This window comes from Pelecanus crispus, chromosome 1, assembly GCF_030463565.1.
Source record: "Pelecanus crispus isolate bPelCri1 chromosome 1, bPelCri1.pri, whole genome shotgun sequence".
In the NCBI taxonomy this organism is placed as follows: domain Eukaryota; kingdom Metazoa; phylum Chordata; class Aves; order Pelecaniformes; family Pelecanidae; genus Pelecanus; species Pelecanus crispus.
In genome coordinates this window covers 153,492,921-154,038,486 of record NC_134643.1, presented here as the reverse complement: position 1 = coordinate 154,038,486, position 545,566 = coordinate 153,492,921, and the positions used below count along the sequence as shown (strand labels likewise).

Genomic DNA, 545,566 nt, shown 5'->3' with positions numbered 1-545,566 from the left:
GAAAGAAGAAATGGCTGTTTACCTAAATGGTCAAAGTGCCTGGTTTCTTTTTTTAGTTTTTTTGTCCTTATTTGTCAATGAAGATGTATTTAAACTTTTTTTTTCAATTTGCACATGAGTTCTGGAAGAAGACTGCATTAAAATGCAGTGATTAAGATATATTACCTGCTCTCTTTGGGTATTGTAGTCATAACCTGTGTGGTCTGGGAAACAAAAATACACAGTTTTTTTCCTTTCAGCAAATGGCTACCACAAATGGTTTCTGTAACATACCCTGAATGTACTGTAACTGCCTCTACCTTGAACACGCCTTTTCTATTTAAATAGTTTGTAAGTATATTCTCTGAATTGTGAAGTGCATAACTTACAACCAACGATGTCATAACCTCTACAGTAGCCTTCTGCAAGTTCTGCTACCATCACCAAAATACCCAACATTCAAGTTGAATGCATTTCCTCCGGGATTTGAAGATGATGAAGAGGAAGTCACTGAAGTATAAAGGAATTGTTCTATATATGGGGGAGGAAATGTCAGAAGTCAGTAGGTCTTCAGCCTGCTGTCAGGTGAGCTACCGAAGGGTGGTTTCGCAAACTAATTCTCAGACCAGAAGATGGACTGTATTTGATCTTGCAATCCTTTCTGTTCAGCTTCCTGTTCTTCCCATCCCTTTCCATGCTGTGTATTTCTTCTAGACTCACTCATCTCGCTCCTTCGTGTGTCTGGCCAAGTTTTGAGTATTACTAGTTTAGCTGCAAGGGGACGCTGATGGTATTTGTATATTGCTGGTCCCTGATCTTACATGTGCTTAATTTTACATATAGGAGTGTGCTTAAGAAAAAAAAAATAAATATCAAGGTGCTAGTTAGTGTCTTCTTGGCTTTGCCTCAGTAACTAATGTGAATATTCTTTGCAAAAGTGATTTTTTCAAGATACCTACTTTTGAGGTACTTCTAATAGAAAACCCTATGGAACAAGAGAGGTTGTTTACTGCTGTTCTGCAATGTGTAAAGACACATTTTACATGGGAAGTGACATTACTGTGTTCATGAAGGCCTGCATAATTAATGGAATGATAGTTATCGAAGAGAAAGCTGAACTGTAGAGGGATTTTTTTTTAGTCAAGGTTTAAAGCAGTGTTTGAATATTTCGGTGACTGATGTTTTGGATAAATGATAACATAGGAATGGTCTGTGTATGGATGCAGATAATCATATTCGCAGCCCAAAGTTGACATTTCTTCCAAAACATTGAATGCTGATCAAATAGCAAAGCTTTAATATATAAATAAAAAAAAAAAAATCACCACTGCCCTGTGGTACTTGCTTTCTAAGGGAAAGTACCAATTTCATTGTTACCAAATTATCTCTGCCATATAATCTCCACAGCATCCAGTAGTACCTCATGGGAAAAGCTAGCTATCTCATTTCTCTCTAGAGGAAGTGTCCATGTTACGGCCAATCTACGCTTAGGTGTAACCTGTCGCCAAGGTACATGTGGAAGCATTGGGGCTGAGCTCCTGGAAGAGATAGACAGGATTCGTTGCCTTTCTAGCTCATTACACTTTTCTTGCTTGCTGTCCAAGCAAGGATGCTGGGATATATGATGAGTCTTTTCACTGTGGTGAATGTGGCCCTTCTTTATACATCATAAAGAGGCCAAAAAAAAAAAAAAATCCCTCTACCTCTACACCTGTTGTTCACCTGTAAAGCTTCAAGTTACAAAATGATATATATATTTTAACCTTTTTTTGTCTTTCAGAAGCATACTAATTGTTTGCCACTGAGGCCTTTTATCTACTGTATTTTAATATGTTCATTTGATAGTCATCGAAATCTCTTTGTACTTCTAACCTGTAGATCTTTGTTATGTTTCTTACTGCTCCTTTTTCCTCGTTCTCCAGTCCACTTTTAAATTGATAAATAGAAAGCTGTACACTCTCTATTCCTATTACATTTTACACTAGTGGAACTGGTATTTTGGTAGCGCCTTAATTTTGCAGTTGTGAAATGATTGTATCAACTCTTATCTGGGGCTTCTGTCCAGATTTAAATGAGTATGTTTAATGTAGATAAACTTGAAACCATTTTTTACTGTTTTAAAGCTAGTTATGAAATGGAGTGTGTACATATGTATAAATATAAATTATTAATCTGCACCTTTTTGTATCTAGTAAATACAGGAGAAGTTCATGTTCTAACCGCATTTGGCACTTCCTGTTGCATAAGCAAAACCAAAACTTTTTTTAAAAATTGCAATGTTCATTTCATGTATATTTGCAATATTCATGGGAAATGTATTTAATTTATGTGATATTTGGAATAAAACAGATTGAATTTATAAGAGCGTGAGTTTATGGGAAACCTTTATCACTCTGAGGGCTAAGAGCTAGAGCCATGGTAAATACAGAACAGAAACAAGCTGCTGATGTGCCACTGTCAGAAGGGGGATGATAGTTTGATTTCCCTGACACGAGCCTAAGCGATGAGAATGGGCCCTGTGAGGTTTTAAGAAACAAACGGCATCCCAGAAGCGGTGGTTAGGTGTTGCAGTTCAGAAGTTGCATGGCAAAGATTTTAGCCCCGTTGTGGGAGGAGTGGGGGAGGCTGCAGAGGGTGCAGCATGGTGGGGTTTGCTGGGGGCCTGGTGCAGCCTGAGGTGCTGCATGTGAATGGGGGGGGGGTGGATTTTAAGGGGAGCAAGAGGTCTCCAAAACGGGAGGGAGGTGAGGAGCCCGCAGCAGAGGGGATGGGGGAGATGAACCCTTAACTCCCCCAGGGTGCGATGTGACAAAGGTGGGAGAGGGATCATACAGTTGGGTGCTTCCTTTTGTAGCTTCTTGGATTGAGTTATTTTTTTAGCCCTACTCATGACCTGACTGGCCCCATGGAATAAATTCTGAAAAATATGGTTGCAGTTAAGGACGCAAAATGCTTTATTGACTAAGCCCAATGAAAGAAAATGCCTTCCAGGTGCTGCAGGGTGGAGGTGATGTTCCATGCTGAGCTGCTGGGCACAGCTGGCACGGGTGCGGGGGGTGGTGGGACACCGGCCAGGCTGCAGCAGCAGCAGCAAAATGCAGTTGTGGGAGGGCAGAGTCGGGCCCGATTGTGGAGAGCATACCCCCATCCCTCAGCTACATCTCACTGCCAGCTGAGCAAAACCACTCTGAAAGCATTTTTTGTTAGTACTGGCATTTTTTTTTTTCTTTTGGTGTTGGATTGACTGCGCTGCCATTTGTGCCTGTATTCACTGAATGTCTGAGCAAATAAACATCCGTTATAGGACTGCTCTTTTAAAAGAAGTTGCAAGTGTGTGTTGGAGTACACGTATAAATGATGCTTGAGCTGTTTTGATACGCTAGACAACAGCATTCTTTAAATATCACTCCTTTCACCAAAGGAAGGAGGTGGGGAAGGATGACTGATCTACCTTTCTTTTTTATTGTCCAGATCCTTGCATGCTTCATGACTTTGAAAGCAATAGAAGCAAAATAACTGCATGAAGCCGGTAAACATTAATAGGAATTTTTTTCTCACCCTGCATATCCTTTGCTAGCTGATGTCAAGCCCTGGAAAGGCAGCATATCAGACTGTGCCCTTTTCCCTGAGCCTTGGAGTGATGCCATTCCAAGAGCATGGAAACTTTAGTGGTCTGTTGTCCTCTTTGCGTTACTTTTTGCTTCATCAGACTGGGAACCCGAAACAGTGCCGCTTAATTCTGTCTAGCAGCACTTATATTTGGAAGGCTGAGCACTTGCTGGAAGCTGTTGACTATTGAGTCATAGAATAAGAAAAATGAGTAATCTGGACCAAAAAACCTGGGACTCTGTATCTATGGGGGCGGGGGAGGGGGAAATGTGAATCCATGCCAGCACTTTGCTTAGTTCCTTTAACGAATGTGTATCCTACGCTTGCAGCTGAAAGACAGGCATGTTTTTAATTGCATTTACGTTATGCGGTAGGAACAAGTTGTTTCTCAGTCAAGATGAGTATCAGTTGCTGTCAACTTTTAGAGCACTGTTCTGCCATATGTGGGGTTCAGCCTTGTCTGCTAAATTTGGGACTACATGCATCCATGGAAGAAATGTCTTAACTTTTAAATGTCGCTTACATTTTATTCTCATAAACACCTGCTGCTCTATTTGTGCAACAGCCGCATTGGAGCCCTGCCCCTGGGAGGCCCTAGATTTTGAATACAGAAGCTGGACCAGAAGCTGGTCCTGGGGGCCAGGCCAGTTAATCTCACCATAGATCAAGTTAGAGAAACAGCTCTGGTCCCCTTTTCTCTACCCAGTGTATTCCAGAGGCAGAGCTGAAACTTCTCAAGTTATACTCCTGGTGTCCATGCAGGCTTGAGGATGGTATACTGCAAGTGCCCAAGAGCATAATTTTCTTTAATCGTAACAACAGCCAAAGGGGAACACCTCCGTGCAGTCCCTTCAGCCCATCAACCCATTCGTGTTCACCACAGCATGAAATCCTCCCACCCTCAGTTCAGCTCACAGACCCCATGGGAGACCTACAGCTCATCGTGGCTGTGGTCTTTCCTGTCATTCCTAGCCCCTTCTCGTCGTGAGCCCTTGTTCTTCCCTTGCTGATCTGCTGGTTTTCTTTTCAAGGGAGAAAAGAGACGAAAGGTAAGAAATGAGCCAGACATCCCAGAAAGTTTTGCTGGCTGGTAGCTCCAGTTGCCAGTTTTTTGGCCGAAGCTGTAGCTGGAGAGCAGGTTCAGGCAGAAGGACCCCTCATGTCCTGTCAGAGCAGATCTGACAGGGAAACAAAGATGTTTTTAAAGTGGAAGGAGGGAGGAATATGTAATGTGATGTCCTTCATCATAAGAGGAAAGATACCCAACTTTGAGCCTAGGCTCAGCCCTGCCCTCAAGCAAATACCTCATGTTTTCTGCTGGTGGCTGAGGCACCTCACAGTGCTTGCTGGCTGCCCTTGTTGGCTAACAGAAGGTGGTTTCTAGCAGATGGACTTGCTGTGGCTAAGTAGTCATGGTATCAGAAAATGCCCGTGTGGTCTGTGCCAGCTTCATTTTCTTTTATCTGAAATTATTTGGCTTGGATAGAAGGAGGCAAGATCATCCATTGCCTGAATGGAAGTCCACCTAACAGGGGCCCTTGTGCAGCACTAATGTGATTTCCCTATTCCCTCTCTGTGAATGTTTTGCAGTGTTCAGGTAAGACCTATCCGCATGAGGCTGCATGGAGATGTGAGCCTGCCACCAACATGTCTTTTAGCAGTTCCAGCTAAACCACTAGTGATGTTCTGTGTTACAGAGGACAGGTCCTATATCAAGACGTGTTACAAGGCTGTCAAGGTAAAATTGGTTTCTGCAACTCAAGCCTATGCCACCAGTAGTCCAAGCTGCATCAGCGCCTTTGCTAAAGGGTGACTCTGTTCCTGACACTTTCAGGCAGCTGCCTGGAGCCCTGCCTATACTTTCAGCAAACGCTGTGCTGGAGCATCTGGAAATGATGCTGTTCTCTACAGGCACATCAACAGGTGGTGCTTCATGTGGAGCATGATTGACTTCTATTTAAGTAACTCTGTGAGGTCCTGTGTGAACTAGGACACAAAGGATGTAGACCCAAAGCTTAATTGCCAATGGAGACTGAGGTTCAAATAGAGGTATTCGAAGAAAACAAAAGTTACTTACTCAGAACCAGAATTCACTTAAGTATGTGTGCCATGTGTGTTTCCATTCCAGCCTCCTCCCCCTCTTCTTCGTTCTTTGTTTCCTTGGTCTCTGCTGGAAGTGGAGTGCAGGAGGGCACATGAGGGAGCACCTAAACCTCAAGCACCATGCTTTGCGGTGGGACCAGAGTAATTCCAGAGGAATGGCTAATACTGAAGTATCCAGCCTGGTTTACTTAAGATGCACCATCCCCAAAGCTTAAGTATATGTGTGGAAAAACCATCTAGAAGAGATGGAGTTACTTTAGAGTAAGTTTTTATTCTCTCTTACTGTTGATAGGAATTAGCTCTCTGCCCCCTCTCTCCCAACACCAGGTTTAACTATGAAGCTCAGGATTAAGCACATTCGATCCCATCTGCAGAGTAAATCCTCCATAAGAAGTGGACGATGTTCCAGGTGGCCTAAAGTCCTTTCTCAACACTGACTAGTACCAGACACTTGAAAAGTACAAGAAATGCTTGAATGGGAAAAATGAAAATAATCTGGCAGGATATTTCTCCCAAATCCCTCAATTTGTGGCTTCTATATGTCCTGGAAAGCTTTTTCTTTTGCTCTTCCAAACTTGTGGTATATAGAATTTGAGGGACACTCTGTCCTTTAGCAAGTAATGCAGTATAGTCATGGCATTCATAAAAAACAATCCATTCCTTCTTTAATCCTGCAATATTGTGACCTCACTGCCATGGTGTATCAACAAATTTCTCAAATTAATTGTGCACAGACATTGTTTTATTTTTCCTCTTTTCTTGTTCTGTTTTGTTTTGTCCAGTCTCTGAATTTCTATTATTTCTGGTATGTTTTCTTTCGCTAGAGAAGCACAAATCCATCACACTTTCCTAAATGAAAGAATTGTAAAAAAACGTGCCTCCCACTCTTCGCACATTTGAGTGGTTTGTTTGCTGTGTAGGTAGTTAAGGGATTGCATTCAGAAGCTGCGTGTCTGAATCGCAGGCTCCTCATTTTGCAGAGGTGCCTCCTTACCAGATGGTGCTTTCAAGCAAGTAATTTTCTTGTTTACTTTGCAGCAATCAGCTCTGCATAAGTGTCAGCTTTGGCTGCACCTTTTCAAATATTGTCATTACGTGCTAATTCTACAGCGCAGGGGCTTCTTGATTTTATCTTTATGGGCAATAACAAGTAATTCCTCTTGGAGGATGTGTACCAAGACATCGGTAAGAGTTGATGTCCTTCCAGTTGTAAGACAGCCTGGGTGTACCTCTTTTTTTTTTTTTTTTAGCAGAGATCTCTAGCCCACTTCAGAGAGCCAGCTGCTGACTACAGTTTGCCTTTCGCTCAGCACTCTGTTACTTCTGTGCTTAGTGCTGGAAAATCTCTTGGTGTGAAGGAGTTAAATATTTCTGAGTTCTCGCTTGAGTCATCTGTCCCCGAGTCGGAGTGGGTTTGCTTGCAAGCACGTATGGGGTTGGAGCCAGTCCGGGAACAGGAGCGTGCGGCTCACGTCTGACATGCACCCGCTTGGGCAGAAACCAGGGAACAGCCACTGCAAATAAAAACACATCGAGAGGGGAAGGGATGCACAGGGCTCAGGGAGGATTAGCTAAGGATGCTTCGTCGCTTCGCCTTCATTCATTCGAGGTGGAAGAAGGAATACAGGGAAAGCGGGGATGTTTTTGGCTCTGCTTCTATTCATAAAACTGCGTGTGAGATTGTTCTCTGGCGCAAGCGCTGCCTGGCACAGAGCAGCTGTGTGTGTCCATAGTGTTAAACCCTCTTTCCCACCCAAAACGTGCAGCTTCACACAAATGACATATTGGGAATGGTCCCTGTGTTTGTACTAATTCCTGAGCTGTGGCTGCGGATTTGAGGGGGCGGGTGGGGGTGGTAACGTTATCTGGAGGGAGCCAAAAGCTTTCCTCAGCTCTTCTTAATTTGCTCATATAGACATAGCCTTGATGGGGTGGTTTTTTAGGCAATGAGAAGTTTCACAAAGAGGGACTCCGGGTGTGGGAGGGGGTGAGCACAGCTGCGAGTGGGGCTGTGAGGGAAGCAGTTTGGCTCTGGCTGGCTTCGGATATGATGCTGGTGACTGGCATAGGGAATCCTAGCAGGCATCTCCTACACAAGGCTTTACAGTGCTCTGGCTTGATCTCCCTAAATGAAGTTTAAGGTCTTGGTCTGCTAAGTGTGCAGGAAGGGGGAGAAGTGGAGGATTGGAGAAGCGGTGATAAATTTTGGATGAAATCACAGAAAAGTATCCTAAGGAGTTTGTCTGTTTGTCACGTTTCCCATTGAATGAAGACAGGATATGAGACCAGGCTTGTGCGTACAGGGCTGATGGTGACCAAAGAGCCTGGAGTACACTGCACCAAAAAGGAGCGTAGGGCCACCAGTCTGGACTGGAATAAAGGCCTGTCTGGCCCAGTGCCCTGTTTCCAGCAGTAGCCAAAAAACCCAGGGGAGAACAGGGCAATACTAATACTTCACGTCCCAGCCTCCAGCACTAAAGAGACTTCCTGAGCCAGATGTGATGTCTGTATGTTTTGGAGCCCTTAGTAGATCTCACTTCCATATTTTTTATGGCACCTTTTTGAACCCGTGGGAACTTTCAGCATCCACAGCCTTGTTTGGTGAGGATGTCCACAGGCTGGCTGGAGGGTGTGTGAAGGACTACTTTTTGTTTTGGACTAGGATCCTACTAGCTTCCCTTTGTGCTCCCTAGCCCTTGTATTTGAAGATTAAAGGTAAGCTGTAGGGCTTTGTCTATTTAGGGCTCGGGTGGGGGAGGGTGGGCTAGTGAAGGTAGATTTTTGGAAGAAGTCATGGGCAGGTGGCCTTAACAGGTCACCATTTCTCTCTTCTGATACAGGAACTAAGAGGCACCAACAGGAGGCACCAGGAGCTGAACAAGGGAAAGGATTCTTCCTCCAAGCCCACAATCTAGTGGTTTTTTCCACTTTCGTTGCACTGCTAGTGCTAGCATAGAGCTTTATCAGACCAGAGAGTCCAGGCTGAGTCACTGTCTCTCTTGGATCTCTCCTGTAATTCCTCGTGATCAGCCTTCACCCGTATAGCCCTGAACGACTCAGCATTATCAAGAGAAAAGAGGCATCTCCATGTCCCCCCTGTACAGGCACAAGGTCTGTGGTGGGTTCATGGAGGACCAAGTGAGCCAAGCAGCCAGGCAACCCCAAAGGTGGCTGGATCGATGGGCTTTGCCAGAAAAATACAGAGATGTTTCTGCTGGCAGCAGAGTTTGCATGATGTGATAGAAGCATATTTTTAGCCACTTTTTTTTCTATTCAACAGGCAATTTTGCCATTTCCTCTGCCCGCAGCTTTAGAAAGCCAAACAGCTAGCAATGCAGAACAGATGGTAGAGAGAAATCTGCCTGCAGCACCTGTATGAAGTAGAAGATATTTCTGCTATCTGTGAGGGAAGTGGCCACAAAATACAGATGCTAATCAGCCTAAAACCATGCATCTCAATCCCCTTCTATTTGCTGTTGGAAGGTGGCAGCTGAGAGGTCACCTCTGAGCTTTAGGAGGGTCAGCTGACAGCAGACCATGCTAGTGTTACCAGTTAAGCACTGTAGGAATAGTTGACCTACCTAGTAGTTGGGAGAGTCAGAGATGCTCCCAGGTCTTGCTCTGAGCACCCCACAGCTGTTCTAGCCTAGAGCTGGGCTCATCTTGCCTGTTGGCTTCTTCTGCCCTTCCTCTGGATCCCATGTTTCTGTCACTGGCTGCAGGCTGACACCTTTCTTCCTCTCTCTCCCAGCCTATCTGAAGCGTGCCAGTGAGAGGGAGCTATTCACAAGACAAGGAAAAGAAAATTAACGCTGGAGACTTCCTGGCATGGTTCGACTGCTTTAAGTAGTGCTGATTCTGCTGCAGGCTAGATGTGGTCACAGCTGGGTGGGAGGTTTGGCAGGAGAGACCTGGGTGACCACAGCATGCCAGAGGGAGCACGCATCTTGCAGCTGGGGCTGCTCCCCTGATTCTTCCTCTGGTACAGCCATGCCTTTGGGGATGAGAAGAAAAGCTCAGCAGAACAAGGTCTAATCAAAGCATTCTTCCCTAGCTTGACTAACCTGATCTCCTTCTATGACAAGGTGACCCACTTAGTGGGTGAGGGAAAGGCTGTGGATGTTGTCTACTTAGACTTTAGCAAAGCCTTCGACACCGTTTCCCACAGTATTCTCCTGGAGAAATGGGCTGCTCATGGCTTGGATGGGCATATTCTTCACTGGGTAAAAAACTGGCTGGATGCCCAGACCCAGAGAGTTGCAGTGAATGGAGTTAAATCCAACTGGTGGCCAGTCACAAGTGGTCTTCCCCAGGGCTCTGTACTGGGGCCAGTTCTGTTTGACATCTTTCTCAATAATCTGGTTGAGGGTATTGAGTGCACCCTCAGTAAGTTTACAGATGACACCAAGTTGGGCAGGAGTATCGACCTGCTCGAGGGTAGGATGGCCCTGCAGAGGGACCTGGACAGGTTGGACTGATGGGCCAAGGCCAACTGTATGAGGTCCAACAAGGCGAAGTGCCAGGTCCTGCACTTGGGTCACAACAATCCCATGCAACGCTACAGGCTTGGGGAAGAGTGGCTGGAAAGCTGCCTGGCCGAAAAGGACCTGGGGGTGCTGGTTGACAGCCGGCTGAACATGAGCCAGCAGTGTGCCCAAGTGGCCAAGAAGGCCAACAGCATCCTGGCTTGTATCAGGAATGGTGTGGCCAGCAGGAGCAGGGAGGTGATTGTGCCCCTGTACTCGGCGCTGGTGAGGCTGCACCTGGAATACTGTGCCCAGTTTTGGGCCCCTCACTGAAAGGAAGACATTGAGGTGCTGGAACGTGTTCAGAGAAGGGCAAAGAAGCTGGTGAAGGGTCTGGAGCACAGGCCTTATGAGGAGGGAATGGGGGTTGTTTAGCCTGGAGAAGAGGAGGCTGAGGGGAGACCTTATCGCTCTCTACAGCTACCTGAAAGGAGGTTGTAGTGAGGTGGGTGTCGGTCTCTTCTCCCAAGCAGTTAGCAATAGGATGAGAGGAAATGGCCTCAAGTTGTGTCAAGGGAGGTTTAGATTGGATATTAGGAAAAATTTCTTCACAGCAAGGGTTATCAAGCATTGGAACAGGCTTCCCAGGGAAGTGGTTAAGTCCCCATCCCTGGAGGCATTTAAAAGATGTGTAGACGTGGCACTTAGGGCCATGGTTTAGTGGTGGACTTGGCAGTGCTACGTTAACAGTTGGACTCAATGATCTTAAAGGTCTTTTCCAACCTGCATGATTCTATGATTCATCAAAATGCTTTCCTTCACTAAATCTAGCAGTCCTTTGCCAGTTTTCCTGCTCTTCTTTCCCTACACCTTTTTTGTCTCTCTTTCTCTTTCCTGTACTGGCAGGCAAAGGAGTTAGAAGTTAAGGAGGGAAGCAGGGGGAGTCTGAAAAGAAGCCAGAACTTGGGTGGTTTTGCTGAGCCACCTCACTGCCATCCCAAACTGACTTATTTTACTCCTCCACTCACTGCAGCCCCTCCTGAAGAATGCAGGAGGTTGCGGAGCTGTGTGTAGCTGAGCTGTGTGTAGCTGTCATTACGGCCAGCACAGTAAACCTTTATTTTGGTTACCACTGGATACCCAGCTCCCCGTGTTGCATACCGTCTAACAGGAGCACCAGGCTGACTTGTCACCCCATCTTCTCTCACCTCCACTTAGCTCTTGGCTCTTGCGCAGGCAAAAAGCCTGCCTGCCGCCTGCGCTGCACCGAACCAACCCAAGGGCCTCACCCTGACCCTACCTTTTAACCACTCCCAGGCACCGAGGGAAAGATCCCTACAGCATTCCTTCGCACTGCGCAGCATCCCGCGAACTCTGTTTCTGCCAATAACTTTATGCCTTTGAGGACCGTACAGATGCAAGTATTTTTCCTAGGCACATTTCTGCAGACAGTTATTGCCTGTATGTTCTGTGTCCCTTTGGGAGTTTTAGTATAATATGTGTACTTTGGGAAAAGTCAGCTCTTTTCTGCTCAGAGCCAGGAGTCCCCTGCGAGTTCCCAGAAGCAGCTTGGGAACAGCCCTGCAAACCTGCCTGCATCCACGCATCCCGCTCAGCAGCCACCGGAGAAACTAGGTTCCCGATTGCTTCTGGAAAGAGACACCACGGCTCCTTTTAATGCTTCATTTCTCTTGCTAGATTTTTAGATAGAAAACCATGCCTCGGTGCAAGGCTGTGCCTCTGCTTTCAGCCACATCAGTAAGCACCCAGTGCCAGATGACTGAAACCAGCTTCCTCTCCCCACAGCTACTGGGAGGTAAATACATTATCCTGCCCCGTGCTGCAGACTGCCGGGACTGAACCACGACCAGCCACTGCCAGCGACTGTGTTATGTTGCAATCGCTACGTATTATTGTGGTTAAAATATACCCGGAGCGTGTAAAACATGAAATAATCCCTCCCATCTTTCTAGAGGGCTCTGAGTGTCGCTGCCAGCAATGACAGCAACAGTGGGACTCTGTAAGGTCTTGCGGCTGGAGAAACAATCCTTCCCACCACAAAATTTTAAGCCGCTTGATGATTTCAGCAAGACTTCCCAGTGACACAGAAGTCTCAGTTCTTGTAACTTTGATGAAAATTGGTGGTCAAGCAGAGGAGAGAGATGCCCTTAACTCCAATACCAGTTCCCTCTAAGGAAAAATCTGCGTTTTTAGATACTATCAATCGAGCAGAAGAAACAAATATTGAGGAAAACTAGGCTGGGATGGTTCTGAGAGCCCTGGGAACTACTTGTTTTAGTAGTAAATCTGCCCTGTCATCTTGTTCCCTCAGAGCATGACTAATCCCTACAGTACACAGCAAGGGCCTGGCTGTCACTCCGACCCAGCGCCGGTTGTAGCAGGCGGTCCGGCAGCGAGTCTGGGCTTTTGGCATTTTTGTCTTGTGCTCAGGCCACTCAGCGAAATGCTCAGAGCTCCTCTCCGACCCTGCGTCGCCTGTGCCTGCTCTCTTTCTTTTTAGCGAAGATTGCACTGCAATTTTAAAGCTAAACAGGAGAGCAACGAAGAGCAGCACGGACCTTGTAACTGCTGGCAGCATCACTTTTTTTGGCCTCAGTACCTATGAGCAAGCCTTCCCTTCTTGTCTCACAGTTGGACAGACCCTTCTTATCTCGCTCTGCCATAATTCTGCTGGGTTTTTTCCCTCTTTTGCTCCCACGGCAACCTCTTACAAGCCTGAACCAACTGCCTGAGCACCAGCAGGCGTTCCAGCCATGAGAGCAGCAATTGCATGTCATACCGCTGTTTTCTCTCGGCAAACACGTTGTCTTTGGGGAAGAGGGGGTCAATGTGACCAGAGCAGTATTTGGCCTCTGGACTTGTGGGTGACTCAGCACTGCTTTTATCTTTATAAGCTCCCAGGCAGGAGCCTGGCGATCCTGCCATTGCATCCCTCCTGCCCCCTCGCCCAGGCTACGGCATCTTTTCCTTTACCCTTTTGCCAAGCAGCGGGACACGACGATGCTGCTCTGACAAATGAGTGTCGCCTGGGGGTGCAGCGCCCTGATGCCGGCTGCATGCCGGTGGAGCAATTTAGCCCAGGAACCACAGGGATGCTGTGTCTCAGCCTCTTTTCTCAAGGAGAACTTCACGTCTCAGACATTGTCCAGAAGGGCAATTACATTACTGTAAATGACCGTGCACCTCTTTAAAGAAAGGTCATTAAACATCGGAAGGCCAGAGACTTGGATTAGTGACAAGAAGGCTCAATCAAAAGCTGTGGGGACAGTGACCCTGCCTAGGTGAAATGCTGATCCCCTGGCTGTGCCGCTGCCATGCTGCTGTTGCTGAAACTTGAGAGAGGTTCTGAGACCTGTGGAAATTTTGAAATTATATTAAGTGGTGAACGTTAAGAATTACAGAAAAAGAAAAACAAGCAAAATGTACAGCAGGGTTTTTTTCCCCTTCCTCCCCCATGTGAAACAGTAATGGAATATGTTCTCCTGGTGTAGTATAATGCTTTAAGTACTGTGTGTCCCAGTTTCACAATGCTCAGTACAGTGTGTACAAAACCAAATGTGAGTATGTCGTGGTTAGGCTGTTTATCAGCTATCTGCTTTACTGAATATATATTTCTACATGTGTGCTATTTTCACTGTGAAGTAACTCTATAAGTAAAGCAAAGGAAAAATCCATTACCAGTCAGTTAAATTTCACAGGGTCCTGAAAAAGGCTGCAGAGGATAGTCAATGTCAGGAAGCTAAACTATTGCAGGATTTTTTTCTTTTTTTTTTAAGGGTTACATCATTCTATGCTTTTTTCGGGGGGGGGGGGGGGGGGAGGGGTGTGATGTTATTTATGTTAATAAGTAGCCCCTGGATAAAGAAAGCAACTACAGTGTCATTTTGCAAAGTTTGCTGTGTCTCCTATCTTCTGCTATAAGCCCTCTGATTATGGGATTATTGTATAGTGTTGGCATCATTCAGCCAGTGCTAATAGCCAAAATTGATGGCATGTGCCAAAACTCCATTAACAAACACTGGTTCCCATTTCAAATGACTGCTCATTTCAGCCAAGCATGTGCTCCTTTTTATTTGCTGTTCATGAAACAGATTGCTTTTTTACATAAATGTAAACTGTTGCTTGTGTTTACCCCATGAGTTATATGGAAGGGGTATTTATTCTTTCTTTTGCTTCATGGCATTCTGTTTGCGGGCCCTTCAGGCTACTCCCATTATTGTGGGACTTTGATCCTTCACCTACTGCAGACACTGACTGGTCAAAGCAAAGGCTGCAAAAAGCTTCTAGGCTCAGTGGTTGGTGTATGCTTTGCAGATTTCCCCTTCCATGTCCTCCAGCCCAACTGTAATTGTGCAGAGTAACCATAACCTTCTTCAGCCCTCCTTTTACTGGCAGGAGGAGAACAGCTTCCTTCTCTTCCCTGATGATCAAAGTAGCCCATCTCTGCATTTGATCCTCCTTTGAGTTCCTGTGTCTTTCATATATGTGCCTAGAAATGCACACTGTATTATATTCCAGTATTTCCCCACCTGTATAGGACATACCTCCCTAAAGACTGAATCTTTCCCTTAATGGATCCCAGTGCCATTGGTGGGTCACGATAAGCTCACTCTTTCTTTCTCTCCTTTCATCATTTCCAGGTTTCAGTTCCTATCTTCCAGATAACTTTTCATTACTAGTTCCTGAATATATTTTGCATGACTGAGTTTCATTTCCATTCAGTTCAGTCCTGTGGGTCTTCAGGCACAATATCCTTGTCCTCCTCTGTACTGGTGCCTTTCAGCTTTGTAAAACACTCCCATGCTTATGTAAATCTCAGGAGTTATTAAACAAGAAGGACTTCTCTGAAGACTGATCCTTGAGAAAAAGAACTAGGTATTTTTTTCCATCTCCAGCCACGTAATTCCTTTTCAACTTGCTGTTAGTGCATCCCATAAGCCTTATGATTTGTCCGTTCATCATCATCTCCTTGAGCTTTATTGCTAGGATCCCATGGTGAACAGTGTCAAAACCAAATGAGACTAATTAATTTCTTAGACCAAGGAGATGCAGCAGTCTGGTTAGTCTCTGTTGATTTTACCGCGTTTTTCATTTAACGCCAGGTCCTTAGTCATCCTTTCATTTCAGGACTGCTCTGAAGTCTTCCACACAGTTAAGATCAGCTTGATAGGCTTGTAGGTACCTAAATAGTTCTCTCTCTTCTTAAATATTGGCATTACAATGTTTTCAGAAGGTAGCATTCCTAACTGGATAGATAAATCAAAAAAACCCCATCCACCATAAAAAAAAAAAATAGCATGCATTCACTCCTTCAGGAATTCAGGAGAAAGGTAATTTGATATCTCTGTAGTTAAGTGAATAAGATCTATGACCTTTTTTTCTGTGTTTTACATCTCCTTATCCATATCACATTTAACCTCTGGTGAACATCAATGTCCCTATTGAAAATTACGACCTTAGCTAAACTCTCTCTCCACCATCCTTAGCCACTAGTTCCTTCTACTAATTTTATTTACGAGGAAAAAAAAAAAAATTCCCAGCTGTTGGCATACCTTTTGCAAGGTACACAGGTTTTGACAACAGAGGTCTGGCAAATCTTCCAGTGACAATTAGATGTTGGTGCCTTGTGTTTACTCATCCTGTCTTTCTGCAAGAGCTACCAGCCCCTTTAGCAGAGTGTGGATGAGACTCAGCTACTCTGGTACAAACCTCAGGCTCTTAGCTAACTGCAGACCAGATGTCTGTCTATGACTTTGAGAAGCCATGGCACAAGGGCTAAACCCAAGTCTAAAATGGCATGACATGCAGCTGGAAACCAAAAAGAGCGGTATGGTACAAAACATCCTGTGACACTAGTCCGAAGATACCTTTGTGTCTGAAGTAATGACTGGTCTGAAAAGGCTTTGAAGTCAAAAGACAAATTGGTTAGCCCAGGTGCGGTTATTACTGACTCACTAGAAACCAGCTTCATGGCTCATGGCATTTTTAATTCAGGAAGCACAAACAAGCTGCTTTTTTGCTCAAACAGATGTAACAGCTTTAATTGGAAATACCAAAATCCGTTTGTGACTTCTGGATATGGTAGGATGCTAATTAGTAAACCTAAGGCCCATCCGTTTCTTTTTTAAAACAACAACTCTCTTCTAAAATAACAACATATATGCAGTATTTTCCTTTCTAACTTAAAGATCTGGTACACTGAAATTAGGGCCCTAGTCATAAACTTGGCCAAGGGAGAAGGAGCTACCTTAAATTGGTTATTCTTTTATGAACAGTAACAAATATATTAGAAATGCAAAAAGCTGATCCGAAGCTACAACCGGGTTAAAAGAACCTGAGTTAGAAAAGATTTTAGAAATTTCCACAAGAGGTCACTGTTATCATTAGCAATAGATAAACAGACCTCATCTTACGACTTGAGAGCCAGGCATCATTTCTCCCTTAGAGAAAACCTAAGGTCGTTCAGAATAAATATTCCCCACATAATATGTCCCTCATCTGTCTTACAAAATGAATCTACTGAGATAACAGTTTTTCATTCCCAAATTCATCATAGGAATCCTAGATTTTAAGGATGCTGAGACTATCCTATATTTTCCTTGTCAAAGAATGACCTTCAAGAATCAAGACATTTTAATTAGAAGGATTTACAAGGACATGCTTACAGTTCTGTTCATGGTTTCTCAAGGTACTACAGCAAAAAATGTAATTAAATAAGCATCGAAATTTTGTCTTTATTTGGTTGGCAGAGGATGGCAACCTCACTGTGTTACAGGTTCCTTGTAAGGAAGGGGATGGGGTCTTTCTTAACTTAAAAGACACATGGACTGGGGAAAAATGTGTGAAATTGCTACTAGAAGTAAAAGCATCCATTAGAATATCAGATCCATAAATTCCCTTAGGGAGAGGTTATATGAAATAGTAACCTGATATCCTGACAGTAAAATTTGGTGGTAAAAAAGGGCCGGTTTTGAACTGGGACCTCTGGAATGCCAAATTTTAAATCACCTAGAAATATAGGGGCTGCCTGTAAATTCCACCATGCCAAACACAAGGGGAGAGTGGGATCTGTGTTATTTGAGCATTCTCCTCTTTCAACAAAATTGCTTTCCGTTACCTTGAAAGAATTGCTTGAAAAGCAGCATATTTGAATGATTACCATGCACACAAGGGTGCCTTTCCTTTCTAGGTCCTCATATGAAATGGAAAAGGAAGGTAGGGAGGTCACCATAATGTGCCGTAGACAGTAATTCGTAGCAGTGGCGCTGCCTGCTTAGCGTGATCACTTCAAAGTATTCTGCTGTCAAATGGAGGCAGTCATTCCTCACAAAAACAGCAGTCCGCTGCCTCAGAAGGAAACAGGATGGAAAGAGCAGAGGGATATTATTTTAGGACAGATGCAGATCAAATGAAGCAGTGCTTTGACTCGGGCTTTCTGCCCAAATGACAGTGTAACTGCTGCGTTAATGGAAACCCTGGAGGTGGAATGAATATGGGCCCTTCTCTGTGCAGGCAATCGCTGGACCAGAGTAATTCTATACCGTGATTGAGGCACATATGACGAGAGACAAAAATAGTCTTAGCTCTTTTTTTTTCAGCATCAATTGTGCGCCTACGGAAAGTGCTTAGGTAAAATCTTCCACTCCATACCAAAGAAAATTGCTCCTTAACCTCCAGGTAAGTTGGTCCAAGAGCATTTCTAGTCAACACCTCTACTGACCTTCTCTACCTGAGCAAATTGGCTATAATAACTGCTGCAGAATGCATCATCTCCCAATAGCTGCTTGGGAGTAGTTCCCACTAGGGCACGCTATTTGAAGAAAAGCCACTGTATTTCCAGAGGGCCATGATTATGCAGGAGAAATAATCTTTTTCAGGAAAGCAAAGCCACCTGGTGAGCTGTTCCAGAGCAGCTACTGCAGCGTGTTTGTTTTGGAATAGCTATTCTGGTCTAAAAAGGCCGGAGGATTACCAGTTAATCTAACATTCACATCCCCCGCCCAGGGCTGGCTGAGAGTGTGCAATTGTGCACCTATTTAGGCAATTACGTGGATAGATTACATGGCCAGGCACTGAGAAGTTTTAGTGGTGCATGACTCTTCTTGCTCACAGAGTAAAATATTGGCCAAATTTTGTAGTACTTCATATGGTTTGGACCATCTCATGGCTAGAACTCGATTGCCCCAACCTAGAATACAACCCAGTCATGAAAGAAGGGAACAAGGGAATAGATTCGTAACAGACAATGCATTAAGACCAAAATATCTCTCAGCCAAGACCTTTTCATGTGACTGTCTCAAATAGTTCAGGCAAAATCATTTGTATTACTGGCATGTCTCAACCCATCATACTTTGGCCCTTGGCTATAAAATATAAGGTTGCTTTTGTTATTGAAGTGGACAACTTCTATTTCTCCTTATGTATCTTAAAATCTTTAAACGTCTCTTTTGACAAAGATCATTGATATCTGTGACTTTTTCCTGTGAAAAAAGTGTTATTGCAAACTGTGTCCACCACTATAATTACTTGACAGTGACATGAAGTACTGCTTGTTTGTGAGCTTGCTCATGAACAATTTTTACAGTTGCTGGAAAGCACAGCAGCATCCGAGCCCAGGCATTGGGGTAAGGGGTAAATCTTGCGAATGAGAGAGGAGCAGGGATGGCAGCACAGCACAGAGCTGGAAATCCTTTTGTGGTGGTTTTCCTGTTGAAAGTGAAGAAATGTTTTGCTGAAACACAATTAAGTGATGACAAATGCTAAAGCTGGTGCTTTGAAAAATGAACGTAAACCTTTCTAGGCCATCTGTTTCCTAAATCTGGGAGGCAATGCAGTCTGGAAGCGTGTTCCCAAACACCTTTCATGGTCAGCAAGGGGTTTCTCCCACGAAAAGATGGAATTTTTCCCAGGACTAGGTACCCAGTAGTGCTCCTGAGCTAATCGTATTATCTTAGATAATACCTAAAGGACAGGAACTTGAGTGATTCTTTTTTTTTCTGATTCAGCTGTGGTTACTATAAGGAAGGGAAACCTGTGGGGTGCACTCAGATATACCTTGTCATTGAAATCCACATCTGTGACACAGTTTGATTCACAGTCGCTGCATATTAGAAAGGCAACGTTCGTGATAGTGATCAATATATGTGCTGCATTTAATGATGGTGGTTCAGGTAATTAGGAAGGACGCCTAGAATGAAGCTGGCATCTGAAACCTGCAGGCTTCCCTTCAGAGAAAGGCATAAAGGAGTAAAGCCGGGGGAATTAGCAGATTTGTCTTTCAAGCCCTGTAGAAAGATCTCTTCACTGGTGGCAGAGGCTCTATCAATCGGAGGAGGAAAAGGATGCCGCCTTTGAACCTCTTCGCTTTCCTACCCCATAGAGCTTTGGATCATATCAAACAAGGGACCTTGGCAAGCATGCGTACGTGCACACAACAACAGCAGGTAAGGGCATTGTAGCCACCAGAAAGAAAGGTTTCTTCCATTCAGCCCTTGTAATCCTGGGCAGGGCTTTATTTAGATGTTCCTAATTGCCACAGTATGTTTAAACAGATACCCAGAGAAATCAGCAGGGAGCAACAGCTCTCCTCACTGCCTGGCAGGGCTGATGATGACAAGGGTCATGTAATGGCTTAATATGATGCCACTTAATATCCTACTTAAGCAATGTAATTATGGGGTTTATTCAATAGAGCAAGAAGGTTTATCTCCTGCAGAAGGCATGAATGAGATTGCCAGATGCAGGTGCTGCTGGGTTACAGGATTCATTTTTTATATTATATAGTTTTTACAGCCTTGTCCACTCGGGTGATTTTCATTTTCTAAATCCAGTGCAGTCTGTCTCTTCAGCCTGTCTCAGTGGTGCCCCTGTATAAATAAGCCACTTTCCTCTAGTAGTTGGCAGCTCTCATTACAAATATTTTCTGCCAGCTGCTCTTGGAAGATTTCTTTATTTTAGCTCTTCACAACAAAATGGAGATCTCAGACACTCATCCCATGTTTTAACATAGTATGCCTCAAAGGAAGTGACTCAGTCTTTGTATACAGTCTTAGTCGACAGCAAAGTTTTCATGCAGGAACATAAAAAAGAGATTTATGTAACTAATATAACACTGAAAACAAACAAGCCCTCCAACCAAGTTCAAAGCACCAGGTTAACACATACTTTCTAAATAAATATGGTGCTTTCAAATTTGTCTAGACCTCATGATCTAAATCTTAAGATGCTCAAAGAACCGGGCGGGTGGCAGGGAGGGGGCTGAAATTTCAGAGCCATTGGGGATTTTCTGTAAGAATTCACAAATTCCGGGCTCTTGCCACATCTTCTGAAAGGAGATGTAAAAGGAGAGGTAGGGTGCCTATCATTGAGGGCAGGGGGCAGGAGCCTCTGGGGAAGCACACACCCATCAGCGCAACACCAGTTCCTGCAAAAAATACTGAAGCAAATAATCAGACACCTGGAAGGGAGCAGGGAAGGAGAAGCTGCCAACATGGATTTGTCAAACCGGTCTTATTTCCTTATGTGACAGGGTGACAGATCTCGCTGACAGAAGCAAATGCATGTCTGGTCACGGCGTCTCCTGCAGAGCGCTCACAGGCAAGCGCAGCAAGTGTGTGGTCTAGACAGATCTACTGCGTGGTGGGCACAAAACGGGCTGGAAAACGCTACTCAGAGAGTACTGCTGATTAGCTCATTATCAAAATGGAAGTTTTGATCAAGAAGGGCTCGGCGGGAGGCTGCTGTGGCCCTGTGATTGCTCAGTGTCTTTGGCAGCGAAGCCAACGGTGCCGATGATGGACTTGAGAATGAGCCTGTCGCATTTACAGACAGCAGCAAGGGGCGAGCACCCTCTGCGGTGCTGGGGGCAGGCTTCAAATGGCTTGATATATTTGAGATATGGCCCCCCCAAAAAAGAAAAAGAAAAAATGAGCAAATTTAACAGGGAAATGTCCAAAGTACAAATGGCAAATGCTAGAGAGGGACCAGCTCTGCAAATAAATAAATCTAGAAATCAAAAAAAATCTACAAACTGTAGTGGATCAGAGGCTGAATGTGAGTCTACTGTGTCATGCTGTAATGAAGAAGATAAACCTCATATTCCTACATGTACTAAGAACATGTAAAGTAACGTTTTAGCTCTATTCAGCACTGGTGTGGTCTCAGCTGGAGAGCTATGTCAGGTTTGGGGTACTGCACTTGAAGAAAAGTGAGACCCAGTTGGAAACAACTCGGAAGAGACCCCTGGAAAAGGCAGAGCCAAGAAAACATGACCCGTTAGCCAAGTCTGAAAGAAATAGGTGCGGTTTAGCATTTGGACAGGCAGCTAATCTGCCCTTCAAGCCTCTTGCGGAGGATCCAGCTAGGACTGGACCAGTGTTTCGGCAATGACACTGTAGGTTGGACACAACGCAAGCCCTCCCTTACTGTGGCAGGGGCTGTCGGGAGAGGTTGTCAGGCCTCGTTACCGGCGGCTGAAGAAGATCTGAGACAGGCATCTCTGGGGAGTAGCCCACGCAGCAGACCCCAAAGCGGGTCGGGGGGACTTGCAAGAAGGGCAGCCAGCTCTGCTGGAGTGACCCAGCAGCTGCCAGCACCCGTGCACGGGTTTAAAGACATCCACAGTTTTGCTGAAACTGGTGGGCAAGGAGGTTGCCCTTCTTCCAGGCTGAGCTCTTGCATGCCACTTGCTCCCCCTGCTAAGTGATGAGAAAAATACTAGAAAATGCTACTGAAAGGCATAAAGTTGTACTTGGCACCTGGGAGGTGGCTGGGGCCAAGAGACCGTCTGCAAGTAGGGACCTTGCTGTGCTACCTGCCTTGCACGCGTGCGTGCACGAGTGCTTCTACCTTGAGGTCTGTGCGACAATAACCTGTGTTTGGGTCAGCACTTCTCTCCAAATTTCTGCAAGATTTATCTGTATGTTACTCAAACAGCACAATTACAACTGTTGTGGTTTAGCCCCAGCCAGCACTAAGCACCATGCAGCCGCTTGCTCACTCCCCCTGCCCCCATGGGATGGGGGAGAGAATCAGAGGAGTGAGAGTGAGAAACACTCCTGGGTTGAGATAAGAACAGTTTAATAATTGAAATAAAGTAAAATAGTAATGATAATAGTAACAATAAAATAATAATAATAATAATAATAATAATAATAATAATAATAATAATAATAATAATATACAAAGCAAGTGATGCACAATGCAATTGCTCACCACCCGATGACCGACACCCAGACAGTTCCTGAGCAGCGATCGCTGCTCCCCGGCCAACCCCCCCAGTTTCTATACTGAGCATGACGTCATATGGTATGGAATAGCCCTTTGGGCAGTTTGGATCAACTGTTCTGGCTGTGCCCCCTCCCAGTTTCTTATGCACCTGGCAGAGCATGGGAAGCTGAAAAGTCGTTGACTAGCATAAGCAGTACTCAGCAACAACTAAAACATCAGCGTGTTATCAGCATTCTTCTCATAGAAATCCAAAACACAGCACTGTGTCTGCTACTAGGAAGAAAATTAACTCTATCCCAGCCGAAACCAGGACAATAACAAAGTGGTTTTTTACAAGAAAGTGCCAGTTAAAGTATTGAGTGTTCAAAGAATGAACTCTGGGAGGGAGAAGCCAATGAGTCATGGGGCTGTGTGGAGTCCTGCAGTTTGAAACCCCTGAAGATATGTAGGTGTCTTGCGGTGAGCTGAGGTGTGGGGCCTTAACATCTGACCTATCTTAAAATAGGCAGTCTCCTGCCTTGCTCCCTGATCCTCCACCTAGTCAGAGGGCACGTTCACCAAACGCCTTAGGCTTTAAAAGACAGCAATGAAAAGAGCCTGCTACCATCCTCACCTCAGGAAGAAACAGCTTTCTCTCCCTGGGGAGAACACAGGTTTGTGACAAACTAAGGGGAAGGACATCCCACTCTGCCTGCCAGCCTTTGAAAGCCATATTGTGCCCTCTCAGCTGGCAAGACCAAGGAACCGGTCCTCTTCATGTCCGCAGGGAATTAAGTCTGGCTGAAGGAACGATCTGAATCAAGTGATTCAGACAAGCATGACTCAGCCATCCTGTCACAGTAAGTTTATAATGCTGAGGAAGAAATTTACTCCTGAACATATTTTAATTGACAAAGCAGATTATAGACACTGAAAGAATATCTTTCAAAATAAAAGATGACAGACTTCCAACATCTGGTCTAATTCCCTGCAACTATACTAGCAGATGTAAACTGTTATGTATTCTATTAGCAAATATCCTTCCTTTATTTCCTTTTTCTAAGTATATGAATGTACTTGTATATATTTTTATTACAGCTATAATAATCTATCTTAATTTTATATATCCACACTTGAATTCTGGATTTAAACAAAAACTGCTCATGGTGCGCAAAATTCTGCTCGTAGAAATGGGTAGGAGTTTTGCTAATTACCTATGTGGGGCTAGGATTTTGCTCAATAAGATTATGCATGTCTCAGGAGTTTCCAGAAGCAATATAAACTGTGAGACTGAAGCTGAAGTTGTGTTTATAGGCACCATAATTGCACCAGAAAAATTCTGGGGGTTTTGTTGTTGTTGTTGAGCTTATTTGCATTTTTTCTGGAGCTGATTGAATGAGGACTGCTTGTGAGCCCTTATTTTGGCTGTCTCACGGTGATCAGAGGATGACAGAGTGGAAGAGCTGTGCCAGCTTCACTCACTGCACCCTGTCCCACGAGCCCTCAGGCAGGGCTTGCACGGATCCAAGGCGGGGCTCCCAGGACTGGGAAGTAAAACCAGCCAAGCTGCTGGTTCAGCTGATTTTTTAAATTTTTTTTTAATTTCATTTTTTCCTGCCTGCAGCAGTTCTGCCTGAAGAAGATGTCCAGGTTTTGCAGCCCTTGGATCTGCCAGCTCTCTGCTCCTGTGCACACTCCCTAACCCCTGTCAGCCTCAGAAGCTGACTTAGCAGAGACCTACCATTTCTGGCTCATTTTCACATGGGCAGCTCAGCTGGTAAATTCAGGGGCCAGTAACTTTCAGCAAAGCAGTGGTAACAAGTACTTGGGGTTGGTGACCTTAGCCACTGGCACAGAAGCAGCCAGGACAGGATGTATCACATTCTTTGCCCCGTCATTCACTACAGCCAGTGTTAAAATCCCTGCTTTTATTGACCACGCATTGCTCAAATACATCCAGCACACTTCACAGACAAAGTGTGTTAATGGAGTGGGAGGGGGAAGCCAGCCTCCCAAACAGCAGTAGGCCGTCAACAGATGCATCTTAGTGCTCATTCATCCAACATCAGCCTCTCCAAATATCTAAGTTAAAAAGTAAGCTTTGAAGCCAGGCTGGGAGGTAAAAATTGAAGGAGATGAGAAATTTGCATCTTTTTGTGCATTCAGTCAAAACTGCTCTTGCAAAAACACATAAAAGCCCCTAACCATTATGGATTTGTATATGCAGATTTAGTTCTTCAGCTGCTTTATGGTAAGACACAGAAACCTGTCAACAGAAGCACTGAAGCTATGTTCCATTAGCATGTATTTATTTACATGACTATCAGAAACCAACCACTTAAATAAATCATTGTTAGGGAAGTGGACTACTTAAAGAATGTGTGGCCCATTCGCCCATAAAACACTAATTATCACAGCAGCACCTCTCCAATGAATCACCAGTAATGAGACACCATTATGGAAAGTATCAATTTTCAGTGCAACTCAGCCACCCTGTACCTGGTCAAGTAATTGTACCAAAGTGCTTAACAAATAAAACTTTTCAATGAAAATACATTGTTCTCTGAGCAAAATCATTTTCCAAGAGGGCTCAGTGATTTTTTGCAATTTATATTATGAACAAATAACACCTCAATTTGTGTATTGCTTGTTGCTGTTTAGAAATGTGCGTAGCTCTACTTACAACAAGAATTCTGTCAAAACCTGTCGTCCTCAGGCATGAGGTCACTTTTGTACCTCTGTGCTGCTTACCAGAAGGGAAGAAGATTCACAAGGCCTTTAAAAGCAAATGTAATGTGATTTCATGATGTGGATATGCAAATGAAAATATTCTCTCTCCAATACTTCCAGCCACTTTTTGGTAGCATCTGGAGGCAGCGTATCTTTGTCATGAGGCAGACAAAACAGGTTTTTCAGATTTCCTGAAAGTCTTCATAGGCTTCCCATGGGGAGCATATTTCCATACGCTGAGGGGGAGAAGAGGCAGTTTAATGCTGGTGCAGAACGGGGCAGGACTTTGATTCACGGAAAAAAACTCTGCCTTCCCTGAAAAGCAGATATCTATCCTGGATCTTCTACATGAGTCAAGAGTCCCTCCTCCGAAGCAGCTGCTGTCGACATCTCTGCCCTGACAGCCCGCGACATTACGGAGAATCAGGTCATCGCCACAGCTCATTGCAACCTTCAGCTTCATTTTAACGGGAGGAAACGGTGCCTCTTGCTGCGTTAACGTCTAGAGCGGCTAGAAGGGAATCTGCGCAGCGGTGTGCCTCCCCGTCCTCCTTCGGGCGGAAAGCAAGCGAGGGGGGAAGTCGTGGCTGCAGGGTACTCGGAGGCCGCGGGCAGGAGGTGGCAGCCCCAGGCAGTGACAAGTTCATAAAGCAGGTGCCTTGACAGCATATCTGGTAACCTCCACCAGCGCTGCAGCTGGCAAAGCTTTCCGGGCCATGGAAGGAGGCAGCGAGGGGAAAGGCAGTGCTTGTGTTAAGCTAGGGAGCTTTTTACACTATTTGAAACCCTGGCATCAGGGTGCACAGAGCTGGGCAAAGATACTATTACACTTACAAATTCCAGAGATTGGCTTCCTCCTATGTACATTAATGAGAGAAAGCAGGTCCAGGCTGATATTCACAGTTAGCACTTATCGTGGGGGCTCTAGAAAAAGAGAAGATACTACAGTTTTTCTCATTCTTGATCTGTGTGCAGACTGAGGGCCTGTTGTAAAGAAATAGTCAACGATGAACGCATGGCACCAGTCAATAGAGTGGATGGAATATTTCCTCCTGTCTCCTCCAGTTTCAGTGCCTGGCTTAATTTTGAAATGCATTCTTGCAGAGGTATGGATATGGGTTTCTCCCGCATCCTGTGAGGATCACAGCTGCGCACTCACATGCATCACAGTTCTGTATGTCTCATGTATATAGACAGATTTCCCCGAAAAATCAATTTTCTGGGTTGCTCCCTGTGGGCTCTGTCACTGGCTGACAATTTTAGTCACTTTTTGTGTTTCCAAGAGCACCTCCAGAGTGCCTGTGGGATGCATGTACGTAGCCATGCACTGCTTTTGTCTTGCAATGTCTACATGAAGTAGCTTATTTTGGGCGTTGGCTCTTGTCAGGGATCCGTGGCTACCTGTGATGTGGTTGGGAACAAGATAGCAGGGCATTTGCGTTCTTCTTGTGTTTCCTCAAGCAGCTGTCTCTTCCTGATCCTCTTGTGTGAACACTAGTTTTCCTCCCTTAATCAAATGTCCTTGCTCAGGTTTTCATTGCTAAACATCTTTTTGCTTTCTTCTCCCATACATATCTGTGCCAAGGACATAGGCGTATCATAAGAGGATAGGTATTTACTATGCTTGCTTCACGCCAAAAAAAGTATAGGTTTGGGAGTAGGATATTATGTGGTCTGATTTATCACAGATCCATTTATCGTGGATTCAAGCAGATGGCATGAGGCTGGAGCAGCGGGTGCTCGTCCTCCAGCGCAGGGGCTCTGTGGCCGCAGGCAAGGCAGGCCCACAGCTCTCACCCAGGTCCTGTTCACGGGTGCTGCCTTTTGTGGCTGCTTAATTGCTCCTGCCGCAATCCAATGTGTAATTCAAAACTGCTGGTGGGCAGCCCCGCTTTTGGCAGGACAGGAGCCTTCTCTGATCCATGAAATACTTCTGGCTGCTGACTCCACGCATCAGGTTTCTCCCTGCAGAAACCCCAAGGCAGCAGTGGCTATAGACTTTGTGGGTTGTTTTTTTTAACCTTCATTTCTCACGTAGCTACCCCTTGTCAAGCTTGGGCCTGGTCCAGGGAACGAGACTTACCCCTACATTCTTAAAAAACACCATATATCTTCTTTGTGAATTATACACTCAAGTGAGCTATAAATGGAGAGTAACTGCCATACACAAGAACAAAGGGGTTTGCTGAGCAGTGATAAATAATAAATTGCCCAGGAAAAATGCATCCCCTACCTTGGGTTTTGTTTTGCTTTGGCTTAGCACAATTTCCACAAAATTTTGGCAATCATGCTGCCATTATCTTTTCATGACGGAGGCCCTAGGAACTTGTTCAGCCAGCAGCGAGAGCCCTTTATGTACCTACTAATGTGTTGGTTCACAGGCAGACGGAGGGAGGCTGCTGATCTGAATAGCAATCAGATGCCAGCGTACGCCGCCTCTCTACGAGAGCCGTGGACATTAATAACGTCTCTGGGGAGTGGCTGCAGCTGTAATAAAGAAAAGATATCTGCAGTGTTTGCACAGCTCTCTTCATTCATCCTGATATGTAGTGAAGTCTGATAATAAGGACTTTACAAAATCTGACAGTCTTGGGGGGGCATTCGTCATGGGGGGAAAAAGAGGGAGGAAAGATTTGTTTCTGCTAGACATAGTTGAAACACGGTGATATTTTTAAAAGTGACCCTCTGGTTTTTGGTGGTGGGGTTTTTTTTCATATATGAAACAACAGTCACAACATGGTCCTTTCCTCAATATAACCTAAGGGGTTTTGATTTGGAGCTCTGACTCTGGAAAAATGTCACGTCACAGCCCTGCATGCACGCTTTAATCGTCCATCCGCAACAACAGTTGTGATTAAAGCAAGCTCAGAAAAAATGATTGCTTCTCCTCTGAACGCCCAGATACAACAAGGAATCAGTTACATGGTGAAAAACTAATACTGGCTATCGAATAGTTTTGACAATGCCTTAGACCAGCTCCTGCGAATGCAGAGGGTCCTGGATCCGGCCCTTTGTGCCTCCTCCAAGACGTCAGGAGCTAAGGGTCAGCCAGCGTACGCAGGTTGAGCACCGGGGACTTGCACGGGTGCATAACCTCCTGGGGCTTCAAGAGGCTGCTCACCTTCAGAGAGCAAAGCAATGCCCCAGGTGCCCTCCTGAGAGCCGCAGGGGCTGAGCTGGGACGCGGTCCCCCACGTTTCCCTCCCCGGGAAGCACCGGCAGCTGCCCATGGGTCAGGTCACAGACAGGCTCCGGGTCTCCGCGTTAAATCACACCTTGCAAGGGTTAAGCAAACACAAGGGGAGACTTGAGGCACAGCAAGGCATTATGTTTACAATCTAGTATTTTTCTTTTGGAGGCTTTTGGGCACTTAACTTTTTATTTTTAACGTTGCAGCAGCATGCACTCATCTCCTTGCTCCAAAGACAAGGGAGAATTCCGAAGCACCAAGACAAAAGCCATTTGCCAGCTCCGTGACTCAGATCTCTGGCTTGCAGGGCAGGTGTGTCTGAGCCCCAGCAAAGAGGAGGAGATACGTGTCTGCAGTGGCAGCCCAAGGAGGTGGAGACGAGAAGGCACCCCAAGGCACCTGGAGCACTGGAAAGTCTCCTCACAGCACAGTTTAAAGTGCCTAAACATTGGTTTTGGTGCAAAATCACCCGTTTCCATGAGCAGTACCGCTGAGCACCACTAAGAACCTGGAGCAGCTCCATAGCCTCTATCACTTTCAGCGGAGTAAATGCAAGACGGGAAAGTGCCTGTGGATGACAGAAGTGTCTCTGTAATTAAATGCAAGAAAGTTTCTGTGAATACAAATGTAAACATGCACAGTGTCAAAACATGGAAAATTGAATGTCTCATAGCAGTGTTGCCAGCTCTTTTTACGAATCGCTGGCTAATTGAAACTTTAAAAAAAAAATCTCAGTTGCTGGAGTCTTTTGATTATGGGAGAATCTCATCTTTCACTTCAAATAACAGTTGGACTGCTAGTCCTTTTGGCTGAGTATAAATATCCTGAAATTATGACTTAGGGACTCAGAAACTAAAAGACAAATAAAAGGAGCACCACATTTATTAATTTTAAAATTCTTTTGACTCTTAATTCAACCGATACTTTCAAGGCTGGTGTTGCAGTTTTGTGAACGCTTCAGTTTTAGCTCTTCTGAGCATCTCACACATGCTCAGCGTAAGATTTTTCTTCACATAGCAAGTATATGATAGGCGTAAGGGTGGGAATACTCCCGCATGCACATATTAATGCCTTCCTACATTTTCTCAAGATATCAGGAAGGCGGATGTCAAAAAAGAAATTCCCTAAGTATAAAAATGTCATCCATTTCTTGTACAGGTTGGTTGTGTAGGGTTTTTTTTTTTAGTTTATGACAAGCTAAGATGTAGCGCTGCGCACGTCCTCGGCTCAAGTCACCAGGCTGCCTTTGCGCTGCCTCGGGCATAGTCTGGGGCAAGAAGAGCTGCATAAAACCAGTTTGAGACAAAAACTGATGTTTTCACAAAACTGCGAGCTGCTCCGCTGGCCGACAGGAAGGCAGCAGCACTCCACCGCAAATGCTTTCCTTCACTGTCAATGAGCAATTCAGTGAACAACATGATCCCTCGTCTGCTGGCTCATGTTTGAGTTGGTTCCAACTCCCAATTATCCAGGCTTGGCTTAATTCAGAAAGTATGTCTGAAGCGCTCCACCAGCAGCAGGAACAGCAGCCGGCCAGCCAGGTTGGATGAGCGCTGTCAGTCGATAGCGTGGCTGTGTGGTGGGGGCCTTCTCCCACATTGCTGTCAGAAACATCACCTTCCTCTCCACCACACACATTCCGAAAGATTTCGGAACAAGCCCAGCAAGGGTTGGAAGGACGTTTAAGCCGTGGCAAAGAGAGGTCTCAATGGGGTGCCACAGGCAGCGAGCTATTAACGAAAACCAGAATGCAAACCCATCCGTCTTTGTTTCGCATTTTCCAGCCTCAGAGAGAATAACTGCTCTAATAGCAAGAGAAGGTTTGCAGGATCTGTGGCAGAATGGTTGGTGTTTGCTTACATTTATTTTTTTCAGCAGGTGGAGAGGAAACAAGCAAAGCCTCTGAGCCCCCATGGTGACACTTCAATCCGAGCAGATCACTGGTGTCTCACTCCAACTAAACATACCTGCGCCTCTGTGGGTCAGGCAGTCACCTTTGTGCTTTCACAGCAGTGCAGGCATCTGTCAGTCCTCCAATATGTGCTTCAGGCCTGGCTTATATATGTCTAACTGATTAATTAATCTCTGTGCAGCAACTGGAAAATGTAAAGTGCTACATAAAAGATAAGTATTACTATTACTAAATCTGTACTTGACGAGTGTGACTTGACATAAAGTGGCAGGTTTTATCTTACTCATTGCTACTATCTGGAAGAGGCCATTGAGAGCAAATTTCTGGAGCATAATTTATTCTATAGACATAGAGGGATAAGTGGTGCACACGAGCAACTTACGCTGCATGCACCACGGGAAGCGCTTTGCTGACAGAATACGTGATGATTTTTTTTTTTTTTTTCACACGTTGCTCCACTACCTGTGACTCAGAGGCTCAAATGCAGGGGCATCAGATGGGTATGCTGTGCTCCCTCGGGAAATTTGGACTAATAAATCAATCGCAGCATATGGTTGCAGAGCCCCCAGCAAGACGCGGAGGGTGGGGTGTTGCAGGAGCATGACAGACTGTAATGGCAGAGGCGTGACTGGAAAGCAGTGACATTCGGGGTGCTGCCGAGGGGGTGCTGGAGAGAATGAGAGGAGATGGGCGGCGCGACAGCAGCCGATGCCATGGCTGGACGGTTGCAGTGCTTAACCCTCTCTGGCTGGGCATTTCTTACAGTGTTCATTGGCTGGGCGGAAGGAGCAAGGGTGGTCGGGAAGGCGAGCTGGGAAGTAACGTGACTGGTAAATATGTATATGAACTAATTTTTACATCTCGTGCACTTGTGGAGAGCCTAGTGCTATAGGGAGTTGAACCTGACTACTCCCTCTGGGCTGTATGGTAATATAAATATTTAATAATAATGATAATAATAGTAAAGAGCTTTGAAAATGAAGAACTGTGTAGGCAGTTATTTTTATTAATAGGAGTATGGAATATTTGTGACTTAATGGCTGCTAAATATTTTCAGTTGATTTGAGGCTATGAAGCCAACCTGAGCACATACACAACAAATCGTGCCTGTGTTGCTCCACCAAGAAAGCGGGTCAGAATCCTGCTCCTGGATAAACACCCATCACTCTGAATGAAGTAGGTCACCCTTGTCCAAATACTCACTGTGTCTTGGATCTGAAGTAGTGCAAAACTGATTTCAACTGTGCTTAATTTGTCAGTGTTCAAAAAAGTGAAATACAAGAGCAATGGGAACACAACCTTATTAGTTTTAATGGGAAAAACCAGGAAGGGTGAGAGTTCCTTCTGTTGATATCAAACTCCTGCAGATACCCAGGTATGCCCAAAACTGTCTCTGAAAGGGCAATGAGATGACAATGCCGCGCAACCTGAACTCTTCCACTCCCTGCCTTTGCACTGAAGTCTCGCAGCTTAGTGTCTCAATTTCTTTGAATTTGGTCTTCTTTAAAGAAAAACATGTGTTAGTGCTGCTGCCTTCTCTTTTTCTTTTTTCAACCTTTCATGTTGCTTGGCATCTTTTCGCAAAATAATGAAGGAACCTGTCCCGGCACTCACACACAGAGAAACTGCTCACATGAGCACAACCTCTGCCTTCTGCCCTTGCCCTGATTTCTCAATCCCTGTAGCCACAGCCTAACAACATGCACATGTTTGACCACTGTAATGTATGCTGGAGGGTGTAAATCCACCTGGTTAGTGGTTTAAACCTCACTTTCTTAGTAAGTCAGGTGATACAAGGCTGTGCTTAGGATCAAGATCCCTCCCCTAACATATGCAGGTTTTTGTTTCAGCCTTCAAAGTTTTCCCTAGCATTCTCTCTGGTCATTCCTGTTCCTCATTTTCCAGGGTTTCCTGAAGTTGTACAGAAAGTACCTCACTTTTAAAGGGGTTTAAGTTGATAAATGGTAAATCCAGTCACTGTCAGGTAATGTGTCATAGCCTAAGGAAAAGAGAAAGGTCATGAACAAACCTCAGACGCAAAATATGTGGTTTCCTTGAAAAGCCTCAAATGCACCAGGAGAAATTTTTCTTCTTGTGCCAAGCAAGGTTTCTGGACAAGTTCCCAAGCATCACTTTCTTGTGGATCTCTTGCAAAGTCCACAAATTTGCACTTAAAAAATTTATCTGGCCTCTGAATTCACAGGAGAAACAAAAGTAAAGTAACTGTAAGGAGAAGGGGAAAGGAAAAGCCTCTGAGAAAATGTCTCTCTTTTTTTTATTCTTATTCAAAGCTACCAAGGGTGTGAGGAAGTGCTGCATAAAAGCAACGAGAGGGAGCAGAGAGAGTGCCAAATGGAGGTAAATGCAGGCGAAGAGCGAGGAAGAAGGCAATCTGTGCTTCCAGCATCAAACTGGCATGCTACTTCTCGCCATAGTCCACATTTTTTTTCCTCATGTTAGCTTATTTGGTTATCATCCTCGTTGTCAGCAGCAACACCACACAGGATTTGCTTGGCAGACAAAGCTGGTTATACCAGGAAACACTGGAAAGACATTTTGTGCTATCCAAAGTTAGCTGATGCACCAGAAACCCTGGCATGCTGTGAAGCTGGTGACCTGGAGTCACTCTAGGGCCTTAGGTGATGAGTACAGAAAAGATGCTAGTTTAACCTGGTGAAGGTTGAAGGCAAGACAGGACCTTAACATGATCCTAATCAATGACCTCATTATGCAAGATCTTGAAAGTGATCCTGAAGTTCATGCCGGGGTTTAATACAAAGTTCACTGACTGCATTTAGTTTTAGGTGAAACTTGTGGTATCAACCTCTCATTCCCTTAAAGAGAAACAGCAGATGTGGGTCCAAGCTTCTCAGCCACCTAGGTGGACTGAGTGTTACCCCCAGGTGGAGCTACTCTTGGCCAGGCCACTCCTCTAGCATGAGGAGGTGGGGGAATGCAAGGTGGAAAGCAAGGACAAAAGCCTGAATGAGGAGAGCTTGCTAGTCCCACTTTTGCCAGTGAGAAGGGATGGAGAAACTGGGCAACTTCTTTTGTTGGGTACCTGTTTTCAACTCTGGTTGCAAAATTGCAGCTTCAACCCTTCCTCCTAGCCACCAAGTGTCCACCTGCCCAGTGCTTGGAGCAGCAGAGGCAGTGGGCTGTGGGGGATCACAGCAGGTTTGCTGTCCTTGGCAGCCTCCTGCCCTGTACCCATGCCTGCAGCCCATTGCCGCCAACTCTACCTCCCGTGATGGGGCAGGAGGCGAACGCTGAACTCTGTCTGCAAATGGCTTACTTTTTCCACAGCCCTGCAACCTTGCATCTCTCCAGATGCTCTTCAGGTGTGTATGCAGGGGAGAGGTTTTTAGCTGTCTCAGCATCCCAGAAAATGTTTGGGTTTGTTTTTTCTTTTTTCTTTTGGAAAGTTGTCATTCCACTTCTTATTTCATTTCTTTGTGGTCAGTCTCTGTGAGTACATCACTAGCTCTTGGTTTGCAATGGGTTGTAACTGTGTGCCTCTACGTTAAGGTGCTGTAGAGGAGAGTTATTTGATTCAGTATCAAACTGTGCAATATAAAACTACCGAGTAGTCTTATTATTGAAATAACTCTTCGGTGTCTCTTACGTTCTGATGTTGGACTTCTTCCATTTATTTCTGTATAGTCCTGCATTTGGAAGTAATTTGTGTCTTGGAACAGCAACCTGAAATTATTGGCCAGTATTGTGTATAACGTAATGAGTGCTAGATGTTTATAAGCTTAGCGGGTTTGTCAGGAGAGTATCAGCTTCCGCTCCTCACCCCATTACCAAAGGTGTTCTGGCTGACCCTACAGTTGCCCTGGAGTTTTAGTCATCTAGAGGTTTTGGCTTCAAAATCAATACAAGTTTCAATTATGTTTATATATCTTCAGCCATAATAGAAACAGTGGTCTCTGCATCCATCTGATGTTGGAGGTAATGTTATCTAACAGCTAACAGAGCAGACAGGAGCTCAGCTGGCTTGGGCATGTTCTGCTGAAATGGATTTTGAGACTCTGAACTTAGTTTTTGTGCTTCTTTTGTGGTCCGTAAAATGGATGAGGTGGGTGTGAAGAGGATGGAGGAAGGAAGCAGGGAGAAAATTTTCTTCTTGAGAAGCTTTATTTATTATTATTTGCACAGAACTCTATATGAAGTGTAGTTCATACATGGCAAATAGATGCTGCTATAATAGACGCTTGAAAGAGAGTCTGTCTAGAGGTGGAGTTTTGTACCATACTTGGAGACCTTCCTGATGGCAGATGAGAGAGGGAAGTAATTATCTCTTGTAATCCACGCAGTACAGACATGTGCACAAATTCTTATTAGAAAGTCAGGAAAGCCATGCCATGGGCTTAAATGCCTATCAAGGGGAGTATAGCTGAAGGATTCAAGCATGACATCTTGCTTTAGCTGGGCTGCTTCCAGTGATACAGTGAATAAGTTATTTGGACACCACACACCAAAAAAAAAAAGAAAATGCAAACAAATGTGTGCAAAATGTGATAATTGGTTCAATTCTTCAGCATGGTTTATTCAAACTAAACAGATGTGCTTCACTTTCCAGAGAAATCTCCATTTCTTGTATTCGCAGTTTGAAAGGCACTTTGAACATACAACCAAGCCACTTGATGTGAAAAAGGAAATGTTATCAGAGAAACAGATTGGACATTGCTTCACTATAATTCTCTAAACATATAATAGTCATTGACCTACAAATACAATAGCTATTGCCTTAATAGGGTTTTTCAGTATCGTAGATAAACACTGCTAGTAAAGAGTTGGCTTCCACGTTGGGTTCTATTTCGTTTCCTGGACAGATGATGGCATTGTAGCCCTGCTGTATTCTGCAAACCCAGCCAAGGTACTCCCAGAGCGAGATCTTGATTTGATTGTGCTATGCACGCTTTAGCAGCTTAAGATTTTGCCTTTTGCTTTTCATGTCTTCAGTGAAACAGATGAATGCTATAATAGCAGTACTTTCTAAAAGGAAGACATGAAATTCCTACATTTATAATAAAAAAGTGTTACCAGCCTCATTGTAATTCAGACTTGAACTGTTCACCCTGTGCACGTCCAGAAACTCATTCTCTAATACTAGATGCAATGATCTCTGGAGGGAAGTTTTCCATCTGTTTCCTTATGATGTTAAGCTGTTAGTGCTGTTCATTATTTATTACATCTACTGGTGTATGTTAAGCTATGATTTTCTTCTTGTCTGGTATTAAGAATTCAACTTGGTTAGTATAAAAAAAACCCTAGAATTTGCATATTACACACTGATATTTAGCGTATTTGGGGTGGGGGGAGGTAGGGGACTGTAATTGCTCCCAAGCTGCTTTTGTGCTAGCAGATAATTTATATTTAATTCAGTGATACAGAGCTAAATTAACCACTTAAAATGGAGATAAATATAGACATGCTATATATAGGTGGAATCTGTCACCCATACTCAGATTGAAGAGCCTTATCTCTGCTTGATTTCAGTAGGACTACTGCAGGGTAAGATGCCTCTCAATATGAGCAAGGTAGGCAGAATCGGGCCCATCATAAATACATATGAGTATATATTTCACCTATATGAATGAAAGCACATATATAAGAGAGAGGGCTTTTAAAAATATGAGTGTGTAGTTACCAGTGTGCATATTAAGCAAAAGCTCACATGCATATGGTTTATTCTGTGTATTTTCACATCTTCTATTACTGGAAGGTGCGGAGGACTTTGGTTATTATGTTGTTCTATACAGAATAAATGACTAATTCTCTCTTTGGGGTGGGGAATAGTTCAGCCCGATTCTCTGTTCCTTCACAGAAATTATTACCTTTTTCTGGAAATAGAATTCTTGTTCAGTTTATCCTATTTCATTGCTGGTTGCATTAAATACTAACAACAGTTTAGGTGTCACAACATAGCTGGGAGGGATAGCGTTTGTGTTATTATTTGCAATGATTGTATCAGGAACAGCTCTTTACATTCAGCATCTTGCTCACAGAAATATCTTAGAAGATGTACAGAAATAAGATCAGTATCTTATTACACTGTAATTAAAGTATCAGTTTGGTCTGTGAAACATTATCTAGATCAGCCATTGAGGTTACTCTTAACAATACCGATTCCTTTGGAATAAATATATGTGTTTCCAAACTGCATAATGGGAAGTTTTAGCATATCATTCTTACATGTAGTGTCTTCTGATGTGATGGAGAATTGTAGATGAACTGAAATGTTCGCTTTCCTGTCATGTAGCTGGTTCTTTATCTTAATATAGATGTTATTAAGATAAAATCTGTCTCTCCATATTGTAGTATTATAAAACTCAGAATTAGAAATGCTTTATCATTTCTGAAGAACAAAGACTATGACTGCTTTAAGCAATACCAAAGTCAGACTACCTTTATCATGGGGGAACATGAAGGAAAGCACCAGCATTTGCCAAAGCATAAGTTAATTCTTGTCAGACTTAACACAAGATGTTTGCAATTACCAGGCAAAATAATCACTGAAAGATAAAACAAATAAGCTTTCCTAATGTTTTTTTAGCACTTTTATTAAGTGGTAGCAGAAATCACCTACCTGGGAACAAGATTGCTTGATTGATCTGCTCTTTCGACTTCCAAGTCAGATGCTTATTTGGAATAAATCAACAGTGCTCTGACAAGCCAGTGGAGCTACATTGACCTATACTTTCTAAGCTATATATACAGAGGATACTAGATTGGTAAATATAAAGGTACTATTAAGGTGCTCTGGGCACCAGAAAAAGTCTTGCTTTTGCACCCATTGGAGATCACCTCTATAAGACTGCACCCATTGGGAGCCATTTTGGAAAGTTTAGATGCAGTTATTGATAGATTACAATCTATCTTCTCACAACGGCATCATCCAGCAGTTTTTGGAAAAGGACCTGGAAAAGTGTGGTTAGTCCCCAACTCTTGTAATCCCCCAAACGTATCCTCTGTGCCGAGGATCTGGAGATCATCTCTCTAAGTTGTCTCTTACAAAGACCTGCTTCCCTTCCCACTCTGGCATTGTTTGCTTTGCAGATGGTTTTAAAGGGAAGTTGTGGTACTAAAGGAACAGGGGGTGGTGCAATCAAGCAGTGCAAAGCCAGGAAATGCCGGTGCTGGGGTTATGCATGCAGTCACTGAGTAACCATCAGTAACCGTGGGAGTAACTTCTCATGGCCTGTGAGCAAGGCATTGCAACCCTGATCTACTTGATTAAAATCCGTGGGTTTACTAGTTATTTTTCAAGCTATGGATTTTGTGTTAAAAGAGTCAGAGGCAGCGTACATGGTCTGAGATAGAGCACTGCTGTGATGCCACCCCAGTGTGCGACACCGCCTGTTTGCAGGGCGAGCAGGCTCAGGCCTTCCTGACCGAAAATGGTTCTTTGGCGTCTGTCCCAGGCTTCCTTCAGTGTGGGGAGAAACAGCTGGTGAAGAAGCAGCTGATTCCCCTGGTTTAAATGCGTGTATTGGATGAGATGAATCCCTACCTTTTTTTGGTCTTTTTTTTTTTTTTTTTTGTTCCGTTGACTATAACACGTGAGAGTGATAGCTTAGAAGGAGACATGTGAAGGTGATACCTCCTGCTGGACTTCAGTCCCAGTGCTGCAGGAAAATCCTGAACCACATCTATCCACATCTGCGCAGGCCAGTGCTGCTGAAACAATATGGAGCTCTCAGCCTCTCTGCTCTCCACACCGACCTGCTGGCTGGACAGAAAATTTCATACTGAGCCCGCAAATGAAAGGCATTGCCATTGATGATGCTCCTCCTAGTGTATGTTATGGCCTTACTGCACCGTCATTCTGCAAGCAGTGTGTTTGGTCCAAATCAGTTGGCTTATAGTGGTGCAGTCATCTTCTTCAGATGTCCTTCCACCACAGCTATTTTCTCTCTGTTGGACATGTTCTTTAGTCCTGTCTGAGTATTACCAAACCCTCTGAAGAGCTGGCAGCCCACCGATAGATGCTCTGTGCCTACGTTTCCTCATGCTCTCATGTGACTATATCCATAGCTAGTCATATGTGACTATCTAGTTAGTGTTTAAGGGTGGTTCAGACATCTCTGGGTCAGGCTTTCCCACATGTCCAGACACTTTGGCAACAGCAGTGATCGTGTCACTTCAATCATGGCCAGTTTCTGGAGCCCTTAAAATTAATCTTTAATATCAAAGTGAATCAGGTTTTAGTCTAAATATCTTTGGGGTTAGGTGTCTTTTTTACTATATTTTGATAAGGAGTTAAACAGACAAATGTAGCATCCAGAATTATTAGAACAATAAAGATTATATAGTATGGTTTGTAACCTGCTTTTTTAAACAGAGTTCACTGAGTTTGTGTGAAAACCTTTTAGAATATTTGTTGTCAGGACATAACGTATGAAAGTGTGGGGGCTGCTTCCCCGCTGCTAACAGGGATATACAACATAACCTATGGCAACTCCTGCATGTTGCCTTGTATTGCACTGGATATCAAGCATTGTGACCTAACCAAAAATCAAATTATTTTTATATTGGTTGGGGTGGGTTCTTAACTATTAGTATCGATTTTTCACTTTTTTTACAGTCAGTTCTTCAGTATTTTCTGTTCATGTAAAACATTTGCTCCCAGAGTCATGTACTCTTGTAAAATCCCACGTGCCAGTCAAAGAAAGAGAGAGAGCGAGAAAGAAGGGGAGAGAGAATTCTAGCACTTACTGCCTCAGAAATAAGTTGAATATATAATTTTTAAAAGTTCCCAAACAAGTAGATAGAGCTCTGAATGGATTATAATAAAAATATAAGGTTTTTAACCCCTACAGTTTGCTATGCTGCGTGATATACCATTACTTCAGAGAACTGAGCATATGCTGGCAACAGCTTAGATGATCTAAAAGCACTTTGTTCAGCCCCTGCAAAGGTGGAGCTACCTCTCATTGCTAATTGAAGATCCAGCCATGTCATCACATTTGTAGACACAGAGGGTGCCCTGGCTTCCTCAGCCTGAGGGTGCTCAATATGTCATGAAATCCTAACCATGTTAAAATCCGGTGAGAGAGGAGGGTGGGCTAGCAGAGAGGGGCTAGCCGAGAGTGAGACGGTAAGAGCAGCTACATGAGACTGAGTGCTTCACCTATGTCCAGGCCAGGGAGGCTGAAGGAATTAGACAGAAGTTATCTAAGACAAAGCACTGTTGAATGCTCACTTTCCATTTCTTCAAAAGGACACCCGGAAAGACCTGGAAATGAAGAGCCTGAAAATGGAAACCCCTGACCCCACCCTTTCCTCCTGCTGTTTTCTGGGCAGAGAGCATGGCAGAGTATGACCACTGGCTCTGCTCGGGCAAAAAGGTTTGATAACTCTGCGCATCTTCTTCGTGGTGGTCTTAGGAGACATATAATTATGTGAGAAACCTCAATGTGAGGCTCCTCCAGAGCTTCCCAGGATAGTACACTGTAAGGACTTCAGAGTTCTGGGTTTGCCAACTATATACTCATGCATATACAAAAAGGTGTGTTTATTTTATCTTGTTAAACATGCTTTTAGCAGGCGGATTACACCATCATGGTAGTAACGCTCTGAAACTGCAACTAACATGGCACTTATATTCTAAACCCTTATTTTCAGTCACATAAATTCCTGAGAAAAGTAGCTTTTGCATTGATTTATCATGGTCCACCTGGGACCAGACACGATCATTTTGCAGATGAAAGGGAAGTTTTATTAACGTCCATCCAGTCACTCAGCCAATTTGGAGTTTTCTGACTGAGAAAAAGCCATTCTCACTTTTAAATCCAGCACATAAATTCTGGGGGCTGAGATAATTCCAGACGTGTTTGCTTGCAAAAAAAACCATACCAGTTTCACCGGGGTTGAGTGGAGTCTTCAGCTTTCCCCTTTCTGAAGAAGAAACGACAAATATAGAAATAACAAAATAGCATCGTGTGTGTCCATGCTCACACATCTGTGTGTGTGCATGTATGGGCCAATTTCAAAAACAAATTTTCACAGTCAACATCTTGAACACAGGTCCCAGGTATTGAAGGGATCATAAACACGTGCCAGTCTTTAATCTTCTCCCCCGAACTGCCCACACAGAGGAAGTGCTTAAGTCTATGCTAAACTGGAGTCTTGATAACTTAAAAGAAGGGAGATAGTAATTATGAGGTTTGACAAATCTCCTTAGCTTTTTGACTGTTACCTGCACAGCAGTTGATAAAATGCTCAAGCTAACGGTATAAAGAAGTCAAATAATGATATTGCAGACTTACAGGTTTATCCTGGGATTAATAAATTACAGGAGTCCACAGTGAGTTGTGTTTGAAGGGATAGCAGCTGGATCCTTGAAAACAGATGGCCTTCCTTGTCTAAGTAGGCTTGATCTTGTCTAACCTTAAAAGCTAAGCAGGTTTGGGTCTGAAAGATCCACCAGAGAATATCTGATGCTCTAGGTTGTTGCTTTTCTATTGCAGCAATTGCTGTTCATAATGGGATATGAAATTTAATGAGAATTTTGTAAAAATAAATAAATAAATGCAAAAAATTATAACTTGATTTTATGTTTTTCATATTGTTCCTGGTAGCATATTGCTAGAAATTTGCTGTGTTCTCAGGATGATAGGAATTTAATACAAACTTCCTTTGCCTTAGTACATGATGCTTTGTTCAAATGGCAAAAAATTACCAGCCTGCTGCTGTATCCTGCAGCACAAGTTTTGAGAAGGATTGCTCATGAACTGGAGAAATTTAAAAATTACTTGAAAATCCCAGATCATCTGTATTTATAGTATTTGTTGTTTCATAAGCAGCATTTTGGGCTGTAGGTATTTTTTTATTGGTTTGAATGTACTTGTCTTATAGATTGTCTCAAAAATCTGGGCTGTTAACACACTATACCATGACCGTTTAATCGCAATCACTTAATGTCTATGCACATAAGAGTCCAGTTCACAGCTACCTATTTGCACTCGTAACAGAGCTGGGTATGGCCACGGGAGGCTGCAAGGCTCTGTACAGCTCATTTTATGCGTGCCAAGGAAGTCAAGAGGAGGTCAGGTTCCTCCTCCAACTCCCAAACCATTCTTGGGTGGGCAGGCTCCTGCCAGACAAAATCACTTGCGGTCGTCGTCCTTAGGAACTCGGTGATTCAGCTTTTGAGGAGCAAATTTTCAGCTTATCATTTTGGTTTGGATTTCTTTTTTTTTTTTTTTGTGTGTGGGAAAGTGGCAGTTACGGAGCCAATGTTACTTGATTTTCTAAAAACTGGGATCAGTAAAGATTTTGCCTTTGGCTTTGGTGAGAGCAGCATGAAGCCCTAAGGCAACTGGGGAACGTTTATAGGTGACCGCTGTAGCTGGCTGCTGTTGAATGCTGACTACTCACATGACAAACACTGCTGTTCAAGACTGATCAGATTAATTAGTGTGTCAGCATGGAAGGATCTGGTTTATAGCCATTTGACTATTTGTTATGGGGATTTTTCTCTGAGCACTGTTAACCAAATACAAATGCTTGAAAATTGCACTATTCATGAATCAAGTGGATATGGAGAGAATAATTGTCACTTCCCCAAAATGCAACAACCCAAAATGCTTTATATAAGCATATAGGATTAGAAAAATGCTGTTCTTTTCTGGTAATTTATTTTATATTGTACTGTATGATAGTCAGTGTGGTAAAGACCTATATCAATTATAGCATTTCATTACACAGTAGCACAAAACATAACATTGTATAATAGTTTGCTTGCTCGAGAATAGGCAACTCTATCTCAGAAACCCCCCTCAAAAATCCACAGTTAAATTACATCAAATGTCTCATGCTATTGCAATCAAAAAAAAGCATTTTTATAAAATCCAATTGAGCAAAATTAATTACTTCTACCTAAGCCACGTTTCAACAACAGAAAAATTTTACAACCAACCTAAAATCTCGTAAATGCTAATTTTATGCATGTCATAGAATTTCCGATGACAAAATGAAACCTTATCTTGTCATAGTTTCATACTGAATTCTTTAAAAAGACAGGCTTACAAGCAAGGATAATATACACATTATTTATATACATGTCTTTCCCTATCCCCAAAGTACATAAGCCTATATAGATGCATATGCACAACATAAAAGTACATGTGTGTGTGCGCGATTGTGAGTGTCTCTGCAGACAGTGATAGTGTTATAGTAGCTTGTAGTTTCTTGCAAGATGTCACACTTGGCTTGCATGTGCCTTTATTTTTGTAAATATTTTTGTCAATAAAACAGAAGCAGTTTTTACTGAAAATCCGTGTTCCTAAAAATCATGAGATCCTGTCCTCTGAGGTGATGTTGATCAATTTTGTAATTTTGATATGATGAGATAAAGAGGCAAACAATAAAGCAGTAAACCCCCTGAAATTCTCTCTCCGCTAAAGAATCTTTTAAAACTGTAGCTCACATAGGTTTCTGTTACAGAAATACTTTCACAAATACGACACAAACTACCAGGTAACTCAAGTGACTCATGAAAGCTTACACATTAATAGAGCAGAAAAGTTGAGCGGAGTATCAAAAATACTCCTTAAAAGTAAAACCTTTAGTAATTTCCTTAATTTTAATATTTATGGAAATAATCAGTAATATGGACTAGGTAAAGTTATGACTAGGTACTAAACTGTCATCTGATTACATGACCAACTTATAAAGACATTTTTTAATAATAAAATCTTCATGTCTGCTCTAGGTATAAAATAAGATATGACAACGGTCTTTTGTAGGAGCCACAGAGAAAAAAACATCATAGCTATGTGTTTTGCCTCAAAGGAAAAAGGCAGGTGACCCTACCGGCTCTGAGAACAACCGTGAGAGCAGTACTTTGCATTTCTACAGTGCTTTTCACATCACAATTTCAAGGGGGGGAAAAAAAGCTCTGGTTAATGTATCCTCCCCTTGGGTGCTAAGTCTTGTTGTCCCTATCTATGTTTGAGGAAATTTTTAGGCACTCATTAGGAAGTTTAAATTCTTTTGATTTTTGGGAACCTGGCTTAAGCAGGGCTAGACCATATGTTCCAAGGTCCAAAGGTCCCACAACTCCCCCCATTCCATATGTGGGAAAGGGTGCATTCAGCACTTCTGAAAATCAGTCTTCATGAGCTAAGAGGAAATTAAGTCCAACAACCCAATTTCAACTCTAGCCAAATTAGCAGGAATAACAAGTAGAGAAAACAAATGCACTGCCTCCCTTTATTTTTTTTTATTTTTAAATTAATTTTTGAGCCTTCTTTCCGGTGCAATCTTCATTCACTTTGGAGACCGGTGGAAAAGGATTTCAGAAAGCGTCCCAAACATTGCAAATATTTACTGGTCCCTGAACCTTCCTATGAGACCAGAATGAGTCCCAGCTCACTGAGGCAGCAGTGTCAAGTCTTGCCAGAGAGCTGAAGACTGTGAGGAGAGTGAAGAAGAGAGACAAACAAGTAGTCTGAGAAAGCAGGTAGGTTTACCAGCCCCAAGTCCAGCTACCCAGACGCTGTTACAACCACTGTGTGGTACAGCATCAACAACTGCATTTGCTGCTTCCCCAAAGGGAGACCTTGATATACTCGTTTGTGCATTGGTGGAGTAAGCAAATATTAAAATTGACACATTGTAAGAGGGTTTTCTCAGCCGCACTGAATAAAAGAAAAAAAAACCCCAAAGCTTTGTCAGGTTGAATAAACCACTAGGATGAAGGGAGCAAAGTGATAAAGACCTAGATCCAAGCTACAGAAACAAACATGAAAACTTTTTTTTTTTTTTTGAAGTGAATGGGGTGTTGGGTCAACCAGCCACTGCATCTGAACTACGTCTTTGAAAGAATGTGTGATCTTACAAAAACAGCTTCCTTGATGGAAAAATGGGGGGAAAAGCTGTTGCACTTTCTAATGCAAAACAACTTTGAATGGCAACACCAATTATTGGATGATACTGGCATATCCGTTTGATTATAGTTCAATGATTTTTTTTTTTATTTTTTAATAATAATTGATGCAAAAAGAGTATAAATAAATGTTTTGAAAATCAGATTTGGACCTAAATAAGACTATTCTAGAACATAGGTAGCATTGGAAAAACCATGCCTGATTTTGAATAATTGGCCTACAAAATAGAATCGTGCTATTGTTCACTTACTTCAGAAGGGTAATCATATGTATATATATATTTCGGTCTGTCCTATATATTACCATTCAACTGATTTTTTATCTATATATATGCACCAGTTTTAAATAAAAATGTGTATTAACTTCCTTGGTTAACGGCTTACTTTTTCACTTTCAACTGGAAACTCTGAAACATTTCCTATATCTTTGGAAGTTATTTACCAAACTGTAGGAAAGTGTAGCACACAAGAGTTACGTTTTCATAGTCTGTCTCTGTGTACTGCTACCCCATAGAATAGTTACTTGCCAACACTTTACTTTCATAAGAATTCATAACTGCCAAGATTATACTTCCAGGAAAGTCAGTGAAAAAGTTTATTTCAATGGGAGAAAGTTAGCCCAATGTTTAGCTTCTTTTTTTAAAAAGAAAACCAACCCAAACTGCCAAATCCTGATTATTTCAGAACCTAGCAAAACTTATAACATTATTTTTTCTTTTTTGTTCATGGAAGTCTACTGTAGCTCTTTGAGATGTAAATTTGACCTGATGACTCCCTTCTCTGGCTAATTAACACTGGCTTCATCATTCTGCTTTAGGATTATAATTGGCTCAACTTGCACAGTGAGCTTAAGAATATACTTTTCTCTTAATTGTTTGACTTCATTAAAAAAACTCGCTATTTAGCATTGCTTGCCTTTGCTAAAGAGATAAGTAAATTTTGGGGACGTGTTCCAGCGAATGATTTAAGTGGGCTGACACCTTAAAATGTGTGAAAAGCCCCATGGGCTTCTCCCATCTAGGTCATATTCATCACTGTGGTATTTAAACGCTAAACAAATTTATTTCATAACTTTACTTTCCTTTTCCATCTTTCCTATTTACCTTCCTCTCCTTCCCCTCACACGTGCTAGGTCTTCCTGTGCTTTACTGGGGGTAAGCTCAGCACAGTAAAGCATTTTGTTTGGAAGCCAGCTGAATCTGTATGGTATTCTTACCGGTGATGCTGGAGGCATAGTGCTCATGGGGTACCATGCAAGGAAAGGTCCTAAGGAGAGCTGCTGTGTTTTACTGCACCACTCAACATCGCTGGGAAAAGTAGGCAAGTTTTCAGTCTCTCTTAAATTCCCAAGCCCTTTGCCCACTTTTTCCAGTGATAGCCGATGTTTAACACAGGAAAACCCCCCTTCCCCGTGAGCCTTGTGTTTGTGAGGTTTGGGGTCATTCTGGTACCTCTGAGTGAATTCTGCCAATTTGAGCCAGCCACTGAGATCTGGACCAGCAAGAGTCTCAAGTATTGTGCTAGTACAAGAGGGAATACTTTGAGCTGAGGTTAAGACGGGTCTATGCTGTGACAGGAGAGGCCTCTCTAGGCCCAGTTCTGCTCATATTGCTCAAACAAGTAACAATAATGCAGGAGATCTGACCCATAACACATCTTCAAAGGTGCTGAGAGACCTTTATACGATGTTGCTTTCACAGTGTTCCTTGGAGTTATTATTGGTTCCACCTACACTAATTCACTCTCACAGAGCCTGACCCAGAAAAGAACTAGTCCATGTTTCATCTGACACTATCCTCAAAATTAATAAAAATGAGTGAAAAATAGCTGAAGAGGTTATTTTGTAATGTCTACCTTCAATTTGAAAAGGAAATTTCACTTTTTTTCTTTTAACTTCATCTGGTATTTTGCCAGGTATAAGTCTTAATTCTGTTCACTGAAAAAAAATATAATACTGTAATATCTGGGCACAAAAATTGCAAAGTGGAACAACCACATCCAGCAGTCTTTACTTGGTATTTATACAAAGGTCCTTGTTAAAATATCAGTAAGACAATTCTAAAAGAACATCCCAACGGACTGGGTCAAGTTAAGGTATTTTGGCATCTGCGAAATAGACCAGTGCTATGAAAGCTCAGAAAAGGCTGTTGAAGCTTGACAACCAGCAAGATGTTGTGTAGGTGTGTTCATGAAAGAGAGAAGCATGCAAGAAAGTGCCCAAGGAAGTCTCGCTCACCTGGAACTGGAAGCAGCCTTAAAACTGTGTGGGGCTGACAGACTGAGCAGGATCTCAGTAGTCTTAATAAGCCTGGAAAAATACTTGCCATGCTTACCAAGCCAAACTGACCTCTGTTGTCTCCTGGTTCCTTTTTGTGTCCACTTATAAGATTTAAGTTTTACACCCTCACTTCACTGTTAGGCTGGAGACATATTATACTGAAATTTCTCATCAGCAACTATTGTACGCTTCTTTTCTCTGGCTGCATAGAGTAGTCACAACCTTGTTGCCTATCCACAATGGCTAGAGATAGATTATGTCTGCTGCAGAAGAAAACAAATCAGGATCAAAGCAGTTTATTGATTTATTAACAGCACCTAATTAACCAGCAATCAGTGAACAATACTTTTGGGATCAATACCAGCAATACAACAGACAAACCACAGCACTAGACTCTCCCACGTATGGCATAGCATTCACATGACTTCAAGCATGCCGGCAGCTCCTTTGAAACCAAATCTATTGCTACTTCAAGGCCACACAGAACTGCTTTTCCAAATTATTTGCTTTTAGATCATATAGATTAATTAATTTCTTGAAGTGAATTTCTTACTTCATAGTAATTGTATCCAGTATTATGAAGGTTTACAGTGATGCCTAGACTAGAAACCCTCAGGCTGAATCCAGATATGGAAGCAAAGCTTTCAGTGCCATGATCAGCTCTCCTCACATTTGGTCCTGACCCATAATTCCTCTGCCCAGTTTCAGACCATTCAAAATGGAACATGAGAAGCCAGCATGAGCAACAGTTGTGCTGTTGGAGAAGCTGATACAGAAACATTTTTTTCCTATTTTTACTTTTCCTTGTAAGAGCAACCTTTCAAAGATACTGACCTGTATAACTCCAAGTCCAAGCCACTTAATTGCAGATGCTGGGGTTTTTGGGGGGTGGGGGATTTATTTGGAGGTGGGGGATTTTTTTAGAGTTGGGGGTAAGTTTGCTCTGGAACTGAATGACTTCTGCAGAACAAAGAGCCAACGGATGCAAGTGATACGGGGAAATTTCAAATGCATTTTCTTTCATCTTTTTCCCAACACCACCACATGGAACTGAATGACACATCTTCATTTCTTTCTGTATTGGCATAAACCCCTTTACTCTTTCTTTTCGTAGTCACTTTCTTCTAGTGATGATGAATGTCATACAAACAGCACAAGCATAATAAATTGGTTCTTAATTTCCTTCTAGCCAGTCTTGGATTTGGCTGGTGGCTATAAGTGAAGTAAATGTACTAGAACAATAAATGGTAGGTCTTGAAAATAAGGATCTGATTGTCATAGCCAAATAGTCATTATGAGTGTTAATCACCAAAACTGAATTCCAGCGTATACTTAACTGCACACCTGTCTGACATCTGGAAAATTGAACTAATCCATTTTCTGAAAGGAACTCCAACTTGGAAATCACATTTGTGCTTGGCAGTGTTATGCCTACTATTGTTACAAATAGCCCTGAAGATGATTAGAATGGAAAGGAAATAAAGGCAATCTCCTTTGTTTTGCAGACTGTGTATTTTGTGGGCTTGACAGCATTGGGAGGGAGTTATTTGCCTTGTTTTATCAGTACATAGCTCACACGCAGCACCAAGAGGGCTCCTGCACTGCTTGCCCCAGGCTCTGCAAGCGGATAGTTAAAGCATAGTTTTGGGAAGCTGAAACGGCAGAGGAATGGCAGCAGGGCTGGGGAGGGGGAGTGACTGGGGATGGAGGAGCGAACCCCACCATTTGGTGTGTTGCTCCATCCCTTCCAACTGCCCTTGCGACAACAGAGCGAACGGGGGAAGTCTTCATGCTGTGCCTTTCAAAAGCGTTGCAAACTCCGCTGGAAGATTTTGTCAGATTAAAATGGCCAATTTGTTAGTGGCACTGCTTTCAAAATCTTCAAAATCTTGAGGTGAGTTTGTCTATCTTGAACAAAAAAGGAGAGAAATACATTTCATCACTTAGAGCTTCTCAGGACCCCTCTTGAGCCCACCAGCATCCAAATACAGGTTTTGCTGGCAAACCATAAAAGTAGTGCCCAAGACTCAACGTGCCAGAGATTAAAAGAACACATTCATCTTAATATGAATTCGTCTTACATCAGCTGCTTTTTATTTTTTGTAACTGCTAATTCTTTTCTCTGTAAATAAAACAGTATACCTTTTATCACTGGAAGTGACAGTTATTATAACATAATGTTGTATTTTCTTTCTTAAAAAAAATCTAGAGAATCTTGTGGGCCAATGTAGTTCTTCCATATGTCTTAGTTGTTTTGTCACAATAGCAGTAACTAAAAAAAATTATACATTACAAAAAGTGAATCAGGCAACTGATTTTAATTTTGGATTTTTTAGTCCTCTCATAATGTGTGATTGAAAGTTTGTGAGGTGCACAGCGTGGTTTATAAAACCCTGTCAAGCGCTCGTAACTTTGGCAAAAAAAGACTTCTTAATACACAGTTTTTAATGTGAAATTACCATATTTTCAGTTAGCAAGAGAGGTCTTTTTCAGCAGCTAAAATTAACTGTTGAAAAACGTTGGAAATGTGCATGGTAATGAGTTCATTCCTGTCAAAATGAAATCATTAATATTAATTTTTACCCTCCTCTGAGTGACTCCTGCGCCATTTTTCAAGTTAGAAAAGAAGTTAACGAATTTGCAAGACTGTTTCCTGCCATACAGGGTTAGCAGGTCTCCCACCACCAGCAAAAGACTATTTTAAGTCTTGACTTCTCCTTTGAAAACTTCTTACTTCCGTGTTTAACTTTTCCTCTGATTATTTACAGGCAAAATCATCAAAATTACTGTAAGACTGTTTACTTCTAAAACACATAGGATGTGCAGACCTTGAGATTGCCATAAGATGGTCTTCCAGAAGTTTTGGGGGTTTTTTTTTACCAGCTAAGTAGAGCGATACATCTCAGTTCAGACTGTTCCCAAAGGACCGGTTTTCACTGAAGTCAATGGAAAAATTCCCATTGATTTCAGCATGGCTGGATCAAGTCCAAAGTTCGGACATTTCCAAGAGGTCTCCAAGTAGAGCAGAAAAATAGAAGGATTTGAAGGCTCTTGATTCACTAGAAGATTTCAGTGGGTATTTAACCTACACTGATTTAATTACATTTAAGCATAAAACTAAATATAAGCATGAATTTAAATGTCTTCATTTAAAAGCTGTATTCATTTTCAAAAAATCACACACCATACTACAGCTGTGCTTACCAAGCAGGTAGATGACATGGGGTCTCAGTGAAAATAGCTCTTAACAATAAATAGGTTTCATTTCTGTGTTAAAAAGTACGATTTTAATTCCACAGTACATCATAAAACTTTTAAAAGATGGCATTAACAGTGGTATCTTTTCAATTTAAAAATTCCCTAGTATTTTTAACTGGATGTACCTTGTTGGCTTTTGTTTTAATTTGGGGGGAAGGGGAAATGATCAACTTTTATCCTCGTTTAATGCTAACTAAATATTCCTTAGCTACTGAAGTGACTTAATGACATGAGTATGTGGTCTTATCAAAGTCCCATTATTGTTCTGACAGTATCTCATTTGTATGCAAATCCACTTGCATGCAACTTATTCTTTGGCAAACGGTGCTAGCAAGCCAGCGAGCTTCGTTTTAATTATGTGCATGTCTCTGCGTAGTATATTTGTTACTGCATAGGAACATTATGCTGCTGTAACAGCTACTGTACCTTATATCATGCTTATGAACAGTGGTGCAGATCATCCTGCAATTTTTATCGTGAGTGATAGACGTGCTCTGTCAGTCGCTGTCACCCAAGGGTAATCGCAATACAGAAGGTGTCCTTTTAAATGAAATATTCATGGGGCATTTTTTTTGCGATTTCCCATCTTTTTCATAATGATGCCCACTGGATATCTGTTCAATTGGCGCCTTACCTTCTCTTACTTTGCATATTCTTGACCGTTAAGAAAAGTTAATCCTGCTAGACACAAACCAAAGGGGAGACCCCCGTGCAGCTGTAGGGTAGAGGACAGCTTCTGCTTAGTAGACGTAGGCTAGCATCAGGGGACGACCCGTGTCGGTAGGTGTGCAGTGGGGGAGACGAACGGGGTGTATATGTATATGTATACCTGATAGTGGGTGTCTGCCCAAAAATAAGGGGACTCTTCTAGGTGATTTACAGGGCCCCTTTCTGACACCCCTGAGAAGGGCTTCCCAGGAGATGTGGCCCCTTGCCATGTTTTTGCATCCTCCAGGGTGGGGGAGACAGTCCCTCTCCTCAAGGCCCTACAGGCAAAGCCATCCTTCTCTGTCCTTCATCTGTCTCGCAATATAAAGCTAAATCTGCTTCGTGTCAAGAAGCCAGTTTGATCACTGATGATACAATCCATGATAGGGGAATGCTCTACAGGGATGAATATTTTCAGAGCTGGAAAAATGGCTTCAGAACTGCACGATTTCAGGAAAAAAAGAAAAGGACTGTGTCAATGTCCGAGCTTCGAGCCAGGAAAGTTTTATTACGAATCTTCAGAGAAAAAAAAGTGAACCTATCAGGAGAAGCATTATGATGCAAAATCAGCCAGCAGAAATACAGAGGCATAGAGAAATACAGAGGCAACATCGTCCTCTGAATGTAGCCTCAGCTTATGTGGTTAAATGTATGTGGATGTGACTCTAGCACATCTACGTGTGGTGCTGCGGTTTGATCTATTCAGGAAGACAGGGCTGGAGGAGCTGCCTAGGTCACTATCTCCAGTGCCCTGCAATTGCTTACAACCTTGTACATGTTTATGTACATCCCTGTGCATAGGAAGCATAAAATCTGCATACCTACAAAGTTACCTGCATCTAGAGAAACATTTTCTGGCAGCTGGGAAAGAGAGGCTCTAGTCAAACAAGACAACAAAACTTCTACAATTACTAATAAACCTGACAAACTGATTTATGGGTGTTTTTCTTGCTGTGATTTGTTGACAGATTGTTCTTTATGCAAAAATTACCAAGGTTTAAATCTGTATCATATGGCCTCTAATTCAGCTGACAATATGTTACCAATTAAATTCCGCTTAAGCTATCATCAACTAGCGAACCACAGACTGTGTTAAAGAGAATGACAGTCAGATAGCCAGTAAAATCATTTGTGCCATGATTCTGAAGGCTGGCCTATAAAGGAGGGACATTAAATAACTATACGAAAGATTAAAAAAAGCCTTTTTTTTTTTTTTCCTAGTGAAATGAAACTGCTGCCAGTTTTGCATTTAATGCATCTCCTGTTGGAGAAATAGAGACGGGATTCCTATCCTTGGTATCCCAGACTGTTTTCACGTGCAGGAGGAGCAGCACAGCAGGGTCAGTGGTTAGTGGGAGGGGTATTAATGAAACTTAAACATTTGCCCTTTCATTTGATCTTAAATTACTTTTTGGCTTGATTTTGGCCCTTGCTCTTCAGTATTGTTGCTTTCATTTGCGGGGAGAGGGATGTATTTACTGCCAGGCAAAAGAGTTGATCCCATGGAAAAAAGGTGGTGTTTCTAAATGAGTTTCACTTCCCCAAGTCATTTTCTTCTTCACTAAGGTGACATCGGGACCCAGCACAGAGAGCGACATTGAACATGATAAAGAAAAATACGTGTCCTCACTCCAAATATTGACCTTGGCAGTGCACCGCATGGGGCAGGGCACGATGCCTTCCTTTCCAAATTCACACAGGCAACCTCACCCGGAAAAGACGCATTTTAAATATTGCCATGAGATAAAAACTGCTACGCGTCAAGGACTGAGAGAGCTGAAAAAAAAAAAAAAAAGTGTGCTTTTCTGAGCAGTACCATTAGCTGGGTTTGTTCCAGGAGAGGTGATGACTTCCTCAGAGCCAGAGCTCTGCGGCGTGAAGTGGGCTGAGGCCAGCTTACGCAGTGGAGGTGGGCTGATTCGCTTTCTTGGCTTAAACACGGTAGTGCCAAAGCACGGGGCTTAAACAGTACGGTGGGAGCTCGTCTGTAAATGCTGCATTGTATGGAGCTTCCCGCTGTGAGTTTTATCTGTCTCCTTATCTCAGCTTTAATGTTGCAGTTGTGTATTAAGTGTATGTGTGCTCCAGAGAATGGGTAGTAATCTTTGTTTAGAAAATAGAGCCTATCACTATTGACCCTAGTGAATTGAAAATTTACTCCTTTTCCCACTATATCATCATCGCAGTCATTATTTACTTAAGAGCTTTTTAATGTTTTGCTGTCTGTACTGATGACTGCGGTGTCCTAGGCAGGGACTAGGATTTGGGATCTCATCGTGAGGTGTCTCTAATGAATGCTTGAACTCCCCTTCCTTTCTGTACATTGCAATACAACATCATAAGCCAAAAAAACCCCACTGAGAAGCAACTAAAATCATAACACTTTCAAAAATACAAATATCCCTCTTACCGAAGATTACAATGTAAATCAGGCAACTATTATTTCTGTGTCAGTATAATAATTTAAAAAGAATTTGCACATGATAAGAGGCATCCTCTAAGGATGACAAATTAGGCATAATAAAACACTTAGGAGAGAATATAAATAAGATGGCATTTGGGGCAAATCCTCTTCTTCCTCTGCAGTCACGCAAATAAACAGTTTGGGGGATATAGGTCCCTGCTTACAACATGATAGCCAGTCCCAGAGAGGCTGTTAGAGATCCCATCAAGTCCCTTGTCCCAGCTCTCCTCCACAGAAAGGAAGGAGGGGAGCAGCGAAGTCTTTGGTGCCCACTCCACAACATGACTTTGTGGTCACGAATGTGAGGAGTTGCGCTGCCATCTTACACCTCTCCTTCACGAGACGGCACGCTGTGCTTGCTCTACGGGATGGAAGACCCAGGGTAGAACAGGCTGCCCCTCTGGTCAGAAAATTAATACAATGGTTATGTATTAAACTAGATCGGTGCATCTGTAATGTCTATACGCATTTCTGTGAGGTCTTCATCAGCTCTTGTCTGTGCAAGAATATTCTGGTGTATCTCAACTGAACTCAGTTGAACTACTTCACTGTGTGCTCTGGTATGAAGTAAGAGTCAGTCCCTGTGCTACTTGATAAACTCCTTCATGCATCAGCATTGTCACGATGTAGTGATTTTGCCTGTTTTTTTAATCTTGCTTGGGCATCTGCATGTGGTGCTGGAGAAAAAGGCAATCCTGCAACATTAGGCGAAGCCCTTGCTGGCTGCTACAGTACATTTGTTAGTGCTTTCTGCTGCTCTGCCTTCTCATTAGGATTTTTTCCAGCTTATTTTATAGGTTGCCTTGCAGACAATGTGGGAATGCAGATCACTACTTCTTCTGAAGTTAGTCAGAGCGGATGTCACACCAGGAACAAGGATAGCTTTCTTCTCTCCATTTGCTCTTTAAGAAGCTGACACTGCAGGAGCCCTGTGAGCCTCAGGTCTCTGCAGCCTGACTCTACCGGCTCTGGCAGAGTGCACGTTGCCTCCAGATTTCTGTATCTGAACTGCTGGGTGTGCAGGAGTAAGATCCAGGATCCGTGTTCCCCCTCGTGTTCCCCCCTGCCCCCAGTTTCCCCTCCCACGGACAAGCTCAGCATCAGAGCGCAATGTTCATTTATGGAGGAGAGGGGAGAGAAACAGTCACCTCATCTCAGTGCAGGTAGTGTTTTATTATAGGCAAGAAGAGGACAGGATGGAGAAGTTATAGATCACTTCTTCTGAAGTGCTGGGTGGTCTCTTGGGGATCATGGGCAGCTGATATAAGTCATGGTAAACTTTGTTGTAAATCAGCATATCCTGGCCCCAGGATTAGCCATAATGGTCCCTCTGCTGAATCCCATCTTAGCACAGCATGGGCCTGGCATAGCCCTCCACTCTGGCTCTGGAGGGGAACATGTGTTTTGGGCTGCTGCTGCAGTGGGACATGTAAAGACCCCAGTGGAAACCTCCCTCCTTGGCTGTTGTACCCCACACAGGGGCTCTGCTTGTCATTGCAGAGGTTCGCATGGTCCTCCCTACTCCAGGTCACCCAGCAGATGGAAGCACTTTGTTTTCAACATGCTGGCTCGACAGTGGTCAGTATTACAATTTAATCTGAATACGTAGGAATACAAGATTGCCACCATTCACTGTGATTACAGACAAGTAAAAACTTCAAGAATGTCTTTGCTGCCTTGCATAGTAGCTCTTTTTCCTCCTTGCTTGGTTTTTGAGATGAAGCTAGATTTGTTCAGAGGCTCGCTGGTGGTGAATGCATGTGTTAGTTAGACATAACGAACAGCAGGCTTCATGGTATTTTGCAAGATTTCCCTTCCAGCTCTACTAGCAAACAACAGAGTTAGCTGCTGCCTCCCAAATTTCCATACTCTGTTTCTTTCTGGGCCTGGTCCAACTTGCACTCAAGCTGGTTGGGAAATTTCCACTGATTTTCATAGACTCTGGACTAGTGTCTTTTAAGAGAAAAAAATTTGTACCAGATATGGACAATTACCTAGTGGCATCTAAGCTGCATGCGCACATAGGAAGGATGTAGAGAAAACAGAATCTGCACCATTTAAAATGGTGGCACTATGTAGTCCCCAGCCAGTATGTCTGCTACATTTCCTAATTTATGCAGTGATTTAACATTACAGTGGGTCCAGCTCATTGAAGCAAATTTATATGCAGGAGCACTCTTTTAATCTTAGACTTAAAATAATTTTAATTAATAATAGCTTCCTTTTCCAGTCTGTCAACATAACTCCACCTCTTGGCTTTTTAAGAATTAAAGTAAATACAGAAATAAAAATATTAAATTATTACCAGGCAACCAGAACAAAGAAAACATCAGAATCCTCAAGTCTAGAGATGCAAAAAATGGCCTAGAGTTTTCAACTCCATCCTGTCTACTCAACACAACTATACCTGGTTCCATCTTACTTAAGGCTTGCTAATTTAACCAAATATTGAAATGAAATAATGAAAATATGATAATAGACCATCTCATCCTTTATTCTGTCAGTCTCTCAGGTGCGAGGTTCCTTTCTCAACCCGCAACTGCTAACAAATACCACCTTCATGACTTTGCCTGTGGTCTTTATCCTGCTACTGCTATAATTTTGTTTCCTCTTTGCTAGAGATAGCTGTTGTATGCGGGTAGCTCTTCTGCAGCATGGTAGGACATTATCGAAAAGCTTGTCACTGATGCAATGGAGCTAGTCTAGCTGTCGACACAGAACATATGGCTTTATGGGATTTCAGATCCAAAATGCTGACCCCTTCTTTCCGGAGCAAGGAGTGCGGTGGTCTGGAAGACGGAGCTCAGCCACCTCCTTGCTGTAGGAGAGTGAGAGATGTATGGGCTATTTCACCCCCCTTGGCTCAGAAGGGAAAGTTTGCAAGTCTGCACTTCCCTCATCCAACTTAAAGAAAACAAACCAAAAAAAGTTGCGTTCAGAAACCACCACGCAGGTTCCAACAGGGTTAAAATTTCCCCAAATAGGTTTGGGGTCTGTTAATATTACTTGGATAAAAAATGAATGAGGGTAAGACACACATTTTTCTTTTTCTCAAAGATGTAGTACAAAGGATGTACTCATTTAATGGTTAAACTTGAAGGGGCTGCTAGAAGCATCCTGAATTACAGTTTAAATGAGTTTAAAATTCCAGTTGCTTATAGCTTAAAAAAAAAGTGTCTTAAACCAAATGGTCTCGGTGGGGTGATGCATGGGCAAAATGTAAAATGACACATAATGAAATAAAGTAATTTTATTTGCAAACCTGTTCAAAAGGCTGGTACAGAACGTAACGATCAAGAAGAAGCAGTCTGGTATTTCTCTTGGTGTTCTTCTGCAGAATTATGTGACCCAAGAAAGAAAACATTAAGATGTTCTGATTTCACCCTATAGGACAGAGAAATACACTTTGGTTAATGCTTACCATAATTCTATCTACTTGGCTCAGACAGTTATATTTTTATGAATCTTATGTTACTTTCTGTCACCCTCTAGGCAACAATATAGAGTTATTACAGTATAAAGGAAAATGCTTCCTGTTGAGCTTATACTTGAACAAGTCTTAACCAAGTGGAAGCTCTTAATAAAAGGGTAAACATACCAAGGAATAAACAGGTAGAGTGAATAAAAAGGAATATTGGCTTTGTGGATGCTCAGGTTGATGGCATAGACCAGCAAAACATGGAAAACTCTAAGGTAAAGCTGACATGCTAAGCTACATCAGAAATCTGAGGGAGTTAGAATTTTGTTAAGTGAATTTAGTGCTCATTAAGGGATTTGCAGTGTCAGCATTATAAAGCAAAGTCCTCTCTCACCCTCAGAATCGGAACAGCACAGCGCAGCAATATTAATTCCGCAGCCGTTCCCTTCTTGGCCTCTCGAATAAAATTATTACCCAGGGACCCAATTGTTCGGCACTGCTCAGCGAGCACCTCCTCACGAGGAACTGAGCTGAGATCACCGGCTCTTTTAACACGGCACATGGATTGTAACGCCCTGTGCCACGCCGGGCTTGAAACACAGACAACTTCCACCTTTAGCACAAAGGAAAATATTGTGAATTACTCTTGTTGTTTTCTATAAGTTGGTCAGTGCTTTACGTCTCCCTGAAATTCCTACGCAAATGGTTTCCTTTTCCTTTGCATCTCTCTCCCATCATTTTTTCCCCTTGTTCTCAGCCCAGTTATTTTGACTAGCCCAGTTATTTTGCACAGCATAGGAAATAGCCACAAAGACTAATCAGACTTAGGAAAGAATATTGGTGCGTAGGTTTTCAAATTAGTTACGTGGAGCATGGATCTAGTTGTACAGAAAACACTGATGAGGCTGAAAAAACTGTGCTTGCTCTCTCTGTTTGTGTATCTTTCTCTCTTAGCCAACAGCCAGCTAGATACAATTTTCATTCTACTGGAAACTCTTCATAATGAGTACACAAGTATATTGCAACCCCTTTTGCCCTATGGCCCCATGTGGCTTTTTAAGCCCAGATATTAAGCCTTCCTCAGCATTACCTTATCCTTTCGTCCAGACATCATTCAAAGGTACAGTTGACTTTCTAAATTACATCATATGTAAGTAGATTTATTTTTCCTTTTCTGCAGATATAGTTTAATTTCCTTTTCCAATTTGCATGGGTGCACACTCATAAATTTTAAATATATTTAACCTCTTTTCAAAAGATCCTTTGAATTTCTCTGAGGTCTGTGCCCTTTAAGTTGGATACACAATCTTTTGTACACAAAAAACCCACTAAGATGTCCAGAAATATTGTTTTGAACACCTTACTGCCTTTCCGAAAGGCCCTCTTTTTCCCTCATGAATCAAAACATTCCCCTGCATAACACTCCCGGTATCCCAGAAACAAGGGCTTCAGCTGACAGATGTTTACTGGGGCTTTGCTGAGCACACAGTTCACCGAGTACCGAAATAGCAAGGGAAGGTTGGATGGGCTGCTCTGGACCCAGACAGCAATCCTGCAATCCCAGGCACAGACCAGCGCCCGCAGCTGCTAGAGGAAGGCAGAGGAAACATCTCGACACAGCAGTGATGGTCTGGCTGACTTGCACCCACGGCAAGTCCTTTGTCACTTCCTGAGCCGTTAACCAATTGATGAAAGGATGCCACCCTAAACTGCTTTTTGGGGTTTTTTTTTAAGTGCCTGCTATTTCTGAATAGTTGCCTTGTCACCCAGACAGATCATTACCACCATCATTTCTTGTCCCTCACCATTAGATGCCCCTTTCTATGAGTAAGCCCCCTGGGAAATCCAGATCCACACCTGCTTTCCTACCAAATGATGCTGCTGGACGATTTCCTCGACTCTAACAACCCTTGCCAAAGAGCAGGGTGAGGCGTGGGAGGCAAAGGACGTGCCTCCCAAGCTGAGCACCTTCGCTCGGATTTGGAGAAGACCAGCTGCCAGGGACTTGTATTCAAGCCAGGTGGTGGTTGCAACCTCCATGCTCAGTTTGGGCAACCTTTCTGGGACAGCAAATGGGGGACAGCCCCTTTTGGACACCAGAGGAGATGACCTGGGAACCGCAACGGGTGACAACAGGCCGGCATGGGAATGTGATGTTGGCCACACCCTTGTCCCCCCTCTGTGCCCCACGGCGGGTCCTGGCTGCTGGTACCTAACCCCAGCTCACAGCAGCACCGGGAAGACCCCCCTCCTCCTTGTTTTGGTTTGTAAATGTAACTATCCCAAAACACACACACACACACACACATATATATATAAAATTGTAATCTTTCCCAGATGTCTCCACGCTGGCTTTGCTCGGGGCTTGCCCGTGCGGTGCAGGCAGCAGCTCGCGATGGGGAACATGCACAGCGCAATCCCTGCCTGACACCACACCATGCTGGAGGCGCGGCGTGGAGTCAGGCAGGGACTGAGCTGTGCACCACTGCCTTTGTCTCTGGCTTGCCTCTGCCTGCTCGGCGAAGGCAGCCAGGCAGCAACCTCGGTCACGCGGAGGTTTTCTTCAGGGAGCCGCTGCTCCAAGAGATGCCCTGAAAGGATGCAACCTTAAAACGGGCACAGTCACCGAGAATTATAATTACGCCATTTATTAAAGCTGTTTACAAGGCAGGAACATAAGATAAAAGGAAATATGTAGTAATCGCTTAACCAAATCTGACACCACTCACAAATTCAGAAATCCTTGGAGGAAAGATGAAGGAGAGGTTAAAAAGCTTTCTCTTTTCAGATCCAAGGGGCATCGTGTACCGCTGGCAGCAGTGGCCAGCTCGGGTCTCCGTCTGCTGCTCCCCCGGCCACTTTGCGAGATGGCCCCTGACATCTGTTGGGGGGTGACCGGCAGGCATGGGCAACGGGGAGGTGTCACCGGGGACACCCTCTTCGCTGCCCCCCCGGTCCCCCATGCCTGACCCTGACCTGCAGACCTCTCGCTGGGCTCTCGCTTTGGAGAATGGCATGTACCTGCCGCGCTCATCGCCAGCACCGTGGGTCGTGCCCTCCCCATTGCTGAGAAAGCCACCGTCCAGCAAAAGGGCTTTGTTCGACCCGGACCCCAGGGAAAGCCCACTCACAGCATTGGGTTCAATCCTTTTGTTTCCAGGTTAAAAACTTGACCTTCCCCTCCCCTGAGCCTGAAACAGCCCTCGTAGCACTTCTGTTCAGCAATTACATTTTCTTTTTAAATCTTTCTTTGGGTCTCAAGCAACAAAAGGACTTTCATAATGTAAATAGGCCTCAAAGCCTTTTGTGTGGGGCAAAAATTGTAGGAAAGAGGAAAACGAGAGGAAAAAAAAAATCTGTGTCTCTCTAATTGGCATAATTCCTTCAGCCCTGGCTCATAATTTAAGATGGATCAATTCTGCAGCTGACATGATAGATGTTGTCATCAATACTCGGAAGCAGCAATTTATATGTCTTCTTTCGGGGACACAGCCATCCACCTACCTCTGTGGGGGTCCTACGTGTGAATCAAGAGCAATATGTGGCCAGTAGACTAAGACTTGACTTAGACTTCCAGCCATGCAACTTATTAAAATAATAAATATTTTCACTATCCAGTGAATCCATTATAGTTCTGTTTTAGCTATTGTTAACTAATAATTTGGATTAATTACCAAGCTAAATCATTAAAAATTAAATCCATATATTTTGCTTCTTTAAAAGAGCGATAGTTTGCAACCATTTGTGTATTACGCATGTTAAGTGGGAAGGCGATGAAATATGTTGTGTTAACTTAACTTTGACAGCATCTGTATCCATGCCATATTATGCTCTGGTCTTATCAAATCTCAGAAGCGACAGTGTATAAATAGACTGTGATGATATTTGCAGGAGAGAAATCATTCACAATATTTTTGGCATCTTCTGTAGTGACTAGAGGAGAACCGCCTAACGAATATATCATATAGTAATGCAATAAAGGGGTACATAAGAGCATGGAATCGAGGAGCACTTCCACGTGCTGAGTCAGAGTTAAGGTTAGGCATACGTTAGCGATCAGACATAAACACAACTTTCGTCCTAAGGAATTTCAAAGCAGATTGCAAGTTTAAATGACTAGAGAAACCCAATTCAGAGCTCATTTCGGTCTCTGCTGCAGCAACAATGGCCATCACGCTGGAACTTAGCAGTTACTTAATGAGACATTATCAAGTTGAAGACCTATAGATACAGGGGGAAAGTAAAGCTATTCAGGGAGCAAAATTATTTACGAATGTACTTTTTATTATGTTAAGAGTGTTAAACTATGGGCTGTTCAACTGCTCAGACTGCGAGTTACTGAGCTGAATACAGGAAAAACAGTGAAACTGAATAGGCTGTGATATACAGGTGGCTAGACTAGATATTCCAGTGGGTTTGCGTTGCTGCAAACTCTGTGAAGTTATGAAAAGAACTACATTTAAAACTCCTTTAGACTTAAGCCTATAAGTATCGAATTAAAGTGGAACACTGTATTTAAATTTAAATAGCAAACCTATTATAAAGTATATTCAATAGAGTACCTTAGGGTGCCCTGGACAAACAAAATACATCCTAAAGCCCCGAGGGACTGATTCTGCAACGCCCACTCTAATTTAGGATCCCTTGCCCCTGTGGAGCCGGTGTCCAGCTGAAGTAGGTACTACTCAGTGTGGTGATGAGTTGCTGAAGCAAGACTAAATAATGCTTCTTGGCTTTTCCATTCTTTGGAAGAGATTTGTGCCTGGGCTTTATGCAAACACTCACCGAGGAACCATTTATGTCCTGTCCCAGCCTTTACACGAGCTCAGGATCAGGCTGTTGGGACTAGAGCAGGCGTGGATCTACCGGTGAGAAGTGTTGAGAAGTAACAGCCCCCACTTTGTCCTCGAAACCGCAAGGTGCGACACGCACGGTCTAATCCTGGACCATGCTGTGTATACACAGCTGTGCGGCTGCCCCCACAACTGCTGAAATCCACAGGCAAAAGAAAGGTCTGGCCGTGGCCCACCACCTCTGCATTGGTGTGTCAAAAGTGGGGCAAGATGTAGAAAATCACATTCTTGAGACACACTGTACCGATGCTACGGAATTTCCTACACAGGTCACCTCCAGAACTCCTCTACTGTTCTTTGAAAGCATTCAGCTAAGGTCTTACAAATTCGCTGGGAATTCCTTTCTCGCTGGGTACATGTTTTAAAGGTAGGTTATGCCAAAGAGATACTATGGTGATATTTTTCGTAGAGGATGTTGACTAAGAATGTAGTATTTCTCACCTCCCCCTTATTTTATGTTGCATTAAAATTATCTTTACTCTTCCTCAGGCAGTTGCTATGCCACACTCAAGACAGAGAGTCTGAGAAGTGGGAAATGTCAACTTTTAAGATGATGTTCAGCTTTCCTGTTACATGCATTCTTTATGTAATGGATTTGAATTACATACTGTTCCTAGGCCTTCAGCTCTTCTTAGAAAGTCTGCTTGACTGGGCACAGTTGCTTGCTTATTCTTAACAAAGAGTTGTTAACAGAGGAAAGAGCACAATGAGGGGGCAAGTAATGTCTACATGAATCATTAAAAATATATGTACAATGAGCAGGATTAGATAGCACACAGCCTATTTTTATTTACATAACGCCATGCTTTCCTAAAGAGGTAGGCTTCACTCCCTACAGGAGCTGAAAATATGTTGCCGAGTCACACAGCAAGGGATGACAGGGGGGAACCGGTGGCTGTGGGGAAGCCGTGGGTTGCAACAGGCAGCATGGGAGGTGTTCCTTCAGGCACGGGCCTGAACTCCTTTCAAACAGCCTGCGATAATTCACTGTATGTTACGGTTACAATCATCGCACGTTTGATGATAGATGGGACACTTCCAAGTAAGAAAGCAGCAGGTGAGGTTACTGTTCGATGGCTGGCAAGCGGAAAGGATTTGAGTGAGTGAGACTGTGGAGCAGAGAGGATGCTCCGGCCACAGGGACCGACCACGGTGTTATGCCGAGGATTTAGCAGCGGAACTCAGCAAAGCCACAAGCCTTCCCTGCCGGGCACACCACAGAGGAAGCAAAATCAGGGGTGGAAGGGTAGCCTGTAGGTGAGGTCTCACATACAAGGAGTTTCAAAATGCCATCAAGGCCAGAGGAGAAAAGGGGAAGCTTCCAGCACTTGGCAGCTAACCAAAACAGTTGAGATTTTCAATTGACATTAATTTCAGTGCAGTTAGTCTTGATGTTCTCTGCTCCACATGAGAAGAGAATCATGGCCATGATGGGAAAGAAAAGAACACCACAATAATCTACATGCAAGAAATGTAAAAAAAAAAAAAATCTTGTGTGTTAAAACATATTAAAAACATAAAACATACTGCCTATGTTGCTATCATTATGCATTACTGTTTGAAATTTAATTCACTCAGCGTTGTTCATGCTGGTGGTTTACTTTTTCTATTGATCTCAGTTTGGACGATGAATTTAGCCTACAGGATTTCACTTCCAAGTTTCCACGCGTTTGTGAGCTGTCACTTGTGAGCATTGCACTCCACCTCGCGCTTTACAGAATGACCCACGGTCAGCTCCAGCGCTGATGTAAAGGGGGTCTACCTCCAGTGATTTAGTCCATAAAGACAGCCTAAGCCTCCCCTGCCGTACATACCATTTTGAGGGTGATTTAAGCACTTCTGCAAATCACTGCGTAAGCTGGGACTCGGGGAAAGAATCAGGGCCGTACCGCGATGTGGGTTGCAAAATCTCCCCTTAAAATAAGAAGAGTGAGGTGGCACAGGCCGTGGCTTTAAAAGGTCAGTATAAATATGCTGCCCTTCACTCCTTCACACATAAGTCGTACATTTGTTGAGAATGTTATCTGCTTTGCAGGCCTAACCTTCAGCCACGCTGAGCTTTACCCCAGCTGACAGAAAAGGCTGTTTTCGGGTGGGTTTATGTGTCCGTTAACGCTGGACCAAGCCCAGCATCTGAACTGGCCTGATTTTTTTTTCATTTTCACCTGCATTTGCTCTGGTTAGACAGGGGGTGCCGCAAGCCTTCCCCACCTGGGACACGTCCTTCTCCATCCCGCTGGGGAAAGGTGAGGAGACAGAGCCCGGCAGGAGCCGGCTCCCGTGGGTCGCTCCAGGCTGCAGATGGGCCACATCCACAGGGTCGGGGGACTTCTGGCAGTAGGAGGCAGCACCACCTTGGCTGTGCAAGGGAACAGAAGCAGCTCCGGAGTGGCTCAGGATTTTCAAGATGACTTGCCGAAAGCGGCATACAAACGTAGGGGTTTTCAAACCTTTCCCTTGGAGTGCGCCTACGCTGCAGCCAAGGCTGTGGCTGCAGCTTCTGCAGGGTTACCAACCCTAAATGAAATCGAGCTAACTCAGGAACAAATAACATAACAGTGACAAAAGCAGCCCAGAAGGCTGCATAAATACTTGAGCCTGTGCGCTGCGCTGGGCTAGCAGGGCTCCACGCACGTCGGGGTGCCACTAGTCAGCCGCAAGCTGCGTTGGGGTGGTCTCCAAGAGCAGGGATCTCCCGGTGCGGGATCGCCCGATGGATCTTGACGTTGGCACTGTCACATGAATAGCCCCCTCTTTTCACCACGGATTTTGCACATTTCTTCTCCCCGTCTGCGATGACATGGCACTTCTCTGGCAGCTACTCACTGCTTAGCTGAAAAGCCCAATATTCTGGAAAGTATTTAATGTGTGTTAACCTCTCTTAATGTGATTCAGCAACTACAAATCAGGAGAGCCTGCCTCCCCTGGCCAGCCCGCTATCACAGCCAGGGCTTCACGCCGGCTGGACGGTGCGAGGCGTCTTACGCTCTTTGGGTGGCAAGCACTGGCGATCGGCACTTTTATTTTTCACCGGAGATCACTCATTTTTAAAGGCTTCACGCAATCCAGGGACCTCGGACGTGCTGTGCAGATGGAGGTAGACCTGGATGCGGAAGGAGCCTGTAGGAGCTGTGATTTGCACAGGTGCGGCTTCTGACGCATCTAAGGAGGAATCGCCGCAAAAACGCGTCAACCCCACGCCAGACCCCGCGCCCCAACTGCTGAAAGGCCGCCGGCCCCCGCGGGCGGAGGGGGCCCGCGCCGGCACCCACGCTGCTTCCAGCGCCGTGGGACTGGGGCCACGGCCTGCCCCACAATAAACCTGTCCCAATTTCTCCCCGGTGTTGCCTCCGTCCTGCTGTTCGCGACGCGTGAGCTGCTGGCCAGCTGGCGTGCGCCGGGGCCCACTCGAGGCCACCCAGCTGGCCCGCGCCCCACGGGGCCGGCGGGCTGGGAGCACGCGTGGAGCAGGAGGAGGAAACGGGCGGGGGGGGTGGGGTGGGGGGGAGGCGACCCCCAAACCCAACTTCGTCCGGGCACACCTCTCGGGGCGCAAGTTCCCACCAAGTCCCCCCGTGGGGCGGGCGGAGCCCGCCTCCCCCCCCCCCCCCCCCCCGCGCGCCGGGCGGGCGCTGCGCGGGCGCGGGCGCAGCGTGCGCGGGGCGGGCGCCGCCGGCGCGCGGGGGGGAGGGAGGAGCGGGGGGGAGCGGGGCGGCAGCGCGGCGCGGCGGCGGCGGCGGCGGCCGAGCCGAGCCCAGCCGAGCCCAGCCGAGCCCAGCCGAGCCGCTTGCAAACCAGCGGTGGCACGTTTCTTTAGGGTTTGGGGTTTTTTTTTTTTTTTTGGAGGGGGGGTGTTCCTTCTTTTTTTTTTTTTTAGGGAGGAAGGTGGTGCAAGGGGAGTCCGTCCCCACCCGCGCGTGTGCGGAGCGGGGGCCGGCGGCGGCGCCGGGGGGTGCTCCGCGCCCTCGCCCTGCCCGCGGTGCAGTTAAGATGCGCCCCGGACGCCGTGCGGTTGCAGCGGGGCGGCGCTGACATCGCTCACCATGGACAGCTTCGACTTAGCTCTCCTTCAGGAGTGGGACCTGGACTCTCTGTGGTGAGTGGTGCCTCCGCCTGCCCCCCCCCCCCCCCTTCCACCCCTCCGCCCCCCGGGAGCGGGGAGCAGCAGGCGGCAGGGGGGCAAGGTCTGCGGGGGGTGCTACAACGGGGGGGGGGGGTCTGCAATAACTGAAGGAGGGTGCAATAACTGGGCGATGTGTAGTAATCGGGGGGGGGTGTGCAGTAATGTGGGGTGGGTGTGCGCTTACCTGGAGGGGTGCAATAAATTGGGGGTGCCGTAATAGTGGGGGTGCAGTGGCTCGGGGGTGCAGTAACTGGGGCGGCGGGTGCATTAGCAAGAGAGGGTGCAGCACCTCGGGAGGTGTCTCCCCTGCCACTTGCTCTCCCAGCGTTGCTGGCCCGGGAGGGGCAGAGGGAAGGGTGCCCCCCTCCCGTGGCTGCCAGGGTGGGTCTGGGAGGTGAAGGTGGTGTTTGGCTGGGGGGGGTCTCCTGCATTCGCCCCCCCCCCGCCCCCCCAATAGTCCCCTGTGTTCACCCGCCACCGGCACCCCGGGCTGCGCTCCCGGAGCTCACCCCCCATCCCTCCCGCACGCCCCTTTCGCACACCCCCACCTCGCTCCGCAACTCCCCCCCGGGCCGCCTTAATTGCCCCCCACCCCCCCGACGCCCCTTTCCGCTGCTCTCTCCCGCCCTTTCCCGCTGCCCCCCCCCCCCCCCCCCCCCCCCCAATCGCATGCCCTTGACCTCCTCCTGCGCACCCCCGTCCCTGCCCGCCCCGGCGGCGGGTGCGGAGCTGCCAGGGAGGAGGGGAAACAATTTCTAGAAATGTCATTAGCGGCTGGAGGTGGGAAGCGCTGCCCTCCCCCGCCCCTCCCCCCCCCCCCCCCCCCGCCCCACCCTCCCCAAACCGCTGCCTCTCCCAAGTCCCGGAGTTTGCTGCGGGAGGCACGCCGCTCCCCGCCGCCCGCCCGGCACGGCCCGGCACGGCTCGGCCCCGGGGCGGCGGGGCCCCGGCGGGGCGGGCTGGGGTCCGCAGGGCGGGGGGGGGACACAGCCGGCACGGAGGGGACACGCTCCGTGGCGGTCACCGCCGGGGCCGCCCGCTGTGCGGGGAGGCCCCCCCCGGGGCAGCGCCGGGACCCCCGGGGGCGACGGCGCGCTGGGCCGGAGCCCGCGGTGGGACGCGATCGCGGCGGACCGGGGCGGTGGGACGCGGGTGGGCTGCCTGCCCCAGCGGGGTGGGCTGCCTGCCCCAGCGGGGTGGGCTGCCTTCCCCAGCGGGTGGGCGCCCCGTCGGGCCGGCTGCGCTGAGGCGCGGTGCGGGGCGGCCATCAGCCGGGGCGGCGATGGGTCCGGCCGGCTGGGTGGGGAGTTTGGGGGAGCTGAGATTACTTTTGCCTGACATCAGGTAACGGTATGAGGTTTGTTTTTTTTTTTTTTTAACACGTGAGGTGATCTGTATCTTCTGTCGGTAGGCTGCGCGTTCGACAGCGCCGGCTTATCTCTTCGGTGGCAGGTGTAACAAAATAAGCCGGACCCGCGAGTCCCATTAGCGAGCCGCTTCTTACAAAAGACCTCAGGATGATGAGAACAGCTTGCGCTGCATAATACGGGCGCTTATAAATGCATACGCTGATAACACCCAGCCTAATAAAACTTTTATATTGCTGTGGGAACTTTAAAGAGCACGTATAATACAAAATTAGTTACTACCCCATAAAAGTTTTTAATTACAGTGTTTCTGCCTGTGACACAAGTTAAGGTTATGTCCTCGTTTCCATTATAAATACCAATATTCAGTTTATATCCAAACCATAACATTTATCTCCGGCCTGATTTTAAGTTTTCAGTCCGTACGCGCGGTTTTACAATCAAATTACATGTTTTTTCTATTAAACAAGAACGGGAGAAATAATACTTTAACGCATTTGAATGCTTTTCCCTTTCTCCTTGAACGAAGACAAACTTTGGGGGAATTTTCTTTTTCCAGCAAAAGTGTGCTGTTCATTAGTCTGTTCTGCAAGCTGGCTATTGGAGTTAATATTGAATTTGAAAAGCTAACAATGTAACTCTGGAAAGCTAGGGCTTTAGGCTGTGCCTGGCAATTGCTCCTTTTCATAACCTTTTTAGCATGCTTTCCGAGTATTGTGGAGCCACTTTCAAATGACCGCGGCCGCCATAAAGCTCCTGTACGGGTCCAAAAAGACATCAACCATTTTCCAGCTAAATCACCTGCTTAAAAATGCCTGTACTTGCGTTACAAGTGATCTTGTGGTTTCATAGATCGCGTTGTTTGTTTTCCTCTATGGTTGTTGCAGTTCAGAAGGTGGGTTCAACGGAAGAGCCTCAAATAACGCATTACAAGCCATTGCATAGTGGCAGGCCTGTGTGCGTTGCTAAACTCTCACCCCTGTGTAGGGGTTGAACCCACAAACGTCCAGAGCAGTGCCTAGCAAGGGGATCACACCTACTTTTAGCGGAGCTCATCGGGGGAGCAGGGGGTTTGCAGGTGTCTGCTGTTGCGTGTTTGCATCCTTTTGGGGCACTAGGTTTTGCTGACTGGCTTTGGCTTGGAGTATCTGAGATCACGGGCTGGAAGTTTATCGTGAAGCAGCTGTTTTGGCAAATGGTTCGGAATAGTCAGTTCGAGAAGCTGTACGCGCAGTATTAAATAAAAACTTCGTTGTACTTAGTGAAAGCTTCCCAAATGCGTCGTGAAGGTGCTGCAGCGGCTGTGGCAAAGGGCCCTGGGTGGGTCTCCCGTCGCAGGCAGGGTGCGTGTGTCTCGTGCCCTGCCGCCGTCCTGCCCGCTCGCCGCTCGCCGCTGGGCAGGTCATGGGCATTCTCGAGAAACCTGATTTGGATAGTGTACGAAACTGACCGAAACAAAGCTGGTATATTAATTTTAAGCTCTGAAGGCTTGTCAGGATGCCTTCAAAGGAGTGCAGTTGTTGCCAAAAAGGGAAATAAAATATACCACATAGATAGGAAGTACTTCATGGCAAAGAGCAACACTTAAGAGACTTAATTTTCTCTGCAGCGAGAATGAATGTTGTCCTTTATTCTTTTGAATGTAGTCATAATGGCAATTTGCGCACTTAATTTATGACCGAGAATCCACTTTTTGCAGTATTTGGTGAACGTTTTGCTTAAAAGTGCAGTAATTAAATATTAACGTGCTGTTCTAAGTGCTTTTTTTTTTAATTTGGTATGTTCTTGGAAAATCAAAAGGGGGTTCCAGATGAACAGCAGCATGCTAATCAATTCTCATTGATTGTTACTTTTATACTATTAATGAATTTGCTCTCCAATTAATACATGCTATGTCTTTTACTTTGCTGTAGCATAGAAAATATAATGATATATCGTGTCATGGCTCTAAGATGGTATTTAACTAGTAAACTCCAATGGGAGAATATTGTAAACTGTTTTCTACTAAACAGTAGTTTTTCCAGGCTGTATTGATGCCAATAACACTTCTGCTTCCCAGAGAACTACTATAATTCAAATAGTGAAAGCTGAGTACAAACTCAAATAGAAATTTTAAGAAAACATACCAGTCTGTGGCATAAACAAAACTCGCACCCATTTGGTAAGCTTTTTCTGGAACGTTTCGGGATGATCAGCCCAACTTAACTGACGGTGTCGTTACCGCTGACTAACACAGTTATCCCAAACACATGGCACTGATAACTTTGAACCATAGCCCCTTCTCCTGTTTTTCTTTCTCCATGCATCTATTTGTACGCTATATGTGTAGTTTTACTTGTCCAGACACAAGGATGTGGATTCTCCAGTGCCTTATAGCTTTGTATTTGTTTACACCAGCCACAAAGAGATGGAAAATCTCAGTTAGAGGTGGTTTATATGCCTCTTGTGCAGCAGAAAACATACTACACATGACGGAAAGCAGGAAATGAGCAGACCAAAGGACGTAATCAGAGTGCCAGGACTAGTTCTGCATTACAGGCATTTGTGTTATTATTTGCCTTATTTAACAAATCTAGATGAAAATTCAGCCACGTCCTTAACTCTGTGCTTAGGTTTAGGCACAGCAACAGCCCTGGTGAAGACCACTTAGTAAAGGCTCTCCTCACATGCTTATGTAAGATACATGTGTAGGCTGAGTTTTTTTCCCATTCATTAAAAACAATTAGCAGATTTATTAAAGCACTTACTGTGTTGTACCAAACAAGAAAATAATTTTGAGTGTAATATGTTTGTTAGCCACAAACAAACCAGTGTTTTTTTAGGTAAAAGAAGCCAAGTATGTACTTGGTTTATTTGGTACTTAGCTGATACTTCTGGATATTTTGAGTTAGCATCAGTTTTGTAGGAGTAGGATAGTCATGTAAAAAATGTATAGCTGTATAGCTTCCAAGTTGAGATCAATATCAAATGCCACAGTGTAAGGTGGCCCAGTGTGTTTTACAGACCACATATTGAATTACTAGTTCATTTGCTATCTTTGGGTCTGTTCCTGCTCCATTTGAAGTCAATGAGAGTTTTGTTTGGAAGTTGCTATTAACAAAAAGTGGCCAGACATCCAGAAGTCTTATAAATGAACCTTTTGTAACTTCTTGATCCCAGGTTCTCTAGCTTTTAGTCACTACATTTTACATTTGTGTGAGTCAAGATTTTTTTCTCATGTTGCACAGTGTTTCCTGGAGACAATTTTAGAAAGCTATTTCTACAAATGCTTCTTCAGTCAAAGTAGAAAATCAAGATACTTATTTTCAGATAACAGTAAGCAGCTACTTTGGGGGGAGAGGGGTCACTCCAACCATTCTCTCAGTAGGGTTAGAGGCTGGACCAGCCTACCCTTCTTACAGACAATACACAGCAATAATATCTCTCTCTCACAAAAAATTAATTTAGTGTCTTCTTTTATCTCCCCTCTCCTTTACAAGTCTACTCCAGCCTGTGTCTTGGACTTTGTCCCTTATTTCTTTCCTTTCAGCTCTTGGCCTCTTTCTACCAGTAATGCTTGAAATCCTATTTGTCTCCTCCTTATTTCTATCTTTGTGGTGTTTCCCACTCTGCCTTCCACGCAGCGTCAGCTCACAGTTACCACCTTCCCCTCATTGAGATCCCGTCTAAAAATTTGCTCTTTCTGTGATGATTATAAGTTGTGAGCAAACAATAACACGAGTAATAACTATAGACTGTTCTCTTCTCCCGCTTTCACAGCGTGTTCTCTCTTCCTGATGGCTGTTTTTTAGGCTGGAAGCCCTTTGGGTCAAGAATGACTTTTATTGTTGGAGGGTTTTTTTCTTACAGCACTGAACAAATCGTGTGTGCTAAACATTATACGTAATAAGAAGAGCAAGCTTTTCGTGTTCATAATACCTTATAAACATCAGCTAAATAATAATATTTTAAAAATACATCTGTCGTGCCATGTGAGTGCTCATTTGCTGCATGTAGCGTACCACATCCTCCTCATTTGGTTTAAGGCTGCGCCAAGTCCAGAGGCTTTGCCAGTTTATAGCAGATGAAGATCCGGCCCATCACCTCTGATTTGCAGTACCCAGTCACTTTTCTAAAGAATAATTATTTTTTTAACCTTTTGCTTTGTTTTTGTCTGATAAATGAAATTTTGATACATCAGTAGGACAGTGAGTGTGCTTTCATCTCTCCCCTACCGAGGACTGTTTGGGCACCCACACCCAACTGTGTGCTGCAGGAGGAGAACAGCCCTTTGGGCTTTCCTCCTAACGCTCAGACTTGCAGATCTGTGTTCTTCTGGCTATGTTGTCCATCAGAAGTTGAAGCAGAAACTTTACTAGGTTATTGGAGAAGGATTCGCAAGAGAGCATGAGGTGCATGCAGCGTTTCCAATTCTATGTGAATATTTCAAGGAAAATACCAGGTTTCTTAAAACTAGCGGAAGAGAAATATGGGCCATTAAGCAAAAAAAAAAAAGACACAGAAGAAATACTGGCTGTGGGAACATCTTGTCATCCATATATTAGGAATAACATCACACTCAACTCTCATTAGAGAAAGCAACTGTTTAATTGCAAGGGTTTTAACGTCATACAAGAAATTAATCCATTTGCATCGTATTTATGACTAGGAAACAACAAAGCATGGATAAAAAGAGTTCCAGCAATTATTCACAGCGTATGTTCAGAGATACCTTAAACTCTGATTGTAACTTTATTAACAATAGGAATAATAAAGTAAAATCAATAGAAATGAAGAAAAACTGGTATTACATATAGCTAGAAAACAGGGAGGTTAACTTCTGTGTGTGATGGTATCTCATCTAACAGACTGATCAAGTTGTAACTTTGAAGTGACATCCTCACAAAATGAGATTTCAAAAACCCAGTATTTTCTAGGAAACCCAGGTAAAATTTCTTTGTATACAGGCTGGTTAGCTGTAAGGCTAATTCCAGTGGAAAATCACAAGTTCTTTGTGAACAACTGAAAGTAGGAAAAGGGAAAGCTGTAACCAAGCTTCCTTGCTTTTGAACAAAACTATCTCTTCGCAAACCCTGCCCTGCTGGGGAATTACCGTTTCAGTGCTGCTGCTGGGGGCTAAATTCGCTGGCTGGACCCTCCCAGGGAGCCTGCCGGTCCCCGCTCTGGCCAAACCCCCTGTGCTGGCATCATTACCGGGGGGGCTACTCACTGGTCTTCTGTCTCTTAAAATAAATGTTAAGACACCGATTGTGCTTGCTGGTGCTGCCTAAAGCCCCAGGAGAGTAAAACCAGACACTTGTAGTTTAATACCCAAGTAATAATCTATATAATTTCTGAATAATTTGTGGGTAACTATGAATTTATATTTAGGAGAAAGAGTGAATGAACTGTAGCAACAGTTAAATGAACCTGATGGCAATTACTAATATTCTGTGCTAAGCGTTTTCTATGTCTTTTCAAAGGTAAAAACACTTAATGTAGCTACTTGTGTTCTTCTCTTACAGCTTGGTATCTTAGCTTTCCTAATACCTTAAGCAAATAAAGAGTACATGTTAGTAACTTAAGTTGACTGCATTTTATCCTCTTAGGAAGATTTTAACCTGCATGCATGTACCAAGGACCTGGGTATGGGTGTATCTTGGGAAATATGACAGTAGGAATGCAATTTAAACTTATCCTCAGAGATCCTTCATGTATTTTTTAAAAAATAAATTAGTTCCAATGCAGCAGTGGTGGTCTCAGCAGTCAGGAAACACTTAAAATTATGCAGAAGGGACCAGAAATCTTCGCTAAGAAGCTTTTTGTTGCTGTGTTTTGTTTCTCAATAAAGATGATCCACAACTGTAAGTACTTAAAACTAAAAACAAGAGGGTTGTATCTGACAAAGCTGCACAACATCTTAATGTAACCCAGTCTTTCCGTGTGGTTGTTTTCACATGTTTCAGACCAAAGAAAGAGTCCTTTGTGGCTCAGCCTGGTCTGACTGAATGGCAGGAGTGGACAAATAGAGGATGAAGGTGGTATCTTCTTACACTGAGTATGTTTTGATTGCTTTGAGCTGTGATCACTTCTTATTGCATGTATCACTTTTGAAATCCATTAGGGAGAAACTGGTGGCCTTCCTAGTCCATGCAGTGCCGTGATGGTGCAGTCTAGGCACCAGGGTATTACGATGACCTATGGTGATATGAAAAATGCAGATACGACAGACAGATGGATCAGGAGGAAAAAGCATTGTTGAAGTATGCATTTGCAGGGTTCAGATTCAGAAGCCATCCAAGCAGTGGGTTCTCCTACCATCCATCTCCCTTTTTCTATCCTTGGTCACTTCTTCTCTTTGGTTACTGTGAAGGTTTTGGGGAGCCTCTTCTGATGTACGGGTGTTGGCAGATATCCTAAACCTCCTCTGTGGGGGTTTAGTTTTTCTCCTGATGTTGCTAAGTGGTGTCTACCTCCTAGTGATGCACCAAGAGAAAGTTGATTTTTACTGTCATTGACTGCTTCTGATTGACCAGGAGGGTTCATCTCTCAGTTGTGTCAATTTTAGGAGGGAATGACATCATTGTAATGTTTTTGTGCTCCTTTGTCTTAGAACAGCAAGTGCAGTAGATGGTTGAACCTCAGTCCAGAAAAAATGAACAGTTTGTTGACAGAGATACTCTGGAGAACATAATTATATTGATATGCATCCAATAGAAGACACTTTTTTACATTTTTTGTTTCTGAAGTAGTCAGGGAGGGAACCTGTCATGTCATCAACTGTTTTTAAAGGACAAACTAACAATAAAAGCTAAGCGTGCATTTCTTTATTTGTGTTTGGCAAGGAGAGTGTAACATTTTCTGCAGGATGATGACCTTGAGTTAACTAAATGTCGCCAGTTTAAAGAGTAAATTAATGTTACAATGTGCTTTGTGGTTAGGCCTGAAGACTGTCAGGAATTTCTTAGTACAAAAGGTGATTGTGTGCTAGTCCAGGCTCCCTGCAAGAAAACCACCATGATCCCAACTGACCTGAATTAGTATCACCACATTGCCTTGCATGCTTGGGTATACCAGAGTGCTTGCAGCTAGCTTGTGGATCTCTACCCCTTTCGCTGTGTAGATGGGTCCAAAAGGGCCGTAGGATCATACATTTCTTCTAGGTCATTGAGTCAGACTGTTGCGCTCTCAGATAAATGAACCTTTTTCTAAGAAGGAGGGAATACCTTCAAAATCCAGTCATGCTCTATCATAAATGTGGCAAGGGTTTTGGGTTTGACTTTTTTGTCACTGCCACTGATGATGAAAATCTGTTCCAAAACCGTAGCATCGGTAGGAAAAATGTACATATTTCCAGTCTATGTGGCTTAACGTATTCCTGGCCATTTAGTACAGTCGATTCTGCAACATCTGAGATAAAATGGCATTGAGATAACCCTAATAAAGGAAAGCATAGATAAATGCTGTTGCTTCCGGACCTGCACTGGCTTTTGTACATCCAAGCAAAGTATCTCTTTACGACACTCTTCAAGGCTTACATTGCACAAGAACTTACTAGCTTGGGTGCATGGCTGCGCAAACATGATTACATACGATGTGGTAGAAATGCAACCTTTTTTTGTTGTTGTTGTTCTTAGAAGTATATAAGTAGCAATATCTTGAACTAATTACAGCTGATGTAAAGCGCATTTAAGGAAACCCATTAGCAGAGAATTAGAACTAGAGCAGATTAGCTATTCTTTAATGGCCTTGACTGTAGATCTTTTGATGCCTTGGTAGCTTTTCTAACACTCATTGCTCATCTGTCTTGACTAAATGACTGAGAAGCTTCTTTCAAGTCACAGTCTGGTTGTAATATGAAAAAATCGCTGTTTTCAGCTGAAAAAATTATTATCTGGAAAGGTAAACTCTACAGAGTTCTGTACTGTATTTTTTGTTGAGATGTAAAGCATTATTTTACTGCTCAATGTGACTGTATAATAGAAAGAGCAATCTCTAATATGCTTCCTTGAAGCTATTAATTATTTACTTTCTTGAAATACAGATCATAGACAATTCTACATGACTTCCCTTCTTACAGACTTTCTTGTCTCTCTCTTTATTTTTGTATGCTTTGCAAATGCCTGTAAATTCATTTTCACCGAAAGGGGAAATAAGTAATTTAGACTATTGCAGCTGTTTCATAATTAATTAATTTCAATTTAAAACAATCAAGTAGTGCCCATCCATTGTTCTGTGTGCTTTTCTGAGGCATTAAAATTCACAATATCAAAATAAGTTCCAGATGGAAGTGCATACTTTATAATCAGAGAAAAAAATTCTGGTTTTGTCAAAAACCTGAGGAGTCCTGCCTTGATCAAAACAGAAAATATTATGCTTAAGCACATTGTTCAAGTTTTGAGCAACTAGTTTAAGAATTACTTAAAAGTACCAATTTGAAATGTTATATAGGGCATTAACTTATAAACAGGACCATAGAGTGAGAGAAACAGCGATGCAGGACTATTTATTCATTTGTTTCCTCAAATACTCCTGGCATCTGTTAAAATGTAACAAGGCTTAGCACATTTTCCCATTTTTGGCACTCTGTTTTCTATGATAAAGAGAAATATTTGCAATGATAAATCATCTCTTTGCTAATAATCAATAAATAACACATTCTCCTGAGAAAAAAATAATGGTAAAATGAAATGAAAAATATTGAGCAGAAGGAAAGATGATCAAAATGGTACACTGAGAAATTCTGTATGTTCCTATACTTTAATAAATATTAGGGTTTGCAGAAGAAATTTTAATGTGGCAGTCTGCAATGAGAATAAAAAGTCTTTTCTGAACACGAGAGACACTTATGTAAGAGGTTTATATTATGTAAATGTTACTGTTATTGGCGATAGCCCATTATAAAGGAACACTTTATATTCAGAAAAGGATTTGCAAATAATGGGATAGATGCAGCAGTCTCTAGTCCTGACTTGGACAACTTTCTCTTTGAAGTCAATGGAAGTTTTGCCTGAATAAAGGTGTAAGGAATTAGCCCATTCATTATTATCTGAATTACATCAAGAGCTGACTGCTAAACAATAAAATCATGATTCATAACATAACGGCTTCACTTAATTCTTTTGTAGTCTTAATATATCTCATTATATGGTACTTCTGTTCTTTCCTCTCTGTGCAGTATTCAAATTAATAACAACCACCTTTACATAACTGATGGTTAGACATGTTTTGCTGCCTTAGCAAGATCAAAGGATTTTATATACCCTTTTTGGAGAGATACCAAGAATGGGGTGATCAATCTCTTCTGTAACCATTAAGCACAGTGTAAATATCTCAGGGTACCCAATTAGACACAAGTGGTTGGCCAGATGCTGAGAGCATCACCAGTTGTCAAGAGCTTCCCCAGTCTGTGGGACAGTCCAGAATTTATTAGGGATTAGTGGTGGTCTGAGTTGTCACTCCACTGATTTGTGCTCATTGAGCTGTGCCCTGCCTTAAGCAGCCTGCATGATATGTGGAGATAAGGTTCAAGCAACAGATACTTCACTTCCCCCCCGGCACCTTTGGGCGGGAAGGAGGCAGGGATGGACACTGGTGCTCCAGTTCCTCTCCTGGTGACCAGAGAGGAATGGGGATTATAGTAAGTGAGATAGCAAAACTAGAAGGGCATAAGAGAAAGAGACTGAAGAGAACAGCCCAAGAAAAGGGACCCCCAAAAGGCTTTGATGCGAAGCTGGAATTAACCCCTCACCAGGAAGCCATCTGCAGCATTCAGGCTTTAAGAATTCTTTTTATCTAGAGATGTAATTGAAACAAGATGTGTAACAGCTGCAAGATGTCAGGTTTGTCAAAGTAACTAGAAAAATGAGTCTGTGACACACTCGCACACAGCAAAATAACCTATAGCTAAAAAAAAAAAAGGAATATATTATCATATGGGTTAAAAAGAGGAAGGAAAATAGTCAAATAATGAAAGTTGTAGTTAATTCTGGGGCATGGATGATTTGAAATTAAATGACAATGAAGGTTTCCCAGAAGAGGAAATGTCTTAACTCTTCACCCCAATAGAAACAATAGTGAAACCCCTCATGTTCCCATCATACCCGTGTTTCACTGATGGACTGGAACGGCTAGTGCTCTGCACTGACTCCAGGAGAGGGTGGCAGCTATGTTTTTTTACCCTTCTGCCTGTTGCTGTTGTTATTCAGGTGCATTACCATCGGCCTTTGCATCTGTAGGTGGGGACCCAGATTTGCTGCACTAGGTGCTGTTCAGATACAGGACAAAGAGCCAGTCACGGGACCAAAAACTTTGCAGAGTGAAAGACAAAAGAAAACTATGGATATAGGCAAAACTAGTGAGCAAGAAAATACAGAGTATTTTAATTATCCAAATAAACAGTGGTTGCAGCAAACTGCCAGCCTGACAGTGCTGCCAAATGCATGAGTGTGAGCATGATGGGAAGAATCAGAACTTTCTTCCTTTCAAGAACCTCAAAAAGAACAATGAAGCAATTTTGTGCATGTTTATGAAGACTCCTCCCAAGCATAAGTGACAGCACAGGGATACCCTGAAGGTGTTAGTTGGAAACTTGGAGAGTGAATTGCCCTAATGGGTGAAGAGAGGACTGGAGTCTTGGTAATGGCTTTTCATAATGATGGGGATAGGCCACAAAGGGCCTTCATGGTGAGCAAAGTGGGAACCAGCGAAGAGCTGTAAAGAAAAGGGGCTTATAGTCAAAGCATCCTGCCTGGGAAATGTGGTTTTCTGCGGCATCTCAGCTGGAGCTGGCTCTCATCTATGAAGTCCAATTGTGCAAACTGAGGTATGTGTAGCAGCAGAAAAATGCCCTTGCCCAAAGGTCTCTGTAGATGGGTAAGCTAAGTCTCAGTCAGTAATGCATTGTAGTTTAGAACTACCATAATCCCAAGTTCTGCAGGTTCCCTGGTGTACTACGGTGTATCTCGGTGCCAGGGAGTTATTTGTGGGAGGGTTGGAGCCTGAGGTCATACGAGATCAAAGGCAGTGAGTGCACTTGAGCAATCTCCACGACCTGACACAAAGAAATGCCTCCTCCATGCACACGATACTGGAACCTGCAGAATTACCTAAAAAACTGCTACAGAGTCAGGTTGAGGGTAACATGTTCAGCTGCAGGAATGGAGGGGGAAGCCAGGTGCTTGTGCGGTGGTGCCACAAGACATTGTTCTGGGGGCAGAAAGCCACAGGCTGGGTGAATGAAGCAAGCCCCCTTGCTCTGGGTAGGATGAGGAGGGATGGTACCTGAAGAAGTATCTGGGGGGTGTGGAGTGCTCCCTGGGGCCATACGTGGAGATGCAGGTAGCCTCTCTTGCCTGGGAGCCCTTCCACAATGAGCGAGGAGAGAGACTCCTCAGGGCTCAGCGTACTGAAACGCTGATAACTACTATTGGGTATTCTTCAAGGCACTCCAGCATCTCATCAGAATACTTGTGGCACCAATGGGAACTAATTAAATATACCTATTACAGTACTGCTATGAAGTACTACGCCAGTACTGCTGCTTCGGATCAGAGCGAGTCTTGGAGCCCACAGCTGGATGCCACTCAAATATACCCTAATTCCCACTTTCAGAGATGACTTGGAAACATACCTCTCATTGGAAGCCTTAAAGAAAATGGAATTCTGATGTTTTTGAACAAATATGTAACTCAAGTGTTTTCCTTTCCTCAACTCATATTCACATGCAAAACCAGCTAATAAAATTTCAGTGGTGCTTATAGTGTAATTTGGTTGGCGGAAGAAAAGTCATCTGTTAAAGCTGAAGTCATCATAACTCATTAGGTGCTAATGTATCTGCTGTGTGGTAGAGAAACAGGCTAGCTCTATTGAAATGCTTCTAGTTTGCCCTTATCTGCTCACAGTTCCCTCTCCGAGGATTGAAAAGTACAAACAAGTTTTCTCACAATACACTCTTAGAGTATGCTAAAGTAGCTGCATTTACTTTGTCCCAGAAGTCTGTCTCTGCCTGCAGACAAGTACAGAACCAAAGTGAATCCAGAAGTTTGAGTATGGTTCCCATATTTCCTCCTAGGAAGTCTCAGGAGAAGAGGTGATGGTGTGCACTCGCAGATGTCCCATTGTACGTGCAGTAAATCCAACATGTTCTGAACATGCTGCTGGCCTTGCTGCACCTGGTAATAAACCACAGCAATAAATCAGGTGATCTGCACATGCATAATAAATCTGATGCACCTGAATGCAGGCATACAGGATGGACATGCTGTGCATGAACTGGACGGTTTCCAGGTCTTCTGGATGTCAGGCTTCCACCGTGACTGGCTTGCCTGGGAGTCCTGGCAAAACTGCTGACTTCCTCTTTTCATGTCAGCATTTCCAGAGCATGTCCAGGGGGAGTGAGCTGTGCGGGAGACTAAAGCTTGAACATTATTTTTTGGTGTGCCCATACTCATTCAAGCCAGGATACCACCCTGAAAATACAAACAACGCCACACCCATTAAGATGCTCTTTCTGTCAACTTAGGCATTTTTTGCAAATTATACCTCAAATCCTTACAGGTTTAAATCTGTTCTCCAATTTCTTCGCACAACGGTTTTGTGCGTGTCATGTGAATGCTTTTATCACTTCAGGGCATCAGCATCCTGAGTACCCTCTCAGTTTGCACCAAAACATTTACTTTTGTAGGAGAGCTTTAGTTTAAGAGCTGTGAATGTGTGAGGACCTTCCTGAGGGCAACGGAGGTCAGGGTGACTCAACTGGGGAGAGATCAGAGTCTGACAGTCCCATGCTGTGATTTGCATATTCTCCTCCCGTGTCTGAGGATGTTCAAAAGTGGTGAACTTCAGGCCGCAGCGGAGATAACAAAATGGGCCAAGGGTTGCTCTCTGCCTTGTAGGCCAACTGGCTTGGCACAGAGTATCTCCGTGTGGTGGAAAACAGGGCGGCCGCATGCAAATTGCCTGTTGGAAATGCTTCCTTGCCACTTGGCTATCGGAAACGCTAACTGTAGGCACACGGGTCTGGGTTCTTTTTGGTCTGTGTGGGAGCAGGAACAAGCCCACTTGAGAAATGGCAGCAGAGAATCGCAACACTGACCAGATCAGTGCTTTCTTTACCCCCACCTCTGCATTCATTTGAGAGGAAGAGGACCTCAGCCCTGTAAGACTGGGTGACTGATTTTATAAAAATGAAAATATTTCCCTCTTTACTTTCTCTGGCAAATGAGCCTTCTTTACCATCATGATATGGGCTGCATAGAAATGAAGCTGGGGACTTTACTGGATTGTAAATCACTGCACTTGTGTTTAAATAGGGAGTATATTCAGAGCACAGATGCCAGCATGATTTCAATAAACCAAAAAGTGTTTGAGATATTACTAGACCCTATTGAGTTATAGTCGCGCATCTCCCTAGGACTTTCTCACAGTGGTTTTCTGTGCCAATTCAGGACACTGCCTTTAAGTTAATTAGCAATTCTGAGCAAAGTTGGAGGGAATTCATGTTTTTCTTCGGCTGGGCGACATGCTTATCAAGTCAGCTACCTCCAGTCTGATACAGCAGGCTGCCAACAGACTTGTCACAATTTATGAAGAGGGTTTGTGGTGGAGATGGAAAGTATAATGAAAACCACATCCACCAATTAAATACCTACATTTCCTTTTAGAGTCCAAACAATGGACGGCTTTCCTTTTGCAAAAGAGATTTCTTAAATCAAAGCAACTCATAAAGAAATATAAATTAGGAAGGAAGCTTTCAGTAGATCTTTAATGAGTCTCTGGCACAATGACATAGTGACACATTCATGAATATGATCTACTTGCAAAGATTCAGCTCTCAGCAATCAAGCAAAAGTAATGCAACCAAATATGGGACATGTTCAGGTCAAGTCTTTAGTACATGTGATATCAGTCTTTTCCTGATAGGTAAAGAGTACACCTGATGCTTTTCTTAGCGTGTGATACATGGTTTTAACACAAGAAAATTAGTGTCAGTCATATTTTTACTCAAATGAACAGAAACTGACCTTATCTCAATAATGGCAAGACACAGAAAAGGATCTTTGAAAATAACTGTGGACTTGTTAAGCAGAAATCAGAGGATGAGGTAGAGCCTGGATATAACACATTCGGCAGTATTGCAGTTAGAGGGGTAGCAACAGGAGCTTGGGGAGCTATTTTCTCTGAAGAAAATCGCTGGTATCAAAACATTTCATTCCAAGGACACAGAACAGAACAGACACTTTAGAGAAAGGGTGTCAAAATTAATTTTACATAATTTTACTGACAACACTCAATTACCATACAGTTGATATGGGCCAGATGCATTGAAAGACATTACAAAAATACACTGGGTGACGATAAAAACAAATGATATTATTATTATTAACACTGGGGTTGTATTTACCTCAAGTGACGCTTTGTGATGTTTGGCACCAGTTGCACTGAATGTCTCATCAGTAGGTCTGTAAGCAATTCAGCTGTGTTCATAGGGAACAACATCTGTGTTCATCAGCTTTGTCCCATGTTTTTTTCAGGAGGCAAGACTAACTATTTTGGGCTCAGCATCATGTGAGTACAGCTATGCTTGTCCTCAACCAAAGCCTATAGGGCTGCATGGTGCTATACGTGAAGCCCCGCTTTGGTCTTTGTTAGCTTGGGGATCTCTGCCCTGCTGCACTGTGCTGTGTACACATGCCCAAAGCTTCCTGGAGGATGTGGGCCAGATGAACCTTTTTTTGTGGGCACGGGCACCTGACAGGCTTAGAAGGAGAGAGGTTTATCTGTGAGACTGTATTTTCTAAGCACGACAGAAAGTCAGTAGATTGCTCATTGCACAGTACTTCATACAGTGATGCATCTAAACCTGAAGTCTGTAATCTAAGGTGTGTGATTACTGAGAAAGTCAGTCAGTTAAGGCAAGAGACATAGCTTTATTGCTTATGGGGAGTACAGGCTAAGGGAACACAGAAGAATCATAGGTCTTCAAAGCACAGAAAAAGCAAGCAGCTCTGGAAGGTCAAAGTACAGCAAGTAATCCACAAAGGACGCTTGTTAGCAGGCTGGAGGCATACCTAGGTTGGAAGCTGAATGCAGTGCTAACGTACTAGCTGCCTATCTATCTGAACCACTAAAAATCACTTTCATTATATCTGTCGTTTAATATGCCTAACGATTGCCACATCAGCCAGAAATTCCTCTGAGTTATTTGGAGACTGGATTTTGATTTTGTTCATTGAACCAAGCAGTGCGAGTTTATGCCAGGAGATTAATTTAGCTGGTTGTGTGCCACCAAAGCAGATACTTACTTCAATCTTTACAGCTCTTAAGCAAGGTGCAACATAGTGGTTTATGTGCACAGTTTAGGCAGAATTAGCATAGCAAAACCCACAATCCAGAAACCCCACACAACCCAAGATGCCCTTGTTTTCTGGCAGAAGCACACTTAGACATTATCTCCAGCTTTGCTGTGCACATGCCTAGAGACAATTTGGGGATTAGCACACTCAAGGGCCTGGAGAAGCCCAAGATATGCTGTGGCCACACGCTGTCTGTACTCCTTGCACATCACACATTATACAGCTTCGGGATGACAGCACCCAGGGAGGTGAGGGTTGAAACTCTCCCTTTTCCAGCTGAGTATTTCAGCCACTTTCCTCCTGGTCCCATGATCCCTCCATTCCCAGATCCATACTGGGGTCAAGCTCCAGGAAGAGTGGTGAAGGGCTTGTCACCCAGAAAAGCCTTTGGCCTAATAAGTAGTGCATGTTCCTTGAGACTGAATCTATGGATGTGAACTCCACGCTGGGGATATACTTGGATCTGGGCTTCCCATTTTCTTATGCTGGTGTTTTAACCACTAGGATGTTATCAAAACAGTATGCTTGGCTGTGTCCTTTGGTTTTCTTTTCAAAGGTGTGCCCCTGTTGTCTGACCTAAATGCCCAAGAGGACACATGGATGGGACTCAGGCTGTGAGTCCTGCTTTCATGGTGGAGTCTAATCACAGCAAAAAACATAAGTTCTCTTTGACATCTTCCTTTGGCAGGCATAAGATTTGGCTCCCAGCTTAACCTCTGGGTATTGAGAAGCTGGTTGTTGGGTATTGGCTTCTCCCCATCCTCAGTACGGGGAGCTTTGGCACCCAATGCAGCACTGTGAGATCCATTTCGGGAGCTGGGTGCCTGACTCTGCACCCAGCTGTGCAGCTCATCCCTGTACCCAAGTCTTTTAGAATAATGTCATTACATTTATTAAGTTTAATGTTATCCCACCAGATTAACTGAAGCCAGCTGCTTCTCGCTAGCAAGGACTGGTAAATGTTATTTCAGAGGAGAGAGGAACATTTGTCCTATCTTTCAGTTTTTCAGAGAAAGCATGTTTGCATGGAAAATATACCCAGTTTTGTTGTGAATGCCAAGATGGTCTAAAAAGACAGAAGATAATTCTCATCTAATCTAATCTATTTAGAGTATTTCTGGAGAGCCCATTACTGGTGTCTGAGTGACAAATGAAGGTCTGGATTGCACCTGCCAGGTATGTGCCTGGGGAAAAGGCATGTGCAGCACATAAGGGTAAAGGCATGCGTGTCCTCATGCTCTCATGCAGGAACTATCCTCTATTCAGTATTTTCTGGTGAGACATATAATAATTCCCGGTAGACAGCAGGTCAGATTTCTAAAAGAATATCAGTAACTATGGGCTTGCCTATATGTGGGCAAGCAAAATACATGAGAATGTAAACTGAGTAGCCTGCTGTACAGTCTGCAGGGTGCTGGCATTGGTATGTGGAAAATTACACACATATGTGCAGTTATTTAACCGAATTTGGTTATATAGATTTAAAATACAGCTAATGTAATGCCCATACCAAATTATAGGCATTTCTTGTAAGAATGAGAAGTACCACTATATGGTAGAGCAGTCAAAATCAGCGGCTTCTATCCAAATTTTGAAGATAGCCTTTATCTGTAATTGGCAACTTCTGTCATACTCCTCAACCTGGTCCAGACATGAGCATGGTGCACAGATTTCAGCGTTAGCAGCAGCAGATGATTTCCTCCCAGAAAGAAGATGGGGACAGCTAAGCGTCCTGTTCTGTTCCTGTCAGCAAGAACATCTCTATCTGTTCCTGCGGCAGTCGCTCGTTCCTCAGGGCCACTCACACACCAAACAACACCGAGCAGACAGTATGAGATTTCACACCTAAGGCTTCATCTGTTCCTCTGCAACCACCTGTGGGCTGTCGCACCGAAGTCTCTGACTGGTCCAGCGTTTTGCTCCCTCTATCAGTCTTTTACATAAGCTCCATCGACCACAAAGGGCTAGGACCAAGTCTAGGGCTGGGTTGTGCCGATCAGCTGTGCCCATAGGGAAAAAGGAGGATGCAGTATACAGGATTCCCTGTGTGTGACAGAGAATGGGAATGTGATAGTGGGAAATGCGGGTTGCTTAAGGACAGGCTGCCACATAACTGCCTCGGAGAGGCTGGCAACCTGCCCTCCTGAAGGGAGATGCTGACAGCTCCTCACAGCAAATGAACTCAGCCCCTCTCCTGCTGCCCCTGACCACGCAGGGAGGGCATGATTACAGAAAGGGGTTTATTCAGGGGAAGGAGAAAGAAAAAAGGCTCCCCACACCCTTCAGGATGCTGGCAAGCATCACTCGTCTGACAACCAGAGAAAACGGGGAGTGAAGAGGGCTTCAGATGTTACACCTCATCTCTATTCTCCTCAGGCTCAAGAGGGGGAGGAGAGGATGGCTGCCTGCGGAAGGTTAGTCGTCCCTCATGTCCCTCAGCCATTTGGCCCCGGCAAAAATAAGAGTTTCATGAGGGTGGCTGGAGCTCAGTGGAGAATCTCACCCGTTGCTGCTGTGCTGCAGTGTGCCCCTCACCTCCCCCCCCAATATTCAGTATTTTCTCATCAGTGAGGAGCAGGTAGGGAGCTGAGCAGCAGCAGAGCTTCCTCCTGGAGCTTTGTGCTGTCAGAGGGCTTCTTAGTGCAGCAATCTTTTTTTGCTGGTTGTGTCTGGTCTTTCCGAGTACAAAGCAAAATAGGGAATCTGGCTGTTAGCATGTATCCTCCCTAGACCCCAGCCTGCATTCACGGACGCCGGTTATTTCTGGAACTGGGTACAGTGCGACATGTATACATTAGCAAAATCAAGTCCTTATGCTGTTCAGGAAAATTTGGCTCTGAACTGTATAGCTAGAAAAGCTATCTGTCTGAGCTACTTAGAATACTGCACAGTTTTTGCCAGCTGAATAAAACCAATAGCATTTCTATGAACAGAAAGCTTTTGACAACAGTCTTTGAATTACGAGTGGCAAGAACAATTCTCTTAATTTTTAACTTCTAACCCATGGTGTATAACGTAACCCTCATTTGAGGATGAGAGGTTAGTATCTTATTGACTTGGCTTTAAATTGCATTTCATTGTATTAAAGACTATCTGTCATTTTTTTTCTGTGGGGCAGATATACTGTAACGTATGAAATATTTGACTTTCACCTAGCTGTAAGGCTAGACTTTGGAAAACATTCAGCTACAAAGCTAAGATGGTATTTAGTGAAAACATCCCAGAAAATTATGATTTTACAATTACCTTATTGGTAGGTTGATTTTAATGTAGTTTTGCTGATAGCTACCTTTGTACTTAAGGATTGTAAATTAATTAGACATACTGCTTCATCTACTCAGGAGGCAGGAGAAGAGCTGAGCTAATAGCTATGGGAGTGCTGTACCAATTTGAGACCGAGGCTAAAATGACATGATAGAGGGAGAGGTTAGTCCTCTCCCAAGGTTGTCACTCCTGGTCACATTTTAATGTGAATTTATTGGACTGAAAGAGGTTAAAGAGGTAATTCTGCACAAGAAGAGAGAAATTTCTAACATGAAATGGAACTCATCAATAGTCCTGGTGTCTATGGGGAGTTGTCAGATTCCATAATATTAACCATGTAATTAACAGGATATATAAAGTGATGTGCTTTCAAATAATTTATATTTCAGATGCCTTTCGATGTGCTAATAATACCTCTCTTTTTTTCCTCCAGTCTCTTGGAATTGCTGCATTCCTTTTTTTTTCCCCCATCTGTATAAAAACCCTTCACATCTATCAGAGAGTTCTAACTAGTGCTTGTTCCCAAGGGTGACTTAATGGACAAAGTATGGATAAATCCACATGACAAATCCACTTTACAATATGGCACAGCTGGCATTCTCTGCTCAAGTTCAGCTCACAAATAAACTTGTACGGAAACTACATCGATGCAGAGTGCAGGTCAGTGCATATTGCTTCATTGTGTCCTGGAAATGACCTCTCATGCGGGTGGTGGTGATGCACCAACTTTTGCATCTCCCTTTCAGAGGAGCTGAGGTGCGAGGGGTCATTTGCAGAATGCTTTGCAAGAGAGTGTGCACTTGTTGCTGGCATTTTTGTTGGTCTTGGAAACCTCATTTTTCTGTCTTTAGTGATTGGGCTTTGAATGCTAACAGGGTCTAACTGACAATTATTAGAACTCAGTTTTATTACTATTTTATTTATTTATTTATTTATTTTTATTATCAGTCATCTAGGTAGGGGAAAAAAGCTTCCCTGAGCAGCAGAATTACCAAAACTAGACCATAGTTTTGTGTCTTGTAACCCAGCAGCCCCACTGCATAAACGCTTGGCCAGTGATTGCATCTCCCTTGTGCTCCTTTTCGTTGACCAGGGCAGAAAACACCAGTGGCTGGGGCGGTTTCAGAACTGTGCCTGAACTGAACGGTGCTCGCGTGCTGATGGACGGCTGGCTGCCATCAGCTGGTGTGAATAAAGGACCGAGTTATTAGCATGGCGTAAACAGCTGCTGATTTTCAGTAGGACTTTTTTGAAACCTCTGTCAGATTTGGTTGAAATTGATTAGCAGGTTCAAAGTAACAGCCGGGGAAGAGGGAGTGGATGATGAGGAGACACCAGGGTCTGACGCTTTGCTTCCCTAGGAAGCCCCGCTGGTAGAATCATAGAATCATAGAATCGTTTAGGTTGGAAAAGACCTTTAAGATCATCCAGTCCAACCATTAACCTACACTACCAAGTCTACTCTAAGCCAATCAAGGGTAGACTAGACTAAACCATGTCCCGAAGTGCCACATCTACCCGTTTTTTGAACACTTAATCATTAATTGATCATGCAATACGTATCAATCCGTGCGACAGACCCGGGTTAAAAATAAATAAATAAAAAAAATCCTTCTTGTTTCAAAACTGTATTACTTGGTAGATGGAAAAAAAGTGCAGGTTGAGTATCTGGCGTGGAGCCCAAAACACATACTAGCAGGAAATTTCCTGCTGGAGTAAATGAGGTCTTTCAGGAAAGGCGGTGGGGGAGGTAGCTGCAGTCTGTGAAGGGCAGTCGCTGTGCCTGTGCTGGACCAGTTGCAGCATCTCGCACCAGAAGAATCCTGACCTCTGGTATTTACAGCTAAAATGATATAAAACTACAAGAAGTTGAAGGGGAAAGGAGGGTGAAGCTTGGACCTCAGTCAGAGACAGGTCCACTTTCCCAATGCATGTTCAGCAGCATGACGGGGGCCAAGCCAAAATCTATAGCCGCAAATCCCGCATGTCTGAATGTAACATACTGGATTTATAAGCTGACTTGGCTGCTGGATGATCTAATGATTACGTTTCACTGTGATTGAAGAGGAAAATGCCTGGTCTAATTGCAGGACGCTGGCCTGAACGTGGACCCGTGTAGGAACATGTATCTCCGTAGTGGTACCTGAAGGGTTTCAAGCCAGTTTGCCCTGCTATATGTAAGTAGCATATGGGAAAAAATACCATTTCCATGTTCACTTACCATAGTAGAAACATTTTTCTTTTATATCCTTAATACTTATAACTGATAAACATAATGTAATGGCATTTTAGATGTATTCTAATAACTGAGTGTATTTCTATCAAACTTTGTCGAAGAGCAGTATTTTATAGTAACATTTACAGCTTATCAGAAATTGAAGCGTTTTCTCCTCCTATGCCCTGGTCAGACTATTGTGAAAATTCACTTATACAACCACTTGCAGCAACTGAACAATAAAACATTTCCAGTCACCCTACAAGTTCATTTTATAATAATTTAAAACTGCCCGTTATGACCAATAACTTTGGTGCTGGAAACCAGTACAGCAGTTGTAAAGTCCTGGCATATAACTTCTCATGGAAAGCAGTGGTTTTATCACAGCCATGAACACGCAAGTGACCTGGGGCATAAAATTACTGCTCAAAAAAAGAATGATCTATCTCCAGAAAATGCTCAGATATCTACTTATAACAATTACAATAATGATGATTTCACATCTGTTAGGCAGACAGTTTTAATCTGTAAAAGGTTAAGTATTTGACAGTTACTTGTTCTTACATACAGATTAGCTGCTTGAAGGTTTAACCTTTAGATGTACTTAAGCAACTACTCTTTAAAATTTATTGTGTAAAACCACCCAAATAAAAACGGTCTCATCACATGTAACTAAAGAATACAGAAGGTCCGGTATATTTTTCCCTCCTTACCAAATTGCTCAGCTGGCTTTGCTTCTTCCTTTGTGCCTGAAAATATTTACAAACACAGCACTTTAATTTCAACAGGCACCGCTTCGTAATTAGAGGATAAAAGGACGATTCTGCGATTAAATGTGTGGAATCAGTTATTTTGACTCAATAAAGGAGTCTGCTGAAGAACATGATTATTCCTGCCCACTGAAGTGCCCTGAAAAGCTGGGGAGGGGGAGAGGGAAAGAGGGGATGAATCTTCACATGGCCTTTGCACTTCCCCGGGAGTGGAGGCAGGGGAATTATTTATGTAGTAGCAGAAAGATCGCCAGATTTGTGTAGGCTTTCATTAATATTTCCTAAGTATCATAAAACATGGGCTGTTTTAAACCTCTCGCATGGAAATGAATTAAATTAAAAACTATCATGTGGAACTCAGATTTTTTTTTTTTTTCTTTTCAGGCTGGCATTTACACAGCTACAGTGTGTCAGTGGGAAGGGCTTTCTCATTCACAGAAACACGGCTGCCCAGCCCTCACTTTTTCCTTGAACAGGCATATCAGACTACCTCAGGCTTCCTTTCATGCTTCGCATAGTCATGAACGTCTTGCCCTCCTGCAATGGCCAGAATTTGCGTCCCCGAATGGGATCCAAATAGCCTTGGTGGCATTGCAGGGACAATTTTTATGGGAAAGAACCACCTTCCTGAACAAGGCTTGCAACATATTGGGCACAAATATGTAACTGTTTCCTGTATCAGGCACATAAATGCTCTCTATTTGTGATAGAAATACACTCAGTTATTAGAATACGTCTAAAATGCCATTACATTATGTTTATCAGTTATAAGTATTAAGGATATAAAAGAAAAATGTTTCTACTATGGTAAGTGAACGTGGAAATGGTATTTTTTCCCATATGCGTGGAAGGAGGAGGCAAACCCTTCTCGTGGAGAGTGCATCGCTTTACCCTTTTTTTTCTTGTATGGTGTGCCGTGACTCAGAGCACAGGGAAAGCAGGTTACCTCAGTGGTGGTTGTGTGCGAAGGCTCACGCTTACCTCAGAGGACAGTTACAGCGTATGTTGGGTAAGTGCTCCGTATAGGAAGCAGTCATGGGGGGCATACAGCTCATGGGGTGGAAGCAAGCCCCAGCACGCACACCGGGCAGCCGCTGTGTTGCTCTACAGACCTGCTCCTCTCCTGTCCTGCTACCTACACGCTCTTGTAGACCTCATTTTGGTCATCTGTGCTTATGGAGGCTGGCCCTTGCCTGTGCAAAACCATCTGTAAGGATACACGCTGGAGGAATTGGAGGAAGCTTTTTTTTTTTTAATTCTTGCAGTGGCATTAACCATTGTGTTTTTATGCCCCACTTACCTTGCGTCATTGTAAATGGGACTGCGGTAGGTCTGCCAGCCCCATAATACTGTAGACCATTTCAAACCCATTAAAGTCTAATGGATATCTAGTGACTGCAAGTGTGCTGCGTGCCAATTAGAATATTTAAACTGGGCAATAAAAAGGAGTTAATAAAATCACCTTAGAACTTGCAAATATGATTGAAGGTAACGCACTGTTTTTTCTTCAGGTGTTTGAACAATAGATAGTTTTTAAAACCAAATTGATCTGTCATTTTTCAAAGGCCAAGGAACATGCAGAAATGTCTTCTTTCCCTATTTTCTCAATATATTTTGCTGTGTATTAGGCAAAGTGGAGAGTCTTTCCCCCCTCACATTATAATGAACTCTTTCAAAACTGATAGCTAGTGGAGTCATGTGCTTAACTATAGGTTTCATTCCACATGTAGAGCAAGAACTTCACTGAAGGCACAGAATGCCAGTGGCATGAATATTTAATAGTTTCTCTTCTAAAGTTTTTTCATCCTTCTTTCTCTCTCTGGGATTGCCAAACCCATCTGTCTGACCTCTAAACCTGTATACAGGTATCTAAATTTAAAAATACCCCCCCCCCTTAGTTGCAGTTTCATAATTTTAAGATGTAAGTGGGGAATGCTCACCTTATTTTTTGAGAAGTATTCTTATTTACAGAGAAGTAAATAGTATAATTTATTTTTTGTTCTTTTGGGGTTTTGGTGCTGTGCATTATATTATATTTCAGTTCAATGTAAGAGATGCAGTTAGTGGGGAGCTACAGGCCAGATGCACACTGGTGTAAATTGGTAGAGCTCCACGGACTTCCATGGAATTAGACCAGTTGGTTGATGGTAGCTATAGCTGTGGCCTACATCTTCATCAGAAATCACAAAATTCATACATTAGTTGTCACGTGTGGAAGCTATTATTTAGGTTAATTGAATTAATTAAAATAAATATTTATGTTTTAAGCAAAACAGTTTATGTTCTAATAAGATAACAGACACATTTTATGCATCCTTTTCTTTGCTGGATTTTCTTCCCTACAGATAATGATCTTTCAATCTCTGTTCCATAAATATGCATGTCATGTTCAGGTTTCTATTTAATGCATGCATGAGTAAGTAGCGCTGAATTTGATTAACTTCGTTAACAATAAATAATGAAGAATACTATTTTAACGATTTTAGGACAAACACTTACTCACCTGGCTAATGTTACTTGCTTGAGTAACCTTCTTCATCCTAATGGGATTGCACACAGGGGTAAAGTTACTCAGATATGTATGTGTAGGTTCAGTCTTTTATTATGTAGCAACCTTTAGAGCTTTTACTATCTGGCAAGCAATCATTTATATCCTTTTTAAAAAATATTTATAGCTTCTTTGACTAATTGCTTCTTACATGACTTAGAGCCTTTTGCATTGGTACCATTTGTTAAAACACATCCAGAAGCAGGCAGAGCAGAATCATTTTTCAACTTTTTAGTGTCATTTTTATAGACAAATAACACTTGTAAATGATGGATAATAGCCAGCAGAATGCTGTGTTGTATAAAATGAGCATGAATTATATTTGCTGGGAGATAGAAGGTTAACTTGTCTATGAACTAATTGAGGAGCCTCATGGTAAATGCAAAGTGGTGCATGAACATTATAAACAAGACTTGAGCTAGCTAAAAGGGGGATTTAGGTTAATTCAGTATATCTTCTTTTTTTGCATGCTACCTGGTGTTTTCTTAAGAAATAAACCCCAAAAGCCCTAACAAATCCTAATGAGCCTGTAGAAAGTCCAGAAGGAGAGACAGAGCAGGTGTGTTTAATAAGATGAGACATTAACCTGTCACGGTCTTGGGGGGGGGGGGGGAGGGGAAGGAAAGGGGGACGGGGACACAGATCTTGTGCTCCTTCAAGTCCAGTGCAGGCTTGGTTACTTCCATTTGCAGTTTTGACCTGAACATTTGTTTCTTGTCTTGTAAAATACTGCTTACTTGGCCAGTATTTGAAAAAGTCATTACATTTTTTTGTGTTCTGCAGTTCATAGTTTACACTTATGCTGTATTTTATGGCAGAAATCAAAATAACTGCCTTTCCTTTACCCGAGTAATATATGCAGTTGCATATTATAACCATGTGCAACTGAATAACTTTTTTATAGGAGAGTGCTTGACAGATGCCAGTTAACGTCAAGGGATACAAATGCTCAGTGCCAAGCGATGGCAGGATATACAAATCAATCTGGTTACAAAATTTTTTCTGCATAAACAGTGCAAGACTGTGACTTAAGAGGACCCTGTGCAAGTGTTAAACTTGATGCACAGGAGGAATTCCAGTGATTTAAATGGCATTATTCAAGTATTTTAAATGTGTGTGCTTCTGTGTTCATGAAATGGGGGCTACATGAGGTAAAGTCAGAGTTTGGGCTTGCAGGTCCAATATTGACCTCTGTAGATGTTCTTTCACTCACCCTAAAAATCCAAATATTACGGTAACTTGCTTTCTTATTAGAGGGGCTGGATCCAATTTGTCAATGCTACCTTACACTTTGCGGGACGTTGCTGCAGAGTGGAGGTAGTCAACCTTTGGTCTGTCCGCTGATGACAGACTCTTCAGCTCTTTTTTTTGCAGCTTGTTACGTGCAGGCTGTTTACCTACCTCATTGCATTGACTTCTTCAGATATGAGAATGGAGAAAGCTGTAGACCATCTAAACTGTTCTGATGGTCTACAGCTGGTTTCTGTCTCAAGGGTGGTCAGCATCTTCTCCATGATATGCCTCCAGCATAGCCAAAACAAAGGCATCATTCTTGAGTGACAGCCATGTGCCAGCTCCTGTAATGGGCCAAGCTTTCTTTTCTTGCACTGGGGCACATGTAAGGCCCACAGTGTGGCAGGTGTAACCCATTGTGTGATGGGGATGAGCCATGTGCCTGCTGTACTTGGTGGGAGAGCAGCTACGTAGAGTCCTCCTGTGCCCACCCCGGCTGCAGGGCCAGGCACCACTTCTGTAAACTCAGGCGTCACAAGTCCTTCCTTGGGGACTCTGTGTGCTCTCTGAAGCCCAGCTCAAACAGGGAGTTTGGGATGACCTCAGGTCCTTAATTCATGTTCCCAGCGAGTTTTCCAGTACTTTGGTAGGGCTAGCTCGCCCTTGTGGGTCATTGTAAATCCTTAACATTGTATTTACACATCCTGTCTTTAATTTTTGCAATGGTTTCAATTTAACTTTTAAATAAATATTTAGGGTGGGGATAGAAATTAAACAGTTGAGCTCTTGCCAGCATCCATTTTTTTGTCCTTTTTCAAAGGCACTCATGAGACTCAGATGTAAAACTCTGGATAATATCCTTCCAGTTATGGCATCTGGCTTCTTGGCAGGCTCTTTGAGAAGTTGGCAGGCTTGGTGTTGCCTTTAGATCCAAAACTAGCTCTCTGGTAATTTTTTTAAGATGCTTTCTCCTTCTGCTTGTCATTTTTGCTTGCTTTACCTTTGATTCGGAGGAATTCATGCATTATTAGTCATTTGAGTCCATGGTGCTTGCCCAGTTTTCCATGCTAGCCAGAATCCTATGGTAAAAAGAGGTTTGTTAATGGTTTTAAGATGGGCATATATATCTATTTTAAAGTGGCCTCCAACTGTGTGCAAGAATCTGTTGGTTTTTTTTTTTCTAAGTGACTCAGGAATAAAGGTAATCTTAACTCCACTGGACTAGGGTAGCCTGAATGTTGTGTTTCAGTAGCTTCTTTATCACTACAGCAGCACTCAGGTCTATGTTTTTGAAGTGTTAGCTTTCCAGAAGATAATGTAATAGTTTTAATAAAAAAACATGTGTAGGCAATATTTGAATACAGCCACTTTTCAGATATCCCCCCCCTCCTTATTTTCTTTCTTGCCATTTCTTTTGGCTTTCAGGATCCCTGTGGACCCTGAGTGTATTTTTCAGCCTCTTGTAACTCCCAGTTTTCTGTATTTTTTTTCCCTGTTGTGCATAACATGCAGCCGCATATGTGTGAGTTTGTGTCTCTGTGTGTGTGTATGGAGCGGCATTGCCTCAAGGTAGCTAGCGAGCCTGTGGAGGGGAGCGTGTTTGTGCACACACACGCGCTGGGGACTGCTACTGATAGCACCAAGTTGGTGTAGTCCCTGTGCATTGCAAATATTCAAGAAATCAGTGTCTGTCTTTTAGTTTGTGCTACCGTGCTGCTCCTTGACGCACACCCTTTACCCAAGCGGGTCTGTGGGAGGTGAATCTGGCATGACACAGTTTCACCCCGGTCTTAGAGCGAGAAGGGCTTTAAGTCTGTGATATTTCCTTTCCCGCCCAGGGAGAAATATTCCCATGCTGAGGTCAGTACTAATTGAAGCCTTTTGCACAACAGCAGCAGGAGCGAGCACCAGGCAGGCTCCCCGGGCAGCAGCCTTGCCTTTCAGATAGTGTCAGATCACAGGCATGGCCTAATGGAGTTGTCGCTTATCCAGCAGCCCCGAATTGAGGATGAGTGCGTTTCCCCTTCACGCTCTGTGTCTGGGATGCTGAGTTAAAATATTATTACTTTCTACTAGCAGTAATAAAGAACATATGATTATGTCAAGTATTATCTGGCTATTTGTGGTGGTAGGTTTCCACGGGACACAATACCCTTGGCTCATCCCCTTCTTCTTTCGGAAAAAGCAGTCACATCTCAGTCTTTTTTTTTTTTTTTAGGGGCAAGAGAAGGAGGGGAAGAGTTTAAATGCAGTTCTCCATACCCAGCTAATTCCCAGCTGCACCAGCAAAGCAGAGTGCCTGGCTGGCTGGGCAGAGCTGGGGCTGATGCACTGCTTCCCGCTAAGTGAGCCTGAGTAAAATCACCTGGTGGATGTTGGCTAAAAGCAATCAAAAAGCTCTGATCTGGGCCAGCATTGCAAACATTGAGGAAAATACTAGGCTTTTCTATGGGGCTTTTGTGTCAAAATATGTTGTGGTAGCGCAAAAATAATTAGACTAGGGTGCATATTTGGTCAGAAAAGCAGTTATCATTGCTCTTAGTCAGTTGTTGCACGTAAGAAAACCCCTTTTGGGGGATCCATATTGAACAAGCCTAGAAAGAGCCAGCACATGGTTACAAGAAGGTGTATGTCAGAGGGAAAATATTAGAGTGAATCAATATATTTCTCTTGTAAACTAAGATTCTTCTGAAGTCTGCTTAATTTAACACCTACAGGCTCCTTTTTAAAAGGCACATACCTGCTTTGCATGTATATATCCTAGCACTTAAGAACTCAGATTCATTACAACTGTATGTACCATACAAGTACATGTATTTCTGACTTCACCAAAGTAATGCAACCAGCATTATTCCAGTGTTAATTGATCATGCCTCTTCCCTGCTGTTGCAAAGAGAGTAGCCTAATTACAGGGGCAGAAACAACATACTGTGGTCAACTTTTCCTGACAATGTCCCGGCAAAGACAACTAAGTCCATCTCATCCATTTCTTCTTTGGAAAAAAAACCCCAACATTTAGAGTAATCCAAGTTTTCCGAAAGCAGACATATTCAAAACCAAGACGCTTGAAGAAAGGCCAGAAGTTGCTTGTGTATGGGCTTGATTATGTTACAAAACACTGATTTCTCCATTTTAATTATTGACTTTATAATAGAGGCACTGTTCAGAAATTTTGACTAATTACATTCATTTTCAATTCCCATTTCTTTTAATTAGTTATGACTCAGACTTGATTTGTTATCTTACACTTCATTATTAAAGATAGTTAGCTATTAGAAATTGCCAGTGCACTTCGTATAACCTCCCCTTCCCCACACCCCACATGTAAATAAAAGAGAAGGTGCTATTAGTGAAAGATCAGAGATGGTGTCCATTAAGTCAGCCTTCGTTATCAGTGACCACGTGGCATGGATAAAGGCAATGTCAGAGCAGGGGAGGCCCTAGATGCATGAAGTCAGTCTGCAGACCTTAAAGCGTGTTAAATCCCTACGTGAACATGCTTGGTCTGCTCTCGTGATCTTAAATCAGTGCAGTTGATCCCTTTTCCTCCTGGAGGAAGGATAAGCTGCCATAACATATGTTCATCTGACTGGGAACTGACTTCATTCCCAGTTGATTTGCCTTGACTTTCCTGAGAACCCCTGTGAAGACAACTCTTCGATTGCAGCAGTATTTCTCTCCTCTTAACCTACAAAATAATTGCCTCAGCTGAGATATGTCTCTGTTAGCTTTTTTAAAATGCTGACTTTTTAGTAGCAGCTTTTTCTGAATTACATCACGCTTTCTATTTATACACTGTTGTCTTTTCTGTGTAGCAGGAGAAGGTACACACTTTGGTACACACTTTGGCCACACAAGATACTGGCTTAGTTCTTATTAGAAGTTTAGATTTTCATCATTCTTGTTACGCTCTATATGTTAAAGAGAAATTTAACTAGGAAAGGATTCCCTTTGTGGTGGAAGGCATAAAATGTGGCCCAAGCAGTCCAAAGTGTGATGATCTAAATTCAAGTATTTGATCATTATAGGTAGCATTGCTGATATGCAGAGCTGTTGCATGTTGTTCTGCAGGGAACGGTTGCCCCTGTTTGGGAAGATGTAGCCCTGTCGTAGCCCCTTTGGCAGCATCAGCTGCACTTTTTGAATGTCATACAACTGCTATGCCCATGCAGTGACAGTGAGATAGTATAAATGCATTAACCTTGATGGCTGAATGAGGCAGAGAGCCTTGCGAGGTAGAACTCATTGGGGTTTCCCCCTGGCTTGTACAATTTTATCTTCAGTTTTATTTTTCAGAGTACTGAATTTCATTATAAGTACTGAAATAATGTTATTTGAAAGCAACAGTATGTCGTACTACCTGCCAATATCATTTACATAGATTAGGAGCAGCAGCTATCAATTAGAAACATAAATCTTTTGGGTTTTTTTTTAATCCTCACTTCAGGTTTAAAACATAATAATAGGAATGAGCTTCAGGGAAGTCATTTGTAAATAATTTTTATGGCTCTCCTTTTTAATCTATGTGAGTGGATAGATAATACACCTTTCACTGGAAAAACTACTCAAAAAGTCGTATTTGTAAAGGATAAAGACATTAACTTTTTGTTCCCAAGAAGTTTAAATTGCAGTTGGTTTGCAAATTTACAAAGCACTGTGTAATACATAAGACTAGCTCTAGATATCAGTGGATGAGTATTGGTAGTAGTTTCACATTGTGTAGATAACTGAATGAGCTGAATGCTTGTATTGATTCTGAGTTTATGGATGCTGAAGATGGTTCTCCATGTCACTGCTTTAAAATCTTTGATTAAAACAGTTGGGCTTGTTGTTTAAATAAAATGTCATTCTGGTAATCTGCAATTACCGAATAAGCATTAGCAAAAATGGGAGAAAGCAGTGAGGTCACATAGAAAGTGATACCCAATCACCATATGTATTTATTATTGTCACCTATGAAATTTATGAGGCAAAGTGGTGCTGAAAGAATTTGCTGTCTTTCTAAGCAATGCTCATTTGAGGAATTGCCTAAGATAAATGGGTTTGGCTAATTGAATCATACACGTTCATAGTGTGCTACATATAAAACTAGACTAGGAAATAAATATAATTAAAGTAAACATGCCCTTCTAATTAGTAATTGTTTCTGCTGTTTTAAGCAAATTTCAGTGGCACAAAGTAGCTGTTCCAGTGTAAACCTAATAATGGAGGCTGTAATAACAGGTGTAAATTAACACAATGGAAAACATTTACAGTGTAACATTCTAAATTAAAAATGACATTAACAAGTCTGATTTTTAAAAAGCTGTATAATTAACATTTATTCAACCCCTGACAAATTAGTGCAATACAAATACTAGATGATTTTATTTATAGCTTATAACATTTTTCATGCTTTATTTTTGTTAAACGGTAAATGGAGCAAAAGTGGTTCATTTTTCCAAGAACATGTCATATAGGGCACCGACAAAGGAAAGGCAAAGAAAAAGAGAAAGCAAAGATATTTACCCAAAGGCATTCTTTTTGTAAGTGATGTGCAGGAATTGTTTGAATACTTAATAATATCACCCCAGTCAGTGTTCTTGGTTGTGTATGCTCAGAAATAAAACATTGTGAATGGTTTAAGTTTGGAGGAATGCAAGTACAAACAGAATAATATCTATTGTGCAATAAAATACTTTGATTCCCCCAAGTGCATCCTCAAAAAAACATAATGTACTGCTAAGTGCTTAGCATTGATGTTTGTCTCTACAAATAAATATTGCCAACAGTATTTTCTTTTTATGATGGCACCTAATAGGATGCTATGAACAGGTAAGCAAAAATATCCAAACCAGTAAAAAAAAAAAAAAAAGGTTTACCTTAATTTGTGACAACAGATGCCATAATTTCCACATTCTAGAAAATGTCTCATCAGATCTCAAAATAGAGTATAGTATATCTGCACCATACAGACAACTTGTTTTCCTCTTTCTTGATTATTTTCTAAACCTGTAAGAGTAAGAAAAGTTTTCTAGTGGGGGCAGGGGGAGTTATAATTTTTTTCAGCTTGCCTATCAAAAGGAAATCAGCATTGTTTAATTTAGTTGTTGTACAATGTCTTCTGATGTGTCACAAATTGCAACACATGGTAGCAGAATTCAAATACCATGACTTCCTATTCCAAAAGCTAATTTGTTAGACTGTATTCACCTCATAGTTGCAAACCCTGAGCGAAGGTGAAAAAGTAGTCCTTTTAGTATACAGTCTACAGTGAACTTAAGCTCCAGGACTCAGCTCTTGAGGTGGTTAGCTTCTTGCCAGCTGTGGTTTTCAACCACGTGTCCTGGGTGTCCCCAAAGTCCATACTGATGAGAATCTCCCTGAGTTGGCTTTGAATGGATGGTGCTTAGTGTTTGGCTTTATATATATATATATATATATATACACACACAGTCATAATTAAGATCTTATTCCATTCTTATGCGGAATAAATTAAAATAGCACCCTTGACATGAGTAGAGTTATGCCATTAACATCACTGAAAGATGTTAGGAGTTTGAGTTTGTTGACTGAGGGAGCAGTTGTGACGTTTGGTCACAAAATCATCTTGTTCGCCCCTTGCCTTTCCTGTTGTTGTAAAAGAGGATTCAGGTCTTTTGTGCACCACAGAGTTTGAGGGATCAAAAGTAAATGTCCAATAGTAAATATAAGCTGCCTAAATAGCACGCCTTCTGGAATTTTTAGTGTCAGAGATTGTTTTAAGTTCTTGATCACCAATGCAAGATATTTTAGAAAAGCTCTAGTTTTTTGCACGTCTCCCTTTGCACGCCCTACGTGTCTCTGTAGCAGCTAAGCATGGTTCATTTGGAGATGGTGGAAAAGATGTTCCTACTCTCACGTCTTACAGATCAGTTTCTGAATTCAGTGACTGAAGAAAGGAAAATTTCTTTGTCCTTTCGCCCATATATTAAAAAAATCACAACCAAAAAAAGTATTCCAAATGCTGGGCTGCAGAGAGCCCTTATTCCATCCCTCGGCTCTAAGACAGGAGAAGCACAGGTAGGCCAGCCTGACAGATCTGACTCTAACCTTTCTAGCACATAGGAGTCCCTCAAGATTGTGGAACAGCTGCATAGGGATTTCCATAGGTCCCTAGCCCAGAAGTAATCTGTGTTTGATGTATGTTCCTCCTGGAAGAGTGTCTTCATTGTTGGGGAGAACTAGTCTGACTTTGATAAATGCTAACAGGCAGGTACTTACGGAGGAGAGGCACCCCATACAATAATGTAAGGAGGCACTGTTGCTCATCTGGAAGGAGGGGAGGGAGTTGTTTTGTTCAAAGGATGAAGATTTCCTGTTCTTGTTTATTTTGCGCAGCAAACGTGGCTGAGAAGGAACAAACTTAACAGTACCTGTCTGCTGGTGGGGACAGGGTCGGGGGGAGGACTGACCAACTCGTTCTGAAATAAAGAAGCCATGAAGGAGCCTGTGGAGTAGATAGCCAGCCTCTTCCAGCCCTTCCTTTTTAACTTAGATAGCATTTCTAAAATCATATCTATATCTGCTGTGCTGCAAATTAAGTTGCATGACCTAGCAGACAGAGAACAAAATTCATCATTGTCTGCTCTGCAACAAGTTTTTATGGGTAGGAAGATCACTATCACGCATCTCCCAGTCTTCTCTTTTCTAAACCAGACAAACCCAATTTGTCCTTTTTCATACCTCACTCCTTTATCTGTCTGTCTCTTCTCTTCTGGGTTACACCACCTCTTTCCTACAGCAGAGGTCCCCAGGCCAGCATGTGAATTTCCTCAGTGCCCAGCTGTAGGTCAGTTTGGGATGGAGTTTGTAATCAAAAATACATGGGCAACAGGAAGAGAGTGAAAAGAAGACCTGGAGGATAGGAGATGTTTTGTGTGCTTGGGTTGCTAAAATGAATCATTCGTCTGGTTCTGCTGCTGCAGGATACTTTCTGGGTCATATCAGGTTCAGGGAACCTACTGCCTTATACCTCCTCCCAAAGACTGATCTAGTTTTTACATCTGCTGTATTTTAGCTGTAAATTCTGTGTGGCTTTGAAGCTGCATCACAGAGAGATTGCTCCTCCTTGCAACCTTTCGTGACAATGGACATCAAATAGGCTATGCAATACGATGGTTCCCACACTGGACGCGGGAGGCTGTTAAGTCTATAAGGTGCTTTCCAAGAATCAGCTAACATTTATGGGTTGTACATTTTTGCAAGCGTTCGGGCAAAGTAGATTCATTAAGGGAGACGAAGTTCTGGAATTTCTGTGTTGTTTATTTTGGCCCCAGGGAGATACACAGAGCAGTATGGTTTTTCTGTTTTGTGTATATAGAATGTGATATGTCATAAGATGGTAAACCTAGGCTTTTAAAAGGTTAGAGAACAGATTAATTTGAAATGGGTAAGTTTAAATAATATTACCTTCAGCTTGATACTTATGTCTACCCAGCTAGTCAATTCCTTTTAATTTAGTGGATTGTCCCTTCCATGGTTTCTTTCCTGAAATTGTAATAAAGTTTTCTTTTCTTTTTCTTTCTCATGGTATGTCATTAGTATCAAATTAGGTAGGCTAGGTATTCCCACATCAGGAACAGCAAAATGTTATTTAGGATTACAGAAAAACTCAGAAGTCTTTGACAAACCTTTGTTACTGAGCTACTAAGGTACTGTTTTGGTTCACAGCAAAACAGAACATGGGTATTACCACTATTTCACAGTTTTCCAAGAAACAGTCCCAAAGTTAAAATGCAACAAATTCACTGAACTTATTTTCTTTTATTTGTATTAAAAAAAACCAAAATGGAATATCTTTACAAAAGTCTTTTGCTTTCCATTACCTAGAAGGAAATAATTCTCTGCCATTTCCTACGTTACTGAGAAGCTGTATCAGGATTCCTCCTTAGTAAAGTTTTAAGGAAGGCTAAATGTAGTAGCAGTTTTCTGCTCAACACAGCATGCTAGCAACAAAATATTCTCTTGCTAATAACAGCTTCTGTTTATTTTTGCACTGGGATATTCCAGTTACCAACTGTGAATTATACTGTGCTTTGTTTAGATTCAAATAAAAATCAAGTTCACTCGCAGTGGTCTAGTTTCGTGCTCTCGCCCACCCTCATCCATGTCATTTTTCCCCACAGTGGGCCCATCCAGCAGGGTTAGGAGGGGACAGCAAGCAGCTCTTTCACCTTTCTGTTCAGTGCTATTTCAGGTTTCTGCCAGCAAGTAACACTGATGGACTAACGCCACCGTTCGCTTGTGTTACAGCCCACTCCAGGAACACCACCTCTTCAACGTGTAGAGATGTGCTGGCTTTCAGTGGGAAAAAAATGTGCTATTAGATCTATTGAGAGTCATCCTGTGTCTTTAAAATGTTACACACTTTCCACGAGGTTCAAATGTTACTTCTTAACAAGAATTTGGGTATCTGCTGTGGGGGTTTTGATTGTCATCACTTTTAAGACTAGGGAGCCTGAGAGCATGTGAGCAGCTAAATCCAAACTGCGTGATTAGCATTCGTATAAGTGCTGGATTTTTAGCAATGTGAACATGAGTTTCAGTGAACTTCATGGATAGTGGTCAGGGCAGAGCTTGCCTTGTCTTCAAATTCCTATCCATTCCAATCCTGTCCCATCCCCAGAGGACTGTGGGATCAGACGTTGATAATCTGCCAATACAAAGATGCAGGATGAGTTCCTCCTGCATGGATTTTTTTTTTTTTTTCACTTGCAGAAGATCTCCTATCTTAAGCGTCACCATTTTGTTGGCTTTTCTGAACTGGAAAATCAGGAGAATTTCCTTCAGTCTTGTTCTCCTCCCCCCCCCCCCCCCCCCCCCCTTTTTTTTTTAAAATCTGTGTTTTAGCTCCTTTTGGTTATATTCTATTACTCTAGTGAAACAGGAGAAAATGAAATTTTCATGCACAACCTGTCAGAGAAGGATTTTAGTTCTCCTAAGTTGTTCCCATGAAACCAGCTTCAGTGGGCTTTCTGAGAGGACACACAAATTTGATGTTCTTGAACACTGGAATGAGAGAAGGTCAAACTGAAGTTGAAAGTTTTGAAACATTTAAAAAAATTGCAAGAAAAATGATGCAGAAATTTCTAACCTTCCTAGCATAACAAAAGGGGATCTTTGCTATGGAAGATTCAAATAGAAGTGTTGTAGACATCTCCCAAATCCGTGCTTTTAGAATAATACATACAATTTAGATCCCTCCTCATGCTTTTACAACAATATGTAGAAGTTAGATACCTCTTACACTTTCAAAATGAAACACTGGATAATTTTATGCCTTACGCTATACAGATAGATGATATCCTTGTAATTTACTGTGACATGAATATGCATTTATGATCTCAGACTTCAAATAAAGTATACAGTAAAAATAAAACATCTCTCATAAGCTTTTGTTGTTGCGAAAGCTCAAATTTGCTGAGAAAAAGTAGTCAGGGCAAGGCAGCTGTTAGAGAGTGAGGGGACGATGTATCTGACTTCATCAGGTGACTCGCTTCCCCACTTTGGACTGGAACCAGGATGATCCCCTCCAACAGGCAGCATCTGCCTCTGGCACCGTCCCTGCACGGGCATCTCTGGAATGGCTTCTGCATCTATCGCAACCATTAAAGCTTCTAGGTAATCTTTTGTCATTTTTATGTCATTTCCTTCAAATTTGGAAATATATAAAGAAAATTTAACCTACTTGAAAGTGAGGCACTCGAACAGTCATGCTGTTTCTGCGAGTTAAAACACAGGAGCTTATTTTGCGCTTGATTATGTTTAGGGTTTTTCATTCCTGACGAGTTACATTTTGGTTTGGATTTGTGGCATGGCCATGTCACCACCACTCTTCTTAAGCAGAAGCAGAGTGTCAAGAGAGACACAAACAAACAAGCAAAGATGTTTGTTTCAAATGTTTTGGTTTGGTTTGGTCTTTTCTATGAGAGTTAAAATACCTCACTTCCCATTGCATGTCACTTAAGGAAGGGAGCGCATGGGTGCTTCTCTGTGCAGCTCGGAAGGTGGGCAGCATGAGTTATGATATAGTTGTCTTTGTAGGCAGAATGGATTGGGACTATCATGTGTAAGAAGCTTACGTGAGCTAAACCAGTCACAGGGCATAAAAGTTTTAACTTTTTCATCATTTTAACATGTATGCATTTTTGTTCATGCATGAACATAAAAATGCTCTATGGCTATGGCTAACTTCTCTTCCTAATTTTGATTGCATATGTCTTGGGGCTACATGTCAAAATGTGACAGAGCCACACAGGGCAAGCAGGATATAATGAAAAAGAAAGTAAAAGTCATACGGTTTCTGTGTGCTGTGCGCTTTTCTCACACAGCTCCTAAGAATATGTGGTGATAATATTAATTGGTCAAGCATAAACCTCAGGTCCAGTTTACATTCTCCATTTTCAGAAGGAAGAACTGGGAAGAAATTTCCATTTTGCTGGAGTTTAAAGGTATACACTGTCTTATAGAGAAGCTAGCTAGCTGTATGGTACAATGCAATATGTTGGCTAGTACTAGTTTCTTGTGAAAGGAGAGTGAAACATCCTCTATATAAGCAGTTTTTCACTGTTTGTAGCTTGAAGTTATATATAAACCACAACTTTCTTAGGTTCTTGAACCTAGACTTCTTACAGTGGTCCTTCTTGTTCTGTGAAAGCAAGCTGTCTACGTAGGCACTAGGTGGATAGAGAGATTTAGATTTAGGTTTAGGTTTATATATATATATTTATATGTGGTGTGTGTATAGATATATATCTCATTCCATTTTCTATTGTTCTGCCTCAATTGAGCAGAATGAAGATGGAACCTCATAATTCCCCATAATAAGATTTTATGCTTAGACTCTGATACAAACAAACTATTGCTAAAACTGATCACAATTTCTTCATATAGTGAGCTACATTTCATGTGGTCATACAAGCAAAAGCACAGATTTTAGTGGATTTATTATTTGAGCATTTACAGTGGCTAATTTTTTTTTGTATCTGTACAGTTGTCATGGGGGTTAACTACTTTGGTTGTTGCTTTATCTGCATATGCAGTTATTAACATAATCCAAATTTATTTTTATCATGTAGACATCTGTTTAAAACTCAGTTCAGCCTTACCTGTACATAGTGATGGTTCCTCTATAATATATAAAATGCTATAATAAGGTCTCCATCTATCTATAGAATAGGAAAGAAAGATAAATTACAGCAAGGCTTCTCAAAACATATTGATTCTATTTCTACAGAAACCAAACTCAGTGACTGTCTGCTGAAGATCCCAAGAAGTGATTTTCTGGAAATACATAAAATCTGATGACTTATGCACTGACTTGTTCATAATTTTTTTTCACACTGGGGCTGTTGTGTGGTTTCCATAATGCTGTAAATCATGATTAAACACATAAAAAAGATTGTCACCCAAGTTCCATTTTAAGCCAAGTGAAACATAATACAATATAAAATTTACATCATTTTCTTGATTAACCCTGATGAACCTTCAGTCATTACCCATTATAGTAAGAGCAAATTGGAAATGTTGCTTTGTTAATAAAACATGTATAGACGTTTTCGTGAGTCATAGGTTTGATGGTTGCTAACAGCTGTCACATTCATAATGAAATACCGTACTTTGGCTTTCCGTGAAAGTACAATACTACGTAAGGCTGCAGTCCTGTGCCCTGTACTTCAGTGCTGTATTTTGGTGCCCTTTGGACATCAGATAATTTTGAATGGTGAGCTAAAATCAAGTGCACAGAATATAAATATAGGCAAGAGTTTGCACAACCTTTACATTTAAGTACTGAATCTCTGTGTGTCTTTCACTCATGTTTCATAGGGGTTCTTAGCAGCACCAAAAGCATTTAACAACTTAAATTAAAACTACTCGTCTTTGTCATCCATGGAAGTCTGTAAAGTTTTGCTCCTTTTGCTGCTGTGCTGGGTGTGTTTTCTAATAGACACTGCTGTTATCTGTGTAGTGGCAAAGTGCTCTTAGATCTGGCCTTAATGATTCGTTACAGTCTTTGCTTTTGCTGCTTTAAGTCAAGTTGCACCAGGCTGAATTGCTTGATAACATTTTTCTACCAGTTACAGAGCTTTCCATTTTTGTGTGTTATGTGAAGTATACCTCGGTGTACTCAATCCTGCAATTAGCTGTGGCTAGATGGATCACTGTTCAGAGCCCCATGGAAAGAACAGGCTATTTAAGTTGCTAGAGAAAAATGGGAGCAAGGAGGTGTTTTTTTCTGAAAAAGACCTTTTTTCAAGAAAAAGATCATAGAGGCTAAACATAATTTTTCACAATTTTCAGGATACTTGTTTTATTTTTTTTTTACTACTGAAACTAGCACTGAAGATCTATATTGACTGAAATCCAGTTTTCAGCAAACACATCAATAACCTCAACAAACGTTTTGAATAAAGTATTAAACACTTGCTGAAAAATGTCAAATAGGTTTTTAAAAGGCCTTTTTTTTTGTTACATTTAAAATGTTCAGAACATCCCTAGAAATCATGCAATGATAGGAGTAAATTCAGTTTATTGCAACATTCAGGCGTAAACTCTTCAAGGATATGCACCAAGACTATACGAATAATTTGCCTATGTGTGCACATCCTCTACAGAGATGAACCGGATGGCCGATCAAAAAAAGCTCCATTTTTGACTAATTATGACTGTAAGGAGCCTAAAGAAATTTCGAGGAAAAAAACCACACAAGCTTGGCAGATGATAACTGGAACAGTTTCCCATGCATAAGGATGCCACGGAAAGGAGAAATCATTGTGGAGAAAAACAGACAAGTGGGGCGTTGTGTCTGACATCTCTGGCAAGGAAGCAATGTAAGAAGAAACTGGATCAGATATAGGCATCACCAAGTTAGGTAAGGCCGCAGCCCTTAGGGAATTCAGCAGTGTTAGGTTAGGCAGAAAAAAAGATTCCTTATTGATCCCCTCAGCTGTTGTATTTTTTTGAATTACAACACTAAAGTAACATTAACAAAATCAAATGAAAGGGCTTCACTGTGCTATGTCTGGTTTGAGCTCTTCAGTCTTGGTATTTTTTTTTCTCTCCGCTTGGAAAATATGGATGAGCATACAAAAGGAATACTTTCCCCTGTCTCATCTACAGTATCTGTTTTGTTGACAGCTAAGATCTCAATTTAATTTCTGGAGGTTTTTTAATATCATTTTGGATTGTGAGAAAAAGAAACACTCATTCCAGGTGTAAGATTATTAATACTGGTGAATTAGCAACTGGTGAATATACTTTCAAACAATATATTGTTAGAGCAGTGCAAAATTGTCCCTCTGTGCTTGGCACTGGTGAGGCTGCACCTTGAATCCTGTGTCCAGTTTTGGGCCCCTCAGTACAAGAAGGACATTGAGGTGCTGGAGCGTGTTCAGAGAAGGGCAACAAAGCTGGTGAAGGGTCTGGAGCACAGGCCTTATGAGGAGCGGCTGAGGGAACTGGGGTTGTTTAGTCTGGAGAAGAGGAGGCTGAGGGGAGACCTTATCGCTCTCTACAACTACCTGAAAGGAGGTTGTAGTGAGGTGGGTGTTCATCTCTTCTCCCAAGTAGTTAGCGATAGGACGAGAGGAGATGGCTTCAAGCTGCATCAGGGGAGGTTTAGATTGGATATTAGGAAAAATTTCTTCACGGAAAGGGTAGTCAAGCATTGGAACAGGCTGCCCAGAGAGGTGGTGGAGTCACCATCCCTGGAAGTGTTCAAAAAATGGGTAGACACGGCACTCTGGGACATGGTTTAGTGGGCATGGTGGTGTTGGGTTGATGGTTGGACTGATGATCTTAGAGGTCCTTTCCAACCTTAATGATTCCTAGTTTTTACTTTCATTAAAAATAATCCAGCCACCAAGCCAGGAAACATGAAATTGCTACTTTACCCTTAATTGGTTTAGTGGTGGACTTGGTAGTGTTAGGTTAATGGTTGGACTTGATGATCTTAAAGGTCTTTTCCAACCTAAACGATTCTATGATTCTATGAAAATTAAAAGTAATAGTAATGTTCTGTTTCTAGCTTGGCTCAGTGTCATTATTAGATCTTCATCCATCTTAGGTATTTTTGCTAGCAGTTTCAGGGTTATGAAAAGAGAGCACCAGCACTTAATAGCAAAAAGAAAATAGTAAGGCATTGAATATAGAATTACCCATTAGTACTGAATGGTGAATTTTTTTTATATCTGTGTATACTATAGGTATGGACTGGTAAATTTTGTAATGTGATGAAGTTATTTTTCCTGAATTTAAAAAAAAAAATTGAAATCATGTCTCAATTTCTCTCATGGGGAAATTTCTTCCAAGGGAAGAAGATGTGCATGTTTTGTCTGTGGCAGAGCTGGAAGAGGTGCTCTTGTACAAGCAGATGTTGAGCTAAATTGTATTTTTTTTTTAATGTTCCTCTGTTGTGATATTTAATGCTCTGGCTCAACAACCTAGATCCCAGTCTCAATTGCAGCCCTAGGTTTTCTCCATATTTCAATACGTATTTAAAATTCAGTCAGGTGCATGCAAAGCACTTGCATTTTGTGAATGTCAGATGTGAGCGCCTATAAGATAATACGTGCACCCACAATTAGTCTTTCCTTGGTTTCTTCCAGTTGCCCAGCGTGAGCCCTCAGAAGACCTGCTTTGAACGCTCAGATGCTGATTTTGCAGCTCTGATATGTATATATGCATTCGTTTGGTGGATGCGATATATCTGCCCCTTGAAATACAGCCCCCCATTTTGGACTCAGAATTTCCAGGCAGATAATTAAAGCAATCTTGCACCTTCCAGCTCACACCTGCCACCACACGAGCGGCCGGCCCAGCTCAGCTCCCCCTGATCATATTCATGTTTGGACGGCAGTGTTTCATGGTTAATACAAATCATAAACAGGCTGTAAAAGCTGAAGCGTCAATGAATCCTAGCTTTAAAATTGCTGGAAGCTAAAGTTTTAAAACTGATACTGCAAAGTGAAAAATGAAATTTAACCAGGCATTTTGGTGAAGGAAAAATAATTTATTGGATGTAAGATGAAAAGCTGTGAGAGTAAACATCAATCTCATCTTAGACACATGTCATTGATTGATGTTTGCTCTGTGCTGCTGCCTGGAGGTAAACTCTTTGAAATAGCAAAGTAGGTACTTTATCTGTCTGTGGATAGGAGCACAGTTTGTTAAGTTACTGCTTTTTTGAGACCCTGCTACATCTTTATGTTCAATCAAAGTGAAAACAGTAAATCAGAGTAATTGCTTTACCCCACGGCATTCCTGTTTGTAAATGGGAAAAAATACTGTAAAAATCCTCAAATTAACTTCTGCTGTTTAAGCTAGATAAAAAGTCAGTTGCAACCTAGGAAGGTATTTTATTGATTATGCCACTTGTTCATCAAAGGCAGCCCCTTTGTTCTAATCGAACCAATATAGTTCAAATGTCATTAGGGAAAACATTTAATGCTCAAAAATGTAAGGTTGCCATCTCTAAGAGCTCCCCATAACCCATTAGCAATTAGTTCCAAACAGGCTTTGTTTATACTTAGCTGAAAATGGAACTTGTACCAAGAAATTGGCCAGCGAAAACCATGGACGTGATTGGTGAAATGGAAAACAGGCATTAAATGATAGCACTTCCATGTTAAGCACAGCAATTCAGCAAGCAAAATAACCTGAATTGTTGTAATTAAATTGTCAGAATTAAGACTGTTTTCTAAAAATGTTTGGGGCAATTGCCTTTACAAGGTCTGAGGCTGGTTAGTCCTTTTGTGTTTTAAAATACTGCAGAGATATGGGAGTGACGTCACATTTAAATTCAGAATCCAATTTCCATTCTGAATTCAGTTTCATAATCACTGTCCTGCATCAGGGTTGGACTGGTTTTTTATTGTGTTGTATAAGTTTTTCCCTGGAGTTACTCTATTTAACTACTTTGGCATAAATGTGGTAATTCAGGGGAGAATTAGACTATTAAATATTTAAGAAAATGTCCTCGCTTCAGCCTGAAATTTAGTATATTGACTTGTGTGCCAGATTACAATTTGTGGGGAAATGTTGAGAATAATCAGTAAACCATTTAAAAATTAATTTTCTTGAAATATTGCCTGTTTTTCATGGTTTTGAAGCAGTTCCAACTTTGTTCATAATTCAGAAATGACCGTGTGCTAAAATTTAATTTCAAAGATGTATGTGTCCTCACAAAAAACTTGTTCACGGGTCTAGTTCTATTCTTGAAACACATGTATCTTTTAGTCACTTATGGTGTGGGTTGTGTTTTGGGTTTTTTTGTTTGTTTGTTTGGAACATGATCAGCTCTGTACACTCCCAGGGGATATTCAGGGACTACGCCTGGCAGTTTGGGGATGGTGTCATTTCTGTGACACTGGGAGTGCATGTTGCAGTCTGACGGTGTTTTGTATGGAGCCTCATAAGCTGATTATGGAAGAAGGGTCAGTTTGGGCACAAATAGGGAAGTTGACAAAATCTGGGAAAGAAACTCAGCCCTTGCAAATGGTACCTAGGTCTTCCCTAGCAAAGGCCTGCCAGGACCCCGTGCGAACTGTGTTTTTGCCAGTTAAAGAAATAGTTGCATGTTAGCGTGAGGTGTCAGTTCTGCTTTTGTTATTAATATGTCTAGATTTCAGGTTCTGAAAGTTTTGTTTGAAGCGCCACATGTAGCTGCTGGGGTGAGGGGGATGTCACAAATACAATTTTTTTACATGGCTTTAGTTTAGCAGCAATTTAATATTTTTGAGATATGTCACAGAATTAGGTTGTACAATGCTTAACACTTAAGTATCAGCCAATTTAAAAGAGCAATTTGATGGAATTTAGCGACTTAGTTAAAGATTTGGGAATGGCAAGGTTCACTCTATTACTTACATGGAAGAAGTGCACAACAGAAAATTGTTACACTCGAGTTAGAATGATTCACAGAGGGATCACGGATGCAGGGGATAAGGAGGACTCTCCCGTTGAGTCACAAGGTTCAGAACAGACCCCCTTGCTTTCTAAACTCCTTTCAGAGAGGAGTCTAGGTGCGGCTAGGTCCAGTCTTAGTCTCAGACATGGTCAACGGTTTATGTGAATAAGGATAATATATATGTATATATAGTCAAATTGCACTCCCCCCCCGCACCGCCCCGAGGTTAACCTGTGATTAAAATTTCCCTTTTCTTTAGTTTCATGAATTACTCACTTTTATGTGCTGGCATTCGTCAACGGACAGTTGGTGAACTTTGCGAAACCAGGCCTTTGAGTCCTCATGGAATCATCAATGGACGATCCTTCAATCCTTGCAGAATCTACCCTGAGAGGCATCCCAGTGCAGGGGGACATACTGGGTCACACAGCCGGCTGCAGTCCCAGAGGGCTTGAAAAGGTCTTCCTCTTGTTTCGCTAATTATAGGATCTTGAGATGATTTGCTTTGGTCAGTATTTTACATTCTGGCCACAATTCGTGCCGAGTCATTCTGGTACCAATTCAGGGGGCAGATGGCCCAGGTGTGGACAGGGAGTGCTTGACACCCAAGTGGTTATGCCCAAGATAACAGCACGATAGGGCTTATCCTGAGATCTCAGGGTGGTCCTGATGTACCATCCAGGCAGCAGGTGGCCCAGGTGTGGACAGAGACTGCCTGACACCCAAGTCCTTGTGACCAAGATAACAGCACAATAAAGCTTATCCTGGAATCTCAGAATGGCCCGGCAGGCTGCACCACCACAGGGGATCAGCCTCCTGGGTCAAAAACATTAACTGCAAATAAACAAGCTACTCCTGCTAAATCTATATCACAGTATTTCTCTGCATGGGGAGGTAGAAGAAAGATGTGTGCATGAGGGCTTCTGGCAAAGCCCTCACAGTTCAGAGAATAATGAACTAAATCTTTGGACTGGAAAATGATATTGGAAGGTCTGGAAAGGCAAAGGCGAGATTGCAGGTTACTGTAAACTATAATGGGTTCAGTAATTATCACCAGGTGTGCGTATACACGTGGTAGCGCCTTCCTCTGTGATGCCGGTAGGGCAGCCTGAGTCGCTGCACCCTTCTTCTGCCAGAAAATAAACTGATGCGAGGCAAGGGGAGCACCAGCGATCTTGCCCTCCATTTACCTACCCGTGTCTTTTACAGCCTCAAAGATGCCAGCTGTCACGAGGATGGTGATCTTGTAGCAAAATAACAGTATCCTTCCTGAAGGTCCCTTTGGTGATGTGGCAATTTTGTGGTTTCTGAAAAGGTCAAGCAGCATCGTTAATGCACACCCTACATCTGCGAAGGCATGTAATTCCTCAGTGAAGGTGCAGTGCTTTAGTTTGTGGAAAAGGACATCTTCCTCTGAATGCAAAACTTGGGCATTCCCTAAAACTGAAGGACAGGAGAATATGTTGGTGCATTGTCTCCACCCAGTTCATCATGGAGATTAGACCTTTTTATTTGAGTTGTTCCAAGTAGTGATGTCTGAGGCAGGTAAATAGTGTGCTTTAAAAAAACAAAAAAAAAACAAAAACAAAAAAAACCAAAAAAAAAAAGAAGAGGAGACTCTTCAACACTTAAAACTTTTGGCTTTTTATATGATTGCTTTCAGCCTAGCCTGAGACTACATAACTCTTTGGACTTTGTAGGAGATTAAATCCAGTCCCAGGTTTTTCAGGTAAGGTTATTGCTCTGCTCCTAGGCTGTCCCCTGAGCCGTCTCTGTCTATTTCTAATTAAGGACTAAAGGAAGCGGTTCCTTCTGATGTCAGGAGCATAGCATGAAGAAAGCTGTAAGCATTTCTGGCCGTACTGTGGGGAGGCTGGTGCCGCAGCTGCCCTCCCATCAGGCACCAGCACACCTGGGCTCTCCTCTTCAGGCTGGTCTCATGGGGGGACATGCTCACCTAGTGCATGGCCAAAGAGTGGGTAGCCATCAAGGTAATCTTCCAAAAGTTATCACAACAGATCGAAATTTAATAAACATACCTACTCCGAGAAGCTTGGTCTTCCATTGGAATTCTGATCTGTAAAATACCTGAGAGTGAAATTATTCAAAGTATCCTAGAAGAAGCAGAGAAGGTAGGGCTACTGTGACTGTGTGGTGGTGATGGTGTGCTGAAAGTGCTTTGAGCCTGAGACACTGGTATTTAGACATAATTCATTGGTAAGTCCAGTATGTCTCTTGGCAGACCTTAAATCAAAGCGTGGTTTTAAAGCCGTGTGCTAAATTTGAGATAGTGTAATTTTTATAATAAAACTTTTATTCATATATAACATTTGCAAGTGTTTGACTTGTTACTTATGCTTCAGTTCATGTCCTTTAAGCATGAATTTGAAACAGATGCAGCATTTTAAAAATAACAATATACCATTTAAAAACTATTTAAATTCATTCTTTTGGAGTTTGACCTGTATGAAACAAATATAAATGATACTGACTTCTGAGAGATGAATGGTTGCATGTTCTTTGGTTTCCAAGTCTTGCAAAACCACTTCAGCATTTTGGCTCATACTAGCAAAACTCTTCATCAATAAACTGATGGTGCAAGCGTGGTTATAACACATATATATGCATACATCACGTACATACACACACATGCCCCAATGAGGAAGAAATCTTGAGATTTTCATGAACTTGTTCATGGCTTAGCTAATGGAAAAGACACACACTGTAGACAATTAAAAAGGTACGTGTACATTTGGGATTATTTCAAATTTCAAATTTTAAAAAAGAAAGAAGGAAGAAAGCTATTAAAAAGAATCATTTTCCATTAACTGAAGTGTTTGCAATAAAGACAATTATAGCAGTTGGCAGTGTTCTCCTCAAACCCAAATAAATAAATACATTTGGTGACATACGTTCAAGGAAATGAGATTGTTGCAATGCTCATGCAAAAAAGGAGCAACCTCACAAATGCCAGAGATTTTGCCATCTGGTATTACCAAAAGAATACAACTCTCAACTTGCAGCTCTTCCTAACCTACTGCTTATAGATGGCATATTAGGCATTGTCGTATGGTTTTTCCATTTGCATAATCATTCTGAATTATTGCAGGTTGTGCATTGCATTGCCAACAGTGAACTTCTCATTCAGAAAGGGGGTTCAGAGATCTGACCACTTGTATGTCTTCATCAAATATGTCTCCATCAAATAAAGGGATAAAAATGCCCTTCCACTTTAGGAGTATCACACCAGTGCATTTTTAAATTTGTATGAGGCCTAGTGAAGAATGTTGCATTTGTTTACTTCCTAGAAACCAGGTAGAGATCAGTATTATAACTGATCTCAGGGGAGCTGCCCATCTATTTGACTGCAGGCTAGAGTCCAAATGCACAGCATCTCAAAGAGTCAAGAGGTTCTGGATGGGGAGATGTGGCTGAGGATGAAGTTGCAGATCCCTGCAGCTCCAGGAAAACCCAACCCCAAAATGATTATTCAGGGTGGCAGAAAGTCCACTTTAGGCACAGAGGTGGTTGTTACTGATGGGAGTATGCTCAGAGAGCACGATGTAGTAACTGAGGACCATTGCTCGCATAGCAGTGAATGACAACTGCTCTGCCTCTGGCCTTGGCAGCGTGTGCAGCAGATGATGTCCGCTCGCAGGGACCCCGTAGGGAGGCCTTCACGATCCCCTTCTTCCTGGAGGAAGGCATTTTCCATGCCCAAAACTCCACCCCTACAATTGCCTCCTCATTACGCTGCTTTTCAAAGAGAGGGTGTTGGTGTGAGTAACATGTGTTGCTCATGAAAAACACGGGATAAAACCCAAAAAATCTCAACCACCTGTAAGTGGAAGAAACAAACTGGTGGTCGGAAGCTGCCTCCAGCCTGCTGTACTGGAACCCTGTGTTTCACAGTAAACCCCTATGTTTGAGAGCCCTGCTCGGTGTTCGGCATCTGCCTTCAGATGCCTTCAGACCCATCAGAAGGGTACTTCACAGTCCAGTTCGAGTTAGCAGCACTAACAAGTAAATATAAGATTTTGTGTTCGTTTGGTGACTGCTAAGGCATTGTTTTTAAATACTAATAGCGTCTAACATAGCCTATGTATTTTCAGCTGTCTGAAGCTGAATTAGAATCAGATAGCTGTTGGCCTTTTGACTGCCTTGCCGGAGGCATACTAGGTAACGTCACATGGGTAGCCGATGAAGCATATGTTTTGCTAACTGGGAAGCTGGTTAGCAAGTCAACCTTTTTCTTATTAACACATGGTGCACTTACATGGCATAAATATATATTTCTACTTTACAGATTTACAGTGCCAGAAGAAAGGCATTAGCTGAACTAAGCAAAATAGGCAATCGGCATACTCGTCACATTGCCCTGAAATAACATGTAAACCTTATTAGACACATTGGTTTCCTTTGTGAGGAGAATAAAATATAACAGTCTGAAATGTGCAAACCTGTGTTGTTCTGTAGAAATTCAGGGAAAGGTCTGGTGTATGTTGTCATACATTAAACTAGAATTCTGAAAAAAAAAAAGTTAATTTTTATTCATGATGTCTATATTGGAGCCAGACTAGTTCATTTCTAAAAATTAATACTGCTGTGTAATGCAGTGATTTTATTCTCTCTCCAGCTACACTCTACCAGCCATACATACACTATCGTGCCAGTATTCATTTATTCATGCTCTGAAGTTGTGATAGTGTCAAATCCATCAGAAAGAGGAATTGTTTCAGTAGTAGTTTCACGACTTGGCTGATTAACAGAGATCAGAAGAAGCAGCCTAACTGTGGAAACCACTACAGCATGTAGTTTTAACAGCTCTTTAGGGAGCTAGTTAATGAAAGAATCACTACAGAAACACATCCATGTGAAAAAAGGAGCATTCTCATACAACACTCAGAGGATATGTCTAAGTGGAAATATGTTCATAATTTCTATTTACTCATAGCTGTAATTACCATCTGCCTTAAGAGTACTTTCAGTCTTTGTCAAAGTTGCTTAGATATTTCCTTTGTCACATTTCAAGCAGAGAAGTTCTGCACAGACTAGATCCTGCCCTGTGATTTCTTTTTTATTCTTGTGTAAGAATTTAATTATCTATTCTCTGTGTGAAGAAAGCACCAGCATTCCCAGAGACCTGAGCCTCCCCAGCCTGCTTGGACTGGCATTCATCTGATTCATGTTCCTGCTTATTTTTGCCATCTGTCTGCAAAACAGAGTTCTTCACTTTTAAATTCACACTGCTTTATATGATGCCCGCTAACTTTTAACTCTTAAAAAGCTATTCCTCTTTTTGCTGCAGTGTCTACGAGCCGGATAGAAACGTGCTGCGAAGGAAGGAATGGGAAAGGAGAAATCAGGAGGCCCAGCAGGAGGATGGCGCGTTTAACACGAGTTACTCCCTCTTCAGTGAACCGTACAAGGTAGATGCTTCCCAGCTGGGTGGCTATTTATTTATTTATTTATTCCACAGTACAAAAACGCAGCCTGCAGAAGGCATTGTCCAGGTTTCCGCACCCTCCCACAAGTGCTAGCCTCACAAAATTCGCAGAGAACATCTACGGTTCATTGAGAATCGGATTTTTTTTTATATATATATATAAAGCTTCATATAATGTTCAGCAGCACACGAGAATGAAATAAACTGGAAATATCCTAACAATATTTGAGGTGGAATTAAAACTAGGAGGTGAAGGTGATGGTGCCCTGTTTTTGCAACACTGAGAAGAAAACAATTGCGTTAGAATTGTGTGTGAAGGTCACACAATACAGTAAACATTGTGTTCTGGCCAAGGTTAATGCAATGAAATATCTCGGTGTTTGCTTTTTTTTCCCCCTATAAGCATTGCCAATAAAATTTGTCTGCTAGACATGTTTTGCCCTCACCAAAGGCAGAGGCAACTTATGAGTCTCAACTCCCTGTTTTATTCCTCGTGAGAACAGTAGTGTGATGAGGCACAACCACCTCTCCCCGCTCTGTGTTAGAAGGGTCAAGCAGGATCTTCTGCACTTTGCAGAAACCTGCAAACCCAGCCCTTGTGAACAGGACCAGAGAGTGATATCCCACAGGGGCTGCACTCTTCCCCAGCTAACCCTGTGACTTTGCCTGCGTGCATCAAAGCATCGTCATGTATCATCTACAGTGCCCTTCCAGTAATGTCCAAGTTACTGTTGCAGTCACCACGTTGGGAAGCCTTTCCCTCCACGTTGCATCACTTGTCCTTGATGCTTTGGGTGCTTTAGTGCCTAAAGAGGAATCCTATTTGGGACCTGGCACTTGGCTTCTGCGCCTGACTTCTGTGCTTCCATGTTTCTGCCCATGTTCCAGGGTCAGCGTTTAGCTTGCTGTTCTTCCAGATTGTTGTTTGTTTCTAGCCCCTAATAAAAAAGAAAGATCTACCACTTTCAAACCATGTCCCTTCATAGAAGACAGCTCTGTCTGCCTTGAAGCTGACCTCCAGCTGCCCAAATTTCAGATTCATTACAAAGGCGTTTAGAAACCATGGGAAATGTCGAACTCCTCAAGGCTCTACTTGAAAAAGTCTACTGTGAGACCAATAAAGGGCTAATCCATGGAAAAAAGCCTGAAAGCTCAAGTCAGCTGTGTCTTCATGTTTTGTGAGGGCTCTGCTGCAATGGAGACAATAATTTTCCATTTGGTAGGCCCAATCAAATAGGCCCCTCACAAAAGAGGCCTGTCCTTCTGCTGGGTCCCTGATACTGTTTTGTCTGTGGTACCTAAAGCTGGTAATACTGAAGCTCAAATCACTTATAAAAGTGGTATACTTGGAATATTTTGCGCACTTTGATTATACTACCTGTGTACTGACTGTCATGGCACAGACTTCATGTATCATGGACACAACAGTAGTTTCTGAGTTATGATGTCTGAAGGCACCTCTATGCAACCACAGTATGATTCCATCAACTTTAACAGGAGTGGATGAAAAATCACTGCCATCTCTAGAAGTAGAGAGGATACTGAGTGGGTATCTTATGGGGAGATCAGAGTAGTGGTTCCATCCGTGCTTCTTAGCTTTGAACACTATGTCCCTATTTTGGACAAGTGTGTAAAGAAGGTGCTGAAAAAATACATCCTAGAGCTGGCTTTGTCAAGGAAACATGGAAAAAGGCAAAGCCCAGGACAGCAGTAGAACTCACCCACAGGTCTGTTGGTGTGACAGTCGCAGATGCTTCGGATGAGCAGTGATTCCGACAGTATTGGACATCAAAATTTCAGTGGTGGCATACTCTGAATGTCATGTGTACACTGGCAATGGACCATTGCACTGTGTGAACTCACCCAAGCATTTGTGAACCTTCAGTATGGGGGTGCAGAGCTGTGGCTTGAGCTTTTTGATCTTATTGTGGAGAGAGGCTGACTGCAAAAGAGGAAACCTTTCTGCAAAAGCAAAACTGACACCTACTCTTACTGTCTTTAAAGATCATGTTCAAGTTTTAGGTGTTTCCAGAGGGGAATGAAGTTACAGCAGACATACACTGCAAGCTCTGATTAAATTCAGTATTCCTCTGCACAGCTTGAGAAACATGAGCTAAAGCCAAAGGATTTGCCATTCAGAAGGCCATATCTGAAAATCAAAGGCAGACTGGAAGTCTCTTAAATCTTATGTCCTCTCTCACCTTGACATGTATCACTACTCCTGTAACATCAGATTTTCTGAAAAATCCTGACTCTTTGGGTTGCCCCTTATCCTGTTCAAAGTATCCATAGCAACCCTTTATGAGGGATTACAGGAAATGCAGTATCTTTTACTTAAAATGTCTTTTACAGGGGGTGAAAAGTAAGAGTTTCTTTCTGGATATTTACTGGACAGAATACCTTGCCTCATTAACCATATCAGTATTTTTAATGAAGAAAAAAATTCTGATGACCTTCCATGCAACCATCAGGTTTATTTTTAGAAGTCTTGAATCTTGCAGTCTTCAAATGCATGGATACATCTTGCATCGCAGAAGCAAGAGAGCACTGTAAGTTAGAAATGTTTGCACAGAATGCTTTTCCTACTTACTCATATTGTGATCATGTTTTCCCTACGTGAATGATGAAATAAGGCTAGCAATATTTCAGAGCAAATAATAGGACAAACTGCTACATCTAAAGCTCATAACAAGTTACCTCAGATCCCATCTTGTTCCCAAAAGGATGTAGGTGAACTCTTCTAGATGAGATCAGCTCAACACAGAATCTTCTCACCTCAGGTTGTCCCCAGTTTATCCAGAAGGAAAAAACAACACTGACCAGTTGCCAGCATGTGCCGTGGTACAGGAATTAGATTGGTTTGCTGCAATTATTCTTGTGGTTATCTGTGATCTCTCAACGCGAGGTGTCTATGACCTTCACATCTCATCCATATAGAAGATAATCTGCTGACTTCTCTGGGCTAGTGATAGTCTACAGATAATCTGAAATTAGGCTTTTATTTACTTCCCATCCAAATAGCAGCCATCAGAAAGAATGCACCTTCTGTTAGGGAAGTTGGACTTTCCAGGGGCAAAACTTGCACATAAATTCTCCTACGTTCATGGATCTACAGGCAGCTGGGTAGAGAGCTGCCCCAAAAGCTGTCTGTGCTGTAGGAGCCTTGTGGGTGTCAGGAACCCCATTCCATTTGGTGGTCCTTGTTGCCATGCTGCTGGCAGGGAAGGAAACCTCACAAACAGAAGCTGGCTGAATCAGGCTGGGTGCAGGCCCAAGGGCAGATCTCCCTTGCTAGACGGAAGCTGGAAACACATCTCTCTACAAGGCATCTACATGAGGTGGAAGCATAGAAGAGATCTACTGGGTTAAAGGAAAATTTTCTGTGCCTCCCGGAAAGTAATTCTGCTGGTCAAGGTGATGCCCAATTGTAGAAGCCATTTCATTGACCCCACGAGACACATGCCTATATCTCCAACCTTCTTTCTTTTCAGAGGTATGTGATGCTTCCCACTTTTGAAGTCTCGTTAGTAGTTTCCTCTTCTTGAGGACATCAGTGCGATTCCTGTGAAGCAAAGGAACACCGCTTTTTTAAGCCACTTGCTGTCTGTGAACTAATGCTTCATCTTTCTTTTCATAGCAGGTTATTGTCCTTGTGACAACAGCAGCTGTGTATACAGAGAGAAGATCAGGCTGTAGTGGTTGAGCCATCTTATTCCAAGTTTGCAAAGCAATGTTTGGGTGCAACACTTTTGAGTTTTTCCCTTCCCACTTCCCTTCAATATCTATTATTGATACATAGCCAACTCTGTTAGCATTGTAGCAAATGCATATCAGAAAGCTAGCTGTAATGTATTTTACATAGTTACAAGGTAGTGTCCTTGAAATTTGAGGGGACAAGTTTCAAGCAAGACACAACTGCTTCTACTGTCTGACTTAGGAATGCTTCCACTGTAGCCCTCTGAAAGGTAGCATGTGGCAATCACTGCACTCATTTACAGGGCATTTTTGCTTGGATTCAGTTTTTTCATAGCAAACCCTAAAAAAAAAGATTCTGAACTAGGGGAGTTTCCCTTACATTTTTCTTTGAGTGACTCAATTTTCTTTGAAGGCTTAAAACCAAAAATACCCCCGGTTTTCCAGAGTAAATGATGTTGCTGCTACATCTTTCGTATTTTTCATATAACTTTAAGGGGGTCTTCTCCACTCCCTTTACTCCCTTCTTTCTCCTTCTTTCTATTTTCCTCTAAAACGGAGAGTCTTGAGATGAAAGCTTGGCCTTCTGAAGCCAATGGGAGTTTTCCTATCCAGACCCCATGTCTGGAAGAGAGAAAGGAGAACGCCACTGGCTCATTACTGTCTTCCTCTGAAAATGTAAAGCAAAGAACATCAGACGCCTGAATCTAGGCAGGGTTCAGAAAAACCTCTGCTGCATAAATGCTAATGATACACCCTTTTGCTTACAGTGGCTTTTTAAAGCAAGAGTTTTCAGTCTTTTCCAGTATGTTTTATTTGCTTGTTTTATTTCTTTGTGGAGCTTCTGCCTTTTCAGTGAGGAAGTAAATGGATGATTTTAAATACAAGGATTAATCTTAAAGGGGAGAGAGGGTGGCTGTGTTCCCCCTGCTGCACACAGCAAGCACTGAGCAATGCGAAGAATTTGAGGGGTTCTGTTCGCCTTTTTTTTTTAAAGAGGAGAGTACCCTGGAGCAAGCATCCTGTCAGAGTATTTTCAAAGTAGGGACATAATCATCTGTAGTTTTCCCATTGTCCCACGAGCTGTCTTCAAGTCACCTCAGAGTATTTGGTTGGCTTAGACTGGTGAGTTCATTCAGTGCTTACACTGGATGTTGTGTGGCTTCCCAGATGCCATGTGAAAACTTAGGCAGGCAGAGAAGGAAATTGGGAATGCAGTGTTTCCATTCATGGCTGAAGGAGAGCTTGCACTGGGCTATAGGAAAAGTTTTATCATGGTCAGATTTAATCCAAACCATTCTGTGTAGTTGCAATAATAAATTTTCTAGTTTCCAGGTAATATACTTTAACTACAGCATGATACCAGTGATAGATTTCTTTTTTTATATACTCTAAGGCCCTTTATAGCTTTTCCAGTTCAGGGTAGATTTAAGATGTTGACAAGTGTCTTCAGAGACAATAAGGATTTTCGATTTCATCCCTCAACACCACTGCTGAATAAGGCAGTGCTACTTCAGTAAGGATTTCAGCAGAAGCATGCAGGGAATTTTGTTTTTCTTACATTGACTGTTGCAGAACACCCATTTTTGTTTTGCAGACTAACAAGGGGGATGAGCTCTCAAATCGCATCCAGAATACGCTGGGAAACTACGATGAAATGAAAGACTTGTTAACTGACCGATCAAACCAGAGCCACCTTGTTGGGGTTCCAAAACCTGGGGTTCCTCAAACGTTGCTCCCCAAGCCCGATGAACATCTTATTGCAGACTCGAGACTGCCACCTCCTCCTCCCATTTCCAGCACTACTTCTTCCACACCAGCAGCCCTCTCTGCCCAGCAGGGCAAAAGCGCTACGATGGGTTGGCAGAAGGCTGGGCACAATGCCGCTTCGGATGGCCAGCAGAGAGCGAGCAAGCACGGGCACCGGTCGCTGGAGTCACACAAGGGTGACTTCAAACTGGCGAACCAAAAATCCAGTCTGGAGAAACTAAAACGCTATGCATCGAGTCCCACCTCCTCTTCCTCCTCCTCCAACACTGCCCAGCAAAGCTCACTGAGGGCCACGCTAGGAGACAGCGTCAACAGAGTGCAGCAGCCAGCAAAGCTCAATTGTAGCTCGGAAGGAGGAGCTCAAGCGCAAGAGAGGCCACCAAAGCATGGTGGCGGGCACTGCGTCCAAAACTTCCCGCCCTCTCTTGCTTCGAAGCCCAGTCTGGTTCAGCAGAAACCAACAGCTTATGTAAGGCCAATGGACGGTCAAGACCAGGCTCCTGATGAGTCTCCAAAGCTGAAGTTACCAGCAGAGACGACCAAGTCGTATAGGGGAGTGCCTTCTAACAAGCCTGATTCTGCCAGGACCAAGTCAAAGATAGCCAAGTTCAGCATTCCTAAGCAGGAAGAGGTAAGTGTTTTTATGCTTTTTGTGACGTACCCCCTTGGATGGATGAATGATACCTTAGAACTGCAAATTGAATCTGTCTCTTTACACATTTTTAACATATTCATTTGCATGTTGAATTTTTTTTTTTAACATTGACATAGTATATTGCAAATAGCAGCCTCACAGTAATGTAAAGATATCTCAACAGTGAAATGCTCACTGTCTTCGGGACCATAACACTTCCTAAAATGGCACATTTTCTAGTAGTATATATTATTTCGCTGATTTTTTTCCCCTGAGTGTCCAAATATAAAGTGTGGATTTATTCATTTATTTATTTATTTATTTCCCCTAGGCGGGTGTATTACTTCTAACTGTTCGTATTTCGTTGACTTCTTTCTCTTTGGCAATGATTAAAGGAAGTGCTTGGGATCAGAAGTAGTTCTGCTATCCTTAATGAGGCAAAAGTAGTTTTGCAATCTAAATAAATTACTTAAACAATATGAAATTTGTGGAATAGATGAGAATACAGCAATGAGACTCTCCTTTTAGATCATAGTATCTGTTTCTGTTTCAAACCAATTTCTGAGAAGACTGAGGTTTGCTTTCTAAAGAATCACCATCTGTAGAAACCCAGCCATGCTACAAGTATGAGAGCATGTCTGAAAAAGCTTGTAGACAACATTTCTGTTATCAGCAGTAGATAGGAAAGATTTCTGCTTGGACTTATTTTATGTTCATTTATTTCACATTCCATTTATGCCAGTAGGACACCTTTTTTATCACTTATACAGTCTGTGATTTTCTGTTTGATCTTTTTTGACGGGGAGGAAACGGTTGGTTTTGGCAGAATAAAAGGTGATTTTTTTTTTTTTTCTGGGGTGTATTCAGAGGCCTGTATGCCACTACAAAGATGGCCACATCATCCTCTTGTGCAAATTGGTAGAGCTCCCATGACTTAAACAATTTATAATATTTATAGGACTAAACAACTCTATTTGGCTGAATCACTGTGACTTTCTCAGAGCAGAGACAATGATTGTTTACTCGTATTTGACAACTGTGGTGTGTCTTGAGATGTTTTTAGTCTTAACATTTTTTTTCTGGCATTGTTAAAGGAGAGGAAAAATCTGATTTTTGGTGGAGTTCTCTGGCCTCTTAATGCCTGTTTTTCAGAAATGGAGTTGACTGTTGTATTCCCCCTTTGGTTCGGTTTGGGAAAGAAATCTCTCTGGAAGCAATTACTTCTCTCAGCTCTTTTAGGCATTATACCCATGTGGCTTTTCTCTAAGTTAAAGTTCCATCAGTTCCAAACAACACGTAGGTGATATGTTGTTCCTGAAAGCGGGTTGTTTTAGGCTCTTAAGCCAGATTTGATAAGCAAATTTAGCATGCACAAACTGCTGTAATTGTGCAGATAGATCAGGTAATGGCAGATACTAATATCCATTTAGCTATTATTACCTCTTTCAGACTTGTGCTTCTATCTGCAAGTGGAAAGTATTGTTAGAATTAAAGATGCCTTTGGCAATTGTCTGGATCTTTCAAATTTTCCCCCTTTACATGTATGCAATACTCTAAGGACTAGTTTGGAAAGGAGTTTTGATAGGCAATCATTTGTTTGTCTGAAATTCAGGTTTTACCATTTGCATTCCAAATTTGCCTACCTCAGGAAAGAAAGCTTTCATTTGTTGTATGTAATCCATGCCAATGCATAAGGGTAAATTTATACTGCAGTTTCTAGACATGTAGACGTGTTTGAGATTGCTTTAAACTAACTTGCTTAGGTACTGATGGCAATGTAGGCTATGGTAGGAGAGAGTGGACTGCAGGGTAGCTACTAAAGTGTTCACCAACTTCTCACAGATTTTATGGGATGCAGTATTAATGAAACAGTATTTGATAACCTAATATAAACATGTAACTGAAGTTGAAGGGGGTGGACAAAAAACATTGTCTGGCAGGTTAAAAAAGAGCTAAGCAATTATAAAAAATGACGGACAAATTACTCAGAAGAAAAATAGTAGGTACTATAGGTGTTGGGGTTTGAAACTGGAGCTAATGAAAGAAAATGTTTAGATCTCACGTTGGAGGGCTGAGAGTCCTGGTGATAAAAGTGCCCAGCTTTTTTTGCTTTATCCTGACGTTTCCTTTGTTCTAACATTTTCCATCCCAAGTGGCACAAGATGAAATTGGTAACCCGCTGGTATTGCTACAGGGAGAAATATTGACCAAGACTGAAATTTTTTTCAGTCAGTGTTGCCTAATCCACCCTCCCTTTAATTTTCAATCATACTTCTTTTTATTTCAAAATGTTTTTCCATTCTTGTTATTTGTATCATATGTCTCTTAGTACAGTTTTGTAAGAATTTCCATGCATTTTTTAAATTTCTGCTTTCAAACTCATAAAACTTCTCCTTTGCATCAAATGTTCACTGTCCCCTATTAGGGACCAAAGTTTTAAGCAGCTCTCAGCACATTTTTGCAAGCAAAATGAGGCATCTCTTGTTCAGGGTGGGGCTAAAGGTAGGTGATGGCCAGGAAAGACCTTGTATCCCTAGTGGCCATGGGAAGAGTAGAGGTGCCATATAGGATGATCGTGAGGGAAAGCAGGCTGACAAGTAGGCAACAACAGTGTCTGGGAAGCTATATGGAAACAGAAATGAGAGTGGCAGAAAGCTGCCTAAGAGCAGCCAGGAGAATATGGGAAGCAGGAGAGGAGCAGAGAGCTTGGGGTAGGGTATCTGGAGTGGAGGTGGTGGAATGAAGCTTTATGTCTGCTAAAATAAAAGGTGTGTGGCTGAGATGGGCTAGGTAGGGCAGTTAGCGTGCTTTGGGGTTTAGTGTAGGCAGCATTGTGAGGTGTCGCTGGCTCAAGGTCAACTTGTTGTCCACCAGGACCCCCAGGTCCTTCCCTGAAGAGCTCATGTCCAGCCAGTCAGCCCCCAGCCTGTACTGGTGCTGGGGTTATTCCTCCCCCTGTTCAGGAGTTTACCTTTCCCTTTGCTGAACTTCCTGAAGTTCCTGCCAGCCCATTTCTCCAGCCTGTCGAGGTCCCTCTGGAAGGCAGCATGACCCTCTGGTGTATCAGCCACTCCTTCCAGCTTTGTATCATCTCCAAACTTGCTGAGGGTGCTCTCTGCCCCATCATCCAGGTCATTAATGAAGATGTTAAACAGTATTGGCCCCAGTATTGGCTGTGGGGGTACACCACTAGTGACTGGCCTGCAGGAGGACTTTATGCCACTGATCACCACCCTCTGGACCACTTTTACAGCCTTCAATTTCTGTCTGCAGGCCTAATTTTGTCATTACACTTTTTTTTTCTACTTTCAGCTCTTAAAATGTGTTCATAGTGATACCGTGGTCCAAAGCCTATACTTTTCAACTTGGCCTACACAAGTTCTACAGCTGCTTAACTGAACTGCAAACTGAACTCCAGGAGGCTGTAAGGGAAAAAGGTGCAAATAGGGGAAGCAAGATGTGAGAGCAGGGTGTAGGTGTGAGATAAAACATGAGACTCAAAGGAGGAAAAATTGGGAGGCAGGGGGCAGCGGAAAAGCTGCCTCACCTGACCAAGTAGAGAAGTGAATGGTGAGAAATGACTGTTTCCCCAAGTCCTGCAGAGCTGGGGCACATGAAGCGATGAGCACTTCTGTGTGACGTTTCAGTTTTATTTTGAACATCACGTGACTATACGCAACTTAAAGTTCCACAGAGAAAACCAGGAAACAAGAATATATTGTTATAAATCTCCTGATTTGCGAGTCCACTTACTAATGCATTCAGGTTGAGTCCTCTGTTTCCATGCACTTGCATTTAGCTTGTAGTACTTTCCAGAGTCTATCAGTATATCTAATACTTAGGCACTTTCATTTGTGTTTACCAGTTTGAAGGAACCATCAGTGGAAAAATAAACACATAATGAAACACAGTTAAGCCTCCCTGTAAGAACTGAAGAATAAGAAGCAATGTCACGCAAAGTGTGTGTGTGTCTTCAGCAGGATACAAAATCCTCTTCTGTACATCCCTCGGGATTTTCAGAGAAACAGGGCACAAAGTTGGCTGCAGTACAATTATTATTCACTGGAAATAAAATCACTTGAATACAAATTATAGACCATTACTTTTCAATACATGAAAAAGGTTGATTTTTAATGTAGTTCAATACCTCATTTAATATTTTTAATCAGTTTTGGAAAGCCTTCAATATCTTGACACAGACTGAAGCTTATAATTTTTTTTAAATTGTTTTAATGAGAATAACTTGGGTAGACCTGTGTGTAGAAAGGTAGCAGTTACTCATTTGGGAATTTAATCTTTAGTAGCCAGGTTCATCAGTGTTAATTAGAATCCATCCCCAACTTCCTGGTCCTTCCAAAATTATCATACTGCTCTGTAGAAATGATAGCTTGTCATCTCAAGTACTGCTATTTCACATTTTGAACTACTTAGAAATAATATTGCTGTAGGTAAAAACCCACTGTATTGGATAGAAGGGAAGAGAAATTTGGTAACAGGGTATAGAGGAAAAGAGGCAGGAAAATCAAGTGCCTCTCTTTGCTAAAATTTTGTTCAGTGAGACAATAAGAAAAACCTAAGATGGCAAATCATGTTCTTCAAATCTGAGTTCTGTTTCTGAATTTCATCTTATAGGCTGTATGCTGCTTTTTTTATTACATTGAAGAAGCCTTATCCATTGTCCTTTGCTTACTTCTCTAAGGGTTATGGAGCAAGGAAATCGAGGTTGTATTCAAGAATGACTAGCAGTCTAATGGTAAAAAGGATAGATTTGGTTCTGTTAAATTTGGGAACACATTTGTGTGAAATGTAGATAAGGTCATCATGAGGACATGTTCTTATTCCACTTCACAGAGTACTTAACACAACTTCTGCAGCAGCAGAAGTAATGCACAATAGATTAAATGTTGAATTTTTTTTTTCCACTTTTGCCCTGATCTTACTCAGGCAAATTCCTATTTGCCTGGATCAGATACTCTCTGCAGTCATTTTCGTTCGAGTGGCTATATATAGCTATCAGCATCTGGCACACACGCTAGCAAGTGTTCTTTAAATCTGCAATCTTTTTTTCACCTATCATCAGTTCTATCCCCATATATTAATGGAAAGAAAAAAAACCCCACAACTCTTTCCTCCCATTCTTTCCTCCCTCTGTAAAAACCCTCCCAAATACGGACTTAAAGTCAGTAATTTGTTCAAAACCAGACTCTTTTAAGGAGAGCTTTGGTGCATAGCACATGTAATAAGTAGTTCCGTTCCAGTTTAAAACTGAAGGTGGAAGTTCATGTGTGAAAAAACAAGTGCAGCTACATCTCATTTGACAGGAGAAGCCCCAGTGTAGACTAAATTGGGAAGATGGTCACGATCAGTGCATGCTTCCCCTGGGAATTCCGCATATCTGGATCTACAGGGAAGTAGAGGGGAGACAGTGTCTCACGAGGAAGGCAAAGCGTTTAGAGGAGATTTGAGTAAGTGCTTTTCCTCAGAGGCATGACGCTACCTTCTCCTTGCTGCAACGGAGCGTGTTAAACTGCTGCAGGACTAAGAGCTGAATCCAGGTTTTCCTTCTCTGCTTCCCAGGGTGTTCAGTTCTGTCCCAGAAAGGCAGAAATGAGAATAGAAGCACAGTTGAAGATGCTTTTAGATAAAAAGGGAGGGAGAGATTGAATGCATTAGCAAAAAGGTCCAGACTTCTTCCGGCACCGTTCTAGGATGTGCCCAAAAGAAGCTGGAGACATAAGCACAGAATTAAGTGTGTTGATATTCCTCTACAATTTATCAACTTCATTGAGGAATTGTGGTGCTCGAGATGCCAGTTAGCAATCACAGCACTTGAGTACTGTGAGTACTGTAAGTATGAGCCAGTTGTAGATGTTTTCTTCCCCAGATGTTCATGGGAACAAGTTAGCAAGCTGCATTTACAAGAAGACACAGCTCAATTCATCCCTGTAATGGTACCACTGACCTTCCCCACAAATAAAGGATGTTTTCCCACGTTAAACAGGAAGAACTGGACAACGAGAGCAGTGTGGTGCAAAGATCCCTGCTAGTCGTGGGTTATTCAGGACCTTCGAGTGTGTCTGTGGGAGGGCTGCGCATTACTGCCTGTTTTTATGTAGGAGAGTTCAACAGACTAGGACTGCAAAGAAAGAGTGTATTAAATAGACAGAGTGGTGTTTGAAACGCTCTTAACAAACACAGCAGAGACCACAATGCGCAAAGATGGATTTTCAGTATAGTTTTCAAATTGTCACACAGGCCTCTGCCTTTCTCGCGATCGGCAGTTGCCGAGGCACACAGCCACTGTGTGTGCGGGCAGTTTCATTGAACACAGTGGGCCTGATCTCTCCGGTTATTCTTGCATGGCAGGTCTTGTAGAAGGAAAATACTGTTTAGACACCTTTACTTGACTTTTAGAGCGCCCTAGTTTTACTGTTTCTACCCTCAGTGAAACAAGTCTCTTTTCCCTTTTGAATTAAATATCAAAATCTTTTTCTGGGAAAGCACTACCTAAACTTATCTATAGGTTTTTGAAAATAAAGAATTTATTTACATAGAGCCTAAAGTTTTCTGTATGGACTGATTACCATATGATATGTGCCGTGCGTTTGTTGCTATGGTGAATCACTTGTTTTTCCTCATTGTTTTTCACTGGTAGGATGACTATCATCAGAGAAAAATCTCTTGAAAGTGGATGTAAACTTATGATTGTCAAGGGAATTCCTTAATGTATGCACCTGCCTTTTTGCAAGTTTTCCCTGAGGTTGTTTTTTTCTAATTATTGAAAAAAATATTTTGAGCAGTTCATTGGGGTCTCTCATAAGTCAGATCCTGCCTTTGATGAAACTGATCTTTCCATCTTCTCAAAAGTTGGAAAAGTAACCACTGTTGGGATAAGGAGAGCTCAATGGACGTAAGAATATAGTTCATTGTGAGAAAAGCATGTTCTTCTTGCCCCTGCCCTGAGCGGATGGTTTGGTTTATGAATCAGCTCTGGAGTTCATACAAAAGTACATGCATAAAAATGTCCACAACCCTGTATAATTGCTTCTTCAGTTCCTTTTGGTAAGCACTAAAGTTATTGATGAAGGAAATAAGATTTCTAGAACTACAAAAACCAGTTTTTAATTGCACATTTTGTCTGATTTTTTTGAATCCATTGTTGTGCTTATGATAATGATAACTGGATGTAATAAAAAGCCTCCCTACCAGAAACAAAGTAGTCTAATAGACCTCCTTTGTGAAATGTGCCTCAGAAGATGCATGGCGTTGCTATCACTTTTCCACCTTTGGCCCCATTAACATGGATTGCTCCCAGGCCTGTAAGGGTATTCAGCAGTTGGAGAAAGCGGTCCTTTTTTGAATGTGGCTGCAGAAGCTGTGCGCTGCGGCACGGCGCTCCTGCAAGCACAAGAAGTTGTCCTCAGCGCGAGGTTTCGTCTGAGCATCTCCTCCCCATCTGCTTCGTGGCTCCTTAAACAAAGGAGTGCTTATAAAGGGTTAGTGCGGACAGAGAACGAGGGTGGGCTTGCTGTGGATTTCAGATTACCAGTGAAATACTTAGATGCACTCTGCTTCTCAGACCTTACATTGCACAACACTAGAGCGTTGTATCAGTGTGCAGTCAGGTGTGGAGTCCAAGCTCTCGTTGCTCCTGCAGAGCAGTTATTAATGCCAACTGACATTCTCCTTTCCAATAATTATAGCAGGGTAGAGCATTTCTGTCTACTCTTTGTCTTCACAGCAATCTGCAAGGGATCATGTAGGATGTAAAGGGGGTTTGGGGTGTTTTTTAAATTTTTTTTTTAAATATCCATGAAAAATATTTTATTGCTTTGTTCTGTAGTTTCCCCAGTCTTTCATGAATCAGAGTGACATGAAACTGTCACCACTGAACATACTCAGGGGGGTCAGTTATGACTGATGAGCGAGAGAACCAAAGGAAAATACAGCGAGCTTCACAGATCACTGTTAATTCCAGCTAAATAAATAATGTATATGTGCCACTTGATGTATAAGGTTAAAGAGGTCAGACCTCCAGTAATTGTTGTAAATGCATCCAGCCAGGCCAGAAGCAGTTAAATTCTTTATTTTTGGTCACATATTCACTTACAGTAAATGAAGACAAATATACCCTTAAATATCTGCATGTAACATACTTTATTCACCCTGCACGTCGTAAAGTTGTCATTTCCGTAGCACTTCTGAATATGGAAGATCTATCCCTGTGGTATCACAAAATAGCTTCCTAGAAAAGTAATTAACAGAAGGCTTTTTTTTTTTTTTTTTAAGTTCAGAAAAGATAAATAACGTAGGCGTCTGATTTCCTGTCACTCTTGGTTAACTTTGTATGAAAATGGATAGCTTCCAAATTGAAGCAGGCACCGGCCTGTCTGGAGAAAAATGCATCTGTAAAGTATTGTGTACATTACATATTCATGTAGTTCCAAATTTCTTAATTGTATTTTATATATAACAATCGCATGTTCTGAAATATGGTACCTTTTTTACTTCATGAGTTAAGACGAGCATGCCAGAAAGGCCGACGTGCTGCTTACACGGTTTAGGATACACATTTCCTTTCCCAAATTCCCTCATACATGCCCCACTCTCTTCCCTCCCGGCCAGCATGTTTCTCTGAGCCATGGAGGCTCGGTGTGACGTGGCTTTACACCACGTTTTATTCAGAAGATAAATACACAAAAAGCATTCAGGCCAGTGAGTCACAGGGTCAGGAATATTGAGATCCAGCATTTTCTCTCAGAAGGAAAAACTGCTACTCATATTCCTCTGCATTTACTGCAAATGGCTGTAAGAGAAGCTTGTGTAGCTACAAAGAGAGGAAAACCAAGAGTACTTCTTGTTTTATCACTAACACATGTTTAAGGAGAGATGGGATTTAAAACCCTCTCTCTGCTTTGTAACTATTTTGAAATGAGATGTTGAAGGTGATGGGGTTTTTTTCTTGCATATGCTAGAAATTATTAGCATTCACATACCAGTAGTGTAATCTATTGTTAATCAAATTTTGCATTTATTTAAAGCTAGTTGTACAACTGCATTCAGATGCAGAGGCAGGTACAGCTTTATGTGACGGCTGCAACTTCCAGACCTGAAGTAGAAAAGGGGAAGACAGCTGCAAGATTATTGATTACAAATGCAGTCAAAACCAACATTACAAAGTATATAGAATGGCCATGATTTGGCAGTTATGCATTATTCTCTAAGAGGCCTCCTCTGATTTTAATTACCATCTCAGAGACATCCAATACAAGAAAACATATTAGCTGGTTAATTTCTGATTTCATGGAAGTAGCAGTCCAGAGTAGAAGTATGCTGTCTAGAAAAAAGACACGGAATGGCGTTTGAAAAATACTGTAAGCAGATAATGAATGTCTGTCTTGCACCAACTTGTAAATGTTTAGCATGAAGGAAAAGTTAAACATACATACATAGAGAGGACATAAGAATGAGCTGGGCCCCATAAGAGTGGAGGAGTCTGAGAAAAGAATTACGTGGGAGCCTAAAGAGAAAAGAATGAAATTATGCTTTGAGAAACTCACCAAAAAGGAGGAGTTAGTCACAGTCTAAATTTTTGTCCTCTTGGGAGGACCAAGTGCAATGTGAGATGGACAGTTTGAAAAATAGCATAAGCAGCAGTCATAATTTATGATAAAGTCTGCATACAAGATCTTTCAGTAGCTTAGAGATGGCTGAGCAGGCCCCAGAACTTTGGTTTTTTGCTGCAGTCTGTTCGCTGCCGTGAGGAAGCCTTTGGCAGCACCCTTCCTTCTCATGCAGTTCCCGCTCCCAGACAGGAATGGACCCATGTCCAGAGGACACCCCTAACAAAGAATCGAACTGCATGATTGCGGTTATGTCTGAAGAAGCTTGTCCTCTCTCATGAGGACAAAAATTTAGACAGTGACCATCACCTTCTTCACGGATGTGATATCCCCCGCCATAAACAGGATGGCAATGTGCGCAAAGTTAGGCTTGGGTGTAGACGTAGCTTCTGTGGGAGGTGGAAGAGGCAAAGCCTCACGCTCCCATAGGATGTGCCGAATGTCTGTGAACAGCCTCTACACAGAGCTGACGTCTTCTGAAACACAGCAGGTCTCTTTTTCCCTGCCCGCCCCCTGCTCAGAGGGTTTATAGCTTCTGATAATACCCGGTTGCGTTCTCATCAATAAACCAAACCCACTGTCTTTCACTACTCTAATCCCTTCTATTCAGGAGTTTCAAAGCTCTTCATAAGCATTAATGACAACCCTGAAAAGAGTATATTAAATCTGGTTACAGAGGAGTTAGCCGAGGTGCAGACACATGGGGACACCATTCTCGATGGTGCCACCAAGCAGCTACGCCACAGACCAGGCGTGCTCCCCTTGGCCCCATTTGCCGGTGGTCCGGGCTGAGGGGCCAGCTGGAACATGATGCGGGAGGCTGGGGTAGAGGACAGGATGGCACACCCGGATCGTGCACCTTATCCCGTCCCCAGACTAAGGGTGGACACGGTCACGGCTGGCCACAGGCCCAGAGCAAGCACAGCCAGGGTGAGTCGGTGTCAAAGCAGAGAGCAAAACTGAAGAGACTGAACCCCCAGTTCAGTGTTCTGACGTTTGCGCTACAGCTTGCCACGTAGCAGAGCGGCGCACGAAATTCTTCCGTAACTTCGCGCTGGAAATGGAAATTAACACAGAAGCATAAGTAAAGGCTTCTTGCTAAACTCTGAATTAATGTTTCTCACTGTATTTCTTCCTATCATTTAGGTCACTTGAGGCAGAGACAGTTCCTGAGTGATAATGTCACTTATGGTTTCCCACTTCCATCTGCGTTAAACACTGCACATGCTCCACTAGAAATTAATAGTTTTGCCATTGCATTCAGTGGTAGTAAGATCAGGGTTTGACAGGGATGAATATTTCTTTCTTACATTGTATGAGCTTCCTTTGGTCAAGAAGATATTGCTTGAGGGGAGACGGTCTTTTTTTCTTCAATCTTTCTTTGTTTTGTTCCAGAAATGGAGATGTAATACTTGTCGTTGTTTTTTGACATCGTTTTTACTTTGAAGAAAGTCAGCAATAGTAATACAGAATAACGATCGGTGGCAGAAGGTGGCATTTGAATTCAGAAACGCTATGCTGCGTTAATCTATTCACTTCAGGACATATCTTTGGAGCATCAAAGGAGCTTCTTGACCAGTCTGAGGTGCTTGAGTCATTTTTTCTCTCTTGTAATTAAAGTTTCTAGCTCCCTGTTCAGAATTGGTTTCCTCACCAACTCTTCAGTGAATAAATCTATGTGAGTGATTTCCTGACAGTTGTACATTAGGAATTATGGCATATCCCTGCACATAACTTACAGAACTATCTCAATACACAGAGAAGAGACCATAAAACACGCCGAATGGGGATTTCTCAGATATGCTAATTGCTGCTATATAAAGAGCACGGGATGAAGAGCTGACACAGAGGAAGTTCAACTAAAAAGTACCTGCCACAAATCTTTGAAGGTTCACGGCGGAGCGAATCCTGCCGCCGCCGCTTCACGGCGGAGCTCCGCTGCGCGAAGCCTTTGTAGCTCAGCGAGCTCAGGCGCGGGGGGCTGGCAGCTCGCTGCAGGCGAGCCCCAGGGCCAGGCAGGGGCTGGCGCCGGGGTCCGCCGCCCCCGGGAGCTGCTGCTGGCATCGGGGGGCCAGCGGCGTCGGCGGCGTCCCAGCACGGGAGCAATGCCCACCTTCTCAGCAATTCGCTGCCCGGGTGCGGTGCCCAGGCTGGGTTCTCGTCTGCCCTAGAATAGACCCAAATGCAGGCCTCATTTATTTCTCTTGAAACGGACTGGATCGCATTTCCCGCTCCCATCTTCTTGTCTCTGAGCTTGGCTCTCAAAGTAAAGCTGCTGTTTTCCTTCGGCTGGATTTTTGTGTATTCAGAGCATGGGCTGGTCTACTAATGGACAACCACTACCTCTTCCTCGAAGCTTAGGTTTCTCATTCAGTGACAGGAAGGTGCTGTCCACGTAAATGACCCTCCAAATTGTTTGCAGAATTTGTACTAAATTGACATCCACGCCAAACTTTGCAAATGAGCTCCGTGTTTGTAGAGCACCGCAAAATAATTTACAGCGTAGGGGGGGAGATGCACTTCAGCAAATGTGCTGTAATCAGGTGTGAGTTATACTCTTGTAGCTTTTTTAAATTATACCTTTTATGCACTGACTATAGATAGGTATTTTTGCACTCAGTGGAATGGGGCTGGATCACTGAACTCATTTTAAGTAGGCCATTAAACATCACTGCTTAATACTGATTTTTAGCCGTTGCACTTGACCCCTTTGCCTTAGGTTGACCCAGCAGACAGAAATCAAAAGTGCTGCGCCCCAGCAGCTAGCAGCTGCTCTGCTGCTTCTACTCGGCTGGGTTTTTTTAAAACAAGCTTTCTGTACTATCTGTGAAATGCACATCCTACTAAATATAATAATTAATGTGGAAAGATGAAACCAAATAGTTATTATTCAACAATTTTAATATAGAATACTTTTTTTTTTTAATAAATCAACTAGACAAATCAAACAATACAGAAATGAAAAGCGCCTTTGCAGGCCCTGTGGGAAATTCGGCTAATGAACTGAAGAGTATCAGTTTCTAGACAGGCAAGAAAGTCTGCTTAATTTAAATAAATAAATTCAACTATTTGCCTCCCTATTTTAAAATCACAGTTTTGGGCATGATCACGTAATATGAGTGAAGTAACTTCAGTGCAGCCTGTGTAGTTTGAAACACCAAGCAAAATACAATTAACTTTAAAATGGCAAATTGTAATGCTATTTAAAAAGAAAATCTTCTGCCTTCCAGGTGTGACTATCTTTTAAATGTGATGATGTCACCCTGTGAGCCGTTAAACCATTATCAATGAGCAGGCTGTGCATTTTCTAATGATTACTGTGGAGTTGAAAAAGACTCTATAATGTTCCTTCAGTTTGTTCATCATTTTTGTTTGATAATTGTCCTAAAAATCAATGACAGCTACTGAGTACAGAAATTTGATTGAACCAAGAATAAATATAGGCAGCAATTTAGGCTGTTCTTACTCAATAGGAAAATGTCTTTGGATAATAAGTGGATTCCTATCTAAATTCATGAGTTCTTTTATGACATTTTGGGTTAAGCCTGAAATAGATTAATCTTTTTCTGATAAAGTTGCATAAGCTGTGATTTCTCCGGTGACCACATTTAATTGGATATTAAATAAAGTGCTTATCTTGACACCAACAGGTTTTACAGGCTGGATTTTTTTTTCCCCCTGAACTGTATTTCCCAGATTAAGTAACAAGTAGTAGGCACACACAAAAAATTATTGATTAAACCATGATATGCTCAGATTAAAAATTAGACTGTCTTGATTCAGGTAGGCTTTTGAGGTGCATGACGGCAGCTGAGGGTTAAATGCACAAGACAGAGGGAAACTGCGGGGTGGTGCCAAGAGCCGTGAGGACAGGTCACCTCTGCATATTCTTCCTTTCCCACATATTCTTCAGCAAATGTACAGCGGGATGGTTTTCTGTTGGGTTTGACAAGAAGCTTAACTTCCTGATAATGTTTTTGAAAAGCTTGAGGCCAGGATTCATTATGCAATGTGCTGTACAAGCACAGTGAGAGGTATCCTGTGATAGAGCCTATCAGCCCTGGAAAGGCACAGGAAAAGTTAACAGGAACCTGGAAATTAAATTAACCTATCGCACCTGGAGAAAGGAGATAGGGACAATGCTGAGAGAAGTACCCAAATGGAAAAACCATTGATGGTGTTCAGGAGGAGGAAGTCTTAATAGGGTGGGCAAAGACCACACTTGGAGGAAGAGTGAGACAAGGGGGAGAAGATGGAGAAGGGGAAGCTGAAAGCGCAGCCCAGCTGGTATGGGAGACGTTTGTCTGGTACTCCGCTTGCTGGAGAAGGTAGACCAACAAAAGGGCTCCAAAGGGGCAGAAGATAGTTAGGACTTGCTGCGTTTCCTTTAATGAAAGACACTCTTTGGAGCTGAAAGGACACTTCTGTCCCAGAGAAAGGGCAGGACATTGAGGGAATCTGGCTGGATGGCTCGGGCACACGTGTGAGATGGCTGGAAAGAAATGCAGCAGCTGTGCAGCGTAAGACGGGAGGAGAACCACCAGTGTGAGCCGGAGGCCTTACAGGGGGAGGATATAAATGAAGACATTTGTGTTGAGTAAGCTGTGCTAAAGCAAATGATGTGGAGCTCTTGCTAATTGCCATTTTTTTCCCCACTGGTATGACATACTGTGAATGTGAGAACAAACTGATGCCTCCCTCTGTAATCAAGCCTAGTTTTGACTTTCTGGGCATGGAGCTGGCAGCCCTGTGACAGTGTTTTCTTGGTTTTCTCCTCATATATGGGACAAGAGAATTGCAGTAGCGCTCTGCAGCCTGCTCAGGAACTTGAACAACCCTTTCCTGGTGGAATTGTTTTGACTTTGGCAAGACCAGCCGGGAAGAGGTGCAGTGTGGGTTTGATTTTTTTTTTCCTAAATAAAATTTACCCATTGCACAAAGCATGTAATTGTTCCAGAGCTAATGTCAGACTTGGAAATTGTAATTGCTCACTGAAGACAGCTCGCTTCCTACAGTGAGTCGGCAGAGGCTGGCAGTGCTACAGGTGCCATTGCCATGCAGGCTGCGGTGACTCCCAGCTGCTGGCATCGTTTGGCTGAGATTCAAGGCACAAGGTGTTAAAAATCCCAAGTGTGTTAGTGAAAGATAAAAATGGAAAGTAGTTCCACTGAGTAATGGGGACATGCATAATGGCCTTGTGCTAATTTCAGTCTGGGGTCACTGGGCCCTCTCTTTTTTACATAGTTGAAATAGCTGTGTCCAGATGATAAAGATGTTGACAATTATCCTCTCCAGCCTCCAGAGACCACACAAAGCTAAGCCTTTTCCTTTTACTTTCTCCTCATTTTCTTTTATTCCTGGCTTGTCATGACTTTTGACATTGGCATGAGGCTATTTTCTAGAGGAATTTCCTTTGCCTTCTTGGCTTTTGGTAATGTAAGCATTTTGTCAAGAATTTATTCTTTGAAGCTGTATTTTTTTGTCAAGACTTTTTAGGACGGTGTTCTCTTTGCTGCCTCTCACAGAAGTCAGCTAGTAAATTAGCAGCAATTATTTCCCCTTAGGCATCAGAAAAATGGTAAATTACCTAAAGTTTTTCTCCAACTTGTTTTATTTCCACTAAAACAAACATTTCCAATAAAACACCAGGAAAGGGATGACAAGCTTCAGAGCTTTCGTTGGTTTTGGACGCCAAGAGCTGGGTCAGGGGCTACATCAGCTGGCAATCACGCACACTGGTTTCTGTGGTGAGGAAGGCTGAGCAGGGAAGTCTGGCGGCAGCCACTGCCTGCCCTCAGAGACAAGCTGGGATGCATCCCAGTGCCCAGCTGGGAATTCCCAGGGACGTCTGCCACCTCTTCTGTTAACAAGCCAGCTGCAGCGCTCCCTGCAGCAAAGAAGTCACCCAAATAACTTCCCAGTGTCCGTGCACCCTAACAGTAGTTTAATCTCTGGTTTAACAGAGGGTCTTTGTAAAATTCACGTATACAGATACAGCGTTTCTAAATTGCCAACACAACAACAGAAGCTTAAGTGCAATTTTTATTCCAATAAAGATCTGATGAAATTATGCCTAATGGTCTGCAGACTGCACTTTTATATGCACTTGCAATGCTCCCATTGACTTCAACTGCTGTTGTCAAGGTGTTTCAGCACTACTGAGCTAAGGATCATTACCCTGTGCTATTACAATACATTAAACTAACGCTACCATTTTTCCATTATAACAACAATACCTGGCGACTGAAGGCTACCTCCGACCCAATAACTTGCAATCAAATATTTGTTTCAGATTTCAAAATGCGTATAAATTATGAGGCTTGACAAAAATGTCCAGATTTGACTAGCCCATACCTCCACCCTGGTCTTTAATTCTTTGCATACAGAGAAAACAAACTTGGCACTGGTGAACAGCTTAGAGATATTAATATTTTTGAGAACATGAGGATTTTAGTTTATAAGTAAGTTGAGTAAAACTACATTTGAACTAAACTTTGATTGTCTTTCATGCAAACAGCACTGGAGTGATGTATCTAGACTGTACATCTCCCAACTCCCAAAGCTTGTGTCCTTCAAAAGCAAAATGATTCCCTGACTGCTGTTGATGCAGTATGCACCAGGGAATACTCATACAAGTGTCCTGGAGCTGAGCTGTTACCTGATATCTGATATTAAAACCAACCCACTTTTTCCTGAGTCCTGCTTGCTCTAATATAATGGAAAATACTGTACTTAAGTGCTGTGGGGAGATAACTTTGCAGAGATTACTTTACTGGTTGCTAAGAAATTAATAATTTTAAATGCATAAAGGAAAGCAAATTCACCACTTATATTGACTTTGCTACACTTTCTGATTATTTGCTACTTCTTTATCTTTTTCTTACTGCCTAAAAAAAGAAAACAGTAAAGAAAAGGAACAACTGCAAAAGGCTTGAACAGTTGACTGAAATTACCTTTATGATAAAGTGAACCACAGGCTAGATGAAAAAAGAAAGAAACCATGACCCTGAGTTCCCTTGGAAACCTCTGCAAACTCAACTTAAAAATGTACACACAACATCAGCCAGACAAACAGGAGTGAGGACTTCGTAACCAAAACAGAATTCAGATGTGCACAAAAATGGGCTTCTTGCTGTTTCTCCTATGCCACTTGCACAGCACATCTACAGCTATGAGATATGCAAAAACATAGTTGATTCATATGGCCAGCCCTTTGGATATTGTTTACTCCCCAAAATCCTGGAGTTACTTGTTTATTGTTATGTGTTGACTGTCATTAAGATGGGAAAGGCCCTTCACCATATCTAAAGTTTTCTGTGCCCTTTTCCTTTTAAGAACCAGCTTTTAAGAGCCATTCTTCAAGATGAAAACATTGTTATGAAAGAAGACATAATAAAGTTCTGCACAGATCTGTAAGACTGTGTTTTTCAAGACATCAGGCCAACAAGTTTCATTGCAAAGGTATTTCATGGTTCAAACACAGGGCTCATTCTAAAATGCTGAAGAATTTTGCTTGTGGAACAGATTCAGGCGTGACTGCAGGAGTCCTAACTTGGCCTCCTTTTTCTATGCATGCAAAGTTACAGATACAGAATCACCTGCTTGTGCACCAATGCATCAAGTCTGATGCCCACTTATCTTAAGTGACAGATTATCGCCGCATAAGGTCTAGTGCCCTGCACACCAGTACTGGCGTTACAGATGTCTTCAAACATAACATTACCCGGGCAGGGTGACACCTCTCATGTCCCTTGCTCAACAGGTAAGTGAAACAAGAAAGAAAAGGATTAGCTGGTGCAGGATTGGTGTAGTCCTGTGCAAGAGGACACTGAGTTGCAGCAGTGGTTAGATTCAGGAGACCTGGGCTCCATTTCTGGTACTGTTACCTTCTGGTGGGTATCTCCCACTGCCTCTGGGTATGGCCAGCTCTCTGTATTTCCAGAGAACAGCAACAGAAAGTGGTCAGCTGGTATCCTTGAGGCTGCACAAATCGTCTTCTCAGTGTTGCCACAGTGGGTGAGAGTGGTAGAGACAGCTGGAAGGTTAAAGGCAGTATCTTGTGTTATCTGGAGGCCCTTACTGCAAAACACAAACAAACGGTACATGGAAAAAAAGCGTGCATATCATCAATACCACTCTGCCTTCCTGGCCGTGTAGCCCCCTCATTATTAATAGAGATTCCATTTGAATTCTTTGCACACTGGTTTGCCGTTAAAATCTTGACATTTACCATTTGCAGATAGTTATATACTTCTGTGAAACAGCACTGATGATGCAGTGGCATTCAATTTTTGCCTTATAAAGGTGTCCACTGTCTAGAAACTGGTTCTCAAGCAATAACCTTCTTTTGTAAGCCTCCAAAGGCATGCAAGCAAATATCTATAGGAACACTTTACAAGTCCCAACCCCTCCATGTAAAGGTGCATATCACTGAAACATGCAGATTTTAAATTCTGCAGTCTGTAATACACAGCATATCAGCTTCTGAAATGAGTACCAGAAGAGGAGGACTGAGGACATGCAGGTTTGAGTACCTACAATAATATCTGTATTCAGGCTTCTTTGATCAGACGTGCATCTGTCTGAAAAATAACTGTGTTCAAACTTAATCATCTAGTTCTGCACAATACTTAAAATAAGCAAATTAATTCTGCAGAGGGATTTAAATTGAACGAATGTATTCACTAGGGAAAGCATAGTGGCATGACTGAATGGCTTAAAATACATCTAAGGTGAAACTGTTCTTCAAATTATCAGCAGATCTACAGATTTTTTTTTTTTAAACAGTCTATGGACCTCGATAATCACATTCTATTTCTTTAATTATCACAGATTTACAGACAAGAAACAATTCCAGAATACTGTTATGAGAGTTTGCATAAAACCAACTAGGCTATTTAGCTATGAAATAGCTGTAGCTCAGAAAGATGTATCTTTGGAGTGAGGAGAAGAGAAGCTAGAGGGTCTTTTTGTGTTAAAAGAGAGGCTCTCAAGATATTACATGCAACTTCTGATGGACACGTTGCAGTCGTGAGGGTTCAGCCACTGTTGCATTAATAATCCCACCCTACTTTCACAGGGCGTGATGCTATACCCTTTTTACTTTAAAAGGGTTGTGTTTCTTCTCTACTAGATGACGCTAGGTGACCTTTTAAAATGTGTGGATAAATGAAGGAGCAATAAATTTAGTGCATGTCATGATTAAAAGAAGCCGGTCTCACATTTTCCCCTTTTTTATCTTCTTTTTTAAACATGTAATTTACAAATAGAAGTGCTAGAGGACAGTTCAGGAAGCGATTTGAAATTGTATTTTATTGGACATGCTAACAAATTTTGGTATTGGATTGCACCAATGTGTACTTACTAGGTATTGGTGTTGCATTATATTTCATATACTGACTGAATGAGTTTGATGAGCGAAGACAGAGGATTAGCATGCAAACTACCCCCATTGTTTCATATTAAAAAGTGAATATTTAAGAGCTGAAAATGCAAATTTGTGTCGGTTACATGGCGCACATTTTTCAGTATGCAAATGTGCCACATCTGTGTATTTGTTTTGCTGCAGACACAACCAGCAAGAGTTTAGTGATGAAATCTGTTCTTAATTATGATAGCAGCTGTTGGAGCAGTAGCCATTTTTTTCCTCCTGATGTGAAGTTGCCTGATTTACTCATTTTTGTCTGCATTTGTCAGGGCTGCCAGTGCAGAGAGAGAACTCTTTGTGAGGGGTGGCAATTTGTTTTCTATGCGAGAGCCAGTGAAAATTGACTAAATCTGCACAGCGGGGTAGTTTTATCTTTTCTTTTCCTGCATTGCAAGCTGTTGTACCTCTGCTCCAGCACAAGAGGCCTATAAAACTACCAAAAAAATGAGGAAGCTGTTAAGTGTTCCAGCAAATATCTTAAGCAGCAGTTCATGTAAATGAACTATGCCTTAATGAAGAAGGAAAAAAACGTCTGACATCATAGCTTTGGGACAGATGGCATTAATATAATGTATTGATAAACACTTTGGCAGCTTATTTTTCCTTCCTCAATTATTTCATTTCCATATATGAGCCCAGTAGATTAGTGAAGTTTGTAAATGCCAGAGAGTTTAATACTCCGTTTCCTCAATATTTTGGTAATAGGAAGAAAGAGGAGTGGAAGATTATACAAGGATGATAAAAAACCTCCTTTCTGAATACACGATCTCTTACAGTAATTTGTTAATGAGGCAATGCTGTCGCAAATCAACACAGAAAACAACCAAGAACGCTTCACAGCATAATGAAAAATTGGCCAAAAATTGCAGTGCAAATGAAAACAGAAGAAAAAGAAGACATAAGTTATTGATACTAAAACTTCTGTGTAAAGAGCCTACTGAATGAAACATTTATGGTCTCTCTACAATCACAGACTAATAGTCTGTTTCACACTGGATTGTTTCCACACCAATATTTTATGCCTTGGTTTTTTTGATCTAGGCAGCACTAAATTTAAACGATTTCAACCCTGCTCCTTTTTCAGTTAACTTTTTGATGCCTTATCCTGCATCACTGAAACCAATGCAGACTTGGCCCCAGAATATAGTGAGAGCAGGTATAGACCTTGAAAGACCATGCAAAATTTGGCATTCTTTATTGAGAGAAGCAATTTGCTTTTGCTTCCACAAACAGAAAGAGTTCAGTGGACTGTATAACTCTTCACTTAAGAGAAGGATTCTCCCTTTCTGCAATTCAACTTTTCCTCTTTTGACCTTTAAATCTTGCTTTTAACTAAAAGAAATGCAAGAACATGAGAAAAGGAGAGGCTGCAGGTAAACTTTACCTTACTTATAAATGGAGGATATCTCAAAGTTAAGCGATCTGAAGTAGTAAATCTGTAAATAGAAAATGAGTTGACTGATGGATTGTTTCTCAGTAGGAGAATATGCTTAAATATCATGGGTATGGGCACACTGGGAATTGATGTACGGGCATGGGTGGGATGGGATGGTTGTCAGGAAATCCAGTCCACAAGTAGTTGTTTACTTAAAAAGGAAGAAAAGAGAGAGAGGATTATACAGTGGGTGGTTCCTCTGGTGAGGAACCAGAATAGTGTAAACATGGAGTAGATAGGCAAGAAGAAATAGTGTTTTATCCAGCGATGGGTAAAGCATACCACAGCAGGGCTCACTTTGGGGTACCACAACCTGTCTGCTGTCAGTGCAGCCACCTTCGCGGTGGGTGGCTGCGGGGCATCGTCAATGGAATAAATGGCATGTGTTACAATCTACAAATTCCTAGTGTACTTTATTTTTTTGAGCTTTCCAAGATGCCTGTACCTGGCCAATTTTACCCTTTTGAGCTGCATATATTGTTCCCATTAGCCCAAGTGTTAGAACACAGCTATGAATCTCTCTGGTCCCCCTACTTTCCTTTAAGCATGTCTCCCTTCAGAAAGGTACTTCATCTTCTGTCAGGAAGCCCAGGTGCTATTGCTGCTGGAGTATAAAAAGGATTTTTTGGACTTCTCGTCTGTGTCGCATGCATGTTTCCATATCACATGCTTGTTGTCATGAGAAGGAGAGTTAGGAGGGCAGCAAGAGTTATAATGAAGTTACTGGAGAAGTGAAGAAGGTCTGGATTTCCCACTGAAGTTACATTTAAAATGCGTCTTCTCTGACATTTTTTTTTGACCACTTCTTGTCTTTTGGGTGGACCTAGCGTTAGATGTTTCTAATACAGATGTGGTCACGTGAACTGGTGACTCAACGCTCCCATTGCACTAAGTTGGAATAAATAGGCTATTTTTAGGTGGAATTAATCTGACCTTCCCAAACGTCCATTGAGAATAAGGTAAATCTTTAAAAGCATGTAACCCTCTCTTATCGACCAGCAAGGGTACCTAGAGCAGTTAGCTTACGTGTAGATGTCTACAGTTTGTCTCCCTTGCTTTGTGTGTCTGTTTTCTATTGCTGCTGTGCCAAGCATGTTGCATACCTAAATAATTACTGTAGTTTTGAACAGCAGTCACTGAGCCTGTAGCTGTGAATTGCGTATTATTCACTTAGTGGTTTTTTTCCCTCAAAAAAGCACCATTTACAAGAGGTTATAGGTTTTAGCAAGGTGTCTTCACACTTTATTATCGTGATTACAGTAATAAATATACAGAAATGTTGCTCTGTAGCATTATGTCACTGAAATTTGCTGACACAGTAAATTGAAAACGGGATACAGTGAATTATGACTTATGACTTCAGCATATGTTACAGAGGGTACTTTAATAGTAGAGGTGCATATGATACTAATTACACTGTGAAATCACACTATAATAATACTTCAAGTAATCACACTTCAAAGTGACAAAATTTTCTTAAAAGGCATCTTCACAGAGATGCCGTCTGTTCCAACTTTTTATGCCTTTTCCTGATTACATAAAAAAGCATTTACTTCTGTGTTGACAAATGTTTTCAAGTATATTCCATATAAAAACAAAGGTCTGATACTGCGTTTGGATCAATGCATGGGGATGTAAAGCACTTGCAGCAGCAAAATCTTTGATCCCCCTAGATGACTTGGTGTCAAAATAGGGAGATATGTTCTTCCCATTTAGGCAGAGAAAAGATTTAAAGGTGAATTATAGATGTCACCTCCTGCTGTCTGGTAACTTCCTGGCTGCCAGCTGAAATAAGGCAAAAAGATGCCCTGTATTCAACACCCCAAAACCCAAATGGTTAAGAAACGTGTTCTGTCAGGAATTTGGAGAGGAAACCATGCCCAGTCCCCGCTGATCACTGATTGGTAATGGAGCTTGGTAACGGTCCCCTGGGGCTAGTGATGAAAAAGTGGGACATTTGCTGCACTCCTGCTTCTCCACCCCACCGCCCCCCGTTCCCACAAATACAACACATTTATCCAACAGGATAAAGGAGACAGCCCTGCATCCCTGATGGAGGTACACGCAGAAATACCCCAGGACTCACCTCCAGCATCCCACTCTGCGTGTGATATGTTCGTTCTTATGACGTTGGTTGTCTTGTAAGCTCCATTGCAACTGCAAGATGTTTGTAGGGTTTTTTTTTCCTTGGATAACATGAGTTTGTTCCTCCCAGATGATTTGCACACCTACATGACTCCTGGAGCTACAGTTCAAAAAATAACAGATCACAGAAAAGTGCATAATGCATAAAATCTACATTGATGTAGCTTAAAAATTCAGAATACCGGGTTTGCTCTCAATCCTTTCTAGAAAAAGCACATTAAATTTATTGTGTAGATAAAGACAAGAGGAGAAGCCCTGGCTCCATTGAAGGCAAAGGTAAATTTCTCATGAGCTTGAAGCTTTTTTTTTCCAAAAGTTTGGCATATTTTTGATAGAGCTAGGCTAATTTTCTTTTTGTGAATAGTAGATTCTCCAAAGCAGTTGGTGTAAAGACAAACAGAACTAGCTGCTTTAACTGCAGAAAATAAAAAAAGAGAAACACTGAAGTAGTTAATTCCAAAATTTTGAAGTAAAACGTTTCAAAATTTTAATGTGAAAGAATTCCCTTGTTTCAAAATTTTTCTTCATTTCTTATTTTTTCAAGGGATAAAATGATCATAAAATCAGAACATTTGGTTTCAAATCAAATAAATTGTTTTGATTGATGTAGTATAATTAATTTACTATTCCTTCTTTCCTTTTTGAAGAAACAACAAGCCAAAAATATTCAGCTCGAACGAGAACAGTTTTCCCTACAATTTTCACTTCAGCTACCAACCCAGAAAATCCATTATTTTCACATTTTTAATTCATGGTAAAGTCTTAGGAGCTATTTTGGCCTGTCACTTGATGGGCATATTGCATAAAATATCTTAAATATTTATGAACGTATCAAACTCTATGACACAAGTAGCTTGACTATCAGATTTGTTTTCTGAAGTAAACTTTACAGATATAACTTTGTATAATGAAGAAAGTCTTGCTTAAACTGATGTCAGAAACATTTCATTATGAAACATATGGTTTAAAATAGAAGGGGGGGGAAGACCCAGAAAATATTTTTTGTCCTTCCTATCTTGGGTCACTGTAGACTGAACTATACTAAATCTTTAATTCATGGCCAAGAAATATGTGATTTTTAGTAGGTTTTCCTGCTGGAGTACAGCTCTCTGTGACTTAATTGGAAATTTAATTTAATTTAAATTGAAAAGTGTTTTTCATTTGTGAAGTATTCCCATCAGAAATCTAGGATATCTTGCAGAATTAAACTCTGTATCATTGTTAAACTCTTAGATGACTATTTCCCATCTATGTTCTCTCATAGTCGTAAGTCTCTGTGTTTGAATTTTGCATTGTGTGTATTTGATGAGACATTCCCTTCTTTAATGCATCCATTTTTTCCTAACGAAGAGATGACAATGAAAATAAGTAATGAACAGAGAAGTTGGAAAGTGATTAATTTCTTGAGCGTTTGCTGAGAAAGCGTTGCAGTAAACCCAGAATATAGCTGTTTTGTATACTGAACAAGCTAATACAAAAGACCCCAACTTTGCCCCGAGGGAACCTGCTGGCACCTTTCCAGGAGCATCCCGACAGTACTTGCATTACACGGAGCGGACAGTAATTGCCATTTTCTTTAATATGGCAACGAGGGCTGCAGAAGTCGTGTTTGGAGTCCTCCATCTGAATCGGAGTGGCTGCCTTCTACTAGCAGGGTGGAGCACTGCTTCTTGGGGTCAGTAGTCCTAAACACTGCCTCAGGCAGGGGAGACCTAAAGCTCTAGCTGTTGAAGACAAGAGGGATGCAAGCTGCACAAGAGAAGTGTGTGCCTTTGGTCACACTTCAGTAAGTCCTATGTTAAGCTTTAGGGGAAAAAAACCAATGTTTAATCATTGTTTAAAATAACAACTTCTATTTCAGTCAGCAGCGTCCTCTGGAATAAACTTAGTAAATCGAGTCCTAGCATTTTGGCTTCACAAATTGCATGCATTGGTGCACTTTATGTATTGTTATGGGGCTGATGGAAGGGAAGAAGGAGAACCGGACAAAGTAGCAGGGGCGAATGAAACAACAACAAAAGAAGTGCCAACAGCGACATTGCCGACTGGCAGCATTCCCACTCAGATGGTTATTTCCACCCTTGCTGGCAGTCGGGCTGCCGACTCAGGGAAAGTGTTGCTGACCGTGTCGGTGCTCTGGTGCTAGATCCGTACCAGCTCCTGTGGCAGCACTGGAAAAGCTGGAGAGAGGTGGCTTCGCTCATTTGTACTTTAGTTTTCCACGAGGCCGTAGGAAAGCGTACGCAGAGTGGTGGACCAACATCAATACTTGCAGCACTTGCTGCTGCACAATATTAACGTTTGAAGGCCCAGGCCCAGTTTTTCCAAAACTGGGAAACTAAATACTCATCTATTGGCACTGACCTGATGTTCTTCTGTCGACTCCTCATTGTGCCCAGTGAGCACTGCGGATGTGAAATGAAAACTTTCAGAGGTTTTTGCAAAAAGCAGGAAATGCTGAGAGGGCTTATGTTTGGGGGATTTCTGCTTTTTGTGTTAATTTGGCAGCTCTTGCTGCTGCTTTAGTTACTCATAAACTGGAGGCAGTTTCTGTGGATCTAGCACAGCCTGAGACTTTCTTTTCTTCACTGAAGAAGCGTGGCCCAAGGACTGCCACAGCTGGAATGGGGAGGAGCTCAGGGGGCTGACGGGTGCCCAGGCTTGAAACCAAAAACCACCAGACCCCACATACTTTGAGGATCGAATTTTGAAAGTCCTGGCTCAGACTTTAAAAAAAAAAAAAAAAAAAATCCATGAAATCATTTTCCTAAGCACAATGCCCTGAAAAAACAAAAGGTGGGAAGTGGGTGGATCAATATGAACTATATATGGCCTTATTCTTGTTTATGGTAAGTCCCCTTTATCTTGCTTTGGCATTATAAAGGAGCCCTAAAATTAGTGTAGTAATTGCAATTTAAATTCCATTACATTCACTGTAAAGAGATTCACTGTCAGGATGAAGGAGGAGAGGCATGGTTTAGTGATAATGAGAATCAGGCCCATTATTCCCAAGAAATTCATTTTCTGTGAGTGAGAGAAGGGGAACTTCTAGGTCATTTCAGTAGTTATTTTATTCTGTAAAGAATAAATAAAGGAGACTGTACCACTGGCAAATTTGATCTATAATGCCTCATGCACAAATCAGATTGTTCAAATGAACCTTGATGGCTGCAGAGAAGTGTAAGAGAGACTGACAGGTAGTACTTGGTTTGCAGAAAATAAGTCTTTGCTCTGCAGCTGATTGACTTGCTCACCTCTCCTGTAGATCTGAGAAATGTGTTTTACTGGTGGGTTTGCACATACCTACCCCTATACTTAAGTAAGGTGCTTTTTTGACTGAGTGCATTTGACAGACAATATTTGTATGTGGATATCCATACACTCTGGGAAATACTGTACTTTGTTCCTTAGTGTGCTCTTCTAAACCACTTTGACTGTAGTTTCCTCAAGGTAGGAGCACTTACTGTCACCCATAAAAATGCTCACCATGTTTACCAGTGTTTCAAGGGCTTTCTCCCTGTTCAGAAAACAGTGGTAAACTATATTTACTCTCTTTTGTCCATGGCTTAAAGATGGCTTAAGGGATTTAACTGAAGCAACTTACCAGATAAGGCCAAACGTGAACCGTATTAGCCCAAATGGTAAATATTTTTAAAAGCTGCAAGCTCACAAAAGCAAGAAATTATTATAATGACTATTTTGGATTAGATGCAAGTAGATGACACTTATGAAATCTGGTGATAAAAATTTAATTTTCTTCTCCCATTCATGACATATTGGGGAAAATGAATGGAATTTTTACTTTACCTATCATATGTACACTAGCACTTATGAAAAAATACAATATTTGTATACAGTAACCTAATCCAGTGCTGATTATAACACTAGTATAGCATATTTCTGTTATCATGCTCTTCTTGCTTTGCAAATAATGACATGTAGATCCAAAAAGCCAGGTATACCTTTCTGAGTTGTCTATTCTTTGCTTGCTTTTAATTCCATAAGGAGCATTAATCCAATTGGTTGGTGAACACAGAAAGGAGAACTTGCGTTAATAGTTTGTAGATCAGTCTCTCGATCTCCCTGGAGGATTTTATCTTCTAGCTACAGTAGTATGATGAGGTGTATGACTGGGTTTTGTTTTAATTAATGTTTTAGGCTTCTCATCCCAGAGAGCTTGGATGGAGACGGTGTGATCATATTGCAGCACTGTGTCAGAAGTGTTGAGTAACACACTTATTTCTCTGCTTGGAAAGACTTAATAATGAGTTCACAGGTGTTAAATTAGAATGATTTCAATCTATTGTATAAAGTCAGGCACCAATTAATTTCTCAGTGTTGGTTAGGGCAAACTGAAGAATAATCAGGTAACAATTTTAAAGTCCTGTACTAAATTACTTCTTTACTCCGAGGCACTGCAGCCCTATATCTAACAGGCTTGGGGGTTTTGCTTCTAAAGAAAGACTAGCCTTATAGATAGGAAACAGTATATGACACAATAAATTTGACTAACTGTATCTATTACTGTAATACATAAACATCCTTTCACCCCAAATCACTGCTAAGGTTAAATTCCTTTTGGAATGATATTTAAATGCAATGCAGAAATGGCGGCTTCTGGAGTTAATGAATGTTTCTGCTGGTTTGGGTGTCTCTCGTGTTCTGATTACAGGACTTGGCGCAAGGCTCTTATTAAGAAAATGTGTCATTAATACACTACTTCCAGAAGGGAAGAATCCTCAGCAGACATTCCCTCCCATTCAGCAGATCACAACGCAAGGTCCCTGCCACAGCCATTTAAAAATGAAATGGAACCAGGCAACCTAATTAAAATAATATCTGCAGAAGCTCTATGTGCCACCGAAGACCCATACATGAAGTAATCGTTTTCTGTAAAAGGTTCCATAAATAGAAAACAAAAGAAGCATCTAATTTCAAAGAAAAGCAAAAGAAAAAAATCCAAAGGAGGGAACAAAATGTTTTTTTGTAATTAAAAACACGTAAGACCAGCTTCAGTCAAAACTGCATTTAAATTAAGATAGAGAGAAAAAGATTGAGAGAGTATCTCTTTCTGCAACATATATTACCCCAGGTAACGTTTTCCAACATTTGTGTTGGATACTACAAAATTGGCAAAGGCTGTCTAGCAACCTTGACAAGATCCAAACACATGGATATACACATAAACAAGGACCAAAAAAAAAAAGTAGTGGATAAAATTCACCCTTCCCTGAGCAGAGTTGTGAGGAGGCCTTTTAAACATCATTTTAAACCTGCTTAATCCCCCTGCAAAAGTACATGAGACTTGTGCTGGATTCAAGCAAGGATAAAATCATGTAGTCTGAATTAGCAGTATTAGCAGCACTTCAGCAGAGTGAGATGGAAGTGATCCTTTCAGAGCTTGTTTTAAGAAAGCTTGCACTCAGTGAATAAGTAGCTTCTGTTAATAGGGCGTCTATAAAAATCCCTCCTTTATCTATGTTTGCATTCAGTTAATACTAATGTAGAGATAAGCTGCAAAACAGAGAGAGGGCTTACTTTCAAGAATTGCTCGTGTAGCTGATGACAAGAGATGATAGAAGTTCTGCCAGGGATGAGCGCGGGTGGAGGATGCTGAGAGGAGCAGGTTTAACTTCACTGAGCAATCAATATACGGCATCTGAAGGTCAAAGGAACTTCAGAGTGTTCGAAAAATATATAAGGTATGTCAAGAAACTTGAGGGGGTTGCAAACTGTACATCTTTCTTTGGGTCATTTTCTGGGCAGACATAGAGTTGATGTGGTTTTTTCACAGCGTGTGTAAGAGTGTATTTTGGTAACGACATTAAGGCCAGGTATGACAGTCATTACCACTTCTGAATAATGGTGCAGGTGTACTGATATGTTGCTACAAAGCAATTGCAGGTGGCTTATTGACTTCTTATGTGGCAGCACTTGTTCTGTTCATTGCAATTGATGTGATTAGCTTGGCCTTTTAAGGAGTGATATCTTAATTCCACTGGCAGTAGAAGGTCTGGAAATCTTAAATCACTCCTCAAGAGCACAACAGAAATCCCCTCCTCAAGTCAGAGTCTGTGTACCTGGTTGAAGACAGGACTAGGTGGAACCATGAGTTTCCAGTTTGCAGTAAGTTTTGACGTTTCAACAATTCCTTGCGCTACTATTCAGAACAGGTTTTTTAAAACCCCTTAACGTAGATACTCTCTCAGCATATCCCGGCTCCTCCAACTGAGATACAGGCAGCTCCCAAAGTCCTTGGCTCATCTGAAGGCCCAGTAGCAACTGCTCCCACCTCATCTGCCCAGCAGCATCATTCCCCATCCTGGTGAGCTTCCGGGGAACCACATAGTCTAGTGAGAAACCAGTCCAGCTTCAAGCAAGCCTGGGGACCCCGACTTGGGAGACGTGTGTCTAAGGTTCACAGTCTTTTTCAAAAGTAATGTGCTATTGTGAGACAGACTGTAGCCCTCCAAAAACACAGTCCCTCTTCAGATAGCCCCTGAGCTGTAGCTGAAGCTCGAAATGTACATTATTAATTCAAGTTGCCTTGTTCCAGCTGCTGTGTATAAAACTGGCTCCATAGTTAGTATCAAATGGAGATGTCCTCTAGTGGCTTCCTCTAAGTGAACTAATGCCATCTGAAACATACTTATGTCTGTGTCAGATACCTGTGGTTGAAAGAGATAATTTTGCTGCATGTTCTAATGCATATTATTTCAAGTATTTCAAGTTTTCCAAAAATAATCTATTTTATAGATGAGCCAAAAATTCATCAATATCCTTCAGACAGTATGTTTCCTTTCCTGATCACCTTTTCCACAGTATGGTGTGGTTTCTGTCCGGTTCCTTTCCTTCACTTCCTTTCTTCATGAAATGGAGACAAACCCCACATATAAGACATTTGCTCGTCTTACCAAGGCAAGCGTTTTGGAAGATAATTATCTCTAAAGTTCAGTGCCAGGAAAGGCAAAAGTGTGCTTTGCATATATACAGCGTATGTTATACACAGTTATTATTTAAAGTAAACCTGTAAAAGAGTAATGTAAATACATGGTAAGAATTTTAAAAGGTTCAGCACTGGCCTCGATTCCCACTGACTCAAATGCGAGCAGAGGGAGGTCGAATTCAGCGAGAGTGCTCTTGAAAATCTCAGCCTTTTTTTTTTAAGAAAAAAGCTAGATTGGAAATGGGAAAACAGCGAGCATGTTCTGGTCTCTGTCAAGCGATGTTTGCTGTCACTAAGAGCAGAGAAAGTAGCAGAAATGGAGGATATTTAGGGGATGCAACAGAAATACCTTCCTCCCCATCAGGACTTTGATAAATAGCATGCATTCTGCTGTGTTTCTCTCGCAGGGCATCCAGAAGCAGTAAAATGACACACACACACACTCATTTTGTTTATATGACAAGTCTTCCGTTTGGAGAAACTGATGAATGAAATGCCACACGTACAGTAGTGCAAAAGATCTCATTTCTCTTCAGGCTGGAAAACGCTTACTGCGCTGAAATCACGTAAGTGCGTGTGTGTGCATGTGTGTGTGCATGGGATGGCTGCACACACCTGGGAGCTGTGCTGAGAAAGTGCAGCTCGAGCCTTCGCCAGAGTTGCCCGCTAACACCTCTTGCAACGAGGCGGTGGGGACGGCACATCCCCGGCCTCATTGCCCCCCTTCTGCAGGAGGGGTGGTCTTGATTTGCCGCTGCCCACCCCCTGGGGCACCATCACCTGCTGGAGCAAACCCTGGGCTGGCCAGTATAAGCGACTGTGTAGAGTTTCTCTGTAGCTGCCTTGATATAGGTGAAGGGATATACCTGCTTTCAGGTTTTGGATGCATTTCTTCTTTGTGTCACCCCACAGTTGGTTGATCATGGCCCCTGAGCTGCATCAGCTCCTGAGCAGTTTTCACGTGGCTCCCAGGCTGGGGTACATCCCATGGCCCCCCAGGGCAGTGCAGGCAAGGCAGGTGTCAGGGTAACCCAAAAGGAGTTACCCCACCACAGCCAGGTAGAGGGCAGAGGGCTCAGTCACACCAGTCCTACCTGCCTGGGGGCATTGCCACCATTGGCTGGCCAGACTCTCCCAACAGCTTCCTGAAGTGGGTGGTACGTGCCTGGTGGGTACGTGAAGTGTTTTGTAGGTGGCCCAGAGAGGCAGGGAGGTTGATAGCACCATCACAGCTTAATGAGCATTGCACTGAGCTCCTGCATTTCATTTAGCAAGGCTCTGGCTCCAGCTTTGGCACATGGCGTCTTACAAGCGCTGACTAAATGTTCTGCCATGTCAACTCACCACTTAACAGACCAAGCCTTTCTGGCCAAACGACATGGTCTTTTCTTGCAAGTCCTTGTCCTTCGTCCGGCAAGCATGCCCAACAGCTCGTGCTTCCTCCTGACTACGGTGCCAGGGACTCCTTCACACAGATCCTCTCCATGATTATCTCATTTCTCATGCCATCTCCTCGGCTGCCTGTAAACAATTCATTTCAGAGGCTGGGAGCCCTTGCCTGGCAGCTTTCTCAAAGGTCCACATCTTTGTTGCATAGAGCAGGATGGAGAGCATGCATGCAGAAGTTTCATTTTTGCATCTCGGGAGAGTCCCTTGTCTCTCCACATAGGCTTCTGCTTTCTCTGGGGTGGTGGTGCCAGCACTGTCCTCCTCGCAGTCCCCTTAGAGCACTCATTGTCCTCCATGATGCCGCTTCTGAATTACACAAAGCTATCTGTGTTTTCCATTTTGCAGCCTTCTATTTTAGTGTATTCACTGTCTGATGTTTTTCTCTTGTAGAGGCCTATGCCGTATTGTATGCATCTGACTGTGGTAAAATCCTCCAGGCTTAGCCCTGTTTTCTTTTGATACCTGTCTAATCATTAGCAGGCACATGTGCAGAAGTACATTTTTCTTTTCATTATTTCTGTTTATGTGTACCTCTTGCATCAGATGCATTAGGAGATGGGTGAGCTTTTGTCCCGGCAATGATCACAAAGTGTTGCCTGTACAAGTTTTGGAAGCTGACCCTGTAAACCATCTCGGCAACATCTGGGAGGACGTGTTTGACGATACTCACTATGCCTGTGCTGTCTGCCTCACAGAAGCTTAAATTCATGCAGGTGGATTATTTACTTGGGGCAAAGGCAGGTTAAGTTGGTGAAGGGGGAAAGGGGAAGTGCTAGGCAATTTCTTTCTACAGTGTACATGTGCTATGGAAGCTCAGAAAGGCAGTGATTTTTGTACTTCAGGAGCTTCAGTTGCCCCTCGACATTGGCTTCAAGTTGTCCAGGATCAGTGGCACCGGCTCTTCTTCTGATCCACCCATATCCAACGTGACGAGGCCCCTCCTGGGCCATGAGCTGGAGGCACCACTTGGTGGATGCACCATATATCCCACCCGTGCCTTCTCTCCAGACTAATGGGAAGAGGTTAGGCCCATGGCAAAGGGCTGAGTGGTTTTGAAATTTTCTCCTTGGAAATGCTTCAGACTCAGCCCTGGCTTGCAGCTCTGTGTGTGCTTGGCCTCGTGGCAGTCAGCTAGATTCAAGCTGGATAGCTTAGGCCCCCTCCTCCTTTGCTACAACAGGTTGTCTCCATTCCCTACCTCAAACATTTCTCTTTCTAATCAACCTCCACATCCCATCCCACCCCGTCAGGCCCTGCACCTCCGTGGAGGCCAAACGCAACCCTCTGAAGTGTAGGAATCACCTGCATGACGGTGCCTTCCTGACCCCAGCGAGAAGTGCTCAGCGTGGGGAATGGAGACCACCTTTTGTAGCAAAGGAGGAGGGGGCCTGAGCTATCAAGCTTGAAACTGGCCAAAAGTCATAAGAGAAGCAGAATCAGAGCTGTTTATTGTAACGGCATCATCTGACATGAGGAAAGGAGCTGACTCCTTGTGGCCGTCGCATGAGAGAATCTATTTGTTTTTTTCCAAGTGCGTGCTTATATTATGTTACCTGCTACCTCGCCTCTTATTTGTCTTCCTGCCTTCAGTCTTTAAGAGACTCAAATTTGGGTAGCATCTGCTTTTTGTTTGGGAAGTGCCTGGTGTATTGAAAATTCTCCTGAAGTAAACAAATGAAGACAATGATAATGGCAGTGTAACGTAGACAAGTTGCGAAGCAAAATTACCGATTCCCCTGAAGAACATCGAGGTCTGGGTCGAATTTAGCTCTTCTTACATCCACATAAGACAAGGGAGTGGAAGCTGCTTGGATTTGTGGGGAGGCAGAAATTCGTTTTTTCTGGGCTCAGATTTAGATTGGAGGGAAAAGCAAAAGAACTCTGCTCCTGATTATGCTGTAAATCAAATTAACTTTACATGTCTGCTATGTCTTTCAAGTTTAGTGTTCTCTGAATTACTGCCTTCATGTTTACACTGTTAAAAGTCTAATGCATTCGTAAGCAGCAATCACCACAGCTTTGCTCTGCATTAGCAAAAAGCAAGGGGAAAAAAACCCACCTCTTTACCAAGAAGGACTGTCAGGGATTACTGCGTGTGCATGTTGTGACAAACCAAACAGCCTCCAGGGTGCTTATCTCCGCTGCTGCTCACTTCATGTTTTATCCATTAAACGAACATGGTGATGGTATTTTTTTCTTATTTCTTGACATCACTTTTACCACACTGGCAAAATTTAACATGCAGTCATCTTGGCTCAGTTCAGTTTTACTAAAGCTGCAATGTCATATAAATGAGCTTTGAAGAAATAATTTTCTTGTTAATCATGGAATTAAAAAACTCCCTTGTTCATTGTGTGTGTTTGAAGAGAAGGACTTGGTTTCAGCAGGTTTAAATTTGGTGAGATTAAGACAGATATGCAAGGCTTTTCTCACATTACCAAATTTTTATTATAGCCCCGTTTTTGTGGAAAGTATGTATGTTTTTAACATATTTCAATAATACAATTAGGTTAATCACATAGAGAGTCAACTGTTAATACAGGACTACTGTCATCTATAGCTATTTTTAAAGGGTCATTCAAAAAGAAGAGGAATTGTTCAAGGAAATGGGTTTATTATAAAGGCATTGGGATTATGTTCAATAATGGAGTTGGTGTTCCCTGGGAAAAAGCTTTCCCCTTCTTCTCTGTTGCATGTCACTCGTTATTTCCATTTTTAAAACATTTCCATTGCACTCTGTGGAGTTTCCTCACTTCTTTTATGAATTTAACATAGGTGAAAGTGATATTTGTCTCCACTTTCTCTGGGAAAAGTATAACAACTGCTACTGAGAAGACAGAGAATTTCTGATTGTTGGGTTTTCCCATTAAACTAATTACAAAATTGCATATTGCCTGGCATGATAATCTTTGAGCTATGGCCTCAGTTGGTTGTGACAGGATGAGAGGGCATACGTGCCCAGCCTGCCAGATGGGATTTGTATGAGCAAGAAAATTCTGGTTTTGACAGGGCTATCATAGTGTCCCGCTTCCTCGGTATTGTACAGACTGCTCCCTTCTTCAAAGACCAGCTCATCTCTTCTGCGTCTGATGTAGCAAACACATCAGACACAGCAAGAACTTCCCAGATCCTGAGGTGGATTTCCCCGGAAAATGATTTAGCTCGCTGCCTTTATCTTCAATAAATCTTGGCAGCCAGACAGCACAATCTGTTGCCACTCACATCTTGCTTTGTATGAAAGTTACCATTAACCTAACGGGAGCCATTTGATCCTTTTAAAACTGCAAGCTATCTTTGGTGAGGCCCTGCTTTTCAAATACTGCTCTGTGGCTGCAAACAATTATTTTGCCCTTTTTGTCACCATCATCACCCATTGCTCTTTTTTCCTCAGTGTACTTAATCTCCCATATCTAAAGTCAGTCTTACATGTAAATAAATACCAGAAAATTCTGTTCATTTCATTGTGTATGATGATGTTTAATAAAACTGAAAGTCATGTGGTAGATAAACATTTGGAAATGATACAGGTGCACATTTAATCTGAGACTCATTAGTGAATGAAGAAAGGCTGCAATACCTTCCTGACCACAACATCCTATAGAAACACACCTTTGCTCAAAAAATAGCTGCATCCCAGAGGAGAAACCAAACTGATTTGGAAAAAAAAAAAAAAAAAATTGCTTCATTTTGTGGTGTTTTAATACATGTGGGTATTATTAATGAGGAGGTGTTGGCTGTAGCTAGGGCTGGTTGTGTTGTGTTCTGTCCTCTAACCCTGGTGCACCTTTGTAGGGTAGAAAGAGCCTCTCATCCCTCCCATTAGTGTCCATCCCTCAGAGACATGAAGCATCCTTACATTTTTGGAGTGAAACCAAAAGATCCTGGAGTCAGAGCTCCATACTCTGGGAACCAAAGTGGGCCTGTTGTGTGATCCAGAGCTTAGCTCTTCTCTCCATCCACAGCTCCATGCTATGAACATCCACCAGTTCACAACCGGTGGGGGCGAAGTGTGCTCCCATGTAGGTGTCCCTGAAGTCATTTGAAATGTAAGACAGGATCTGTGGTACCCAGGCTCATCTGGAACGAGAGTCAGAAGCTGAGGGGACCTCAGGGTCCTCAGATGGCAGCAGACCTCACTAGTGGGCAGCCAAATCCAGCGCTAACTGGCCCAGGGATTGCAGCTGCCACCAGAACTTTTTTAAGGTAGAAGTGGACTATATTCAAGAGGAGTGTTCTGCTTTGAAAGTAAACTATGTGAACTTAAGCCATCTAACATTAAATTTTTCATTCTGGATTCAGATTTTTCAGACTCATTTTGCTTTACCACTCTGTCTTTCTCCTGTCAACAAAGAAGGTACTTTAATTCCTGCAGCTTTTGAGTTCGTAATTCACAACCTTGATTTGCTTTTATATCGGGGGGGTACAGTTTGTATTTGTAATGTTTAAAAAATATTTTAAAAAGTAAGAATTAAGGCCTCAATTTGAATTAAAACTGTGTCATTCCAGATTGAAGTAATTGAGGATTGGCTCCATAGGCCAGTTCCTAATTGTTCTTGTCTCTGGCTAGTTGGCAGAAGACATTTAAAGAGCCAAGTCCATATCCAGTAGGAAGGAAAATTTGTATAGTGAAAATTTCTGTAGTAATAATTTGTATTTAAAACATTTTTTCAATGAAAAATCAAGTTTTTGCCTAACAATATAATTTTTCTTCAGAATTCTTTGATTGGTTCATTCTTTTGGGTCTGAAAGAGCCAAAGCCTGAAGACTACTTTGGGTGTCATCTATGAATAGCTTAAATCTTTTTTGCAGAAAATCTTTGCAAGCGGTTCGAGCAGCAACACTGAGACAATAAAGCTTGCCTGGAATTTTGGATCATTAATCAGTGTTCTTTATACAGAAATGTTGCTTGAATTGGCACAGCCCCACACGTTGATGGAAAAGAATGGCAGAATGAAGAAGTCCTTTTATTTAAAAGCAAAAAATAACACTCTAGAAGCATGACTAGCAATATTATACTAAAAATAGTTGCTTTCTTTGACTTTTTAGCTGATTAATTGGTTATGTAAGAGAAATATTTATAGCATAGGAGCAGCCCAACATGCTGCATGCCCAGAAAGCATAGCATGACGTGGAAAATTTGGGGAGAATAGCTGAAATAAAAAAGACTTTTCTTCACTTTCTTGTCATTCTAATGCAATGATATGATATGATGTGATATGATATGGTATGATTTAACACTGAGTCCAAGCGACGCAACCAAAACAGGATAATTTTAGCCTCTTCAGTTTGTTCTTGGGCTGGCACATTTTTCTTTGAATGAATGAATGAATGTCCTAAAAGCAGAGCTGCTTGGTAGATGTAAGTTTGATTGGTGGATTGTGGTAAATTGAAGATAGCAATGATAATGGCTCATACTAATGACAATTTCTCAGGTGGCAGTGTCATTCCTTCACAATTTCAGCTGACTTTATCTTTCTACATTTAATATTTTTCTTGTAGAACAAATGAAGACATCATATACCAAATATGTTTCATGTCATGGCATCTCCACCAACTCACAATGATACAATACAACTGCCTTAAAAATTTGACTTCTTTTTAATAGTTGTTTTATGTAAGAATGCCAACGTTTTCTTAAAATGAGTGGCCACTAACTTATCAAGCTGTTGCCAACACACTAGCAGCAGAGGAGTAGAGCCTAAGAAGTATATGAAAAGTATCCTTTTTCCTCTTTCTAAAGTTTTTGACACTTCTCATTTCCCTGATTAAGGATAGGCTCAGGAAAATGAACTGCTGTGCTCTGCATTTTGTTTGTTTCCATTCCAACTCTTTCATTCTGTGTGGACTAGAACAAAAACTTTTCCAAGTAAGTAGGATATATGAGATTAAATGGGGAAGATGAGAGATGAACAGCCAAATAACTAGTAAATTTTGGCTGCAGCCAAAGCAAAGCAGGAGAGAAGGTGACACGGAGGGAGTGAATAAGGACTCCCAGAGTGAGAACACATAGAAGTGCTGTCTGCAGTGTGGTGTTGTCACTTGCCTTTGCAAAATGGACTTATGCAATCTTCATCATTATCGCTGCTCCTTCTGATTGTATCCTGCCATTAGCACTGCCGCTAACTCAAGATGACTGCATTTCATGTAAATGATCAACTTTTATTTTTCTTGAAGGCAAGCTAAGAGAACAGGCTCTTCACAAGAGAATGAAATACCTATCCTGCACCTTAAAAGCAAAAGTTGGGGGAAAAAAAAGAAAAGCATAAAGCTGGTTTTCAGGTGCATCTACGTTAGTGCCCTATTTTGGATCAGGAGTTGCATCTGAAGTTAATCTCTTGGTCATCCCCACTTACCAGACTTTGGTTCGCCTTGCAGAACAGTGTTAGCCCATGCAAACTAGATATATTTCCAATGAAAGTAAACCAAAAATTCATTCCAGAAACACACCTAATGCACTCCAGACGCTAATGGGCACTCAATCAGTAGGAGCAGACTAAGCGCTAGCCTGAAGTCAAACACCCTGAAATGCAAGTAGGGGGGTCCTCGGCACGAACTGTTTCAGTCTACAGCTCCACTTTGGCCCCACTTGCTGATGAAATACTCTTCTTTACTCAGCCTCCCTTTCACTTACTTTGACCTTGGTTCAACCAGTCTGTGTCTCTCCCCCAGCTCTTCCTGCATTGAGGCTCGTTCTTTCCTTCACTGTTAAAAATCAGCAAAGCATAAGGAAGTGAGTGAAGTGATGTAGCTTCACACCAGCTGAAGATCTCAACTCGCCTGCTTTCATCTGCCAGCTCTGGCTCTCTTATACTCAAAAGATTTTTAGAAAGAAAAGCTGATGTAAGAAGGATGACTTGTTGGGACACATGCAGCAGCATTTTTATGACAGCTCCAGCCAGTTTTACTTCAAATTTACTTCAAGCAGCAGAGCACCTTTGATTTGATTTTCAAATGGTAATGTTTACTCCTTATTAATACCAAGACTGCCTTATAGTAGACAATTTTGGACCAGATCTGTCCAATGCTCACACTTCTAAATAGTCACAAAAGAATTTTAACAGTTGCCTATAAATTTAATTGCTTCATAGCAATTATTATGTCTGCATTACAGAATAGTATATGTTTTTTATTACCCTTAGGTCCCTTTTTAATAGGAGTGCTGTGCTTTGTACAAGTCAATTATTTTTGATAGTTACAGTAATTAATGTTTAATTATATTTTATTAGCCTCATTTTGTTCAACTACCTTGGAATCAATCCAAGCATTTCTAAATGCTATACTTTGTGTGTGCATGTGTGCACACATCTGCATACTCTTCATGGGTCCATATATGCAACCAGTGAGTGCATTATTCTCACAGAGGAGGAAATATGAGACTCATCTCAGAAGACTATAGAAACATATGTGCTGTCCTCTTTCCCATGGCTATCAATGATATCCCTCATGCTCATCTCACAACTGCAAGCAGATCTCCGAATTTTCTCCTACACAGACACATATTTGATGTCTCCTGGTAGATATTTCTGACGACTGCAGCACTGTATTTTCAATGCCTTTCAGTAGCCACATGTATGAGTGACTTTTTCTGTCTTAATCCTTTATTTTTACTTTCTCCTCTTTGTTGGCTTTCTGCCTCCTTCCTCTTTCATTTCTGTTTTCCCTGGGAATGAATTTTGCAACTTTTACTCCTCTTTATTTCTGATCTCTCTTCCTTCAGTTTTCTTTCTTTTTCTCTAATCTTTCAATGGCCTTTCCCTTTCCTTTTCTCTTTCTTCCCCACTTCAAAGAGAGTAGGAAACCTCTGTCTTCCTCTGAAGTCTCTCTCCTAACTCTCACTCTCCACCAGGTGTATACCCTGTCTCAGAAGCTATACAGCTTTAGCGTTTTATATTTTGTTTCACTTTTTCTGTCTGGGGATGGTACTTCTGTCCTCTTCTCTCCCTTTCTCTGTAGAGTTTTGTCTCTCTGTGATCTCTCCCCTCCATCCTGAACATGAAAATTATATTTAATTTTCTTTCAAAAATGCATACCTTTTTAATTTCTGAATTTTCATTAAATCTTCATGCCCTTCATACGTTTGTCAATTTTCCTGCAAAAATGAGGATAGCACCACAGAACTGATAATAACTGTGTAATCATTTATTGGATTTTTTTTGTTCTTAAAAGCAGACACCACCATTTGCATTGCAGTGACCAAGCATAATTTCCCAGCAAGTTCAGGAGACTTGTGAGCTTATGGATGATTCTCAAGTCCCGGAGAAGGCTCCACAGTTATGGAAAATCTGTTGGCTACACACACATTACTTTATATTCTCTTTCTTGTTTGGTTTTTCCTATTTTCCATGGTTGATCTTCTTCCATCAGTGCAGCAGCTGTGACTGGTTTTGTTCTGAGCAAACATTTATGTTACAGAAGTATCCAAAGGCCTTAATTGGTCCTGGAGCTTCATAACCTGGGTGTTGTCCATTCATAGAAAACTCTTTCAGCTGGAGCAACTACTGCTGAAATGGCTGCAGTGTGAGTTTTCCTGTGTGGTGCTTTCAAAGCTAACCTTTCTAGCATATTTGCCCATACCACAGTGCAGCAAAAGGCAGCTGCACACGACTTCTTGAGGCTGTCGTTCCACTGCCAGGTGTTTTCTGTTCCCTTCAGTGACGATTAAGTTCACCACAGTGAAATCTGCAAATAAATCAGGGATCAGAGTCACCAGTGAAATGGGGGAAGGGGCCTGAGTCGTCTCGCTCATTAATTCCTCTTCATTGATATAACCATGGTAAACCTGTGTTGACATGTCAGATTTGGGGGATGGACATTTTGCACATTGAAGGACAGCCAGTGTTTCTTAGCGGTCTCTGCCTGCTGCCCATTCCTGCTTCCTTGCACTTTGCTGTGAACATTTCCAATGCAGTGTGTAAACTTGGACAGAGACTCCACACTCCAGCAGCAAAGACGCTGCTGAGGAGTTAGCTATTCAGTATAATCCTTCTCACACTGATTTAATAATGCTCATTGGGCATCAGTTATGAAGAACACACTGGGAATAATAGAGATGGTTTTGTACTGACCACATATTAAAGAACATTTTAGAACTGCTGAAAGGCAAGCTGCTCTACACACTGTATTAGATAGAGCAATGGAACCTGAAGAAAATGATCTTGTCTGAGAGATTAGGAAAAGGTAAATAAAAAAATTATTTCCAGCAGTATAAAAAGCATTGACAAATGCCACAAAAAGGTAGGGCTCTGAAAAAACAGGTCACAGCTCAGAAAGACATTCAGGAAAAATTATAGATGGACTACAGGACTCATTGAAGTGCTCCTAGAGGCAGACAGAGAGTGGTCCTGCTGTCCTACAGATACTGCGGTAGGATTACGGTACAGGTTCGCTTTGAGACTTTTTGAAGATTTCTGTGATGGAGAGATCCTTTCCTTCCTCCAGGCAGAATGCTTTCATCGGTACACATTATCAGATCAGACCAGATATTTGCCCAATATATAAAAGTTCAGATTCTGCCCCAATAAAGCGGAGTGGGGCCTTGGGTGATTATTCATCTACTGCAAAGGCTTACAATTTTTTACAAGTCCACTGTGCCCTAAGGAACCCTTCCAAAAACACTTAATCGAACCCAATATGTTCCCATTAAAAGCTTGAACAAATCAGCATTTTCCATTGCTTATCATCAAAAGTTTACCAACCGGCTCTAATTGCCAAATCTAATTGCCAAATGCCAATAAGCATTTGTACGGAGACTGAAAGCGAGCATCGCTCATCCACCCTTAACCCTTTGCCTGAACAAAGACAGCAGAAGGCACAAACAGCTTTGGCAAGGGCACTGCTGGTCCCTTCTACCACAAGCAACCCTGATGGCAGCCTGCTCAGAGATGTTCCCCACCATGTAAGGATGTGCACTGAAGTACTCGAGGGCATTCTTCAGGCACATAATACTGTTCAGGAATTATTCAGCCAACTGAAATGGCCCCTTCCCTCACTTCACTGCAGTAATGCTCACAGGCGTGACATTAAACAAACTCTTACCATGCATCTAATTAAATGGCGGCTGAGCACTGTATCCCTCAGTGTTTTAACACAGAATGTGGATTCTTCTGTGGCTAACTCGCATCAAGCCAGCGATGGCTGTTTTGTAATGAGATTACAAGACCTGATAATAGCTCCCCAGTTATTATCTCTATGCCAAGACATTTGTAACTGTAAAAGGTATTACAAATAGGAGACTGGAGAGTGTACTCCAAAACCTTCTAACTAGTAGATGGGAAGCAGCTTTACAGCTTGAGCAGATTTACTACTTCCCCCAAAGAAATCTCTGTCTTCCAGAACTGAGAAAGAGAAATCGCTGGAGAATGCCCAGATGTGATTGTGAGCAGCCACTTTTGCTCCTGTCAGCTCCAGTCCCATGCATCTGCTTGCAGGCTTGAACCCAAGCAGCATCAATCAGATGAGCTGATATGGCACATGAAGAAACACCCATTCTAAAAAATACATGGGAATTTTGTAGCTTGTGTTTCCCAGCAGAAGACTTTAAAAAAAGACTGAAAACATTGATGTTTCCAGTGAGGTTGGTACTAATCTAAGGCGGCAAAGGCAAATTCAAAGAGATCACTAATTAGAAGAGATAGCACTTAAAAATAGTGAAAATACCAAGCACTGTACAAACTATTTCTTAATCTTAGTAATAAATGTAGCCTGTAAAATATTAACAAAGATAATGACTAACAGATTAGAATTTATTATGCAAGACTTGATTCACCATAACCAAGAGGGATTCATTAGAAATAGATTACAATGTACAGTAATAATAACAGACAATTATTGAACATAATAAATCTATGTAAAGAGAGGGATGAGTTAATGTCTGTCTTTTCCATTAGAGGAAGAAAAAATTCATCTGATCATGTAAACTTAAGTCACTCTGCTCTTACTGTCCTCAGATTATCCAGCGAGAACAAACAGGTCTATATGACAGGAGAGAGCCATGAATAAACAGAAATGGACTCTTCTCTCGAGGAGATGTTGTAGAAAGAGCCATAAGATCAAAACGTCCCTCTCCTCCTTACCTTTCAATTATTTTTTCCATATTAAAGTCTAGCTTTACTAGCATAACAACCACAAATAAATGGATTGGGCAAGGATAAAATAAATGACACTAGTAAATAGTACATTAATATTTCTATCACAACCAACATATGCTATTTGTTAGTATGCTATTTGTTTTAGTATTTGTCCTTCTTAGTCAGTTCAGTAAGAAAGGAGGTTGTGTGGGGTTTTTAACACAGCTTTAATTAATATTCAGAGCACATTGTGGCATTATATTTGTAATATTCAAATTCTGATGTTATTCTAAGTGTTTTATTAAAAAATTTATTCCAGTGGGAACTTCTTTTATAGTGCTTCAATATGTCAGAAGTAACATTTTTTGTTATCTGTGGCAAGCTTTCTTCGATTCCACCTCCAGGAAACATCTGCTTTGTAAATTGCTCAAATAGTAAACCATTCTTTCTATGTTCTGTCATCTTTAGTCTGGTTTTCCTCCTGCCTTTCAGTCCTGTACCATTCAGCACAAGAGCTAATCTCTGAATGATCCACTGGTCATGTTAGGCCATTTATCATAACCCTAATAGGCGGCCTTTTCTGGATGTTTGCCAGCTGAATATGTTGGGACCCAGCATGCTGGACTGACTTACTCATGAAGCTTCATGGGTCTTAGAATCAGTCATACTTTACATTCAGCTTACGGGTTACAGATAGGTGGACACTGTCTTGGTCTTCTGCTGGAGAGGGCAGTCCCTGTGTGGTGGGTTGACCGTGGCTGGATGCCAAGCGCCCACCAAAGCTGCTCTATGCCTCCCCTTCTCAACTGGTCAGGGGAGAGAAAATATAACGAAAAAGCTCATGGGTCGAGATGAGGACAGGGAGATCACTCAGCAATTACTGTCATGGGCAAAATAGACTCGACTTGGGGAAAAAATCTGTTTAATTTATTGCCAAACAAAACCGAGTAGGGTAATGAGAAATAAAACCAAATCTTAAAACACCTTCCTCCCACCCCTCCCTTCACTCAACTTCACTCCCAGTTTTCTCTACCTCCTCCCTCTGAGCAGCGCAGGGGGACGGGGAATGGGGGTTGTGGTCAGTTCATCACACGTTGTCTCTGCTGCCCCTTCCTCCTCAGGGGAGGGCTCCTCACACTCTTCCCCTGCTCCAGCGTGGGGACCCTCCCACGGGACATGGTCCTCCACCAACTTCTCCAGCATGGGTCCTTCCCACAGGCTACGGTTCTTCACAAACGTGGGTCCCTTCCACGGGGTGCAGCCCTTCAGGAGCAGACTGCTCCAGCGTGGGTCCCCCACGGGGTCACAAGTCCTGCCAGCAAACCTGCTTCAGCCTGGGCTCCTCACTCCACAGGTCCTGCCAGGAGCCTGCTCCAGCGTGGGGGAGGTCACAGCCTCCTTTGGGCACATCCACGTGCTCTGGCGTGGGGTCCTCCCCGGGCTGCAGGTGGATATCTGCTCCACCATGGACCTCCCTGGGCTGCAGGGGCACAGCCTGCCTCACCATGGGCTTCACCACGGGCTGCAGATGGATATCTGCTGCGGCGCCTGGAGCACCTCCTGCCCCTCCTTCTTCACTGACCTTGGTGTCTGCAGAGTCATGCCTCTCATATAGCCTCACTCCTCACTCCAGCTGCAGTTTGTGTCCCGGTGTTTTTCCCCCCCCCCTTCTTAAATATGTTATCCCAGAGGCACTACCACCATTGCTGACGGGCTCAGCCTTGGCCAGTGGTGGGTCCATCTTGGAGCCAGCTGGCATTGGCTCTGTTGGACATATGGGAAGCTTCTAGCAGCTTCTCACAGAAGCCACCCCTGTAGCCCCCCAGCTACCAAAACCTTGCCTTGCAAACCCAATACACCCTGTTCCACTGACTAGGGACAAGTAGTATTGTTCTTGTTATTTCTGTTATTACTGACAATAACTGTCGTAATAAACATCTTGCTAAGAGTTACTTATTTAGACAAGTATCTTTCCTTCTGCTTTTTCACTAAATATGTATGGTCTCAAGAATGCTTTTTTTTTTTCCCCTTTTAGAAGTTAAATGCTTTCATTTTAATGAGACAGTCCAGAGCGGCTGGCACATACTCACTGTTCCTCAGAATGATTGACCTTAAGCAGGGTGGAACATTCGTAAATTTAAGATTAAAAAAAATCTTGACTTTGAAAACAAGGCTCTTGATGCTATCCTGTGAATTTTAGATCTAAACCTAAATTTCTGATGTCTGTAGCAAAATACAACTAAAAGCTGAGGAAAGATAATAAATGACTCTCTGATCTGAACTGAGGTCCATTAGAAATAGAAATTTGTTGCTTATAATGTACACCTCTTGGCTCTCATTAAAGCCTTGTAGAAATGATACACTGTACTTGAAAATCATAGATTGGAAAATAAATATGTTTGAGCTGCAATGCTGGGCCAGTGCTCTGTATCCCAGTGGTAAACTTAGCCTATTAATGGCTAATGCTTTAAAGAAACACAAAAGCCCTAAGGCTAGACTTGTATTGCATTGTAGCTGCATAGTGGCTGCAAATATTAATCAAAGCTTTTGAACTTGTGAAATAGCGCATTGTTCTTGATCATCTGTAACTGAGCCTAGACCAACTTTTGACATGGTTTGGATAATTGCTCCTGCCTGAAAATGTCTGGTATCTTTTCTAAAACAGCTTCATTCTCCACTTAACTAGCCAAATAAAAGAGACGTGCTCAACAGGACAAGCAGCAATGTGTTAGACACTGGACACTGGGGCCCTGATTTTGCAAACGCAGATGTCCATGCTCATCTGCTCCATTGATGTGACTTCAGCAAGCCCCACAGCAGTCCCTTCTCCCCGCTCCCGCTCTCGCATCTCTGCCCCTACCTTTGCAGTGAGCAAACAGCCTCAGCACTGGGCCCCTCTTTCTGACTTTGTTCCCTTTCTCCTTCCCTTGCCTTCCTCCCACTCTTCCTATGCAGTCTTCATCCAAGGCTCGTTGTGAGAGGGAGTGAGATCTCTTGCTGCCCACTGAGGCTAGAGAAGAGCATTTGCAGGACTGAGCACAAGGATGTCTTTCTCCTCCTTCTCCTCCTTGTCCCTCCCCTGACAACAGAGCACAGGGCTCGGGGGCTCTTCCAGCGTATTGACTCTCCCCAGCAGTCCCAGGCAGGAAGAGGAGACAAAATCCTCTCTCGGCCTCTTTTTTGCTGAGACCAATGGACACAGGGTCACTGGAGGAGCTTTTCCTTCCACCCTGATGGTCCATGTGAAGCACACAGTCCCGGTGGGTACCATACTGCCTTTTGACTGTCGCAGCAGAGCCAAGAGCATCCATCAGTGCTCCTGGCTCAGATCTGGGCTTGAGGGACCAAATGTTTCAGTCTTCCAGCTAGCTGCCAAATGTATTATGCAACATTCAGAGGACTAGCATGCAGAACCTGGTATAGGGGCGGGTTCCTGCATTTTATCCACATTTCTGTACTTTTTTTGCATGGCATAACTGCATTGAAATCCTGATAAGCAGGAGTGTTTAGGGATGAGGCAGTCCCTCACTTCCAGAGCTTCCTCATGGGGAGTACACTTGCCACCTTATGTGTCACGAGTGGCTGCAAGGCTCTTGTGCATTAAAACTACAGTAACATGGAGAACTTGAGTTGCGTCACTGTGAAAAGAAATAGCTCTAGTGATGTAAAGTGAGTCACCCCGGACTGGCTGGCTGCTGACTGAAGGCCACAGTGTGCTCCTTGGGAAAGTAATTGCTCAAGCACTTGCTTTTCACAATCTTTTCTTTGAGGAAGGAGGAAAAAAGTTCACCTTTTTTTTTTTTTTTTTTTTTTTTGTTCACTTTTCAAACTCCAGGAAGGATGTCAGTCAACTTGACCTTTATCAATTTTGAAAGACAAGCAAGCAGCCAAAGAGTTGCTCTCCCAATCTGATCTATTTGGGCAGATCGTGGGCATAGGCTTTTTGCAAACCCCAGACTTTTTGTTCTGAGTGTGGGTGCAGTTGGGCTTGGCTTGGGTCTTTCACTGCTTGGTTTTGCTTTTGTCATTGATTGCTCTATTTAAATCTGGTTTATGGGACTAAGTTGTTGGCGGTGTTGCACTGTGCATTCAAACCACCGTAATGCATTTCTTTTTAATTTTGGTACTGCTTGCCTTCATCTGTATACAGCCATTTATCTCAGGATTTACAAATCTGCAGTGTAATTTGTTCACAGCTAAGGCTACACTTATTCAAAGTGAGAGCTGAGAAACAGGAGACACAGATTGCTGTCAGAAGACACAGACCAGCATTTTCAATATTCTTTGTACAAAGCCATTTTACTTTGCTCATCCAGTGTTGCATGGGAGAGTGCCCAGAAGGGACCTATGAGGGAATATGGTGGAAATTCCGCTTGGATTGGTTGCCTTTCACTAGCTAAGGAAAGGCACAGTTACATGATTTCACCACCTTGTTCTATGTTTGTTTCCAAGATTTAATTGTTTAGATTATGTCATTTTATTCAGACATGTACAGCTTTTTATACAGCAACTTGTTGAAGGTTCCTGTGGCCATGACCTCTGTAGTCTCAAGATGAAAAATTGGACAGTAAAAATGATCCACAAATTTAAGTTAAATCTATTCATTAGTAAAAAAAAAGAGCAACTAATAAATATTCATAATGATAAAGAAAATATAAGTAGAATCCCCTCTTATATGAGTGACTTGCAAATTTGCCTTTAAAGCAGGGGGGAAATAAAGCTTTTTTTTTAGTTCTAAACTAATAAGAAGCAGCAAGGTAAACCAGCAAATACATATAACAACACATGGTTCTGCTCTTTTCCAGATTTGTTTGAACTGACGGGGGAGCAGAGTAAAACCTCTCTCACAACTCAGAGAATACGAACAAAGGGTTTTTCAGAGCTGTAAAATTAAATTTCAATGATTCCTTCTCACGTTCAAGCACTTGGATCAGGCTTGAGAATAAACACAATTATAAGAATTAATACAATTAGCTGGGGGACACACCATCTTACTGAAGGTTTTTACTGAGCAGAAATATCCTCAGCTAGTATAAATCGGTATGGTTCCATTGACGTCAAAGGCTCTGCAGCAATCTGCACTGGCTGGGGAAGCAGTCTTCTGTGGCTAAGAGTGTTTTTCCCCAATCCGGACCTGCTGCTTTAAGAATTTTAGGAAGAACAGAAAAATGCCTCATGGTCTTGTGACAATTGCTTGTTACTGTCGGAGAAAATATTATACACTGTGTGCCTCGGCACAGGCTGCTGGAACAGAAAGACACCTTCATTTGTGAGAATTATATCTGAGCACTTTGGACATTATTCAGTTTTACTGGGCTGTATTTACTTTAACTGGTTTTATTTATTTTCTTTCCATGCAAGAATTTACTGCGTACCCATAATACTTTCTCTCTTCTTTGTGATTGGATTTACTTTATCAACTGATCTCACTCAAATTTGTTTGGATTATAACGAAGCTGTTACTTTTTACATATAAACACTGAAATGTAGGAATTGCCATTCTGGGCAAGACCAGCTGTCTGTCTCCTCCAGCATCCTGCCTCTGGCCTCAAGGCAAGGCACTGAGGTACAAAATAACCTACCTGGGGGAAACACTGCCTCCCCAGTCTTGAGGTTTCTAGTTGCTTTATACACTGAGATGTGAGGCTTTATGCTTCTCATTAAGAAAACTGTGTTTGTCAACAAAGGTAATGGAAAGTGTTCTTGTTACCTATATGAAGGTCCAGTCACTCTTTAATCGTGCTAAGCTCCAGGCTTTTCTCATTACTTTGTGACAGTGAATGCCACAGTTTAATTATGTTTCACCTAAAAAATGTAAAGTCTGTCTTCGGTGTCATCAACTGTTCCCTTATGCTGGTATTGCAAGAAAAGGCAAACGGCAGCATCCAATTGACTTTCGCTGCAATAATTTGTGACCGAATGGTTTCCTCAGCTAAGCCATTCAAATCTTTTCCATCTGTCTTCATCTGGAAGTCCACCCATGCCTCTTGTCATTTTTACCAGCTATTTCAACTCCTATTTTCACTCTATCCTCGTTTGGTCTCTGTCCTAACTGTAGGGCAGTTGTGTTCCTCAGGGCACTTCACAGTCCTCATCTCCCAGTTATCAGAGGGATTTCAGGAGAATATTGTGGCTTCCTTTCTGCCTACATACCTACTTTTCCATTAGAAATCCAAGCACTGCATCGTGCTTAAAAAATCCAAGCAAAGGATGTTGCACAACTGGGCATTAACAGGTCTTCTCCAGTCAAGACACAACCATCAGGACCTCAGAACTGACAAGTTCTCACACAAGCCAGAGTTAGACAGCAAGAACTAAACACAGTATTTCAGAGAAGGGCATGTCACTGACATATGTCAAAGTTGTTCTGTTGACACTTCACAGGACACATTTTGCTTGTCTGTCAGTACAGCATTACAAAGCCAAAATACTTAATTACACTTTTTCTAGACACACTGACATTTAGATTTTTTAGAGACCCTGATTTTTTTTTTTTTAGAAGTAGCATTTTGTTCTGATTTATGAGCAAGGCCGTAAGGAAACACACTTCCAATCTCAACTAAATTGTTGGCTTATTCTTCAAATGAGCATGTGTCAGGGGGAGAAGCAGAACTAGTGCAAAGTCTTTGTGTCATTAGTTTCAGGTGAACTAGCCTGATCTCCTCTGCTTGGGAGGATGGAAGGGATGCGAGATGAAGGATCTCACTAGATGTGACCTTCTACCTGTACCTTGTGAGATGTGGCCTCGTACCTGAAACTGAGCAAAACTAAATGTAGATTTGTGTTCTCATCTTGTCATCTTCACAGCATGGTGACTTTCTCTTAGGTATATTTAGCAAGCGTACAGAGATTGGAGTGAATAAGCTAATGATATGACACATTCCATATGACACATATGACCCAGATGTAAAACAAAAAATTGCCATTACAATGAGATCAGTATGAAAGCAGAACAGAAAATGAAAAGTTTAAAACCTTTAGGATTACCTAGGCAACATAAAATCTATTAAATGACTTGCAGCAGTTGGGGAAAAAAAAGACCAACAAAATCACCATGCAAAATAAAAGATAAGTGCATGGCAGAATTATAGCTCTTTAGCCCATACAGTATTTATATATATATTGTTTTTACTTGTAACCATGTAAAAGAGAATAAATGTAAATATTCCTTTGATAAAAAAGAAAAATAATGTCTTAGTATTGCCTTAAGTTCATAAATAACTTTTCATCATGAAAGATCCCCAACTGACAGGGGAATTGAAATGCAATACCATGCTTTGGAATGCCATACTTCATATTTCTGATAGCATTGTTCATTTATTTGAAACAAAAGGTTCTTAAAACTCTGCCTTTTCTATGTTCAATGTAAGTTTAACATTTTTTGAGCTCAACAGATAAAAAGACCCAGTTGAAGCTGATCCCTTTTCTAGTCTTGGTGACTAAACTGAAGTCCAGAGAAAATCTTCTGTTTGCTCGAACTAATTGCATCTGTTGGTATATCTTGGTGGAGAGGCGTGGCAAGATTTCCTCCCTTTTTTGCACAAGATGAGTTGCACAGCAGAGGTTCTGCTATATTCCCAGAAGAGCTGTTGAAAATTACTATTCACTTATGCACCTTGGCTAAGAGTGTCCCCTGCCTTCTCTAAAATGTAGCCCTCTTCCTCTGAAGCAAATGCTGACCCTAATATCAAAAAGGAGAGTATTCTTGAGTGCCAGTTAAGGTGAGCACCTCAATTTAATTCAGCCTGTGGCTGGGAGGGAGGAAGATTTCCTCCCCTGTTGCAGAAAGGCTTTGGCGAGGCAGGGAGAGGCTGGGACAGGCAAGCAGGTTCCCCACAGCCTCCCCAGCAGCTCCCTGGCCTCCAGCAGCCTGGAGAGGAGGGCATGCACACCCGCACCCGCAGCAAAGCCGTTTCTGGTGAAGACATTTATGAGGGTTATGGCTAATGTCAGCTGACAGGTACAAAGGACTCTTCCTTTAGCAGTGGCGATGGCTGAAGCGTTAGGTCTCCCTTAGGGACGTAGGTCTCCTCGCACAAGAAATGGTCCCGAGCTGGTTTTTGAACAAGTGTAATTTTTCAGAAGTTCATTTTCTCACTCTGTCATAGGCCTTGAAACCTATTGATATTTAGCAGTGTTTCAGCAAAAACAATGTTTTTGAGACTGCATCTCTCTTTTCTCCGTTTTCTCTTTATTTTCCAATACTGCCAGCTCACTCCTCTAAACTGCCAACCTGTGCTCTATGAGCATCTCAAGTTTTGTTTTAACCAGTATTAATACAGACAGGCTGTCAGCAGCCTCATTGTGTAAATACTCCATTAGTTCCCTAAGGGAGCCATCTTGCTTTGAGCTACTTAGCGCTTGGTCTACTGGATGGCAGCTGTAAGGAGGCCGGTGTCCCTGAGGAACAAGGTTAAACAAAACCCCACAGCTCGTCTTGTCTTCGTTTTTCCCCTCCTGCCTTAATGAATGCAGAGTGCTTTTGTTGACGGCTGGGAAACGGACCCGTTACATAAAAAAGCAGCAGTTTCTATCACTGATGGCCATAAGGCTGAGTTTGCCTGGGAGAGGGGTGCAGAAATAGTTATTATGGATAATGGACCTTAGTTTGCATGTCAGAAGCGTACAGCGTCAGCAGGCTTCGACCATATCGTGCCTTCTCAGCATCTCCCCTAGTCTAACGGCGAAGCAGAAGCAGCTGTCAAGATTGCCAAGAAAATATATTGAAAAGGCAAACTGAAGAGATAAACGCACACAGACTGTGCTGCTGGACTGGAGCAGTGCACCGACAGTAGGTACTAGCAGCCTAGTGCTACATTTCATGTCACACTGTTGTGCAAGCTCTTCGTTGCCTGCAGCAAATAAACTCTCAAAGCCATAATAGTGGAGAAAGTGACAGGATGAATTAAAGAGCTGCAACAGCAAGCCAGTAGTGGAAGCACAGAAATGCTCATTGGGCACCAGAAAGGACATCCAGTAAGGCTGCAGCCAGCATCTGATGACAAAAAAAGATGGCCGGGACCTCTCTGAAGAGTGTAGCATTATGGTCATAAAGTAGCATCTGTGCGTTGTTACATAGGAAGCCCTAGTGAGCCATCATCCTCTTGGGATGGTCAGGTGAGTCTTTCCATATGGGTGCTGCTAAAAAGAAATTAGGCACTGGCTTTGAGGTTGTTGCATGCCTATACGTGATTCTTGGGAACTACATCTACGACCACTAGTAGGACAGAAATCTGTGGGAGAAGTGCTGGGATATTCCTTAGATGCCTCAGAAAGAGCAGAGTTTATTAAAGCTATTTGATTTCTATTGCGAGATAGCAAAAGTTCTGACAGAGTTCTATATCCAGGTCTAATTAAAAATACATGCATTGTTATGTCACTCCAAAAATCATGTACTTGAATGTATAAATGTATATATACACACACATATGTAAATATATGTCTGTATATGTGTATATATATGTATAAATAGATATAGAATCACAGAATGGTTTGGGTTGGAAGGGACTTTTAGAGGCCATCCAGCCCAACCCCCCTGCAGGGAGCAGGGACAGCTTTAACCAGATCAGGTTGCTCAGAGCCCCATCCAACCTGGCCTTGAATGTTTCCAGGGATGGGGCATCCACAACTTCTCTGGGCAACCTGTTCAGAGGGTGGTGTCTCACCACCCTCAAAGTAAGGAATTTCTCCCTTATATCTAATCTAAACCTAGCCTCTTTCAGTTTAAAACCATTATGCTTTGTCCTGTCACTACAGGCCCTGATAAAAAGTCTGTCCCCATCTTTCCTGTAGGCCCCCTTTAAGTACTGAAAGGCAGCAGTAAGGTCTCCCCCGAGCCTTCTCTTCTCCAGGCTGAACAACCCCAACTCTCTCAGCCTGTCCTCGTAGGAGAGGTGCTCCAGCCCTCGGATCATTTTTGTGTCCCTCCTCTGGACCCGCTCCAGCAGCTCCATGTCCTTCTTGTGCTGAGGGCCCCAGAGCTGGACGCAGCACTCCAGGTGGGGCCTCACCAGAGCAGAGCAGAGGGGCAGAATCACCTCCCTCGACCTGCTGGCCACGCTGCTTTTGATGCAGCCCAGGATACGGTTGGCTTTCTGGGCTGCAAGCGCACATTGCCGGCTCATGTCCAGCTTTTCATCCACCAGTGTCCCCAAGTCCTTCTCCGCAGGGCTGCTCTCAATCCATTCTCAATCCACATGTGTGTGTATCCGTATACATAGGATACCTTAGGGAAAGCAAGAAAAGGGGTTGCAGTCTCTTATTTTGGTCCTTTTCCACACTTCATTTATTAACTGTTCATTGGAATGGAAATCAGAAACCACAACTCTTCACACCTGGATGAATGCCGTGACCACCAAGCCACGCAATTATTTTCTTGTCATTAAATACTGGCTTTGTCTTACTGTATGTCTTGTCATAAGAAGTTTTCTGAGTAAGCACCTACCTTTGCACTTGGGCATCGTGTGATAACAACAAGAAATTTCCATCACCTAAGAAAAGGCACTTAATATTTATGAAGATATAGTTAATTTTAGCATCTCTGTGTCAGTCTATTCAGTTGATTTTTTGAAGTTCTGTTCAGTCCCAAATACAAATGTTCGCCATACTATTAATTCCCAGAGCTAAGTTTGGGATTTGACAGCAGTCACATAGATGATTTTCTGAAGTTCCTAAAACACACAAAAAAAGCAGAAGCAAACCAAGTCCAGCACCCAGAGACCTGCATTGGAAGTGTCTCACTGCCAGCCACTTTCTCTGGGGGAGGTCAAGCATCACTGATAGTGCTGGGATCTGCGCAGAGCCGCACACATAAATGTCAAATCCAGGGAGGTTTATAGTGGGATGGTATCAACCTCCAGGAAGGCACGCTTTTCCCAGAGAAAAGAGGATTCTGCGCACGTGGGTGCCTACAAGCGTGATCTCAGGCATTTTTGCATATGCGTAACAACTTAAAATTATTTTTGATTGTCAGAGGAGCCAGTGTTAACTCCTGCTGGTGATGAACAGACCTCTCTGGAGTGTCTCAATCCCTTCCTTCCTCCCACCCCAAACAAGTTGTAATGCTCCCAGGCTACTTTTAGCCAATCATAGTGAATTAAAGGAAATCCATTCAGGAAATAACCATTAACTGATCTGTTTTGCTCAAAACTCAGAAGGTGCAGTTCCACTATCATCACAGTCAGCAGCAGTAGAAAAATTTCAAGAAAAGGCAGAGTCTTGAGTAAGTTGTATGTGCTTTGTTTCAGTTCTCTAGCCAAATAAAAATGTATTAAAAATTGTTTAAGAATTAGCTGAAATTGAAAAGATCTTTTTTCATCAGAATGAAAAATTAGGGGAATTATTTCTAATGGAACAAAACATCCTTCTCCAACCCAAAGGTAAAATGCTGCTGTAGAACATGCTGGTGCTGAAAGCAAAGACAGCATCAAATTAAATTGATAAAATGGGATGAGATAAAGGTGGCACAGGTACTTTTACCTAAAAGCCTTTGAAAGACTGTTCTGACTGCAAACCTGTAGGATACTCCAGAGAGGACTGAGAAGGGTTTTCCACCCTTTCTTTTGATGCTCCTCTACTTTCTCATTGCAAACTGGTCCCTGGCATAGAGAACAGAGCCCAGGCATCGCGTGTCCTGAATGAATTCTCTGTCAAGCAAGGGAGCTATTTACTTGTTCCCTCTCTTGTTGAATATTAAGCATTCAGTGAAAAAAGTGGAACAGCTTTAACAGGGGAAATTGCAAATATCCCATCTCCACATTGCTGAGTGGGAGTTCAGCCTTGCTGTTACTCGGACCACGATGGATCTGAACGTAGCTCTCCGTCCTTCCCGGTGAGCATCTACTCGGCACGCGATATGCGCAGCGGGGCCAGGCTCACCCAGCTAGTTCTGTGGGAGACACTCAATTTTTGCACCCTACTTAAACATGCAGTGAACCAGGGAGAAAAAGTGTGATGACCCAGGCTCAAATCCCTGCTTACAATCAATCAAGTTAGCAAGTGGATTTGAACCTGGTTCTCATATATACTGTGTGCTAAAAGTGGGGCTAATGGTAAACAGATTGCTATCAATGGTCTAGCAAATGCAGACCTGATTGTTTTTTCACCTGAAACAATTTAGTGAGTTTGTAAGTAATTATGTGAAGGCCAGCATTGAATTTTTCAGTGCAGTCAAATATTTCTACTCTAAAATTTTACATCTCTTGTCTTGAGAACGTGACCCAGACTGTCTAGGACTTCACAGCAGCATGAACAGCCATAAGCCCATGTGCAGTATGATCCAAGCATGATGTTCCTGTCAATAAGCTGCAGAAACCAAGCCCAGGTTTTTATTCTTAGAGAGCAAACGTGTGCTTCTTAAGGCAAAGAAATATATTAGACCTCAGTTTCTATTGCTCTTCACTAACCTCCAGATCCAAACCAAGCAATAGTTCAAAGGTTCAGTCAGCAGTGTGAACTGGACCTGTGGTCTCATAGGCAGGCCATAAAACTGATCAGGAATTTCAGCCACTGGTGCAAAGATTTTGCAATGTAATGGGGAAATCATTAACTGAATCTAATATTGTATTCGTTCCAGTACTAGCAGTAGGGTTTCACTACATTTAATCTGGCGTTGGAGTGATGACACTGTATTTTAGGATGGCCACACATGTTGCTTTTTAATACCCACTAGTCATTAAATTGTATTTTAGAGAGAGATTCTCTTTCATTCCTGTCTTTAAGTATTTTACTGTAGTTATTTCAAATTTTTAAGGGTCAACAGATGAGAGTCAGCCCTCAAAATCATTCACAGGTCACTGTGTATTCATCACACTTTTAGCTGAAAAATACACGCGTGAAAATACTGCAAATGCACCTAGAGACCACTTACCATGACTGTGAGAGTCACCAGTGATCACTGGAGCAGAAATTAGGAAGGAATCACACCAACATCAAGGCCAACATAGATAACATATTTAGAAGAGAGTTTGATACATCTTTTGCCTGTTTCAAAGTGATGCACTGGCATATATCCCTTTTATAATCAAGTAACCGTGCTATTTTAAAACACTGTGACATCTGAGATTTCAATGCAGTTCAGAATTTCTATGTGATACTAAAGACAGTAAATGAGTGACTCTGCCATAGTCATTAAAAAGATTTTAGGGGAAGGCTATACAGGTCATGCAATACCTCTCAGGATTTTTTAGATTCACTGTTACATGTCTGTTTGGGGAGGAGGTGAAACCGAAAAGTTGAATTGGAAATCTGATCCTCTAAACACTGTTCATCTTGCTAGTAAATACTGACTTCTCCCCCACCAGTAAACTCGTTTGAAAAAAGACAATTTTAAAGTAAAAATTAAATTCTGGCTTTCTTAGCTGAAGGTACCACTAATACAGGCATGTGTTGTGCTATTTCATGGATTCGTTTTCATTCTCACCTTTTTAAGATTATTCCTCAAATACTTTAAAGGTGCAAATATTTGGGAAGATGGTGTAGGAAACATGTACAAGTTTGTTTTTTTTCCTTTCTTAATTATAAATTAAGGCCTGTCTCCAACTGAAAGACTGTATTTTTTCTTAGGATAACTACTGAGAGTACTTCATCTGTGAAAATGTGAAAAAATCTGCTAGATGGAAGCGTTAACTAAATGCCTAGAGCATAATCTCACCCTCTAAAAATGGAGGTACTTGAGTACCTAAGGTTACTCCTCTCCAAGAAATCTTAGGATGTGGAAGGTGCTGGGGATGCTCTGTCTGGGGCATGGGGAAGCTCCTCCGTGCAGCTGCAAGTGGGTAGAGCATGGGCAGTGTGGATGCAGCACTGCGCAGGGGTCTCTGCTGGCCAACGCCGTGTGGTCCTCTTTTAGACATGGTCAGCTCTACCGTCAGCAAGCGGCTCCAACCTCTCACTGCAGAGTTTCCTGACAAACATGTCAACTGCGGGGCAGTTTCTAGCCAGCTGTGAACCAGTTTGACACCACCAACTTGTGTTTAGATATATGAAGAATACATGTCTGTGTCTGTAAGCTATATAAGGTTTTCATTTGAAAATGCGGAAATCATGAAAATTTACATCAAAGGAAATCCAGGTTGCCCATACTGGCTTCAGAAATAAGGAGGATAAAATCTACACCTGAACTCTTCTCAAGCCATCAGCATCATGTTGGTGAGCTCCCTTGACCAAGGGTATCCTCTACGTGCTTAAAGAGGAAACAGATTTAAAATGGTCAAAATGTAAACAAAGAACACTTTATGTGGTAAACGCAAAGTAGAATAAATTTTTTAAAATAATAGGAGAGAAGTACTGGATTGAACAAGCAGTAAATTATTTATTCCCTTTGGACAACTAAACTACTCTGAAAAAGAAAAGCTTTTATAAGAATTGATTGTGTACTAGCACATTATGACTGGAGCAATACCACACCATACTAGTTCTTCAGAGTTTTTATTTCTGTAATATTTTTATGTAATAGCCAAAACAATAAATAAAAACCAGAGATTTCTTTGTACTCTTTGTGTGGTGGGATAATGCAGCACCCTTGTCAGGCAAGAAACTATGCAGCCTGTCATTTATTCTTATTATTGGCTAATATAGTATCTGATGTGGAGATGTTAGTTCATGAGAAATCTAGGCAGGAAATAACACGAAAGGCTGTTAATCCCCATTAAGAAGAATAACAGTGTCATGAGAAATACGAGGATGCTGTTCCATTACGGGTGTTAAATGATGGGGAATGCGCCATCCCAAGAAGCTCTGGCTAACGTCCCTTCTATCTGTGGGTTTCCGTGCAAGTGCATTTACGACCCTTTGCACAACATTTGTCATCATGAACATAACCTTTTGAAGGTTTCCCTGGTTAGCTCCATTCTCTCTCTCCCCCTTCTAACACCTGGCTTGGGCCATGATGTGTCTGGTCCTTACCCCGGCAGGCAGGTGGAGGACAGGAGAGATCTGTGTTTGCACATACCCAGTGCAAACACCATGAGGATTACAGCCTCCGGCTGTAGGGAGAGGACAACGTCTGCACAGAGGAGCAGGCTGTGACCTTCTGCTTGGTTTTGTCACGGTCTCCGATTGCTCAGGAAGAGCGCCTGCATTTGAGACCAGTAGTTTAAATATCACAGTTTGATCATTAATTGCTGTGCGAGCGCTAACCCTAGATCCAAATCTATAAAATGACAGCCATAAACTTTGGGATACAGATTTCACTGCTGACCTCTCAGTGATATCATGGCCAATTAAAATTGTTAAGGTGTGCTCACTATGCCATGTGGAGTCTGAGGTTCAGATCTATCTCCAATACGTAACTCACAAATGCTACTGCCCTGAATACTGTATCTGGATAAGAGACTGAAAATGTCTGTAACCTCAGTATAATTAAGGAAAGTAGTTAGAATAGGACACTTGAATGCATAGTAAAATATCACTATGAGCATTTTTTCAGAAAGTACCATTGCAAGCAATAAATTTTAAAAAGCATTTCTAGAAAGTGACCTTTCATTTTTTAGAGATCAATCAAATTTGTATTTTCAGTCTGTCACATTTTGAGATTCATTCTGCAGTCTTATATATCTAGAAATTCAGTTTCTTGATGGATTTTGATGGTTTTATATTCCTGTATTCAGCTTTAGCTTCTAACAGTTTAAAACTACAGACTATTATAAACTTTCGTCTCATTGGATGGTACCTGAAAAAGATAAAGACTAAATCGTTTAAAAAAAAAGTTATTTACTGTGTTTTTAACAGGATCATTAAGCATAACTATAAATCAGAAGACCTGCTGAAACAACTAATAATGTATTTTGGTGTGGCAAGCCAGGGGTGTGACTCTTTGCTAATAATTTGTACTAATGCAAATTATGAAGTGACATTTATGAACTGTATTTGGCATAATACATAAAACTTTAGCTAAATGTAGAACTATTGATCCACACTTTTGCAGGCAAATACTTTTCCACAGGTCACAGTGGTTCCCACCCTGAGTATTTAATAACGCCAGGTTGTTAGGCTGTTAAGTTAATAAATGGCAAGTTAAATTTTATAGACTAATCACTTCCACTAATCCAAGTTTACTCTATAATAAGGAGAACACAGCATTTTTTATATGTTGCGCTTTACATCGCTAATAACTGTTACTTTATAGCATGGCTTTTCAAGTTAGTAGCAATATATTGCATCTAGAGAGCACAATGCATGAGAGGCCCGTGTGTCTGGGAGTGGGGTCCAGAAGTGCTACCAAAGCTAGCCAGCTGGAAATCCTACAAACAGGGCTGTATTTTTGGGCTGTTCTCCTCCCCAAGGCTTGCGCCTCTAAATCTGGACTGCAGATAGGTGCGCGTAGCTGCTCCAAATTCACTCGCTTGAGCCACTACGGACCCTGGCAAGCTCCTTCTCCAAGGCAAAGCTGCCTGAGGTGCTCCCTGTTACCATCTTCCCCCTTCACTCACTCCCTCTCCAGCAGCAGCTCAACGGTGAGAGCGCTCCCCTGGAAAAGGGAAAGCCCATTTTCTAGTCTCTCCTTGGTCTGGCAGGTTTTCAAGTCCGTGTTATCTGTCTGCTAGATGCTCGCAGCGTCTGCCAGCTACCGCTCCTTCCCTGAGGGCAGATGGCTCTGAATCTGTCCCCGCTGTGGTTTTTTTCCCTTTAAGAGTGGCTCTTCAGACTGCTGGCACCATGTTCCCTATAACCTTAGCAGAGCATCCTTGCCATGGAGGGACTGGCTAAAAGGAAGCACCCATACTCCTGGACATCATGTGTTTTTGATACCAGCCCTGCAGGTTTATTACAAGAAGGCTCCTCACAGTGAGACCGGCAGGTGGGGAATAGTGGGCTGGGAAGCCCGTTGCAGGGCTTTGGCTTGGGCTACGGGCTACGCCGCGTCTCCAGAGCCTGAATGGGAAGGTGCCTGAGCCACTTCAGTGCAATTGTGGTGCCCACACTGGGTGATACATAAATCCCATTATAAACCAAACCAGCATTTTCCCGACTGGGACACATCCCTTTTCCCGAAGGCGAGGGCAATGGAAGTGCTGGTGATGGTGGTGGGAGGAAGGGGGGAGTGCAGCAGCCCAATGTTGATCATCTTGGCATGTCCAGGGAGGAAAAGGATGCAGTGTGTGTGGGGACTGGGAACTTTTAGGTGCAAAAAGATCCCTCTAAAAACTCCAGGCGCCCATGTAGTGGAGAGACCAAGGTGTCTGTGGCTGCATGGACAGGGTCTAAGTGACAGACTGCTCTTAGTGGGTTGTTGACAGTTTGGGTTCTCTCTGCTTTTAATATGGGGACCTTCTTGGATCATTTAGTTGTATCAGCTGTATTTGTATATTCTAATTTGTCCAGTTATTGCACTTTGTTTTGGTCTATTACACTTTGTTAACTTATGCATTTATATGTTTTTTCGTCCTACTGCTAATAGGCTTAATGGTATGCTCAGAAAATCATCATATAATTGGATTTAAACTTAGAAATATTTTTTCTGGTTTGTGCACTTCACAGTAATGAGTCTGTTTGTATCTAATATAGTCCAATAAAGGTATGAAAGAAAATAAAATGCAGGCACTTGGTACTTGTTCCTTTACAGGGGAGGGAAAAAAAAAAAAAAAACAAACCCCAAACTGTTGCAAATTCATTTACCTGAGTAAAATAAAGGCACAATTAGTGCCCAAGACATCTGACATAAGGGCTATAAAATCATCTTTATCAAGGGCACATGAAGGAGGCTGAAATTTTGCATTTAATCTGAACCTCAACAGATCTTTCAGAAGTGGCTGGTTTGTAATACAAAATTAATTAGCCGTGATACAGGGGAGAAACAAGAAGGACTGGAAACAGCTACAAAGAGTTAGGATTATGCCATGCAGCCCACAATGTAATTATTCAGGCATTTCAGTCAGGTAGGAAGGACCGTATTCAGGGAGATGTAGGCAGGGCAGAGGTTACAGAGTGCAGGGGAGGCAGGGAAGAAGGCGTTTGCACCAGAGATGTCGTGGCCCTGCCTGGGGCTGGTGGCAGGATGGGTCATGCAGCTGGTAGGTGAGGACCTGCCCCTCTTCGTGAAGAGCTCACTGTCCCTCTCACCCGTTGCTGATTCACTTCTGGGTCTCGTACATTATGTGATGGACTCCAGGAAGATCCAGATGTCCAAATTGAAAATTGCATTGGCAGGGAATGAGCAAATGCTTGTGATATAGGAGGCCTACATCAAGCCCCTGAATTCCAGTTGCCAAATCACAAATCCCATTAAAATCCACATCTGTCCCATTTGCTTGGATCACTGTTGACCGTCGGAGCCCAAGTGTCTGCTGTACAGGTGTCCCATTCAAGACCCCTTGGAAATGAAATGTACCTCAGGGAGCCAGACCGTATTTACTCAGGCATAGGTGATATATGAAGATGGCAAATAGCATCTGTGTTGAATCTGGCCCATGTTGAAGTCCCAGGGCGTTGCCCCCAGGCTCTCAGCGCTCCTTGGTCTGGATGGGGTCTGCTTCTGCAAGCACCAGTGGGCAATATACCACACAGGTCCACTGGTCACATGTGGTTCAGAAGGAAAGTAATATTTTTAGAAGTATTTGAAGCGTGTGTGCGTGTGTGTAGGAGATTTATGGCTGTGGACATGTTTGTGCTGTTTAATTTGTTTGGCAATAGTTGGTGGGGACAATCTATCTGAAGATCACATCTCACGATGGAATAGAGCCTTTTATGTCCATAATGTATGACTATTATATTATAGTAACAGGCAGGACAAGGAAATAACAAATGGGAAGATAAGAGATTAGTATAGTCTTTAAAAAATGTCTATTATTATTCAAAACTGTATAACTGTCATTGCTGAAGACAAACTGTATTATAAAAATACAGTATAATATTGTATGAATTAGGGAATCATGGCTTCTAGAGGCATAAATACCATTGGTTTGGCATTTCAGCAACAGTGTCAGTATGTAGTTCTGCTTGTTCCATAGAATGTGGAAAAGCTAAATCAAAATTTCCTGACAACTTCTGAGTCAGCAATTTTTAGAATAAGAAAAGGTTAGTCCTACCTGAAAGCCTGTTTTGGGGGAAATTGAAAGATGAAATTAAGAAAGCCAAAAGAGAGCAGGGAAGAGAAAAGAAGAGGAGAAGGCAGCAAAAAAGACCAGAGACCGTAGAAAGGTGAAGGAGAAAGAACATGTCAGACAGAATAAGAAGGAAACCTGATTTTCAAATGTACAAATTAATCCAGGTTAATTAAGTCAATCTGTCAAATTGCTACAAAGGTAGGGAATAGACTAACTTAAGACAGCAAAAAATTAATTGCACATAAGATTGATGATGGTGGAGTGAGATAATTTTTGCCTCTTCTTATCCACTGTCTTTGTGTATGACTTCTATTAATAACATCACTATTTTAGTGATGCTGCTCAATTGCCGTTCATTTTGAAAGTTCCTAAATATTATTTGCAATATACATTGAGCCAAAACATCTCAGACTTCTGGTGTTATGTTAGGATACTAGATGTTACTTAAGACTTCAGTATTTTCAAGCTCTGCCATTTGTTATTTGTGATGTTTGTAAGTGAATACCAGACCAAATAAAATCTGAGGCCAGCAAACATGTTTAAGGTATGATTATTATCTAGTTAACTCAAACTGACATGCACACAGTTGGAAAGGGTGTTCAGCTGACCTGGTTAATGAGTAGTTCGTGAACTGTCACTCTTCCTGTTCACGGAGAGGAGAACTGGGTGTGCTTTGAACAGCTTAAATGCCTGAGCTAAATACTGTCATTTCAGTGGCATCTGCTCAACTGATGTAAATGATTTGGGATACTTAGATTCATCAATAAAGTTCATTTCCTGTCTTCTCTGCCCATCTTCTAACATAGAGGAGCCTCAGCTAGAGGAGGGACAGAGTTTCTCAGCTCCACAGCAGTACAGGTTATTAGGTTGTACCTTGGCACCTGCAGGCAGAGGCAGCTAGAAGGCTGCAGGACCTAAAGACCCAAAGCCAGGTCAGGAACCTGCGTGGCCGGCAAGGGGGACAGCTTGCAGCTTGCAAACACTTTGGGCACACGTATTCCAGAAAAGACAGATAAACAGACCGTGATACTCAGGAGACTTTTTGGGCCTTTTTTTACACAGAGATGGTTTTCATTTGTTGGCCAAAGCAATTCTGCTTAGGCTTCTGTAGCTTCTTCCCTCTGCGTGCGTATCTAAGTATTAATGATCCTAATAAACTTCCCTTTTCCATCAAAGTCTTAACAAAAACACTTAAAGCAGGTATTTTAATACTGTTTTGTGTATTTACAGCCTTTTTTTTTAACAACAATTATTCACAACATTTATTTAATCTGTGATTGCCTTGCAATGTCCTACAGATTTGGTGAGTTTTGGAATAGCCAATGGCCAGTAAGTCAGTAACACAGCTTGTCCTACGTGGTGCTGGGGCTCAATTTCCTTAACTTTTTGAAGTTCTTGCCCAAATCTTTCCACACGAAAAACCAAGCCATTTGGTCTTTTCCACCATGGTTTGTAAAGATGGGATTCGTCTGATCTGATGTGTATTTTCAATGTCGACATCCGAGCTAATTGTCTAGACTCTCCTCACTGTCACAGGAGAGAAACAGGGACTCATCGGTCTCAGTTCACTTAAGGCAGACAGCTAAAACAGGCCAGATGAGTGACATGTTCTCAGTGCACATTTCTCTCTGGTGACTCTCACGTGAATCAAGATGATGTGCGTGTGGATGCTTCACCGTAAATGAGTCTTTACCACCTGCAAGTGACATCCCTCAGGAGGAAGATAATTCCCCTTTAGCAAGGAGGGAGGGGTGAATCGCAGGTATAAGGGACTGCATGCCTTACTGAACAAAACAGGCTTTTGATGAATAATTTCCTGCTATATTTCTTATATATGCCTTGGCTCCAGAAGAAGTATGCATTTCAGAATCATTTTTACATGCTGGACTTCTGTTGGACTATTTTGGGTTTGAGGAGAGGGCGGTTTTGCTTTTCTTTTCTTCTTACTCTTCCCTTGAAATATTTAACTGATTTGGTCAGCCACAGTTTGTTGTGCGTCTGTTGCCCAAATGTTCATGTGCAAAGCACAGTAATCCTTGAAGTCATGGCACTGAACTTCGTTGTTGAAAGACCCTTTAGCAGATTCCTAGAATCAGCTTGGGACGAAGAGGAAATAGTGCTCTGAATATTTACTTTTTAACATAAGTTGTCATTCAGGACAGTAACATCTGCTGCTTCCTAAATGTGCTGGTTTTTCCAGAAAACTGAATCAGTAACAGTTAAGTTTTATCTGGAATTTGTGCTGATACCATGATTCTTTGGAGGGCAAAGGGAGAGTTTAGCTGAACGGCCAGGAGCAATGAAGAGCTCTTCAGTTTCTGGAGGTGTTACGAAAAAGTTAAGCAGCCTTTATGTTGCTGCTAACTAAAAGAAAACCAGCACCAGCTATATCAAAGAAAGAAAGAGCCAAAATAAACCCTACCTGTGGGTGGCCAGTTGAGTGGATCTAAGGACAGATTTCGTCCTTCCTAAATAGCTTGGACGCTTGCCGTGGGTTTTGTGGTCTGTGTACGCAAGAGCAAAATTCTGCCTTGTGCTATTCTGCTGGTAACCAGGGCCAGATCCTTGATGACCTACTTTTTATTATTTGGTCAAGCAATATGTATTATTCAGCAGGCTTCCCAATTAATTGGTTTTTACTATTTGAGATATAAGAAATCAAGATGAATAAAGTAGATGGTGTTCATGATGGTAACGTGGCCAGACAGTGTTAAAAGGGAAGATTTGGGGATTTTTGTTTTTAACTGATGCAGTTAAGTGGGTTCATTTGTTCATTAGGAGTGCATTTAAATTGGCTTAACCGTATGTTCATTTTGCTTTTCGTAATACTTTAATACTGGCAGGAGTGAAATCTCCCAAAGAACAATTCCCTTATGCTTCCAAACACAATGTTAACCAGGTCTGCTTTAATATTCTTTCACTGCATAAAGCAAATGCATAAAGCAAACTCATTTATCAAATGAAAAGAATACAAACACTGAGACACGACTACTTTTCTGACTGCAGTTGAATAGGTGCTATATTTTAACATATGGTGGAATACCAAACAGATTTGTTATGATTATTGCTCACCATTACAATAAAGGTAAACTTTTTTAAGATCTGATCCTTCCAGCATTTGTACACCTGCCAAATTTTGCAGGTGACTTCGAAGCAACTGATCCCAAGGGCATGTTTTCAGGACTGAGACTTTAATGCCTGGACTCTTAAATAATGCATCGCTTAAACTGTAAGAAAGTGGATGAGTTAATTATTTAGTTTGTTTATTGCAGTCTTTAACACAGTTGCCAGCAAATAGAACAGAGAAGTAAGAAGAGTCACAACCTGCAGAGATTTTAAAATACAGAGCAAACCAGAAAGCATCATGTTACCATTTGCATAGATTCCTAGAAGTAACAGAGAAACTCAGCTTGCAAATCAGAAATTGTGAATGAATTCAGCAGATTTGTCAAACGACATGATTTAAAAATAACTGATGGGTATAGCATATGTCAAAACAACACAGGCGAGGCAGTTTCACTGCCCCTGCTCCTTGTTCCGTGGGAGTCAGCAGAGACTTGCTATCTGCCTTGCTGGGGAAGGAGGTTTTCCTCTCATCGCTGGGAGCGGGCAATCTCACTGCAGCATGCCTGTGCCCTTACCCCACCCTGCCATCCCTCGTCCCTCTGCCACCATCCCAGGGCGCATCTGCAGAGCTCTGCCCAGCGGTGGCTCTTTTCTCCCCCACTAAGTGAATTTCTATCCTCTTTTGAGTCAGTTGCTTTCCCTGTCCTTTATGTTTTTGCTCAGAAACACGCTGCTTCTTCAAAGCTTTGCAACAACAAGCGTTTGACAATCTGTTGGTGTTAAGCCAGGTTTATATCAAAGCACAGCAGTGAAGTCGTATCTCATATAGCGGCTGTGGGACTGATTTTTCCTTTCAGAGGTGTGGCTGATCTGCTGTCTTTTCCCAAACACACATAAGATCTTCACAGAACAGCATTACAGAAAGGGAAGAGTTGCATAGTCGTCCAGTTTGTGAGCCAAAACAGCATCCCAGGCCGTAGGAAGCATGCACCGTGTCATATATGAACCAGTGGGCAGCAAAAAATTGGGGGAAAGAAATCAATTTATACCTGGTATACATTTATACTGAATATATACCCTGATATCTGAAAAATGTTTGTATATCGTACATGAATATTGTTGCTGGAACATGGGAAATGTTATAGCTCTGCTGTTTGCTTCCAGTTACTGTTGGAAAATTAATGGTTTGCTGAAGCAAATACATCACCGCTTGGCAGCTGTTACTGACAGTAAAACACACATATGCTGTGCACAATATTTCTGTCTCCTTTTCTTTCTTCTGACTGTAAATGAAATAAAGTACTGGTAGGTGTTTCCGACCAATGTTAAGTTGCTCTTTGTTAGTCTCTAAACAAGATGAATCGTAAGGATTGGTTGTAGTTGGTTTTCTTTAGCACCCAGCCCTGGTTGATTCAGCAAGCTGAAGTTATACACGTGGCCAGATTCAGACATGAACAGTTTTCATGAAGCATGTTTCACCAAGAAGGGTCACGATGAGTGCCTGAGGTGGACCCTAAAGCTGGCTGATCCTCATTATAGAAAAGTAGAGTATCACCTTCCCCTCCTGAGTTCTCTGGCTGAGTTCACGTGCGGGAGCCTGTGTGTAGCTGTGTCACTGCAGGAAAACTGCACGTGACAGTCATCTGGTAGTCATCTCCACTCCGCGAGGGGCAGGTCGCCTGCACACGGGTGAAGTTTGTCACTCAGTAGCCAAAAGCAGCAGCTGCTTTCATTGGCTTTCATTAAGGCTGTCTCACTGTTAAAGCCTACACAGTAAGTTAGGGTTTCTAGCCTCACTTTTCAAAGCCAGAAGTAAAATACAGAGTTCCCTTGTGAACGACCCTCAGGATCTTCTCCTCTTAGGTCTCTGAGGCAAATGGCAAAAGTCCCGTGGCTCTAGATGGTCATCTGAAGAGCTGGGTGGACGCATAGAGCCCTAATGTCATCAGAAGAAACTTGGATGTCAGCTTTCATTGCCCTAAGCTGTCTGTGGCACGGCTGTGTAAGACTGTAGGATATGCAAGGGCTACCTTATTTTGACCTTAGCAGGGCTGGAAGGACCCAGGGAGGCCATAGGGGTTATCTTGCAGGACCAGGGTACAGTGGTACTTCTCAGATACCAGCTGAGATGTCTAATCAGAGTTTGTTTCCTGGAGATTAAAAAGCACAGTCTTGAACTGTGTGAATGTATTTCTTTCAATAGAAGAAGTTTACATGCTAAACCAAAAGTAAACCTGCTTGTTTATTAAGTTCTGTCAGCTTTTGTTAGCTCTCCTTTTCTTCATGCTCTTCAGTTTCTTTCTGTTAACCACCTAACACAGTCCTTTTTTCCCATCAGCAGCTTCTATTTAGCTAGCTGTGGTTTTGTAGTCCTGCAGACTTTCAAAAGCCTCTGCATCACACCTCTTTCTTTCGTAGGAAAGCACCTCTGCCTCTCGCTGTAGACGTCTGTGGCTGTTCATGGTGAAGTTTTCATAAGGCTGTCTCTCCTCATTTCTCCCTCTCCCTGTCTCCCCTGTGGCTGCAGATAAGGAGTGCTTCGCTGAATGCTCACTCTTCAGGGAGAGCAGGGCACTGCCTTGCAAGTTTTAGTATGCTGCTTGAGGTGAAATCAAGACCTCGATTGTTCTGAGTAACGCTGTGCTTTTCCACTGGCAAAAGGGTGGTAGGTCTCTTCAGCAGCTCTCCCCTGGGTTTCTTAGGAGCCTGCTGAGGAGTCATTAACGCAGATTTTAAGGAAAAAAGGCAAGAAGAGATTCATTCCAGTCTCGTCAATGATGTCTTCATTCAAACTCAGGCAACTATTTCAAACTGCTTGAAGTTTAAAACCATCTGCATGTCCCTGTTTGTTTGTTTGTTTGTTTGTTTGTTTTAAATTTGATGACTACAGGAAAGACAGCTTTGCTTTTTGAACAACTACCTACTGATCTCTCACTTGGGTGAATTTAGGACGTCTTTCTTATTGCGTATAATTCATTTCCCTTCACTTGCAATGTTTAAAATTTGCATGTCCAAGTCTAGCCTAGACTCCTTTTACAGTCAAAAGACCAAAACAGGTACCTCCAAAGGGCGATTCATCTGGTCTTTCTGAGGCACAGACCTTGGAAGAAGCACTGCTCTCAGAGAGAGACTGCTTCTTTCTATTGTCTGTGAGCAGAGCAGAGGGTGACTAGCTATGAGCTGAGGTGTCTAGTTTCCCAATACTTTAGTTCAGATGGGTAACATCCACCTATTACCTAGGTATCATATAAAAAAGGGTTAGACACCTTCTCTGTCATTTTATCTTGATGTCGTTGCATTTTTTCTGTTGATTTACATATATAGCTTTACAAAGTAGACTCACAGTTTCTCACAGTGACAGCACTTTCTTATGTCTTACACAAACCTCATATTTGTCTTAATATTCTCTTACCAACTTGAATTCATGTCATAATCACATTGTGGTAGGCTCTGAATGACTTTTGCACTTTAATCTTTACAATATCATTGTGACTTCTTGAAGTAGCTATTATCCTGCTCACAATTAAAGCAACATAAAGTCACTTCAGAGCATTCTCATTACTTACCTCATCAACTTGAATACATCAGCTGTTACCAAATGTTTTATTTTTTTAAATAGCAGAATGCATCAGTACAACTGTGATTCAGATTCATTACAAATACAAAAATAAAGGCTCTTCTCCCTTTTCCAATCATGTGAGTATTTCCTATCCTGTGGAACATTCTACTTTACGTATGGTAACACTCATCCTAATTCAGTGAGCCACATTCAGAATTGTAAACTCTGCATTGTGCATCACTGGTGAAAAGACATATTTTGTCCTCATTTTTAGTACTCAAAGCAGCATAAATATAATCCTGATGTTGCAGCTCAATGCTGGCAGACTAGATATTTTCACATTGTTCTCAAAATCTTCATATCTATAGTATTTCTTTCATGAGAACATTTATTTATCAACGTTTATGCTGCTTTGACTTTTTATAAAATAACAGCAAAGATAAATGGATCGATTGACCCCAAGAGCAGTTTATTTATCCCTTTAGTCGCACTTCAGTGGCAAAATCAATACTCTTCTGAAATATCTGATATTACAGTGGTTCCAGTAAATACTGACATTCCTGAGCTATGTGAAGGGGGAACAAAAATTTATTATCAACTTAGATTTTTAGTACCTTTATTGATTTTTCTGAGGATGCTTGAATTTTTATTTATCTGTAGCTAAGTAAGTGACCTTTGTTTCAAAAAAAAACCTAAAAGCAAAACCAAAAAGCCTTAAGTTTAAACCCTGCAAAAAGCAAAAGGGGAAAACCACACATCTAACACTGTCAGTGACAAGGATCTTGGTGGAAGAGTATGTCTGAGTTTAAATGATGCATAGCACACCACTGCATGTTCTTTTTCATATGATCTCTGCATTTGAAACAGCATAACATGTAATTTTTTTTATACTGACATTGTTGACATCCACTTTGTGCGACAGCTAAGATGTTTCTGAGTCTTGCATTGTTACCAATTATTTTGATACAAGGACGGAAGAGATGAGTGACCTGAAAGAAAACGAAAAAGTACGCAACAGGTTACATACTTCATACAGTAAACAGATCTAACTACTGCAAGCCTCAACAGGAATTATGCACATGTATGGAGGAAAATTTTCTCTCACTTATCCCTGAAAGCTTTGAACATATAAAAACTGGATGAGAAAGGTAAGATTCAAGGGAGTTCCTGAGGGCAGTGTGGAGTTTCCAGTTTGGGGGATCTCACTGAGACAGTGTTTGGACAGACTATAGCAGAGAACAACTTACTTTCTCAGTTGTGCTAAACTGAGAGGAGCCCACTGTATCAACATTTGGAAGATAGGGAGTCCTAAACCAGTCTAGTGTTTGGGACAGAGATGGTCTGGAAAGCCTAAGTTCAGCAGGCACCAGTAAGTGTGGGTTCATCCCAGGTGGACACAAGGGGACAGGAGGGGGCCATCAGGGGACTATTCCAGCCTGGCCATACCATGCTCATGTGCTCTGAGTTGTTGAGTAGTTGTCCCAGCATTTGGAAAAGATGGACTGACAGACACAAGATGGCTTGGAAGATTTCTTGTGGCTCTGCTATCCCTTCTGAGCAGATGGACAAGGATGAAGAGGATAGGTGGAATGAAAGGGATAAGTGGAAAACTCAAGGTATAAATCATCTTTCTTACTGTTTTGTATCCTGGTCACTTACTGAACACCACCCATGTTACTCATCTGTGCGTAAAAAATGGAATGTGAATTTGAAATGCATATGCAGGGGATGCCTGCTTCTGTATGTTTATATGAAACAGTGAAGCTCCTTAGGGAAATTATCTTGGAAAAAGAATGACCTTTCCAGTATCAGCATATTTGAGACCTGAAAAAAATTTGTAGATACTGGCAAAAAACAAGCAATAGTTTGAAAAATTACTATTTCTTGCCAGTTCCTTTTCTACCTGGGATAAATGTGCTCATTTCTGAACTACCTTGACATTATTTAAGCTACAGCTAGATTTAAATCTTGAACACTCTTCACCAAACTTCACCAAAAAAATAACTGATAGAAAGTGCGCTGACTTGATTGTCATGCCTTCAGCTGTCATTTTGTTCAATCGTTATCTCAAACAGGTTTGTTCTGGCTTCCATTGGCATCGCTCATACAGAAACACAATCTGCCAACAGCAAGAACTAATGATATATGTTTATGGTTCCTTCATGAAAGTGTACTTCTTTCCAACACTCCCATTAAGACCAAAAAAACAAAGGCTCAGTGGCCCTGTACATGTTTAGGATGTAGAGCAAAAAGTGCAAAAAGCCAGCACAAGCTCTAGCCATCGGTTAGTAGGTACCACAATGAGTCTTCATAGATCTTCTGTGAATAAAATTCTCTCCAAGGGCTTTTCACTCTTTCCTGTTTCCTGGTGCTGAAGTGTTCAGCAAGCTCATCTAATATTAAAAAAAAAAAAAAACAAAAAACATTTTCTATGTTTTTTTCCATTCAATTCTAGCTGCATCCCTTGATAATCGTTAAATCATCCAGAGAGAACTATCTCACTGTACATTTCCTACTTCTTAAGACCTGCCAAAAGATTAATTTTCTCCAGAGAAAAAGAATTCCATAGCTTCATTACATCTATGTAAACCAGAAAATCACTTTCCTTCAAAAGACAGTATAATTAAAACACATTTTCAGAATTTATATGTAAAAAAGAAAAGTTTTAAGTAAAAGTTCTGATCTATATGAAAACTAAAATGCATGCATGGTTTTAAAAGTAGTCATTGCATAAACTTCATGTAGACCACAGGTTAATCATGATCTTCACTTCTTTGCATAATCAGGGATATATAACAGTAAAAACAAAAGAAAACCACAAACCTATTTCAAGCTGTATAGCTAGAAGAGAACTGCCTTACAGAAGAAAGATCTGGAAGCTGATAACTTTCCAGAAGTTTCAAAAACATTGGGACAGTCGTTGTAATGTCCTGGAGCTATAAAAAGGACAGTGTACATGAGACTAAACTGCAAGTATTTTCATGCTGAATCTAATATTGCGAAAAAAATTGCCAGAGGACAAAAGAGAGAAGATAGACTAAAAAACATTCAGAATGGCTGCTAGATGATGGAGCTTTACTCTCCAAATGTTGCAATACTCTTTTTCCCAGAGTTCTTTCCTGGTGTGATGCTCCTCCAAAGCACTGGAAAGTTCTGTCTTACTTGCCTGTCCTATATCTCTGATGTCATACACATAGTTATAAATGTGCTGAAAATCAAGTATGTTTTGAAATTTTTAAATAAAGTACCACCAGAAAGTACCACATACATTGCAGATCTAGAATAAATTTTCTGACAAGAACATTCCTAACATTTTCTCTTCTATTTAAGTCTTGTTTCTCAGAGTTCATGCCTATAGACTGAGTATTGATTGCTTATTACCCGAAGACAAAAAAAAATCTATTTACCAATAGGTTCAGGATTGGTTGAAGTTTTGAAACACGGGGCTATTTATAAATGAACGGATTTCTCCACTTTCAGTCAAAATCAGCATGTCTGACCAAGCAGAACCGCAACATAATTCATAACTGTAATACTACCCAGGTTTACTTTGAAATAGCCCTGGACACAAAATTGTGTTGATGCGCCTGCCTGAATGGTGTTCCTCCTGCAGTTTAGCATGTCAGGTGCTGAAAGGTTGTACTGGACCAAGTTGTCGTGTGTGCATCCTCAGTTCAACAGAGGAAATATGAGGATGTTAACAGACATACAGAGAGGGAGACTTAGAAATCTCTGCATGCTTTTCATTTCTACCCCATTCCCCTCTGTGGCAAGTGCCAGCGTATGTGTTTGAAGCGCCAGCAAAGCTTCTTACCATATGTTGGCCCATTTCAGTGATTTTGCCTGTATGTGTTTGCGTATGTATTCATATGCATATATGCATACACGTGTGAATGACATAAGGTCAGTGTTCAGTGCCAGATGCTGAAAGCAGTCAGTGTGGAGGAGGGGGAGAATTGTAACTTTGACTCCTTTGAACTCAAATTAAATGTGAAAATGAGTAGTTACTTGAAATGGATTTGTCAAAATAGCCAAAGGGAGTTTGGTCCTCATCACTCGTGTTTGAATGGCTTATGGACAACTAAATCCCCTGGCTCCTTTGAAAATCCCAAATTTAAAGGATATTTTTTAGAGCTAGCAATGCGACTCAGTGCCACTGACATACTTCTGAGAAATTGGCATCGTGAACCTTCAATCTGATTAGTTACACAGGTACTTGTGAAATTGCTTTATACCAAAGCCTTAAAAAAATTTACAGGATGTATTCCAATGCTCAGAGAAATCATCACGGTAAGAAATAGTTGTGCCAACAGGAAAAAACAAGTCAATAGGCCCCTGCCTTCATACCTAGGCAATCTGCCTATCCAAGTATTTTCTGTAAATTTAGAATAAATTTTAAAGGTTTAAGGGCATGCAATTGTATCATCATTTTTATGGCAGCCAAATTAATTCTTTCATGCAGTGCTTGAACCTAATGGAGATTGACTGTCCTGTTTTCCTATTGTAATGATGTGTACCGAGTTGAAAATGAAGATGTTGGAGGATAAAAAATAGTGCTGTGACTGCTATTGATTAGCTGTCTTGTTTGCTTCATTGTTCAGGCTCTGTTGGCCTCTTGGGCAGAAGGACACCCAAGTATAACATCTCTGACATTTTCCTGAAAAGATGCATGCCTTAAAAGCGACAGCTTTACTTAAAAAATACAGTTTTGATGTATAAACGTGGTAGTTTTAGCTGAAAGGATTCTGATGGATTAGAGAAGACAAAGAGAAAGATTTCTGAAACATACCTCAGGTCAGCCTTGTATCGAGAATAGATTTAATAGCAAGTGTCTTACATGATGATGACACTCCTAGTGTCTCTGCATTTCAGTGTATGTGGGAATGAGCAAGAAAAGCTGAGTTTATCTTCAAAGACAGAGCGATTAGAATATTCTGACTAATGTGCTCAGCTTTCATTAAAGGCTTTGAGTGGTCGTGAATTCCAGAAGACTTGACTGCGCTAAAGAAGAAAGTGGCCCTTGAACTAACACATAATTTTATCAAAAATACTGCCTGTGTTTTTAAAAGCCCCTGTGTAGATTGTTTTTCGCAGTCTTTGGGCAATAGGCTATTTGATACCATTTTGTTTATTCTCTTGCTTGTTTTCCATGTGAAATATTTGGTATGAGAGTCATATAATTAAATTTGTAAAAACAATTAATTGCATACATATGAATTTAGTACACATGAATGTGTATATTCAAATACGGCTCTTGGTTATACAGAAAACAAGTCATAATTTACCTAGCTCTCTGTCAAGGTACTTAAAGGAGTCAAGTACACTAAGTGATTTCATGCATCACCTTTAATGAAATGCACGAACATATGAGCATGACTGTAGGACTGGGTCGCAGCCAACATTAGAAATGCCTGTGCTTTTATCAGTGTTATGTTAAAAAGGGCCAGATTCTGCCACATGTACTGTCATGCCTAGGAGAAAAAGGATTTGCTCAATGAATAACCTATAGCTCAACACGGGTGGAGATATTAGTGACTCGGTCTGCTAATGATTCTGGGAAAATTATACTTTTTATTAAATCCTGTAACAAGTTTGCAAAAACCTGGGCAATCTGTCAGGCAGTAAGCGGAAGCCAGCCAGGAAAAAAATGAGGTTTCCAGTATACTTCAGCTGGAGGTATTGCAGCACCGACCTGACTCTTCCCTGTCTCTCATATTGTGCACCTGAGAGCGAGCCCAGATACTGCTTCTCTTTCACCCATGCTTTATAATGGCCCTGCCTTCACAGAGCGTGTCTAACCCTGCCAGTTTCTTGGCTTGGTGTGTCTCATCTCCAGGCTCATGACAAGGTCTTCTCATTCTGCTCTTGAAAAACCCCCTCACAAAGACCAACTTCCATCTGGCTACGTGATCCCATTTCTTGTCTACCAAGTCAAATTTACATTTCTTTTTTTCCCCTTCAAAACCACGGAGAAGTCTGTTCCCGCCCTCTTCTCTAGCCTTGTCCCTGATGGGCTGAATGCCCTGCTCCGGCAGGGACACCGTGTCTGCTGCCCTTCTCTCTGCCACCATGGTAATGGGGCACTCCTGGTGAAATGACCCACAAGATCACCCCTCTTTCCTTATTCAGGATCTCCAAGGAATTCATCTAGCCTACAGCATCCACCGGAGATGTGGCAGCAGTCTCCTTTATTTGCTTACTCAAAAGTAAACTCTAAAAAGGCTGACAAATCTGAGCCAGTCACCAGTCCAGTCAGTGTTTTGGTACATTTTTGTTCCTCTCCACACATGGTGTCCCTTGTGTCTTTTCTAACAGCAAAGTGTTTTGGGGACAGAACCTGCTTCTTGCCTTCTGCTTACTTACTTCTCCAGTTAGAACAAAATTAGTTGAAAATGAAGCTCTCAGAAGTAAAGTAGTAGCTCAGTTTCAGCAATGGCAATCTTAATGACAATCTTAATTTCTTTCCATTAGATTTATTCATTCTAATTTGATGTTTCATTATATGGTCATGAACTATTTCTCAAATAATGCAGCATATATTTTTGGCTGAACTAAGAACTATTAGATACATATTTGCAGTATCTTACAAGCATGGCCATGCATATATGTGATCATACAATTACTCAACTTATCTAAAAATCTACAGCGTAGATATAGTGAAAATGGCATGTATAGACAGAAAACATGTTAATATTATTTCAAAGAATATATTATCAGACATCATTTGTCACTAAATTAACTAAATGCACATTATTTGAAGAAGCACTTCCGTTTTTAATCCTGTGAGCACTCATTTTGTTTCTAAAACTCAAAATACAGGATGAAAAGCAGTGAGGAAAAAGGAGTCTGATATATCCAATGTCCATTTGCATCCTGCAGCACTCTCAAAAACTTTTTCTTCTTCAGCATTCGTATTTTACCCATTCTCTCCAGGTTTTGCTTCTAACTCCTTTGTGCTCTACAAGGATATTTGGAGAAAGGTTGTAACTTCCAGGATAGCAAAAACCGCTAAACTGCACTATCTAACAAATTTTTTTCTTCTCACTCCCTCTCTTTTCTTCCCAATTCTCTCTTTACTAGTCATATTTTGAACCTGTACAATCTAGAAAGCCATCAAGTGAACGGAGGAGCCACAGCTAATGCTGCCAGAGTCAGACTCACAAATAGCTCCCATGCAGCAAGCAGCAGGAAATGAAACCAGCCGATGGAATAGGATGCATGTGCTCAGGGGAGAGGAGAACATTTTACACAGATGAGCTTAATTCTACTACTTCCTCCATGTTTTGATCTTTTTCACTTCCATCTTTGTTGTCAACGTTGTCATCATTGTCAACGAGATGAATCCTGCAAGGAAATGGCCCCCTTGCTGACCCAATGCCATCGGCCTCCCATCCTGTCATTTCCTTAAAAAAGTCTGTCTGTGCCTGTCACTGCTGATCTTGGAGCACTGCTGAAGTCTGGAGTGATTTGATGATTGCCAACAGCTCCACAGGGTCCCTGTGTAGAAGTCCTTTGTTAGACTTTGATTGTCCACTCTCCAAATACCAGGGAATCAACTGCAGTTGAACCAGGGTCAACGGGGGGGCAGGGGGGGGAGGGGCATCATTAACAAACACGGCTAATCTGACAAAATCATTCCTGATTTTGTCCTCCTCCTCAATTTGGAGCTATTGATGAAAGCATCAAACTACAGCATGCCATCCTCCTGCTGTCCAGAGGACGGCTCCTCAGCCCTGGCATTTCATTGCTACTGATGGTCTCTGGCTTGTCATGGAAAATGTGACACCTCCAGGTTTCACCTTGCCACTGAGTGGTCCAAGACATGGTGGTGGCAACTGCCACCCAAGGGTAATCCAAGCTATCATCAGCCCTTCCTCATCATAGCTAGCGCACTTGGCATGCGGTCAGGAGCTGGAAGCTGTTTTGTAGCCGTGGACTGTGATTTTCTTGGTGCCTGAATTAGCAACAGCAAACATCATTTCAGATTTAGCAACCAGCTTCTTCCATTGTAGAGCACATTTGGAAGTGTATGATATGAAGCAAAACAGTCCACTGGTTGTCAGGACAATACCTGAGTCCCAGATGACAGCATTTATTTTTGGGTATGTTTTAAATGGCTGCAGGTGCCAAGGAAGAGCAGAGGTTGCAAATTCTGTGCAGCACCGATGGCTAACCTTCAGGTAGCCTCTCCATCTGCTGCAGGAAGCGTTGAGGCTTCAGTGTTGCTGGGAAAAGATAGGAAGACTCAAGGGCAGATCTGTCCCATTAACTTTTCCTTTGTTGCTGTTTCTGTTATATTTTAAAAATCAAATGCAAATGGATAAAACAAAAAAAACCCACCCTACAAAGCCTTGCCCTGTTCATTTCTAAGTATGCACTTAAAATTGTGGTATTGCAGATGAGCTTTCAAATAGTGAATTTACACTATTCTTTTAACACCATGATGGAATGCATAATGTCACTGTTTTCTGGTTGTTACAGAAAAAAAAGGAGTCAGAATAAAGAGCTTCCATTGCTTACTTTCTCTTTTCTGACTTCTTGGGTGGCCTAAGGTCTAACAGGAAGATTTTCTGGAGCCTCTGTTCCTTCTCCCACAGCATTCTCCTAAGGAAGCTGGCAGCTCATGGCCTAGGCAGGGGTACTCTTCACTGGGTAAAAAACTGGCTGGGTGGCCAAGCCCGGAGAGTTGTGGTGAATGGAGTTAAATCCAGTTGGTGACCGGTCACAAGCGGTGTTCCCCAGGGCTCTGTTTTGGGGCCAGTCTTGTGTAATGTCTTTATCAATGATCCGGATGAAGGGATGGAGTGCGCCCTCAGTAAGTTTGCAGATGACACCAAGTTGGGTGGGAGTGTCAATCTGCTGGAGGGTAGGATGGCCCTGCAGAGGGACCTGGACAGGCTGGACCGATGGGCCAAGGCCAACTGTATGAGGTTCAACAAGGCCAAGTGCTGGGTCCTGCACTTGGTTCACAACAACCCCATGCAACGCTACAGGCCTGGGGAAGAGTGGCTGGAAAGCTGCCTGGCAGAAAAGGACCTGGGGGTGCTGGTCAACAGCCGGCTGAACATGAGCCAGCAGTGTGCCCAGGTGGCCAAGAAGGCCAACAGCATCCTGGCTTGTACCAGGAATAGCGTGGCCAGCAGGAGCAGGGAGGTGATTGTCCCCCTGTACTCGGCACTGGTGAGGCCGCACCTGGAATACTGTGTCCAGTTTTGGGCCCCTCACTACAAGAAAGACATTGAGGTGCTGGAGCATGTCCAGAGAAGGGCAACAAAGCTGGTGAAGGGTCTGGAGCACAGGCCTTATGAGGAGTGGCTGAGGGAACTGGGGTTGTTTAGCCTGGAGAAGAGGAGGCTGAGGGGAGACCTTATCGCTCTCTACAACTACCTGAAAGGAGGTTGTAGTGAGGTGGCTGTTGGTCTCTTCTCCCAAGTAGTTAGTGATAGGACAAGAGGAAATGGCCTCAAGTTGTGTCAGGGTAGGTTTAGGTTGGAAATTAGGAAAAATTTCTTCACGGAAAGGGTGGTCAAGCATTGGAACAGGCTTCCCAGCAAGGTGGTAGAGTCACCATCTCTGGAGGTGTTCAAAAAACGTGTAGAAGTGGCACTTTTGGTTTAGTAGGCATGGTGGTGTTGGGTTGATGGTTGGACTGATGATCTTAAAGATCCCTTCCAACCTTAAGGAATCCTAGTATTTACTTTCATTAAAAAATAATCCAGCCACCAAGCCAGGGAACGTGAAATTATTACTCTCCCCTTAATTGGTTTATTGGTGGACTTGGTAGTGTTAGGTTAATGGTTGGACTGGATGATCTTAAAGGTCTTTTCCAATCTAAACGATTCTATGATTCTTTGTGCTTTGGTTTTGGACTTGAGAGACTCTCACTTGCAGCAGTATATAGGATCTATGGATCTGTGTTTTCAACTGTAGTGTAAAAACTGTGGTAATAACAGGTACGTAAATACATCGGTGTTCATGAAAAGGATAGTTAGTCAAAATACAGGTAGTGTACCTAGGTGTGTTGTATACACACAAGCATGTGAAAGACAGGCCTTTAATCTAGTAGCTCCTCTGTGTCGGAAGACTAGTCGAGCAAAGCATAAAATCAGATAGCTTTTGCATCATACGACTCTTTCCTACAAGTTGAGTCTATTTGAAGTATCTTCAGCTTCAGCAACTTATTCTGCAGGCATAAAGTCTGTCCTTAATTTGTAAACTATTGTCTTCATTTATAAACTACTATATGGTACGCATTTATTTTAACCAATCACTGCAGTTGTGAATGCCGGTCTGATTTCTGAATCAGCACTCGAAGATAAATGATAGATGGATTATTAAGTTCTCTCATCTAGGGTTCATGATGCTTAATTTTCTTAAGTGATAATATTTCATACCATAATCCTGATTTTTTTTTTCTTCTTTCTGCTTAGTGGAGTTTAACCTAATTATATGTATGGTCTCTTCAACAGTTGCAGTGTGGAGCCATCACTGAACTTCCATAAATCACCATTTTAACTTTTTTAGGAGAAACGCTTCAAAAGGTCACCTGTCATCGAAGAGATTCTAGCTAAAAGTTGTAACACTTAACCCTGTCTTTAGGTTCTCCTAACTCAATTACACCAATGCATCACTCATCTCTCTCTGGGTTTGCAATAAAAGAAGTATTGGTCTAGGACCATTTTTTGGATCCCTGGCAGCAAGACACTGTACATGTACTTACCTCTTTCACAGCTGGATGGTTTCATTGTAACCCCTGGTGTCTCTCTCCAACATTTTGACCTCATAAAAGCATAATGTCACCGAATGCTGAGATTTTATGGTAATTTATTCTGAAGATTGTGGCTTTTAAATCTTCCATATGCAGTTTAATAACAGCATTCTTGTCATCAGGCAAACTTTGCTCTCTCTATTAATATTTTCATCTTCATTTTGCACACACAAACATATATACACACAAAATAAGCTGAAGATGATTTACAGAAGCATTAGAGAAAGGGAAAGAGAAGGAAAGAGGCAGAGAACAAGATAACTGAAGACTAATCATACCAAAACCAGACATGCTTTTGCTGTTTTTTTCCATTCCTGTTATATTTTTGTTTGGATTGGCTCCAGAGAAGCCCTGTTCCTTGTTGCTCTTGTTGTTGTGTGCTCATGCATAAATTCAGGTCAAGTATGAAACCTCTTTTCTGCATTCCTGGTAAGAATGTGTAATGTCCTTATCAAGAGATAACAAGAAATCTGAACTAATTTAGCTCATGACCCTGGGTTCTTTTTTTTTTCCTGCCATTAGCAAAAAATATGGTGTTTGCTTAGTTGTTAATGTATTCAGTCGAGTAAATTAGAGCTGCTTGAAATTTCTACTAATCTGTTTCCATTGAGGGTTTCCCTGGACTAAGTGACGCTGAATAAAACAAAAACCACATGCATGCACAGGTTTCTGAGATTTTCCGGATCAAATATAATTTAAGGGACACAACATTTTTAAATGAGGGTTTTTTTTTTTTAAATTACTGTACCAAAAGCACCAATGAATAAACAGTGTTTACTGAAAGTATGCTTTGCTTGAACTTGGCCATTAAAGTATACAAGGGCTGAGGGGTTATTTTGCAATGAAAGAATGAACCAATATATAAGGATAAAAGTAGAAAAATGGTTTAACACACAGCACAAAGATGTTTTTGAATGAATCAGTCTTTGCTATTTAATTTACATTTTGAGGGCTCATTAGGATGATGAATGACACTGCTGGAGAATAAAACATACTTCCTGAACAAAAGAAAATCTCTGTAGCCTAATAACATTTTATGCCAGCACTTACATTTGTCAGAAGTGGATGCTATTTATCCCTATGATTATTTAAAAATCATTTTTATTGTCCTTTGTGCTGTGTCCTCTTCTGGGAATTTTAATTCAGAGTTTGACACCTACTTATTAACTTCCATGAAGTATGGAGTACAAAGGCTTATACTATATGAAGAATTCTAACCAGCCATGTTTATATTGCCTGCAGCTGTATACAAATTAGCTGAGTTTGGATTCATTTCTCTTAGAAATGGAAAAAAAATTGAGTTGTGTAACCTTTACCACCTCAGCAAAGTGAATGTGAGCTGAGCGTGGCTGACCTGAGCATACCAGGAGACAGCAGTAAGTCAAAAGAGCAAAGAGGAGGCATTTACAGCATTAATGTAATGAATTAGGAATCTCTACGAGTTGAAAATCTTCTATTTCATGTCTCCTCCTTCCTCCTCTGGAAGGATGAGGATGAAATAAGAATGCTAATGTTTCAAACTTCAAGCCCATCCACTCCTTAATCAGTAAATAATTACTTGCTGTCTTGCCTTCTTCAGCACTTATACATGCCTATACTCTAGAGTCAAAGGTATGCAAATACCAGAAAACAGACTATCTCTGGAAAAAAATGTCAAAATATTTTGGTAAATCACACACTATTACAATAATTGTATTTTTATGGTTTCTCTTAGAAGACACTGCTTTTGTATCAGACATTAGAGTTTAGACCCTTATTGAGCGTAAACCGTAATTTCACTTACGTTCCCTCTTCCACTCTTCCTGCAGTAGATCTGCTCAGCAGTAGTGAGATCCAACCTTAAGTAGTGTTGTCACCTTAAGTCAAAGATTTCATTTGCCTTGCTGGGGGATCACATCAGTTGCTCAGTTAGCTTTTTGTGAGAGCATGTAAAACAAGATGACGTGCAGCTTTGCTTTGTTCATTGTGATACGAGGTGGGAATGTTTGATCTTGTTTTCCTTCCCCTTGCCAAAGCTATCCTCCACTCCTTGCAAGAAGTCCAGCTGACAGTAAAGCAGGTAGCAATATGCAGGAAAAAGTATTTCCTTACATCTAATTCTACAGATTCTCATATTGATTTTTCCATGTGCAAGGGGGTGCTGATCATCTGGATCATGATGTCCCAATTTTAGTTATCTTCTTGATTTCTGAAGAAATTGCTAATCAGCCACCAGTATTGTCTGTAGATTTTTGCTGTTTCATATTTTGTGGGCAACCATATATAGGAGAAAATTATGGGCACATTTTGTAACACTGTGACCTGTGATCCAGGTAATCAGTGGGCAGACAGAAACATCTGGTTACTTTTCCTCCCAAAATATGCGAGAGGCATTTCTGGGCAGCAATGGCAAACTGCCTTTTGGAGAGCTGCTACTGAGTCCTTGTAGAGCTCTTCTTGTTGGCACCCCATGGCCAGACCCAGTTGCTGTGAACAAAAGCCCTGGGAATACTGCTCCAGCATGCACCATGCCCTGTCTCCTGTCTCGTGAAGGACTGAGCCTGAGGAACCAGCTTAAAGTCTGCTGGCTTGATTTGGAAAAGCAGGGGTCTTGTGGACATGCCTGTTTGTTTTCAGAATATCTGTTCTAGGTTTTTAAGGGGTTTTTTTAGGGTTTGTTAGGACTTTTCTTTTTTCAGTTGATACCCCTGTTTTCTGGGGGAATTACATTCTGCCTATCTAAAATACTTCCAACCCTTTAGACTACAAAATGTACTTTTTGTTAGCCTTCCTAAAAATATATAGTGCTGCCCATATAGAATTGTAGCCATATTCCATATCCAAAGCTATAAATGCCGCTACGTATCTTGATGTACTATATTACATATGAATCTGTTTAGATATGCGTTCCTGATTGTGTGCTTGTAAAGTGCTATACAAGTCTTCATGGTAACGTGCATACATGCAAAATGCAGATTATTGCAGACTATTCAATCAAGACATCCTCATTTAATCCTTTCCATCCCACCAAAAGGCAGGATATGCCACTTTCAAAAGTCACATCTTTTGTGTTGGTAGCGTTGATTGAGCTCTGGACTACAATGAGCCACAAATAACTGGTGACTTTGGATATGTTCACACTGCAGTCTCTGCTGTGATTAGTGCTGGTGCAGACTGAGAGGTCCAATGCACAAGTGCGCACAGATGAAGAGCTCCTGCCTCTGCTGTAGGGATCCATCAGCTGTTTATGCAGCAGCAGCAGCAACTGCATGACTGCAAATTGCCAAAATCAGTGCTAGTTTATTTTAATATGCCAGACTGTAAACTGTAGCAATTCAGCAGCTGCCATGCAAGCAGGGACCTCCAAGAGAGTATCGGTACAGAGAGATAAGGATGGAAATGTAAGCTTGGCTTCTGTCTCATTCTTGCTGTTTCTTTCTTCTTTAGCTTAGAGGTACAGATATTCTGGGTGGCAAATGAACCAATATCACGCCTTTGCAAAGGCGATGGCTTGATTTTGTAATTATTTTCTAGGAGTGAGTAATCCCATTGTTTCCTTGTATCTGGAGTTTATATATAGTGACATCAGTAAGGTAGCTTGGGCAGTGAGTGAGCGGTAACTGTTACTCTACTGTGCCTGAGACCTGCGTAGGTGATTTGCGCAGATGGGCTGCTATGCCTATACAGTCCCTATGGATTAAGTGTTACAGGCATTCAGCCCATAGCTGTTGACTGATTTCCCATCTGCAGGTATTTAAAATCCTGTTGTGTTTATAGTATAAACGTATATAAAATTAAATTAGGCAGGGACTGCTCTTTAGCGTGGATTTTTCCACCAGCCCTACGACAGAGTCAACAGCAACTGGCCAGTTCCTGACTGCCAAGTCTTTGCCTGCAACCTTTGCTAGAGTATCTTGTTTCATAGCTATATTTCTCTGGCAGAAAAAGGATCATGAAAAGAGAGGGTTTTGCCAAGAAAATTTCATCCTGTTCCTCACAAAGTACCTGTTGCTGCAAATGGTACAGGAGCATCCATGTTTTGGTGGGGCTTCCTCATCCTCTACCTGCCCCAATATTTAGCTGGGCTGCAGGTGACTTAGAGTGACATCTGCAGATCAAACATGCAGGAAATGCTGCTGGGAGTATGGCTGGGGAAAGAGTCAGGAAGCTGAAGGAAGCCCTTAGAATATGCGTAGCCTTTTGCATCTTCATTTTTCTCTGGCATTATTACCTAATGTCCCTACATGACAATATGGGCGCACAATTGAAAATCAGAGCCCAAGAGCAGCTTTGCCCTTCTCCTCTCCAAGAACAAAAGGCACCTGAAACTTTGAACCCTTCACCGAATAGTTAATTCTCAGGGGAATGAGCCACTCATCATTCCTTTCATAAACAAACAAACAAAGAAAAGATACAAGGATCTGATCTGTTTAATACACATTCTCTGAAAACCAGAGTGCAGACTAAACATAGTAATCTGATGATTACAAATTATTCAGTCCTATAAACAAAGCATGACAATTGATGACAATGTGGTATCATATATCATAAATGCACAGCATCCTCTCTCATCCAAAACAAATAGTTTGGAGTATTTCAAACCCATAACAAATATATTTAATGCAGATCACTGTGAAACAATGTGTGTTTCTCTGTTTCTAATGCTGTATACAAAAGCCAGCCAAGAGCTTTTTGTGTTTTATGCATTATATTCATTTATGCTGCCAATTCTACTTACTATTCTAGTATTCTGATTTGAAAAATCAAGATTTAATGTATTTCAAGGAACGCTTGGTGCAGGCACATCTTAAAATTATAGGAGATGGTTTATAAAGTAAATGATGAGACCTTAATATGATTCCTGAGTTTCAGATAGATTTTTATCTCGCTAGTTAAAGTATTGATCACAACCCTTATATATTCTATCAGTAGTTTGTTATGCGAGGCAAATCAGCTGCCATTGTTACCGATGCTGAAAATCTCCCTGAGTAACCCATGATAGGTTTATTACATAGGAAGCTTTGATCCTCAGGACTCAACTAAGATATTCAAAGTTCTTATAAAGGTATCTTAGAGTCTGTGATACAAATTCAGATGTCTGCTGTCAAACGACTCCTATTCAGCAAACCTGTGTGAGCCACCTTTGAAAGTGAAACAGCAAGATGACACCATTCATAGCGTGACTTTTGGAGAGGTCTTTGTGCTCCCCAGCCTTTCGATACCTGACAACTCATTCCAGGCCATATCACAGTTGCATAACAGAATTTGTAAAAAGCTACACAGAAGGGTTTAATGTGTTGAGAACAAGTAACTTCTTTGTTGATATCCACTGCCAGATCAAAGAGATGGAGTGTAATAGGCCCAGGACTGCATTACCTTCAGTTACACCGGGGAACAAAAGAATAAAATAAAACAGTGAAAGGCAGCAGAGAACAATACAAAAGGAAAATACTAACAAGATTCAACATCCTAAAACATGGATAAAAGCCACAGAAATAAATTCATCAAGATCACATAACAAAAGGGAAGCATGTGGCTTCTCGGCTCAAAGACTTTCCAACTGTACTCCTGTTTTCTGTACACGTTGTTGTAATTTGGGGTGCCACAAGACCTTCCAGTTTTTACAGGGACAGAGAGCTGCCTCTGCCGCTTAAAAAATGTAGATTTGTTGCACCTGACCTAGATGGAAATGTCTGTGAGCTGTAGCAGTATCAGAGATTTTCTCTCCATTTAGCTTCCATTTAAAATGAAATGGGGCTACATTGAACATTTGTTCCTCTAGAGACAAAATAACTTGTTTTTAAGTGGAGGATCACCTCATCTATTCAAAAAAATAAAAATAGAAATCCAAGAGGCAGCTCACCTTTTTGAATAAAAACAATGAAAGTTTTGGAAATCAAACCCAAACCAAACCTAAGGGCAACCTAACCTTTCTGAGAAAATTCACAAACCCCTCTCATGCAGCATAGAACTGGTTTTGATCTGCAACCCAGTAAAAATTAAACTCTGCTATCACTGTCCTTTTCTTCCTTTCATTTCGCCCCACTGTATTGTGTGTTGCATGTGTGTGCATGCTGGTGCATACAGGATTTAAAATCATTTTTTGGCAGTAAGGCTGTTGGGAGAGCAGTTCTCTATAGGCACCAGGTGGATCTTTGCAGTCCATACAGCAGTCATGCCCCCATGACACGGCACTGTTATAAAGTGACTTGTTGCTCATTTTCTGTATTAAAAAGAAAACTGTTAATATGACAGTGAAAAGTGGTTACTGCCCCTGAGTAACACAGCAAATAGTTGTGGTTTGTAGAGTTTTGTATTTCTGGGTTTTATAAGTGGTGCTCTATGAGCCTTTAGCTGCGTGGGAGAGCTCAATGCAAACAGCTGGGAACTGGCAAGTGTCTACTCTACTGGAAGGACAAGCAAACTCTTTCAGACACAAAATCTGGAAAAGCTGAGGCCAATTTATCTTTCTACTTTCTTTCTATATTTCACTGTTACTTGTAACAGCGACAAGCAAAAAGAAAATCAGAAAGCATTGTGACTTTCGGATTCAATATCCCCTTTAAAATGGGATAACCTGAGGCTATATGGAAAGAAGAGAAATGTGAAAGCCAAAAGAGAAACGACTAAGATCATTTTAAGCCAACCTTTTGTCTTCCAAGCCTGAGATACCGGTGTGGCTTCCATCAAAAAATGTTAACAGTAGCATACGACTATTTGGGAACTACCTACATCCTTCCCCAAACGTGGGACATGATTTATTCTCCTGCTTCTGGTCTTATGATTGCCCAAACAGTAGGGTGCTGGCACGGAGCCCACAGGAAAGCGGGGACAAGTGCTGGGCAGCTGCCACTCCTTGGGGCAGATGGTTTTACAGATGTGGAGGTATCCTGACTTCTGGAGGCAAGTCCTCTGCAAGGCAGCACAGCAGTGCCTGGTTCCTGCCTAGCTGGCCAAAGGGCTTTCTGTCCCCTACCAAAGAGGACTGATATGGGCCAGTGGTGAATTGGTGAGAAAATAAATCTTTTCGGTGGGATTTGGGAAAGAGAGGACAGGAAAAATAAGGAAGGTATTTGTCTACTTTGCAACTTTATAGATTTTCTGAATTTATTGATTCCCATATTAAGGCTACAGTTGATATGATTTGACACTTGGTTGGTTTGGGCATTTTCAGGAAATTTGTGGAGGGTTTTTGTATGGTGTATACATACATATAGATATGTATACCTTCATATATACATGGTGCCATGTACATTCTTAACTGGAAGAAACTTACATGCCTGAGCCCTAAGACATTGCAGCACTGACGTTTTATTTGAGATTTTACATGTCCTATTAACTCTGCAAAACCTTTAGAGAGTACTATTTTCAGTAGCTTTGCAGTGCACATGTTTCCATCAGTCTGTCAGTGACCACAGTATGGCTGGATTTTTCTTTTCACTTTAAGGAATGCTGAGAGCACAATAAAGCTCTGCCGAGATTTTTGCTGCAGCTTGGAGAATTGTGCTATTTATCAACTTCCGTGTGGATTTTAAGAGAATCTACCTGAGCTGACCAGAGGCATCAAGGGATTGATTTAAAGGTGCAGATGCATACAATAGTTCATCTTCATTGATAAAGCTTTGGGTATCCATCAGCAAATTATATCCCTCTTGGGCAAATAGGTGTCCAGGTAGTAATTGCTGTGACCAGAATATGTTTTTGCAGTCTTAGCAATGAGACTGACCAGCCATGCTCAAACCAATGCATATGATGCATACCTTCCATGAAAAAATTGTATTTTGTGCAAATCAAGGAAAGCAGTACAATGTAAGTGTTTCAGGCCAAAATTAATTCACTTTTAAGTCACGATCCAGAAAAGAAAGGAAATATGCATCAGCTGTGCCCAGACAATGTAGAAAAAGTGGTTTCTCACTGGATTTGCAAATAGGTTGTTTAACTCTGCTGACTTTATCGCTAGATGCTCACTGGTCTGCCCGTGCTTCAGACCTGCTCCATCAGGGGTTCTTGATGATTGTGGCCCTCATGAAAGCAGTTATAGTGAAAGAATGAGATTTATTTTGCTGGGGAGAAGACACTGTCAAAGCCAAAACTGTCAGATGTTGGTGTCATCCTTGGACTAGCAAAAGGCTTTAGTAGAAAGCCAAATGTTACTCTGGTCTCCAGATCATGGGGTTTTTTACCTGTTAAGTCTAGATCAGGTCTCAGTCTCTAAAACTGAGAAAGCGGTTTTCCACAATAAGGATTAAAGAGAGGATGTTTCTCCCTAGGAAACAGTTTTGTTCAGCTCTGTGTAGCAACCTATGATGAGAAATAGTCCAGTATTACCTTCTGGAGATACAGGCTGCTGATCAGTGTTTTGGGCTCTCAGGTGCCACATGAAGATCCTGTAATCCTCTTTTTGCCCTCTGTGAAAACGAGACCCTCTTTGGCCCTAATCTTTGAGTGAGGTATTGGGTAGAGCTGCTAATAACGCCAAGGTCACAGGTTCAATCCCTGCTCACTGCAGGGGGTTTGGGCTCAATGATCTCTCAAGGTCCCTTCCAACCCAAAACATTCTATGATTCTATGATTCTATGATCTTTGTTGCTCACCATGACAGAAACCACCCTTGTTTCCTTTGTCCTGTCCTCAGCTTTGTTAACAGGATGGTCTATGGTTCTATGATTCTATGGTCACCCAGAATTTTTGATAACATTTCGATGTTAATATCTTTCCTTTTAACTTAGTAGATATATTGTTCAGATGATGATGCTTTATCAATATTGAATTCCTCGTGCCAGGCTCCATTTCTTATTCCCTCCACCACTGCCCAAAGGGTAGATTTTTTCCCCATGAGCCATTTCTAAATGGATGTAAATAGGCTTTAAGGAACACCTGATAGATGTTACTCTTTCCATCAAACACTCATGTACAGGGGCTTTCTTCCATCAGGGGCCTTTTGTGCAGGAGATTTCTGCAGAGTTGTGTACTGTGAAACCTTCTATCTGTAAGAGGTTTAACCCTTTCTGCACGATAGTTTGCAATCACATAACCTTTAGCTCAGTGGGAATGAATACCAATTATCATTTATAAACAGTTCCTCTCATTATGCGCCTATTTATGGCATCTTTTATAGCTTGCTAATTACAAGCACACAAAACAGAAATGTTTGGAGTTAAATAATGTAAACAGGGATGTAATTGATTTTCATGTTGAATAGTTTTTATTGATTTATTGTTAATTAACATTTTTAAAGGATCTCTTGGCAAAATAATCCATTTAATTTATTGAATATTATACTAGTTGATGGTAAATTCATATTAAAATGTCACAAAAAGATTAACAGTTCCATAATACTTGTTTTTCCAACTGTTGCTGCTATACAGATGTTATATATTCTCCCCAAACAAACACAGACAATGTATTAAATGCAATCGATTGGTCTCAGTCCAGGTCCTAGCGGACAAGTGTCCACATCACTAAAAATACCACATTCCAGTTGACACTAATTGGCCATCTGTGCAGCAGGGAGGACAGGCATCTAATGGGGAGAAAAGCTGATCTCTATCGCTCCCAGGGCAGGGTCCTTAGGTCAGCTGTTGAAGGACTGCGTGGGCTGAGAGGAGAAGCCCATATCTTCACTAAAAAGCCATTCCTGCTGCAAAACCAAAAGACTCTGGTGTCCATAATGGAAACTTTCCAACAAATAGACCAATGTGTCAAGCAAGCAGTCAATAGATTGAGAGCATGCATACAGTGCTGCAGAAAATGTAGTATGCTGAAGGCATTTCCAGAGGTCCCCACCGCTTTTTCCAGTTTTGGGGTGGGAAGACAGACTGTGGAGTCTGTTCAGGGGGTTGTTGACAGCATTTTGGTGTATGCCAGTTGCCTTCAGCTCCTGTTGACTTCACTGAAAGCCAAGGTCACTTACTCAGCACCTCCCAGGATCGAGCATGTAGCAAGGAGTAAAATTGCAAGTTGCAATCTTCATTATTACCATCCCATTATATTTTTCAAATGGGTAGCAAGAGAATGTAATCACATCAGACCCTATTTTTTCATTAGTGAAGAAAAACATTAATATACTGTGACATGGTATTGATTTGATACAATCAATCTTTCCCAATAACAATAAAACCTTTATATTTTATTAATAGAACAATGCAGTTCTTCTCCATTACAGCTCCCTTTTATTGTTCTGGGTCACAGTGTAATTCTGGCATGTTTGGATTTTTATTTTCATGAATATAATGTAAAAGCCTGTAAAATTGCTCCACTGATCTGCCAGTAGGTTTCATTTGAGGCTTCCAAGCATCTTTTATTAGATGAAATGTTACCGGCGCAGCTCCAGTCATGAATTGTTCGATGGGCCGTAGGGGTGGAGAGGGTGGGGAGGTTTCAGAATGGTTCTTGGCTTTTAATTGTCTTGATTTTTTTGTGGCGTGGACACTGAGGCTTGGACTCAGACCATCTAATCAGTTTGAAGATGACCTCTCAACACATGGCTGGACCCAACACTTCTAAAGCCCCTCCAAACTGGGCTGTAGGTGCCTAAGCTCTAGTGAAGCTCCCAGCAGCCATCCAGATGGCAGCCCTTCAGCATCACCTCACTTTCTGACCCTGGGCTTTCCATACTTAGTTCAGGTCAGGCGCTACATGGGCAGGAGTTGCTTCAAGCTCTGGGGCAGGCCATGGCCATGCACTGGAGGAGTTAACGCTCTAAACTCGTCTTGCTGCTATTTAAGAAAACCCCATACAATACAGTGAATGCCTTTACTTATACATCCACAGTAAATCCATCTTCAACTGGACTCCAGCCTGAACCTCAGAGGCAGGATCCTTTCAGGCCCCTCAGGTCTGCATATAGGGCCAGCACAGCCTAAGGCTGGTGGTACTCTGGATTATGGCTTTGTAAACTCCTCTGTGGTCTTCATTCTTGGATGCTCTGCTCTCCAAAAGCTGGTGTCCTACCTCGGTTGTGGGGAAGCTGCTGAGCAGGCTGTTCTGAGCAAGTATCACTCATCAAGAGCAAAGCATCATCTTGTCCAATTAGCATCTCCTTTCTAGTGTGCATGGCAAGTCTTTCGGATCATTCAGCATTTCTCTCTATCTACAGATATTTTTGATTCATCTTCTTTGATTAGCCAGAACATCTCCCTGTTCCTGGTACGAGACTGGGGCATCATGATACTCCAGTTGCAGTGAGACCCCCCAATTAGTATAGCCAGATACTTTCATTAAAGCAAAGCTAGATGACTTTCATCACTTGCTCCTTATTCAATTTTTTTTTCTTGAAACAAAATCTTTGTTAACCTTTCTCCTCTTCCTTTTTGAACCAAGAACAATGTTGCAAGATCCCATGGTAGAAAAAATAATCCCCATAATAAATATAAAGGCTCCATTTCAAAAGAGAATGGGCTTATTAAGGGTAACAGTTTATTAACAGTCACTGTAAATTAGATGGATTTAATAACTTTAATTAGAGCAACACTTTCTGACACAGAGCTTGAGGAAAATTCAGCTGTTCATCCCCATCTCCCTCCTGCACGTCTCTGTGTCTAAGGAAGCAGCAGCAATTCCTCACAGTAAAAGCGAAATGGCTCCTACACGCATCAATGCAAAACACAGGAGAAAACTACTGTATCAACAGACCGTGGCCAATGGCACTCCAAATTAGTAGTAAGGAATAGCACAAGTGCAAAGTAAAGCTTTCAAATACCAGGAACAAGAGAAAAATCAAGCTTCCTGAGCTGTCTCTTCATTTCTCTTTCCTTGGCGTAACTCTACCCACTTCAGCCCTGCTTGCCTGCATCCACAGGGAGAGACAAGGAGTCTTCTCCGTTTAAGGGCTGTGAAGTTCTCAAACATTACTAATGCCGACCAGTGAAATGAGGGAGACTACAGTATGCCTTGGCTTCCTGAAGTCCAGCCCTGTTAAAGTAGATGGAAACATTGCTGGGAGGTCTCACGTCACCATCAAGATGGAAATGCCATTCTCATGGGGGGGGGGGGGGGGGGCGGGAGGGGGGGGGGCAGGCAGAAATGCCCTTTTTAATTCTTTCTGGTCAGAGGTTTTTCCTACTCAGTCCTTTTCCTATGGGATGTTCCACTTTATCAGAACTGAAAATGTCTGCATCTATGTTGATTTTGACCAAACTTATTTTCACTCGTTTGGAGAAATTATTTTCTTAAAATCAAAAATTACTGAATTTGGAGTCAAAGTGAAACAATTCAATATTTCATTTGAAAGACTTCTTGATTTAGGCCATATCTTATTCTGTAGCTATACATTTTATTTACATTTCTTAACATTTGATGTTGAAGTGTTTTGATTTGATCAAACCTTCATTTCTCAACTAAACTGGAGAACACTTCTTAAAATTTCATTTTGAAGGCAATGATGTCACACAATTACATTTGTAATGGGAGCATAGCCAATGGGATAAAATCTACATGTAGGTGCCTGGCCCCCAATTCAGAATGAAAATATGTTCCAAAAAGTGGGCATTTCCTGAGGGACAAAAAGTGAGCTTTTGACCAGGTCAAGGTCTAATTTTTTAACCAGCCCACCTTTCCTGAGGTCCAAAGTCCTTCATTTTCTCTCCAGAGCAGTGTGGGTTCAGCACAGCCATCCCATAAAGAGCCTTTTGGAGCATGTAGCACATGTAAGGAAATCGACAGCAAGTTAAGCCCTGAATGTCTAAAAACCCTTCCTGGGCATCTGCAAATGACCTCTCCCAAAAAATTCATTTACATGGCTTGGCTGTATTTCTGCAGAAACCCCAGAAGTCACCTCTCTGCTCTCAGGCACATCTCCCCATTAAATTTCATCATTTTACTCCACAACTTGAAGGTATTAATATCAGTTCAGAGGAATGATTGGAGGGAAAATTTGTTGAGGGCAGTGGTTCCCCGCAACCCAACAGGCAGATGCTGCACATATGAACCAGTAAGAAGACAAGGAAAACACCTGTCAGCCTTGCCCTGTGAGAAATCTAGCCACTCAAACAAAAATAAGGATTGGAAAAAGCACATCCGTGTTACGCAATGAGTGATGCACATGTGTGTGATTGCAGCCCTACCAGGGAAATGACTGCAGAGAGCCCAGAGAAACTTAGGTTCCTTAACGGTGACTGTGAGCTCTCCTTTCTTAAGGGAAATTAATATCTTTCTATTTTTAAGCACACAGCTGTTTCCTTTTACTGACATCTCCTGGATCCCCCGTACTTATCTTCTCCATACTTGTTTATTTTACAGTTCTGGAAGCTCCTTTCTAGCGAATGGATTATATAGAAAATGTTATATATACTTACGTGCATGCATGCGTGTGCATCTCCATACCTTTATGGTCTCGCCTGGCAAAGAATCATTTCTAATACACTGTCAGAACAGGGCCCATCAATGTGGGCTTTTTTCCCTTTCTTCCTATTCTTTTTAAACATGGATTTAGGTTATTGCCTGCCAACGTTTCCTGCCTGTAGCTTCACTTTAGGCCTGCAGCCCCGTGTTAAGCAACGCCGAGCAGCGCCTGTGCAGCGTGGGAGTGGGAGCTGCCCTGGAGGCGGAGGTGGCACCCCAAGGGTGGACGCACGGCGGCCGCTGCCGTGCCCCTGCTTGCAGATGACCGGCGTTCAAGAGCCGACACAGCCAGCCTGGCTCCCACTGAGTGGAAGAGGCCAGCAAGTCTGCTGAGTGCATACCTCGGCCTTCTGGAGATCTTAATCACACCTAATTTATAACAGAGACAAGATCCAATAGCTTCTGGAGACTTTGTAAGAACACTTAGCACAGTCCAAATAGTAGCAGCACCAAAAGCTCGCACCATAAAAACCTCTCAGGCTAAAATGGAAATAGATACTTGCAGAAGATTTTTCTTTCTTTCCTTAGCACAACAATTTGAAAGGGAGGGACAAGTATCAAAGAGAGGCAATTCCTTTCAGAGGGATTTCTTTATATATCTCCATGTGAAAGTTGTTGGTAAGGGAAGAAAAAATAAAGTAATGCTCTGAAATAAAATTTGTACAGATGTAGCTTTTTTTTGAAATTACATCCCATTTCTCAAGAATTCGATGTAGCCTTTAGTCAGCCTTGTTTCTTACAGTTCTCTGTGCTTTGCATGGTAATTAGCTGCTCGTGTTATCAGCGGTGCGATGCTCCCGGCTATTTCTTCAGCAGCTACTGCCGTTATCCTCGGCGGCAGCAGCTCCTTGCATCCTCCTGCCAGACTATACGCCAGCCGCACGTGTGTGCAGATGTTTGGCATTCTTCAAGCTGCGCTGACTGAGGAACGAAGGTAATGGGCACGGCAGCAGAGGGGGAAGAGGCTGGAGCCCACTTCCCCAGAGACTTGCCAGTATTTCGCTGATGGTTCATTGGAGGTTCAGTGAGGCGAGTTTGTTATGACAGATCGCAAAATGCAAAGGGAGGCAAATGAGCTGGGTTCATCAATGTCAGAATAAATACAGGGTAGCAGCTCCTTGGCTTAGTTGGGAACAGCAGCCTCAAAACCTTTATTTTGTTTTAATTTTTAATTTTTTTTTTTTTTTTGAGTAATTAAAATGTTTATTGCACAAGTGTACTGTGGCGTGCAGCCTATCGAGAGGGTGGAGGGACTGCTTTGTGCAGATTGCCGGCACTTCCGACATCAGCCTTGCGCAGCTGCTGCGTCACACAGCCAGCACTGATGCAATAGTGTTTGGATCAGGCAAGTGCACTGATGCAAACAGTGCATTGAGTGCCCTGTGCTACGTGTTGCCTGCAGGTAATGCAATCTCTTCTTTTCATTCAGATTTCAAGAAACATTTACCAGCTTTTTGGTTTTTTAAACTAAAATATGGCCATGAAGTTAAATTGAGGTTGCCAGCTTCACGGGTAGTGAGGGTTCCTCTGTAACACGAGTAGAGATGTAGCGGAGAAGGAAGCTTTTAGAATAAGGATGGTGAGTCTTTTCTGTACCAACACCTACAGACACTTTATTAAGTCCCACAATAGCACTCTGCATTGTATTATAAGATATCATGAAGAAAAACATAATATGGCCCCAGGCCATATGAAATTGAAGTTGCTTGCTGTGAGCAGAGCATGGTCTCTTAACTCCCCCACCCTTACTCTAGAAAGTTTGATATCAACAATAAAGTAAGATCCTTACAAGAGTTCAAACCAAAGATAAATTAAGAAATTTATATTTGGCATTCAAAAGATGAAGAACAAAGAGGAAAATACAGAAATTGAGTTTTTTTCCAACTACTGTTTTCCATTTTGCGTATCTTGTCTTTGCTTTTGTGTTTCCAGCATTTTTTTGCCTTTTGAAAGGTGGTGTGATGTTATTGAGAGAGACATATGAAAAGTTTTTTTACTCCCTGCCCAGAGATATGATGTGCTAGGGAGAATAGCTATAGTTTCAGTTCTGTGGTAATGGAAAGTGTAATTTCTTGCTGATGAGTATTTGCAGACTTATTTTATTACACTTCTTAGAGGGATATTTAATTTTGTAACAGAAGGTTGTTTCTAAACCTACTCTGAAATAGCCTATTGCCAAATTTGCCTTCAGTAGTTTTGTCTTCACGCAAAAATAAAGAGCACCTGTACTGTATGTTCAATATATTGTATACAGCATAAGATGGTAGGTCATCTCATCCCCCCTTCTGTAAGATGGCAATAGACTAGAGTAGCGAACTTGAGGTCAGGCAGTAAATTTGTTGCTCTGTTCATGATGAGGGCTTTATACTCCACTGTTGTTAATGGGATAACAAGTCATAGGCCAGGGTTTGGGGAAGGAAAGGGAGAAGTTGGAGGGAAACCCACAGAGAAGAGCGAAATAAAAATTAGCTAATATGAATTTTAAAATTCTTAAATATCCAGAGATTGTTGTGGTGTTTCTGTCTGTCTTGTTAGCATCACTGGCAACACGAACTCCTGCACTTGCAGCCCTGCTCCAGCAGCAGGAAGGTCGCACACGGCGCTATGCGGCTCTTCAGGGACAGGGCTGGGATCAGAACAGGGCTATCTGCTCAGGGCTGCAGCTTCTCTTCAGAATCTGTACATCAGATATGAGTAAATCTGCAACGGCTGGCTTTATAGCATGCTTAGTTCCTTTCCCTTTGAAATGAGTGGTGTAACTCCTGGTGAACTGTAAAGCTGACGGACTGTGTTGCACCAAAAAGAGTTAATGCGATTCATTTAACAGTCAAGGGCCATATTCAGCAAAGATTTAGCAGGAGTGCTGACAATAAAGCACTTATGACTTTCTATGAATTGGCATGAAATAACAACCAGAAAAAAACATGAAACATAAATTGTTCCCTTGCATATGCACGGCTGCCATACTTCTGACCTTGGTTACAGCTGTTAGGCTACGAGCGGCTGCGGATCTGGACCTCCTCAATGACGCAGCTCAGGCTGGGGAGTGGCAGTGTCCAGGGCTTGCACAAACTGGCTAGTGGTACCATTTGTGTCTGGTAGGCACAGAGGTATCTGTTTTTGAAAGTGCTTCACGATTTTTTGGGTGCCCAAATGCAGATGTGGTAGAGAAGTCTGATTTCCAGGTGACAGGAGCTCAGTGCTTTGGAAAATCACATTGCTTTGATATTTCTCCAGGTGGACACCTGAAAACGCAGAACCTCCAGGCGGTTTTTGAAAATGAGAGGCAAAGACCAAGCTCACCTCCCTGCGAGCTGTTTGGGGCCAGCAATTAATCGTATTGGTTTTGTTTTCATCCCCCGCCTTCCCACATGGGAAGACCTCAAACCCCAGTCTCCTGCCTCCTGAGTTACTTCTGTTCTGCAAAAGGAAGAAAGCCTTTCTTTGGGGAATTGTCGGGGAATTTAGGGTGCTGAAGTAAATCCCCAGAAAACTTGCTTGATGCAGCAGCCGCCTGTATCTTGTGGAGAGCTGGAGGAGACGGGCACCCCCTCAGTATCGGTACCTCCATCCGTGGTATGCCCTCTCTTCCCAGTTGTGCTGGGCAGCGCAAGGGAACCGTGGGCAAGGGGCAGGCAGGAAGGGGAGGGGGCACATAAGTATGGCAGACTGGTGCCTTGCGCTGCCTCATCTTTGCTGGCAAGACGTCTCGGTCCTAATGAACAGGCAAGCTGAGCGTGCAGGGGAGGCACCGGCTGGATGGTTCCTATAGGGGGATAGCTGCTCTGCCAAATCTCCCATTTCCCTTTTCCAGAATGGCTCTGGAGCAAGCTATACCATTCGGGAGAGCTGAATTCCTCTGTGCCCTCAGCCCCACAATGTACGGGCGGGTTAAGGGTCAGCATTTTAGGAAATCGTAGCGTTCTCAGGACTGCTGTGCTGCCTAGCCTGCACTCAGTGTTGCAGCCTGTATTGCAGTCTCTGCAGCTCTCCCCTCAGCATCACAGCTGCCTCTACGCTATACATCGTCAGGCTTCACATAGGCAATGTCACTGCAGAGTCTTCCCTGCTCAAAGGATACGGAGAGATGTTATTTATTTAATATAAATAAATGCACATATTGTACATTCAATAACTGTTTCACTTACGCTTGCTCATATGCAGTATATCCAAGACAGCAGGAACCACACCCAAAAGTGGTGTAAACAAAATCCTATGAATTTGTAAAAATATGTTGCAGTCATATGTAAACACTGCAAATATTATTTCTTCCTGCGGTGCCGATGGGGCATAACTGGAGAATTATAAGCAGTGCAACTTTTCAGATGCTGGAAAGACTTGGCCTCATTTTGAAACTGTAATAGAGCTTGGACTATATTTCATGTGACAACCATGTCCTCAAACCTGCTATTTGTTATTTCTTTTTAAAACACAAACAAACTATTTTCTCATTTTGTTTACAGGACAGTGGAACAGGAGATAACAGCTGCATTGAAGAAATATTGCGGGTAGGAATCCTTAAAAAAACATTTTCCTCCAATGCCATTTTGTTTACTCTAAAAAGATGAGAGAATAACAAGAATATTGCAATTACTGCTGTTAAAAATATTACTCTTTTAGATTGTCATCTTTCTAAGGAAAAAGTAGGCAAAATTATTTCCTCATGAAAAATAATTGAAAAATCTGTGAAACAACCTTCTAGAGCCTCTGGATTTCACTGCTACTTTGTGCCAGTATGGCTGACCTTCATGCATGCAGAAGCAGATAATGGGATAAATTATAAACTGAAATGTACAATGATGTTTCAGGTTTACAAACCATGCAAAGTGCATGTTTCCATTAATCACGACTGTCAAAAATCTTAATTTTGAAGAGAGGTCTAGGAAGGTCATTTTCCACCTGGTTTTAATTAGAATCCATTATGTAATGTCATTATGTCCATTATGTGCATTACATAATGACAATGTGCAAAATCCGTAGTTATTTCCATATTTCATTACTATTTCTTTTATCTTAGTACTTTCTAGTTTATTTTCATGGGGCAAATTAATACACATCCAGACAGATCTTGGCTTGAATGAACTTTGATATTGATTATTTTCTGAGGCAGATTTATAAACAATGAAGCATTTCCATATATTTTAACTCATGGTTTTTTCAGTTCTTTTTCTAAACTGATAATTCAATAATTCGCAATGCTTATAAACCTGATGTAACAGCGAGTGAAACACCAGACAAGGTAGATGGAACGGTAAAACCTCCCTATTACTGTGTGTGCTTCCACCTCTTGGATAGCCACTACCCAAATATTTCAGATTGTTTATAAACCACAGGGCTACAAATATTTGGTTTAGAGATTAGTAGTGCATTACGCCTGTTGTTTCTAAAGGCATTTCTCCATTCTCCCTGAATATGTTAAATACAGTTTTTAATTCTTAAACTGGACAAAGAGTTTATCGAAGGGTAATGATGATGGATTGCTTATGACTTCATTGGCAGAGCTTTTACTTAGCTAACGTTTACAAAGTAGGCTTTTGTAGGGCTGAACCGCATATTCAACAAGCCTTAGCGTCAGTCCCTGCTGTTTTGTTACAAATTAGTAGCAGATAGTATAATTCATGAAAGCTTTTTACATTTTTCATGATGCACTAAGTGTACGATGTGATGCGATGCTCATTCACCCCTTTTTTATGCAAGCCTTTTAAAATGAACAGTCAAAGCAGCTAGTCTTCCTCCTTTGGTTGTGCAACTAGCCAAGAAATATGGAAGAGACGTGGTTCCTTCCACACAGAGGAACATGGATATGTAAGAGACCCCAGGTGAAAAGAAAAATGCACTGTATGACTAGGGACGGTAAGGTGCATCTCCAAACCAGTGAACACAGCTGCTGCTCTCTCTTTTTTTTTCCCTTGGGATCATTCCTCAAGAAATATTTTCACGAAGCTTCATGATGAAGCGTTCAGGACATCCTTGGATGGGTAAGACCCTTTTGTTTGTGAGGATTTATTCACAAATTCTTTCACTTTGCTTAAAAACTGAATAAAACAACCCACAGCTCAAATACTACACTTCACATCAATATCTCACTCTCTGCTGAAGCTTAACATGGGTAAAATAGACAGTGCACCATTTTCATCCCTTAGCTCTTGTCCTCACATGAATACTCAGTCATCATGGGTAGCCTCTCCAATCTGTCCGTTCTCCAGGTCTGCAACCTGGGTATCACTTTCTATTCTGAACTTCCCTTGTGTCTCTGTGTCTAAGACTACGTGTAAATCTTGCAGACGGTTACTCTATAGCATTTCTAGCTGAAGCTCTTTATTCATAAAGGTGTAAGTCTCAGGTCCAAATTCTCATTACATACCTTGATTGCTGCAACATCCTTTCCTTGGTTTTGACAAATGCCGTGTTACCCGCCTCCATTCACGCTGCTGCACAGATCATTTTCCTAGCTTGACATCTTGCCCAAAGACATTTGTCTTTACATCTCACCACTGTCATCTCCTTCTCTATCACATCAAGTACAGCTATTTGTCTCTGATTTTAAGGCCTCAAGTCTACTAGTTTGTGCTAACATAATAGCTCCCACTTTAGCTTACCTGGTGATGCCAGCCTCTGTCACCCTGTTGCTACGTTTTACATCAATTAATTTCTCCCATGCTTCCCATCAGATCTGGGAACAGCCTTGAGCGCTTTCCCAATTAGCTCCATAACTACCTTCAGATCATCTCTTAAGAGCTTCCTTTTTCACAAGGATTGTGGAAAACCAGTGGTGAGGTCAGGGCTATACCACTGTTTCTCATGCTTGAACATCGTCCCACTTGTCCCTTGTAGTGCCCAGTCAGGCCAGATGTATCCATCTGCTCTCTTTTGTCCTGAAAAGTGAACTTTCCCTATCGGGGAACTGCTGTATAGTACAAAAGCAGTTCTTAGGTACTCTCACAATACAAATCTGTATCAGAAGTGGTTGCTGTTACTGATAATTAGCGAAAGCAGCAACAGTAATAAAGTGCCATTGCTACTCCCTTTGTAAATTACTGGCATCCAGACTTTTCCAGCCATCTCCGTGCCCTCTTTTTTGAATGGAAACAGATCCATTCAGTTTTAACACAGATTTTCTGGTTTTCTGAAACAGACTATTTATAAGGAATGCCATTTCAATGTTTTTGTTGGAGGTGCTATTCATAGTAAAGCCAAAGTTTAGCTCCTTTTCAGACAGAATATGTGCAGTTCCTGTATGGGTGCCCAGAGGCAGACAATAAAAAGCCACAGGTCCTGCAATCCTTCTGTTCCCCTCAGAAAAGATGGCTCTATGCTGGCACTCTGAAATGTGTTTATGACAGGAAGGGCCACTCTACTCTACGGATCATCAGCAAAAGGGAGAAGATGTTTAAAATTTATCTTTTTAAGGAACATTGCACCTTATTTTAGCTGCCTCCTGCACAACACAAAGCAGAAAACATCTTCTCTTTCTAGGCAGTGTGGTCCCTGCACATGTCAGGCTGTGGCTCTTCCAAGGGGTAGCTGCTTCCACAGCATAACCATGTTTCCCCAGTCAAGACCAAGGGCTCCAAAGTGTGCTCCAAGCCTGCTCCGTCTGCTTCCCTGTGCTTCCTTACCCTGGCAGGTGAGAGGAGCAACTGCTGCTTTGGGCACAGATCTTGTCACCCTCTGGTTTCAGGACTTTTCCAGAGCTAACATCTGACCCTGGGATGCAAAATCAGTTAAGGCATAGCTTTAAAATCACTAAATCTTATTTTGCACTAGCTGTGACAAGAATTTGTAGTCTTTGTGCTGCCTGGTTCAATGCAGGGTGCCAAGGCTTAAGTCTATCCTTTTTTGATGTTGTTTTACCAAATGTATCAGAGCTCTGTAGACTTTGTAAATTGACAGATCATTCTGCACGGAACTGCAGCTTCCAAAGAAAGCCCCCAAGAACTGAGACGCAGAACCGCTTCCAGTCCTGAAGGAGGTTGATTAACAAGACAGTAACCCTGTTGAGATCGGAGCTGTTGTAAGGACTCCTGCTGAGTTTATAATCACTGCAGGAATCCTGAACCTCATCTAACCCCATGCACTGATTTGTAGCAACTTCTTCAAAGTGTAGTGACTTCTCTGTCCAGCTGCAGGCACGCACGTCGAGGATAGTGAAACTTCTAAAAAAGCCTTCGATGTAAACAACTCCAGTAAGACCAAGTTACAGATGTAATGTCAAATCAAGGCAGAAAAGCCTCATTACTTGATGGTAGCTGTAAAAGGCAATTCCTTGTAAGCTTTCACATTGTTGGTGGAGGACAGGGTAGAAAACTTTGAAGTGGAAAATAAGAGTTAAGGCTACACAAATATCCTTTATTCCACCATGCCCTGAGCGGTTGGTACCTGAGTTCCTGAGACACCACCAAAGCCAGCCTATTCAATTCCTCACTAAAAGACAGGCTTGCTAAGCAAGATTAATAATTTTGTCTGATGACTATTTGATTCTATTCGTGTGTGGAACTGTGTATTTTGTTGTGACTGGTGGGGTTTGGAGTAAGTATTTATTTTGCTGTAGTACATGGGAAAAATGGGAGCAGCAAAAGTCCTGCCTTTCCACTAGGTTAACTGTTGCAACCAGTATCAGATGCACTCTGAATATATTTGCTATGGATTTAAAGAGAAAGGGAGTGTGTCAGGTGCAGGCGGCTCTTGGTTTGTAAGATAAGTGGTTGGAGATTGATCTGGCTGTTCTTACAGTCTTAGCTGTGATTTCCTAGCATTGCGGTGGCTTTGTTGAAAGGAAACCCACAGGCAAGCTAAGCTTTTAATTATTGAAGATGTTCCTTGTGAACTCCCTTCTTTTTTTTGTGTGTGTTGACATGAGAGGTGTCATTGAACTGGGGAGAGACGGACATAGTTTGTTTAGCCTGCAAACAGTGTTTGGCTGCAGGATGCGGAAACAACAGGAAGCTGATGGAGGAGAGCAACAGGAATGCAGAGAAAGGGCTGGAGGAAAACTTGGGGGTACTGGTGAAAGAAAAACTGGACGTGGGCCAGCAATGTGTGCTCGCAGCCCAGAAGGCCAACCAAAACCTGGGCTGCATCAAAAGCAGCGTGACCAGCAGGTCAAGGGAGGTGATTCTGCCCCTCTGCTCTGCTCTGGTGAGACCTCACCTGGAGTGCTGCCTTGGAAGGGGCTCTGAGCAAGCTGATCTGGTTGAAGCTGTCCCTGCTCATTGCAAGGTGGGTTGGACTAGATGACCTTTAAAGGTCCCTTTCAACCCAAACCATTCTGTGATTCTATGAAAACCAAGCATGACCAGTTAATGTGGAAGAAGCCACCTCCTTTGGGATGGCATGGAGCAGTGGGGAGGCAGGATCGGGTGTGGGGTGGAGGACAGATAAGTTTGTTTCAGGGAAGATAGAAAAAGCAGCTGGGGAGGCAGCGAAAGGACTGAGACTCTAGCTGCGAACATCCCTCCCAGTGAAAGACAACTCTGCTTGGTGCCGTGAGCCTCCTGCAAGGGGGTGGAGCACCCGCAGGTGCCCTTGCAAATAGGTTGTAACTCCCCGTGGCCACAGGATGTCCGCTAATGAAAACGTGACATTTTATGTGTGATGGCTTTGATAGTAATTTACTTGAATCTTTCTACCCTGTGAAACTAATCAGAGTATGTAAAGCATAGTACTTCTTATTTGAGCAACATAAAAAAATGAATGAAACCAGAATCTAATTCTGTATTTTTCCCCTTCCCCACTTGGGATCCCTTGGCTCATTAGCAGGCTTGCTAATTCTTTAGCAGAAAGCATTAAGGATCAACCCATCAAATATTCAGGGTTTTTTTCAAACATGAACAGCCATATGTGCTGTGAGATCAGCTGCACTCCATCAGCTGATTGAATTAAAACAAGAGTAGAGGTAAATTAGAAACTGTCTGCACAAGACAAATCCTGTGAAAACATGAAATCCTACCAAACACACTGTCACTGTGAATAAGCATCACAGTCAGTGGAGCACGTGTCAATACTTAGAGGGGAGAAAAATCAGTTTCTTAGAGGTAGGTTGTTAGTTCAACAACTGTGAACTGCTGCCTTGTAAATGTTAATGACTGTAAGATCCCACTGGCTGCAGTTAAGCTCCTGGTGGAGTTGGACATGTGAAGAATTACAGAACACAAATATGGTAATCAGCAGTATATTTCTAAACACTCCTCTTGCTTTCCAAAGCAGAGGGAAAAGCCTACAGGTGGAACAAGACCCACTTTGCTGCACAGCGCTGGTGCAATAGCTACCTCTGCGCTAGCAGAGCATTTTATTGCAGTCTCACTGCTGGAAAGAAATTGCTGGGCAACTGTGGAAGGGAGGTGAGAAGGGCACCCTCAGCACGGCACCTTCCTGGGGAAATTCGGGTTGGCTTTTGTGACTGAGCCTGGGGGGAAACTCCTGGAAAAGTTTCAGGAGGAACACAGCAACTTCAGGCGAAAGAGAGGCGATGGGGAAGAGAGGAGGTATGGAGACTTAGAAGCAGTCCCAGTTTGCTGACACTACCTTGCTCGGTCTCACTGAATACAGAAGTACTCCAAAGTGTCAGAATCATATTAAAAATGTATCAGATGCATAAAATATCATTTGTTTTCATTGCAATCTTTCAGGAGAACTTTCACAGCACGGCTTTGCCTCTGGTATCCTAAATTTCAGAGCAATTAAAGCATTATTTTGGCTGATGTATGCTGTTCATTGCATTTCTTCAGGATTATTCTTTTTGTCTTTCATACTCAAATAAATGAAAAAACATACCGAAGAGCGTTTGGAAAACATGTTTCACCCAAGGCACTAAATCCCAGAAACATTAAGACATAGTTCAAGCCATCTAATCCAACTTCCAACACTTACCTATTAACATTGCCCTTCTTACCACACCATGACATCCAGCTCGTTTGTACAATATCTTATCTACAGCAGTCACTGTCTGCAGCAATTTACCCAGGTCAGCTTTCCTCCGGCCAGCCTCGGTACTGCTAGTGGTGTGGATGGCAGCACCGTGGAGCTTCAGCAAGCTCTCTGCATGGAGCTTCTCCAGCTTCTCAGTGATAATTAGCAGTCCGTATGGTACCTTGTGCTGCTAAAGCAAAATTAGCAGCAGTGCCAGAGCTAGCTAAAGATATTTTGCCTTTGTCCACGTAAGCTGCAGTGAATACAGAGGAGGCATACCTGTGTACACCATCATCGCCTTGACTCCTCACACCTTGGCAGCTTTCAGGATACACCGTCTGTATGTGGTGCCTTGGACCTTCTCTGTGTGTCCACTGCAGCCAGGGTCTTTTTATTACCTCTTTCTCCATCCAAAAGGCTGGGGCAGATTCCTCACTTTGGCAGCTTTTGTCCCTTTTTGGCCTTTCTCAGGTCATCAGAGTCTCTCTCCAGGTGACCTGTTATTTGTCACCAGCTCATCTGAAGAGAAACTGCTACTGGTTTGGGTACCATGCATGGCACATCCTTTTTATTGCCCACATTGTGGTCTTCAACTGTCCATAAACCTTCACAGCCAACACGTTAAACCCAGACATGTAAACATCGCTTCCCTGGCTGTTAACTTACAGCATCTGAGGTACAGAGCACCACATAAAATGGCGCTAAAATGCTACACTAGCAGCGATAATGTCAACCAACCATTAATTAGTTGTACATCAGCAGCCCCCCTGAATTGTTACACTTGGATCTTTGCTGCTGTCACTGTTGTTGTTGAAAACAGTGTCTCAGAGTTTGAGGTTTGAAGTGTGCTATATATTTAAACCTTGAACTTAATAAATCTCCATGTCAATGAAAAAATATCACCTTAAAAAGGCAAAAACTATAAATAGTTTAGTGGAAATAGGAGATCAATCTAGAAACTCTTACGGTGGGAATAAGACTTACAACAAATGCCACTCAAAGGTAATCTGCCTTTCAGTCTTCCAGGTCCCAATGCAGGACACGGAGGCACTTTCCGTGACATTAGCCACCAATGTGCTGTGGCACTGACATTTTCAAATACAGCAAAATCTGATCTGTTTTGAATCAAATAAGGTGGTACAGAGGAAAGAGACCCATATTCTTTCTAGAACACAAGTAGCCAATGTTCAAAGGCTTTGTGTTAGGAAAAGGCAGACCAGCATAAAAGAGCTGGTATAACACTATCGTGCTAATGTGGTGGAATTAATTTTCAAAATTGCTGTTTTGTAGTGAGTGTATACACCCTGTTATTTGACAAAGCAAGAGAGAATCCAGAATGAATTATCCAGCCTCTCTGTTATACAAAAATAATACAGTAAAATACTTACTAATTTTTCTCTCTGTTTAGAGTGTTTCACAAAGCTGGAAAAGAGGCACAATCACCATCTTGTTCCAATACAGAGAAATGATTCCTTGTTATTAATGGCAAAGGGCCAGATAGATCCTCATTTTGTATATCCCTGCCACAGCTTCTCTGAGGTCAACAGAATTATGCATATTAATACGAGAAAGGATCTGTGCTATCAGTCCTAATGAAAGAAAAATAAAAATTGGGTAATAGCAGGTATCCGCACTGCTGGGAGCCTGGTGTTTGATGCCTTCAGCTGCCACCTTTAGACACCAGCCTACTTTCTACCCCCTTGGTAAGATTCACTCAAAACGAAGTGAGATCATGGCATCCTCCAGTAAACTCTATGGTGACAGTGGTTTCTTCCTTGATTAAGTGGGCATTAAGGAAGCAGACTCATCAGGCAATGCAACTAGATGCTGTTATATGATGTATTTTCCACCTAGGTTAACGTTCCCATTTTCTTCGCCATGTTTCCAGGGATGGCTGAGGAGTAGGGGAGGGAGAGACGGAGGGCTTCCCGTAGTGTGCATGTGTTCTGGGCTGTAGACTGCAGCTGTGGCTGCAGAGCTGGGCAGTCATTGCTCCATGGTCCCCAACACCTAAGGACACAACCCCGGTTTGCCCTGTGAGCCCACAGGGTGACAGACCTACTGCCATCCCCACCTTAAGATGTGTCTCTGAAAACCTGCATTAGATGGAGTCGTAGGTTTCAGAGGCCGACGTTACACATGTACTTCAGCCGTGCACCTTTTCCTGTCTCCTACACTAATATTTTCAGCAGACATGCTCTTACATCTAGGAAATTCCTCTGTGGTGCCTGATTTTCCACAACTGGAGATGATCAGCGGGAACTCTCCCACCACTGTCACATTTTGGTCTGAGCCAGGAAGCATGAGCTCTCTGTTTATGTCTGAGAGAGGCAGCTTTCCTCATCTGGGAGCTGAGACAAATATTCTTTTGTTAATCTTACATAATCATATTTAGGAGCAACACATGAGTTAGCAGTTAGCTTCACTTGGCAGAAAGACTTCAAGGAAATTGTGGGAGAAAAGAGGAGTCTGCTAAAAGGAAATTAAATCGCTTTCAAGAATATTCCATTGCAATGTCTATACTAATAAGTAAAATGGGCTAACAACTGTTCTCTTACCCTGAGGCCAATCAGCGCAGCATGGCTGGTGTCCAAAGAGCTAAACTCTCTTACCGCCACAAAGCAGAGTGGCTTTACCCACGCTGCCCATTGGGAGAGGCCCCTGGGCATGCAGGGATTTTCTTTGCAACAGTTGGCCCCGGTCAAAACTGTGCTGGTGTCAGCAATGTAGTGATACGCACAGTCGTGGGCCAGCGCTCAGGGATGTGGGCCTGTCGGTGCGCTGGGAGAGGTGTGGTCTAGCTTTTCTATACAATGTGCTGGGCTTCCTCCCACAAACTCAAAGATCTTGGAGAATACAGTACTAGCCACACTGCAAAAATTGTGATTGAAAATCTCTAACATTTTTTATTCTGCATATTTTGGCATTTTTTTGCCATCGTAGTTCATTGCCCTTGGGACATATTGGGTTGTTTTTTTCTTTGAAAATGTGAAAGGTAAAACTGGTTTTGAAGGAAAGACAAGAACATACACAGTCATTTTTCTGCGGGACGCAAAGTGAATATTTTAAGAGAGACCGACTGAATACTGATCAAGTTTTCACCAACCAAAATGTCATAGTATCTGTCCTTTATGATTAGCGCTAAATGCCATTTACTGTGTATGGTGTATTGTGTCATTCTTAGAGTTATTTTGGATTTAGTCGCTTAGGAAGGAAAATGCTATCAGCTGTGCTTCAAAAGTGAGGTACTTGGAAAAAGACCCAATTATTTCATGTACAAATTATTGATGTCACCTTAAATGATGGGATTCTGACTCAGTCCTCCAAACAGTACCACTGGACAAGTTATAATGAAGATGGTGACAAACCATCACATTTCTGACAGTTTCTGAAAACTTCGTTTTTGCCAACAGAATTAATTTAATTAAAAATATATATTCTTTACAGTAATATTGACTACGCTTAAAGTCACCCAGACATAAAAAGGCTTGCATACAAACTTCAGTTAAAAAACATGCAATTTTATATAGAAATTGCAAGCCTGTCACTTTACCCTTGGGGGGAAAAAAGTTATTCAGAGTAATGACAATAGCTTGGTGGGAGAGAAAGTGGGCTTCACGCAGTAAAAAAGTTTCTTTCCAGCTGTGTGGGTTTTCCACAGGCTTTTTTTCATTAATATTATCAAGTTATTTGTTATTTACTCATGAATGCTGAATTAATACCGAACAAATTCAAGACATTATTAATTTTCCTAGCGTTGCATGTACGCATATGTAATGGTTCATTATAGCCCTGAGTTTTCAACATATTCCAGTGTAAATGAGAAGAGCCCAATTAAAAAAATTGTAGACCCTGATCCAACCTTTGTTGACTTCAGATCCTGATGTTGAATTGGGCACCAAAAGAGAAAATTATGCCTATTAAATTGAGTAAACATTTTCTTCATTTATCTGGGTGGCTTTTTTCTGTCAGTGAAAACTATTTTTTTTGCTAAAAATGCCAACCCTTAGAAACTTAATGAGTATTAATGAAAAGCTGGAATAATTTAGCATGGACAAAAAGAGGGTAATTTTCCTTAGACATTTCATTAGTACGAACTGAATCCTAAAAGGCCTATTCTCCTTGTGGTTTGTCAGAATAATTCTCATTATAGTCAATAGGAACCAGGTATATATGCATCAATAGCAGAATAGACTTCTAAATATAGTTGCTGTCATGGCAGCTGGTTCCCTCTCTTGTTCATCACATGGGGAAGCTGGAAGCTGCCGTGGCCTCACAGTGTAGGAAGGACGATGCTGGAAGAAATTTTTTTTCCTGGGAACAGGGGCATGAGCTCACTTTCTCACTTCCAGGCACTTCAGACTTTTCCCAAACGGACAGACAGTCTTCAGCCTGCTGTGTTTGAGCCCACCACACAGGCATGACAGGCATGCAAGCTTCCCTTAGCCTGAGTAGGCTACCTGAATTTGCCATATGCATCACGTTTTCCGGGCTATGTGACCACTGCAAGTTCTGCAGTCGTCCCCAAAAAATAGATGGTTGGGTCTTTTCCCCATTAGCTGGAGAAGCAGCGTACATCTCCAGACAAAGCAATAAAAGATCTGCATGCTTTGCCTCGTCTAAATTTCCCCATCATTTTTTGCTGTCACTCCTCAGCTCCCTTGCATCTGAAGATGACATTTCCACCCTGTCTTCCAGGCTCAGCCTGGCTTTCCCTCTCCCTCCCCTCCCGGGCAGCAGCGTCTTTCATCCTCCCTGGTGTCTCCCTGCTCAGATAGCTGCCCCCGGGCTCTCTTCTAAACAAGCTGCCTTTGTCTCTGGGCTCTTGGAGTCTCACAGGAGTCACTTAGGCTCTGTGATTTTTTTTTAAGACCCAGGGTTAGTATCTGATATTTTTTTTCTCTTGTCTGGGATTTTCCACTATCCAAATCTAGACCCCTGTGGAGAGGCAGAGGAAAAAAATGGCCCTTAACCTTTTGCTTTCTTTGGGTAAGACCTATTCAGGTGCTGATAATCTTTAGCTATGGACCTTTTTGTGGGCAGACATTAACTTCTTTTCCTTGTCTTCTTAGCACATGGCATATAAAGCATTACACAGTAAAAAACAGCCATAAGGAATTCATAAATTATACATAGGCAGATTCCCCAAATCATCAAATGTTCTCTTCTGTAAAGGATGTTCCCTATCAGTTATTGTTTCTGTGGTGTATATACCTTTCCATATCTTGTCATCTAGGCTTTCATGGATTTTTTTTTTTCTTTCTTCTTTTTTTTGTAATTTCAGTGAGTTCTAATTTAAAACAAACCAACAGGAGTCTGCTTTTTTACCTCTCTCTCTGTCCCTCTTTGCCAGCAGAAACCACACAGGTTGGACGGACAGGTGGAGGGAGTTCTGAGCTGAGACAGACACAGACCTGGAGTCTTTGGTTTCGGTGTCCCATCTCTTGAACCCATGATGCCAGGGAAGGAGCCAGCCTGCCCAGGGATGCCTGTGCTTTGGGTACTCTCATGTAGCCCCTGGCAGCATTTCTGGCTGCAGCAGCTTTGTGGATGTGCAAAGCTGCAAATCCAGCTTGAGAATGTCCCTTCTCACATGCTTCACTTGGCAGAAGTTAATTCAAAATTCATATGGCACTGAAAAAGCCATGCCAGTTAAATAGCGTATGCGAGTACTAGCAAGCTAAACACATGCAGAAATGGGCTGATCCATGATACATCTTGTTCTGTCTGTTCAAGTGCCTGTGTTTCGGCCATGGGATTGGTAATCATTGTGGAATATATCCTAGGAACCATGCAGCATTTGGGGCCAGCAAGAGGTACCTAATTATGGTGGAACCATTGCACTGTGTCCTCAACTTTTCCACAAAAGATACCGCTCTTACTAAATTTTTAAGGCCATGTCTCACCCTGTGCATGAGTTTTCCTGCAGCAATGATAGAATCAAGTAAAAATTAGACATCTTTAAAAAGCAAAGCAAGGGTTTTAAAGCATTGTTGGCTTGGCAGATGCACTTTTACAAAGCTCATATCCCAAAATAAAAGCACTTTAAGTATCCTACAACATAAAGTGTGTTAAAGTATATGAAAATGGAGCGTTCTGTGAGGCAAAGATAAGGGGAATTAAATGCTGAAGCCAGCATAGGTAAAAGGGAAAATGCAGCTGATCATACACACATCCTTCTTAGCCATTCCTCTCCAGCTCACGTCCGCTCGTCTCTCCACTGCTCTGTTGCTGTTTCTGAATCCAGATGGCTGCAGGGTCAGTCCAGCCAAGCACTGCCCTATTTTTCTGGTGTGCAAGAAGTCAGGCTCCTGCTGTGAATCACCTTCATGCTGCCGCCTGCTCTTGTTCACTGACTCCTAGAAGGGGCAGGCACCCAGCCCTGAGTTCAGTGGCAGAGGCAGCCAGTTCGAGCACCCCTTGCGAAACAGGCACAGCACTGACAGCTAAACTCTTTGCATTAGTTCCAAGCAGCAGAGATGCACGAACCTCCTGGCAGACCTAAAACGTGAAACGTAAGGATCTGCAAAATGTAATACTTTGTTTAAGAGAACACTGTTGGTCCATCTGACTCCGTCTAAACAGGTGGTGGCCAAGAGGTACTTCTGATCTCACGTGTCTGGCTACGTCCTAACTGTACAGCAGGGCAACAGACCTGCGTACATCAGTCCATGCAACTTTCCTGCACCCTAGTTTGAGCCCAAACCCACCCTGGATGCATGGGTTGAAGGGAGTCCCCATGTAGCTCAGCTGGTTCTTGGATCTGGGTAGTGGGAGAACAAGGAGCATGGAGAGTGATGCACAGCACTACAGGTGAATTTAGACTAGGCCAGAAAGAAATCGTTATGTCCCAGGATTATCCAGTGTTTAAGTCATTTGTCTCAAAATAGAATTAAGGTGTGAGAAAGCCTATAAAATTCACAACTGCATTTCTCTGCAAAGTTACAGGGTTTCTTCTCTTTGGAATAATGACTGTGAATTCCTTGGTATCACGGAGACTATTTAAGGTCACATCTACTAAAGCATATTTAAAGAAAGTTCAGACCTTTTGTGTCTGACACTTACACTCTGGTTATCTGTCTGGAGGCAAAGTTCCTCATTTTGATATGTAATGAATAAAATGCACAAGTGGAAGGAATCAAGATAATGAATTTGCAGGATAATTTTACTAATTATCTTGTTGCTGATCATAGAACCAAGGCACTGCAAGTCAATTCTACCACAGCTATTAATATGCAATGCCTAAAGCTGTTCTTGTAACATTTATTACTCATCTTGCTGGTTCTACACAAGTTGATAGTTTGCTATTAAATTTGTAAAAGTGAATTCGCTAACATGTTCCTTGTTCTAAACATAACATGTTAAATTATACAGGTTTACCAAAGTCTAAAGTAAATGAGAGCATATAAAATAAGATGTTTTCTACTGTGTGAGAGTTAGATGATGAGTTGAGATGGAATTTATCTCACCTTGTTGTAGTTATTTGAAGATAGATATCTAATCTAAGTTATGAATTTAATCTCCCTAGGTAGCCAAGGGAGAGAGGATGGGACAAATTGTCCTCTGAAGATGCCTTTCTCCTCACTGACTACAGAGGGGTCCCAGTCGATTTGCTGAAATGGACAATGAATTTTTTTACAACTAAAGCTAAGAGGGATTAAAGTTTGTTGTATTTTGTTGTTGGGAAATGGTAAATAGGAAACTTTTCAATAAGGAAAAAGCCAGAAACAAGTAATAGTACTGTAAAGTTATGATTGGCCCACCAGCTGTTTGGTTGGCAATGCTTAGAAAAAGATAGTGGGAGAACACAAGCAGAGTCTGTACTGATCATCTGCCTTTGGGAACAGCTCAAGAACATGAAAAAGCGTCTATCAAAGTGAGACATCGATATGCAAACTGCAGCAACAAGATAGGCAAGCTCAGGAGCCATAATGGGATGCTCAGTGTGGCTTTAGGAAAAGGAACAAATGTGGACACAGACGAGTGAGGATGAAAAATTATGAGGTTAAAAGTAAATGCAAGAAAGACAAAAGCAAACACAATATTGGAGAAGTGACCAGTGGGAGGAAGCAGGTGGATCCTGGCTCCCACCTGTCTCTTCTGCATCCCAGAGGACCAGAAGGAGCTCAGTCCCCTCGCTCCCCAGAGCAGCACAGAGTTGTCTCCCTGTATCCTCGACCGCAAATCTCCTAAACTGTGCGTGTGGCCTTTGCTGCTGTGCCCACCCCTATGCCAAAGTTTAGATGTTGCCTATTGTTTCTCCCATACAGAAAGGGCTGGGGTTTGGTTCGTTATGGTGCAAAAGGGAAACACAAGAGAAAATCTGGAGGCATTAGAAATGTAGAAGTCCATAAGGTGGCCCTAAAGGGGGTGCTCTGGGAAGGTGGCACAGCAGATCCTGACCCTGTAACCTCATTTCTCTGTCATCCTGGCTGGGCTCTGTAGACACCTTGTCTCTGCCTTGCGCAGTATTTGTTTAGGCAGACTTAGATGTCCAGCCTGTAGTCCTTGGCACTGCCCATGTGATGGAGAGCATTGTAGTAGGTGTATAATTTTTGTGTAGAAAAGAATAAAAATCCTCCCAAAAAATCTGTTCAGACTACTCGGGCAGCAAGCTAGGATATCATAAAGTTTTTGATAACTAAATCCATTTGGTGCTTTATCTCTTCCCTCAAATCATTTCCCTTAATATTAGACAAAACTACAGCACAATAAAAAACAATAATGGTCAGTCACTTGGCTTAATAAAAGAGTCTTTTGAACTTCTGTTATAACATAGAACAGAGGTCAGCCATTTCGACACAGATCTTAAAGTTAGCTGGAAATATTTGTAATATTAACAGAAGAATCAAAGCTGCTTCTCTGCCAACCATGCTGCAAATAAGGATGCTGCAAATAAGAACTTTAGAAGCCCCAGAGGACTCTGCTTTAATAAGCGAGTCATCTAAAAGCACTGTTGCAGACAACCAGAGGGTACAAAATAACCCAGACCAGAAACGATCTGACTGCAGAGAGACATTGGAAGGCAACAGGTTCTCTCTAGACAACTGGATAAAAACAGAGACAGTTTTGAAAAATATGCATTTATCATGCTGCCTTTTTAGTTTCTGTTTCATGGTTTGGTTGTGCTTTTCTCTCCCATAAAAGTTCATCAGAAACATTAAAAGCAGAAATTGAGTGCTATTTGCAGGTTTTGTTTTTGTTGTTGTAGGAAATTGAGAGCATACTGTGCTATAAATAAAAGCTTGTAAGTAAATTCCCAGCACATTAAAACCTGCCTAACAGGAGATTAAGATGGTCTGAAGTCACTGACTCAGATCATAAACAATGCGCTGTTAGCTGAAATGATTAATCACTGTGGTACGAAAGAAGAGAGGAAATTTGTTAAAAAATAAGCAGGGGGCAGGATGCTAACTCCAGGGGCATGCTGATTGGCTCTTTAATAATGTATAATGAAGCGCGTGCCAGATCAAAAGCAAATCATATGCAGCTGGCAGAAAATGAAATGGCATTAGGCAAAGTATTTGTCTAGCTATGAGGCTATTTAGGAAACTACTGTCTATTAATGTAATGTCTATTAAAGCTTTTCAAATTAATTTTTGCTGATAGAAACCCCATAAATAAAACATGATACATGCATTTTATATATATGAAAGCACACATATGGGGATACACATATGTATGCATTGCGTATTATAAACACTGCACACATACAGTCACAACTTTGTGAAATTGCCATGCGTTATTAGCAGCTATTCAGGCTAATTACATCATCTTCAAATTCTTATTAATTGTTACTGTGTGCGAGTGTGTGCTGAATAATTGTGACTTGGTTATGTTGTGATAGTATTTTTGCTGTGACAGAATTTGACAAAAATCTATGGCAGAGGGAAGAGAAGAGAGGTGCACTGATGGAACATCCCTGCTCCTCACAGGTGATGTTGTCGTCTTTTAAAATCTAGAAGGGACACACCTGTCTGCTGAGCTCCTTCAGCTTTTTTGGGGGGTCGGCTTTGAATGGGCCAGCTTGGCGGCAGACATGGGAAGCCAGGGAGCGATGCTTACACAGGGAGGTGTCTTTCCATCAGCACTGGGTTTTGAAGACACTGATATGCCCCTGAGTGGCCAAGGCTAGGCTTGTGCAGAAGTCTGGAGGCATGTGCTTCTGCGTCTGCGTGCAGTGTGGACCTATTTTTAATCCGGTGAGAGACTGAAGCACATCGCCTGGCCTGAAACCCCAAGCTGTCCCTCTCCAGCCCCACAGTCTAAACCTTAGGCTGGAAACGTGACCCTTTGTCATGCCTCCTTGGGCTTTGCTGGCTTGGGCTTTTCTGCCTCGCCAGAGGTTCAGCTTCAACAGGAGGGAGCGGGCAGTGTTCCCTCCCAAAATTTAGTGTGGTCTGAAGGTCTCCTGGGGATCAGGAGCCACGTGAGGCTGATGAGAGCCTGCAAAGTCCCCGCTCCTGAGGTTGACCCAAGCAGCGGAGCACCAGCCAGCCTCTCTCCCCTCCGCGCTCTCCGCTGCTAAATATTTGAAAGGCGGCGTTACTCTGTGCCGTTACACAATAAGCAATACCGCTTTGCCGTCACGCCGCTCCATTCTTGCCACCGCACAGCAGAAACCATCAGCTGATGCGAGCGGCACGCATGGGGAAAAACAGAGCTCACGCAGACTGGCAGCCCCGCGCCTTTCTGCAATTACCAACAACAGTTCGTTTCTGTCACCGCTTACTAAAAACATGGCATAGCTACTGAAATAAGTGAGCACTTAAGGGAAACCCAGACCTTTTATATCTGCCACTTATTTCCTGATTATCTTCCTGGAGGTCAGGCCCTTCATTTTGACACTTAATGAATAAAATGCCCACGTTGCAGGAAATGGGATAATGAATTGTGAAAAGACATAATCAGCAATGACTAAATAATTAAGGGAATTGAAATGTAGAGTCATGTGGGAATGTATTAATAATAACATGATTTTTCCATATGCTAAAAAATTCTGTCTGTTTTTAGAAAATCAGTCATCACACATGCTCTGTGGCAAAAAAAAAATTAATGTAGACTAATAGGAACTGTAATTAGATGTTCTGCTTTTAAACAGCTGAATAAAAGATGAAATCATATAGAAAGTATATTTAGATACAAGCCAGAAAGTAAACTGATTATTATTCATAGTGCTGTTAATAGGAGCTGTAATTTATGCATCTAGTGGGAATCATGTTAGGCAATTAGGAAAGGGAGTCACACTTGACTTCCCTTTATGCATTTACATATTTATATATTTTTCTATATCTTGCCAATGTCTCCATCTTTCCAGTTACCTTTAATCCACATAACTGCCTAGAATAATACCTTTTACAGTGAAATTCTCTGTTGGAGTTCAGAAGTTGGCCTTCACTTAGATTAAAGAAAACCGCACAAGCTTCTCTTTGATCATATTTGTCTCCTGACATTGGACTTTTGCAGGTCCCCAATACTACATGAAGAATGGGACTTTTTAATTTCTCTCAGCACTTCACCTTCAAAGGCTGGCAGCAGAAATTATCATGGCAGTTGGACGGGATTGTGCTCATTTCTGCTCCCCTCTGTCTATGTTACCCTCTCTCTACTTACCCAGGACCCAGGTTCAATTGCTTAGTCTCTGTAGCCTGCTCCTAACAAAACCTGGGATCCTATAATTCACCACACTCCCAGCACTGAAATCCCAGTGATGTGGATTTTGGTTCCGGTTGGCGTTGCTGTGTTTGTGGAATATATGATCCTTTGTATGTATTTAATACTTTCAGCAGTTCAATGCAAGAATGATTTATGCTTATTTTGTGCAACAACATGGTTATTGTTTTAATCCGAAAGTGTCTTGGTATCTAATCATGTGTTAATGCAGACTCTCAGCCACCCCATAAAATGTGGGTCAGCCAGAGAGGGTCACATCGCCAGATATGTTTGAACAGATGGGTGGGCTGAGGTACAGAGAGCTGTGGTGGTTTGCTCAGGTTTGCTCAAGGTAAAAAAGCAAATCAGTGGCAGAGCAAAGATTAAAATTCAAGGCATGAGATCAGCGAAGGATTAAGTGCCGTGTTCATCTGCTTCATTTCCAGACATATCTAACATGTACCTCAGATAATCTGCAGGTATCACAGTCTGGAAATATTCAGCACGTAACTCTCAAAAAGGGAAAGGCAGGGAGACTCTCCAAGGACGGGGAAGGGACCTCCAGGGACCTCAGGGAGGGGTGGACCAGTGGCTGGGAGGGGGAGTTCTCACACATGCTGCTGCTGGGTTGCAGGGCTGTTTCACAGCTAACCTGCCACCACGAGTACTCAGTACCAGTGCAAGGTGATAACCTGAGCCAAGTGCCCATTCCCAGCAGATAAGCAAAGTCTCTTTTTCCCCTCTTTGTGTAACACTGACCTGAACAAAACTGCCCCATAAGCCAGACCCTGGTTACTCCCAGCCACGTCTGAGGTGACTTCCCAACAAGCCTTGCAACATGGTACCAACCCTAAACTTTGAGTTAGCCTGGCCTGCTTTTACTTGCTGTCTTTTTCTGCTAAGGCCATTCTTCCTACTGCTCTGCCAGGTGCGATGCCTCAGAGGGAAAGTGCCGGAGCTTCCCCAGGGCGCATGATGCTCTTCCCCACTTGCTCTGTCCCCCCGCAAGCCCTCCTAGAGACGAGGACCTGGTATCTTGGCATGGCCCTCTGGCTGCAGGGCTTGTGCTTTGGCTGCGGACCATCTTTCATAATTGGGCTGGCGAGCGCTACCTCTGCTCCCGCTCGGGGCGGGGGCTGCCAGAGCCAGCTGCTCCCCCCGCCGCCCGGGCTGCAGATGGCCCGACCAGCACCCGGCAGCTCGCCCTCCGACGATCCTCTCCTTCCCCCTGTCCGGCCGAGCCATCTTTACAGTACTACTTATAGCAGACGTTTTTCAGTAACAACCCGCTCTTTGGCACACCCTGCCACACTCTTCACCTTTCCCATTCAGGAGCTGGGAAGCAGGAGGTACTCCGGGAGCAATATTGTGTTAAGCTACAAGCCACAGAAAAAAGTGGTTAAAAGCAGTAAATGCATTCCCATGCATTCCAGTAATGCTATTTTTTATCAGACAGTGGGTGATTTTAATTCACCGCCCATAAGCATCCACAGTGCGTCTGCCTCCCCGGCCATCCTGGGCGTTGCATGGGTCTGGCTCATTGCATTTGCTCTCCGTCAAAGTGCGATATCTTGGGATGGATTCTGCAGGCTTAAAATAGAAACATTCCTGCTTGCTGCTGCTGATGTATCATTGGGTAATCATTAAATAAATTCAGTGTTTTACTGCATTAACAAAAACACATGATTGTTTAACAGAGTATATTACAGAAGATGGAGGCTTTAATGGTCTCTATGGATTTTTAGTTTGTAAGAGTACATTATGAAGCTGTCTTGGTAGGGTGCTGTTTTCATATGTGAAAGAAGTTACTGGTGTTATACATCATTTTTATATCTTGTTGCTAGGCAACATATCATAGTGCAGTTATTGCAAAGGTGTCTGCTTCCTCGTTAAAAATCTTCATGTTGCTCCTTAATTCTGCAAAATTAGCTCTGTTATTGATCTTATCCTGCTTCCTCAGATATCTATTGATTGAGGTTTCATCCGTTAGGTTTTGGAGAAATATAACAGGTTTTTTATTAACTGAATTTGGGGTTGAAACCTAAAGCATGTGCATTAGTGCTAATCTTTAGTTTCCCCCTTCATCGCAATTTGTTTTCATGCAGGGAGCTGTGTGTTTCCGTTCACTTGGGATTCAAAATCAGAGAAGTAATTTGAGTGGTGGTGTATTTAAGATATGGCCTATGAGAGCTAGGCTTAAAAAACCAGCAACAACAAAAAGCAGGGGCTACCCAGGGTGTTCTGGAAAAGATCTAGAAATTCCCTTTAAAACTCATTTCTTTCTCTCTTCAAAATAATCCATGGTTCCTGCTTCAGCATGGTTCTGTTGCGAACTCCTGATATACTAGCATTTCCAAATCTGGGTGCAGTTTTGCCTCAGCTTGGGTCAGGCTGTGCAAGATTTAGGGCTTTACAGGACCAAGCTGACTTCATCGCCTCACTTCATTCTCACCTGGAGAAGGCAAATCTATTTCAGAAAAACGCAGTTGGTAATAACAGGCAGCATTGCTCGCAAGTATCTTCCACACAACAAAATAACATTTTTTTTTTTTTTCCAAGTGCCAGCATTTATTCCCTTCATTACCACTCCTCCCAAGCTTCCTTGAGTTGGAGAGCTGTCTGCCGGGGCCATATGTGCTCCCCAGAGGCAGGGGTGGCTCTGGCACGTGTCCCCCCCCAGATGCCTCCGCAGGCTCACGTGGAGCCAGGGCACGTGGAGAGGCTGCCAGCACCAGGCAAGGGGGGAACCGGGGGCTTCCGCAGACCTCTGTGTGCAGCAAATGGCTCTTTATTATCCTCATCCCTCATACCTTTGTTACTAGCATATTGTAATTACTTTCATTAACCAGACTTAATGCAGTGGCGGTCGGTATAGCTACTGTTCATTTTGGGGCAAATGGTACTGTTATAATATCAGGTTTTAATTAAGCTGTTTCGGATAAAAGCTGGCATGCTAAAAGCCTTTAAAAATGCTGTTCCTTGGTATGCACCCACACAACAACAACCAGTAAATCAATGGGATTTCATCTAAACTCTCCCTTGGAAGATATAATTTGGCATGTGGTATCAGGGCAGTTATTTCTAAAGGTATGTGCTCCAGAGGAGGGGAGGAGTGAAAGAAACATGAAAGAAGTTCATTCTCTTATTTTTTAAGCTGTGGAAGAGTTAAAAATAGATATAAGATATGCTCTAAAGCCTCTTTTTTTAAGGAAAAATGTGCAAATAATTAATGTATAATGGGACTAATTAGTTCTGTGAAATTTTAATAGATGAAGCTGTAAATGAAAGAAAAGAAATTGCAAAGGCCAAAATGTTTAACTTCACAATCAATCAACGTACTTTCCTAAAAGATGTCTGCAAATAATTTTGACAACATTTTAAAACTGATAGTTACCTGTTCACTCTTGAACAACTGCCTACACACGGATTTCACCCCTGGAACACACTGGGCTATACCTGACTTGGTAATGTTAGGTTAATGGTTGGACTGGATGATCTTAAAGGTCTTTTCCAACCTAAACGATTCTGTGATTCTATGAACGACTGCATGGCTCCATTTGCACCCTACCTGCTTCCCTGTAACTTGCAAGGGAAGGGATAGGATGACCTCACACTACTCTTCCATCGCTTCTAACCACAAAATTTGCCTTTAACATTTGGGCCTCTGAATCGTACAACAGCTTTAGCTCTGTTTCTCCAACAGAATTAGTGAAAACATTAGGATCATTTTCCCCCTAATAACTCCTCTGCTCCACACCACTGGCTGACCCTGATAATAGCGAGTGATGAATACCCAACCTGACCAACCTGGTCTAATTCCTTCTCCCCCCCATCTCTGGTCTCTCTGAGGAAACACTGTTAAAATGGATGCAACTCACTGTAGTCCAAGAAGCGTTGCCAATGTCCAGAGGAACCTTCCTTCCATTTCAGAGAAGAAAGGAGTTAGGGAAATCAGCCTCTCTTTCAGTATCTGTTTATCCATAAAGTCCTATTTTGTTTGAGCAGTTCTGCCAGCTGATCTTGTTAGCTCCTTTGGTCTATACAGAAACCCCTGCAAAGGTGATTGCATCCCTTCATGGCCAATGAACTCAGTTAACAGTCAGAATCAGCTTAACCGGATGATTGTTTCATTCATGGGAAATTTCTGACATAGGTAGCTGAGTTGGCTCAGGTAATCACCTGTTGTTTCTCCGTACAAAAGACAGAGAATTCTCTCTTAATCCATGTTCAGATTAAGGAATTAACCAAGACAGTGCCATGGGACAACAAGAGCATGCCTGTGAGCACTGAAAAAGCTGTCACTTCTCACCCGACAACTCTAGAACATAGTGGAAAATCCCCAGAACAAAACAGAAGACAAGCCTCCAACTCACATGCCACATCATGTCCCATACCTACATTGTACATTATTTCACTGGTTTGTAAAAAATTCAGGGCTGGTTTCCAAACGGACTATAGATCCATTGGCTTTCATTGCTTTGGAAAGGCTATCCTTGCTGGCCAGCAAGCCAGATGTGCATCAGGATTCCCCATCAGCCTCCTCTCCCAGCTACCACAGTATCTCTCCTCATGCTCATCTGCAAGTGGTCAGCTCAGGAGGTGAAGTGACAGCCTCCCTCTGAAACTCAGTGGCAGGCATGAAACTGCAAACCACCCAGTCCCCGTTCCAGGACTGTTCAGGTGCTGACAGGCAACCTTAGCCCTGTGCTGTTACAGCCACGAAACGTTTTACCTGGGTCCTGAGGAACAAGGGGATTTTTCCATATAGTCAAGGAGACACATGTCTTTAAAGATGATGCATATTTCTGGCTGCCACCCACTGGCATGGTCTGTAAAATGTTCTACCCCATCAACTCAGCTTTTCAGGGCTCTACAGGGATTTGTGGATGAAAAAATCTCTGTGACCAGGAAGAGACATGTTACCAACTTCTATTTGCTATGTATTTCATTAAAAAAAAAAAAAAAAAGAATGTTTTACTCCAACAAATTCTCTTCACCACTGACTCTCTGGTTGCCCATAATTCTTAGAAGACTCAAGTAGGCAGTATCAGGATAATTTTGTTTCTCCAATGTGATGAATCTGCCAGCCCTGTCTGTTGCCTTTCTGTAAATCTTAGTCTCACAGAACCAGAGCCAAATTTGACACCTGGTGCCAGCCAACACCTGATAGTCCAAGGTTTTTTGGCCAACACTTTTCAAAACAACTTAGCGCCAAGTGCAGAACCCTCTACAAAGCTGAAGGTAAGAAGTGCATGGACTGGATTGCTTCCCAGCAACTCTCTGATCAGCTCAGTCAGAATATATCTATCAGCTTTGTTGTTGGAGCCCAACAGCAGGGTCTCATGAGCTCATGTCACAATGGTTTTGGTCTTGTCACTTTCATTTCAGTCCGAGTTGCCAGGGGAAAAAAAAAAAAAGAAAGAACACTGAGCCAATCTGCAGCTTCAACCATGGGGCGCTTTTGCTGGTATCCATTTTCCTATATTGCCAAACGTGGCATTTCTTGGCCCTTGCTGGTCTTGCCCCCAACTTACTTATCATCTCTTGATTAGGATACAGAGGTGGATGATGCCTTTGATCAGCCCAGTTGTTAAAAGTGCTGTGATACTTCTAGGGAAAAGAAAAAGAAAATAGCAAATATGCTTAGCAGCAGCTGGGCTGCCAAAATGCTGTTACATAATCTTAGTGACATAAAGACTATTTTGGTAGTCAAAATTAAGTCATTGTTTCCTTGTATTGCTTCCTCTGTCTGCATCCATTTTGAGTTTCATCTCATGAATTTGGACTGCCAGCGCTTTGGGGCAGGAACTACTCTTTCAGTGTCTGTGTTGGGTGCTTTACTGAGCAGGTCCAGACCAGGAGTCTAGACCATAACTAGGCATTTACACCTCCTGTTCACAATTATCATGTAGTTTCACATCCGAAAGGGAGATTATTTGCAGAGACCTTGTGTTCCTAGCTGGGAGGGACCCTTCATCTTGGCATTTCAACATGGCTTGCAACAGCCTGAAAGGAACCTTTCTTAGAGAATGGTGGAGACATCCAGGACCTGTTGGCTTGCCCACCCACCTGCCTCATTCTTTGAAGGACAAAGTTCAGCCTCATCTGAAATTGTTTCCTGAGTTCAAAAGATTCTGAGAGGTCCTAAATCTTAGGTCCCTTTGCTAAAAATTATAGAGCTGTAGCTTCACCTCTCATGAGGCATTTCTCCCCCCAGGTGTCTCCCCACCTTACGAGGCTATTCCAGCTTCAGGATGGAGTTTCTCGCAGGCTCTTACTGTGTCTTCTGAAGGTACAGAATTGAATCTTTAAAAGCTGTGTATCTGGGGAAAAAATTATAATCACTTCACCACCCCACAGTATTCATTCTTCTGAGAGCTTTCAATAAAGACCAGACACAATGTAAGTCCGACACTGGAAATGTTGTGTTTAGATTATGTCACAACCTGCAGATAGCTTTAGAAACTTCTGCAGGTGTCACATTGATCTCCAACTCCATCAGTTTACCCTTCTACTTGTTTTCTTCCCCAAAATCTCAGCTCCCTCACAACAGACAGTGAGACATCATTTAGTGTGTATAGGATTGGCACATTCAGGTGATCCCCCCAAAATTGCTCCGGTGTCCAGTCTGAAATGGTTAGCAGCCAATTTATTCCTATGCAGACTTACCCAGGTAAATTTTGTACTGTATTCCTGTTTCCCATGGGTTACTAAAGAGTATCCTCCAGACAGAGCTCATTCTCCTCCATTTGCTGAGGTACTCAGACGTGCTTCCTAATGCTTTGTTTACTCATTTACTTCTCCAAGTCCTCAATTTCAGTTGAGGCCAGTGCTGATAAAGTTGTCCCCTGTTGTTCTTTGGGTAAGATTTCTCCTCCCACATCTGGATTTAAAATGCAGCTTGTTCGTTACCAAGAATGGGGTCTCTGTGGACCAGCACTTGGAGGACAGGAGCAGCTTCCTTGGCACTAACTGTGGTTTTTCACAGAGTTTTCCACACAGTCTCCACAACCCACCTCCCCTCCCTGCTGACTTGGAGCCCAGCGCTCTGGCATACCTCACTGGTGAGGTACCAAGTGGTACATGGCCTCCCCATGACAACCTTACTGCTGGTGCTCCTGAAAGGGTCTGGATGGGGATGCTGCGCCTGGGGCCACCTCAGGTGTTGCCGCTTTAGAGGAATCCAGTGTCTCCTGCACCAGAAACTTGCCCCTGGAGCAAAATCTGTGTGGACAACCCCTCTTCAAGAACCACAGTTAATGTCGGGTAAGTTACCTTTTTTCCCCCCTCATTCTGTAATTAGACATCCCAATTATGTAGTTTGATCTAATTAAAGTAATGATGCAATTATACAATAATTGATACATAATCGACATGCAAAAACCTGTGTAAGTATTATTTAACCAACAGAGCAAATTCTAGATGAACCTTTTCAGTCTCTTAAAAGTATATCATTTTAGCAGCCAGCTTGAGGAAGGGATTTTGCCTACTCAAGCATTTTTAAATCCTCACTGCCACTAGTAAAATTACTTTTTTTTTCCTATTTATGGGCATTCAGTTTCCATTGACTTCAACAGGCGCTGTCTCTGAGCACCCATAGACAGAACTAAAGCTTAGAGCCTCTGAAAGACTCACCACAAGTATACCATCCAAAGATGGCAAAGTGCTATAAAGCCATTTCAGGAATGCCTAATACTGGATTGCCTGCTGTTAGAGATGGTAAAAAAAAAAAAAAAAATCTCATTGTTGATTGCAAGAGAAGACCGCTCTGTGGTACCTGTGCTAGTACTTTCTTAGCAAACCTTACCGCTTAAGATCCTTTTTTTAAAAATTCATTAAAAATTACTTCCTCATTATCCAAAATAACGGTACAAAATACGCATATTACATATGCACCACACTTATGGATGTATAAACCAAGCCTTAGCTGTGGATCCACCCAAAATCTCATGCCCCAAAATCATGAGAATGTGTAGGTGGATGCAGGAGTCCTGGCTCTAATGCCATGAACGGGAATCTAGTTCTCTGTATTGGCTCATTTTTCTGCAATAGATGAACTGAAAAGCATATGTTTCATCGTATGAGGATGTTAGCTGTAACAGCCAAAGACCCATGTTCTGAAATGACATCAGAGACCTGGGGGCTTGTCTGATAAGAAATGGGATTTCTTCTCATCCTTGGATAATATTTCCTTTAACCTACTCCCCATCCCCTTACTGTTGTGCAGTGAACTGTATACCCTATATGGCTTCTTCCCACTAGTGATGTGACCGAATATTTTACCCTTGTTTTGGAAAGCGTTGTGGAATCAAACACATCCACATTTATATAACACTCTATAATCAATCCACTGTGTCTGGATGTGTGAGGAAACAAGAATGGCCTGTCCCTTTCTTTGGCTCTGTTGCATAACTCACTCTTTAAACTAGGTGCATTATCTTGCGAGATGTTATATAGCGAGTTAGTTCAAAATGCCCCAGTAGCTGTGTTGGTAGAACTATTCTCAAGCAGGGAAATTTCAGAGGAAAATGTGAATGTTCCCTGATAAGCAGTCACTTGGGCTTCTTTTGCTGTTGTTTTTTTTGCATGATTTGCTGCTAAGGATCTAGTTTTAAGTGTTATTACCCATGTGTGTGGAAGTATAATTTTGATTTGATCCATATTCTCTTTAATGCCAAAATTGCTGAAAAAAGCTTTTTTAATTTGGTTTCAAATTCAAATATGATGGTTTTACTGTTATCTTTTAATTGCCAGTATTCGTATTGCTAGTATAAGTGTTTGTATAATCTTTTTCACGATAGACATTGAAAATATGTAAAAAAAAGCCTATGACTGAACAGTTCCTCGTTCATGGTGATATAAATTCAGTTCTACATGTGGAAGTTGCTGAAAGTGTGCACATATGGCCCACAGTTTCCAAGCTTAAGAAGAACTCACAGGTGCTTAGGTGACCCTCTAATCACTGGTAAGGGTCACAGAGAGAGTATCTTTGTCTTCCAACATTTTTCTTCCACCCACTTGGTGGTTTCAAACTGGATGTAAGGGGAGAGACTTGGCTGGGCAGTGTATGAAGGAAGTTTCTGGTGTCAGACTGAGCCCTGGTTTCTTTGGCCTAAAGGGTGCAATTGCTTCAGAGACATCAAAAAAGCCATTCACATGCCTTTCTTGGGTGCAGTTCTCTCGTTGATGGGCTAGAGAACATCGGTAGGTCCATTCAGTAACAGACATCTGGGGACTGAAAGACAGCAAGGTAAATGCAGCTAAAAGCTACGGGAAAATTCAGAAGGCACACTACTGCACAAAAAAACCACCAACCTATTTATATTCCATGGAAAAAATCAACATAAAAACCTAATGTCCAGTTATTTCATGGCTCTGCTTACATTTGGTGCTTGCAGAAGTCTCTGTAATGTAGCTCACAGGCAATGCCATTGTGGTAATTTTCCAGCAATCTTTGTCTTCATTGTTTTAGCAGTAAACTCACCCATATTTGACGTAGGGACTTGAGCTGAATTTGCCAACTGCTTGGTAATTCTGATAGGCCAGGGGCTGCTGTCTTTGGTCAAGATACAATAACAGCCAAAGTACAGCTGATCTCATATTGCTGAGTGTGATTTAAAGGAAAATCTTTGAAGGAAGTATAACTGCCTGAATTACTACTCTTTCATATGTTTTTAAATGAGAATGTAAAGGCCAAGGGCATTTTTTCCTATTTAATACTATTAAATCCATCATTAAATCTCTCGCTGAACACTGGGTGAATTTAATGGTGCCCTCAAGTGCCGATGCTGATGCTTGACTGTGTTAATATTGTTGTATATACAGATACAATAAATAACATTTAGCTAAGGTAGTATTAGCAACCTTATTGGGTATATCAATACAAATAGCTGTACTAATGAGATTAAGCATCAGAAACCAGTGGTGATGTGAATCTAGGCACTGGGGCTAAAATATGGATAGGGATTCAACACATTGAACCTATCAATAAAACCAAACAGACTCTACTAAAAGCTTTACTGCTAGTTGGCATTAAAGGATTAATTTGAAAGTACAGTTTTTATCTTTTCTCATCTCACTTTATAACATGCTCTGTCTTAAAACTTCAGTCTGTCTTGCGCATAGGTATTACGAGTGTTTCTATTTGCTGAACAATCAGCAAAACCCCTGGCAGGCCACTCTGCTTTGCCTTGCTGTAACCAGAGTTCCCTTTGATTGACATAATTCAGCACTGGGGATGGACTGGGTTTGTACCACTGGTATTTTTTACGTCTGGTATTCTGAACACAGAGTTGCATTAGTTGCATCACCTCTAGATCATCATTTCTCCTCTCAACATACACCAGTTGGATGCAATTGCCTTGCCCATGCAGATTATTTTAAGCCGCCTGGCATAATTCCAGGATCCCATTTTTCTCACACAAAAAGCATGAAAAGTTCATGATTACAGTACTCTTTTACCATTGTAGTAACCTCCAACTGCCTATGTTTCATTTTGAGGGTGTTCCTTATTTATGCTTTTATTGCTGGTAGGGGAAAAGAAGCTGTGATCTTTCTTCTGATGGGATTCTATGTATACTAAAGCTTTGAAAGATATATCCACTGCTTTGTTTTACTAAGAAACTTTTTCAAAGCAAAAAAAGAACTGACCTAAAGGACTAGCTTTAATCAACAGGGGTGAAATCCTTCCCTGTGTAGGACAGTCGTCGAAGGCTTAAGTGGGAATTAATTGATATGTAGACATTATGTGGACCTTCTTATTGCAGTGAATTGCAGTTTGATGGTTCTCATGAAGAGAAATCAAAAGAAATTAACATTTGCTGCCACAAAACAACCTTTCATGACTTTTAATATTTTAAGTTTCCGATGCTAAGGCAGCTGTTCCTGATTCCCTGCTCTCTAAAAAATAGGTAATATAATTAAAAAGTGGTAATGGTATGTCCTGTTTCCTTTCTCTTTATGTATTACTTTAATTTTTCCACATGATTTCTATGAGGTTAAAAAAAAAGAAAATATATACATCCTCATTTTTTTAAATGACAGCAAAAGAATGTTAATTTTGCTGTAAAGTAGATAAGTAAATCATGTGTTGTTAAAGGCTCAAAAATAAACAAGCATTTGTAATCGTCTTCCTCGCATGCCTCTGTCACGATGCAGCCTATAATTTCATAATCACCTACTGCTTGCTGGCAAACATCTTGAGGAATGTTTTAGAGAGTTGTAAAAACTTTTGTTAGCATCATTTTTCATAACATTCTAGCTGTAAAACCAAGCTGCCTTTGTACTGAGAGTCTGGTACAACATTGACAGAGAATACCTAGAAGTGGTATTCTAGGCAGCATGATACGCTATTCCATGTAGGCTTTCTGTGCAATATGGGTGTTTCATCAGTTCAAGTTTAATTGTTTTGTAACAAGTCTACTTACAAACTGTTTCAAAGATCTGGGTTTTTTTACCATCCATTTAATTTGGTTTTAACCAATTTAGATAAATCTAAATGTGTTTGGTTTTAGTTAAAGTGGTTTAAAACCACTGCTTTTTTTAAATAGATGCAAATATCTTATGCAGACTATGCCTACAATAATGAATAAGAAACTAGTGTTACTCTGCTTCTTAATGAGATAAACGGTATAATGGATGCATCCAGAACACGTGCTTTAGGAGCAGAGTTAAGGCTTCAGTGTATATTTTCATACCTTCTACTGTTTTTTCTAAGTGGAGTTGCAGAATGGCATTGTCACCCTTGGTACCATTTGTGCCAAGACAGGGATTTTCTTAAGGGATTTTCTGACTGAAGATTCTTTCAACCTTAATTCCAGTTTTATGCGTTTTACCTCGTAATAGTCGTACGGTACTTACAGAGATTACAAGGGTGCTGGGACGCTTAATTCAGGTTTGCAGAATACCTTGCAAATGAAAGCTAGCGTGTACAATAAGCACTAAATATTGTTTCAGGGCGTAAAGCAGACAGAGCTTGAGACAATGATAGCTTTGAAGAACACACCTAATAAAACACTAGATGTGTGAATTGCGCAGCTAAAGAACGGTCTCCTTCACTGCTCCATGGGTGTATTTGCAGCTAGAGAGAAGCACAATTTAAAATCAGTTTTAACAAGAAATGCCAGATTGCCTAGAGATAACTGGGGGAAACAAAGGGGCTCTCCCTGCCTCCGACAGCTTCCCAAAGGCCACCCCATGTTATGGAGAGAAGTGGCAAGTGCTGTTTTGTGCTCCTGGCACTGGCTCCCGAGAGCATGATGGTGAGCAGCGGCAGCCTGGGCGGGCTCCCCGCCTGGGCATAATGCCCTCGCGAGGGCTCCCAGAAGCACCGTGCTGCTGGCAAGCCTAACATTTTTCTACACAGCAACAAGAGACTGGCCTCAAGCCCTCTCCCCACCCTTGCTAGTCTTTTCAGGGTGCAGGTCTGGATTTTTTTCTGAGGCTACCGCAGTAGGAACCTGCAGCCTCCAAAGTGCAGGGACTGTGATTGTGCCAGCTCTGTAAGCAGGGGCAGTGCCCTGTGTGCTCACACTCTGATTGGCCACATCACAAGAGTTGTGTCCTAAACATCCAAAACAACCTGCAGATTACTGTAAAAAAGTAGTCTGTTTGTACCTGCTGATTTGTTGCTTTGACTCTGCGAAACAGATCAAAATTATTATAACAGGAGCCCAACGTGCTCTGCTTACCAAACCCTTTACTGTGATGCAGAAGGCCCTGATTATCTGTTTTTGCCTCAACAAGCCACACAAAGACTGGAACATAGCAGCAGGACTTGGGTCTTATCATTTTCCAGGCTTTATTTTTGCCTCTGCTCTCAACAACGAAACCTCCAGCCTTGTTGTGTCCAGTTTGCATTGGCCAGGGTTCACGGTGAGCATGAGTGGGGATCTCAGAAGTGCTTGAGGGACTTTGGATGGAGAGTGCATCCACTGAGACTTCTCTACTAAGTTCTTCAACTATTTTGAGGAGTCTTCCAGTACATATTTTCTTCCTCTTTTCCTATCCCATATGGTCTTGATGCACATTTTGGAGAAAATCCTTCAAACATCAAGACCAGAAGATGTCAAAAAGAAAAGGAAATCATTTCACCCATCTAAAATACTGTCAGATGATTTTGTCCGCAAAAGTTTCTGTCAATTCACAGACAACTAATTTCAGCAGTTCAAGGTGCAGTAGTAGTTTTGAGGAGATTCAACTACATGCTTTATCCTTGGTAGACGATAAAATATCCTTTGTAAAGAACCTTTAACATTGCACTTGCAAGCTTTGTTTGTGAATTAATTTTTTACTGCCAATTAAGTCCTAAAGTTATCCAGTAACTTATCTAAGAGGGATTATCCTTTGAATCTCAGTCCACTTGTGCTGGTATTTTTACCACTGTAAAAGTCAACAAAATCTGCTGCTCCTGGTAACTTCTGAACAAAATCATAGCCTAAGTATGCACAGTGCCGTGTACATGCTACAGGATAGCGCTCATCCCAGACAGATTATAACCTACATATACTTACAGGAATTGGATTACACACAGGGAAAAGGAAAGTGCTATTAACTCACTTTTCCAAGTGCAGCAGGATCTGGACAGCCTTTTACATTGCAAAGAGCCTTGGAGCAGGCCCACCAGCCTCTGGCTGTAGCACCAAGCTCTGCTTTGCCACCTTACTGGTTTTTTTCCAGTGTGGGTGGCTGATTCTCCAGGACAATCTGGGTTGTTTGCCCAGGGAGCCCTGGAGGGACGAGGGGGATGTTTACACCTGGCTCCCACTTCTGGCCAGGGCTCATTCCCCAGGCCCTGGGGTGAGAGGTTGGTAGTATTGAGACCCTCTTTCCTCTGCACCTACCATGGGAAGGAGGGCGTGTGCATTACTGAAGACAAGAGAAGGTAAAGAGCCACCCTGGGTAGTGGCTGTGCGTACATGGACCTGCTGGAATACTGTTCTGCACACCCCAGTCCCGATTCCAGGGATCAAGGCTGGGTGCCTGCTGGAGAGTACCTCAGCTCTCCTCTGCCATCCAACTGCTCTTCCAGGCTGAGACAGAATCCAAATGTGACTTTTTAGAAGAAAAAGGTGATAGCCAGACAGCTAACCTTCTCACTACCCACAACATTAAAACTGGAAAACCTAATACTTGGTTGTCTCTGTAGTTAAGGAAAACATTTTAGATGATCACAGATGACCTTTCTGGAACAGTAATGTCTTCTTAATGTGAAGCTATTAAAAGGTCATATGGAATACATATGTTTCCAAGAAACATAGGGAGGGTAGGGAAGAGGGCCTTATGAGTGCTTGACTCTCATCCTGATATGCAGACGGCCAAGATACAGAAATGTGGTAATGCTCTCGGATTTGGAGATAGAGACGTAACCTAAGAGATGGTCTAAGAAAAAGTATCAGGGCAGCCTAGCTGAAATCATAGCACTGCCAGGAAGTCATCTCTGAGTTCTCCCTCAACTTGTATATGTGATTGTAGCAACTAGAGAGGCCCAGCACTGATCAAAGTCTCTGCTAGGTGCCACACAAACATGTAAGAAACAAAGCTTTGCTCCAAGGGGCACAAGGCCAGGCTCAACGCCCTCAGTTGGAGGCACTTCAGGACTGAGTACAGCAACCTGGGCTCCATCTCTAGACAATACAGAATGTCACTTCCAGAGGATGTTCTGGAGCTTAGGTCCGCTGATGTGCCCCATGCTGGAGTCTCTTTCTGCTGACTATAGCGAGAGTGTCAGGCAGATGCCTTCATTGCATTGACCTGTCAGTTAAATCCCCAAGGTTAATTGTGATGCATCGGGACCTTACACAATCAAAAGCAGCAGGGGGCAACTATGGGCAATAGATACTGATACATAAGGAAAGAGAAAGAGCAAACTTTTCTTCCTATCTTTTCTAAACCACAATGGAACATCCCTTTCTCTTAATCACTGCTTTTGTGGTCAGTACCTAGCATTCACATGTGAATATAAATGTTTCACATGTTTTCTTGACTTATAAAGCCTGTATTGAGAGCCATAAATGCTAAGGCTTTTGAGGCACTGAAAAAGAAGCTCCAAAATAAAGAACAAGAATACCACTTAGGTACATTTTAGGTGTGAGTCTGAATGGTGCATTTTATCCAGCAGTCTGACTAGCATTCTGACCTGTGTAACAAGCCAGATAAGTGCAGCCTCTCTCCCCTGTTTTGAGCCCATTATCTTCTATTTGGCTGAAGTATATCATTCAGAAAAGCATCCTTTCTTGATCTTAAGTCTTCAAGAGATGAAGACAGGCATTTCCGTAGCACTGCATCCCAGCAGTGAACCACCAGCTCATGAGAAGTTGTTCTTTTTTTCCTAACTTCAGTTTGCCTTTTTATCCTTCTATCCATTGGCTCATGATAAAAGAAGTTAGTGGTTTTCATCTTTTTATGTTATTGTGAACTGACAACATTTTCCACTGAGATCTATTTGGAAATTTTGTATACAGAGACTCCTATTAAGCATGAACAACCTTGATTTTTTCAGTCATTACTTGTGAATCCTGTTGAAGGTATTGAGTAGAGGTTCTACCTTTTACCTTGGGACTCTTGACATTTGGCTACAAATAAGGTTTCTGAAAGTCATGTTAGAGGGTTTTTTTCCCCTATGAAGATGCTTATGCAAATCAAGCATAGTAGCTTAGTCTAACAGAGCTGGTCTCTAAATATCTGTGATCTTTTTTTGTTCCTTTTTTCACCTTCTCAGAATTTCCAGCATTTTTGAAGAAATGTGGTCAAAGAAGCAGGCTCTTCCAGCACTGGCCTCACCAGTTTCACTGTGCTACTTACTTCTCCATTTTCAAATGCACAATGATGGAACAAGCTCTTTGGGCAAGAGCATGAGATGTTGGGAAATTATTTTTTGTTGCTTGTCCTCTGGTGATCTCTAACTCCTTTCCAGGTCCAGTGTCCCAGACTACCAGCTATATATGGTATTCTTCATTTGTGGACATGAATTTATCATAGAATCATAGAATGCTTTGGGTTGGAAGGGACCTTTAGAGATCATCTAGCCCAACCCCCCTGCAGTGAGCAGGGACAGCTTTAACTAGATCAGGTTGCTCAGAGCCCCGTCCAACCTGACCTTGAATGTTTCTAGGGATGGGGCTTCCACTACCTCTCTGGGCAACCTGTTCCAGTGCTTCACCACCCTCATTGTAAAACATTTCTTCCTTGTCTAAATCTATCCTCCTTTAGTTTAAAACCATTATTCCTTGTCCTGTCACAGCAGGCCTTGCTAAAAAGATTCTCCCCATCCTTCCTATAGGCCCCCTTTAAGTACTGAAAGGCCGCAATAAGGTCTCCTTGTAGCCTTCTCTTGTCCAGGCTGAACAACCCCAACTCTCTCAGCCTGTCCTCATAGGAGAGGTGCTGCAGCCCTTGGATCATTTTTGTGTCCCTAATTTGTCTGTGTTCAACTCTGTACACCTCTGTACTCTTAGCTGAACTGGTCTCTGTCAGCTTCAGCCATCACATTGTGCCACTGTGCTACTTCTAGAATATGAACCATCAAGATTTAACATCTTTCTGTCAGTTCAGATCTAGGAGGCACACAATGCAACCTTGAGAACAGATGGTTGAATTCACATACACTGAAGCATGCAGTGCTACACTGATTTCTTAATCTCATTCAGAATAAATGACTTGTATATGAACAGATTCCCTAAGTTGTCAAAGAATCATAAACAAAATTGTTTGCTAATTGCAGTCAGCCACATCCATGTAAGGTTGTCGGGGAAGGATTTACAGGTTGCTTTGCCTTGCAGAACCTCTCTGTGCTACAGCAGGGAAAAGGGAAGGAGAGTCTTTGCCTTGACGCTGAGCTCCATGGTCTGAGGTCCCAGTCTGGTGTAATTTTCACCTGTAAATTGAGCACTTTTCATCTAGTATCATTAAAACACCACAAATGCAAAACCTCTTGGAGCTACGCTTTATAGAGCCACTTTTGACAGCAATTTAACTTCTCATATTTTAATTCTGACTTTTTTCTTTCTATGGCCTGTTCTTACCCTGTCTATCATCTTGTCACACTGACCAAGAAGTTTGTTGTAGTAGCACAGAACAGAAGCTTTCTTTCTTCTTGCTTTGGTTGGCAGCCTTCGCAGGTACAGTAGCCGAAAGGCATTCTGGTAGCACCTTAAACCTTAGCCGAGAGCACAAGGTATTTACTTCGTGTAATGTCTGCCCATAACTTGTGCACTGAGCACACAGGCACTACTGTGTTAACCGTAAGTTCGTGAAGCTTGAAATACTCGATCAGTTGCTGAACAAGCTAAGCTAAAATTATCAATTCATACCCCCTGGTGAATCTCCACTGTAGATGCACAAAAGAGCTCTTTGTATGAGCCCTCAGGTTCCCAGGAACCAAGTAAGTCTTTATGGTACCCCCAGTCCTCTTAAACTGGCTTCAGGAGTATGAAAGACTAGAACTAAGAACAAATTAGGCCAAACCGATGACCTGCTATTTCACATTCTGTCCAGGGAGTGGACCAGAACCACTAACATACCTATCAGAAAGCTTCCAGCCTCCCACAAAATAAGAAACTTGAAAAATTTGTCTGGTTTAAAAAAACTAGATTTTTTTTCTCCTCAAATCTTGTTTCAACAACCTCCCTACATTTAGCAGTGTATTTTTGTCTGGAGTAAAGGGATGTTTATATTAGAACATTACATGCATTTGTGGCAAAGATATTTCAGTATTGCTAAATATTTACCGTGATGGTATTTCTGTCTTCTCCAAACAGCAGATGTTTTCTTTAGTAAATGTGTCTGTTTTTTAGCTTTGGGCATTTTTTTGTCTGCTCCTTTGTCCATATTAATACAATTATCCATCAAAAACAGGGTAAGATCCTGACCAGTGTCCTGGTCTTTATTTTCAATAGCCTTTGTTTTAACTTCTTGAAATGTTTCCAGAGCAATCCTGAGGCCACTACTGTTGCTTTGTTAGCAGACTGCAGAATTAACATGCTTGTTACGATTTCTGAAAATGTCGACTGTGTGCACTTTTTCATTATTATCTGAAATCATGCAGAGATCTGGACCTTGAAGTATCCTAGGTCTTTTCCTTTCCTCTTTCTCCTCCCCCCACTCCCAAGAGGCAGCTATTCATCTTCATTAGCCACTTCTGTTAGCTTGCTGCCAACTGAGACTAGAAAACTAGCTGCATCAGTCTTGCATGGCAATTCAGGAATTAGAATCCTCAGTCCCTGGGTGCAGGAGGTTAATGCACTAATAAAGATTGTACCTTGATTAACCACATCATCTCAGCTTGCCCAGGCAAGGCTGGTTTTCAGACAGTTTGTCATATCATATGGCCCAATGCATTCATCTAAAAACATAGCTTCTTAGCTAAGAACAGATATTCATCACTGTGACTAAAGGAGAAATTTTGTGCATTTTTTTTCAATTCAGTAAAAAATATTAAAGTTTTTAAGGAAACCCTTTAAATTCTGTTCTATGATTTACCTGGAAAAGTACATGTTCTTACTTTCCTGATAATCAGAGATAAACATTTCTGTCTTAAACTGTGGTATGAGAGAGCATGGCATGGGTTGTAGCCTAGTTAACACTTGCTCTTAGAATCAAACCACATTTCTCTTGGGTATCTGTAGCTTATTCTGGGCTTATAGACTCATTTTGTCCCCCCAAAATGAATAAAAATTTGCAAGACTCTTTGTTAAAGATTTATAATCATACAATGAAAGACCTAAATAAGTCAATTGGATAAGTAAGTGGCTGTAGCCTTCTTTTACATTTATCTGTCCTAAATTGCTGAACCTTGACTAAATGTTGCAAGTTATTTGCAGGATGGTTCCACTAAAGCAGAGATAATGTATTCCAAACAGAAACTTATTGCACTGGCATTTGTGATTTGCTGTAGAGTGAATTGATCCACAGATCACGTTGCAAATGTTCATGATTTGGAATGGTTTAGTTCTGTAGATACCAAACATCTGGAGATTTAATGCTGAACACATTCTTTAATGCTGCAGTCTGCAAAATCTCTGACCTTCTCCCTTTCCAAGGGCCTAATTTCTCTTTTTTTCTTTCCTACTCCCCAGCCCACAGGCACGCACGCGCATACACACACAGAGTCCTGTTTCTATCAAGCAATTTCAGCTGATACCCATCCATATTATAGAATAATAGAATCATAGAATCATTTAGTTGGAAAAGACCTTTAAGATCATTCAGTCCAAGCATTAACCTAACATTACCAAGTCCACCACTAAACCAGTTAAGGGTAGAGTAGCAATTTCATGTTTCCTGGCTTGGTGGCTAGATGTTTTTTAATGAAAGTGAAAACTAGGAATCATTAAGATTGGAAAAGATCTCTAAGATCATCAGTCCAACCATCAACCCAACACCACCATGCCCACTAAGCCATGTCCCAAAGTGCCACATCTACCTGTTTTTTGAACACCTCCAGGGATGGTGACTCCACCACCTCTCTGGGCAGCCTGTTCCAATGCTTGACTACCCTTTCCATGAAGAAATTTTTCCTAATATCCACTCTAAATCTCCCCTGGCGCAGCTTGAGGCCATTTCGTCTCATCCTATCGCTAACTACTTGGGAGAAGAGACCAACACCCACCTCACTACAACCTCCTGTCAGGTAGTGCAGGTGTGAAGAACCAAGCACAGCACAAATGACACAGTCACAAACTATAAAATTACCTTTATTTCTTTGCTTAGAACAAAAATAAATCCTTGACAAGCACTCTCCCCTGGATTTTCATATATCTTTGGATGTTGTACCAATGAAGCCTATTGAAAGGAATTCGTATTACAGAAAGGAAGAGGGCGTCTGAAGGGTCTTGGGACTGGTGCCAAAGGGGAGATGTGGTAGAATGTGTTTTGCAGCAGATTTCTATGAAAAAAGTGACTCATTGAAATCATTTTAGCAGGAGACAGAAGAACTGCTAACTGAGGTTCAGTGCTGAACTGGCACCCAGCTCAGTGTAAGTGGTGTACTTATGGTTATTTCAGCTCCATGACAGGGAGCTTGTAGTATTTCCCTTATTTCATCCTTCAGTTAGTGGGTGGCTGAAACCACTTTTGTCATTTATGTCAAGTTTAGAAGGCATTTTTCATCATACGTGCATACGTGACATATATATTAACTACAAATTAAAACCTGCTCAGATAAGTGGATGGAAAGGAAGTAAAACAGGAAACAACAGAAGCTGGAAAATGGCAAGATATTTTGTTGGGTGGTGGTAGTTCTGAATAACATGTTACCAAAAGGATAATGACAAAATAAAAGATGCTCAAATGGAAAGAGGAAAATTATCAAGTGCTCAAAGGAAACTACAGGGCTTATGAGAAAGAAGAAAAAAGAATTAAGTAGATGTAGATTGGATAAGTGACATCATAAAGAAACAAGAGGAAAAAGTTCTGTCTTTCTATTTTACAGGTGTATATTTGAGGTTTGGGTTAGAAAAGTTGCAGCAATAACAGATACTAGAGGAATCCATTTAAAAAAAAGAAAATTTGCTTTTCACATCATGGGAACCTTACCATAGTGAAGTGCTGTCAGCTTCAACATAGTCTCCAAAAGTTTCAATGTCAGACTCTTTGCTTTGATTGTTTGACACTGAAATCATAGCCATGTTGTCAGCTAGTGGCAGTGTAGCTTCACTGAACTGAAAGGGGTCTTTGTCAACTGACAGCAGTGAAAGAGAGAGTCTCCTGTGTTTAAAAAAAAAATCTATTTTATGAAGAGTAACTGGATTAGAGGTTCTCAAACTGTGTCCTGTGATCACTTGCTACAGGATCTTGGAAAGCTCTGCATTAGCTTTGTGTTGCCTTGACTTCCAGCTGAACAAATATACCTAATGCTTCCCTAAAATCTGCATTTTAGTGTAGGTAACTATAAAGAGAGAGCCTCTGCGGTCCCTGTGAGCCAACCAGCAGAGTATTTGCAAAGGAAAATTGTGTCTCACCAATCTCCTATAATTCCTGTGACATGTCAGTAGAGCAGTGGATGAAGTTGAGCCAGCTAAAATAATTTTCAAAAGGTGTTTGACAGAGTCCTTTATGAGATGCTACAAACATTTCTTAAATCATCATCTGTGGAGAGACAGAATATTATGAATCAAAAATTGGCTAGGTGAGCACAAGCAAAGAGGAGGATTAAACAGTCAATTTTCTTAATGGCCCGATGATAAGTTCTGGTTTTGGCACCAAATGAACAGCAAGGTAATACATGTGGCTAGACTTTAAATCTAGATGATACCGATCCCACTACTTTTTATTAATTACAATTTTTCTGAATCAGTTCAACCATTCCTGGTATCATGTGCCACACAGCAAGATTGATGGCACTAGATAAATAGCATTGCCTTAAGTCTAGCGTGAATACTATTATTTACCTCTGCATGGTACTTTTCCTGAAAAATTACCTACAAGCTAGGGTTAAAAGCCCCAAACAAAACACTGCCAAGCAGTCATTAATCCACAAGAAATGTCTCATTACTTAATTGTTGCTGCGGAAACTAAATTTGGAGCAAGGATATGCAATACTATAGATTTCTTTATTTGAAGGTTTTCCCTTCAGTAAGAACAAAAGACAAGTTGGCACATTGACTAAGATTAACTAGGCTTGGACCTTTATAGCTTGTAAAACTGGACATTTATGGATAACTGCTGAAAACTGATTTACTACAGGTGGAGATGAGTAGAGTTGTAGAGTTACAATATGCATGTGAATGAGACATGCCATCACCACCACCACAAAGATGCCCATGTGAAACAACATCGCTGCAACCCTCACAAGGAGAAATCTGTGTTAAAAAAAAAGAGGAGGTCTCAGAGGCACCCCTTGGTCTTGTGCATCTGGCCGCAGCAGGAGGAGGGCAGTCGTCATCATCTCATACAAGCTCTCCTGCAGTTGGGCACACATGCTTATCCACATGTATTTTTAAGCAATCGAGTCAGGGCTTCCTTCTTTGATCCAGAAATCTTTGTTTTCCCCACTTCTGGACCCCAAATGGCTTCTCAGTGCTTCCTTTAATTAACATTGTTCAGGACTTCAAGGTTAACTTAATCAAGTTTGGAGAAAGATCTAAATTGGTTTGAAATTAGACCATTATCTTGTAGTGGCTGGAACATTTTCTGGTGCCAGGTGTTTCGGACTTATTTTTTGTTTGATTTAGGCTAAAAAAAATCCCTGCTTTTTTCAAATTAAAATTTCAAAAATCTTTTGTGTCAATCAATGTTCTAACACCAATTTGAAGGTGCTGAGGACCTTAAGTACATTTAAATTTTCAGCAGTCCATTTGAAACATTGTTTTTAGTCTGCTGGGTTCCTTATGCTAATACTGCCAATCCCAGACTCCAAAGACAGGCAAGGCAGCTGAGCAGAAAAGAGAAGCTGTGCATGAAAATTTATTGTAACAATAAACGTTGAGTCCTTTCTATTTAGTTAGTTAGATAGTTGCCGTTTGGGCTTACACTTTCAAACATTTCACACCATGTACTAAAAAAAGATCTTGATAAAATCATATGTCACCACTAGTGCTTTTAATCTGTCTCAGATATCTTCAGATAGAGTCTAAAACCATGAGATTTGGCACACAGGAACATATTCTGGATTTGTTTCTGCTTGACCTTGCAAAGTGTTGACGCTGGACACCTAAATCCTTTCTCCTGATTTTTGAGATTCTGTTCTTGGCAGCCAGAAGGAGACTGTGCACATAGTTCAATGTTTCTCTTTTCAAAAAATATTTTACTACATTTAAATCTTGGCACTCCTCAGTTCTGACAACCTATAGTTTGGGGTATTTTTCACGTTAGTTTTCTGATTTTTTTTTTCTAATTTGATTTCATTTTATAGTTGTCTGAATTCCAAGGGTAGTGATAAATACACCATATGATCACAACTCAAAATATTATTCTGGTAAATTCACATTCAGATATTCATGATAATGGCAATTATTAACCCTGGCAAATATCAGTGGTCTTACTAAATCTTTGTGTCAGAAAGGGTTAAGTCAAATTTAAATTATGTAGAAAGCTTTATTATATACCACAACTCAAAGTAAAAAGGGAGAAGAGAAGCTAGCTGAAAAAAAAGACCATTAAGGCCATTTTTCATTGAAGTGTGGATGAGAAATAATCTTGGGGAAAAGAAGAAATGAAAGATTTTGACATGTCAAAAAAAAAGGTCACCCTTATTTTTAATCAACCCTCTGGTCCTTTCCCTGGATGAAGGCATCATTGTCAGAGTTGGGCAGGCAAGGTGGGAGGGAAGAGCTCTGCTGCTGTAACAGATTGGTTTCTGCATGGCATATAGCAGACTTCTCAGAAGATGTTTCCCTGAAGGTGACAGTGGGGGTCAGCCAGCGTATAACCTGGAGGAACTGCTTCTTGGGCAAATGGAAATCATAAGTACTGAATAGCGTATTTCACAAATAGGATAACTTTAGGTCAAAGGCACTAGACGTTCCCAGTCTGTCTGCTGCGATTCTTCAATTGACAGAGATAACGTAAAGCATTGACCTTCAGAAGAAGGGGACACATAGTTCATTCCTATGCGTACTTTTGGGCTCAGCACCTCAACTTGTACGGAAAAACACTTTCTTTGTTTGGGAATGGGGTTTTACCGGTGGAAACACCTTTAGTCTATATGCATAACATCCCATTTTCTAAAAAGTAAGCAAATGGTCCTGTAAGGGAAAAGCAGAGAAAAGTAGGTGAGAAAGCAATACTTTTTTAGATCACAGCCTTAGGATTAAATGTCTGCATTGCAAATCTCCTTTTCGTCAATTTATTGTCATAAACCTTTCCTGTTGGAATATTTCTCAATATGTAATTCCTTAATCTTTTGAAAACAATAGCACATGTGCCAGGTACTTGTAGCAAACAGCAATCTGGTTGCCTAGGCTTTTTGTTGCCTGAATTTAAAGAACTTACTGTATATTAAAAATTACTATATACTGCTATTGCTGGCACTTACCAGATAAGGAAGTCATAAGATGAACAATCTGCCTCAAAGAACTGAAAAGCAAAGCAATTCTGATACTGAAACTGCAAACCAGATGATGCTCTGATTAGAGGCACACACATAGATTACAGAAGTATAATAAATCATGTAACTTTTTAGCCTCAAATAAAAGAATGCAGTTTTTATTAGGAAATAAACTGTTTATCAAGAATGCTTTAAAGGTGACATTTATTACTAAGAAACTATGTTGAAAGGGCTGATCCTTTCATTGGCAGAACAGCCAGAGACTGTCCTCTATGTAAAAAATGCCCCAGCTCAGTCCGTGCCAGGTCAGGAAGCACTTCCATCAGCACTAACGAAGGATGGGCAAGAGACTCACCCGCACCTTTTTTCAAACAAGAACATTTTCTTTTCTCTTTAAAAAGGAATGAGTCATGGAAATATAACTCCAGTATTATTTTGGGACTGATCGTGGATCTCAGCACGACTCCTTGGAATATCACTGAGAAACAATTCCACAGCCAGCTAATGGTATCAAAACCCAGCAAAGCATCTGCCAGGCAAACTCTTGATAGTGTCAGTGAGCCCCCTGCTTAGGCAGGGTGTTATTTGCTATTCAGCTCTTGAAACTTATGGGCTGACTCTTCAGGGTTGTCACACTCCATGCTACTTACATTAATTCTGTTAAGTTACCGTGTACCAAATATTGTGGCTGTTGGTGCTGAACATGTCAAAAAATATGTCCATCCTTTAACAGCTTGCACTAGAGAGGAATATGAAGCCTCTCTCTTAACCAACTTCTTGTCTGAAGTGTTTAATTTACACCTCCCCAAAAGCAGCCTTGCTTTGGATACCAACTCATTCAGGCTTGAATGATAATGGTATTGAACATGTGTCTACCTGAAACTGTGTCAAGGATGACGGCATACAAGTCAGGTCAAGAGGTCAAGCTACATACGTCTCTTAGCTATTAAAAAATGTCCTTCAAAACAACACAGGGAGGAGACAAAGGTGGAGTGCAGCGCACCTTGTTTAGGGCTTGCCATATGTCTGTGTCCTACAAGGCACAAACATGTTGCAGTTAGAAACTTATTCAACTCCTTTACAATGATAAAGACAATTTTAGGAATTAACCACTGAGCAAGAGTTAAGCATTTATCATTCCAACCTTGTCTATGAAATCTATTTTTTGCATAGTCCATAGTGTGTACCCCATTACTCAGTTATGAACTGAAATTTCTGTTCCCATACTACAAAAAAAAGTTCTTCTCTAAGTCTCACCAGCCAGAATACATTGCATGATTAAAATGTGGTTGCAGATTGTCAGAAAAATCAAACTTCTTGCACTTAAGATGCATTAACTATTCAGGAAAATTAAACGGTGCTTAAGAACTGCTCTCAAGAGTCTGTGATAAAAATCAGTGTAGCTCATGTATTGTCTAGATTATATGTAAACTGGGCATTTCCTAGAAGCTGCAGTAACTTAAATATTCCACTACCCAGGCACTCTTGCTACTGATATACTATCATTGTCTCCTATTCCATTGACTTTCTAAACACAGTTTGCTGCACAATTTTGTTTTTCAGGAGATGACCCATTCATGGCCTCCACCACTGTCAGCTATTCACACACCGGGAAAGGCAGAACAAAGCAAGTTTCCCTTCCCAAACAAGGTAAGACACACAACATCATGTAGATCCATGCCTCCTGCACCTCAAATACATCCTACATGAGCCCTGACTAAGCGTGTGAGGTCTCTGGGCTGAGGCTGATGCCGTGCTGATGACCTTCTCCATGTGTGTGCCAGTACCCCCTACCTTTTCCCTGCTTACAGCCTCTGCAGGGCTACATGGTTTTGCTTGTGTATCTCCTGGCAGCAGCACTGATGCTGGTGTGTGGGTCACAGGTTCCTCACTGCAAGGCAAAACCGCAGGTGTCCCTGGTGGGGTGTCCAGATGTAGTGCCTTCTGTGGGCACCTGCTGAGGCTCCTGACTGATACCTCAGGGCACATACAGCTGCTGCAAGTCAAGAAGCTCCTGCTCGCATCCATTGTTCCTGCTTCATTTGGCTTCGCTAGCCAAGATTTTTGTTGAAACCATTGAGGTCTGAGGTGGGCTTTACTAATATGCTGGCCTCTGCAGTTGGGGGCTGAGGAGTAGACATACATCCCTGCCAACTACCTGGCTTCAGGGGCAGCTTTCCTAGAGAGGCAGGCAGACCAATGCCATGATGCCCAGAGGGACCACAGAAGTATTTGCCAGGGAAGTATTTGGTCTCTCAAGGGACCAAGGCCACTTGTCCTGCTGATGGTCCCTTGAAACCAGCTCCACTATTGTCTGTGTATCCCAGGGAGGATGGAGCATGGCATGGTAAAGCTCAGCAGCGCAAGATTGGGGAAAGCACATTATACTTGGTAAGTCAGGAGGGAATGAAATCAGCTATCCTATGCAAGAGCCAATAAAAATTTCACATTGTATCACCATATACTGTTTATATGACACAAGCATATTTCATGAAGTGTTCAAGCTTAAAAGACTGTATTGATGCTGTTTATAGCCTTTCTCCTGTTAAAGCAAGCTCCTTTGGTAACTTTTAAGTCCATTCCACACAGTTTAGTGCAGGGAATAATTATAACCACAAAGCCAAGAAAGCTTCAAGATTTGCCTACAGTAAAACAGCTTTTCTGTGGATGAGAGTGTCATGATTTTGAAGTACCAGGGGTATAAACCAAAACATCTCTGGCATGTTATGAAAGAAAAAGAAGGAAATAACTCACTGTCTATTTGCTCGTTGAAGGCAGACAGCTGATTGAAGATGGTAGGTGGGCTGGAGGCTTTTTACGTTAGAGTAAGTCCAGTAGGAGACAGATGGATCAGCAGCTTGCAAGCAGGTGAAGTGCCCAGATATGGATGACAAAAACAAAGTGGTGCTTGCAGCTCTGCAGTTTCTGCCATAATTATCACCATGCAATGTACCTGCGTGGCACACATGCAGACGTGCATGGGCAAGGTATGCACCTATCAGCATATCTGTGTGGCCATCATGAATGCACTTCCTCACAACTAAATGTATTATGATAAATATAGGAATAGGAGAACCACAGACCATAGGGAAAAGATATGTGAATAATGGTTGATATTGACTTTCTCATCTTCTCTCTGCTTGGTCATCCATCTCTCTGGGAAATATTCTAATAGTTTGAACTGCAGAGCCATTTCAGAGATCTACCATTCATTTTTAAAGACTGTTTTCTAGGTGGTTTCCTTTTCTTTTACCAAAGTAGAATTTCCATTTTATTTAAGCTTAGGGTGGACAAGATTTCATCTAATAGTATATGAGCATACTTCTGTAATTCTGTACATATAATAACATCAGGAATAGTGTGGCCAGCAGGAGTGGGGAAATGATCGTCCCCCTGTACTCGGCACTGTTGAGGCCGCACCTCGAATACCGTGTCCAGTTTTGGGCCTCTCAGTACAAGAAAGACATTGAGGTGCTGGAGCGTGTCCAGAGAAGGGCAACAAAGCTGGTGAAGGGTCTGGAGCACAGGCCTTATGAGGAGCGGCTGAGGGAACTGGGGTTGTTTAGTCTGGAGAAGAGGAGGCTGAGGGGAGACCTTATTGCTCTCTACAGCTACCTGACAGGAGGTTGTAGTGAGGTGGGTGTTGGTCTCTTCTCCCAAGTAGTTAGTGATAGGACAAGAGGAAACAGCCTCAAGCTGTGTCAGGAGAGATTTAGAGTGGACATTAGGAAACATTTCTTCACAGAAAGAGTGGTCAAGTATTGGAACAGGCTGCCCAGAGAGGTGGTGGAGTCACCATCCCTGGAGGTGTTCAAAAAATGGGTAGACGTGGCACTTTGGGACATGGTTTAGTAGGCACGGTGGTGTTGGGTTGATGGTTGGACTGATGATCTTAAAGGTCCTTTCCAACCTTAATGATTCCTAGTTTTGCTTTCATTAACAAATAATCCAGCCACCAAGCCAAGAAACATGAAATTAATTATTACTCTCCCCTTAATTGGTTTATTGGTGGACTTGTTAGTGTTAGGTTAATGGCTGTACTTGATGATCTTAAAGGTCTTTTCCAACCTAAACAATTCTATGATTCTGTGATCACAACTGTATTGTGGCCTGGGTGGTCTGCATGGTCAGAACTTAGAGTGCTTTGTCTGAGATGGTGAAGAAGTACTTAACAAAACTCACCAGAATCCTGGAAAAATCCTGCATTACTGGCCATAGATCATGTTAATTTTAGACACCACCTCTATTTTAAAATATTTTAAAATAATTAAAAGCTACTTCCGTGGCTTACTCTGAATCTGTACAGTCGCAGACTTTAGAAGGCATCTGTTTTTCAGGCTCCAAAATGGAAAGAATGGTTTCCTAATGTTTCAGACATGTTTTTGAAACATTCATAAGCTAGCTATTGCTTTTCACAAAGTGTGGTGTAAAATCTTTATTAGATCTTGTAGGGGATGTCTCCATAACTCTTAGGAAGCTTTCCCACAGGTAAGCTACATAGCTGTCCCAACTTGTTAAAACCTAAGAACTACACCAAACCGTTGTGGATCACACATTACTCAGATAAATGGGCCTGTCAGTTAAGTAGTGGCCAAGGCCAGCAAAGAGGCTAAAAGGCTAAATTCAGGGCATCGACTTCATCTCTTAGTTCCAAGCGATGCATGGTACTGGGAATTCATTTTCAGTCTTTATGGCAGTGTTGAGAGATCTGTTCAGTTCATTTGGACTGACTCTACCAGCCAGAGGAGCAAGCAGGCTGCAATCCTTTTTAACAGAAGACAGTTCCCCAGTGTAAAGTTACTCATCATTTTGGGAATGAGAAAAAGAGAAGCTTGTAGGACTCCGGCCCTGTTGCAAGGATGTAAATCATCCTTACTTTTCCGTCTATAAAAACTGAGTATCAGCATCATTAGTTCCCATATATGCCACACTGCTTTTAACCTGCAACTCAAGTAATTAGTGATCTGATAGCTTAAAACTTGAAATTTATTGATTAGGCTATTAAAGTTGCAAAGGCCACAACAACTATAGCTAGACTCGTTTTGAAATCAGTCTAGTAGTAAAAGCTAAATAACTGAGGTTTATTTATCACAAATATAACAGAATTGCATATTTGAAACTGCGCATGCGGATGTATCCATCTATATAACTATATGCTTGGCAGGGGGCGGGTATGTGCATATGCTGTACCTGTATATGAAATCAGGCCTCATTAATATGAGAGGTCTGCATTAATACACAAGAATGGAAGGAAAGTCCGGGTCAGGTTTGACACGTGCGGCTGTGCGCAGTAGCTTTCCCAGCACAGCACTGCTGGGAGAGCACATTTAGGGAACTGTCCTTTATGTAATAGAGGGCATAAAGTTACATTTCATCCTTAACTTTGAATTTTCTTTCTCTGTGGAATTAATTTGTACTCTTGAATTTACTAGGAAGGGGCAATGACAGTCTCTTTACTTCTTGTTTTTCAAAGCTTAAGGATCATTGAGTCAGTGTGTGATGTGACAGGCTGTGTGTGCTTTCCTTTCTCCTATCTCTGTCACACTTTGTTACGTACAAATGATCAGACATTATTTGATTGTAATTTTATTAAAAACTTCTTAATAAATAAACTTTAAATGAATAATTAAATTTGGTAAATAAGAGCGCACTTGATGCTTGTGCGAATGAGCTTTCATGTTCAGGCATTAATTCTCTACTCTTGTGCAGGAAAAAAATGCTGTTACTCTGCTGTCTGCTTTGCTCTTTCTTCATTTTTACTGTGATTTCATGTCTTGAAAGTTTGATCAGGTGTTTGATTTCTAGTTATGTGTATGTGATATTATGGGATCAGCCATCATTTTGTTATTTGAGAATTAATTTATCCACTCCAGGAGAACTGGTGTCTTGTCACAAAGCTATTGGGTGATTATTCTCAGCAGAAGCTAAATTACCATAGCGATGTTATTTTTTACGTGCTCAATTCACTTACTTTTTCTTTTCTTGTTGATTTTAACAAGCTGGAGCAAATGCACCAGAAAATAATCTCCAGAAGTGAAGACTTCACCTTTGGTTTTAAGTTACATGAAGTTGTACTTTTTTCCTACCTCAGTGGGAACATTCTCTATTTTGCTATGAGATTTTTGGATTAGCCTTTATTATTAAGAATAATTTGTTGAGAATCAAGACACCTATTTTACAGAATCAGTTAAAAGGAAAAGTGAAAATGTTATAGCTCATATGTTTTGCTGATGTCCAATATGAGACAATGCAGAGCCGATGGCAGAGGTAAGATACTGTGCTAGACAGTTAAAGGGGAGGATGCATTCTTCCTGAGGTTGGTGAAAATGTAAAAGAGCGAGCGATGTCCTTCTTTAGCAGTTTCAAACACTTTTACAAACCCGAGGGTATCTCCATCAAAATGACTGTATTCCCCCAAACTTCTCTAGGTACATAAATTCGCTATTCTGGAAACTGAACATGCTCTAATAGCCTACTTTTATTGGCAGCCTGGTTGGCTACTGGAATAGCATTTAAATTCAAGTGTACATGTCCCAACATCGCCACTGCAAGCTGATCCTGACTTCTTAAAATTATATTCAGTTACCAGAAAAAAACAGGCTTTAATATCCCTTCATCAGAAGCATTCACAAAAAGCTGAGGCAATTTGTCAAAAGTAGACTATTTGAAATCATTGAGAAATTATTGTCGGCATGTGAAACACAGTACAGATCTTTTCATACTGTAGCTGAAGGTAGAAAATCTTAGGGCTTGCCCAAAAATTTGATGTCTCACATTTCAGGTGCGTAGGATGGCAGTGAATTGCAGATGTGTTTTATAGCATGAAAATTACAGATCAAAGCCATGCAGTCTGGAGAGCCTTGACTCCAGAGCAAATGGTGCAGATCGAGGGGATTTGACTAGCCGAGCCCTTGAGACCCCAGTGCTTGCAGTCCAGCCAACCTCCATTTAGAGATGCCAAGACACTCTTGGGGCCCCAAACCCCTGAGGCATGCTTCTGAGTGACTCAGCAGCAAAATCTCAGCTCAGCTGAGCCAGCGCATCCTTGAGATCCCTGGGGACTTGCAGTTCCTTTCTTGATGAGCTGTGCATTTGGCTCATCACTCAGCCTCTGTGGATCAGGGACCTGGTCCAGCACTCGATTCCTCACCAAAAATGACCGCGTGTGTTGCTGTGGGTGCCTGGCCTCTCTGAGCAGTCTTTATTGAGGTTGTAACTGCAGCATGTATACACGGTGGTATTCCTGTGCATCTGGATTATTCAGAAGCAGAGTTACATACAGGATACTTTCCCTGCTGTCATCCATAGCAAAGTGTTCTTTTTTTCCTTAATTTAAATATCTTTTTGTTATAGTTTATATTTGTGTTTTCCTTCTATTTATAGGCTTCTTTTGTATTTTTATGAATGCAAACAAATTCTGTGAGTAAAATATATGAACATTTGCACGTGAGGAAAAAATGGTCTCATTTATTACACCGTATTCATAGATACTGTGGTTGTGATACAAGGCCGACCTTGTAATCTCGGGGACCCAGAACTAAAGTCTGTATTTCCATTCTGCGGTGCTGTCAATATCAACATGTGAAAAGGAAAGATCAGCTGTGCTACTACCTCAGGAATCTAATGGTCCATGAAACAATATTGGTCTTCCCTCTGTCTTCTCTTCTAAACCTGTAGAAGATAATAGACGAGTTTTGGCTGATCAATAAATGAATAGTGAGCAGGAGAGTCATAATAGCTATACAAGGAATTGTACCATTAAAGGGTTGTTGTGAAATAAGTTTACAAGCCTTAGAATTAATGGATTTTCAAAGAAATATTGGGTTTATTCTTGTAATTGACAATTACTTTGAAACTGAATGAACAATTAACAATGCTGTTTGTATTCTTAAGGTAATGTTCAAGCAAGTACTGCAGCTAAAAATTGCTGTAAAAATAACACACTGTACCTTTTTTCTACTATTACTATAGGAGTCACAACAGGGATCTACAGGACACAGCAATACAAGTAAGTACCAGCTCATTTTCTGGCTGCATTGGGTGGAGGGGATGACAATGACTATGAAAAACAAGTTACTGATAGAGTAAGGACCCAGTAGCAAACTGGGACAGTGCAGAGCCTCAGCAGGCAGTACTCGGCTATGGCCAAATGAGAACTGAACTGAAGAGCGACCATCAAAAATGTCAGCTGTTTTGGTGGACTGGGAAGAACAAAAAAGATTCATTTCATTATGTAGATGAGAAAGACTGAAAGGGCAAAAGAGTGGCTTTTTTAGAAAGCCAGAAAAGAGCTGACCTACTTGCACGGCCAGATACAGACTGCCAGAAAATTCTGCAGGAAGACTTGTTATCATTTATCTTTCATAGGCAATGGTATATTTTGTGGCTATTGCATAGTAATAAGCTACATAAATCCTGCCAAACTAACACCAGATAATGTCTCAAAGATCATATGGCCATGGGTCTTTTTGGCTAGCAGTGTGGGCAGGGGAGTGATGTGTGCTTGTGTGGCTCTTGGTTGGTGCTTTTCAGTGGACCCCAATTTACAAATCATGGTGCAGATCAGCAGCACTTTAATTACATTTAGTTATGGTAAAAAACTTAGCAGCTGTTTTGAAAGGAAAGATTGAATTGTTCTGTGAAACAAAATATTAATCCTCTCCCCTAACACCTCTGACTGTTGTTAATGTTGTCTTGCATATAAAAAATACATGATCCTATCCTGCTCTCAACATAAAATCATCTCAACCAAAAGAACTATTTTGCTAGCTTCCTGACCTGTCAGCCAGCACAGAGCCCTGTTTGCAAATTACCGGGCTGTGACTGAAGATGAAATATGCCCTGAGCTGGTAGGTAGGGCTTTGAAAGTGGCTGGTCACCCACTGTGTGAGGGAGAAGACATTCAGAGAGACAAGGCTGGGAGACGTAGGCTATTAAAACGGTGTGGCTCTTTGCTGCGGAAAGGTCGGCATGTGGAAGACAATGTTGTGAAGAAACATGCAGTGGTGTCACTTAATTGCTGGCATCGGTTTGATATTGCTGCGAGTACCAGCACTAAGGAAATAATAAAAGGCAAAGGGGATGAGGTTCTGTCAGAAAATAATGAATACAGTAATGAGAGAAGGAAGCACAAAAGGGCCATAATAGAGAGGGCTATGCAAACACACGCAGAGTCACAAGCGTGACAAACACACCAGCTGAGCTGAGGGCTTCGTGATGACATCAGAGGCCACAGTGTTTGGCCAGCTTTGGTCATAGTTTCATTTTGAGTGTTTCCTTCTGTCAGCACGTGAATAAAATAGGTTGTTCTGCAGATCTAATGAAACCTGCTTTCCTGTGGATTAGGAAATCAGTCCTTACAACTTTCCTCTGCTCCTTACTTCAGTGGTCTCCAGCCTCACTTTACTTCCAATTCCCCCATCTGTCCTCCTACACCACAGTACCTCAAGCTGCTTCTTATCTCCTCATTCATCCTGCTCAGCAAAATCGGCATATATTTGCAGCTGGGCTGGAGCTGCACTTGGTACTGCCTGGCAGATGGCAACCAAACCAAAGAACAGCTGAACCCATGCAGAAACATTTTCTTCATTGGTAGCGAAAGTTAGGGTCGCTGTCAGATACCCAGACATTTTCCTAACGTTGCAGAGGGAATTTGACTACCTCTGAGACCTGTATCCTGTCAAGGTGCTGGAATAAGACATTGAATAAGTTAGAATGAGACATAGACCTTACCAGTTCTGTACATCAAACTCAAAGGAAATTCAGGAAAAAAAGGATTTGGATGTGAGGAAATGCTAGCAAATGACTGTATGTGGGAAAGAAATCTATTGATCTATCTACTGTGTCATCCTAATGCACATCTTCAGAGTCCAAATTAGCTGTTATTTCCCATTGCACCATGTCTTCTTTGGAGTGGCTCTTGAGCCCGTCATTTGCAATGGTTTTACTCCAGGTGCAGATATTGTCTTTCTCATGGATAACGTTTGCATTTCTCTCATCCTTCCCCCATAAGGAAATCAAAGCATTTAAAAACCCATAATGGCTGAAGTTATACTGCTCTGTCACAATAAATATTATTTATCCCTGTTACCCAGAAAGGGAAACTTGGCCTGGTTAGGTTGAGTGATTCACCTGAATTCCAGCTCAGAGGAGAGAACTCCTTCGCTGGTCACCCACTATTCAACAGGGAAATCCTACAAAAGTTCATTTGAAATTTATTTTGAAATGGGAGAAATCTGGACATGTCTCAACTGGTTGTACCTAAAAAAATTAGGAAGGGAATTGTGTGAGGTGAGATGAGATAGAAGCTAGCAAAGAACGCCCAGCTCTGTGGCTAAGGATCTGAGGACTGATGGTTTCCACTGTGTGTTTCTGGAGGCATGTGTATGCATACACACACCAACACCCACACACAGACACACACACACACACCCCCACACCTGTTTCAGAAGACATACACAGTGCTTAGCACCTCAAATAAAGCATGCTAACAGCAGTCCTGTAAAAGAGGGAAGGTGCATAGTATACTCTTTGTTGATTCCTAAAAGACAACACAAATTTGCCTGTAAGAAGAAGCCAGAGCTAGAGAGGATTTAGCAGTTCAGCAAATGCCAGCCTCCCACAATGGTACCTGCATGCATTTGGCAGGTTACATGGAAAATGGAAGACAAATCTTAGTCTGGCCAAGAGCGAGTATGAAAAAAACCAAGTTGTTCTGACAGATAATTCCCTTTTACATATGCTTATCCAAAAATCTTATCTGTACTGTATCTGTGGCATTCAACTATGCTTAGTCTATACACATTTTAAAAATTTCTATGATTCAGTCAAGCGAGAACAAACTTGGTAAGAACTGATAAAGCATTAATGGCCAGATTTTCTACTCTGATAGGCTGGACTGATGTGTTTCTACCATCTGTACAAGCTTCGTCCTCCCCCTCCACACAGAAGTATGTTAAGTGACGATTAGCATAAAAGCAGCTGCAAATGCTTACTGTCGGATAATTCATTAATATCCAGTTTGGCTCAATCACAGATATTCCCTTTTCTCCCTCCTCACAGTACTTATGCTGTTTCCCTTGTTGCTGCATTAACATACATTGCTGAAAGTAGAACTGATGTGAACTCTGCCGGCAAAGTACTCAGGAATCCATATTCCCCCTCACAGTCAAACAAACCAGTGTTCACGGTAATAATTCATCGCTTATAAAAAGCCTAAGTTACTAATAGAAAATCTCTGAATATATGCCAACTGTTACTGTTGATTTCTTGTTCCAAATTACCATAATGCAGATGAGCTCCAGGGCTCCAGGAACCCTAAGGCTGACAAATGTATACTGTAGCAACAGCTTTCTAGCCAGGAGTCCATCATCTGGATATACTTTCTGAGGTCTTTTCTAAAAGTGAAAAGTGCCCTAGAGATTATGGAGTGGATGTATTCCATCTTGTATGGTTGCCCAGCTTGTACCTAAATTTTAGGTACCTTTAGCTATCCTCCTACAGCAAAAGTGCTTAGCTTCCCTAGAGGTCCACAGAGAGGTATCAGTGTTTTTCAAGTCATCCAGAGCTTCCCCCACCCTGTTCACTAAAGTTTAGGCACCTAAGTTGGGTAGACACAAACCCTTCCAGAGGGGAGGATGAGCTCTAAAAGCACCATGGCAAGGTGTTTGCAATACCTAGAACCTCTTCTGCAAGGCATCCACTTCCAGAAGGTTGCTGTCTAGAGTAAGTCCTTCAGCTTGCTTCTGTACAGCAGTGGAAGGACATCGTAGCAAAACCTTGCCTCTTCCAAAGGCAACAGCAAGTTTTCCAGAGGTGCCCCTGTCATGGTTTAACCCCAGCCAGCAACTCAGCCCCACCCAGCTGCTTGCTCATTCCCCCCAGTGGGATGGAGGAGAGAATCAGAAGAGTAGAAGTGAGTAAACTTGTGGGTTGAGATACAGACAGTTTAGTAGGTAAAGCAAAAGCCGTGCACACAAGCAAAGCAAAGCAAGGAATTCATTCACTAATTCCCATCAGCAGGCAGGTGTTCAGCCATCTCCAAGAAAGCAGGGCTCCATCACGCGTAATGGTTTCTTGGGAAGACAAAACACCACGACTCCAAACATGCCACCCTTCATTCTTCTTCCCCCAGCTTTATGTGCTGAGCATGACGTCATGTGGTGTGGGATATCCCCCTGGTCAGTTGGGGTCAGCTGTCCCAGCTGTGTCCCCTGCCAACTTCCTGTGCACCCCCAGCCTGCTCACTGGTGGGGCAGTGTGAGAAGCAGAAAAGGCTTTGAGGCTGTGTAAGCACTGTTCAGCAGTAACAAAAACATCTCTGTATTATCAACACTGTTTTTAGCACAAATCCAGAACATAGCCCCATACCAGCTACTATAAAGAAAATTAACTCTATCCCAGCCAAAACCAGCACAGCCCCTTACAGCCATTGCCAGCACCCCAATGCTGTATGGAAACTGAGGGTGATGACTTTGGCAGCAGCACATGGATGATACTTAATGCTCATGTGCATGGAACAGGTTGGGGGCTGATCCAAATCCCACTCAGCTCAAGACAATGAGCAAGAAAATCAGACAACACCGAAACAGCCTGACCAAAATAAGCACTTCTTACATTTTTTTCAGAAGGCACAGGTGGATTTTGGTTTAACGAGCCTCATTAAAAGGTAATGGAGAAAAACACATCCATCAGTAAACCAGTCACACTCAACCTCTGCGCCTCCTTGTCTGCTAGGCAACATAAACTCATGTGTAGACAGCTATTAGCATCCAGCAACACACAAGAGGAGCAGCAGCTGCACAGTTGCTAGGTCCAGAATTCAAGTTCAAGGTGATTCAAGTGGAGCGGCATACCCTGTACATCCATGATAGAGCTAAACAAAAATCTTACACTGAAGCGTAACTCCTTCTGGTTACTCAGAGCACAATAATTACAGCAAACAACATCAGCCTTACTTTTGGGGGAGCAGGGGGAGAAAGGAGGGAGAAGGGCTTGGCCTGACTTAGCAGAAGCAGTACCACCCCATCAGCTAGCGGTCTGCTGCCCTCCTGTCTGGGCTATTTAAGTTGTGTTGGGCACATATATGATTTTTGGACCCAAGAAGGGGATCATCACAAGCCAACATGCTATGCCAAGACCCATGTGAGTTGTAAGGAAATGTGAAGAGGCATCCCTTGGGCCTCTGATACTTCTCATGCATTTGGGTACCTGACTTCTCCTGAGGTTGTGTGCCTAAGCCAAAATATGCAACGTAGGAAAGAGGGCTTCCCCAGCCCCTGCTTGCTGGAGCTGAAGATCAGATGCTTAATCTGTCAAAATGAATGTGAACCAAAACATCTATTGGCAGAATTGTTTCCTAATCACTGCCTTACTAGCTCCTGCTGATGCTGTTTTGCTTTGTATGAAATAATTACTGTTCCTGGAGCAGGATTTTGGAGCATGTGCATGTGGTATGGGGTACACTCTCAAAAGAGCTGTTGGGCCCTAGAGAAATCCTTTCCATGGCTCCAAGGTCTGCTATCCCTGGTAAAGCTTGTGTCCTCTAAGCAGCCTCTCTTGTGGAGTTCCCTTGCCTGACATTTCCAGAGCACATGTGCCAGTGACAAAAAAAGTCAAGTCAGGGTTGACTCCCTGCTTGCAAGTGCTCCAGCAGTGCCCCCGCAGCCCTGTGATTGCCTCGGAGGCTGTCTGCACGTGTGGCAAGAGTGGTCACTGTTAGCAATGAATAAAGCATTGACATGTCACATCTGAGCAGTTTTCATATTGACGCATTTCTGATGTCATTTTCTTCTTCTCTTTTAAAGGGAAAAGTGATGTAGAGCCAAAGAGTCCAGAGAAAAGCGCAACCCATACATCGTAAGTCACTTTTGTGTTTAAGATCGGAGAAGGCAGCTGTGTTTTTATCAGATTTGTTGGGCAAAATAGAATTTGTTTGTTTTCATTAAGATAAAGCTCTTTCACTGATGCTTTTCTTAAAAAGGCTTTTTAGATAATGACTACACATTAATTATTCTTAGAACTTTTGCATGCTAGTAAGTCAGAGATCTTTGCAAGGGAAATGGCTCCACATCAAGCTGAATAGATATGAGATGATTTTTGTGGGTGTGCGAGGCTGGCCTTTACAACCTGACTTCAACATTACCTTAATGCTGCCGGAGTTTGTCACACTTGCTAAAAAACATCATGTCACATATGCCTTTGATGTACTGATGTAATTTTAAAAGACTGCAGTCTGCAGCTTCACCTCTGAATTACTTGAAATCCAATTACAGCTATCTCTGGTCTCTCACGATTTTGTTGATGTTTTTGAATTAACAAAAGAAGTTGAGAAATAGATAGGAACAGGCACTTGTAATATATCAGTGTTCACCTTCACTCTGGTGCAACAATAGAAGCTTTTACCATTCTTAACTCTAGTATACAAAGGACTGAATTGTTTTGCCAACATAAACCAGTCTATGAAACAGATGGGCTGCAAGTTAAAAAAAAATTAAATAAATAGCATCAGTCTCCCAAACTGAGCTAGATAAGTGAATTCCTTTTATAACTACCAGGCAGGAGCATTACAAATTTCTGCAAAACCATTTACCTTTTTAATCCCATTTGAGGGAGAGAAGTTCTTCTAACAGTCAGTCATGTGAATTTTAGAGTGCATCTTGCCCATAATTTATGTTTTCTGATTCCTGTTATTTAAATTCAGAGCATTATATCATGTAAACCTCGCAAGATGTCACCATTTGTTACATGGCCAAAAGTAGTCACAGAAGGAGGTACAATAACAGTGATTTATTGTGGGATGTTTTGATTTCTGCTGCAAATAAACATTAAAAATCTTCTGGAAATGAATCTAGAAAAAGATTTGACATGGTGTAAGAAATGGCTTGTCCTGCAGATTGTGTTGTGGAATGTAATTACAGTATGTGAGCATATTTAGCCAAACTTATTAAATGAATTAAGCATTAGCAGCCTTATGCCTTCTGATAGTATGATTGCTGGGAATGGTTAATAGAATGACTCGAATAATTATCATTTTTAAAAATAATATGGTAATAAAGGCCAAAAGAAGAAGGGTTTTAATGCCATCTGGAGGTATTTTGGAGAAATGAACACATTTATTTTTGCTGATATTTAGCAATATGTAAAACATAAGCCATCCTCCAAAGTGTTTTTTCTAGTTAGATGCTGTTTTATTCACGAGCAATGTTCTTTCCTTTCTTCACCTTCATCAGATTAAAATCCCGTAAGATCTCTGAACCCAGAATATGTGTTCAGGAATATGCCCCAATATGTTTATGGTTTTGGTTTGAGACTACATACTGTGTCATATAGTGTGATGTATTAGATATAGCAGACTTCAGAATTTGGTTAGGTGTGAAAACCTTCTGAAACTGTGCTGTCTACTAGATATAGTATATTTATAATACTTATTTTTAAATTGTTACTATATGCTAAGGCTACCCCACAGCAGATACTCTTCCCAGAGCAATTTTTAGAAGTAGAAATGACTGGTTACCACTGATAAATGTCTGTGTTCAAAAAGCAGAGGCCCCTCTAGTTAGAGAAATTATTTGTGTGGAAAAGGAGGCAGGAGAGAAAGGAGATGATGAGAGGAAGGGAACCAGCAAGTGGTGTACCAAAAGAGGAGGAAGAAAATGAGAGGGATACAGCTAAGAAGGAGGAAAAGGAACTGCAGATGCCAAATTTTCAGAAAGAGATACAAAACTGAGAGCAGTGGAAGAGAAAACCAGAGGTCAAACACTGGAAACAAGAAAGAAGGGACAGCGATACGAGGAAAAGCTATTAGTAAACTAAAATGCGTGTGTTATCGAATAGGGGGCTGGATACCTGAGTGTTACAGTGAAGTAAATTAACTCATGTTGATGTGCAGGTGCACACTGACATCCCAGTTCTCTTTCTGCTACCTTTGGTTGGCCTTCCCCCAGTTTCTTCTCATTTCCACCTTCTTCTAGGACAGACTTTTATCCCTGGTTCTCAGGCAGTCACGAATACAGACTTTCTCTGTTCTTTGGCGATGTAGCAGCTTGCAGCTGCGTGCAAGATGCACAACCAGAATGACCCACAGTGCACACATACACGTGGATGCGTGAGCTCATGCGCCTGGGTCTGTCTACAGTAATGGACGTACCCTTCCCGGCATACATGGAGAAGACCATGCCATTGCACAGCTGGCCAAGAGTCCCGGCAGCACCCAGACCTGCAGCTGGGAGCCGGCAGGGGTGTGCAAGGGGAAGGGTGTGCAAGGGGAGGGGTGTGCAGGGGGAGGGGTGTGCAAGGGGGCATGAATGCTGCCAGAGGTCCCCATGAATAAAAAAGCCTGCACCCTCTTGCGAGGTGTCACACCCCTGAGAGTGCTGAAGGAGTCCGGTTGGCATCTCCTGACAGGGGTGCTAAAAGGGAGCGACATTGATGTGGGAGAGGTGGCACGTTCGGGCCTGACCAGGAGAAACTGTGGATTCGTTTCCTGTGAATCAATGTTTCCTTGTGAAAATGGAACAAACAGCAACAAAAAAACCACACAAAGCAAGTCATGTTGGCCTAGATAAAAATAACAGAAAAGACGGGGAGGAGCAAATTAATGTTTCTTTCTTGCAAATGTCTTTTTTATTTTCCTCAGGCATGTTACAAGCCACACACTCAAGCCAAGCTTATGTGCCTCAATGGCAGTTAATTCATCCTTGGTGCAGATTTACTACCTCTATCCAAACATTATTTATGCAGCTTCAAAGGACAGGTTGATTACCCTCCTGAATCAGGCGGTGAGGCACTCGTGAACCAAGCATTTACATGAAGTCTCCCCTCAAGACATTCCTCCTGCCTTGTCTGCTGGGCTCCAGGTCCTCAAAACCAGGCATTACCCTGTGACCTGGAGCTCCAGGGCCAAAGGTGCTACCCGTAACCTCCGAGAGTATAGAAACCTAGAGTGCAGGACTCATGGTGGTCTGTTCGGAGGGGTCTGGGTACGGTAAATTCTGAATAGCATTATGCATAGGGTTTTTTTCCTGTATGCATTAACTCCCCAGATAGACTCAGTGTGACATAGCTCTCCACTGATAATAATATTAAACATTAAGAAACTGGTATGCATTAGATGATACACATTAATTGATGCAACGTCCTAATGAGGCAGATAAATAAGGGCAGTTATTACAATGGTAGCGATAACTGAGATGGATGTAGGAGAATGAGAATGATGCAAAAGTGGGGAGGAAGTCTGAGCAGAGCTGTATCCTTTTGCACGATATTCCTATGGCCTTCACTGCCTCAGCATGCACAATAATCGCCTGAGCTGGCACCAAAGAATTGCAATAAAAGGTGCAAACAATACAAAGGTGTTAGGCTGTCTGGAGTCTTCCCCAGTTGATTCATGTTCCTTGTAATTGAATGCTTTTAAAGTCACGAGAATTCTGGATTTGAAGGGTTTTTTTGTTGTTGTACTCTTAATATATATAGCTCTCTATGGGTCATCTGGTTACAGCTTCACTGAACATTTCTAAACTTTTAGGACTGTTCAGAAATATCCAACAATGCTTTGTTCTTTTGGTTTTTTTGATAAAAGGTTCAAATTTCAATGGTCAGAAAACTTTCACATATTTTGTTAAACACACCTAATTTTTATTAAAATCCTTTCTCCCCCTGGTTTTACCAGTTATAATCATAGAATCATAGAATCATAGAATCATTTAGGTTGGAAAAGACCTTTAAGATCATCCAGTCCAACCGTTAACCTAACATTACCAAGTTACCAAGTAATTACCAACATTACCAAGTAATCTGAAGGGCTGCATTAAGGAGTGGGGAAGGGATGAAGAAAGAGTGCTCTTTTGTTCTTTAATATTTTCAGATACAGGATTTTAGTCTCTCTTTGGCAAAAAATGGATCCTTTCAGTAAACCTCGGAATGTTACAATTAAAACTTTTAATTTTATAAAACTTCTGTGCAAGGAAACGGGATTCCAACCAGTGCACATGTTTCAGAGGACCTTGCAGTGCCATAGAAACTCCTCCCTGAGCCAGGGGTCTGTGATCTTCCATCCTCCCACGTGCAAAATATGTCAATAATTCAAAAATGGCACAAATACACAAAGCACTCGGCAAGACTCCCGCTCTTGGGATGACTTTTGATGTACTGTCTGTTGTGATGTTCTTCGGTACCTTTGTGTTTGTAAGTGATTTCCAGTTCAGACTACCCAAGGTTAATCATGCCTGACTGTGATTCACTGCTATGCATTTACCTCGACATTTCTAGTGCACTTACTTAATGATATCAGGGCTAGCAACTAGATACCTCAGTGCTGTCTCTTTATTATCCCTCCCACAATTGTTTTCATGCTGAGCTGCTCCAGATTTTTCCCTCCCTTTTTACAAGAGAATTAACCAAGATTGAGGGAGGCTTTTATAATTTATGGCAGTTATGCAAGTTTTGTCCTTTGCTAATACTCTCTGAGAATCGCAGCATTCTTGGGGTGTGTATTTGCTTGTTCGCTTTTGCCAGGCAGAAATAGATGTTGGCTCTGTTCCTTCCCTGCACCGGTCCCCAGCATCACTTGGAGAATAGTTTGCTCAGGGGGATCTTCATTAAAAGTACTAAATTCAGCAGCTTCCAAGCTGCCCATTTGCAGACATCAGTGCTACAGTCTCTTGCCTATCCAGCAGCGGCTCATCGTTCTCATCACCCTGATTCTCCTTGAGGAAGGAAGTAGGAAACAGGCACTCAGAGCAGCATCACTGTTGTTCCTGCTTGATGTGCCCTGCCTCCATATTGGCATGAGCATCACCTGTTGGTTTCTTGCTTTTTCTTCCTCTCTTCTGTTTTGCCCCTTGTGTCTTCAGGGTGACTCACAGATAGTTATTCAACAGCCAAAAACTTCTGCAGATGGGAAGGCTTCCCCTTCCACAGATGGGAAAACTGAGGCAGAGGGATTGCAAGGCGCCTCCTGAGACCAGAGAGAACCAGTGTCAAATACAGGAGATCAGCCTGAATGAGTGCTGCCAACGCGCCATCCAGCTCTTAGTCCCCAGGGAGCTTGGCCTCTCACATCGGGCTGATGTGTGGTCTTGACCTTAAGTCTTTCAGGCAACAACTGCAACCTTATTGAGCACTGGAGTTGGAAGAGGAGCCTTAATCCCACCTAACTTCACCGAAAGGCCTGGTGCAAATTATTTAAAGTTAGCCTTGGCTTTCCTCGATCTAAAATAATAATGAGACCGCCATGAAGACTATCTCATTAATATTTGTACAAAGTGTTGAAAAATGTAATGTTCTGTAAAAATGGCTAAGGATTACTCACCCAGAACAGTAAAGGAAATGAGTGGTAGTTTAAGTTTTTAAAGACAGACTTGGGTAGTAAGTGGTAAATGTCCTGAGGAGTGCCAGGTGTAGGGAGAAGGGGAGAGTGGGAGCTGCTGCCCAGGCGCCCGCAGACCTGGTGAGCACGGGCAGGCCCTGCCCCATCACCACTCCCCCATGCTCCCCCCCCCAAGTTTTAATCTTGGGACAGGGGTCACCCAGTTTAAATTAGAAAGATTTGGCTTTTGTCTCACTGAACTGGAGGGAGGGATGGCAAATAGGGAAAAGGCAAAGCATGCAAGCTGCAGAGGAAGAAACCCCTCCAGCAGTATATCTTCGATATCCTTCTGTTTGTTTGCCAAAAGGACCAGGATGGGTCAAGTCAATTGAACCAGAAAATGGCTAACAGATGGGTCTGGAGGACAATGGAAAGGGTGAAATCCATGCAAGTGTGGAAGTCAGTTTCAAGAAAAGGGCTGCCCAAACTTTTATAGGGTATAATCCACTTTTAGCTTTCAGATTAAGATACCAGGGCAACTTCCCAAACAGTCTTCCACAGCTCAAGTTGTGGGCATTTTAGATGGCAAGGACATCTGCAGCAGACACATTGGCCAATGATTTGGTGACACCTCTCTTAGTCACTCCACAGGCTCTATTGAGGGCTGTCATGAGCATATCAACCTGCTCATGAGCCACAGATGACTCTCCTCTGCCAAGAAACACAGCTTCCAAGGGATGGTAGACAGTATGAAATGACATCCTTTAAGTTAATTTTTGAGATGTATTGCTTCTGAAAACACCAGTGCATCGATGGCTTTTACTGTATGTCTGTGACGTTTCTGAGAGAAGCCTTGCAGTCCATGCTGAAAAAAAAAAAAAAGACGGAAAAAAACCCTTTACTATGATGAATGAAGGCAGTGTTTTTCAGAGCGATGGAGGTCTTGAAAACTGTAGAAGTGAAAGTCTGGTGTTTATCCATGAACCAAGTCGCTGGCAGAAGAAGAAGGCTGGCTTCATTGCACCATTCCACCTGTTTACTTGAGCCTGGGCTTGCAGAGCTAACCCCTAACACTGCCAGACTGTCACTCTGCTTAGCCAGTCCAGCAAGAACAGCTAAAATTTTAAAACACACTCCTCAGCTCCCGAAGTCCCATGAAAAAGTTCTTTTTTATGCCCTCTCCCCTGAAGAATTACCCTCAGTCCATGTACGGAGCATTTCTCTGTGTGTTAAATATATAGACCGTTAAAAAATACAATTCCACCATAACTTCCCGCTCCAAGAAACAAAGTGGTTTCACCTGTGAGATGCATCAGAGCCACTGTGGTATTGTCACAATGCTGATGTGAACCTTGCCTGCCAATTCCTAACCTTTTCTGAGCACAGATTTTTTGGATTTGCGGTGTACAATGCTGCTGATAGTTCACAAAAAATTATTGTAAGTTGATACCAACAAATCTATTTTCTTCAAATGCTATAAAGACATTTTCTTGGAAGACATTTGCTCACACAGGTCTTGACTGAATCTGTCTTTGAGGTTTAGCAAAGTTAAGGAGGAAGAATGAATTGGTATCTTTGGTGATTTTTTTTGCCATGTAAAAATTATAGACACGTAGCAGTCAAAGATGATACAGGTAAAATATCTTTAAATAACATATAAAGTCATATAAAAAGATCTTAAAAACATGATGTCCATGAAAGAAGTTGATATGGGGCTTATTTGTTTGGTTCAGAAAGAAAACACCTGGAAGCCCAATCTGAGCTTAATTGCAGCTGTGGTTTTCCTGGGACAAAATTTAGCTTCTGTTGAGTTCGAGTCAGACAAAAAAAAGCTTTATCTAAGATGTCAACAGGAACGGGGATAGATGAATGCTAAATAAAAGCACTACTGACATCTGGGGAAGTTTTGTGATTGACTTACATGGGGTGAGATAGGGCCTTTGCTGTCCTATTTTTAAATGCTAGCCCTCTCTTTTACCAGATATAGCCAATAGCTTGAGATAACCGCCCTTATCACTGCAGGGCTCAGTGTAGAGTTTTATTTATAAAGTCCCCTTGATCCAGGCCCTCTTGTTTACCACCTTCACCTTTACTATCTACCTGTACTCTGCACACCAGAGAGAAAAATAATTAGCCATGGGAAGCTGCCCTCGTTTTGATGCCACCCTTGGCTCAAAGTTGAAGGGGCAAGTGGTTTAATGCAAGAGAAACCCTCACTTCAAAACAGCAGCTTTTGTCCCGTTGGAAAACTTACTATAATTACAGCATTATTTCTAATTTTATACCAAGTCAAAAATGCTTCTGTAACACTGGCATTCATTTAACGTCACTTAGAATAGAGCTGACCAATTTAACTGGCTAAAATATCATCATGCTTGAGGAAATGTTCTCCTGTGTTGCACCAAAAGCATATTATTTTTCTCTTAGGCACTGTTTTCCTTGGACTTTGTCGTTTGTAAGGGACTAATTAGGAATTTTGGATGTATTATATATTAGCTCTGAATGCAGTGGTTAAAGAGGGGTTGCCAGGAAAATCAGGAGATGCGAATACCTGGGAAGAAGTCTGTTTCATCAGAAATGCTGCCAGGAAGGCAGGCACCATCGACCCCGCTCCATATTTTTTCTCTGAAGAAAATGATAAATGGAAGCTCAGCGTCTCGTACATTGGAGTTGCGATGTGCGTGGTGGTGTTTTTGCTGGGCTAAAATTCCTGGTTGCCGGGGTAACACATTTTGGAAATCCTCTACCCTGGGTGAAAGCTGCTGCAACTTGAAACCCACCGGGACTGATGCTCGGCGGGGGCACCACCACTGCTGGGTGCGGGGGGCTGCTGGCTTTACCAAGGGATTTTAGGCAGGGAAACAAAATAAAATGGGTCCAGAAGAAAAGAAAGGCAGTCAGGAGTGTTCGATACTTCCAGGCTCTCATAACCTGATTTTTTTCCCCACACCATCACCATGTCCCGTCAGCCAAAGGGCGGGGGGTTACCTCGTCCCCGGACTGAATCGCTTGGTGATGGAAAGACAAGAGGTGTGTGCGCGCCTGGAGGGTGGGGAGAAGAGGAGGGCGAGAGGGGGGGAAAGAGAGATACAGGGTTCTGGCCACCTGCCAAGAAAAATAACTAACATTTTGCAAAAGAGAAATCCTAAGACTGAGGTCATAGTATGGAAAAAGTCTGTTTCACAGACTCTTGAGCCTGAATACAAGCCAAGTTTTTTATGGTTTTGTGTTTTTTTTTTTTTTTTTTTAAATGCAGACATCCTATTAACATTTGAACACTAAAGCTCGTCCAGGAATGGAAAGATTTTATGGAAAGATTTTGGAATTTGAAATGCCTTAGTTTTCTACTTTGTTGGTATACAGATATATTTTTTTAATTACAAGAGAGTGAGGTTTTGAATGAGAAGCTCCCTCATTTTGCTTTTAACTTATTTTACAACTATGAAGACCAAATTAAGGGAATCTAAAGAAATGCCTGTTTCTCTCACAGAGTGACCAACTTTAAAAAAAGAGACTTTTCAAGCTTGGTGGACAACTTTTTATTTGCCATGCAAAATACAAAAAGATACTGAAACCTGAAATTATGATTAATTTTCCTGTGTGGAAAAGTCCTACTATTCAGCCATGAATAGTTATGATTTTTTTTAAACCTTTGTAGTAGCAAGCTGACAGTTTCATGACAAATTACTTCTCATACCTAACGAAACAAATTATTGACGTTCTTCTGCCTTAATCTCTGGATTTGGATTAAATGTCAGAGTGTGGATATTTTTTAACTGGGGGAAAAAAATAATTCTTTGGATTTGTTAGGATGTTATTGCAAGCAAGTTTTCTGGTCTTTGATTTGCTAAGCTACAACTGGAGTCTGCCTTCCTCAGGGTAAGAATATTTCCACATTATCATTTCACCTGCGGTATTTTAAGAGGGAGAATATCTTGGTGTGTATCTCGGCTTTGTGCATTCTGTTCTTTGTTTAGCATGCAGACAAGCTTCATCTCCCAAAAGAGATGTGGAATATATTTATTGGCAATTTAGAATTGATGATAGATTTGACAAGCAAGCAGGGTGACACACCGAAGCTATCAGAGCTGGAGATGAATCAGGACAAAGGTTTGGATGAGGTATATTGTTCCTGAGATTCAAAAGGGTTATACTTACAGATCATTCCAAAAATCAAGGCAACTGTACCATTGACTTACAAAGATAAAAGCTAAGTTTTTCCAAGAAAGAAAAAAACATGGTTTGATTGGCCCACAGAGCTTTTATGGCAAAATAGTGCAATTACAGATGGCATTTCTGCATGCTGATTTTTATTAGTTTTGTAAGATATTTTGTCAGGATTCATTTGTGCTGATTCCCCCTTTCATGGCATAAACTGTAAGCACCTGTAGGTAGAGAGAAGGAATCTCTTGACATATTTCTACAGAGATACACTCCAGGAGGTGCAATAGATCAGGTATACTAAATTAAAACAGAACTGATCTGTTACCTGATAAGCACGTGGACTTACGATGTATTTAATTGAATTAGAATTTAGAGCAATTATGGGTGAAAATCCTGTACATTCATCATCAGCTTTCCTACTACCAAAGCAAAGCAGACAAATCAGCACAAATAATCTCTTAAAAGTATTTAATAACATGATAGAGACAAAGCATGAGCAAATTACCCTTTTGTACCTTGTTTGATGACCAATTTTGGTGCTGTTTACAATGGCTGAAGTTTTGCGGGGGGTGGAGGGTGCCTTCTGTCCTGAAGTCCCCTAGGGAGATGAGGCAGGCAACCCAGACATGCGACCTGCCTTGACGTAGTTCAGACAGAGGCCCAGTACAGCAAAGAGCAAGGGAAAGGTCTGGTTGGGATCCCCAGAACATCACAGAACGTAACCTCAAAAAAAAAAAAAAAATTTGTCATCACTCTGGTCTGTACTGGTTTTAACTGTTGGACTTAAGAAAAAAATCACGTGGCTGCTCATGTAAAATCCACGTTTTCCCCATAACTTATACAATAAATGTAATATGAGACACAAAGTTTAATACTGTAAGCAACAGCTGTTTCTGTAGACTTCTGTGGAAGAAAGGATGAAGCCTTTTGCCAGAAACTGTTAAAAAACCCTGGGCTCTTCCTCTGTCACAGAGTAAGGGTTTGAGCTCGCAAATAATTATAGACAAGCACGACGCTTTCCAGCAGGACTTCTTTCAGCAGTATTGTTTGAAAGACCAAGAGTTCCTGTGGGTACCTAGACTCGTGTTTATGCTGTGCTGCCCATCTCCAGTTCAGTTAAAAAACATTTCCCCATGAGCTGCATGCTTTACTGTGAGCAGTCTCAGTAAAGCGGGATGACTTATATGTGTCAAAAAAGTGGCCTGCTACAGAGTGACCACAGATGGAAAGACCGAGGGAAAAAAAAGAGGAACCTGGGTTTGTCAGGGCGGAGGTCTGCTGCTTCTTCCCATCCCTCACAGCTGCCTCTAGCACGCCGACCATCGTGTCCTGTGGCACAGCAATCCCAGCGCAGCTCCGGTGAGCGAGCGGGCCAGCCCCGAGGCCAGGAGACAGACGGTCACTCGGGAGGGGTGTCCTTTCCTCCTCTGAAGAGTTTTATTTTTTCAGGCTTCGTATTCAAGAGAAAGAAGGCTCTCCCTGAGCCTTTCCTGAAGGTTTCATTGCTGTCCGAGTGGTTGGCTGATAGTACCCTTCAGCAAGCATGCTAACGTAAGGAGCCCCGCAGCACCCACAGCAGCCTCCTGTGATTGATGCTGAGTAGCTGGGAGTCAGGAACCAAATTTCCAGCTCTGAAGCCTGGGAGAGAGTGGAATAAAGAGAGAAAGGGGAAGATTAGAGGTATAGTAACAGCCAGATAGGATTTTAGGAGTTTCATTATTACATGTAAAACATAAGACTAAACAAATACAAAGACATATGTAATAAATAAACAATGAGAGGTGGGCACAAAGCTGGATGGTGAAGCTTGGATTGGTACAAGGACCTAAAATATCGATACTATTCCCAACTTGCATGTATTTCCTTAAGACCACAGTAGGTGGATGACTTAAAAACCACCATCTCCACGCATTATGGAAAGATTTAAAAAGTAACAGCTCTCCTTTTAAAATTATTTTGATTTATTTTTATCTAGCAGAAGTGGCCAAGTACATCTTTAGCATGATCCTGTTTGGCTCAATGACGTTGCAGAGCTATGAATTCACGATGAGAAGAACATAAAAGCCTTGGTGCCTAGCTGGAAAGCAAATACCTCTTGCTCAAGCCGCTTATGTTTTTCTACTTGAGAAAAATTAAAATCTCATCTTATTTCTTTGCATGCACTTGTCATCCACTCAGAGTTTTATCCAAATAAATCTCTGGTTCTTTTCAAAGAACATCTTCCTTATGAGTTGCATTAGCTTTAAAGACTCACCAAGAACAGAGCGGTCCAGGCTGACACTCTTGGTTTCCAACAGAGAAGCAACTGCATGAATCTTATCCTGCAATTCTGCAGCTAAGTTAATTAAGTATTTGATGTCCTAAGAAGCTGCTGCCTCCCAAAGCCGAGGAGAGGGAGCCGCCAGGCCCCATTCCCATCTTTGGCCACCAGACACACTGACGTTTGGAGACTTTCCACCCATCACACTGTGTTACACAACTCTTCCCCTCTCCCCAGCCCACAGAGTTGGTGAAATTAAATAGCATGAAAAATTAACCCCACCGTTGTTGGAATGCAGCTGGGTAATGTGTGGCCTCATTTGCTGCTACAGGAGAATATGTGTTTGCTGCTTTGGTAGTGGGGGCTCTGTGGACAGGGCAGAGGGGAACCCAGTAACACAAACCCTGGGGAGCACCTCTGCAGCCCCACATCCCTGCCCACTCTCTGGGTATCCTCGGGCACCTCACACCCTATGCACAGGATGATTTCTCTTTCCCTGTCTTGTTACCTGCTGTCCATCCCGTGCCATCCGCCACCCCTTCTGCTTTTCTTTCCTTCCTTTTTCTTTCTTGCTGCACCCTTTCTTGCTGCTCTCCTACTGTCCCATCCCTGGTTTTGTCAGGTTCATCACCTGCAGCCTCATTTCTCCTTGCTTTTCACCTCTGCTGGCCCTCCCCCGCTTCATTTTTGCCCCACAAAACATGTCCTCAATGTCTCCTGAGAAACAGAAAAGAAATAAAGAGATATATGTAAGAAGGGATACAGAAACATACCCACAGCAGCTCCGGTTTCTGGATTAGTGCATATGCCTCATCGCCTGCTGCTTTCTCCTTTGTCCCTTGATTCCTCCATCATGTCATCTTTGCTTCATGGTAGATCACTGGGCTGAAGACTAACTTTTAATGCCTTTGTCAGGTGCCCAGGTATTGCCCCGATCTTCCTCCGGGGCACATAGTTTTCCATTACTTCTCTTTTAAGAATCAGAGAGAGAGAGAGATTAATATAGAGAAAAGTTTTACTTAGCTACAAAATGCTTCCTTTTATAACTTTCGGCATGATTGGCAGATAGGTTTATTTAATCAAATTGCCTTTTCTGTCAGTGTATTATTTAATGAGGGAGTTCTTTTTTTGATTGCATAGGAAATGTGGAAGCATTTGAGAATTTCTGATGTGCTATTTACTCATCCATTATGTTGGGAATCAGTTTAATTTCAATGTCAGCAGTGGAATTAATAATCATAACAGTTATCTGTCACAGAATGCTCTATTTGGGGATTTGCTCAGCAAACCAGGATATATCCCCCACCCTTTCACCCAAGAAGGAAGTTTTAAAAAATAAGTCAAATTTGAACATGTTTTTATTTTGATTATCCATTCCAGGCTGATGGTAAAGGCACATATTTTGAGCCTTTAATTCAGCATTGAGTCACTGATATGAAATCCTTTACTAGCGTAAATTATCCCTACCTTTTTTTTCCCACTTATTTCACTCTGAGTTTCTCAAACACTTCCATCAAGGATGGTTCCCCCATTAAAGTGCACCCTCCCTTCCTGAAAAGAAAAAAAAAAAAGACAGCCCTAGCTTTCTAGAGATAATGCAAAATCCCCTTTTGGCAGTAGTGTTAATTTGGGCTGACTTCATTCTATTTTTGGTGTTGCATTTCACCGTCGGATGAACAGGCTTCCCATGTGAGAGCAGGGGAGCGCCTGAGCAGACAGACGGACGGATGTGAGGGAGGCAGACAGGGATCAAATCTGGTTCTGCTCCCTTTAGGTTTCCTTTGGTTCTGTGGTTATGTGCAGCCCCACATAAGTAAATATCTGATAAATGAATAAAACCTTTCAGCTGATACATTTGATAAGTACCAAGACTTTTTATATGACTCCAAAGTAAGGGCAGTAACTGTTAAATGAATTGCTTTTTAAATAAAACACATAAGAGAAATTTTTAAATCCTTCATTGTTCTTTAAAATGTTTTAGTGCCTCATTAATTCTTGATTAGCCTGGTTGTTAAGAGGCCATTATTATGTGGTAATAAGGTGTAGGAAATTACCTCTAGGACTACAGTCATGTCACACAGACCTGCTATAGTTAGCACCTCATCAGGTGCTGAGACCAAGTGCCAGTAGTATAAGTAAGGGGTTTGCTACCTGCTGGTGGGGCTTGTGGTGGTGGTTCTGTGTGGTGGGGTCTTTGCTGAGATGATGTGAGTTCTCTGGTGCAAAAAAGTGAACAAGACCTGACAAAACAGAACCTTCTCAGCAGCCTCCTGAGGGCTCCCCGGTCTTGCCTTTGGCAGAACATGGAAACTGCTATAAAACAGTGGAATAAAATTACTTTACAATTACATTCATTTAAGTAGTTTCAAATACGCCTGAAGCTCACGCAGATGAAAGTCCACTCTTTGCTGTATGATTTGTTAGGCAGAAAGTGTCATAGGAGATTTGGTGCCAGTCCAGCAGAATATCCCCAAACTAATGACCTCCTCAGATCATTAGTATTTCTTTTGAATACACAACCCCACTCAAAACCCGCTACAAACATTGGTAAAGCTAATCATTATTACCCTTTTACAAATAGGAAAATGAGCCTTAGGGGCTATCTTTATTGTGATTTGATGCAACATTAATCAGTATTCTGAAGAAGAGACATACTTGAATGTCCCAGGCTGCATATATTTATTTTTCAGTGTATATAATGCTTTTTTTTTTCCCCCTAAATCTCTTTGAGGTTGATGCTCTAATGCTCACAGTATGCGGCTCCCATTCATTGCTTATACAGGGAGTTAATGCAATACGGCAGCATCACCGTCTTTGAAGAGCACCGAAGACGCTAATAATTAAAAACACAAAGTGTGCTCTCGCTAGTACTTTCCTCCTTATTCCTTCACGGGTTTCAATCTTCGCACAGCAGATGAGGCGCAGTCCTCGGAGGACAGAGAGCAGCTTGGCGCCAGCGTGGCTGCTGTCACTGCCAGCTTGCAGGGGTGACACCCCGCGGGGTGTGCCAGCGCCTGCTCGCCTACCTCTTCTTGCTGTTGGGTTTCGGAGGGCGTTCACACCTCAGGAGCGGTGTCGGAGCAAAGCTGTGAGAGAGCCCTGCTCCCGAGAAGCTCTCGTTGTGCCTGAACCCCCAAAACAGGGCTATGGCCTGGGTTCCAGTCCTAAATATCCATGTTTGTTGTTAAATAGCTAGGCACTCATTTCGGTGAGCTTTCGCCCAGGTTCTTCAACCTTTTCGAGACCTCAGTGTGGCTGCTGCTTGCTCTTCAGGCAATGCGTGACTGTGTCCCTTGCCCCAGCCCCGAGCACTACCCTGGCACTCCTCGGGGATGGGGGCACTTGCTGCTCATCCCTGCTTAACCCTTTGTCAGCCTCAGAGCTGGGACTGTGGGGAAGTCTCCATACCTGGTATTTCAGCTGCTTCAGAAGCCGAAGTAGCCCCAAGACCCGTGCAGGGTGACTGCTGCAAGCTGTGGGCACCGCTCCCCCTCATGCCCAAGTCACTGGACCCCAGAGCAGCCCAGAGGGCACAGGCACCCCTCCAAGCCAATTTTCCCCCACCTCTTCTCAGTATAATGAAGGACACCCCTCAGCACAGCGCTCAGCTTTGGCTGATTTTGGGTCTGCCTGCCTGCTTGCGCAGTCACAGAGCCATACCCCTGCCGAGCCAGGGACAGACCCGGTCCCCGCACGGAGCACCGTGCTGGCAGTGGACCCCCTTCCCAGTTGATGGGTGCCCGGTCGGGCACCATCACCCCCACTGCTGTTGGCATCCCACACGCAGCCCCGGCGGTCCCAAGCAGGGGTGCGGAAGGCATCTATCTGGTGCTGCTTCATACATCTGCTGAAATGTATTTTTTACTATCTCGTGACAATAATTAGCAGTGAATTGTCATGACTCTATAAGGATGGGGGAAAAACTCCACCAAAACCCAAGTATTTAAAGGGCACTTCTGAATGCAGTTTCAGATCTCACAAGAACAAATGGAAGGAGCACTTACAGCCCAAACCGAAGACTGTTAGGAGTTAATAACTACATGAGCATAGCAATAAAGGACGCCAAGAGTTAACAGTCCCAGCGTGACAAAAGTTTACTTAATCCTACTCTAAACAAGCAATATAACAAATCCTTGTTAGGAATGAATGATCTCTCACATGTAGCTTAAAATAATCAAATTTTGATTTAAAATACCAAAATAGGTCAAATGTTACGGGTTTTTCTGGAAGAAATTCAAATCGTCCGGTCCAATTTTATTTTTTATTTGTAACATTTTACAGATGAATAAATGCGTTCTTTACATAAAACCCACTTGCCCCGTTTCAAGCAGGAAAGTGTATTTGCCAGAGAATTACAGACTCTTAAATGTTGACATATTCTGCTCCAGTAGCTCTGCTGTGCTCTGATAGAAGAGATCTTCTTGTACATAGAAAGATACTGTTTCAGCACGTCTTCACCTTCCCATCTTGTCTTTGGCCTTCTTTCACTTAAAATTTCCTCCTCGCGCAGGCTCCAAAGCTGAAGTAGAGGCTGAACAGCATAATATGTTGGGTCACGGGTACGTCCAGGGCAATGCCGATCTGTTCCCAGTCAGGACCTGGACGTTCCTTCCCTCGTTCTGGATCTGATTGAATGGTGTGACTTTGGAAAAAAACAGTGAATCTTTTTGCCTTGGTTTTGTCTTTCCAATTGAATGACAATAATCACGGGTTTGTTTACTTTTGACCCCATAGGGTGTTGGGAAACGTACCTACGCAGACACCTCTCGCTAGAAAATAGTGTGATGGAATACAGCCCGATAATAAATTGGTACCTGTTTTGATGAGATGGGTCCTGTTTCATACTAGTTAATGATCCTGATAATGAGGACTGTAAGTCCTTGTGCTTTGGTGTTCAGCTAGAAAGAAGAGTTGGAGAAAGTATCGATAAGAAAATTCTGGCAGACCTTTCGTTCACTCCTGATTCTTCCCTGACACAGTTTTAAATTGCATATAGACTTCAGGCATGAGACATTTATAAAAATATGTAGTGAGGGCTGTTTGCTGCATCTTTTGAACAGTAAAAACTTTTCTGCTGTTAGTGTGAGGATAATAGTGCACTGAAAAATACAGAATGATTTCTTTAGACTAATAAAGACTCTGCTGGAGATAGTCTAAAGGTTTATAGAAAACTTCTGGAAAGTTATTTACATATTTCAAAGGTCTTTATTGTCAGTCTCCTACATTTTTGCCTGTTTTATTCAGTATTTTCATCAGCCATCTGATGAAATATTTGGTGCCTGATAAACCATGTGCAACTGAAGTATTTTCTCAGTAAAAAATCATTTGCCTTGAAGGTGATAGAGTGGGCTAAGTTAATCACTGATGAAACTGGTTTTACTAGATTGACATGGATCATGAAATTAACCCAATATATTTAGTTTAGAAGATCCACTTTTGACCATTGACATTGTTACTACTAAATTTAATTCTTTAGAAATCAAGTCTCATCCCTTCTATATATGACTTTTTAAATATATATTGCATAATATAGACACAATATTTGCTTACAAATTATTTGCAGTTGTACTAAATTAATACATTATTATCTGTAGGGTTTATTCTTACTTAAATATCAAATAGATAATTACCCACAGCTCCGTCAATATTAAGTCCTGCATATTTTATTTCCACACCCAAAAGTACTTCTGAAATAATAATGATTGTTTTGATTGGACTCAATCTGACATCAAATAATAACAAGCTAAATGATTAAGTATCATTAAGTGCTATTTTTTCAGAAGTGGAGGCCGTACGTAGATCCTGTAGGAGACTATGTAGAATTCAGTTCCTGGGAACTCAGTATCAGATAATCATAAATTTCAAGCATACAAACCAACCAACCAGTTGTATAATGGAACAGATTTGAGCAAGTAGTCTTAATTCCAATCTGATTTTGTAAAAAAAAACAGCAAACCAAATCCTCGAATTTCCGTCATGTAACAATCTGAGAATCCATTTTCTGCATGCTTGGTTCATACCAACACTTGCTTGAAACACTGCTATGGTGTAGAAGTTTGCTCCTATGGATGGCAGTCTGACAGCTGATGACAGAAAAAAATATTTCACAGAAAGCTTCAATTAACAGCCAATGAGTGGGAAAAAATGAAAGAAGCTACTCTGTTTTGTGGATGCAGAGGAAACTCAAACCAAGGCTAGTTGCAGTACTTTGCAAACTGAATTAAATTAACTTCTGAATCAGTGTGGGTAATTGATATTTTGTTTGATACAATAAAAAATCATATGGGTCAACTGAAAAAACCCCAATTACATTCATTTTCTCAGCAAAATGAAAAAAATGCATTCAGGGCTGATTATTTCATTGGGCTTACCACATTCCAGAAAGCGCTTGGGCAGCCTTATTACAGTGCTAGATAGAAGCATATTTTGAAATAATGTTTTTGCATAACATTTCAAAAATGTTGTAATTAATCATTTTACATAGAAATTAAACTTTTTTAGTTATTTAGGGAAAAACATTTCTCAAATCTAGCAATTGCCAAGTATCTTGGCCAGTCCTCACACTGTTCTTGATGGCTGAACTATTTGTCAGAAAATTCCCCTCAGCTCTAAATCCCTCACACGAGACTTTAGTTAGAGCCTCATCCACACTCGAGCCTTTGTGAAAAATGATTGTAGACATTTTTCTCAAGATGACTCAACACTTCCAAAGATTTAGGATGGCAGAAAGCATTATCAGACATCATTTAGACTTCCAGATTATTATTTTTTACAAGATGGTTGCGGTAGTTAGCAGCTGGGTGGTAGAATTTGGCAATCAGGATACAATTGTGTCTAATTCATTTTTATACATTACTCCTATTAGTTAAAAAAGGATATTTCTTTGGAAGTGACATTACAGCCCTCACATATGATTTTTGAATATGACTTTTTCTCAGCAACTGCCAGCATGGTGCTGCCAGCATGCCAAGCTGGGATGTCCGGGAGAAAATTTAAGAGCAGTGATAAAATGAAAGGGGGAAATAGAAGCCCTTCTTGCAAACAGGGGTTTGTAATAGATATTCTGACACGATATGAATGATTAGGGATGGAAAATTCATAACGGTGTGTCCAAGTGCAACACACACACTCTGTGCGTAGAAGACGGACCTATAACTCATAAGATAGTGTGTGTCGAGTGAGTTATGAGAGTTGCTCCCCAGTGTATATTTAAAAAGAGACATTAGAAAGGAGATATAGCATGGTTTACTATTTGAGAGCTAACTTCGTAGTTTTGTCCAAAAAGTGTTTTTAAAGAAAAAATACACACTTTTTTTTCTTTAAATATATATATATATATATTGCAGTCCAGGTGGTGTATTTCTGCACAGCACATGCAGGATCTGAATGCTGGGAGTAAAGCCCTTCCCCTCTCTGAAGGGGCAGCCCTCAGTTGATTATTTCTGCTGTTGCAACACCCAAAGGAGATTATTTCTAAGAGAGACGAATTTCTCATTTTGACTCCTGGAAGGGGTTATCTTGTAGTGAAACGGCCAGACCAGAAGTGCTTGGTGCCATCAGACCCCAGGACAGCTGAGGGTCTGTGCCAGGAAGCCCACAGACAACCCAAGCGCACACCTCAACCGGAGCTGCAAAATGCAATTTGAATTAACAGGGTCCCACGTGAGCAACCATTCCTTCAGTGCAGGTCCGTGTGAAGCAAAGGAACTATCTGACCACTGCAGGTTGCACACGTTTTTCTCCCGGCAGCAGTGAAGTTCAGGGCCATGTGCTCGCCCCAGATGCCAGCACCTGCCTCCAGCTCCCCTGTCCCGGCAGCGGCTGTGCCCCGAGCTCTGGCACTGCCTGAGCAGCACCTTCCCTCCCTCAGCCCATCCGCAGGAAAACCTGACAACTCCTCCTATATTTTGGTGGCACTGCTATCGATTCAGAGATGCTGATGATAATTGGAGATGTTGATGATAATCCCCATTAGGATTATCTTCTCCCCTTTCAGCATCTTGTGATCACAACAAAAGCAGAGAGGAGAAAAGAGAATACGATCGCTAATGCACCATCTCCTAGTAAGTTTGTTAGCTTGCTGAGCTTAGTAAAAATGTTGGAAATGCCCTGGCCATGGAGGTGGCCCCTTCAGGGGCAGTGCTACCCCTTTCTCTGAGCCGAGCACACAGGGTGCAGGTCTCCATAATGAGCAGCGATCCATTCACCCCATGGGGCAGAACGCTGCCTGGCGTTTTGGCCAAGAGCATTGGTTTGCTTTTGTAGCCTGCCTCGTAAGGAAAAAAATGCATTTTCCCTATGCCTAACTTGGCTGCAAATGAAAGGTACTGAGAAACCAGCTCATGGGAGAGGTTTAAGCCCGTTCCTGCAGAAATTTGAGGGCTGGAAATTTTGACAAAAATCACAGCAGCCCCTACATATTTAATGCACAGAACTCTCTACAGCTCACTCCTCAGCGTTAAGTGATGGCACATCAACCTGGCCATACATGAGCATTCAGATCTTTCTGCCCCTTGTTTCTTTTTTTTTCCCCTCTTGCCACACACTGAATTAATTCTTTGACAATATATTCTAAGATTGTATTATTTCAACAATAGTGGAATATAATGGTATGTAATTAGGAGCCGGAATGTAATAGTGGTATGAAGATGATTTTGGCAATCAGATTTTTTTTTAATTAAAATTTCATTACTGCAAAAGTGTTGTGCTATTGCCCTTTCCAGTGTGTGATCAACAGTGTCTGTGAGTGAAAGGGATGACCCCTGGGGATGGATATCATGGTTTGCCACCCCTTGCACCCTGTTTGAGGATTCTCCCAAGGCACCGCTCTTCCATACCATGAGAATCTATGAAGGCACAATATATTTTAAAGTCTCTATAAAAGTGTTGATTTTACAGTGAAACTCCTTCCACTTCTTTGGGGGGGGTGTGTGTTTGGTTTTGTTTAGGGGGGTGTCTGTGAAGCATCTGGAGTTGTGAGTAATCTGTTGCACCATGGATCTGTCAATTTTCTGTATTTTATCCTCACAAACCATATCTTTAAATGAAGTGGTATGCTCCCTTTCATAGTAGCCAACTTGGTTCTTGTCTGTTTATTTGCTTGTTTTAATAATGTTTTCTCATCTAGTCAAATAAACCTGTAAATTCAGTGTGTACGCTATGGAACCTCATCCAAAACTATGCTGTCTCCTTCCTGACAGGGCTGACAGAGAGTATAATCACTTGTATTGTCCAGAGTACTGTTTACATAAAGGAGCAATAAATACCTGTTGAATTTTTTACTGGAGGCCTCCCAGATGGATGGTTCATTTATTATTACAGACAGGGTTTCATTTACTTAGTTATTAAAAGAAGCAGGCCGCTACAGCCCATTTATAACTATATTAAAACTAAATGAAGCTATAAGTATTGCAGACGGGACTGAGTAAAATACATATAGTGGCTTTCCAGGAAATGGCTAGGAAAAGTATTTAAAAGGAAATGCTGAAAACTTTGGGGGTCCTGGTGTGTCTTGCACAGCCGTGCTTCTATGGGCTGGAGCTGGGGAGGTTATGGAGGAGGTATAGTTCCCATATGTTCCTGTCCTGCTGCTCAGTGCCATATATATATTCTGCAATAGCCTCTCTGTGTTTGCCTGTCAGCCATGTGCCATTGGGAGGGACCGAATTAGCCTGTTCCTCCCCTCCTCTAGCCTTTATTGACATGAAAAGCTCCAGCTGAGGCTATCGAATAATCTTCTTCTTTATCCCAGAGCCAGAATAACATTGAATATCAACTCCCAGTTACAGGAGGGGACGAAGCTGCTCCGTCGGCACTGATCTGTAAAGCAAAGGCAGATTCATCAGGTGGATACCAGAGGTCCTAGTTTTGAAGGTATCACCAGAGGTCCAGCGCAGCCAGCCATGAAATTAAAATAAAGATTGTGGATGGTCTTTGTGGCACTTTTCTAGCACTGAGGACATTTCATCAGAAATACTCACCCCTGCTTTGAATAAAGACAAATCGGTCACTGGATGGGAAGCACATGGGTTGTCTGGAAACTAGATCATGATTTTATTATATCCAAGCTAGACAAATAAAGGACAGTCCCAACAAGGAAAAGCTGGCGTCCCAGAGTGGAAGAAGTTGTTGACCAGAAATTGATGGGGTAGAAAAACCTAGAAACAAGGAAATTTGGAATCTTTTAAGCAGAGCTGGTTAGGTTAGCAAAAGGCTGCATTTCCACAATCAAGGAAAACCCCAACTTTGCTGAAAGCTAGCTCAGCTTCAGTGGTGAAGTAAAAGTAGCAATTAGAAATGAAAAAGCAATCTGTGCAATAGAGATGAAATGTAAAATACATGTAACATGAAAGGGGAAGATAACAATCAATCTAAAAGAGAAATTATAAAATACTGAAGATTGATAAAAGGAGTGGAGGATACCAGAGGAAAGTTCAAGGACAATGAGAATAAGGGCTTTCTTAAGGTATATAAAGAATCATAGAATAGAATTGTAGAATCATAGAATCGTTTAGGTTGGAAAAGACCTTTAAGATCATCAAGTCCAACCATTAACCTAACATGACCAAGTCCACCACTAAACCAATTAAGGGTAGAATAATAATTAATTTCATGTTTCCTGGCTTGGGGGCTGGATTATTTTTTAATGAAAGTAAAACTAGAGTAGAATCATTAAGGTTGGAAAGGACCTCTAAGAACAACAACAATAAAGAAATTCTAGCAATAGCCCCTTATTAGCTGGAAGTATTAAAGCTGTTAATAATATTAGAGTCAATAAATATTTTTTATATGAGAAAAAGCAGGGTGCCTAATAGACAGGCAGGAAGCTGAACAGTGTCTAGAGACAATAAATTATTTAAAATCAGTTACCCTAGATACAAGTATCCGTAAGCCTCAGATCTTCCATGCTACCGTATAGCTGTGAAGGCCACCGGCTAGCAAAATCTGAGGGTCATTTGTGATGTACCTTGAGATCTGGGGTGAACCCCAGGAGACAGCTAATGCTGTGCAATATGCCAAAAGGCCATGGAAGAAAGTTTAAGTTTTACAGACAGGTCGCCTGGCACCTCCTACTGCACACAAAGTTTGGGGGAAGCCCAAACAGCGTTCCTTTAGTACCACTAAGGAACTAAAGGATAAGAGCATAATTATTTGTGTGCAGTGTCTTACTTTCAAGGAAAGAAATGTAAGTTTTTATCAACCAAAGCTGATTTCTATTCTGTGAGGAGCTGGCAACTAGGACGTGGTAGGAAATTATATTCACTGATGGTAAAACTTTGTGGAGGGTGACAGAGAAAGAAACAGTGAGGATGGAGTAGAATCATAGAATCATAGAATGCTTTGGGTTGGAAGGGACCTTGAGAGATCATCGAGCCCAACCCCCCTGCAGTGAGCAGGGACTGAACCTGTGAACTTGGCGTTATTAGCACCATGCTCCAACCAACTGAGCTAACCCAGCTGGTCAGTAGGTTATCGAACAGTCTGAGTAATTTAATAATCCAGCCTCACTTAAATGAAGGAGGCTTGAAAGGAACCAACATGAAATTGTATATCCCAGAACACGGAATGTCTGACACTGTTTTTAAGTGGGGGCTCTGCCCTGGGAAGCTGCAACTCTGAAAATGCTTGAGCGATGGAAGCGAGCAGGCAGCTGGCAGTCAGCGCCAGCAGGATGCCCCGGCACAGAGAGCCGGCGTGAGCCTCTGGCATGCAGGGCAGGGCCCAGGGGATCACACAGGGACACGGAGCTGCCGCTTTTCCCATCGCTTTGATGATACGAGACACTTACTTCAGCGCAGCAAAGTTTGAGAACCTCTAGCCTCAACGTTCTCATTTCCCTTGCCCAGGGAGACAGGGATAAACACCACCGCAGCCGCGGGTATGAATGCTGCTAAATGAACGGTCAGCGTTGTACGGATGACTGCGGTCATCTGCAAGGGAGCACAAGAATAAAAATGCGTGGGATGATGACTCCAGCATGAGGACAGATGCTTATAAAGCTGGGGGTTAGGCAGAAAGTGGCTATTTGTAAGGAAATAATCACCAAGTACAAAATCAGATGCTGCACCTTCAGCGGGGAGACTTAGCAGTGGCAGTTCTGTCTCAGATGCATTAAATTCTCCAAGATTTCTGCCACAACGGCTGACACACAAGGTGGTAGCGCAGTTCATGCACTCGTATTTCATTTCGCATTTGAAATGAAAATTTTGTAGGTGGCAGCATCAGCAATTGCTAGGAAATCAGAGGGAGAGAGTTAGTAAATAACTGCTAATCACACCCAGAGAGTCTGGGGGGAGCAGGGGCAGAGAGGCAAGAAATGGATTGGAAAATTGCGAGCGGCGCATTCAAAACTTTTATTCCTCAAATGTGTTTCCTTCTGTCACACAGAGCATGATTAACCATGAAACTTTGGTAAGTGCTCAGAGTGATTGGACTACTTAGGCGGGTGCTTAGGCGTGAGCTGCCCGTACGTCGCTCTTCCCTCTCTCTGAATATTCATGCATTTTTTGGTGGCTTCCTTGCTGAGGGAGTGGGCTTACATGGGTTTGTTTCCCTGCTTTTCTGAAGAATTTCTCCCATTTTTAAGGAGGTACTCTGCGTCCTCCTGCCCAAACATCATTCTCGGAAACGCTGTGGATTGTGCGGCACTTTCTTACGACCCTGCCAAGGAGTTAGAAAATTCAGGGTATGATTCAATCGCATTTGTTCTCCCTGTCTTTAAAGGGGGAAAACATCACCAGGGCAAACACAGGTGCTCACCGGGGCAGCTGCTGCAGAGGAAACCTTATTTCAACTTCTACTCATAGGAGAGAGCGGTGGCAGTATCACTCAGAGAGGGCTGCCTTGCATTTCTAATGAGACCATCAGTGTAGTGGGAGTTTAGCAGAGCATTTAGCCAGTTTAAATGGTTTTGGAGAGCGGTGTAGACTGGCCTAGATGGATTCAAGCCAAGGACACAAAACTTTTCCTTCAGAGCATCTATTTTTTATTGGAATTGCTAATTCTATTTCTATAGACTGAGTCCGTTTTTCAGGCATTTAAATTCTACACTCTGGAATTAAATCTCACATTGATATATATGCTTCATTCCAGCATTAAGTACATTAATATTTCACCAGCCTGATTTTACTGGCCTTCTCCCTCTGTTTTTAATTAGATTTGATGGTATTCTATATAATCGTGTTTTCCTACATGTTTCTGTGTAGCAGAACTTGCACAAACTGTTTGTTGAGGGGTTTTTACAACTTAAACATCATATATTCAGAGTGAATTTTAGATGCTGCAAGCAGTGCTTGCAGAGGTCTTACAAGCCTGCTGAAAGCTCTATTACAGCATTTATAAAATATCCTCTTGATCTAGTTGTTTACCTCAATCCATAAGCTTTTGACTTTATTTCGTATAAAACATGAATAAATACTACACTTTTCAGATAATATAAATGCATGAGCTTTTTTAAAGTGAAACATTTGCATCAGTTATAGCACTAAAGTGAAAAATAATTTCAGCAATCAGAATCTAATTAATTAAAAATTATGACTGCATAAAAACAGCTACTCCTATATTTAGGATTAGTAAACAAAGCGATTTGAAATACCTGTTTTGGCTGTAGGTAAGTAGCAAATAGAACTGGCCATCTGTTATGTGCACATAACCAAGGTAATGGCAGCAACAATAGTTTCCCTTTTTTTTTTTTGTTTTTTTTTAAGGAAGGAAACGTGTTCATCTGTTTCTTATGAATTCTCCGTACTTCTTACCAGGCATATTTTTCCTTGCATTTCTCTTTTAGAAAGCAACCAAAGACAGCCAGAAACTGAAGGTACATTTGTCTTATTGGAGCTTAAGTCATGTTACGTACATAAGCACTGGTAGTTGAAATAATCCCAGTAACATAAGGGCACAGTCTGGATGGGAACGGCAGATTCCCACCTGGCATTCTCTCTCATTTTGCTGGGAACAAGAGTTAAAGGTCTTGCACGATGTTGTGCCTCCAGGAAGGTTTTGTTTTGGTTTTCTACAACATGAAGCAATACTTTTCTTCTCCTATGTCAGCGCATCAGTTGTGACTTTAAACATCTGGAGCCAGTCTGAGAGCCTTCTAGCATACTGCTACTTAGAATAATATCTATTTTCTTTCTGGCTTTCTGGTAATATTGAAACTAATGCCCAGTTCTTGAAAGGTCACTATGCATTTATGGGAAGAAAATAAAATGTCAATACTGTGCATTAAAAAATAAGATAATTTTCCCCAAACAGTCTCATTCAGATGAAACATTGTGGTGGCATAAACTTGAATGAGCACTTAGTTATCTGATTTTCATATTTCATCACAACTCTTTGCTTTGTGGGGTTCCTCTTCAGCTAAAATCAAAGTATTTTTCCACTGCTGAAGTTCCTTTCCTACATAATGAGCAGAAATCACAAAAGTCCATAATAAACACGGTATTCTGACTGAGATGCTGCCTAGCATTAAAATGGAACAATATACTTGATCAGATTAACACATTCATGAGATCTTTCACAAATTGCAAAGATGGTGACTTCTGAATTTATTTAAATGACAATTGCAACATTCATATATTTGTGCCCTGGGCTTGCAAACCATTGGCATTTTCTCTCCTAAAGCATTAGTGTTAATGATTTAATTACTATCAATATATTTCCTTTCCCATCTTGATTTTTTTTTTTGTTCTAATTATTGAAATTATCATGAAGACCATATCTTGTATAGTAGCTTAGACCACCACAGGGACAGAAGGAGGGTTTTGCCCCTCATTTTCATAACCTCTCTTGAAAATCTTCAGGGCCTCTTCTCTTGTCCTTTGATTTATGTGCCAAAAGGGAATCTCTCTAATCACAAAACAAAACCACGGAGGCATCTTCTGAGAGTTTTACACTTCAATAAGTAATTTGCAGGGGAGAAGGAAAGAATTCATTAGGCCAGAGAATGTGAAATGTATCAGAGGTTAAAGTAAAATGCAAGGTGTAATGCCTGCTGCTTCTTTTGTGTGCACTGGCAGATGTGAAGGATAATTCCCGGGTGTGGCCGTGTCTTCACCCTGGAAGAAAATAGATGTCCTGCTAAGTGGGGCTACGCTGGAAGGGTCTCAGACTGGCTCCAGACATTAAAAGGTGCAACTGATTCTCAACTGGCTGTTGAAAACTGCCTCCCCAGGCACCGCACCCTTGACATCTCCTTCCCCAGCAGCTCCTTCTCCTCCAGCTCTTTCAAACCCAAAAATCTTTGACCTGGGCTGTGGCTCTACCCTCACACTTAAAACTTCATGTTACTTCCCAGAGGGAAAACTAGATGTCTTCCTGCTATTCCCCGGATTCTGGCTGGGGCTGAAGATAATCCTTCCTTGGTAACTGACTTTCCAGCAGCAACAAATCAGGGAAAAAAAGACAGACAAAACAATGAAGCTGCAAGTCTCGACTTGACCATTCCCTTTAAGCGAGGTGGTTCCCAGGCAGCCTGTGATGGCCTCCCATCCCAAACCCCAGGTACTTTTCACCAGGAGCATCTCCTGGCCCTTTGACATGCTGGGATGAGCAGGAGTCCCACAGGGTCCCTCTGCAATGCCCCACATGGTCACCCCACCCCAGTAACCTACTGAACCAATGCAGTGAGCAGCTCCCAGATAAAACAGGTCAGGCTTTCTGATAAGCTATGCAGGAGATTTGGACATGCGGTCACATTGAAATTGGCAGACGTTGGATATCGATGCCCTCCGGAAGGCTTCCTGTCTATTTTCCATTGCATGTAAGCAACCCCTCACCCCCCTCCTTTCCCACTGTAACTGAGTGGCCCAGCACCCCAGGCTGCAACCCCTTACTTGGTTACTGGAGAAAGAAACCAGCTGGCTTGCTGAGGCATTTGTCACTATCCCAAACTCATCCTCATTTCCTTTCATTACGTCTCTACCTGTCACGTTCTTTGCAGAGAAAGGAACAAATGCATTAATTAGAGTGCAGTGAGCGCTCCCGCCCGAGCCTCCCACCCGTCGCTGCCTCTGCGGCCTCGCGGAGATTTCACTAAAAATGTGTAATTAGGTTCTGCAAAGTGACTTCCTGACCGTATGTGCTCTTTTCAAGTGCAGAAGCCCTAAGTGGTGGTGTGTGTTTTTCAGAGCTGCTTCAAGTACCACTTCATTTTTCTAGCTTTTGTTTACAAAGTTATATTTACTTATCTTTTTACCAGTGCCCAAGCACATCAAAGCCAAGACCAATTTGAAAATTCTTAAAGCCCACGGATGATGTCACTTACTGGCCCGGATTTTGCATATTCTGAAAAAGGTGTTACAGAAAATAGCTATAGATAGGGTGTGCTGAAAAGGCTGTGTTTGCACATGAGCTTGTATGTGTTTGTCCGTCCATCCTTGTACTAGTTTGCCAGAATACGTAAAGAAATTGCATCCCGAGCAGGGGTTGATTTAAACATGATCTGAAGTGCTCTGCTAACATTGGGTGTACCAAAGCTCATTCGGTGCTGAATCTGTGCCAAAGTGCTTTTCAGATAAATTACAAATTAATGTAATGCCTCTTGTGAGCTTAAAGTATTTTTCTTCTGTTCTTCCTCTCTTCAAGTGGGGTCTACTGGTCCAGTTACGGACTTTTTCTTTTAACCGTCATCGTTGTCATGGTGGAAATGAGTTGTTGAGGAGAAGCGTTCCTCAAAAGCATCCAGACTCAAAATTGATCTATCTTCCTTAAGATGCTTACTGCAAACTGGAGTCCCTATAACAAAAATACCTCCTCCTCACCCAGGGTGTGCTTCAGCCTGGGCTGTGAGAGCTGCCTGGTGTCCAAGGAGCCTCCCTCTCCAGGACTGCTGGCAGGTGAAGATGAAGTCGCTGGCGACAGCAGGTCCTGCTCTGGCTGCAGCTTTGTAGATCAGGGCTGAGGACCTCACCTGACAGTGAAAGCAGTCTGGGAACCAGCAAAGACTTTTAGGCATGGAGGTTATACCTGCACAGCTCCTGCCTTTACAAGGTAGACCTCTACGTTGGCAAGCTGTCTTAACCTGATACATCCTTGTGACAAATACATGGATAGGGCGGGCCAGATCCCACTCTAGGGAAAAAGAACAAGCAAGCAAGCAAGCATTTTTTGATGACCTGTTTTTTCCTATCCCCAGCATTAGGAGATTGTTTGTACGCTGACGGTAGTTCCAAAAGGGGCCGCAAGCCCCAGGCAGGCAGTGCTTTTCTTGGAGAGCAGCGCTTCTGAAATGAGAAACAGACAGGGAAAATAAAGACGGGCTAAAACATACAAGCAAGGAGAGATTGATGGGCCAGCGCTGCAGTTTCTTGTTCCTTTTGTGTGGATGGTTCCTGCTTGTGGTCCTGGTGCCTCATGTTAGCTCCACTCACACCTCCACACAACCTGAAGGCTTTGAAGCATCATAGTTGCTTCTAATCACAGACTCACAGTGCACTTTTTTTTTATGTTTATACAAAAATCCGGGACATTAATAAATACATGGAGCTACCTAGAACATTTCATTATACGCTTTTGATTTTCCAACTGCCATTTAAGAGAAGCGCTAAATTGCTAAATCTTAAATAATGTACCTAACTACGACCTCACTAGCAGAAATTCACACACTCAATCTCAAGGGAGAGCAGGCAGTGACACCCTGGGTGCTCTGCTTTTCACACAATAAACACATCTCTCTCTGGTTAAATCACTATCAATGCAGATTTCATCACATTTCATTACATAGTGCCCAAACCCAGATCTGAGCTTTCTATTTTCAAGCACTCTTTTCTCAGGAATGCCCTAAACAGATCTAGCTAAAAAAAATGAGCAATTATAAGATTGTTTGGATCCATGTAAGTGGTGGGATCTAAACCCAATGTGGATCTTGCAATGTTTACAAGAAGCTTTGGCTCTCTGACATATTTTAGCTCCTAGGAGCTATATCCCATGTCATTCGTGCCCGTCCCATTTGCCCACTTCTCAGCAGGGCTTGTTAGCTTGGCCGGTGGCTGCATCGATACGGCCACCAGAATTTTTGCTGACTCAAGAGATGGCAGAGTGATCCTTTTTCCTGCCTGTGGACATATTTCCAGATAAAACACGGGCAAGTCTTGCTGTGAGATTGTCAAGTCCCTCTAACTCAATGGGTGTCCTATATATTTGAGGTGTCTGCATTGCAGTGAGATTTTGCTGAATTTGATATGTTGGTTTTACAGAGGAAAATTCTTGGCACAAGTAGAAGCAAATGTGGGAAAAAAGCAAGACAAGCGTCTTTAAGGATGAACTAGTGGGAGTTTCTGCTCTGACCCCTGGTCCTGTTCTTACACACCCAGAAGGTGCCGTGGGGAAATAGGGAAGCAGCTCTGATGGCAGCAACAGGCAGGAACTGTACGTATAGCGAGAAGCTGAGGAGGGTGGTTAGGCTAGGTGCTCTTTTAAGACATGGCACACCGTGTAAGAGTCACGCTTTTCAGGCACACTCCTGGAAGACCTAGGCACAAGTACAGGGAAGTGGTTTGAAATTACTACGTATGTCTTCTTGAGATATTTACACGCTGGGGACCACCCACGTCACAGGATGTGTTTGAATTGCTCACCAAGCTTTCTTCTGGAGTCGAGATGAAATTACAGATTCTCTTTTCCCAGAATGCAAGAAAAATTAGCAACTTTCTGAATTATTATTGTTATTACAGAGGCATTTTTTAAAAATAGGTCCCATTCTTGAAGACCTTTCAAGCACTGGGGGAAACCTTTGCACCTCTTCAACTCCTTTAACTGCTGGTTACTTAACCCTAGCTTGTAAAAGAAATGCATAAATGCATGGAGGTAAAAACAAACTCCTCTTCTTTGGAAGCCAGTTTAAGCAAGTTGAGGAAAAGATATGGGAAGGGAGGATGAAATCCCCATTAGAAAAGATGCATTATTTTCTGCGTTTATATGACAGTGAAATCCTTGTAGCTACTCTTGTGCACTGAGACAATATATTTTAGTTTTAATTGTTTCAGTCAATGTCAATTTTACATCAAACATGCAATAAAGTAAAAATGGCCTTTGGGAAACATCACTGAATCTTGTTTTGTGCTGCAGTACTGCCAGTGTAAATATCTACTTCTGTTTTGTAAGCTCAAAGCCAAATGGAGCAAAATTTTCCTTTCAGAGAGAGTACTGACCTGTCAGCATCAAAAATATTGTTTTTAGCGTATAAAAATTGTTTGTCAGTGATTGTAATAACAAGAATCTTTGCAAAATCCATTATTACTCTAGTAAACATTTTCCCTTAGGCAGTAATAGTAGGAAATGAATTAAGAAGTTAGTTGATAGCAACTGGATAAGAAAAAATTATCAAGTGTCACATCTACAGAGTTACTGGGATAAAATATATTTTCTTTCTATTTAAATTATTAAATGTTTACAGTAGCTCAGAGAAAACACCAGATCTAAAGCATTTTGGCAAATTATAATTTATTCTACTGCTTGCTTTCCAGAATGCTAGAAGATGACCTAAAGTTAAGCAGTGATGAAGAAGAGACTGACCAGGTAAGAACCAGACAACTAACATGTCACTTGTAGCATGTTTCATATGGAGACTGAGCTACTGTAAATATTTTGCTAATGCTTTTTCAAAACGTACATAAAGGTTATCAAAATACACGGCAGTACTGTAACTGGAGTAACAGATGTTGCTGCTCGGAGCCAGCCCACATGTGCTAACTGCTGGATTGGTGGGGAACAGTCTGCAGTGCTCTTGATTTATTACCTTGATGCGGTCCAGAAGGTTTTTGTATCAGTCTCCTTCTGATTTGATTTTGTTTTGCTTTAAAGAGTGGCCAAGGAGGAGAGAAACAGGAATTCTGGACTAAGGGTTCAGGCCAAACCTTGCAATCATGAGCTGGCCCCAGGGATTAGCTGCTGGGCTGCTTACCTCTTACCTGCCTAGAGACTCGCTGGCATCCCCCCAGCCCTCGCCTCTCCTCTGAACATTTTCGGTCGTGTCTCTGCATGGCCCATGTGTGCTAAGAAAGCTCAGGACAGCTGACAGAAAGCCTTGGCTGTGCGTTTGGTTGTCTCCATAACACAGCAATTAGGGCACTTCCCTGTGTTTTAATGACCCCAAACTACCTGACTGGGAGCAGATCCATCAGCCAAAGTTTTCCATGTGTCAGGAGAGCTGGGTATTGTTGGTGGGGGGGAGGTCTGTCCCAATTTTTCCTTAAAATGTTGCTGTGTTTTTGTCTAAATAATTAAGTACTCACTACAATAGGGCTGGATCTTGACTTTCCCATGGCCAGCTGAGTGCCTCGCTGCCAAGCAGTGCTATGCCACGCTCTCTCCTTCTCAGTATACTGGCATGGGTGATTTGGTTGGGGATGAGAGGGCAAGAGCCACTTCCCTTCCTTCATGCACTAAAATGCACGTCCTGTGCCTTCACCGGGGCATATGAGGGCAGCACTGCCCCTGGTTGCATGTCACAGATGGATCCAGACCTGGATATAATGTGGGTTTCAAATGTGATTATTTCAGTCAAGGGTAACTGGAGCTATCTAGACTTCTGAAATTCAGGATCTTAAACAAATAATTCTAGGTATGTAGGCATGAAGCTCTTCCAGGGTTTTCTTTAACTCTTATTATTAGAAGTCTCTATTTTACAATACAACCCAAACAACATGTAAATCAAAACTTTTTAATATTTATACTAAAACATTATTTCATCTATTTGGAGCAGAGCTTCTTGGTGTTAAGAAGATTCAGCACATAGATTCAATTATTTACATATTTGTACAATTTCTTTTTGTTTAATGTATTTCATCCTGAAACACTTCACATTTAATTACTCTTCCTGCTTGTCTAGATAGTTTAAAATAACAGCGCATAGACGGCGTAGGGCAAAGTAAAGTGAGGGACAGAAGGGATGTCTGAAGAATAACAACAGCACAGCCAAGATGCCGTGGTGCTTGCAGTGAGGGGCTGGGTGGAGCCAGTGGTCAGGGGAGATGGCTTGTCCTTCAGGTAGGAAGGGAGATGGGATCCTGCGTAACGGACGCCAGTGTGGAACAGGCTGGCAGAGCCAGAGAGCTGAAATTCTGGTTTGCTTCATAGCAAGCAGAAAAGGATACGTGAAAGTGTTTATCGTGTAGGAGAAAAAAGAACATTAGTAGGTTTAGGCAGAGAAGGGATCGTGGAAAAGTACTGCCGTTTGGGCGCGCACACGTGGTACCTTCAGTTTAGCGCTACCACTTACAACTATTCACATCTTTCATGCACTTGGATTGCTCAGTATTATGTGTGCTACGCAAGGTCTTTGCTCAGTAACCAGAGCTCTAAAGTACAGCTGATACAGCCTGGGTCTTTCGCCTTGGTGCTTGAACAAGCTCTGTAGAGCCAGGACAGAGTTTGCCACCTGCATGGCAAAGAGCAGAGCTGAGATCCCGGTACTCACTGCTAATTTTCATGGGCCCTAATGTGAGCAGCCTCTGGCAATTACTTTGTGACTTGGTCCCCTTTGCTAGTCACATTTTTTTCTAACTTGACGGTACAGATAAAAGTCTCCTGGAGGCACAGGCTGGCTCCTGCTATATAAATGCTTTGCAGAACCTCAGCTGAGACCTGCAGGTTTGCTTCATGAACAATCCTACATACATACGCCTGCTGGATAAACAAAACATCAAGTTTCCATCTACCTAGCAGGAAATAGGCCCAAAAAAAAAGAGTAACACAGACCCCTTCTGCCAATAAATGCGAGATATCTGTGTCTGTCAGCGGAAGAACTCATTTTCTTTTACTTCCTAATTCTGAGGCTCTTTAATCTCAGATCTCCTCCTGAGCTCGGGAACAGGAAAGAAAGAAATCAAAGATGAAGGGATAGGAACAGTACGTGAGTGATTCCCAGATATTCCTTACACAATTAATTAACCTTTGAGCACCCAGAGTCATTTAAGTAGTCCAATTTCTTACAGAGCTGAAGGTGAGCTGCACAAGAACTGGGAAGCTTTTCATTTTGCTAACTTCTAAACAGGGAAGTTTGAGGGAAAGACTTTGAAAACTTCGGAGGAGATTTTGTGTTTGCTTCCGAAATCGCCAAGCAGCGGATGGAAAGTTTCTGAAGTGGTGGCAAAGGGGGACAGGTGCTCCTGTGCTCCCAGGGCTGGTATTTGGAGGGCTGTGACTGACCCAGGGAATGGGAGCCATGGATGAGGGAGGCCAAATGCAAGACAGAGACATGATTAAGAGCTTCGGGACCAACAGTGGGCAAGGCATTCCCAACCCTTCCCTCTGTGTCAGCAATTAAGGTAGTGAGATTCACAGACCTAGAAGAGGCAACAGAGGCTGGGTTTGAGCTGAGTGTGTGTGTGCCCACAGTAATTACATTATCCACACATATTAGACTCTTAATTTTAATTACATAAATGTATTTTTCCTCTTTAATGAGCATAGTTTATCCATTTAAACTGATCATTTTAATTTTACAGGCAGTGATCATAGGATCTAATATGCAGAGGGAAAATTTCCTGTTGGCATATTTTACATCACACAGATTGAAGAAAATATACTTTTTAATCCCCAATCAATACCTGAAGAGCATGCAATTAACAGATACCAAGGTAGTTAACATAAATCTGCAAGTTAAAGAGCCAATTCATTTTGATTTATAACGCATAGAGTAATAATTTCATCATCATCTCTCCCAGAAAGCATCTGAAGCTTTGTAGCATGAAGATGTCAAAATTGTACTTAAGATTGTTCAGAGTACTGAATTGTAGTGGTTATTGCCTTTTGGTTCCTTGAAGTGTGGCATAGCACATGAAACAGTCCCCATTATAATACCCTGCTCTTCTCCGTAGAGGTCACTGGATAACTTAAATCGGTCTTGGGTGAAATATTAAAAGGAGATTGTCAATTGTAATATGAACAATTCTCTTTTTTTCCCCCTACTTGTCCTTTTACAATGTGAAAATTTTGTAATAGAAAGTAGCTCTTTTAAGGGGAAAAGATCCCTGGCATCATTTGTGCAATTCATGTCAATCAATAGCCAAATAAATTAACTGACTGGTACGCATACATGGAATAATAATCTAACATATTTTTGCTACCCAAGTCTCCTTCCTTGTATGCATTTTTTTCTGCGCGGGATCAGGTTGGTTGCCACTGAAGTTTTGTGGCTGTGAAAATTTATTACCCACAGAGTCAATCTGCATTCTGGCTGCCAAGTCTGAATAAATAGAGTCATTGTGCTTGTCTGGAATATGTAACCAAAGTTCATCCAGTCAGCTTGACTTTCACATCCCATGGGATTCATAAAAGCCAACACCCTGGTATGTGCTCTTGATTCCTGCCAAAATTTTGTAAAATTGTATAAACAGAAGTTGAAGAAGCAATCAGAACATGCTCCCAGGGACATGGCTCCATATTCCAGCCTCTGCTGTATCTTGAAAGGAAAGACCCAACTTTAGTACTTTTTTTTTTTTTTTAAATAATCATATGACTATCCCCTGTGGCAGCAGGTAAATAAGGGGGCTGAAGACACCCTCCGCACACAGTGCACAGAGAGGCAGTGAAAAAACCTCTCAGGTTCATTAATTTTGCTCATGTGCCCTGCACCAAAGGAAGAGGGAAGGCAGTGTTTGCCTGCAAGTGGCTGCCCTCCTTAAGAAGGGACAGGGACAGGCTGGCCCTGCAGGGTCTGAGTGGTGTGAGCGAAACCGGCCCCTCGGCAGGCAAGCCAAGACAAACAGAAAGCCACGTCCCTTCACAGGAGACCTCGGGAGAAGAGCAGCCTCAGGAAAGTTCACCAGGAACAGCCTGAGCGCGGTAAAATAGAAGTCTCTGCAGGCTGGTCCGGCTCGCCACCCAGAGCCCCACAGGGCGATGGCAGCCCACCCAGCCTGGCACCCTCCCAGGGGTCCCGGGGCTGCCCCCCACCCACGGCAGCCTGGGGACAGCCAGGGTGGGTCACTGGCCCTGGGGCACCCATCCATGCTGCAGCATCACCCTGGCCATGGCTGAGCTGGAAAACTTGAAGCTAATTCAAGTTACACCCACAGCTCCAGTGGGGACATACATGCCTACATTTCCTCCCTGTCACGTATGCACTGAGGGATGCCAGGGCTCAGCACTGGAAATGCATCCTTCTGGCAGGACTGTCTGCAGTGTAGGCATTTAGGACCAGCCAAATCCATCCTGTCGTTGCAACGGGACAAAAGTCCATCTACGTGGTCGATGGCAATTGGTGTGGCTGTGTGCCTATAATGGCAGCCAGAAACAAATGAGAAAGAAAGTATGTAAGGACAATCTTTTTAATAATGTGTAGGACTTTTCCCTCTCACTTCTGGATATGGACTGACAATCAACAAAAAAATAAAAATTATCCTGAAACAAACAGTCATGCATGCATCCACCTTCTTCCAGAAGGAATAACTTTTAGTAGAGTCTTTTTAAGCATTACTTCTGCATATGAAATTTAATATTCCAGCTAATTTGAAGCTGTCTGTAATGAATTTTGAAAGAAATTGAAAAAGGGGCAAAAGCAGCTACGAGCTTCCTTTCCATAAGACCTCCTCTGTTAGGACAGCACTTTCTGAAGTCGAAGATCAGCCAAGCAGAGCGGAGTCAGGTACATCTAGAGAAAAGAGTTATATTGGGCAAATTATAACACGCCACTGCATAGCCCTGTTCATCATTAGAACTATTTTTAGGCAGTGCTAATTGCGTTCACATATGCCATGTCCGAATATTTTAACCACATTAAGTCATTTTAGTGTTGTGCTCCCTTTTATTCACCTCTTAATCAGTGCAATACTTGATGCTTGATCAGAAGGGAAAATGAGTGAAAAAGGAGATGAGAACACTCAGCCCTGGAAAAATAGCACAGAGCCTGCATCATCACTGCAAATGAATTTCTCTCTCAAAAAATGCCCTGATAAACTTGGAAAAAACCGCCATCCTTCTGATGAGAAGTTTCTCACTCCACTGAGCACAGTAAACTTATTTCATGAAGTCTGGCCACATGCGAATCTGACTGCAACCAAAACTGCACAAAGTAAAGATAAGCAAAAGTGGAAAAATCAAGTTTTGTGTTAAGGAATGGCCAGAACCTCAGGTGGTTTTGTACTTATTCCAAATGCTCTGCTCAGCCCTCTGTCACTATAATGTGAGTGCATTTTTGGACTGGAGGAATAGCCACTGCAACAGCCTTACTGAATTCGGGTAAGTCCATTATTTCCTGTGTATTAGAGAAGCAATCCTTTTGGTATCCGACTTAACTAAAATCCAGAGTAAGATTTAAGCCAGCTGAGCCAAGCCTTTTTTGTGGTTTGCCAGCTCTGATTTTAGAAATCTCTGTGACATCTACATTTGCGCTTCCACAAGGCATGACAAGAAGACCAAGATTGCCTCACTGAAACTGTCAGATGAAACAAAATAAGAGCTCAGTCTTGTCCTGCCAAACTTGGCTCACATCACTGCCTATCTTACAAAATCAGAATCAATGTCTGTCATGCACTGGCAGGCAAGGTCAAGCTCTAAATTTGAATGCCACCACCATGAATGACAGTGAAAAAGGTTAGAGATCAGCTTGGCTCTTGGACGTGTACAAAATTTGGGGAAATTCAAACATGGCACTCTGATCTCCATGCTCCTCAGTAGCAAATCTCTAAAAATAGACCAGAAAATAAACTTAAAATACAAGGGCATCTTCCTTGTCTCTTCATGTGGATGCTGTGACTAAGCTAAGTTTTAGCTCTAGTAACTCTGCAAAGACTGCCCTTTTCCACTGGTATCACCTTTTTCCAAGTCTAACAGTTTCTCTCTGTATCTACTGTAACTTCCTTAACCCCATCTTCTTGAAATCTTTGGTTAGGTTTTTTTTTTCCCCCTTGCGAGCTGGGATTACTGTACGAACATCTGTTTTGACTGGCATGGGAACATATCCCAGTGTGGTCAATTCAGCAGTGTCAGCTAATTTGGGGTGTAAAGAAGGATTAGGCCCCACGTCTCCAGGCTGGCTTTCCCTTGTCCCTGTCTCTCATGAGCCCTTCAGCCCGCACGCCGTTCCTCCTGATGCAGAGAGCCCTCGCTGAAGCCAGCCACCACGTCTGAGCCTCCACCCCGCTCAAGTGTAGCCACAAAGCGTCTGTTTGCCTTCAGGCAAATTCATTCCAGCATGCCTGTAAGAGAACGGTTAAATAACCAGCAGTCACAAATAATTTAGAGTACAAATTAGTGTCATTCGTAATACTGCGGCTATTACAAGCTGTAAGAGGAGAACATACCCCTGACACATTCAGGAGCTCGAAGGGCACATGCTAGCTTATCCCACTCCGTTATTTTTATGTCACTGTACCCGTCTATCCCTCTCAACTTGTGTGGTTTTAGTATCAGCCCTGGTTTTCCCCATGCAAGGGAAGCAGAAGGCAGTGAGGAACACTGTAGGGACTCTGCTTGTGTCTCTCTCACACACATGTCCATCACACGCTCATGCACACCCACCAGCACAGCCTCCCAGCCTCTCTAGGAGTTGCTTGTTGCTCTCTGCAAGGCAGAAGGCCAAGCTCAGTTCACTCCCCTTGGCCATTCATCTCAGGCTGGGGTGGTGTCAGCATGAGGAGCTGCGTGAAGGAGATGTGGTGGATCGCACAGAGGTGGATGACAGCAGAAGCAGAGAAAGAGACAGCTGAGAGCATGTCAGAAAACAAAAGGAACATGATAAGGGAAAGGGATCAAGGGAATCAAAGAGAAATTAATGAAGAAAATTGGGGGGAAAAAGGACATTATAAAGGGAGTAGCAGCTATATTAGAACATGATGAGAAATAAGCAAAAAGAGCCAGCAGCCAATCCATCAAAACTAGAATTTAAGAAAAAAGGGACTGGGGAACCATTGCTACAATTTCTTCTATACCTAGAATGAAATCTCTCTCCTCTGAAGTCAGCAGGAATTTAGCCACTGATTTCAATCAACTTAGGATGTTATCCCCCATCTTCTTTTTTATTTCCTAGCACAATCTGAGCAGATACTTGGGTAGTAGCAAATGCATCATAGTCGATTGACATAGCACCTCCCTGGGCAGAGTTACCACCATTTTGGGAATTCAGTCTTGTATTTCCCCTATTTTCACATATATGGGCTTTTAGAAAAATTCTACTTTAATTTCTGAGCTTTCAGACTTCCCACTAAATCTTGTAAAGCCTGTGGCACAACACTGACATTTTTTGCCTGCGATATCCTAAGTGTAAGCAGCACTTGAACTAAGTTACCTTTTCCTGGATAAGGAGACTACTTCTGTGGAGACAGAGGGGGTTTTCCAAGGTGATCGCTGCTTCACTTGCAAAGACCAAGACCTTCCTCCAGTATTATTGAAAATTAACCATTTTATTAATGTAAAGTACCAAGGACTTCCCTTCTGCTCATCTCCACTGAAAAAGATTAAAGTTAACTCACCTGAATTGAAACCCTGTGTAGTTGTTGGGGCCAGACTGCAGGAGAAATCTGAACAGATGCAGGACAGAAGACTCAACATTTACAGATATATAAAATTCTCTGTATGGTTAATACCCATGCTGATTATACAGTAATTTGGAGATCCAAATCACTTAACAAGTATTAACTACTTAATACAATGCCCATGAGAGATATTTAGGTAGAGCTAAGCAAGAATTATTATCTCTGTAGAAGTGACAGGGAGACTGAGGCTGAGATGTAGCTTGTCTGAAGCCACATGGCAAGTCAACTGCAAAGCCAGGATTAGCGCTTGGGTCTTTCACTCCCAGGTGCCATGTTCAAGTCACTAGAGTGTGCTGCCCCTGAAGATTAATAAGGATTAATGGGCAAAGCAGAGGAGAAAGAACAATGTATGCCAGAAATACAATAATAAAACTACAGGGTGAAAAATGAATACCAAGGTGTTGAAAGGCCTGGAGAAATCATGAAATCCAGAAAGGCTTTTATAGTTTCTTAAAAGATGTGGCTCTGATGATAACCAACTCTGAAAGGGAAAGGAAGGGAGACCCTTTTAAGTCTTACAGCCTGTAAATCTTAAATAATTATCAACTGGACAGTGAAAATCACATTCACGCATTTATATTGCAAATTTACAGAGAAACACTCAAGCTGCAGTTTATAAGTGTTTTTAAATCCCTCAGAAATCCACACTGGAAAGCAATCCTCAAACAAAGCCCCTATGAACAGCACGGAGTACAGCACAATGCAGTGAGAGAAGGCACATTAGGAATCACTTACGATAAATTGCCTGACCTGAGCTCCTCAGGCAACTTCTTGTGGCCACAAGACACTCAAAGGCATTTAAACAGGGCAAGTCTGTAGGTGTGAGAGAGTTTCATTACCTCTGTTTTTAGCCCTGGTGAGAGCATCAGTGCAACACTCCACAGCTCTGCACTCTTCAAGGAGAATGCCGAAAACTGAAGAGGGTTTCAAGACAAGGGAGAAGGATGCCTAACACCTTCGGAAAACATGCCTTGGAGTGAAAGATATCTGCACAATGAACTGACCTTGTCTAAAGTGGGGCTGGTGTTGGTCTCTTCTCCCAAGTAGTTAGCGATAGGACGAGAGGAAATGGGCTCAAGCTGCGCCAGGGGAGGTTTAGATTGGATATTAGGAAAAATTTCTTCACGGAAAGGGTAGTCAAGCATTGGAACAGGCTGCCCAGAGAGGTGGTGGAGTCACCATCCCTGGAAGTGCTCAAGAAACGGGTAGATGTGGTACCTGGGGACATGGTTTAGTGGGCATGGTGGTGTTGGGTTGATGGTTGGACTGATGATCTTAGAGATCCTTTCCAACCTTAATGATTCCTAGTTTTTACCTTCATTAAAAAATAATCCAGCCACCAAGCCAGGAAACATGAAATTATTACTCTACCCTTAGTTGGGTTAGTGGTGGACTTGGTAGTGTTAGGTTAATGGTTGGACTGGATGATCTTAAAGGTCTTTTCTAACCTAAATGATTCTATGATTCTATGATTTTATGGTGGCTGGCTTGATGGCAGTCTATAAGCACCTGCTCAGGGAGCAGAGCTGTGAGGCTGGAAGGCAGCTCCATCTCACAGGCAAAGGTATAACTTCCAGCACAAGAAGGTACGTGTAAGCAGAGCTGGACTAAACTCACATCTTAACATGGAAGGTGAAAACCGTGCATGTCGTTGGACTGAGGTGGGTTCACCATAAGGAGATTATCTGGAAGTTTTGCTCTAGGTCCACAATGGCTCACAGATCTGAAGCAGAAAAAAAGCTCTGGAGAGTCCTGTGGCCCAAGTTATGGCATGCAGTCAGGTAGTGCCCTTCACAAAATTTTCTTCCTGGCTTCACTAGTTTAGGAATAAACTGCGTTTAAGCTAAAAGCAAACAAAACCTTAGGAAATTAAAACAGAATCAACATGGAAGACCTATGAAGAGTGCAATGTGAAAGAAGACAGATATAAAAGTATTTGTTCTGGTCTGGTTCCCAAATGGCAGTAGGTAGCAATGACATCTTTCCTTAACCCTGGCTTGGAAAATGTGCATCTCCAGCTCACTAACTGCAGTCCAATACAGGGTGACATTCAGCAGTCTGGGTGGTTGCTAATGTGGGAGATGCTCACTTAGAGCATAAATGGTTCACTGCACGATTCCAGGGCAACACCCACCACCGGAGGAAGAGAAACAAGATGCTGTGGAAGCAATGCAATTTACTCATGCACAGGCAGTAAGTATTGTTACACTGTCACTGAAGAAATGGTTCGAATTCTCACCTTGTGTATCTCACTTTGTCTGCACCTGTACCATCTCAGTGAAGTCTCTGGTATAACTGGTGTAACTCCATACAATTGCTGTAAGTGAGCTCTCTCACGATAACAGTGATTAATCCACAGGACAGGAAAAATGTAAAACAAAATGTCTGAATCTGCCAACGGTCAATTTATTGGCTTTTATTTGCCAAAGTGTGCCATGGATGAGGTATAGGAAAATGTATCCACAGTCAGCCTGCAGTGCCTCCAAGACACCCTTCCAAGCCCAGCAGAACATTCTGCAGTAGTTCTCATTTTCTTCTTATTCAAAAATGCCTGCAAGCCTAGCAGTTTATGAAGCAATTCTGCTCCAACCAGATTAAAGAAGAAAAGAAAAAAAAAAAAAAGGAGGGATTTCTGGGGACCACGCTTAACACTCCTGTATCCCCAGCTCAATAGCTGTATTCAACCTGTTCTGCTCGCTGCTCAGTCCCAATTACAATGAAAGTTATTTAATTTCCTCTTTGATTTCCCTTCAACAACACTTTGATTTCCCTTCAACTTGTGACACTTCAAGTAATTTTGGTAGCTCATTTAACACACACTGAAACCTGAATATCTGCTGATTATGTTCCAAAGCTCTGGCTCATTGCAATAAAGGATGGAGAAAGGAGATGCAATCTCTGGAGACTGAGAACCTGAACATGATTACCACTGGCTGAAAACTTGTTTTGTCCCAGTAGTCTTGGGGTACAGCTAGAATCTTTCCTGAATGATTAATGAACTATAGGCAGATCAATGAAACTCTGCCCTAAAAGTATCTATAACCAGCTCAGGTGGGGGACAAAGAAGTCTAACCAGCCAGTATCCTGTAATTTACAACTCTTGATGTAGTGAAAAGGAGTAATTAATCTCATTTACTGTGGCTGGTTTCTCAAGCCCAAGTACCTGAGTCACCTAAGTGATTTTTTTTTCCCCCTTCTCTGCTTCCTACTCAGCATTAAAGTTATTATGTGGTGGGTTGGCCTCCAATATCTGTGTTCATATTGAGGAGAACCTTCCTCCATCAGTAACCCTACTGATTCCAAGAACTGAAAATTCAGGATTATGCTCATTACTGGTGAACGCATCAAAGTATAACTCAATCACTTATCAAGAGAATATTAAGCTTCCCATAAAGCACTTTTTAGTGGTAAGTCTTGGAGATCTTTACATTCTGTCAGCAATATCAAACTTCAAAAATTATTTCTTATCCCTAATTTCTATAACCAGCATAGTGACTTACTTCCAGGAATAATAAAGACTGTAGAACATATTCTCATCTTTCTTGATGGATGATGAGTTGGCCTCAGTAAAGTTGTTAACGATGTAAAATAAAATGCAAATTAAGTAGCACAATCAAAATCAAGCTATTAAAAAAATAGTCATGCAAGCAGTATATGATACTAAGTACCACACTTTTGCTTACATTGTTACATAGATAATACCAGCATATTAGAAACATCATAAATCACAGAAAGCTGTTCTGCTAGCCCGGAGTTTCTCAAACTATGGGTCATGACCTTCCATGGGGATTCATGAATGATTTTGAATGAGGTCACAAAAAACCTGTTAGCAAGAAGCAAGGGCAGATATTTCCCCCTAAGTTGAGCAGCCCAATCCTCTAGCAGGGGAACAAGAGAGCAGACTGTAATTAGTGGCTGCAAGTATTTATACTTGCTAGGGAACTGCTAACTACTTTTAATTACAACAGCTCACTTTCTCCAGGAGAGGGGAGCAATATAGGCTAGAATTAAAATTGCCGGATAGTTGCTAACTGCCTTTCATTGCAGGCAATAGATCTGTTTCTCCAGGGAGGAAGAATAAACTTGTGACTGGATCTTATTCCCCCATCATTTAGAAATGGGGCCATTACCAACTCAGGGGGTCACACAAATATGCAATCAAACACGGCTGTATTTTCAAGTGGCGTAAGAAAGAAATCAATAGTCTTATTTATAGAATATGCGACCACCAAGCAAAGAGTGAGGTGCCCCATGCAATCTGCATTGCATCCTGGTGAAGAAGGACGTTTATTAAAGGACTTAAAATGAGATGCTAATTGAAACAGTAGAATGATCTCACTGAAAAGCACTTGTACATTTCTCTCTGCTGCCCTGCCTGTCATCTGAACCCACTTTCTTGTCCAGAATGGATCACCTTTTCAAAGCTGTCAACAACTGGATGTACCAAGATGAAACTGAAGATTGGCACTTGAGGCTTCAGTCCCACACCACATGGCCTGGCTTTATTAGCACTGATGAGAGTCCTCTTCTCTTCCCTCCTGAGGGCACCTTTCATCGAGACTGGAAGAGAAAGTAACCAGCTCTTCTCCCTCTCTCAAAATTATGGATTTTAGGGAAATACAAGAGTGATATGCACCCCACATCCCCATGTTAGGGGCTTTTAGCATCACCAAAGTCCCTGTTTGCTTTCTTGAGATCTCTGTAATGTACATGTACAGCCTGTCTCCTTCAGTGCCCTCCAGCTATTGCAGCCACCACATACCTTGCTCCAGGAGTGCTCTTGCAGCTCCTGAGAAGGGAGTGAGAGTGATGTCAGGTGAAAGCAACCCCAGTGGCAGATGTGCCCTTATCTCAGCAGCAAAGGTCTCCACTGCGTGCTGCCCCCACAGTCCCGTTCCCATTCTCACACCGCACCCTGTGATGTGACACCCTCTCTCTGGGGAAGGAGCTCAGAGAAGAGACCTGGTTTGCAAATAACCTGAGGGAAAAGAAAAAAAAAAAAGATGGAAAAGTGTTATTTTTCAGCTGGATCGGTTTTCCAACCTGTTGCATTGCACAACCACATAGGCACCTGTGGTGGCCTCAGCCAAGAGTGGGAAACATTAAAAGTGGCTTAAACAGCACTGCCACGTAGTGGCTGCTTGTGGGGGAAAGACTAGCCCTGGCTGCTGGTTGGAGAGAAGAAGGAGAGGTGATCTGAATGGTGTCTACACAACCTGTCCATGGAAAAGGGCTCTGACAGTCAGAGGAAGCTCCTGAGTTTTGCAGGCAAAGGCATAATACAGCGCAGGGGTCAGCATCGAAGCTGGGCAGCTTGAAACTCAAGACGGACATAGCTGCCTGCTAGTGACGGTGATTAGACATGGGAGGAGATGAACTTGCATTGGCCCAGGGCGTTGAAGAAGAGATTAAGCCGTAAGACCTACATTTTGGGTCTCTCCTGCATTTATGTCCAAGAAGTGGGATGAAATTGTCATAATGAGCCCCTTGCAGAGGAGAGAGTAAAAATGGTGCCAGCCCACTGAACTGAAGAGTTGCTGCTCCCATCAAGGCCTGCCCTGTACCCAGTGGCCTGGATGGTGTGGACAGGGTTGTATCCAAAATGCATGCAAATAGGATGACCAGCGGAGGCAGTGAAAAATACCAGACTCCCCATATAATTTTCCTAACACTAAAACCAGCATGTTCATGCCATGGGCACCCTCCCATTCCCACTGCAGAAAGTCAATGCTAAGGAAAAGCCCCTCCTGCGAGCCATGCCAGCCAGAGGGAATGTGGCATAGCCTTTGTCTCCTGACAATTTGGTATGTGATACACAGCAAACTACTTCTCCCCAGGGAACCCAGGAGGCCCAAGTTATTCCAGAAAGTTCCCTGAGCAGAAATCCTGCTTCCAAAATCAAGTAGAAACCCTTCCCAAAGCATTTCTGCACTCCTGTCAGATCTGCAGGGATCCACTCAGGGGATCTTTTCACACCTTTCTGTGAAATGCTCTGCAACTGCAACTGCAAGTCAGGTTTTATCAAGTTTTTCTTTGCAGCCTGTCAGCAGCATTTTGACTAGCCAGAAAGGTTACCTCCGTGCTCTCTGGTGCTGAGCAGGATGCCTGCAAGCCATGTGGCTTGTTCAGGGATAGGGATGCAGCCCCCAGCAGCCTAAGCAGCCAGGAAAAATGGTTTCAAAAACGTATTTATTGATAACTGCAAAGAGAAAATCAACATTCAATTCCCTGCCCTTTGGCTCTCCTTACTGCTTAGCTTTGTGTCCCTTCTGTGCCAGGTGAGGCACAGCCTGGACAGGTAGGGCTGGGAAGGGGACACGCTGAGCAGCTCCAAGTAGAATGGAGGCTTTAAAGTAGATTTTCAAAACATTATGGATTTCATCTTTGCTTAGCAGCTGGTTACTCTGCCGAAGCCACAAATCACACCACTTGAAGTGATTGAAGGAGGGGAAAGAATAATAATAATAAAGTGGCAAACTAGCTCAGGGATAGGCTTGGGAGTCCTATTAAACTTGAGAGGCTACAATTTCTATTCCCAGAACTGCTGGTTAACACAAGAACAAGCACCATGCTTCCCCACCCCATCCAAAGAGTTGTACTAGGCAAAAACCGAGGAGCAAACCAGCAACAGGTCAATCCTGTACTGTGTAGGCAAAAGTTGCCAGCAGATTAACATGGCAGCGCTCAGGAAAAGTCTGCAGCAGCGCTGGCAAGCTTTGCAAAATTTATAATTATAGCTACGGGCTTCATCGCAAAAGGAACCAAATATGTGATGTTTGTTTCTGTGGAAGAATGGGAGGAGACTAATGGTAAAGGAGAGGGAGTGGGAGTGCGGAAGCGGGGAGAGGGGAAGGCAGAGAACCGAGCCCTGCTGAGTTTTCAGGGACCCGCAGAAAAAATCGTCTAAATAGAGTAGTTCAGACCTCAAATACCGTGCAGTGCTTTGACAATCTTCTGGTTTATGGCGTACTTTACAAAGTGTTCTTACATTTACTAGGCTGGAATGTCCATTTGACTATAGACTCTCTGCTACTTTGCTCGTACTTTAACATTTTGGACACGTGACAAAAATGTGTGTAATGCATTTTTTAAAGTGTTGATTGTGCTCGTAATTTTCAAGTCAGAATATAAAATAAACATCTCTGCCCTTTCTTCCAGCAGGCAGCACAGAGATCTGCTCTCCGCGTTCTATCTGACAGGTACATTTTGTCATTTTTATGAACTATAAATTGCTTTATGAAACGTTGAGCCCTATTTATTGTGGCATATAACTCATAATCGGATTTTGTCCCCAAAGTATCTGTGAACTGGGATGTTAAACATTTTGCATGCTTGGATTTGTCATGCATGTGTAGAGTTTATTACGGCAAAAATCACAGTTGTCTTGTATTTCATACAGAGTATGCAGAATCCCTTGTTGTGATACTGAACGAGAGATAAGAAACTTACTGGAGAAGGCATGAATGATGCAGTAAATTCTGAGCTTTAGAGTTTGCTGAGATATATCTGAGCTCATTTTTCAGCAATAAGTACTTCATTTATTCTGAGATGTTCTCTTTTGACTTTTTCCAAATCCTTTCCCTGGGAATTACTCTTCTTTTGATGAGATTCTCTGTACGTTTCATGCACAAAAACAATGCCCTTTTTTACCCCTTACGTTTTGAGGGATTGGTATTTTGGAGGAATTTAATTCATTTTTTCACTACTACTGGAACTGCAGCAGTGCTCCAGGCAGATAAGCAGGGGACCAAATCCTTAGACAGTGTTCAGCTTTTACTCAGCTCTTTTTCAAGTAAAAATCCATTAACTTCAATGGGAAACTTGCCCGAGTGAGGAATTCAGGATTTGGGCCATAGTAAATGTTATAGTTGGGCCATAGGTCTGCACAGGTATTTACCTTAAATGACTTTTATGAAAGAGGATTGATTGAAATATAAGGTAGCTTTCTAAGACAGTCCTGATTTCTTTTCCAGTTTTGGGAACGGGGGGAGGGAAGAGGGAGGAGAGACTGTACGTTTTAGTGCCTGTGAAAAAGAACTAGCAGATTTACATTTATCCACAAATGAGGTACTGTGTCATGCAGGCTGACACAGAGTAAATTTCCCCATGCCTTGTTGGCAGCCCCCTCTGCTCCGTCTGGCCCCCCGCCCCCCGCCTCCCTGGGAATAAGCGGTAATTGACTCTGGAAGCCAGCTCAGGCCAGGATTTCTCCAGAGCAGAGCCTGTCACTTAGGCTGAATTATATGTTGTGCATGGATGAATAACATTTCTCTCTGCTTGGAGGCTAAGACCGCCAAAATTATCGACCTTCCCCCCCCAAGTTTACAAACACCATTTTGTTTAGAATTTCCCCCCCCCCACCGCTTAAGGAAAAAAAATTCCCGAGTGAAATGTATGGGATGCGGGTGAAATCGCTGGCACGGCTGTAGGGCACACAAGTGTTTGCTGTAAATGGGACGAATGCAAGAAGAAAGAGGAGTCAGAGTCAGCATTATGCCCCTCTCCCTGGAGGTGTGCAGGCTCGCCCCCGAGGCAAAGCAGCTTTTGCACTTGGTGGGGTCAATGCTGTGACCAAAGAAAACATGGGGTTTTTTTTCTCGGCATCCTTCCCCTGGGCTGAACGAGGAACATTCCTGCAGAAGTGCCCACGGAGGTGGTTACCAAGCCCCAAATCCTGCACTGCGCTTTCTGTCTCCCCTATAAAGAAGAGTGGCGGTGATGGATAGATGGTCCCTACCTCGTCAGGGGTGGTGAGGGAGCTGGACGCAGGCTGCCCTCGTCCTCAGGGCAAAAGGGCTGAAACGTTGCTCGTCACACCTCAGATTTAGTATTTATGATCAGCTATTCCCCTGTCTGCCCCTAAAAGCATGCCCGGAGACTACAGCTTTCCCACCTGCTCTGCAAACATTCGGCCATGGGGGCACCCTCCTCCCCTCCCTCTGGAGGGGGTGCTGGGACGGCTGCGTGTGCACCCTGGGGGGGTCCCTCCCTGCTGCCCGTAGCCTCACTGCAGCGAGCAAACGGGAGGGCAGGGGGCCAAAACCCCACACTGTGATGGCAGTTTCTGTCTGGTCTTGGCTAAAGTGAGGATGCCTACGCTACTGCTGCTCATTACCTGTGTCCCAGTAGCAACTAAGAGCTCCCGGTCACACACCAGCACTTCCCAGCACCCAGGGTGATGGCAGCTTAAATAAAGGTCTCAGTAATTTTGCCCATTATTTTTTTGGAAAAATATTCTCCAGCAGTTCCTGTTTTCAGTTTTTGCTTTCAGGTTCTATTAAAAAGGTAACTGTTAGCTAAACTGAAAGAGGAAAAAAAAAAAAAAGAGAGAGGTTTTAAACCTGTAGCCATTGATTTCTTTAGTGTATTGCACTCAGTCTTGTTTTCAGAATGACACAGTAACCCCCAGCAGATTTATGTGCAAACACAAAGATTAGTGACCCAGAAGCTTGACTGAAACAGCTTTTCTGCTTCCAGAAGACAGGTTGCTCTGCACATGCACCGACTATTTTGTCAGGAAAGATGCACTGGCCCCATTAGCTTTTCATTCTTTCATGAAAAACCCTTGGTGTTTATACAGCACAGCTTGGTTTTAATTTTATTGTGCTCTTCACTAACGTGGTCTAACTATACAGATGTCTCAGTTTCTGGGACAGAGAAGAGCAAGAACTTAAGTCATATACCTTAATGGTATAGTGTTAGCGTATCTTCAATTGTCTGACTCTCATAGCCACTGCCTGAATAGCTTTCAAATGAAGAAAAATGTCTGTAACTAAAATATTCAGTGTGTTCTGTTGTTATTTAACAGCAAGCAGTGTGGTTAAGCCAGGTTTTAAACCTGCTTAATCCCACTGAGCTAAATAGATTTTATTATTGACTCCCATGGTCCCAGAACTCTGACCTTAAGGCTGAAGTTAAAAGCTAATTTTTTGCAGTCTGTTCCACTAACCCAGAAGCACTTGCTGGATACATTTGCAGTGGAGAATGTCCAGCTGTAAATTACAGCTGTTTGTAATCATACCCAAACACAACACTCATTATTATTCTTTTGTTCTTTTTAGGCTGAAAAGCCCACCATGAGGGAGACCGCACAGTACTTAATCCACACATTAAATTTACTCGCAGCTCATATTCATGTGCAAGATAAGATTTTCCATGAAGTAAAGATTTACAGTGGTCCTAGGGCACTTTTATTCCCCTAGCTGCTTTTATTTCTCTGTGCTGTAGTGTAGCCAAGTGGGTCTGCCTAAGAGTTTTGAATGCTTAAAGGAAAGTGTTGTACCACTGCTGAATTTCCTCTCTCGTCGTAATAGGGGAAAGATAGCTCATTCACTGCGGTGCTTGGGTGGTACTTATGAGACATGCTTAATTGACAATTGTGGTCTGTTACACTTTCTGTGTACTTACACTGGAGGACGCAGGCAGACCCTGCTAGCGCTGCCGGCACAAACCTCAGCGCAGGCGTGCAGGGCAGAGGGAGAGCTGAACCCGCTCAGCCCAGCAGTGCTGGCAAGCCTGCCCGTCCCAGCTGATAAGTCCTGTAAAGAGTCCAACTCAGCAGCTTACACTCAGCACCTGGTTAATATGTACGTGTCATCCAGACCTGAACTCTTAAGTATAGGCTAAGACCTGAACTCTGAAGTACAGGCTATGATAAACCTTTTTGACTTACCACCTTGGGATGTTGATAGACAAGGCATTTCAACACTAACATCCATTTGGCAGTGTAGGCAAGCCCCGTTCCTGATGGTTGGTGAGTTATACAGCCTGTCTGAGCTTCGGTCCACCTTCCCGTCAGGCGAAAGGGTAGTACTTTGCATTTCTGTGTAACCATGCCTTGTCTGTCCGTGTTTGATCACGGTTAGGGCACTGAAATGCAGACTGTGCCAGGCATGAGCTGGTTTACCCATCTGTGGGGAGAGAGATGTTTGCAAGCAGAGGTGCTGCCGCACTGCCTCTTGTGGGTGCATGCAGGCATTTAGCACCCAGCTGCAAGGAAAATTGAACAGAAAACGTTGACCTGGGACAGTCCAGTCCATTCCGCTGGTACTGTAAGCAGCCACGGGATAGAGGATTAGTCCAGTGGGATCTGTAGCATGGCTCTTCTTCAGACAAAGCCACGTTGAGATACACCATTTGGGTTAGGAGGCCTGGGGAGGGACTGTAAAGTATTAAGGCAACAATAAGAGGCAATTTAGACTTTTAATAGATCACTTAAAGCAGGGAAGGCAGCTGTCCAAGCAGCCTTAAAATTTTCAGTGGACGGAGCCAAAGATTTCTTGTTCTCAAGTATCTGCTTGAGCTGTGACTAAGCGAAGCAGTTAAACTTGTGATACCCTGAAGTAAGTAAATAATCCAGTGGCAGCTAGCAAAAATACTCATGTGCTTCGTGTCACTCACATACTTATGTTTGTGTTGGACTGAGTTTTTCGATAACGTTGCCTTTCACACCATGAGACCTTCTCCACATGAGAAGCTTCGTGGTCAGCTTATCAGCAGAGCGACTCAGCTGGCTGGCTGGGCGGAAAGGCTTCATGTGACAGGTCTGGGTAATCAGTGACAGCCGAGGGGAAGCCTTGGCTGGGGACAGCTGGTCTGGGTCCCAGCAGAGAATGACGGAACTGAGATCATGGGCTCCACAGGAGGCAAAGGTTGGCCTGGTGTCCCACAGTTGCAGCCCTCCCACATGGTACAGGGTAGCATAGGGCGACTGCTGCTACGTTTTGTGGCAGAAATAGTCTAGAGTTTCTCAGCCCTCATCGTTAGAGAACTTGAAGGAGGAAGGGTAGTGATATGTCTTGTATATAGGACACTATTTCCAGTATTGGAGACTGTTGTGATGTAATGAAAAGGGACTTCGAAAAGAAGAGCCTGTGTGGAAGGCTTGGAGTGAAAAGAAATAGATATCTCTGTAAAACTGGGACTCCATTTCCCTTTATTTAACTTGTGAGCAAGATCTGTAGTACTCATCTGTTCGCTATTGGATGTTTTCCCATACCTTGACTGTTGCTGGTGTTTGTTTAGAGTTGTTCCACCATAGCACCGGAGACGTGATTTGGAGGTATTGCAACACTGTGTGAGAAGGTGGAGCAGAGCTGTCCCAGGGAATTTTAGCAATTTTGAGCCCTAGCTAGCTATACTAAATACTGAAATTCCTTTGGTGTTTAGAGAAGGAAAAAGAAAAGTTAGGATATGTTTTTTCTTCAAGGAAGTGATAGCATTTTGCTATCATGACAGCCAAACATTTCCCACCTCCCTATGGGCAACCCCATGCATTCTCAGTAGCTCCCTAAAGATACCTGAGGGGAGATGATCCATTCTAGGTCTGACTAGTAATTTCTCATGTATTTTCTTTGGCTTGCTAGGTATTTTAAGAATCAATGTGTGGATAATTGCAGAATTAACATGGGGGGGGAAGAGACAAGGTGCAGGTCTGGGGTCTTTCCCATGTTGTAGGGAGAAAGCAGGTCCCATTGCTGGCTGGGAGCATGAAGAATATGCAAAGTGCTGTTGGGAAGAAGAGTGTATATGTGTGCAGCATATGAAGTGCCTCAGCATATGATTAACCTCACTGGGTATGTAGTAAATAGTAGATAACTGTGATCAAAAAAGTATTCATGTGATTTATCAAACTGAGCAACTGTGCATTTTGCAGTGAAGCAGGAGGTCAATCCTGAAATCTAGGGCAAGTAGAGCAATAGGAAATTGCAGGGACTAAGAAGTTAATCATACCGTTGGACTGCTTCCATCTGGTTTTGAAAGACAGAGTCAGTACAGTGCTAGCGAGGACGCTTCACGGCGACAGATCAGGAATTAATTTTTTTCAGCAAATCTTCAGCTATCATTTGTGGTAACATAGGCTTATAAAAATGTAATTTAATTTCTTGGGAATAAATCACATAGGACAAGAAGTCTGAGAGTGTTTTTTTAATGTGTGTATCGGAGGAAAAAAAAAAAAGAGTGAGAGTAGGAGAAACAGCAAAAATCCAAGAGGAAACAAACATTAACGATATGAAACCTGGAAGGCATAAATGGCTGTCCAGTTAAATTGTGCAGGCAATTGTCTTTGAAAAATCAGTTTGCAGTTGGGAAACTTCTACATTTTGATGACCCTTGGAGGCATAATCTTGTCTAACCTGTCTGTCCATCTTCATCAGCATGGGTCAAAGGAGCACTGACTTAAAGTATTGTTGAATTGATGCTCTGAACACCACTCCCATATATCATGAGTATATAGCTATGGGCAGTGAATTTGTTAATGAATTCTGTTTTCCTTATTATTGATATTACTTACGATATTTCAATGAGACTTGAACATTATGCTCCCTCTGGGCAATGACAGTCCCCCCAGGCAATGAACATGTTGTAAAACAAAGGGGATTTTAACCTTGATAGTAACTCCGGTAGCTGAAACTTGCTTTATTGGAAGAGGGAGGAGGACAGTTAGTTGATAACATTATGACTTACTTTCTTCAGCAGTGGGGTAAAAGAATAGAGAGGCCCATACTATGAATGATGTATTGTGCTATTTTTAGTGCTATGCTGCAAAAGTGAAATTTTATAAATATATTTGTATCTATTTCCTGGCAGTCTGAAGAAAGAGAGCTCAGGTTTACACAGCACCAATAGCAGGAAATAGGGGACCACACAGTTCCCACAAATCACCATGCTTTCATTACTATCTTATTTTAAGAAAAGCTGAACATTTGTAGCAAGCAGCAGCACCTCTGCCTGGTCCAGTTACAGAACATTAGCTTGGGGCTTTTGACCCTCATGTGTTAGTGAATTGTGTCCTAGCTGTAGCTCAGGGAGTCTCCTGAGTGGGTGCAGCAACACAAAGGAGAAAATTCAGTTCCCTTTCAGGGAGGCAGTAGTCCATGCAGCAGATGGAAGAAGATTCCCTCCTTCAAGCTTTAATCGCTCAGTAATCAGCCAGGCACAACAGGGTGTTCTGGCATCAGCTCCCTGGATGACATGCTCGCTCCAGTTGGTTTTTCCTGCCTCTTGCAAAGGTGGTTCAGAAATCCCAGCTGAACTCCTGGATTTGCTTTTGTCACTGGTAAGGCTATCTGCCTACTGCTCTCTGTATTTTTTATTTTTAGTTTCAAGAGCATTTTCTCCTTGCTCTTGGTTTTGTTCTGACCCTGGCAACAACAGAAGCAAAAAGGAAAGGGGAGCTCTGGTTTGCTCGGGGGAGAGCAGGCATGTTCTGCAGGAGGCCAGTCCCACAACAGAGCTGTGCTGGTACCTGGGGTGGACAAGGGACTCCTCAGTACAGTGTCTTCATGTGGTCCCAGTGGGGACAACACACAGTCTGTACCTCAGCTGGCTCTTTGCTCTTTGAGGGGTGAAGACACTACGCAGAAGCAGAACTCTGGCCAGTTTCTTTGCAGGCAAAAAAAAAAGGTGAGCATTTACAAAGAAAGAGGTGTCCTGTGATTTCTGCATGGGGATTAGTGTGTTAGCTGATTAGCTGAATCAGGCCTGAGATGCTTCTGCAAGGAGATCACATTGTCATAGGCTGAGATAACTTTGCTCCCCCCTGCAGTCTCATCCAGGTGTCTCTCCTTTTTTCCCTTGACTGCCTCAATTTTGATGTAGGTTGCAGGAAAACTTTTATCCTTTCCTCTGTCCTTGGAGAAGAGTTGGACTTAGTCTGCCATTGAGGAAGGGTTCACACTGTTCTAGGTTTCTTGCATTTCAGTGAAAGAAAATGTAAGCGTGATCTTTGAACAGCCTGGGTTTCCTCCCAGAGGAAAACTAGAATGTTTGTGAACTCTGACAGAGGTCTTAGGATGGATGAGCAGTTTCCCACTTAGCTATTTCATATATGCTGGTGTGAAGGTACAGTAGCAGTCCAGTAGGGTCATATAGCTTGGTGTGATCCACCAAATCTCATACAAATGCTTTACCTTGAAAAATATTGCAGCTGAAAGGTTTCAGGCATGTTTGGTAGTAACTCTAGAGAAGTCCTTGGCTAAGAAAGTCTTGGGAAAGACTCACATCCAGAACTTTCTGAGAAAATGATCAGATTCACAAAACTATTTTTGTCTACTCCCCGACACTTATTCCTTTGGCAATGCTTTCATCTTCCTCCCTTATCAGAAAGAATCAGTGCATGCTGGGTGATACATGCAGGCCATCTCATGGCTACCTGAGATTTTGGGCCAAAAAAATACCATCTAAGTCTCCTGAGGACCACCATCTGTACTTGTAACCAAATTCCTATTGAAAAGCCTGTGAAGAGGATATTCTTCCACAGCCCTGCTACAGACCCCCATCAGTCTTAATCCCAGAATCCTGGAGATCCTAGTGGTTGCAAAAGTCTCTTCCCATCCAAGGAATTGTTTCTTTTCTTCGTCCTAAAGAAAAAAACAAAACCAACCAAACAAAAAACCCCAACTCCTTCCTTTCTGTGCAGTGCATTGAAATCTAGATACTGAAGCAAGGCCATATTCAGAGAACTTCTATGCCCTGCAGAGCTTCCAAAGTAAGGACCTGACCCCGCATTCCTGATATACCCAGAAGCCAAATTAAAATTGTTGGGAGTTTTTGGCAAGCAAGGCACATTATACCTAGCTGTAGGGCTTGAGCTGGTTAAAGAGGAATACTTTTTCCATGCATGTGAAAAGTCTTTCATGCCAACATCAGGAGAAAGAGGTATGTTTATACACTTTTCAGCCAATGCTGACAAATTGGCTTTACATGCAAACTTTTTGGTTTACCCAAGTAGTTTGTGGCAGCAGGGAGCATTTTTTCATGGTAAATGTGAAAAGTAAATAGAAAAATGAGAAGTTTCTGGTTTAGTTTGATTGAGAGATTTTTTTTCTGCATGAAATGAAAGCTTAAATCATGTAATTGTTTTTAACATTTTGAGTCCACAGTAATTCTCTTTGTGGTTCTTCAATGGCTCTGATCAGTGCACACTAGCAATGATTCTTACTTTACACTGATTCTAGACTTTGAACTCTGTTTTAAACTTCAGTGACCAGATTTTCACCAGTACAAAATGAAACAGCTTCACTGATTTCAGTAGCATTATCCCAGTTTTCACCCGCCGAGGGTTTGACCTTAGCACTTTGGAAATATTTCCAGCTTTTAAAAATCACAACCCTGCCTATTTGCACTTCCAGAGGTTGCACAAGTGAATTATTTGAAAGGAACGTACCCAGCTTGTGGTTCAGACATCAGGATCCAGTTACGGTTCCACTTCAACTCAGCCTAACTATCTACCAGTCATCCTCCCCTACCCCCCTGACACCCTCACTGGCAACCTGATGAGTAGGGCTGCAGGGAAGGTATTCAGTCTCCCGAACCATTGGAGCTTTTTTGATGCAAACCAAGACCCTGAAGTCTCAAATGGCTCAGTTTCCAAAGCTGCAAGGGTTTTTTTTCTCAGTCAGCATTTCCAGGAGGTCTATCTGGTGACATTTTCTTTACAAATGATCAGAACAAACACTTTCTGCTTTATTTTTCATTATTATTGCTTTCTTTTGGGGTTCTGTTTCATGGGAAAGTTCAGAATTGGAGAGCTTTGTTCCAAACTGGAATGGCATGAAATTTCAAAATCCTCCTCAAAATGGAAGACCTTCCTTCTCTCAAGGACTCTATTTATAGTAGGCTGCCCTTTTTGCAGTCAGAGAGAGGCCAGATCATATTATGACTGTGTGCTCTCATGTGTTTTTAACTTAGATGTAAAATTAGGTCTGGCTTGAAACTAAGTGTAAAGAGTCTAAGTTCAGGCATTACATTTTTATAACCTGAAAATGATATCATTTTGAAAGGCAGAAATAAATAGAAATTACTTAAATTAAATTAGGTATTTTTCCATGGGGTATGATTTAAATGAGACACATTCTATGTTTAATATCGTCTGCAATCTTCTGGCATTTTAGCAAAAAAGAAAATTATTTATTTTAAAGGTAGGTATTTTATACCTAATGAAACTTACTTTGCATACTGATGTATCTTCTGTATTAGATTGCTATAAAGATTTTAAAGGTCTTTTTCATTCTTGACTCAGGCGCATAACTTTCCTTCATGCTGAGGGACTGCCTCTCATACACACATTCACACAGAAGAGAATAGACCCCTCTCTGTGGAAATCTAGCAGCCAAATAATTCACAAATAGCTCTCACTTATTATTTACTGGCACAATCAAGCATAACTGCTCTAAATGAACAAATAGTTTGTCAAATACAAAAACAGGGGAGCAGGGTTAAAGAATCCCATGATTCTGATTTACACAACAGATAAAAATCACCCCAGAAAAGTCAGAGACCTGCCAAGTAAATTTCTTGCTTTGCAATGATCCTTTAAGCAATTTTGATATGCTTTTGTGAGGATCTGCTCTGGCCCTGGTGTCACGGGTACCTGAGGAGGTCTGTGGTGCTTCATACCCGGGCAGGTGATGGCTGCTGGCGGTGCAGGCACTGGCGAGGGGGCAGCTAGAGCCTGGCTCCCAGCAGCCCTGTGGGACTTGGCTTGCCATTCCCATCTTCCTTTTTCTTCATTCCTACAGCCTCTTTAGAGGAAAACCGGACAGAAAGCGTCTATCACAGGCATATTCCTCCACTTGGCCCCAGGTATCCACAATTTTGGCTCTCCATGTTTCCCAGGGGGACCTTGTCCCAGAGCCTCTGTTGCCACTTGCCATCTTGCTTGCCCAATCTGCCCTTTCCCCGTTCTTCAAAACCACCCTGACCCCACCGGGGTGCCTGGAGCCCTCCCTGGGCCCCCCATCTCCCACCAGTCTCCTCCAGCTGCCCCCAGTCGCAGGACCACATAGCAGGAGGCAAGTCCTGCTGGCTTGCAGTGTCATGAGCGAAGCCTGGCAGAGGCTACCCAAGCACCACCCGCTGCTACAAGGTTGACGTGGCCCCCATCGTTGGAAGGGGACAACCTCTCTTCCTGCCATGCAGGAGAAACAGCCGTGGTGGGGGGCCAGCCCGCTGTCTTGTTTTGCAGCCCCGTGGGCACCAGCGTACGCCTTTTGCTGGCACTTGGTGGGACATAGCCGAGCCGGGCAGTGGTGGGGGGCCAGCACTGCCACCCACCCCACCAGGACTGCCCCTGGCTGCCGGCCCCGGAGCCGGGCAGCCATGCCATCCGCCAGACACAGAGGATTACTGCCTGCACCTTGAGTCTTCTCCATTCAGTTCCCTGCAATAACCATCACTCTTCCCTGCTAATAATGCCCTCAAATACTGATTTCCTGAAGCCGCTTCTTTTAAGGTCATGACGTCCCTTTTTCTAAAACTTAATAAGCTTGATAGTGACCATGTGGAGTTAGAGTAGGTTTGTAAATATTTGTATCTTCAATATTATCCCTTTGATAGCAGACACCAGGACAATATTTCGCACATTAAAAGGGCTCTTGGGGAGGATTTAGGAACTCTGGCCAGGCAAAAATAGTTGCCTGAAGGAAGAGGAAAAACCTTGGAGAATTACCAGACTCTTTTTTTAAATTTTGAGATAAATGGACTTTTCAAACTTTGCCCTGAAAAGAGATCTGGTCGTGACCTACTATAAATCTCCTATGGCCATTTAAAACCTCACAGTGCTCTGGTTAAACAGCATTGCACCAGACAAAACCTCCAGGGCATGGGGACATTGCTGCGGTTTTTCCCTTTCAAGCTTGTATATTGTCCCCGTAACATATTGCCGATGTTCACAGGACCAAATGAGACTGTGGCCTTTCTTTAATGTACTCAGAGCTCTTGTGTCGAGAGCCTGTGAGGTCAATAGGAAAACATGGAATGAAATCTCGGCTGAGTGTCGGTCTTTCCCAGGCTTCCTGGCAATTTCCAGCTTCCCACTCTATTGTTTTCACTTAATAAGATAGAGCTTGTCCTCCGCTCAATAAAAAAAAAAATAGCTAAAAGAGCTAAGACTCAGAAAATGACCAGTTTTGTAAAAGCCTGGCAGATTCCCAGTCTGCTGAACCTAATAACAAGCACGCTGATTTTTCCAGTTTGAAACTTTGTGGTGCAAACCCCTCATGCAAACACCTCCCAGGACTTGCAGGAGGAGGTACAGTGTACAGAAAAGAAGAGTGCTGGGCTTCCAACGTGAAAGCTGTAGCCTACAGTTTTGAAATAGGGATGCTGAAAGGTGGAGCTCTCAGAGGAACCTAATTTGGGGCTCCTCCAGCTGTACGATCACCCTCAGCTTTCCTCCTCCTCCTGCTGCTGGAGGCATTCACAGCACAGCACCTCTCTCTGTTTAAGCCGAAGAGGACAACAACAACTGCAAAATTGATTGTGCAAACCCAGAGGACAGTTTGAGAAGACAGCAAAACCTAAACATTCCTCAGAGATTATCACTCTCTAATTGATACAAAGATGTACTGTGACCTCTGGTTCAGCTTCTCTTTTAATATCATTTTCTGTATTAGCATGTTGTCTGCTTGTCAGCTGTCACCAAATTTTAACTTCAGGCTGCTGATATTTTCTGAGTATTGTGTAAAAATATATGTATTTTCCTAAATAATTATAAGGGATTTAATGCTGGTGAAAAGCGCCAGCTTGACACCTGATTATCCAGGAATTTATCCCTTGTGTTGCAAGGATATCTGCCCCCCTCCTGGAGCCATGCATTATCCCCATGCATATTTTTTATCGGTGCAGACAAAGGGCACTGTTAAAGTAGACAAGTGCCTTAGCATTCAATGTAGTTAGCTAATCTGAGCCAACACCACATTATTTTCTAAGAAATGTGTTTTATTCTTTTCTTCCATTTGGTCAAAACATAACATTAACCATTTATTAGTATTACAAGAGCCATGACAAATTTCTGTCATTGGCCACTGTACATTGCTGCCCTCCTCTGCCTGTGTAAGGTCCCCCAGGTTGATTGGACCAGGCAATTACCACAGAGTTGCCCTACCCAAATTATTAGGGTTCTTTTTATGGCCAAAAGTCAGGTATCACTATGGAGCAGCAGTAAATTGGGGATCTGGTTTGAACTGTTCATATATCAGTAATTTACCACATCAGCCTTTTAAATACATTACAGCAAACTCTATGAATACACTCTCTGGTTAAATGAGGGAGTGTATGGCAAATGAATTCCCACTGCCCCACATGGAGAAGACATACGACGTCACAACACACTCCTTGGCTGCTTCGGAGTTGAGCTCCACAGGGATAGAATGCGCCAGTGTTGTGCTGTTGAACTGGGAGGTTAGCTTGAAAGGACTGATAACCACAAACTCCATAACTGCATGGACCCGTGAGTCACTTCTCCAGTTAATCCAAGAGCTGTAAGGATGAAGAAGTGGTGAAACATGTTGGTAGTCTGGCCAATGTAGAAAGGGAAGGTAAGATCTGGAAGGAGAAAAGATGGGCCTCTGTTAAGTTAAGAAATTCTGCACTACTTTTTATTAAGGCCATACCATGCCTGAAAGAATAGATTTTATGATACGGTTTTCAGGTTGTGATAGGCTGCAGTTTGACTGAGTCAAAGCTTAGCTTGTGTGAGTGTTTAGGGCGCTCAAATGCACTATCTGCACCTGTGCTGAAAAAATAATTATCCCCAAAAGTCGCACTTTTCTTTTCTTTCAGAAGTGACACCCAGCTCACATGGCAACTGCAATTCTAAAATTAACAACATATGTTTCCAAAGCTGAGATGTAAACAGGGCTTGCTTAGTTAGGAAGTGATTGCCTTAGGTTTGTCTTGCACCTGGTAAAGAGCTTGTTAAAGGTAGCATAGCAATCTTGAGTGGTTTTTTAGTTTAATTGTTAACTAAGACAGCATTTTAATAGCTTTGTTTTAATCTTGATACCATCTTGGGGGGGGGGTAGACTTATTTGTTCATTTGCAGGGCCACATGGCTGGGAAGTATCTTATTTAAATCACATACATCTTTGGTTGACATGACTTATGTTACAATTGGACTGAATAAGCCAGCCCTGTATACTAAGAATAAGCAAACAAATGTAAAACACCTCACCATATTAGCAGAACCACAACAAGCTAATTAACAATGGACAACACAATCATCAAATGAAAGTCACAATCAAGACCCGAACCAATGAATCAGAGCTTTGAGTTATCAAACAAATACATTCAATGCAGAAGGCAATCAGCTTTGAATTATAAGCTTGACATGAGATGGAGCTACATCCAGTTAGTTTTGCATTAGGAAAAACTGAAGTGAAGCCAGCTCATGTTTTGACCAAGCTCCTCACAAACATTCAAGTCAACGCAAGGCATTGAGTAAGGCAGTCAAAGACTATATTCTTCAGTCCTTGACAGTGGTGCATAGGGGACTGGTGCTGTTGCAGTTCAGCCCAGGGAAGTACACCCATCAGAGCGAACTCATTAGCGATGCACAGTTTAGCATTTCCTTCTCATGTCACGTGATTATCATGTATGATTAGTCTTCTGCTCTTATCCTCTCCTGGCCATCAAACTCGAAGCAGAGGTCACTCTGAAAATCATATGCTGTTGCAGCTTTTAAATTATTGATGCAACATTTATGAAAATACTTTTTGAAGAATTACTAGGTAAGAACTATGAATAACTTTTGGAATTATTCACCAGCAGTAAATGACAGATTTAAGAGTCTGGCATTTGCCGCTAGGCTTGGAAACAATTAATATAGACCTTTTTCCCTTTTTCTTTTTTTGGCCAAACACCTATGCATTTATGCACACGTGAAATAAAAAGGGATCCTTTCCTTAAAGGAAAATAAAGTGTTCTGACTTGTGCTTTCCTCCCAAGGATCTTTATTTCACGTGGTTGCTGGCTGCCAGCACAACACAGCAGAAGCTTAGGCCAACGTAATGACAGAGCTTCAAACTGGCATCTCCTGCTTGGTGATCCAGAGACGTGGCAATGCTTCTCACAGCCCCATCCTTTTTCCTGCTTACTTCACGGCATAGATGGAGCCTGGTTTCCTGGATGTGGTCAAAACAGCCTGGTATCTAGTTTGTAGGTCGCTGATGAATATACCCATGGCCTTGCAGGCAGGAACTACAGGCTGAGGTGTGACACACCAATCTTCCACACAGTCCGTGTCCCAGCGACTAATGACAACCTTCTCCTGCAGAGAAAGCACTTAAAACCCACACTCAGCAGGAGCCACCTCCTCAGGACTAGCTAATAACCTCATCAGCACATAGTCTCTCCATGCCTTTTCTAATAGTAGTCACTTCTTTACCCTAAGTTAGGAAGCTAATACGAATCCGTTCACAGCTTGCCTGATGACTTTTAATCTAAGACCACAGCTGGCCTTTGCACTTTTTATCAGATGAATTCCAATAATCATTAAACAAAGTTTTCTCAGGTCTATTTCAAATCTGGGCCAATGTATCTCACAGCCCTTATTCTTGTGCCACACACTTGCTATGGTGTTTCATTCTGTAAAATCGGTGATGGCAACCTGAATAATTAGTTGTTGCATTTGTAGGGCGTCAGACCTATACTTATTTCCAGTTAGCTATACCACTTTTCTTTGTATCTAGACTCATGCTGTCTAGTCCTGGAGAGCACAGAGCAAGTCTGCAAAGTTTTAGTCCATGAGATCATCCTAGTAATTTGTTACTGCAGGCACTGTCTGTCTAACTTTATTTCCCCATGTTAAATAATTGCAATATTGTTTCTTTAAAACCCTTGACAACAAAAATCAAAACAACCGTAAATAATCCACAGACATATGGAACTGTTTTGAGAAAGAAAGTAAATTGCTGAGACTCCTTAAAAATGGAAATCTACCAAGGAAACCCCAGCAGTCTCTTTGACAATCTGCTCTAAAACTTTTCACTTGCTTTGATGTTGTTTGTAATTTATGCTCCTCAGAGGCTCTTAGATGAAGGAAATCATCTATTTTAATAATGCGAAACCTTCTTCTGGCCACCCGAGATGGGAATTCCTGCTCTGTTTCCTGTGCCTCTCTGACAGGGCCAAAAGGGGAAGGAGGGCTTAAAAATCGAATGGCTGTTAGTGATCAGAGCCGTGGCATCACCTACCATTCTGAAACATCTGCCCAAACATTACTTATCTCTCACTGATGAGGTTACATGTTTAGGAAAGCTGTCTTTTTAAGCTCACTCTCCACAGTAGTGTTATTTCACTGTATTAGTAATTCATAAAGACAGGTTATGTGGTGACGATTATAGTACAAAAGCAATTATTGAAATAGTCCCTTTAATTCAAAATTATTTTAATTACTAGTGATACCTGTCCTTTTTTTTTCCCCCCCTCATTTCTGTTCTAAGTCTCTTCATGATTCAAAAATTGCCACTGGGCTATCACCTTTGGTAATTGCTGTTCTCTGAGCTGAGTGAACAAAGAAAAAATTAAACTGGAGTGTGTCAGGCAGGCAGAATACGAAATATATGTTCCTGCAGGAAAGCTACTCTCCTACTAATTACCCTGCAATTGCCCGGTTCAAAATCTAATTTATGAGCAGCATAGACAGAATGGCCATATTAGGCCATTATTTCATGATGATCTTTTCTACTCTTGATTTCGAAAAGGAAGGATTTTGCAGCTCTCGGTACATTGGCATTGTCAGCAGCTGCTCTGGGCGCTGATGCTAGACAACAGCACTTGAGAGATACTCCCAAAAAAATGTAAAGCAGTCTCCTAACAGCAAGGTTTTATAGAAGGAGGGAGGTGCTGTAAAGTAGTTAAATAAATAAAGCATGACCTGATGGGCTTCCTCAGATACTGCTGACCACATTCAGAAACAGATCCAGAAATGTTTGACGGAGAAAGAAGTTTTCCAGCCTGTGGCTGCTGCTGCACCGTCCACCTGCTGTAAAATACACCAAATGTAGCAAATGAACCTAATAACACCCCCAGAGTCCATTTTACTCTGACAAGCATGGACTAGCCTGCAAAAGGATGGAGCAGTGGGTAAAGCTGCCAACATGTGATATGCAGCTGGCAAGTGGTTTCAGCTGTAGTGCTGTTCCCAAGGCCAAGTCTACACTTCAGTCAAGTTGGGGCAATGACTTATGTAGCCATCTGAGCGAGCTCCAAACACACAATGAGGGACACTCACAGCCACATGGAGCTCAGGAACAATTCAGTGCCCATATAGTTATCCAGCTTCTTGGGTGGGCTTCCTTCCCCACTGAGCTTTGTGTTCCCACAGAGCACCATAGTTTCTGATACCTGAACAAGTCCCACAGGGTGACAGGATGGCTGAGGCTGGAAGGCACCCCGGGGATCATCCAGTCCAAACCCCGCTCAGAGCAGGGTCAGCTAAAGCAGTTGCTGAGGGCTGTGTCCAGTTGGGTCTTGAATATCTCCCAGGATGGAGACAGCTTCTCTGAGCAACCTGTTCCAGTGTTTGACCATCCTCACAGCAATAAAAGGTTTTTGTTATGTTTAAAGGGAACTTCCTGTATTTCAATTTGTGCCCATTGCATCTTGTCCTGTCACTGGGCACCACTGAGAAGAGCCTGGCTCCGTCTTCTTTACTCTCTCCACTCTGGTATTTATGCCTCCCAGTTCTCTCAGCCTCTCCTCATGTGAAGGATATTCCAATCCCTTACTCATCTTCATGGCACTTTGCTGGGGTTGCTCCATGTCTCTTTTGTACTGGGAAGCACAGACCTGGATCCAGTACTTCAGATGTGTCTCACGAGGACTGAGTAGAGAGGAAGGATCACCTCCCTTCCCTGCTGGCAACACTCTTCCTACTGCAGCTTAGGGTGCTGTTGGCTGCCTTTGCCATGAGGGAGCGTTGCTAGCTCATGGTAAACTTGGTGTCCATCAGGACCTTCAGGGCTTTGTCTGCAAAGCTGCTTTCCAGACACTTGATCCCCTTTGCTTATATTGGTGCATGGAGTCTCGACCAAGTCTTCCCAAGCCTGGGCCACAGAAGTCCAAAAATTACATCTAGTGTTGCAGGGAGGCAACAGATCTTCTGGGCAGAAAATCTACATCATTCACCTACTGTACACATTTCAGTCACCAGCCCCACAGACCACAGAAAAACTGTCTCTGCAAGCTTCCTCTCCTTCCCGCCGCCTACAATTCTTCTCCATCCCTTTTTTTTGCCTGCCTTATGTCCTAGTTCTTCATCCACAGGTTTTTTCATCATTAAAACCTTTCCAGTTAAGAGAAATGAATGCTTATGTTTAAACTACCATTATGGTTTGCGGTCAACATCCCTATAAAGCTAATTTTGGTAGGAAAGTTTGTACCTTTTATTGATTCTGGTTGTCTACAGACCCAGGGAGATAGCAATGTTTTGTTTTACATTTGGGCTGCTTTGGAAGGGTTTCTTCACAACTGTGAGGTGACAAAGTTAAGATGGGATTCAGGTACCTTAACACAGGCATCTGAAGTCACTTGAGAAGCAGTAAGATATGTAAGACATCTTTAGGGCCTGACAGATTCATAGGGCAAAGGTAGCTAAAGACTGCTGGGATAGAGCACAGGCACTGGACAGTGGCATAGAGGCAAATAAATGTTATCTCTATCCTTTTTTTTTTTTTTAAAGAGGCAAGGTAATGCAAGGGGAAAAGGGAAAGATAAGGGGAAAAGGGAGAGGCAAAGGGACAGCAAAAAAGTGAAAGAGGAAAGGCCAAGTGCAAAGGCAAAGGGGAAGACTATCTTGCTGATTCTGGATGTGACATGCAAGCCTCGGGGAGTCAACTGTCTGAAAGTTCAGTGCCTCTGAGCTGTACACAAAGCCTCTCAACGTCTTTTCTTGTTGCAATCTAAGTCCATAAGAAAGTGCTTGCCCCTTCCCTGAGAAAGCATTTGGTTATGTTGCTTGGGAGTTTCACTCCTAAGTATTGCCTTTCAGTTCCCTGCGCAGAATGTGAACAGAGTGCTCTTAGGAATGGGAGATGCCTGCCCTGATTCATTCTTCTGAGGTTTTGTTTTTTCTTTGCCTCTGAGGAATTGGCTATTTTTAATGACTTTTATGATTAATAAAACTGTCTGAAGGCCTGCTGGGGTCTTCAAGCTGGTTATCAACAAAGTCATCTAGCCCTTTCCCCTAGTGTCTAAGCTAATGGCAAAGACCCAACACCTGATCTTTCTCCCCAAGCTGAGGCCAGTCTAGCAGGGTTTAGAGCCACATCAGGGTGGTAAAAAAATCCCAAAGAGTTACTTTCTTGCTGCACTGACTATGGAAAACTACTCTCCAGGAAACCTATCTGTCCATCTCATTTTCTCTGCAGAGCTCTTGTGCAGCATCTTCCGCTTTCCCCCAGCTGTTTCCCAGCTGAAGCAGGTGACCTGATACACTTTTAAAGAAATACTGAATGTATATCCTCACAGCTGGGCACTGAACTCCTAGCAGCAACACATGTTGACTCCTACACCTTTAACAGTCTCCCTGCTGGATCACACTGCTAGATGTAAATTCATGCTCTGAAGAGGCCCACCACTTCGTGCAGCACATCCTAGACCATGTGGGACCTCAGGCAGGCAGAGGAATATTTGAGATACTACAGTAAGACCAGAGTGCCAGAAGGGGACTATTAGCCTGCGGGCAGAGAGAGGAAGAAGGCACCACAGCTTGTTGTGGCACTGGGAGGGAGAAGCAGCACTGATGAGCAATATTTCTCCCTGCTCCCGTGCCCTCTCCCCACTGTCATGTGTGTATTTCCTTTCTGCCTCCCTGGGAGAGGCAGGGAGAACAAAAGATATATTGAAGAATAGGCAAAGGGACCTAGGCATGCCTTAGTGATAATGTAGTATCATAAGAAACCTAAAAAGATGCATGGCAGTTAATGAACAGCAAAACATGAGATATGGATTGAAAGGTATATTGGAAGATATAAGTTTAACTACATCAGGACACAGCATGGTGTAAGACCGATTTTTTTTATTAAAATGTCATACAGTTCTAGTGCTTTTCCTACTAGTTGGTAGCACATTTCACAGAAATAAAGGATTGATAACATCCTGCAGGAGGGTGCAGCTGGGGAGCCACTGAGTCCAGACACATTGGTACCACTTTCTAGATTAATAAAGCAAATAAAATTATATTTGTTTTGTAATTTATTTCTGCCTCCCCTCATCATCTGTGTGTGCATGAACAAACCTCAAGTTCGCTTTCCAGTGATGACATCTAACAAAAGGATGCAATTCACATTTGATTTTTCCTTTGGATTCTAAAGGGCAATTTATGTAACTTTTTCTTAACATAGATTTATCTGTTTGTGCTTATCGTATTTATTCATTGTTTTTCACAGGCCACTTTAATACATTATAACTGAGGAAGACACAGCAAAGGTTGCTAGTGGGGGCTACTCTCTATTTTAAAATCCTTCATCAAGTACCTGCATACTGTGTTGCTGGGTTACAGTGGGTCAGATCCTGACACCCTCACTAGACAGACTATTCTGACTTCATGAGCACTTCTGGGCACTCCAAGCCAAGCTGTAATGTGCAATGCTACTAAGCCAGAATAAGGGGTCAAGAATCTGAGCCTGGTCAGAATGAGAGAAGTTTTTTTCCCAGTGGCTCAGACCCCTGAAAACCAAAGGCTGGACCACAGGCAAATATTCAACAGCTGAGAATTGGTTTTAAACACCCTTTATTTTGAGCTAGTCTGTCAATAATAGGTGAACATATATCCTGGGCAACTCTTTCTAAAAACATGTTAAAATAATTTTGCATGTTGCTGGAAAACAGGCTGTACCTACATCAGAAAGGAGAACAGAAGAACCTTTTACAAGTCTTCAAATAATCTCAAACTAATTAGCTTTTAACATCCTCTCTGCTACAGTTCTGGGCTTTATTAGCTGTTCTGCTTGCCATTCCTGAGTCTGCCTAATGTCTTCTGTAGAACAACTATGCATTTTTTTCCAGGCATTTGTCATTTCTTGAAACATATAAAAGAGAGCACTTGGATTCAACTAACAGACCATCTAAATGCTGCTCTGCATAGGGAGTGATATATGCTGACAAGGAGTAGAAGTCAAATTTTCTTTATATGGTTCTTTATGGTGAGCAAACCTACTTAAAACAAGCTCCTTCTCAAGGCAGCATATTGATTAGAGCTGACGGGCCGAAAAGACCTTTGGGAGACAACAGAATATGGCTTGAGTCAAAGAGTAACACTAAAGCTGGCAGCAGCAACATTAAGAGTCAGTAAAACCTGAGAGAGTTTGTCTCACGCTGAAATTTATTGCACCCATTTGGACAGCCATTATGGTAGTTAGTAATTTTATCTGCACAAGTTCATCTGTATTTGGACTCTGAGAGCTTAGCGAGAGGTCTTGCAAGACAGAACCATACCCAGGGCCTTGCTGACTGAGGCAAAAGACTGCCGTGCCAAAGCGAGGTACAACCATGTCTGAAAATTGTAAAAGTCTGTCCATTTAGATGGCCAGCCACAACGTGAGTTATGTTAACAGCAACTCTGAAATAAGGTGATGGTAGGCCAAAGCAGACGAGGATTTTTCTTGTGTGCACTGCCGTGGTTGTCTTCTGTGGCTTGATGAAGCTGTCACTCACAAGCAAAAATTGCTGTTTTCTTGCACAGAAGTACAACTATACTTCATGCTTTAGGAAATAAATGAGACAAGAAAAGCAACACCCAGGTTAATTACCAGGGAACTGGTATCAAATTCGCCTGATGAGACATTTTGAAGACAGTGGATTAATGCCACTCTGCAGAACATTTTGCATTGCTCCTTTGCCTAACCTAGTTTCTGAAACTACCATGACTGATATTCCACATCTTCACTGATGATCTGTTACAGTGCTTAATTACCATTATCTTTGCAACATCTCTCCCAGCAGGTTGAAGCCTATCCCACCATAGACCAAGCCACTGGAATCACCTTCAGAATGTTTAGTGGAGGATCTATTCCTGAGATGGGTGGTACTGTTATCATTGAATCTGGCAGGGGAACAGCTTTTAATAGTGCTCTAATGAAACAGTGGAGTACTGAGTTGGTAGTGGATATAGGTCTTCATATTGCATACCACCCCCAGTCTTTAGGACAAGTGGAGAGAGTTGACGCTGAACACTGAAAGGGAAATTATAAAGAGGAATCTGAACTAAACCTCCCCTGCTTCCCATTCAGATCAAAATGCACATGGTGTTGGGCATGCCAGGCATACTGTTTAAGCGACCCTTAAGATCCTAGATTCTCTCTAGTCTATCTAGAGAGGTAGGAATCTCCAGAAGGCATTTTTGGGTGATGAAGTTAAGCAGTCGTTGGTCCCCTTGTAAATTAAGGTCAGAAAAACTGTATGCCTACAAACCCAGTATCCTATACCCCACTGGCCAGCTATATCAAGATCTGACCAAGAGGGTCCAATTCCACCTTGATTTAACTCAGCTACATTATTTTTTAGTCACTTTTTAAGCTCTGCACAATAAGTGAAGTCCTGACTGTACGAGTCACATGACTTATTTGTTCACAAAGTCATAAAATTGGCTTGGTTGAGGTCTTGAGGTGACCTCTTGGCAGCTGACTTACAAACAGTCCTTAGTCCTTGTCACTCTTTACACTCGGCATCTCCATTCACCCCTCACTAAATTAGTGCCTTTCTTCCTGTTTTCATTGACTTCAGGTGTAACTTCCTGATTTCTTATTTTGCTGAAGCACAAAGATCTCCCCTCCTACTGTCATATGTAACATCAAGATTTTGTGAAAAAAGAATGCCTGTGGACCTCTCCCTCTCTCTTGAAGGGCCATCAGTCCAGAAGTCGTTCTGCAGATGGTAGAATTCAGCATCTCAGGTGCTTCCCTGTGACCAAAAGAACTTGTGCAGAGCCTCATGACATCTTTAACATTAGCCCACTTCAATGAAACCTTGTGACAGCTGAGCCCTGAGCTTCTATTCCGTATCTGGCTTATCATGCAAACCAATGAAATGCAGGCATGTTTTTAACTCATGTAATGGGAAGTGGAACAGAGCTCATCTCTAGTGATATTTGCCTTCTTCAGTGAACCTAAGTAATATGATCTTCCTTGGGCAAATGAACTTATGTTCTCTGGAGACCATTAGCAATTGTATGCAGCAACTCCTGATGCTGCCAGGAAAGGAACTTCCTCAAAGTGAGGAGGGGAGGAGAGACAGGTGGAAAAGCAGAAAGATTGGAAAGCAGCAGTGTCCAGAAGAATGCACTTGGTTATTACAAGGAGCAAATGAGTGCCAGAAAGACATCCAAAGCTTCACTATTACTGGATGTGGAAAAACTATGTCTGACCACAGTCTCAGCCACTAGTACCATATATCTACAAGTGCTCAAAGTAGTCCTTTTTCCTTCTTGCAAATTCTGTCTAGCTTTCTTACCCCTTCCCTGGGCCTTTTGATCTGATGTGAGGGCTAGATTTCTAGAGGAGAAGAGGAAAGGGTATATCTCCCAAGAGAGTAACGCTGCTTCTGGAGTATGGTTGTCACTCTTAGCCACCATGAAGGAGAACCTTCACACATCGAGGGCATTAATGGTCAAAAAAAGTGTGTGTGTCTACATTCCCTTTCGGATGTGTAATGCAAAGACACTGTGTCTGATTTCCACCCAGCTGCAGAAGCTGGCCTCGACCAGACAACAGAGGGGATCTCAAAAAGAAAGTGCCTAACATGACTAAACTGGTGAAGAAAAGAGAGAAAAATAAAACTACATATGAAGGAAAACATACAAAAGCCGTTACCCTTGGTCTCAGGGGGAAAACAAAAGCGGTGTTTTCTGACTGAATCTTCTCAACAACTTCATCCACTTATAATTTATTTCTGCCCCCTGCTCCTCCCTCCCCCAAAAAGTCTCTGTAGAAATGGTTTCCTGATTTCACACTGGAGGCAGGAGGATGTCTGTTCATGGACTATTCTCAAAGCTGTTCATCATTCTTCAGGCCATTGGTCCAAGGGCATGTTCCAAGGACCATATAGGACACATAGGCTGTGCCTGTCACGTTTTCTTTTTAAGTCACCGTACTTGGAGCCATTAAGAGACTAATTACACTACCAAGGTAAAAAGAGTCTGTCACTCCTCCCTACTAAAGAGTTAACTTTCCTGGACCAGGAAATCTCTCTGCTCATATTCAGCTGATGCAAGGTCAACAACAAACACACCGAAGAAGTCAGAGTTGCTTTATTTTTCTTGTGAGCAAGTCAAATAAAACACTGCTGATGCTCCATTTATCTGGAGCGACAAGCAAACACTTGGCAGTGGTGGAAAGCATACACTGGAATCTGGCACCAGGCTCCTAGCACAGCTGTCAGCCTGCTGACTAATCACTTCATCCCCATGCTAATGCTGCTCCAGGTCTGTTGGACCCTTTCATCTCAGATACCCCCGGCACACGCTCCTCCTGATAGAGCTATTTATACAGAGATGTCACTCTTAATTGTTATGTAGCACTTTATTTTAGGAGAGCTTTTTTAGCCAAGGTTTTTTTCAGTGGTCTTCTCTTTCCTACCATATTCCTTCAAGGTGGGAGCTGTGATTCTGCTGTTTCCAGTATCAACCAGGCCTTAGGTAGATACCCGCCACCAGACTGAATTTTCTTGAGGGTTTTTTGTAAGTGGGTGTGCATGAGCTTCATAGCTTGTTTTTCTAAGCAGGCTTTCCTATCAATCTGTTTTTCTTTGGTGACTATTCTGGCAATTAAGCTGCAATCACACAGGGCACACCTGACTCTCTGAAGAGACCTGATTTACCTTAGGTTTGCACTATCGGATGATACTTGTAGTCTTGTCAGCACAAACTATTTAAGCAGCTTCCAAGGACAGTGTTAAAATATAGGTGGAGTCTATGAACTCTGTTCTTGGCAGCTGTGCTTTATTAGTTGTGCTGTGCAAAGGTGGTGCGGCTAAGGTAATGCAGTGCTTTCACAGAAGCATTATATATTGTGACAAGCCGAACAACCTCCAGCACTCTCACTCATCATGACTCCCATTTCATACCTCATCCATTATAGGAATGAGGTATGAAAACATTTCTCTGTTTCCTAAAGATATTAACAGACTCCTGGGAAATCGTTTACCTGGAGAAAGGGAAGTGCCCGGCCTCATTTTTTTGTGTTCACGCCTGAAGAGCAGACCATGGCAGGGCTAGCTGCTTTTTCTTGTTAGTGAATGATATGTTTTGATGATCGGTAACTGTAAAGAACTCAGACAGTTAATTGGTTTCATGCTCTCGGTTAGCAAAGGTAGAAAAACATAAATTTGTGTCACTTCCGTACTGTGTTCAAAACAAAGATATCCAAGTGCTTTTTAAAGAATAACAAAGGACGTCTTCTAACACACTGGAGGTAGGCAAGTCTGGTCATCCCTGTGTATGACTAGGATGGTGACCAGAGCCCTGGAAGGGTCGACTGATTTTGTCATTCAGACTCAATATGGTAGATCTAAAACTAGAGCAGAGGCCCCTTATACTTGCATTTGTATGTTAAGTACAGAACCAGCCTTCATATTTTAAACCATGGAGGTATCTGGCTGTCCTCAAACAGGTGCATATTCTAGAGTTTATGGTATCATATCCCTTTTCTCAGCATGATTTTGGCCTGAAACGAATGGACAACATCCACATTCATTCTGTAGGCTATCTTTATGGTGCTATTTCTTGGCATTCTACAGTTGCCTCAGAAAATATCCCCATATGTTCTTTTAACATTGGGATGGCCTGATCTGCAAGTCCAGGTAGACCCCCATGGTAAGCACGCTTCCAATGTCTTCACTGAAACAGAATTTGAAAAATACACAGGGGCAGCAGCAAGAAGTGGGCATTTCCATTGCTCTGTGATTCATTCACAATTATCAACACAGGAATTCCCTACTGTGTGCATGGAAGATGTGCAATACCTTCAGTGCCAGGCAGCAGAGATAATTATACAGATCTTGGCACGATGTTCTTAGTTTGTGCTTTGAGGAAGCACCATGTGGAATTTGCTTCTTGCAACAAAGGGATAAAGAGTTTTCCGTAAAAGACCTTTGTTGGGTTTTAGGTTGGCTTCAAGGGAAGAAGGAAGTGGTGTTTCAGATACTTTAATCTGGAATAAAAACAGAGACTCTGCCAGCAAAGCTCCTTTAAACCATGGAATATGTTTTCATCACTGAGTTTGAAATACCATTTCAGAGTCTTGGTCAGATTTACTGTTTGATTTAAATCAGTGTAGCCTAATTGAAGTCAATGGAGCTGTGACTGTTTATACCAGCCAAGGGACTGGTGTCTCTTTCAGAGTATTGTTTTCCCACAATTGGCCTTGATCTTCCAGACAGTGATAGATTTTCTGGGTATTTCAAATACTGCAAGCATTCATACAGCCTTTCTTAGGATTTTCTCGAACAATTGTGACATCTGCAAATTCAGATCACCTTCTCCATGTTTACCTCTCAATGTTGACAATGTGATCCTTAATAGTGTCATTTGTTTATTCAAGTCAGCTCTTCACACTAATTGTTGCATTCCTCTTTCCTATGGGGAGTCGGGGCCACTTGGTAGTTGCACAGTGCTTAGTGGATGGTGCTGTAGGGTGAGATTTAGAAGAAAAATAGTTTAGATGATCACAGCTATGCAGATGACACTGGTTAAATACTGTCCCATCTCCAGACATGAAAACAAATACAGAAGATAGTGTCTGATAGTGTTACTGAGCTTTTTGATAAGAAGGCTCTGGATACAATTCTTGCAAAGTGAAGTTACACAGACCGACTGGACTCCAAAATATGAAGCATGAGCATTTGTGTAGTCTTTGTTGTGGCCGGAAAAGTACTTCAGAGGCTCACTCTGATATGTTTTCTTGGCACAGTCTTTTCTTCAAGGCCTGATTCTCCCTTGCTTTGCATTCTTGGTTATCATTCATACCTGTGTAAAGTAGGTATAAAGTGCCTTCATATTGTAATGCAGTGAAGAATTGGGATCACAAATTCTTCAGCATAGGAGGGATTTTTCTCTTTTGAATCCATTTAGTGTTGTTACCAAATACTTGCAGTTCAGTAAAGAATTGCATCTGTTTTACTTGTACCTTGATCAGGCATGCATGCTGTCTGTCTTCAAAACACTGAGACTGAATTCCTGCAAGGCAGCATATGCTTAGCTGCCCAGGAACTTCTTGTGGCCAGTGCTGAACGCCATGATTTATTATCATGGAAAGCAGTGCAGCTGTAAGCAGCAGCTTAATATGGAGCATAGAGTAGGACCCAGATCCAGCGTGATTAACCTCAAGAGGTCTCCTGAGGGCCACTGAAGCAATCTGATTTGGGAATCTCTCTCCGCTGACTGAATAGCAAACGTTTGCACCTTCCTGCACAAATGTTTAAACCACCTTGGTGCTGTTCAAAGGCTGGCCGTGGCCATGTAGTCTGATGAAGCTAATAACTGGTCCCACCACAACTAACCTCTCAGGCTTCTCCAGGGATTGAGATGGCTCCGCCTCTCAACTTGGATCACAAATTAGTTTGAGTGGGGAAGAAATACTAATCTCCCCAAATCACTGTGTTTCAGAACCTGCACATCTGAGAAAAATTGAGGCTACAAGGTATCTAGCAGTTTTTCAGAGAAGGGTGACTTGCCCACTAGGCAGTGCAGGAAAATAGGTTGTTAGAGACTTGCACGGTGTTTAGGTGCCCAAGTCCCATGTAGCCAGGGTGATGGAAGATACCTGATCAGAAACTTCAGATGGTGTGTTGGTTATTAAGTGATCTTATGACTGAACTGCTGGCAACTTTACAAGGTATTTACTCTCTCTCTTAAGTCAGGGAGTGCATGTTCTTATCAAGGGCTTTAAAGAAAAGTGGTTCTTACGCAAATTGTTGTTTAATTGCTTAAAATAAAAATATCATTTCTATGATGTAGTAATTAATTTTGGGGCATAAGCCAGGAGCAAAATATGCATGAATGTTATGTGCCACAGTCATTAAAATGTAAATCGGTCTTTTATTTTGACTGCATGATGTTGCTTACATACTTTAGAAAGAACAGTCCAAAATGGAAGTTGACGAATTAAAATAGTGGTTGGTTTTTAATAAGAATGCATGAAGAAACATGTAACTTTTCACCCTCGTCCCTATAATATAATGAAGATCCTTGTAAGAATATGCTATATTTAACAATGGAAAAGGTAGAAAGGGGACAGGAGACTTCAACAGTATCAACATAAATGAGAAAATATTGTAATTTTAAATTTTTGTAGTATATTGGCTACCATTAGAGCAGCAAACATAGATTTCCAGATGTTTGTGAAGAGTCCAACAGTTATATTTTATATCTATGGATGTAGTAACAATTTCTATTTAGCAGCCTAGAAAAACATTTCATGTCACAACAGGAAAGAAATATTACTGTGGGGTTTTTTTCTCCCTCATCCCCTATATAGCAATTCTGAATACTTCAGTCCATGCCAAACAAAAATGATGGTTTAAAAATTAAAACCAGAGTCACTAGGGGCAGGACATAAATGTGCAGATGTTTTGTGATGTTGAAAAACTTTTCAGGCAACAGTCACAATGCTGTTGTGGAGAGAACTGGAAATCCATCAGAGTCGGACACTGTCAAAAGCATTCCCTAAGCTACACTGTCAGAAAAGGCAGTTACCTTTTGATATTCCCTTAAGAAAAAAAAAGAAGGAAAAAAAATCAAAACCAGAAAACTTACTCACAATGGCCTTTATATAGCTCTCACTATTTTATTAGCAAGGGATTGACTGTAATCTGTTAATATAAGTGAGCAACTTATATCTAGAGTTTACTGGGCAACCTGTACAAGTGGAAAACTGCCTTGTCCCAAAGCAGTGCACAAAACATCAATTTTCCTTCTCGGGGAAGGAGAATTTTTACAAGCTTATAAGCTGTTTCTGTTTCAGGCACCTCTATGCCTTAATGCTGTTATACAAATGGCTGCCTGAAAATCTTGTGTTTACCACACCTACCTGGCTAGACAAAGAGACATCATGAATAACAACAAAAATAGCAGAGGGCAAGTTTTTAAAGGCACTCATTGTAATTGGTACGTTTAATGCCGGTGCATGATGACAGACCTCTTGCCTCCCACGAGCTGGCAGGCACTTCTGCGAACATGCGTGTAGCGCTGAGCCGTCCTGCCAGAGCATGAGCTTTTACTGTTGCCTCCCTCTACCGCCTGATGGTTACAAGGATGGAAATAAAGGTCAAAAATATAAATGGGTGTCAGTTCCTCCCTCTCCTGTTTATTTTACTTGCTTTAATTAGTAAGGTGAGATCACAGGTGAGGTTTTCTGCACTGCCTGGCCCCGCTGTGCCTTGAAGGGTGCAGAGAGCTCTCCAACGATTCCCCAAGCAACCGGAAACCCTCTGGAGCAAGAAAGTCAGGGGCAGCTGTGCCTCTTCCTAGCAAAAAGCAAGGGGGATGCTCTAAGTAAATGCGACGTGGTGGGAGTACTGGCTTGTGCAAGACAGGTGTTCAGAGGGAAAAGGTTGGCATCTGTTAGGGGAGGCGGGGACAGGGCCAGGAAGTGTGCGGCCGTGGGGAATCGTGGAGTTGAAACTGCATCTCTGATGGCCTGGCCTCTTTTCAAAGCCCCAGAAACTGCCTGTCATATGTGGCTTGTGCCAGGTGTCAGGTACCAGTTTTCCAGAATGAAATGCACCATTAGCAGGTAAAGACAATTCATTAGGTGCAACATAGCAGAACTGTAATTAATTATTAGATATTATTTCTCACAAAATGCGTCTCCAAGACCACATTGCATTAGCCACAATATTGGACTGATGGAGCATAAACAAGGGTAATGATAAACACTGGTGAATGGAGTTGGGAAGAGATGGTTATTAGGGTACCAGTGTGTTTCATGTGGGGTTTATTTAACAGTCTCATTAATGATCTGGAAAAGGAAGTGAATAACCATTTAATTAAGTTTGCATTCGATACTAAATTAGAAGTTGCTGCAGACACCTCCGCAGGCAGAGAAATAAATCAAAAGGAGCTAGAAGCATGTGCGGTAAAGAAGAAAATGAGATCTGGTATGAAGAAAAAAAGCAAGCTAATCTCTCTGGTAGCAAATAATCTAAAATGTAGCTATCAGTGGAGGAATTCTGGAGAAAGCAGTGTTGAAAGAGATGTAGGAGTGTTAATGGACTATATATTCCATCACAGCTGGGGTATATGTTTACAGAAGCAACGCATCAAGGAGCAGGAAGGTAATAGCCCTTCATTGTAGGGCTCTAGTGAGAACCCATCTATAATGCTGCACTCTGTTTTGGGCATCCTGTTATCAGAGAGATATAGACAAATTGGAATGAGTTCAGAAAAGAGCCATAAAAATGATCCCATATCCCTGGAGATAATGACTTATGAAGAAAGATCAGAAGAAGTAAATGTGTAAGGCCTTGTCTGAAAGATGACTGAAGTAGGGCAGGAAAACAGTCTGCAAATATGTGAAAGCAAAAAGGGAGGAGAATAATTTATCATAGTAACTATTAGTAATAGGATGAAATAATAAGTAACAACAATAAATTTAAAAAGGGCAACTTCAGGTTGAATGCAGGGAGAAATTTCTGACAGTGGAATTTGGGTTAGTTTGCAGAGTAGTTTCCCAGGGGTAAAAGTAAAAGCTGCATTCAAGTCATTTAAAATCAAATTGGACAACTCACTAGAAAATGCACCTTGCTATAGGGAACAATCTTCCATTGCCTGGGGAATAAGCTGGATGACTTAATAGGACATTTCACACTCAAGTCTTTATGACTGTGATATTTTTAATATGCATGGTCAACTGTTTCAGGAAAGTATACATTTCTTCTGCTGTCAGGCCTGATAATACAAACACTTGCATGCAAACATAACTTTTAAGAAGGCAAGTAGCTCTGCTGACAGCACTGCACTGCTGATGTGCAAAAACGCAAGCCTGAGCTCTTCAAGTTTTTGCAGGATCAGAGTCTTAGATCTTGCAGTTGTCAATATCAGGATGGTATACACAGGTAACCACATCACTTGCGGGTAGGTGAAGAAGCGTGCAGAACAAAAGATGGGGGTCGGAAGCTCCAGTGAGGATGTATTATTATTGTTATTATTATCATTATTGCTATTACTACTTATAAATGACTGGTATTGTGGAGTTCAACTCTGTTTCTTAACTGTTCACTTTTTTCATCTCCTGCTTTCCCCTCTGTGCAGAGTGTGCATTAGACAGTGGAAGACTGCTTTCGGTACTCTGGTTTTTAAAGTTTGACATTTTTAATATATCCTAAAATGTCTGTTGAATGAGAAAAGAGACAAGCTGAAGTGAAGACTTGACCCTTCCTCAGATGAAGAAGAGATGGCAAAGGCTATGGATTTAAATGGCTATGAGGGTAACCCCGTATTTTCTCCCCAATTATAGAAGTGCAATGTTGAACTCATTTCACCCACCATTTGTTAGCAGCAGAGACAAACTGACAGGCATTCCGATAGGTATGCTCCCTCAAAACACCATGATTTTTACATGTGGTTTTTTTATGTTCTTGTTTTCTTCTCTTCCCTCCCTGCTCCCCACTGGGCTGTGTGTGGGGCTGGCAGCCTGGTGGTGCCGCAGTCCAACGCCCGAGCCTCGGGACTCTCCAGCAAGGGGTCGAGCAGCAGCAGCTCCAGTGAATCCGAGACCAGCTCAGAGTCCGACTCAGAGAGTGAAAGTAGCTCCAGCGAGAGTGACGGCAGCAAGCCCTCTCATTACTCCAGCCCAGAGGTAAGGCCTTCTACTCTTTGTGATTTAGGGAGGCAATCCATTATTACACCCACTCAGACCTTTTTCCAGCCAAGCCGACACAAGGAGGCTGTGGGGAGATGTACCAGAAAAATGGAAGAGAAAGGCCCAGGGATCCTCCTCCTGGCATACTGTGAAATGCAGGTGGCAGGGGATCCTGGGGCAGATTAAAGCATTTGAAACAAAAATGAAGAAAGAAATAACCCTGTGGTATTTTCCTCAAATTGGAAATGAGTGGAGTGCCTTGCAAAGCTCACAGCTTGCTTGCAGTTTCATGCAACTCTGCCTCCATAGCAATGGCTTGCTTAGTGCGTAAGTCCTGATGTGGGCCCCCAGCACTGCAAAGGAACTAAAGGCTTCTCTACACAGGGAAGCTATTATAAAATCAGTTCGAGGGTGGATTTTTAAAGCAAAACAGTTGTTTTTCACTCACGCACTTCCCTCACCTCACTCTCTAAGTGAATTATTCTCTGTTACTGCTGCCTTTGTGTGATTTATTTTAAGCCACCTCCAAAATGAACTAAACTGAATTACTCATGGTGCAAAACATTAAGCCCAAACTTGTCATCTGGAAAGCTAGTACTGAAAATTTCCACACATAGACAAGCCCTAGCCAAATTACAATTAAGCTGCCAGTGCTATGCCACCTTCTGCTTTCACCTCTGCAGAGCGCTCAACAGACACGACAAGGCTGCTTTCTCTGCTCTGCTTTTCTACCAGGATTGACTTTTTCACATGTTTTGGTCAATACACAACTTTAGTATAAAACCATTAGCTCCACAGCCACATCACACACATTAATGTATGTAAAAGTATTCAAAAATCTAGCGGCAAGATTGTAAATACACATGAAATACAGTCAGCGTATTTTCCTACTCCACATAAAGCATCCAGTCACCAGACTCCTCCCCCCAAAACTATGCCTCACCTATTCTCTCACCCCGAAAAATTATACTGAATAACCAGCAAGCCTTTCCTCATCTTTTGCTCAGTTCTTTGGGGCTATGTTTCCTATCAGGCAAAATGCAGCACTCACAGAAACATCCTTAATACATTTTTCTCAGGTTCTGTCACTTTTGTTCCTCATTTAACACTTATCTTCCTTTCTGTCTTTCCTTCACAGTACTTTCAGGTCCATTTCCAGTTAATTTTCCTCTCACTTTGTCCCGTTCCTAAATCTCCCTCTCTGGTTTTCTCTCCTTTCGTCTCTATTCTCTTCCTTCCAGTCTCTCTTTCCTGTTCCCCTCCCTGCGCTACCCCATGTCTTATTTCCCATTCTGAGCTCTCTCATCCGACCCGTTAAGACCTTGTTCTCTCTCTGCCTAGTTCCCTGCTGGAATTAGTGCAGAGATCTCCCGCTCAGTCTCTCCTCTCCCTGCGGGATCTCAGAAGTGGAAGAAAAGGGACAAAGAGCAGAAAGAGAAGGAACCATTGTGGAGAGAAGGAAATGTGAGATAAAAGGAGGAGAAGCATAGTACCCAGGAAGGGAGGAGTGTTTACTATCTAGGCAGATACCCATGCTGCTTGGACCTGAGAGCAGCAATTCCTCAGGGAATGCAGGAAGTCAATTAACTGAGGCAGGCCGTGGATCTCATAAAGTCAGGCAGGGTTCTGAGAGTCATGGAAACGTGGAGGAAGTGCCTCCTCTTAAGCATTTTATGCATATCCTCTCGAGATCTGTGGATCTACTTTTGTAGAGAGCCTAAGTTATCAGTGATCATTGTCACAAAACAGCTGCGCTGCTCCAAGAGATTGCTTGTCTCTTTGCATTATATTTTTGCGGTTTGCCTTCTAGGACATGCTGTATGAAACATGCTTATATGAAAATGTAAATGACTCAAAAAACGTGATGGCTGCAGTGGCTTTCATAGGTCATGCCTTGATGGGATATGGGAGAGGCCATACATGGATAGGGTCGGGGTGTCCCAGGGAAGTAGGATACCCTAAGGGCAAGTGCTTTCCCTGGCCCATCTTATGACTGATGGCACCAGTTCAAAACATGCTTATGTGATGTCTCTGACTGGAATTCCTGTCTGCTTTGTATTAATGCTTTAACTTATACATATGCACCTGGTGAAGCCGTCTTCCTAAAGTATATGCCATGTTCTTACCTGGTAAATGGAGAGAGACAGGTCCGTGAAGCTCTTTAAAGGAAGGCCCTGTCCACCTAAATTTAAGCAGTGGACTCAATTCCAGTCCTAGTCTTAAAATGAATGTTATCTGTTGAATAAGACAGAAAAAGCAAATACATCTTTGCCTTTGCCTTAGCATAAACTGATAAATTCAGGTACAATGAACTTGAGTACTCCAGCACAATGCTGGGCAGGAAATCCATATTTCCAGGTTGGGAGGAACTTAATCTGGAAATCTGCAGGCCATTGTGAGGCCTTCATTCTTTTTTTTTTTTTTCCCCATAGTCTGAAATCTTATATGCATCTACTCAAAGATTTTTATTTCTAGGGCAGTGTGTCTTCTGCATTTGAGGTTATATAAGAATTCAATTGCTGTTTCATTTCTTCTGTGTTTTTTTCCTCATCACATTTTGAGATCTTTGAGTTGTTCTCAGGTGTCTAAATGCAGTTGCCTAGAGTGTAAAAGCAGCTCATTGTAAGGCATACATATAAAACAGATTAGATGAATTGCACCCTAAAAGTGTCTGTTTCTTTCCATTGACTATTTAGAGCCTGTAGTGACTAGCTCAGCTGTCTACACTTTATGTCTGCAGTAAACTAAGAATAATGGCTGAGCTAGAACAGGAGACAACATTCAGACTGGTTTCAGTGATGTGGACAAATTAAGGTGCCTCAGACATTAATGTGAGTAGTTACAGTTTTGTGGACTGCCAAACCTGAAATTATGAACAAGGGACTGAGCCTTCTATCTCCTGTTTCTTTGCTGGTCATGGATTCTTTGCATGACCTTAATTAATGTCATAAATGAGGACTCTGGAAAACAATGACACCTTGTCCTTGCATTATTTCAGATGGTAGAAAAAAAACTTGGGTGTCAAGTCCATAGAAAGAGCTACATTTCAAAAGCTAAGAATTTGGTTTGCTTATTCTTTGTTCCATTGAATTATCCTGCAGACCTTTAATAAGGCCGGATCTCGTTGGACAACTGGGAATTCCCACTATGCAGGGAGGACTAGAGTGGGGAATGGGCAGGAAGGAAGTGGAGAAGCCATGGCATGGGACAAAGCATCAGTGGCTAGTCAACAGTAACCGGGCCAGAAGAGAGAGGTGCCCCTTCCTGGGCCCCACCAGCCCTGCACACCAGATGCAATGCCCTTTACGGCCTCTGCTGTTGTGACTAGTTCACAACCATTAAAGTTTTTTCCTCTTTTTCAAGGATTCACACACACTTTTTGTCCATCCTTATTCCATCATCACAGGATATACTCTTTTGTCTCAAGTCCCCATGTTGTGACTGACCAGGTCAAAGCTGAAGTGATTTGTAGGGCTGTGCTCTTCCCCACCCTCCTCTCTCATCAGCAGAGATGTGCATCAAGTCCTTCAAGTGCCTGGACATCAGTGCCAGTGGCTGAGGAGCCACTGCCTGGGAATCCCTGCTGTTCCCTCAGGTGCTCTGTGGCACTGGCTCTCTTCTCTTTAGCTTGGAAAATAGGAAGAATGTGTGTATCTAACAGACTAGCTAACTCGTGAGTGTGCTCCTGTCACCTCACCAGCCTTTCTTCACTGATAGATGTCATTAGGGACACAGGGGAAGAAGAGTTGTAGTTTTAGGGTTGCGGGGTAGGAAGGGTATGTTTTCTGTATCTGTGGTGTTTTCCAAAAAGTTTTTGCTTCCCATCTTAAGTATAGCCATGATTCAATTTCCTGACTGATACACTCAGAAGAAAAGGAGATTTTACCACTAGACCAACTGTAGACACTATAGAATTTACCTTTGCAAATCAGATTCATGGCCTTTAAATATTCTGTGGACTATTTTTGACAATGACTACAAACTGAAATCTCCCTTCCCTCCAGAAAACCCTCTGTGGTAGGAACCACCTCTTAAAGTATGTGCGCGCCATGCCTAACACATGGGAATCCCCACTTCTAATTTGATGAAGTGCTAGCAGCAGTGCTAATAGTAGCAATAAAGTAGTAGTAGTAGTAGTAGTAGTAATAATCATCATCATCTTCATCATCATCATCATCATCTGTGCCTTAAATACAATGGAAAGGCACCACATTTGTATGGGGATTGCTCTGAATGAAATCTTTGATAGCAGGGCAGCACAAGCAAGCTATCATAAGGGTAAATTAGTATGTGAATTTACAATAGGCTGAATACTGCAGGGATGGCTGATAGCTCAGTCCTACCCCACAGTGGGCTAAGTACATGCACATATTATAGGCTATCTAATCTCTCAATGAAAGTGGTGTCATGCTTCAAGTTTACCATGGTATTAGCTACACCTTCGGTCCCGTTTTTTTTAATAACAAGCATAGTGACCCCATTACACTTACATTGTTTAATAGCCCTTCACCCCAGAAAGTGTTTCTGGATAATGTTTTGACAAAGGTTTCTTTTGGATGCATGCCACTTGTGCCTCTGGTTGCACTTGTAGCCTTGAAGAGATCTGGGATATATAGACGTGCTGTGTGGGAGGCATCCCACCTAAATTTGGACACTTGTACTGTAGATACCTACATCTGCTCATCACCTCAGCCTCCCCTTTACAGTCGGTGGAGAGGAATAGACGTTTTTAGGGCCCAACTCATCTGGCCTATTTCAGATGTCTATTTCAAGAGGGAACATTTCACACCCTAGAAGAGTAGTCCACTGACTGGAGAAGGAACTTGTTGACTAGCTCAGATATAGGTGTCTATGTTCTACAGATGAATCCACCCACAATTTTTAAGGAAGTGTATCGTATCCTTCTGTTTCTCGATGAAGCCTGGCATATGTGTATGTCTGTGGTGCATTGGTCCCTGGAACTATCTTTGTCTGATAAAGTTTCCTGGTTTGGGTTTTCATGCCAAACCCATAGTTCATTGCAAGTCATCTTCACCACAGACTGTTATTCCTATTGCTGCTGCCCATTGGGGCACCACCAGCTTTACCCCAATTAAAAACTGTCCAGTTCTCTTCAAGGCCTTGAGGGCAGCATATTTCCATGACACAAAAAACTAAGGGACAGAGACCATTCTGCTACCTGATCACTCTGGATATATATTCATATACATTTCCATCCTCACATGCTCCTGAAAAAGTCCCACTTTGAGCAAAGCAACTTTTCTTCTGCAGAATGGTATGTGACTTGCTCAGGGGGTGGTGTGGACTGGAGAATTAGGGATTTTCTTTTTCTCCCATAAATAATTACATTTAGGTACATAAAGTGGACTGGTGAAAACTTTCAATTGAATTTTCCCAATCCCTTTTTTTACTAGGCCTGCTCTTTGTTCTTGGCTGTGATGATTTTGTTGCCTTGCAAGGTACCTTGAGTTTTTAAGTGATTTCAAAGTACAGTACTTTTCTGTTTTAGAGCAATCAATTGAATAAATTACTTCCAAAAGTGAATTGGCATCACTCATGTAGATTGACAATCTTAAATATTCCAGAACTTTATCAGGGCCCAAAAATAGTGAGAAAAGTTTTAAAATTCTGATTTTTGAAATTCGGATTCTTTTAATGTATTTTATGGGCTGCAGGCTTTTTACTTTTAGCACATGCATCTTAAAGGGGTTTTTTAGCAGACACTTCTTAAGGGTTTTTCAGCAGCTACAAGGATTTGAATTTTTGTTTAAATAAACCCCGGATGTGCATCTAAGCCCATGATTCTGAGAGCTGGGGCTTTAAGAAAAAATAACGAGTGTCCAGAAACTCCTGACAAGATTAGTAAAGCTGGCAACACTGCTGCCCATTTTATTAGACTTCATAGCTGGTTATAGGTTGGTGGGACTGTAGTTATTCTGCCTAAATAGCAGACATATCACTGTAGGAAAGTACCACATTGCCAAGTTGTGACACTGTAGCAGTTAATCACTGTTTTCTGCTGGTTTACAATGATCCCTTGAAATCCATATTTTGTGAACCACTGTTTTCAAGAATTACAAGGTACATAAAGAGACAGAATGGGATGTAACAGAAAAGCTGGAAGTTTTTTTGAACTTTCAGGCTGCTCTCATTCTGACCTATACTTATGGGCAGAGGTATATTTTTCCCCACGTGCTTCTGATGTATGTCCTTTTCTTAAATGCACCTGAACAGTGGAAAGACTTCCATATATAGTGAACCTTTTATTATATATAAGTAGCGAATGCAGTGCACAATGAATGGCACCAAACAAATCTATCTGTATTTTCAGCAGCAATCAAAAAAATGCTATTTATTTCAGATAAACAGTTAAAAGTTGTAAAAATATATCTTCATCCAAGAGAAATATGGCCCGTCCATTTTCCAGATTTACAGCTCAAGAAAGAAATTCCTCGTGTAAGATATTAGGGAGTATGCTTAAGAAAAAATAAACTTAAGGCAATCCAGCAAACTTCCCATAGGTATTGGCTAGCTCAATAATGAGTAAATTAGACACTTTTGCGAGAAGGAATATTTGTATCATATGAATTCTGATGTCTAACTTTTTTGCTTATTTTAGGAGCCTTTGCTCCATGTAGAGTGAATACAGCTCTCAGTGGGTGATTCTGGAGATGCCCTTGGCTATGCAGGAAACCTGCGTTGCCCTCAGGCACTTACTTTAAATAAGGAGATAAGTAAGAGACTCTTTTAAGTTAGAGACTTTGGATATTCTCTCTTGAGCAAACTTTATTCCAGAGCATTAATGGTTTTCATGTTAGACTCATGACATGCTTTTTGATTATTCGTGTTCAATAACCTAGTGGATCAAATTTTTGTTCCAGTTAAAGAAATTAGGAGACTTTTCACATTGGCTTCTGCAGAGTTAGGTTATGGCTGGCCATCTACTCTATCATTTCTTTCTTTTGCATTTTTTTGCCTTTCCTCTTCATTTTATTACATTCAAATTACTGATTGCAAGAAGCACTAGAAAACACTTGCGCATTGTTCTGAAATAACATTGTCTGAGCTGTGGTTACATTTGAAATCATAATTATCCCACTTCTTCACTGTCCAAACACCATTATGTTTTAGATGCTCTCTTATAACTTGATCGTGTTGTGACAGGAACGAAGAGAAAAACTAACAGCCGCACAAAACTCACAAAATGAGCACTTGACAATATGACAAATACAAATGTTTGTGGGATCTCACAGGATTATAATGTCAATACCAGACAGATTACATGAACTGCCTGGTTAGCCCTCCAGCTCCCCACTACATGCTTCTTTGTATGCTTCTTAAATACTTTTCATATTTATTGCAATGGTGCAGGACACAAAATACATATCCCTAGCTTTCCTACTAGCTCTCCTCCCTTAGCCTCAGCCGTACCCCTGCCTTGTTTTCCTCCCTTCCTATTGCCATTACATTTTATTCTATTTGGAAACTTGTGAGCGTTTCCCAGTAAAGCCGATGCCAGTAGTTCTGTGTGAATCATCCTTAGAAATGATGAATCACGGAAGCTGTCCTCCTTCCCAACCCCATTCTGAAACCAAAAATATCCCCACTTACGCGGCATGCCCCACATCTCCCGTCCCGCCGTGCAGGGCCAGTGCCAGGGGGTTGCCGCGGCTTGGGGGCGGCTCTTTGACCAGAGGAAGATATCTGCAGTACCAGAGGGCACCCGGCATTTCGGTGTCCCTGAGGGAGCCCTGGGGTGAGGGCAGCAGGGTCTCAGCACTAAGCTCATTGCCATCTGTTTCCCTTTCAGCCCGAGCCGCCCTCGTCCAACAAGTGGCAGCTGGACAAGTGGCTGAATAAAGTCACCCCGCACAAAGCACCCATCCTGACCCACCATGACGGCCCGGCACTGGAGGCCCATCCCTATTACGGCTGCGTGAAGGCGGAGCGGCAGGAAAGCGAGAAGACCCCGGCCGCCGGCCCAGCCGAGCACCGCAGCGGGGAGGGCCGCGCCGCCACCACCGCCGCCATCGGGGACGGACCGCGGCCCAGGACCGCCAACAAAGCGCCGGGCAGCAAGGGCAGCCGGCAAAAGTCACCTCCCGCCGCTGACGGCGGGCCTCCGAGGCGGGCGGCGGGGAAGAAGGCACCGCGGCGGGCCGAGAGGACCACTGCCGGGGACGGCCCCCACTGCCCCGGCGCGGAGGAGCCCCCCGGGAGCCACAGCTTTCCGGAAAGCACCGCTGGCGAGGCGCCGAGGGCCCGGCCCGGTGGCAGTAGCAGCGGTGGTGGCTGCAGAGCAGGGCACCGACGGGAGCCCCGCTCGGCCGCAGCTGGCGAGAAGCGTCGGGCCCGGGGTCCGAGCAAAACGGCACCCAAATCCAAGGAGTTCATCGAGACCGAGTCTTCATCCTCGTCATCCTCCTCCGACTCAGGCTCTGAGTCGGAACGGGAGGCGCGCCCGCTGCCCAAGGCGCCGCCGGCATCTGGGGCCGAGCCGCGTGCCAAGGACACAGGGACCGGCGCCGCCAGCAAACCCCAGGGTGGCTGCAGTGCCTTTGGCTCCATTAATGCCAGGACTAGTAGTGAAATAGCAAAGGAGCTGGAGGAACAGTTTTACACCTTGGTTCCTTTCGGTAGGAATGAGCTCCTCTCTCCTCTGAAAGACAGTGATGAGGTAAAGTCGCTGTGGGTCAACATTGACTTGGCTCTTTTGTCCAGGATTCCAGAGCGTTTGCCCGAAGAGCCGCTGGCCATGAGCGCCGGAGCAAACCAGGCGGCCAGCCTCCCGCAGGGTAGTAGTGCTGACCCCCCCGCAGAGAAGGGTTTACCGAAATCTAGAAGGAAACGCAAGGTGAGCTTCGGGGTGACCAATCGCGGCGGGTAGGGGAGCCTCCAGCAAGTGGGAGGCGAGCATCACTTGCACCCGTGCCCAGTGCTCGATGGCGGTGTCTTCTCCGGACCGGTGCTTCGGAGCTGGGCTTTGTCCCCGCTCACCGCATAGAAACCAGCCAAGCCCCAGGGGAGATGCCATCACAGGAGGTGATGAAAACCTTGGCCACAAGGCATCACAGCCCCTTGGAGACAGTGTTTGCTGCTGGCACACGGCTTTCCACGCCTTAGCAAAGACACTGCCTTTTAGTAGGGTAGTATTGTCTCCTGAGGCTTCTCTCAAAACCTGAGCATTTGGAGGTGATGCTTAGGTCAGCAAAGGGAATATAAATGGCTATCTTGTCACAGTCTGCACAGTGTCACTGTGTGTGTGTCGAAAAAGGAGAGGCAACGTCTTTTTCCCCCTCAGATTATCAACAAGAGGCGAGACCTTCAGTCTCTTCAGGGAGCCCTGGCTTCATGGGGGATGCACTCACAGAGACCTGGGTGTGGGACCTGCCCGGCTCTGCAACCTGCCTCCCTCGCACCCCTGTGGTCCCTTTTTACTGTGGGGCTCTCACACAGCTATAAGAAGTGGGAGTGTAAGCCATTAGCTGCCCCCTCCCCAGCAGCATGGTCACAGCAGCCGGGTGGGCACGGCCCTCCAGTTGCATCCACCCTTCCACCCTGCCTCTCCCACATGCTTTCTGAGCCACTGGTGGTGCCAGGGAGAAAGCCCCCTTCATCCCACAGCCACAGCTGTCCACCGAGGAGGATTTCTGGTCCATTTGTACCAACCTGACCCCAAAAGTCATTCTGAACTGGAATCGCCCTCGGCCCACTTTCTGGACAGTTTTACTGTGCAGTCATCTGTTGCCCTCTGAGCTACTGTACATGTGCAGATTGATTTGTACATTTTGGGGGACTGTTTATGTAAAGCAGTCTTTTTTTTTTTTATCTTTTTTAGATTTTGGGTTCTTTTTTTAGTATCTGAAAGGTGGCAGCCCTGTTCTGGCCACTGGTAGAGCCAAAACAGAGAGCCCTGATAAGCTTTGAGATGCATTTGTCTGCATTTTCTTTAGGAAGTAGCATAGAAGTAATTGCACAGTACAAAATGATGGGGAACAGGCCAAGAAAGAGTGGTAGAAGCAAAAGATTTATGCTTTGTGCCACAGGAGATGCCAGCGTGATAGTGCCAGGCTGTGCACACAGAAGGAAACAGGAGAACACGATAGAAAGAGCAAAATAAATGCAGTCACACTAGAAAAGCTTAATCTGACTTTCTGTGGCAGATACTATCTTTTGCTTTTCTGTCCTAAAGCATTGCTGTTGGTGGTGGTTTCAGTGATATAATAAATACAGCACATTCCTGGAGTGCCAAATTGCCCCTCAGCCTGGAATAAGAACCTCAACGGGACAGTTACCATGCAAACTCACAATATGTGATCTCCCTTCCCAAAAGACTTTAAGAATAAGACTAATAAGAATGGATTATCAGGCATAACTGCAAAATTAGAAAGATGTCCTTGTTACTTCCACCTCTGTCATGATCCTAAGGTGAGGAATGTAGAGACAGAGGAGGATGGTTAAGCACTGAGGTGTGAGAAGATCTTCAGTCCTGTGAATTATAAGCTACAATGTTAACCCCATAGCAGCAGCTATAGTGGCAATGGATAATGCAAAAAATGTTGTTACCATGCAGCAAGGCAATAAATACAGCAGAATCAACAGTTCACAATTAAAACTCAGCCAGCACTGGCAACTGTGTTAGAAGTGGAAAAAGATGTGGACTTTGTAGGAGGTTGGGAAAGCAGTGCCTTTGGGACACAGTGGTAGAACCTAAGGAACACAAGATGAAATTAAATAGTGGCAGGAAACGCTGGCTATGTTCATATGAATAGGTCAGATAGGGCCAGGGTCCAGCCCCAAGCGGTGGCACACAGTCATCCATCCTCTGTTTAATTGTTAGCGTGCTTGCTAATGTGGTTTTAGCCTGGGACAACTTCTGTTCTTCCAAACACTGTCTGACTCTCACTCCCAACCACGCAGACTAAGGTCTCTTCCCAAAAGGCAGTCCGAATGTGGCATACCTGGGTTTGAAGGAGGAGCAAGATGAGTGCATGGGTGCGAGCTGTGCTGTGCTGGTTGGCCTCAGGGCCAGTTGCTGATCTGTTGTATTTACTGGTATAGGCATAGTCACTGATGCCAAGAAAAGATGGGGAGAGACAAGAGAGGTATGAGGTTGAGGACTACGCAAGAGAAAAGCCACAGGAGATGGGCAAAGAGGGCAATATGAAGAAAAAATATCCTGAGATGCAAGTGGAGAAGTTGGTTGAAAAAATTCAAGTTTTATATTCTACTCCTTTGTTTACACACTGCGTCTTTAGATTTTAGCTTTTTAAGACATGGAGCAATTGTCTCTGATCCATGTTAGGTATAAGCTCAAAGAAAGTGTCATCATTAATACCAAAATGCCAGAAAATACCAGCCCCTGATTTGTTGAAAAACTTTTGGATCTGTAGTACATCCAACCCCTACAAGATTATTATTCTTCTCTTCATTCAGTGTGAGAATGAGGAAGAGTGCAGAGACATCAAGAAGACTCATTTAGAGAGAGAGGGTTCTTCACGATTAGCTGCCTCTGCCCATAGCATCACAACAGCAAATCATTGCAATATGAATGAAAATAGGTAAGCATTTTCCTTCTTATTTACCACTGCATCATACAACAGTTGCAGTTTAATGCTGTGTGTTATTTTTTCCTTTAATAGGATTTATTTTTTAATTACCACGTTTTATGTTGAAAAATTGCCCACTGCATTCTCCTTTCTTCTGGTTTAATGAACAAGTTAGCAGCTCCTGACACATTTATATGTTCACGTTCTTGTCCTATTGCACAAAGAAGTTGTGAGTTCAAGTGTGAGGTTCATGGAATGAGTAATTATAGCTAGAGCAGTGTGATCGTGCGAGACATATTCCCAAACACTGTGTTGTAGGTACAAATTCACACAGGCGACCATCTTACAACCTTGTCTTTCCTTACAGTGTTACGAGTTTCAAACTTAAAGTTTGGCAGTATGGCTGGGTTTAAATACAATTATCTATAAACTCAATGGAAAAGACTGAGAAAAATATTCATAACAATGCCTGCAATACTCAGTTCCAGAATATATTTGAGATCCAATATTTTTGAGATTACAAGCTATGTATTCTGTGTAATTAGTGGGTATTTTAGGACAAGGAACTCAGACTTTAAAAACAGTCAGATTTTCAAAGGGTGCAGGGCATGAGACAAATGATGAATATTTAGCATTTGCTGGCATGGTTTATGCACACAGACCCCTGTCAATGTCAGATCAATCATACAGAGTTTCTCTGGAGGCTTCCAGCAGTCAAACTTAGACATGCATCTTTTCAGAGTTCAGCTGCATGCTGCTTAGTACATGCTGGTATCCGTATTTCAAAAAAAATCATTTTCTTGTAGTATCAGGGTATCTCTTGGGGTGGAACTGCTAAAATTAGAGAATAGTTGTATTTATTGTAGTAGGCTTTTCTGTTGTACACATCACTGATAAGTCTGAGCAATTCTTGTCATTAATACTGGAAAAAATAATGGAGAAAACTAATATATATAGTGCTTATTCAAAAATATGTATTTGATTTCTTTGTCCTGACATGTCACATATGTTTCATAAAGTGAAAACAATACACAGAACAGTTTGTTTTATTGTGGGTGACTGCATGCAGGCATGCCATTCCTGTTACCGCAGTGTCATATGTTTTACGTCGCATTCATTTTCAGAGAATAGCATGGCTGTCATAGCTTTCTGTGTCACAGGGTTAATTCTGTGCTTCCTGGAAGCAGGACAATAATTTGTGTTTTGCTTGACATTATATTAGTACTCCTGGTAGCAACTGTACACTGAAGAGACAAAGAAGAAGGTCTGAAATGTATATTTGCCTCCTAATTCTTCCCTGGTCTGCCCTGCTTCCAAGATGTTTCTAACAGCAGCTACTCCTCACAAGCTCTTGGCCAAGCTTTTGAGGCTGGGGCACACTTCCAAAGAGCTATGGCTTCTCTTGGATGCGTTAGGCCTGCACTTTGACAGTGATGTACAAACATAGCTAGTCAAGGCATGGGTTTATGTTTGAAAAGAAGAAAAGAAATTACAGCATCGGGCTACACGTTCAAAATACTGCTAAAGATCTTATTTTTCTTAGGGGGAGAAGAAGGGCACAGTTGTCCATCTTACACACCCCGATTCTTGCTTTCGTAAACAGCATTGGTCATTAAAGCAAAACAATTCATGTTGTGTTTTAAAGGTACTACACTGTGGGAAACAGGAAAGGTTCTGAATTACGATTCATGGCTTCTATCACAGCTAGTTTTTAAAGATTTGCCAGATAAATGGAAAAAGGTATGATAAGAGCACATTTAATTAGCTCTGTTCCCTGAAATGATGTGCAGAAATAAAGTATAGTTTGTACCACATTCTTTTTTGTGATTCCATTAAGTGTATACTGTCTGATACAGTAACTATAAAGAAGTGAGAAATGTCCATAAAAAGTAATAGGCTGAATAAAGGGGAATGTGACAGGGGAAGGTATTGTGTTAAAATAGTCTGTCTGACCTTAATCACAGTTTTAGTTGTAATGCAAACTGTCTCCTTAAAAAAACTTTTCTTTTGTGTGTGTTGCTTTAAGATTTTCAGCTAAATATTTTCTTCGAATTAGTGCATCTGAAGTTTATTTCTCGGCATGCTTTTATGGTCTGTCTGACTTCTCTTCATCCAAAGCTTCTCTCCCAAATAAATGAAAGCTGAAAATACTGTCTGTGTTACAGCTTTCTTCTTTAGAAGACGGAGCAGCTCACATTTCTCAGCGTCTACTGTTTTCATATGTTTCCTTTTGTCTGCAGTACCAGCCTATCTTTCTTTGTCTTCAAAATCTGTATTAGATTAGTATAAACAGTGCTACCAAAGGCTGGGCATTGAGCACAAAGACAAGCCAGTCATCTTTAAACACATTTCCTGTTTTAGTTCACATATGGTTTTATTGCCATGGCTTATAAATTGTCACCTGTAATGGTGAAATAGGGCTCCATAACCTGAACTTACACTTCAGAGCCTAATCTTCATCTCCAGCTATCCCTTAAGAAATGGTGAGCAAGTGTCCATTTATCTCTGTATTTTTTTTCAAGTACTCTGATACAGACTTTATATTAACTCCAGAATTACAATTTGCCTTGAAGGGAAAGAGGAGAAACATGATACAAATTTGTAAATGAACTCTTGGTCCCAATACTGTAAGCTTGTTTCCAGATACCAATAGACTTCATCCTGCCAGCAGGTTTTAAATTCAAAGTTTTGGTAATATATAAAACATTTACCTTTCTCAAAGCCAGCTTTGTGACACTCCATTACTGTAATTTCCATTTCCAGCTTGGCAATACCAATAAATAAAAATGAGAAAATGCTTCGGTCACCCGTCTCTCCCCTCTCTGATGCATCAAAACACAAATACTCCAACGATGATTTAACTTCCTCCAGCAGACCTAATGGCAGCAGTCTATTACCTTCCATCTCCTCCAGCAAAAAACATAAGGGTGAAATCCAGTCACAGCCACATCCCGGAGACTTCAATGTAAGTTTATGCTGTTGTTCACAATATAAAGCCTAGCTGTATATTTTTCGCTTTGTATTGCAGTCCGTGACAGTTTCGCAGAATGTTATGCAAAAAAATTGTAATAATGAACATTGTATTGTAAGTTCAGTTTTTCTTATTTGGAGTTTAGCAAGGCACAGAAGAAAGTAAAGAGGGCAGGAGGTAAGGCAGGCAAATACCAAAGGCTACATAAGCAAAAGGTAAAAGCTAATGGCCCAAAACAAATGGCTTTAGGCCTCCAGAGTATCACTTGGGCACGATACAAGCCCCTTACATCCAAAAGTGTGGTGCATAAGGCCTCTACTGTATAAGGCCTCTACTCAGTCGCTGCCTACCCATGAGTGTGCCTGCAGACACTCCTACATGTCTTACAACCAGCTTTCTCAGACATTTCTACTTACTCTTGATACCAGGGAACAGCTTAGCACAAGCCTCACAACTCAGCTCCATCAGAGCCCAGGTATTCAGACACCTATCAGAAAGTCTTGATCACACTAAATGTGTCCAGAGCACCCTTCCAGTTAAGGCCATATTACTACACCGCATGGTAGCCACTGCCTTCAGAGCACGGAGAGAGAGGAGTAGATGCTGCCCCCGTTTGTGCATGAGTTCTGTGATTAGGATGCTGGAGCAAAGAGCCTGTTAGCTCTTCTGAGTGAGGGAATTCACATCTCTCTCTCTCTCCCCTCTCTCAAAATCATACCCTACCCTCCAGCCTACAGGACACTGCTGGTAGAAGAACAAGGGCAGAATATTGTCACGTCCTCCCCTTGAAGCGGTTCTGCTTTGTGTGAAATACCCAGAAGAAGCAATTTGGGCAACATCATATTGATGCCCGCTGCTGGAGCATCTAGTCAAGCTGTTAGGGCATTCTGCTGCTGCTAGAAAGGCCCACGCTCCTCTCCTTGCTACAAAAGCCATTTATATATTTTATCCTATATCTATTTGTTGTATTCGTTATTTGATACATAAGAGGCTTCAAAAGCCTAAGTATTAGTGCCTAAGCAACTTGCAGGAAAACAAACTACCTGCATTGTAGCAGTGGTCTCTTCCAGCCACTTTTGCTGTGGGGATAACTGGCCCCACAGTATATGTTAAGTATATATGTATATACTTAAATATATATGTATATACTTAAATATATTTATTTTTTGAGAGTGGAGGGGGAAGTAGTAACTATAATCTTAATTTCGGACACTTTTTAAAAAATAAGTTATCATAAATTGTGTGTTTCAAGAATATCTCACAGATGCTTTTGGTAAATTGAAATAAAGTTAATTACATAAAAACATTCCAATAAAAAGGCGTTTTAACATATCATAGCCATTAATTTATTTTTTCATGGATTAAATGTAAATTTTTAAACAATTTAACTTCTAAAACATACCTTTAGAGGTTTATAACCCATTCAGAATTGTAATGATATGATTCTTCACTGGATACCTTGAAAACAATTTAAATTCCTTCACAGGCAAATGTGCTGGAAATCAAAAGTAAAAGGTGATTGCTTTATGATCCACACCCTTAGCAAATGCGTTTCACTGAGATTTTTCTGCATAGCCTAGCAATGCACCATTTGGTCAACATTTTAACAACCTATGCAATAAAATTCTTGTGTATCTGGTTATTCATCTGAAAACTTTAGCCTGCTGAACTGATCTGGATGTGCCATATAGAAGATGAGAGCTCATGAACTATGAATGTTAGTTAGCTTTGTTTTACCCCAGCCTCCCATCTGGCACCTAACTGGCACGCCCAAGTGGTCCTTTGAATTTCTGTCAGGGACCGCAAGCCAGGGATAGCTTTTATGCGTTTGCGCTTTTTGTCCATTTCCCTATTGTTTTCCTGTCTGTCACCTGATGGAGAAAGAACAGTGTCTTCTGGCAGTGGTTATCAACCAAAACCAACCTGGGGCCCTCTGCATGGTGCGGTACCAGTGCCCACACAGCAGGTCACTCGGTGGGACGAAGGGCTCATGGGGCCACATGAAGAACAGGGCTGCAGCTGCAGGAATGCATGAGACCCTGCCAAAAGCCATGCGCTTCTGCTGTGGCACAGAGCAGTGAGCTTTCAAGCTGATCAGGGGCCCAGAGCAGAAGGAAATCTGGACCTTGGGCTACAAATCCGTACTGCAGAGGCACATCAGCAGCGCAGTGTGAAACGAGTCAAACAAGTAAGCCTTGCTCTGCTGAGGCAAGGTACAATGCTAGTTTGGAAGCTGAAGTCTAGAGATATAACTTGCTCTTCTAAATGACCACAACAGATCTATTCTTTAATAATTTCACTTACTGTGTTTCAGAGTGTTTTGATAGTTACTAATAGTTCAGCTCCGTTTCTTCTGTATATCACATTGAAACTCGAGCCCTTTAGGAAGCGCTCTGAGCAATATCTGTGAATTTGTGGTTATCGGTGACAGGACGGTTATACATACTCCCTGATGAAATAGTAGGAAAACTAACTGCCCATTTACAACACAATGCAAACACTGGTTTTTATTAGTTGCTTTTTTGAAGTTAGTAGCCAGTTCCTCAATGTCTTCTCTGCTGTTTGTTGTCTAGAAAGCAATTCACGTCAATTCAGAAAATGTTCTCTGCAATAAGCCCCAGTCCCAAACAGAGCCTTGGTCACCTCTGTCCAGCACACCCAGGGACTGCAGAAGGACAAAGCTTATCTTCGATGATATGTAAGTACAGATGACTTTAAAATAAAGAAAACAACATCATTTTCTCCATTTAAAGAGAGAAAAATGCAATTTTTCCAACAGGAACTGAGACATGGCCGGAAGTATTATAGTAATACTGTACATTGAGAAATTAATTAAACATACTATATAAAATATTTAATTTTTCATAATAAATTAAGCCTCTGATCATCAGGGAGCAGTGAGGACTGGCTATTCCCTAAAGGACAGGGAGCCAGGAGCCATGGGGCAGAACACAGCTGGCAAGGCAGGGGCCGTGCCAGCCAGGGGTCCGGTCCTACAACACCCAAGCGAGGTGAGCCGGGCTCCACTCCGAGGGTGGAGTCAGGTTTAACCAAGAGCCTAGATCCGCAGGCAAGTCCATGGTGATGAGGCAGGTCCAAGGTCAGGCCAGGAAGTCAGGTCAGGATCAGGTCCTGGGGGTCAGACACAGCCCAGTGACTGCCAGCTGTGCATAGTGGAGGCAGGTCTGAGGTACAGACAGGAGGACAGTCACCAGGTCAGGGTCCAGATCAACAAGGGCCATGGCCAGGCACAAGCATGGCTGTGAAAGGGCTGAAGACAGGCACGCTTACAATGAGTTGGACAGGGAGTGAAGGCCCAGCCCTGAGCTTAAATGGATTTCTTTAGCCCATGGGCAGAGGGGGGAGGTCCCACATGAGGCAGGACAGGGCCATTAAGCCTTTATTAGTACCCTCGAGGCTCTGGCATTAATTATGCACACATCAGACTATTAATATATACAGAACCATAGCAAGGCAGGGTGACAGAGGCACCTTTCTTGGGCACCCTTTGGAGCAAGGGGAGAGGACACATAAGAGCCTTGCATCCCTGAGCCTTGACAGCTGCTGCTGTCATTGCTACTGCTGCTCAGAAAAAGGTATTACAAAGGCAGGGTGAGCAGGAAGCAACAGTGGTTGTCATGAGTACCTGGAGGGATACCTGGCTCTCCGCACCTCCACTACATCCTTCAAATAACCCCTGCTCTCCTCCTCTGAAAATAATTTCAGCTTGTAATTATCTTTCTTTTCTTTTTGGTAAATTAAAATTGCTGGTTCGTTTCACAAGGTCATTTAGGATATGGTATTATTTAGGTAAGGTATAAAGATGAAACTGAAGGTCGAAATCCTAGTATCTAGAAAATCCCAATTCTTTCTGACTTGCCATTTTCTGGCTTGAAAATACTGATTTTTCTAGTGTAGAAGAGGTTCTGTCGGAGCTACGCCTCAGACTGCCTGGAGTGAATATAGCTCTGTAAGCTGCGTGACCTTGACGTGCCTTTTGTACTCCCAGACTTTCACCTACAACATCGCTAACTCTTTTATACCAAGGGAAACCCTGGGAAAACAGCCCTGTTTCCTCAGGAACTGCTTTTTACCAGAACTGGGATTTAATAATAATAATTGTAATAATTGTAATGTTTATTCACACCACTGGTCTCAGGGACAACTAGAGGGATGGCAGCCTCTCATACAGAGAATCCAGGTTTCCTACTATAAGGAATAAATAATTCTCATAGACTTCAAAAGGACGTAACTGTTTTGTTTGTCAAGAAAAGACTGGTGAGATTAATGTCTGTGTGTATTCATGACAGTCATAAGGACATGTACATTGGATAAATGTAATCATTTTTTCTGCCCCTTTTGGAGAAAATTCCCCCTGTGTATATATTCCTATTTTCCCTCCTTCTCCACTTCCCTCCATGTTATTTTTTAACTCTTCCAATGTATTTATTCAACAATCTCCACTGAGGAAATTTGAAACTGTTTAGAAGTACTACCTAACTCTTTATACCTCTTAGAATACTTTATAGTTTACTTGCAACTGTTCAATTTTTCTGCAGTTTGTACATGTACATATGAGGCAGAAAGGTATCAGTGTGCCTGATAAAAGTCAAAATTGTAGGACGTGCTCATCTATTTGGATTAGAAAAAAACACAGTCAGAAACAGCCACAACGGAACTATTGTATCTTCATCTGATTTTCCCTCAAGATGCTGACAAAAGACAGAGGGACTGGTTTGTTTTGTTTTTCCCCTAGAATACTGTCATAGGAAAGCTGCTTTTTTCACTGTCTCTATCATCTAAGAGGCTTTTATCACTTGCTTTCTCCATTAGTGATACATGTGATTTCTCTGGCAGGCATCTTCAATAAAACTGTTTCACCTTTTCCAAGAGAGATACAATAAAACTGTTCGTGTATAGTGCCTTCCATGTAGAATGTCCCCAAGCAACTTGTGGCCCATTAAAAAAAAAGCAATCCAAAAAGCCAAATAAGATGAAACAGAATCAAATGTGTCTTAATTTGCCCTTAAAACCCAGAAACAGTTAAATGCCTGTTGTGCTAACTAGAGGAGGGAGATTTTCATGTACTACAACTGTCATCCACAACCTGTATCTAGGAAACACCACCAGAATACCAGCTATACTAGACCTTGATTCTGAAATTACTGTGCAGAGAAGTCACTGAAATGTAGCAGATTAGACTGGCTGCAAATGTTAAATGTCAACAAATTTGACTCACATGTTAGAAGGATCAAATTAAACATGGCAGCCAGTGTCTTTCAAATTTGTATAGTACCACAGCAGAGGATTTGAAGAAATGCAATACAGTAGGTCTAAAATTATGTAGTAATCCTAATGGCAGCATTTATCCAAAATGATGCCTCTGAAGTATTTCATCTCATAATCCATGAAGTTCTGAATTACTGTAATCCAGCCATGCCTTTAAAGTCTTAATTTTAATCAGAATCTATAGTTTTTAAGAGACTAAATCCCTTATATATGATTTAAAACAACAACTAATTTTTTTGACCAATCAGTGTCTCTTTGCTTTATTCTCAATTTATTTTCTCCAGATCATTGACAACAGCTGTCACTAGCAATAAATTGGAACACAAGTAGGTCAATAAAAAGTATATCTTGCTTGGCAGAGTGCTGTATACACATACATTGCAATATAAAAGTGAGTATAGCCAACAGTCTTCAAAGGCAGGCAAAATCCTACTTCCCCTGGTTTGCCATTGTTTACTGCCTGCTCTAAATATGCTTGAAGGTACCCAGCATGCCACATGTATAAGTGACATCAGTGCTGTTTCCAGTATTAATTCTTAACAAGATTTCCGGGATTTTTGGCCATTTCTGACTCTATGAAGAGAACATTTTCAAGGCTACATAATAATGCTTCAAGCCAAATTCAGTCCTGCTGTAATTTCACTGAATGATAGAATTCCCAATAACCACATTTAGGAACAAAGTCTGTTGTCCTTGAAGTGATAAGCACAGACACGCTGTGGGTGCCGGAGGGCACAGTCCCACACCCTCCTCAAAATACTGCATGTGTGGTACAAAAAAGAGCAGAGAGTACCCAGCTTCCCAGTTTTCCTTATGGCTAAATCAGAACATGCTCCTCAGGATTATTTTCTCACTTGCATTGTGTGTTACCCTTTCAAATTTGGGGTGTGGGTTTTCTTCACTTAAATTTATTTTCCTTTTATTCTGGTCTTATAGGAGCAAGATAATGCATCTTCTTCAGCTTTTTTTTTTTTTTAATTCATGTTTTGTTGAATGTTTGTTCCACCTTTATGGATTTAAGTACTACACGCACCCACCAGCTTTACATTGTCCCAGGGACATATCCTGCTGTGAGATAACATTCCTGTGTTTGTTTGTCAATTAGTAAACCACATACCCAGAAAATATTCAACCTGTAAAGGTGTTATGCATAGAGCTCATAAAAAGCTCAAAAGATAACTTCTCGACACATCTCTTTGTTTTGGCTTGAACCCCAAGACTGTCATTTTCTGTCTCCTCTTCCTTGTTCTTCTGCCTCAGAGTGGAAAGGAAAAGGTGCTCTTGGTTTGTGACTCCCATACAACATCTGGAAGTCATCTCACTTTGAATTGCTTAAAATGCCTCAAGGACTCCTGGTCTTCTGAAGTATTCAGAGAGACTTCTGTAGTGCTGAGTACATCCTCAGGAGCACAGTTAAGGAATAGAGTTTGGCTCCTCTTTCTTCTCATCAGCAACCTAAAAAATCACTGGTCAGATAGACCAACATCTACTACACTAAGTTCCTCACAAATTCATATGCTTACTTTGGACTGCTCCCAGTTTCTTGGCTTTGGGGGATTTCAAGACATTATCTGACCATCCCATTCTTCTTCTCCTTCCCTTCTTGTGGCACTGAATTTTCCCATGTGTACACTGCCCATGAAAAATAATATTAGACTATTAGACAGCAGACACTGCATCCCATGATTAGAAAATTAAGCTGCCAGTTCTCTGCAAGACCACCTACCCCCTTTCTTTTTAGGGACACTTTGCAAGAGCTTGGTCTGGTGGGAAATAGATGCTTAATCAGCTCTAGCAGGAGATTCTCACAGGGTAAAGAATTTAGAGCCACTATTCCCTGTCATCAAAGAAAAGCTGTAGACCTCATTTGAACTTACAAGCCACATCCATGCCCCTCCTCTGTTCCTATGCGCAAGTGGTCCAGCACTGCTTATGTTTATATGATTAAACTGTCTTCACTCCCCAAAACAAAGAACACTCACTGCCTCCTGAGAACAGTCCCTGGCCTGTGCTGTCCCCCAGCTGCGCCCAGGCATTGTCTGGGACCAAGCTCAAAACTATGCTAGGGATAGTATTAGCAATTAAACAGCACGGATGATCAAACGATAGAGCTGCCATCCTTGCCCTGCTTATTTCACTTGCACAGACATAGCCAAGAAATGGTTTTATTGACAGATTCAGATCTGAAATAGCCTCTGATAATTTGGCCACTCAGGAAAAAGGATTTGTTTGCATCACTTGATTTTGATGTGCCTTTTTCTTACTCTACAGCTTGACTAGCAAATATCTTTAGTCCACAATGAATCATAACAGTGAGCAAGACACGGGTCTTCCAATCAGGCTCAGCAAACTCTCCTTCAGGTCCCAGCCACGGAGCTGACTCTCTCAGATAAAAAAGGACAGTCTCTCCCACCAGTCTCTCCCAGTCTTTCCTCACCTCTGCAACTGGTGAGCAATGAGCAGATGCCTACAGCAGGTGATGAGCACCCTCCAAACCCTGCAGCTCTTTGACTAGTCTAGGTCTAAGAGGGAGTCTCATCTAACCTCTCATGGTGTTTACCATTCTCCGACACCTCTGCTTCTTGACAGAGCTTGTTTTCCTCAGGTTTGGTGGCAAACATTGTTTCTCCTCCAAGAGCTAAAAGTCCATCCCAGTGTAACTCAGGGTTTGTCTTCTTGTGCTGGATCACAGAGCACTGTGGGTTTTCATCACCCTCAATGCCAGGATTCACAGGTGTGGTGTGTAAGAGATATTCTAATGCCTCTATTTGCAGCTTAATTCCTAAATCAGCTTTGCTGTCCCTGTGGCAGTGGAAAATATCTTTACATATGTTTGAAGAATGTGCTTCAAGTCCATTTTCCACAATATAATTACCGAGAAGTTTTCCTTTTGGACTAGAAGGCTCACTGTAATGGCCCTAGGGTGCAAAGGCCGTGATCTGCCAAGGAAACCTGGGAGCTTTCCTGATCACTCCTTCAACATATAAAGGATATTTTCATCTTCCAGTGATAACTAACCACACTAGCAAATGATGATAACCACTTTAGCCTAGAGAATCACATGTGGACTGTTCAAACTGATTTTTAGCCTGGGAATACCCTGTTCATCTTGAGAACCAACAATGAGTCATGGAGCTGGAGAGGGGCTGCGATGACTTAATGCACATGAGGAATATGAATTCCCAAAATCCCTATCAGATGCTTTCCTGGTCTTCTAGTACCTGATTATGATTTCTTTCAAATCCTATGATTTGAAGTTTCTTAGAGAGGCATTGCAGGACAGGAGCCCTGGATAGAGTCTTTGTTTCAGGATCGCCTGCTCCTTTCAGTGTAGATACCCCATACCCTAGACTCAGGTTTCACATGTACTGTCACTCAACAGTTTCACCCACACCTTGGCTTCTCACTCATCAGAGCTGGGAACATTGGAGCTGGCTGCCAGGTAGTCCTCCTCCTCTCTGCCTTTGGTTTTCAGCTGCCTCTTGGGAATTCAAGGTGTGATTGCATGGTATTTTAAAACAATATGAATCTGGACTGCTGCAGTCCTGCCCTCTCTCCCTAGGTGTGACTGTAAAGGCTTTCACCCCACCTTCAACTGAAATTAATTGATTTCAGAATATCCATTTAATATACATTGAAAGAAACACAATTGTAGTTTATCTGCAAGGATGTAATGTTTTCTCCCTCTGCTTTTAATACAGGAGCTCCAGTCACTATTGTTAATAGTGCCTCTCTCTCGCTTGTACACTTTGCCCTTGCATGTCTTAGTCTAGATATTGATTTCACGTGGATATCTTTAAGTCATGAATCTGGGTCATGCCCAGGAATTCGTAGTGGATTTTGACTCTTTCTCATGGTCTCTTGTATTTCACCACATTGACATGGGTTAGTCTGGGAGATTTTGCATTTTTGCCAAAATAGGAATCCCCACTTATTTTATCCTTCTTCATTTCATTTAAATTAGGTGCCAGGCTTTAATTTTGTCTGCTATTTTTTTCAACAGTAATTCCCTCTCTAGGTATCTGTACTATTCATCTATTCATCTAATCTAAGATATTGACCTTGTTATACTAAGCCCAACAAGATAGTAGTTGCGTGGTTGTGTGATTGAGTAAATTTTTCTTACATTTGGCCTGACTCCAATCAGATTGTTTGTTCCTTTCTGAAATGCCTACAGCATTATCATTTAAATGGGTCACAAATACTCTCTCTGCCCTCTCCACTTGTATGCTCCTCTGCTGAACTTCCCAGACCTGCTGGGTCTGCCACAGTGTGCATAAGACTCCCATAACTGAGTACCCACCTTGTACAGTGCCATGGGCTCTGCCCGACTCTGTGTGCCACCATGTGTGCCATGCCCCAGACACAGCAGTGCCATGTCCCATAAAACAGCATTTATTTTAAGTTGTGGAATGGGCAGGAGGCCATGGTACATCAGGGGAGAACACTATTTTGTGTAGTAATACCTGCTCTCCAGCTTCAGCTCTGTCCTTTACACCCAAGATGACCGTCCTTATCTGTGACCCAACATGTCAGACATGCTCCTGACATAAGTCCCAGTAGGAAACAGCAAATAGGCAGGGCTGTATACACCTACCTTTCACTTTCTGTGTTTTTCTTGCTCTTACAGGATCTTCTTCTCTTCTTGGACTGAAAGTTCAGGGCCTACTGGCACAGCTTCAAAACTGGACATGGGCTAACCCTGGCTACGCCAGTTTCTTCTGATTTGCCGCTAGCTTTGACTAAGTTTTAAAGTCACTTACTTCACTGTTCTTCTCCATTCCAGCAGACTCACTTTTTTAGGGCCTAAATTACTAAAGTTGTGAAACTGGTCCTATATTTAGAATTATGATTTAAACTGCTTTTATTACGTGCAATTGTTGTACACTGAGGAAGCACTAGTTTGTTTTTTTATAACACTTCAGCAGCATTATCTCTGAAGGGTATTAAAATATGCACTTGGCTACATTTATGATGTTTAATTGAACTTTTATTAGCTTTTTTTAATGTATCCTCATAAAGCACCATACCACGGTAAGAAATAATGTACAAGTGGTAGATTATGTAAATGAAGCAGAAAATGCTACAGTTTAGTATTTAGTTCATATAAAATATAAAAATTAGATGAAAAATGTGGTTTTGAATGCAGTTATAATTAAAATTGTATATTGGAGTCTAAGCTACACCATACTCTGTAAATACCAGCAGTTGTGCTGAGTTCCAAGGAGATTATGTTGCAGTAGATGCTGATAAATTACTGTACAAAGTAAGACTTTTATTGATTCACTTTGTTTGATTCTCTTCCCTTTTTTTACTGCATGAGTTTACATTTTTGCAATTATCTGCTAAACTGGAGTAAATTAAATTCAGAGAAGGCAGCAAAAGACAAAGGTGGCAGAGATGCACTGTAATGGCATAGAGCTAAATAGGATGAGAGAAACATATACACACACAAGCATTTCACCTGGGTAATGGTAACACCACTCTTAGGAGCTCAACAGCCTGGAAATTCTGAAAGGCTGCTTCTGGAAGGGGAGTAATTACCGTGCCCGTAGCCATCTCACCTCACGCTGGGATTCCGCGCAACATAACAAGCAATGGAAATGCTGTCTTTCCTGCTGGTTTTCGACAAGCTCCCAGAGAAAGCAGTGGCGAGGCGAGTGAGAGAAATTCTGGACAGTAGCGGATTGTTTGATAAATTTCATCCTGGATTCAGCCTCAGCCATGCTACTGAGGCTGCCCTTGTCAAAGTCATAAATGGTTTGAATGCCGCTGTTGAAAAGGAAGCCTGGCCTTGTTTGTACTATCAGATCTAGCCATGGGGGGGTTATTCTGTAAAAGGCTGGATTCTGTTGCAGTGCCTAGGTGACTGGCTCGTGTTGACTGAGAATGCGTTGAGCTGGTTCCAGCAGTACTTGATTGCTTTCCCCAATCAACATAGTAGGGTAAATTCTCCTCGAGAGCAGCCAGTTTCACATAATGACACTTGATCCCAGGGAGAATTCACCAGCAGCCTGACTTAGTTGGCACTGATGCTTTACGCTCTTTCTCTTGCCTTTCAGAGAGATATATGAGATGCATTAGAGCAGTGTATTAGAACTCCTTTTTGGCTTTGTTGAAGAGGACTATATTTCTAAAAGTACCAACGATCAGATATTTAGAAACAAAAGACTTTCTTGTGCAGTCAAGATTATTAATAGAGATAAAACACTTGCTTGTACCTGTTAATTTGAAGTCAGACTTCTTTTTAATTTTTTTTTTTTTTAAAAAGAGGCCTGAATTCTGTTTGTAAATTTGGAGTGACAGTGCTGACACCAATAGATGCATACAGTTGTAAATAACTTAAGAGGAGAATCTGACTCAATTGTCTGAAAACCAGAAGTCACTGAGTAACTTTTCATGGGACTTCAGTTTACATTCATGACCAGTAAGCCTAACAAGGAGACTCCAGTGCTGCTTCTGCTACTCTCATGCACTCCAGTTCAACCAGTAGTCTGGTACCATTTTGATCCTGTAGAAATTTTCTCTATTCTCTGGCTTCTCAGGCTGTAGGAAGGCTGTGATCTGCAGAGGGATTGCAAATCTTAGACCAAAGACCTGAAAAGGGGTTTAGCCACAGATCTTTCTGAATCTTGTCAGTGGGAAAACAGATTTGCTTCTTCTCAAGATGCCTCTCATCAACAACATATAGTATCTGAAATTAGCATCCAATGAGATTACCTGCAAATTCTCCAGTCTGAGATTATCACAAATGTAACTAAATAGGCCAAGCTGCAGAGGAAATTTGGATGAACCTTCACGTTAGTAATAGATGTGGGTTCTCAGTCACTACAACTTATGGGTCTAAAATCAGAATATGATTAACAATCTTTTGTGAACTTCATAGATATGAAATGTGCGGTATGCAAAAGAGCTATCCTGAGTAATTAATTTATGCATCAGCTTTCTCATGTGTCTTCATATGTCCATGAGCTGAGGTAACCTGTTATCTTCAAGGAGCCTGTAGAAAAAGGGTTTTTTTCTGGTTTTTTACTTCATGACTTAATAGTTTAAATTAGTATACTGGATTTTAAAAGACAAATAATGTCCATGTGCAGTGGGAACCTAAGCAAAACTGAATTTGAAACCTTTGTTTCTCATTGAAAAATCAGAAAATAATTAAATCCAAGCACATCCTTATTTTGTTACTAAAATTATATAAGAAATGCATGCAATGTACATAAACATACATTAAATCTATAGGACATTTCAGCTTTCCATTTTCACCCAACATGCACATTAGTAATCTGAACAAGAAGTTTATTAACATGTAGTGATAAATTGAAGAATAGTATTTCATAGATGGCGTAAAGAGATCAAGATTAGACTTGGCATGCTTATTAACTCTATTGAGCAAGCTCTGTTTTAGAAACTAGAAGAAAACATACCCTATCCATTTTTTCCTAATGAATCTTAATTTCTGTTAGGCATCCCCTGATTTGTAAATCAATCTTGTATTTTTGCTATGGAAATACCTAAACATTCACATTGAGAATATATGTGCTTTGCTTTAAAATGGCCTTTTAATAGTTTCTTTTTTATATTAGGCTTCCCAAAAACCAATTGGACTTAGTACAAACTGATGACTTCAGTTTTTGTACGTTGCATTATGGTTAACCACCCCATAGCAGGGCCCTCAAAGCAGTCTTCTTGGTTCAGTAATGTGCATGCCTCTTGCTAGTACCCTCATTGCTAATCATAACTTGGGAGAATAAATCCTGCTACAAGTTGAAAACCACTTTACAATTAACTTATAAATAAGTAGACCATAATTACATTGTGTTATCTCACTTTGTTTTTACAGCCTCTTACCATGCTTCAAACAAGCAAATTAGACATATAGTGCTGGGTGATATATGGGAGGGAATGTTGCAAAGGACATATTTTAAAGACCTGAGTTTGAAAGGATCATGAAAGGTTCATCACTTCGATCATTTCAGAGAGATGAGACCACTGTTTTGTTGATTTGCTCTGCTTTGCTTTGCTTTTTGGCACTTCATAGTAAACCATCTTACCTATGCATCATTGCACCAGATGAAGAGAGATGGGACTTAATATTTTTTTAAGAATTATTTCAATGATTCTGAAAACATAGGGTTTTTTCTATATCAAGGTAACACTGTTTCAATGTCTAACATTTCATAATTGACCAAGACCAAATCCAGATGGTTCATAATATTAAGATAATGTTAGCATCTTGCTGGGCACAGGAAGTGTTTGCAGCTACTGTAGGTTATGAGATACTGGGACACAAACCTGTCTTTAGTCCCCATTCTGGCCTACTGGCTAGAGTAAGCTGGGGGGAAATTCCGCTCTGAGGGAGAATAATATTTTAAACAAAGTTGGAGCAAAGGAAGTGTTTTTCTTCATATCAACAAGCTTTTTAGGGCAGAGGTCATTCAAAATCAGCCAGATCTTGAATTTTATTTCCATCTAGTGATATTTAGCCTTCCTTCTCTTCAAAATGAGGTTGACTGTTTTTGATCTTTGGCGGCGACATGGACAGTGGGATTGAGTGCACCATCGGCAAGTTTGCCGGTGGCACCAAGCTGTGTGGTGTGGGCGACACGCTGGAGGGAAGGGATGCCATCCAGAGGAATCTTGACACCCTTGAGAAATGGGCCCATGCAAATCTCATTAAATTCATCAAGGCCAAGTGCAAGGTCCTGCACAGGGGTCAGAGCAATCCCAAGCACAAATACAGGCTGGGCGGAAAATGGATTTGGAGCAGCCCTGAGGAGAAGGATTGGGGTTGTTGGCTGATGAGAAGTTCAACATGACCTGGCAATGTCTGCTTGCAGCCCAGAAAGCCAACCATATCCTGGGCTGCAACTGTATCAAAAGAAGCGTGACCAGCAGGTCAAGGGAGATGACTCTTCCCCTCTACTCCGCTCTTGTGAGACTCCACCTGGAGTACGGCATTCAGCTCTGGGGCCTCCAACATGGAAGGACACGGATCTGTTGGAGAAAGTCCAGAGGAGGGCCACAAAGATCATCAGAGGGCTGGAGCATCTCTCCTATGAGGACAGGCTGAGAGAGTTGGGGTTGTTCAGCCTGGAGAAGTGAAGACTCCAGGGACACCCTATAGCAGCCTTCCAGTACCTGAAGGGGGCCTACAGGAAAGCTGGAGAGGGACTTTTTACAAGGGCAGGTAGTGATAGGACAAGGGATAATGGCTTTAAACTGAAAGAAGGTAGATTTAGGTTAGATATAAGGAAGAAATTATTCACTATAAGGGTGGTGAGACACTGGAACAGGTTGCCCAGAGAAGCTGTGGATGCCCCATCCCTGAAAACATTCAAGGTCAGGTTGGATGGGGCTTAGAGCAACGTGATCTAGTGGAAGGTGTCCCTGCCCATGGCAGGAGGGTTGGAACTAGATGATCTTTAAGGTCCCTTCCAACTCTAACCATTCTGTGTTTCTATGATTCACCTTCCGTGATGCAATTAAATGTCCATGAAACTGTGTGCACATAAGTAGAAGGAAACAAAGTAAACACACTGCCAAATAGCTTTATGGTCTCAAGGAAGTATATATGGCGGTTCTCTTCTGTCAAGGGGCTTTCCCTTGCTCCCACTGATCTCAGTTATGTATCTGAGCATGTTCTTACTGCTATCAGCAAGAATTTTTGACTCATCCATCCCACTGACTTCAGTTTTTAGATCTGTGTTTTCTCTGACTCACACAAAACATTTTTTTGAACAAGTGTGCTGAGAAATCCCAATTTCAAAAAAAAGCTAGTTAGGAGTGTGTACTGGTTTGGGCTGGGACAGAGTTAGTTTTCTTCATAGCCACTTGTATGATGCTATGTTTTGGATTTGTGACAAAACCAGTATTGATGACACAGGGATGTTTTAGCTATTGCTGAGCATCACAGTATCAAAGCATATTGCTGATGCTTGCACAGCATCAAGGCCTTTTCTGTTTCCCACTCTGCCACACCAGTGAGTAGCCTGGGAGTGCACAAGAACAGGCTGGACCGATGGGCTGAGGCCAACTGTGTGAGGTTCAACAAGATCAAGTGCTGGGTCCTGCACTTTGGTCGCAATAACCCCATGCAACGCTAAAGGCTTGGGGAAGAGTGGCTGGAAAGCTGCTTGGTAGAAAAGGACCTGGGGGTGTTGGTTGACAGCCAGCTGAACATGAGCCAGCAGTGTGCCCAGGTGGCCGAGAAGGCCAACAGCATCCTGGCTTGTGTCAGAAATAGTGTGGCCAGCAGGAGCAGGGAAGTGATTGTCCCCCTGTACTCGGCGCTGGTGAGGTCGCACCTGGAATACTGTGTCCAGTTTTGGGCCCCTCAGTACAAGAAGGACATTGAGGTGCTGGAGCGTGTCCAGAGAAGGGCAACAAGGCTGGTGAAGGGTCCGGAGCACAGGTCTTATGAGGAGCAGCTGAGGGAACTGGGGTTGTTTAGCCTGGAGAAGAGGAGGCTGAGGGGAGACCTTATCGCTCTCTACAACTACCTGAAAGGAGGTTGTAGTGAGGTGAGTGTTGGTCTCTTCTCCCAAGTAACAAGTGATAGGATGAGAGGAAATGGCCTCAAGCTGCGTCAGGGGAGATTTAGATTGGATATTAGGAAAAATTTCTTCATGGAAAGGGTAGTCAAGCATTGGAACAGGCTGCCCAGAGAGGTGGTGGAGTCACCATCCCTGGAAGTGTTCAAAAAATGGGTAGACGTGGCACTTTGGGACATGGTTTAGTGGACATGGTGGTGTTGGGTTGACGGTTGGAATAATGATCTTAGAGATCCCTTCCAACCTTAATGATTTCTAGTTTTTACTTTCATTAAAAAAAAATCCAGCCACCAAGCCAGGACACACGAAATTGCTACTCTACCCTTAATTGGTTTAGTGGTGGACTTGGTAGTGTTAAGTTAATGGTTGGACTGGATGATCTTAAAGGTCTTTTCTAACCTAAATGATTCTATGGTTCTATGATTCTAAGAAGCTGGAAGGGGACACAGCCAGGACAGCTGACCCCAACTGACCAAAGGGATATCCCATACCATGGGATATCGTGTCAGCAATAAAAGCTGAGGGAAGAAGGAGAAAGGGAGGACGTTGGGAGTGATGATATTCATCTTCCCAAGTCACCATTAAGTATGATGAATCCCTGCTTTCCTGGAGATGGCTGAACACCTGCCTCCTGATGGAAAGCACTGAATTAATTCCTTATTCTGCTTTTGTTTACCTATTAGTCTGTCTTTATCTCAACCCACACATTTTCTCACTTTTATCCTTCTGGTTCTCTCCCCCATCCTGCTGAGGGGAGTGAGCACGCGGCTGTGTGGGGCTGTGCTGCCTACCGGGGTTCACCTACAACAGATTGCTGAGTGGCAATAATACCATATTATTTACAATACCAAGCACTTAAAAACATCAGAATTCATAGTCTGACTACTCAGGAATATCTCATTTTCATTAGATAATGGCAAAGGGATGACACTATAACCAATATTTAGAAAACTATTTTTCAAGGTAAAACTTCCTCCTCTGAGAGAGACGAGGATATGGGAGTAACCACAGTACAAGCTGAGAAGAACCAGGACAAGTTTTAGCTGAGTAGAGAAAGAAAGCGGCCATCTCCCACATATATGACACTAGAAGAATCTGCAGGGTCAGGAAATGTGAAGAATTTTACAAGAGGCAACAACTGAAGATGCGAGGTTATGGCCTGAAATGACACAGCAAATGGCTATTCTCCACAGTTACTGAGAAAGGTGCGATAGGGAGAGCTTGTGGGAGGAGATGAAGAGATTTGCTTCAGCCATGAGGAGCTCGCTGAGGTGGTGACCAGGCATTGCCAAGGAGACATCAGTTTGCATTTTCAGTTTGAATGGAAGGGGATAAATCTGGATCAGAAACAGACTTGTGAATTTCAGCACAGAGACAGCAGTTGAATTTGTGCCCTGCAGTCAGTAGGCCAGGTAGGTTAAGGAAGGGATGGAGTCTCTGAGATCTGTTTGAGGAGAATTGCCAGTGGAATTGTAGCAGGCAGTCCACCACCAAGTTGGAGATGAGCTCCAAGCAGCAAAAGTAAACAGTGCTCTCAGCATGTTTACAGATAAGAGGGAGAAAGGGGGTGAGATGGTAGTTGTGGAGGCAAGCAGGTTCAGTGTGCATTTTCAAAGTGGAGAGATTAAACGCACATTTATTTTGAGAGGAGGGAGAAGCCAAGGCAAATGACAATGTACAGAGAAAAGTAGAAAAAGAAGTAAGCAAGCACCAGGGAGAGGAGAAGACAGAATAACTTGTTCCACTTAACGCTTGCATCCATTTTGCAGATCAAAACTGCACTAATTTGGGAAGCAGTTTATATAATCCATAAAAACGCATTTTATTAGCTTTTTTTTTGCTTTGAATCACTGACTTCTAAAGAATGAGAACAGCCATAAATGCTATTGTCTCCACAGGCAGCAATTTGGAAATAGAAGATGCATGGTTATATGATAAGTGTATTTTTCTTCATAAAAAATGTTTGCAAATCAGGTTTAAAATAAGGGAAAAATAACTTGAAAATATTCTGCACTTCAGAAAATAATAAAATGTCTTCTTATTTTCCCCTGGTAGGCCACGCAATGCAGATTACTTTATGCAGGAAGCTAAACGGAAGAAGCATAAAGCAGATGCAATGGTGAGAACATTTTCTTTCCAGTTATGTTGCTGCAAATTATTTTTGTAATGCAGTTTCTTCATCAGTGCAGTATTGCTGGGGTAATTATAAAATCTATTATAAGGATGGGTAAGCTTGTTAAATTAAGAAATGTTTATATAATCAAATGTTCATAGCCCAATAAACTATGACTTAACAAATAATGACTTACTGAGATAAAGGCCTGGATAAATAAAACTTTCCATTTATTCCTTTGCTTTAATTAGTAACTATAGTAATGGAGGCTGTGTAAGGGAGCCACATACCTATCTTCTCAGTTTAACCAGCTGGCTGGGTCCTATAATTGTATCCCCAAATTTGGTCTGGTGGCTGAGGTATTTGTACTTTTTTTTAAAGAGCTTTGGCTCTGCAGTGCCAAAAGAATCCTGGTTTCATGGCAGACCTCTCCTAACATTATCAGAAGCACACAAGGAATCTGTGTAACCCTAGAGGAACACCTTGCACACAAAGGACTGTTGCAACAAACAGATTCTTGGCCCTGGCTGTGACCTGTCTAAAAATGTAGCTGGTAGGACCCTCTTGAAAGAGGGGAATCTGAGGTTATATGGAGCACTAAAGAGACGCTTGTCTTTCCAAACAAATGGGTGCAACGAAGTACACAGTGCTCCAGGAGAGCTCCGCTTAGCCATCTCTCAGCTTTCTCCAAGGCTACGTCTGTCCAGCACTATGAGTAAGCTAGCAGAGCCTTAAAAAAATTAGGCCTCTGGGATGGCAGATGCAATAAATGGGGTGGGCCCCTGCATTAATACGGCTGTCTTGCAGGTGGGAGTAGCTGCAGTCCTGCCTTGCTCTGTCAGACAGACACTTTGTTGTCACAGCAGCAGGAAAGGAGAAAGGTAGCTCAGAGCCTCTGTTTCTTCACCTCTTTTTCTCAGCTGTGCAGCATGTAAAAAGGCCAGGGAAGCAGAAGCAGGCCCTTGATTTAGAACAGTAACACTCTACCTGAGTTTATTAGCGCAAATTTCCATGGTTTATTCAGTTCCATATTACTCTAAAGTGAGTCTTAAATCAGAAAATATTGTGGAGAAGTACAAATGGTGCATTTTAGTGTGTTGCTTTAAACAGAATGGAAAAAATCACTTAATATGCAAAGGAAATTCTTAGCCTGAAGAGAAATGTTTTTATGGTAGACTCCCAGAAACAGGAGGTACAAGCATTATTCTCTGCTCTGCCACAAGTTTCCTGCATAGGAGTCACTTAGGCAGTTTAAGTAGCCTCCCATCAGTGTTAGGTGATTGAAACATCCTTCACATTCAGCTTCTGTACACAGTGGACCGGCACCTTACTTACACCTTGTGAATTACTCTTTGCAGGTACTTCCTCTCCCTCATTGACTGAGTAGGGATCCTGGAGGAATTGCTATATTGCCAAAGTGCCTCCAGGCACTTTGAATCACCTTGCTGGGCTCGATACCTCCTACTTTGGCACTGCAATACCTAACATAGGCACTTAGAGTGAGAAGCCTGAAAATTACTCTAAGTCTCTCTGCTCCTTAGTCCCCCATCTGTGAAATTGGGATAATAGCACTTCCACCCGCACAAGAGCGTCGGGGAGAGAAATATAATAAAAAGTTTGTGAAGTTCTCTGGTATGATCGCAATGGGAGTCATATAAGAACCTAAAATAGATTGAAGCCAGTGTGCCATTCCAAAGTTACTATTTAAAATCTTTATCCTTTGGAAAAGAATAAGGTCCATTAACCTTTCACTGTGTGCATCAGATTTCAACCAAATGCATCCAGTCCATTAATGGGCTTTATGTACCGCAGGAGCTCTGACTGAAGGAAAGAGAAGCCAGAACAGAGAGGTATTAGTATGATTCATCTCTATCCACATCAAAAATGAAATTCTGAGGGAAGATAAGTGGTATGTAAGTGTACACATATGAATATTATGTGCACATTTGCATATACACCGTCACTGAGGACATACAGGTACATATAAGAGAATAAGAGAGTTAGTAGCCAAAGTATTACTTCTGATTCTCTTAGTTCATGATAATCATTACCTTTCTTTGTTGAGTGATGAAAAGGTATATTTGCAAATGTATGTGAAACCCTTTTTAATGAAAGCTGGAACAAAAGGCCTGATGAGTTTGTGGAATTTCCAGCACTGGAAGAGCTTTGACAAAGATCTGTCAGGAATGTCCTAGGCAGAGTTGATCCTTCTTTGGACACAAGAGTGTGGACCAAATAACTTTTTGTAGCCTTTTTCAGCTCTGCTTTCTGTATCTTATGATTTTCGCTGATGCACAGGGTTTGATGGGCTTTAGCTTTCTCGTAGGAAAATTTGTGAATCTGAAGATATACCAACTTGTGTCAAGATTACAATTGATGTTGAGAAAATCCCATCAAATGTAACCATATCTTGATGATTACACTATTTCTCTGTGTCCTTATTTTTTCCCTCTAGGTGGAAAAGTTTGGAAAGGCACTGAATTATGCAGAAGCAGCACTATCGTTTATTGAGTGTGGAAATGCAATGGAACAAGGCCCAATGGAATCTAAATCCCCTTATACAATGTATTCAGAAACAGTTGAACTCATCAGGTAGGAAGGGAGGAGATGACCTCAGGGGTTACTCTATTTGTGAAAACATGCTCATCTACATTATCACATAATTCCCTAGATACAGTAAAAGGGGAGAAGTGAGGTCCTCCCAAGTGCCTGGTCAGTCATATGTAATATGTATGTATTATCTGTGATTTCTATGGAAATCAAATCAGGAAACTGTGTAGAATGCAAAAAAAAAACCAAACCAAACCAAAGCTTTTCATATTACTTGGCTTGCAAATTATTTCAAGAGTTTCATGGTCTAAGTCCCATGAAAAGGGAAAAATAGTAATACATAATACCAAAACAATCTCATGGAGTGATAGTTTGCAAAATATTGCAACGTGTTTAAGACTGCAGTTTGATGGTTACCCGAAAGAAGATGTGAACAGTGATAGAAAAATGGACACTCGAGGTCCATTCGGTGTGTATGCTCCTACTGTAGCCAGTGGAGTCCCAAAAGCAGTCCAGCTCACACTAAAGCAGACCCCTACATTTAGTCACCTTCATGGCTCTCCAAACAGGACAGTCTAGAGTTCAGTCCCACCCTCAGTCCCTATGAAGAAAGTTTGTCTCTTAAGTCCTTTCCTCCTTTATTGTTGGTACTAATAGTTAACATTATTGACAGCGTCAACATTATTGACAAAGGTCAAAATCATCCCAGCAGCTGAGTGACTCTGCAAGAGAGCGAGCCCAGCCACGCCAGCAGAGAAAGCTGCGCTGTCAGTGACCATGGCATCATTCCTTGGGACAGTCAACCACACAGCTCTTGTCAGGACTAAGTTCATAGGAAGCACAACATTTTAATTTTTAATCATAATGGAGCAAAGCTTCTAAAACAATTGCATTCTTTTGGACTTAGTGTTGATGCAATGATTTTCTCGCATGTTAACAATTCCATTGGCATTTTATTCCACTTAGGGCTGTCTTCTCATGCATTTCAGTGGATTGAGGCCAGCTTTCTAACTGGAAGGTTATTAAACACAATCAAATATTTCTTTCAGTAAGAGAATAGCATATCCCATCTCTGCAATCCTTCCGTTCTTTTTTTCAAACGGCAGAAAGCTCTTTCTTTGTGTGCCCTGTCTTTGTGATAGTAAATATATGGTCCTAACTCCGGAGATGAATTTTGCTTGCAGATCCATAGCTTTCAATAATGTGTGTGGCCGTGGTTGTGTCGTAGTGTGAATTGCTGTTGATCTCACTTGCTGCAGTTCAGACAAATAAGTGGTTTACTAGGTATGCCTGTTGGAACAAAATGTTCATACCGAATCTTTGCACAGGTATCAGGATTAAAGTTTGAAAGCAAAGATAAGAAAAAACACAAGCAGCTAATTATGGGGAACAGGTATTTTTCTGGAAGCGAGCCCAGGAGTGCTGTGTGTTGTCCTAACCTTGTCCATTGTTCAGGTATTCAGCTGGAAGCTGAGATTTACAGAAACTAATTTGTGATTGCATAGCACATACACTCTTGAAACAGCAGTGCTACCTCTGTGGATGTTTAATATTTATAGAATTTGAATGTAATGTCATATGAGCAAAAATAGCTCTGAGCCACATGTTACCCCTCTGCTGTGCTCTGCTTGGAGGAGCAGATCTGGGTAGACGTGCTCAGAACTGGCAGGGTGAGGGCAGCACCAGCTTCAAGGCAGGCTGCCTGTGAAAACCTTTCTGCATGAACTCTGTGTAACTGGGTCTCGGCGGCAGCAGCAGAGGTTATTTTGGTAGGACAGCATCACCTCGCCAGCTAGGCTCCCCTCTGGACTGATGGATGTTCAAGGGAGTTACTGCTGTTTAAAGAGTGCAGGGAGGCACTGCTAATGGCAAAATAGCTCTGAAACACAACCAGAAAAAGCACATGTATGTCTGGTAACTTGAGCAAATACGTTTAAGGGGGCAGATCAAATGGCCGCGGCCAGCTTAGCTCTCTGATCAGTAACATAAAGCTGTCTCAGTTAACTCACGTTGGCTTTTTTCCTTTTGCTTAAGGTATGCAGTGAGACTAAAAACCCACTCGGGCCCCAACGCCACGCCAGAAGACAAACAGCTGGCAGCATTATGGTTAGTAGATCAAGATTTCCTCAAAAGGCTTCTTTTCTGCAGTGAGCCAGTTCTTGAAAAATCAGATGCTGACGCAGCCAGATAGGATTATGTTGTCTATTGAAATTAAGAGAATACTTTCTTCTCCGGGAAGGTCCAGCCCTTGTATCCCTGTACCAGGTCTGCATTCTGTCTCTGTAAATAAGCAATTCATACTTATTGACTGTGACAGATCAGCTATGGTACGTCAGCATAATTAATTTTTAAATGCCTGATGGTTTGTTGTTTTTATGAGTGATGTACTTTTGTACCGATAGCTCGGTAGTTTCTTTTGTGGCTGACATTTTAGGCTCAATAATCATAAATTATATTTATATTATATGAAAGGAGATACAGTGATGGTCATAATTAAGCCTCTTGGATTACCTTCTAAATTGAGATTTCTAGATATATATGCACGCACCTGAGATTCTATAGGATGGTTGCTGATCACCAGTAAAATACTAAAATGTTATTAAAATCAAATTTTAATTTAATATCTGTGTAGTAATACATAAAATACCTATTACATGGTTACTGAGTCTCAGTAAGTGGACATTTACAATCAGCAAGTGTGTTTTTAACATCTATTAACCATCTGTTAAAAATCCAAATTAAATGCATCTTTAGCCTCCATAAATAAGGAGTCCTAATTAATCATTTGTATAAAAAAGAACAAAATATTCAGCGATGCAATTTTTTTTTTTTTTTTTAATGCCCTTTCTTTGTCACCGGTTTGCTGCGCCATCGGGAGGAGCGCAGAATGCATTCATGGCAATTGCTTTAAAATCGCTTAGGTGGGAAAAGGGCTGAAGAACGGTTAAAAAAAAAAAAAAAAGAAAAAAAAAAAAGAAAAAAAGCCATATTACAGAGGGTTGCTCCGAACTGCCAGAGCGCTTCGGCGCGTGCAGAACCGCATCCAAATTGACGGAGCAGCCGCATCTGTTTCAGCAGAAAGGTCAGCGCGAGGGAAAGCAGACGGTGCCTTCTGCGGGCGATGAATAGCATCCCTCACTCCCCGTCTGCCAGCCAGCAGATGAGCTGCCACCATTTGCATATTTGCGCTCTACCTGTGAAGGTGACAGCGTGAGAGTTATGGGGACCGGCGAGGCCGCCGCATCCCCCGGCTGCTCCCGCCGCCCGCCGGGCGGGCTGCCAGCCAGCCGGGCACCCGGCTCCGCTTCTCCTAAGGAGAGGCTGGCCTCCAGCGGCCAAAGGAAGAAGTTCACCCTCTGCCTTCAGGACGGGAGGCAAAGGCGCCTGAGAAACCCCGGCTGAGATTTATTCCCCCCCCCCCCCAAGACCAATTTGCTAATTCGAGGGGTTTGATGAGGCTCCTGGGCGCGGGGAGATGGGGAGCGCGCTGTGCTTCCAAACTCAAGGCACCTTCAGGCGCTTCAGGTTGGCTCCGAGGCTACGTACCGCTTTTAAAAACAAGGTCTCCGCTGCCAAAGGAAAAGCAAAACACACCAGATTTTTGCTTCGAAAGCCGTGTTACCGAAGGGCAGTCCCACACTTGCCAACCAAAAAACTTGCTGGGAAGAGGTGGCGGTGTTTCTTGGTTTGGAAAATAGACCAGTGCAGCTAAAGCCAATAGAGAAGAAAAGAGTTTGTGTGTCCTGAATGCTGATTATCAGCCATTGTGATGTATAATTATAGTTAATAGCTATTACTCTCATTTAATTACATAGCATTAAAAGGTGTGCAGCTCTCTGCAGACTAACGAGGAGCATGGGGTCAGGCAGTTCTAGTACAGCACGTTGGGTTTTTCAGCCCACTGCTGATTTCCCCTGGGGAGCAAATCAGGCAGGTGCCCTAGGAATAGCCTCTAGGCTCCAACACAATCTTCGGTCTCGTTTCCCACAGAGGAGCTTGCCTACTGAAATCTGGGCAGGTCCGAGGTTTCCCTGTATCCCAGCTATCTCCAGCTGCTGGAAGAGATCACTGGGTTTACACAAAACACACCCATTACAACTCTAGTTCATTATACAGGTTCCAGGCTGTTGTAATAAAGTCCCTGGATAAGATACCCCAAAAGACTGCCTTTGCATTTACAAAAAGAAATTTAAAAAAATTGCATATGTTGGGTTCCAGGCCTGTAATGACCTTTCCATGGGAGAGGCCTTTGGTCAAGTGTGCAGAGTTCAAGTCAGAGTCAATGCCTGGGAACCCAAACCTGCAAACCCTTCTGAGCACAGTTTGTTTAGTACCTCGCTGGTAGCATTTGTCAGTTTGACCTGTCCTGGCTCTAATACCTAGCCTTGCTCATGAATCCGTGGCAAAGCATGAAGTACTGTAAACAAATGGTGATAAAAACCACAAGCAAGGTGCTGTCAGCCTTCCACTCTTAGTTCCGCTGTTAGTTTGAGAATTTAAGGTAATTAATTGTGATTTCTGTTCAGGGGGCATGCTTTACCTTCTGCTCTCCCTTTTGTTCTAGTTACCGCTGCCTGGCCCTGCTGTACTGGAGGATGTTCCGACTCAAGAGAGACCATGCAGTCAAGTATTCGAAAGCGCTTATTGAGTATTTCAAGGTGCATTCTTTATGACATGTTTTTGGATCAGTGTGTCATTATAGGAAATACAGCGTCTTGTTCAAACGGTAGCCATGCTGGGCTTAGTTCTTCCCCTGTGAAGTCAGTAGAGTTTTATCATAGACTTCCATGGCAACACCTGATCTCTAGTCAGTTGTGTTGTCTTCACGAGGGCCCCTCCGCAAAATACACACCGTGTCCCTTCATAAAGGATAAGAAGTTTATTGCACTAACAAACAGGTATTTTCAGATTATTCTTGGTTGATTGTCTAGTGCTATCCAGCTCTGTGGTGAACAGGTTTTGCAGATTTTGCTCTAAGAATCCCCTCCAGGATTACACTTCCCACTAGGCTACCTGCGAGGTGAAGACTTTCATTTAGATCAGTCCTCAGCTGCAGGGCTTCCACTTAGCAGCATCGATAGGTAGGACAGTGCAGTGGGACATGTTCTTAGCCAAGGAATTGGCAAGCAGCCCACGCTGCCTTCAGTGAGAGTTGTACGAAAGCATCAGAGGGCAAGCAAACCGCCTGCCATGTGCTTGACACGGCACTGCTGGCTTCCCCTTCCTGCTTTGCTTTGCCTACTACTGCTTCCGTTTTCCACTCTCTGCCAGGTCCAAACCCTGGTTATTTTGAATAAGACAGGAAGTCATTCAAAGTATTTTGACATATTTTATTTGACAGGCAACCTTTCTCTGTAAAGTATCTCAGGAACAAAACCTTTCAGGTGGAACTCACCTAGCAGTCAGTCCATCCAGCATTTCATCTCCAAACACAAACCTAGCCTTTATCTTTCTAATTAAAAAAATAATATGTACATACAAATACATATGCACAAGCTTTACAAAGTGCAAGCTTTAAGACAAACTCTTTTGGGGGACCTGAACAGCCATTTGTCTTTGAACACAGGGCTCATCTGTTGGGTTTTCTTTGCAGAGGGAGGTACCTTGAAATTAAAAACATCCATCCCTTGACATTTTGTTAATAAAAAAATTCAAATTCAAGCACAAATGCTCATGACCAGATTCTGAACACAAGAAGACAGTGAAGGAAATTGACAGATCTGTTATTGTCAAACTGAAATTGAAGTAACTGTAATTGCTTCTAAAAATTTAGCGATATATAATTCAACATGTTATGTTTCTCTAACAATGACTTGATTTCAGGGGAAAGAAATATGTGCCTATTACAGCACTTTATTTTTCTTTACCAGTTCAGAGAATACCTGCATTAAGAACAGGATGGTCAGGCTCTCAACCATGTAAAATGTCTCCTACTAGCAGATAGAAACTGTTTCACAGCAAACATAAAATGGACTTATACTCTGCTATAGCCAAGATGAGCTTGTTTTTTACAGAGTTCCTGCTGATATAATGATAGCGTAGTTTCACATTAGAAAGTATTCTCACCTTTGAAAGTAAAAATGGAAAAAAAATCCATTTGCTATAATTTTCAGTGGAAAACAAGCCAATTCTCCACTCATTTCATATTTGGTATCTAAAAGCTTTCAAAACCAAGCAACGTGAAATGCTGACTGCATTAAGAACTTCCACATATATTATCAATCAAAGAAAGATTTTAAACCTTGTCATACACATTTGCAGGGAAAATTAGACACACTTTTCTTTTAGAAAAGAAAAAATTATTATTTAAATCTCCTTTTAAGTATTTTATTTCCATTATAAAAAAAAATGCAGCAGAGAATTAAAAAGAAGCCACAGATATTCAGGGGCCAGACATATATGAGAGCATAAAGAAACCAGGGGAATGGGTAGCAGTCAGCAAAGTGGGATAAGAGATTGTGCCTTACAACATTACACTCTTTAGAATCCTTACCCCCACCTTTCTCGTGCAGAACTGAGAGGAGGCTGGAGTAATATACCTAAAACATGAGAAAAAGGGTGTGCAAAGTTGTACAGTAAGGCAGAGGCTGGTTACATTTACAGCGGAAGTATCCTTGACTCCACTTCAATTTTCATATTCTCCTGCTTCCAACTCTAGAAGTAAATAACATGTACTCAGTTTCCATTACACTAAAAAGATGAAGGCCAGTAGTTCTGAGGCAGAAAAGACAAGGAAAAAAAAGAAACTATTCTATAAGAGGAGCAAATGCTGAGGATTCCCAGGTTCGTTCTATTTAGGATGGTAAATGAGAACTTTTCTTTTTTTTGCTTTCATACCTTGGCCCTTCCTGCCAAAAAAAAAAAAAAGAAAACCCATTGAAGGAAGAATCCCCTGTAACACACTCCAAAGCTTATTTTTCATACCACTTACCTGGGATGTACAAGGCCCTGGTGTCAAAATGCAGGAAGAATGCCAGGGCACACACAGCACTGATGTGATCACTGCTAAAATACAGCCAGTGTTGGTGCGCACATGAAAGATGTGAGAACACGAGAAGCAGTTCAGAGGGCACGTCAAAACGGAGAAAACAAACTTTTTGAAGAGAGGCTCAAGAGATGTGTCCAGCTTACTGCAGAACGGGTTAAGAGAGGATGTGATCATTGTGTATATGGAAATAGAGCTGATAATACCAGGTGACAGGCAGTTTTGCTGGCACTGGACCAACAAAATCCAAAAGCTAGCACTGATGTTAAGAAAACTCAGTCTTGAAACCCTGAAACAGGTTCTGTTTTCCTAACTGTGAGGCCTGCTAAACATTAGACACAGGAGAACAGGGAGGGTAAATAGTATCTTAGGATTTCTATATTACTAGCTATCCTTTTTTTTTTAAAAAAAAAAAAAAAAAAAAGTAGTTTCGTTTCTGGTAAAAGTTCCATGATTGGTGGAAAAGTGAAATCGCAGACTGAGTGTCCTGGGGGATTACTCCTGGCCTTGAACTCCATGAAGCTCTGAAGCCCCTTGTTTATCATTTTTCCTTCCTAAGCCATGGGAGACCAAGAGCTGTTAACACTTGTAACTCCTGCAGCTTGCAACTCCTGCAGCTTGCAACGCCTGCAGCCATGCATTTAAACAATATCTGTAAACAGATCTCAAGCTGCTGGACTTCACTTGCTCTCCCATGGCTGTCAAGAAGGGAGGGTTGTTCCCCAGCACACAGTTACCTGGATGTATGGTTTCAGGAGAGGGTGCAAGGAGGTCACTTTCCTCTGAAGAATTAGAAACTGGCCATTGCTGAACATGAGGCTGCAGACAGGATGGACCAGAAAAGTTTTGTTTCTTAGACCTCTGGTTTTTACATCCTTCCTTCTCACAAGCCCAGGATTAAATCAGTCACAGCATTTAGGAGAGCAGAGGAGTTTTTCCACAGGTCAAATGGGCAGGAACCTGCCAGTAAATCCCCACCAGCTCTTGTAATTAACTACTAGAATCATTTTAGCTATTCACTTTCCTTTATTGTGGACACATGAATTTCTCCTGCTCTGTAAACATAATGCTTGTACAAGGTAGCCTCTCCTCAAGCAATGAAATTCTTTAGCCTAAGCACAGTATACCAGTGAGAGTCTTAATGACTGCAGGTATACAAGAGATCACACTATATGATCTAATGTCCCCTTCTGGGGGGGTCTGGGTAACCTTTCAGCTAGAAGAACCATCACTTTACAAGGGCAATCCCTCTGGCCCTGTGAATGCTGCCATATTCAGACCAAGGGGAAGATCCCCAAGAGGAGCAATCATGAGAGAGATTCTTGAGCCTGGTAGTTAAAACACCCACCTGAACTGAGGAAGCCTCAGATGCACATCCCTGTGGTCAGCCAGGCTGAGTGGACTTGCACAATCTTGCAGGTCCTAGGAGAATGACATTTGTCTTTGGGGGCAGGAGAGTGGAAGGAAATCCTTCTGGTTTTCTCTATCACAAGAAATTCCATGTTAAACTTCACAAAGAGTCTTGGCAGCACTTTCTTCTGAACTCCCAGGATTTCTTTGAAAAGTTTCAGTTTCAACTAACATGTTTTCTTAATCAGCCCCCATCCCAGGGTGTTTAATAGACTGTGATTTGAGTCTGTGTTGTAGCACTGCTTCATCACAACACCAAACTAGGCTGAGCGGGTTTATTGCATCATGAGACTTGAGTACTTCTATCTGCACAATCTTTTCTTTACATTTCCTTACTTTTATACTGTTTAATGTTCTTCATTTCATAGCCTTATATAAATTATATGCATTGTGAATTACTTTTTCCTTTACAGAATTCATCAAAAGCTGCCCAGAACCCATCTCCTTGGGGTGCCAGTGGAAAGTAAGTTCACAGGTTGCACAGAAACTTGCATCAGATTGGCAGTCAGAAATTGTATTTTCTTACCTGCAGTATGTTCTGATACTGTCATATTTTTTAATCCCAACACCCTTCTAAGTACCTGTATGAACATCTGTTTCCAGGAGCACCGGAACTCCATCACCCATGTCCCCTAGCCCTTCTCCAGTCAGCTCTGTAGGATCCCAGGGGAGCACAGGAGCCCCTTCCCCATCTCCTATCATCAGCATCCCACAGCGCATTCATCAGATGGCCGCCAACCATGTCAGCATCACCAACAGCATCCTGCACAGCTATGACTACTGGGAGATGGCTGACAACCTGGCCAAGGAAAACAGAGGTGAGTGAGTCAAGGCAGTGCACTATTCTAGAAGACTGTCACATGATTTTGATCAGGAAAATAACTATTTTGATAGGAATCCTATCTGCAAAGCAGGACTGCAGAGGTGATTTTTTCTTCAGTCTAATTTCTTCTTCTGCTCCTAATCTGTTCCAGAACAGCCAAAAAGGGCAATTTTGATAGCTGTCTCACTCAGAAGCATCTAATTTTTTTCTTTGTTTGGCTGGTCAGGACTGGTAACAGTCACAGACACAGCTGTGGGTAGCATTCACTGGCATCTGTGTCATTCTGGAGAGAAGGGTTTGTGGGAGGCAAGGCAGCTTCCTGCCCCCCAAAGTCATGGAGCTGGATGGGGTGCATTTAGCCAGACCACGTCAAAAAGCAGGAGCACAATTCCTTTCTGCAGAAGGAACGAACAGCCCCTAGCCCTCCCCACATCTAAGCAGACACAGATGGGAACAAGGTGCCTCACTCACTCTTCAGAGCAAACTTCTCTCAGCTGAACTGGTTTCAGTTCAGGAGCAAGTGCCTCCACATCTGACCTAATGATAAAGGATTTCTTGGTTTTCAGGCTAATTTATGTGTTTAAGGCCGGGGCATGGGCACAATTCAAATCAAAATGAGGACACCTAAGTGTAGGTGTGTATATATGAGTTGGGGGGCTAATCTCCCATTACAGCTGATGGAGTTTTGCTCAGTACAAACAGCAGAGTTGAGAGCTGTTCAGTTCACCCTGAAGGAGGCACAGGGAAACAATTCAGTTGCCTAACCATAGCTGCCAAATGCCAGTTGAGGCATCCTTACCTACACTGCCACTCCAGAAGTCTCCTGTACATCCTGTGTTATATCTGCCAGTCCCGGGCTGTATGTATCAACTGCTTGAGGGTATCTCAAATGGGCACTACATGCCTCTAAGTAGGCAACTGAATTTAGTCCTCAGTGGCTAGCTAGCCAAATTACTCTTTAGGCTGCGATGACCGTGCTGTACAGGCCTCTATTTGTCTGTCACGGTAGCTTAAATATCTAGCATATGTATAGATAGACATTCATGTGTAGACTTTTTGATTTAGTTGTCCTTAATCTCAAAATAAATCTTCCCCAGCATCTGTTTGCTTTATCAAGACTCAATGGAAATTAATGAAAAGCAAAGCCAAAGAACTCACTGTTTTGTTCTTTAAAAAGAAAATTGTTGTGCATCAGCCTGTAACATCATGAACCACAGGGCTTTAAAATTAATCTCACCAGCACTAAACTTTCATTCCCATGAAATGTTCAGCTTGACTCAATTTGCAAGAGAATAAAATCTATTAAAGGGTGACAAGTAGCAAATACAGCTTCACTCTTCTGACGCTGAATCTTTTTTTCCCTGTAGATTTTTTTAACGACTTGGATGCATTGATGGGACCTATCACCTTGCACAGCAGTATGGAGCATTTAGTTCAGTACACTCAACAAGGACTTCACTGGGTGCGGAATAGCGCTCACTTGTCATAATGACTGTGTGCCATTCACATGGACAGTATACCTTTCATGGATAATTCAGTTATTCTGGACACTGTGCTACAGAAATAGTCAACCACAGCATTGATCCAAACAAAGGTGAATATTTCTTCAATATTGAGCAAAATATTTCTGAGTGTAGACATGTATGTGTGCGTATGTACAATATACAATGATGTCTCTTCAGAATGAATTGTTCTGTACCACTCTGCAAACATTTTCATACACTAGAAATACTGGAAAGAACTGATCTTAATGCACAAAACATAACCTTTCTATTCTTGTGCTGACAAACTCAGAAACCAAAATCTCATGGGTTGATTGAACCAAGTGCAATAAGCACAGATCCCTATTCAGGAAAGCTCTCAACAGATTGTTAACTTTAAGCTTGTACTGAAATCCCATTGACTTCAGCAGAGTTTAAGCACATATACAAGGGCTTTCCTGAACTGGAATGAATGGGGGCGAATCACAGACATGGAGAACTTTTACTGCAAGCATAGACACATCACAGAAGTTTCAATATTAATGTGCCATCTCCCTGTTACTTTCCCACTGGGGCACACAGAGGAGTTGCGTAGTCCGCATTAAGTTGGAGAAAGACGGCATTCCTTCATGTGCAATAAGTTTCAACAAATTGCATGCATTTCTTTATCTCCTGTCTTTTTAAATAACTTTACCTCTTGTTCAGCTCCTGACCAACAGTATAACCTACAGTATCAAGCAAAAAAGCCTGAAAACAGATACGCTGATAGCAAGAACTTAAAAGAGACGGTGGAAAATTGCATTCTGTTACTGACAGTAAACAGATAAATGAAAAAATACAGCAAACTGCAATCCACTTAGAAAAGAAAATGTGTTAATTTCAGCTGCATACACACAGAGAGACAGACAGGAAGGCTTGCCTTGGAAGGCTTCATCCCACAGATTTTGGCTTTCGTATCTTTTTCATCTAGCAAAAGCTTGCAGCATTTTCTTCTAGGCTGTATTGCATTACATGCAATTTCCTTTATCTGGGAAGCCGAGTTTGCTGTTCATCAGGCTAAGAACTGTTTCCTATCATAATCCTCTCACTCTTCATGCATAATCCTCAACTAGGCTTTAACGTTTCTTGATTTATGGGATGTTTTCAGTTCCTCCTGACAGGCTGAGTTTTTCGTGCCAGAAGAATTAATCCCACAATAATTGGAGTTTAATTTGGGTCAGCTGAGGTCAAGGCCAGTTCATATCAACTGTGCTTGCATTAAGTGCATTTTTGTTCATTTTCAGTCTTTTACACATTTAATTTTCTTTTTTTGTATCAGAAATATACTTTTTTTGCAATAAGATTTGCAGCCGTTACTCAAGTCAGCAGCTCCAGTGACTTCAATGGACTGTTTTTGTCTGAGTCACTGACTGGACCCTTTGATTGTTGTTTTCTAATCTGATTTATATATTAAGGAAATGTAAGTACAAAAGACTCTTTCAATAGAAGATTCAAGTAGAAGTAGCCACTGATACTGATAGCTGATTGATTGGTCCTTGCTGCCTTTTTGTTTCCTCCCCCATTTTTGAAGAGCTGCATTTTGAAAAAAAGACACCAAACAATGTGGCACGTTTCCTCAGCAAAACATCTTTGGTAACACAGGTTGTATTTACCCTATGATACAGAGCAGGCTTGAGAGTACACTGAGCCCCACATACCTGCATTTTTTTGTTGAGGCTGCTTACCGTAACTCCGGCTATTGCTCAGACTCAGAGCATTCACCCTGTTCTTTGAAGCAGCTCAGCAGGGTAGCTACCAAGGGACTGCTCAGCCCCAAGCCATCCTGGGCCAATATTTGTGTAACCATTGGTACTCAGATACTTCCCCCGCAAGGGAAGTCCTGAGCTCAGGCTGCGGTCACCTCTTAGGATGGACTTGAGTGTTATAGTGTGGCTGGCTTTAAGAGCGAACACAGACTTGCGTTTAAATGACAAAATACACATCCTCCGAGTCCTCCCATCACTCTTAACTCTGGCTGTTACCCACCCCAGAAGGAACACAATTTGTTTGGTCACAAATATGGTGGAAAACTTGATTGGTGCCTTTCTGTTTATCACTTGCTTGATCTCTGGCTGTGGAAGTCTGTCGTGATTTACTAGACTAGTAGCAACGGATTCTGGTAGCTGGTTCAATACCATATGAAGGTACTGTGGGATTTCTCCTCAGATCAGGAAAGTGAAATTCCAATTAGATTAGCTTCTGTTTTCTTTGACGGTGCCTATGATGTTTGTCTTCAGATAAGATTGGGGGTTTGGGAGCCCTTACTGCTATTTAATGTTGAGAAATTTTAGAAGTGACATATATTACTTGCCTTAAATGGAGTTTAGTTTTATTGCATATGTGGCATTTGAGTTTCAAGTACGGAACTTTGAAGCGTGTTTATTTTACTAAGATCGGGATATTTTTCTTAATCACAATGAACTCTTTGTATGGATGTAATATGTCAAGAATCTTCAAAGAAATGCAAGAATCAATGCTGTCCTGTTGTAACATTTCCAAGTTCTAAGGATCTCTTGTAGATGATTGTCCTTTCTTGTACATTGTTCTCATATTGAATCATTCCAGCTAAAATACCCATTGCTTCCATGGAAAAACACACTGGTTTTAGTTTTTCTGCTGGCATCATCTGTGTTGTCTGATGAGCACACTGAGCCTTAACTTCTGGTGGTGTAGCAGGATGAAATAGCAGCCATTTAAAGCAACTAGACATATAAATGGATTAGAGATTTTGGCCTCCTCTCCGTAGGGTTTCTTGCAGCTATACCATTTTGGTGAGGTTATTTAGAATACTCTTCTGTGCAGACTGCTTGCTGTATATGGTTGCTGCTCTTTAGATGACTGAATGTGGCATGGTGACAACAACTACTACATTTCATCTTCTTAGGGCCTAGACTGGAAAAGAGCATGTGGCTTTTAGGTCTGGTCCAATTAAGAATATGTTCCACATTAAGAACCTGAATAGTCTTAGGCACTTCACCATGAGTTGAAGGTGCTCTGTGTGTTCTGGGTGGGACCAGTAGAGGCCATCCTTCTTTGGGGTTCCATGAAAGACGGTTACTTGTTGTAATCTGTTGTAAAAGTCCAGGAACATGCAGGCTTCTTTACGCCACAGCAGTGTTCAGGTTCATTTTGTGAAAGTAGGAAGTCGTTCTGTACAAATGCAGAAGGATTATGCCTGGGGGGAGAGGTTTGCTTACAGAGGCTTCTGAATCAGTCAGGGTTGGTAAAGCAATGAGAATGCATTCAAAGGAGCCACGTATTGCAGGTGGATGCAACAAATGCAGAGCAGCCTATAGGATCCTCACAGACAGCGAGATCATACAGACCCCTTGGCCTTAATTCTTTGTAGTATTCCATGGTGGCATGAATCACAGGTAAGAACAAAGCATATGCAGAGGTTCAAGTATGGCCAAAAGCCAAGCATAGTCCTCCCTGTCACATGGCAGGATAGCCTAACCCCTTGTTTGTCTATTTCTTTTATCCAAATATCACAGGGCTCCAAAGGAAGAGATTATAGTAAACAGAGGACCTTAGGTAATGGAGGTTAAGAAGATCAAGCCCTAGGTGTAGATACACACACATGTATATACTGTAAATCTAAATAGAAATAAAAGTCACTCAGCATGAAGGATATTACTAGTGCCTACCACTGATCATCAAGTATTCATCACTGAGCAGCCATATCACCTCAGAAGTCTAGTAACTGTTATCAAAATAATTTGTGCAGCTAATTAATTTATAAGAAATGCACCTTTGGGACTGTGCCATAGTATCTCTTTTGTAATACAAATGTTCAACCACTTCTCATGGCTACTGATTCAAATCTACATCACTGAAATGTCAGGATATCTTTTTTTCCCTAGATGAGAACATATTCTTAGACCTGGCTAATCTGTGCTTAGTTTATCTACCCAAAAGACTTTAGTAGTCACCAGCCTTAATGCATGTACAGTATATACTATTCAATGACTTAGTTGTAGGTTTTAATCCAAATGAAACTGGAATTTGCGAAATTACTTGGATTAATGGCATCTGCCTCAGATATTCTGAGATGTGACATTAAATGATACATGATTTTAAGCAGAAAAGGTTGAATTTTATGTAAATAACAGTGGATGAATTCCATGATCTTTTTACAAGAAAATTTTTTAAAAAAATTAAAAGATTGTCAAAGCAATAGGTTTTTTAACTCTCCTAAATATTCTGGAGGGTCATGGGTTCATGGTCAAAGCTATATTAAGAACATTTCCTTCTGCAATATGCCTTGCCTTTACATAATCCGCTTAGTGCTTAATATGTCAGAAAGAAATGTTGCTTTTTCACAGTGATAGCAATGTTTCCCTCCCCCATTCAGGGAGAATCCTCAAACTAAAGAACAAAATCTCCTGGCACAAAAGAAATACAAACAATGCCTGAAGAATATGGACTTGTTAAGATAACAATAGAAGTTTGGCTGGCGCAGACCTAACATGCCTCTCATTCTGTTATCTTTTTTCTTAGCATTTACATCACATATTTGATCTCATTGTGTTTGAAACTAGAGAATTAGTCTGATTTTCATGTCTTAAAAAGGCCTGGTAGGTCTGATCACTATCATAATTATAATTGTTACATTAGTTTATGTGCTCTGCACCGAGGGCTGGGAAGGCATGTAACCGTAGATAAATTTGTCAGAATACATTCAGAAAAGCATTTGGATGATCTTATGTCTAGTCTGTCTCAAAAACTGGAGAACAATGTCTCTCACCCAATAATGTTAGCCTGAAAATTTGGCTACTTTAATCTCTCATAAAGCTGCCATTTGCCCTCAGTAAGGCCAAGACTCCATTTCCAGCGTTACTGGTTGCCATGCTGTAAATTGTTCTTAAGGTTAATTAACTAACTGGGAAAGTCACTTTAGGCTCTGTTTGCCCTCACCTCACTAAAGCTGCATAGAGGAAAAACTCTAAGATTTGGAGCATCCAAGGCTCCGCCATTCTTTCAAAAGACTGTGGTTTTCCTCAGTGAGATGGGTGGGGTTCAGCTGGGGCTATTTCTTCAAGTAATTCCTCTGCCTCTTGCTTGCTGTCTGGCTCTATTGCACTTGCTCTGCAAGTGTGCCTGCACTTTCAGGAGTGTTTTCTACTTTGGCAGCCCAAGCTACCTTCCAAACGGGGTGCTGGAGCATGGAGCAAGTAACCCACAGGTTGCATAAAGGGCCTTGCTTTCCCCCACAAAACCAGCAGCAAATACAGCAAGGCTCCCAGTCTTTTCCGATCTGTGTAGCTTGAAGCTCACATGCTGTAGCTTGAATCCCAGCCTCATCCCTGCTACCCTTGAAGGACTCCAGAGGGTCCAAGGAAAATAAGAGAATGACAAAAAAATGGGGATTTCCTCTGTCCCGAGGCACATATTCCTTTTTGGGAGTGAATATAGAGAACAGCATGGATCATAAGGCACTCAGGTCTCATGTTTCTCGTATGTGCTAACACAGGGATACTTAACACTTATCTGCCTCATAGGGCTTTATGAGAATTAATTAATGTTTGCAAATCACTTTGTATCCTCAGAAGGAAAGTGCTGTAGAAGAGCTATGTAAAAAACTGCTAAGTACACTGGATGAATGTCACCCCTGAGTCCAGAGTTACAAGACCCTCAAAATCCTTAAATACCATGTAAGCTCCCAATGTAAGCACCCGAGTATATAAAACTTGTGCTTAGTGCTGAGGGGAGTCACAGCCTAGGTGAAACTGCCATTCCCAGAGTATCTATAACTTTGATCCTGGTAGAGAGCGAGAATCACAATAGTACATAATGGGACAAACAGTGTAGGTTAACCAAGTGCTGTGTAGCCATCCTAAGAATTTCAAATCTTTTTATGTCTTTGAGCCACTTTGTACTTCTGTGAAAGAAATTTGCCTCCTCAGTTGTACCAAGTGTTTCTCATAACAGCCTCAGAAGTATTCAGATAATTTGTTATTCCAAATCCAGCTTCAAATAACTTCAAATCAATGGAAATTTTCTTTTAGAATGGTGCATTGCAGAGAGGACTAGTCACTTAAAGAAATACAAAAAAAAAGTCTCTTATAACAAAATACATGTCTGTTTGTGATGCACATTACCAGTAACTGAGCTGGGAAGTCAGAGGTATGTTGGGAGCACAATGTTCAGGGAGTTACCTTCCCAAATTGCACCATCGTTAGCCAGCATCTCTGGGTCAAACCCCCAGCTCTGTTCTGACATATTACCTCTAGAAGTCACCAGTAAAGCACTTCACTGAGGATTGAACACCAGTCAAATCAACAAAAAGTTTCTATTGCTGTTCATGTTATTCAGGCAATACTAACAAATCCTTCCTTCCTTAGCACTAGTTACCCTTTTCTCCTCCACTTGGCGTTCTTAGATATGGAATTCTCAGCCTGTCAACAGACATGAAAGGAAACACTTCCTGTGGGAAAAAGCTAGACATAGGTAACATTTACCAAAGGACAGGCCCTTCTTAGTCTTTTTCTCACTTCCACTTTGGAAAATATTTGTATTGAAAAAGGATATTTTCATTTGTAGTTTAGATTTATCATAGAGTCAGAGAATGGGTTGGGTTGGAAGGGACCTTCAAAGATCATCTAGTCCAACCCCCCTGCCATGGGCAGAAACATCTTTCACTAGATCAGGTTGCTCAAAGCCCCATCCAACCTGACCTTGAACAATTCCAGTGATGGAGCATCCACAACTTCTCTGGGCAACCCATTCCAGTGTCTCACCACCTTCATTGTAAAAAATGTCTTCCTTATGTCCAATCTAAATCTACCCTCTTTCAGTTGAAAATTGTCGCCCCTTGTCCTGTCACTACAGGCCCTTGTAAAAAGTCTTTCTCTGTCTTTCTTGTAAGTCCCCTTCAAGTACTGAAAGGCCGCAGTACGGTCTCCCCGCAGCCTTCTCTTCTCCAGGCTGAACAGTCCCAGCTCTCTCAGCCTGTCCTCGTAGGAGAGGTGCTCCAGCCCTCTGATCATTTTGGTGGCCCTCCTCTGGACCCGCTCCAACAGCTCCATGTCCTTCTTGTGCTGAGGGCCCCAGAGCTGGACGCAGCACTCCAGGTGGGGTCTCACCAGAGCAGAGCAGAGGGGCAGAATCACCTCCCTCGACCTGCTGGCCACGCTGCTTTTGATGCAGCTCAGGATACAGTTGGCCTTCTGGGCTGCGAGCGCACATTGCTGGCTCATGTCCAGCTTTTCATCCAACAGTACCCCCAGGTCCTTCTCCGCAGGGCTGCTCTCAATCAGTACATCCCCCAGCCTGTATTGATATTGAGGCTTGGCCCAACCCCAGGTGCAGGACCTTGCCCTTGGCCTTGTTGAACCTCATGAGGTTGACATAGGTCCTCTCCTCAAGTCTGTCAAGGTCCCTCTGGATGTCAAGGTCCCTTTGGGGGGTCTGCCTTCACCCATGACAAACAAGTCCGTCTTCCATTTGCATAAGGATTTCACCAGCAAATTACACATAGCTAAGCAGTGTCATGATCAATATAGTAATTCATTTTTTATCTCCTCTTCATTTTGCCTTCCTGGTCCCACAGTCGGCTCTTCCTGCAGTTCTAGACATTTTCTTCCTCAACCCCATCTTCCAGTCTGGGCTTGAGACATACAGGACAAAGTAGAGCTTAAATTACTCAGAAAAAAAGATGGTGGACAGTGCAGAGCTGCTCCAAGCAGCTCAGGACTTTTCTGCTTTCTTCTCATTCCCACCCCACTTGTGGGACTGGCACCCACCTTCTCTCATTATTCCCAGCAAGAAAATTCAGCTCCCTCCTGAGGAAGGGACAGTGAGTGCTGATGACTCCATGAACAATTTCTGACCAGCTCTTCTTCTCTGTGTCCAAAAGGCAGATGGGAGAGACCACTAATTTGGGAACTGAAAGCCCTTAGTGCTGGTGACTCAAATACCCCATGTGAAACAGCAGTGTAGCTGGCAGGGTTACAGCAGCATCTCCTGGCCCAGCACCATTGCCTGACGTTGTGTTACTGATCGGCTTGAATGACCATTGCCGCTTCATGGCCCTGCAGTAGAACCAGCAGGAACTGCTGGTCGCGCACCTATGCAAGGATGTTTTTTTAGGCCATTGAGGACACACAATCAGCCTTGTAACAATTCAGTGGGGTTAAATAACAAGAGAAGGTGGAATGGGAGAGAAAAAAGGTCCTGATTTAAACACAGAAGTTGGGATTTACCTCATCCTGTACTGAAGGTCTAAAATAAGCACAATGAATCACACCCTAGAAGTGCTTGTTTCTGTCCACTGGCTACAAAGGGAATTTAGGTGATGAGCTCAGATATAGAGGTGCTATAAATCCCACCCCAGGTTTACAGTCTTACCTATTGCTAACGAGAGAGCCTGCTGAAATTGGTAAAATATCTTAGGATGCACTGATGCAGGAAGTGGCTGATATCACTTTGGGAGGGAGTAGATATGCAGGAGAATAGGTATGCAATAAATACATTTATTTCCGAGATGTTTAAAGCATATCTTTTAGACTTGGACTATCCCTTGTCCACGCTCTAATTCACTGGGCCCAAATCCAAAGAAGTAAGTAGTTCCTCGAGGACTGAATGTGCACCTTCCTTCTATTAAGATTACTGGAATATCAAGAAGATACATTTTACAGCTTAGTAAACACTCAAAGGCACTTCTTACATATGTTGTCTGCAAGTAGAGCTGGCTTGCTTTAAACAGAAGAAGGAGATTTTCTGTAGATGGCGGAAGAGATGAGACTGGCCATGAGCCCACATGAGGCCAATATTACTCTTTTTTATGGAAATTCAACAGCATTTTTCAATTCATTATGTGAAAATGGCAATTTTATCCACGATGAACAGCCTGTAGGCCACCTAAAGCTCGTGGCCTGCCTGCAGACCAGCAGTCCCATAGCATCTCCTAGGGCTGGCCAGGCAGCGTCCCTTGCTGTCGGTGGAGGCAGGAAGCGCGGCGGCGTGTTGAGAGCTTCAGAGCCGCCGGGTTAAGGCGTGCTGGCGGTGCCGGTGGCAGGCTGTCTCCCTTCACGGATGGCAACAGGAGGGACGGGAGCGGAGGCAGAGGAGCTGGGCAGTGTGAGAGCTGCTCTCCAGGCAGCCCGAGGCTAACCCCTGGTCCTCCTGCGCCGGGACGTCGCTCTGCACTGACAGCAGCAGACCGAGACGGTAAATGATGTAACAAATCATGGCTGCGTGCACATAGACACACACTCTTCGCTTACGGCAACTCCCTGCCTTCCTGGGCGTATTATTCATGGAAACCTGGACTGCAGTGGTGTCTGCTGACCAGGGCCGTGTTGCGGTAGGCATCCTACAGAGACCCTTCCCTGGAGTTGCCACCATGGAGAAGCCTAAACCAACCAACACTGTGGGTGGGCAAGGGAAACAAACAGGTGGGGAAGACAGTACAGGGCAGCCAAAATAAATTTGTCATTACTTCTGCAGCCAGTTGCAATAATCGCAGTAGTCCTAATTCCCTCCCCATTTCCCACGCTGCGCGTAGCACCAGCAGCTGAAAAGGCAACGCGGCGGTCCCAGTGTGGGGTCCAGCCACCGACCGTCCTGACGGGCACGCCGGCAGTGCAGACGGCACCCGGCAGGATACTGCCATGTCGCGACTCTACCCCACCTCCCCTCCTCACACAGCAAACTTTGAAGCGAGGGTCCCTGGCCAGGTGAGGTACACAAAGATCAGCTTATGCCCAGAATTATTTTTGTAACAAACCACAGAGATTAATTTCCATATTTCGTTTATAGCAACAAATGACAGCAGATTTTTTGTAAAATTATTCGAGTCGGGATGGCTTTATTTGCAGCTCATAAAACATCGCTCATGTTTCTCTCTGAGGGTGTGCTACCCAAGGTCTCCCCCACCCAGCCAAAGCTATAGCAGTTTATCTTTCCAGTGAGCATAATCCCACAATATGTCCCCATACAGCAGGCAATATTGTTTACACAGGTTAATAAGCGGAGTATTCTGTACAGTAATTTATGCTGTAAAGTATGTACATATATCACGGTAGCAGTCACAAATGCTTTAAACTGCCTTATTTATTAGATCGGTTAGCATTTCCCTCCTTGCTCCAGAATACTTTAAATTATTTTTATCTTTTGCATTAGGTATTTTTTTAGTTACTGCATTTTGACCCAATTATTGACAAAAAGAAAAATTTACAGTAAATAGATATCTAAAATTTAAGTAGAAATAGCTGTCCATCCAACTAATATAGCTCTGATTATGATTAAAAATAAATACGGTATACTCTTACTTGTGTGTCATAGTGTATGCCAGAAATCATATTCCACTTGTGATCAATACAAACGAGAGCTTTAGTAACTTTCACCTATATCATTCTTCCATTGTGAGACAAAAAAAAAATAAACTACTTAATCTAAATTGTTCCCTGTGAGAGCCCTAGTCTTATTCCTCCCTCAGGCAAAACTCACATTGGCTTCAGTGGGAGCTTTACCTAAGTAAAAGTACAACATAGGGACACTACAAAAATAAATACATCACGTATGAACAGTACTTGTGCTTGGTGGTCATCCCTCTTCTCTTTAGTAAGAAACATCGGGTAAATGCTACATCTGTAATGCTCCTCTGTCTCACTCCTTCTTTTTTGCTGTACGAGTAAAAAACTGAGATTCAAACCCAATTGTATTTGTTCCATTCACTCAAGCAAAATAGAAATCTTTGGGGGATCAGTTCCGAGTCAAACTAGAAAATAGGAGAAATTTTGCTTTTGTTTGTTTTCATGTTAAATTATGTTACACAATTAAACAGGTTCATGCGTACAAAGGCAATGAAATTATTAATGACTTGTTTTACTGTTTGGAGATTTTGCTATGTCCACAGTTCATATAAAACTCATGTAGCACAGTTTCTGGGATGGTGAAAAATCCTACTGTAATGTAACAGAATGAGCCTTAAGGATTTGTAAGAATAAGCACTTTTATATTAAAAAGCAAATATTAATTCATCAGTAAGATTACTTTTTTAATGTGACAATAAACCATGAAATCAACATCCTTCTGTCTCAATTACGCCTCATCTGTCTCTTTCTTAAACCTTTTTCTGAGGGAAAAAATTGCCTGGTTTTGTGTTACGGCTTTTGGGTCCCATCGTAGTTGCCTGTGCTCCTGCCTAAGCCACCTACCCTTCTCCACACTTCCTTCATGTGTGAGCTCATTTGAAACCTTCATACAAGGAAGGAGGAAAGGCTCGTTCATCAAAGTAGATCTCATTAACAAGGCACCGGATTTAACTGGGGTGTCTGACAGCCAAATAGGCAAAAAGAGGCAGCGCTCTGGGGAAAGGAGAACACAGTCACTGCTACTTTTAGTGAGGCACAGGGTGAGTACATAACCCATCCAAACTTCTCTTTATTTAGATTAGAAGACAAGTCCCTGTACTTTAAGACCACTAACGTCTGTAAGTAGTGCCAAGAGAGCCATGACCTCAGCACTGGCAGAGCAGCAGTTCACAATTTATAAGCCAGTGCTATGATAAAACCACAAGAAATACAAGTATCAAGTCACTCTCCACCCTGCCTTCCCCTGTCCACACACACACACACATATTTTTCACCAATTATTTCCCGATTCCGACAGCTGTTTCCCACATAGGATTGCCATTTCTCAGAAGTATTTATTCCAGCACACTTTTGGGGGCCAAAACCTAAATGCTGCTGTTTTGACATGACCATTTTGCAAGTGGTAGCTTCTGGTGGTTCTTTTCTGCTCGATCAATACCTGGGGAGCCGGGGGTTGGATGCTTTCCTTCTTATTATTGGGGAAATCACGTTTTCCCAAGCAGCATCTGACAGCCAGGGCAGGTACTGGCTGAACATCTCAGGGGCAGGCCAGAAGAAACGAGCTTCCCAAAAAAATGTTCTGCACTCTTGTGACTCACCACCATACACAAACGTGAGTCTTTTATGGACTGTATAGATCGCATATTGAAGCACACAAATAGGGAGCTTTTGCTACTGAAGGTGGGGGCTGCATTTTAGGAACAAGCTCTGGGTTATGACATGGGATGATTCATGATGGGCTGACACAGGACAATGCTGCTCCCCGTCACTGCCAGGAGTCTCCTGTTGGGACAGGAGAACAAGCCATGAATGGTCTCCCCAGGCACTGCCATCATCGAAGGACGGAGACAGCTTCCCCAGGCATTGCCTGCAGCGGCTGAGGCGCCAACGAATGATGCACGAGAGGGACAGTAATGTGTAGCTGTGTTTCCGAGACCACTGAGGCTCAGAGTGAGCCCACTTCTGCCACCTCCCGCACCAGTGCCGGCTCAGTCCTACACACCACACACAGCTCCATTAACTGCTGCTAGGTTGGACCTGCTTGCTTCAGCACTGCCTCTCTCCCTGAACACCTCAGAAGTTTGCTGGTAATCCTGCAAAATATTCATGCAGAATTTTACTTCCTGACTTGTTCCGCGAAAACGTCCTCTTCTCAGCGTAACTCAAGGTCAGGAAAGAAATCAGGCACCACCGAGCTGAAGACCAGGAGGGCCCATTATGATGATCTAGTCTTACTTCCCAGGAAAACACAGGCCATAACATTTCATCAAGGGATTCCTTTATCAAAGGCTAATAACTCGATGAAGAGAAGCCTAACCTTTTATTCAGGCGCCCAGTCTTGATTTAAAGACACAGAGTAATGAATAACTTACTGCAGGTCTTGGACTGCTATTTGCTAAAAATTCTGCCCCAGAGCTTCACTTTGAATGGTATCAAAGCTAACTGCAACACCAAACAGAATAAAAGAAAACTCAAAATCTGAAGATGGAATATGTGTACTGAAAGAAAGGGGAAAAAGGTGGGAAAACCTTGCATTTTAGGGGAGTTTCTGCTCTTAATTTGAGGAAAGTATGTACAGACAGTAGTATTTGCTATTCTGAAATAGAATAGGCTGTGGTCTTGTTCACTAGATATGCAAGCCCACAGACAAAACAGAAAAGGAAACATTGCAACAAGTACTGCTGAAATGCAGACCCTGTCGTGGCCCTTTCACATTTGCATCAAGCTCACATTCATAATAATGTGACTCTTAATTTTTCTTTAATTTAAGAATAGGAACCAGCAGCATGTGTGGACGTTTCTTAAAATGAAACCCAGGCCGTCCAACTATCTGGATAGGAATTATTAGCTTGAAATCTCCTGTAATAAAAGGAATTACAAATCAGTAGAGATGGACTATTATAGTGTCTCCTAGGACCATTTATGTAACTCCTGACAGTGTGAGTTTCTACTGATTTGATTTTCTGTAGTCATTTTTCAAACACCACTATTACAAATCAGCTATAAGAAGCTAAGGTTACATATGTCAAGAACTATGACTCGATAGCACATATGACTACATGTAGTATAAAATAATGGAGAACCCAATCCTACAGATACAGATCTTTCTTTTTTTTTTTTTTCCTGTTCCCCAGAAAGTAATTTCTCAGTCCCACAGTGCTATGGACAACTTACGATTTACAAATCCCTCCAGGTAAAGCAGAGAGAGTGGACATTAAGCACAAGAAGTATGCCTGTTCTGAAAAGCAGCTGGGGAAAGGGTACACATCTTTGAAAGATTGCCTTGAGAGATATCCCCAGACCTCTCACTGCTAGCATGTTTCTCAAAAAGTAATAAAAGCAAGCTTTTGCAGCTATGGCTAGTTAAGGGTTTAGGCATTGTAACAAGACGCATCATGTTACGTGCCTGGCCCCAAACAGAGTACAAAACCCCGTGTCAGGCACAAGGCCACCTGTGCACTATGTGGAGGGATCTGGATGAGTTGGATGAACAATTAAAAATCTTCACTTGAGGAAAGAGCTCCTGGATCCAGGCAAGTGGCAGTGCCTGAGCAGGGTGATATACTCCAGTCCCTTCTAAAGCACCTGATGCAGGGCCACAGACAAGCCTTTCCACGCAGACGGATCTTCCTACAGATGTTCCTACAGGCATTCTTCAGGGTACTGAGCAAACCTTTTAAGAAACAAGTGAGCCAGCAGGCAATAGTTCCAGGTTTTATGGGTTTTTTTTTGTAGGTCAATATAGCAGGTTATTTGCTACAACCTGGAAACAAGCGTTTCTTAACATAAACAGGCCCTCTCTCAGGAAGAGACCCTACTCCAAGCTTCGTGTTGTGACCAACACATGTGACCGTTCTGGCTGAAGTTGTGCAGCCCAGAACGCAAGACTCAAAAGGACAGGATGAGAGAAAAACAGTGAGAGTTTGACTTTGAGCCTTAACGGTCATGGAAAGCTCCTGAGAAAAGTCTGGTTTCTGATCTGCTCCCAAGACAGGCTCCACAGTCTACCACCAGCACCAGCCACAGGGCACCCTCTGCCAAGGGCCTGGGCCGTGTACCTCCACACGCCACACGCCACACGCCACACGCCACAGCATGTGTGCTCCATCCTTACGTCCATTCTTGCACATCCCACAGTCAGAAAAAAATTCATCAGGCTATACGGTCCTTTGATGTGATGAATAGAGTAGTTCTTACTGGCATTCTAAACTCACTGATAAACTGAAAAGAGAGAAAGTTAAGAGTGGTAAAAGTTCTTTAAATTTCAAGGACACAAAACAATTAACAAGGTATCGTCTGTTTTGGCAAGTGCCTGCAACCTGGCCAATCTGGACTCAGTGGATTTTTTTTATAGCTCTTTTTATGATGCTGCATGGAGTAAAAGTTTCAAAAAGGTTTAGATGGAGCAGACATAATTGGTTCTTGCTCCATCAGAACATAAATTTTGTCTAGGGAGGGATTTCAGGATCTAGGCTAAGGTCCTGTTATCTAGCTTGAGCTAATAGTTTCTAATCAAAACAAGACAAGTGTCCTGGTTTCGGCTGGGATAGAGTTAGTTTTCTTCCTAGTAGCAGGCATAGTGCTGTGTTTTGGATTTAGTAGGAGAAGAATGCTGATAACACGCTGATGTTTTAGTTGTTGCTGAGTACTGCTTATGCTAGTCAAGGACTTTTCAGCTTCCCATGCTCTGCCAGGTGCACAAGAAAATGGGAGGGGGCACAGCCAGAATAGTTGATCCCAACTGACCAAAGGGCTATTCCATACCATATGACGTCATGCTCAGTATAGAAACTGGGGGGGGCCGGGGAGCAGCGATCGCTGCTGGGGAACTGTCTGGGTATTGGTCAGCGGGTGGTGAGCAATTGCATTGTGCATCACTTGCTTTGTATATTATTATTATCATTATTATACTGTTACTATTAGCATTACTATTTTACTTTATTTCAATTATTAAACTGTTCTTATCTCAACCCAGGAGTGTTTCTCACTCTTACTCCTCCGATTCTCTCCCCCATCCCACCAGGGCAGGGGGAGTGAGCGAGCAGCTGCGTGGTGCTTAGTTGCTGGCTGGGGCTAAACCACAACAACAAGGTACCCTCTACTGTGTATTAAGTTGTTTGAGTTAAACAACAGCAAGACTGGAGGATTTAAACTTAAACTTAGTGAATGAGGTGTACACAAAAAATTTTTTGTCTTGTCTTGCTGCTTTAGGTCAGTCTCACAAAACTCCTCATTGTAATCCAGACAAAGCCACAAGAAGAGGATAAAGCTATATTGTCTGTCTCCAAGCATAAGATGGGGTAAATTGACACCCACTTCACATGCTTTCATAAAGCTCCTGTGAAAGCATAAATAGGTGCTTTGGGAAGATGGAAGGCAGTTGGAACCCTGAAAGCAATCCAAAATTCACTTTTGATTATACCTTTATCGTGCATGTGTTCTGAAAATTTTACACTAAAGAAACAGAAGTGACCCAACTGGGTTTGCTTCTTCAGCTCAGCTATGCTATTCACCTTTCTACTTGCCTTACAAGTGCCAATTTAAGACATGTGGGTCAGGCACAACTGGCTCATAATGAAGAGAAGAGATGACATTCAGATTACATTGCATTTATTAAAGTAATAAAAAGACTGCACTAACCAGTGTCTTCCTAATTTTAAGTAGTGTTGCAAATTGTTCACCATCCTAGTTGCCCCCTCTAAAATTAACTGGACAGATCCTACTAGCTCTACTGCTCCTTTTCGAGTAAGACTGCAGAAACAAATGCTTTGTGGATTTCAGCACAATGTATCACAACGTCAGCACTAAATCCACTCAGTGGCACTTTCCCAGGTAATATTCTTCAGGTACCTCCTGAATGTCACTCAGTCAACTTCTAATTCACTCCCAACTTCCTACCTTTGAGAATTTATTCATCTCCCATTTTACATACTAGTATGAAAGACACTTTGGTTTATCCAGCCAACACAGCAAAACAGCACTATAGTGTGAGGTAGGCTCAAAAAACACAAAATGCTTGAAAGTCAATTCCTTTCTCTGCTTCAAGAATGTTTGGTGTTTTAGTTCTAGAAGACAACACTTTGCAAACAGGGCTCCTATACAAAAAGCACAGCCCACAAGACCTGCATGGGAGAGACACCTTCAGCTCCAAAACTCCAAGAAAGCTTTCAGCACTGAGTCGTAACAGGATGGGGAGTGGGATAATCTATGTAACTGAGACACATTTGAGTGCCTGGCTCCTCTGACAGCCCTGGAGGTCACTGTCTAATCTTACATGAATTATTTGTGACTTCCCAAGGAGCAATCTACATGAACAAAAAAGCATAGCCAGAAAATGGAGTGCCTCATCATCAGGGCATTTAGGACATACAGGCAAACACATACATGGTGAAGCAGCGGTGGCTCTTTTGACACGGAATGCACAAACTGGCTTTGCTTGTGTTACAACTCCATGTATCAGCCTAGGCTGGATGGGTTGGAAGGAATAGACCTCCTGCTAACAAGGGGAGCTCCAGCTTCCTTGTGCCACATGTGCTTTCACATCTGGGCACGTCTTATAGGCATACTATGGAATTCTAGATGACCCTGCATTACCGCCCTTCGCTGCATCTTGGAGGCATTACCAGAAAACCAGACTTTAAAGACGATCTGAATGACTACAAAGTGGTAATAATAAGAAATCTTGTAGATCAGCATGGAAAAGCTCTTACCATGGAGACTGCATCAGCAGTGTGGGCAAAGCATGTCAAAATTACTAATACACAAAAAGGAAGCCACGAATAGCTTGAGGATGGCATAAGAGCAGACAGATAGCAAAAATAAGCATTAAAAAGGCCTTTTTAAAATAAAGGTAAGACCTTTCTTCTTGACGTGGTAGAAAAAAGTATTCAGGAAGGTGAGATAAGGTCAGGTTACTGGATAATGCAGACTTCCTGGGTAGCAAGATATCTGCCAAATGAAGTGAGACAGCATGAATGTTAGAGATGCCAGAGAGGAGCTGGTTACAGTAATTAAGGTCTGAGGTGATGAGCTCAGCACCAACTGCCTAAAAAACATTACAGACAGCTCAACGAAGACATCTGCTCAGGGTACAGCTGCAATGCAAACAGCTAACAAGATGTTCAGCTACTCAGTGAATGAGATGGTGAATAATGCAGAAAATATTCTCCCTTTATACCAATCAGTGCTGAATTCTCCTCTGGCATACTGTCCGTGCCCCTCCCCGAGCTCTAAAAGATCCTGCAGAAACAAGTGGAGGTCAGAGAGTAAGAATGAGAATAAGCAAGTGGGGAGTGGAGGCACAGGCAGGGACTACCACTGGAAGAGATTGAAAAGAATGAAATTTGTCTGCCTCAGAAAGGAGACAGATATGAGGGGACACAGTAAGATAAAATACCAAATACTCTAGAGAAGAAGTATCTGACACTTCTCTTTACCTTGCTGCATAACACAAGAATAAAGGAACATTCAATGAAATGAAGAGCTCATGTATTCAAAGCTGATCAAAGGAAATTCTCTTTCACATAATGTGTAATTGGACAGTGGAAGATATCACCACAGGAAGCACTGAGGTTAAGAACTGTGCACGATTCAAAGAAGGATTGGATAGCTATATGGATCACAGAAATATCCACTCAGAACAATTATGCTAAACTTTGGAAGAAGTATAAAGACAGGCTTTCAGAGTTCAAGCCAGTATCTGACTATGGGAGAATTAAAATTAGGTTTCTGTAGGGGTAGATTATCCCACATCTTTCTCTGAGGTCCTTCTGTCTTCTTTGCGAGCAGTTGATGCTGGTCCCTTTAAGGCCAGATCATCAGTCTACATGAACTACACAATTTCTTGTTTCCCACTGCCACATCAGCTTCAGAGGCACTGAAAAGTTTTGTCTAGCTGCAACAATGTCAGCAAATTCAAACCTGCATTTTTCCATTAGTGATACAGCTATGGCACCACCTGTAGTAAATCAGCACAAGGCATTTTTACCACAATACGATGTCCTTCAACATAGGGTGGCTATGACTGTGGAGCTGCAGCCATGTAGTGACAGAGTTCGCCACCTTCCTCACCTCACCCCAGAGTCAAGCTCAGTCTTGCCTGCTCCTTTTCACTGTCTTGCATTCCCTTTTACAGAAAGGGCAAAGCTTGATCGCAGCCTAAGCTTAATCCACAAGAAGTAGCCCTCTGTTAGGAGGCTTCTGCATATGAACCTCCTATTTCCTGATGATACACCCCTAAGAAATAACCATTTCTAATAGAAGTGGTACACTGTCCTCTCTGGCCATGGCGCTAACTGAAAGGAGCCCAGGCTTTCTGTCAAGGTCCATATAGTTAATCCATATGCTCTAAACTGTATCTACCAGCTTCAGGACCTCAGGGCTAAACAGGAGATACAGGCTCCATCCAGCTCAGCCCAGCTGCACTGGCAGCAGTTCTGTATCTGCACCACAGCACGTCAGGAAATTTACTGCATTTACTGATGCCTATACAACCAAGCACAGACTTTCTGCGTAGTTCTGGTAGGCTTAGGTGCCTGAAACCTATTTAATTGCAGTTTAAATGCTTACATCCCCTTTTGCAGGTACACATGCTTCCAGTTTTCCCCTCCTTCCCTAGCCTTGTAAGCTACCTCCTGACCTCAGATTCAGCCTGTTACTGTCCCATCTTCGCATAAGCAGCAGCCCAACAACTTTTCTCTGTCTTAACCAGACCTGCAGCTAGCTTATTTTCACATGGCATGATCCTGAGCAGGATCAAGAAGGCAGAGCAACATTTACCTCCCCTTTTCTCCTCTTCGAATGTGGGTTGGGGGAACCCACATTCCTTATGGCTTATGTGCAAAGGTTGATCTTTCTATTAGCAGACAGATACAGTTTAGGAACCTGCACAAACTGAATCCAAATAAAAGCAAACCCTGAAACACTGGGGAGGGAACCTTTCCCTAAACCATTTTGCTATTTTTTATCTGGGCCTTTACTGTCCTCCTGCTTGTTCCACAGGACAGTTCCACATACTGTAATTGTGCATCACTCACTTGACTGAGTTATGTGTTCCTGAAGCTGTATTCACCCTTAGCTAACTCAATGAAGTCAGAAGGTAACCGTCTTTTTTCGGTGCAGCAGTTTGTGAAGCTTCCACTCTCTGCTCAGTACCACTTCCTTAATTTTTATAATCTCGTAGCGCTATGAGTATTGTCTGGTAACTGTACTGATCATTGCTATGATTTTAAAATCTCTTTAAGGCCTCTTTGACCCCTCAGAATGAGCCTCTTAACTTTGCCTCAGAACTGAAATCATCGAAACCATTAGAGTTTAGTTGCTTTATAATGCACCTTTCTCCAAACATAACCTTCCTGAGACAGTGACCCATGCTCCGTGCAGTATTCTGGAGGGGCCTAATAACCATCTTCCAGAGGACTGTATTGCCTCTTTCATGGTGCATTATAGCTCACTGTTCTATCGGTCTAGTGTCTTGTTTGCCTTTTTTATTGCAGCTGTGCACTGAAGTGACGGTTTCTATGATTTTTTTCCACAGTAACCCCTTTCTCTCTCTGATCAGCGTGCTGGATGTAACACCCATTCCCTGCATTTGCTCTTTGTTCCCAGACTAATTACTTTTCATTTTCTATACCAAGCAGCATTTGCCATCTGCTGGCTCATCAACTAAATGATCCAAATCCCTTTTGAATCCGCTTGCATTGTTCCTTATCACTTCTCTGTGCTTCCAGTTTTACCATCCAACCAGTGGAGATTTTATGCACGCAGAGCTCAGCTGAGGCACAGGAGCAAAGACGTGGGAATCCACAGGATCTTCTCACACCTTGGGCAGAGCATCGCGCCTGGATTTGCCACTTGCTGCATTCATACAGAGAAGAAGGGTTAGCTTTGGCAAAAATTAGGCTCACGTATGCTTCGGGCTGCTTGAGATAAAGGATGACTTTAAGCCCAGGCCCTGTGCTGGAGGACAGTGCAAGGCAGTGTCTTACACCGGGGATCCCAAAGATTGTGGATGGGCTGCTGCAGCTTTCAGAGACCCCATCTGGTGTGTCCACACCAAGATACAGAACGTACTCCACTCCCCACCTCACATCTCTCGCTACTAGTACTGGAAGGGGAGGCACACGCCACATCCCCCCCTCACACTGCGTCCTGTTTGCGCGTGCATGTATCTGCACGTGTGCACATGGGGAAAGGAAAAAAGGAAAGAGGAACATGAAAACAAAATGAGACCTCACCCATACGAAAGCAGCACTGCTATGGCCCCGTAGACAAAAATATGAATTTCCTCTCCGCCCAACAGTGCAATTTCGGAAAACACAGCACAAAGAACTTGTTCTGAATCCCCTCAGGAAACATCCTGTGTGTGGAAGGCCAGATGTGTGCAGAAGAAGCAGGGGTCAGCTGGGGACACACACTCTTTTCCCAGCTCTGAGCACCAGAATAGAGCGGGCTAAGCACCGATGCTTTTAAAGCAGGGTTTATGGGCAAGCCTTATGCTGTGCTGATGCATGTGCCACATGGCATTCTCCTGGAAACTCTTTTCTGTCTTAGCAACAGCAAGCCTGACTTGCTGGTCTATTGCCTTTGCCTTATTTTGTTTGCCATTTAAGGAAAAAATTGTCTCGGATTACCCAGACTGAGCAATCTTTTGGACGATCTTTTCCAGTCTTCCCTTGAAAGCATTGCGTGCACTTGAGGCATTATCAGTTGCCTATCCAAGATACATTCAGGTAAGAGAAGAACTAGACAACCTGTTCATTTTCCTGCAAATTTTCTAGTCATTTATTTACATGGAAAATGACCACAGAGTGGTCAGTTCAGAAAGTTAAGATTTTGCAGCTGGTTTATGGTCCACATGTAAAAAGAGATTTTGCTTTAAAGTGCATTGACTTTTCTGAATGCCAACTTCAGATAGACCGGGCCCGATTTCAAACAACATTTTCTGCTCCCATTTATAGTGGTTTTACATGGTGATTTGAGTTAGGAGCACAAAACATGGATAAATCTTTAATAAGCTACAAAACGTCAAAGGAAATAACTTGTGCTGTGCCTTTCTCGGGCATGAAACCAGCATACCCAGCCTACCTAACTTGCCCTTGGCTATAACTGTGATTGGAGATACTACATTTGATCCCAAACTTTCCACATGTTTAAAATCAGCTGGAGTTCTAGGTGGTCAGCATTTCTGAAAAACAATTTTTACCTCTATTTGAGCATGGAAAAATCAGCATTCACTCCATGCTACACTCATATCCTCTGTTCTGCAAGGCCAGAGTAGGAGGAAGAAAGAATTTTGCTAATTCACGGCAGCATTCTGTTACTCTTTATTAACAGGTAAGTCAGAGGAATTCATCACAGGCATGAGTGGAAAGATTTTTCATAGTCGTCCTCTTAGTCTCAGGTCTCTACGAAGAGAATGACGCTCCAAGCCAAATTTCACTTAGTTTCACGTCTGAAGGGTTTGCATTCTGGGAGAACAGTGACAGCCAAAATTCAGCCTTTTTTAACAATAAAACTCCTGCAATCTGTTTTAGACCTGTTCTTGTACATCATAGCTGTATGATTTGTGCAGCATACAGCCTCGTAGAATTGCCTGGAATTCAGGAGTGTGATTTGAGCATACTTCTGTAATATTATTCGATTCACTGGAACTTTTGAAAACCTCCTCTACCCTAACATTTAGACACAGCCTGGCGCCTCAATCTTGCTTTCCCTTCTGGCAAATTCATATCCAGTGAAAGTAAGACAGGAATCTTGCAAAAAGGGAAGGATTCCAATGTTCCCTCAATGAAACTATGACTTTCCCTATCTCATCATCCAAAGCAATTGAAATTCTCTCCAAGAGCACTGCAGAGGCCTCTGCCTACATGCAAAAAGACCCCATACTGATCAGTCTCTTCCTCTAACTCACAAACATCCTCCAGACCTTTCCCTACCTCTAGCCACAGCATGAGCTTTTTTCTTTCCTACTACTTTCTACTACTAGCTCAGTTGTAACTTTCATGCCATTTCATCCTGCTGACATGCTGTCCCCTTTTCCCCATGTTACCATCCACATTCTACTTGTTTACCCCTTCCTTAAGTGTTGTGGCAATTCTCTCTCTGGGACTCCACACTGGGCTGAGAGCCAGAGTCAGCCAGACCAATTCAAGAGACTGCTTTCTCAGGAGCTGTCAGTGGGTTTCCAGTAGCCCAGAACAGCCAAAGGATAAAGTCGTCCCTATTGCCTTTAACGCATCTTTGATGCACTGAGACTTGCAGGATTCACAGGAGTGTCCAGAGTTAAGTTTGAAGACGTTTCCTTACTTACCAGGTTTTTCTCATTTTAGACTCATAAATTTCTCCCACAGCACATTTCCCAGGTAGCCATTATATGTGATACCTTGGATTTGTAGCAAAGACATTCATTTTGCCTTATCCAATTGTTTCTTTTCTCCTTGCCCCGTTCTTTTCCTGTATCTTTTGCAAGTAAAAGAGACAGGTTCCGAACCTGTAGCCCATAATCTGACCTCATGTAAGAAGACTGTGATGCATGGCAGAAAGGTGAGATTAATATAAGAGACTGACTTTTATGAGTAAGATTCATCTTAGTTAATACCAACCATTCCAGAGCATAGACCTTTACGTATGAGCTAGTCACCCTAGGGTCTCTTTATAGTCAGTGGAGACAGGTACATTCAAGGCTAGCTCAGCTGTAGGTATCTAAATTAGGAGAAATCAATTCAATCCTTCATTTCTGGTTCCAATTGCATCTTCTGCGTCAGCATTTCACTAAATCCACTGCATCCACTTCACTGACGTCAATGGCATTTTTCAACACTCGCATTCTTGGAGATACCACAAGACGTATCATGCAAAAATATGCTGGAATGAAGCTCTGTCTTCCAAATTACCTCAGGATTCTTCCTGGCTGTTAACTGGAAGATGCAACAGAATCTCTGTAACTTGTTTCTCCAGATATGGCACTCACCATTATTCAGGTACCTCGAACCCTGGCAAACAGAACAAATGTACTGACTAATTTGCACCACTGAAAAGCTGAGCTCTTCTATGGCTTTATAGAGAAGAACCCCAGCAATAACGCCTTGCCATCTGTGCAGACAGAATATGTAAGTCTTGCTGCCAATGGCACCCCTTAAATCCCTGATCACAACGCAAAAAAACCACCTTGGCAGCACTGAATGGAAGTAAAATGTATGGATTTCCATATAACTGAGATCTCAAACAATTCTGAGGAGAAGGAAGACACTGACTCCAAGTAGAAAAAGGGAAAACAAGAACGGGGGGTAACTGACCTTGCAACAGAAAAATCCTTCCCCTGCCTTAAGACAAATACAGACTACCTGGAGTTTACAGCAGAGCACCAGCATTTCAGAGGGTAAGAACGCTCCTCCCGTGCAACCTGCAAACAGGCCGACAAGGGTCTGCAAAGTCCTGCAGTCAGCACGGAGTCCATCTGCTTGGTTGCTGTGAAGATAGATCCACGTTTCTGAATACAGAGAAACTGGTGAGTTTGGTGAGAAACACAGCTTTATTATAGTGATCCAATATGCCTACCTAGTGTTTTGTTCTTGGTTTGGGTTTTTTTCCAGTTGCCTAATAGTGACTTTGTTGTTTTGAATAGACCATCCTGCATTGTAGCAAGCACCTGCTTTTGGCAAAACTCTGTAAGAACGTCTGTGTCCAACAATGCTCCAAGCTCAGTTGGAAATTATGAAGAAACTATAGTAAGAAACACAGCAATTGAAATCAAGGACTCCATCTCAACTTCCCTTTGAAGTTAGACACAGAACTTATAATCAATAAGTGAGTATTAGCCTAGGAGGACTATGAAAAGAAAAGGTCAATGGCATAAAGGCACCCCTGATATTATATTTATATATAGATAGTATATTATTACCTAACAATATCTTTGAGTACTGAGTCATGGTTTCAGATTCACTGAAAATGGGGCTGCAGGTGGCAATCCACTCATGTATATTTGCTCTTCACAAAACCAATTTTACATTGAGGGAGCTGCTGAAATGGAGATGCCAGAGCACTATCGGGATGATGTGGAAATCTGTGCAGATGTGCAATTTTCATCTAAAATAAGTTCCACTGCAGTGTCCTAGACTGCTTCAGCACAAAATTAGCCAAAATAAAACTTATTTTTATGTAGTCTTCCCAGTTCCAAGGGCAGATGCAGCCCTGACGTATGACTGAGGGAGGACTCTTCACCGTTCAGCTGTGACCACAGAATCGGCACCAGGGAAGAGTGTTGCCTCCGTCAATGGTAATGAGCAAGGGGAGGAGAGGACTGAGGGATCTTTAGACTCGTCAGTAAATCCACACTGTGCAAAATAGGCCTGATGCATTGGTCCATTCTGGCTACTTTTGCACCACTCCAAAATGACTACTGGGGAGTAAAGTAGGTTGGGAAAATAAAGCCATGAGAACAGGCTCACGTGCCAGCATTTTTGCTCTTAGTTGGGCAGGTTGAAGACAGGGGAGAAGTATCCATTGGTGACACCCTTCCCTTCAGCCACCGGTTTTGTGGACTGCAGCAGTAACCTAACAGCCATATTGCTCCATCATTAGCAAAATGCCTGGAGCTAACCCTTGGCTCTGATTCATTCCAACAGCCTTTCCAAGTTTGTCTGTTTTTTCATAATTGTTTTGCTTCCCACCATTTTTTTACCTAGATCTTTGTTCTTGTCTTGAGAGTGCCTTCTGTGCGAAGAGCCCCACAGCCATTTCCCCTAACGTCAGGCCCAAACGTAGACTTGCTGCTCTCTGCAAGTTTTCATCTTACGTTGTTTTATCCTTTCTGAACTGTTCTTAGTAACATGCTCAGAAAAAAGGAAAAAAAAAAAAAAGATTTTTTGCAAGTGTAGATTATCCTGCAGAGGTTTCTTTTTTTTTTTTTTTTCTGTGATGTTTAAAAATCATGCAAGGGACGGGGATTTCTATCCCTGGCTAGAATCTTCCTTAGCTTCTTTCACTCTTGAAAGAGCAAGAGCAGCTCCGCTTGGCAGACCTAATTAATTACGACCGTAATAAAACATACATTCCGCCTAAAAATATCTGACTGCATCGTGTTTTAGGAGCTCGCGAAAATTGGCATCACGGTTAAAAAGCGTGCGTACGTAGCGACAGGCCTGACATCACGCGTTAATGCCAGAACCGAACGCCGCAGATGGGATTTTACAGTCGCCGTTTCAACCGGTTACCATGAAACAACAGCGCTTGGTCAGGACTCGACTGCAACAACCCCGCAGCTTTCACGTTGCCAATATTTAGGGCATCGCTACAGTCGGCTGCGTTACCACGGCGTTGCGCAGGAGCTGCGGAACGTCTCGCTGTCGTGCCAAGGGACGACGTGCCAGGCTGCAGACGAGCGCGTCCTCCCCTCTGCCTCTCGCTGACCCTTCACCGGCGGCGGGGCGAGGCGGGGCGGGACGGGAGGGGACAGCGGGGTTTTTCACCGGAGCTGCTCCACCATAACCCCGCAGCATCGCTACAGGGCACCCGGGGAAACGCAGCGCCTCGCCCGCCGCCTCCCCGGTGCCGGCACCCGGCGCCCCCCGCCCCCCCTCCGTCCCCGGCGGGCCTCCCCTCCCTCCGAGGCGGCGGCGGCGGCGGCCGGGCCCACCCCGGCCGCGCAGGAGGGGCCGCAAAGGCGGGGGCCGCCGCGCCGGGGAAGAAAGGCGGCTCCGGGGCGGGGCGGGCTGGGCCCGCAATGCAGCACCGCCTCGCCGGGAAGGCGGGAGCGCAGCGGGGCCGCCGCCCCGGGCTGCCCACGCCTCTCCCCGTGGGGTGTTGCTGCCGGCGGGGCAGAGGCGGCCAGCCACCCGTCCGTGCTGGTTTTGGGGTACCCCCCCGCCCGCGGGGCTGCCCACGGGGGACGGAGGCTGCCTCGTAGCGCAGGTCCCCGCCGCCGGGGTTTGGCTGGGGGTCGGAGCCCCGCACGGTTACCGGATGCATCCCCGCGGGCCTTTGCGCGCAAAATGGCACCGCGTTGACGGCCACGGCCCGAATGGCTCGAAGGAATGGTGGCTGTATTGGGGGCGCGTGGGGATAATTACATGCACCTGTACAAAAGGAGCCTTCCGTGGCTTGGACATAGAAAAAATATCTGTAAACAGCCTTCCCTTTGCGCAGAAAAATATCTGGGGGATGTGGGTGGATACGCTGTATCAGACTGCTGAAGTACAGGGCTGAACCTAGCCGTATGAAAGGCTCCAAAGTGCCCAGCCAACACTTTTGAGGTGAATTCGGTATCCCCCATTCTCATCTCTGCCGCTGCCTGAATAAAAAGCACTCCTGCATTTACTGCTGAAAGCTGAACTTGAGCTGGGGAGTCCCCCCACCATGAATTCAACACAGGTGACTCTTCCAAGAGCTCCTTGACCAGGAGAACTACAGAGTGAGAAGTAAGGATATACCTACCGTATGAGAAGGAAAAAGTCCATTAGCTGTCGCATGGCAGCCATTCTCAATTGGTTATTTGCCTGTCAGGGATTGCTGCCACAGAACAAGAGCTACAGAAGCTGCTGGCCAGTGACTAGCATGCAAAAATCAGAGCACAGCAACGGGTTGTCAGTATCCCATTATTGGGCTTCTCTGTTTGGAGATGGGATGCGGGTGGTGAGCCTTCTTTTCACTGTATGTATGATCAGCTTGGCTCTAGGAGAGTCGACCGACTGGCAGTGCTTTTCTCCTTAAACATAACTACCTACAGACCAGCAAAATAGCAAGCAATGGAATAGCCCATGCTAAGCTTTCTCCTTTCTGTACAGAAAAGCAAAGGATGGACTCTGTTGGCCCTTGTGTTTATACGTACTGTGACAGCCCAAGATCACTCCGGGAAATGCGTGAGACTAGAGGGAACACACAAGTATCAGCGTGGGCAGAGATCTTCCGTCGGTGGCTTTACATGCCTTTCCTGACAATAAAAGGCCCTGAGTTGTTCTCTATTTATGACAGCAGCCTTCAGAGGCCATAGCAGCCACAATCGCTGCTGGGTCACGTCTCCCATATTAGGCTGCAAGTAGCATGACACTGAGCTTCTCGTATTTCACCTGGAAATTCCTTTGTGCTGAAGTTACTGAAATTACATCAGATGTACTTTTTGGAGCAGATTTTGACTCAGAAAGTGGGATTTATATGTAAAGGTTGCTCAGCAGTAACACTGAGCTCATTGAGATGCGCCAGCTAAGACCATAGTCCCATTGAACTGAGGCCTGCACATGCTTTGCCTCTCCCCCCAGCTCCAGACTTGATTCCAAACTCAGTGAAGACAGCACGAATGCTTTTACTGAAGTCAGCAACGCTTTGAGCCAGGCTTTGCCCTGTAAATATTTACCACTGAATAAGCATATGACCCGGTTCCCTGTCTGGCTACTATAACCTCAGATGTTTCTCTGTCAGCTCAGGAGCCTGCTGGTGCAGATGCATTGCAACATGAGGGCTTTACAAGACGTAGAAGAAGATCATTTACTCCTGTTAACATTTGGCCCTTTTCCTAAACCTTCCTATTTTTATCCTCTGTTTAACATTAATTCCCTTCCTTTCTCTGTCTCTTCTTAAACTAATATTGGCCTATTTTAACTAATTGTATGTGATCTTTCTTGAAAGTATAGTATGGCTATTTCAGGCTTTTTCACTGTTAACTCTTACCCCAGCTTTACTTGACAAAACAAAGTAGCTGTCTGCGCATGCCTCTCTAAATAATTGTTGGTTCCTCTTATAATTTGCTTATGTGTCAGCTTCTATTTAAAAATAAAATATAATCATTGACTAACCATTTTAAAGCTGTTCTTGCTAACCTAAATTAATCCCTGTTCCACTTGTCTTTCTGCCTTTCTGCTCCACAACTGCCCCCTAGAGAAATAGCTCTGTAAGGAAAAAATAATACACACATCCAGTCACACAGTATTTTTAACAGTTAGTTTGCTCCAGACTGACAAGGACTGAGATTGGTAGAGGCGTTTCTCAGCAAAACTGGAAAATGCTGGCCCGGTGAAATGGATATATTTTAGATAACATAACATTTCTGAACGAAGTCTTTTTCAGAACCTTTTTTTTTTTTTTTCCCAGGTAATATAATTGCTGATGAAAATTAGACAGAAAGTGGCCAGCCACAATGTCTCTAAAGTTTGACAGGTTAAAGCTGGTCAAAACTCTAGTTAGTGCTTCCCTCTGGCAGGGAACACCCACATTTTGAAGAGGAGTTTCATTAAAATACTGAGTGAAAGCCAAATATTTGGGGGGTTCTCATGAAGGTGCTAGGAGGTTTCCTGTAAATATTTTTCTAAGGTGAAATGAAGAAACCACACCCTGGCTAAAATAGCTGATGGTCAACTGACCTAGGAAGGCCTTAACCTGACCTTCCCTTATCCTACCTGGTTACCTTGAGCAGTATGTACCTAGCTATGGGGGAAAGTCTGGATTTTCATAAAGGTCTTGGCTTTATCACACAGTGCAGAGCACAAAAATACTTGAAATTTTAACATTTTTCACAGAACAGGACAACTGTTCCTCTGTTCTGGCAATGCAGGTGGAGAAAAGAAGGTTCCACATAAATACTTTTCTGACAGACATGTACAGCTTCATCCCCGAAACTGAGTCCACGTGGGCAGATTGATGTGCTTCTAGCCAAACTGGAGTTTTGCCCAGTATCAGTGGAGACTCCTAGCAGATCTAAGTGGATACAGTTGTAGGACCGGGGCCATCTTCTACTTGTAAAACAAACTGCACATAACAGAATTAGAACAAGTAACTCAATAACAAACAATTTTTCTGTAAGTGGCACAACTAATAAGGCCTGGTTTCCTAAGTGTCTTATGTCCAAGTTTCCTTGTACGTTATTTCCCCTAACATTCCCATACCACAATAACACCCACTTTCCTATACAAGGATCCCCACATACTCTACGTCTTCCCCCACAACTGGTCTCTCCTTCTTTCCAGCCTCCCCACAGACATGCTTCACAGTATCCCCAATGCTCTTCCCATGGGGAAGAACTGGAGAAGGGCCCACGCACGCTGTGACTGGTCTGGCACGGGAGCGTCCTGCCTGGCGCTAGAAAGCTCAGCGAAGAAATTACCTCGGGCTCTCATGCTACCTCCCTGCTGCTCTTTCTAATGAAACCTGTAAGCTTCGTATTGCTGAGGCGGAGATCCCTTCGTCGGACTGGGCTGAACCGGCCGCTGGATGCGAAAGTTAGCAGGGAAGAGCAGGTGGCACCGCTGCACTTCTTTTAGAAATCTGGCTAACTGAAAATGCAGAATCACATGCGGGGAGCCCGTGGGTGTTATTCCCGTATCCAGAGAGCAAGGGGAACAAGCAGGCCCTTTTCCTGTGGGACAAATCCCTTCTAGCGTGAGGCTGGTGAGGCCTCAACCCGGCTCAGCCCCGCTGCAGCCACCAGGACCCAGCCAGGGCAGGGACGGGGCTGGGCCGGGATGCCCCACCCGCCATGCCCTCCAATGGCCCCGGTGCGGAGGGGGACGCTGCAGGGCCGGCCTACGGCGGCCCCCCCGGCGGGCCCAGCCGAGGCGGGCCTTCCCCGGGCGCTTCTTCCCCGAACGGCGGCTGCGGGAGCGGCGGCGGAAAGGGGTAGGGGGGCTCCCCCCGCCGCCGGCGGCGCGGCCCAGCCCCAGGCAGGCGGGCCGTGCCAGCGCCGGGGGCAGCAGACCTGCCAGCCCCCTCTCCGCAGGCCGCCCGCCCGCCCGCCCGCACCGGGCCCTGCCCGCCGCCGCCGCCCGCTGCTGCGCTACGGGGAGACGCGGCCGCACTGCGGGCGGACGCGCGCGCCCCTCACCTCCGCCGGCCGGCCGATAGCTGCCGGCGGCCCCGGGAGGCGGGAGGGGCGGGCTACGCTCGGCACAACGATCCGCCCCCCTTCCCTCCGGTCCCGTCCCGTCCCGTCCCATCCCGGTGCAGAACGCCTGCCAGCGCCGCCGCCGCCTCCGCCGCCGCGGCAGCAGCAGCAGCTCCCACGCCTGCGGCGCGCCCGTCGGGCCGCCAGGGGGCGCCGCCGCCCCGCGCCCTGCGCAGCCCACCCGGACGGTGGGGGGGGGGGGAAGGCGCGCGAGCCACCGCCGGCGCCCGCCCCGCCGTCACGTGCCCGCTGCGAGCGCTCCCCAGCCCCCTGGGCGGCGCCGCGCGTGGGGCGCGAGCCGCTAGGGGGCGCGCCGGCTGGCTGGCCCGCCCCGGCGCGCGCGCGCGGGGCTTGGTTGACCGAGCGGCGGTTGGTGGCGCGAGACTCTCTCGTGACGCGCTGGCAGGAAGGGCGGGGGGAGGAGGGGCTGCTGCTGGGGACACCGAGAGGGGGAGGAGAAGGAGGGAGGGAGGAAGGGGGGGGAAGAGAGAGGAGAGGGAGAGCGCGGCCGGGGCTGAGAGCCGGGGAGGAGGAGAGGGAAGAAGGCGGGCAGGAGGCGGTGGTTGCGTGCGTCCGCGCCGGGGGGGGGAGCCGCGATGTGAAGCCCCCCCCCCCCCCCCCCCAACACACCACACACACACGGCCCGGCAGGGCAGGCGGCGGCGGCGCCCCGGGAATGTGCGTCTGGGACGCGGCGAAAGGTGAGCGGCGGCGCGGGGCTGCCGGAGCGGGCGCCTTCCCCCCACCGACCCCCCCCCCCCCCCCCTCCACCGCGCCGCCGCCTCTCGGCGCGGCGGCCGCGGCCCCCATGGCCGCCCGGCGCTCGCGAGCGCGCCCCCGTGCGCGCGTGCGGGGGGGCGGCTCGGGGACGGGAGGGAAGGAAGGAAGGAAGGAGGGAAGGAAGGAAGGAAGGAAGGAAGGAGAAGCCTGAGGCAGCCGCGGGCCCGCAGCCCCTGCCCTGCCTCAGCCCCTCCCTGGGCCCGCGGCCTGGTCCTCCCCCTTCTCCCCGCCGCAGCTCTTCCCCGGCGGGGCGGGGGAGAGGGGTTGGGGGGGGGGGGCTGGCGGCGGCGGCGCGCGGGGTTATGTAACCGGCGCGGGGCCCTGGCTCAGCCCCGCTTGCCCGCGCGCGGGAGGGTGTGCGCGCGGGAGGGTGTGCGCGCGGGGGTGGGGGGGGGGGGGGGGGGGGAGGGGGAGGGCCCCCTGGGCGCGCGCCCGCCCGCCCGCTGGAAGTTGCCGCGGGTGTGCCAGGTGTGTGCGTGTCTGGGTCAGCCGCCCCCGCCTTCCCCTCCCCCAGCCGCGGCACCTGTGCGTGCGTGGGTCCGTCACATGGGGCCTGCGCTTCAGACACAACACGGCTCCCCAGGCAGAGCCGGGGGGGTGCTGCCGGCCTTCCGCCGGCTGAGGGGTCGTTGGCGGGGAAATAGGTTGGAGGAGGAGACGGAAAGGCCGAGCCCCCGGTGCAGCCTTGCCCTCCCGAGCACGCCAGGCGCCGTGGCGCTCAGCTGTAGCGGCGTCTGTCTTGCCTGCGGTTTTCCATCGTGTTTGTCACAAGTTGCATTTGCTGAGCAATAGTGCTGGATGTAACCAGTGTGCGGGAAGGAAGAGGACCTCTGCTTGATAAGTAAGCCTGTGCTTACAGACACCGAGGGACAAACGTGTTCACCCATGCTTCTTCACCCCTTCCCCATGTAATGTTGATGCGTTTTGCTCTATAGTTACCGTTGACCTGTGATACTGAGCAAAGAACCTCTGATGGGAGATGCGCGGTAATGGCACGTTAACCTTAAGAAGGGAGAGAAAGCTAATATCACAAGCACGTGATTTTTTGGTAGAATATCTGTGTTGCGTGCTGTAGTACTCCATTATTTATGATGCTTTAAGATCAATGTCAAAGTCTTAAAAATGAATACTCTGCTTGTGTTAATGAAAAATTGTCTTCATGAAAAGATGAGTTGGTGTTTCTTCTGCATCTCACTCAATTTAAAATCCAGGTCCAATTTCAAATTTGATACTGTAGTCCAAAGAAGCAAAACCAGGGGATTGTAATTTTACAATCCGCATTCTTTGTGCATTTAGATGCTATTGTTGCTCAGGTAGAACTGTTTTAAACAGTTGCCTAATTACTATTAGTTGCAAGAGATTATAGTTAAAATTTATTTATGGAGTAGTTCTGTGTTACTAAGGTTTATGACGTTTAACACAGAAATCCAAATGTCTGACAAATTCTTTGCTGTCTAGTTTCAAGTGTATAGCTATTGCCCATTCCCACCATACTGGTCTTTGATTCAGTCCATTTCTTCCGCTGGACAAAGTACCAAATCCCTGTTAGTAAATAATCCCAAGCTGTCAGACTGGAGGTCATTGGTAGGACAGCATTAGTAGAGGCACAGTGCAGACACCTGCCTTGTTAAACACCAGTGAGTCACTACTTGAAGAGAAATTGTTTTAAAAGTAAAGCTTTAGTAGGAAAAATACATTAGTATATTTCAAGCCTCGATAGTAAACTGATTGTACATTTTTCTGTGTACAGTATATGTGTCTTCAATACATTATTCAGTAATTGGCCTTTCAAACATAGCACCAGTCCATCTTTCTGGATAGTGTGTACATACTCTTACTTAGTCACAGCCTGTTCTGATGCAGAGATAGTGTGTTGTAACTGAGTGCTGATTTTGATTAGTCTTTTCTGATCCCTTGACCCAGATGTCTCTTGTAAAGAAGTTTCATGGCAAATTTTCCATCTTTCTACCATCCCTTTCAGTTACTGGAGAGATTAAAAAAAAAAAAAAAACCCCTAAGAATGATTCAAACACAAAACCAGGTTTTGAGTAGGTAGAAAAAATTAATATGATTACACAGACCTTTTTTTAATAGATCAGTTGTTCAGGACAAGCAGAAAAAGAAAAACTTGCCTGACCCTGCCATGTGCTTTCCCCATTTAATTTGTTAGCTATTGTTTATTTCATGAAGAATGAATTTTTTTGTATTGAACATTTTTCTGGTTTAATTAAAGGTGCATATTATTATCGCTGAGATCTCTGTCAGCTTTTAGCAGTGTGTTTGCCTGGTATAGATATAACAGGGGAGTTAAATACCTGAATGTTGAAAACCTCCCTCAGGAATACAGTGTAGATTAATTTGGTGATGGTGCCATGTGCTTACCTAAGCATAGCAAAATGAGGAAGAACTGGAAGCAAATAGAAACGAGACTGGCCATGGAGTTATAAAGAAAGTTGAAAGTAAGAGAGCAAATCTAAGTGCATGCAAAAAAGCGTGAGGAATTCTCAAACATGCGTCATATAGTATTGTGGAAGTGTCTTTTCTTCAGAGATAAATTTGCGTAGTGCATCTCCCCAAGAGCAGCTTTCTGCTCTGTTGTGGAAACCAGGCAGCATTTTAATTGGAGACACAAATGTTTTTAGGGAGGAGGGACTCCCATGTCTGTGGTTCCCTTACTTCTGTATTTCATGTGGAGTAACTGGTGCTCATAACACAGAAGTCAGAATTAGGAAACCCTTCTTCTTTCTTGCTCTTCTGTGGAAGAGAGGTGTGTAGAACAGCTTTAAATTCTGGGCTGTGACGGTAACTTCCATTTCTGTGGTTTATGTTTTCAAAACTAACTGAAGCACTGCTGGTGCTGAAGTTAAGGAATCTGTGACTGTTAAATTCATCTAGGAGATACTTTTAGCTTGGTATACCTAGAAGGGATTGTTCTATATTCCATATTCTTTGCTATAAATGCCTAAGCAGAGCATGGTCCCTGAATTTCAGTGGTAGCTTTTGGGGAAAGTAATTTTTTGGTGGGTTTGGGGGGGGGGGGGGGGGGGATGGAATGACACACTCCTTTCCTATCTCAAAGTTTCAGGTCTCCCAGTTGGTATTCTTCCTATTTAATAGTGCTGAAGCTGGTGGTTTGAAACTTAGTTGCTTGCATAAGTAAAGCTTACCCATGTGGTTAACTCCTCTGTGTTGGTTTTGCTTTCTCTTCCCAGCTATCTGTAAATACTTTAACCAAATCCCAACATAAGGAAATTATCGTCTGTAACCTCCTTATTTGGTCTGCTTGAATTCCTGCAGACCTTTTCAGCTTCTTGATTTATGAAAGCAAATAATCCTGAAAAAGAGAAAGCTAATTTCGCTTAGGAGAAGACACTGCTCAGGTACCTTGCGGAGTCATTCTTGCACAAATGCAGGTGGATTGATTTGAATGGCAAAACACAAAAGCAGTGCTGAAGCTGCGCAGAATAGGGTTGAGAACTGCTCTAAGGTTTTTCCATATTGACTTAGAGATTGGCAGTATTCTGGCAGGGTGAGGTATGCGGTGTATTTTGGCAGGATCCTAGGGACTGTTGCTGATATTTTTGGTCAGGTTCTAGTTGTCAGTGAATATCCAAAGTAAAATAAAGTTCTGTCCACCATGTTCATGACTTCATCTTTTTGAGGTGACTCAGATCAGCTGTTAGTCCAGGGCATGATGAGTCAGCATCTTGGACAAATGGTTGTAGTCCACTTAGCTCATTTTGGAAGCCTAGGAGCTGTTGGTATTTAAAGGAAGTCATGAAATTGCTGATAATTCTTACAAATAGAAAAGCCCATGACCCCCTGGCATGCAAAGTAAATGATTAGTGCAGTTTACCAAGTAGAATAAATGTACTTTACCATTTTGTGCTTTTGAATGCAACTCCCAGTTGAACTAAAGAACTAAAATAATGGTCTGTTGAAAGGATACTTTTCCTGATTTCTGAATCTGCCTGTTGTTTTCAGGAAACATTAGAGCATTGGGAAACTGGAAAGAGTGGCTTTTCAGTCACTATTTCCTAGATTTCCATGCTGGATGGAATTGCATTATTTGGTAAGCAGTTCCAAGAATCCTCTTCTAAAACAATACTGGGAGGAGGGTAATGACTTTTCACTCTAATTTCTGGCTGATCAGTTGTAAGTGTTGCCCCTCCGTAATGATTCCCATAATTTCTACGTTGATTTTTAACGTAAGTTCTACAAGCATCATGTTTGCCTGGGGTAGGCCATTTTTCCTCTGTGGCCTTTTTGTATCGATCTGTCTCCACTAAGCAGCAGTGTAACACTGTTGTTGCAATGTCAGAGGTACTTAAAATACTGACTTAAAACCACTTCAGGCCAAGAATGCAATTCAGATTTGAGTTTTATTTAGGGATCCTAAAGAATGAGAGCATTTTTGTTTTGTTCTAAGAACTTAGAACTATGTTTTTCATGGAAAACACAGAAACACTGTGCTCTATCTTTTCACTTGCCTCTGAATCTAGGAGGAAACGAGAATATATTGGATCAGATCAAAAGTTTGCCTAGTTAATAGTAAAGAATCAAACATACTGAGATAACTTTGCCTTTATATTCTGAGTTCCTGTAGTTTGTTACCTTTTTTTGAAAATAAAAATTTTAATGGCTTTTTATTCCATTCATCTGTTCAACCCATATGGACTTTTATCATCCTTGGTGTTCTGTGTCAGAGAATCCACAAATAAACTAGGCAATAGGAAAAAATATTTCCATTTGTTTTGATCTCTCCACTTACTAACTTGATCTGATTCCTCCTAGTCTTGTTGGTCTGAGTTGATGATAAAAGTAATATCCATGGACTAACAGAAGATGTAGAAAACTTGTGCAGAAACTTAAAACTTCAAGGCTAAGCACAGAAGCCATATGTTGTGAAGATTTTACTTCAAAAGAATTTTGCAGCTTTGAGAGTTTCAAAGGCAAATCCAGAAAAACATTTGGGAACCTGACTATGCAAGGTCAGTTGGAATTAAGTAATGTAATTCAAAAGCTGCCATGAACAGAAAATCAGCCTATTTTAATACCTAATCTGTAGTCATCAATACTTTTGCTAGTCAAGTTACTTGAGTTCTTAGGGTTTTGCTGCTGTACCTATTTAGTGCTGCCCGTGAGTAGAGACAAGTAGAGATGGTCCTCCTTCATATCTGACATCAGCTAGCACTTGAGATTCATAAAGTGGTTGTCTTATCTCTTCTTTTTCCCCTGAAAAGCCTGGCCTGATCAGCACCTGCTCAGCATACACTGATAAGAATGAGCTGAGCATAAAGCATGACTGCCCTGGGCACTTCTGCTAAAAAAACAAACAAAAAAACCCAAACAAAACCACCCAAAAAAACTGGTGGAGAAGAAATGGTGCCTTCTAATTATGTTAGATAGGGCATTGGCCCAGAGAGCAGATTTGTTTCTATGTCATTCTCTGTTGCCAAAGTGGTTAATCTAGGTAGTAAGCAAATTGGTCAGCAGGTTCTAGTTGTCAGTGAATATCCAAAGTAAAATAAAGTTCTGTCCACCATGTTCATGACAAGTAAAGATAAGTTTGTTGTGTATATACACGCACTCACATGCACACAAAAACACACACATATATACACACACATGTATATCCAAACAAATACATAAAATCAATCAAAAATATGTAGTCTCTTTTGACAAGACTTCACCAGTCTGCTGGCCTGAAGTCTAGGGAATCTGGGGAAGCTGAAGATAGTGTATGTCAGAGGTTTTCACCACCACAGTTTCTCTGAATTTGATGTTAACAAATTCAGAGCATTCACAGAGTCCTTGCTTTGATCACCTTGTGAAAATTTTCCAGTTATTTATTTTCGAACTATTATACACCTCCACTTCTCCTGCCTTGTTAAGTTTTTCTTTAGCTTTACAAGGACACTTCCTTCAGCTGCGCCTAGGAAGTCTTGGGAAGTCCTAAATCATTCAGCAGCAGCAACTCTTCTCATTATTTAGGAGGACAGATAATGGTTTATTTAACCTACCTACCCACTGCTTGACCTACACCTCAGCATAGGCTTCTTGTGTAAGATGCAAGCTGTGGGACTGGATTGTCATCAGACTGAGGAGTGCACAAACTAAAAATTTCCTAAACAAGTTCTGTTGGTTTATTGGGGAGAAAAATGAACATCCCACTCCTCCTTTCCAAAGAAGGGAGTAACACAGTTCTCTGTTCTCAAATACTACAGACAGCTAAACATAGGGACTTGAAGGGAGAATACCCAACTTTGTATATACTCATCTCACTCTCTCAGATACTCAAGTCCAGGAGACAAAGAGAATTTTCTTTTGGTGATTTACAATCCATTCACTGTGTTGCTATCGAGAGTCCTAATTCCACAAGCTATGCCTCTTATTTTGATTTTACTTAATGGATTTTTTTTTTAATCTAGGCATTTAGAAGCTGGCATAAAGATTGTGAGTGTGCTAACTTCTCTTGGGGTTGAAGCCCCAAAAGAATATAAGTGCAGAAGAGAAATAATGAAGCCAATTGCTGAAGTCTGCTGAAACTTGCCAGTGTGTTGTGGCAATAAGAACAGTTGTATTAAAGAGGTGATATTTGAACTAAAAAGTGAATTGAGCTACATGGTTAAATATAGCAATGAAAATTTATGAAGAAGAGCCACTCATCACTGAGGAACTATGAAGGAGGGGAGGAAACTTTACCAAAAAATGCAGAAATGTTGAAACTGAAGCCAGTCTTCTGTGAGCAGAAGAAAAATTCAACCAAGTTAAACAGCTACTTGTGACAAGCTCTAAATGAACTGTAGCTGCTACTGAGTGTTATTCCTAGAGGGGAATGAAACATTGACAGTTGGTCTCAAATTGAATCTGGCTTGCTATTTTTCAAAGAACTAACCATCTCAAATGCCATGTATAAAAGCAAAAAGAATATCTTCTTGAAAACAGATTGCTCAAAGCTGGTGCAGACTGTGCAGCAACACTGTTTTCTGTACCTTGTGCTCATTGTTCCTTAAGTTGTGACAGAACAATCATCTGTCCCGGACTCCAAGTCTGGTCTAAACACTTGTCCTGTACAGCTCTCGTATAAATGGTTAGCTGCTGTACAGCTGCTTTAGGTCATTGTGATGATTCACCAGCAAAAGAAATGTATATTTCTTAGTTGTTACTTGTAAAGTATTTAGTCCTTGATGTTAAAGTAAGCTGATCTGAAATAAATACCATTTTGAGTTGCAAAAACAGTCAGTTTGGAAACTGGATTAGTTTAGCAAAGAGTTCCTGTGTCTCTTTCTGGGGGAGTGATTGAACTGAAGGTCAGACTATCATTTCTTTGCTGTCAAGCTCAAATGAAAGTATGCACGGAACACAGTTTTAGAATAGTCATCAACACATAAGGAGTTGATTCTGAAGGACTTGGTTTTTTCCATGCTTTATGTGGGTTGTATGGTATTTCACCTTTCTAGCAAGTGCCATGCATGTTCATATTTTAGAAAAATATTGTTTCTAAATTTCTCATACTCACTAACAGTTTTGTGTCTAATATTTAAATTGCCCAAGACTTTAATGATTGTTCTCTCCTAATTTATACTCCTAGGTTTACTCACAGTAGATGGGGGTGGTGTTGGGTGTTTTTGGGGACAGATATTTTTCAAGTATCCTGCAGCTAATTTCATTTGTGTTGCTTTAAAATATCATCAAAGATTGAACTGCAAAACAGAACTTGTTGGTTGGTCCTGTAACATCAGGTGCCGGTATTTAGAAGTGGTTATCATATGGGCACATGTGGCTTAAGATGGGGAGCTCTTAGACTGTAACTTTCTTCAAAAAATCGTACCCTATGGAAAAGGTGAGGTAGCCTGCCCCTCTTGTTTATTGGGGGAAAAAACATAAGCAGGGCTAGTTAGTGAAGAGTAGCTAGCTCGTTGCAACTCAGTATCCACATTTACACCACAGTTGGTTATAGCCATGACCCTAAAAATCAGTTTCTAGAAATGGCTGAGATAATCTTAAGATCCCACTGGCAATGAAAGGAACAGTCCCATCCATTACTCTTTTCTGGCCTGTCTGCTTTGGCTTTGATGCTTTTGTGAGTCAGTTCAGCTTGCTGAACTGGCAAGAAACTAACCCGTAAAATTACGTCAATTTTCTATTGATTTAGTGAGCTGAATTGCACACAGCACCAGTATGAACATAGGGGTCAAGTGAGTTCGGAGGTAGTGCAGAGGTTGGGAAGAAGGGATAAAGCTTGTTAGGCCAGCAGAGGCTGAAGAGCAGAACCATCCCTTTTGGTGGCAGTCAGCCATCAAGTTGACTCAACTGTCTTACGAAACTTCAGCCTGAGAGTTTATTTCCCGCCTAGAGTAAAATTCAGTTGCTTTGCAACATACTAATTAGTTTATTTTAATACGGAACAGTAGTGTTAACTCTGAAGTGTCTAAAATCACAGGGGTTTAAAAATACAGTATCTTAAAAAAAACTTTTGACCAATCTTTTTATTTTTAAGTTCTTTTGCTGGATTCTGAACTTTTCAATATGTGGTAGAAAACATTTTTTGACCCTGTAGCAGCAGCTCTTTTCCAGAAGACTCAGCCAAGAATAGGACACTCTTGTGCTGAGAAATGTGTAAACACGTAAGACGGTTCTTTCCTCAAAGAGCTTGCAGACTAGTGCCAAGTAGAGTGGTGAGTTTGATGTGGTAGCTGGAATGTAGATGCATGAAACTCAAACAGGCCACAAAATACCCACTTGATGGAAACAACTTTCAAGCCCTGCTGAGCTGGGATGGATTCAATCTACAGTTCAAGCAAACGATTCTGATACTCATTAGCAGTGGCCCAAGATATCCATACTTCCATTCGCAGTAGAATTACACCTTCAAGAATAAGGCTTGTGGTGTTTGAATATGTTAATTAAATCAAGTTTTTTGCATTAGAGGACATTGACAGGATGTTCACTCTGGTCAGAAATGCAAAATAGCTGTTACAATGTGTTACACTTTCACTCAACTTTCAGTTACCTGAAATTGGATTAGCTGGATTAGAAGTTACTTGTGCCATGTATTTGGACACAAGTTTGGCAGGGTTATTTGTTGAGTCACAGTGCAGCTTCATTTTGTCTTTGGAAATAGTTCATATGCTTTCCCATAGTGCAGTGCTAAAAAGCATATATTCTGCCAGATTCAAGTTGGCTACTTGAAGAGGCAGCAGAAATGTCTCTGCACCGTATACCTGGAAAAGGGAATGCTGACAAGTACAGAGACAACTCAAGTTTGGGCAGGACTAGTACTGACCTGGAATTAAAAAGCCCATAAGGGTCCATGTTCACTTCTTACAGAGTCATTGAGATCTGTATTCTGTGCTCCCAAGCGTTTCTCCCCATAATACCTGTGGGTTTTGTCTGGGTTTGTCCGTTATCTGTGTTATCCCAACTGCCCAAGATAATGGAAAGCCACTTGTCTTACAACCACACCATCCTGAATTTAAAGTATTTTAAAGAAATAACTTTCCTTCATCAGACTGTGTGTGCTACCAATGAGATTAAAACAAACATTAACTTAACATCAACATTCACATCTACATTCCTTGTTTTGCGATCTGAAATCTCACAGTTGCTGTGCAACTCTTCTATACACACAGGCACGTTTATAGAATTCATAAAATGTAGACTTAACATTTCATTCCATTACCTGATCTGTAGGCTTTGATTAACAGTCTTTCATAATAGGATTAAGTGGTTGTGAATTGGGAAGTATAATGCTAGGCCTGTGAAGCAGTGCACAAAGGGATGTTATGTATCTTTTCCTAGGGGGCTCTATTGAGTATTTCCAAGCCTACAGTCATGTACAAAGCATCAACACTTTTAGTTTGTCTTCTAGCTTCAGTTTTGAAAAGGATCACCCAATAGAAATTTGAATTTTAGTTAAAACCCTGTTTTTTAGAACAGCAAGATTTTACCATTTGTATGTGGTCTAGAAAGGGATGCAGGGCCAAATTATGTTAATTTTGGTCATAGGAGTTCTTAATGACTTTTTTTTTCCTTGAAAGGTTGTTTATCTTGCACTGAAAACTTGGATTCTATTCCTGGGAATGCTGTTTCTACCTTTACAGGCTTTTGTGCAGTTTTAGGGTTTGTTGGGATTTTTTTTTTTTAATTGCTAAAGATTTCTTTGTGCCCACAGGTCCAGAATATGAGCATTGCAGTTTTATTTAAAAAGGTTTTCTCTGGGTGAAGGGTCACTTTATAGCTTGTCCTTCAGGCTCTAGAGATACTCTGAAAACTCGTAACTATGTTGGTTCACTTTCACTGAGTCACTGTGCATTTCTGCTCTTGAATTTGTGAAAACAGTTCTGAAACAAGTTAGATACTATAACTACAAGAAAGATGAACTCTTGTCTGAAATTGGCCTGTTTGTGGTGGGTGTTTAAGTCCCCTGTATTGATTCCCCGCTCCTGCCCTGCCCCACCCCCATTTCAAGGATTCTTTACAAAGCATTTCTCTTACTCATCCCTTCATCATGATTCCTATAGAGGGAGGATCGTATCACCCTTACATTTCTTATGTCGTGAACCAGTGAGCATGTTTCAAATCTTGCTTAATTTTCCTCTGGTTTAATACATCCTGTGCAAATGTCTCTCACGCTCATTTGTTCCTTAGGTTTCAGCAAGGCAGCTGTAGAGGTTATCTTCATTCTCAAGGAAAAATTCGCACTGTAAGCACAAGTCTTTAGCAGTGGGGATTCTCCTTAGTCCAGAAACCTTGAGTTCCTGGAACTACATCCAGGAACTCATCATTGAGTTCCTGGAACTACAAAGGGAGAAATTAGTCTCCCAGGTTTTCATATCAGCATTAAGAAAATAATCCATGACTCTCAAGATTTGAGCCAGAGGCATCTAGTAATCACTCAAGTACCATGTTCCTAACTTGTGTGTTTAGAATTTAAGTGGCCTGGCTGAGGCAGAAATCACATCTGCCAAGGAAATGGTAAATCATTATCAGATGTTGTAAGTAGGCATTACAGCCTAGCTTCTCTAGTTTTGCAGACTCTAGGAAGACAACTTTTGAGCAGTTGATATGTCGTGTTTTTAACACACTAACCTAGACTACTTTTGTTTTTCTGATTTCTAGTTTTAATCAAAGTAGGCACGTACCCATGATTCTGATTTTGATTGGCCCCACTGGTTATGGTGTTCTGATCTAATGGCATTTAGACTAGAGATCTTTCTTCTTCACATTCCAGTGTCCTGAATAAAAACTAAATCTGCTTCAAGGTTTCAGAAAAGCTTACCCTCATGAAGGCAGTTCTTCAGTTCATCAGGCATTACATATTTTAGTTTAAGCAAAAGGCTGTCTATACAGGGGTGAGAGTAACTACCTATCAAATCCTATCTTCTCAAGAACTCAGTGACTGGAATGAAGAACATCTTTGTTACGATGTTGTGGTGACTTACAGTGTGTGTTTCATACAGTCTTGAAGGTCCTTTGTTTTTTTTCAGAGTGGGAGTTTCTTTTGCATGAGATTTTCTTTTTTATAGACTTAGAATCATAGAAGGGGCCTCAAAAGACTATCGGGCCTCAAAAGACTATCTAGTCCAGCCTTTCATGGATAGGGAAGCCTGAATGAGATTATCTAGCACCCTGTCCAATTGCGGCTTGAAAACCCCCACTCATGAGGACTCCACCATGTCCCTGGGGAGGTTGTTGCAGTGATTGATTGTTCTCACTGTAAAAAATTTCTTCCTTATATCAAGATGAAACCTATCCTGGTGCAACTTGTACCCATTGCCTCTTGTCCTCTCCATGTGCCTCCTTGTGAGGAGAGAGCCTCTGTCCTTTTTGTAGCCACCCTTTTAAGACTTTGTCATCCTTTATTAAGGAGAAAGGGTAATCAGTAGTTAAAATTCCGGGGTCTCTTATGAGCTCATACACTGATACCTATGATATCTAAAAACACTAGATGACATTTTCATGAATAAATGTGGTTTTTTTTTTCCCTTGAACTTACACTTTTCTGTTTTCTCCAAGAACTTCTTAGCCAGAAGTGATAGATTTGAATTACAGTTGACTTCAGCTGATGGAAAAATACAAATTTCCCATAGGAAAGAAATCATCCTGCCATTTCCAGTATGTACTGTCCTCTACAGCAAAAAAGTCAATTTTGTATTTCATGTGGTCATCTAGTTCATCTCCTCTCATTTTTCTCACTGCTCCTTAAGAGTTCTGTGGTATCTATTAGATAAAATCCAAACCACTAAAAATTAATTTCAGAAAGCCCAGTGTCTTGGAAATTGGTCTGTGGGTAAGAAATGCGAGTACCTAGAGAGAAAATAAAACATGCTGAGGAGGGGTTGCTTTGTTTTGGTTGTTGGTGTAGAGCTCATCTCCTTGACATGTGATTAATCTTCATAATTATATACATGTGTGTAGGTTATGTATCAAATTACAGCAACTGTAAGAAGAATAGAACCAGGTGCATCATGATCTCCGTGTGTTTGCAGGGGTCCTGAAACATAAAACCGAAGCTTGTCTTTTCCAGGTAGTTATACCTGCTTTCACTATAATTCTATGGTTGCCTAATTTGGCATATTTGCAGTATTCCGTGAAAATGATTGTATTTACAAGAACTTCCCTGCAGCTCTGTCTCGTTCTGCAATCAAGCTTGCCTGCAATCCAGGGTGGTTTAACTGGATTTCAGAGTATGCCTCCTTGGTAGCTCTAGAACAAAAGCGATTTAAGAGGCGAAAGCTAGAACTCAACTTTCAGCCAGGTTCAGAGGAAACAAAATTTTAATGTGATAAATGAGGCAGTCTCCAGAAGAGTGCAGTAGAAGGCCTGGATAGGCAAATGACCAACATGCATTGTTCTTTCCATCCACGGTTATATGTGCTTTCTGGTAGGCTGGAGACTGAGTGAAGCTTCTGTACTCTGTTACTGGACAATGCTATGGACAGTCCAGAGAATAGGTATCTTCTCAAAAGCAGACAAGGGTGAAAAAAACCAGTTGACTTCCTTCTGTGTACTAACTGTAGTTGTGCATTTTTATGGAGGATAAAGGAATAGAAATTTAATAAAATAAAGGTGACTGGCTTAAATCTTCTTCCTTTTAGTTTGAGTCCTGTCCTCATACTCTCAGAGCTGATAGCCCTAAAAGACAAAACAGTGTTTTTATTTAGGGAACTGGTTAGAGTAGAAAGTGAGAGATGTAATAGCAGGCAGTGACCTCATGATCTTACTACATCATTAATCAATATTTTAAAATCAGTGTTACAGCAGCTATAGTTAATGTGAATCACTTGGGTGCAGTGAACAGTTGGCCACAGTCCAAAATGTTTCTTTTTCTCTCCACCAGTTCTGTTCTAGCCAACTAATAGCTCATCTGGGGACACTGCTGTGTACAGCTCATGGCCCAGGGATGAGTGTCTTGCATAAAGGAAAACTGCAATTTGGCTGGATGGGTATATTTATTAATTTATTATTAAGCAACACAAACAAACAAACCCAAAGAAACAGATCACAAATCTAGCTATAGATCATACTGGATCATTTAAACAACTGGCTTTTCACTGACCATAAGATGGCCTTTGGTTTTTTTGCTTTTATGTGATGTATTGCATTGGAGCATCAAGTGTTTGGACCTTTTATGATTAGCTGTAAATCCATTGGTGAAGTTGATTCCAGTCTCTAGTACCAGAAGGTGTTTGCCTGCATCCCAACATGTAGATAATATCAGATAGGAAATAGAAGTTGTTCCTGACTTGGGCAATATTTTGCATGAACGGTAGCAATTGTGTTTAAGAACCTTTTATTACTCCTTTTTTATAGGACATGTATGATGATCAGGAAGAATTTAATAAATCATAATGGAAACTGAACATTGTAATGAGTTTTTTGTATTCTGGATGAATAGAACAAAATATATATGCGTGGTTTTTGATACATAGCAGGAGCTACAGTATGCATTACTACAAAACTGAGTAACTAGGTTTTTATGCAATTTTTCATTCCTAGGTTAACTGTGTATAACTCATACTTCAGTGAAGCCCATTGAAAAATGTAATCTTTGTGATAATCTGTAGATGGCCAGTAATGCATCATTGAAATGCCACTGATGATATTACTAAACATCTAATTGATCAAGCATTTTTCTTCTATGCAGAAGCTTCAGTATGAGGCGGGGTGGATGGCGGAAACGGGCTGGCGATGGCGATGGCTGGGGAATATGGGTATGTTCAAAACCAAGTGGCTTTTTCTTTTTTTAAAGAGGTAAATGGCACTGTGGTAAAAAAGGGTTTAAAATTTTGTTATATATGCTGAAGGTATGTTATAAATTAGATTGCTTCCCATGAAAACACATAATTAAGTTCAAAATAAATTTTTAAAATTAACAGGTTTTGAAGTCTTCGTTCAGAATAATCCTAAATTGCATTATTAATAAGTGCAGACTTCTGAATAGCTTTAAATCACCATTTAAAAACTAAACTAAAAAATTTAAAAACTATTTATGGTTGTCTCCACCACATTCTGTATAGTTGGACAAACAATAACTGAGGCACCTAATTTAGGTAAATATTTGCAATACTACTGTCTCACGTATATTTAAGAACTGAAAATACATGGAGCTTAATGAATAGTCTCTATATTGTTTCTTTAGGCAGTGAGCCTCTGATTTAACATCCAAACTTGGATCATTCCCTTATTTCTTTTCTTCTTTCTTTTTATTCTATAAGAATTTTTATATAGATAGAATCTTTTTCTTATAGTGTAAGATAAAAGAAGTATGCAATAAATCCTGCCATGTTGGTAACAAGATGCAGTTGTCTTGTAGATAAGAATTTAGGGTGGAGGATTTGCTATTTTTCATTTGGAAAAAGAATATGTCTGTTGTATGTCAACCAAAATCATTTTGAAGGAATGCTGCTTACCTTCCCAGTCTTATAATTAACCAGTTTCTGTCTGTAAACGTTAGAAAATAAGACTAGCATCATGGGTTTTTTTTGTTTTGTTTTGTTTTAACTTAAAAACTAGGGTGGGTACATGTCGGCAAAGGTTAAGAAACTGGAGGATCAATTCCGGTCAGATTCAGCCATACAGCACCAGAGGGATGGAAATTCATCAAGTATCTTCAGTGGAGTCGCCATCTATGTCAATGGCTTTACAGGTGAAGCTTTTATTTTTTAAGGATCTGTTCTGTTTTGTTCTAGTGTCTTTTTACCATCCTAAGTGGAGTGAAGAACTGTAAAACACAATGAGTTTGCAGCTCAGTAAATACATAACAGTTACTTTATATGCTTTGTATATTATGTTTCTTTGTATTTCATGATTAAGGTTTTCAATATAAAATCAGATTTAGGTGGAAGGAGGAACAAGAGGAGAGGTAAGACATATATATGCATTATCTGTGGTGGACTGATAATGGCATGTTAACTGGTCTAAGATTTTTAATCTGCCATACTTACGTTCATTTTTCTCCTGGGTTCTGTAAAGCAGCTTAATAACCTTTTTGAAACTTCCCAGAAGCCTTTTTCAGGGACCTATGCCAGGAATGTTGTGACTATTACATAACTGATGCATACAGCTTCTATGATATGGAGCAGTGCTGGTTTGGGCACGGGGCTCAAACAAACTGAAAATGGTTAAGGTGGTCATGTTAAACTGTTAATACATCTGAATCAGTTATTTAATACAGGCAGTTTCTTTAGTGAAAATCTAGCATCTTGTTCCTAAGTAGAGCTCTACAAGATGGTTGTCCAAAAGGCTGGAGTAGGAAAGATAACACTTGGAGAAAATGTGCACTGATTTTAGTTAAAAGTTAGAGGTGTAATCAAGTGTTAGAAATATTTTGAGAGTTGACAGTAGGCCACTGGGAGGAATTGTAACTGTATTCTTTAAAACAAAATTTTCTTCCTTCCTATATTGATACTTTTTTTTTTTTTTTTTTTTAGTATCTTGTGCCAGTTTTGCTACTCAAAACATTCTATTTGTGCTGACCCAAACCTAACCTCTTGGTGCCAGTGTGACACCACTGCAAAGGTTTTCCAAAAGCTAAAACTTTTTTCTTTTTTTTTTCCCACCTCTGCTTGCAAAATAAGTACTCTAACGTGATGGAGGGGATAAGAAGATATGTTAGTTTTTAAGGTATTCTGTGTTCACTGTAACAATTCAAGAATAACCTGGTAAGGAAGGAGTGAGTTAACTGCTTCAGTAAATCAGAAATTGTATAGTAGGAGTTCTGTGCTGTTGTTAAACCCTTTTGATATTCTTTTCTATTACTTCTGGGTATAAAATACTCTCCCAAACTCTGGTGAAAAGATAAGTGAGTTAATCTAATTTTGTGTTATGTTGATGTAAAGTGGTTTTCAATGTGGTTTAGCATTAAATCTACTTGAGTATTTTCCACCCCTTCACCATACATGTTGTAGAAAGATCCTCTATAACAAGTAGAATGTTTATGTTTTGAATCGGTGTCTTCAGAAACACAGTTTTCTATGTTTCTTCAGAAATGGTTTTCTGATTTGTTCTTTGCAGAACTTGTAAGGTTTTTCAGGATAAAAACAATGGTTTGCACTCTTTCTGATCATGGCATCATATTTCTCAATTAAAGTTTTTTTTTTTTACTGTATTTGCTGACACAAAACAGGAATATTTCTGGTTTTAATTTTATAGATCCCTCAGCTGATGAATTAAGACGGCTAATGATGTTGCATGGAGGCCAATACCATGTGTATTATTCCAGATCAAAAACAACTCACATCATTGCCACAAATCTTCCAAATGCCAAAATAAAAGAATTGAAAGGAGAAAAAGTAGTTCGGCCAGAGTGGATCATGGAAAGGTAAGTTTAGGTCTGCTGCTTTTGGAGATTTCTCCTTTTGGAAAAAAAAGAAGAAAAATCTGGAAAAACAGCATTATAGAAGATTGCATTTTGAGATTATGGTTTAGTTTAAAATAAATCTATCCTTGCAACAGCTGAGTAAAAATACCACTGTTACATTGAATATATGCTTCTTAGTGATTGTTTCTTAAGAAACTTCACTAAGAACATTCAGAAAGTCTCAGGTGTATCAGGAAACTGAACGTTATCCTGTTGATGCCATTTAATATCCAGTCAATTGACCAACCTTCATCTCAGTATGTTTAAATAAGTACCAGGTGATTGGTTTTTAACTTCTTGCCTTGTGCATTGCATAAGTTTCATTTCAACTGTAAATACAGAAGAATGTCAATTGAAAAGCATTTTCATGACATTGAAATTAATCCATCTAAACATTTATTATGTTGTGACTTTGTAACAAAAACAAAATGGAAAAAAAAACCCCACAAGTTTTATTTACGAAGAATTTATGTTCTTCTATTCCTCCATGCACTGGAATGTATAGGATCAACTAAAGTTGTCCTCAGGTCCTTGGAAAAGATGATAGCCAGGCTCAGAGTGGTTAATCTGGCTTGCATCTGTCTTCTTCCATCTGAGGAACCCATGAGAATAGAACAGGCAGCAATATGTTCTGGAAGTCATTCTCTCAGTGTCATGCTATTCTTAACTAGCCTCTTTCCCAGACGACCAGCAGTATGTTCTGCATACTTGTAAAATCCTATTTGCAGTTCCTATTTTCAGTTTGCTGATTTTCAGTCCTTTGGATTCAGCTGTTTCATATCATGTATCTTTAAGGTAAATATTTTTTAACTGTAGTCAGAAATGATAGGTCCCTCAGTTTGAAAAAGACTTTAGGTACATTTTTTAAAGTTTTAGGGCCTCACCCATGAGTTTAAGGACTTGGAAAACTGGTGGTAGGTGTGTTTTTATTTGAAAGATGTGGCTATTTCCATTGATGTCATTGAAGCTTGTTATGAGTTTAACCAAATTGGAAAAAATCAATTTGTATGCATTCACTAGAGACTTGCTAGAACCTAATGTATGAAATCTCGTAAAATTTTACTTATGATGTCTTGTATTCAGGTTCTGCATCTCCTGGTTTTGGAAGGTTGTACTGAAGAACTGAGTATAGACAGATACATGGGGTTGAGCACAAGGAGACGGGGAACTCACTGTCTCAGTAGCACAGGGTTCGTGTCAGAATCTGGAATACAGGCTAACTTCACAACCACCCCTCATTTTTTTTCCCCTTCCTCTCAACAGTATTGGAGAACACTTATTGGTTAAAAACTCCATCTCTGTGTATGGAATACCAAATGATGTTCTCCGTAGATCAGTTGGTGAAAATCAGTGCAGTGGATGTAGAGGTTCCAAATTTGTTGAATATTCATGTGCACATCATGTTAGTGCAATATGATGGGTTTGGGGTTTTTTTAGTTTGGTTAAGAGTCAACCCTAAAATGTTACTGTCACAAATTGCTGGTAAAGCAGCATGGTTAGATCTTCACTCTTGTCATCCAAGATTGCAAAATGAAAAGGTCGTTTGTCTGTGGAGCTTTGATTTATTTCTTTGTGTGCACACATTATGATCTAGTCCTTAGTTACATGATCACATGCCATCTTTTTTCACTATGGTACCTGCCACATTCTCTTCACAGAAAAGATTGAATTCAGGTTGCAAATTGCTAATTCAGTGTCTTGTTTTTTGCTTCTTGTCTCTGTAACCCTGTTCGTTACTTACTGCATGTGACTTGAATTCTTTGCTGATAATGGAATGAATAATTAATTCCTGTCTTTTGTTGGTGCTTATCACTGTAGCATCTGTCTGCTTTCTAAAGATTAATGAACTTACCATGGCACTTATTACAATGGCTATTATTTTCATTTTTTGTTTGAGAGCCACCAAAAAGACATTAAGGTAAAACACCAAAAATGTCAATCATTTGGAATATGCCACGTGAGCTGTGTAAGATAGTTACAAAGTTACTTATACAATGATGGTAAGGCATATGTTGAAGTTTATTGCTGCATTAAAAGCTTTGCATATTCTGAACTGTGAATATTCTGAACTATGGTCTAAAGTCAGACTCTCATAAACCTGTTGTTAAATGCCAAATGTTAAAAGTAGCTCTAGAATTTTGGTTTAATTAGCATTGCGTAGTGATCCTGTGGTAACAGGAGTTGCAAAATCCAGTGTTGCAGAGTAATGTGTGGTTGCTTTAGCAACAAAATCATTCTTTCTGCACTCCCCTTGTTGTGTGTTTTTGTTACCTCTCCATTTCTGCAATAAATGAAGGAAGAGACTTGCAGGCAGACCTCCTTTCTAAATCTTTCTTCCTTTATTTGAAAAATAAACGATGCAGCGTTGTAGCTTGGAAAGGTTGTTGTACAATGCCCAATGGAAGCCAAATTAAGGTGATCTGAGAGGTTGACTTTCAAATTTGAATATTCTTTTAACAAACATATTTCGACATTTGTAATAAAATCACTTTTCAGAGATTGAGGATAACTAACCACTAAAACAAGCTACCAGTAGAATTTGTGGATTCCTCATTTTGATTTTCAGACTGAGTGAATGTTTTTCTTAAAGATCTGTGTTAATCTAACACAAATGTGAAGAAAACACTTCAAAATAATTTCCCCGGAAAAAAACAAAAAATTAGCTTGGTACATTGCACTTCATTTCCTTTTTCTGATGAGGATTCAGAATGCAAAATATTTTAATAAATAAAAGCTACCAGTCTTAAAAACAGTACAGCTTTCAGAAGAGGTGCCATGTTACTTTAACACAGTCTTTTTTTTTTTTGAAACTAGCAAAGCATTGAAGGGGAAGGAGATGGCTTTTATAGCTATATAGGAAGCAAATGGAGTAGGCCTGCTGTTGAACGGTGGGGCAACCTCATGACAAAGGATATGGAAAAAGTTGAGGTACTCAATACTGCCTCTTCTTCAGTGGTTAGTGGCAAGGTCTACTTTCGTGCCTTGAAGGCCTGTGTGCCTAGTGGCAGAATTTGGAGAAAAGAAATGGCTACCAAAGGTATAGGAGGTGTAAATTATGGTTCACTTAGGGAAACCTGACATACACAACTCTACAGTACCAGACAGAATGCATCCAAGGGAGATGAAGAAGATAGCTGGTATCAGTGCTACACCACTGTCTGTCTTTGAAAATTTGTGGCAATCAGATAAGGTTTTCCAGAAGACTGGATAAAAGGTCAATGTGATGCCTGTCTTCAGAAAGGGAAAGAAGAAGGATCCAGGGAACTGCACTGTGATCAGCTTCACCACAGTCACTGACGGCTATGGAAGATACCTTCCTGGAAGCTATATCTAGGGTGGCAAATCATGCCTGACCAGCCTGGTTATCTTCTGTGGTGAGATGACTGAATGACGGGAGAGCAGTAGATATCATTTGCTTTGACTACAGTAGGGCATTTGACACAGTCCCCCATTGCATTCTTTTAATCGAATTGGGGAGATACGGATTGGATAATGGGCTGCTAGCTGGGTGGAACTGGCTCAACTGCCTGGCTCAGACAGTAGTGGTCGACGGTTCAGAGTTGAACTAGCAAATGGTTACAAGTGGCATTTCTGAAGGATTGATATTGGGGCAGATGCTGTTTAATGTCTTTGTTAACAATGTGGACATTGGTGATGCAGTGGAAAGTACCTTCACGTTGGTGGATGACAGCAAACAGAAGGGAACAGTTGATATACTGGAGAGCAGGACTGCCCTTTGGAGAGTCTCAACAAACTGGAGGAATTGGATGACAGAAACTTTGTGACATTCAACAAAGTCAAATGCAGAGTCCTGCACATGGGACAGAATTAATTCCATGCAACCAGACAGGCTAGGGACTCACTGGTTAGGACACACCCTTGTAGGGAAGGACTTGAGGGTCCTGGTGGACTACAGGTTGATCATGGAGCAGCAGTTGTGCCCTTGTGGAGATAAACACTAACAGCATACTGGGTTGCATTAGTAAGACCCTAGCCAGCAGCTCAAGGGAAGTGATTCTTCCAATCTATTTGGCACTTCCGAAGCTACGTCCGGAGTTCTGTGTCTGATTTTGGGCTTCTCAGTACAAGAAAGATACTGACAAAACTGGAGTGAGTTCAGAGGAGAACCACTAATATGAATAGGGGCTTGGAACATGTGATATATGACAAGTGGCTGAGGAAGCTGGTTTTGTTCTGCTTGGAGAGAAGACTAGGAGGGGATCTAATTGTTGTCTTTCATTACCTATATGGAGGTTACAGAGAGTGTGGAGCTAGATTTTTCTTCAAGAGGCAGAGCAGTAGGGCAAGAGGCAATAGCCGCAAGTTGCAGCGAAGAAAATTTTGACTGAGTATAAGGAAAAGATTTTTCACAGTGAAAGAGAATAAACAGTGGAACAGGTGCTTAGAGAGGTTGTGGAATCTCTGCTCTTGCAAATATTAAAAATTTGGGTGGACTCAGCCCTGGGCAACCTGATTTAACTTTAAAGATAACCCTGCTTTGAGCAGTGTTTGGACTACAGACCTCCAGAGGTCCTTTCAAACCCAGTTTTTTTAGTGATTATGAATTCTGTGATCCAGGGAATGTGGAATGGGGAAAGATGTTGAATAATGCATCTAAAATAGGATTCCTATTGCTGCATCTTAATACAGTTTGAAAAAAACCCAAACCAACTGTGTATTGATCTAGTAATGCAGCTGCTCCAGTAGCTAAAATCTTAGCATAAACAAGTTCTTAAATAAATGTGGGGTTTTTATCATCTTGAAATTTCACTAATGATTTTCAAATATTACCTGGGTGGTTATGCACCCAGGTTCATGTGGTGATACGAGAAACAGTCTAACCAGGCATTGTAAAAGCTTAGTTGCTGCAACACCACTTTCTGTACAAGAAAGCTTTGGAACCTACCATGTGTATTTTTAACTCTGTTTGGCAATGTTTAATGTAAATGATGTTCCTTTATGAATGCTATATGTTCATGTATCAAACAATATTTAATTTATATATTTTTAGGGCTGTTTTTAGTATCCCATTCCCATGGAAACCTTACCAGGTCTCTATGTATACACCTAACTAGTTTTAATTAATCTAATTGGGAAAGGCGATCTCCCACTATATCCTTCTCTAATTGCAGCAAGAAAGCTCCTATGGGCTTTTGTTCCACTGTCCAGCTCCCCTGACAATAGTACAGATTTGAGCTAGTTAAAAAGCACATCTCCGAGAGAAAGCATTCAGGTGTTGAAAAACAGAAAAACAGTATCTGTCACTGAGCTAAATTCTCTTTAAAAATTTAAATCCAATTGTATCTTCAAAACTGAACCTGAATATTAAGCTTCTTTGATATGAGAGGATCCTCTGCTGTAGGAAGTTTCAGCATCTCTGACCCAGTGTTCAATATGAAAAGTTGTATATGAAGAAGAGGTGAAGTATAGGCTGGGAAGGCTGTTATCTCTATTGCCAGCAACAGGCATTGGGGTGGTGAGATGAAATCATGCTGTATTTTTGAGAGGACTCCACTACGAAGTCCATGACTTCCCTAAGGAATTTAGCAGTTATTGAAGTATAATTGCAATTTCAGTGGAAGAAGTAAAAGAAGAGGGAGATACGGTGGAACGCACAGGACAGAACTGGAATGATTGTGGTAGATACTTATGGAAGGTCTATTTGGAAATTATTCTTCTGTCTAGCTTTCTTCACTGAATTTTCTCACAAGAAGGGGTAATTATCCTTTTGGAATGGAAAAAGTAGTTACTCTTTAATAGTGAACCACATCCTAGCTGACCTCCTTCAGTTTCTACCCAAATTTTCTTGGAACACATGCATTCGCATTGTTCCGAGTTAAAGAGCTCAGTCAGCATTGTTCAGTTAGAATAACCTGGACCACTCACCAGGTTTTTTTGACTGGGCATTTTTTATTTTGTTTTTGAAATTAAATATTTGGGGTTTGTGTCTGTCAGTTGGAGAACAGAAATGGATGTAGACAACTGACCAACACACCTGTGAAAATATCTTTTGTAGTACCAGTCACCACATCACAAATTACTTTTCAGTTCAGTCCAGTTAGTAGTGGGAAAGGGGTTGTGGAAGGGACTGCAAGTACATACAGAAGAACAGCAAAAGGTAATGACCAAAGTAATAGTTTGTTGTACATGAGGTATTTTTTAGCTTAGAAGGTTGAGGTTTTTTAAAATGTCTTAAGTAGTAACCTGTTCCTTTTTCTTTGTTTCAGCATTAAAGCTGGACGTCTCCTCTCGTACATCCCGTATCAGCTTTACACCAAGCAGTCAGGTGTTCAAAAAGGTCTCAACTTCAATAGCATATGCAAACCTGAAGATGCCATGCCAGGTCCAAGCAATATAGCTAAAGATCTCAACAGGGTGTAAGTGTTTCTGATCTTGTAATGCAGACACTAATCATTCACCCATAATGGGTTTGCATTTATAACTATATAGCATTTTTAAAATTCATTTCAGATTTATAATAGGGAAGATCTGAGGCACTGAAATTTAAAAACAAGGTATAGCTATATAAATAGTTGAGGACAGAACTACAGTTACCTTGACTCCAAGCCTTGTCTCTAGTCTTTGGACCATGCTTTGCTGGGTAATGTGACCTAGGAGTCCTAGGATGTAGCGTATCTGTATGGAAACAACAGGCATACATTAAAGGATTCTAACTGGTGACACTGAAAAGTAGGTCTTTGTTTCAAAATCAGAAAGCTGGTATGATTTGATTACTTTTGCTAAAGGTGCATAGGAACAAATGTAAATGCATACTAGTTAAGGTCTTTCTTTAGTTTCTTTTAAAAAAAAAAAGCCACAGCATACCTTATGTATGCTGACACTGACGTTTAAGTCACGCTTGAGAGAGAAGGTGGATTAAAAAATCCAATTACAGTATAAAAAATTCTCCTAAAAGACCTCGAGAAGGGAATAGAACAGAAAGCACCCGTGAAACTCTTAACTGGCAGAGGAATTGGAATTTGGAAAGAAACCTTCCACGTGAACAGACTGTTCTGTAGATTTTTTTAAGAGGGTTCCTGCCTCTTTTTCAGAAGCACATGTTTGTTGTTTAGAGGCAAGAATCATAAAATTATAGAATGGTTGAGGTTGGAAGAGATTTCTGGAGGTCATCTGGTCCAATGCTACTGCTCAAACAGGGCCAAGGATGCAGTACAAGATACTATACTTTCTGATTTGTAATGGTGATCTGTGTTCTTCCACAGTCCGCTGATTTATTTAAAATGCAGTTCTGCATAATGCTGAGGAGGCTTTACCACATGAGTGGGATTTGTCTATATTTAGGACAAATAAAACCAGTGCTGCAAAATGAATATCCTAAGCAGTATTTCTTACCCATGTTTTAAACAATGAGTGATACAATCACCATCACCTCTTACTATTGCATAGTTAATGTTTTTTAAATGCGAAGAATATTCAGACTTCCAAAAATATCAATTTAGTCAGAAAAACATGAGTTTAAAAGCCTGCCTTATCTGCTGATACTAAATATGTACCAGTGGGTATACCACTTTCAGCCATGCAATTCCTCAAAAATACTATGTTTAATATAATTTATGATTGTGATAATCTTAACCAAATTGTTGTCACAGTTAATTGGCTTTCTTGTTTCACTGGCATACTGGATAGCTAATTATTTCCCACCTTTTTTTTGTGTACTTAAGTTGCTAGCTTTGGGAGTTGAAAGTGATGGTTGGTTTTTTTCAGTAGATCAAGAGTATGCACAACTCTTGAAGGCTTTGGTTTTAATTCCACTTAGGGTTTGTTACAGAGTTCATTTTTTGAATGAAAGCTTTGCCTCTACACTGTCAGAGTAAATGTAAATTGCCAGTGCACTTATGGCAGAATACTTTGGTTTATATGCTTAAAAGATGAAAAGTAGTTTGTTTGGGTTTTTGTCAAAAGTTAAGAATATGTTTGATTTATAGAGCTTGAACAGATTTTTCCTTGAGAGAAGATAAAATAAATCTTAACACATCTAAATCTAAAATAATTTTCTAAAAACCAGAAGTTTTCTATGTATTTTTTCTTTTTTTTTCTTTCTTTGTTTGTAACTAGATAAGGAAAATCGTATCTCTTCATAAAAAAATAACTCTTCTGATGGTTTGTGTATTCCTGCACCATTCATGCTGTCCATGGTAGTACAGTTCTGTTAACATTAATTCTTGTAATTCAATTGGAGACTGCTGGTCAAATTAAAGGCCTTGGAAATAGCTTTTCTAATGTGAGCATGATTTTGGTCACTCCCTTGTAAACTCTTGGTAGTACTGCGTTAATAATACACCAAATCTGTGAAATCTTTTGTACAGCAATACAGTATTTTGTGACGTTGAGAGGACATGGCTCAGAGTTTGAGATAATTGTCTTGAGAATGTAAAAACTACTCAAGTATATACTGATAACAATTAGGAAGATAAATACTTAGCACTTGAAATGACCTGTAAATGTGCCTTTTGTTATGAAAGATATGGTATTAAATAATCATATCTATTTCAGAAATCATATTAAAAAGTGTGAGATGGAAAACGAGATCACACCCAATGGAATAAGTAGCTGGAATGAAGAAGAGGAAGAAGAAAATGATGATTTTGGATTTACGGAGCTGGAGCAGATCCTTCCTGGACGGAAACAAAATGGCATTCAGTCTCACAAAGACAGCACTGCCATTTTTAATGGACACACACACACTTCTACCGGTGCCTTAAAGACACAGGATTGCTTGGTGCCCTCTGGCAACGGCGTTGCAAGTAGGTTTTCTCCAGGCCCTGTGCAGGAGGAGAGGAAGACTGAAAAAGGCATGGTTGACTTTAGAGACTGCGCAGCGCAGCAGTTGCAGCAAAGCAACAAAACCACAGACTTTTCATGGAATCCGCACAGGACTATGAGTAATTCATCCTCATCTTCATCTTTGCACAGTAATGCTAAAATAAATGGTGCTCACCACTCCACTGTTCAGGGGCCTTCAAGCACAAAAAGCACTTCTGTACCTACTGCTAGCAAGGCAGCTTCTTTACCTGTGTCCAAACCTTCAGATTGTAGTTTTATTTCTGACTTTTATTCACATTCAAGACTGCATCATATATCAACATGGAAGTGTGAATTGACAGAGTTTGTGAACAGCCTGCAGAGAAAAAACAGCGGTGTCTTTCCAGGAAGGGAAAAATTAAAAAAATGGAAAGCAGGCAGGTCTGCACTTAAAACTGACACAGGTAGATACTTGTTTAAGAAGGTTGATGTTGAGAAGGTGCCTTATATATTTGTACATTAAATGTCTAATTGAGACTAAGTAGGTTAGTATTCAATATTCATAATACAGTCAGGCTATCTAGAAAAGCTTGGTGACTTTGATGCACTGAAAACTAAAGGATCCAACTGCTTTTGGTTTTGTTTGGGTTTTTTTTAACTTAAAATGTGACTTAATGTGATACTCTGGTCTATATGCAATTCCTCCTTGTAGAAATAATATTCCTGACTTTACAACTATATGTGAGTGATCAAGGGGAAAAAATAATACATATAGCTAAATACACAAGTCTGTAGTTGCTCTGTGAAAATCTAAAGGGAAAAAACAGAAGAAAAAACCTTGCTGCTTATAGTTCAGTGTGAAAATTTAAAAGATGAGTAACATTTGCAAGTGAACTAAAATCTAATTATTTTTTTGTTAGAGTTTTATATACCTCTGGGTCTGTTTAAATGGGTAGTAGCAGTGTCGTATGAGACTTCTGAACCTGGCTTGTGACAGAAGAGAAATGTTTTATGTCATTACATGAAGGGCCAAAATGAAAAAAATGTGTAATTCATGAGAGGCAAAGTGTTACAAGTAAAGATAAAGTATTTTGCATGTTTAGAATCTCTCATTTACAGTCTTATTTAATTAAAAGGCTAGCTCTGTAATATCAAAGAGGTTCTGACTCTGTTGTGCTGTGAAAATATTCACTTGTAATCATATGAAAATATGCTTGACGATAAATTACCACATCCTAAAAAATTATTGTTAGATAAATTAACTGGTTCTGTGTTTGTGCTAGGACAGCCCAGTTATAAAACATGTTAGCTTACAAACTACCTTAAAGTGTATTTTTTTCCATCAAAATATGGTATAAGCTAATATATTTTTATATTCTGTTTGATTTGGCCTAGAGTATTCAAATAGTTAGTGACTGTGTTTCAGTTGACAGGTAGCAGCTTCTTAAGCATTAACTTGATCACTTGATTTGTAACTATGCCCTTTATAAGGCAGTCCTTATTTTTCAGAGAATGAGTTCAAATGGTAAATTATTAAAAACAGGAGAACATTTTTCTGATTACTCAGTAATTAACTCAGATATTAAGCAGAACGATTGCCTTGATGTATTGAAGTATTTTTTTCACTGTTGCACTTTATGCATTGTTCAAATTAAGATTTTTTTGTTTTGTTTTGTTAGATATAGCCTCTGGTAGGTCAGCAACATAGATATGCAGACTTGAACTTCTAGAATACTCAACGCAAGTATTTCTAGTGCTTTAGGCGTGCAAGGTTTTCAGTCTGGAGCAACCTTGCTCATCTTTGCTGAATGTTTGCACGAATGTAGGGTACAGCAATGACAAAATCCAGTTGCGTGGGAGCTTTAATTTTGGTGCGTTTCAGGAAGAATTAATGGTAGCTCTTAGTGAAGCTAAACTTTTTTATCTTTTGGAACAGTCTTCTGCTTGATGAACAAAAAGGAGTAAAGTTCTCTGTTCCAGATTTAGTGTTAACATAGCAAAATTAAGATCCAGTTCCCATGACATGCATTAATCTCCTTGGGTTGGGGGAACTTGTTAGATAGAAGGTGTTAATTATGAGGAAATAAACTAGAAACTTTAAGTTGATGCATTGTTTAGGCTGTTTGTCTACTGTTTATGCTTACATTTCTCTGAGAATTTTGTAAATGTAAATATCTTTTTGGTGAGAAGAAACAAAAATCTTTATAATTTAAGGTGGTAAAAACTTGATACTAGTCCTTGATGACTACTGTGAGTAGTACCAAAGTGTATAAATTAGGGTTCAAGTTTTCTGTTGATGTATCTTCATACTAGGTAATGTGTCTGTTGCGAGCTCAGCCAAGCCACAGAGCTGTATAATGCACGTGGATATGGATTGCTTCTTTGTGTCTGTGGCTATCCGAAATAGACCAGATCTCAAAGGTGAGTATTCAATTCTACATGTTAGAGTTTACTCAGTTAATCCTTTAAAAATAAAACCAAACTTGCACACTTACAAAATGAACTTTGCATGTAATCTTTTTTTCTGGCATATTTGATAGTCAGACCATGCAACTTTCAAATTCCTGGTTACTTTCTCACAATCCAAAAGCAAGTGGAAGAGAGAACTGGAATTCTCCTTGCTGTCTCCTTTCAGTATCTAAAGTTAGAAGTAGAATCTGGAGTAACCATTCTCTATAACATTGCACGTAACTTAAAATCTACCATATTAGAAATCAGAGATAAAATTCTAGTTGTGCCAAAAGTGGGGTTTGGTCACTCTCTGTTAAAAAAAAGAATGAGATATCCTAATAATTTTCCTGATGTAAGGAGCTTTGCTTAACTAGAAAAGTGGAAAGGTCAAGGCTGAGAATTAATTGTCTCTTTGACCGATTCGTCTTTTTCAAGGGAAATTTGCTTCTTCCCTTTTCTATCTAAGCTCTTACACATGAAGTATTACAAGAACTGGAGGATGAACAATTCCGTTGGCATTGTCTGAGTTGTGTGATCATCCTGAGGGCACAGGAATAGAGTTAGTGGAGCTCCTTAGCAAGTTTTGGTGGTTTTTTTTAGAAGTGTGCTATTCAGAAATGGAGATACTGGTTGTACTGTGCAACCACTGAACTTTGGTGATGCACGAGTCTGAAGACTGGGTGCAGTGGTGACCACCTCACACCCAGCTATTGTAGACCTTGGGAAAGAAGAGTAAGCTGTATATAAAATTCCTTGCTCTCTTCTGTCCAAAGGCAGGAGCAGCTGTATCAAAAATACTCCTGGTATGTTTGGGTCTTTAAAACTTTATTTCCTGCCAAGTTTTAAAATTCCATTACTAGAATATAAAGAACCTAGGACTTTTCTGCAAATATTTTTTCTGTTCCATGGAAGTCTGCCAGAACTTTCAGTGCATAAATTAGCATCCTGTAGAAAAATTATGGAGGTGTTGATACTACTAAAAAGTCAAAAGTTTACTAAAGATTTGATTTTGTACAGTTAATTAAACAAGTGGAACTGAGTGTGTTAGTATGTGTATATTCTCCTAGTTTGCTTAAGCTAATAAACATGATAAAGTATTTAAAATCAGTACAGTGTTTGCTGTGTCTTAAACTAGTGAATCATTAGGGTGCTGGTGAAGTTTCACAGTTTCCATTTATACTTGTTATTAAAGACAAACTAGTATGGCTGTATTTTCACTCTTTAAAAGCTTTTCTTCTTTACATGTGACTGCAATTAAGACAGCAAATTCATGGTCACAAAGCAAAGTCACTTGCATAGCTGTTTCCTCCTTAATGCTGTAAGACAGCGTAAGCTTGAAAGAATCATGGAATCGTAGAATTGTTCAGGTTGGAAAAGACCTTTAAGATCATCCAGTCCAGCCATTAACCTAACATTACCAAGTCCATCACTAAACCAATTAAGGGTAGAGTAGCAATTTCATGTTTCCTGGCTTGGTGGATGGGTTATTTATAATGAAAGTAAAAACTAGGAATCATTAAGATTGGAAAGGACCTCTAAGATCATCAGTCCAATCAAATTTTAGAAACATTAAATTTAAAAAAAAAAACAAGCAGACATCTTTATGATTGTACCCTAGTTGTGCTATTATTAAAATGGAAGCTATTATAGATACTGACTTATAAGTACATGCATTTCTTCTCCACAGGAAAACCAGTAGCTGTTACTAGTAACAGAGGTGCAGGAAAGGCACCACTGCGCCCTGGTGCAAACCCCCAGCTTGAACAGCAGTATTACCAGAATAAGCTGTTGAATGGCAAAGCAGGTACAGATAAGTCTGTTTGTTTGTTTGTCTGTATGTTTTTAACTTTTTTTATTGAAGACTTTTTCTTTAAAGTTATTGATAAAGTGCACGGTGGATAAATTTGGTTTTTTCATGCAGGGGATTTCAGAAAAGAAGTATCTTTGGACAGCACGGTGCTCTGTGGCCTCAGTAATAACATTCCACTGTGACTTCTTGTTAGTTAGCTTTGCTTGGTATGGGTGAATTATTTTACAGTAATTTTAGGTTTTACTCACTTTCATTGAAGGTTGAGTATAAGATATAATGCTAAGTAATTATTTAAAATAAAAAATAAATACAGATTGTCTGGGATCACTTAGTTCTGAGTAAGGCTGTTATAGAGAAGGTCCAAAATAAATTTTAAAAGGCTACTAATCTTTTTTTTACTATAAAAGTAAAAGTGACAGCACATGGCCAGTGAGGAATTGATTGTTTGAAGTTGGCTTTTGAATTGCATGTGTGCAATATCTGTGTACAATGAGTTATTTGGGTGGTCCTTAGAGCACTTCAGGTTTCTGGAAAGTCTGTGTAACTTCCATGAGCTATGTCTCTCCAGTACTTTGTTTCCTCAAAACCAGGGCATCTGTCGTAGTTTGAGAATTCCTTACTTGCCTACAGTAATTTAGAAATTTGTTACTTTCTGTGTCCTCCAGTAGTAGTATACTAATGTAAACAAAACATACTTTTATTGACAAGTTTCATTATTATTGTACTGCCTGAACTGCATTTAGTATGAGAAAGTATATTGCTAAACATTGGCAACTTGTTTCTCTCTTAATCCAACAGTCTGCTTTATCAGCTTGAAACTTAGTTTTTACCGCACGGTTGGTAAAAAGTGCATATGCAAGGAGCAGCTGCTATTTACTGTCAGTTTCAATTTTGAAGTTGAATTTCTCCTTTGCCCCTTTATATGCACTTTTTACCAACCTTGTGGTAGCAAGTACTATTGTTATAAAGTTTACACCTCAGTGAGTTATTTTGTTGATACAAGCAGTGGAAAAAGACAGGATGTTCCCATGGTTGTTTCTGAAATGTTAGTACTTAAAAAAAAAAAAAAACCACCTAATAATTTCTGTCAATTTTCAAAGACATCTGGAAACAAGGTATTACAGGAAGGGATGCCATTGTATTTGTCTTTTTGCTGTAGTTTAAGAACACTTCAAAACTGAGGGAGAATATATGTTTGTGGAACCCACTGGCCTTTAACTTTCTAAGGACTTTTCAGGATGCTCCAGACTTGGCTTCTGCTGTGTTGTTTGCAATGCCATGTATAAGTACGTTACAAAGATAGCTATGGTTTTTGTGGAGTTGGATTTTCTGTAGTATAACTTGTGTAGGAGCTATTTATTGGTAGTTCAGTTTTGTACAGTGACTTCGTAACTTTTATTATGACCTTACACTGGATGAGGGTGTGACTTCATACAATCAAGTGATGTTTGGAGAGCGAGGCAGTTAAATTTCAGAAATTTAGCTGATATCTAGCGTGTTCTTTGTGATTCACAAATTCAATAGTATCTTTTCTACTATATTTATTGCTTAAGGGTACAGCAGATTTCAGCCTCATTGTATAACAAACTCAGTTTCTTACTGCAGCAGCTTTTTCTGGCTATCCACACATTCATTTCTTTAACTTCAGCATCCAATCTCACTGGCTTGCACACAGGCAGGCAGCTAGCTCTTTCTTTCTTGATACTTAGTCTGATTGTGCAACCTATTGTTTTGGTGAAAGGATTTTTCCCTAACACTCTTTTTATAGTCTCTATCTCATTAGCTGCAGTTCATAATATTTTTTAGTCTCTTTATTAATTTTTATCTCCATGTACAATGTTTTTATCAACAAAAAATACAACCTGTTGTTTCTGCTTGCATTCTCATAAGTACATGGCTTGTCTTCCTTTTGGGGAAAAGAAATTACAGTTAGTTATGGTCTTAGATAAAAAGATGGAATTGCAGGTTTAGGCTTTTCTAACATCGCAGTATCTTAGAAAGTGTGTGTGAAACACTTCACAGTGTGTGTTTAATTGTGCCATGCCAGAGGTAAACATGGCCCAGTAGGCACACGTATCACATGGAAAAGTACTTTTTCTAAAATACCAAAAATACAGACTGCTAAATTATGCTGTTAAACATACGCAATTCTGTTTGGGGATGTGTTATATAAATGAAATAAAAAGGTAGTTGGGACCAGCTTTGAACATGACCATAATTTTACATCCATGCTTCAACATGGAACACACTTCATTTTTTGATGCTTCATGCTTTCCAGGCTGTTCTCTGATTTTGCCTTCTCCAGGTCTTGCTTATTAGAAAACATGTTCCAAATTAAAAAAACAACCAAACAAAACAAAAGTAAACAAAACCAAACCCTTATGAATCACTTTTGACTAAATACTGGATTCTGCTGCTTCACCTACTTCTTTTTTTGCAAATTACTTCTTTAGTGATACTGGTTCCTGCCTTTGATCTGCATTGCTAGCCAAATATCTAGTGTCAATAGAATCTTGAATCTTTTATGAAATACTTTCTTTTTCTTGTTTGAATTCATCCAAAAATGTATAACTTTTAAATTTAAAAGCTTGCTATCATTCTCACCCTGAGTCTCCAAATTGGAGAGAGCCTTTCTGGGTAGTAGAAATTACTTCTCTACATATGTGCCATCTTTAACATTCATGTTCTAAAGATAGAAGATTAACATATGTTAATCAGGATTCATAGTTTGGGGTCTCTTTTCCATGGCCAGGATGCCCAAGATGTGAATGTTTTCTAGGCTTCCTTTCCCTCAACCCTAGTATCTCCCTTTTTTCATTCTAAAGAGCAGCAGATTTTAACCATCATATTAGTCACAGATTTATTCTCAGCGATTTCTTTTTCACAGACTTGGGTCCTGGCCTCTGATTTCTCCATCCGTTGCTCCACATTCACCATGTGCCTGTCTAGTTTCCCAGCTTTTGATGAGAGGTTCTCTACCTTGCCTTCCATTGAGGACAATGTGTTCTGCATTGCCCTGAATTTCACATGAAGTGGCTCCATCAGCTCATGGGGGGATCTGCTCTGCTGCGATGTGGAAAAAGCCGACGAGTCCAATGAAGATAGACAAGATGACAGCATCATCTCAGGCCAGGGCACAGGAAGGCATGGACTAAAGAAATTGTTCTTGTCATTCTTATCTTTATTTGGGGCATAATTTTGCTCTAATTTCCAGTTGCAGACTTCTTAGGTAACTTACTGAGCTCATCATACATTTAAATATTTAAGACACAAAAAGGTGCACACATTTAGCAGAAATTCTGAATAAAAGCAGGTTTTGACATGAGTCAGGCTCTACCCCTGCTGTCTCCACTCACTCATTACAACACTTTCTCTGGTCTCATAACTACTTGTATGTGCACATAGCACCATGTTTCCTTTCAGTCAAATTGTCAGTGTGTAAGTTGTTAGTACCATGAAATATAATTAGGCATTGTGGCACTCTGAAGAAAACTCCTTGTTTATTATATTACAAAGGTGTATGATATTAAATAGACTACAGTAATGAAAAATAACTATAACATACACATTGGATTTAATTTTAAGTAAATAGAAGCTTTTTGTCTGTATGATACCTTGTTTTGATTCTGATGGGGAGTTTGGGAGGGCATAGTAGTTTTTGCATCTTGCCATTTTTTCAGGCTGATCTATAAGAGTTACAGGCATGTATCTTTCAAGGTTTACATGCTGTGAAAACCCAAATAGAGAGGAATAGAAAATGCTTTACTTGATTCCAGTATTCAGTGTCATGGAATTCTGTTCTAGTACCTAGTGTGCAGTGGGACTGGAGGACTCTTCAACATGCAGTGAAGTTTTAGAGAATTAGGGAAGGTCTGTCTCATTGTAAGTCTGGGGTTGCAGTATTTATAATTGTATCATTTTGATCCAAGATAAATTTGTGGTGATATTTGAAAGAAATTCACGTATCCTAATAAGAGAATTATTAGGAAGTAACAGCAGAAGTTTTGTCAATTGATATCCCCATAAGAGTGTTAAAGGAAATACAAGTTTCTAGCTAGTGTTTTTTAATTTGAGCTAATTAGCGTTCTGGTTATTTCCCTTCTCAAAAATCACTTTGTGGTATCTAGATTATTAGAAAAATAGTTTTAAGTAAGAGGTTATAAGTATGATAAAAAGTGGGTTTGTATTCTGAATTTAATTTCTATGTTCTGGTGGTAGTTGTGCTTTTTGTAAAAAGGAATGTAGCTAAGCTTCTTCTTACCAAGCAGTTGGTAAATTTTTGAGTGTCTTGTATTTGTTTACAGGATATGATTGTAGCAGTTAGCCTCAAGTGTTTGATCATTTTTATTGTCATTAAAGCTAACTGAGAGTAAGACTAATGTCTTATTTTACGGTATGGTGTATGTAGTCACCAACAAGCTGCTGTCTAGTAATTTGGGGGAAAATAGAAACAGAATTTTCTTGTAGCTTAATATTCTTCTCAGTAATATGTACCGACCTATCTGCAGAGAGATATTATTATAGGGGGGAGTCTTTTTTTTTTTTTTCTGGACCATGATATGAATCAATATAGTATTAAGAACCTCTTGATCAACAGGTAGCAGTGTAGAAATTGTATTAAAAAAATGCATAATTTTTATTTTATTCACATTCATTCTATTGAACTCTTAAGAAAAATAACATAAAAACAAATATAAATATTGTTTTCCAAGCAGAAATTAGAGTACCTGATAAGCTGGACTCATCAGCCTGGGAACATCCAGATTCCACCCATGTGAATGGAGCTGACTTCAATCTCACTGTTCTGTCCATGGCTGAAATAGCTTCTTGTAGTTATGAAGCCAGGTAGGTAAAAGTTACCTATCAGGTTGCTTGAAAATCTCGTACAGATAGGCATAAAATGTCCAAAAATAGCAGTTCCTTTAAATTTATCTAGAGAGGAAATTTTTTTTGAATGTTTTCAAAAGTTGTAGTTTAATTAGAATTAGTTAGAATTTAACAGAATGTCTTCTCTATGGATGCTGCTGCTTTTAAACACTGCTTAATAGCTCTCAACCTAACCTACATGTTACTTGAAACAAAGCCTATTAAGGAAAACCTTATGCCATTCACTGTGATACTGTTGATGTCATAATGCTATCTTCACTTCTTTGTATCAAAATTGCATTCTTTTATGGAATTAAGAACACTTCGTTACTGAAGATTTTAGTTAAAATGAGACAGTAAGTGTGATTACTAAACTTAAAGCCATTTCTTGCACAAATTATCCTGAGCATCCCCAATTACATAGCTTATAAATGTTCAGAATATGAAACAACTTGTTACAAATATAAGCATAGTGTTGGAAATACAATTTTCTTCCCTGATGGAAATAATACTCCAGAAATTATTCCTTCATTGGAACCTTTCTCAAGCATGCTAGGATAGGCAGGCTTATATTTGTATCTCAAAAAGTTAGAGTTTATTTATTATGGGAGCATAATTTTGTAAGCTTGCACAGTGGAATATAAGATCCAGTTACCCTAGCCACTGTAGTATATGCGTAGTCTTAATTTGAAACAGAAGATAGCAAGTAGTGCTTTCTGGAGACTGTCTTAAGCATGTTCCCAAAGGCAGGCTGTCCATGCTGCATGCCTGAATATTATACAGCTAATTCAAGTATCTATTTGCAGTTATTTTTCTTACCTGTTAAATTGCTAGCAGTTGAACTAAATTCCTTTCTGTTGATAATTATTCTTTGTGGGAAAAGACAAATACTTCATTTGGAAATACCCCATATTAATTTGTGGAAAAGTTGGTACTGTGTTTATTTAGGGTTTTTTTATTACTTAATTTTAGACAAGTCGGCATAAAGAATGGAATGTTTTTTGGCCAAGCAAAAAAGTTGTGTCCAAATCTTCAAGCAGTTTCGTATGATTTTGATGCGTACAAAGAAGTTGCACGGACAGTATATGAAATATTAGCAAGGTAACACGTGCTGTTTGTTTACATGATCTTTCATGGTAAGGTTATCAAGTATATTTTATTTGCCACTGCTGAATGCCATTATTCGGTTTAGTATTTTCATCTTCATGTTACTCTTCAGCTTCAATAAAGCCATTCCTAGTTCAGATCTTCCTTTTGTAGTATTTTTATTTTGAGCACTGTGCTTCTGAGCATTCTTTTATCTTGAAGCCAAATCCTGGAAACAGTCAAGAGCTGACTTCCAAAGGAGTCACTATTAAATTTTTTACTGATTACACTATGAGAAGCAGATCCCTGCTTAGTAGTGAGATTCTTCCAAGAGGTTTTTTTGAGTAACCTAAGAATGGGTTATTGGAGTAACATCTATTAGAAACTACTTTCTGGTTTAAAATGCACTTGAACAAAACTGGAAATTTGTAATTGTCAATGAAAAACAAGTATTCAACTCTTTCTCCAGCTGTTCCTTTGAAATCATGATGCATGTTGAAAATATTCCTACATTAGTAATGTTACTGTAATTTGCTGGTTTAGCATTTTTAATATATAAGTGATGTGTGATACATAATAAGCAGGGAAATGCCACCACAAAAGGAAGACTTTATTTGCTACATATTTGTTTTAACAGATGGTGAGCTGTTGCTGGTGTTTCACCTCCTTTACTTTGTGTTGATAGCTATACTCATAACATCGAAGCAGTCAGTTGTGATGAAGCGCTAGTAGATATCACTGAAATCCTTACAGAGACCAGATTGACTCCTGATGAACTTGCAAATACTATCCGCACTGAAATCAAAGCCCAAACTAAATGCACTGCTTCTGTTGGGATGGGTAAGTACCTTATTTAATTGCTGTTTACAAGCAGTGCCTACTATTGTTAGCTGTATCAAAGCTATGTAAGATTGCTAAACTCTTTAAGTGTTTGTGTGATATGGAATATACTGCCATTTACATTAAACTAGTGTAAATACAAATGCAAGAAAATCTTTGTAAGTGAAAGTTTTAGGCAAAAATTTATAAAATTGCTATCACTTCTCCTTTGCTATCTGAACAGAATGCTAAAATTCCATCTGTATGATATTCTTACATTCATTTTTATGAAATGCTACTGTATGTTTCCAGTAAATAGAAAAATGAGCACAGATTCTGTTCCTTATCAGAGATAGCAGTAAGAGTTTATGGGGTGGTGTGATTTAGCATAATTACTAGAAGGTATTGAAAGCAAAGATTTGTGTGATTTGTAGTAGGTATTATATATGAAATCACACATCTGAGGACTTCCTTGATTTCTTTTCACTTGTCCCCTTCATTTCTCCTTTGGTTCTGTCCCTAATTAATACTAGAGTATCTGTAAATAAATATACTGAGTGTATATGTGTATGAAATCCACTTGTGAGACAAGCTGAAATTCATTACTGTAAGCAGAATTCTTCCTTTGTTCCTTATGATATCATAGTACAGAGACTGTAATTCCCTGGATTCCTGTTTGTGTCTTGTTTTGAAATGAAACACATTTGTAATCTCTTTTATATGCTTATTTAGTGTGTTTGTGTTTTCTGTAGAAAGAGTGGAATTAGTTTGTAAAGCATCACTTTCTAATCTGGTATCCTAGTTCTGTTAGTGATTGGAAGAGACACATACCTATGAGCAAATTTTTTTTTCTAATAATCATTTGTGTGAGATACTGGAAATATTTTTGGTATCCTTTCTAGAAATTCATATGGTAGGTACACTACAAGGGCTTTGTCTCTTCGCTCATAATTCATCGTTAAGTAAATAAATCGGAGGGAACAATTGTACTATTACATGAATGTAGAGACCTTATTTCAGAAACATGGTCTGCCAGAAACAGACATCTTGTGTAAGTGATTTATATGTTGCCCAATGGGAAAGTTGTACCAATATAATAAAATGTAAATCTGAATAGATACTGTTACACTATTGAGATCTCCTCTCAATACTGTTGTCTGATTAGAGAGAAATTAAAAAGGACATGCTTATGCCAGTTGAATAAATTTAATTTTTGCCCTGGAGATTTTAGTGGCTAAACTAAGCTGACTTAAACAATATTAGTGAAAGATTAAACACTCATCTATAAACATCCTGTGTCTTGGTTTCTCATTTGTTAAGTGAGATATTACTTCTTTCTACTTTAGTTCAGTATTGTGGGAATAATACATTGCAGAAGGTAAATCACTGAGATTCCATGGTATTAGAGGCTATGTTGGTATGTTTGATAAATAAGAGGATCAGAAATCTTCAGTACTCTATAGGCAAAACATGGATTCCTGAAGTTAAATATGAAATTGAATGAGGAATCTGTCATTAATTGTTTCATCAGTTTAACCTCTCAGGAGAAACAGTGCATGTAAAACTCTGTTACTGTTCTTATTGACTAAAATTTTAGAATAGACAAACAGAATGTGAAAATAGGTGGGAGGAGAAGACCAATAGTAACACACAGTGCTGCGAGTTGTGAATTCCCCTGACCTTTTATTAGTTTGCTTTATCTTAGAGCAGAGTGTTTCAGTGGCAGTAATGAATCTGTTTGGGATCTTTGCTTCGGAGATCTTATTGGCTGGGCATGAAGAAGCCTATAAACAGAGAAGAAAAAATGCTGACATAGGTCTTGTTCCCACCGCACTTTATGAGTGCATATAATAATTTAATAAAGCCACTGGATTTTTTTTTGTGAATACTCCGGCCCAAATATTAGCTTAATTCCAGTATTTCACATATAATGTACTTGATAGAATTGTCACCTAAGTATTATTTACATTGACCACAGTGGATTTTTTGAAGTTCTGCAGTGTTAAAATATTGCAATTCTAAATTTTCAGCCATTTGCACTTAACTTATCTGTACCTCTACATGTGTAGAACATAACCAGGACAAATAAATTCAGTGCTCCTAGTGAAGTGTCCCACACTTACTTGTTGGTTGTTTGGGGTTTTTTTGGTGGGTTTTTATTTGGTTGGTTTTAACTTTGCAATTGCAGTTACCACTACAGTTACACTGCTGTAATCACAAGTACTGCTAGTTGCTAATTTGGAAATAGATACTGCAAATATAAATTAATATATTTCATTCAATTCTTTGTAAAAAAACCAAAGAATTTGACTATACTTTCTGCATTTTTTCCTTGACTGTTGAACTGTGGCATTCTACTTGAGAAGATAGACGTTACCACAGACATACTTTAATTTGGTGTTTTTACAGGTTCCAATATTCTGCTGGCCAGAATGGCAACTCGTAAAGCAAAACCAGATGGACAGTATCACTTAAAACCTGAAGAAGTGGATGATTTTATCAGAGGGCAACTTGTTACCAGTCTTCCAGGTACTTCTTGCTTTTACAGGACATTTTGCCTCCTGATATTAGAACACTTTCAGCTACAAATCTGTGTTCTGGATCAAACAAGATTAGATACTATTACATGGTTATGATCCCCAAAAAGAAGATGTACTGACTCCTGAAAAATTCTGAAATTTCTGAAAAGAATCTCTGTGGCCTTTTCGTATCTTTGAGAGGCATCTTTTTTAGCAAAGAATTTTACAGATCACACAGCATGGTCTACAGAAGAAGCTCAGGGTTTAGTATGTTATGCAACCTTATAGTCTTTAATAAAATTATTTAGATGAGTCATTTCAAGTGAGTGCTAGTTTGCTGTATCATAATGAATGTAATAAAATAGTAACATCAGGTACTTATCACTGAGAGAGGCAGGGTTTGCTTAGAACTGAGAACTAGCCCGAGGGAGCGTTCTTTCTAAAAAGGAGTGTATGAAGTCAGGAGTTGGAAAAAATAGCCCAGATGCCATAATAAAACAGAGAGTATGTGAAAGGGAAAAAAGGAGAAAGAGAAGAGAGGAGTTTGTTTAATCTCTGCTGCATCTAAGAAACTCTAAGAGATTTAGAAGAGAATAAGGCCAGAAGGAAAATTAAGAAATAAAATTTGGCGGAGGATAATGTTACCAAACTAGAGAAGTGTTTCTGCTTGCAACATGAGCTGTGTTAGAATGGCTGATAAATAGAGAGGAAGGTGGAAAGTAAGGCTACTGTGGGAGTATTACCACTGTTATGCTCTGCATCCAGCTATAGACAGTTTTTGGTTCAGGTGGACTTAGAATACACATTAGGCATTTGTTACCCAGGTAACTATTTTTTTGTGTAAGGATCTTTAGTCAATGGTATACTGCAAACTGTGACAGGATGTGTTGATTCTTTTAAAGAACAACAACAGGTTTGTCAAATTCCAACTGTTTTTTGCCTAGTTGACTGAACTTGATTGTGATAATGAGTATGATTTATAATTTGCAAGTATGACAGTACTAATAATTTTATGAACTGTTTGGCAGTTTCAGCCAAATCTTACTGAGAGATAGAAGTTCTAATGACATAATGTTTCCACAAGTTTTGTGAAAAATGACAGCTTGACAGAGGAGAGTGATCCAAATGAGTACATCCTTCGAGGGACAGGCAGGCAAAATTCAAGTATCGTATATTTTGGCAGTAGTTCCCAGTCATCATATGTATAGCCAGAGTACGTGTTTTCTGTCCTGCATTCCTTGGTCAGATAAGAGAGAGAAGGCTATTTCAGTAAGGGAGAACTGGAGCAATTGAGCAGGATGCCTGTGGACATAGAGAAAGCCAAGGAGAAGGCTGGAGGGGAGGAAGAAAGCATTTCTGGCCCACAGGTTTTAGGCAGGTTCTCCAAGGCATAGCAGGCTTGACAGAGAGATGGCAGGGAACTGGAGTTACTGTGCTGGGAGAGTTATAGACAGTAAGGGCATGCAAATACACCTGTATGAAAACAGGCTTTATTATTTTTTTTTTATTGTTCCAGGAAAATACTTAAAAGAATTGTAGGCTAACGTATTTCCTGTATTGTATTGTTATTCAATACTTTAGTAGTATAATGTGACACAGACATAGTGCAAAAAGTGCTGAGTAAGCACTCATTTATGTTTTGTATGTTAGTGATCAGCTGAGCTCAGCCTGCATGTGTACACACATATTTAGTGTTAAATGTTCAAAATAGTATTTTTCTCTGTTTAAGAAAAAAAAAGAGAAGGGAAACAAAAAATAGACAGCAATAAACACTGAAATGGAAAAGTGGTAGGAACAGCATACATAGACAGGTGCAGGTTTACCAGAAATTCTCTTTATGTATCCCCTTCCGTGGCCAAACGTAATTTACAGCACAGCACCAATACTCTTTGGCATAATTTATAGGAGATATTTTTCCTCCAGAAAATTATTCATATAGTACTGTGCTTTGACTTGAGCATTTTAAAGTTTTCAGAATTCACTTGCATGTTCACAGTAAAAACTTTTCATTGTTTGTGTCAATAGTGCCACGTAGACAAATAATACAGATTATGAAAGATAGAAGCTGATTACCTGAGATTTCTAACTGTCACTGCCTTTGGTAGTGTAAACTCATAGGACTAATATTTTTCGGAAGTAACAGGCCACCTCTCCAAAACCCAGAAATACTTTATCACACTTACATATGTGCCGTTGCCATGGATACTTACAACTTCCAGTGCTTGGTAATTCAAAGCACAAGTAATACACGTATACTCTCACTTCTACCTGAAATACTATTTTTCTACCTAGGAAGCAGTGGAACAGTAGTCACAATATTTGTTGGGGTTTTTTTTAGATTAAATCACTTGTATATGATGGCAAAACATATTACATGTTGGACACTCTTTTTGGACTGAGTGTTGTGGTTATATACTCGGTAACAGGCAGTACCTTGTCAAGAAGATTTGCAAGCAGAAGTCATTCACGTTTTACCCAGAAGTAAAGAAACACACTCTAGTATGACATCTTAAATGAAATATATAGAACAGATTAAAGAAATACAGGTGAAGACAGCAAAAGTTTCCATTTGAACCATGTTTTATTGAGTGGAATTTATTTTTTATGGTGTATATTTATTTATTAATTTGATGCGACCTAGGTTTAAAAAGACAAATTTTTTTTGTTCAAAACCTGACTGGCTCTGAATTTTGTAGAGTTAACAGAACTAATTGCTTTGTTGTTAGGAGTTGGCAGGACGATGGAATCTAAGCTGGCTTCTTTGGGAATTAAAACCTGTGGAGATCTGCAGTGTGCTTCAATGTCAAAACTGCAAAAAGAATTTGGTCCAAAAACAGGACAGATGCTCTACAGATTTTGTCGTGGTTTGGATGATCGACCTGTTCGTACAGAAAAAGAAAGAAAATCTGTTTCAGCAGAAATCAACTATGGAATAAGGTTTACACAGGTAAATTCAGACTTACTTTCTTTTCTGCAGTGACTTCTTTCAGCTGTAGAAGAATCCTCTCATATTCTGATTATTTTCACTTACACTTTGATCTGTTAGAGCACCATCTTAGCCACCAAATAGAAATGAGGAAAATGAAGAAGTAGGAGACCAAACGATAAAATGGGAGGAGAGACTGCAAAAGTATTGGACTGAAAAGAAGCTTGCACAAAATTAGCTGGCTATTCTGCATTCGTTATACAAGTCTGGTACAGAAAAAGAGAACTGCAGTAGGTTTGTCAGCACCTAGCATTCTCTTTCATTTAAATGCTGATTATTCAAAGATGCCAGTGTGTGAAACCATCACCAGCTGCTCCCGTACAACATTTTTATTAGACTTTTTACAAATATTGGGGGGGGAGTGTTGTTGACAAAATTGTATTAAAACGTAACTCAGCTCTTTGTTGAGAACTTAAGCATTTATAGAAATTATACAAAACTCAGGTTGGGAGAAACCTCATGATGATGTTGTGTAGTCCAGCCTTTGCTCAAAGCAGTGGAAGCTATGAGATCAGACCCATTGCTCAGAACTTTATCCTGTCTGGTGTTGGAAACCTCCACAAACGAAGATTGCACAGCTTCTCTGAGCAACATGTTCCACTGCTTGACTTTCCTCATGGTGAAAAAGGTTTTCCTTATAAGCCCTATGCTCTTTGTCTTCTAGGTGTGTGCTTAAAGTTAGACTTGCAATTCTGTGTTGGAGTTTCTAAATGCTTTTTTTTTTTTTAAAGACTTATTTCCAAAAGGACTTAGCATTTCCTACTTATTTCAGAATTAGGATAGGAATCTACCATCTCACCTAACTTCAGTGACCTACAATGTAAACAAAACACTTGAAGTTAAATAAGACAATTGCCCGTGAGTCAGCTTGCTCTTTTCAGTTTACACAATCTGGATTGCACTAACCCTTAATGATTTACCTTCAATATTTGAAAATTAGTAATTATCTAAACATGTTGTTTTTCCCCTTCAGCCTAAGGAAGCAGAAGCTTTCCTTCTGAGCCTCTCAGAAGAAATCCAACGTAGGCTTGAAGCTGCTGGTATGAAGGGTAGACGATTGACCCTTAAAATTATGGTCAGAAAGGCTGGGGCACCAGTGGAGCCTGCAAAATATGGAGGTCATGGAATCTGTGATAATATTGCCAGGTAACTATGCACAGAAAAAAGAATGGTCGGTAGTAGGCATGAGCACACTTCTGCAGGATGTTGAGCACCAAAACTTACAGGAAGACAGGACAGAAATTTTAAAGTACTTGGTACCTTTTTGTCTACGTATCAAACCAGCACCAAAATCAGAAGTAGAATACCGTTATCAAAAGTCCTCTGTGTTTGGGTTATGCATATGTGGTCTTTTGGTCATCAGCATGGAATGCAGGTTCCCCAATGATAAAAACCACAGCATATTGGGAAGATAAAGAAGGAAGAGACTACAATGTCCGAATCAGAAAGAGAGAACAATTTTAACAGTCATCTTTTGCCTTTGAGTTTCTTCAAAGATAAAAATGGGGAAAAAAGAAAATATATCAGAAGTTAAAAAGTTTTTGGGCATAGAAGAAACAATTTGTGGTTTTCAGAGGAAGCAGGAATGGGAAAGAAGGAATCTGATTCCGCAAGTGCATTCCTTGTGGTTTGAAATTGCTTTCTTGAGAGCATGTACTCTTGTGTGTCTGTGGATGCTACTTAAAAATTAAAGTGATTTAGTGAAATATTTTCAATGAATTATTGTGACTACCCATTTCTGTTGGTAGGGAGGTACATTTTTTTTCTTTTCTTCCTTTTTGACTTTAATAATCAATAGTTTAAGGTTGCTCTTAATTTGGTGATAGTCTCATGAAACACTAGCTAATAAAGGCATTTGATCTTTCAAACAACAGTACATATGTACATGTATATTGTTGGTGTACATTTCTCCAGCTTCCTCAATATTGGAGCTGTTTTTACTCTTGCGGACTTGTAGAAGACATACTTATATCCTGCATTATGACACGCATGCAGCAGCATTTTTATTTCTTCCAGTGACCAGCTGAGTTCAAATGTTCTGCTGTTGCAGACTGCTTCTCCCTGAGCTGTGTAGTGTTGGGTACTTTCCTTTTTCTTGAGGGTCTTTCTGCTGTTCTTTGATAGGTTGTTGGTCACATGCTGATTGTGACACTTGGAGTCAGTTCTCAAGGAAAATTGTCTTTGTACTTGTCAAGAAGGATGTCTGATCAGTACTGTTCTCCTTCAAGTCTAGAGCGTGTGGGGACTAGGGCAGTATTTGCAGAATTACTTGCTGCAGAAGACTGAGAGGCCACTTCAGATTCTGAAGATTGGAGCTGTTGTGAGACACCTTGGACTGCAGTTGTCCATCTTAGTACAGACAAGTTTCTTTGTGTCAAATCTGTCTTTCCTGTTGTTTCACCAATAAGTCTGCAGAGAATTTTTTTGGTCCTAGAAGAGAAAAGACAATGAAGATGCGAAGTGGAGCTAAGAAAGTTGAATCTCAAAATCTCGAGGTCAGAGACTGTGCCCCATGTTTCAGCTGTTCAAGAACACAACTTGTTCACATGTCTCTTGTCCTTCACAGTTACTTTTTTTCATATAGTCATAAGTTCCTCATCAGAAGTGCATTTGTTTTCTTGTGGATCATTATCAACATAATAAAGTCTCTTTCTACTTGGTCTCACTGTTGATCTCGTTGAGATGCTACCTGTGGTGGCTGCATATCCCTGGTGAAATGGGATGACCCAGTTACTCTGCCTGGGTAGTCAGTTGATAGGTCACTGTCAAAGGAGTAGGACCTTCAGCTTCCACAAGCAGTGCTGTTACTCTTACCCATTATTTATTTCTGATTCTTCTTTGTTTCCTATTGTTCAACTGGGTGATGTTGACTAAAAACTTTATCTCAAATTTATTTATATGCTTGCTTACTGAAAACACAAGAATGAAATCTAGGCATAGAGCATCATGTAGTTCTATGCTGTTTCATACAAGATTGTCTCAGAACCTTCTAAATACACATTTATTCTTCAGGCAGACACTTCTGTATCAAAGCAGTTGTTCCTTAGGTAAAGGGATGATCCTGGCTTTTGTGTGAGGGTGCATTTGACATCTTTGGAGACAGGTCTTTTCTACTTTTCCCTCCATCTCAGGTGGTTGTTACAGATTAATCCCTCCTGAACTGAAGGGTAATTTGCTCAGGGTTGCTGATAACGAAGGAGGTGGGGGTCTTCTTTCAGTGGGTTAGAGCTCAACAGTAGGACTTGCATGCATAGGGTCTGTCTCATGCTTGTGACATACAATTCAGCTGTATTAAAAACTGAAACTACAAAATTCACCTTTCGCTATCAGAAGCTCATCACCTTTTGGAATTGGTATATCAAGAAGAAAATCCATCAGTCTATACTTTTGTCTTCTGACTGTCCTGAATTATTTGAGCTGAAGATTTACTCTTAACAGCCTAAGAACATATTTTTAGGATTGAGGTGTATTGAGATAGAGCTTTATTCCTCTATTGGAACTAGTGCCAGACTGCTTTCTCATGAACAGGTCAATGCTTTGGACCTCATTTCTGTGTTCAGGCATGCTAATGTACTGAAATTTCCCTGATTCATTAAGGTAGGATGAGGGCGCACGCAAGGATGCTAAGTTGTTCACGCATAGCTGAAGCAGTGCTGATGCCAGGATCTCATTTGGCACCATCTCTGTTTCTGCTTCTAGCTTTACTAATGAACTTGGCAACCACAGTCAATCCAAATTATGCTATTTAATGATGTAGCTGCTGTATTCCTGTCTTTGTTAGAGTATTTCTGTTCAGTCCAATGAAAGGCTTTTTAGCAGCAGCAGGGAAGTTCTCTGGAAGTTGCATCCAGGCAAATGGATTAGAATCTCAGGGTGCTGTTCCCTCAGGTGTGCTTTCCCTATATACAGCCTAGTTCCAACAGTTTGGGATTATTTACTGGAGCTAAAAGTAACCAGTTTCTGCAATTTAAGATTTTCTCTGTAGCTATAGCTCATGACCCATTTCTTGCCCCCTCACCTCACAGGTGAATGAGTTGCTATGCTTTCTCATCCTACAGGTCAAGATTCCCTAGAATGATAATCATAGTCCTACAAAGGATTCAGACTCACAGACACGTTTAGAATGAAATTCAACTTCTGAGATGTTGGTGGTATTTTTACTGCATCATTGCTGTCATTGATAAGTCCTGATAGTGCAGCGTATTCACAGTAAAATATTCTTCTGAAATGGTGTGTACCTTTAGGCCCATCCTGCATTTCTCTCTAACATTTTGCATAGTTGCATCTTAATGGTGATACTGATCTCCCTTTCCTTAAAAATGTTAACGTGTAAGGCTCAGGGAGGTCTTTATATCATTCACAGCAGGAAGGTTTTTCCTTTTCATATTGGCAGAACCAGACCTTTCTGGAGATCACTTGGCTGTTGATGGTGGTTTCTGACAGATTCAAAAGTAGAGTAAAATTTAAGGGGACACCATCAAAGTGTTTAGTAAGTTGTCAGGATGGCACCCTGTCAAAACACCAAGGTGGAAGTTTCTTTTGTCCCTAGAGCCCACTCCATCAGAGTTAAAACTGCATCAGCTACCTCAGTGAGAAGACTTTACATCACTCACATACGTTTGATTAGTCACCTGAAATTCTGTCCTTATCTGTCTGAAATGGTAGGCCATTAGAGGATCCAGAACTACCAAGCACTACTACTGCCCTGCCAAGCTCTCAGGTGGCAATTTGTAAAACTCGCAACGAGGTAATTTTGTGAGAGTTGTTGCAGAAAATTGCCCACAGTCTGAGATGTGTATTTGGAATGTTTGTTTAAAGTTACTTACCATTAATCCAAGTTCTTTGTTATTTGTAATCCAAATGCAGATGCCCATGTCTGCTTCTCCCTCGGAGTTCCTTCTGAAACGCTTGCTTTAGACATTTGACAATTGACAACTGAAATAATACTGAACAAACTCTTTATGAACCAAGCTTGAGTGAAGGATAGTGCATGAGTGCATTTTATGAGTACTGTAAAGTGAAACATTTTTGTCTGGCTTCAACAGATAGTATGTATATAAATATATACTGTATTTGACAATTCAATGTGTGGACCGCATACTGAGAATGTTCAATTAGTAAGTAATCTGCCTTTTTTCTGTAGAACATACTGAGTTCTAATTACCTTTAAAAAGCAACCACAGAACAAAAAAACAGTGTTCAGTTTCTGTATGCCAAGAAATTACGATCTGTCTTTCTTTGAGGTCCTCTCTGGAATAAATACAGAATTGTTGTTGCTTTTAGGATTTGTGAAACAGTTTCCTTTTTAACCATACTTTTTATTCTTTGTAGGACTGTGACTCTAGACCATGCAACAGACAGTGCAAAAGTAATTGGGAAAGAAACTCTAAACATGTTTCACACAATGAAACTGAACATATCAGATATGCGAGGGGTGAGTTAATGGGAAAACTGAGGTTTATTCTCTTCATCAGTCATCTTTATCTTTCATAAATTTTCAGTTCTCCAGACGATAACCAAACTTAAGCACAAGATAATACAAAGCTTATATAAATTGGGCTGTGCAATCATATTAAGTTTTGTATGTTTACCTTTGAAAAACATGGTTACAAAGCCATAAATGTAAAAAAAGAAAATTTTATTGTGATATGGATCAATCCACAACTTAAAACAGCCTGAGGTAACAAAGTTAGACGGTATCTTCTACAGTTCTATTAGCATGTGTAAATTTTATTTTGTCTTAGAATTTTCTTCAGTCAAAGATACAGATCAGAGGAGTTTTTGCTCTAGACTGCAAGTCTTAGAGCCAGAAAAGTTACCAACCCATGGTTTGGCCTTTGTTTGAAGGTGAATTGCTGGCTCTTTTGAATCATGGCTTATTTTGGAACACTCTTGCTCATCTCAGTGGTTTTGTCATAGCAATGTGAACCCATGATAAGACTGTTTTGGCATCAGCCATTTGTTACAACAGAGCACAGTGGCTTTCTAAAACAAACCTGCATTTATTGGTCATCTAGATGTTGAAGTAGGGTTTTGATTCACAATGTTGCCTTGCAAAGTCAGCTCCATGACTTGGGTTTCTTCTTGGAGTTGGGGAAATATTTATCATCCTCTCCCTGTCTTTTTCTAGTTTCTTGTCTATCTGTCTCCTTTGTTGTCTTTCCTGACTTCTTACATTGTTCTATTTCACTTGATTTCTTTAGCCCTTGTTTTAGAGGCTGCTTTTTTAAAGTTAGTATCCCATGGGTATTGCACATGTTTTGCAAAACAAGGTACTACTTCTGACCAGGTGGCTCTGTTCAGTTCTGGAGTGGCCATTCAGTTCTAGGTTATATAATAAAGTGCAGATATATCCAAGGTCCCTCAGTGGTATGCTTTTCAACTGACTTTAGACACATCCAACATCTGTGTCTATATTGGAGCTAGTCCCCTTAAGCTTCGCTTATACATGAGGTGAGTCACGCTTTAAAGTGTCCCTTTTCTCACAATATCTAGAAAAGGTTCTGAGGGGATACCCTTAGCTGTTTGTGCTCACACTTGGGCAGATGAATCCACTCATTTTTCCTGTAGACTTAACATAACACTTTAACTCAAACGCTTGTCCTAAAAGGCCAAAAAAAATCAAGGCAAAGTTGTTGCGCAGCGCAGCAAGCACAGTATTCCAAAGGCTTCTTATAAGTTCTAGAATTCAAATCTAGAAATATTTCAAAGCAAAAAGATAAAAGTGCAAAGAAAAACTTTCTACAATGATGTTTTAATATCCCATTAATTGCAACTAAGAAACTGTTAAACAAAATCCTTGCTATATAATTATAGAAGACAACCTGGTGGAAATACATACACTAGCTCCTTCATGCTTTCTGAGTCCTAAATACAAATCTTTTTAAGTGTTAGGTTTTTTCATAATAATTATGGAGGATTAGCAGTAAACATGCACAATGTACCAGTGCATTCTTAGTTGGACAGTTTTTGAACCCCTGTTGATTTGGTATTTAAAAGTTAATGAAAAGTGAGGATGTCTTTCAAAATGAGGAACACCTCATCTGATAAAGACTGCTTTCACCAAAGTACTTTCATCCATTGAGACTTTGCGAGAAACATGTCTAGAAGTCAAACAACATTATTTTTCTCATTTGTAGACTGAAGTGATGGTTTTAGTATAGCTTGTCCTCAGGAAAAACATTCCTTTCTTGTAGAGGTAGCCAGATTTAATACTATTCACTTTCTGATCAGTACTTCTATATTTGTTAGCGTCTAAGAAGTTTCATAATAAATGCATTGTTTCATGATCCTGTTGACAGCACTTTTCTATATCAGAGAGGTTAAAATGGTATTATCTTTGTAATTTCTTTGTTGGATTGTGGTGGATAATCCTGGGATTTGGTTGGGATGTTTTTAGTGGCTATTTATGTGTATTTCAGCATACTTTTATTCATTCTCTCCCCCACCCACAACAGGCAGCCAATTTCAGAGAATGCTATTATGAAAGAATTACAGATTTTTTTTTTTTTTTAACTTCATAAATTGAATGTAGTAATGTTTTGGATTTAGGTTGGAATTCAGGTACAGCAGTTAGTTCCCATCAGTAAAACCACTTCGGCTTGCTCAACAGTACAATCTGGACACTTACCTGGTGGATCGCATTCAGTTATTGATCTTTTTCACGTTCAGAAAGCAAAAAAGTGCTCAGAAGAACATAAGGAAGGTCAGTAAGCTTTGTACTTTGCATCTGTGATGATGATCAGTTCTGAAGGGCTCCAACATAGATTACCTTTTGGAATACTTATTCAGTATTATACCAGTACAACGTATTTAACATAAACTCTTTGAGAGCAGATTTTGCTGCTGCAAATGAAAATGCTACAAATAAAACTTTGTATAGGATTATTCCAATCTTTTTAAAAAAGTTAATACTAACAAAGGATACTTTAAAATAGAAAGTGTTGTAATTATGCTATATATTGTATAAACTATCCAGCAAAGAAAACTGGAAATTAGCTTCACTGTATCGTGAATCTTCAGAGTATTTTTAACCATTAGGTGATCATTCTGTATTTTGTTTTCATATGTATAGTATTTGTGGCTGCTATGGACCTTGAAATATCTTCTGATTCAAGAACTTGCACTTTTCTTCCATCTCGTGGTACCCATCTCACATCTGGTCTCAATTCTAATGTTAACAACACTGAGTCTGCTGTCAAATGGAATGGCGTACATTCTCCTGTCAGTGTAAAATCCAGGCTTAATTTGAGTATTGAGGTTCCATCTGCTTCCCAGGTAAAATCTGAGAATATAAAACATCTGCAATATATTGTAATAACTTGGGATTGTCTGTCTTATTTGGATAGAGCAAAAAAGGTTATATTACAGGTTTTTTTAAAATAAAAAGAGCTCTAGTAGAGTACGATGCACAGTAAGAAACTGTTATTGATGCAAAACTGTTTTGCCTTAATAAAAGGATTTTTACAGAACAGTCATTTGTAGACTAACTCAAAAAAGATTATATTTTTTCAAAGGAAAGAAATTTAATTTTCCATTATCTTTTTCCCTTCCTGTCACTTGCCAAAGGATTGGAATGGAACAGGAATGGAAAAGATGCTGAGGATGAAATATTGTAAAACATTGCCTTCCACCCTTCACAACTAAAACCTAGAGCCTAATTAAAAAAAACACGGAATAAACTTTAGGAAAACTTCGTCAGAGAAATTAGACACATTCTATAGTTAATGCTCAGTGTTTATATGGTTATGATATGAAAGTCATGTATTCTACACCGGTCTTTAAATTACACTATAAATCTGTCTTCAAGCTTTAGTCAGTGAAAAGGAACTGAACAGCAACTAGTCTTACACTATGTCATATACTTTTACAATGGCTGTGCTCTAAGGTTCTGTCTAAAAGAATGTCAAACTTGTATTTAATTATTCATCTTCCTGTGTTTTTTCAAATTTTCTTGAAATAATACTGAAGCTGAGATGCACACTTAACATTCGTACAAAATATCACCTTCTAGATGAGAGGAGGACAATCTTTATTTAAAATATTTCTGTGGGGTTGGGGGAGGGGAGGTTTAACAAAGGAAGAGCCTCCTTATTTCCACCCCACAAGTTATTCAAGCATACATCTGCTATAAGGGTCTGCTATGAGCAAGGTGCACTGAATTCTGTGGATATCTTAGGTGTAAACAGTTTCACATGCTTTTCTGTAAAAATCTGTAATTTTAATTTCTGTAATTTAAATCTGTAAAAGGATTTGTTGATGTTCTGTTAATGGCTTTACCAAATATTTATACACTTTTAGAAGCCAATTATGCTCTTGGCAGAAAACTCTTTTTTCCACAGCGCAATACCCAAGCTAGCTCAGGATCTAAAAGCAACTTGACTGAACAATGTGATGCTCCATATACTCAATTCTTCTATAGGAGGAATATGTATGAACAAGTGAAAAATGCACTAGCTGTGCCATAGAGTTCCTAAAGCTTTGGTGGCCTTATGGCACAATATGCTTATCTTTCCTTCTGCTTTATAACCATATTATAATATGGAATATAATACAGAATTTGGTACAGGGAAGGAGTGGTGAGAGTTAGTCCCATGCTGCTGTTTGTGTACTGTGTGCTAGGAAAGCAAGAGCAAGATATTTCACATCCAGGATTTCCAGAAAATGTTTATAGAGTTATATATGTAGCAAATTTGGAATGAGGGAACACAAAGAAAGTAGAATGGCTAACTGAAGAGATTAATACTACAGACAGCTTTCATCAAAACCTCTCAGTTGCCGTAAGCCAAGTATCTTTTCATAGATAATTTGTAATTCTTCACTGTAAATCCAGAATCTGGTCATAAAGTCCAAATTTTCTTCTTAAAGGTAAAAGACAAAGTTTTCTCACACTGCTGTGGAGTCTCATTTAGCAGAACTTGCAGGCAAACAGTGGTGTTTATCAACATAGTTTTACTCAAATTTTACTTGTGAGAAAAATGATGCCATCAGATTCATTCTGTCATTTCTGTAGCTGTCACTGTATATGGCAACTTCTAGGTACTGAGGGGTCATTTCAGTTGTTTCAAGTCGATAATTGACGCTAAGTACCAATTACAGCAAGCAAAAATTTGAATCTAAAGCTTATTTCATTATGAAAATCTATGACAAGAGTCTGACAGTATGCAAACATACGTGATACCATTAAAGTACATTAGTAACATGTATGCTAGAACTGTATAAAGAAAGAACTTAATTGCTTACTGCTTTGTACCAGACACCAATTTAGTATTCATCTCAACGTGTTGCCTATATAATTTGAACTGAGTTTGGGTTTGGTTATCACTAAGTAGTTGTAGAGGAAACCTTATGTATGATTTGTGATGAGAACACTGAACATTGTGAAAAGGTAAAACTGAGCATTCCTATTTACTGAACTACTTAGTCTTAAACAATATTTTTACATTTTGCTGCTGCAGAGTGTAACTGTCAGGTTCCTAAGTATGTTTGTGTACACAGATTAAAATGAATATTTTTTTCCTAAGATTCAAGAACTGTAGAACTAATGTTTGAGTAAAATTAACTCTGTTATCTATTGCTCAGAAAAATCTAAAAGCTTTTATGTATTTGCAGCTAGATAAGTCTGTGCTAGAAGCTCTGCCACCTGATCTCCGAGAACAAGTAGAGCAAATATACGCCATTCAGCAAGGAGAGAATTACGGAGATAGCAAAAAAGAGCCAATAAATGGATGTAACACTGCACTTCTGTCACAACCAGTTGGAACAGTGCTTTTACAAATACCAGAGCTCCAAGAACCAAATACCAATATGGGAATTAATGTGATAGCCTTGCCAGCTTTCTCACAGGTAGAATGTTTGCAGGGTATCAATAAACATCAACTTTCCACCTACAGGAAGAGTTAACAGCTTTTTCTTGAGACAGCATTACTAGAATCTGTGACTTACCAGAATGATTTATGGTCCTTTAATATCTTAAAAAGCCTGTACTTTTAAACATAGACTAACATAGTATGATAGTATTTATTAAAAAGATTTATAGTCATCAGTATGCCTAGGTTTTTGCTGTTGTTTAATGTAAAACCTCCTCATTTACACTTTGCTTTGCAATCCAGTGTGTAAATACCCTTTTTCTGCATTGCAGCTAAGTTACACTGCACCATCACTCTGAAGCAGTCCTAAAATCTGCTTAGCCTGGTCACAGGAGACTCACTCGGTTTAAGTGGATGTTTTGATCGTGTAAAGCCAACCTCTACTAGCTGCTGTTGATGTTCTGTTCATATCACGTTCCTGGGAGAAAGGCAGGCATGGCTAAAGATTGTGCATGTCTCCATAATTTTTAACTGAGCTCATCTACAGCATGTCCAGGATGAGGAAAGTGCAAAGTTGGTTCTCAAAACAGGGGCCTGAAGGGGGAGCAGCGGTGATGCTTCTAATTAGATTCCACCCTTCAATCCAAGGTGGTGCTGAACAAATGTAGGGTGAAAAAAAAAAAAAAAAGATTGGATTACCCGGAGATACAATATCTTGCATATGCATCATTTAAAATAGAGCAGTATTTTTATTTTTCTGTTTGCTGTGCCATTGCACCATTGCTGGTCTCAAATGAAGTGATATCACCTAATCAGATTTATAGAGAGATATTTGTTACTGTTTCTAAGGCATAATGCTGCTTAGCTGACAAAGAATCCAGAGAAAATTAGATAGAAATTCCTGACCTGTTTTCAGTAAATAGTAGTTAATGCATAATTGTTATTTAGAAGATGTGTAGTCTGTTCTACTACTAAAATTTCTTCACCTTGATTCAAGTTCATTGGTTCAAAACCACTTGTGTCAGTTTTTATTCCTGAACTGCAAAGTTGGGTTTCCCCTATGGAGATATTGTGCCAATAGTGTAAGAACTCTCCATACCCCAGCTGTTTTAAATTATGTAGTTACATTCATTCATAGGCAAGAGTTTATCTTGGACTTGTGTGTTAAATTATGCTGTGCTTTAAAGTACACCCTTCCACACTTGTTTTACCACTCAGGACTCTTTCTCAGGGTAAATTTTAACTACATATGGCTTTCTGTAAAAATTATATTTAGTTTATGTTTATCTGTCTATTAATTAGGTAGTTGAGAATTGTTGTTTCTTTATAACAGTATTACTTCTTGAAATTGTCTTAGAAATACCTAATTTACACAGTGAAATGCACTGGTTTTCCTGTCTCTATCTCCTAATGCATTTTGTGACTCTGTTACTTAATCCAAAAATGTCATTTTAGCAGAGCAGCCTTTTTGTTTGAAGACGTAGTTCGAGAAGATTGGCTACTTCCTATTTATTTGTCGGGGTTATCCATACTATCTATTTTAGAATGCCTTATGCTTGTACTCCAAATCTTCCTCCTGAAAACCATTCAGCTTGCTTTATTGGCAAAAAGAAAACTAAGATTTACAATTTTCATTTTCTGAGTTAGTTCCAAGTTTAATACTAGAATAATATGGTTGAATAGATTCCTTAGACTTGAACAAAAAAAATGCTAAAACCATTAATACATGGGGATTTTTTTCTGTGTTAAAATCAAACATGAACTTAATTCAAAAATATCATCTTTGTCTAAATACAGTTTGACACGTTTTTTTTTATTGTTAAGGTCTTTGTGGGAGTGTATATTGTATGAGTGCACACAAACATTTATGATTACTTTCTTTCAAGTGATGCAGTGAACTAAGTAGTAACATGTTTCAGGTATAGAAATATTGCAAGCCACTCCAAATTGAGCAGTTTAGCTACATCAACTCAGCAAATACAAATGACGCCCTGCCATCTTTTTATAGCTTAATTAGGTTTGGTTTTCAACCCTTCATTCCTTTAGTCTGAACTGTGTTTTTATGACCAGGTGCCAAGTTAATTGGCTGATAGTGATTTATTCATTAGAAAACACATGGAAAATGTCATTTGTTGGGTAAGGTTCTCCCATAAAAAGAATCCGGATAGGTTACATTCATTCCATCAGCTGCTGAAGTAATCTTAAAAGTTAGAAGAGCTGTATGTCTCTGTAGCAGCTGAATCCTGTGAAAGCATAGTAGGATGCAAGAGGTGAAGATTACAGATGCTTAGAAATGAATGACGTTTGTAGTAGTGGAGTTTATTACTGGTGGCAAATTTGCACCTTGTCCTTATATTGTCTTAACACAGTATAGGTTCCTTCTAAGGAAATTTATACAGCACATCAAAAATACTGATAGCTGTATGCTGAGGTAGTACATGAATTTATAACATCAAGGTTCTCCATAATGTGAATGTGATACAGCTATGTGAAAGCTATGTTAGGACATTCTGGCTGTACAGTAAATTACCCGAAACTCCAATTAATTAGTGTAGAATTCATATGAACTTGACTAATAGCTCTTCTAACTGAATTTTTACATGTTACACTTTCAGAGGGCAATGATAGGGGGAATAAAAAAAACACATCCAGTTCCCTGTACTGCATTATTTCTGCATGAATTATTAAGTGGTGTACACAAAAAACAGTGTTAATTCAGGGCCTCCCAAATTTGTGACTCTCAAATGCTTAACCAGAGAACAGTAACCTTTTTTAAATAGTTTTATTAAATAAAATTTATATTTAAAAAATAACTTCAGCTTCTGGACTTAATTGGCTACATTCCACTACAATGCTTTGTTCTGTGCAATGTATGCAGTAATTGAGGTCAGAGTGGTTCCCATTTCTTCCTTTAATTAGTGCATACTTTGTGTGTGAAAAATTTGTGTTGGCACCTGGAGTTCTAAAAATGGAAAAAATGTTGTGCTAAATTGATGAGTTTTATCTGTGGGAGCATGTTCATGTTTATTATCTATATAATTTAGACATCATACGTGTGAATAGCACAGCCTACCTTCCTGACATAACGTGCATATTATGGTTAAAAAAAAAAAAAAAATCAAATCTCTACTGAAAATAAGAGGTAACTTTTAATATATATGCATACTGACATATAATAAATACAGTATCTCAGATAATGGTAGAAACCATATTGTGTCCTTAGAACAGTAAAAGTTGTTTTGAATAAATTTTTTTCTGTTTGTGCACATCTCTGAATTTTACCACTGAATGAAGGGCACTCTCCCACTGGGCAGATTTAATCCTTTAAATGATAGGTTTGCTTTTCTGAATTAGATTTTGCAGATTATGAGCTGAAAACACTGCCCAATAATATTGGGAAATTCAGAATACAAGACTAGTCTGTCACTAATTCACTACTTCAGACACACAGTGAGGGAAGATAACCGATAATACATAAAATTTTATTTTGTCCATATGAATGGGTATGGCAATTGGCAACAAATTATCTCCTGTCTAGAATTCAAGCGCCTAGGACAGTTGGAAGGGACTGTGTTTTTATCAGTTGAGAGTGAACAACTGTGGGAGAAAGAAATTAAACCCTTTTGTGCTAGTTCAAATATGAGGTAGCTGGACTTGCATTTCCTGTCCTTAAAGAAGTGAGACTATTTCCAAGGATATTTTGTTTGAGGAGTGTAGCAGCTTCCAGGAAATAGAAGTATCAAAAGAAAAGGAGGAACAAAAGTTTGATTGTCACAGTGTTTGAGTTTGGAAATTTGAAAGGAGTGTTCTCTGAGTTAGGCTTAATTGTGCTGTTAATATAGCTGTACTGTATATCAGTAGGTGAATAAAGATAGTGGTGAATAAAGTAGGTGAATCAAGATGGTTAGTGTATTAGAGGCCCATAAACAGTAATTTTATAAAATAATAAATGTAGAGTAATATTAAAAGGAAAATTTTATGGGTTTTACAAGCTAAAGTACATGACGAAAATGTACAAGCTGAAGTACATGACGAAAATGTATAACATATTTTACAGTGTTTCAGTTACATCTCATTTATTTTTTCTTGGCATAAAATGTAAATACCTTTCTCATGTGAGTGATCTAGAGGAAAGCAAGCAGTGTTGCTCACTGGTGAAATAATCAAATGAATCTTTTGTTACTGTTCAGGTGGACCCTGAGGTTTTTGCTGCACTACCTGCTGAGTTGCAAGCAGAACTGAAAGATGCATATGATCAAAGGCAAAAGCAATCAGAGCAGCAACCTGCTAACACTTTTGGTGAGTATATATAGTTGTACAGCAGTTTTGTATAGTAGTTGTTTACTATTCGAAGAGATTTATGCAACTCTAAATAACAGACAGGAAGATATAACTAAAGCTTCTATGAAGATGCCACATTAAATCGAATTTCTGTATTTATTTTTGACAGACTGTCAATTACAACCAGCTGTGGACTCATTTTGCAAACAGATGCCTAGCTTTACTTAAATGGCTAATTAATTCAATTCGTTGGGACTGTGGCACTAAACTTACCCATGTCCATATGTTTGCAGAATGGAATCTAAACTTGATATGTCTTGTGATTCAAAGTATTGCATCTTCAGTACCTAAGTTAGTTAAACTATGTTCAGATAGCATTCTTCATGGTTCCCTGAAACCCATAGTACTGGTATGGGTTTCAGGCAACTAGAGATATGATACATATCACCATATGTCTGAAAGTCAGATGGTTTTACTCTGAGCTGATCACGCAGGTCTCCTTTTTATAATCACTAGAAAGAAATAAGATTAATTCCCTGTGGACATGCTTCATCATAACATAGGTTGGAAATGTCATTGGATTCGTTGCCAGTTAAATACGGCATTATTATAATCAAACCTTGATTTCGTAGTCAGTGGACTAATGCAGGTATGTTAGTGTGATGGAATGAGAGCAATTTCCTTGGTAAACTATGATAAAAGCAGTTTGGGGGGGCTTTCTGCTGCTGGTTTTGCTGATAACCGCTGGTGGGAAGTCTTAGCGGGTATCTAGGTGGGACAGTGCTCTGACTGAGGCAAAGCAATTTGTCCAGTAGGCTTCAGATTTCACCAGCTGCTCATATTCAAGCAGTGAGATACTGGATATTAAAAGGCTTATGAATAGTTGAGTATTCTCTGAGTACACTAATGTCTAGCAGTGCTTTTCAAATACTTAAAACATTGCCCATACCTAGAATGGCATGTGAGTGTTAAGTTGCTTTATCTAGGTTATGTTTTCCCAATTGATCCACAGATTTTTATGGAAGATATGGAGTCCCTCTTTCAGTGGAAAAGTATTAGATTTTAAATGTATTAACCACTGACTATTCCTGTGTTTCTCAGTGTCAAAAAATCCATTCTTACACCTGAAGCATGCAACAACAAAAAATAAGAAAAAAATCAGGAAAAAAAATCCAGTCAGTCCTGTAAAAAACATTCAGAGTCCTTTGAAGAACAAACTCGTTGGTAGCCCTGCAAAAAACATGCTGGCTACGTCTGGAAGCCCACAGAAGCTAATAGATGGTTTCTTGAAACAAGAAGGAACAGCTGCTCAGGTAATTATAACACTAACAGCTTTCGGTAAAGCTATGTCCATTTCTTTAGACTTAGTCCATGTTCACAAATGCAGCTTGTTTACTGGATTCTTTACTGGATGCTTATCTGTGTATATATATATGGTGTTACCATATTTGTCAGGCTGAGCATTATCAACTTTTATGTTTGGAACAGCCGGAAGCAGTTCCATCAACTTCAGATTCTTCAGGCCCATCAGCTCTGCAGACTGAACAGCCTGGTTCATTTAGGCCACAAGCACCCAACCTAGCTGGAGCTGTTGAATTCAATGATGTAAAGACGTTGTTGAAAGAATGGATTACAACTATTTCAGGTACGGGATGCCATGCTAGTGATGATCTTGCATGCATCGCAATGAAAACTATTTTTTTAGTAGGCTTTTTGTACTTTCTTCCTTCACTCTTCCTTCGCTGGTTATATTTCACAGTAATCTTGAAGTCTTACTGCCTTGCAGTCTTGGAGTAACTTGATTCTTCCTGCTCTGTTGTTGTTCTGTGTTTTTTGCCAGCTCCAGCTTTTCTTGCTTAACATGAAGAAGATACCTGCTCTCTCTTCAAGCCATTGTCAGGCCCTTGTCTTATGCCTTGATGTTACTTGTGTGGGAGGTTTTCCTTATTTTGTCCAATGTGTTGCAACCGCTAGGATGAAAGCTACTAAAAGGGAATTCCTCTTTTATGAAGATGTCATTTTAGAGGCAAAGTTTTTTTTCAAAAATAACCGCTGGAAAGAATTCTAGAATAAAGTGCAAAAGTGTAACACCATTGCTAAATTGTGATTTGAATTTTAACATTATGTCAGTTAGCAATGCCTTAATATCTTGGGAAATCTGACCTATGAGATCCTTCGTACCCTGGACATTACATTAAGAGTTTCGAAACAGCCATTCCATTCTAAATCCCTATTTCTTTTCCCTTTGGTTAATATTAGCTTGGCTGTCATTTGTTATTACTGAAGAAAAAAAAAGAAAAGGTTTATGAGACATATGTCAGGACCTTGCAGTCCTTTTATGTACACAACTTACAATGTTGGGGGGAACTGTGGGAATACAGCAATTGTCAGATCAGCTCCTGATGCACTAACGCTGCAGAATTTCTTTCTATTATATTCCAATCATTCTATGATAATGTTCTAAGTATACATAAAGTTCTCTCTTTTTTTTTATTACAGATCCTATGGAAGAAGACATTCTACAAGTTGTGAAGTATTGTACTGATCTAATAGAAGAAAAAGATTTGGAAAAGTTAGATCTGGTTGTTAAGTACATGAAAAGGTAGCTTATTTGCTAGTACTTGTGACATTTAGACTCTTTTTATTAGCACTTATGCACTAGATACTTCAATGTGAGGCCACAAGCTTATTAGACATTGCATTGATGAGTGTAAAGATTTTTTGCCAAAAACTGGGGGGGGGGGGGGGGGGAGGTGGGCAGATAAAAATAGGTAATTTATGAAAAATGAATAGTGGCATTTATTAGTATTTGCTACAAAGTCTTTTGTTTCCAAAGGACATAGTTTTTGTCATCATTGTCCCTTTTCTTCATCCTGTGTTCATTCATTTTTCATGTCACGTTAGGTCTTTCCTTTGTTTCATCTGATTTCAGTTCTCCTGCTGTACCCAGATCCTGTCCCCCCTCTCCAACCTATTAAATCCATTTTTATTACTTAGTTATTGTGCTCCTATTACTCTTCCCATGAGTCAGGAGGCCCAAGTTCCATGTATGACTTGCTTAACTATGGAGCTCAGCTTTCCCGTGTCTTAGATCTGGAAAGTATTTATTTCACAGAATTAATCAACACCCAGAAGACTACATCAGTGTAAAAACTTGGCTGTGCTTTTGTATCATGGGATGTCTTTAGGCCTCAGAAAATGCAAAATGCATCATGCAGTTGACTGTTTTGTAGAATACTATAAATTCCTTATAAAACTCTTCAGAAAGCATCGTGTCCTGTTCCTGGTCCCCGTGTGTGAGATTTGCACTGATGGCAGTGCGCCTCTCCAAAGCCTGGTAACAAGCATAGGACAGGGAATCAGGAGTTGGATGATACGCAGTTGTCCATATGATCCTGGTGTTTGGTCTTCCAAAGCTCTAAGTGTAGGAACCCTCTGCTTTCCTGTAACAGTGATCTAGAAGGGGATTGTGAGCGTACAGAGCTGCTTTGTTTTCCTTGGGCATTTCCTTAATTTGCTTCTAGTAGCAGCTGAACGATAGATTGAATGGCAGAGGAATCTGTGGCATTAGGTAAGACTTGGTATATTTGAAGAGACAGGGCTTTCCCAAGATCGAATCAAAATACCATTCATGTGAACTGTCGTGATCTTGTTTTCCAGTACGAAGACCAAAACTGACTGTAAAAAGGACTGGTTCTGTAATGGTAATTTTCTCCCTCTTCTTCCTTTTCCCCTTCAGGTTAATGCAGTCATCTGTGGAATCAGTTTGGAATATGGCATTTGACTTCATTCTTGACAATGTTCAGGTAGTTTTACAACAAACTTACGGAAGCACATTAAAAGTTATCTGAACTTGTAGTAAAGAGCTTGATGAGAGCCTGGAGCTCTCTGCTAGCTGTGCCATAAGTGCTTGTGAGGTATTTGCAAAGTGCATGATAGTAATGCCCTGAGTTTTTATAATTTCAGATTTCTTTTTAAACAACAAAGTGTTTTGTACATTTCTTTTCAGAAAGTGCCAAATTTGTCAGTATTGCATGTAAATAATTGTGTTAAAATTCTTTTATTGTAGTATAGAATCTATTTACAAAATGTTTGTTTATAAAGTTTTATGGATTTTTACAGTGAAGTGTTTACAGTTGTTTAATAAAGAACTGTATGTATATTTTTGTACTGATTCTATTTTGTGATGCTTCAGTTTGAATATAGCTAACCCGTTCTATTAAAGCTGCAGCTTTGATTCATTTCACAAAGTTTTACACAGTGACACCGCCTCAGCACACGCAGGAGACTGCTGTACATTCACCTGGCTGCTTATTGTTTCTTCTCCGCTGACTTTATTACAGATTTTAAGCCGAGGGAAGAATATTAGCCCATTTTCAGTTTCATCCTTCAAAGACAGAAACCAGCGTGGCCCAGCCGCTCCCAAAGCACACAGGGTGTCAGCTGAAGCGTAATTGCTCTCTGAGCTCTGTGTATTCAGGTGTAGTTACCTCTAGAGATGCGTGCTCGTGGAGGAAAACAAAGGGAGTTCTTTAAACGGGTACCCAAAAGAAGCACGGTAAAGGAGCTGGGGAGTAGCTAACGTGGAGCACTGTTTAAGCCTGTATCAGCCCTCTGCATTGCTCCTACTCAGGGTAGAGCCACATTCCACCCTTGTTCTCCCCTGCCTGTGACATGCATTTCCTTTCTGCAACACAACAAAATAGGTTGAGTATCAGAAGTGAAATAAATAGCCCTATCTATTTGTGTCCGTGGTAGGGAGGGGTACGCTTGTATCTCTACAAGCGTAGATGTGTTTTGGGCAAGTCTGCTTTTTCCAGATGTACACCAGCCTCCTATAGTCGTATTTGGCCCAATACAATGAAGCAAGGCTGTTCAGGTGCCTGGAAAGAATGAAGACCACTTGAAGAAACCCCAGGTGGTAAGAAAAATCTTTTAATCTTCTGAGGAAATGACCGGGGTGGGGGGAGGAATCAGAAGTACCCCACATAACCCTGGATGTGCGTGGGCCCACCTGACTGTACGCTGGAAGCTGGAATGCAAACTGGAGCCAGCCCTAGAGCAGGATTTGCACCACCAGCTTGGCTGGAAGCTTCTCCACTACCACAGGGCAGGAGCTGCTGCACTCAGATTAGCTGCAGCTGACAGTACAGCTAGCGCAGGAACGCTCTGCAGTCCCGTCACTGGCTGCAGCACCGGTTACAGCAGTGCCAGCATTTTTTTAGCTTTAGGCGGTGCCCTGGGCTTCCCTTGTAATTCACACCGGGACAGGTGTCAACACAGCAGCCTTCTACAAGAAGGTGATGGACGAGGGAAGGGCAGGAGATGTTGTTTCCGCTGACTTCAGTAAGGCTTTTCGCAGTATCTCCTGTAACCTCCTCACAGACAAGCTGATGAGGTCTGGGCTAGAGACAGGGACGTGGATTGAAAATGACCTGGGCAGGTAGGCCCTGGGAAGCAGCAGCACAAGGTCCTGTCAGAGGCCAGGCCCAAGCGGTGCAGCCCCACGGTCAGTACCAGGGCCAGCCCTCTTCAACACCTTCACCGGCGCCCTGGGCGGCGGGGCAGGGCGCACCCTCAGCAGGTTTGGTGATGACGCGGGCCTGGCGGGTGCAGCAGAGGGCTGTGCTGCAGCTGGAGACACCGACAGGCTGGAGGAGCGGGCTGCTGGGAACCTCGCAAGAAGCGCAAAGTTCTCTGCCTAGGGAGGAGCCGCCCCAGGCGCGGGGGCCCTGTGGGCTGCTTGAGCTGGCCATACCCACTCACAGCAAAGGCAGCCAGCAGCCTCCCAGGCTGCACAGGGAAGAGCATCACCCCGGTGGCACTGGGGGAGATTCCTCCCCTCTGCCCAGCACTGGTGAGACGCACCTGGAGCACTGGGTCCAGTTCTGGGCTCCCCAGTACAGGAGGGACAGGGGCAGACACAGCAACACCAGCGCAGGGCCACAAAGTTGCTTAAGGGAGCGGAGCCTCTCTCGTCATACACCAAGAGGCCGAGGGGGCTGGGACTTCAGCCTGGAGAAGAGAAGGCTCAGGGAGAGCTTACCCATGTGTATGAGTACCTCGGGGGGAATAAGGAAGACAGAAGCAGACACTCCTCTGTTGTATCAAGTGAAAGGGCTCAAGACAATGGGCATAAACTGGTACAAAACAGTCTTTTTTTTTTTTTTTTTTTTTTTTTTTAAAAACACCCTGCCCCCCCACACCCCCGGAACAGGTTGTCCATGGGTATCATGGATCCTCCACCCATGGAGATGCTCAAAACCCAACCAGACACAGAATGAGCACAGGGAGGGTTTGGACTTGGTGCCTCAACCAGGCTGTGCTAAGTAAGTTAAGACCGATTTTTCCAGCTCAAGTTAGCGTGTTAGCTGACCGTCTGCACTGCTACAGCTACTTGTGGATACACAGCTACAGAGAGCACATCAAGTGGTCTGGGCTCCCACCAGTTTCTTGTTTGGGTCTTTCTGAGCCCCTTGAGTTGCTCCTTTTGAAGCTGCCTTTTCCTTTTTTCCCCCCATTTAAGAAAACTGTCATGCTAACTGTTCACACAGCTGAATATACTTGCTTGAATTTCAGCAAATATTTTACAAATTAGGTTTCAGGTACACAGCTCCATTTGTGTGAGCACTGCTCAAGACATACCTGAAACTAGCATCTTTTTCTTATTAAAAAAGGACTCAAACCATTACTAAATGTGTAAGGCTATTTGTAATTATATTTTGATTCTCCCCTGGTGATCCCTGCTTCAAGGCCTTACATATTGTATTCAACAGTTCCCCGCTTCCTTAAAGCCTTTTAGCGAAGGTATGTTATGAGTTCCACAGCAGCCACCTGCAATAGCAGCAGGATCCCTTTCCCAGAGCTTTCACCTGTGGGAAGCACACCCTTCCACATTTGAGGAAATAATCATGAATACATCAAGACCACAACGTTTGACATCTGGGTTCTTAAGAACTTCTTTTATTAGCGTAGTTTTCATGATTGCATAGTTTGCAAAAGAAAATTGTAACAATTAAATGCAGTCTCCTCACTGTGATCGCTCTATTCTAAACCACCGACACACCCAGCGATGTGAATTTGCACCACGCACCATACTGAAAAGGACCTTTTCAATGGCAAGTTAAAGTCTGACAAACCAAAAAAATTCCAGTAATTTAAATTTCTTTGCCAAAGGAGGTAAGTTGTTAAATGTTCCTTTGTAAGGGAGTCTGCACAATCCCCAATTATAAAATTCAGATTTTTCTAACAACAAAAGGAATCTAAGTGACAGAAGAAATCTGATCCAAACTGCATATTGCAAGTTAAATTCTTGTAAATATTTTAAATGCTAAAAACCTCAGCTACATGAAAGATCGTTATCGATTTTGTTTCAGTTTGTGCTTTTGAAAAGCGTTTGTTTCGCTCCTCTCAACATGAGCTGTAAGTTACCAGGAGAGACTACCTGACAAGAGCTGCGCCAAGCTGTCATCCTAAGCAGGGAACCACGGGGGAGGGAAGGGAAATGCCAGGATGAGGGACTGACTCCTGCTCATCGCAAACAGGTTAACCAAGCGCCTTTTGAACCGCTCCAGGCCCATGGCGTCGGATGACTCAACAGCTCTGATGCAGCATCCGAAGGCACCGCTGGCTTGCGGACAATCGTTTTTTAGCTAAACGCCTGGCCTGCAACTCCAGTGCTCTGGGAACACGGAAAGAGACGTGAGCCACGGGGATCGCCTCCACACGCAATGCGCACTCCGCAATGGGAAGTGAAGCCAGAGGAAGAAATGCCTTTGAAGAAACACCTCTGCCAGAACACGCCAAGCACCGAGAGGCAAGCCTCCCTCTGGCATTTCCACGTCTGTCACAGCCCACGAACTGAAACTTTGTTTATTGAAGCAAACTGTAAAACGAGCGGGCTACCATGTCCATCTCCTTTATTTGCGGCTCTGCGTTATAATGATTACAGGTCGACTTTCATGAACTGTACAAGCAGTAAAAGGCGGCCAACTATGCTTTACATCATTGTTTCACACAAAGCAAATACAGAAATATCCAATTGCCTAATTTTCTATTTAAAAAAATTTCTATAGGCACAAAGCAGAAAAATGTTGGAAAAGAGAGTCAAAGGAAGAGGTATGCATAAATAAAGAAGTACTTCTTACATCAAAAATGTCCCAAGAATCACAAAGTCTGCAGAAGCTTGGTTAATCAAATACTGCAGTACTGATCTCATCAGTATAAAAGTGAAAGAGCTTTAGTTCTGTAATAAAAATTCAATTTATTTTATTTTATTTTGGAGAGGGGGAGGGAAAGAGGGTGGAAGGAAGGTGTAAGAGAAGGAAGGGCGAACTTTAAAACAGCAGCCAGTATTAGGAAGGGCAGTAGGAGAGGTGAACAGGCACATTGGAACCATGGGAACATGTAAATTGACCACTGTCAAACCAGTGTAAATTTCTTGGTTTCTCATGGAAAACATTTTATCCACATATTTTCCTCCCAAACATACATCCAACACTGTCTTCAGTATATGACTTTGTTGGTAACTCTTAGAACAGGAATAGCGCGTTTATTCCTGCCTCCCCGTTGCTGTAAAAAGTTATCTAGATGATTTCAAACACTTTCTTCAGCTCAACTATAAGCTGCCAGTCAGACTTCTGCATTTCATCCCTGAACCAGTCCTTCAGAGCGTCGATGGACTGACGGCTGATCTGTAACACACCAGACAAACCCATCAGAAACACACACACGCAGATTCACGAAGGCAGCTTTTGGCACGTCGGAAGCAGTGAAGCTGAAGGGGCATCCGCCTGTGCAGCAGGAACACTGGTTCTCATCCCAGTTTTGCTACTGCTCTGCTGCATGGCCCGTCCCATTGGTCTCCCCTTTTCCCCTCGCGCCCCTTGCCCTGTCTTCAGAGACTGCAGACGCACAGAGCATCTCCCGTCCTGCGCGGCGAGGCAAGGCCCTGTGACCGGAGAGGATCTCCCACCTCCCCCAGCACCCGCAGCGGCGCCGCCACCTCCCAGTCCCCGTCACGGGCCCCTATGGCTACTCCCCCCGCTTTGTGGGTACCCGTCCCCAGCAGGCGTGTGGCGGGGGTGCCTTACGACATGGTAACTAAAATGGTTTGGGATGTAGAGAGCTGCAGCTTTGCCTCTGACAGCAGAAACCCAAGCAAGGGATCATCTCATCCAAGCCCAGCACTCCGGAATCGGAGCAACTGAAGTATTGCTGTTTATTGCACAATTTCAAAAGTAGGCAATCGCGCACATGCCGTACTGCCACGGGGGGCTGCTAGGCTGCTCTGAGCACCAGCTATGTACAGCGGTACACAAACAGCTCGTTCAGCTTTTTACCCTCTCAGGTGCAGTAAGCTGCAAGGTGTTTTAACTGCAGTACCTCACTCCTTCAGTTCTCTTGAGGGGCACCACTACAAACCTCAAAACAAGGCCACAGAGAAACTTGGCCAGACAGTGCCCCACACGAACCGTTTCACGTGTCTGTTAGTCTCTGATGGAAAGCTTCCAGTGTGTGTTTTTCAGGCTTCATGCAACATTTCCCCTTCATGCAAGCTACCGCTGCGTCATAAGCCCTCTCCAAAAACGCAGATTGCTTTTACCTTGCTGACAAGGATATCCGTTGCTTCAAAATGTCGTCCATACATTTTAGGTGATTCACCAGGAATAGGTTCTATTTTAACGCATACTTCTTGGCCTTTTTTTGCAACTTCCACTGGCTTGTGGTTTATTTCAATACTTGTAACTATTCCAATTTCAACAAACTGTAATACAATGAAGCAGCTGTAATACGCATCCACAAAACCTCCGTGTACACACACTTCTCTCAATTCCTGTTTCTACACACAGACTTGCTTCTGTGAAGTACTGCGCTATCAGAGCGGCCGCCTCAGAACTGGCAAAGCAATACACACTGCACTGTAAGCACATCCTACCGAAAAGGGCAGCAACGTCAAGCCAGCCATATCCATCTGGGACATCAATTTGATATCCCTTAAAATGCCAGGACTTGACTTCCGCCCCCCCGCCCCTCCTTATTAGCTACCAGGAATGACGATTTTGCCTGTTACTTGATGTCGCAACACAGGCATTGCGGCGGGGGAGGGAGGGAGGCTGACTGACTGACAAGCCCCAGCTAGCCGTGCCCCCTGGCAGTGCCCTGCGGCAGTGGGGCAGGAGGCTGCGCCCCACTGCAGGGCTCAGCTCTCTTCCAGCAGAGAGCTGCAAGATCACCAGGAAAGAGACTCAAGGTAAAAGTCTGAATCCCACCCCCTACCAAAACCACATGCGCTGGGGAAAGGCGTGCAAGCGTTTCCCAGTGTGTCGTCCCAGGAGCTACCAGGCAGGCCAAACGCCTACCAGGAAGAGGCGCTTACTTACATTTTTGCTAGGTACACACATGGGAGTCCCCTGCTTCACCTGGCCGGCCTCCACAACTACACCCATCACTATTGGGTCGCGAGAGTTGAAAATGAACTGAGGGAGTATTTTCATCTTGCAAGGAAATACCGCTATATGCCTGGAAGATGACAAAGAAAAGGCATTTTGACATAGACGCTGGAAAAGTTTTTCCATTAAACAGAACATTACCAGTTCTGCCTTCTCCCACATTTCTTGGGCATTTGTTTATTCCAGGAGTGGCACTTGGGGAGAAATCAAGCAGGAAAAAACTCTTTTCCAGTCTTGCTAATTCTAGTCAATACTTGATCTTCAAGAACCATAGGGAACAACAATCAAGCATGCCTGGCATGGATTTTATTTTGACCGCCTTGGGTGGTCAAAGGGATAGTATAATTATAATCTCAGAAGAGCAAAGGAATAGAAATATTACTGCCTCAACCCATCACAGGGATTCTAAAAATTCAAAATTTTTGCTTGTAAAGTGAACAAATGTGTTTGAATGCTGAGGTATACAAATTCAAATTGGGATTAACATGAAGTGAAATACATTTTCATTTATTTTGTCTGCCCTTACTTTACTGAAGATCAGCCAATGACACAGATTCCAAAAATTAATCTGGGGTCCCTATAAATTCTTAAGTGATTGCATATTTATGTTACTGCAGTCAGAGTTAAGCCCTGTACACTGGAATTGCATAAATATGAAACAATAGAATCCAAATCCCTTCCATTTTGTTTCTTAACTCTGCAAGGCTAACCCATCTGTCACAAATGAGGAACAGAAGCCAAGTATACAAAGCAAACCTTAATAAGAACACTCTTACAAGATTTAGCTAAAACGATCATGTAACTGCTTCACAACTCTCACCCTACTAAGCCTAATTCCAGATGTAAACAGTTAGACTGGAGATACTGTCCTATCCTTTCCTTTCCTTCCTTTCCATCAGAGCTACATGCTAAATAATAACATGGAAATAAGTTAAATGCAATTTCATTTATACTAGAACAGTTAAGAGAGACTGTTATTTGGGAGGCATCCAGAATGGGATTGCTCCTACTTACTTGAATTCCTCTTGTTTCTGTTTTTTGTAGTCTTGTCTATATTTTGTGAAGGCATCAAATAAGTGATAAATTATTTCAGCACTAAAAATTCGAACTCCTAAACTATCAGCCATTTCCTGCGCATCACGTTCAATCCTCACATCGAATGCCAGGATGACTGCGTACCTGTAAGTAAAAACAACATCAAACAGTTTAGTAGACAGACCACAGAACCAGAGCTCAGGCGGGGGCCTTCCTGAAACACCACCGCGCATTTAACAACATAGTAAAGCAAAGAAGTTACTTACTGTGGGTCATGCTCCAACATAACCGATGCCTTCATAACGTCTTTTTTATGGACAGGACCTATATTAATTCCTGAATACTGATGAAGAGGAAAGCCACACAAATCAGTCACTAATCTTTCCGAGTTGAAAGGAAACAGTTATCAACTAAAATGTAGAAACAACAACATCAGGTACGGCACAGGAGTACTTACTGGCACTTCTGACGTTTTAAGAAATTCAAGTAACGCTTCTAAAGAACCTAAAGTAGAAGCCTGGACATAAACACCTTTCTCTTCTAATTTGATTGCATTCAGTGTTTGCTTCAGTTCATGTATTAGTTCATCCTTCAGAAAAAAGAAGGAAAAAAAAAAAAGCACATTTTAGTTCTTTTGCTGTTATGCCTCGGGGTACAAAGTCTTTCTTGTTCGTGAGCTGCTGAAAGTATGCGACAGCCATACTGATAGGTACCAACTTACAGACTTGCTGTATAGGTCACCCAGAGCCCTGTGATACACCGCTGCTTGTTTCTGGCACTGCAAAAGGCTGTACTGAACTAGACTTGAGGATTTTGCAAGAAGGCAATCATGTAACATAAAGCAGATGCCCATCTTGGGAGCTGGGGACATTTCTCTGCAGCCTACATGTTGCTCTCCCCAGCACTGTAAGTTTCTACTGGCGAGATGAGCGAACGCACACCCTGCAGTGTGCAGCAGTATCCCTGGTTGCCGAACTGAGGATCAACAGTAAAAGCAGACGCTCTGAAAACCGGGAGCTGGAAAGGATTCTGAATGCTCTTTAGGCCAAGGTACAAAACAGAGGACACATGAGCAGCAAGGCCATTTTGCTGCTTTCAGAGAAGTTAAACGTTTAAGAGCCCATGCCTTTTAAACCCACTCAGCCTTTTCCTCTGCCAGATGAATGGGTGTTGCCATTTCCTTCAAGCCCTTGCTTATCTACTACTAGTACACTTTACATACGTACTCATACGTACCCAGAAACAAGGTCTGTATTTGGAGGACCTGAAAGATTAACCTCCCTTTAGAGGCAAAGATAAGTAGACAGCAGGCTAAAGTAAAACTATTGTTAGAAGTAAACTATAAACATGTACATTTCCTTTTTAAACTAACTTCCTGACTTTGGAGAACAGGAGCATCTCATCTCAATTTTGGTTTTTAAGCTAGCTACTTCCTTTCCTCTGCCATTTTTAAAGTGTAAGTCACAAAAGAAATTTACTACAGAAGTCTTAAATCAGCTTTGCAATTATGCTAGTTTGAAGAACTCCACTAGCAGATATTTGCCTAATATAATTTAATTGAAATATGTGCATAAATTACTATAAATACCAAAACACTAATTAACATCTAGTCAAACTATGCTATGATACTTGTTTTCAAACCTCATTCTACCAGCAGAGACACCCCAGCAAAATATCAGGGAAAAGCTAAGGGCCAAGATACTAAAAACATCACCACACTGATGCTTCACATGGACACAAGGCTACAGCATCTTGTTGTAAGAGTTTTTAAAATGCAACCAAAAATATCAAGTTACTTGCATACTGAGCTCCCACATTTGAATGAGCTTTGTCACCAGAGAACTCAGTTACCCTCAGTTTAAGTGTCTTATTTCAACGTTAGCCATCTCACCTTGAGGACCGGGACTTCATCCTCTTTATATGCTACAAGCAATGGCAAACCAGCCAGTGTTTTTTCCAAATCTTTCCCAAGAATCTTCACACCCTGAGCAGCAACGACCTCTTTGTGCTTTTCATACTGGTTCTGAAAAGGAGAATACACAATAGCAAAGAGTTCATGTAGATGCTACACAGCAGCACAAAGTAGTGCTGAGCAGCTAAAGAACTTGCCACCAGCAAGCACAGCAGATACCATGACAGTGAAGCCCAGCAACTCTCATCTTTCATCAGTGATTTTTCTCTACTTCACATTCCTGGCATGCACATTTCAGTCTGCATGCTCCTATCCCACCAGATACCTTCCCAACCCCCTCCAACCCCCTGCCAGGGGGTGCAGGGCAGCGGGAATTGTCTAAAAACAAAGAAGGCAACCAAAAAGGAATATATACTAGAAAAGAGCAAGCAGCAATAGGCAGCTGCTCACTTAAAAAAACCAACCAAACAAAAAACCCCCCACACAAATTCAGCCCCATAAGGAAATAAGGGGAAGATGCTGACAGCTCAACTAAAGCACTAAAGCTTAGCTGATACAGCCCAAAGCTCTGTGCAGGATGAGCTGTGGCATTCTCCCGCTGGAGGCCTCCCAGCCAGCCTTCTCATGTACATAGTTCCATGCTCCATTTCCCAGGTGCTCCTCCCCACCCAGCTGAACCTCGAAGATGTCTCCCCACTCAGGGCATGGCTTTAAGGCATCACAGAAGCAGTTATTTCTGAAGACCTTTAAGTCAACGTTGGAGGGATTTTCTGGTTTGTTTCTTCATTTCTTTTGTTTAGGAGATGTCCCATCCTTGTCTTGAAACTGCAAGGCAGCTCCCTTCCTCATTAAGCACTTTGGTCCTGCAAACCTCTATTCTTTAGCCCTCTACCCAAAAGTTTGGGTCTTATTTCAAGGATGACAATTCCCCATGCACAGACTAACTGAAATGTATCCCCATTGCCTGCTTCAAAAAAACCCCAACTCCCCTAGATCCACTTCCCCAGCTAAATGTTCCTAAACCCACTGTTCTTCATCTTGGTGCTGGTACCCTATACTCCATCTCCCACCAAAGTGCAAAACTCCTCTGAAGATCTAGTTGATGGGCACCTGTGATCTGTTACATTGCTATTCGGTCCCACAAAAACACCCTTCTGTCTCATAAGAGTTTCACACATCAGTTTATCTACTGCTTTAAATAAAGGGAAGCAAATAGATGGAAATGCTTTCTTCAATTCATTCCTCACAGTACCAGAATGTATTCAACAGCTTCCAACAAAGCAGAGAACATAACCTCATCATAAACATCAATTTTCCTTTTGCCACTCTTTAGCCATTACCAAGTTATTACTGTAAAGCTGCACTCCAGAGCGGGAAGCCTGACTTAGATTCTCCAAGGCAACTGTCCTACCCCACAGGTGTATCGGGCTGCCATACACACAAGTGGAAAAAGAGTGGCTCTTGTCTTCTTATTTAAAGCAAGCCAAGAAGCTCTTGCTCAGATGCCACTTCAATGTCAATACTGCATCCTTCAGCACCTCTGAGGCCACAATGGTCTCACGACAGAGGATCACCATGGCAGAGAGAGAACGCCAATGTCAACCCAGGCCCCAGCAGTTAGTAGTACTACTTTACAAGAGTATCCAAGTCTGCAGGAAGGAACTAGATTAAACACTAAGGACTACATGGCCTGCAGCAACACAGTTCTCCAACGAGATGAAGCACACCCTAATTGTTATGGCCTTAGAGTAGGACCCCGACACTAGTTTTCCACCACTAAACCAAACCTTTAAGGACCGTCCTGTTACATTTACCTAGGTTATCTGTATGGTTTTCTTTGCCTTTGGCAAGATCTGTGCAGACACTTATTCCTTCCCTTTTAAACAGCAAAAGTCAGAGCAGCTCTTTTCATCACCTTTGAATTGTATGTACTAATATTAATGTATGTATTCATGTATTTATAGCCTTTAGTTTCTGTGGCTCTCCTCCTCCTTTCATGGAAAGCAATACAGGCAGGATCTCAAATTCAGCATTTCTCCCCAGTCTATTAAGACTAGGGCAGCAAAACCTCCAACAACTCTTGAAAATGACAAAAGGCTGCAGATTCTGCAGAGGTCCTGGTCATCGCTACTCACCAACTACTCCTAGAAACTCACTTGTTCACTTTTCTCAAATCTAAGTGTATGCAATTTTTGTTATTAAAAAAACCCACTTTTACTGATATATACTTTCACTCAGAAGTCACTCCAAGTACACTACAATTTCCATTTAAGATGGGTATCCCTCTCACACATAGCCATGTGCTTGAATGCCTTATTAAAGCATGCACATCTCAATCCTCACTGCAAAGGCAACTCCTTGATCCTTTTCTTTGCCACTGTTGTAACAGACACACCAACAGGTATATGCAAGTACATTCACAAAAACACTAGATGTGCACCGTCTTCACTTTTAAGTCATCTTTAGATACTGCTAATATAACTGCACTCTACCACATTCTCATTTTTTATAAGACTTGCTTATTTTTTTCTGGTTCTAAATCTTCTCTAAACATCAATACACTAACCAGTTTCCATACCTTAACTCGTAGCTCCTTCATAGGAGGAGGTAGCAGAAGACCTCTAATCTGAGTTACTATAGGACCTTCTACCCCAGGAACAATAATGGTGTCTCCTTCTTTCAGGCGTCCATTAATCAAAATAACATCTATGGTAGTGCCCATGCCTGGCAGTGCTTTAACCTTAATGAAAGGGAAAAAAAAAAAGTTACTCCCTATTTAAGCACTTCAAACACACCTTTTTTTAACTAGGGCAGGGAAGGGAGAAATTTCTAGATTAATTTCAAAGAACAGCTGCTGAATTACCTCCATGACTTGAGCTCTCAGCTCCTGACATTCAGCCAGTCTCTTGGTCAGCATAGTTTGCGTCAGCTCAACAAGAAGAGCTATCAGACTTCCCATGCCATCCCCTGTGTGAGCAGAGGTAGGTACAAGAGAAACAAAAGTGCGGGGATCCTTATTCTCATAAAACAAGGCAGCATTCAAGCCCTGGAATCAGGATTAACAGTTACATAGGGGAAAACACATATACACATCAGTATTAACAGTAACATTCAACCCCAGTCAATTATGATTGCATTTTTTTAAATCCCAATTTTAAGAAAAACATTGTTACTGACAGTATGCTATGGAACATGAAGCCTCAGCCCACACTTGGAAGCGGTATGGGATAACTCTACAAAGCTAATTACCACATCTAGCTTCTAGACAGCATTGTATGTCGCCAACAGAAAGTTCCCAGAACTGATGCAATTCATGCCCTGCCAGCATCCAAGGGAACAAGAGACAGATGGGATTCTCTCAGGCAATTCCCAAAGAGAGAAAGAATAGGGACAGAAAACTTAATCTGCTATTCACAACTCCATTGACCACACACAGCAATTAGCCGCTACTTTCCTCCAAACTAGCACTCTAGGGATGGAGCAGTTAAAGGAGATAAATTTAGCAACAACAAAGCTTGGTTTATGAGAGGTAAACATCGAAGAAGAGATGTGACAGTTTTCCTGATATTCTAAGTTGTTTTGTGGAAACAAAGAAGACCAAAAAACCAAAAAAAAACCCCCCACACAAACCGCACCACCCACCCATCTTTACTAGCATTTTTGTAAACTGAAGAACCTTGAATACTCCAGCCTACCTGTTTCGCAAATTCCACTATGATAGCTTTTGCACGTTCTTCAAATTCATCTTTCGTATTCTTTTTCTGCTTCTTTAAGGTGACAGCTACATCTGTGTCTGGACTTTTTTTCCAGTCATATAACCTATCAATCTTGAAAATACAGCAATATGTTATCTTATGCAGCTTACTAAAGTGCATCTTTATGCTTATGCCACATCATCTGTTACAAATACTTTACCAGCCAACACAGCCAGCCATCCCTTTGCTCCAGTAATCAAATTAAATCTTTTCATTTGCTTTAGCTGCTATATTTATCTCTGTTTATGTATTTACCCAATGTCAGACAGTATTTCACGATAGCAATACTACTTCAGGTTTTAAAAATTCAAGCTATAATAATCTAGGTTCATATGGGAAAAGTTTATATACATTAATTACATCAAGTTTAAGGTAAAACATTCAGAAGACCGACCCATATATAGCTTCACATACACAAGAAAAAGATTATTTTTTTTTCTGAAAAGAAGCTGTACTAGTTTTACAAAGAACTTTTAAAACTTACTGGTGAATTTGGACCCTTTCCCATGTCACTACAGAGAAGGGATCACAGGGGGGTTGTTCAAAAGGCACTACTGCGTACTTCACAAATACTTCTCTAAGTAAGTTTTCAAAGCAGGATGGACTCAGTCCAAGAGACTATTACATTTCCTGTACAAATCAAAACTACATCTTTAGAAAATGGATTATAACCTGGTCAAATGGTAGAACTATAATCTGAAATGCAAGAACTTTTGGCTATTTAATCTCAGGCTCACTGTAGGCCTTAACACCTCTCCATCCAATAGTTTGTTGTTTTTTTTTTTTTTCTTTTAAAAAGCAGCTGTTTTCAGCAATGAGATAATGGCCTCCTCAGTTCCAACAACCTTCGATCTTAATGCTCATTTTATTTTTTTAAAGTATACTGCGATTTTTACACTGCGCATGAATACCCTTTGGTAAGTTCTCTGTCAGCATGTCAAATAGCATCCAAAGTCATTGGACACAAGTAATTTCCTTATTATAATTCATATAAGTCATCACAAACAGCCAGCATAATTCCTCATGCACAGGATTTCTAAAAAGAAGGCTGAAAATAACTGGCTTTACCATCTAATATTGCAGAGCCTGAAATACTTCCCACCAGTGATCAACATTACTGTTCCATGAGCTTAAAAGCCAGCTTGTCTTCAAGTCAAACTAACAAGTATCAGTAGCTAAAATAAAGTAAGACTTTTCAACAGGAAGCTTGTCTTTCAATTTTATCAGATGATGCACACAAATCCATATGAGCAGGTGCAAGAAAAAAACAACTGAAGTACAACTTCCAGAAGTGTGAACCATATATGGAAGTTACATAAGGTAAAGAAACTTATCAGCAAGGACTCTGAGAAGAGCTGATAGATTGTTCTGCAAAGCTCCTGTAATGCCACTGGGGTATCAAGGACATAAAAAAAAAAAAATGTAACAGAGAGGATCCAAGAGCCACTGCTTCAGACTTTACACAAACTTGAATTAAGTTCATGGAAGAAAACAGAAAATTGTCAGATGCCAAATACACTACTAGTGTAGAAAAACACACTACTAGAGTAAAAACCTATCTTACCTTGTTGAGAGCTACTATAAAGGGGCATTTCTTCGATTTCAACAGATTTATTGATTCAATTGTCTGTGGCTCCAAACCATGCATGATGTCAACTACGAGTATAGCAATATCACAAAGTGAGCTTCCTCTATTTCTTAGATTGCTGTGGTATTAGAAGGAGGGAAAAAAAAAAAAAAAACAAAACAGTCATGTGGCAACAGAACGTTCATAAAAACACCAAATACACTGTCAAACTTACATTGACCAACAAAAAGCTAAAGATCAAGTAGTTATTTTTCTCTCAAAGATGTAAATTATATCAACACACTGAAATCACACTGTGCAAGTTCCATTTAACAGAATATATTAGAGCATGTGTAAGCAAAAGTAAGAAACTTATTCTCCCAAGAGTTTACAAGTTGATATATATTCTGATTTTTTCTGAGTGACAATTGAGATGTCACAGTGAAATACAGGAGTGCAAAATCTGAACAAGGTGGTTTATTATACAATACTACATAAACACTAATATTATCAGACATCTTTGGTGCCAAACAAAACCTGGCTAGAACATGAAGAGCTGTAAGTGGTATGATGCCAAGGAACTGATCATAACATTACTCAGTGCTCTAAGACATGGCATTTCAATGCTTGCAGAGGTTTATTGTTTAAGAATGTCACATCAAAGTCTTAATCCTTCTGTTTGGAGAGTACAGTTATGCATAGTTATGCATATTATGTTTTAAACTTAGAAGTTGATTTAGGGGCTTGCCTGCATGCCACTGGTGTTCCTAGACAGCACATGATCTCTAAGACTCAGCTGACTTGTGCAATTGGTAACTTCCAGTCTTATGAACTCAGTTACCTTAACTGGGACACTGAACTGGAGGCTAGGATAGAAGTTTTAATTTTTCACAGTGGACTACTTAAGTCACCTGAAATCCTCACCTTTTCTTCTCCAGCTAGCTTCCTGCTTCCATCTTTCCTCTTACACTAACTATTAAGAAAAAAGTTATTTACATGCTTTTTCAGATATTCATGGCTCAATGGGGATGAAAGCAGAAAATTAATCAGATATGAAAAGGCCAGCAATTAACCAGATATAAAAAGCACCTGCAAACTAAGCAAATCCACTTACTCCTCTACTTAAAAACAAAACAAAAACAAACAAAAAACCCCCAACCTAAAGTCACAAGAAACACAATGGATTAGGCAAAGACTTAGCACTTTGTTAAAAATATGTCCAGATGCTTTAGCCATCACTTCTGGGAAGTACTATGTGGTGAGAAAACATTACCTGAAAGACTCATGTCCTGGAGTGTCGATTATCAGCATGCCTGGAATTTTTATGTTCTCTCTGTCAAACTAACATTTCAAAATATTAGCCATCTTGTAAAGATTACACAAGAAGAAAAAAAAAAAAAACAAAACAAAACTAAGAGCTGGCAGCCTTACTGACAACCTTCACTTCAAAAATCCAGATACATATTTTAAGAAAGGTCAGCATCCTCCGTAATCAAATCAGTCAAAGCTCACTTCAATATAAAAAAAAAAAAAAAAAAAAAAGATGCAGCACATCCCCCTAGGTATCAAGTGGCCATAAGCTCAGCTAAAATTTATAAGACAAGGCAGCCTACAGAGGAAAAAATAGTGAGTGAGATTTATCATCCTTGCCTTGAACATTTCCTCCTCTCCACTGACTTTACATTTTTAATAAATTGAGTAATATCTTGGAAAAAGCCATCACTACCAAGGTTATTTTGCTTGCAGCAGCAGCTGACTGAAAAAGATATGGTATCCAAAACAAGCAATACAGAACAGTTACTATTTCTGTAGCACAATAAAATTCATCATCCAGAAACTGGCCCAATTTCAGCACACAGAGTAAAAAGGTAAGTTTTTTTAACAGAAAACATACTCAGTAAGTTTCAAAAGTCTCAATTTACAATCAAAATATTGAAAAATAAGCAGTCTATGTACATATGTGTACTGTCCAGAACAGAATAAGCAGTGTTTGTGTATTTCTCTGAAGAAGTGGCAATGCATTAACCAAAACCAAATATATCAGCTAAAGTGAAAAATGAGACAGCCTCCCCTTTGGGAGGGGGAAGATAGGAATTAAAAAACAATCAACCCCAATATTAGAGATGAGGGGAAAGTACATCTGCCCATGTCAGGAAATCCCACAAGGCCTTAACTAGTTTACATTTCATATTTTATAGCACTTCAAAGACTGTTTTTTAAAACTTACATTTTTCACCATCTTAGTTTGCTCATTAATAGCTTCAAGGGGAACATTAGTTGCACCAATCTGCTGAGTGATACCACCGGCTTCACTGTCCTGTACATGAGTATGGCGGAGCTAAAGAAAAAAAAAACAAAAAACAAAACCAGGAATACTTACGTGTAATAAACTAAAAAGTCATCTCTGAGTACACCTTAATTCTTTCTATTTTCAACCAAAAAACCACATGTATCAACAAGATGCACAGGCATTGCCTTCACATTCCACATCTTACCTTATCTAAAATTTTGGTCTTGCCTGTGTCTACATGCCCCAGGACACAGATAACTGGTGCTCTGAGCTTTTCAGTGTTCATATTTTTGCTGTTTTCAGCTCGTCGCTTCTATGTAAGACACACACAAAAATTAGTAAGTATAAACCAAAAACCACAGCTTACCTCTTGACTTGATTACATACATACATAAAACAGAGTTAACCGTGGGACTTAAATTTTCAAGGTCTGTCATCCCTCTTTTGGCAAATCAAAAATTTACAACTAACAGTCAAGTGTTTGTTTTTTGTTTTCGGTTACAGTCTAGTAGGCTAAGTTGTTATATCCACTAACATATAGCTTTGTTGACGGTGCATTCTGAAGAAGCATCTTGGGTAAGGAAACTGAGGACAGCAGCAGCCACAAAAATGTTGAACTGTTTAGAAACACATCTTTTAAAACTCTGAAATAGATATCTGTAAAGGATAAAAGCTTCTTTCTGCAGGAGGGGGAGAGATGGAGGGGAATGACACTGAAGTGCACATTCTTTGTGATCAAGTTGTCTAAAATCAAATACTTCCACTTCAAGAAAGAGAGACCTGGTTTTGCCTGATTAACCCAATTTCTGGACCTGCCTAAACATTATTCATGACACAGCCATTATTTTGACAGATATGGTTAAAAGGCCTTTCAATGAACTTAGCTTGTTTCTTACACAACACAAGAGTCCAGCTGTTCAAATAAAGCTGTATCTCAATACCTCAATTCTCCGTTTAGCTTTGTCATAAGCACGCTCTTCCTTAGTGCGGTCATCATCAGAGTCATACTCAGAATCAGAGCTAATTTCCTTGCTGGGCTTTTTTTCCATAGATTGTTTTCCAATGGCTTGGGAGTCTGCCTCTCTCTCATCTGAAGTCTTTTCATCCTCATCTTCACTCCCTTCACTATCTTCAGATTCTTCACTCTCTTCTTCCTCTTCCTCCTCCTCATCTTCCTCCTCCTCTTCCTCATCCACTTCATTTTGTTCTTTGACTTCAATGTGGACAGGTTTGCTCTCTGTCAAAAAAACCCAAAATCTAAAGTAAAAATTCCATATTAAATTCACACTTGTGGGGAAGAGGGCAGCAAAAATCCAAAGAGAGACTACTATAGAAGAGTGAGGACTGAGAGTAGGTTCCATTCAAGAAGTGGTAGTCAAGGTCATTTTTCAACTTCCAATATAAAAAAGAAAAGGTGTTTCACGTTCAGAGCTGCTGACTTGCATTTCGAATCTGGGCAAGCAGAGCAAGTTTGGGGTGGGGGGAGGAATGACATTATCAGCACACTTACGCTTGGCATCACTTGCAAATACTCAGATAAAGTGACATTCTTTAAAGCTGTGCACACTTCATAAAGGAATGAATGTATTAACACCGTTAGACAGAAAGCCAAAAATTCTCCAAATTCAACACAATATGGATTCTGTGTATTACTGATCAGGAATGCACACTGAAGCAGAAGTAATAATCAGAACAAATGGTCTCTTCTACATCTTTAAAAGTCTCATCTTGAAGGTTTTCCTAGACTGTTCACAGAAGATTAATATTTTTCAGAGGAATTCTTCAGTAAACAAACAAAAAGAACTATCAAAAAGTAATTTTCTTTCTTTGAAAGCTTCCCGTTTATCATACTCGTGAAATCATAAGAGACAAGCTAATGAACACTTTAAAGCCGTGCATTCTCTTCCTTACAGAGCTGCTAGAAGGCTCACTGCTCTTAAGAGATTAGTTATGTTTTCTTGCTATGCTGAAAGTCCATCAGCTTTATAATACACTAAATCTAATTCCTAGGCAGGCTCTTTTTCTGGATCACATTGGCGGATCCTTCAAATCCAAGCACCAAGCAGTGGGATATGATATTCTCCACAGAATAGTGACGACAGACTAAAATAGATTTTCAAGAAGGTAAGCAGCCCTGAGTACTCCAAGTAGAACAGTCCAACACCACAGGAACACACCCTGTGCTGAAATAAAATCCATACTGCTGTACACGTATGTATATAAAGCATTACTCTTGAAGTCACAGGTGCTGGAAGTATAGGGCTGAGCAAGTCAAAAAATACTTGATGAACAGTCTTTGATCTTAAGAGATAACAAAGACACATCATGGAAGTGCTAAGGACTGTAATCAACTCCTGTTCAGGAAGACTCACACCAATACAGCTTTCTCCACCACTGGAAGAAAACACCTGAGAAGTTATCCTTGCATTCTTGCGCAGCTCTGACTTCCCCATAAACATTGCTGTTGGCCGCAAACAGAATACGGGCTTTGGCATATACGCACAGGAATATGAATGTTCCAGCAGTTCTTCCCTTTCTTCCCCACCTGCCTCTCAAAGAAGCAGAGGAGAGAAGGTATCTAGAACTTACTATAATGCATGCATACTAACCTGCACACCATCTCAGTCCCCAACTTCTTTGAGAACTTGTCTCAAAAGGTACTCTCCTAGATGTTGCCAGATTTGTGTAATAAAACTGCTATGGCTTTGGAACGGTTACTAGAGAAATACAGTACCAGGCAAAAGGCTTCCCTAAACTCCCAGAGGTGGTTCAAGCACATATTAAGAAGAGAGGATTTTTAGTCCCATAAAAACAAACAAAAAATTCCAATGGATCTTTTTTAGGTGATAACTGCACATATGAGTGTTTCCAAAGGGTCTTCTTGAGCAGTATTTGTGCAGTTTCTGAGAGGTCTACCTTTGAGAAGAGGATCTTGTATCTATTTATCATCACACTTGCCTCACAATTTATCTAATGGGGCAGGGAGAGAATCTAAATACAATATTGTTTTCTACAGAAACAAAAAACTCAGCCCAAAGAAACCTCTTAATCGGAAAAATAATCCATTTGCTATTTACATGCCCACCTTTCTCTCCATCTTCATCACTAACCATAGCTTCCCAGTCATCCAAACCTGTATCTTCCGTTTCTTCTTCTTCCTCCTTTTCTTCTGAAACTGAGAAATCCAACATTATAGGCAATGAAAGAAACAGCCCAGCAACAGACAACATTTTTAGATGCCCCCTCCTTTGACATATTGACAACTGCAACTTACAAGTTTGCTGCTACCATAATTCTACCAAGTTATCTCCACGTTGCCTAAACAGAAAATGCTGCATACTTTAAAAATAATCTTCAGTTCCCTCCACAAAATCTTATAGTGCTAGCATCTTTGTCTAGCGAAACATATTTTTGGAAGACATAGCTAAACTACTCATCTAGTTCCTGTCTGCATATCATGCAAGTGCCTGCATAATGCATGCCACACAAACCTCTACCACAACCACCTTCCTTGAAAGGAGCTGCCCCATTAACAGTTAGCCATGTGTAACAGTGACAGAAACAAGACAACAAGTTGGGTTACAGTATTAACTTTAATTAGTGGGAAAACAACAAATTGTCTATAAAAAGTGCTATTTTAGGACTCCAGGTGCCTTAACATAATTGTACCATGGATTCCAGAAGCATTAGCTATACTAATTCCAGCAGGAATTCAGTCAGATATATGAAGAGAGCGCAGCTATCAATAACAGACAAGTGGAGAAATGCAAACTTTTAACCCCCTCCAAAAGAGCCATTAACGAATATATACGTTGCAGCACATGGAGTGTCATGAATTTCAGCTCTTTGAAATGAAGTTTAAGTTCCAGAATGCAAGAATATTAACTGGGAACTAACATTCTGCCAGTGAGCCCTTCTCTTTTATGGCAATGGAATTGCTCCTTCAAGAGATGAGTCAAGCTAGAATTAGAGTACACATTCAGCTTTGTTTTCAAAAAGCTCAAAATTTTGTCAGTATTTGTCTGACTTAAGAATAAGTGTAAAAACTGAAACAGTCTCCTTGCTGAGGAAGAAGTCCGGTACAATGTGATTTTGCCAAAACAAGTACCATGTGTAGGCAAAAATGCGGCCAACAATCATTTGCTATGTTGATACTCAGTTTCACAAGCTAACCCACATCCACTGCATTCAGCACTTGTGGAAGCAAAACATTTGGAATCAAGAATACAATCGCTGTGAATATTGCAGTATCAGTACTAGAAGCAGCATATTTCCTCCCTACCCCCACCTAACCACTGACAAAACAGGCTTTTAGAAAGCAAATGAAAAGTCAAGGGAGCTAATCATAAGGCACTGAATGTGCTTATTTGAGATAGTCGCTTAAGCCAATTGAACACTGGAGTACGCCTTTACAGTCTCATTCTGAAGCATCATGCCTTTTTATTCCATCAAATTCCACCAGTTCCTCCCTTAGGAAAAGAAAAAAAACCAGCAACTACCTCAAGAAAGGATGGCCACTCAGCCACCATCTCACAAGGTATGATACCTACCACGCAGTACTGCCAGTCTTATTATATGTTTTAATTTTATTAGCATTACTACTAACCTGGCTCTACTGGAAGAGGAGTCTCTTCTTTTACTGGTGCTTCCAGTTCTACAGCATCTTCAGCTGGGGAAGTTACCTCCACACTTTCTGAAATTGCAAGAAAGCAAATTGGTTACTACGCTCTTCCAAAGTGCAAACCTACTTAGAGATACAGCTTCACATTTAAGTTCTATTTCTAAGTTGTGCTGTTACAAGTAAACGAAATCTGAATTTATTTAATACCAAACTAACTGAACTCCCACTTACTGAGCTAAAACAAAAGTTAGAGCATGTGGATTATTTGAAAAACATTTGGCTTTCTAATCAGTTAAACAGATTTATGTGATAGGTCAGTTATTGGCTAAGAGGATTATGACTGCTTCTGAACATTAAAAAAAACCTCACTTTCTTTAAAAGACAAGCAAAAATGAAGTAGTGCTAATGAACTGCCCATTCTTGCTCTACTGTTCCATATAAAAAAACCACCCCAGAAATCACTGATACAATTCTGATAAGCACTGTTCTCCATTCTCTACACACACTCTTTCTTAAACGGTAAGCAGCCACATAACTCATGTTGAATGTAATAAAAAAAATTGCTAAATAACAAAAAAACTGATGCAAGGGGGTTTGTTTTATTTAAACTAAAGAATAGTCTTGAGAAGAGCCACAGTAATACCCCCACAGGAAAACCACAAAGCACAGAAGTAAAAAATTCTGACACACTCAATGTCTAACTAGAGCAATGAATTCTAGATTTTCAAAAATGCAAGGTCTCTGAACTACTCGTGCCCTAGAAACTGAAAACTGTTTTTCTATACAAGGAAGGAAACAAACAAAAAAATTGTCTCCAACTTAAAAGTACTAGAACAAGGATCAATCCCCTTTCATCCTGGGACATCAACTTAATTACAAGTCATTATTACTTACACTACATTGTATTTAACCTACATATGCACACAAAGCATGCAACCTCACATTCATAAAAGGCCTTTACATTCTGTACATCTCCAACATTTAGAAATTCTAAAGAAAATACCCAGGTTAGGAAAAAAACAAGTCAAGTAGATTGTAAACCAAAGGATTAAGTGAGCAGTCTTCAAAACAACTTTAGGATCCCAATACATCAGCACTTGCATGTGGGGGGTAGGGGTGTCAAAAGAACCTCACAAGCACCCTGAAGTGCAATTAGTTTAGAATTAACTGATTTATTCCACAAACACTTCCGGAAATGTGACTAATCTGTTAAGTATCCCTATATGCAAACCACACCTTCTTTATTTTCCGGCTGCTGCTGCTTCTTTTTCTTTCTGTCTTCATATATTGGCCTCTTCTTTGGCACAGAGTCTTTGGATGGCACTTCAACACCTGTAAAAAAAAAAATTGTTCGAAAGAAAATCCATGTGATTAATTACTAAGCATAAGCTTTGAAATGAGAACACATTTTCCAGAACTGAAAGGTGGAAGAAGGAAGAGAGTGGAAAGTAGGTTCAATGCATATTTTATCTTTTTAAAAAATCTGATTTTCAAAAGCTGCAAAACCTGAGCAAAGTATAGTTCTTCAGATATTCTGAATGCTCTCAAAAAGAAGTTAGATTACTAATGGGGGGAACCCCCCCAAAAAGAAGCCTGATTGTAAAACTCCAGGTTTGAAGCTATTGCATACTTACATGGGATTTCATGAACAACACATACCTCAAGTTTAACAAGCATATATCAATTTAAAGTCTGCTATGCTAAAACTAACTTAAAACCAGTCTGCCAGTCATCCTAGTTTCAGACAATCTGGAGCAGTTAAGAGGCACAGCTCTTCTTAAAAGCTTAAGGTTGTTCAGTAGATAGTATTTTCCCCTTTTGCTCAGTGTTGGGTTTTTTTTTTGTTTAACAACATAGATATTTTTAGGTATTAAAATAATGCCAGGTTCAATTCATCAGCTTCATCTTCACCTCACCAGAAAGACAGCACTGTAATCTTGGAAGGGATTCAGTTAAAACCAGGAGTTTGGTGCAAAGACAAATTTATAATTTCATTACTGCTGCACCTTCCGAAACACTCAAAATTCCTTCAGCTACTATGCAATTTACAGTGCAGATTTGACAAAAATCCAATTGTGACAGCACAAAAAAGAAGGATTCTAATAACTACAGAAGCGACTGAAGAGAAACAGCCTTTGTGTATGTTTAAGAGCTCCAAACATTTTACTGGCTACAGAGATTCTTACCCTTACCCATCCACCTACCAGCAAAGTGTCAGATAGTGTTCTCTACAAATACAAAAAAAAGTATACTCGGGAATTCATTTCTTTCCTTAGCCACAAACAAGTTACCAGGAACAAATTAGGACATGGGCTTACAATATGATACATTTACTTCATTGCAATGGAAACGGATTATATTTGACGGAAAAGCAGGAAAGCTCCTATATACCCTTTTCTGGAAGCAAATGCAAGAGGATAATACACTGTTCCCATGGACTAGCTAACTTGAGGCAAAACAATGCACTTGCTTAAGCGAGCACATGAATTAACAACGTAAGAGGACCCAGATCACTAGTCTTACAAGACCTGCAGCACAGCCCATCTGCTTTTCCTGGCCTTTGGACTAAGCAATGGAAAGAAGTGCTTTTTCTTAAGTTCCATAACTAACATCTTTAAACCACAAGTGGAATGTATTAAACAGTTGGATATTTAAAGTGTAAGATGAAAATATACAGACATTTAAACCTACTTAAAAAAAAAAGGGGGGGGGGGGGGGGGGGGGGGGGGCAGCGCACACACTGCCTTCCTTGACAACAGAGCAGCTTTACATGGAATTATTGAGTATTTGCCCTCCTAGCTCCAGATAGAAAAAATAAACACAGAGCAGTAAGGGGTATGAATTTTTTTATTATTATTTTAAAAAGTTTACTGCTTACCCTGAGCTTGGAGTAGTTTAAGAGTAGCCTCTGCTCTGGCTCTGGCTTCTCGTTGAGTTTTTGTTAAAAGTTTTCCCTCCTTCTTCAAACGCTCCTTCCTCTCTTTTTCCTTCTGTTTCTTTCTTTCTTTCCTCTCTTGCTCTAATCGTTCCTAGAAAAAGGTTAAAAAACATGCAGAAATTTTAAAGTATGCTTTACACAAAAGCTGGCCAAGTGTATATTCTACTGATGAGAAACATATTAAGGACTAATCCACCAACCGCACCAGCAAGGGTACAGGTTAAGATTACCCTCTCCCTTATTCCAGCCTCAGAGTAAGATACACGGTACCTCCTCTTTACGCTTCGCTTCTAGTTCCTCCAGTCGTCTTATGCGTTCTTCCTCCTCTCTTTTTGCCCTTTCCTCCTCCTCTTTCATTTTAGCCAAGGCTTCTTGCATAGCTTTAACCGTGGCTTTACTAGGACCCTTTTTCTTCTCTTTCTCTTTTTCTTCTTTCTCGCCTTTCTTTTTTTTCTTGTCTTTTTTCTTTTTGTCCCCCTCATTGTCATCAGCTACAGAAAGAAGAGGCACACATTCAAAGATCCCAGAAATTTTAAGGCTACTCTAAATACAATTAATGTTTCAAATATGACAAATAATAGCAAATGATGAACATTTTGACTGGCTACTACATAAACACTTCATAATGAAAAAAATAAAACTATCTCTTAAGTTACAAAGTCAAGGGCCTGAAGCCTTAAAGTAACAGAATAACTGGGAAGTGAAAAAGTAGGTTTGCAATACAGAACTGTAAGCATATATTGTAATGAGAATTCACCATGTGGCTTTTGCTTTCCATGTACCTGAACAAAACTACAGGCCAGAAAAAACAGCCACATGTGAGCCAACACAAAGAGGCAGACAAGGCTACCAAATGTCTAGTATACCCAATTCAGAACAAAGCAACAAATCATCCTCATTGCCTGCCAACTCTTTGGCCTTCTTATAAAAGCTACAGTGTTTAAATTACAGTTTCAGAAACTATGTTACAAACCCTCTGTTCCTGCAGGAGTATCTCCTTTTTCCCCAGGGCCAGGGGTTGCCATGACTTCAGGAGAAGCCTTCTCTTCAGCTTTTTTTGGAGCTTCCTTCAGCTTTGCTTGTTCTTTACCACCTTCTGATTCTTCCTTCTCTTTCTGCTTCCTCAGTTTGGCTTTTTCTTCCTCACGTTTTTTCCTTTCACGTTCTTTTTTTTCTGCCTTCTTCTGAGCCACTGTTTTTACTTTGAATGAAGGTTCTTCATCATCATCCCCACTTTCAGCAGCAGGAGTGGACTTTAGTTTTTGGTTTTTCTTTTGTCCTTTTCTAGATTGGGAGACCTCGTCTGATTCATCACCACTCTCACCTGTAGACACCGCCCCCACGCGCTCTTTGCTTTTCTTAATGTTAGTTTCATCTTCTTCTGACAGATCATGCTTTTTATTCGACTTCTGAGTTTTCCCTTTGCTTTTCTTAAACTGTGTCTCATGATCATCATCATCACTGCCAGAAAGCATGTCTTGTTTGGCTTTCTGAGGTTTTTTAGATTTTTTATCTTTATCTTCCACTTCCTCACTGTCATAGTCATTTTCCAGATTGGCTTTTTTACTCTTTCCTTTCCTTTTTTTATCTTGTTTTGATAAGCTTTCTTCATTGTCATTTTCAACCTGGTCATTAAACAATTAAATAATCAGCTGTAAAAAATTACTTGCTATTGTGAGCTAATAAGTAGCATTGAGAGATGTCAAGAAAAAATGCTTTTAAAAGACAAAGTTTGAAAGCAACAACTATTCCTGATGAGTGTACTACACCTCAGCCCACAATTAAAATTTATTCTGATGGGCTCTGAATAATTATCAGCATGAAGACATGGCTTCTGGTAAAATCTGTCGCAACTGACTTTACTATGAAAATATGATCATGTATAATTAAAAATACATGCTAGCTGCCAAGCTTCACACAGGATCTCCAACTACACTACAACACTAGAACCGTTCTGGGACAGAGGTGTCTCGTATTCCAACTATTTCCTATTAAATAGCCCACCTCCCTCTCAGTGTTCACCTTTCCTGTAGAAGGTTCTCTGTCAACTTTCCCTCCTTGAGCCTCTATTGACAGTTCTTCCAGCTCCTTCAGGATATCATCTTCACTAAAATAAGACAGAAGTTATGGTACTTAAGTCACTGAGTTTTTGTATAATGGAATAAAATAAAACGGATAGAAAAAAACCAAACTTACTCAAAATCTTGTTTCTTCTTCTCTTTTTTCTTTTTGCCTTTGGATTTCTGAGGCTCTTGCTCCTTTGCAGCTCCTGCACCTTCTATCTCAGCAGCAAGGGCATCAATATCAATATCATCTTTTGCACTAAAATGCAAAAGGAAAGCAGGGTTATCAAGAGTTCAAATGTTAAGTTTACATAAGTAGAAGCCGTCTGCATAAGATGAACAAAAGCTCCAAAATGTAAAATCAATCACAAAACATAAGCAATGCAGAAGCAAAACCCACATTTAACAAACCATTATGCACTATTAACTTATTCTACCCAGTAGCATGAAAAGGATAAACCTTCACACATGTTGTCTGCTTGAAGGGAGATGGAACAATAAAACATGTTCAATTCTTGCAACACAGACTTTCAAAGTTTACATGTGAGATTTAATAAAACTTCTTGGAAGAATGTAACCAGACTGTTTCACTTTGTTTCTCCAAAAGATAAATTGTTTAGCCCTTCAAATCACAGCAGGTGTCAGTGATAGCAAAGCAGCCCCCACAATGAAAGTCCAAATATGAAGCACAAATAGAAGAAATCCTGCAGTTTAGTAACCAGGAAATTCTATTAAGCAGCACTTATCTGCTCCTTTAAACACCCTTTAGCAAACAAAAAAGCTACTGTATTTTTATTTAGCAAATAAATGGAAGTTCTTCACAGCTTCCAACTTATGATAACAGTTGCCTATGCTTTGCCATCAGACTGAAAAGTTTTATTCTTATCGTTCAAGAAAAGAAGTCACATGGAGGAACACAGTTCAGTCCCAATCCAGACTCTAAAGCAGATCATAAAAAATACCAATGCAGTTGGCAAGCAATCATTATCACCACTTGCCTTAGTATTACCTCTCCCAGGCCTAAAGAAAGCCAAAAGAAGTTTCACTAAGCATCTGAAATATGCATCCTTCCTCATTGTATCCCATTGTATCAAGTTTCTCTTTCAAAAGCATTTTATTTTCTTGCTATAAATAACCTCTCATCTACAACTGAGCAGAAGCGGCGCTTTTTTTCCTGTCCTTTATCAATAGTTGTAGTTCAGGTGCACTTTTTTCCTTGACTCGTACCACGAGAATTGAGCAAAGACTAAGTCCAGTGTCCAAATGTTTTTCCACCTAATCACACTCACAGTACAATTGTAAGAAAGGAAACTTACCTATTCCCTGATTCACACATAGAACTTCGGTACTCAGACCAAAAGTGGTCTATTAAAGTAGCAAGTATCAGGATGCTACCTTTATCACAGCTTGCAGTTTCAAAAACTATTTAATCAATATGCTATTAATATCTCATCTAACACCCCCTTAGATATGTGGGCAGAAAACTGTTCTTTGTTTCACAATTTCACTGTCTCAATTATTACCACCCACTTAGGACAAATCAGTCAAAGGCTGACCCACCAAATACCTGAATCTATATCCAGAAAATAAGGGAAATAAATTTCTTCCAAATTCAGGACCTCCAAGTTATCAGCAAACTCTAAACTACCAGAGCTTCAGCCCTGCCAATTTACAAACCCAGAAGTTGAATATTAATAAAGAAAATCAAGTACTTACTGAATTTCAGAATCTTTAAGGGAATAATTAAGTCTCAGTTGTATTTCCCTTTGCAAAAGAAGAGGGCTGAGAGAATCATTTTACAAGTTTAAGTGAATGCTGATATTCACAAACCCATTTTATCCCAAAAATTGGGCATAAGCAAGTCACCAAACACTGTCTATATGTGACAATAGCAAAAGTAAGCAACAATGCACTTCCTTTTTTTTTTTAAAGGCCAAGATTGATTATTTGTATTTTTAAGATCTTACATTTTCTTCTATATAGACTGAACAAACCAAATAAAAAGCAACACAACAAAGCACTTCACTGTACAGCATCTCTATTACCAGAGATACTTACTTTTAGTCAAAAGAAGAAAAACATGCCCTGAATATACCTAGTACTACTTCTTATGTGCTGACATGATAAGTAATACATTTCTTTGGCAAATATAACCCCCAAATAGTTAATGCAAGACTTCTAAACCAATCCCCACCTCCCCCAAGAGGAAAGAATAAACTGTTTGGCCATTTCAACCTTAAGAACAGCTGACTTGATGTTTCAGCAATTTAAGAGCTGTTTTTATAAGCAGTTTAACTGGCTGTGCACCAGGGGTAGCATAGACAGCTGAAATAAAAATGTCAACAATCATCTCTACACCTAGAGTTAAAGCCCTAATATCAGACCAACTGTATTACATCTAGGCCTACACATAGGCCTTCACATTTCTTTTTGCATTAAGCACAGCATATCAGTTTATTAAGCACACTTGCTTACCTCCTTCTACTCTAGGAGTTAATGGAGGAGATCGAGTCAAATCCAAGCTTGAAATAGTTTGAAGAGACCAACATACAAGCTCCACTACTACTTCTTTCATGGCTGTACTGCTCCCATTACCACAGAATCTTAACAATGTGGTTGTACAGATATTAAAGAGCCAAGCCTTTAAAGAGCTTATGTTTTACATGGATATTCTCACAGCTGTCTTTTCACATTGCAACTTTGTAGAAAGTTATGTCCAAACATAAACCATATTTTTTTTATGCTACTAACAAAGAAGATGCTCATAGTACCTTATGTTTTCCAAGATACAGGCTTTACGGGGGCAGGTGTTTATTTGTTTTTAAATCAACTCACTCCAACTGAACCTTGAAGAAAACACTTCTGGGGGGAAAAAAAAAACTCTCTCAAATCAAACACTGAAAAAACTAATTCACAGACATTAAGCTTTAACACTCACCAGCAAGAACACTTTAGGAATAATAATGAAGACTGTTCAACTGTCACAATAGTAGCATAAATATAGTACAAGAGCCTTTCCAACCTTGGCTTCCACTGCTCAACAGTCAATGGTTTCCAAGAAATCTATACTTTCCACTACATTTTCATTTACTAAGAAGTGACACAGCAGGCTTCAAACATTTGAGCCTGGATGAAGTAAGAAATAAAATTAAGACTGCATGCATTCATATATACAGCAATATATACAGTTACACTTCTTCTTAAGAAGTGTACAGCAAGAATATTATTGGAAAGCCAAGGAATTCAAATATTGGCTTCCATTACTAAGAGTTTATTCCCACACTGACCTTTAATTTCTTTACCTTTTAAAACAATAATAACATTCCACTAGGATTTCATAATAAAAGAAAGTTGCAAACAAGATTGAGAAGGTGCCCTCCCTCTCTTCCTGGGAGATTCTTATGTCATAAGGAACCCACCGCATTTAGATACATACCAGGAGAGCTTCTTTCATAGAATCACAGAATGGTTTGAGTTGGAAGGGACCTTAATCTAGTTCCAACACCCCCGTCATGGACAGGGGCACCTTCCACTTAGACCAGGTTGCTCAAAGCCCCATACAACCTGGCCTTGGCATTGGAAGATACACCTAGGAAACTTTTTCCTGTAAACTTTTTTAAGCAGTCCCCAAACACATTTCAGAAACAAAAACACTCTTGCCAGCAACCTCCTCCTCCAAGTCTCCCAAAGGGTCTCCACCCATCCTCTCCTGCCTCTCCACTCAGCCTTTGCAAGGGTCCTAACCCCAGCCCTAAGACTGCCCAATACAGGAACCTGAAAGCACCAGTATGCTTGAACAGTTTTCAATGCTGACCTCAAATTGCTTTTGCATGAAGACTTTATATATAGACCTCACAGCCTCACTACCTTAGGCCATTCAAGCTCACAATGCTTTGGGCTCAGAGGAGGCTTGCTGTTGATCCAGTTCACACACTGGGATAACCTCATGTTTCCCCATCACAAGAGGCTCAACGGGGGTCTGGAAAGCATGAAACTGAAAGCAAAGTGCTACTGCACTGCTGAGAAGGGGTTATTTCCCCAATTTCCTTCTGTCTCAGAAGTGAAGCCTGAGCCACCTTCCTTATTCACATACTTTTGATTCCAGCCTCTGGTTTTGCTGCCAGATAGGAATAGAGTTCTAATATTGCTAAATCAGCATTTCACTGCAGTAAATTACAGCAAGAGTTAGGTTTGTGTACTTCACTCACAAACCTAAACAAGTAATTTTCAAAACATTAAATGGCTGCAGACATTCCTCCATGGAGGCCTGTGCCTAACACAGGGCAAAACTATGCAGTGGGAGAAGACACAGCAGTCAGGCTAATTAAAGGAGAAGGCAGTAATCCATAACAAGTATGCAGAGATCACCACATTTCAGATACCAAGCAAAACTATTTTTCTTTGGAATCACATCACTGATCAAAAATGTGTTCTGCGTTTCCCCTATGCAATTTCACTGCCTTCTGCCATTTAAGCAGGATTAGAGCAATGTAAGACTGCAAAATATTCCAAAGCATTTTAAAAGTAGCATGTAGAAATATTCACATACTTTATACTGAAAAATATTAACCTTACTGTCCTAGAAATTATGTTAAGAAATCATCTGTTGCCCAGAAGGGTTCCAGTACAAGTTGTCTGCATAGACTACTGAAAACCTGCATTACACAGGGAAAGTCACTTACGACTAGATTCCTGAATATTCACTGGGTCACTAGTTAAGTGCTGTGCTAGGCACACCATTCTGTGCCAAACCAGGATCAAATATACTCAGATCATCCCAAGTAAGTGTTTGGAGATTTTTAAGACAGGGATAGGCAACAAAGGAAATTCAACAACATCTCTCATGCAATCAAAGCATCAAATTAGGCCAGTAACAGAAAGTGACACTCCAAAATCCAGCCTAAGCTACTTGTGTTACATGTTAAACAAAACCAGTGACCAAAGCTACAATCTCAAATCCTGCCTATAAGAGAAAGTATGGAACTTTTTCAGTGTGAAGATTAAAGCAGAGTTAGGAAATAAATGAAGAGCTGTCACCTACCGCTGCTCAGTCAGATGTAAAAAGACAGCCAGTAGCTCTCCTACTTATAAGATCCCACACAGTTGCAAGCTATTGAGTCAGAAAAGTGGAAAAACCTCGTGACTGATAGACACACAGTCTGTAGAAAAAACATCGCAGTGTTTCTCTTGCTAGTACAGCAAGGCAACAAAACAAAACAAAAAAGCAACCCCAAAACCCTCAGCTATTACATAGCATCTGCTGAAGAAATACTAAAATAGCACATACCTTAAGGTGTTGGGCTTTTTTTTTTTTTTTGGGGGGGGGGGGGGGGGGGGTGGGGGGGGGGGGGTGTTAAAACATGAGAAACAAGCAGAGTTTTGGAGCAAGTCCTTTTTCTGATGCAATGGCCTGCAACAGCCAGAACCTAGAAATTCCCTGTGGAAGCCATCATGAGGCCAGAGTTCACCCTAACACAAGCTTTGATTTACAGATGTTCAAGCTTATGTTAATCATAGTTTCTACATACTAGGGTTTGCTTTAGTCTTTTAAGGGCACGCTTTGCCATTTTGCTTAAAAACACTTAAATTGTAAAGTTTCATAATTTCTAACACTTGTGCACAAGTTGAGAGATGTACTTCTGAAGTTTGAAGTTTTACCTTTTCTTTTACAGTCTGGGATATTACAGGGGTTAAGCAGTGCACATTTCACCAGAACAGAAGTTGTCATGCTCTGAATCAAGATTTAAACTTACAACTATGAAATAAGATAAAAACTATCAGAGCTTCCCAACAAAGTATTTCAAAACAGTTACAAGTACATTTTAATCATCTATCACTTCTGTCTTTCATGGAAGATTAAAAAAATGACTCCAAGTACTGGCACAGTTAATATATTCATCACTAGGGATTTTCATAGTGCGAAGCTTCCATACCAAGGACAGATACTGCATGCAATGTAATTTCTGTAACAGACAAATCTAGCCATAGAAACTTGCAAGAGTTCCTGGGTGTTGCTCTGGAAAACAAGGCCAAATATGGGGGGGGAAGACAGGACTATAGCTATTGAAATAAGAGTCAACAGGCTTCTAGCATTTTTCTTTGCTCAGTTGAGCTTCTGCAGCTGAACTGCATAACTGCTCTTCCTTGCCAAACAAGCTCCTCCAGCTTTCCACACAGGTTCTAGAGAAGGACAGCCTTGCAAGCCAACTGACACCAACAGCATTTCACAGATACTCTCTGATAATAGACAAGCGTATTATATTAGCAAGACCACCAGCAAACATGCACGTATTCTTCATGCTCTCTCCTAAGATCACACAGAGTTATTCCTTTCAGTACACTTACTGTAGTACCTGCAATACGTATCCCCAAACACTGGGCAAAACTTCATTATAAATAGGCACCGTGCATCTACATGTGACAGAGATGGCATCCTGACTAAGCAGCAGTAAGATAAAGAGCAAAGGAAACTATTAATCCATACATGAACTGAAAGAGTAGAGCAACAGGATTAATCAGCAGTATACAAATGAGCTGAGCTACCCTCATTTATATCAATTTTACTCTACTGAAATTAGTTAAATGAAATTGCAGAAATAAAATGGAAAGATTCAGCTTAATGAGAACAAGCCCTTAACTACTGGAAATCCAACATCAAGCTTTGCAAAGTCAACAGGATAACACTCTCCTGCTGAAACTAAAACTAAAGGGTACATGCAGATTACAAGTACTTTTTGATCCGCTGCACTGACCGACACAAATATGATTACTAAAGCTTGCCTACATCTTACAGCTGAGATAACAAGCTAAGTCAAATTAGGCTAAAAATATTTTAATTAGGATTGGTTTTAAGCTGTCTCTGTAAAGATGAAGTTCAAATGTCAAAAAACACTGTATAATTAAAAACAGACAAAAAAACCCACATTCATGTGCATGGAGCAGAAGAGTCAGTACATCGACACAGCAAGAAAGTTGCATCACTGCTGTGAACTCACTGCCCACATTCCTGCATAATCAGAAGACTCATTTTTGCTGAGGCAACTTTGGAGATATTTCATCATTTACATGACACCAGCTCTTCCAACCACCTTCAAAGGAACATCACTGTCATTAAGTCATTTTCTTTTGCTTAAAAAAAGAAGCCCTTGAACTTCAAAAAGACTGAGAAAAAGCTGAACCATCTGTTTCCATGTGTTTGGTTTTGCAATAGTTTTAGACGAAGTAAAACTAATACTTTTAGACAGGTCTTTACCAGTACTCCCCTAGAGTACCATACCCATCCTCTGTATATGTGGGTCGTAAGCCCAGTAATAAGGATGCATTTCTAAATACAAGCTTATCCAAAATTAGCAAGTTACCAGTGCTGAATGGCATATGCGTAGTTGTTTTTACTTGCAGGTATTAAGATAAATTGACATTCTCTCTTCCAAAAAAAGTTCTTTTAGAGCAACTGGTTTAAAATGCTACAGAACATAAACCACTTTGGAATTATTTAATTGCTCAAAATCATGCATCACCAACTTAAAGAACAAGTAGGTTATGAAATTGAAAATGTAAGCATCTGCTGGCTCAGCAAGGCTATTCAAAACATGAAAACAAAGCCATGGCCGCCTTCTCATTCTTACCTATCAAAAAATGTGAATACCACAAACCTCTTTTTTACAAGTAGAAGTTACCTTGTTTTTCCTGCTGAAAACATTTAAATGCCCTAAGTCCGAGACAGTTTGAAATTCAGGGAAGAATGAACTGCACTCCTTCCTCAGCCTGAGAAGCAAAGGAGTGTCCATGTGAGCACCAGCCATGCAACCCACCACTGCAACTGACAGCAGGGCAGGGGGGGACGGAAATCACAGCCCCAGGAAAAGGCCACCTTGCCTTTTCTTCAAACTATGGGGCAGGGGAGGGGAAAAGTGACTTCCTTCCCCATTCCTAGCCATGCTCTCCCCTCTCATCAGCTCAGGCAATCCACAAGTCCTTGCAGAAAACACTATTTTGGCTGGCAGATCAAATCACACACCTGAGTTGTACTCTGGGCACATAAGCATTGGATCCAATGCAATGGAAGCAGTTATAGCATGCAGCTGGGGACAGCCAGAGTAAGACCACAGGGTGTGAAACGTCTGACAGCTCAACTGAATTAAGTGTGATGTGAAACTACACCTTAGCAATTTTTCCCCAGTAAGATGAAGGAAGCTGGTGAAGCTACCTAATTACATGAGACAGCAAGGAAGTAAAATTTGACTAAAAGGGTAATTGCTTTTTATTCAGGCTCCCAAGACAATGATTCCATTTTTCATATTAGAGACTCATGCCTTCTCTTTCAAGTTCGGCTGGGGAAAAAGAAGAGTAGAATAACTATCTACTAAGCAAAACCTTCTGAAAAGAGACATAGAAAACAACTTTTAACCCCACAGATTCTAGAAAAATAGAAAGTCTCCTTTATACAACCCAGATCTTAAAAAAAAAAAAAAAGGGGGGGGGGGGGGGGGAAAGAAGCTCACCACAACCTAAAATTCCCATTTAAACAAAGATATAGCAAAACTTCAAGATAAAAAGCTTCTGTTGTGGCTAGCAGTTGGCAACACAGAGCTCTGGAAGAAAGCAGTTCTTCAAGGTTCAACTGAAGTGTTTACATCCCAAGAGAACAAGATGACTAAACGCATGGAATGTGAAACACTAAGTAAAGAATAGCACTCGGTCTTCCCTGAAATAGTTCTTTTGGGGTTTGTTTGTTTAGAAAAAGTGCAAAGATGACAAAAACTACCTCCAAGTCCAGTGTTTCACAGCTTCCATATCTTATGTATCTCCCATTGTATAAAATCAAAATACATCACAAAAGTACAATTTAGAACGCTTCATGAAACAACACTTTAGATTGTCTATAATCCTGAAGAGCAAAGGATACCCACCTACATTAACTATAATTAATACACATACTTCATCTAACAGTGTGTATCTAAAGAAATCTATTTCAGAGTTAAGACAGCAGATTCACATTTAAAATCTCCACTAGACTATTGCAAAAGGAAAAAAAGAAAATTGAGATACGGGAAGAATGCACCATCAGTGCTGCAAACACCAGGATCATCAAAACACACCTCTTCGGTAAGATACCAACTGCTTTCAGACCACAACACCCATCAGACTGCACTGTACTCTTTTAGCAAGCCAAACTTAATGACTGAATTAATTATGTGCACACATAATCTGTCTGCAGAAAAATTATGTCCTCTATCAGTCTAGGGGACTATTTTTGTGGAGGGAGTCAGAGGGAGGAGGAAAAGGAATATTATGCAAGCACTAAAAGTTACTAAACTGGAGGTTTCATCCAGAACTGTAACCTTGACTCTTAGGCAGCTTCTAAGTGATGAACAGCACAGAACAAATATACAGCGATGTACATGAGCCCAGAGTCAGAAAAGCACAATACTAATGCAATTAAAACCAGCAAAGGTACGTAGAGCCGTTAGCTTGTCTGGCTTGATATTATGAGCGTCAACAACAGCAGCAACGTTGAACTTACCATAAACCTCTCTATTCCAAGCGAGGCTTTCCAGAGATCTTCAGAGAATTGAAAAAAACAGTTTCTGCAATTCCTGCTGGCTTGAGATGTACTGTTTTTATACTTCTCATAAACAGTAGTTATACAGAAGGCTTAGATGCCTTCATGAGGGTAAGAGATGAAGAGAATCAAGATTTCAACAAGAAAAGCTGCTTCTGACAATCTACTGAGTGTACTGTAGTGCTTTTTGGTTTATGTTGCCATTACCGCAAATGTTTGAAGATCCTTACAGTCTTTTCACAATGATGCTTTGCTTAAAAAAAAAATCCAACAAAATGTATAAAAATAGTTTTCTTATAAATATGAAATACCTGTGTAAAAAACTATAGTTTGGGAGGGAACAGAAATATACATTTGCATAGAACAGGCCAATAAAATTCTGTAATGGAGAAAGTATTTTGCATTCTTTTACTTCATCATTCAGTACAAAATCCTGTTATCTTCCAGATGAGATTTGCGAAACAAGGATTTCAAGGGTTTATCAGCTGTTCTCCTTGACAAAGCTGCGGAAAGCTTTGCTTGTGGAAATATTTTTGAGAAGCAGATGGGAGACAGCTATCGTAAATTTTCTGGTGTACAGAATGTTTCTGAACTACAGGTGTTTGTAGGCTTTCTAGCCCTCACAGAGCTTTCCTACACAACATTAAGAAGATTTTACTTAACACACTAATAAAAGACAGCTAAATAGAATGACTAGTAGACAATGCCAGCAATTTAATTTCCAGAAGAGAAAGCAAAATATAGCATCAGCAACAGCACTGTAAGTCTTATTTTAGCAGCAGTGTTCACTCTTGGCTGCAGAATCACAGCTGGCACCTGTAACTTCTAAAGCAATATGCATGAATGATCAGAGTGGTATGCCCAGGCAACAGTTCACAAATATTAAAGGGCATAAAAATAAACACACCTAAAGACTACCTACTGGAAGCTAAGGAAAACTACTAGGAGAAGAAGATGACTTAAAGCTGGGAGAAGAGGAAAAACACATAGAAAGCTAACACCATCAGGGGAAAGACCCATATTCCAGGCAGGAAATAATTTGTAACATACAGTATATAACACACTTAGAAATCTACAGCAGCAGTTTGAGGCTTGAATTCAAAGCACAGTTCTGTAGTTTACAACAGCCTTTCTTCCCACACATTAAAAAAAAAAAAAAAAAAAAAGTCCTACACTAAATTCAGAAAGACAGCAGGGGAGAACCTTGACATACCTTCTGCCATTACAGCTCTAGCCAAGAACCAAAGCGTAACACATCACTCCCAGGAGGAGCTAGACTACACAGCACAACACTGACTCTTCCATTAGGAAAGCCTGGAAATTCAGATACCTCATATTTTTATTGAAAGGTTTGCTATGAAGTTTCATTTGAAAATGAGCAATCAACACGACCATTAAAATTCCAAAGAGGAAACAATTAAAGCAGCTTCCATATGTCTTAGGAGCTATTTAGAACCCAAGACACTCTCCACCTTCACAAAGCACCTCTCTAACACACCACACTGAGCAACCATATATCTGACCATTCTAGATAAATATGTTCTCCATGGACAGATGCACAGCGACCAAGTGGCAGGAGTCAGTAAGAGCACTTCAGGCAAATGTAACAGAGATGCTGGTATAGTAGAAACAGATTCGTAGGTATATGTGTTTAGGTAGCAATCTGTATTCATAACAGGCTACAGTCCTGCATTCCCATTCTTTCCCTGCTCACCATAGCTATCAACTCACTCATGGTCTTGTCCCTGTGTACTTATACCCTCTTCCCATGACAAAATTCACCCTTACCCTCATTTACCAGCACACTTCCCGGCCACATATCAATGCTGATCAGTATGACCTCTACTGTACTCAGCAGAAACAAGGGAGGGGGAAACTACACAACAGAATTCAAAGCTATGGGGGTGAGGGGAGAACAGCAGAGTAAAGATGACTTGTACCTTCTGTAACTTGTCTCAGTGTGTCAGAAGACAAGCAGAAAAATCTCCTTCCTGTCACATCAATTCTCAAACCAATATTCACAACACAGACATACCACCTGCATCTTCCCACATGCTTCCTCTGCACTGCAAGTTATGTCCTTGAGCTGCTGCATGCTTTGGGAGAGGCAGCCAGAAGGGATGTAAGGGATTGTATCGATAACATACCTGTTAGGGAAGGAAAGAGAGGAAAAGGAGGAGGAAACTAATAACACTGCATAGCACAGAATTGAAGATGCAGGAGACAAAACTGGCTGGAAGCCTTGGATTCCACGGTGCCATTCTTCTCTCACTCTACTGGGAACAGAAGGGGGATTGATGGGGGGTGTTGAAGTCCAACTTCAAGCTACAGATTCAAATATGTGATGCAGCCTCTCCCTTGAGGGAACCTGACGTTCACAGGGGTGTCAGCTAGAACCAACACCACCAGATGATGGGGGTACCTCTGGAGACAGAGCCTATTCCAAAACATAGAATCATAGAATCGTTTAGGTTGGAAAAGACCTTTAAGATCACCCAGTCCAACCATTAACCTAGCATTACCAAGTCCACACTAAACCAATTAAGGGTAGACTAGACTAAACCATGTCCCAAAGTGCCACATCTACCCGTTTTTTGAACGCTTCCAGGGATGGTGACTCCACCACCTCTCTGTGCAGCCTGTTCCAATGCTTGACTACCCTTTCCGTGAAGAAATTTTTCCTAATTTCCAACCTAAACCTCCCCTGGCACAGCTTGAGCCCATCACTGGCCTTCCAGGTCCCTCCTCACTCCCATCGCCTCAGACTCCCTGCTATTAAAATATACCCAGTCTGACTGCCCTCTCCTACTTCTCAAAGACGTATCCGTTTGAATTCTTCTTCCACATCATCCCTCCCATTGCCATACAACCGTGTAGCCCTGTAACACAGTATTGCCGCTGCTAGTAGTGGTCCATAAGCTCTGTACTGCATTTGCAAGGCCTGAGGCCTGTCAGGCTTACTTTGGCTGAATCTTTCTTGACCTGCCTGCAATTTTTACCTGATTTAGCTGTGATAGCAATTTCTCTAACTGACGAGGTGCCTATGCTTAATTGGATCTACTTTTGTATACCCAGGCATGCTGCAACCATAGGTTCACCTAGACAGCAGTAGCAAGCAGTTACTCTGTACAGAATGAGATATTCATAACTCTAAAACAATGACAGAGCATAGAGAAATACAGGCCAGGTGTGGTAGCAGAGGCCTTGAGAAGGGGAGATGCAGGATGCAGCAGAGGAGCGCAGGCACAGGATAAACAGAGATGGCTTGCACAGGACTCAGCACTGGACACCCCACAACTCACCAGCGGTCAGCTAAAAGAAGGGCAGACCTAGACAAAACTGGGTTTAGGGGTAACAAACAAGAAAGAAACAGTATCCAATATATAGTGCCTTTTACATATTTGGACATAACATGGAGCTGCAAACCAATGAAGAGCAAAGGCATATAAGCACGTTAGCAAGCATATAAAAGTGATCTCAGGTGGATCCTGGAGCGAGGAAGATGAAACATTCAACACGAACAACCATACTGCTCCTCGTAAAGGATACCTGGTGCTGACAGCTCAGCATAACAGCTCACCACCACCAGGATGAAACCACTGACCTTAGGACTCAGAGCAGCCGTGAGATGGTAAGCGTAACTACTTTAACTGCATTATTGCTCTTTCTTTTTTTGTTACAATTAGTCTGGACTAATAACCATCAGGCTTTTAAGAGTTCAATTATTCTAACAATAAATTCTTGGCCCCTCTTTTAAGGTATGCTTCCATTTTTTAGACATAAATGAGATTTTGTGCATAGCACCCAGAGGTCCATGCTCAGTAATTTACGGACACACAGAAATGCATGCAGAGATACACAAAAAGAACAAGGTATCCAGTAGGCCCCGAGACTCTCAAAGCGTCCCCTGCACACCAGCCGCTGTCACCAGAAGGGCCCCGAGAAGCAGTGCTTCAGTACCCGAAGGCTTCCGCATGATTCTGGCATCTACCATGCCAGGTACAAAGACGAGCACTAGGCCTTCTTTCCTTTAGAGCACAAATTTCCAACCCTTCCCTCTTCGTTCTCAAATCACACTTGACTCATCTCCTTGCCAGAGCTGCTCCCAAGATATACCTGTGAAATACAGCCTGTGAAACAAGCTGATAACAACAGACACTACAAAGCAGCATACATGGTATGGCAAAAAGGTGTGAGGAAAAATAGTCAGATGAGCAAAACACCTCACTAGCAAAATACTCATTACCCAGAAAGGACCAGAAAAGATAAACCAGTTTACACCCTAACCTGGTAAAGGCTAACAACCTGAAGTCAGTAACATCAACATCTTAATGCAATGCAGATCTTGGTAGTAAAAAATGCTTAGAGTAGAAGTAATATTTTATGAAAGAGCCTTCATAGGAAGTACTTTTGTAAAAGAAACACTTAATGACTCAAAAAGGATATACAAAATGAGCAGTCTAGGTAAGGAAAAAAAGTTGTACTGTTTCTAGTTCATATGCATTTTAAGACATCAGTTTTCATTTAAGTCCTTGTCAGTATTGATAACTAAAAACACTCTCCAAATTGCTTGTATGTCTGTATTTATTATTTTATACTGACAAGTAACAATATGTTCTCTCCTGCTAGCGTATACATACCCAACATTATTCAGTAAATGTTCCATATGGTTAATATAACCGCCGTTCTAAGAATCTCTTACAAAAAGAGTTTGCTGACAGCACAGACTCCAAGATGACAGGCACATAACCGCAGAAGGGATCTTCATATTCTGTCATCACTAAGGTATCCAACATCTGCCTTTATTAAACATGCACAAATCACTAAGTTATAGCAGGGTCCATAGCACTGTCTCCCATTTAAAAAAACCCAAAAAACCAACACTTCGAGCGCTGCAAGTGAACCACGAAGCTATTTTTACCTGACAATCGAGATGTGCGCTCACAACCAGCGGCACCCTGCCACTGCCTGCTCCCGGACAAGCTCCCCGAGATCCCGGCCGAGGCGGATGGAAGCGCCCTTCAGAGGGAGCGCAAAGACGGCGGCAGCGACGCAGCCGCTCCAGCGCCAGCGGACAAGTTTCTCCCCCCGCCGCCGCCAGCCTCCGCGGCCGCCGGCCTCCCCCTCCGCCCCGCCGCCCGCGGGACACCCACCGCCCCCCGCGGCCGCCGTCTCCTCGGGCCTCCGGCGCCGGCCGGGCCCGCACGCACAGCCGGCGCCGCTCCGCAGGGCAAGGGGCACGGCCGGGCCTCCCGCCCCAGCGCCGCCCGGGGAACGGCCGCCGCGCCGGGCCGGGCCTAGCGAGCCCCGCCTGCCCGCCGCCTCCGATGAGGCCGCGAGTCCCGGCAGGGCCTGACTCAGCGCCGCGGCACCGGCGCTCGCCGCTGCCGTCGGCAGCCCGGGAAGGGGGCGGCGGGGAGAGGGGACGGCCGCCGGCGCCCTACCTGTCCTCGCCCTTGTTCTTCTGCTTCTTGCCCATGGCGGCGGCCCCGGCGCTCGTCCCCCGCCTCAGCGCTGCCCGGCCGCCCGCGCGCAGCCCCGTGCATATGGGAAGCCGCCCCCACCGCCCGCCCCGCCGCGCGCCGCGCACGCGCCCGCCCCGCCCCCGCCCTCCCGGCCTGCCCCGCGCCGGCACGCGACGAGCGGCGGCCGCCGCGCCCGCCGGCCAGCGCCACCGCCCGCCGGCGCCCCCTAGCGGCCGGAGGGGGAGCAGGCGGCGCTGCTCGGCTCGGCCCGGGCCCGGGGAGGGGAACGTCGGAGCCGGCGGCCCCCTCGCCGGCGGCCGGCTTCGTGAAACCCGCTTTGCTTCCGTCCGTTTGGTCCTCAGGCAGCCCTGGAGAACGGCGTAGCGGTGCCCCAAATCCCAAGTTTCTCTCCCTGCCTCCCCAGAGGGCTGCACGCAGGCCCAGAACTCCTGGCAGGATCACCGCCCGCTTGGCCACAAAAACCAACCGAACCGCCAAAATAAACGCGTTTGGAAAGCTTTTATCTGGAAGCACACGGGACGGCTAGGTCAAAGCAGGGGAAGGGAGAGCTTAAAGGGAAAACCTTCAGGGTGCATGGCAGCGGCACAGCGACCAGGCCGAAATTCAGGTGCGGAGCACATCGGCAGGCGCTGCCCGGGACGCCTCGCTCTTCTTCCTCGGCGCAGGCAAGCTGCGGTCCCCCAGCCCTTGGTGGGGGCTCTGCCGGTCCTTTGCACCCAGCACTGCCCCGCGCTGGGGGTGAGACGTGAGGAACGGAAGCCCACTGCCGCCAGGCGCTGCGGTGACTGCGGGCTCCAGCCAAAATGGGGGGTCAGAGGCGGCAGGCTTGGGTCGACAGCTCAGCGGCAACCATGAAGCTCAGCTCCGGGGATGGAGGTTCCCCTGCGGGGAGTTTGGCTGCTGGGCAGCAACATGGAATGTAGGGTGTTTCCTTCCCTCCTCGCCGGGTTCCCTCAGCGTACAAAGCTTTTCCTCTCTCTCCCCTCCAAGAAGCCTCGCAGCAGGGGAGCTGAAAGGGCGCCGCGGCCTCTCACGGGAGAGCCTGGAGACTGCAGCAGGGGGCAGGCGAAGGCAGCCCAAGTTCGCAGAAATACGGCACGGAAATCAGACGGCAAACGCTGCGTATCATGGCAGAGGGGCTCTCGGGTGCAACCCCATCCCCTCCTGGCCATGTTTCTCAAGAGCAAAGCAAGACAGAGCAGGAAAAACAGTGGTCACAGACATCACACTATTTAATATGCTTTGAGCGCTGCACGTTTTCTGTTGTTATCATCACCCCGTTACAGTAACTCCTTTTGCAGACAGAGCACCTCACCGTTCTCTTCATCTTCCATCCTCAGGATCACCACCTCCATCTGGCTAAAACCCTCGCTTCCCACTCCTCTCTGCCTTTATACAGCTACAACTCCTTATCAGCCTCTCCCACCCAGGCTCCCAGCAGACTGCAGATGAGGCCAAGAGTTTTATCTTCCCGCCCCACCTTCCCCATCAGCATACTTCAGTACCGGGGAGTCAGATTTCCAGGAAATAAGAAAGCAGAACACTTGGGTTTTTTGGAAAACACACTTTAATATCCCGTTATTTAAATCTGTGCATCTTCCAGCGCGCTTGCAAGAAGAGCACAGACGACAAGTCCCAGCCGTCTTCTCAACGAGACTGCCGGAGCGCTCCGGCCGAGCCGCGCCGCGCCGCAGCCCGGCGCCCGCCCCCTGCCAGCTCCGCCTGCCCTCACCGAGGCGCCGCGCGGGCCGCCCTTACCTCACGGCATCGCTCGAGGGGGCCGGCCCCGCCGCTCCCGGCCGCTACGCCCCCGCCGCGCCCCGACTGCCTGCAGGGGCTTGGCCTCGGCCTCACACGCCCATCCCCGAGAAGGAGTCCCCCAGCAGGGCGGCGGCGGGCCCTCCCAGCTCCCGCCGGCAGCCGGTACAACCGGCAGCCGTTACCGCGCCCGCCCCGCGGTGGTCGCAAGGCTGAGGTGAGGGAAGGGGCGGGGCAGGACACGCCCCCTCGCGGCCAAGCCCCGCCCCGCCCGGCGCGGCGGCGGCGGGAGGCCGGCAGCCTAGAGCGGCCCCGCTTCCGCGGCCGCGCGGCCCCGGCGGGGCCCCGCCCTCCTGGCTGCCGCTCGCGGCTGCCTCACCCGCCGCGGCGCCGCGCATGCGCGCTGGGCGCCGGCCGCCCGCAGGGTCGCGCCCGCCGCCCCGGCCAATGAAGGCGTCGGGGAGTTCTGCGTGCGTGCGTGCGTGCGGCAGCGGCCCCGCCCCGGCTCTCGCGAGACGCTGGCGGGGCGCGGCCGGTCGGCCGGCGGGCGGGGCGGGGAGAGGCGCGGGAGGGCGCGGCGTGGAGCGGCGGCGGCAGCAGCAGCAGCAGCAGCAGCAGCAGCAGCAGCAGCGGCGGCGGTGGCGGCGGCAGAGGCAGAGGCAGAGGAGGGGTGAGCGGCGGTCGTGTGTCGCGGCCTCGGCCGTTTGTGGCGGGAGGCGGCGCGGCCGGCACCGTGGCCGGGGGAGGGGGAGGGTTTCGCTGGAGAGCTCGTCCGGAGCGGGGTGGGTGGGTGCGCGGGCGACCGTTGCCTGTAACGGCCCCGCGGAGGCGCGCGGCGCCTGCGCGGCCCCCCGCCCTGTGCCGGCCCCGCAGCCGGCGGCGCCCCTCGGCCCCGCTCCTCTGCCCCGCTGCGGGCGGTCTCCGGCGGGCGGTGTAGGCCGGGCCCCCAGCGCCCCTCCCCGGCGGAGCGGGCAGGGCCGCGGCCCCGTCAGCCGTGCTGAGTCCCCCGGGAGCGGGCCCTGGGCGCAGCGCCCCTGCTGCGTAGGAAGCGCTTGTTGGCACCCAGGCTTCCGCGGCTTGGGGAGCCGGGAGCCCTCTGGGGACCTGTCCTGGTTTCGGCTGGGATAGAGTTAATTTTCCTCCTAGTAGCAGGCAGTAGCAGTAGCAGTGCTGTGTTTTGGATTTAGTAGGAGAAGAATGTTGATAACACACTGATGTTTTAGTTGTTGCTAAGTACTGCTTATGCTAGCCAAGGACTTTTCAGCTTCCCATGCTCTGCCAGGTGCACAAGAAAATGGGAGGGGGCATAGCCAGGACAGCTGACCCAAACTGACCAAAGGGCTATTCCATACCATGTGACGTCATGCTCAGTATAGAAACTGGGGGGGGGTTGGCCGGGGAGCAGCGATTGCTGCTTGGGCACTGTCTGGGTATCGGTCGGCGGGTGGTGAGCAACTGTATTGTGCATCACTTGCTTTGTATATTATTACTGTTATTATTATATTGTTATTATTTTCATTACTGTTTTACTTTATTTCAATTATTAAACTGTTCTTATCTCAACCCAGGAGTGTTTCTCACTCTTACTCCTCCGATTCTCTCCCCCATCCCACCGGGGCAGGGGGAGTGAGCGAGCGGCTGCATGGTGCTTAGTTGCTGGCTGGGGTTAAACCACGACAGGACCTCAGGCCGTAGTGGAGGCCAGCTGGGGGCTGATTTTCTGTTTTTCTTCCTGTTTTCCTGGAGGACGAGTGTCCCTTTGCCCCAGCTGAGCAGGGTCCCCTCCCCCTCCTGAAGAACTAGGGGCTCTGCTCTGTCCTAGCATGCTTCTTTTTTCCTCCAGAAACACAAGAAAGGGGGATCGAAAGCACCAACGGAGGGACTTTGCAGTTAGCAGCTTCAGGGTAAGGGACTCAAGACAAGGTGCTGCAGGTCAGAGGAGGCGTGGCTGCGATGCATGTGGAGCCTGGCAGCAGGCTTAGCACTGCCGACGTTGCATTGCGCTTGGAGTGCTGTTGCGACGTTGGTGCTTTGCCCATCACTACTTAAAATTTTCTTGCCTCTGTATGCAAGGTGTTTACAAAGCCAAAGGCGCTGGTAGTTTGGCTGTCTTGAAGTACTCTAGAACCCAAGTTCAGTGCATCAAATGCGTGGCCTGCAGGTTGAGAATCTGATTAGGGTGACTGTGCACTGTCCCCGTTTCGAAACTGTCACTCATTACAGTGATAGTTTTTTGTAGCGTAAGTTTATTGGGGAGAACAATCAATTACGTTGCCCCAGCTATTCATGCACCCCAGTCTTAGTATTTTGTGCCTTTTGAAGTTTCTGGGCAGGCAGAACTTTATAAAAAAATTATTTTAGCTGTGTTTCTTCACACAGCAATTAGGTAGTGGTTGTTGGGGTTTTTTAAATCCTTTCGCTGGCTGCCATAGGGTGGTGTTTGCAATAGCAGTTTTCCTGTACTAATTCAAACAGTGTATTGGCCTGAAGCATTTGCTGTTGAGCACCTTGTCTTTCTTTTACCTGAGGAGTGTTAATTCAGATTTAAATATGTTAATATGCATCAGGTACTTAAAGTAATTGCATTTAAGCTACTGGCTTATATACTGAGCATTGCTTAGGCTTATTCTGAGACATCTTACACCTCCTCCCAGCAGCTTGGAGCTTTCCGATTGCATTTTCTAGTTTCAGAATATTTATTAAAGGTACAAGGATCTGACTGAGGATGAGTGTTCCTTTGGAATTGGTGAATTTTACTTCTTTATAAGGACAAGTAATTTCAGGTTCCTGTGCGCTTTCAACGGCTGCCTTTGGGATTGAGAGAACGGGACTTGACTGGTATGTTTGTTGCCATCTGTGTTCACTGTGAAAGTATTCTCCAAAGGGGGGTTGCAATATAGAAAAGAACTATCTACTGTTATCTTCAAATAGCGTAGCATTTTGTTATTCTACAGTGTGAACTACAAGTAAGAGAGGTCAGGCTTTTAATTAAGTGTTTGTATAAATGTTAATTCCATGTATCACTATTTCCACAGCTCTGAAGAGATTGCTTTCTAGTTAAAGATGGCTGCTGATACCTCTGTTGAAATACTTCAGAAAGTTCTGGAGAATGAAATACTTCAGACTACCAAGGTTGTGGAAGAACATCTGGATGCCGAAATTCAGAAGCTGGACCAAATGGATGAAGATGAATTGGAATGCCTTAAACAAAGGCGGCTTGAGGCACTGAAAAAGGCCCAGCAGCAGAAACAAGTAATTCCTATAGTAATATAGACTCTTGATCTGTACAGTGTAACAGACTTTTTGGAAATCCTAGGGAAATTGTATATATGAACTAAGTGTTTCGGGGTTGTTTGTGTTTTTGGAGTTTTTTCACCCCCTTCTTCCTCACCTTTCTGTACTTATTAATTTTAAATTATCCAGGAAAGCAACTGTCTGTCTGTGTGTGCATGCTTTGTGTTTTTTAACAGGAGGAGAGAAGAACCTCCGTGATTGTTTACAATAAGGATAGGATAAAGAGTCTTGTACAAAGATTTGAGTGTGTCTGTATACACTGAACATTGCTATCTGGAAACATAAGCCTTGTAGGCAACCTAATCATAAGCCTTTAGACTCCTTTAAGCTTCTGAATTCTGGAGATTGTTAGTTATGGCATGTACATGATGCACGCTCTTCTCTCAAGTTATTTTGTAGAAGAACGGTACAGGGTCTTTCCTTGTCCCTCTGGTGGAATCATTTGTCCCACTCCTTCTAACCCAATGAATTGTTGTCTTTGTATGAGACCTCACCTGGAGTACTGTGTCCAGCTCTGGAGCCCTCAGCGCAAGAAGGACATGGAACTGTTGGAGCGGGTCCAGAAGAGGGCCACAAAAATGATCCAAGGGCTGGAGCACCTCTCCTATGAGGCCAGGCTGAGAGAGTTGAGGTTGTTCAGCCTGGAGAAGAGAAGGCTGCGGGGAGACCTTATTGCGGCCTTCCAGTACTTAAAGGGGGCCTATAGGAAGGAAGGGGACAATCTTTTTAGCAAGGCAAGGAATAACGGATTTAAACTAAAGAAGAATAGATTTAGACTAGACATAAGAAGGAAATTTTTTACAGTGAGGGTGGTCAAGCACTGGAACAGGTTGCCCAGAGAGGTAGTGGAGGCCCCATCCCTAGAGACATGCAAGGTCAGGCTGGACGGGGCTCTGAGCAACCTGATCTGGTTAAAGCTGTCCCTGCTCACTGCAGGGGGGTTGGGCTGGATGATCTCTAAAGGTCCCTTCCAACCCAAAGCATTCTGTGATTCTATGGCTGCTCATTTCTTCTTGCAGGAAAGAAATTCTGCTTTGGTCTGATACCTCATGCTAAATTGTGGTCTTTATGCTCCCCAGAAAGTCTCTTTGAACTTAGTTCTTACCAAAATTTTGGTAACATACAGTGCGAGACCTGAGTTGTAAATAAGGAAGCCATAGGTCTCTTAGCTTACTCCATCTAAGCAGACCTAAACAAAGAAATAGACTGGGTTGGGGGAGAGGTGGCTGGGTTGAAAGGATATGGCTCTGGCTGTGGTGGAACCCACAAAAGCTAATGCCGTGTTTTGAAATGGGAATGCAGTAAAATGTCATGGTATGGTTGGGGTGCTGGAGAACAGGCAGTGTTAGCAGCTTTGATTCTCTAAACGTGGAAGTAGAGAAAGTGGCACACTATTTGCTTGTCTTCAGAAGTTCAGTTTATATTTGATTCTAGTGTTTTCCTTTTTCAGAAGTCATAACACTTGGATGTTCTTGGATGTTAACATGTGCTAGTTCTCATGTAAAAACTTGTCCATGTCATTTGATCTTAAGTCACTGTTCTCATGCATTTTCAAATGCAAATTTGAAATAGGATACTACTCAGTAAAGGAGTAAGCTGCTGCAGTATTCTGGAACAGGATTGTGCAGAGGGGAATTAATGCTGTTGAAGGATGTCAGTTCTTGATTTGCATCATGATGACTTCATGTGCTCATACTTCTATGCATTGTTAATGCATATGATGTTCAGGAAATTTTTCGTTCTATCCTAATTTAGCTTGTGGGATGTTTTTGGTTTGTTTGGCAACCTTCCCCACCCCCTGACTCTGCTAAGACAATACTACAAGATCAAGAACAGTGATTTATCTACATTTTTTTTTCCCCAGTGGAAACAAAAGTTTTTTGTCAAGGTCTGTCATACTGCACTACTTCTAATCATTTAGCTTAGTCTGTACTTGTTTTAATATGCTACAATTAACTCTCAGTATTGTAGAAGCTGGTGTTTTTTCTTAAGTGCATTTGTTGAAAATCTAGAAGATTATCTTTTTTGAAACTGTATTTGCATACTTAATCAGGCAGTTTTTGAAGTTGCCTGTAAATTTGAGCTTGTGAAATTCTGTTTCTCCATACATTTTGTGACTAATGGCATGCATGTGTTTTCTGAATGGTTTTCCGGAAGCCTGGCTCGTATTAAGACACCTTCAGTGTATGTTTAGTAACCATCACCTGTTATAGGTGAGTTAGTAGGCTTTTTTCTCGCTGAGTTTTTCACAGAGGGAAAAATTAGAAGAAATCCATTTGATTCAAGTCATGACATGTACTAAGTTTTAGACAAGAGTTCTTTGAGCGTACAAAAACATTTTGGACAGAGTAGCCCAAGCTGTTGATTAGCAGTTTTCAGATGCTGAGAATTTTCTGTCATCGGTGTTCTCTTCAAACTAGTCTAGTCTTACTGAGAGGCTGCGCTGCAGCAATTTATGCAGCTCTGTCCAAGATCTGTATTTCCAAGTAAGTAAGGTAGCTTTACTGCTCAACCACCTATCTGTTGTTGAGAAAGAGGCAACCCAAAAGTATTGTCTAGCCTAGTAGCATTTGCGTATTTTCAAAACAGAACTAAAGGGGGGGAAGTAATTTGTTTCTCCTTCTATTACTGTATGAAATGGGTTTCCACTACAGGCCCCCTCTTATTTTTCTTAAAAGCTGTAGAGCTTGCATGACAGATGCAGGACTAACAAACTCCATACTAATTGTTTCCTTTTATGTTTTCCAAAAGGAGTGGCTTTCAAAAGGACATGGAGAATACAGAGAAATCCCAAGTGAGAGAGACTTTTTCCAAGAAGTCAAAGAAAGTAAAAACGTGGTTTGCCATTTCTACAGAGATACAACTTTCAGGTATAGTAAATAAGCTGTGCTCAAGAAACCATTTGTTTCTAGATGTCTACAAAAACAGACATGTTCTTTTGTTCTTTCAAATCCCACAAATAAATAGGCATTTTTAGAAGTATTAAAATTCCTGCATTTTCCAAATCTCTCTCCCTTCTCAAGACAATTCACACATCCCCTGCCATTCCAGTTAATCTGGATGTGATTGGCAATGATTAATACTCTGTTACATAGTTGATTAGAAGATAAATGTATAACTTCTTTGACAATATTTGAGAGTGCTGTGTTTCATTATTGATTTAGTTTGAGGGAGCCAGGTCTGTAAATGTAGTGAATGTGCAGGAACAGCATTTCAAAAAGACCCCTTTGGTTATTCCAGACAGAGATATTCTGGACAGTTCTGGCAAATGAAAATAAAAATATAAACAAAAACTTGTCTGGGCTTTTTCAGAATTTAACCTCTTATTATGAAAGTATCTGTGGATACCAGTTGCAGCTGCTTTCCCTTTGTGCCTGTGCCTTTGTGGTTACGTCACTTTTTAGGGTGTGAGAGACCTAGATATGAGAATATGTCCTGACTCAGAATAGGAACCTAAAATAAGATCTCCCACTTCCTTGGAAGAACTTCAGAAGTTCTGGGTTGTAGGTTGTTCTCAATGGGTCTGTCTCGATGTCTTCTGTTGAAATGCAGTTGCAGAGTAGTTTGTTGAAGGAGGAGCCAGTTGTCCTTTTTTGGATTGGTTGGTTGCTTGCTTTTTTTTTTTTTAACCCCCAAGGTGTTATGTTCTCTCTAGCTCATAGAGTATAAACTGAGACGGCCTCAATGTGAGAAATTGAAAGAGGTCAAAGCTGGATTATGCAGTGAGGTATCTGTGTCCTACATTTTCTAAGTTAAATGTTGACATTTCAGAAATATCTGAAGCAGTTGTATTTGGCTAGCTTTTACTCAAAGAAACTGAAAGACTGTCTCTGCAAATAAGGTAGCTTAGAACAGGTTTGGGTTGTTTGGTTCTAGTTTCTTGAACCAATAAAGTCCGTAGACTCAGACAGGAGAAAGAACTTTGCGTAAAGTTCTTTGTCTAAAGTTCTTTGTAAAATGTGTCATGCTGACAACCAGCTTGAAGCTAGTGTATCAGGTTTACCAACCACAATATCAAGTTGCTTTCATCCTTGCCCTCTCCAGCTTTTTGATCTGCTTGGCTCTCCTCTTGAGTTAAAGGACAGCCACATCACAGTTCATGCAGATAAGCCAAACCACTTAAAGAAGACAATCCAGAAAGTTGAGACTGCAGGTGACAAGTCCTCAAATCTCTACTATTTGACAAGTATTTTGAGCCGTTCATGTTACTGTCCTTTATCTGAGAAATAATAATTGTATGCTCGCTCCTATTCCATTGCAACAGAAAAGTGAAATATTTTTGCCTATAGCACTACTGAAGCAGTCTCTGCAAATCACTCTTTTTTTCTTTTTTTCTTTTCTTTTCCCCCAGTACAGTGAGTTACTGCATCTCAGTTGTGGAGGTGGTGACTGAAAAAAAACCAAAATGATGTAACCTGCTGAAAGTACTTTTCTGAAGATGTGAAGTTTGTTACAGAGAAATTTTTCCAGCTGATAGGCAGTGAAGCTAGAGCAGGAAGAATAGAAGTCAGAGGGAACTTTCATCAATAAATGCAGGCCTCAAGAAATGAGAGAGGCTTTCAGGTGTATGTGGGAGTAATTAGGAAGAAATAAGAGAAACGGGTGGTGTAATTGTGCAATAATGGTGCTCCAGGGTAGTATTCTAGTAGTCATTAATTCCAGCTACATTTGAAACACAGTTTCTCTTGAAACTGAATTCTTCATTACAAAGGTCATATCTGAGGAATTAATGTGATAGAACTAACTTTACTGTTCCTTTTAAACTTTCTCTAAAATACATGTTCTTTGGCTTATTGATTCTAACACTTTATGTATTTTGGGGTTTTTTTCACAGGTGCCAAATAATGGACAAACACTTGACTCTATTGGCAAAAAAGCATGTTGAGACAAAATTCTTGAAATTAAATGCTGAAAAATCTCCTTTCTTGTGTGAGAGACTGCGCATCAAAGTAATTCCCACTCTAGCACTAGTAAAAGATGGAAAAACACAAGACTATGTTGTGGGCTTTACTGATCTCGGTAACACTGATGACTTTACTACAGAGACCTTAGAATGGAGATTAGGCTGTGCAGATGTAATTAATTACAGGTAATTAATTGGTTTATGATTGTTTTATTTTCAGATACAGTGCAAGGAAAACATGCTTGCAGACAGGAGAATCTTTCAAAGTTTGTAACTTTGGCTGATACGTTGTATGCTTAAGACACACAAGAGTTTAATCCAGTTATTTAATCTGTGTACTTTGGCAAGGGGAAGAAGAGAGTATCTCTTTGGCAAAGTATTGAGACATTATAATGAGTGTTACATTGTCCTTTTTGTACAGTGATAAACAGAGTTCTTGCTGTGGGGTATGTAGAGTAGCTACACTGCTTTGATGTGGCCTGAGTCATGCATCTAATGTAATCCGTTCTAAATCAGCTATAGATGCTTAGATGTCACAGTTGCAATGCAGTAAAGTTTGAACATTTTTAATCCACTTCAGAGAAAACTCAGCAAGTTATCCTTAAACTGCATCTTAGTCCGTATTATGTACATGAATGTGATTTTTTTTCCAATGAACTGTACAGAAAGTGAAAATAAGTTGCAGAAGTGCAAATGAATTATTTGTGTAGCAGTACAATATAATCATCATAAATCCCACATTTAAGACTACAGGATAGAAGGCAGTAGAAGATAACTCTCGCCACAATACCCTAACTTTATAGGAGAATCACCAGAACTTTCTGCTTTGCTTTCTAGTGCAGCTAAAATACCATCTTTACCTTTTTAGGTTAATTTTGCTCTTTTGGTTTGAATGGCTTTTTTTTTTTTTTCTTAATAAATTTCATTATCTGAATTTATTTCAATGTCTAATTTCCAAATTTTGGCAAGAGGTATTGTTGTTAAAGGCAAAGAAACTACTGTTCAATTTAGCTTAGTAGCTAAAGAAGTTGAACTTCAGATTAAATGACTGAAGTGGAAATTTGTAGTTCAAAGCAAGTGATAATACCCACTTCCCAGCTCAATAACAAGCAAAGATGCAGAGGAGTGAAAGGCAGCTTGGGTATATATTCTGGACAGCCACGGCCTTTTATGGGAGAAATCTTTCAGTGGAGTTGTACCAAGCTGCACTGATTTGCTAAATGTTAGTACATTGGCTTATGGCATAATTTTACTTCCTACTTGACTCTACTAGTACTGTGTATCCCGCTCTTAGCTCCTTGCGGAGTCGGGGCGTTGTTTCATTCTTTGTTCATTTTGCCAGAGTCTGAGTTTGGTACCCTGGCTTTGCAAAGTGAGCCACAACATCTGTGCAACCCAGGAGATCCATTCCAGGAGACATCCATTTATGTGCAAGTGTTGCATTTCCACACTGCTCTGAATGCAATGTCCAACTCTCTCAAGTTCCTGAGAAGGAGATAGTCCTCAGAGCCTAGAAACAGTTCTTTTCTTTCAACCTGTGGGACAGCAAATGGTGAAAGGATATACTGTACTTGGGGGGAAAAGCCATTCAGGTCACATTATTTGACCAAAATCAGGATTCAAGTGATGTATTGACTTATTACTGACATGTAATTAACTAACAGTCAGTGAACTCTACATTTAAGATCATTATCAGCAAAATGTTATTTACAAAACATTAATGCCTACAAATTTCTAAACACCCTTCTGTAGCTAGTTCTAGAAGGTTCTAACTGCTTGCTGACTCACTGACACTTAGATGCAAACCCCTCACAGGTCATGTGAGTGAAAGCACACCATTTTCTGAGCAAGGGGATTCCCTTCCTTGTGCACGCCTGCTGTAGGAGATGTGGGTGCTCCAGCTTTACGTGAGCACCTGCTGTTCTCAACTCATGGACCCACACGCTGGTGAGAAAGCTCCCACGGGGTCATACATGCACACTGAGGCATGAGTCTCCCTCCATACTCCCAAAACTGGAATGCAGTGTCTGATGGGGAAGCTGCTCTGGCCTAGGTAGAGATAGTACAAGGTGACTTCTGGCAGTACAAAACCTGGTTTTGATTTTTCTGTTTCTACTCCAAAGTCCCTGTTACAAAATTTTAGCTTCTTTTGTACTTCTGGCTCCTCGTTTGTTTTGAAAAGTCTCTCTGTAGTTCCTTGGTTACTGTTTAATCCGATAGATGGTTGTCTTTAGCATGATCAGTTTGCAGCCAAAGCCCTTTCAGACAGTTTTTGTCTAGAGCTCTGCTCACAGGTGCTGTTTACACTCACACTCCTGTACTAACTAGTTACCCAGGCCATTTTGTCCAGGATGTGCTATGCTAGCAACGCCGCGATGCTACTTAGGGTGGCTTTAGGGAGTAGAGGTTGTGTTCTCTTACAGTGTTTTCCTGGAGAAACAGGTAATTAGAGATGCTACTTACTGTCTGCATGAATATGGCTTTAATCAATATGTCTTACTCTTTTCCTCTAGTGGAAACTTGATGGACCCACCTTTTCAAAGTCAAAAGAAATTTGGAACAAGCTTTACGAAGTTGGATAAGAAGACCATCAGAGGAAAGAAATATGATTCAGATTCTGATGATGACTAGAACAACAACTAAATGTATTTGTAAATCATCTTTTGTTTATGCTTGATACATTTCTAAGAATGTTTTTTATAAAGCTTACTGCTTTTCATTACATCTGCACATAATGCTCATTTTTCTAGACAGTTTTATACAACTGAGTCATAGCAGAAAAAAGCTTAAATATTTTTTTTTTTTCCTCTTTTGGAAGTCATTTGTAGTTCAAAAATCTGAGTCCTTCTAACTAACTAACGTGGCAAATGAACTTTGTCTTAAGTACAAGTTTATGAAGTGTTTTGAAGTAACTGTTAGAAACAGCTGTACCAAGTCAGACCAAAGGTCCCTCTGGCCCAGTGTCCAGTCTCAGTGGCCAAAAGCAGATGCACAAGGAGGAGTAACAGCAGGGTGAGCAGATAGCAATGCTTCCCCAGAATATGCTTTAAGCAATCTGTGGCTTAGGGAACACTGTATCTGAGAGCATTTGCTGGTTAAAATTGTGGAAGAAAAATCTCCTTAAATCCTCAGTGTCCTAGCGTCCACATCATATGGCAAGGAGTCCACAGTTTGTGTTGTGTGAAGAACTAATTCCTATAGTTTTCCTTGAATCTGACAGTTCCAGCTTTTTTTTTCTAATTTTCTTTATTAAAGGAGACGATAGACACTTTTTTAAAAATATTTTTCCCTATCAGCTCCTCTTCCAGTTGTCTCTTTAAATTTATTATTACTTATATTATCAGTAAAGCACCACAAAATGATTAGTAAAGGAATTGTGCATTTTAACAAATGACTGCTTATCTTATGGTGCCATATCATGACATTGAATAACTTAACTACATTGCACTATAAGTTGTAAAAACAGTCGTAACTTCTGTGAATTCTGAAATAGATGGTCAAGAGAAATACCCTTTTACCATCTATGTACGTTGCATGTTAAAGCCGATACAGCAGGTAATAGCACATAGCAACAAGCATATTGAAAACAGCCTTGTTCGCAGGGTTGTATAATTCTGTGGTTTTGAATGTGTGGATTTTATAGCAGATGCTTTGTACAAGAGAGTAGAATAGAGAAGGGTATTTGGGAGAAACCTTGATCCGTTAAGTTTAGATATAGCACCGCATACTGTGTACTGTTCTTCAGTAATGGACAGAATTTTCAAGGGAGATTTTCCTGGGAACACAACGTAACGTTTCTGGCTAGGTGAAGAGTTGATGCGTTTTTGTTTTCAAGAAAAATAGTTTGCTGTGTGCTGAAGGACCCTTTTGAGGTGGTACTTTGAATCCAGTTGGCCCAAAAAGCAGTGAAGTGGGTCTAGTCAGTCTTGCTGCCTTGTAGTGGAGAACACTTGTGATTGGGCCAGCCCAGCAATATATCTCTGTAAGTAAGTTTAAAAAAATTATACTTTATTTCTGTTCATGTACATTGAAATAAAATTATTTTCATTCTAATGTTGGCTTTTGCATCCTTCCAAATAAGGTGGTCTAGGTGCTGTGGGGTGTTTTTTTAATTTTAATAAGGTCCATCAGAAAGTCACATGTTCTTTCTAGATTTCTAGGGAAGTACATGCAGTTCTGTCTAACAGTACAGCATCACTTTGAGAAGGCAATCAGCTTAAGATGTACACAGCTGCCTGTTAATCTACTAGAAGCATAAGGTAGACTTGCTTCAAGTTGATCTCCTTTTTTAATGCACAAGCTCTCTAAATGCACTGGGAAGTGCTCTTCTTTTTCTTCTTCTTCTCCAATCCAG

The 545,566-nt window shown here is 41.9% G+C and overlaps 4 protein-coding genes across 8 annotated transcripts; 3 read left to right on the top strand and 1 right to left on the bottom strand.

Annotated features, from left to right (window-relative positions):
- Window positions 1-114,327: 114,327 nt before the first annotated feature.
- On the top strand, window positions 114,328-397,324 carry AFF3 (ALF transcription elongation factor 3). Its single transcript, XM_075716381.1, has 21 exons — window positions 114,328-114,374; window positions 115,186-115,306; window positions 120,614-121,417; window positions 217,731-217,775; window positions 261,374-261,460; window positions 267,782-267,818; window positions 273,616-273,667; window positions 305,004-305,055; window positions 320,172-320,212; window positions 351,424-351,589; window positions 359,403-360,446; window positions 363,029-363,153; window positions 365,905-366,106; window positions 368,686-368,810; window positions 384,010-384,073; window positions 386,523-386,659; window positions 388,652-388,723; window positions 391,182-391,275; window positions 395,426-395,475; window positions 395,616-395,830; window positions 397,203-397,324. Exons 1-21 carry the CDS (start codon window positions 114,328-114,330, stop codon window positions 397,322-397,324), a joined length of 3,702 nt encoding a protein of 1,233 aa, XP_075572496.1.
- Window positions 397,325-428,200: 30,876 nt separating this feature from the next.
- Window positions 428,201-489,631, top strand: REV1 (REV1 DNA directed polymerase). 4 transcript variants are annotated; one of them, XM_075712787.1, is made up of 23 exons: window positions 428,201-428,242; window positions 442,474-442,540; window positions 443,343-443,475; window positions 444,981-445,149; window positions 451,416-451,565; window positions 453,703-454,415; window positions 456,265-456,372; window positions 458,090-458,206; window positions 462,928-463,057; window positions 464,051-464,179; window positions 464,850-465,004; window positions 467,393-467,512; window positions 470,229-470,449; window positions 471,462-471,634; window positions 475,820-475,922; window positions 478,040-478,193; window positions 478,563-478,765; window positions 481,100-481,333; window positions 485,487-485,595; window positions 486,679-486,890; window positions 487,066-487,222; window positions 488,077-488,179; window positions 489,317-489,631. In XM_075712787.1, the coding sequence occupies exons 2-23, from the start codon at window positions 442,484-442,486 to the stop codon at window positions 489,426-489,428; spliced, it is 3,762 nt and encodes a 1,253-aa protein (XP_075568902.1). In that variant the 5' UTR covers window positions 428,201-428,242; window positions 442,474-442,483; the 3' UTR covers window positions 489,429-489,631. The 4 variants fall into 4 exon arrangements, with proteins under 4 accessions (XP_075568902.1, XP_075568888.1, XP_075568910.1 ...); XM_075712773.1 differs by having other exon boundaries at window positions 462,925-463,057; XM_075712780.1 differs by lacking the exon at window positions 428,201-428,242 and adding an exon at window positions 428,988-429,162 and having other exon boundaries at window positions 462,925-463,057.
- A 3,848-nt stretch (window positions 489,632-493,479) lies between these two features.
- Window positions 493,480-531,271, bottom strand: EIF5B (eukaryotic translation initiation factor 5B). Of its 2 annotated transcripts, none has more exons than XM_075714259.1 (24): window positions 531,216-531,271; window positions 516,343-516,468; window positions 516,151-516,253; window positions 515,120-515,771; window positions 514,417-514,637; window positions 514,087-514,237; window positions 512,445-512,540; window positions 511,194-511,280; window positions 509,673-509,762; window positions 507,529-507,824; window positions 506,793-506,900; window positions 506,525-506,635; window positions 505,571-505,638; window positions 504,295-504,436; window positions 502,671-502,802; window positions 501,839-502,021; window positions 501,554-501,715; window positions 498,955-499,086; window positions 497,521-497,652; window positions 497,330-497,406; window positions 497,043-497,207; window positions 495,960-496,098; window positions 495,182-495,343; window positions 493,480-494,270 (listed from the first exon to the last, which is right to left on the bottom strand). In XM_075714259.1, the coding sequence occupies exons 1-24, from the start codon at window positions 531,248-531,250 to the stop codon at window positions 494,163-494,165; spliced, it is 3,678 nt and encodes a 1,225-aa protein (XP_075570374.1). In that variant the 5' UTR covers window positions 531,251-531,271; the 3' UTR covers window positions 493,480-494,162. The 2 variants fall into 2 exon arrangements, with proteins under 2 accessions (XP_075570374.1, XP_075570380.1); XM_075714265.1 differs by having other exon boundaries at window positions 516,169-516,253.
- A 2,396-nt stretch (window positions 531,272-533,667) lies between these two features.
- On the top strand, window positions 533,668-545,265 carry TXNDC9 (thioredoxin domain containing 9). Its single transcript, XM_075713895.1, has 5 exons — window positions 533,668-533,685; window positions 536,051-536,267; window positions 539,061-539,179; window positions 541,144-541,398; window positions 543,726-545,265. Exons 2-5 carry the CDS (start codon window positions 536,079-536,081, stop codon window positions 543,841-543,843), a joined length of 681 nt encoding a protein of 226 aa, XP_075570010.1. The 5' UTR covers window positions 533,668-533,685; window positions 536,051-536,078; the 3' UTR covers window positions 543,844-545,265.
- Window positions 545,266-545,566: the final 301 nt, after the last annotated feature.

Excerpts from the sequence above, each read along its gene's own strand:
- AFF3 (XM_075716381.1), top strand. The coding sequence starts at position 114,328 with ATGTGCAAACCTGTGTTGTTCTGTAGAAATTCAGGGAAAGGTCTGGT. Across the intron at positions 305,056-320,171 it reads ATGAAGAAGAGACTGACCAG|CAGGCAGCACAGAGATCTGC; the intron begins GTAAGAACCAGA and ends CCTTTCTTCCAG. Across the intron at positions 360,447-363,028 it reads AATCTAGAAGGAAACGCAAG|TGTGAGAATGAGGAAGAGTG; the intron begins GTGAGCTTCGGG and ends CTCTTCATTCAG.
- REV1 (XM_075712773.1), top strand. The coding sequence starts at position 442,484 with ATGAGGCGGGGTGGATGGCGGAAACGGGCTGGCGATGGCGATGGCTGG. Across the intron at positions 467,513-470,228 it reads ACTTGTTACCAGTCTTCCAG|GAGTTGGCAGGACGATGGAA; the intron begins GTACTTCTTGCT and ends CTTTGTTGTTAG. Across the intron at positions 481,334-485,486 it reads CCTTGCCAGCTTTCTCACAG|GTGGACCCTGAGGTTTTTGC; the intron begins GTAGAATGTTTG and ends GTTACTGTTCAG.
- EIF5B (XM_075714259.1), bottom strand. The coding sequence starts at position 531,250 with ATGGGCAAGAAGCAGAAGAACAAGGGCGAGGACAG. Across the intron at positions 516,469-531,215 it reads AAGAACAAGGGCGAGGACAG|TGCAAAAGATGATATTGATA; the intron begins GTAGGGCGCCGG and ends TTTGCATTTTAG. Across the intron at positions 496,099-497,042 it reads CAGAAACAAGAGGAATTCAA|GCATATAGCGGTATTTCCTT; the intron begins GTAAGTAGGAGC and ends GTCATCTTCCAG.
- TXNDC9 (XM_075713895.1), top strand. The coding sequence starts at position 536,079 with ATGGCTGCTGATACCTCTGTTGAAATACTTCAGAAAGTTCTGGAGAAT. Across the intron at positions 536,268-539,060 it reads AGGCCCAGCAGCAGAAACAA|GAGTGGCTTTCAAAAGGACA; the intron begins GTAATTCCTATA and ends GTTTTCCAAAAG. Across the intron at positions 539,180-541,143 it reads TACAGAGATACAACTTTCAG|GTGCCAAATAATGGACAAAC; the intron begins GTATAGTAAATA and ends TTTTTTTCACAG.